Source organism: Armigeres subalbatus, chromosome 3, assembly GCF_024139115.2.
Source record: "Armigeres subalbatus isolate Guangzhou_Male chromosome 3, GZ_Asu_2, whole genome shotgun sequence".
Lineage (NCBI taxonomy): Eukaryota > Metazoa > Arthropoda > Insecta > Diptera > Culicidae > Armigeres > Armigeres subalbatus.
The window spans coordinates 195,854,368-196,414,105 of record NC_085141.1 but is presented as its reverse complement, the minus strand read 5'-3'; the positions used below and the strand labels follow the sequence as shown (position 1 = coordinate 196,414,105).

The 559,738-nt window shown below is 39.0% G+C and overlaps 7 protein-coding genes and 1 long non-coding RNA gene across 18 annotated transcripts; 4 read left to right on the top strand and 4 right to left on the bottom strand.

The window, feature by feature from the left end:
• Nucleotides 1-17,788: 17,788 nt before the first annotated feature.
• On the top strand, nucleotides 17,789-147,969 carry LOC134224749 (homeobox protein unc-4-like). The gene is made up of 4 exons (XM_062704304.1): nucleotides 17,789-18,807; nucleotides 135,759-135,937; nucleotides 146,905-147,044; nucleotides 147,484-147,969. Exons 1-4 carry the CDS (start codon nucleotides 18,486-18,488, stop codon nucleotides 147,821-147,823), a joined length of 981 nt encoding a protein of 326 aa, XP_062560288.1. The 5' UTR covers nucleotides 17,789-18,485; the 3' UTR covers nucleotides 147,824-147,969.
• Nucleotides 147,970-155,267: 7,298 nt separating this feature from the next.
• Nucleotides 155,268-160,234, bottom strand: LOC134224662 (lipid scramblase CLPTM1L). Its single transcript, XM_062704146.1, has 6 exons — nucleotides 159,881-160,234; nucleotides 159,619-159,811; nucleotides 156,674-157,099; nucleotides 156,207-156,604; nucleotides 155,526-155,777; nucleotides 155,268-155,468 (listed from the first exon to the last, which is right to left on the bottom strand). The coding sequence occupies exons 1-6, from the start codon at nucleotides 160,129-160,131 to the stop codon at nucleotides 155,360-155,362; spliced, it is 1,629 nt and encodes a 542-aa protein (XP_062560130.1). The 5' UTR covers nucleotides 160,132-160,234; the 3' UTR covers nucleotides 155,268-155,359.
• A 7,160-nt stretch (nucleotides 160,235-167,394) lies between these two features.
• On the bottom strand, nucleotides 167,395-240,832 carry LOC134224661 (O-acyltransferase like protein). Its single transcript, XM_062704145.1, has 10 exons — nucleotides 240,297-240,832; nucleotides 188,706-188,974; nucleotides 188,476-188,648; nucleotides 183,711-183,997; nucleotides 183,515-183,649; nucleotides 180,854-181,112; nucleotides 180,571-180,736; nucleotides 180,208-180,513; nucleotides 167,902-168,219; nucleotides 167,395-167,840 (listed from the first exon to the last, which is right to left on the bottom strand). Exons 1-10 carry the CDS (start codon nucleotides 240,571-240,573, stop codon nucleotides 167,715-167,717), a joined length of 2,316 nt encoding a protein of 771 aa, XP_062560129.1. The 5' UTR covers nucleotides 240,574-240,832; the 3' UTR covers nucleotides 167,395-167,714.
• A 7,674-nt stretch (nucleotides 240,833-248,506) lies between these two features.
• On the top strand, nucleotides 248,507-249,130 carry LOC134222214 (histone H4-like). The gene is made up of 2 exons (XM_062701357.1): nucleotides 248,507-248,626; nucleotides 248,699-249,130. Exons 1-2 carry the CDS (start codon nucleotides 248,507-248,509, stop codon nucleotides 249,128-249,130), a joined length of 552 nt encoding a protein of 183 aa, XP_062557341.1.
• Nucleotides 249,131-256,464: 7,334 nt separating this feature from the next.
• Nucleotides 256,465-299,708, bottom strand: LOC134224655 (uncharacterized). Of its 3 annotated transcripts, none has more exons than XM_062704138.1 (10): nucleotides 299,463-299,708; nucleotides 299,322-299,407; nucleotides 271,772-271,924; nucleotides 269,788-270,009; nucleotides 269,589-269,728; nucleotides 269,216-269,430; nucleotides 268,544-269,097; nucleotides 267,727-268,463; nucleotides 266,892-267,507; nucleotides 256,465-258,367 (listed from the first exon to the last, which is right to left on the bottom strand). In XM_062704138.1, the coding sequence occupies exons 3-10, from the start codon at nucleotides 271,922-271,924 to the stop codon at nucleotides 258,251-258,253; spliced, it is 2,754 nt and encodes a 917-aa protein (XP_062560122.1). In that variant the 5' UTR covers nucleotides 299,322-299,407; nucleotides 299,463-299,708; the 3' UTR covers nucleotides 256,465-258,250. The 3 variants fall into 3 exon arrangements, with proteins under 3 accessions (XP_062560122.1, XP_062560123.1, XP_062560121.1); XM_062704139.1 differs by having other exon boundaries at nucleotides 299,476-299,708; XM_062704137.1 differs by having other exon boundaries at nucleotides 299,322-299,708.
• Nucleotides 299,709-311,630: 11,922 nt separating this feature from the next.
• Nucleotides 311,631-534,648, bottom strand: LOC134224628 (innexin shaking-B). 9 transcript variants are annotated; one of them, XM_062704061.1, is made up of 13 exons: nucleotides 534,260-534,648; nucleotides 532,585-533,154; nucleotides 484,034-484,146; nucleotides 483,059-483,541; nucleotides 413,137-413,302; nucleotides 410,165-410,298; nucleotides 389,660-389,849; nucleotides 334,704-334,858; nucleotides 334,581-334,645; nucleotides 334,350-334,516; nucleotides 334,110-334,288; nucleotides 328,903-329,075; nucleotides 311,631-320,659 (listed from the first exon to the last, which is right to left on the bottom strand). In XM_062704061.1, exons 4-13 carry the CDS (start codon nucleotides 483,304-483,306, stop codon nucleotides 320,616-320,618), a joined length of 1,521 nt encoding a protein of 506 aa, XP_062560045.1. In that variant the 5' UTR covers nucleotides 483,307-483,541; nucleotides 484,034-484,146; nucleotides 532,585-533,154; nucleotides 534,260-534,648; the 3' UTR covers nucleotides 311,631-320,615. The 9 variants fall into 9 exon arrangements, with proteins under 9 accessions (XP_062560045.1, XP_062560044.1, XP_062560042.1 ...); XM_062704060.1 differs by lacking the exon at nucleotides 534,260-534,648 and adding an exon at nucleotides 533,749-533,862; XM_062704058.1 differs by lacking the exon at nucleotides 534,260-534,648 and adding an exon at nucleotides 533,302-533,676.
• On the top strand, nucleotides 344,703-345,344 carry LOC134219667 (uncharacterized). The gene is made up of 3 exons (XR_009981629.1): nucleotides 344,703-344,816; nucleotides 344,874-345,034; nucleotides 345,117-345,344. It is a non-coding gene; the product is annotated as an uncharacterized LOC134219667 (long non-coding RNA).
• Nucleotides 375,402-376,243, top strand: LOC134219271 (uncharacterized). Its single transcript, XM_062697991.1, has 4 exons — nucleotides 375,402-375,615; nucleotides 375,674-375,919; nucleotides 375,980-376,066; nucleotides 376,119-376,243. Exons 1-4 carry the CDS (start codon nucleotides 375,402-375,404, stop codon nucleotides 376,241-376,243), a joined length of 672 nt encoding a protein of 223 aa, XP_062553975.1.
• Nucleotides 534,649-559,738: the final 25,090 nt, after the last annotated feature.

Genomic DNA, 559,738 nt, shown 5'->3' with positions numbered 1-559,738 from the left:
CCCTCCTGGTGTGAAGATCGTCGGCTTTGCTGACTAACCGCAGAACACGCGATCAGCACTGTGGTGGACTGGATGAGTGCGAGAGGCCTTGAGCTCGCTCAACATAAGACGGAGGTGGTTATCGTCAGTAACCGTAAGTCGGCACAACATGCAGTTGTTCACGTGGGAGACGTCGCGATCACTTCAAAGCGGAGTCTGAAGATTCTTGGGGTCATCATAGACGACAAGCTTACCTTCGGTAGACATGTCGAATATCGCATTATCGAGGATGATGTCCAACAGCTCCAAGGTGTGCGCCAGTAGACGTAGGCTACTGGCAGGCGTTGCCGCATCTATCCTTAGGTACGGCGGCCCGTCCTGGGCAAAAGCACTGGGGGTAACCAGTTATCTGCAGAAACTGGAGAGCACCTACCGTTTGATGTGTCTCAGGGTGATATCGGCCTACCGCACGGTATCGCAGGACGTATCCTGCGTGATAGCGAGTATGATGCCAGTCTGGCTGGTCATCTGGGAAGACGAGGAGTGTTTTGAGCTACGTGGCACCAGAGGAGCCCGCGAGCGTACCAGGGTGATTCCGGTTGCCAGATGGCAGCTCGAGTGGGATAACTCCTCGAAAGGTAGGTGGACCCACCGGCTGATTCCTAACATATCAAGCTGGGTGGGGAGACCCCATGGGGCAGTTCACTTCCATCTGATACAATTCCTGTCAGGCCATGGCTGTTTCCGACAGTACCACCACAGGTTTGGGCACGCGGAGGTCCCCGTCTGCCCTGACTGCCCAGGTGTTGACGAAACTGCAGAGCACATACTGTTCGTATGTCCTCGTTTTGACGTCGAAAGAAGAGCAATGCTAGACGTTTGCGGCCGGGACACAACTCCGGATAACCTTATCCAGAGGATGTGTCAAGCGGCGGAGAAGTGGAACGCAGTCTCGACTGCAACCACTCAGATTGCCTGCAGCTTGCAGAGAATCTGGCGCGCCGAGCAGCAATCAACAAGCAGTACTAACTTTTGATTGGTTAGTTAGAGCGAAAAGTGCCGAACGCGGAGGAGTGTGTGAATGTCTGCCCATGCAGAGGTAATGGTGCAGCGGGTGGCAACCGAGATCGTCATCTCGAAGCATGGCAGAAGTGTGAATGAATAGGTGTATGCATGGACTGCACAAGCCGTGCTGGGAGTAGCGCAGGAATGTTGGTTCCTATGACTACTGATACCCCGCGGCGTGGCAGAGGAGTGTGGGTGAGCATCCAAGTCAGTTTTACATGGTACGAAAGGAATGAGCACACAAATCAGTCTCACACGGTATGTTTGAGTTGAGCTAGTCTCATATGGTATGAGCGAGGTGGGCACCCAAGTCAGACTCACATGGTACGTCAGAAGTGGGAACCTAAGTAAAATGTCCCATAAGGGATGCCAGAGCTAGAGTTAGGTCGAATGACTAGAGAAGTATGTGTTAGCGCGAACTGAATGAAAGAGGTGAGCATCCAAGTCAGACTCACATGGCATGATAAAGGTGGGCATTAGAGTGGGGCGCAGTTGTATGGAAAAATGCAAACTTCGTCCGATCAAGTGAGATCAAGGTTTTTCTGAATCGTTTTGGGACCCCAAATAACTGTGCAAAATATGGGCTCGATTGGTTGCAACCTCGCATGCCGCATCGCGTTTTAAATTTACATGGAGATTAGTATGGGAAAACGTATTTTTTTACATTTTTGCTCTTAGCGGCTTCAATTTATCATCAATCACGTGACTCAATACGTTGGCATCTAGTCTGGAAGATGCCGAAAGACTTTGCCGAAGAAGATACGTAGCTGGAAGGTCTACAAAAAATGTTATTACGTTATTACGTTGATTGTTCAAACCATATGCAAGAAATCAATGTTTCTGCCAGCACTACCCGACTACCTATGGTTCTCGAAGGGCAAAACTCATCTTCCTTCTCGTCGGATTTTTTTTCTTTGTGCAATAATTCCGGATAGCTCCCATTAGCTCTAAAGCTCTATAAGATCAATTATTTTGAAATAACACTCAGTTAAATTATTGGTCTACGTAGTACGGCAGTGCTGGCAGAATAAACGATTTTTTGCATATGGTTTAAACACTCAATGTTCTAAGCGTGATAACTGTTTTCGTGGACGTTCCATCAACGTGCCTTCTTCAGCAAAGTTTTCGGAATCCTTTGGGTTATACTTTAACGCAATGTGCCACTTGGTTTACGATGAACTGAAGCCTCTAGTAGTAGAAATGCAAAAATATACGTTCTTCCATACTAATTTCCATACAAACTTCAAACGCGATGCGGAAAGCGAGGAAGCAACCAACCGGTCCCAAATTCTGCACAGTTGTTCAGGACCCAGAATGGCTTCGAAAAACCATTGATTTGAAAAAATGACCATGACGCCCCACTCTAGTGGGCATACAAGTCAGACCCACATGGCATGATAGAGGTGAGCCCACAACCACAAGTCAGACTCACAGGAGCGTTAGCGCGAGTGCAAGCATGGAGTGCATGAGCGTGTATCAGATGTTTGGGTGAGCATACAAGTCAGACTCACACGGTATGATAAGGTTGGGCATACAAGTCAGACCCACATGGCATGAGAAGGGTGGGCAGACAAGTCAGACCCACATGGCATGATAGAGGTGAGCATACAAGTCAGACTCACATGGTGCGACAGAGCATGTAGGATGTGTTAGAGGGTGCGATAGAGCGAGCACTCAAGTAAGACTCGCATGGGACGGGTGCCTGTGTGAGCGAGAATGAGCGAGTACTGCCATCCCCCAGAAGTAGTACTGGGAGGTAGTTCCTGGGGGAGACGATGGCGGAGCCCAAGGGAGTTTAGTCGGATTACCGGTACGGTCGAGTCCGACACTCCAGCACACTTCCGTGTGGTAGTTTGGCAACTACAATGCACGTGTGCTGGGTTAGTGTGTAAATGCATTCTCCCTTGTAAAAAAAGGCTCGAATTCCTCTTGTTTGAGGCTAAACTGTATGCAGCGGAAGCAACTTTTCAAGCAATTAGTTAAAAAAAACCTCGGTACCCGGTCCTAGGCTGAACTGATTGCTGGAAACATCGAGTTAGGGGTTTAAATACGTACTAACTCTTCATGAACTGGTGAACAATGGTAGTGAGAGGAACACACGGAAGTTCTTATTACTGAACAAATTCTCTAGCTTGAAATGGTCCTATAGACAAAGCAAAATCCTGGGTTTTCAGCGTTTTACTAGTGATATTCTAGAAGGCTAGGGCTCCGATGCATGACCAAAAACAGTGTTACTGTTCTGTTTTCTCAATAAAGGATTGATAAGGGGCGCGCCTTCAATGGGATTACTCTCTGTGAAGGTTTTAAATAGCGGGACCTTGTCATGGTTCTCTTGAGAAAGCAAAACAACAACTGTACCGAAACCGATACTTCATTGCTTCTCAATAGTAATGCAGTAATTCGACATGCACTTAAACACTAAGGATACGGGTATCGCTACAATAGGCGTAATAACTGGTCGCAGTGGCACACCCGAACAGGAAAAAAACCATCCTGGGCATTGTTACGTCACATGCTCGTATTAGGACATCAGATAACTCATCACCACTAAGGCCTTGTGTCCGATTTTCCCACCGTAGTGATTCTTCCAGCAATTCTGGGTCGAACTGCGAGGTACGCCATTCTAGATCAGCTTTACTGGCCCGTCTTGTGGATCTGTTGGGGGTATAGCTGACCATAAAACGTATTTCCTGATGGTTACTAGCAGTATACCCTTTGTGAACCCTCCTTTCAGGCTCCACCGTCCATCGCCCGCTGAAGAAGGTCACATCGATGCATCACTACGTTTGGTATCGCTAGACACTCTAGCAAGATATGACCTCTAGCGTTAAAGAACAGAGAGGCCCAATCCACTGCCCACGCGTTGAAGTCAACTGCTACCACTACTGGTTTAAGACCAGTTAGTCTCGCTGCAATATTTTCTAAAACCCTAGTATACTGTTCTATGCTCCAGTAGCAGCTACAAAAGTAAACTCCGTTTACCTTTGGTATAACAAAACCCTCAACATCAGGAGATGACACTATCTCCTGGATGGGGTATCTCTCGCAAATCCAGATTTTCACTATTCCGGACCCAACTGCTATGAATTGAAAATCAAGTGTTTTTGCTGCTTTACAAGACTGCAACGACCGAAAACGACTTGATTTTCAATTAAGTTTTCCGCAGTCGCCAAGAGTTATTTCGTTGCCCAACTGCTATGTTTAGCAGGGATGCGGTACGGGTCGGACAGAAAGGCAACATCAGTCTTATTCTCGTGCACCGACTGTTGTAGCAGGACTTGCGCTGCTTTGAAGTGGTTGAGATTTAGCTGAGCTACTTGCATGACCGAGCTCGCGTAGAGGCCGGACAGGCCTGCCCACCGGATGGGTGTTTGTTGTCTGTGCCAGGACCACAGATCAAACACCTCGGTGCGGCCTGTCAGGTGTGCGCCTTGTGACCTTCAGCTCCACACCTCCGGCAAAGCCGACCCCGATCAGGACCTTTCAGTCGTATGACTTATGTCCGTAATCGAAGCACTTGAAGCAGGCCTAAGGTTGTTGATTTGCACTCACCGAGCATACAGACCAACCCACCTCCAGCTTGGCCTTATCCAGTACTTTCTTGGCATCAGCCAGAGGTACCTGTATGAGGCAACCTGCTTTCCGGCATAACCTTTCCGCAACCGAATCGCGGTATCCTGGATTTCATCGCCACACTGACCTATCAGGGCTGCTACTAGTTCACCGGCTTCGATAATTTCGTCCAGCCCTCGGCATTGGATAACCTTCATTGGGCATAGGACTCTCACCTGAACAGCATCACCCAGCACCTCTTCTGCCAACTTTTTATACGCGGAACTTATCCGCGCAGCATCCCGTTTCACGACATCATCCCCTAGGCCAGTTAGCTTTTTATCGCCCCGCAAAGCCTTCAGAACGTCAGCATAGCTCTTACCATCGGCCTTGCTTCGCTTCTATCCTTCCTGCTATGACCACTGGAAGGAGTGGGGTTCACAACTTCCCTTCATGGAGACGAGCTAGCCTCGGGCTGAAAGTCATCATAATAAAGACACAAAAAAAAACTTCGCTCCGGGAAATGCCTTCCTCCCGGCGAACTTCGGTAGTCCTCATAGTAGGAGGAACGTCACAGGAAGATGATCAGAGTCAAGGTCCGCATGAGTTACCAAATGGCCACACAGCTGAATTTCATCAGTTAAAAGCGATTCAATTGTTGAAGGATTTCGAGTGGACGAAAAACAAGGTGATCATCTTCTTCTTCTATGGCTTTACATTCCAACATTCCAACTTAGTATCCTATTAGCATTTCCTCAGTTATTAATTGAAGGTTTTCTATGCCCGCCATTGCATGAATATGTATCTTGAGTGGAAAGTACAATGGATACACCACAGACAAACAGACATAACACATTGAACATTCACTCTTCAAATTCATCGTCGTAGGAAGTAGGAACACTATCGACATCTGTCGTTTTCACTAAGTTGGGCAAATCACGAACCAGATGGCGGTAGTGAGCAAACGTGCGCACGCCACGAGTGATCGATTGGCCAACTAATGTTTATATAATCTGATGAGTAAATCAGTGAACGATGAAAATTCACCCAGTGTTATGTCTGTTTGTCTGTGGATACACTATGCCCAGGTTGTCGAGAATGTTTCCCACCCGAAAACATCCTAGACCGGACCGAGAATCGAACTCGTCATCTCCGGATTGGCAATCCTACGTCTTTGCTCGCAAGGCTACTGGAGACCCCAAGTTGATCGAGGATTTGGAATTGTAGGGGAAGAGGCCCCAAAACGCCTACTATTCCATCACATTTATCGTGCTTGGGATTGCCGTGATAAAATTAGACCTAAATTTATGTAGGTTAGGCGAAAACCAGATTAATCCATTAATATCAGCGATTGTGCCTTTCTCTTGCCTTATTCAAAAATCCAACGCGGAAAATTAGTTGAAGAAATGCTGAAGTAAAGTATTATTAGCGTGCGCGTTTTTTTTTTTCGAGCTTTTTTTATTATGCTTTAAAGCTGCATCAGTGTTATGTCGTTATGGATCGTAACATGCATGCTATAAAAGCTTGTGTTTCATTTGTTATACTAAAGTCGTGTACTCAATCGAGTAGAAGAGCTTGCATGGGTTGATTCCATGGGCGTAGCCAGGATTTCGAGAAGGGGGGGGGCAACTTTTTTCTAAATCGTAGTTTTATAATAGTTTTATAAAAATAGCGGGCTTGGTAGTCATATGGCTACTGCTTCTGCCTCATACGCAGGAGGTCGTGGGTTCAATCCCAGGTCCGTTTCATTCTCCTACTTTGTATCTTTCTCTTTATTTCTCATGTTCTAGCAATCGCTAGAACTGGAAATGGACTTCCATACCGTTTCCATTACTATTCCTATACCTTCAACTTGAGTATTCTAACAGTAATCTGCTAGAATTGGAAATGAACTATAGAGCTCGTTTCCTACATCCATTAGAAATTCCATCAGTTACCTTCTCCTATCTATCACATTGGCAGCTCGTTAACCAAGACAAACCTCTGCCTCTCCAACCTAACCCAGAAATTCCAACAAATTCCGCATGAACTCGTGGCAAGTGCAGAGGTATATTCGGCTTGCAGTGGGCGAGTGATTGCATCATCATTTCCTCCCCTTCCCTACATTGACTTGCATTCTGACGTGGCAGGCGCCAGTATGACCTAACAAATGAGATCACCAGTACTTGTACATTGAAGATGTGAGCTAGTCCCAAGCAAACATCTGTTGGTTCCCTGTGCAAGAACAGCTGATCTGGTCATAATGGAGTAGCAACTACGAGCAGTCAATCAAGCTCAAGCTCAAGCTCAAGTTTTATAAAAATACATGAATATTAACACATGAAACCAAATCCAAACCAAATCGAAACAATAATGGATTTAAAAATGCGTGATTTATTGCTCATCAGATATTTTTAAATAAAGTGAGAAAAATATTAACGAACTTAGTACTCAGAAAGAATATAAAATCGGCTATAACAATTATTATAAAAATCCTGCATTCTTCCATAAGTCTTGTCTTATTCATTCTTCCATAAGTTTAAGAAAACTAGAACCATACATCTGAATTTCTAAACAAATCCTCTCTGAAATAATATTTATTATAAAATAGGCAGAAAAATCAATATGCAAGCTTTCTCCAGGAATTCCTTCGACAATTGCTCCTGGCATTCTATCAGGGATTCTTTAGGAATGCCTCCAGCAACTTATTCGGCAGTGTCTTCAGGAATTCCACCATAAATTTTGCCGGGAATTGATCCGAAAATTCCACCATTATTTACTCAAAGAAAATCTTCACGAACTTCTTTATAACTTTTGCAGAATTCTCTGCAATAATTCAAATAATTTCGTGCTGTTTCCCATAAATTTTAAGAATAAGAATATTCCGTGGAAATTCCACAGAATCGCAGCTAAACATTCCTGAGAATTTCACGAAAAATCTTCGAATTTCTTGTGTAAATTCCATAAATTTTCCGTGAATTGTTTCGAATAATTTCTTGGGAAAATTGCAAAGAATTTCTCCAAGAATTCCACCGGAAATTTAAGAAACTATACCGAAAATGAAATCAACAATGGAATTTTCGGTGGAAATCCTAGATTAATTCGCAATGAAATCCTGAAAAAAATCCGGTGGAAACTTTTTTCTCCGAAAATTCCACCGGCCTTTCCAATTTCTCTATCATTTCCTTCAAAAAATAATTCCGGTAGTTCTATCGGCAGTTCCTCTGAACATTCTTCCGGGAATTTCAGCAGAATTGGAATTTATTTAGGCTTCTTCAGAAATTTATATAGATTTTCCACCAGAAGCTCCTCTGAGAATTTCTCTGCGAGCTCCTCAGGGAATTCTCCGGGAGGTCCTCTGATGATGATGATGGTCCTGCTACAAACCCCAACAAAGGTTTCAGCTAGACGAGATTTGTCTATAAGATGAATTCTCTTGTTTCCGAGAATGCTTCTGGTAGTTTCCCCGGGGTTCCTTTGAAAATTCTCCCGGGAGTTTCTTCAGAAATTCTTCAAGAAAATTCCTTCGAGAGTTTCTCCGGGAATTCCACCAGCAGTTCATCCGGGAGTTTCTCCGGAAATTCCTCCTAGAGTTCCACCAGAAGCTATTCCAGGAAATTATTCATGCTTTTTTTCAGGAAATCATTTAGGCTTTCTTCAGAAATTAAGCTGGAAATTCCTCCAGAAGTTCTTCCGATAGTTTCTCTGGGAGCTCTTCCGGGAGGTCCTCTAGGAATTCTTCTAGGAGTTCCTCCTGAAATTCCTCCGGGAGTTCTTACGGGAGCTCCTCCGGCAGTTTCTACGAGAATCCCTCCGGGAGTTTCGACGGCAGTTTCTCCGGGCGTTTCTCTGAAGAGGAACTCCCAGAGTAATTTCCGGAGGAACTCCCTGGGAATTTTCTATAGGAATTTCCGGAGAAATTATCAGAGGAATTTTCGGAGGAACTGCCGGTGGAACTTCTGGAGGAATTTATTGAAGAACTACAAGAAGAATTTCCGGAGGAAATCCTGGAGGAACTCTCGTAAGAATTCTAGGATGAACTCCCAAAAGAACTTCCGTAAGAATTCCAGGAGGAACTCCTGGAAGAATTCTTAAAAGAACCTCCCGAGGGAATTCCCGTAAGAACTCCCAGAGAAAGTTTTCGATGAACTTCTGGAGGAATTTGTAGATAAATGCCTAAAGAAATGCTAAATGAATTCCTGGAAGAAAGCCTGATTGAATTCCCGAAGGAACTACTGGTGCAACTTCAGAGGAATATCCGGTGGAATATCCTAGAGAAAGAGAAAAAATATTTCTGAAGGAACTTCCGAAATCCCATTTCCCGTGAAATTCCTGCCAAATATCGTCCAGGAAGTCCCTGTAAAGTTCCTGGACGTATTACCGGAGAATTTCTTGGAAAAACTCATGGAAGAACTCCCGGAGGAACTCCCACAAGCACTTCCGGAGGAATACCCACAGTCCTGAAATAATTCTTAGAGAAGTTCCTAAAGGAATTTCCGAAAAAATATCTGAAGGAATTCCCAGAAAAATACCAGGAGGAATTAATGCAGAAATTCCCAGATGAAATCCTGAAAGTATTCCCAGATGATTTGCTGAAGAAAATCCCTGCGGATCGTTCCGAAGAAATTTCTGGAAGAACTCTTAGCAGATATCCGAGTAAATTCCGAGTGAAGTCAGGAAGGAATTCTAGTACACTTCCGCGGAAAATCTCCCGGGAAAATTCTTGAAGGAATTCCTGGAGAAGTACCTGAAGAAACTACCGAAAAAATACCTGTAAGAATTTCTGGGGAAATACTTGGACGAATACCAGGAGAAATTCATGAAGATATTTCTAGAGGATTTCTTGAAGGATATTCTGAAGTTATTGCGAAAAGAATTCCAGATTGGAATGCTAGATGATTTCGCTATAGAATGTTTGGAAGTATTCCCGGAAAATTTCCTGGAAGTAATCCTGGAGTAATTGAAAGAAGAGTTCCGAGAGGAATGCCCGGAGAAGTTCCTAGAAGGATTTCCAAAGGAATTTCTTATAGATTCACAAGTGAAATTATGGAGCTAAATCGGAGTATTTTCGTCATAAATTTTTGAAGAAACTTCTGGTAGAATTGTAGACGGAACTCTCGAATGCATGCCTGAAGGAAATGCCGGATTTTTCCTGAAGAGAGAATAACCGAAGAAATATCTAGAAGTAAATCTTGGAGAGAAGAAAAGAAAACTTCAAGGAATTTCCTCGTGAATTTCCTAAAAACAAATTAGTGGGGGGTTTCTAGATAAGGAGGAATTACAATTACATGAGAAGGATTTTCTAACGATTTTCAGAGGAATTTGTGGATAACTTTCCGGAGGAGCCCAGGGGAGCTTCTAGTAGGATTTCAAGGAGAATTTTTGAGTCCGAAATGTTTCGAGTTGTTTTGAACTTTCATATATTATGGATCCTGGATGCCCTAATAAGTTTTGGGAATCTTTCAACCACCTATTTCTGTATATGATTGGATCGTAAAGTGCACATGTTTAAGGGAATTCATTTCAGTACCCGTGCAATCTTTCTGAAATTTAGACTATGAGACTATACTATGAGATAGCTATTTATAATTACTATGAGATAACTAGGGGCCCTCCTTAGCCGTGTGGTAAGACACGCAGCTACAAAGCAAAAACATGCTGAGGGTGGCTGGGTTCGATTCCCGGTGCCGGTCTACGCAATTTTCGGATTGGAAATTGTCTCGACTTCCCTGGGCATAAAAGTATCATCGTGCTAGCCTCACGATATACGAATGCAAAAATGGTAACTTGGCTTAGAAACCTCGCAGTTAATAACTGTGGAAGTGCTTAATGAGCAAGCTGCGAGGCGGCTCTGTCCCAGTGTGGGGATGTAATGCCAATAATAAGAAGAAGAAGATGAGATAACTATTTCTCTCTCACTGTCAGTACCGCGTACTGCTCGTTTTCTCACTTCTTTCATCCTTTTCGTGCCTTCACCAATGCAAACAAGAGTAACTTTTATGGAAAAAAAAACCTATCCCCAAGTCGATGTGGTGGTATGGAGGAGTGAGGGCAACCCAGTACCGTTTTTGTTGGTGTTCTGGGTTCGAATCCCGTTGCGGTCATAAAATAGATGGTTCTCCCAACAGCTGATGCAACTCGTGGTTCATTCGCCTCCTCCACGTACCGTCCGCCATCTGCACCCCACCATAGATGGTACGCAACACTTTCCTTTCAAAAACTCCCAGTGCGCGTTGGTCCTCCACGAGCATCGTCCAGGTCTCGTGTCCGTAGAGAACTACCTTATAAGCGTTTTGTAGATAGTCAGTTTGGTGCGGCGGCGAACTCTATTCGATCGGAGCGTCTTGTGGAGTCCAAAGTACGTACGATTTCCAGCCACTATGCGCCTCCGAATTTCTCTGCTGGTATCGTTATCGGCGGTCACCAGTGAGCCCAAGTACACGAATTCTTCAACCACCTCTATTTCGTCACCACCGATAGAAACTCGTGGTGGGTGGCTTACATTGACCTCTCTTGAGCCTCTTCTTATCATGTTGATGACTAACGTTTAGCTTCGCTTTTCAGTCTGATGTTTTGTTTTTCACTGCTTGACGGTTGTGTCGATTTTTGCTCCGTTTTATAAGTGATTGTTGTTGTCTGTACCTATGCTCTAAATTTATGCAAAATTGATAACTGTTCGCCGAAGGTCTAGAGTACAAAACTGTTGTGGATTCAAATAAGTTAAATTTTGAAAACCGTGGAAAAGGACGACTATTTGCTGGTCGACGTTATTAATTTGGAAGCCATAATGTCTACAGTGGAGAGTGACAAAGTTTGCCGAGAGTGCTCTCTTATAGTCAACGATGACTTCTACACCGTGTGTAAAGGAGATTGTGCTGGATTTTTTCATGGCAACTGCGTTGGACTGAGAGACATCCATGTAAATATTCTCTTCCGATAGCAGAATATCATCTGGTTATGAATGATTTTAATCTGAAGAAGAATTTTAGAATTTTAGAATTTTAGAACTACCAAAATGAGCTCATGTACACAAATTCGGCCAAGGAAATGTCGAGAAACGATCACTCTTTCGAAAATCTTCAAGTCAATCGCAAGGAACGTCGCAAAACAGTCGATCACATTCAATAAGAAGCTTTATGTTTTCGCTACTCAATATAATTCTGTCACAGAAAGATATCCCTGTTTCAAGCTTACAGTCGAAGAACTTATATCTGCTGAACAGATATAAATAAAGCTGTTGATTAAGAAAGAACAAAACTTACCCCTTTTAAAAGCTGTTTGAATTATTTCAACTTAAATGGATTCAGAATCTTTTCGGAATCTCACTATGCATAATCATAAAAAAATAATATTATGAACTTCGGAAATTTAAACGTAGAATCTCATGTATATTCAATATATCTTCGAATTTCCTTCTAAATCCCTTGAACTCTATAGAGATACTATCAAGAAAAATGTTTTACCTTTACTGTTTCGTGGTTGATTATTATATTTTGTTTCGGTATATTTAGATATAAGGTAAATGTATTGTAGGTGTAGGTGTATTTAGATATAAGGTGTAGGTGTATTTAGATATAAGGTAAATCTGTCATTAGGAATGTATTATTCTGTTGGTAGAAAATATTAGGAGGTTTTGCGCTCTCTTGAGTAAGAGTTTTCAAAATTCAACTTAAGATAGCTTTTCCCTGTTCCTAAATAAATAAATGAACTCATGAGTCCTGCATTTAATACTTTAGTCCTTCCTGGATCTTTAATTATTTTTCTAAATTCTCTAACACTTTTCAGAATTATAAAACTAAACCCAAGCAACACACGTGCTGTGTAACGGTTTCTGTAACATGTATGCAACCAAACTCGGTTACATTTTAGTTGCAGCAACCAAATCGGTTGTGCTGCTAGGGAAGAATCTTTGTTATAATGACAGAAAAATCTATAAATCATTCGAATTTGGTGACAATTTAGGACAAAACTTAGGTAACATTCTCAATCACAACAGAGTTTGCATTAAAGAAATGTGTTTATAATCCACACAAGGTCCGCACATCTTGTTCCATTTAAATTTTTGCCGATTTTTCAAAACGCATAGCGAGATTATCATATATCCTTATAAGGATCATCAGATAATTCTTTTGTGCCTACCTGGTGTTCAATTAGATTTTTTTTTAGATTTAGGAATTTAGAATTTATGTTTTATTTTAGATTTAGAAACTACTTCGTTTCACAAAACATTTCTCTTGCAGCACAATTCAGATCGATTTAGTTGATTCAGGAGTCTAATAGTCTCTTTGATACTTGTAGAGGAATAGAGAAAACCATAATTTCCAAAATTTAATAATTATAATTTTATATTAATCATAAAATTTAATATTATTATAACATCATCTGTCTTCCTTCTTTCTTCTTCCCTCTTCTCTCTACCTTTTTTCTTCTTCTTTCTTTTTTCTCCTTTCTTCCGTTTCTTCCTTCTTTCTCTCGTCTTACTTCTTTATTCTTCTTTCTTCCTTCTTCCTTATTCTTTGATCCTTCTTCCTTCTTCCTTTTTACTTCCTCCCTTTTCCTTTTTTCTTCTTCCGTTCTACTTCTTCCTCACTTCGCACTACTCATTCCTCACTACCCAGTTCTCATTCGTTCTAATGGCCATTCGGCCAAATGACCATTCGGCCTAATGACCCAGTATCCGCCCAGAAGAGCCGGAACGTCCGTAATCGTGGACAATTCATGATGCTCATCATAGAAGATTGCGATTTTTTAAGCTTTTCACTCTCGAACGCTGAGTAACAAATGGATGACCCATTTTGATGGACCTGGGTGGACACTGGAGGTCCTTCAGAAGATCCGAAGCATTCGTAGAAATGTTCAATTTATGAAACTTACCATAGAAGAACGCAGATTTTTCAAAGCTTTTCTATCAACATACTCTGTGTTACAGATAATTATCGTTACTTATTCTTATGAACCTGACTGGCCACCGTTTGGTCACCTGACTGGCCAAAAAGTTGCCAATTAACGAAGCTCGACCCAGAAGAGCGCGGTTTTACAAAAAACCCAGATTAATCCACCTAGCGGTGATGCAGCCTTTCTCATGTTGTATAAAAATATTATTTTGGCTGTATCTTTTTAGTTCATAGTCCGATATGGCCAATTTTCAATGGGAAAGGATTACGCGTTGAATGCTACTTATTGCGAACAAATTGGTTAGGATAAATGCCAAAAAAAAAAAATGAGTGAGAAATTTTTACGCGCCCGTTTTTGATATAAAATGTATTTTGGCCATAACTTTTGAGCCCATAGTCCGATATGGCCAATTTTCAAATCGGTTAAGGGTAAGTGCCTAATAAATGAATGAGTTTTTTTTACGGGTTTTGTGCACAGACATACACACACCAGGGGTGCATTCATGTTCCGAGTCGTGGATAGGAAAATTAGGAAAGGCCAATTTGGGCAAACATTCTGATAATATTAGGCCGTAACAAATTTTTAATTAACTTTTTGTCCTACTGGTCTCTGAAAGGTCAGGGGGGCGGTGGCCTAATAAAAAATAAATATTAAAATGAAAAAAATCAGAAAACTCCTCGGATTTGTTAAATTTGTTAAATTTTGTTGTCAAAATTATACGAATTTTATTTTGTTGCCCCCTCAAAATATTATTTTTTGGCAAAAAAATGCGAGTGGGGGAGACAAAATAGATTTAAAATATTTTTATCGACCTTATTAGCATTAAACGATTCGCATTAATTTGTAGATTTTTTTGTCTTTATTAAGGAGACTTTCAGCCCTAGGCTGGCTCGTCTTCGAAGTTTGTAGATGTTACAACCCTAGACTGTTGGGATCCGCTGGGATCCGTTACCTCAGAGGCACTCTCCAACAGTCACGGTCTGTCCTGGCGAATATTTCAGGGGAAATAATTGATACCTATTAAGGAACTACAACGTCGCATAGGTGCCACAAGAGAAAGAAAGGCTATTAGAAAGGCTGTTAGAAAGGCATAACAGTAGGAATCGTTTAGGTGGAATACGAAAAACAGAAAAAATAAGACATACAAAATAGTATACGATGATAGGAAGACTGAAGAAGATCTGAATCTACCCTAAGACCTACACACCATTAGAATTGGTTACGATCATTTGTTGATAAGCTTCTATGCTGGGTTTTATGAATTGAACACTTCTACATATGATACGGATCTTCCGGAGGACCTTTGGTTGCTACCACCCTACTGTCATCGCCTATCTCTCCAATGGGAAAAATGGGGCTAGCATCTCTGGGCTTACTTGAGTATTTGGTAACAATAACAATATTGTACAATATTGGGGGCCCTCCTTAGCCGTGCGGTAAGATGCGCGGCTACAAAGCAAGACCATGCTGAGAGTGGCTGGGTTCGATTCCCGGTGCCGGTCTAGGCAATTTTCGGATTGGAAACTGTCTCGGCTTCCCTGGGCATAAAAGTATCATCGTGCTAGCCTCATGATATACGAATGCGAAAATGGTAACCTGGCTTAGAAACCTCGCAGTTAATAACTGTGGAAGTGCTTAATGAACACTAAGCTGCGAGGCGGCTCTGTCCCAGTGTGGGGATGCAATGCCAATAAGAAGAAGAAGAAGAAGAAGAACAATATTGTATCAGAAAATAACGCCCACAGCAAAAAAATAACGTGAATTTTATGCTGGAGCCAGAAGCATGGCTGTGTGCCATCCGGCTGGTTGCTACTCACATCCGTGAGAATAGGTCACGACAATGATTTCATGCTCAAAGTACGTCAAGGAAATGTATTTTAAAAAAATGACTCCTTTAGTATGTGTTACATCATTTAACCACTTCAACCGATGTCCGATAGTCACTTTAATAAATGCTCAGAGTACAATAATAGAAAGCTCTTTTCTAGGATAAATTTCTTGAATTGACAACTTTTGTGAATGTTCCAGATCTTCTGGAGGACCCCGGTGACCGTTCAGAAATTGATCAATTTTAAGGATATTTTATTTTATTATTCAGAGTGCGACCACTTTTAAGAACTTTCGGCTTCTTCTGGAAGAACTCCGGAGGTAACTCTGTTCCATTAAAATGGTTCATCACAATCATTTGTTACTCATGAAAAGCTTTGGAAAAAAAAAACCGCGCTCTTCTATGATGAGTTTCATGAACTGACCTAGGAGCTTTTCCAAAATTACCCTTCGAAAGGCAAGAAATCAAGCCAAAAATTGGCCTTAGAATCTACGTTGCGTCAGAACCGATTTCTGGGAACCAGAATGGCCAATTAGCAAAAAGCAATCCGTAACGATCCGCGGAATCCAAACCAAGGATGTTATCGATCATTTAGTAATTTGTCTATAACTCATTCCAGAGGCTGAACCTTTGAATTAGAAGTCCACCATACTACACATTTTGAAATCTAGCTTCTGGAATGTGTTATTGACAAACTACTAAATGATCGAACGCAGATTACCAAATGATCGAAAACATCCTTGATCCAAACCTTCAATTTGGTTCCAAAAGATTGAAAATTGGTTCGAAAATGAACTTTTGTCAGCGAATTGAAGTTGGGGTCATTTTTGACCCGCTAATGCACAATGTGTCACATTTTTTAATGCACTAGGAAGACTAGTATAGAAAAATTTTCGTCTGTTGCAAGAAAACCGGTCAAGGATAAATGCCTTAAAAATAAGTGACGTACTTTTACTGTTTTTGTTTAAAAAATGGATTTTGGCCATGATTTCTGAGCCCATAGTCCGATCCGGCCAGTTTCCGGATTCTGCGACGAATGCAACTTGTTGGAAATAAATCGGCTAAGGATAAGTACCATATAAAAATGAGTGACACTTTCAAGTGCACCCGCTGACAACACCTCGATTCGTCGAACTGAGTCGATCGGTATATAACACTAAGGAAACCGTGCCCTTAGTGGGGTTTTAATGAGATTTTTCATTATTATACACTTAACGGTTGATGCGTCGTGCTTTAAATATCCTGGTTAATGCAACTTGTCCTATAATTTCGCTTGATAAACTATTGAAAACTATGAATTTCCTTAATAAAATTGACTCTCTTGCACCTATAGTGGTGCGACTGTACCAATTGTGGCGAGTCTCGTAAGAAATCAATGGATAGCATCACTAGGGGAACCAAAATTCATTGTGTTCCCATTAGTGGTGCAAGCCAAGATTTTTTTATGTACAGGTTATCCGACTTCGTCAATAGATGGGAATAACCAGCGCGGGGGGGGGGGGACATAAATTTTCAGTGGAAAACGTAAACAAACGAGCATAAATTCCATACAAAAATCCAAGATGGCTGAGTTGGGGATATTGACAAGTCGGATAACCTGTACATGAAAAAATCTGAAGTCGATGAAGAAGTTTCCAGTACCTAATTATCAGACATTAAACAAATTGAGGATAACTCAAATTGAACCCCGTTTTCTATTTTATTCCGAAGCTTTATTTTCATTCAATCAATTTTCAAACGGCACAGTAGCAGCGTAATGATCATATGAAATCATTCGAATTTAGATCCAATAAAGGGATGCTTTTGGCTTTCTTGTATTTTTCTTCCATTACGTACGAGATAAATCTTCATTAGACAAATCTTTTATAACATGCGGGGAATAGAAAAGCAATTTGAGCATTCTAAATAGGAGCCGCAAGTTATGTACCAACTTAAAATCAATAGCATGATTGCTAAAATGTCATGGCGAAATTTAATTAAAGGAGTTCCAACAGTATTTAACTGTAGCTGTCAAGTGTTGCCAGCCGGGTAGAAAATAACTATACTGTTGGTATATCACAAATGGTAGGGAAAAGCACATAAGCAATAAGAATTGTATATGCTAAACTTTTGGCAATACTAGAAGCAAATGACAAATTTGCGATGGTGATTTTTAATGGCGCTGGGTGCCCGGAAATGAAAATGGAATGATGTATAAAGTGCATTTTGGAGTATGTTGTTCTGGTGTTGGTTGAACCGCATGTTTGGATACATAAATGATTCAACCAATCGGTCATATTTCCATTGTTTGCCGTAGTGTGTGTACCCGATTGCTGCGAGACAAATGTGTGCGAGGCAAAGCATGCTATGATAGGCGGGGATTGTGCGTCGGCCATACCATAAACGATTCAGCGGAGACGATTCGTGTGTGCAACGAGCATCGTGTAGCTCCTCCCACCGTGCGAACGAAGTGATATACTTCTTTCTATTCTATTTTATTCGAGTTTCATAACTCGAGTGAATTGAATTCTCCGTTCGTGTTTCAGTTTTCAAGCATACAGCGGGGAGTGCTGCGTGAGATAAAATTATTGCTTTTAACGTATTTCGAATGATTCGTTTGTTTTGTAAACAAAATCGAGTGTCGCCTGCTAAAGTGCATTGCGGATGATGGCGCGGGGAGAATATAGCACATTTTTTGCATTCGTTCTATGAAAGCATCTATCACATTGCCGATTGCAACACATTTTTAAAATCGTTTTCCGCATGTAACGTACTCAACAGCAGTAATTCAACGAAGAATGGATCATCAATTTACAATACGGATTTAAATGAATTGGCCATTTGAAATTTAGTGATCAGTGATGAATAAGTCTGTGAAAATAATGCATGAAAAATATTATGAGTGTAGAATTTGGTCGAATCATGTAATAATCTTCGTGCGAAATTGATAATACGAAGGGCAGTGAAACCTAATCATCGAAATTTGTGAATATATTTGGAGAAATGAGTTACCTGAGGTTGGATTGAGTGTGTTTAAACTATTCTAAAAACGTGTAATAATAAGATATGGCTGAATCTAACGCTAAGCTATAACTGTTAGTCAATGGCAGAAATGTAACAAAGAAATATGCGGTATTGAATACAAAAATAGCTGACAAGACCTGTTTACGACTCCTACTTCAGTGTAAAAGTTTTTATTCGCATAAAAATGGTATTGGAGCACCAAGGAATGTTGCAGAATCTACAAACTCTCGGCTCCCAACCGGCACTGCAACTTTACGCAGCAGCAGCGGCGGCGCAATTGACACCTAGGAACCGTGTACCGCAATGGGCTCCATTTCTGCAGTTTGGAGTACCCGGCGTTTTCGGCGGACCGTTTCTAACAAGGCCTCGCTTTGGTCCGCCAGGTGCACCTCAGAGTTTAGCTGCCTTAAGTGGATTAAACAATATCAACAATAATACACATCAAAGCATATCACCACAACGAGCAATACAGGGTCCTCCTAGTGAAGACTCCAACGATGATAGAGGTAGGTGGCGTGATAAAAATCTATATGATTGAAGTGGTTATCTAAGGTTACTTATCATGGTTTTGGCAAGCTTCATTTCATTTTCAGATTTGTTTACATGTTTCTACTTAATCCCGCAGTTCACTGTTTGTCATAATGATAAATATTTGTCCAGTTTAGCCGGACATCTATCAAACCGATTGGAAATCCTAGAAATCGACATGGATATCAAACTGACTTGGAAAATATTTGTCATTATGACAAACAGTTTACTGATAGCTTCAAACGTTTTGAAATTTGCTCGCATAATACACAATCATACAAATAAATAAACACAGTCTGTGAAAGATGATCGATCATTATAAAACAAAAAAAATAAAATGTACCAACATACCCAAATAATTTCGTTGAAGTTGAAAAAAAAAATCAACTATAATTATAAATTTGATCATTCATAAATTTGGGTGTTATACGTTCACGTGTTTCTATGTGATAACCTTGCATTTTATGCTACCAGTTGTGCCAAGTCACAGAAAAAACTAAGATATTCTTAAAATTCTTTTCTTTGATATACATTTTTGAGAAACATACAATGCTTAAATTTAAAAACGTTTCGGAATACATCTTAAGCTTTGTAAATTCTGAGCCTCAGAGAATTTGTTTTGTCGGACTCACTCAAATATTTATATAGCATTTATTTTTTAATTCATTAATAATGATGTGTATATTTCATACCACTGCCACAATCAGTTAGCCAGGAACATTCAGTATTGATAAAATGTGTATATAAAACGCTCTTAAAGAACATAATTTTCTCTACAAGAGTGTTATAAAACAAGCATAAAACCAAAATGCTACTAGGGTATTGTTATCTTACTGCCAACCCAAAATTAAAATAAATCGAGAATCTACAGACAAAAGTTCTTCGAAGTAAAATGGATGGTAATGTTTTCAGATCTAATCGATTATGAAATTATTAGGACAGATTGACTCGAGTTTGGATTTTTTCATTAAGATCACATGGGACAATTATGCGTAGAACGGCAGATCTGGAAGCAGCATTCAACGTTTATCAAGCTTGTGTGTATGTATGTGCCTGTTTATGTATGTTTGAAAAAAAAACAATAACTTTTAGGCACTTATCCTAAGTTGCATTCGACGGGGGATCCGGTCCAATTTTCCTTCCGAAAATTTACCAAATCGCACTATGAGCTCAAAAGGTATGGCCAAAATACTCTTGTAATGTACAAGAAAGGCTCTAATTACCGCTAGATGGATGATTCCGGCTTCTTCAAACGGAAAAAATTGTAGCTATGTGTAAAAAGTGTTGGTTTTTGACAAATGCATTTTTTTTTACCCAGTTTATTTGTTTTAGAAGCCTACAGGGGAAAAATGCTTTCAATGCCATAATGAAAAAAAAATCTTGCATGTGAAGTAGCTGGTTGTCATGATAGCGCACTTCAAATGCACGGGACGATCTCAACCATAGCAATGGATGGAATTTTCAGCGGCCCACAACAGGGTACATTAAGTAGCCACTAGCAAATTCGCGCGACACAAATATATCACTTGAATTTGATAGGGTAAATCACTACTTGGGCCTATGGACCCCATTCCCGGCTCACTGCACAGAAAGCTAATGATTTATACTGTTTAGTAGCCGTAGGTTTATGATTGATCATTTTAAAAAAGTCTCCTATTTATCTCGCACAATACTCAATATTTTTCAACCATTTATTTCACTCCTAATCGATCCAATTATAGAAAATAAAAATGTAGATTTCAAACTTTTGCTCTTCGTTGCAACAACACTGAGCCGAAGTGATTCTTTCCACTTTTACAAAACGGTATCATCAAATAAACACCTACCTGAAAATCGTCACAGTGCTCGATACAACCATTGCTTGAAGCTGTTTATCACCACACAATAATGCTAAACTCACGCACTTTAATCTTTTGTAATTGTTCGTATCAGAGTCTATTATATAGAGTTGCGCAAAGAGGATCTTCTTACACTTATTCTGAATGATCTTCTTGTTATTCTGTTTGCAACTTTCATTTTTGTTCAACCCTTAAAGTGACTTCACGGGAGTGTTCACTGTTAAAGCTTTTTAATTTGATAACCAAGTCACCCACAGAGTGCAAACACGTGAGTTTCTTGTTGCTACTTTATTGGGGGGTGTATTGAAGTTTTTTGAAGCTGTTTCTAGAACAAATCTAATACATTTCAATTCATGCGTTTTAATTCGCCATAATAATCATTAGGCGATAACAATACTTCCGCCTTACCAACTAGCATTTGTTTACTTTGCTCGATAGGTAGACGGTTTGACAGTTCAATAGGTAGATTTGGCTTCACTCTTTGCGTAACTCTATATATAATAGACTCTGGTTCGTATCACTAGATTTTATATAAACATATTGGAATACATTTAAAAATGTATCCTCAAACCGAACAAAAATCACCTCGGCCCAAGAACTTCTAGCTGTATAGTGCTGCCAAAAGGCCATAAGTCTTATTTTAGTATGAAGATAATCCTTCATCGTTAATAGGAAAACTGTCTAATACGTTGAAGCTATCATGTTATTTATAATTCTCTCGATTTCAAAAGGTGGAAAAAAAATTGTTTTTAAGTGTTTGGAAGAAATTTGGATGAGTAAATATATCTTCTCAACCAAATAAAAATGATTATGAATAATACCATCTGGCATCTTGTTGTCGTGGAACGTGCATATTTTTGTTTACGTCGCATTTTCTACCGTCCCGAGAGAGAGAATGAGAGTAAGATGTTGAGAGATTGAGTAAAATATTGCGTATGCCGAGGAGATTTCGGGTATGCCGTATAAGCAATCGCCTATGACTGAAATGAGTGCTGCACCATTTTAATTTAAATCAAATAAAAGCTTTTTCAAGCTGTGTTTAGCAAGAATAACTATTTTTGAAGCAGAGGTGAACCCCATCGCAATATTACACGGCCCACAAAATTCAGAAAAGTTGCCCCTAGTCATAAATATCAATTAAATAATGCAGTCGTGCGCATGTTAGGCCGGGAATGGGGTGAGAAACCCTATATGTGATAATTACAAAAACACTCACCATCGCATTTAGGATACGAAAAAATAGAAACATATATTTTTTTATTTTAGTGTTTTTTATATTTTGCCTGCAGCAAGACCATTTGCGTGTGAAAACGTCGATATAGGCTCACATTTTGTGTACTGCTAGACTATCAGTTTGATATTACTTAGATTTGCCGTATCTGTCAAGTATAAAATGTTATGCAGGGTAGCCTACAACCGGAGAGATTGCCCTACTATTTTTACTCTTCTTCGTCAAGCGCGATGAGAGCGAAAGGAAAATATTTAAGAAGAACAGTGGAATGAAAAAATGTCGAAATAGCAACGTGATAAATATAAAAATAATATTGGCATCTTCTTCTTCTTATTGGCATTACATTAGTGTGTAAGCTTAGTGTTCATTAAGAAATTCCACAATTATTAACTGCGAGGTTTCTAAGTCAAGTTACCATTTTTGCATTCGTAAATCATGAGGCTAGCACGATGATACTTTTTTGGCCAGGGAAGCCGAGACAATTTCCAATCCGAAAATTGCCTAGACCGGCACCGGGAATCGGACCCTCAGCAAGGTCGTGCTTTGTAGCCGCGCGTCTTACTGCACGGCTAAGGAGCCTCATTTGTACTATAATCCCAGTAAACCACATTTCGTGTAACAAAAAGCAAATTTTGGGATTTTTCATACACTTTTTTCGTCAAACAATACATTGTATGGTAACTAGTAGACATAACCGATCAAAAACCTATAAATACAATAGTTTGAATTCTCGGGTACTTATTCAAAAGGACGTATGTGATTTTGTAAACAAAGATTCAAACGTCGATTGGTCCGATCTGATGGCACTCCCACGCAAACCAACACCTCCACCAGGTAGCCGAAGCCTCCCCCTATCTGTTTATGGTAATGGTTTGCGTGGGAGTGCCATCAGATCGGATAAATCGACGTTTGAATCTTTGTTTACAAAATTACATACGTCCTTTTGAATAAGTACCCGAGAATTGTATTTTTATTGTAAAATGATATAATATTTTATTTTTGAATTAGGCCAGTTTTTAACTGTCAACAATAAAATTTATGGAAAAATAATGCATATTGCAGAAACTAGCGCTAGGAGTCAAATATTTTATATTGTTAATATATAATTTAAACATTATTTTTGTATAAACCACATGGAAAAAAATATTTATTTTGTGGACAATTTTGTAATTTTTCCGTATTTTTCCGTGTTATATTTTGACTTCTTTATGGAAAATTCTTCTTTTATATTGCAATTTTTACTTTTAAAAGTGCAAATTTTTTTTTGAAGATTCTCAATTATTCATGGAAATTTTGCATTATTTGTGGAAATTTTATATTTATTTATTTACTATCAGACCCTACGAACTTCGTTTCGCCTAAAGTTGATTTATTCTCTGATTAATTCTCGAGTGATGAAGAAATTGATGTTTTATTTGTATGGGAGCCCCCCTTCCCAAAGGGGGAGGGTTCTCGAACTATTTTAAGAACCTTCCCCGGTCGGTGTTGAACTTAGTCAGTAGATTAAAAAAACACCTTAATAAAGATTTAAAAAAAAAAAAAACCTTCCCCGGCCCCAAAAATCTCTCCATACAAATGTTCACGCCGATCGGTTCAGTATGTTTCTGAGTTTATAAGGTTCAGACAGACAGAAATTAATTTTTATGAATATAGATTGCTCATACCCTGATTTCTTTATTGGCAATTTTTATGGAAAGTTTCTAATTCTTCATGGAAATTTTATTTTGCTGCCATATTCAAATTACCTCTTAGCTCTAATTAGATTTCGGTTCACAAAATAACAGTGTCACTGTATATGTACACACTGTATATTCTTTTTACGCGGAAAGATTTCAATAATTTCTTTATCTTTTTCATAATTTTTAAATATTTTTTTGCTTTGTTTTGTGGATTTTCAAGGGTCACCTCAATGTTTCAATAAATCTGAAAATCATAAAGTGTGTATACGCTGTATATGTAAACTGAGAATATCCTTTCTTAAATCCCAAAACAACATTTGATCGATTTTCCTGAGTGCGATGCTAAACACTTATGTTGTACTTGAATCGGCCAAGTCCTTCTGTTAGACCTATGTTATCCCAGCCAGCGTCCTATGTCACAGCCCTTGTGAACTTGCGGGCTAGATACCCACCCTGATCCTAGTAGGTAAAATAGCTTTGAATCAGCCAACTAAGAGCTACTGAAAAAGTGTTTAAGTAAAATTTATTGGAATAAGCTGCGTTACAACTTTGTAGAAGGTGTACGAGACGAGCCAGCCATAGGCTGAAAGTCTCGACAATAAAGACAAAAAAAAAACTTTGTAGAACATTACATGTCAGTATTCTGCGAAATTAAAAAAAATGCCTTCGGACCTTGGCACAGCTTGAGGTACCCCCCAGTTGTTTCAATTACCTGGAAGCTCGGATGTAAAAGTGGGAAATTGCTATTCACTTGGCTTTTATCAAAGCTAACCATTCAACTTGATTGAATTTTGAAAAATAATGTTGGGCTTCTGATATGAAGTGAGTTTACATCAACTTGTTTCGATATAATTATGTGATGCGATATGAATACAAAGTGAAATTTAAGATATTTCCATAGAAAGGGTAAAAACTGAAGATGCTTGATGTTTTTGATAAGTAAAACAGTCCTGAAACATTTAGTTTACTGATGCAAAAACACGATGCAGGAGGCCGGGTTCGATTCCCGCTTCAATTCAGAAAGTTTTTTCGACTGGGCAGTTTCATCGTGCTAGCAATGCAAAAATAACAACAAAACTCTGAAGCATCGCAGTTCATAATATAATGCCAAGGAAAAGTCCTTCCGGGACTCACATGGTTCTGGATCACTCACGCAGTCACGCCCCTGTTGTGAATGATAGTGAGCTTTTTTCGAAGGTGTTTTACTTTTAACAGCGGTGCGAGTCCCGGAGGGTTAAAAACTCTGCGAGGATTTTGAACTTTCTACTATTTCAAAGAAATATCTTTAAAATATCCGGAGTGAAATTTTGCAATTGAGGGGCTCAAACGGGTGTAAATGTCAAAAAGTTAGTTTTAAGAAAAATGGGTGCAAAGTTTTTCAGTATTTTTCTGTTTCATATATTTTGTGAATTTTTACATTTTTTTAAACAACGTTAAAACTATATCAATATATTGCCGCAAAGCTCTAGAATCAAAGCATTTATTGCTGTAGTCAACCTTTTGCTTATAACCCCCCTAAATTCTAATCAAAATTCTAGAAGTAAAAGGGACAATATCAGGAGTCAGTTTTAATGAAACTTGATTTTCTTTCCTCAAAAAAAAAAAAAAATGGAAGTTGTTGATAAAACTTTTGAGAATTGAGAACCATGGGATTTAAATTGAGACACAGAGATTATAATACTGCGATGTGCATCCAGACCTTCCATAGATCAGCAAAAGTGTACATTGCTATAAAGTAGGTTATGTTGAAGATGACTGGTTTCAAGACAAGACCCGGTTTTGGGCTAGACAGGTTTTTTTTGCCTAGAAAAGTCAATTTTGTATGTATATCGATTGTTTATTGTTTTCCATAATAAACTGAATTATAAAGAATTCTGGCACTGAAGCTATACAATAATGGTTTTCAATGGTTTACAAACCGCAGCGCTGTTGGTTGAACATGCCTGCCTGTCATTCAAGTGTGCTGGGCTGAATCTCAGTCGGTGCCGTTGGTATTTTATAAGTCGAAAAAGATGGATCTCCAACCTCCTCCCTTGCTTTCTCTTAAATGAAGCGTGAGAACATGATAGACACTCTCCCTCTATGCCCTTACGTAATTAGTGTACGGCCTATGAACTTTGGAGGCAATTAATTGCATATTATTCGGCAACTCGGCCGTACGAAAACCATATTTTTGTTAAATATCTTGGCTGTGCATATGCACAGCACATGTTTCGAAATGAACAAATTGATATGAAATTTGCGAAAAAGAATCCACGAGTCTTGGAGGGACTGGAACACTCAACCTCCTACTCTCTAGATAGGCATATCGCACTCTATACAAATCCACCCAGCCCGTTGTTGGGGGCATAGAGTGCGATCCTCTCGTTTAATAAACAATGTGCACTCGCTTGACTGTGGATATTGTAACTGCCGGTGACGTCCACACGTCTATGCAGTGGACGTCCACACGTCCCAAACTAGCTCACCTTTTGGGGAATTGGTACTCAGGGTCGGCTTACCACCTGCTCAAGGGACACACCGACCCATGCATGCACCAAGAACCTTTCAATGATCAGGAAAAAAGGAATGAGATGTACATTTTTTTACTTGAATCCGGTGTCGACACTCCGTACCTCCAAGCGTTTTGCCTCCTCGCACTACGGTTCTTTCGGCCAAACGAACTTGCGCCTCGTGGTTTCCGGGGTGTCGAAGCAATGGCGGCCGTCCCCGTGCAGAAACCGGTTTAACTGTTCGAAGGCTACTTTTCTCCGATCAAATGGCTCCGCTTCCCAGTACGAACTATCTAATCTGGAACCCAGCGGACCGTGCTCCGTATCGGGAGTTCAAGAGAACGGCCAGTCACAGCTTACAGCTTTCCCAGGGTTCGCATCTAACAATTCGTCGATATACGTGGCACCCGGGATTTCGGGTCGGATAGGTAGGGTAGCGCACACCTGGATCTCACGGCAAAACTACCGGCAGCTTTCGTGCGTCTCGCACTTGGGTTCAAGGCCACCACTTCCTCGGCCAAATTTTAGAAAAACGTGTCGACTTCTGGAATAAACTTTCTGGGGAACTTGCTCACTACCGAAAAAAGGTCTTCCTTCTTCGGTGTCTTTTCCACGACTCCTCGTCCAGTCCAATTTTTCCAACTCTTCTCCTCCTCTCTTTTCTCCTACGTTTCTTGCTTCACCAGACGGGGTGCCATCGCCGTGTTCGAGGTCGAGATGTGAGCCATATATCGTATACGATGAATTTTAGTATTTACACGATTAAGGTAGAATAGGCATTATAAGTATTTCACTTAATACCTATTCTACCTTTGGGGTACTTCATGCAATAGTTTCACAATGCTTTTTGTATTGTTAATTTGATTAGTATATTTTTGTCCAAGCAAGTGCGTCGACCATTGTTACCTTGTACGGTAACAATATACAACAGTAAAGCACATGTGAAGATTGGACAAATCAAGCATCCGAAAGATATTCGAGTTGCAAAAAAGAGCTAACCGCGGTGGAGGTTGGTACTCGGATTCTGATGGCTTTTCCGCAAACGTGACCTTTAAGTGGTCTTGTTGTGTAGGGGTTATCACGCCTATCTAGAGAGTAGGAGGTTGAGGGTTCGAGTCCCTCCAAGACACGTGGATTCTTTTTCGCAAATTTCATATCAATTTGTCCATTTTGAAACATGTGCTGTGCATATGCACAGCCAAGATACAGTCACTTTCAAAATATGCCGATTAGATGAATATATTCGAAAATTCCAAAGGAAATTTAATTGTTGGCTCGGTTGTTTTTAATGCATTTCAATATTCATCCCTTCCTTCAATGTATGCGTACATAAAATGACTGAAATTTTATCTCCAAAGTTCATTTATTTGAAAATAATCTCAAAATACGCCTATTAGATGTGACAAAATTGAGCGTACAGTATTTTTTTTCTATAAAATTTCTTATTATAAACACGATTAATGTATTTTAATATCGTTTTTTCATGATTATATTTATAATAATAAACATCCGCTACTTAAACATTCAATGTTTTGAAATTAAACCATGTTTTAATCAAAATGGCGAACAAGTAAGATGCATAAACAATGCTATTTAACAATTCAATGCTGCTGGGCAAAATAGATGCTTTAAGATATGTATTTCACCGGCATTGTGTCTTATATATGATAGATAATCTAAATCGAGCGAGACATACCTTAAATTTGGGAAAATTCAGTCGGTAAATGATGAAAACAGGCGCCTCATTGCGCATCTCATTTGGACAGCCCTTTCGTATGACAGTTTGCATGGTTTGCTCGTTTCGTGTCGAGGTGCGCTATGCCACCCAAGATGTAAACATACAGAGAAAAGGACAAATGTTGGGAATGGCATATTTCAAATTAAGTATAACTTTATTTAAAAGTCGATGTATAGGTACCTTATAAGCTCAGGACACTCATTAATAATACTACATATTAATAAAACAGCAACACACGGATACATTATAAGATGTCATTTTATATTTGAAGACTCAGTCACCGTAGGAACAAATTTGGTTGAATCATTTAAATTCACCAAGATATCATTAAATAAGCTGCCGAACTCTTAAAAAAGTTTATTTTTACTCGACACATGGAAATCATCCAATTGTATTCCTTATGGTAACAGATCGTGGAATTTAATCCAAATTTAATTAATTATTTTAACCTATTTTAGTAACTGAATAAAATTTATTCAATAAGTGCAAATAATAGATGAATATCTAGGTTTTCTGAATGTCACTTCGATCTGTCAAAATAGTGTACTCCGCAGCCATGCCGGCGTGTAATATATGCCGATGTGTTTGATGTGCGGCGTACACCATTTTGATAGATCGAAGTGACATTTAGAAAACTCAACATCCATCTATTAGTTGTACTCACTGAATGAATTTTATTTAATTGTTGAAAATGTGAAAAATAAAAGAGCAGAGTTTTTGCTAACTATGTAGGGCAACTCTGCTGGTGCTAGATTGATTGTGAAATTGTGAAAAATGAAAGAGCAGAGTTTTTGCTAACTATGTAGGGCAACTCTGCTGGTGCTAGATTGATTCGTTTCAGTTCCTTGTCCATTTCGACCTTTTGTCCCTTTCGACCTTTTGATCTTATTAATCTTTAGTTTCTTTCGACCTTTTGTCCCGTTCGACGTTTTGTCCTTTCGACCTTTTGTCCCTTTCGACGTTTTGTCCTTTTCGACCATTTGTCCCTTCGACCTTTTGTCTTTCGACGTTTTGTCTTTCGACCATTTGTCATTTCGACCTTTTGTCTTTCGACCTTTTGTCCCTAACCCTAATTTCAAAACATTGAATGGTTAAGTAGCGGATGTTTATTATTATAAATATAATCATGAAAAAAACAATATTAAAATACATTAATCGTGTTTATAATAAGAAATTTTATAGAAAAAAATCGCTGTACGCTCAATTTTGTAACATCTAATACGCGTATTTTGAGATTATTTCCAAATAAATAAACTTTAGAGAAAACATTTCAATAATTTTATGCAGGCATACATTGAAGGAGGAAGGGATTGATATTGAAATGCATTAAAAACAACCGAGCCGACCATTTAATTTCCTTTGAAATTTTCGAATGTAGTCAACTAATCAAGTACGCTCAATTTTGAGAGTGACTGTATTTAACAAAAAAAAACTTTGGACGATCAAACATATAAAATATAGCTTTGGCGTAAAATGAGTCTTTCCGCGCAAATCTGTATTGTGGATCATAGTACATTGTCACCTCCGACGATGGTACTAATTTGTGAGGTAGAAGCTTATTTCTATTACGCGAGAAGAAACTTAAGAAAAAATAACATACAAAATTTTCAGATGACGTTTCAACAAATTTCAATAGCTCAAATCTGTTCCAATTTTTTAGTGGAATGTCTTCACTTGTCATAAGACGAGTTTGTACAATCCCATTGAATTCCACCACTTAATTGTATCTTGACAGATACGTATTTCGACCTCAACAGTAAGGCCGTCTTCAGTGTCTCGTACTTGTCGAGTCATGTACGAGATACTGAAGACGGCCTTACTGTTGAGGTCGAATTACGTATCTGTCAAGATACAATTAAGTGGTGGAATTCAATGGGACTGTACAAACTCGTCTTATGACAAGTGCCCAATTTTTTGTTAGAGCTGTATTAGATCTCGGCATTTTCAATTTATTCGACATCGGAGAAAAAAATCCTGGGACCCTTTTTTAACTTTGTTTAATTAGAGATTAAATCTTTTTACATTTTATCTTTTTGTTTGATTGGGCTCAAATTTTGCATAGAATCAAATTGTGGTGTAAAACGCTTGAGCGCAATGTCGTTTTTTTTCAATTCGCAAAAATCATTTTCATTGGCACCCCAATACAAATACAAAAAAAACACACAAAATCACACATGGACAACATCAGCTTACGGATTATGTTTATTTAATATTTCTACCTAAAAAAGTTATTAGAGTGTAATTATAGCTTTCTAGTTTTATGAGATATGTGAAAAGGTATAATTCCTAAAACAGATAATTTTCAAACATACCTATACCTACCTTTCTTTGTTGGGCAGACGAAAGCAAAAATGCTCTCAATCCAAATCCCTCTACAACGAATGGATCGCCATAAACGTGTCAGAAAACAAATTCATGCAGACAACATTTGCTTTGATAATGTTTTAATGTTTTGTTTCACTTTAATTGACCGAGTTAGTGTTATGCTGAATTTGTTTACCTTTCGCAAAAGTAAAATGAAAACTAAATTGCAATGTGTATCCCATCAAGGCAATCGAAATAATAAAAACGAACTGTTTTGTGGAATGAAAATGAAGGATAGTGACTGTGAAATTTGAATGTGTTTATTATATACTCAACTGATGAAGAAAATCCTCAAAAAACTCCGAAATTTCGAATTATCATAATATGCCGTTTGTCGCTTCTGTGTCTAAAATTGAATAAATTTGCATAACGGGTAGCTCTGTATGCATCGGTTTCGTAAGCATAGCGCATGAGAGGCAATAAAATATATGAAAAAACGAGAGATTTCGATGAGTTTAATTTAATTGGTATCGAATGATATTTATTCAATAATAATAATATCACCAGGACGTTGGATTGGGTGCACCTTTATGTACAACGATCGCCGCTGATTGAGTTTTTTTACATTATTGAATGATTGATGTTAATACGTTTGATACTCGTTAATTGCTGTTCGCTTCTCCTAAATAATGATGTGACAATAATTAGAGCCATGATAAGAGGAAATTAGTTGACTCTTTTAGGATAGAGCTGTTCCGTATTTCCAGTAGGCAATTAAATATATTTGGAAAATGAGATTTGTGATTCTCGAGTCGAGTCGAGTACGAGGCACTGAATACGGCTTTACTGGAATAGTACAAACTCGTCTTAGAGAGACGAGAGAGATTCTCAATGTTCAATAACATGTCTTGTCTCAATACAGTTATGACTCTCCGTGCCTTTCCTAGATGTAATATGCTCGTTGAAACACAAATTAAAATAGAAGACCCGGGGAGTTGGCCCGAGCAAGAAGTAAGAATGGACCAATACCTCTTTGCAAACCTTAAATAGGCAAGATTATTGTCAATACCATAACCACTCTTACATGAAATTAGTTTGTTATCTATACTACTTTAGTTATGCTTATTGTAAGTAGAGACATTTTTCTCATCTGAAGTTGGAGCATCGTTGGACACATATTGTTCATGAAATGAAAGTGATCAAATATCCCCACGTAACCAATAAGCGCTATAATTCGCCAAATAACCCAATAGGGTCAATATACGACTATTCAAAAACTTCTTCTTCTTCAATGGGTCTACATTCCATCTGGAACTTGGCCTGCTTTTCAACTTAGTATTCTATTAGCATTTCCTCAGTTATTAATTGAAAGCTTTTCTATGCCCGCCATTGCATGAGTATTAGACCTCTTCATGTTTTCAAAAAATATCAAAAATTCAACCGGTAAGCACTGAATCACAATTCTCATGCTAAAATAAACCTTCTGTCAAATTTTTAGCTGATTCGGATAAAATTTCGAGGTGGCTCAAGTAGATTTAGTGTTTTTAGGCTATTTTCAATTTAGAAAAAAATCTAACAAGAGATGTAAACGCCGAAAACTATCGCAACAACCTCTATACGGAAGCTTTTTATATGCTCTACAAGTCTTGTGAACATTGCGATTCGTTCCGTTCACGTTTTGAACATGTAAAAGTGATTTTGCATAAATGCATAAGTGCATAAAAACACTGTTTCCCATAGAAGTCGTTGTTCTACAAAATTCTTGAATTTATGACAAATCATGACTAATTTATTATATTATTATTCCTCTTTTTTCCCTGGATATTTGAGTAACATAATTGCCAATGTACGATTTACGGTCAAATTCTTAAAAAGTAGAAGCTGAACATTTGTCATAAATTTACACGTTAGGACTTCTTATCTGAATCAGCTGAAAATTTGACAGAAGGCTTATTTTAGCATATGAATTGTGATTCCGTGCTTACCGGTTGAATTTTTGATACTTTTTGAAAACATGAACAGGTCTAATGAGTATGTATCTTGTGTGTCAAGTACAATGAATACACTATGCCCAGCCGAAAACATCCTAGATCGAACCGAGAATCTAACTCACCATCTCCAGATTGGCAATCCTACGCCTTTGCTCGCAAGGCTTCTGGAGACCCCATTCAAAAACTTATAAGCATTAAAGTAGCACTATATGACCGTTTTTTCCGAATTATAGTGCTTATTAATGGAATACATAATCCACAGACCACACAATTATAACAATTCGATTGTTTCATAATGAAAAACATTGTCGAATGTTCATTTACAATACATACACTCAATCGGTTTTTACGGCCGCGTAAATCCTAAAATTCAAGTAAAAAACGAAAATCGTTTTTTGCGGTTTCCAATTATCCGCTGGTCATTTAAAAAACCGCATAGTTCTCAACATTCACGTAAATGTCTAAATCCGCGAACGACCCCAGTGTATTTCTTTCGAATAGTTTTTACAACATATTTTCAATCTACATCGTATCATTTCGGCAGGCTTATTGACCCTTCCGCAAGATATGAATTTTTAGGACGGCGTCTTTCAAAGTCAGTTTGTTTTTATTTTCAACTTTATATGGTGTCGGTCACACGGAATCGTAAAGGATCGAAATTATTTATTCCACCCAACTAATGGAAGGTTGCAATGGAAGCCAGCTTTGTATTGTTGGAGTCAGTGTTGATTAAAGTTCCATTCCTTCATTCATACTCATAGATGCAAATGAACATGTTGCCGCCGGATAGACGTTTCCATATTTTTGCTCGATTCATGTACCAAGAACTGTATAATAATAAAGATTACAATTACAAAATTTCCTGTATTATGTGAGTAATAAGTTGATTGCGATGTTCAAATTACTATTGAAACAGTATCAGAAAAGCATAAATGTAATTCTCTTAACACTGAAACTATGAATTGTATACGAAAAGTGCTTTCCAATGATAAATGGATTATTTTCCAACTGCGATAAACGATGGCTGTAAAAATACAATTGAACCTATCGGCTTGGTACTATACGGTGATTTTTTTCTCGTTAAAGCATCAATTGAGCTGCACTAAAAAATGAAGCAATCATCACTGTATTCCTTATTCCAAGCGTGGTCGTCGTCTTGTAGGAGACTCTTATTGCAATGGATAAAAAATTACAGCGTTAATATAATGAGCCCGTGGATAATTGGAAATTGATCAAGAAGTAACGATGCATACATCGTGTTTTCTACGCTATCCTTCATTGTTGAGCTATTTACGCTGTCTACCAATATTATGTTGTGTCGCTAAAATGAAAAGAAATGGTACAATATATGAAGTGTGAAAGTGCGATGGGGTCATGTAACTAGAAGAATTTCGTTTAACAATTTCATGGATTATGGTGATCGTATTGATTTTGGTCATGGTTCCTATTTTTGAAGCATTTCGAAGAGAACTATAGGTTTGCTATTGTTTCGAAGCTTTCGATTTGAGCAGATTTCCTTAGCATACAATGCATGTCTGTTGCTGTTTCGGTGTGTCTGGCCTTTCGATTTATATTTTGAACATGGTGCGCAAAATCCCAACATGATGGAGTTCATAAAAAAAGAGTGTATTGAAGCTTCGTCGTATCGTGGTGTTGCAATTTGGAAATGACCCGCGTTCATTTTGGATTATTATTTCTATAAAATAATTTAATTTTTTAAAACATATGTTTAAGCTTTAGTAATAGAGCGTTTATTTTTTTATTTGTAAACATCACTACAGTGGCGTAGCCACGGGGGAGGTTTGGACATAGCCCCCCCCAGAGACAAAAGTTTCAGAAGAATTTTTTTTTTCGAAAAAAAAATGTTCGGAACCCCCCACCCCCCAGACCAATTTTCTGGCAGTGGCGTGCATCACTATCTTACAGTTGTTTGCTCCTATTAATAAATTGCATTGAAGACTTTGGCGATACATCAAATATCATCAAAGCTTCTTTCCAGTTTAAAAACTACACAATGTTCAATTCCATTCCAATGACCTACCTACCTTGCAATGCAACTGAATGGTTAGATGATTGTTACATATCAGAAACAAAAGGGGCCGTACACTTATTACGTAAGCATTTTTTTCTAAGTTTTTCAACCCCCCTCCTCCCATGTAAGATTTTTCCCATACAAATCATTTTTTATTCATATGGAACGTAAGAAAATGCCCCCCCCTATCCTCATAAGTGCTTACGTTATTAGTGTACGACACCAAATGGGTTAGTTGCACAAACAGTAGCACTTTACTTCCTTGTTGTTGCTACAATGTTTCTGATGTGTTGCAAAACACCTTGTGCTCAGCTGAGTCGCATTTTATTTTTTGATACAAAGCAAATTTCGTTTCCGTCTGCATGTTGCGGAAACAGAGCATACGTTCTTAAGCAGATTTAAATTAGATTTCGATAGTTTTAATATCATTCGGAAGCAAGTGCGCATGTGTGTGCAGTAGGTAAGGGCATATCGTCCTGCCAACATGGGGGATATCTGACCAATAAAATATATTTACGAAAAGGCAACATTTTTATAGATGGAAGCAATTTTATATCATATTAACCACTGAGGCAAACTATTTGGATGCCCAACTGAGTGCTAGAAGATAGATAGGGTACATATTGATTACTAAATCCATCTTTTGGAGCATTCCTTTTAAATTCTTCTTCTTCTTATTGGCATTACGTCCCCATACTGGGACACAGCCGCCTCGCAGCTTAGTGTTCATTAAGCACTTCCACAGTTATTAACTGCGAGGTTTCTAAGCCATGTTACCATTTTTGCATTCGTATATCATGAGGCTAGCACGATGATACTTTTATGCCCAGGGAAGTCGAGACAATTTCCAATCCGAAAATTGCCTAGACCGGCACCGGGAATCGAACCCAGCCACTCTCAGCATGGTCTTGCTTTGTAGCCGCGCATTTTACCGCACGGCTAAGGAGGGCCCCTTTTTCCTTTTAAATTATATTATATTAATGGAACAGTTATGTGCGCAAGCTTGCCCGCTTTACTCTATGCCATTCATTCCGCACAGCAGTCAAAGAAAAACTATGACAGCTTCAAAACTATGAATATAAAACGGTACAAAGCAGCCCAGCTGAAATAGAATTATTAGAAAGTAATGACAGCTGCAGTAGCAGGCTTAACAATGCCGACTGTAATGTGTTGTCGACTACTTTCTACCCCATAATTAATGTTTTCTTATAATAATTTCACAGCGTATGATTTTTTTGATAAAATTCATGTTACTATTACGCGCCTAATTTGGAGATTAAGACTTATGAATCGGTAAATGGAATTTGGTAAATTCATAGTTTTTTTTCGAGACCAGTCTTGCGAGCAAAGGCGTAGGATAGCCAATCCAGAGATGGCGAGTTCGATTCTCGGTCTGGTTTAGGATGTTTTCGGGTGGGAAATATTTTCGACTCCCTGGGCATAGTGTATCCATTGTACTAGCCATACAATGGATACACAATTTTTCGTTCGGAATGACAATGGCAATGGGTCGAATGGGGCTGAGAATGGGCCACTGTTTCATATACATATTTAGAATGCTTGTAGAATAGTTCGAATGTATCTGAGGGCAAGAAGACTAGAATAGAAGAGACCTTTTTGCTCTACGACTGCCGGTGAGAGCGATGACCCATTCTCACCCCCAGACTCATTGTCACCCCCGATGGCGGTGCCCGTGTCCTTTGTTTAGTGCATGCTTTTCTACTCTATTGCTATTGGGAAGAAATGAAGCCATCGTTTTCTGTAGAGGTGTTTCTTAAACTTGATATGAAGCCACTTCAGCGGTTGAGAATGAGTCAACGCTCAGTTTGAAGCTTGAAGGTCGACAGCTTGAAGGTCGTATAACAAAACCGTTCGAAACGATCTATTACAATCTAGTTTTATTGCCCTCAGATGCATTAAATCTATTCTACAAACATTCTACGTATTTGAAACAGTGACCGTTCTCACCCCCATTTGACCCATTGTCACCCCCGACGACGGTACCGCTATTTATACCCTTCTAGAAATGGCGTACATCGACTCTCAATCAGTTTCGACTTCAGAAAAAAGTGGAATAATATTGATTTTGACCATGTATCCATATTTTTGACCATCAATCGGTGAGATCCGACGACGAGAAAGAAGTGTTCTATGCACAGCTGGAGCAGACATACGATGGATGCCCACAGCGGGACGTCAAAATCGTCATCGGTGACATGAACGCACAGGGAGGAAATGTATAGACCGGTCATCGGACCACATGGTCTGCACACCGTATCGAATGACAACGGCCAACGATGCTGAACCACGAGTTGCATCCAAGAACCATCCATCGTTCACACCGCGAAAATCGGACGACTGCGGTGGGCCGGGCACGTAACCAGAATGTCGGACAGTAACCCGGTGAAAATGGCTCTCTACAACGATCCGACGGGCACAAGAAGGCGAGGTGCGCAGCGGGCAAGGTGGATCGATCAGGTGGAAGATGACTTGCGGACCCTCCGTAGACTGCGTGGTTGGCGACGTGTAGCCATGGACCGAGCCGAATGGAGAAGACTCTTATATACCGCACAGGCCACTTCGGCCTTAGTCTGAATAAATAAATAAATACATATTTTTGATTCTTCTTATTAGGTCCGAATTCGTTTTTGTACATATATCAGATTTCTTTGTGTTTGGTATTTGGCAGAACACTTATCAGTCAAAGTATTCAGAAGATCCATCAAATTAGTGTTCGCTTCTTTCCTTATTGAAGAGCGCTCTGGAGTTTGGAAATTTACCTAGTCAGCTTCGAAACCAGCCTAAGGTTGACTTTTATAACTAACTCCATTGACTCTAACTAAAACTAGAACGCCGTTGAATAGTACTGTTTGAAGGCTAGTACACTGCTGAAAAGTACTGTGCAAATAGATATGATGCGGAATGATCACGGAATGATTCCGCATTGATATTCCGTGAGCAGTACGGAGCTGAAAAGTAGAGAAAATTTCATAACGGTAATAACGCCTGCTGGGTAAAGTGAATGGAGCTGTCGCTTTTCCTTACGGAAAAATATTTTTATCTTATGGATCCTGTACACCTCCGGTGGTGCAAAGGGCCGACTTTAAAGATCTCCATCTTGAGCGTTGCCCGGCTATCGCTTTAACATGTTGCCAGGTTAGATTTCGGTCGACTTCTTTTATTTTCTTAATGAGGCTTCGCCGCCATGAGCCTCTGGGTCTGCCTCTGCTGCGATGTCACGCTGGGTTCCAGTCTAATGCTTGTTTACAGATTTCGTTTCCGCCCCTACGTAGAGTGTGGCCGACCCAGCCCCACTTCCGATCCCGAATTTCTGTTGCTATCGGCCTCTGGTGACAACGACGATGGAGTTCGTTGTTTGAGATCCACTTGTGAGGCCACCAGGCCCGAATTATATACCGCAGGCATCTGTTAATGAACACCTGCAGCCGTTGAGTGTTCTCCACTGATACACATCATGTTTCGCTAGCGTATAACAGCACAGATTTTACGTTAGAGTTGAAAATTCGTATTTTGGTGCGTTCACTTATCTGCCTGTTTTTCCAGATATTTCTTAAACTCGCAAAGGCAGCCCTTGCTTTCTTGATCCGTGCGCCTATGTCGATCTTGGTACCGCCATCTGACGCCATTTGGCTACCAGGATATTGGAAGCTTTCAACATTCTCCACTGGTTGCCCGGCTACTGTGAAACTGGAAGGAGTCACCGTGTGTACATCCAACGATTTGGTTTTGTTGACGTTGATGACTAAACCTGCCGAGGAGGAGCGCTCGGCAAGGTCGTTGAGCTTACTCTGCATATCAGAGCGCCGTTGCGCGAGGAGTGCAACGTCATCAGCCAATTCGAAGTCGTTTAGGTGCTCCAGGGTTATTGGCTGCCATAACAGCCCGCGGTTTGGTTCACGGTCAATTGCATCTACCTGAATCTCATCGATTACGATGAGGAACAGTAACGGTGATAGAATACATCCTTGCCTCACACCAGCTACGACCCGGATAGGGTCGGATAGGACCCCATTGTGCAGCACTCTACACGAAAAGGCCTCGTACTGTGCTTCGATGAGGCCGATGATTTTCTCAGGAACCCTCTTGCGTCTCAGGGCGCCCCACATATTCTCGTGATTGAGACAGTCGAAAGCTTTTTCGTAGTCAATGAATACCAAGTAAAGGGGCTCTTGGAATTCGTTGACCTGCTCCAGAATAATGCGGAGCGTGACAATATGGTCCACATAGGATCTTCCGGCACGGAATCCGGTTTGCTGCCGCCGGAGAGTCGCATCGATCTTCTCCTGAATCCGGGCTAGGATAATTTTGCACAACTTTGAGAACGGTACACTGCAACATAATGTCTCGCCAGTTATCGCATACAGTCAGGTCACCCTTTTTGGGCACCTTCACTAAGATACCTTGCATCCAGTCGACCGGGAAAGTTGCGGTGTCCCAGATATTACGAAATAAACGATGCAGTAGTTGAGCGGATATCATGGGGTTAGCTTTGAGCATCTCGGCTGATATGCGGTCGACCCCTGGGGCTTTATTCGATTTCAAGCTTTGGATGGCTGTTTGAATCTCTAGCAGTGATGGAGCTTCGGTATTGACGCGTGGTGATGGCCTGGCTGGCTCTTGAAAAAGTTGTTTGAAGTGCTCGAACCAGCGTTTCAGCTGGTCAGTTGGGTCGGTCAATATCTGATCATTCGCGTTCTTCACAGGCATCGTTGCATTAATCTTCGCCCCGCTTAAGCGTCGTGAGATATCGTAGAGGTGGCGAATGTCCCCGGTTGCGGCGGCTCTCTCTCCTTCGTCGGCCAGAGTGTCTGTCCATGCTCGCTTGTCCCGTCGACATGAGCGTTTTACTTCCTTCTCAAGAGCCGCGTATCGTTGACGGACTAAGACTTTGGCTCCTCTGGTTTTCGATCGCTCTATCGCGGCTTTGGCTTCTCTTCGCTCCTCTATCTTCCTCCAGGTCTCATCGGTGATCCATTGTTTTCTTTGGGTGCGTAGTTCGCCCAGAATTTTCTCGCTGGTGGTGATGAAGGCATTCTTGATGGCGGTCCATTGGTCTTCCACGCTGCCACCTTCCGGAATATCTGCAGCACGCGTCTCCAGTTCTTCAACGAAGGACCGTTTCACCGTGGCATCTTCCAGTCGGCGTGTGTTGACTCGTCGTCCAACTCTTTCCTCCTGCTGATGAATCCGCGCAATGCGTAGGCGTATTTCGCCGATGAGGAGGTGATGATCAGACGCGATATCGGCACTACGTTTATTCCGTACATCAAGAAGGCTCCGTTTCCATGTTCGGCTGATGCAGATGTGGTCGATTTGATTTTCTGTAAAGCTGTCACGGGAGACCCACGTGACCTTGTGAACCGGTCGATGAGGGAAGAGCGATCCCTCGATCACCATGTCGTTATTACCACAAAATTCTGCGAACAGCTCTCCGGAAAAATATTCCGTGCCATTATTCCGTACGGAAAAGTGACATTTCTCCCATACTGAATCAGCTGTCAAATTTACTTTGGTAATTGGATCAAATTTTTCGTAAGCCCATTCCGTATCAGCAGCGTACCAGGCTTAAAATGGTTTATATATGTTGGTCATGCTATATGTTGGTCATCTGAAAGCAAATTGCAGTCGTTCCTTATTCTTCCAACCAGCACTCATAAGCATTAACAAGAATAGTAGGAACTATGGCACAGTGTAGTAGATCTTACTCCGTAATGCACAACGAAAAGGCCGGCGTTACGGGAATAATGGCGGGCATAGAATACTTAGTTGAAAAGCAGGCCAAGTTCCAGTTGGAATGTAGATCCATAGAAAAAAAAACAAGGAGGTAAGCTCTGTTTTCCATCCCGGGTAGAAGCAATGAACAGAATAACAAAACATGATATGGACTTGATTGATATAAGAGATAAAAGAACAGGCATCAATATCAAAAATTTGCACCGAAATATCATATAAATATCAATATTTGCTATGGATAAGAACAAACTAATGGCACATGATATTAATCACTTATTACAAATAGCATAACCTGATTTTCTCATGATATTTTAGTGCAAAATATTGATATTATCGTCTGATCTTTTATCTCTTATATCAATCATGTCAATATCTCATTTTGCTATCTTATCAGCTTTTGATATTATTGAGCTATTTTCTTCTACTCGGGATGCAGTACGAAACTACGAGATCGATGTTATCGAAATCCGCTACGAGTCTACGAGTTCGAAAAAGAAATAAAGTCATCGCCACCATATATAACTTAAAACCTTGAAAACTGCTTCAAAATGATATAGGGTGGGTGTACCAATTGTCGCCATACATAAGAACTATTTTTTTTAAATAAGTAAAAGGCATGTGGGTGGACTTTATATATCAAGCGAAAGGTTTAACTTCCTGCTCCTTAGAACAGCTCTGAAAACCACAATAAAATTTGTTATAATCCTCGAAATTGATTAATCCATAATAGGAACGCATGCACCAGTTGTAGCACTATTCTTAATTTTGGTTCCTTATTTGGCAAATCCCATTGTTTTCTCAGAGGATTGGCCAAATAGGGACCACTATAGTGCGACAACCGGTGCAAAGGACGGGAAAAATTCGGCAAAATCAATTTTTACAATTGAACCGTTTGTTTGAGAAACTGCATATGTAATATTTTTGGACAAAATGAGATTTTTATATATTCTGTATTTTATGTATTCTGACAAAAAAACACGAAAAAAAAATTTTGTTCAGGAATGTATGAATTTTTTTTCGTTTGTTTGAGAAACTACATATGTCCACGCACTTTGAAGAGCAATTATGGAGTACTGCTTACAGTTTTAGCACCAGAAGTGCCCCAGGGTGTTGAGTTTTGCCAAAAACTATTGATCTGTATCGAAGAAATCAAAAGATTCGGTGCCAATTTGTTCAAAAACAGTTTTTTGTTGTTTTCTCGAAATTGTGTAAAATGGACTTATGCAGTTTCTCAAACAAATGATTCAATTATGCTTTGCTTGTTTTGGAGGAGATCAAAGGTTTTATCGTATCATATGAATATGCTTTATCAATATGAACTTGATTAGCGGTGATTTGATTGGCTATTTTGCATATAAAGCACTAGTGCGACAACTGGTGCTATAGCCACAACTGGTACATTTAGCCTATGTGTGTTTAACGTATTTTTATAATCCTGGATTTTTTTTTGAAAACCCTGGAAAAAACCTGGAAAAATCAGGGAATTCTTATTTTGAAGATGAGTCGCCACCCTGAATATCTATGGACATATGAGTATTATCGGGTTAAGCCTCATGATATACGAATATAAAATGGTTACTTGGCTTAGAAAACTCGCAGGTAATAAAGCATGGAGGTGCGTAATGAATGAACTTTAAGTTGCTACTTTAAAAATGTAATGCCAACAATAAAGAAGAGGAAGATAGTCCCAGCCTGTCCTCACCATCAAAATATGTGTCGCCAGTGATGACAGCAACAATAATACTGTTTAGTTTGCAATATGTTCGCCAAAATTATGTATTGGTAATTTGTATACTAATTGGCTGTACGTTGATGGAAATTGGTAACTTTTTACGAAAATGTAAAAAAAATCATTCCTACCGTCTTCTTAATTATGGAAATGAGAGATTAACTTACTCACACGCAATGAAAAGATACTGAGAAAAAAATCGGATTTATTTTAGATTGCAAACTATCACAACCACCTAGATTGATTGGCAACATCTCCGAAACGCAATCGGGTTGAATATTTTCAATATCAATACATGGGACCGTCGAATAAAACTCGTTGAATCATGATTTTATAGCCTTTCGGTCCACCTTGGTGACTGAGATAGGCAAAGCGCTGCTAGTCGAATAGAAAAATAATGACCCACCATTTCATCAGGTCACGACCGGTCGGTTGGTAAATTGGTTTACAGTGACAGTTCTGCTGTGCTTATCAGCGTTTTTTTCTTTGCTGTCACTTATAATTAGTCGTGTAATTTATTGACAAAACCAAAGTCATAGGCATGGCGGGACGTCTGCATTACAAATGATAATGAAGCGTACTGCGCTTGTGTACTATCGGATGGTTATCTTCTTTCAAGATGCTGCACCAGTCAAATCTTCAGAGAAGTTAACTGCAAAGTGGAATTGCTGCAATTGATTATTTGTTATAATCAATCAAGAACTTTATGGCGGGTTTGGTTTTATTAGTAAATGAGTGTAAATAGTATGAGTATCGATATTTTGGGAGTTACGAGTAAAGTGGAACGGAGTAGCTGGGGCTACTAGGGTAAGAAGTATGTCGAGATTTGCTACATGACAATGTACTTTTTGATGAAAATGTTCCTCAATGGCGTAGTTAAAAATGAGTTTGGCTCTTATTTTTCAGTATTGTGTCCGATTGAGCAATTTTAATGTTTTATCTCGAAAATTTTCTATGAATTTTAATTAGCTTTATTTCACTCCGGCTTGTTTGTACCTTTAATTCAAATGCAAAGGTACATATACTTTGCGTCATACATTCTGAAGTATGGGAGATTTTTTTAAATTTTAATACATATTTAATTATTTATGTCAGAAAATGCAGATGCCTATCTTTAATGATTTCCAATAAAACAGGAAAACTGTTGTTGATGAAAATAGTTGTAGTTATGTTCATCAATAATTTGCAACATACAGTAAATATATACGCTTGAAACAAATGAAAAGTCAACCAGTAGCAAGGATGTTATCGATCATTTAGTAATTTGCGTTCGATCATTTAGTAGTTTGTAAATAACTCATTACAAAAGCTGAATTTCAAAATGTGTTGTATGGTGGCCTTCTAGTGCGAAGGTTTTTCTACAGCTATCCCTAATGGTTCATTGTTTGAATTCCACTAACAACGGAGCTATAGCTATAGTTTCCGTAACTTAGACTAAATGATAACAAAATTCCAATAATTTAGTTAGTTAATACGAACCATTGCGCAGAGTTGTAGAAATATCTTCACACTACAAGTCCACCATACAATACATTTTGAAATTCAGGTTTTGTAATGAGTTAATGACAAACTACTAAACGATCGAACGCAAATTACTAAATGATCGATAACATCCTTGCCAGTAGGTAGTTTTTGCATTTTAACTTAAATTCATACGACTATACAAGATCAAATTGACAAAGATTAGTCATAATTTATATTTTAAGTGAATTTTAACCATACAAAATGGATGTTCTTATGAGTTTCTTGTTTACTCGTCGATATATTTTCATCAATACGAGTTAATGGTATTTCATATAATCTTCCATGGCTAAGCCATTGATCCTTTTACGCTGAACTATTAATGAACGAGTATTGAAGGAAAACTGATAAGGCTACTTTCCCCGACGCAATCACGATTGTTTCCTGCACTTTCCCAAAATATGAGTTACTATACTCTTGAGCTTACGTACATGTCAAATTCGTTTTTTTGTGCTGTAACTTTTTGCAACTAACCATGTGCTACGGTTTACCCTTTTCTACGCCTTCCTATTCCTTGACCTCGGTCGGTTGAGTTAGAAAATAAAAACGATTATTTAGAATTAATTTCGACGCTTGTCCCATGTACACTGTAGAGGCAGCTGGTAACATTACACGCACAAAGCGCTCCACTAGTTATCATGTTGTCGGTAAGCTTTTCGTGGCAACGAGCAGTTACATGGGACCCTGTAGGTTTCCATGTAGCTTCGTTTCACCTTCTGATTCCGATGAAATGTTCTCTGTTTTGTATGCTTCACTCGAATGATTTCTTGTTTCGATTCTACTCAATTGATATAACGAGGCATAATTCAATGTAATATTGTTCCTTTCATCACATCAGAGAGAGAGGTCGTCAAATTAAATTCAGCAATGAGATTTCGAGAATAAATCATCATAGAAAAATGATGAATTCATAAAATTGGATACGTTCAGAGAGCATGATATGGAATTAAACTTAGTGGTGGCTGGTGGTAGTGTTCATAATTAGCTTATAATTATAAACAATGGGGGGTTTATAATTGTATCAGATGACAGAATATGCGATACTATAATTATCATATAAACATCCAACAACGTGCGCATTAGAAAGGAAGCAGGTAATCGTTCTTATCTTTTGTGTTGCACTAAATTGCAATTATTGCAAACATATACGATTCACTTTTCACACCGCACAATTGCAGTGGTAATAAGAATGATGCTCATAGTGGTACGTAAAAGGGAGCTCAAATTCTCATGCTTGTTTCTTCCTAACAGTACGCCCAATACAATTAGTTAACCTTTTGTCTGTGCTCTGGGGTCAATATGACCCCAGGCCACTTTGAGTGGCTGCCTTTTTTAAATTTTCAACCGATTCTAGTAATTTTTGGTAGTTTGGTAAACTCGCCGAGATCTGTCTCCCTAGGCAAATTCACTTCATAAATCTTAAAAATATGCGCTACAGTGTACTTTTTTTCAAAAATCTTGATGTTAGTCAAATTGTTTAAATTGATTAGCTATAACTTTTCAGCTTGATTTTGGGGCTATTTTGATAATTTAATCATCTTTTCAGGTCGTTACAAAAGATTGACTATAGGTGGGCGGCAACATCGCGGGAGGGGTTTTCGTAAAAAGGGTTATTAATAGTGATTTTTCATGCTTATTTTGTTTATATCTGAAAATCTACCCATTTTGAACTGCATCTTTTTAAAAAGGTTATGCAGCGAAGAGTGTGCTTTGAAATGAGGCATTGATTAGTTTAGAGCTTGGTCGCTAGGTGGCGGTATATTTGAATTCATTAATTTAGACTACCAAGTAATTCCGATATATGGAACTTTCCTCATTGTAAATATTCTTATCGCACGAATTTGAAATTTGTAAAAATGACGTCTTTAATAAAGTTCGTCTGGTGGGAATGGACTGTCATATGACATATGTGACGAAATGAATAATTAGGAAATTTACAAATAGGCGGCGCTACCGGACTTGCAATATTCTTGCATATATGAAATATTGCTTTAGCTTGAGATCCCTCATACCTACACTCAAGTTGTATTCGGCAATATTGTTCAGGATGTCTAGCACTGCAAAGCGGTGCTCAATATAATGAGTACGTCTTCCAATTTTTTGAATTTCAGTGGATAAGAATATTTTCACTGAGGAGAATTCTATATATCGGAATATCTTAAGTACTCCAAAATAATGAATTTAAATATACCACCACCTGGCGGCCGAGTTCTAAACTTATCAACGCCTCATGCCAGAGCACATGCCTTCCTGCATAACCTTTTTAAAAAAGGTGCAGTTCAAAATGGGTAGGATTTTCGGATATAAGTAAAATAATCATGAAAAATCTCTGGTTTTATACCTTGTTCACTAAAACCCCTCCCCACGATGTACCCGCCCACCAATAGTTAATCTTTTGTAACGACCTGAAAGATGATTAAATTATCTTTCGAAACAGCCCCAAAAATCCAAAATTGGCCAAGCATTAAAAAAGTTATAGCAATTTCAATTTGGGGTCAATTTGACCCCAGAGCACAGACAATGTAAGTTTTTTTGAGCACAGACAGAAGGTTAATAATGTAAGTTAGATTTGTACTTCATTTTGTTGGTTTTATGCCAAATCGATCAATGAATAGAAAATGATTTAAGCTTGTTTAGTGGAATGTCTTCACTTGCCATAAGTCATTTTCAACAATGCTGTTCTTACAATTAGCCCTCCGCTAAAATGTATATATATATCAAGTCAATCATAACAGGAACATTAGAAACTTCTATTTGGACCCGAGTAATCTCTTGGATAATGTTTAGTAAACCAATTACTTTTTTCAGATCATTCAAAACTTTCTTAAAATCCAGCGATTCTGCAGTTTGGTCATCTTTGACTAAGCGTAAGACTTGGAGATGCGGAACTTTACGCTATTCTGCACTGAAATGGTCCTCTTCCTAACAAGTCTACTTACAACTTTTATGCATTGACGATTCACTTCGTTCATTCATTCGCAGAATATTCTAAACATTTAGGTTATATCCTATGTGGAATTACGTTGATTGGAATTACGTTCAATTTATGTGCATGAATGTAAATTTCAATAAATGTGTCCATAGTGTCTTCTTCCTGCATTTCTTTCTGCGGTGAGTAGTTTCTTTTCCGCTCTTTCATTCGCTGTCTACTCGGGTACCAGGTACTAGCATTCGACTCTCGCCCTTCGACAACCACTTTGCTGGCGTTGCTTCTATTTATTTGATTTATTTCATCTTTGGGCACAAACCCACACAGACTTTAGTATCTTAATCCTATTTTTGAAGACAAGTTAACTCAATCTACAACATCTGTCAAGATATTTGTTGTAACCGTGAGCAGTGCAGTGTACCGAGGTCCAAAGCAATTGAGGATTGCGTAATCGGCGGCTGGTGCGTGGAAGTTGCTTTCCCGGAGCACGCTAATGCAGTCAATGTTGTCGCGGATGGCAGGGATTGTAGTACGATTTTAATTCATATAGATGGTTTTGCCAATGACATTGCTATTTTGGCGCGTAACTTTGAGAATATGGTGAAAGCCTGCTTTAGACTGAAGACATAAGCAAAGCGGATCGAACTAATCATACATACGTTGAAGTCAAAGTACATGATAGCAATAGCCACCCAACACGAGTTTATCAGGACAGTTTTGATGAAATCGAGGTAGTTGAAGAATTCGTGTACAGGGTGTCTGCAAATTATCCGTACAACAAGACAGGTTTTTAAATATTTTTTGGAATAAATTAAAGAACCAGCATGCATTGCATGTTATTATAATAGGACTACATAAACCAAGCTGAATTTGTTCACATTAAAATGACCCCTGTATCCTGAGTTGTACGCCTTCAATCGTGTTGGAAAAAAATCACGATGGCCGCACGTTTCTATACAGATACTTTTCACACATTTTTGACGATTGTGACATGATTTCAAATATCTCGATAATATATACGGTGTTTTGATGGCTGTTGATTTCAAGATAGACCATACCGAATGATAAATTCAATCCAAATCGGGTGAGTAGGAAGGCAATTCCTTTTTGTTCGGAAAACCGGAAAAAAGCATTCACAAAGAATATTTTTTTAAGACATGAAATGACGCTCAGTGTTCTCAGAATATACATCTGTTACAGCTTGCTGAGTTGTTTTGATTTGTAGAAGCAAACTATCAAAATCTGTACGGATAATTTGCAGACACCCTGTACTTGGGCTCACTGGGGACCGCCGAATTTCGTAGCTAGAGAATTTCGGAGCCGCATCGTAGCAGGAAACGGTATGATATGCACATTGGACTTCGCAAGATTCATTATTTCGGAAAACAACCCGGTGAAAATGGCTCTCGATAGCGATTGATGACGGGCACAGGAGGCCAGGGGCGCAGCGAGTAAGGAGGATCGATCAGCTGGAAGACAATTTGCCATAGTGCAGAGGTTATTTCGACCTAAGTCTGAAATAATAATAATAATAATAATAATAATAATATAGGTGGGAGCTCAGGTGAAATACCCTGGGCGTCCATGAAAAACCACCATTTCGAGTAGGTGGGAGCTGAAGGCCCAATTCCTAAGCACCAATGAAAAACCACCCTCGGGCGAGCACTGGCGCTTGAACCTAGCTATTTAGCACTGTAAAGAATTAAATCACTTTACAGAACCCGTAGTTTCCGGAATGAAAGCACACCCAAATATGGAGTTACGCTCAAGAACAATACCACCCATGCGATTGCCCGAGGAGGGAGCCCTACTGGAGCTGGTCCTGGAACGGGGACAGAGCGAGCGGCCAGCGGCTAGAGGAAGGAGAGGTGCAACAGCGACCCTCTAGTCATCGGGCTCAGCCCGTGCCGACAAGGCAAAACAGAAACGGCAGCAGAAGAAATCACCAAGGCAATGCTGCACCTGCTGATGTTGCTGTGGTTGATCGACGTCAATCACTCACGTTAGCGGGCCGCCGACGGCAACGGATCATGTGGAGAATCAGTACGTGATCCGTTGCTACTACGTTTGCACCAGGATGGAGACGGATATGTCCGGCAGACCGGCGATGCTGGAGATGTTCAATGAGAGGTTCCTCGGTTTGCACCCCAACCGGCCAGAACAAGTTGTACACACGCCAGAGAGCTATTATGTCACATAATATGCTGACTCCAGAAGACGTAGAGTGCAGGGGAATTAGGAGAGGAGGAGGAGGCAAGATCGAGCGATACGTCGAGAAGGAGTTCTGTTGGGTTGGATGCATCAATCGCAAGTAACCGTCGCGATTCGATTGCACCCGCTGCTCCAGGACCAACAGTGGAATTGCAACGACAGCAATTGAAGGACGAACTAGCTAATCATATGGGCACAGCAGTTACACAGTTCCGTGGGACAGACCCCATGTCCCGACACCGGATACCCAAGTTGCAGTACTCCTATCGGTTGACGAGTACAGTAAGCATCCTTAACCAGGATATTTTGCCACAGTACTTGGAAACCGTGGAGAACCTTGAGGAGCTGCAATTTATCGTGTATTCGGCTGCAGTTGCTGTTGTAAGAACGTTGGGATTGCGAACGCGCCCACAAGGTGAGAGTGATGGACGCGCACGCCCCAAAGCACGAAAACCCGCGTGGATGCGACGTCTGGAGACCCGCATCGCCACACTGCGGTCAAAGGTTGGTCGATTAACACAGTACAAGCAGGGGAATCGATCAACCAGGCTAGCTCGGAATGTTGCTGAAATTGTGAAACCCACAGAACTCCGTGATCTCACCGAGGCGAACATAACTGAGATCCTCGACACCCATGTACAGCGGTTGAGTGCTCTTGCTAAACGACTGCGACGTTATGGAGAATGTTCGAAGAGGAAGGAGCAAAATCGAATGTTCAACATCAACGAAAGGGAGTTCTACAACCACATCCGAAACGACAAAGCCGACTTTGGCGAGGGCCTTCCGGAGATTGGAGAAGTCACGCAGTTTTGGTCCAATCTATGGGAGAACCCCGTCATACACAACGGCGATGGGGTGTGGATGGCAGAAGAAGAGCAATATTGTGGTGGAATTGGAGACATGACCGCTGTCAACGTGACCGCCCAAGACATACGTGAGGCTACTCGGTATACCAGGAATTGGGCTGCACCAGGACCCGATTTTGTGCATAATTTCTGGTATAAAAAACTCACAACAGTCCACGGGCGGATGGCGGAATGCTTCAACACGGTACTAGATAACCCCGGGCAGCTACCGGAATTCATCACTAGGGGTGTCACTTATCTTCTGCCGAAGGATCGGAACACTTTGAACCCAGCCAAGTACAGACCAATAACGTGCCTTTCGAGTCTGTACAAAGTGCTGTCATCGGTAATAGCGAGGAGGGTGCAGAACCATTGCGACGTCAACAACCTGATGACCGAGGAACAAAAAGGTTGTCGACGTAACACACGAGGCTGCAAGGATCAGGCCATCATTGATGCAGTCGTTGTTGGGCAGGCCACCCACAAGCAAAGAAACCTGAGCATGGCGTATATCGACTATAAAAAGGCATACGACTCAGTACCTCACTCGTACCTTCTTAAGGTACTGCAGTTGTATAAGATAGACGGTAACGTCATCAGGCTAATGCAGCACGCTATGGGGATGTGGAGCACATCCCTACACATTACCGACGGAGAAAAGGTGTTACGGTCCAGGACTCTCAGCATCAGGAGGGGCATATTCCAAGGCGATACCTTTAGTCCTCTATGGTTTTGCCTTGCCATGAACCCTCTTAGCAGAGCACTCAACCAACACAACTATGGCTATCATTTGAAGGGTGGGGAAAGGAGTACAAACATTACCCACACCTTCTTTATGGACGACTTGAAGCTGTTTGCGGAATCTGTGGAGAAGCTGCACCAATTTCTGCGGCTTGTAACGGTATTCAGCAACGACATCCGGATGGAGTTTGGTATCGATAAATGTCGATCCATACATCTACACCGGGGTCACCTGGTGGATGCCGACAGTTTCCGCGTCAACGAACAGGAGGAGATTCGAAACATGGTTGAAGGCGAAACGTACAAGTTCCTAGGTTTCCTGCAACTGAAAGGAATTCGCCATACAACGATCAAGAAAGAGCTGCAGGAAAAGTTCTTGCATCGTGTCAACGGTATTTTGAAGAGCCTCTTGTCGGCCGGCAACAAGGTGAAGGCGATAAACACGTTTGCTGTGCCCTTGTTGACATACAGTTTCGGGTGGTGAAGTGGACCAAGACTGACTTGGAGGCGTTAGAACGAGCAGTACGAGTGGCGTTCACTAAGCATCGCATGCGCCATCCAAAATCGTCCATTGAGAGAGTCACCCTGCCACGTACAGTAGGAGGAAGAGGTGTCACCGATATACAAACACTATGTGTTTCCCAGATCCAGCAGTTGCGAAGATACTTCGTGGAAAGCCAGAACCGCCACGAAATCTATCGCGCTGTGTGTGAAGCTGACCACGGATTCAGTGCCCTGCATCTGGCGCAGGAGGGCTATCAGCTGAATTGCGACATCAAATCTGTCGACGAGATGATCGCATCGTGGAAGCAGAAGGAGTTACATGGGACGCACCCCCATCAACTGGAGCTGGAATATATCGACAAAGCGGCGTCGAATACGTGGCTGGTGCGGGTGAACTCTTCTCGGAAACAGAAGGATTCATGGTAGCCATCCAGGACCGGGTAATTGCGACGAAGAACTATCGGCACTATATATTGCACGAAAACGTGGAGGACCGCTGCAGGAAGTGCAATTCAGTAGGAGAGACGATCGAACATATCGTGTCCGGGTGTTCAGCCTTAGCTGATTCAGCCTATCTCGGTCGTCATAACGAAGTAGCCAAGATTGTGCACCAACAGCTTGCTTTAAAGCACAACTTGGTTAACCAATTTGTCGCCTACTACAAATATGTGCCTGTCCCGGTTCTGGAAAATAGTTTCGTGAAGCTGTACTGGGATCGCGAGATCATAACGGATGTCCTCATTCGTGCCAATCGGCCCGATATTGTGGTCTACGACAAAAGGATGAAGCGGGTAACCCTCATCGACATTGCTGTACCGCTAGACCATAATGTCCAAACAACATTCTCCAACAAGATAACGAAGTACCACGACTTGGCGGAGGAGTTGAAGCAGATGTGGCACCTGGAGGACGTGCGTATAATTCCGGTTGTTATCTCAGCAACCGGAATCGTTCCGAAATCTCTTCTGAGATCCTTAGGAGAGCTGGAACTATCTCATAACCTCCATAGCATCCAAAAGACAGTGGTTCTTGGAACTTGCAGCATCGTAAGAAGATTCCTGAACCACCATAACTAATACATCCGGTGCAAACGTTTATTATAGGATTTTAAGTCAACCGGCGAATGAGATCCACAGAGCCTAATCCCCTTTGGCATTCAGATTGCCCGGGGTAGGTGAAAATTCCCAGCACGCTTGCTGAGGAAGTGCCAAAACTCTATAATAATAATAAATTGTGGTGTACGTCTTTCTCATTTGTCACACTCACAGATGTCGTGCTAAATCATGACCTTTCTGGTGAACTTGCCAGTAAACCAGCTTTGTTCTTACTTCTTTATTACCTGCCAACTGTGGTGTGGCAACGCAAAACTCCTTCTCCGTATGTCTGCTTTTATGCATGTGGTGGCATGATGGCCGGTGGCATTTTCGGACAAACCAGACGGAATCATCCGCCTTCTTCACCGATTCGCGGATCAAAGAATTCGGTTGATGTTTGGCCTGACTTTCACTCGGTCAGGAGTCTTCGGTTTTTTGGATGATGGATTTCGAGGTGTTTCTCGATCCTTCCATAGGGTTTTTCATGATAGCGCACTTGTTATGAGCCTTTTCCACAAGATATTCTTAGCTAATATCAGTAAATATTTTTAACTTAACTTTTCAAAAGGACTTAAGTAACATTTTTTTCATGAATTAATTTGAATATTGTAATCAACATACTTTCACATTGGTATGTGAAAGGTATTGGTATGGTATTGGTATGCTTTTGATTGTAGTACTCAAATTTATTCATGAAAAAAAAATTACTTAGGTCCTTTTGAAAAGTTAAGCGAGATTCCATTAATTTCTAACAACTAGTTGCAAATTCAATGTGTCACACTGTTTTCGAACACATTATTTAGTTAGCAAAGTTAATTGTAACGTAAGTTATTCAAATGAGTTGAAGAATGTACACATTCAATTTTTCATCGGTCTCAACTGTGAATGTCGGATAAATTCTGTTTTTTTTAAGTATCGACTGAATTCAAGTATAATTACGACGGGTCCTTTGAGTGTTGCAGTGTAGAAAGGATTTTTCAGCTGAAATATCATTATTCGCATTATGTCTATAGTCTTTATGTCATTATGTCGGGAAGATTTTTTTCCCGAAAGACAGACGAACGAAAAGGCAAAATACCTCAGGGATCACATGATTCACATCATCATTGACTTATCCCAGGCAAATGCATACTTCGAAAGATGAAATCACAATTAGGGTAAAACGACCTATTATGGAGGGGTTAAGCACCGTATCAAAACATAATTGATTACAAAAATTCTTCAAAAATTACCTGTTGGTCGATTTCCACATTGTAGTAGTTGAATAGGATGCTCGTTAACTATAGTTTCGTAAATATTACTTGATTGTGGTGAACTTATGTTGTTTTGTTTTTATCACAATAAAAACAAACTACCGCAATAATAGGACGCAGTTGCCTATCGTTGCGATATTTTTGAAGGTCAGTCCTATTGTTGCGGTATTGCATGTAATTCTTATGGAGAGCGATACCGCAACAATAGGACCTTAGCACTACCGCAATAATAGGCTCAAAGTATTCAAATTTTTAACGAAAAATGTTCATTTTTCATCATTTTGAACGGAATTTTGTCAAACAAAAGCTGTTCTAGTCGTTAACTCGAAGAGTTTTAGCGTACCCACAATTGTGTTCAATGTTATTATATCCAGAATGGACTACTTTAACACTACCGCAACATTAGGGCATACCACAACGATAGGACGTTTTACCCTACTGTTGTCGTATTCCTTCCTCAGCTTTTCATTTTTCAATTTTTTCAACCTACTTGGACATGAAGTATAAAATTCTAACATGTTTTCAACTTAACATTTCCTCAGATAGGCACACATTTTAATAGACACATTTTAATATCTTCTTCTGTTACCACCCCCTCAAAATTTCGTGACCAAATTTATTTATTAGAGGGGGATCTCAAAATTTTACCAGAAAAAATAATAAAATTTTGAACTTTAAAAAAATCTTTAACAAAACTGACGAGTTTTTCAATTTTATCACTTTATTCTTTTATTTTTTATTTCCCCACCCTTTCATTATCGAAGTGGGTCAGTGGGACAAGAGAAAAAAAATATTTCTAGACCAGCATTTGAAAAGGTTGTAACAGGCAAAATTTATTCCTTATAATAACTGTGGAAATTTCTAATTTCAGTGACAACCGTGTAATGTAACTATTTATGTTGTTTTTAGGTAGACTATTAAATTCTTCTGACTAGACTGAACACTTTTTTAATCTTCCGTCAATCTGTAGAAAATATTTAAATCTACATGTTTAAGCCTGTTCGACCGTGAAATTACCGTTAAATATTACCCCGAGTAGTATACACGTTGCGAAAAGGTTTGAAACTAGCTCGCAGATCGCGGATAGGAAAGTAGACACAGGGTCAATTAATCGGCATAAACCCTTTCACTTCCGTTCTTTCCATGAATCACTCATTCACTCCAAGGAACTCAAAGAAAATGAACACTTACCAAGTGAGGTGTCATCAGTGAATGGACGTTCATGCAAAGCCCTTACGCATAACTGGCTTAAAAGCCTTAGAGAAGCTGAATTCTGTTTTACCGAAGAGGACGAGGCATGGTTGCTCCTTAAGCCCAAAAAGACGGAAAATCAAATCCTTATTGTTCCAAGAATGCGTGTCTTTAAAAAGAAACATCTACCTACCTTATTCTTATCTTAATTTTATTACACAAAATGGGTAGGGGGGGGGGTGGTCTATATTAGACTAGTCTTGGCCTGACGTCACAAATGGTAGGGTACTTGCTTGCAGGACATCGTCATGCCCTGCATCTGGAATGGCTTGGTAGCTTGTCGATGCGGTGGTAGCGATGGTGCTTGTCAATGAGAAGTAGCGATTGTCGATGAGGTGGTAGCGATGGTGGTCTTATTTTGGGCGGGCAAGAACATTACCGACGGCCGATGGTGCTTTAACGCTCCTATCACGGCGGAATAGAACGCCGCTGGAATGGCACTTGAATGATCGTCGCATTCAAACATGGCCGAAACAAAATGGCCGCCGCAGGCTTCGGCTAATGATGCTCCTAACAGCGACTCTGCTCGGATGGTCCTTGCATTTTGGTCCTTTCTTCGGGACACTTTGTTTCGTCCAGCCGTTTACCATCACAATGGAAATCATCACTACACTTCCACTAGATCGAGCATTATTGCATCGGAATCATAGTCCTTGCGTTGACGCTGTGGAACCACTGGCTTTGGTTGTACCATACAAGGTCGAACGAAATAGTCGGAACCTGTTCCAAATGAAAAGAAAAAGGCCCTGATTGTGGACCTTTTTCTTGTCTATTCGTTTATCCGCGCACTATTTTAACACTTTTTGCAATGACTCATAAAAAGCCGTACTATAGATTTTACATTATTTTACACTTTCCGTGGTTTTATTTCTTAGACTCTTAACTTGCTGGTCTAATACTTTTAACTTGCGACCCTGAGATTCTTCTAAAAAGACACAAAATTTAGAATAATAAGGAATAGGTATAGGCTATCTCCAGGAAATCCAGGAGGAGATTGGCCGGCTAAAGAACAACAAAGCCCCTGGGGTTGACCAACTACCAGGAGAGCTATTTAAACACGGTGGTGAGGCACTGGCTAGAGCGCTGCACTGGGTCATCACCAAGTTTTGGGAGGAGGAAGTTTTGCCGCAGAAGTGGATGGAAGGTGGTGTGTGTCCCTTCTACAAAAAGGGCGATAAGCTGGATTGTAGCAACTACCGCGCAATCACATTGCTGAACGCCGCCTACAAGGTACTCTCCCAAAATGTATGCCGTCGATTAGCACCAACTGCAAGGGAGTTCGTGGGGCAGTACCAGGCGGGTTTTTTGGGCGAACGCTCCACCACGGACCAGGTGTTCGCCATTCGCCAAGTACTGCCGCGTAGAAATGCCGCGAATACAACGTGCCCACACATCATCTATTCATCGACTTCAAAGCCGCATATGATACAATCGATCGGGACCAGCTATGGCAGCTAATGCACGAACACGGTTTTCCGGATAAACTGACACGGTTGATCAAAGCGACGATGGATCGGGTGATGTGCGTAGTTCGAGTTTCAGCGGCATGCTCGAGTACCTTCGAAACCCGCAGAGGGTGTCTGCTATTCAACATCGCTTTGGAAGGGGTAATACGAAGAGCAGGGATTAGCACGAGTGGTACAATTTTCAATAAGTCCGTCCAGCTATTTGGCTTCGCCGGCGACATAGATATTATGGCACGTAACTTTGAGAAGATGGAGGAAGCCTACATCAGACTGAAGAGGGAAGCTAAGCGGATCGGACTAGTCATCAACACGTCGAAGACGAAGTACATGATAGGAAGAGGTTCAAGAGAAGACACCACCCACCGCGAGTTTGCATCGGTGGTGACGAAATCGAGGTGGTAGAAGAATTTGTGTACTTGGGTTAGCTGGTGACTGCCGAAAATGACACCAGCAGAGAAATTCGGAGACGCACAGTGGCTGGAAATCGTACGTACTTTGGACTCCGCAAGACGCTCCGATCGAATAGAGTTCGCCGCCGTACCAAACTGGCAATCTACAAAACGCTATTTAGACCGGTAGTCCTCTACGGACACGAGACCTGGACGATGCTCGTGGAGGACCAACGCGCACTTGAGTTTTCGAAAGGAAAGTGCTGCGTACCATCTATGGTGGGGTGCAGATGGCGGACGGTACGTGGAGGAGGCGAATGAACCACGAGTTGCATCAGCTGTTGGGAGAACCATCCATCGTTCACACCGCGAAAATCGGACGACTGCGATGGGCCGGGCACGTAGCCAGAATGTCGGACAGTAACCCGGTGAAAATGGTTCTCGACAACGATCCGACGGGCACAAGAAGGCGAGGTGCGCAGCGGGCAAGGTGGATCGATCAGGTGGAAGATGACTTGCGGACCCTCCGTAGACTGCGTGGTTGGCGAAGTGTAGCCATGGACCGAGCCGAATGGAGAAGACTCTTATATACCGCACAGGCCACTTCGGCCTTAGTCTGAAAAAAAAGGTATAGGCTATAATTTCAGCCTTACAATTTCGATTATTACACGACGCGCACTTCACTTCTTCTCAGGTTGTCACAGTATAAAGCTTCTTAAAGATGGCTGAGTGTATTTATCGGAAAACGTAAGAAGACGGAGAACAAACTTCGTGAAGGAATGGATTAGAAATTTGAATGAGAACTCTGTTTGTCAAATGACCAACAGTGCTCACATTCATTCGATGCTGTGAGTTTCCAAGATTAGGGTGGGCCATGAGATATGGACTTGCGGTGGAGCCAGCAAGCTATTTATTTGGAACCGAACGGTTACAGGTTTCTGTGGCGCTTATACAACCGGATTTAGTCACATTTGAGTGCTGCTAGGGACTGTTTAATAGGGGAAGGAGGGCAATATGCCCTAGGTAAGCAAGGACTGCTTTAATTTCTTAGCTGTTACGACGGGTAGACGAGAAAATGCCTGCTAGCTGCTTGGACGGCCTTATTATGAAGTGCGCCAATTACCGAGGAATAACCCTCCTTCATTCGGCGTACAAAATTATGTCTCGTATTCTGTTCAACAGATTGAGACCGCTTGAAGAGTCCTTCGTCGGCGAATACCAAGCAGGTTTTCGTGAGTGCCGATCAACGACGGATCAAATGTTTACCCTGAGACAAATCCTTGATAAATTCCGGGAGTACAACTTGCAGACACATCATCTGTTTATTGATTTCAAGGCGGCGTACGATTCAGTGAAACGGAATGAATTATAGCAAATTATGCTTGAACATGGTTTTTCGGCGAAACTGATACGGCTGATTCGTATAACGTTGGACGGATCGAAATCAAGTGTAAGGGTTGCGGATGAAATATCGACGTCATTTGTTACCTTAGATGGATTACAGCAGGGTGATGCACTCTCAAATCTACTGTTCAATATAGCGCTCGAGGGAGCGATTAGGAGAGCTGGTGTGCAAAGAAGCGGTACCATTATCACAAGATCGCATATGCTCCTGGGTTTTGTGGACGATATCGATATTATCGGAATTGATCGCCGTGCCGTGGAAGAGGCTTTTGTGCCTTTTAAGAGGGAGACAGCGAGGATTGGACTCACGATCAATACCAGCAAAACGAAGTACATTGTCGCTGGCAATCAGTGTGGGTTCATTAGTGGTGGTGGTAGTGAAATGGTGCTGGATGGTGAAAAATTTGAAGTGGTGGAAGAATTTGTGTATCTTGGAATATTAGTGACGTGCGATAATGATGTTACCCGCGAGGTGAAAAGGCGTATTGCAGCTGCAAATAGGGCTTATTACGGACTTCGTAACCAGCTTAAGTCCCGTAGTCTGCAAACGAAAACAGAACTCGCGCTGTATACTACTCTGATTCTTCCGGTGGCTTTATACGGCCATGAAACATGGACGTTAAAGGAGGCTGATCGGAGAGCTTTCGGAGTGTTTGAGCGTAAGGTGCTGCGGACAATACTCGGCGGTAAACAAGAGAATGGTATCTGGCGACGTCGCATGAATCACGGATTGTACCAGGTATATAAAGGGCTGGATATTATTAAGCTTATACAACACCGCAGACTACGGTGGGCTGGTCACATTGTTCGTATGCCGGAAGAACGTCAAGCGTAGATAATATTTAGTAGAGAACCCGGAAGAGGACGCATGCTTCATGGAAGTACACGCGTACACGATGGCTTTTTGCAGTTGAAGAGGACCTGAGGGCGCTCAATGTTCAGGGCGTCTGGAAGCGATTGGCCCAGGATCGAGTCCAGTGGAGAAGGATACTCCATTCGGCGTAGGTTCATCGAAGAGCTGTAGCCCATCAAGTATATCAAGTAACGATTTTCATGGGTATTTTTACCTCATGCAACAGTCGAACAATATAGCTACAATATTAGAAAATCTTAATCATATTGATAATATTCACATTTAAAAAAAGTGGTCATGAGGCAAAATGCCTTCAAGCTGGCAGCTCTTTGGGAACAACGCACCACGCGTCGGCGAATCAGCATTCTAGTATGGATAGTGCGTGGAGACGCGTAGTACATTGTAGCGTTTTGGGGCCTCGTCCCCTATATATACATTTATTTCACTTTATTTATATATTAACTTTATATATAAATATATATATATATATATATATATATATATATATATATATATATATATATATATATATATATATATATATATATATATATATATATATATATATATATATATATATATATATATACAGCGATTCCACGGGAAAAGAATAGAGCTGAAAAAAAAAGTTGTCCAATTTAGCTCAAAATCGCTTGGTATGTTCTTCATCGAAAATAATTAGACCCGTATTTTTTTTATTTATTTATTAGGGTGACCATGTTCGATATAGGGTTACCAGAAAAATCGCTATTTTTCGAAATTTTTTATTTATCATTTTAAAAATCATAACTTTTGAACCACTGGATCGATTTGCAATATTTTTTTATGGATAGAAAGCTTATTACTTCTAGTTCTTACTAACATTTTGGTTTGATGTATTGGTGTACTCAAATTTGCTAAAATGGTCAAAATATTCGTTTTTTAGGATTTTTAAATGTTGGACCACAACGACTATATATTTTTATATTTTTTATGAAAATTCAAATACTTTTACATAACATATCAAAAATTAGAAATGTTCATCGAGCAGTTTTTGAGTTACATTTTTTGAAAATTTCAAGTTTTCTGCCCATACACACATGGAATGAACGTTATTCTCCACTATTTCAAATAGCTCAAATTAAATCAAAAGTATGAAAATGTTATTCATGAGTGTTTGTTTGGTCTCGTTTATTAGAAGAATTTACGAATCGCAATAGTAATTCAATCGGAATAGTCTGGTGTTGTTATTGATGACTTCATTCTCCAAAATCGGCAAAGCAATATGTCGTTTTTCAAAAAGGTTGGTTTTCAGCGATCCATACAATAGATTACCTGCTTTGTTTATATGTTTTCAATATTTTGATGCAGGTAATTCATTGTATTTTTTTGATTATGATTCATCTGTCTCCTTTTCCTTGTTCACTCTACCTAAATGATACCCAAAGGGACTATTTAAAGTGGTCTATAAGATAAAGCATATGTCAGTCAAGAAAATCAGTGAAATTGTCCAGTTGCCTTACTGAAGAAACGTTTAATACAATGAAGCATTACTCCTAAACTGTATGATTATGCAGCGGAAAGGAGAATAAAATTGGATAAAAGCTGTTCCTACATTTGTAATACCTGCTATTGCCGACTTTATCGCATTATCAAGAAAGGAAACGAGCCAGCAGCTCCAAGTGCAGTTAATATAGAATGTGAAAATCAAGAACTCACCGTTTCTGAACCATCGAAACTTGATGATCTCGCCGTGGCGGGACCATCTAGAGTGAACAATTTCGCCGCACCAGCAAACATCAATAATGGTGGTTTCGAAATAATCGATCCCAATGCCGCTGGATCATCGGAAATTGACGCTGTTCCTAGTGTTGGTAAGTAGAATAATCTCTTCTTTTTGTTCATTCAGACATCATGATTTGCTACGTTATACTAGTTGTACTCGATTATTCAGAAAATTGAAAAAACATCAGTTCCGTATAATCTTACCTAATCCGACCTAGTAGCTCAATTTGTAGAGCAATTGCCTATCATGCAACAAAATAGAATAATCGAATACAATATGTATTACATTATATGAAGAAACATGCTCCTAACTAATAGTTATTTTTCATCTTGTTTTCAGAATCTTTGTTTTCTTTGGAATCAACGAGTGCTGAATCAATTGGTAGCGCTGGTGCCCAGAAACCCGGAGACGGTCAGGAAATTCTTCAACAAATGAAGGCAAAATTTGATGAAATATCTGACAGAAACGATCGATATAGGATTCTAACTTCCCTTCCCAAATCCTGGACTGCATACAAAATTATGCAAGAATTCGGTGTTTCGCAACGAACTGCTCAACGTGCAAATGAATTACAGGTTGAAAAAGGTTTTATGAGCACACCGGAGACCAGAGTAAATATGTTGTCTTTGAGCGATGATACTCTAACTGTAGTTAGGGACTTTTATAATAGTGACGAGATAAGCAGAGCATGTTCTGGGAAAAGGGATTTCGTTATTGAAAATATGGCAGGAGAAAAAGTGCATGTACAGCGCAGGTTACTTTTATGTAACCTTCGTGAAATTTATTCAATTTTCAAAGAGCAATATTTTACTTTTAAAATTGGATTTTCAATGTTTTCCAGCAGCCGCCCAAAACATTGTATTCTAGCTGGTTCAAGTGGAACGCATACTGTCTGCGTATGCATTTATCATCAGAATGTTAAATTAATGTTTAAAACCCTTAAGGACAAGAAACTTATTCATAACCATTTAAAAACGTATCATGACTTGTTTTTAAAATACTTTGTGAAAATCCTACAGAGAAATGTTGGTTGAAAACCTGTGATCATTGCCCGGGTACGCAGACACTGGAGAATGACCTGATGAATTTTCTTGAAAATGTCGATTCCTTAGAATTTAAACAATGGAAGCAAACAGATCGTTGTCATTTAAATTCAATGCGAATGGATGCAGAAGAGTATGTGGAAACATTTTTAGAAAAATTAAGTGAATTATCTCCACATAATTTTAATGCAGAGCAACAAGGAAACTACTTAAAACAACTTAAAATTAATTTGGAAGCAACTGTTTGCATTATAATTGCTGACTTCTCTGAAAATTACTCTTTTGTTATTCAGGACGCTATACAAGGTTTTCATTGGGCAAACGCTCAATGCACAATCCATCCTTTTGCCATATATTATAAGGATGAAGCACAAAATTTAAAGTTTACAAGCTTCATAGCAATCGCAGAATTTACTAAACATAACCATGTTGCCGTTCGGCTGTTTATAACAAATTGTGTGAATTTCATTTAAAAAAGCTACCTTACCTGAAAAATATCCATTTTTTTCTGATGGATCAGGCAGTCAATACAAAAATAAGATGACTGCTTTCAATTTGTGCCACATGTAAAAAGACTTCGGTCTTAAAGCAGAGTGGAACTTTTTTGCCACTTGCCATGGAAAAGGGCCTTGTGACGCTTTAGGAGGTGTTCTAAAGCGAAACGCTTCAAAAGCAAGTTTACAAGGCCATCATATTACAACTGCATACGAACTTTACTCTTGAGCTGTTTCTAAAGTAGATTCCAAAATATATTACGAGTTTTTCTCGGAAAAAGATTACAATGCAATGGAAAAGAAAATAAAGAACCGTTATACTCGTGTAAAACAAATCTCTGGGACACAATCGTTTCATTACTTTAAGCCACAAAATGAAAATTACATTATCGTGAAACGGTTTTCGTTTTCAGATGAAGAAAAGTGTGTTAAATTGTAAGAATTTTGCTATGTAATATTTTTTTTTGATGAATTATGAAAAATAAAAATAATCAAATTAAATGCTGAGTTTTAATTGAACATTGAACATCGAACATGGTCACCCTAATAAAAAAAAATAAAAAAATACGAGTCTAATTATTTTCGATGAAGAACATATACCAAGCGATTTTGTGCAAAATTGGACAACTTTTTTTTTCAACTCTATTCTTTTTCCGTGGAATCGCTGAACGTTCATTCCATGTGTGTATGGGCAGAAAACTTGAAATTTTCAAAAAAATGTAACTCAAAAACGGCTCGATGAACATTTCTAATTTTTTGATATGTTATGTAAAAATATTTGAATTTTCATAAAAAAATATAAAAATATATAGTCGTTGTGGTCCAACATTTAAAAAATCTTAAAAAACTAATATTTTGACCATTTTAGCAAATTTGAGTACACCAATACACCAAACCAAAAATTTTAAGAACTAGAAGTAATAAGCTTTCTATCCATAAAAAACATTGCAAATCGATCCAGTGGTTCAAAAGTTATGATTTTTTTAAAATAAAAATTTCGAAAAATAGCGATTTTCTTGTAACTCTATATCGAACATGGTCACCCTAATAGAAAAATAAAAAAAATACGGGGCTAATTATTTTCGATGAAGAACATACCAAGCGATTTTGAGCAAAAATGTTCAACTTTTTTTTTCAACTCTATTCTTTTACCGTGTAATCGCTGTTTATATATATAAGTTAAAAATATATATATATATATATATATATATATATATATATATATATATATATATATATATATATATATATATATATATTTAACTTTATTTAAGTGCGTCTTATAAAATATCCCTTTTAACATATAATTTGCATTTGTTTACAATATGAAATTCACAGAAAATGTATTACTACATTTCAGATTTTCCTCATAATTGTCCAGTCTAAGGGATCATGCGTTAATTAAGCATGGTCGTAATGGTAGGGGGTTTTAGCATCATACAAATAATTTCAAATTTGCATGAAAAATGTGTTATTATGCATGGTGGGCACTTAAAAAACTGAAAAATCCTTTACGTAATGAGTGTATGACTCCTGGAAATGAACCGTTTCACCTCGAATGCCACATTTAACGATTGCCGAGAGCCTTCTATAAGCATTTAATATGAGCAACCTATATTTCAAATTTATATAGTGTACACGCAATAGATCTTAATTTTTTATATTCCTTGTGCAGTTTTCGCATTTCTCGTCCGGGTGGACAGCTTTAGCTCGCATCATTTGCACTCTTCGTAATTATGAGGAGTGAGCTGCAATAGCACACTGCCATTCGCGGTTGTAGGTGATTCAAACAGATTTTATTTGAAAACCAAATGTTTCCGATTATGGAGATAATTAAATACAGATAGAGAGAAGAATTTGTATTATAATCAGATTGAAAAGTTCATTTATTCATGTCGCTGAGATAAACACCAAGTGATAAAGTCGAAATAAAAGATAAGGAAAAGATAGCATCCTGCAACATAATTAACAGGGGAAACATATTTCTAGACCATCTACCCTCTTAAATAGGGAAAATCTGTTCAAAATTTATACTGGATGCTCACTTTGTAGCCAAGCTAGGTAGGCAAGCAAAGCATCATCGACGTCCCTAAGTCATTCATGCATCACACGAGCATGCTGTCGGTCGGGTCGGTTCGAGTACGGTATGAAAAAGAAACATAAACTCCCGGCCATTCATACACTTGTGAAGAGTTATTATCCCGCTGGGACCGGCAGGAAAGTGTGTGCTGTTCGCACAACCCCAAATTTTACTCAATTATCCCGTCCAAAGTATTTCACATTATGTGACGATTATCTCCACAAAGCACGGTATTATCGACTCTTCAGTCGATATTTGCGAGAATCAGAACAGAGTAACCTGCTACATGGTCGGTCGATCTAATTCGACTAGAAAAGATGTTTCTATTATCTATTTCTAATGGTCTGAATGAAAATCGTAATTTTGGTCTCAAAGGCGGAAACAATGGTTTGAGAAAGATGTGATGTGCCTCACGCAAAGCATTTCACTGAATGTTGTGAGTTTTAGTTTAAACGAGAAAGGCAAACAAAACCTTAAGGACAAACTTTTGACATTCCAAATATGGCCCGCTTGTTGTTCTACCTGGAGTTTTCGAGAGCATCACTTTGAAACATTCAGTCAATAAAGTTCAAATTTTTACTTTTCCCTTTCTGCGACGCAACGAAGCTAAATTAGGATATTTATTAGTGTTGATTCTGAACAGTTTGTTCAAATTGAAACAATCAATCGTGGAGTCGCCTTGAATTAATCCATTGTCATTAGAGAACCAACAATAAATTAACAATAATCGTATAATGGAACATTTCATTCCTGGTGTAAGGGTCCTGTTTATACTTCCAAAGAAGGGGTTATTCAACTAGCTTCAGTTTATGAATATTATGCCCGTCTCAATCATCTGTACAGAATAAGTGTTTTTTTATGGAGCTATAGTGAAATATAATTACATACATGAAACACATAGTCAGTATTATTATACATATAAGTTATTATTATTTTCACTGTAACAGAAATAATCTGTTATCAATAAAATCGATTATTTGAATCTAAAATCACGTATATCTTTTTTTTTGCAATTTATGGTTCAACAATCTTCACGAAGGAATCAATATTTTTTCGCTACACATTTGTTCTGAGGGAAGCATCATAAATTTGAAACAAAATCCGTTCAATTCCTTCGATTGTCGGCGGCAGTTTTGCCGATTGTTATGTATAAGAATATCGGGGTCCAGACTGCCAATCCCGGCAGATTCATTATTCTGTGGGATTATGCTATATAATTCACACGTGGCTCACGTGTTTTGGCTTTGTGAAGTAATCGTTCATAAACCCGCCGCAAAGGATATGGTGGGATACATAAACTACCCCTTGTTCAACATCTGACTCTCTCTGTATACGAATGATGTGGGTTGTGCTTGACTCGCAGACTTTTTACTGTTTGGTAGCAGAAAATCGTCAACCACAGCGAAAATTCCTACTCCGAGGGGAAAACCGAAACCGATTGCATTTGTTATGCTTGCCTAATCAACCGTATAACATGGCTAAACAAATTCGATTAAGGATCTTGCTGATTCCTTCATTTGCATATCATTGCTTGAATGCTGATTTATTTATTGGGCGTACGGTTTCAGAATTGTCTCTCAGTTGGTATATATTTTCTGTAAAATTTTATTCTCGTCAAATGTATCAAATCATTTTTATTGCATTTGATTGCATGATAAAAAATATAGCGTAATCTTTTCTTTATATTGTTAAAAATGTTCAAGGCAAATACCCATGTGCTCACGCGATTTTAATATTGTTGATTCAAACCATCTATAGTAAGATGATGTAGTTAAAGGATCTTTAAATGGTTTTCACTTGTACTACATAAGAAGGCGGGAAACTTTTATGAATCGAAACTTTATACAAGTGTTGTTAAGTTGTAGATGTTTAACATGCTATAGTACATAAATTACAAATGACTATTCAGGCACATGAAAAATTACACTGTTCGGATTTGAGAAGGTTTCACACCACATTCACATCATATAAAAGCTGATCCGCTTGTATACTTCTCGACTCACCCAAAATTGATTAATAGCAAACATTATTCTTAACATTCACAAAATCAATAGAATATGAATCGATTCTCTTTTTTCAAGTTCAATTTTCCCTGTGAGTAAGTTTCCTTCCGAGTAACGCGTGGACTTTTTTTTTTATTTTTTTTTTAAACTAATTTTATTTGCTAATTATCTAATACATGCATTCATCTCTTAGACTAGGTGTTCCGTGTTTTCTTAACACTATCATCCTTATTTGCTATGTCATATTTTTAGTTATTATTAATACATTTCAATTGCCTCTGGCAGTTAGAATTTTTCCTCTGGTTGAATTGAACCATGTAGGAATTAGAACTTACAAACTTTGTTTTGTATATGTACTGTACATATGTATCCTACAAGCGTATGTCAGATTTACTTACAACTGTGTAAAAAATATTTACAAAAATCGAGTAAAGTACGAGACACGAGTACGAGGGGCCCTCCTTAGCCGTGCGGTAAAACGCGCGGCTACAAAGCAAGACCATGCTGAGGGTGGCTGGGTTCGATTCCCGGTGCCGGTCTAGGCAATTTTCGGTTTAGAAGTTGTCTCGACTTCCCTGGGCATAAAAGTATCATCGTTCTAGCCTCATGATATACGAATGCATAAATGGTAACCTGGCTTAGAAACCTCGCAAGTAATAACTGTGGAAGTGCTCAATGAACACTAAGCTTCGAGGCGGCTCTCTCCCAGTGTGGGGATGTAATGCCAATAAGAAGAAGAAGAAGACCGAGACACTGAAGACGGCTTCACAGTCTTTTCCTGTCTTTTGAACTCGTCTTAGATGGTTAAATAAATTCCACTAAAAAGAGCTTAAAATTTTTTTTCTACAGAAATCTGTTAAAAACTAGACTTTTACACCTTACCAGCGGATGGCAGATTATAATACAGTTCTGCATAAGAACCTTACAGAAACTGTATAATAATTTGGCATAAACAATTCCGTAAGATTTTAATACAATTGTTACAGATTTGCAATATTTTAATACAATATCTGTAAAAAAAAGCATACAGAATTGTACATGTCAAGATTTTCTACAATAATTGTCCGATTTGTTTTTTGGGTGTATACAGATTTTTTATTAAATCTTATTTTTTTGAAGATTTATCTGATATATTTCTTTATTATTGTCTAAATAAACAAATTTTCTCGGAAAGCATACAACTTAAGGACATCAGAACTGACCTACAATGAGATAATGTTGAAATTTTGCATTTTAGTGCATTTGAGGTGGTGTTCTGACTTGAATCAAAGTGTTCGGAATTTGAGACAATTTATACTATGCGGCTGTCCATATACCACGTGGACAGTTTAGGCGGTGTATGGCGAAGGTCCACGATTCATACAATTTTATGAGAATTTATATAAGCAGTTGTCCAGGCTGGGGGAGGGGGGTATATTAAACTGACCAAAATCTGTTCACGTGATATATTGGCAGCCCCTATGTGCCGAACGAGCAAAAGTTTGGTAAAAAATCATTCAGTATTAATAGTTACAATCATAAAATTATGTTTATCAAGTGCATATTTGAAAGTTCTATTCTTGTGCTACCGGAGGAAAACAATTGATCTATTAAAATATTTTAATTCATGCATAAGTGAAAAATTTGCTCAAGTGTTCGTAATATGAATTAAATCAGTGAATGAGAAAGCTTTTAAAAAACCGCAAAGAAGCCGAATAAGCATTGTGATGACGATTGGTTGCTGGTTTATTTTTGATGGATAATAACCCAGAGGGTCGTTCATATCTACGGTGAAGATTGGAGGTGGAAAATAGTGTGCGAGGTGCCCGTCCACCTGCGAAGATCCTCATTCCGACTGTTCACCGAGTTGGTCACCAGCTGCCAAAGCAATCTTGGCATAATCTTTCGATCATCTCGGTGACGTAGATGGAACCACATGAGAGACCCACGACTATGCGAGTCTCGTAAAATTAGAACATGTGAAAGTTTCATTGGATTTTTTAAAATTACTATTGGAATTTTCAAAATTATGAATTTAATTGAAATTGTGAATTAAATAAAGTGAATGTAATCGGGCTGGAAAAGAAAAAAATCCGACATGATCAAAACATAAACTTAGTGTGAGTGAATTGCCTAACCACAGCAATTAAATGCGTAATAGTAATTATTTCCAATACCCCTTAATTTTATAACTAGTCAGGTGGTTAGACGAGGTTACTGAAAAATATTATTGTTCCTTACATTTTTTTTCTGCCAAAGCCATATTTTTTCGTACTATGCTAGACCAGTGACGTGAATTGCTGCGCAAATTAAACATTATGATGATGTACAGCGAGAAAATATGCTTGTAACTGCATGTACGTGCGCTTTCATATTTTCTTCACATCCTTCAGTCGTTGGCGCGCTGTTTCCAGCACCACACCACACAATTTATCGATGGCTCCGTGGTGTGTTTCCATTGGCCGAATTTGCATTGCTGCACCTGGTCTGTTTTACTGTTCTCGGGGAAATTAATTTGTTAACTTTTCAGCTTGATGCTTTATGACTATTTTAGCAGTTTCAATGATGAGCTGTTAAACACGGAAGAATGTTTATTATAGTTCCAATTGATATTTTTTTGATATAGTAAATTAGTTTGCTCATGCACTGTCACGTGCAGACGTGAAGATTATGAAAAGTCAGGAGTAGGGAACCGAAAAATAATGTTCAGCACACCTCTCAAAAAATAGCAAACTAAAGTTTAGTTTTGACTGTTGTTGATAATAGAGTAAGTACGAAGGATTACGAGACATTGAAGATGAACTTTCAGTTAAGGTTCGAAAGTAAGATAGAAAGTAAGCAGTGCAATATACTACAATAAATCAAATGTTACACAGTATAAAAATGTTACAACATATATGATGTAACAAAAAGGCTCCATTCGATTCGACTCATTCTTCCGTCACTTTTGAAAATTTAAAATTACAGGTTCTCTGTATATAATATTCAAGATTGCAAGCAAGGGAAAAAAGGGATGTGAAATTGTGGTATGTGATTGAGGGCTATTGAATTGAAAATACTTGGTTCGAATATTTAAACAGCGTGTAAATTTCAGAATTTTAAACTGTATATGAACGTTGTAGATTTTCTAGAACAAAAAAAACTATTAGTCAATATATTTGCTACAGTCATATCTTCTACAATTCCCTATTAATGGACACTGCTAGAATGCGTAATGTCAGAAACTGTTCTGATTGCACTTCAAAGAAGACATTGCAGCTACGCCCCCAACAGATGCAAAATGGCAGCAAAACTAAAATTTCCATGAAGAATTAGAAATTTTTTATAAAAAAATTGAAAAATTCCAATAAAGAAATCAGGCTAGGAGCAATAAATAAATACACAATTTTCCTAGATACTGCAAAATTCCCATATACAATAAAGAATTTTACACGAAACAAAAATATATTAGCGCTTTTAATTATAAACTCTTAATTACATTTATAAAAAAGAAATTTAAAAAAAAAGTCAACATTTTTATTGAAAAAGCACAAAATTTCTAATAATAATTCAATATTAGTAATAAACAATACCAAAATTTCAAACAAATTTTTTTTACCGCAAAAAAGTTTAAACTTTCCACAAAAAAAAATTAAAAAAGCAATATAAAATCAAAACATTTAGCTTAGCTTTGACTGACTACACATATCTATGGTTGCTACTCCGTGATTGATTAGAATCAGTGAAATTGCACAAATAATCAACTGAATGATTGACTGAGGGTGTTCTATAATTCTCAAAATACAAGTTTCAGTGCCACAAATATTCAAATGATCCATAACGGCGCTGGCCACGTTCTTGTGTTCAGTTAGGAAGAGGGAAGGAATATTAGTAGCTGATTTTTGCTATTAAAAGACTGTGTTTACCTCTGCGTCTCCACAAAAACCACAGTAAGTCGGTAGGCATCGTTGGATCTGGATTCAGTCTGATAAGCGATTACACATCGATTTTAACGGCCGCATAAAGCAGAACTAACTGACTACCTGCACACCGAGCAGGCACACGATGGAACGCATATCGATTGATTTACCTCCCGACCGCACAGAGCACTCCGATTCCAGATCGTTCGAAGTGTCTATGAACCGAGAATGAACACTCCTCACCATGCATGCCAGACGGCATATGCAAACTGTGGAGGATTGCGTTTTGGACGACTGTAGTGACGCACACTGGGGCAGTCCTTGTCCAATCATGGAAAAAACCTCTCAGTCATTGAAATAATTAAATGGACCATACTGCCGCTAACCGCAAGTCGAGCACATCTGTATATAGAGGCCCATATACAGATGTGCTCGACTTGCGGTTAGCGGCAGCATAGGTGTCTTCAGCGTAATTTCAATATACATTATTGCCAACATTTTGGTCAATATTCACAATTTATAGCGACATTCGCATAAAAGTCCCATACGCCGAATCGGCCAAACAGCGTTTTGAAAATGTGATTTCTTCAGAGAAGTTGTTTATCACTTAATTACGATGAGCCTTGTTGAAAAATTCAAAATTCCAGAGCCTGCTGGGATGATTTATTTGCTTATTTCAAAAAAAAGATCCATCAATGAAATTTGATTGGTAATTGAATTTTATCAACACTTTTACTGTTTAATATTATTCAAAATCAAGGATAATGACAAAGTATACGATTCGTGATGGTGATCCAGCTAAAAAAAATATTTCTGGCAATTAAATGCTGGTTGATCGATTTGGCGTATGGGACTTTCATGCGAATATCGCTTAAAATTGTGAATATTGACCAAAATGTTGTATTAATGTATATTGAAATTAAGACACCTATGGTCCATTTAGTTATTCCGATGACAGAGAGGTTTTTTCCATGTTTGGACAAGGGCTGCCCCAGTGTGCGACGTGCAACACTCTGTACTTATATGCCCGATGGCTACTGCAAACTATGGAAAATAGCACTTCCCAGTCAACACAAGATCGTATATCTCATTTTTTTTAATTTTTTTCTAATGACTTCATCTGCGTTTGCTTAATGAAGCCTTAAGGTGAGAGAAAGCCATTTTATTTTGTTATTCATTTATTTATTCAGACTAAGGCCGAAGGGGCCTGTGCGGTATATAAGAGTCTTCTCCATTCGGCTCGGTCCATGGCTACACGTCGCCATCCACGCAGTCTACGGAGGGTCCGCAAGTCATCTTCCACCTGATCGATACACCTTGCCCGCTGCGCACCTCGCCTTCTTGTGCCCATCAGATCGTTGACGAGAACCATTTTCACCGGGTTACTGTCCGACATTCTGGCTACGTGCCCGGCCTAGACCTGTGCGCCGCCGCGCCACGCCGCCGCCGCCGGTGGTTTTACTCGCGCCGCCGCCGCCGGCGATTTTGGGTCGGCGCGCCGCCGATCATAATTTTACCACGCCGATGACTAATCGTAATAAAAAAAATCAATTAGCTTAAGTCGAGTCGAGTCAAGCACGAGACACTGAAAACGGCCTAATACTTGATGTTGAAATACGTATCTGTGAAGAAATACAGCGTGGTGGAGTTAATTCGAGTAGTACTAAACTAGTTTTAAGGCAGTTCACAAATGACGTTAAGGTGGATCTCGTCAAAATTCAATTTCAAATCTACCTCAAGCGATGGTGTCTCTAAGTCGGTGAAGTGACAACTAAAGTGAAAACTGACACCATAATATGTTTAAATGGGTGGTGATATTTTTTAGGCGACCATGGCCATGGACCGAGCCGAATGGAGAAGACTCTTATATACCGCACAGGCCACTTCGGCCTTAGTCTGAATAAATAATAATAATGATATTTTTTTATCCGGAAAATTCTGAATTAGCGAGACTAACGAGTCATCAGATTAGCGAGGTCCGGATAAGCGGGGGGATACTGATAAATAAATTGTTAAACTGATCATTGGAATGGGTTAAGCCAAGGCTTCATTCAGTCGGGACCTAAACTTGTAGATCACTCGCAAAATGGGTTTGTTGTTCATAAGCTTTTGTGGGACCTGGATGCATGCCCAAAGCGTCCCCATTCTTAAAGGATCTGGCATTGGTGCAGGAAAGTTATTGACGTTTAGAAATTTCAAGTTAAGTTGCACATTAGTTATTTTGACAGTATTATTTTTTTTTATTTATTTGAATCAACTTATTTAATCAGTTTTCTTTGTTTGTAGATTTGTGATATTAAGACAGCTTATAAGGCTTATAAGGCAAACTGATTTAGCAAAATAATTAATTTCGCTTTATCGATTTTTTTGTTCCGAATCCCGAGTAAGTAATTTATATTTTGAAATCAATTTCTGAATATAACTGACAAAACCACTTGCTGAGCATCAGCAAAGCAAATATTATGAGCATCAGTTAAAAACGCTTATATTCACAGCCATTGTAACCCAGAACTGGGGCGTTGTCGCCTTGCTGCATAGTATTTAGTCAAATTATTTAGTTAAAACGTCAGGTATTTTCTAACATTACGAAACTTTTATTTTATTTTATTGTCTTGAAATGATTTAATACTGTATTATAAAAGCTTTATTATAAAATTCCTGGAATTTCTGAGAATATTCGAAGAAGTATCGTTAAAACATTCATTTTTGAATGCCTTCAAAAAATACTCGAGAAATTAGTTAGGAAACAAATCAAGAAACAATAATTCCTCCAGATATTCTTTCGAAAAGTTTCTTTTAAAACAACTTAGAAGATTATTTTAGGAATTCTTCCTAAAATATGTTTGGGTATTCCTTTGGATATTCCTTACAAAATTTCTTCGAAAATCCTTAAGAATTTTCATTACGGATTTCTTTAGAAAATCCTTTACGATTTTTTATTCGGAAATTGCTTAAGGAATGCTTTTGCATTTTGTTCCACGTATTCCTACATTCTCCTTCGGGCACTCGGGTATTTCATTGGAAGTTTCTTTAGTAATTCCTGCGGAAATTTCTTAAGGAATTCTTTAAAAAAATCCCTTCGTTTTTTGAGAATTTCTTCGGAAATATTTCCTTTTGAAATTGTTTCAGCAACTATTTCATGAATCGCTGAAGAAAAAATGTTCCAGATATCCATAAGGAATACATTCAAGATTTGCCTAAGGAATTTCTTCAGAACTTCTTCCAGCAATTCCTTTAAAACATTCTCAGGGAATTCTTCCGGAACTTCGTGCAGGAGTTTCTTCGAAAATGCCTTCATCTTTCCGAAAGTCTTTTAGTGTTGTTCGTTTATTTTTAGTTTTTTTTTTCGAAAATTTAATAAGTAACTACATTGCAAACAATTTAATTTTCAATAAATTTCAAAGGATTTCCTGGAAGATCTTCAAAAAAAAAAATCTGGGGAAATCTCCGAAGGAAATGGGTTGTTTAGGGGTATAGATGTTTCTGCATATTCTGAATCTGCATGAAAAACTGAGCCAAACTCCAATTTTTCAGGATTTTTGGAGCACCGGAACTATTTTTAATTAACATTTCAAATTTATGTGGAACTAAAATTTGTTCTTATGGGCTAACTGTCATTCTATGAATGTCAGTGCCTTTCTATTGATTGAAATGGCTTATTGTTTGCTATACAAAATGTAAATAAAAGGTTTACAAACAAAATCAAAACATGGTAGAGATCAGGCATGCTCTTTATGTTAAACTATAAAAAACCTTATAATTTACTTTGCTAAACAACCCAATTCTCGGAAATTTTTCGAATAATCTTTTAAAGAAGTCCCTGGAGGAATATCAGAAGGAATTACGGGCGGTATTTTCTTGATTATTTAAGAAATAAAATTCTTGATGATTTTCCAAATAAATTTTTGAAGACATTCCCAAAAAAGAACCTGGATGTATTTTGGAAAATAATTCCTAAAGGAACTTTTGAGTTTTTAAAGGTAAAATACTTCCTTGAAGAATTCCTGAAGGAATTTCTAGACGGATCAATAAAGGTATTTTTGAAGGATTTTATGATGGAATTTCCGAAGGAATTCTCAAAGGGAAAATGTCAACTGGTATTCCTGATGTAATTCCTTAGTTTCTTCAAGAATTCCTTTAGAGTTTTTCCCAGTAATTTATTCGCAATTTCTTCTAGAGATTTATTTGAAGATTCGTCCAGGATTCCCTAAGAAATTGCCTCAAAAAGTTCTACAAAACTCCTCCGGAAACGATTTCCAGAAAGTTCTTCGGAAATTCTTTCGGATATTCCTTAAAATTTACCTCAGGAATTACGTCAGAATTTTCTCCACGTATTTCTTTGTTTAAAAAAATCTTATGAAATTCGTTAAGATTCGTTCTTTTGAAAATTCCTTTGAAAATTTCGTACGAAATTGCTTTAGGAATTGCTTTATAAAATCCTTTAGGAATTCTTTCGTAATTCCCTTAGAAATACTTTCGAATATACCTTCCGAAAATCATTCGCAAATTCCTTTTGAAATATCGACAGAAAATATGTTAGAATTCCTCTAAAAATTCCTTCAGAATTTTATTCACAGATTCTTTGGAATTTCATCGGAAATTAATACGGAGGATTATTTAGGGAATTCCTTCGCATTTTTTTTTAGAAAAAAAAGTTGGATTTTTTTTAGAAATTCCTCTAGGGGCTCCTAAACAAGTTCTTTGACAACTTTTCCTTAAACTCCCATTGGAATTCTTGCAGAACTACCTTAAACAATTCCTTGGGAATTTCTACGGTAATCCTTTGAAAATTCTTTGGTATCTTTAAAAGATTTTTTGGGCATTTTCCTCAAGGGTTCTTTCTAAAATTACGTAACGCTAAATTTGGTAATTTTGGATCCTCACCCTCCCCCTCGTAACACTTTTTGTATAGAAGGTTTATTTTTTGTATGGCTTCAACGTTACGTAATTTGTGAAAGACCGTCAATAATTCCGTCACAACGTTCTCCATTTATTTTGATTTTTTCGGGAATCTCTTCAGAAATTAATTCAAAGAAATTTCTTCGGAAATCGCTTTTAAGAAACATTCGGAAATTCTTCTAGGAATTTCCTAGAAATTTTTTTTTCGAAAATTACTGAAAAGATTCTTCCTGATTTTTCCAATTTTGAGCAAACAAGCTAGTTCGGTTTTGTATTTCCTCGGTGTGATTTGTTGGAAGTCAGGCTTGGGATCAATAGTGAAGTTGGCCAAGTTCGGACGAAGTATTTTCACACTAAGTTTTTTCGAAAATTTCTTCAGAAGTTTTGTCAGAAATGTCTTTATAAACTCTTTTCGCTTCGGAGAGTCCTTTCTGAACCCCTTCGAAGATTTTTTTTCAGCAATTTCTTCGGAAATTGTTTTAGGAATTCTTTCTGAAACTATTTCATTCCTTAATAAATTTCCGAATGAAATCTACAGTTTTCTATGGTTTTACCTGTGGTTTTACTAAAGGAATTTCCCAACGAGAACCTTAATGGGTTTTGAAAAAATGCCAATATGAATTTGCGCAGAAATTCTTATAGGGTTTTAAATACGAGTTTCTAATAAAACTTAGAAAAAAAATCGTAGTTTCCTTCGGAAATTCCTTCGGGAACTCCACCAAAAACTTTTTGGCAAATTTTACCAACTTATGAGGAAAATATTTAACCGTGCCCCAGTCTTACTCAACCAGAGCTCATTTAAGTTATGTTGATCATCTGTTGCGATTTGTCCATACAAGAACGCGATGTCAATTTTTCTTGTCATTAGTGGATTCCATAGTGAATGTCCTTCCAGGATCCGAGGGTCACAGCAGGTGAACGAAGTAGCCCTGCAAATTCTCTAAATATACTAGAAATGCAGCCGCTCAAACCTTGCCCAAATGTATATGTAACTCAAAAAATAATGGTTAGAATTTTTTTAAAATTTGGATATATTGAGAAGTTTCCCCAGATCTGCGCTAACTGAACATTTTCGTCCGAGGAAAGCAGCCAAAGCTTATTAGGGAAGTGTTGGCGGGCCTTGATCTCGAATACATGTCCCTTGTCCACCAATTCTTGAATGTTGCTGATGTTAGATTATAATCGTCGTCTATCCATCTCTTTTGCTGTCGCAATCCCTTATAAATGTCTTCCTCCTGTTGTCTACCGTTAAACCCCATTCGTATGTCTTCCTCTCGCTGCTGTCTCCCAAAAAATGTTTGTCTCGTTACAGATGTGAAACATTGCCAAGGATTTCAACTGTGAGAACATCAGCATTGTAATTAATTAAGCACCCTAAATTCCCTTCTTTTCCTATTGTATAATTGTATTCCCTAACCTCGAGCAAACCGCGAGTCTAACGGTTCCCCAAAACTAACATTAGTGTATAAGAATCATGAAAAACTGTGTTTAAAAACATGATTCCGGCTCCGTAGCGCTTTACGGCAGATGAGCCTTCCAAATAAATGATAGTTAAAAAATATATATATATATTGAGAAGTAAATCGACTGGAGTTTATCAAAATCCTGAATTGGGAAAACTTTTGGAAAAAATATTAACAAATTAGTCCTATGGCACCGAAGTCTAATTCTCAATACTGCTCAAGGGTTACGAAAAGTGAAGCAGAATTCGTCGTTAAATTTTGATTCATCAAAATCAGAGAATAATGTATAACATTTTGAGATCAAGTACTTATTAGTGTGGATGGTAATTTACTATGGAATGTGCTGTTTGATGGTCGACAAACATAAAATATTACAATTTTAATCATCGATTTTTATACGGGAGATTCGTACCGTGTGAATCAAAACCGCGTGAATTCAAAAATCCGCGTTAAAATTGATTTTTTAGCCATTAGTTTTTATCCACGCCGGTTCACGCCGCCGCCGCCGCCGCCGATAAAAGCCAACGGCGCGCCGCCGTGACGCCGCCGCCGCCGGGGCAAAAGTGACCACTACGCCGCCGCCGCCGATTATATGACCGGCGCACAGGTCTAGCCCGGCCCACCGCAGTCGTCCGATTTTCGCGGTGTGAACGATGGATGGTTCTCCAAACAGCTCATGCAACTCGTGGTTCATTCGCCTCCTCGACGTACCGTCCGCCAACTGCACCCCACCATAGATGGTACGCGCACTTTCCTTTCGAAAACTCCAAGAGCGTGTTGGTCCTCCACGAGCATCGTCCAGGTCTCGTGTCCGTAGAGGACTACCGGTCTAATGAGCGTTTTGTAGATTGTCAGTTTGGAACGGGGACGAACTCTATTCGATCGGAGCGTCTTGCGGAGTCCAAAGTACAGGTATACCTCGATTATATGGACTTTTTCGATGCAAAAAAGTCCATATAATCGAATTTTCCATATAATCGAAGCAAATTTTTTTTTCTCGAAATTTGTGTTACACGATGAAATAAGTCTTAAAAGTTGAAAGAAAATATCCATATATTGCCTTACAGTATAATCCGCATGTTTGGGCTCATTTTATGATAACTCAGTAGATTATGATTTTATATAAGAACGTAACCTTTTTTCCAGCCGCTTGTTTCTAAGATTACATTAGTAATGAAGACTTCGCCCAGCTCAATGTGAACACACCAATATACTTATCCACGAATTCTAACTACAGTGCCTTCCTGTTTCAGCAACAAAGTAAACACTGAGTGGTCGAGAAAGGTATATGTTAGATTCAAAAACTGGCTTTATATAGAAGGACTGACACTTGTCCTCTTTTGATTTGATCGCAGCAAATCGAAACCGATGTAAAGTTTTGTCCTATTGTCTCCTTATGAAAATTGGCTGGATTGGACTATGGGCTCAGAAGATATGGCCAAAATGCATTTGTTTATGCGAAAATCGCGTAGAAAGAGTCTCACTTTTCTGACACTTATCTTTTAAAGATCTCCTTGCAACAAGTTGCGTTTGATTGATATTCTTAAAAATTCTTAAAATCAATGTAAATAAGGGGCTCTATCCACGTATCAGTGTCATTTTTAAAAGAATCAATTGACATTTCCCGCCAAAAAATGTATTTAGTTTTATTGTCTCAGTCAATTCTTTGACTTATTTAAGTTCAACTTTTTCACAAAATTCATATTTTAGAACCAAAAACAATCGGAAAACTGCCGCACGTTTGAAGAATTGGAATTGGCCTTATTTTAATTCAAAATCGGGCGAATGTTAGGTCAAGCTCGGAAACCAGCACTATTCGTCAAAAAGTATGGCGTCAAAAAGTATGGGTTCTTTGGGAAAGTTGTCCTCAAAAAATTGAAGAATCGATTGAGCGAATAAAAATTGTTGACGGGAAAGGTCAATTGCACAGTGCACCTACACCTGCTAAGTGGAATATTAAAGGATAAATTGTTATGGCTATTTTGGACTATGTTCGTATATTAAAGCAGGGCTGTATTTTGCAACGGGTTTAAAAATTCAAAACGACGCACAGTGGCGGGCCCTCATAAAAATCCGGTACAAAACTTGAGATTGCATTCAAAATTTCACCACCACGCGCTGTTGTATTTTGAACAACACTAAAGAAAAACACATTGCTCACATTACACAGCATGGATCGTTTCAGGATCACGCTTTGCTGAACGGTTTAGCAGCAATTGATTTTAGAACTGATAACAAGAACATTCTAAAGATATTCAATTTCTTTTCCTACCGTTGAGCGTCAGTATAATCCTTAAGCCTTGTGCTGAACAAATGTGAATACCAGGATATTCGACATCATTTATTTAAACATAAAGACTGCTCGAAGAATTTTCAGTTTTTTACATTCAAATAATTATCAAGTTCATCCAGAAGAATAAATGCCAGGTTTGAAAACCATTTGGAACTTTATGTATCACATATTGAAATAAACTCTTCCAGTTTCGTGGATATACCTAAAAAATCAGTCTCAGTGGGTCCGGTTTGCTAAATGTTAATGCATCATCCGTCCTTCTATACTTAATGCCATGCACCAAAAGCAGAAAAAGGTTGAGAGCAATGACAATCACATCTTATCACTTGCTCCGCATACTGTCAGTCTGACACTTCACGTTTTCGTATGGCAGAGATGACCAAAAATACGCATTATTTTTCACCACCTATTTGTAAGGCCGTGGCCGTGGCTGTTGCAGATTAAAGAATTATATACTTATCATTATATACAATGAAATTTTCCAACGCGAAAATGGTAAATCAATCAAGTCAATCGAACATATGACTCAGAGTGCATCTCCATATATAACATCACAACATGCCTTACGGGCCTTTATTTGCCCCAATGTACCATAATGAATATAGAATCAATGTAAAATATGACTTACAATATTCAACATCTTTTAAAACCTCAAACACACAAAAAAAAATTGAGCGAAAAAATGTCCATATAATCGAGGTAAAAGTCCATATAATCGAAGTCCATATAATCGAGGGTCCATATAATCGAGGGTCCATATAATCGAGGTAAACCTGTACGTACGATTTCCAGCCAATATCACCACCGATGCCAACTCACGGTGGGTGGCTCACATTATCTTCTCTTGAACCTCTTCCTATCATGTACTTCGTCTTCGACGTGTTGATGACTAGACCATCAATACATGTCTTGCTCAAACAGACGTAATAACCTCATTTCTTTGTGAAATAATGATGTTACGTAAAGATGCGAAAGTGGAGGTGATATACGTACTTCCCCATACAACATGTACGTATATAGCCTCCACTTTAGCATCTGAAGTCGCATCATATACGATGTTGTGTTGACCGGAGCAAGCGCATAATCCACCGAATATTAAATATATTTTTAATTCTCTACGCGACGAATAGGTAACGGCTGTAATTTTGTATCGGGCTCATATTTTGGACCACCCAGCTGAATTTTTTTATTTATAACACAGAAAACTAAATAAAACATTTTTATTTTAATGCAAAAAGAAACTATTCATAATGTATCTCCTACATTTGTTTCTTAAAAAATATTGCAATTATTAGGAATATTATCACGCATTTACTCGTTCCGACTGGATTAGACCAAAACTAAGACGACATTGTAAAATTGAAGTCAAACTTCAAAAGCTGTAAGTTTATTTGTACATAGATTTAAAACATGTGAATGATGTTGTTGTCTTATTAAAACCTAATTGAAGCAGTTTCATATCTCGAGTAAAACATTGTAAGTTTTAAAACAGTATTCTGAGGCATGTCCAACAGAGGTTTATTTTTCATTGAACCGAACATATTTTCGACATATCTTCTTTTGGAGTTCTAGATCTCTTAAACTTTTGTTTTTACCAACAAATTTGTTTCTCTAGTATCAAACCATTCATATACTGTACATACCGCATGTGTAAATTACCGTTCATTGATGTAAGCCCTAGAAAAATGTCTATTAAACCAACATGTAACTGTTTTCATTATTTACATACGAAAATACTACCTAAGATCGCATATCAGTCTCATATTTGTTGGTATTTCTATCCATATGGGACAAATATGCGATTGTGGGCAGAATAGTTAAGAAAGCTCCATGACAAGAACCATTCTTTGCTAGAGCTCTCCGTTAATGCTGCTTGCCAATGCAACAGAGTTCCGCGTTCTACGATTATGTTTCGTTTGGAAAAAGAATGTGCAAGGAGCAAGGAATCAATGGCGCAAATGGAACAGATTTGGCAAACTACATAAAAAATATGGCAGGGTAGGAGTGACTAGGTGCATACATCACGGCCATGGGCCGCACGTTTGTTTGAGAAGCATTATCACAAAATCTAACTCCTAAAGTGGTCCAAAATACCTCCCTTACCCTAACACACGCACTGTACTTACTTGATCGATGGCTAAAGCCAACTATAGAAGATCACACTTGTCTCGATCGAGCGCGAAGCGCGCAGGGTAATTGTTTACTGCTAACATTGATTTATTTAAGGGAATTTTGTATATTTTTGTATTTCTTTATGAAACATTTTGCAATTTTTACTTTGAAATGTGCTAATATATTGTTTGTATTTTTGTTTATGGAAATTTTGCATTATTTAGAATTTTTTTTATTTATTTATTGTTTTACCTGACTTCTTTATTGAAAATTTTATAGTTTTTTTTTATGGAAAGTAGCTAATTTTTTAGAGGGAGTATTTATTTTATTCTGCGAAATTTCATATACACAGTGGTAAGAATATATAATCTGTGATGTTGAAAACAGATTGCAATGAGGAACCGTCTTGTCGTGTATTTTTTTAAATTTCTTCACTTGTTGTGTTCCAATATACAAATGAACTTCATGAAATATTATAATACATTTGTTTATGCTATCCTCGGAAATTTTTCAATACTTGTGAATGTCTATTGACTGGAAGAATTGTTTGCATCCGTTGGTGTCAATTGTAGCAACATGTTAAGTGATCCGGACCTCCTTAGCAGTGCGGTAAGACGCGCGGCTACAAAGCAAGACCATGCTGAGGGTCGCTGGGTTCGATTCTCGGTGCCGGACTAGACAATTTTCGGTTTGGAAATTGTCTCGACTGCCCTGGGCATAGAAGTATCATCGTGTTAGCCTCATAATATACGAATGCAGAAATGGTACATTGGCTTAGAAACCTCGCAGTTAATAACTGTGGAAGTGCTTAATGAACACTAAGCTGCAAGGCGGCAATGTCCCAGTGGGGGATGTAATGCCAATGTCCCAGTGGGGGATGTATACAACTGCTACTGTATAGGAAAAGGTACTAATCCCAAGAACCAATTTGCGACAATATACAGTAGATTGCTCAATTGAGCATTGTATTGTACCCACGATTTGTACAATCACATATGCTATGCTATGCTAAGAAGAAAAACATGAAATTTGAATTCAAAATATCAAAAATTTATCACACAGAAAACGTCATTTGAGTGCCATTTGCCACTGATTTCAGTTTTTTCTGTACCTGATCAGAATCAATTATCCCGACCTGAACTGATTTTCAAGGTATTTTTCGAACGCTTTCTAGTGTTGTTTCGGTCTTTGATTGGGATACTATTCAGTCATTTGTTCATCCAAAAGTACTGATTTAGAACCCTTAAATCTGCAAAATTTAAGTAGTTATTGAATCATAAAGGTGCTGCATCACGTTAGAAGAAATAGAAGAAATACCAAGCGTCTCCATTAATTAGTTATTTATTTTATGATTTGCCAAACATCAGTAGATGTGTGCGCCGTCGCTAGCAGTTTTTGGCATCACGCCGCCGTCGACACTTTTACATCGGCGCGTCGCCCTCTATAATATGTCATGCCGTGGATCTATAATTTTCCACGCCGATGCAAATAGTAGTAGAAGTCCGACATTTTTGGTCACATGACCAATTCGGCCAAATTACGGCCGTACATCGCTTTTAGCCAAATGACATTTTCGGCCAAGCCGTTTTCGATTTTATAATTGTTTCAGCCAAACGTGCAAGTCGGACAAATGACATTTGGCTAGATGACTCAGTTTAATATATTATTAGGCCAAGTGGCTTTCCGCCGATAAATTTTGGACAAACTACACTTCTCCGTGGAATTTCTGAAGAACTTCTTTTGAACAATACAAAACATTTTCCGTTGAAATCCAAAGAAATTCCTTCGAAGCTCTGAAACATTGCCCGTTTCCTTGAAATTAAAAAAAAATCACGTTGAAATTAGAAAAATAGTAAATTTCGGAAAATTCTTCGTAAAAACTCGGAAGATTTCTTCTTGTAAACTACGAAGAATTTTCCATGAAAAATTTTCCTTTGGCATTTTGAGCAATTTCCCGCTGAAATCCAATGATTTTTTTTCAATCAATGTTTGATAATATCATTTTTGATCAACGCTAGCTGGATAAATCTGTCTAAACTGATGATTATTTAAATGGCAATTGTTTCTTGGGTGGCACACACCTCTGAAAATCGACTTCAATCTTCTATATAATAAAAATGAAATGGTCTGTGTTCGTATCCGCATAACTCAAAAACGGCTGGACGGATTTTCTTCATTCCTTCAGCAGATATATTCGTTATCATTTCCGACGGGTATGATATTTCCTCATGCGAAAGTCAAGAGTAAAGTTGAGTAAATCGTGAAAAACTAAAAATAAGATTTGTATGGATATTTCGCATGGGCAGTTCACAACGCGTATTTTCGCCTACTACGCAGGACAGGACAACGTCTGCCGGGTCGACTAGTTGATTATAAAAAAAGATTCAAGCGATGAATCAGGATTCGAAATGATTCTTGAAATCCTTCGATAGGATTAATTCACGAAGACATTAATGACAAACTAGAAATTTTCCGCTATTTAAAGGTTAGACTCGTGGCTATAATGCGCATCATGTTGAGAGTGGCGAGTCCCGATCCGGGCCCAGAAGGAAAATTTCTTGATATTCCTGGGCGTACAGTATTCCTGCTAGCGTATGGTATAAAAAAACGAAAATGCCACTTCGTATTTTACAACTGCGAGACTGATTTATGTATTCCAAGCAGCAACGGCAATGACCAATTTTTTGTTGTAATGATAGTAAAAAGAGAATGACAGAGCTAAATCTCTGGATTGATTCTCCTACAATGTATTGGATTAATTCTGTGTGTGTACACATTATATTGAAACTCTGTAACCACCAAAGATATAGTTTTATTTATTCAACGGAACCGAAACATGCATTAAAATTCAAAGCATATGGAACCATCTTTATCAAATGTTTTCTAAGCGATCATTAAAATTTAACTATAGCTGATAAGCAATCTTTTTCAAAGTATTCCAGTTCTAGCTTGTCAAATAGTAAATCTATTTGCATACAATTATAATGTATCCGAATATCCCTAAATCCCATATATACATCCTTTCACGCACCAACGCAAGAACTGAAACACATGTGGTGCTATCAATTTTTACATATTAGGTCACCGGTATAACTTCAAATTATATATGAATTTAATTATAGCCTCATCCTCACCTCAAACATGCCTTTGTATTAGCTGATAGAGTCATTAATCACTAATAATGTTAGCCAACATTGGAAATTTAGTATTATTCAATTTTGCTAAATTTCAAAAGTTTCACCGCCGCAAACCAGCTTGGATTGGGCTTTGCCAAATATAACAACCCAATATTACTCTTCGAGGTCAATTAAGTCGAAATTATTTTTTCCCTTTTTTTCAATTTCCAGCCCGAGCTGTTTTGTACCGTATTTATGTATGTTCCTTCTTATTATCTCTTCATTTGGTTTATAGCTTCGGCCGCATGCTTATGGTTAAACGTATTTCTTCTTTATTCTCAATTATAACCTTTCAGTTTGGGATCTCCGTTGTGCGCTCCTTACGCCTGCCTGCCGAGCAAGTTTTTACTACAGCGGCTTCATCCAAAGGAGTTGAAAAGGAATTGCACAAAATTCAGTTGTTACGTTTGGCATTTATAAGTTCCTTTAGCGCGCCTCGTTCGGGCACAGCATGATGGAAACTCGAACGTATCACACACTGCATAAACTTGGAAGTGAGAAAATGTCTTTATTTACACGTTCTGTAATTGAATAGTCGGCGAATGAATTATTTCAGCCTTTCAGCTAACGTTTGCTGCAAATAATTTTCAGCACAGCTGAGTTCCGATTTTCCTACTCTCTGTAAATATTTAATCTGTTTTATTGGATATGATTAGCCAATTTATGGTAACTATTACCGTGATAATATAAGATTATTGATAAATGGTTGCAGAACAATGGTGTAGCATCATTATGTATCATTTTGAAATTAAGTAAGCACAACGAGCAAGCACTCGACCCGTAGAAATTACCGCACTTATCCCATAACAACGATTACTCTTGTAGCCTGCGTCTGCAGTGCTCGTTATTCATTAGTTTTGCTGCACCAACGGTTCTTTGGAATCAAGCCACTTGTTATTTGTATCTAAAACTGTTTTAGAATTGTGTCTGACTGGATGATCCAAAGTCACCCATTTAATTGATGTTATGTTTTCAACGTGACGTCATCCTTGTTTTGCCAAAAACCAATTTAATATTATTTGGCAATTTTTTTTTGTTAAGTTCTCAACTCACCACGCAAAAAATAATCTCACAATTATTATATAAAATGTTAGCAAAAACAATTGTGGAATGTTTTAATACAAAAAATGTGAATCTTTTCACACAGATACTGTATTAAACTAAAACTCATTTTGTTTTCTCCGCCTGTTTTTTTTTCTGAAAAAACTAGATTTTCCTCGAAGATGGAAACCTGTTTTCGAGCTGAAATCCGATGAATAGACACTAGACCCATGGAACAAACCTAAATACGAAAGGGTAATTGTACCAGTTTTGGCCATGTCCCTAATTTAGCCAAATTTCTCGCATAATTTCCAAAATAATGCAATTTTCGAGGGTTTTATTAGCTGTAATAGGAGATACACAGATGGACATAAGTATTCGTCATGTTTTCATACAAATTACTATGAAAATATGACGAATATTTATGTCCATCAGTTTATATCCTTTATACTTATTCACAGTGGAAACTGATCGATAATTTTTTTGGTTGGCCAAATTAGGAACTAAGGTGGTCAAAACCGGTACACTTTCCCTATGCAGTTTTGCTTTAACGTATACATAAAGCGGCGAAATTTGAAAAAAATATATAGGCTACAGATATTGTATAGATGGCATGCAGAACTGTCAGAAGTTTATACACTGTTTGCATAACAATCTATCAATTTTGAATATGCAAGCTTTTCAATACATATATTTACGAAAGTCTATCATCCGATGGATTAGTACGCTTTTTCCGTGAATATAGTATAGTAAAAGTGACATTTTTGTTTTTTCCATTGAATCATGTTTACATGGGTGTCAAACCTTGTGATTTTTAAAGTAATGTTCTGAGAGATATGTGCAAAACCTCAAGTTCCATTATTGGTCTCTTCTACATAGGGAACGTAATAAATTTATTTCTAAATACAAACACTTTTTTTAGGAGATCTTCCTTTTTTTCCATAAAACGACACTGTGAAATTGAAAGAAAAATGGAATGGTAATTGTCATAATTGCATATTTTTTCACTAGTACGCCTATATAACATATTTAATAGAACCCTTTTTGTTTCCACTCTCCCGACTACAGATACGTATGTACATACTATCGGCACATCACTGTGCGCCTCGAGACAACAACAGGGTACTCAATGCTGGTTCTTTTAATGTTTCTTGTTCGCTCGTAGGTAATCGTTTGCCGCCTTCTTACTGATGGATGAAAAATATAAGCGCGGTTTTTCCTTTTTTCTTAAGGTTCTACGATTCTTAATCATTTAGCGCTTGACGAATGTGATCGGCATGTCTTTTTTAATGAAAGCCGCGTGCTTAGTAGGGTGCCTGCTAAAGGTGCTGCTTAAAATTAGATTAAAGGAAATGTTTCCAGCAGATCTTCTATCCCGCGACGACTCTCATTGTAGTGTGCTTTTTTTTATTTCTTTTTTACACCTTTCTTTGCGCATATTCCAGACTCATAAATTCACATCTTTCAGAGTCGGCGTGTTATTTCATGAGTCTATTCACTCATTCACCGGTTTCAATGGGCAGCGATCAATGAGATTAAAATACCAAAACATAATGTTTAAATCAAACCACTGCAGCAGGCGTCCGGTGATTATCATATCCCTCTATTTCTGAACTGATATGAAGATGTTTATTAGGTATCTCGGGGCTCTTGCATCCCATGCCTATTTACAGAGTGGAGGGATCTCAAAACGGAACGTAAAAGAAATCATTTATATAATATAAATGTCTAAACCATGACAGTTAATCATAAAACATCTTAATGTTATAATTATCTAGATTTTACTAGCCTACAGTGGTACTTTTCTTCACGGGTTTTTCAAAAATAAAGCGGAGTTATTTTTCTCGTTGCTTTGCCCCGGATGAATCAATTAGTTCTTCATCTCGTTTCTCTTGTAAGCAGGTATACATTGATATCCGGCTATCTGTTTGGCAGCCTGTTATAATCAATTTGACCTACACTAATAAAGCGTATTTTAGGAGCTTGTGTGATATAGTTTGGCAATTTGTGTGACTCATTATAAAATGAGAAAAATAGAAGATTAGAAATTGAAGTTTGTTGCTTAGTGTTTTACTCAAGTTCATTAATGTTTGGTTTTCGTATTACTTTATTCTCACGTGAGAATTATGATATTTGCTAGTTAGTTTCGATTGATTGTGACCGAAGTCAACGGAATATTCAAAATATCTACTAAAGGCGTCGCTAAAAGGCGGCTTTCAATAAAGGGGTATGAACCTGCACTATGCATACCACGCCCGTTGCATCAATAAACAGCAAGTTGGCCAACTGGTACTCCCTTTTCAGTGTTGACTACTTTTCTACGGCATTAATAAAACGCCTTCGGTTATGTTGGAAACTGTGTAAGGCAGGCAAATTATCGCACTTTAGGAGGCCACTGAATTTTTTCCTCATGATTTTTCAATGAATTTCATGTGGACGAGTAATAAATTTGAGAGCATGTACCTTCCGCGGTAAAAATTGAAATTAGCTCGTCGGCTTTTCTTTCGTTCGCACGGTATGTGCAGAAAATAAAACATCACTATAGTTTTGATAGGAAAGATGCTTAAGCCTAGCATCTTTGAAACATGATTTTTACACTATAGTCGTAGCATATTTAGTGATTCCAAACAACCTTTTGGCATTTTTAGGGATATTCCAGGAATGTTTTCAAGAATGTTTACTTCTGGATTGGTAGTTCGAGATCCGAACTACATGCGCTGTAGTATAAGTACTCTGGAAATGCTGCCGAAAATGTACCTAAAAATGCCAAGGGGTCGTTTTGCCTCGGGGTGCACATTACCCCAGTTTCCCCTAGTATACAAACTATCCAAAATACCTCAATGAACAGTAAATTGGCTAACAGATACTACCTTTCAGTGTTGGCTAGTTTTATATGGCGTTAATAAAACGCCTTCGGTAATGTTGGTAGCTGTGTAAGGCAGGCAAATTATCGCACTTCAGAAGGCTTTCTTCATAGTTTTTCAATGTTATTTTCATACAAAAATGCGTTCGACACTTTTCTCGTTTTAAAAAAAATCGAGGTTCACTGTAGTTTGCGTTCGGCGCGATGATGATAGGTATGCGTAAATGGTCATTCATGGCTTTGAATCCTCACATTAGGGGAGACCGGGGCTGGTTGGCTTAGTGGCTTTTGTGGAAAGGCTTTTAGGGGCCGTACACATATTACGTAAGCACTTATGGGGGGGGGTCGACCAATATCTTACGCTCCATATAAATAAAAAATCATTTGTATGAAAAAAAAAATTGCATGCCCCCCCCCCCTGGTCGAAAAACCCAGAAAAATTGCTTATGTAATAAGTGTATGACCCCTTAGGCGCAGTAGTCGACCTCCATACATAGTTACTTTTGTGGGGCCGCCTTTGTACGAACGCAATTTCAGGTGTTTCTGTGTTGGAGCTTGCACAGGAGCACGTTTGTTGCTTTTACGGTGCTAGTGAGTAAATTTATGTAATAGTAAAGCAATATTTGTCAAACGAATAAATATTCATCTGATTTTTCAATCATCAAATTTTGTGTTAACTGGTTGGCCGAGAAGAGAAACGTCTAACGTAAGCGTAAACATGTTAAAAGGGCTGAAAATTGAAGTGTTGAGATTTTTTTACTTTTGTTTGTTTATAATTTTTTTTTCTAGATTTTTTTCTTCAATGAAAAATTCACAAATGTGTTCAAAACTTGTATATTTATGCAAACCGTTTTTCGAAAAGTTTAACCAAGTCTAACAGATTCTGGGGCTTCCTCCTGTGCAGCAAGATGCGCGGCTACAAAGCAAAACCATACTGAAGGTAGCTTGGTTCAGTTTTCGGGCCGGACTAGGAAATGTTCGGGTTAGTATTTGGACGTAAACTACGTCTAAGGGGAAGACTCGGCTGCAGGGTGTATAATGAGAATTTCAAAATTGGAGACCATTACGAAATCATGTAAGATTTGTAACATTGATAGGTCCTTTATCTTTCAATGGATTTTAAAGATTTATATATCAATCGATTCGAAAACTCCACCAATTTGCCAGTTGTATTGAAACTTTTGAGTATCAACGCTAAACTAGCTAAACTATTGAAAATTTGAGTTCTTTCATGTATCATGCATCTCCTATGCAGCGCGTTCCATTCCTTGGTAATTGCCTACTTTTAGGGTATTATCAATTGTTGAATTGGGGTGTATGAATGGGGTGGCCTAGCTGCTAGACAGTGGGGTCCCATAGTAGGAGATGCTGCTAAAGCTGGGTAGTAGTGTCGGTGGAATAGTTCCTTCTCTTCTATATATAGCTGAATAATTGGTTCAGTGTACTATGTTTGGTTTTACGTAGTTTACGTCGAGCGGTCGTGTCTTGTATACAACCCCAATTTTTTGACGTAGGACTACGTCTGTCTTTTCTATATTGGGGTACGTTTTACGATTGCGAAAATCGGGGACCGTCACGAAAATATGATAGACTTTAAACTTAGGACTACGTCTGTTTCTGTACAGAACCGTTTCTAATTATAATTTTAATGCAAAACTGTTTTCATTAGATGATAACAAGACACTGAAGAAGTTTTCAAATAGGAATCGAAATACGCATCTGTTGATTTACCTTAAATTTATCTTATAGAAATAAATGAAAGAAGAAAATTTGTAATCTAAATGTTATTGTATTTTGTGCTAAGCCGCTCGAAAATAATCAATTCATTTCCATACAAAATTATATTTCCACGGTGTCTTTATTGGGAAATATTATTTAAAAAAAAAATATCTCCAAAAACCCTACCACGCGAAAGTATATGCTCTCTTCTATTTATGTCGTAGTTCTATCAGTTAATGTTCTATCAGGGGATCTAAAACATTTTTTTAATTTTCGGTATTTTAGTGCAAACTCTATTTAAATCTCGATTTGACTCCCCCAAAAATGACTAAAATGTTCTATCAGGGGATCTAATTTTTTTTTTTATTTTTCGGTATTTTAGTGCAAACTCTATATAAATCTCGATTTGACTCTCCCCCAAAAATGACCCGTGATAGAGCATTTAATAAATGCACTTACGTCAAAGAGGAAAACCTATACTTTCGTGAAGTGAGTGTTACACTGATTTCTTTTTGATAATAAGCTCCTTGGGACAAATACACCGTGTGCCATGTCCCCGTGGACTAAACTTTGTTCCATGAGTCGATACATCAGACGATACAAAATTAAAGCAGCGAAAAATGCATGAAATATGAATGTTATGCGAATAGATATGAAGATGTGACAATACAAGTGAGTTTTGATTCTCGAATTTCTAGAAATATTAAACTCATTCCTAAAAGAAAACCGAAATCCCCATGAAACGACATGGGACTATTGTGCGAAGAGCAGTGGATGGCCCCAAGAATACCTTCATCGGAACAAGCGATGCGCAAATGATGCACCAACAGGTCCCAACAGGACCGACTATGTGCGACATTACATTTGGCGTGGCATCATGACTGTGCAGTGCGTGGTTCTCAAAGTTGTTACCGAATAAGATAACAATCCTTATCGACTCAGTTGCTGAGACTAATTTTACAATGTGAGACTGCGCATGAAGTACCTAAAGTAGATTACAATCAAATAATAAACGCACGAAAAGACCATTCGCCCGAATGGACCACTCGCCCGAATGGACCACTCGCCCGAATGGACCATTCGTCCGAATAGGTCATATATTTATGTATACCTCCAGATTCTATAACAACATGTTATCTTTCTTAATCATATTAAAAGAATAAAATATGCTAATCACCTGGAATATATGAACATACTAGTTTGTCTAGTTTTTCATTCTTTTCTGCTATTTTAGATGTCTTCTTAGCCTGCAGTAGTCGCAATTTTTTCTTCTAGTGGGAACTGTTTTGGAACGCTGTAAAACGGAGGACTTCCTCGTTTCAAAACCGTATTCTACTTATTGTGCCACTCTAAAATGTTATTGGAAGTTCGAGGAATACTGTTTAGAGTATTTTCATAGACCGACCATAGTGAAGGGGAGAAAAATGGGTCTCTAGTGGTCTTTTTGTGCGTTGATTGGCAACCATTCACATGAGTCCGCTACGTTAGGAAGAAGAAGTACGTTAGGCATGATGGACATTACGCATTACGGACGTTAGGGATAATATACGTTAGGCATAATGGTCGTTTGACATAATTCTGCCTTCTTTATGTCATGGGCTGTTCTTTGGGTCATTTATGTATTACGTTCATTGTGTCTAACGGGTACACCCCATTCAAATAATATTTGCTTACATAATTTTTTTTTCTAAAAGCAAAACTTTGGTTGAGGAGAAAGAAACATCCTTGAAACTTGAATTTGGGATGACACGTTCCTCAGCATTAATCTCAGCCATCTTAAAATCCAATAGTATATACTCTGGATCTAACGTTTACTGATAAATTTCGTTCCATCAATGAACAAAAGGCTAGGCTGTATCATACGTTCCCGTGTTTAGCATTAATACCAAGGGAACGAATCGACGATCTTGACCTTCGCATACAGTTCCGTGAATTGTGAACACTTGAGCACACTTTTGTGGAGCAGTTGAGAATGTTCCGTCAATTATCCAAATCTTGGCTTGTGCTCACAACACTGAATGATGTGTTGAAGAAAATAGAAAGATCGTCCCATCATTACCATGGATTCTGGATGGATGGTTCTGCGTCCAATGTTATCATATAGCATCTGTCGATATGCACTGCACATGTATATCGTCACATTCTGATGGTTATAATAGTGCATCACGTCTTCACCGGCGTTACATTATGCGACGTGGCTCGTTTTTGCTTATCTTTAAAATGAATTTTGCTTGAACCTTAATACTTAGGGAAGAAATCATGCCTTCAATACATTTAGAAAGAACAATGTATGAAGAAAAGAAGGGTGAATTCCTATTAGCGTCTCTTATTTTTGACGATTTTTTTTAAAAAATTACCCTTGCAACGTTATTTGTCGCTACAGCTCTAATTATTATGTCAGGTTTTGATTCATTTCAGGATGTTTGTGGACCGGTATAAGTGACCAGCATTCATAAAACATATTTTAATATCTGATTCTCTCAAAAATGCTGAGCGATTGGTACTGACTTTTTTTTTTCTATGTGAATGGATTGCAAGACAGCGATGAGTAGATTTTATTTATAGTCAATGTTAAATGGGGCTTTACATCTCGGGAAAGTTTTTCGCCGGATTTTGGTCCCTGTGCTCTGGGGAAAAATCTGCGGACCAAATTCCCGAGGTGTGAAGCTACCTTAAAGGACTTTATGCATACGTTTATAAAGAAATCAAGTCTCAGTGTTGTCTTACACTCACGGCAAAAAATCCTGCTCTTTGATTTTACTCCATTTAAACGATTTTACATTCTCAACTAAGTAAGTTCAACTAATAGAAGGATATTTGAATTTTCTAAATGTCATGGCAAACTGTCAAAAAAATGCACTCCAGAGCCACACTGCCGTAATCTGGAAAAGTGACGTAACAGCCATTTTACAACATGCATGTTTTCCATTTTTCTGTTAAAGAGCTCGATGAGTAGTACTCGTTAACACCATTTTTGGAAAATGGCGTATACGTCACTTTTTGAGATTACGGCAGCACAGGAGCGCACGCACTGAAAATACACTGGAGTGTTTTCACTGGAGTGTATTTTCAGCGCGCACGCTCCTGTGGCTCTGAAGTGCAGTTTTTTGATAGTTTGCCATGACATTTAGAAAATCCAAATATCCTTCTATTAGTTGAACTTACTTAGTTGAGACTAAAATACCGTTTAGATGGAGTAAAATCAAAGAGCAGAATTTTTTGCCTTGAGTGTAGGACAACACTGCAAGTCATTATTTTAATATTAAGAAAAATAAAGTACATAACGTCTTTATTTTTCTTATCATTTTACACATAAACGAAACGAATATTTAGATACATGCGAGAGACGTGTACAACAAAATATGAGATGAGTAGGAAATCAAATATACTATTTCTTTCTATTAGTCACAATTTTTTTTCCTCAAGTAAGGTGAAGAGTTTATTCGGGCGAATGATCCATTCGGGTTAATGGTCTTTTCGGGCGAATGGTCTTTTCTGGCGTTTGATCTTTTCGAGCGAATGGAATTCGGGCGTTTGTCATTCGGGCGAGTGTCATGCGGGCGTTTGTGATAGAACCGAAAGGAAATAGTCAACGAGGATGAAAAAGGAGTCGTGATCCAACGATCGTTGAGCGAGGTGTTTTTCAACGACAGAGGAAAAAAAACTTCGAAAAACCACTTCGGAGACTTGGACAGGCACGTGGACAAGATTGCGGCGAAAAACACGAATCCAGTGATTATCAAATAAGTTTTTGTCGAGAAATTCGATCTGGAGAGATCCAACACTGTTCAAGTCAGTTGCTGCGACTTGTTGAACGATGCGTTATACACAACAGGCCGTGATCATGCGGTCGTTATAACCTCCAACCGGGTTGTAAGGAAGGCAGCCAAGGGCTCTGTGACAGAAGTGTTTTCCGTGCCCCTTCAGATCCATTCCCAGCCGATCTCCTATCGATCAATACGATAAAAGTCCATCCGTTCAGTAGCTTATTCAGCGTGTCCACCATAGAAATGAAGTCAAGAACCTCCTTAAATTCCGCAAGAAAGTGCCAAGCATCACGTGGTGCTCCACCCCAAAGTGTCCAGCTGACCGTTTTCCTAAATGAATGTCGAGCAAGATGTGGTCATCAAGGGAAATGTACGCCCCGATGAGCCGAAGGGTCTCCAGGTGACGCGTGTCACGGCGATCCGCACAAACTCAGCGAAATGTCTGAACGATTCTCAAAAACCTTTTCGAAACCCCACTGCGAGTACCCCAGGGTAAAGCCAGGTTTGTCACTGAGTCATGCGTATGTCCTCCAAGGGCCCCACCTCATCAAACTGCCGCAACAATCTTTATATTTATTTATTTATTTCGTCAAACATAATGTAGACTACATTAAAAAACTTATAACTATGTTCTATTGTAACTAATGTTCCTAAAATATTTTCTTAGGCTCATACGAGGCATGGCTAAATCAATTGCTTCACAATACTGATTGTAAACAGACATCATTTGATTCATTGGACTAAATTTTGCATAATTTGTTCGATGATGACAGGTGGCAAACAAGTTTCGATTTCTCAATTGCCGAGTAGGAGTGTAAAAATTTAAACAAGACAATAGTTTGGTGGAATCAATGCGGTGCGAAACAATATCATTCACAAATGAGATCATGGCAAACTCACGACGCTTTTTCAATGATTGGATATCTATAAGCATACATCGCGCCTCGTACGACGGAAGTGGGAATGTTGTCCACCCTAATTTGCGTAAGGCATATAAAAGGAATTGCTTTTGAATTGATTCTATTCGATCATCATGTGATTTCATATACGGAGACCATACAATACTACAATATTCTATAATTGATCTGACATACGCAACGTACAAAGTTTTAATTGTATAAGGATCTTGAAAGTTATAACTAAATCTTTTAATAAAACTGAGCATATTTGTTGTTCTATGGATAATTGTGTTGTAGTGGTCAGTAAAGGTTAGCTTAGCATCTAAGATTACACCCAAATCTCTAACCCTTTCACATTTTTTTACTGGTTGATTTCCTATAGTTACAGTTATCGATGGTGTGCTCCGTTTTCTACTGAAAGTGATCAAATTACATTTCTTGACATTAAGTTGTAGTAAGTTTTTGTTACACCAGTTATCAAATATGCGTATTTCGTTCAAGTAGATGTCATTGTCAACAGTATTTTTAATTTCCATAAATAGTTTCATATCGTCCGCATAAATAAGGATTTTAAGATGCTTAAGAATGAGTGATATATCGTTTACAAACAATATGAATAGAAGAGGTCCTATATGCGAGCCTTGGGGAACTCCAGATGTTACATTGACTGGAAGCGACTGTTTCCCTTCAAATCGTACTATTTGTTGGCGGTCAGTTAACATCATCTCAATTCCCAATTTCTCAAGCTTGAAAATCATCATAGGAATATCGAGTCTATCAAATGCTTTGCTAAAGTCTGTGTAAAGCGCCTCAACATGACTACCTTTGTCCATAGCATTCAATGAGTAATTTACAAATTCTAAAAGATTGGTAGTAGTCGAACGTCCTTTAAAGAACCCGTGTTGTGCATCTGTTATTATATGTTTTATTTGGATGAACATCCTTCTATTGATGATTGATTCAAAAAGTTTAGGAATACATGAAATAATGGCCACTCCACGATAATTTCTAATATCAGATTTTTCCCTGATTTAAAAATTGGTATTAGAAAAGACTTCTTCCATTCTTTTGAAAGCTACTGGTTTCTAAAGATAACTTGAATAACCAAAATAAAGGTGTCGTAAATTCGCTTGCCAACTTTTTCAAAACATAGGTGACATTCCATCTGGTCCGGATTCTTTTGAGGCATCCAAATTCTGTAGAGCTGCCAAAATCTCCGTTGCATTAATTTGGTTTCCACCAACACTGCTTAAATAGTCAGGAAAATGTGAAAAATATTCATAATCACGATCACTTTCGGAAAATTCAGTATATGTCTCTTGAAAAAAGGTTGCAAAAAGAGTACAAATTTCATCAGCATTATCTCCTAATTTTTCATCTAAAGTCATTTTCGATGGAAAATTGCTGGATTTTAGCTTGGTTTTGGCATACTTGAAAAAGTTTTTTGGACATGATTTGATTTCATTTTCGGTTTTAGCATTATACTCCGTAAGAGTCGAAGACATGGCTAAACTAAGTTGATCGCAAATATTCAAATAGTTTTCTAAATTTTCTTGACTTGTGTATTGTTTATAAAGTTTATGAGCCTTTTGCTTTCGGTTTTTCAAATTTTTGAGTTATAATTGCGACGTTTCCTCACGAGTGGTACTTCATTCCGAACAATGTCTAATAAAATTGCATAAAAGTCTGTAACAGCACATTCAATGTCAGTTTGATTTTGTAAAATTTGTTGCCAATTAGCTCTGTTCAATGTTTAATGTTGTCAAAATTTGCATTTTTATAATCGAGAATATTTTCGAAATCATAGCCATAAGGATCATGGTTCCGATGCACAAATACAGAGTATTCTATTGCTGTGTGAAATGCTTCATTTTTCCATAACGGCGATAGAGACTCATTTACACAGAAATCATCGAGAGTGTTTGTGAATAAAAAGTCCAAATAGCAATTTTGGCGATTTTTCACATGATTGATTTGATTCAAGCCTAAACATGCAGTTTTTTCAAAAATAAATTGTAAAGTCTCATTTTCACCGACAACTGGCAGCAAAATACTTTCATTCTCAGAATCTGGAATGAAGTCTGCATTACGTTGGTTGAAATCGCCGTAAATGTGAACTTTGAATTCAGGAGGAAAATGGGAAATAATTTCATCGGCATTATGGAAGAACTTTTCATATGAGGATTTACAAGCTTGATCTGGAGGAAAGTACACTGTTGCAAAAATGTGAGTTTCACCATCAATATGCGTTTTTACCCACACATGCTCAAATTCATTAAATTTGGTAGAATCAATGAGCTCGAATTATGTTTTGAGGAAATTGCGATGAGAACACCTCCGCCAGACATTCTTTGCGCTAAGACGAGATCTCGGTCATCTCTAAAACATTATAATCACTACCAAAAACTTCCTCGCTTTTAACGCTTTCTGACCAACTTGTTTCAGTTCCTAAAATAACAGAGAAAGAGGAACTCAAAATTTGTTTATGTATTTCGTTCATTTTGATAGCACTTTTCATACGATTGAAGTTCTGACAGTATACAAGTAGTTCTGTTGCCTGTGCGTTTGATGAATTTTTTGGTAGTTCGTCAATACCATTACAATTTTCTACGACTTCCTCCAATGAGTGCGTTAAGTTGATCGGAAGTACTATTTGTTGGTCACATTCTGCATCTCCCGACTGCGTCAATTCCTTTAAAAATCACACCCTAATCACTAACTCTTACAGAAAAAAAAGAAAAAAAAGTAAAATTAAGTACAATGTTTCCTGTTTGAATTATCAAAGATTTTCCATCTGCATGCAACTGCGTCAATACTTTGTTGTCCCCCCCCTCGTTTTCCACCGTGGTGTCCCTTAAGCAGGTAGATGGCGAACCCTGAGCATCTCAAGCTTGAAGAGCTAGTTTGGGACGTGCAGTCGTCCACTCTCCAGACGTATGGACGTCAAGAGAGTTACAAAGTTCTATGCAAAATTATCGTAAATCGGATACCGGAGAAGCTAGACACGATTCTCTGACTACAGCAAGCAGGATTTCGCCCCGGTAGATCATGTATGAACCATATATTACGCTTCGTAACACCCTGGTCAATGAATTTCAAGAGCCCCTTTATTTAATATTCACGGACTACGAAAGAACTTCCGATCGTCTGAAACATCTGAAATCTAACCACAGCTAGTGGGACGCCCTTAACCGCAAAGGAGCTCCGGACAATATCATCGACCTTATCGATGTCCGGTCTATACATTTCTCCCCTTTCTACCTAAGCGTTCATGTCATCGATGACGATTTTGACGCAGTGGGCATCCATCGTATGTGCAGCTGTGCATGGAACGGTTCTTTCTCGTCGTCGGGTCTTCCTTCATGTGAGCAGTGCACGTTGATAATATTATAGTTGAAGAAATGGCCTGTTATCCTCAGCTTGCACATCCTTGCTTTGATTGGCTGCCACCAATCACGCGTTGGCACATCTAGCCCAACACTATGAAGCCGGTTCCCAGCTCATTGGTGGTGCCACAGTTTTGGTAGAAGGTAGCCGTTCGATGCCCGCTTTTCCTGTCCTTTCCTTTTCCTTTTCCTGTCCTGTCCAGCAGATCTCCTGCAGCGATATGACGTCGAAGATGCGGGGATGTAATTCAGCGTAGATTGTCATGTCGCAACCTGCGAAACCTAGCGACTTGCAGTTCCATGTTCCAACTCCAAGCTTCCAATCATGATTCTTTATTCGTTGCTGCCCCAGTTGTCGACATCAAAATACTATCGAATTGGAGTTAAAAAGCATTGTACCTAGATATCGAACGTCTACTGTAACTATATTGCATCAATCTGTTTTCGAGCCTCCATTGATTAGATGAAGAAGGGTGGGTAAGTAACAAGATTTGTAAATGTTTGTACAGTTATGCTTAAAAAATCCGGAATAAAAAGTGCAAATAATTCGAAAGTTGAAACGTAATGATGCAATCCCTCTAGAATACGTTATATTCGTATTTTCACCTTTCTTATGCGCTGGGAAGACGAATGACTTCTTCCAGAACACATGTAGCTATTAAAAATGATTAATAACGGCGACTTGCTTAATCGCGGTTTTGTTTCAGGGGTCGTTCAACAATGATGTCACAGGTTATAGGGGGAGGGGGTCTAAGATTTTGTGACAGTAAAGCCTGTCCACGTTAAATTTCGGACACTGAGACAATGTCCAACTGATTTGTAGCCATTTTATCTTTTTGGACAAGAAGGAAAACCCGCTGAAAGTATAACATAAAGCGGAGAGATTCAAATGTCGTGTAAATTGATCTCCTCAGTGGTTTGTGAAAATTTTAAAAAATCGCATTGGATGATGGGTGTCCGAAATTTAACGTGGACAGGCTTTACATGTACTAGATATACAAAAAAGCGTGACAGAGGGGGGAGGGGGGGTCTAGAAATCCTAAAAAGTAGCGGACGTCATACTTGAATCATATGTTAAAGTTTGCCTGCTTTTCAGCCGACCCATTTGAGTTTTGACAGATTGATAGTTATTTGGAGCAAAATGGATCTAACCATGCCCCGGAGTAGGGTTCCATCGAACTGTCAAATTTTAACTAAAAGTTAAACGAATCAAGATGTATTGAAAGAGACCGACTACGCATTTCACAACTAACATTACTACCAGCCGTTAGGATGGATACAAAGTAGAAGAATTCCTCGACCAACCTAGTAAGGGACATATTTTTTAAAGAGCAAAGTGGTTTAAAGGTGTACAACTAACTGCTTTGGAAGATCCATTGCAGTTACAACGAAAGTATACACATTTTAACGGATAAATGAGTGCTTAAATTCTATAGCAAAGCTGATCAGTCAATGAAACGTAGTTCGTAGTTCATGATCATCCTCAGGAGCATGTATTGAATCAACTGGAGTTTCAGAAGATCAGTTTTTGCGCAACTCTCCGAGACCGGCACTTTGTCACTGTTTTGTAAACCTGTGTCTGAAAATAAGCTTGTTCTTCAGAGTCAAGCCAAGGCAGCAATAATAATAATAATATCTATAAGGGAGAGGGCGATGGGAAGCAGTCGATGGGAAGAGTCGAAATAAATGCTTAAATATGTGCTTGAAAAACTATGAATTCATGTTTTTGATTTCGAGGTTCAAGATGTAGTCGATGCCTTGAGCTTTTTGGTTTTTTGATGTTCTTATACACAGTAGCAGCCATTTTCAATAATGAACATGCCCAGAATAAAGTTGTTTTGGTGTGAAGAACAGAGCAGATACTTCTGGTAGAAGCTTTTCGTTCACCGATTGGTGAGGGTGTCCAGAGCGAGCAAGTGACGGCCTCTCGCTAGTGGATGGAGCAGATGATTTTTTTTTTCCAAGTTCGTTTATTTGGTAGGCTCAGGCGTGTATAACACTTTACGGAGCCATGGTTCTTTATGATATATACAATCAATATCATTTAATTTTTCAGTTAGTAAGAGAGGGGTAGAAGCCAGCGTACTCGTGGTGACTCGAGGTTAGTTTACAATGTTTAAGGATGGACGGGGCTATGGATTTGGGATCAGGGAATTTCAGCTTCTCATCCGGGTATTTGGCGTCAGGGACAATGTGGCGTGTCGTTGTGCTCGAAGAATGGTTCGACTGGGAGCATCTTCCGGATGGCAAGAGCTATGGTGCTCTACGGAACAGAAACAGAGACTAAACAAAATAAAGTTTGAAGAAAAAAAAAACAAATTATTGGATTTTGTTGTCAAAAGTACAAAGAAAACTATAAATGGCCTGCATATAGACCACATCACGATCTCCCAAAACATCTCGAACTTCCCTGAAGGGTTGTTTACCTCGGGCCACTAGGGTATCCTGGAACAGATGATGCTGGAGCTGGAATCGATGTAGCTGCTGCTGCCAGTCCCTTGTGCTGTGCGGTTGTAATGGTTGAAGAAATACCATTATTCGACGGAAAAGCGAGATGGTCGGATAGTTCATCCCATCGAGTGCTGGAGTACGGTTCTTTTACGGGAGGACATTATTACAGACTTCTTCAAAACTTCGAGGAACTCCGATCACTTCGGTCAGCCCTTTATAGTGGCCAATTAGCTGAGCGTTAAATGTATTTTTATCCGTCTTTCCTCTGTGACACATGTTCAGAAATTTACTTACTTTGTGCTTACTTTGTTTGAATTATATTTATGTAAGCATTACACTTCAAGTACCACATTATTCTCCTGGCCACGTCCTTACAGTCGCTGCATACCCGTATAAATATCAGTCTACCTCAGCAGATTGCTCCTTAAAAAAGTTAATCGTTATTTCAGAAAATGATTGATTTAAACAATCAACGAGTTTCAAGGACATAGCTGGGTTTTAGCATTTGAAAAAGTTGGCTTCAGTCGTAATTCAACTATAAAAACAAATGTCTATAATCCTTCGTCTTTTTAAATTTCTAGAACGCCAAATGTCCTTAGCATTTTTCAATAAACTTATTAGTAGAAAAAAAATACTATAGAATGAGGAAGTTGCTAATGGAGTGAGAATGATACGTTTTTTTATTATCAAACATTTATTCGCGTTATTGACAAGTGTATCATAAAATAAACCGTGATTGATATCAATTTACCCAGGATAAGTATCGAAGTGCCCAAATTACACTTTATTATTGAATTTCCTAAGGAAATTGCAATCCAGCTGACGATTCGGTGTCAAGTAGTATCCTACGTATATGGATGTGCACGACCGGGAATAAGGCAAACTGTTGTTAGAGGCGTGATAATATGACACGCCCTCGAAAAAAAGAGCATAAATGCAATAGCTCACTTTCAGCTACGTTTTCATTAACATTCATGCTCGGACACGATACAAAATACGAACAAATTATCACAGTTTACCTTTTTATGCCGTTCAAATTGCTGTATTTGTGAGTATCGTTGACGCAGCTTACACGTACATGGCTGCCAACAAACTCGTTTGTTTGAATGTGATGTTTGGTTCCAGTCGCTCCTTCCTACAGAGGCTACAGCAAGACTGGCTGACGATTGCCGATGTCGGAGTGTCTGCATTTTCTTCGTTACCTGCCTCGGCGCTGGTAGGAATTTTCTTCGGCTTCGGGACGGGATACTTACAAACCAGATTTATTCGTTCACCACCTACTAATACTTGAACAAGTCGAAAGAAGAGAGTTACTGTTTGTTACAGTATTAGTTGTGTTTGCAGATTCCTCTCCGAAAAATAGAAGAACGAGAGTACAGAATTTACGCTGAACAACACGAAAGCAATTTCATGATTCAATTTCCATTTATTTATATATTGCGTATGGTCTTACTTCTCGCTCAGCAACGCGTGAAATAATGGCTAGGGAGATTGTGTGTATTATCCGGAGAGAACTTGAATTGTGTGCATACAATGTGTAAGTACGAGATCAATGATACAAATTAAAACTTGTAGAAGTTATTCATCTTATACACACAAAGAAATTTTGAATGCTGTTCCTGTCTATACAGACTGATAAATCAAATTCAGAGTTTCTTTTTCATCCGCTAGCGCGCTAGAATAAATGCTGACCGGTTATAAATTATGTTGTTTTAATGATGTTGTACGTGACAAACAATCCAATTAAAATCATGACAACGCTATGAAAGTGATAGGGCGGCTCTTATCGTTTATGGATGAATCAACCGTTTTAATTGAAACCACATGAACTGAACTTGTAAATTGTTTTGAGTGGGGCTCAGAATTAGTATCATGCTCTGTGATTAATTTTGGCCCAATGGCAGTGGTGTACTTTGCCGCATCATTCAAACGGATGGTGGCGCGTGCACTGCGCTCGATTGCTTGATCGGGCTATATCCACATTTGCAAATTTTTGCTTCACCGTCGGTTCGGCCCATAGAAAAAGTTGATAAACACGATTCGTGGTGGACGGGGTGGTGAATTCCATATTTTGATAACAGACCCATGTTTCTGCCTTCCTTTCATTCTAAGTGTATGTAAAAGCTATATGTTTTTCTCCTTAATTTCTTCCAGTAATTAAGGGAAGGTGTGATAAAATGTTTAATTTATTAAAGCTCAGGAAAGTACATGTTAATTAAAATATATCGAGCGCTCTATTTATGAAATCAAAGATAAAACCGACGGATTTACCTCGTGGTGTTAATACACAAAAATAGAGATAGAGAGATAAAAGCATACATGACCACAGTCCATACACAATTTTATAAATGTATACAAAAACGTGGTGGCGAGATTGACACTAATGGTATGATTTTCACGAGGTCCATTCTGCTGCTTAGCTTCGTATACGACATTGATATTATGGCACGTAATTTCGAGAAGATGAAAGAAACCTACATCAGACTGAAAAAGGAAGCTAAGTGGATCGAACTTGTCATCAACAGGTCGAAGACGATGTACATTACAGGAAGAGGCTCGAGAGTGGACAACGTAATCGAAGTGGCTGAAGAATTCATTTACTAGAGTTGATTGGTGACCACTGAAAACGATACCAGCAGAGAAATACGAAGATGCATTGTGGCAGGAAATCGTCCTTACTTTGGGCTCCGCAAGACGTACCGGTCAAATAGTTTTTGCCGCCGTACAATGACTATCTATAAAACGTTCATTAGATCACAGGTCCTCTACGATCTGAACAATGTTCACAGAGGAGCAACGCACATTTGGAGTATTCGGAAGAAAGTGCTGCGTACCATCCATGGGGTTGCAGATGGAAGGGGGTACATGGATGAGTCTATTTAGACCACAAATTGCACCAGTAGTTGTGAAACCCATCCATTGTTCACACCGCGAAAATCGGACGACTACGGTGGGTCAGATACGTAGCTAGGATGTCGCACATTAACCCGGTGAAAATGGTTCTCGATAGTGATTCGACGGCCACAAGAAGGCCAGGTAAAGTAGAGCGCGATTTTCGGACTCAACGTAGACTGCCGTGGGGCATCGAAATCCGTACACTTAAGGTCACTCCTGACGGAATCCAAGTTTAAAAGTGCTCGCGTTTTCGGGGGCACACCACTCGATACGGAAGCAACGCACAACTGTCATTTTTATTATTTCACGCATGCTGCGACGCAGCAAAGCTAAATCAACAAAAATGACAGTTGTGTGCCGCCTCTGAATCGAGTGGTGTGCCCCCGAAAACGCGAGCACTTTTAAACTTGATTCCGTCAGGAGTTTGTATTCCATACAAAACAAGCACCTTAGTATATGAAAAAGTCATTAGAAAATAGGAATCGAATGTAAATAAAACGTTTGTCATTGACACAGGAGCATGAAGGCTTCTACTTTTGAAATTTTTCACATTTACTCATTAAAAACTACGAAAAACATGATAAAATAATGAATAAAATCAGCTACTCCTGACTCGTCAAGGAGGTCAAAATTCGTACAGCTATTTTTTAACTAAATATTTAAATTGAAGCAGTCTGATTAACTAAACTGCCACTGTAAATAGTTCGATACGCACCTTGAGAAGCCATCCCTTCGATTTGTATTCCGCTTATGTTATGTAATGATTTACAATTAGCAATTAAAACACAGTTACTTTTGGTGCAATTATACTCTACACAAAAACAAAATGGCGGCAAAAACTTCGCGTTTGGTGGGTGGCGATTTGGTTTTGATTTTTGTTGTTTTAATTTCAAAGCCTTCTTTCCATTTCTATGCCCTAAAAGCTTGCTGCCAAGTATCTAAACAGGACAAAATAAATTATTTTTACATTAATTACCTTTAATCCCCTACAATTTATTGATATCTCATCAGGTGGACGTATTTAGGTGCTGTACGGATTTCGGTCCCGCACGGTACGTGGTTAGCAACACGCGGATATGGACGGACGGAGCAAAGTTGGTTAACGATATTATGATTGAGATAGATATTATGATGAGATTATATTCAAAACAAAATTTGATGTAAATTGTTAATTAATACAAATTGATATCGCAACATGTTTTCAATATGCATTCCTTAGTTATCATAATGATAGCAGCTTTAGATCAAATTATGCTGTTGCTGTCATGAATGCTCATGAAAACAATTTGATTGAATACTCATTTTGATATCAAATTAAGAACCTTATGATATCAAATTTAGCAATCATGTTGATTTCATTATTGACTGCAACATTTGTTTTCAGTATGATTTCACAGTGTAAAAATATGCTCTCATTTCTGCTGTGTTAACCGTTAATCCATACAAAACAAGATCAACTTGAGTAATCAAATAATTGACATCATGACAGCAAATTTTGATTTCAATTGGATTTCAAACTTTGCTTGGGAAGGACGTATTTCGGACAGAAGAAATACGTTTTTATATGATTCGACAGTTTACAAAACTAGTTTGATGTTGCCATTTTAACATATGAAAGAATCATAATAGTATAGACTATTTCTGAAAATTTGAAAGTGACGTTCTGTTGCCGGAAAACTTATTAGCATATGTTTGCCAGCTTGAGCAGCTATGCATATGCCAGTATAAACAGAACTGGGAGGCGCATGGTACCTCGTAACTTAGTGACGTAAAAGAACATTTCCAAGACCGGACCGGAACCCAGTCACCTTTTGCAAGGACTTGCTTTGTAGCCGCGCTACTTACCGCACGACTAAAATGTGACATAAATTGACTTTCTTTTTCTATATCACTGCATTATAAAAAATGCCGTTTCCGTTTCCCCATAATGAAAACCTTTTTTTAATGATCATTGAACTCGCTTTAATCACAAAATAAAACGGTTACAGTTAACTGGCAGTGATACTGTGCATAGTCTCGGAAACTAATAAAAGTACTAGTATTAGGCCAAACCAAGACATCAAGCCTTTGTGCTGTTTCAAGATTTGGTGACTCCGCTATTTAGTTGAAATCAAAACTATTTCTAACATTTCCGTTTTAGAGATTATCCAACTACCAACATATTTCTCTACCTGTTGGGTTTTTATAACATTGTGAAGTTCAAGTGTCTTCAAATAAGGATGAAAATCTTCAGAATTAGACTTTATTCTTGCCATGCGTTCACCATTCATTTCTTATACAATTGTGTCTTTTTTCCTAGTTTCCTAGTCCTACGTTATGCACCAGACTATTTTTGCCTTTCTCGTACAGCAAAGTTGTACCCAAAGTATCATTTAGATCACCAATCGACTCAACTGAGGTGATGTATGTATGTGTAGAAATTTTGTAAAAACCCTTTTGGAAAATTAGCAATGTCCGAATCTCTCTCCCTTCAACGGGGAATTCTGTCCCATTGTTTGCCATTGAAAATTGGCCAAATGATGGTGTTTCAGACATGCTTTCAAGAATGTTTATCACTAGATTCGTAGTTCGAGATTCCAACTACATGAGCTGTTGTAAACACTCCTGAAAATTTGCCGAAAATGTCCTTGAAAACGTCAAAGGTTCGTTTAGGATTCGGGAATTTCGATTCGTTATTTCTGTTTATATTTGCTGCCATCGAGCATTCTGATCCATCCTTCCTATGTGCTAAGCGCATTGTTTTCGTTCTCAAGACAGAGTGGATAGAGACGACTGACCACTGAATCCACCTTTAAAGTGTTTTTTGCAATTCCTGATCATAATATCTGGTTTACAGTTCGTCTTTGAGTGATAAAACGGCCTACTTTTCCATACAAAATGGGTGCTTTAATGAACATTATGCAACTCAAATGGGTTGCATAATATTTATTATAACACTCATTTGGGTGCTATAATGAAAAACCAACATCAGAACAGTAGTTACATGACTATATTTTACTGAGTTAGCTTGTGTAAGTGCTCAAATAGTGTATTCTATGCGCCCCGTAATAAAATAAATAGTTTGGTGGACATCATAAATTTTTTAAGGCAAGCACATTTATCGTTGCTTATCGAACTATGGTGAACTCGGCCAGCCTCGTTGGATAAACGTACAACTCGTGCTGAAAAAATCATCTTTTTGCAACTTGTTGCACAAACTACTATTAAAATGTGATTGAAAATCAGATTTCAGGATTCATTATTTGTATGAATTTTCTTACACCTTTTACTCTTTCAGTCTGGTTTTAAAAACGTTACAGAAGGTACCGAAACTACCATCTTGAAGGTTCACGTCGAAATTACCCAAAATCCCAACTTTTATATTCTAAAATTCTTTTTCAAATCTGTTTAACAGATAGATTTTAACTTTTCTTGTTAATAGGTATTATCCGCTTTCAAACTTGCGCTATCGGGTGTTCTTCAAGGATCAGTTCATTGGCCACTTTTGTCTCTGATTTGATGAATGGTCTTCTTTTTGTACTTGATTTAAACTCTGTACATTTTTTCGCAGATGATTGTTAATGATTGACTTTATGTTCATGACTTTATTCGATAGGTAAAAGGCTACGAGTTCCATTGATTGTGTGAGGTTTGTCAACAGTTTACCCATAGGGCTGCCATTTTGTCATCTTCGTAAAGTACAGATTTTGTAGTACTACTTTGAAGATCAATTTAACTAGGCTCTTGATCACTTTTTTCCCCTAAACTCAATCACACAAGAAATGTTCGTCAACAGTTGAAATATAAATAAACAAAAATTTACCAATAGACATTTTTTGATGATTTGCCTAATACAAGTTGAAATATCAAATCATTCAGGGGGGTTTTTGTCGACCAAATTTTATGAAATTTGGCCAAAATATTCTTTGATATGCAAAGAATGTTTAGGCCAAATTTGAGCATAATCAGTCATAAAAAACCCCCCTGCCAATAATAGAACAAAACCTGCCAAAGCCGTCATTCCCCCTACAATATTTAATAAAACAATTACAAAGTTTTCGGGACTATTTATCATATCGATCTCTTATTTATCACTCCTGAAAATAATTAGACCACCACCGCTGGTTTAACATGCAAAATGGTCATGTTTGAGGACCATTATCTGAAGGTATATAAGATTCGCACAAGGCTGTTCAGCATCTTCGGTTCTAGACGTAAAAGGACCATGCGTCTGAACATACAGCGACTGCGTCGCTAACTCGTTTGCGATTTTAAAGGAATGCATCACGTCTGAGTTTTTCATGCTAAAACGGATCATTTCACTCATTTCCCCAAATAATCATTTCGCTCCAAAAAATGTTTAAAAACAATTTGGGTTCAATTTATTGTTTACACCCGCAAGAGTATCCATTGTTCTATATGTTGAACGTTAATTTACTGTTAATTTACGAAGGAGAACAAAAGAAACCCTACGATGGTCCAACTCAGTCATGATTTTTTAGGTGCTGAGTTGGATGCGTTTCAACTCACGTTTGATTTGAATCGTTCGTGAGTTTTGAGGTTTTGAGTTTTTCCCAACACTGAGCAAGGACAATGGATACACTATGCCCAGGGAGTTAGAAATGTTCCCCACCCGGAAACATCCTAGACCGGACCGAGAATAGAATTCGCCATCTCTGGATTTTCAATCCTACGCCTTCTCTCGCAAGGCTAACTGGAGACCTCCGTCGACGAATATCAAAGCCGTTTTCGAGAAGTATGATCAACAACGGACAAGATGTTTACTCTGCGACAATTCCTTGATAAATTTCGGGAATACAACAACAATTTTCTCGGAAGTGGCCATATTGAATGACATATTCCTTGCGGATTCTTGCAGTATCCATCTGAAATTGATTCTTCTTTCTTGGATAAACAAAATAATAAATAAAAAAATGCACGTTGATATTGCATTTTCTGTTGACCTAATTCTTTTTATTTTCCATTCTTATAACATTATTTGAGGTTATCTGATTGAATTTTGAATTTATTTTTTATCAAATTCCTATATTTACGTCGAGGTTGGTGATATTTGGTAGCAAATGATAAATAAACTATTATTATAGAACTCACTAAAAAGCAAAAATCTGATCAAACATGTTGTGTTTGCATACACTCGATGTTAATTATCATTCACTTCTAAATCCTGACTGCAAGGCAGCTTGACTCAAATTCTTTCTTCTAGTATCCCAAGATATGGTAAATTAAGTGAAAAATAATTCATACATTTTCATCAATAATTCTTATTCGTTGAAAAATATTCAAATGCTCTGAAATACAAGTTATGTTATGCAGATTAACCAAAGCAAATGCAATGTTTGCCTTTCATGAATTCAATCAATTATCATTCCATATCATGAATCCATAATCCATCAAATCAAATCAAAATCCAATTAAATCCAATCCAATCAAAAATCCATAATATAAAATCATGATATGCTGCTAGTTGAAAATAGTTTGCTTGAATAGAGATCAAGTATTGTATGCTCTATGATAATACACTAATAAAGCTAGGTGAATTCGAACGGATTTTTTTTTATAAATTTAATTCTTTCTTTTCTATTAATATTGCAACTCCAAGTGGGCTTTTGCTGCCTCATCGTTTAGTGCTCATTAGGCATTCGTATATAAAAATTATAATTTGTGTTTTAACTTTTATGGAGAATAAACTCAGATGAAGCTTAATTGGTGAACTCCCTCGATAGTTCGCTGCGGATGCCATATATAGGCAGATTACTAGAGTTTTTGCCCAACAACACGGAGATCTGCCCCGGTGCGCTACGCACATAAAAAAACATTCACTTGATAATGAAATCATACGCCTTAAACTCGACCATATACTTACGGCGTTTTCGTCTCATGTTTCCCTTCATTTGTCCGTCAGGATTGAACGTGATAATGCGATAGTTGGTGTTGCGTCGCACGTCGCCTGGGGAAAGTGTTTCAAAAGTTCAATTTTCGATTAATAAAGGTCGACGGTGCGTCGACTAGAATTTTTGTTTTCCGGAAGTGCTCATCATCAATCATTTCATGCTATGTGTGTACGGCATGGTCTGAAGACAGCATTTCTGCATCGATGCTGACGGTAATGAAGAAATTTCCGTTTTTATTGGATTCTATTAGCAGTACACATACCTATTTCAACGTCAATGCAGTACGCACGTTGGACGTAAATAGTAGGTGGCTGTTGCTGGAAGTGTTAAAGGACTTACTGTATCCTTAATGAACTTTCTCTATAACGCCAGTAAGGAAAAAAAAATGATTAATTTGATTGATTCGTTTACAAAGGGCGCAAATACCTAGTAGGTTTTTCATGATACTACAACATGAACAATTTCTCTTACAAAACTTACAAAACGATTTTTTTTAAATATTCTGAAACTTCTATAATGTTCTTGAAAAATGTCACTAGAATCTTTTCGTGATTTCAATCATTTAATCTTACTAAACGCATTCATAGCTCAGTATATTAGATGCGCGGTGGCAAAGCAGATCATTAGAGCAGTTGTTAGGTTCAAATCTTTGTTCGGTCTGAGGAAAAATTAACTTGATTTTCCAGTGATATATGTAGAGTATTCGTTTTAGTCACATGATAAAAATTTATAAGTGGATAATTTTATCCGAAAAAATACGGGAGGAAATACAATACATGTATGCCATAAAAGTCACTTTAGGCTACTTTTTCCGCACCTGAAAGTAAATATGCAATTGCAGTACGTATGAAGTTTTTCTTTCCAATCAATGTCGAATCAATATACTTCTAATCTACCAGTCAACATAGATAACGACCCACTCACAAACTGCACTCGGGAAAATCGCGATAACATGCTCTTTATCGAAACATGTAGATATGTAACGCTATAGTTTATAAACACTCGTATGAGTATGCTTCATTCGTGACGAGTTTCACGTTTGACAATATATATACATTATTATTAGGTGGTAACAAGCATTATTTTCATCGATTACCTTTTTCACTCAAAATTTTGCTACAAATCAAAGACTTTGCTGAAGGCGGCTGGGTTCGATTCTCTGTCCAGTTTAGGACAATTTATCTACGAACAGCTACTTTGGAAACTGGAAACCGACGCTTGCGGATTTGAAGATCTCGTTGTAGAATTAAGAATGTCCGAATACGGACATAAAGCAAGAATGTGATGGAGACCTTCAAGTTAATGATTGTCTTCCGACTTCATATGCTGAAAACAAAACGCAGCTAATCGTAGGATGAACTGCCCGAAGCGAGGCATTCTTTTTGGAGTACTACTGTATACTGCACGTCAGATAATTGGTTTCTTAATCTAGGTATCAACTGAATATGAGAACTTATACGAACAATACGCTGAATTAATGATTGGTGGATGCAACACCAGGACGCAGACTTGTCTATGGCCTTAAGGAAGACCCATGACCGATCAAGGTCGAGTCATTTCAGTCATCGCTCCTCACATTAAGAACGCAGCTATTACGATAAGTCCAAATTCTACTCTCTCTATCTTTGATCATATAGCTTACGAACTACAAATCTACGACCAGAACGTTGAAGGTATGAACTCAATATTACATCAGTATTCAGTTGTGACGCCCTTATCGCTCCGATGTCAGTGCCCACGTAATCCAAATCGAATTGTGGAATTCCGCTGGGCAAGTATGGAACGGTAGAGTTTGAGATCCGGAAATTAGTCCTATGCGTTTTTGTATTTCCCTTCGGATAATCTCGTAATTATGTCCTGCTTTATATGCATTTACAATCAATAACATGTATCTGCGACATCGCGTCAATTAATGATGGGACTTCGATGTTTGGTGATTTCAAACTCCCCGGTATTAAGTGGCGGCGAGTTAATGACAATTTTCTTCATCGAGATCCTGCTCATTGCTGCTTCTGGTGGCATCGAAAAGGTTACTCGATCATTATTCAGTAGCATCACTGCGTCAGATTGGTCATGTCGATCGTTAGACCTCTGCTTTATTATTATTATTTATTCAGACTAAGGCCGAAGTGGCCTGTGCGGTATGTAAGAGTCTTCTCCATTCGGCTCGGTCCATGGCAACACGTCGCCAGCCACGCAGTCTACGGAGGGTCCGCAAGTCATCTTCCACCTGATCGATCCACCTTGCCCGCTGCGCACCTCGCCTTCTTGTGCCCGTCGGATCGTTGTCGAGAACCATTTTCACCGGGTTATTGTCCGACATTCTGGCTACGTGCCCGGCCCACCGCAGTCGTCCGATTTTCGCGGTGTGAACGATGGATGGTTCTCCCAACAGCTGATGCAACTCGTGGTTCATTCGCCTCCTCCATGTACCGTCCGCCATCTGCACCCCACCATAGATGGTACGCAGCACTTTCCTTTCGAAAACTCCGAGTGCGCGTTGGTCCTCCACGAGCATCGTCCAGGTCTCGTGTCCGTAGAGGACTACCGGTCTAATGAGCGTTTTGTAGATGGTCAGTTTGGTACGGCGGCGAACTCTATTCGATCGAAGCGTCTTGCGGAGTCCAAAGTATGCACGATTTCCAGCCACTATACGCCTCCGAATTTCTCTGCTGGTATCATTTTCGGCAGTCACCAGTGAGCCCAAGTACACAAATTCTTCTACCACCTCGATTTCATCACCACCGATGCCAACTCGCGGTGGGTGGCTCACATTGTCTTCTCTTGAACCTCTTCCTATCATGTACTTCGTCTTCGACGTGTTGATGACTAGTCCAATCCGCTTGGCTTCCCTCTTCAGTCTGATGTAGGCTTCCTCCATCTTCTCAAAGTTACGTGCCATAATATCTATGTCGTCGGCGAAGCCAAATAGCTGGACGGACTTATTGAAAATTGTGCCACTCGTGTTAATCCCTGCTCTTCGTATTACCCCTTCCAAAGCGATGTTGAATAGCAGACACGAAAGACCATCACCTTGCCGTAACCCTCTGCGGGTTTCGAAGGGATTCGAGAATGCCCCTGAAACTCGAACTACGCACATCACCCGATCCATCGTCGCTTTGATCAACCGTGTCAGTTTATCCGGAAATCCGTTTTCGTGCATTAGCTGCCATAGCTGGTCCCGATCGATTGTATCATATGCGGCTTTGAAGTCGATGAATAGATGATGTGTGGGCACGTTGTATTCGCGGCACTTCTGCAGTACTTGGCGAATGGCGAACACCTGGTCCGTGGTGGAGCGTTCGCCCATAAAACCCGCCTGGTACTGCCCCACGAACTCCCTTGCAATTGGTGCTAGTCGACGGCATAAAATTTGGGAGAGTACCTTGTAGGCGGCGTTCAGCAATGTGATTGCGCGGTAGTTGCTACAATCCAGCTTATCGCCCTTTTTGTAGATGGGACACACGACACCTTCCATCCACTCCTGCGGCAAAACTTCCTCCTCCCAAATCTTGGTAATGACCCAGTGCAGCGCTCTAGCCAGTGCCTCACCACCGTGTTTAAATAGCTCTCCTGGTAATTGGTCAACCCCAGGGGCTTTGTTGTTCTTCAGCCGACCAATCTCCTCCTGGATTTCCTGGAGATCCGGGGCCGGTAGAATTATGTCCTGCGCGCGTTCCCCTAGGTCCATCACCATACCGCCATCTTCGTCTGCCACATCGCCATTCAGGTGCTCTTCGTATCCTTTATTCGGCGGATCGAATATCTCTCCAGCCATCTTCAAGAGACGCTGCGCCTAGCTGCTCTTCCGTTGGGAGTGCCACTTCCAGCTGCTGCGCGTATTCTTGGGCTAGTCTACCGTCTTGTAGCCGCCCAATATCAAGCCGCGGCGTCCGACTTCGACGCGTGTTGTACACCGTCGAGAGTTTTGAGCGCAGGCAAACTGCAACGAGGTAGTGGTCGGATTCAATATTCGCACTGCGGTAAGTGCGGACGTTCGTGATGTCGGAGAAGAATTTACCGTCGATTAGGACGTGGTCGATTTGGTTTTCCGTTTCTTGGTTAGGTGATCTCCATGTGGCCTTGTGGATATTTTTGCGGGGAAAGAAGGTGCTTCGGACTACCATTCCGCGGGAGGCTGCGAAGTTTATGCATCGTTGGCCGTTGTCATTCGATACGGTGTGCAGACTATCCGGTCCGATGACCGGTCTATACATTTCCTCCCTTCCTACCTGCGCGTTCATGTCACCGATGACGATTTTGACGTCCCGCAGTGGGCATCCATCGTATGTCTGCTCCAGCTGTGCGTAGAACGCTTCTTTCTCGTCGTCGGGTCTCCCTTCGTGTGGGCAGTGCACGTTGATGATGCTATAGTTGAAGAAACGGCCTTTAATCCTCAGCTTGCACATCCTTGCGTTGATTGGCTGCCACCCAATCACGCGTTGGCGCATCTTTCCCAGCACTATGAAGCCGGTTCCCAGCTCGTTGGTGGTGCCACAGCTTTGGTAGAAGGTAGCCGCCCGATGCCCGCTTTTCCACACCTTCTGTCCTGTCCAGCAAATCTCCTGCAGCGCCACGACGTCGAAGTTGCGGGGATGTAATTCATCGTAGATCATCCTGTCGCAACCTGCGAAACCTAGCGACTTGCAGTTCCATGTTCCAAGCTTCCAATCGTGATCCTTTATTCGTCGCCTAGGTCTTTGCCGATTATATCGAGTCGCATTATCTCTTATATTGTTCGTAATTATTGGTTTTCCAGGCGGCTTATTGGGCCTGCGCAAACCTCCTGTCTCGCCGGAGGGCCGTCGTGTCAGGGCTGTTTAGCGTCCCACCTAACACCAGGACTTGGGCTTGTGCGCTTTGAGCGGCACACGGTCGCTTTGGCGGAGCCTACTTGCGGATACATGCAGCTTTTTATAGAGGTTTAACAGGGCCCACTGTCAAACCCCACCACATCCTTGGCAGGCGCCACAACTCGCAGATGGCCTGGGGAGGGATCGTCAAGCCCTTGGACAAAGTCCCTGCTGCCCCCAAGACCTCTGCTTTATGAGTATCAATTTAGTTCAGAGTACTTTGCCGGTATCATTGTCACTAGTAAAATTCACACCATGCTGAGACCATGCTGAAGATGGCTGGGCTCGATTCTCCATCCGATCTAGGAAATTTACGGGTTGGAGTTTTACTCGACTTCCTAAGGCATGTACATATCATCTACATCTACCATCTACTACTTCTACTTCTTCATCTCGATAACTACAACACGGCCGAACAAAGTGTTGTTTCATTGTGAATCTAAACAAAGATTTCGACAATGCAGACTATGAAAGAATTTCACAAGAGCTTGACAATATCAACTGGGATAGAATCCTCGATTTCACAAATGTCGATATCGCCGCTTCAGTTTCGTTCGTTCAATGATGTAGCTAATGTAATTGATTTCAATACATCTAAACCCATGTTTGTAAATAGAATCAAGGAATTAGATAACATTTTTCATATGGAATTATTTTTTGGCTTTCTCAGTCTTATGTATTTAAAACGATGTGTTTTAATTTGCCCGACGTTCCAGCCTCTTATTTTGGCCTTTTTCAAGGGTGAAACTGTCTACCGTTTTTCGTTTTTTAGTTTGCCGTTTTTCATGAAGGGAGGGCTTGTAACAATCAATTTAAACATTTAATTAGGACGATTAAGGACTTTGGAAACACTGCCATTTTAGAAGACTGCAATACACGATTTTGGAACAGACGTTCGCCGAGTTCGTTGGATTATATGTAATGCCCCCAGCTCCCTTACGCTTGCACCACTGGCGTCGCTGAGTTTTCCTTCATTGGGACCATAATACTTTTCTTCCAGAAATCAGGTATTTTGAGCATAGGGTATCCTATTTCATCAGGCCCAACAAATGTTCCTGTCGTATTTTCCATAGCACGAAATAGTTCCTTAGTTATTGTTAGTTATCTTTAGTCATTATTCGATTAGAGTCATAATCAGAATTCAGATCGAGGGGGTTTCTTCTCAGCTAAGCATTTTCCGTCGAAAATCTTCTGAGTACGTAGTTGTAGCGGAGTCCGCTGCAAAGAGGTCTGCTGAGTGATCTGAAATTTCTGCAGCATCACTACAGTGCGATTATCGTAGGTGGTCACTTCGGTAGCACTGACTGTAAGGGGTAAGCGATGACGTTGTTTCTGGATTATTGCGATGGCCAGTCTGAGGATGGGTTGTGTGATCGAAGCGATGGTTTCTTATCTGCATCTAGAATATTTGTGCCTTTCTGTGAGGACTGGATGTTCATTCGTCTGGTTATATTTGGACTTCTATTGTTTTTAATAGCTTCTTGCTGGGTGGTGACATTTCTGTTTGCTTCTGTTGTGACTGTTTATGTGTGGTGTTCTTTAGCCTTGGTTTGAGATTGGGATCATTGCTCATTGAATCCGTTCGTTTGCTGAGCATGTTATCGAAATTCCTTCATATTTTGATTTCCTGCATTCATTTTTGGTATGTTGAGAGTCCTTTGCCGGGTGACATCAAGCAGTTCGCTGATTCGTTCCTCCTTCTTCTTATGTTGCTTTATAAACATGTCTACTTTGTCTTCCACAGATTGTTTTCCCTTTCTTGCAGCAATGCATTCAAGTGACCGCAAATGCATATGAATTGATGGAAAAAGTGAAATCTATCCCCCTAAACTGCTATTTCGACCTCTTTTATGTGTTTTTCTTATTATTTCAATGCGCGAGAAAGGCACCACCAACGCTAGGTGGATTGATCTGGGTTTTTAGAAGTATTTTCACCTTAGTTGGTTTCCTTGCTCGTAAAACTTAACGGCTGGCTTTCTGTTCACTTCTTGCTTGTTCAATCGGGCCGACGGTATCTTCAATGTTTTTCCTGATTGCACAAGGTTGTACTTGTAATCTGGCACCATCTTTACCTGTCAGTACTAACGTGGTTACTGCTCCATATTTTTTTTCGGGCCCATGTAGTTGGGAAACCGGATTGCCTCTGACCTCGGATGCCATGGAATCGAAGGTGAATCCGGTACAATAATGCGTGACTGAACTTATGCACTCGCTATTTCAACCGCTGTAATTGATAGCAGTCACCTACTGACTACTCTGTAGTGGTGAGGACTGGAAAGGAGAAAAAAGAATAACTGAGGATGTACCAAGGGATGTACCTATAGTCGCAATTTACTTCACTATATGATATCACTAATAAAACTTTGATTCGTCACTTTATTCGCTTGAAGTCTCTAACCATTTCTACAGGTATATGGAGGCGCATGGTTTTTAAATTTTTTAGGCATGTTACTCTTGAAACCCGGGTACCGGATGCGCACAAAAGCGTGAAGCTTGGCAAGGTTGCGCGCCGCAAACGTGGTTCTGTTACGCACTTTGCGCACGAAATGTAATCACGGGTGGCGTAGTCTGACTTTATTTAGAGAGAAGATATAAAATCTATCCCGAGCCCGACAAGTAAGCAGAGTTACCGATTGCATCGAGTGCTCAACGCGACCTGACGAACTTTCGTTTAATTGTTTCGAAATGGTCAATCTAGATTCTCTTGTATGAACACCAGACTGGTGACTCCAGTATAGAGCATACAAGAGCACAATAGAGGAACTCCAAACACAGATGGTCGCGGAAACAAGCCTCAGGATAAAACCAACCTGTCTAGTAATGAGGGCGGAACGTTAGCTCAGAATCCAACAAGACTCCGAGGACTTTGACTATGATGAGGCGCTCCAAAGCATGGCTGACTAAAGAGTATCCGAACAGAATGTCTTTATCTAGTATACGATATCGTGTTATATTTGGCCACACAAATCCCGAGAAGCTCACGTTCGTTCCAATCTTCAAATGAGTCCAACATCCCTAGCAACATGCGTGTTCCACATGGGCTACGATAACTTATATGTGACCAGATTTAGTCACTATGCTATTATGTTGCTCCAAACAACCTCTAATGTTTTTTGACGTAGAACTACGTCTGTCTTTTCTATATTGGGGCACACTATGCGATTGCGAAAATCGGAGACCATCACGAAAATATGATAGACTTTGAACGTTAATATCTCAGCCGTTTTTCGATGGATTTCTAATATTGTTGCACCATTCGATCAAGGATGAGTCAACGTTCATTGTATTGTTCTAAAACTACAGATTTTTAACTATTAACTAATGAGAATTGGCAAACAGTTAGAAATAGTAAAGCATCCAATCCCGTGCATGCATCGCAAGCACAGACATCAAAATCAAACAATTTGTGGGTTTGGATCTAATCCTCAGTTCGAACAAGATTTCGCGCAGAGCTTACACAGCGGAGTGGGCACAGCAGCACGAAGTCGCTGGTAGCATTTTCAACGGAAAACCATCGCATTGGTGATGGTCGTCGGCGTTGGTGGTCGTCATTCACCAGCAATTTATGTGAAGAAAGGATTGATTACAAAAAAACGCGTTTGTTGCGATCCCGCGCAATGCAATGGTGATCTGGAAAATTTATTCCAAATGGTGGCATCTTAGCCAAAAGTCATCGAGTGGCCGTCGGACAATAACAGCACGAAGTGAAATTTAGGCGCAAGGCTCCGACAAGCGTTTGGTTGCAGTTAGTTAATGGAATAGCGCACTGGGGAAAGCTTTGGTTCTTCTCAGGATCAGCATTTTCTGGACAGAAAGAGTTAATTGCTAAAATGGACTGTTCCGGTGGCATCGTCGTGGTAGTTATATCAAAGTTAATTGCCTGTGTTCCGGGTATTAAACCGCCCAACACGGACATTAATTTACAATGTTCTGAGAACTCAGATGTAAATATGTACATTATGTAGAAGATTTTGGTTTGAAAAATGTATTGGAGGTAGAATTAGCATTAGCAATAGCATTGTTATTTGATTTGAAAAATGTATTCGAGGTAATCACTTTCCCTTCGATGGGACTCGAACCTACAACCCTCAGTACGCTAGACTGGTGCTTTAACCAACTAAGTTACGAAGGACCTCCGGCGGCCCTCGCAACTTAGCGGCTACTGAATGAGCTCGAGATTCCCAAATTGGACGCATAGTCGAATCACTCACAATCCATTTATCAAGCCGACACTTCCACATGTGTATAGTACACGTTCTCATTAGAAGAGCGTGAGTATTAAGAATGTTTGGCGGCCACACACATTCTTCATCAGCAATTGTACTGATCAAGTTACAGGGGTTACACAAAAAGGTTGAGATAGGTAAAATTATGTCGAAATTCAAATCATCATAACTTTGCGTACAATAATCCGATTTTGATAAAATTAGAACTATCAAAAGCGGACAATCTGTCCGGATATTGTCCCCCTGCAAAACCTGAGATTGATCCTTGGCCACCGGAGATGTTCCAGGTTTTCCGAAGGTATGTTCAAAATGTATTTTTTCCACTGCTTGACATTTTATGTGACGTGTATTTTCATCATGTTTTAGGCTTTCTCCAAAAACTAGTACTAATATGCCGACCAATGGTGGCTGTAGATCGAATCCATCAAAACTACGCAGAGATATGGCCATTTCCGTGAAAACGGTACCGGGAACATGATGAAATGATAACAGATAGATGATTACAGAAACATTTCCAGAATGATAGTGTCCATTGCCACCCTTACAGCAGGTTCCAAGGGCCTTCCAGGAGGGACCGGTTTTGGCACCGTCTGGAACTATGCATATATGGGTGTTAAAATTCATGTTTTCTCAAGCCGATGAATATAGGATCTCTATTAAAGATTACATTATGATGACTGTAAGACTCTCTGGCCAATTTGTAACCGAAGTGTACTGCGAAAGTGACATCTGTTCAGGGTATATGGCCAATCTGTGACCGTTTCCACGGAAACGGCCATATCTCTGCGAATACTTGACGGATTTTAGATCTGCAGCCTGCTTTGGTCAGCATATTAGTTCTAGTTTCAGGGAGAGCAAAAATCATGATGGTAGTGAACGTCAGATAAAATGACAAGCAGAAGAAAAATGCATTTTTAACATATCCTCGAAAACCCGGAACATTCCCGGTGGCCAATGGCCAGTCTAGGGTTTTGCATGGGGACAGTATACTAGAAAAGTAGGCTCGAAGGTTCCGGTTTCATCGAAATCGGATCATTCTACGCAAAGTTATGATGATTTTAACTTCGACAAAATTTTACCTATCTCAATCTTTTTGTCTAACCCCTGTAGGTTGTGTGTGCTGTTTGCCAGTCGCTCGTCAAGAATCCCATGATCAACTCGATTTAAGGCAGTTTTGAAATCCATACATACAACATCCACTTAAAAACCAATAATCATCGATCGTACACGAAAAGAAAAAAAAAATAAGATTCCACTATAAGGCTGGAAATCCATTCGGAAATACTAATAGAATTATTTATGTCACCAAATGAATGTATTCATTTTTAAAAGACTAAAATAAAAACTCCCCTTGGAAAATTAGAAATTTGTCATGAAAAATTAGAAAATTTGAAAAGAAATCAATGTTTTAGGCAATAAGACAATATGAAATTTCCATAAATAATAGATTTTCATGAAAAATAAAGAATTTTCCGCAATACAGAAATTTATTAGCACTTTTTAAAGCAAAACTCTCAATTATAAAAGGAGAATTTTCCATAAAGAAATCAAAATGTTTCATTGCGAAAGATCCATTTTTTATAAATTAATCAACATTAGCAATAAACAATTACAAAGTTTTCCAGTAAATAAATATTTTGTTTTTACAAAAAATTAATAACTTTCAACATTTTCACTAAGGTACCCCGGGGCAAGGGAAAATACGGGGTAAGTGGGTACTATGATTGCAGATGAATTGATGAACGTTTTTAATGGTAACAATGTTCTAGGAAGATGAAGCAGAACCATAAACGAATTCACCCGACACAAAAATATTTGGAATCAAAACCATTTGAGGCACCATACTAATGTTATTGCCTGATCATGACTACCGGGTAAATCTATTACATTTATTTAAATTCCATGGATTTCCAACTAAACAGTCGTTTCTAAATTTATCATTGATGTGGAAAGTGAATATTTTGAGCAATTTAATAATTGTGTGACATCGAAAACGATTTAAAATTTTTAATTAAAGCCAAAATCGGCCATTTTCATTTGCCCTTGACTTTTAACATACATGGGGCAAGTGGGACATATTTGAACAACATTTTCGATAAAGCTATTTTTTTGTTTTAGATGATTGTCTAGTCAAAAATAACTTCGTCATTCATATATCATAAATCATATGGATCTGAATCAGATGCAGTTTGATTTCGTTGTTAAAAAGTATTGTACAGTTATTTACCAACTGTGTACTTTACATTCTGAAAAATATATATCGCGCATGAAGAAGAACAATGGCTATAACTATGCGCTCTTCTCCCGTTTACAGTGCAAATAATCTATTTATTCTACAATAGGTCAACAGGATTTGTCTTGTGTATTGTTATTTTTAAACTTCGCATAAGATTTTCTGATAAATAAAGTGCTTAACACATAAATTGGCTATTTTGTTCTGTTATAAATTAAAAACACTGCGCATCGCCTGAATAAAAAGATTTTTTTCTGAAGTTTTGATTCATGTAATAATTTGAGTTCTAAAAAGAGAAATATTTATTCATACGAAAAGTGAATAAAGATTTGCTTATCTTTGCCACCTAAAACATTTGGTACAAAGGTAATCTAATGGAAAACAAGACAACAGCCAAATAAACAGTAAATTGGCTATTATCTTTCATATCTGCTAACATTACAATCCCTTTCTTGTTGCAAAAACAAAGTCCGACATGCAACCAATCTCCATCCATGATCTGAATATACTAATACTCAGAAATAATATGAACAGTATATCTACATTCCTCAAATTAGTTTCGTTCGACAGAAGAAAACATAATAGGTCCCACTTGCCCCTTCAAATGGTAAATTTCGTCCAGAAGGTAAATTTATTTCTTGCTTTACCAATATTTTTGTAATTGAATAAATGGCCTCCAACACCTCTACACTTCAACAATTGAAGCATATAATAATGTTTCAGTGGTTAATGTTCTGAAATATCTAGTTTTCTAAGTATGCGTTAACAATTTTGCTGAACAAGCGTTTTTTAGGTCCCACTTGCCCCGGGGTACCTTAATTTGTAGCATACACGCTTTATACCGGGTAAACGATCGAGCTCGGTGGCCTTGTGGCTAACGCTTCTGTTTTAAAAGCAGGAGGTCGTGAATTCAATTCCAGGCTCGCTTCTTTCCTACTTTGTATTTCTATCATAGTTCTTTCTGTGTTTCACGTTCTACCAAAACAATTCCTACTGTTATAACCTCCCACACTATCCCAAAACCTCCTGTGGCACCTATGAGAGGTCGTAGAGTTCTTTGCATCTTTCTTAAGTAGGTGTCCAACTAACCATCTTTCCCGTTCCTCAGCATTCGTGGCCTCAGCAAGGACGTGGCCAGGATAGATCTCGACTATTGGAGAGTACAATGCTGCCATCTAAGAGATAATGATTAGTCCCAAATCAATATCTGTGGTAACGGATGAAAGTGATGCTACTCTCTTACAATAGTCTTGACTTGTACCACCTACGAATGTGTGCGAAATGCTCAATGCTAATGCAAATGCTAATGCTAACACGCTTTTTACCGGGTAAACGTGTTCATTTTAAGAAGACCTTATCTCTTCCCTTAGTCGTACTGAGCAGACGCGTCTTTTACCAGCCAGATGCGTTTATTCAAAGATAGCATTGTCTTCTTTCATCGCAATATCCACCTTTCCATGCTTGGTAATGGCGGCTTATCTGTGTTTTTTCTTGTTTTTTATAGAAGGATGAAGGCAAATCTGCAGACAGACACCTGAAATTATCACTCAGGGAGTGGGGTTGACGGAAGGCCTACCCACTAAACCCACCGAAGTAACGGAAGGTTACTTGAGTTATCCTCTCTTCTAATATCCTGATCCCCAGGGATTACCTTCCAGTATTACTCCTGGAGGATAGGCAGTACTAAACGTACTTCTCCCAAAACGATACTTCTGAGCCCTTTGGTTCCCTTGTTTGTGCCAGTAAGCACATAAATGCTTTGAGCCATTAAGCCCTTTATTTTTTTCTTGTGCTATTCACCATCACATCCTTTTTTGGTTTTTTTTAGCCATTTAGCTCTCTACGTACTCGACGGGGAGTTTCCCGACGTCGGAAGCTCCCGCGTAATCGACGATCTAAAGATTCCGGGTGAAGATAACTCCCGGTTCAACGGCCTGACGACCCAAAGCCGGTGCATTCGCACGCCACGGTCTACTCAGTTAGTCTCCGGCGGCGGGCCTAGCCTACTCCGATAAGTTTCGATGCCCTTGAGCCATTCAGCTCCCACCTTATTCGTTGAACCATTTAGCTCCCGCCTCGGCCGCGATCGCGAAGAACTCGGATAGTCCCCGACGGCGGATCTAACCTACTCCGACGAGAAGTTCCCCGGAAGCGGGAGCCCTTACGAAACTCGTCAAGAAATTTCCGGATGAAGCTTTAAGAACATGAACAATTTAATGGGTTCTGGTGTTTGAAATTATTCGTGTTCTTCGGGAATTTTTTCTCATCATTGGCCATCAACTACTTGACGATTCGTCAATTCAACATGAACTGGAAAACTGTGCTTTCCCGGCATAAGTTAAAAAATCTTTCCGCGCAGAGTCATAAATGGAATCCTGTTAGGCCTGGCTGCTTGCAGGATAGAATTTACAAAGTTCACCATTCGTTTGGCAGCATATACCTTTTCGTACTCATAGATTATATTCTTACGAATGGAATTTCTGGAATCCATAAGGAACTTAAATCGGTGAAATACAGACAATGAATTGGTATTACACTATAATGTTCCTGTTAAATCCTGTTATGCTGCTGTGTTTACATAACAAATAAAAGGCATAAGGATTATTTTCTGTTTTTTCTAGACACAAATTCTTCATTATTTATTATTTTGTCTTGCATGAACGGAATTAGGCGCTGATTGGAATAAGGACACAGCGGGGTATTTGGTTTTCGGGTATTTGTAATAGAAACCGGCCATTGCGTCCCAGAATCATCGACAAAACACTGCTTTTTCCATTATAAAAAAATGGTAATGACGTTAGCCGTGAACTGAAAAGACGTGTTGCGACTGCGAGTAGGACTTCTATGGTTTGTGTAGTCAGCTGAAGTCTCGCAACCTACAGACATGGACAAAATTAGCTCTGTACACATCGTTGATTCGCCCAGTTCGTCCATGAAGCCATCATTCGGCCATGAAGCATGGATGTTAAAAGATGGTGAGTGTTTGAGCGGAAAGTGCTGCGCGCAATACTTGCCGGCGTTTTGGAAAATGGGAAATGGCGCAGACGCATAAATCATGAGTTGTACCAAGTGTACAAAAATGCAGATCTTGTCAGGCTGTTAAAATGTGACAAATTACAGTGGGCTGGACATGTAGTGCGTATGCCGCAAGAGAGACCAGCAGAAATCATGTTTAGCATAGAATTTGGAAGAGGACGTCGGCTCCGGGGTAGACCTTGCACTCGCTGGCTGTGTGCATTCAAGGAAGATACGCATGTGGCCGGCGGGCAGGGAGACTGGCGACTGACGCAGACGGCCCAAGAACAAGCGACCTGGATCAAAACATTACATTTGGTTATACTCCAGACAACACGGAGTGTACGACCATCATGGGTATATGTACTGGGATCTATCTCCCTAGAGCAGTGGCGTAGCCAGAAAATTGGTCTGGGGGGTTTTTCGGAAAAGTTTTCTTTTCGAAAAAAAAAATTTCTTCTAAAAATGTTGTCTCTGGGGGGGTTTTATGTCCAAAACCACCCCCGTGGCTACGCCACTGCCCTAGAGTACTATTATAAACTCTCCCGTGTATTTTGCCCTTCATATTTTATAATATACGAGAAAGGCACCATCACTACTAGGTGGGATTTTCCTGTATTTTTTTATTCAGTTCCAATGTTTTCTTTGCAGAATCGTTTTTGGGTTGCCATCATGGCAGAGACGCCGCCGTCGTATTCAACGGTAGCAGTGTGGAGAACAAACACACTAGCGGCGGCTCACAGGATCACTACTGATTCGTTTTTCCTTTCCATCACATTATCAGTTCGGTCAACCCAAATGTTGCCTTTTTGGGGGCAGCAGGGACAGCAGGGACAGCATGATGTCCAAGGGCTTGACGACCCCTCCCCAGCTGTCTGCGAGTCAGGGAGAACTGCCTAGGGCGTGGTGGGATTTAGCAGTGGGCTCTGCTAAAATCCCTCCCAAAAAACCACAAGTGCCCGTAAGCGGACTCTATCAAAGCGACTGTGTGCCGCTTCAAAAGCACAAGCCCAGGGAGGGAGTGCCATCTGGCATGTGGAGTGTCCCTACTTCGGTAGGGTAGTGCGTGAGCTGCTTCGGCAGGGAGTGAGTGATCTGTTTGTGCTGAGGCAGGAGTGTCATAGCGAGTCGCCGCCGCTATGGCAGCCTCGAAGCGCAGCAGAAGTCTGAGTATGGACTGCACATGCTAAGGTAAGAGTGTCGTAGCGTTGCTACCGCTATCGACACCTCGAGGCATGGCAGTGGAGTGTTAGAATAAGTTGTGGAGTGTACCTACTTCGGTAGGGTAGCGCGTGAGCTGCTCCGGCAGCCGGTCAGTGATCTGGTTGTGCTGAGGCAGGAGTGTCATAGCGCGTCACCGCTATTGTCACCTCGAAGCGCAGCAGAAGTCTGAGTATGGACTGCACATGCTGAGGTAGGAGTCGAGGGACCTATCGACACCTCGAGGCATGGCAGTGGAGTGTTAGAGTGAGCACCGGAAAGAGGGTCACATGGAGCGAATGGTCTTTGGAGAAGCTGCTTCGGCGGCAGGGTAGCAGTGGGTTGTACCCACACACCTACAGTTGTGCACATGTGGTGCATGGGGAGTGTCCCTGCTTCGGCAGGGTAGCGTGTGGTCTGCTTCGGCAGTGGTGTGATTGATCTGCTCGTGCTGAGGCAGGAGTGTCGTAGCGCAATATCTGTAGGCCCAGGCAGTTACCGCTATTGACACCTCGAGGCATGGCAGCGGAGCGTCCGGGAGAGCATCCAAGTAAGACTCAAATGGAGTGAATGGTGTGCGAGCACCCAAGTCAGTCTCGCGTGGGACGAGTGCCTGTGTGAGCGATAATGAGCGAGTACGCTTAGTACTGCCGTCCCCCCAGAAGTAGTACTGCGAGGTAGTTCCTGGGGGAAACGATGGTGGAGCCCAAGGAGTTTAGTCGGTATTACCGGTATGGTCGAGTCCGACACTCCAGTACACTTCCGTGTGGTAGTTTGGCAACTACAATGCACGTGTACTGGGTTAGTGTGTAAATGCATTCTCCATTGTAAAAAAAAAAAAAAAAAAAAAAAAAAAAAAATGTTCCCTTTTTTAAAATAACATTTTGATTATTCATGTGGCATCTATTATACATTTACCTAAAAATAAAAGTGTGAATTAACCGATGAAATTATCGCCTCTGATACCCGTTTGGTCTTTAATCACAGACTAAGTGTTAAATACCGTCGGAAATACGCAACACGCACATAGTGAAGAAAATACTGATGCTAACAGCATACGTTGTTTATATTGTTGTTGTTGTGGATAATCATCTGTATTGCATAATAAATGTCTGATATTTCACCATCGGTGCTGTTCTCTTACATCTCTAAACTCATTTTCCGCCGCTAAGAACTTCATAATCAATGAGCCCAACCTTCTCGAACGTATTATACTTTGGGATACACATAAAACATGACCAATACCGTTATACTTAACCATCTAAAATAGTTAACGTCAGCCCTGGACCCATAATTTGATTCATTGAAAATTTATTGCTTTCGATTCAAAATAATTAAATCACCTGTGCAGCGTCATAATTTAATCATACACACTAGCAAAAACTGCCATCAGCGAGCCCCGCATAGCAAAAGCAGGTAGAAAATACGATCCGAGCGCAGAAGACGGGTGAAAAACAGGCTTCGGAAACAAGATGTTCAAAAGACTGGCGCTGATCGATAATTATATAGCTGCGGTTGCGAATGAATATAAAGACATTACCAAGTTATTGCCGCTGAGAATGTGTAAACTACTAGCTTGTAAGTGAGTAAAGATACACCTTGAAACCGAAGTTTTCTTTGTGCTACTCGCTACCCACTCCCGCTAAGCTCTCAATGTAATCCGCTTTCCAGTGAATGTGTATCACAAAGGCGACGAAAATTGACAAGGAAACCCAAAGGTAATTTATTTTGATGGGATGATTTTTGACATGAAAATTACCCACCTATTGGTTCTCCAGCTAATAAATCAACGAATAAAACGATACATTTCGTTGCATTTACCTTGTCAAATTTAAAAAAGTGCCTTCCACGGGAACCTACCGTCCCACTAATCTACCATAGCTGATGCCGTTATCTACGGCCTAATACGACGGACTACCAAATTAAATCATCGATCGAATTTTACTTATCTCAACATATTATCGGCTATAAAAAATACACTAAATCAGCTAATTTATCCCTTCTAAGACCAGTCTACAAATAGATCTGATGATAGGAAACATATTCCGCACGACAGCACAACTGCTCTGGGATTAATTCGACACGCTGTCGCACAGCCGTCGATAGTGTTACAAAGTGAGCAAACAAAACCAGGAATGAGCACTCTGCATCACGTCGGTCACGTGACTGCTGTTCGGTTCGGTAAAACTATTTATGACACGCGGCATGTACTTAATTTTCCACTTCTTAATGCAAATATTTATATCAATTTGACTCACTTTTTATCTCTTTGAAAGTATAGCTTATTTATTTGCAATAAAATCCCTCACTCCCACAATCGTAATATAAACAGTAAACAGCCAGTGGGATATTGGGTTTCTCTGTAAGCTTATCACATTATGATTGCACGGTAAACTTATAATAGTGCTAAGGTCGAGAGGATTAGGGAACGTTCGCTGGTTGGTTTTGAAAAATGTTTTATCCCTCAACGACCGTTCGTTCCCCCATGTAAATGGGAAAAATATAATTCCGGTGGGATGATTTCCGCAAACACATGGAGTCAACCAAATCGGAAACATCATCAAAGGGCTGATTACCAACCGTATTCAAATCAATGATGCCATGAAATATGAAGTTTCCAGTTCTGGTGATGCCGTGGGAGGAATTTTTTTTGGAAGTGGAAAGGAAAACAGTAACTTAGTCTTTGATACGTCTGAGAACGGATCGAGTTAAGCTGTACTTGATACACGATCTTAACATTTGAGCCCGAGCGCTTTTGTATTTTAAAGTCGTTAAGTTTACAAATCCGTAATTGTAAGAATCAAGCTCAAATTATTGATGTGTAGTGTCGAAACAAAACAATTACGGCTTCTTCATCATCATGGTCTCCGTGTAGGTCGGGGCGTGAAAAAATCCTATGGATGAAACATAAGAAATTGATTACAGTTTACCTGTAGTACTGGGAGGTTACCAATCTATTTCATAAAATAATAGAAATATGTCAGACATTTTACTACTGATTGTGGATAGGTAGTCGCTTAATCTTCTTTAATATGCTGCATGCAAACAAAGATTTCATCGCTGAAAATATTTACAAATTGAGATATTCCACTGTGAGGATATCATTTTAACATTATTTGCACTTCAATTGATTTAAGAGAAACGGAACAAAACGATCACATATTACTGTAATGTACAAATTTTATTTGTTTTTGTAAATGTTGTGACTTTTTTTGTGATTTCCATACATAAAAAATAATTTAACAATAGGGTATACGCGCCCACACTATTTCATAAGGTGAGTATTATTTGATTTTGATGTGCCCTAAGCGATTTTGCCTTCATTATCATTTCACTTCAAAATCAAACTTTTTACAGAAGGCGTGGAGATCCATAGTATTATATACCAATCGATTCAGCTCGCCGAACTGAGCAAATGTCTGTACGTCCGTATGTATAATTTACAATTTTAGCACATAACAGTATTGCCATCTTACGTCGGGTAATGAAACTGTATACTAAGTATTCGACGCGATGGTAGGAAATAGAAAATTGCTTAAAAACACAGAGAAAGACTGTCGCTGTCATTGCCATCAATACATACGATTCGACAGTTCTGTTGCTAAATTGTTTCGGAGAGCACAAAAGACAATCTTTCTCTGCAATTTATAACCTCTGATACGGTCTAGGAAAATTTCCCAATTTTTCTGGGCATAAAAGTATCATCGTGTTAGGGGCAAGCCAGAGTAAACGCGACGAGCGATGCGACGCGACGCGACCCACGTAGAAGAATAACAATCACTATCAACAGGCTGTCAAATTGCACTGTCGCGTCGCGTCGCATCGCACGTCGCGTTTACTCTGGCTTGCCCCTTAGCCTCATGATATTCGAATGCAAAAATGGTAACTCGGCTAAAAACCTCACAGTTAACTGCGGAAGTGCTATATGAACACTAAGCTGCAAGACGACAATGTAACAGTGGGTGATTTAATGCCAATATGAAGAAAAAGAAGTACAATGTAGTCATTTATGGCCAAAATACGAAAACAAAATGAGTTGTATAGTTACAGATTATTTGGTTTTCGTTCGTGATTCTTCCAATGGCTTTACACAGCCATGAAACATACACATACAAGGATGCGGATCTAAGAGCTTTCGGAGTATTTGAGCGTAAGGTGCTGCGGACAATGCTCGGCAGTAAACAGGAGAACGGAATCTAGATGTTGTTGAGCTTCTACAACACGGCAAACTATTGTGGGCTGGACACGTTGTTAGAATGCCGAAAGAGCGTCAACCACAGACAATATTCAACAGAGACGCCGGAAGAAGTTGTAGGTTTCCTGGAAGGTCGCGTACAGGATGGCTTTTTACAGTGCAGTGCGATTGGTTCTGGATCGAGTCCAGTGGATGAGGATACTCCATTTGGCGTTGGCTCCCCAAGGAGGAGCTGTAGCCCATCAAGTATCAAGCAAGTTAGCCTAATGTCACAAAACGCGCTGGAAACCATAAACAATTGTATTTGAAGCAAAAAGAAATCATAGAATGCATATCGTCTAGCTTATGCGCAAATTCTCTAGGTTTGTCACCTCCAAGTCATCGATAGTCTGACTGGCAAAACCTAATTGAACATAATGCATTGAACTTTGTGTAGCTGCCCAAGTTACGGTACATTTCAGCTAAGCCGTTATTATTTATTCAGACTAAGGCCGAAGTGGCCTGTGCGGTATGTAAGAGTCTTCTCCATTCGGCTCGGTCAATGGCTACACGTCGTCAACTACGCAGTCTACGGAGGGTCCGCAAGTCATCTTCCACCTGATCGATCCACCTTGCCCGCTGCGCACCTCGCCTTCTTGTGCTCGTCGGATCGTTGTCGAGAACCATTTCCACCGGGTTACTGTCCGACATTCCGGCTACGTGCCTGGCCCACCGAAGTCGTCCAATTTTCGCGGTGTGAACGATGGATGGTTCTTGGATGCAACTCGTGGTTCATTCACCTCCTCCATGTACCGTCCGCCATCTGCACCCCACCATAGATGGTACGCAGCACTTTCCTTTCAAAAACTCCAAGTGCGCGTTGCTCCTGAACGAGCATCGTCAAGTCTCGTGTCCGTAGAGGACTACCGGTCCAATGAGCGTTTTGTAGATTGTCAGTTTGGTCTTGCGGAGTCCAAAGTACGTACGATTTCCAGCCACTATGCGTCTCCGAATTTCTCTGCTGGTATCATTTTCGGCAGTCACCAGTGAGCCCAAGTACACAAATTCTTCTACCACCTCGATTTCGTCACCACCGATGCAACAGCTAATCTGTTATACGCGGTAAAATATGCTGAAGCACTCTGTAAATAGGTCCAAATTGGTAAAAAGCCAGTTTTGGTGAGCAAACATGAATAATCATTGTGTCATTATTACCATATGAGATAGATTAGTTAACACAGTTGGGAATGTTTTTGGCTTCTTTGTTGATTTCGCTAGAATCTCTCCACTTTTCCGTCGAACGTTTGATGGTACCCAGGACAGGTGTAAATCGCTTGAAACTTCCCTCACTTACTCATGTACAGTGCAGTTGATACACGGAAATATGGATCTTACTATTACACATTGGGCGGCTACAAGACGGTAGACTAGCCCAAGACTATGCGCAGCAGTTGGAAGTGGCATTTCCAACTGAAAAGCAGCTGAGTGCCGGATCAGAAAAATGGCTGGTATGATGCTGAATGTAGGCAGTTAATGGAGGAGAAGAATGCACCATGGCCGAGATTGCTGCAGCACCATACGAGAGCAAACCAAGCACGATACAAATAGGCGCGGACCACAAAAATCTCGATATTCCGGCGGAAAAAGCGCTAGTAGAAAGATCAGGACGATATAGAGAAGAAGCATCTGATGATGATGATGGTCCCGCCGCATACCCCTACAAGGGTTTGAGCTAGACGATATTGATACATTTTATTTTCCAAAACATAAAAAAAAAATCGATTTCTTATCACTAAGTCCCTGGTGTTGACCAGCTATCTGGAAAACTTACTCGAACACAATAGTGAGGCTCTGGCTAGGACGCTTCACTGGGTTTTTATCAGGAATTGGGAAGAGAAGCCTTTTTAGTTGATACGATTAGGCACATGACAGTCTACAAAAAGGACGATAAGCTGGATTGCAGCAACTACTGCGCAACCACATTGCTGAACGTCGTCTGTAATGTTCTATTTCAACTTGTATGCCATTGGAGAGTTACAGGCGGGACTCATGGGCGAACGCTCTACCGCGGACTAGGTATGCACTGCACTAGATTGCAGAAATACCACGAATGCAATGTGCCCTTACACAATCTATTCATCAGCTTTAAAGCCGCATATGAAACAATCGATCGAGACATGCTATGGCAGATAATGCATGCACATGGATTTCCGGTTAAACTGACATGGTTGATCAAGGCAACGATGGGTCTCGCGGAGTTAAGCGGATCGGGCAAGTCATCAACATGTCGAGGGCGGTGTAAATGATTGAAATAGACTTACGAGAGGACAACGTTAGCCCCCCACTACGAGTTTGTATCGGTGGTGAAGAAATCGACGTGGTTGAAGAATTCATGTACTTGGGCTCACAGTTGATCGCCGAAAATGATACCGGCAGAGAAATTCGGGGACACACCGTGAAGCTACAGGGAAAATTAAACACATTAATAAAGTTAAAACAAATGGAGGAAGCAAATGAATCATGATTTGCAACTCCTGTTGGGGAAACCGTCCATAGCTTACACCACGAAAATCGGGCGACTACAGTTTTCCGGACACATAGGTTGAACGTCGAACAATGGATAGTGATTAGGAAATTTTTCTTGCAGATTTAGCAGATTTAGTAGACTCATTTTGTCGAATTCGCGAGGTCTTTTGTGGAGCTACGTATTTAATGCTGCATATTTGAAAGCATCGGTAGCACCAGTTTAAGTTGATGTTGTCGCTTGGAATGCGACGAAAGGTATTGTAAAGGATTGTAAAAATGACGTTTAGAATGGAAGTCGACAGTATCTGTCATTTCCAAGCAAAAAGAGCAACGGAAAAAATAAAGAATAAAATTCTTTACAATAAATTATTAAAGGTTTTTTCATGTCTCAAAGAATTGGTAATCCTTAGATATATTGACAGGATATTGATAAACGAGTTGAATACAACTACGTCGGATATGATAATTGATCTCTATTTTGAATATTCTTACAACATTTTCATTTCATATCCAACCATGTTGATGAAATTATTCGGAGGTATCAATTTTCTCGAATCCAATTACCGAAGCAAATTGTTACCCATGGTAAACCCACAAAAACAGTGCTCGTAAATATAAACTACCTCAAATTAAAATCAATTTTTATAATGACTTCATTTAAGATGCAGGCTTATGAAGGAAGGCGGCAAACCACTACCTGTACGGTTCGAAAGTGATGAAGCGAAGGATCGAAGAACAACATTCCATCCCCTGCCGATCGGTGCATACATGTGCGGTGAATCAGTACATGCTTGCATTCGACGAGGCACTTACGCACTAAATTCTGATGATGTATCAATTATGGGAGAAAATTGGCAAAGCTTAAAAATAAATGTGTTTAAATTCACTCGCCTTATGTTTATTGAAAAATGTATTTTGATAAATAATAATTTGATTTCCGTAAACATTCAAGAGCCACATGTACCGTGAAAAAGAGGTATAGTCAAGATGAACTTTTTTTTCTCTTCTATTGCAGCTGTTAACCTTATCTTTTGGTTCATTCGCAAAATCTCATACATACATTTAATGAATTAAATGATGTATCGCCTTTTTAATTGATGCGACTGACGATGTAGGAAAATAAGCCTAAAGAGAGTATCGAAATTATTTAATAAGATCTCTCAATATTATTATTGATTACATGCTTTTGTTACGCGGCTTCACCCGTTCAACAACAATTGGTTCCATTATGGTATCACATTGTTAACGAATTTCGCTTCAAGCTTGATTTCATCCAGTTCTCGTTCGCCGAGTGTTTCGTTCTGTGAGCAGTTTGGAGCGCTTTTTAAAAATAATTATGTCAAAATAGCGTTCAGCCAAATATGGCGCATGTATATCACAGGTTATTCTTCTCTACATGGATGACTAACTTGATCTTGATTGTGCATCTTGTTCGTTTCTCACTGTGGTTCGCTACAAGAGTGATAGCTGCCAGCGTATACACGCTAATTTGTTTCGTTGGAGATTGAAAAAAGTTTAATTGAACTCGTGTTGGGGGTGAAACAATGGGTCTGTGTTGGAGCTGATTGAATCGTTCACCTCAATCAACGTAACTAATTCGATAATTACTGACAATTTTAGAGAATACATTGTTATTTTTAATTAGCGGGAAATAACGAAAGAAGTAGGGCTTGGCGGTCGTGCGGCTAACGGCCTCAGACGTTCAAAGGCGCGTACTGTGAATTGTTATGGTTCAAGTCAAAATCTCAATCTAACGAAAGACAAAAAGGATCACCAGGAACGTTTCTTGATTGTCGAAGATTTAAGGGATATCCTAGAAAAACTAGAATGAGAGATAGGCGAAGACGCCATCTTGTTTCCAATTGAACCGCCAAAACCGTCTACATTTTTCATCCACAATTGTCCAGGTAAAAGTTAAATATTTGTAGTGTATTTTCTGTTCTCTGTAATGGCTTCTGCCTTATAAGCAGAAGGTCGTAGGTGCAATTCCAGGCTCGTCCCTTTCCTACTTAGTATTTCTATCCTAATTCTTTCTATGTTCCACGTTCTACCAAAAACGATTCCTACTGTTATAACCTTCTACACTGACAATTCCAAAACCTCCCGTGGCACCTATGAAAGTTCGTAGAGTTCTCTGCATCTTTCTTGAGTAGGTGTCCACCTAATTATCCTTCCCCTTCATAAGCATTCACAAGGACGTGGTCAGGACAGATTTCGACTATTGGAGAGGGCATTTCTTACATCTAAGAGATAACGATTAGTCCCAAATCAATATCTGTGGTAACGGATGAAAGTGATGCTCTCTTCCAAGCACCACCTACGATTTCGTGCGAATGGCTCAAGGCTAATGCTCTATAACGGAATTTCTTATCAAACTCTCAATTATTTTTCCAGATATTCATTCATCTCTGAGTTGCTTCTATAAATTTGTGCCTTTAAGACATTTTTATCTCTTCTTCTTTTTTGTTAGCATTATATCGCAGAGATATTACCGCCTTGCATAAAGTTCATTATGAGGCGAACACGTTTAAACTCTATCTACAGCGTTGTCGAAAAAATATAACCCGAAAAATTTATAGCCCGGACCGGGAATCGAACCCAGTCACCTACAGGATGATCTTGCTTTGTAGCCGCGCATCTTACGACTAGGCTAAAGAACGCCCCATTTTTATGTTTTCTAATGAACATGTTAAATTCTTGAAAAATATATTTTTGTTATTCGATATAACATGCGAGACATAAATTTGTTCATCTTATTAATTATTACTGGATATCAAATTTGATGAATTGATTTTCAAATATTAAGGTTTCGAGTAAGCTTTGGAATTAAGTTTAAGCTACTCAGAATTCGCCAGGTGCCATTCTTGTACCGTTTTTCTTTTTTGGTGGAATTTTATGTTTCAAATGAAATGGATAACGTTTGATCAATTGAACTTGAACAAAAAATAAAATCTGAATAAATGTGAACGCATTTAATTATTTCGATATGATTTTTATGGTAAATTATTGAAACAATGCTCAAATGCAATTCGGCAGTATCGCAAGTAACATCGCAAGCGAGTTTATTTGCGCAAAAGGGCTCGGTGATTTAAGTATGATTTTTTCCAGTACTAACTACATACGAACCACTTTTCAAAGCGTATTTTGATTCACCTTCTTCTTATTGGCATTATATCCCCCACTGGGACATTGCCGCCTCGTTGCTTAGTGTTTTCTAAGCACTTCTACAGTTATTAACTGCGAGATTTCTAAGCCAAGTTTTCATTTTTGCATTCGTATATCATGAGGCTAACACGATGATACTTTTATGCCCATACGATTAAATTTCCTAGATCGGACCGGGAATCGAACCCAGCCACCTTCAGCATGGCCTTGCTTTGTAGCCCCGCATCTTACCGCACGGCTAAGTAAGGCCCCATTTTGATTCATATTCTATTGATTTGACGAATTATTCATGATTTTTGGTTATTAAAAGTGCAAATGGAAAGAATTTTTTTTTGTGCATTTACAAATATTGAAGTGCGCATGTACACGGATATTGATGCCACACAGCATGGTTGAAAATCAACTCAAAACAGTGAACGACAATTATTATAAGTAAGAAAGTATTTGACCATGCGATTGAATTCTCACTATTATCTCCGTCAGCTTATTTCCTCACGAATGATAAACTCCGACGGCACGGCATACAAAACACAAGGCAGGTTTAGCACGTATGTAAACACTGAGTTTGAATGTAAATATGTAACGTCACTACTATCTTCTTACAAGCCGAACCGACACCATGCTCTACGATTTCAGCATGCCTACTTTTGTGCTCCAACATGTTATGATAAACCTACTCCGACGGCAAGAAGACGACGCTCACACAGGAACCCTGAAAATCGAACTTACAAACACTTGGACCGAACCCGACGGTTTAACATCCTTTGAGGAAAAAAGCGTAACCAGACATTATTGGTTTTATAAAAAGGCAACGGCGTCGATTGGGATTGAATCCAGGTGGTGTCCAAGAGGGTGACAGGCAGACACGGTCACCTAAATGTTTCGGATGTTCCTATTGTTTTAGACGTTTCATGATTATAACTTAACATCAAACAAACAACGCATTTTTTTTAAACGAAAGTAGTTCATAATTGATAATAGAGAATTGGATTTTTACCTTTCTCGTATAGTAAGTATACGTAAAGGCTATCGCAATATTCTCGCTCCAAAAATAAACTTCTCATAGAAGCCCCGGAGACCCACAGTATTGTTTTTTTTTACATTTATTTTATATACCAATCGAATTGAGGTGATGTCTGTGTGTGCGTGTGTATTTATGTGTTTGTGTGTGTCTGTGCGCAAATAAGTGCCACTCATTTTTTAGACACTTATCCTTAACCGATTTGCACCTCATATGTTCCATTCGAGGCGGAATCCTGCTCGATTGTTTTGTATTGATAAATGGTTGGATCGGAATATGGGCTCAGAAACTTTGATTAAAATACATTTTTTTAAATACAAAATATAAATAAGAAAGGGTCATACAAATAAGAAAGGGTTTATTGCACTTATCCTTAACCGGTTTGCTTGCAACAGGTTTTATGTGATGGGGAATCCTGTTTTATTATTTCCAATTGAAAGTTGGCTGGATTGAACAGTAAGTACGGGAATTTTAGCTTTACTACCATTTTTTACACATAGATAGCGTAGAAGTCTCACTTTTTTGACACTTATACTAAACCAATTATTTTTTGGAATAAGTTGCAATCAACGCAAAATTATGTTCCAGTATTATTTAAAATTTGCCAGATTGGACTTTAGGTTCGAAAATTATGGCCAAAATACTATTTTTGTACAAAAATCTTCTAAATGACTCGTTCATTTTTGGCCACGTTTTGGATTCTCCCAAAAAGTTGAAATCGTTTAGGATGTCATTGTTTTCTATTATAAATTGTCCAGATCGGAATGTAAGGAAGTAATGATCGAAATACTAATTTTCCTAAAAATGGCACTTATACTCATCCGATTTGATTGAAACAATTTGTTTCAGAACTGAGGTTCATAGGTTCGAGTCCCATCGAAGGAAAGTAGTTACCTCCAATACATTTTTCATGTCATAATCTTCCACATAATGTACATATTCACATCTGGGTTTTCAGAACACTGTCGGGTGGTCCAATACCCGGAAAATAGCCAATATTAACTTTGATTGAATTGACACTTCCCATAGTTTTAATAAGGTGTGTGCTTTTAAAACCATGATCTTATTTGAAAATTTGATTCTGACGCGTTTATCCTTCGAAAACATTAGCCGATAATGATTGACATATTTGCGTTTACCTTATTTTAGGATCTGCAGCCGACGGAGACGACGAAAGCAGTGCATCTAAGCGTAGGAGATCGAGAACAAATTTCAACTCATGGCAATTAGAAGAATTAGAACGGGCATTTGCTGCAAGCCATTACCCAGATGTATTTATGCGAGAGGCTTTGGCGATGCGACTAGATCTAAAAGAAAGCAGAGTGGCGGTAAGATGATGCTACTTATTTCTATTTGTTATTCTTTTCGTCATATGCAGCAAACATAGTATCGTATGCTCAAGAATAGGAACAATCATGAGGTGCTGTACATCTAACGATGCTCTCTATAATAGAGCATGTCAATTGGTCAATATGACAATTACAAACAATTACCAGTTGACATAATTTTCCTAAATTTACTAAATAACTTTTTATAGCTTAACTAACTTTTTTTGAACTTATTGGCTTGTACTACAAGCAAAGTGACGTGAGATTGCTCGAATGATGCTAATCAGTTATGACAGCTAGTATCTCCGAACATTTTCAGCATTTGAGCCGTCATAACTTGTCTAACATGAAAATTTTTATATGAAGTTTTCGATCTTAGGGTTGTTAATATATCCGTTGATTATTGGCCATTATTTTTATGCATTTCTGTTTTTTACTACTTGAAATTGTTCGAAGACTTGTACGTTTTCTTAGTAGGATAATGTCTTTGAAAAGTCAGGAGCATTCTGGAAAATATTAGGACAATGCGTAACCGGCCAGTGGGCAACGAAGAAAATTTCAATTAGATTTATCCTGCCTCATAAAAATATCTAGAAGTAAATAATAAAGTTTTAAATTTCAGTGCATTCCGTTAACTAAAATGGATAGTCTAAAAAGATTTAAATAGATTTTTTTTTAAATCTGCCATCCTTGTTGACTATTGGTTTTTCTAAAGTATCATTAGTATTTACATTTAAATCTTACTATCTAATATGTAGACTGTCCTTTACTAAATTCCAAACAGTCCTCAAACCATTATTTGATATGTATATATTCATGTATTATGTTATCTAACCTAATTTAAATTTCCATTTATTTCCTCGGCATCACACAGCACAGCAAAATTTTGTCACCCGCTCGGCAGGCAATACAGTTGGTATCAAACTCTATGTTTCTTCTTAAGCTAACCTCAAATGTACAATAAATTATTCAACGTTCAGTGCAAAAGAGGGTGCCGTGGCGTGATATGCTTCAGAGGCTATTTGTTCACAATCGGTGGCGTCTGTGTACAAAACTGCCTTTGTCTGCTTGGTGTGAAGATTTTTCCTAAATCAGGGGGAGAAAGAAAGCTAAATGGTTTCGAACGAGGGGTGCGGTTTCATCTGCACCACCTATCGCTCCGCAATGTAAAGCAACAATAAAATCTGTCGTTTTCTGGGCTGGTAGCAAAGTCAAAATCCTTACACCAGAAAATGCAATAATCCAGCATAACAACAATATTATTATTACTTAAATCCCAATTGACGTAGTTTCCCTTCGTAATTTTCATTTTCGGTTTTCCGAAGAGGCCCTGGCGTATAAACATGATGATCTTGGTTGCAAAGATCATTATTACGCTCCTTCTGTTGCGTTTAGTTTACTTATTCCTCATAACTCGCGAGTCGATTATGTTCGTAGGAACAACATTCACGTATGTTGCAGTTTCTCCTTCCTTTCGGTGTTCTCGACCCATCATCTTGCTAAAACCGTAGGGAATAATGGCCAGCAACCTGCTGTATGGGGTTTGATAGCAGTGCAGTGGCAGGACCAAATTGGATAAAGAGGCAAGCAGCAAAAATCACAACATAATGTGCCAAAAATCTGTTCAAATTAAATTAAATACGTGAAACAAATTTTCTTCATGGTGATTTATTGGAGGTGATAAACTACGGCAAAAGTAATTTTTATTCATTGATGCTAACGAGCTTTCTTTATGTGGTTTCTTGTGGCATATTTTCCAATTTAGGTTTGGTCATCTATCAACATTTAACTATAATAGATGGATTGTAGTTTCTAGTTCACTTAGTTTTGGTTTTGGGGCCTTCTTTAGCCGTGTGGAAAGATGCGCGGCAACAAGGCAAGACCATGCTGAAAGTGGCTGGGTTCATTTCGCGGTCTGGTCTATGAAATTTTCGGGCTGGAAAAGATCTCAACTTCTCTGGGCATAGAATTATCATAGTGTTAGCCTCTTGATATACGAATGCAGAAATGGTAACTTGGCTTAGAAACCTTGCAGTTAATAACTGTGGAAGTGCGTAGAGAACACTGCGAGGCGGTAATGTCCCAGTAATGCCTATAAGAAGATGAAGTAGTAGTTTTGGTTTGCTGAACAGTACTGGAAATATATGCATAACTTTGCAGCCGAGTCTAGTCAGTGCTGGTCCTGATGTACCCTAGTGTTAATTGATTTTTGAAATTAATGAATAAGATTTAATACATGTTTTGTATTTTTGAATTTGAAATGTACATTTTGTCTCGATCAATAGCGCTAGTTAAGCAAGATAGGAATTCCATCGAGCATATGATCATAAATAAACATCATAAACTTGAAAAATGAACTATGTTTATCAATCTGGAGAGATATCGACATAAGCAGAGATAATAAAGGTACGAGACGACCCAGTATTGGGCTGAAAGTCTCGTTAATAAAAACAAAAAGAGATAAAAAAGGAGAAATTGTATGTGAATTGAAGGAATCTAATGATACACCCCCGGAAAAAATTATAACGCCAGCGCTGTTTTTCATGCAAAATGGTCATGTTTGAGGATCAAAATCTCGATTTCAAGCGATTAGATTAAGGACATATTTTGCCACCCAGCCTAAAATGATTTAATGTTTCAATTTCATGATTATTATTTATATGCATGTTAATTAAAAAAAAGGCAAAAGGTGCAAACACAAAATACGAATTCGAAAAAATTGCATTACGGTTATTAAATGAATGTTATCAATTAGCCGACTATTTGAAAATGTGCTTATCATTTCTGGAACAGTCTATATTTCCAATAAAATGGTCTTTATTTTATTTTTTACTTTGTACTTTTCATAGTTATACCTTATCCTTATATATATTTTTTTAACTTTATTGCAGTGTTTTTTTAATCTACAGATTAAGTTCAACGCCGACCTTTTCCTTATACCTGTATCCGTAAAATTATAATTTTTTGACCATTTTCGAAATATTTTTTTTACTGTTTTGATCTTTATGTTCATCGTAAAAGTGTGTGAAATCTAGTTAATTCAGAATTCAAAAGTTGACTATCTCAAGGACATATCTTCCAATGTTTTCGATATACTTTAAAGTGGAAAACTTATATTTATCACCGAAGAGTGGATCAAGATGGCAAAAAATTGTTCAAATTGGAAAGAAGTGCAGCAATGAAGAACGGAATAGATATCGCAAGTAAACGACATAACAGTATCAAGCGTTCAGAAATTGAAATTTCAGTAGATGGCAAAGTGTGAAAACAGAATTATTGAAATCCCTGTAATTTTGCTGAACGTTCACCCATGATAGTCTTGGGTAGTAGCATCCCAACAAACATTGATTTTGGATGAAGCGCGTATATGCCCATAAATAGTTTTCTTCAGCTAAAAAACTAGTTTATTCAGCTAAAATTGTTTGTTGGGATGGTGACTACTCTAGATAAGACGTCGCCGAATTTGTCCCCGTTGAATTCATTTCAATTTTTGTGGGCCCTCCTTAGCCGTGCGGTAAGATGCGCGGCTACAAAGCAAGACCATGCTGAGGGTGGCTGGGTTTGATTCTCGGTGACAATTTTCGAATTGGAAACTGTCTCGACTTCCCTGAGCATAAAAGTATCATCGTGTTAGCCTCATGATATACGAATGCACAAATGGTTACTTGGCTTAGAACCCTCGTAGTTACTAACTGTGGAAGTGCTTAATGAACACCAATCTGCGAGGCGGCAATGTCCTAGTGGGGGATGTAATGCCAATGAAGAAGAAGAAGAATTTATTCGATTTTGTATAGGCCAACAGGTATAATTATACCCCGATGACAATGGTTAGCCACGGCGCTCGAGTTCTACGCGTGTTGTACACCGTCGAGGGTTTGAAGCACAGGCATACTGCAACGAGGTAGTGGTCGGAATCAATATTCACATTGTGGTATTTGCGGACGTTCGTGATGTCAGAGAAGAATTTACTGTCGATTAGAACGTGGTCCATTTAGTTTTAAGTTTCTTGGTTAGGTGATCTCCATGTGGCCTTTTGGGTGGTCTTGTGGGGGAACAAAGTGTTCGTACTACCATTCCTCGGGAGGTTTTAGCCATGGTTGGACATTGTCATGCGATACGGTATGCAGACTATCTGTTCATGTCACCGATGACGATTTTGACGTCCCGCAGATGGCATCCTCCGTATTTATACTCCAGCTGTACATATAATGCTTCTCGTCGAGTCTTCCGTCATATGGGAATTACACGCTGATGGTGCTATAGTTGATAAAACGTCCTTTTATCCTCTGTTTGCACATCCTTGCTCTAATTGGCAGACTCCCAATAACGCGTTAGCGCATTTTGCGCAGCGTTATGAAGCCGGGTTCCACCTCGTTAGTGGTGCCACAGTTTTGGTAGAAGGTAGCCACTGGATGCCCGCTCTTCCGCACTTTCTGTCCTGTCCACCAAATTTCCTGCAACGCTACGACGTCGAAGTTGCGGGGACCTGTTTCACCATAGATTAGCCTGTCGCAACCTCCGAAACCTAGCGACTTGCAGTTTCATGTTCCAAGATTCCAATCGTGATCCTTTATTCTTCGCCTAGGTTGTTCCTGATTGTATAGAGTAGTATTATTTGGCTTTATGCACATATTCGTAGCTCTTGAGGGGAAATTGAGTAACCGTTACTTACTGTGACACATGGGGAGGGGAGTTTATTAATCGCTTAAAATGAGTATAAAACGTAGGATCAAACAACAATATCGTTTTTTTGTGATATTTTTATTTAACAGTTGACCAATGGGAAAGGGGATTGTCTCAGTGAGCGTAACGTTATTAAAGGGTTTACCTTTACAGGCAGCTTATTGGGCCTATGCAAACCTCCTATCTAGTTGGTGGGTCGTCATGTCAGGTCTTTTTAGTGTCCTACCTAACACTAGGACACGGGATTGTGTGCTTTGAGCGGCACACGGTCACGGTCACACACGGCAGAGCCTGCTTGCGGAGCAGCAAGCATAGAATAAAAAGATGACAACTGCTCGTTGATTCAGTATTGATAGTGAAAAAGTATTGGATTCCGAAACTACCGCTCTTACAAGAAAAAAATCGGGCAATATATTAAAAAAAAACACATTAATAAAGATAAAAAAATTGTTTACTACATATTTCTATTTTCTCAGGCTTTCAACGAGGTTACAAGAACTTCAATCATGAACTTTATTTTCTGATAAATCTTTTGTGATTTGGATAGAAACGATGAAATAAATTTTAGAATTGAAAAAAAAAATTTCTTTCGATGTTAAGTTTCAAAAATATAAACTTTGGAAGAAGCTACATCGTTAAACTAAAATTTCGAATAATCTTGGGATTCTAAAAAATCATGAGATTTAAAAAAATGGATGCCGTAGTTCTTCGTTATATTCTAAAGAAATTCTTTGATTTTACAGGAATCTCGAAAACTTTTGAGAGATTTTAAGTACCGTCAACTGGGGGGAAGATGATCATTGAGGTGAAGATGATCATTTGATGTGTCAGTCAAAAGTACCAGATTTTTTTATGAAACGGTAGTCAACAATATTCTCCGTTCAAGTAATGTTACCGCTAGGTAGAAATCCGAGTTTTTCGATTATAATCATGAAAATGTATTTTGTGGAAGAAAGAGAGAGATAGTCATAAATGACGCTATTTTCGTTTCAAATATTTACTTCGAAGACTTCTTTACGTAGTAAATTCAACATTCATACAAATAACCTAGTGTATTTTGACTACTAGGTCATAATGATTTTAGTAAAGCTGTCTTGATCAACTTCACCCCAAACCAGATTACTCAAAAAATGTGTGATAATTTAATTTATTTTAATAAATTCGAACGCATTTCAGAAAACTAAAGTTGTTGATTATTGCAACGTATAGCAGTACGTGTTTTGAAAACATTTGTTTCGATTTAAAATGTAAACACACATTGTTATTGCATGTTTTGTCTTAAAAATGATCATCTTCCCCCCAGTTGACGGTAACTAAAAATATATTCAAATATGATGAAGCTAAGAATGCTGATAAAAGACGTCTTCTACTTTTATCTTCTAATTGTAACTTGGCCTGCTTTTCAACTTAGCATTCTATTAGCGTTTCATCAGTTATTAGTTGAAGGCTTTTCTGTGCCCGCCATTGCATGAGTATGTATTTTGTGTGACAAGTACAATGGATACACTATGCCCAGGGTGTCGAGAAAGTTTTCAATCCGAAAACATCTTATAGCGCACTGAGAATCGAACTCGATATCTCCGGATTGGCAATCGCCTACGCCTTTGCTCGCAAAGCTTACTTGAGACCCAGATAAGAAACGTAGTTAGCAGTAATCACTAGTTGACATGACTGAAAGAATACACGCTCCTTGTCAGATTCATTGGTCCTACAAGAACACAGCTCGTCATGGAGATAATCGTGTCCCCCGTAACGTTTCTACAGGTTGTCGTTATATCGTTAAGTTATAGAGCCACAATAAGCTTGACCACTCTTCCTGACAAAACAATTTTCAGTGATATTCGTCATAATTATGCATAACAATCTCTAAAACTTTTAATGACCCCAATCGGTAGATATCAAAAATAAAGCGGTATAATGGTGTCAAAATCGACAAGTTATCGTCATTCCTACAGCCTTAATATTGACCGACAATTTATGATTCAAAGTTAATATTATTGAAATTTTAATTGATTCCTCAAATCCATCATATATCATGCACAGTCACTAAAGCCGCTGACCACTAGCAGTTCGGAGGCGATAAAACTTCCTCGCTGATCACTTCTCAACATCATTTATTTAGAGCTCTTTCATCTATCGCGTTCCCTTGGTTCTTGGTTCTGCTTTGGGAGACCCCTTCGTTTTCTATTTCCAATATTAGATACGCACATTGAGCTACCTGTGGAGAAATGAACTGAGCTTGAGGTTCCCCGCTGTTTTTTCCACATTCGCTTAATCTAAAATATCCTAATTTATACCCACCGAGAGGTGAAAAAAGCAATTAAGGTTGCGCGGTTAGTTAAGGAGAGGAAAAAAATGTTCACAATTTCTTCATTGATTCACTATTCCGTTAAATCCTATTGAAGTCGGTGGTAAGGTGTAAATGCCTGATACTCTGCTTTATCTACTCCTTCACAATCGAGTTTTCAATTTATTCGCTTTATACAGAGGTTTCGAAGTCGACAACTTAATCAACGGCTCGGTGTAAAGCATGGGAAGAACGCATTTATAACGAGTCAATTAATATTAGAGAACTAATTTTTCACCTAGTTTGGTGTGAAATTCATTTCAATACGCTCGAACAAATGCAAATGCTCTGACAATACATGCTGTAAGAATCAATTATCGCATGTAAAGGTGGAATATTTTAGTCTATTATTTACACCCTTGAGGGATTGTAAAAACTATTTTTCCAAACATCTCTTTTTGGAGAATTATTTCACGATGACGTAATGAGAAGATGGATGAGACACTTGAAATAATAATGTGAACGTTGTTTAAGAATATTATATTCAACAGATAAATTAATGTTATAAATGTGAAAAAAAAATATTCGCAAAATTTGCGTTTGAATAGATCTACTAATATTGCATCCCACAGTTGGGACATTGCCGTTTCGGAATTGATTATTAACTTCCATAGTTGCGAAGTTACTAGACCATATTATGTTTTATACATTTGTGATATAGATCCGCAACGCTGAGTAGACATCTTTACGTGTTTCGAAGTAAGATTTACCATGGTGACATTGCCAGCTTCATGCAAATCCTGACCGAACAAAAACCTTCTTCAATTTCCGACTCCGTGGTACTTATGAGGGTGTCGCTAAGTCGGCTGGTCCTTTTTCATATAAGTACTGCATCACTAGTCTCCTCTATCTTCTAGCAACGGTGAAGAAGATAGTTCTTTCCCTTCTTTCTAAACAGGAATTTCAAAAGATTTCAAAACTCACCGTGTCCAATATATTCTCATACACTTTTGGTGAAGTTATTTGCAAGCAAGCAGATGGATTATTTGATGTGTCTTTTGGCCTAATTCAAAGCCGTAGTTCTACGAATGTTTTATTATTGCGAAACGCATGTATTATTGCGAAACGCATGCTACCATTGATTCATATTATAAAAACTTTCAATAAAAACAATTATCATTAAAATCCAATAATCGAAGTTTGAATTTGTATGAGAATACATTGGACACCTTGCAGCACACATGTTCCACGAAAGTTACTGCGACTCATATGTCGCAGATTCAGTCATATTCAAGTTGATGCAATCATTTTCATCTGACTTGTGCTGCTAGGGACGGTATACACTAGAGTGATTTAAAGTTTGACTTTTTTGCCCCCAGATGCTTAAACGATTGCATTTTCCAGTAATAATCCTCCTAAATTTTTAGTTAATTTGGATGTAATTTAAGTGAGCACGCGCAGTTTGAAGTTTGTATGAAAATTACTATAAAAACAGTAACTTTTATAGAAAATCGTTCCACAACGCTTCCCATTAAGCTCTTAAAGATATGAGTACATCGGCAATATAGAAAATTTTACAAGCAAACAGGTCGTCTTTGTTGCGAAACGATTCGAGGCTTGCGAGTAAAGTTATTGTAAAAATAGTGAATTCTACATTGTTGTTTCATAAGGGCGAATGTCGCAAACGTAAACATTGACTTCTCCTGCTAATTTCAGGAAGATTAGAGACTTCTGACGGTATTTTCCACTTCCGTTCGGTAGAAGACGCGGACCTCCAGTAGTTCCAAGTGCTTGTTAGCTGAGAGCGGAGCGGTCCTAGTTGTTGAGGAATGCAGGAAAATACATTGTTTACGTTTGCGACTTTCGCCCTTATGAAACAACAGTATCGAATTGTGGGAAATTTAATTTAACACGTAAAAGAATAACATCAATATCAATAATGAGCAATTTTGTTTTCTTCATATCTTTGCTTCCAAACGACAAATCGCTTCGCACACGCAAAAAAAGCGTTCCCGAATTCGTAAACCAGCAAAAATACACCATGATTTAATTCATGGATTCTGGAACACCAGTCACGTTTTCCAGAACGTTCCAGAAAACGTGAGGTTATTCCCGAATCCGTGACTATTGTTCCCGAAAAATACACCGTGAACTCGTTAGTTCACGAATTCATGAACGCTTTTTTTGCATGCAACAACAACTGTCTTTCAGCTTGAGAAGTGTTCTATGTAGCCAATATGTTGATTACAGTTAAATAGTTCATGGACCACCTCACGGAACGGCCTTTCATATAAGCGTCGATTTCCACAGTAATTTCCATACAAACTTTAAATGACGTGTGCAAATCAAATTACATCCTAATTTGCGAAAAAAATTGGAGGATTATTGAAATGGCAAATGCAATCGTTTAAGCATCAGGGGGCCAAAAAAGTCAAAGTTTGAATCACTTTAGTGTACACCGTAGTAATATTTATTCATATAACTGGAAATCTTACCTTTATGCCCAGGGAAGCCAACTGTTCTGAACCGGAATTAAAGCCACCTTCAGCATGGTCTACGTATTACCACTGTATTAAAGACCTTAATACTCTTATTGGTTCCGTCATTTTGTCATGTGGGGTCTCCATTTGGCCTTGCGAGCAAACACGTAGGATTGCCAATTCGTTGATGGCGAGTTCGATTCTCGGTCCGAGCTAGGATGTTTTCGGGTGGGAAACATATAATAGGTTTATTTTTAGTAAGCCATTTTGTAATCTATTTTTAACACGGTTCGACTACTGCACCCTGTGGCAGTATAAAAAAACCGTTCTTCTACCAGAACACATACTCCATGGCACGCAAATGCGCTGGATGACTGACGCCGCTAACCACACCAATAAATAAGCCATTCAGTTTTGGCAACAAAACTATCCTTGGACGTGTTGCCAAAATCGAGTGAGGTCTGCACGTCCGAGTTATATTGGAAAAGTTCATATCCATTTTCAAGATGTGAAAAGATTTGTGCAATGTTGAATACATATTGTTGGTAACATTGAAATAATCATACACATCATGTCATGTTGGCAGGATATTCGGATATTCTGGGTTAGGAAAAAAATACTGTTTGAAAAATGAGAAATAAGAATAAACAAAAATTGAATCAATCGAAGGGCGTATTTTGATCTTTGTTCATAAAAAAAACTAAATCAAACTATTCTAAAATTTCCGCTAAATCAAAAGCATTATACCTTCTCAGAATGCATGAGAAAGAAACCACCATAATTTGATAAATAAATTTAAGTTATTCTGCTAAGGAGAATTTAGCAACCTTAAACATGTTCTCCGTTTTACTGGCAGGTATCCAGCTTCAAGTTGAAGTGTTCCCTTTTCATCTTCTATAGAGTTAATTATTACATCTGTTTAGCATTATCCATCAACAATTCGACGAGAGATTTAATCGATTTGATTAATGGTTCTTCACATAGACATATGCTCTGCAGACTGAAACTAATTCGATTTACGACACCTTCCATTTGTGCGGTATTTTCATTTTCAATAGATTCTTTGCCGCCGCTTTTGAATGGGCTCAGTTCAGTCAGAGTGATTTGTGGAAAGCATGTTGCTTTCGGTTCAAGTGTTGTTCCTGGGATTGTTTCTTTTCACTTGATTAATAAACTATTAGGTTATTGAATCATGCTGGTTTTGTTTAGTGTAAGATGTTTAATTTTATCACAAAAAATGCACCAATACAAAAAGCTATAACTATAAAAAACTTTGATTGAGTATAAAAGTATGTTTGATTTACCATTTTCGAATCGAAAATATGAAATCATTCGTGATAATAAAAACGCAATTTGATTCTGATACTTTCCAGATTTTACAAAACTTAACCAGGAAATCAAAATTCCTCGAATATTAGACCTGCTCTTTTAGTATTCCCTACTGTTTACTGCATATGAAAATCAGATGAATGGTGATATCAATGTTTCTATTTTTGCATTATCTTATCCACTTTTAGGTATGGTTTCAAAACCGAAGGGCGAAATGGAGGAAAAAAGAGCATACAAAGAAAGGCCCAGGTAGACCCGCGCATAATGCTCACCCTCAGTCATGTTCCGGAGAACCCATCCCTCCCAATGAATTACGAGCGAGAGAAAAGTAAGTACAGTAATTTAAGATCTTAACTCCTATATATGTGTAACATAAGTGTATCATTTTTTTGTTTTTTAATAGTTATACTGTTTAAAAAACAACTTAGGCCGTTACAAATAATTAATTAACATTTTGCCCTACTGGTCTCCGAAAGGTCAAGGGGGAGAGGATAATAAAAAATAAATATTAAAATGAAAAAAAAAAAAAAAAATTAAAAAAACTCCTCGGATTTGTTAAAGAATGTTTTGAAAATCCTCAAAATTATCCTAATTAAATTGCCCCCTCAACATATTTTTTTGGGTAGACAAAATGGGGGGTAGACAAAATAATTTCTAAATATTTGTATCGACCTTATTCCTTGATAACATAGGACACTGGAACATTTTTTATTTTTTTTTTGGCTTGATGCAGTAACACAAACCTCTAAACTGAATCTTTTTTCCAGAGCGCGTCGACGGAAAAAGCTCGCAAAAGCTCTGGAGCGCCAGGCGAGGAAGTTGCGAGCAAAGGGCATCACCGTTGATCTAGACGTACTTAAGGCAGAATACCTTTCCCAGCATCGAAATAACTCCAGCTCAGACAGCGAGGGTGGAGTTGACGATGACGATGATGAAGACCCAATCGATGTAGTCGGCGGAGGAGAATCCAATGAAACACCAGAAGACTGTTTAATAAAAAGGCGCGACAGTATTGATGACGCTCTAGATGAGAATACTGACACACATAGAAATAGTATGAGGCCAAACCCATTTAGCATAGAATCACTACTATACAATAGTACGTGAAATGACACTACAAGCTAATATAGTTTCCTACCAATACCTTATTTCAGATGCTACCATTGTGTACAAGAATTGAATAATTTAAGTTATTAAATGAAATGATTTTGTTACATGCCGTATTTCCTGTGACATATTCAATAATCGAAATTTTAAATAAAATGCTATTTAATTGTAGAGAAAATCCACTGTTTCAAAATTTATCCATCAGATAATAAACTGTTAAGCTTTTTGGGGCGTGTAAATGAATATGAATATTTTCTGCTGCACATAAGCGGAAATCGTCTTACGTACGGGCGTGAGGTGATCCAAAGATGGCGGCAGCACTACGAAGAGCACCTGAATGGCAGGAAACGAGAGCGGCATGGTGACGAACCTGGGTGCACGGGTGCAAGACATATGTTTTCCAGATACGGATTTCCAGGAAATCCAGGATGAGAACGGCCTGCTCTAAAACAACAAAGCCCCTGGGGTTGACTTACTACCAGGAGAGCTGTTTACACACGGTGGTGAGGCGCTGGCTAGAGCTGGATAGCACGATGGATAGAGTAGTTCGTAGTTTGAGTTTACAGTTTGAACAACCCATCTTCGAAGCGTTATAACATTTTTTTGTAAACGTGCCAGAAACGTACTTAAGTAAGTATTCCGGCATCCTTTAGACTATATGCAAACGTATTGAGTGAGGTGATTGGCGATAAATGAAGCAGATAGGAGCAGAAATGCAAAGAAAAAAATGTTCTCTTATACTAATCTTCATATAAACTTCAAATGCGATACGGAAAGTGGGGACGCAGCCAATTTAGCTCGTCTTTTGCATAGTTGATTGGGGTCCAAAAACGAGTCAGAAAAATGGATGAAGGATGGTCGAAGTTTGTTTTTTTATACAACTGCGTCCCAGTCTTATGTATGTGTGTGCGTGCGTGCGCGAAAAAAAAATGTTTTGGGCACTTATCCTTAACCGATTTACTCGCAATAAGTTGTATCCGAATCCTGTCCAATTGATTCCTGTTGAAAATTGGCAAGATCGGTTATGGCTAATGTGACCATACGTCTAGCGTTTCGTGGGACAGTCCCGCATTTTCACTATATTTGTCTTGCGCTGAAAAACGTCTTGCGAAACGTCCGACATTCAACTTATTTCTAGATAATGTCCCGCGAAATACAGAAAAACGAAATACATTATTAGCTACCTATTACCTAGCATTTTAAAAGAAATTATCAGATTTGAAAAAAAAATTACTGAGACTATCGTTTTGTTAGGCAATCACATGGATCATAGAAATCAAGATTAAAATGTTCTGCTGTGACTCAGAATTATCTCTATAGTTTGTTTTACCCAAGCCTTATACCCTGGGAATTTCGTAAGCAGATTTTGCTTCCATGTATTTCCGAATTATTACTGCGTAATTGCTTGGATTTCGACACAGAACGTCCAAAATTCCACTCCATTTATATGCCATGTGGACCAAAATCTTGCGGAAAATCTACCCCAGTAAGAGAACGACCTTTACTGTGTTGATATTGGATATCGATAGCAGTCAGTGTTGAGAAAAACTCAAATTCTTAAATCTCATCCAAAATTTAAATCAAGCGCGAGTCAAACACCACCCTACTCATGGCACAGAGAATCGTTCATGATGCGACTCGCGGTTTGCACCAGTGCTTGATTCCTACGAGTTATTCTTCGTTGAATTAATCGAATTTACTTTCTTTGCTTAAAACAATGGAAAATAAATCCATAGGTAACATAAAATACGCTATTGGGTTTTTGTGCTTTTTGAAGCGAAATCTGGCGAATATGCGGAACGATGCGATTCTGCATGCAAAATGCTAGCACGATGCTTTGTTTGCAGACTCGCAAGCGACCTGAAATGGGACGGAATTTTTGATTTTCTGAGCAGATATCTATTTAGTCTCAGCTGTTTGGAAATAAATTGGAACAAAAACTGTGGAGCATATTCCTGAAGGCGAAAGCTTCAACCAGAATAGACTTTTAGAAAAATATGATCTAATTAATTCATAATCACATCTACTTTTGTTAGTTATTTTAGAAAAAGTTATTTAGGTTATTAGAAAAATAATTTTCGAGGTTTGATATCATTGCTTCTAGCACTACAAAAAAAATCTATCAGAATTCTATACACTAGATGACCAACAGCTTGAAGTCATTTAACTGCAACGCTTTTCAAATGTAATTCGATAGTTGTAACACTTTTGCAGATATCGGACAGGAAACCGCTAAACTTCAAAATTATACGAAACTCCATGGCAGCTACATTGAGCTGCACATTTAACGTTTAAAGAAAGCTTTGACTACTAAAATGAGTTGCCGTTTATCGAACAGTTAGCAAACTAAGCCTTGATAACAAATAAAAGATTGAATTTGATTTAAGTGTTATTACTAAAACATATTACTACTGTGTCTCACATCATACGTTACAGACAGTATGCTTGCTTGTGATCAAACAGATGTAATTTATACGGATCTAACTGCAGCGTTTGATAAGTTGAACCACAGCATTGCGATCGCCAAGCTTGATAGATTGGGAATTGGAGGCAGCCTGCTTGCATGGTTTGGTTCGTAGCTTACTGAGCGCCAGTTGACAGTTGCTATAGGCGATTGTCGCTCGGAAAGCTTTTTCGCGATGTCTGGCATACCGCAGGGTAGCCATCTGGGACCGTTGATATTCCTTCTCTACTTCAACGACGTACATCTAGTTCTAAAAGGTCCACGATTATCATTTGCAGATGATCTTAAAATGTTCTTGCGCATCTGCACAATAGCCGATTGTCATCTACTACAAGACCAGATCGATGCTTTCGCTCATTGGTGCGATCTAAATCGACTTGTAGCTAACCCGAAAAAATGCTCGATCATAACTTTTTCTCGAAAGAAACAATCGATTACCTTCAACTACTGCCTGTTCGGAACGACTATTGAAAGAGTGCACTGTGTGAAAGATCTCGGTGTTCTATTGGACTCCAAACTGACATACTCGGATCACATTTCATATATAAAGCATCCAGGTCTCTTGGATTTGTGATCAAAGTGACAAAGACTTTCACAGACATCTACAGTTTGAAAACACTGTATTGCTCTCTCGTGCGATCTACGTTAGAATACTGCTCTGCGGTCTGTAGTCCAAACTATAATAATGGTGTCGAACGCATCGAATCCGTTCAACGTCGATTTATACGGTACGCACTCCGCAACCTTCCCTGGAGAGATCCGCTACGACTTCCTCGCTACGAGAGCCGTTGCCAGCTGATCAGCATAGAACCTCTGTGTATCCAGGATGTATGCAGAGCATTAATCGTCGCCGATATTTTGCAAGGAAGAATAGATTGTGACACTCTTCTGCGACAAATAAACATCAACGCACAACCCCGAAAACTGCGGAGTAACCTAATGCTAAGACTTCCTTTTCGTCGCACAAACTATGGACTGCGTAGTGTTCTCCATGGTTTGCAGCGTGTTTTCAATAGAGCGGCGTCGGTGTTTGATTTCCACTTGACGCGAGATGTCCTCCGCCGGTTCTTCACATCATTTTTCACCGACCAGAACAATTGACACACATAGACTATAGTTAATGTATTTGTTATTGTATTGTATTTTACCTCTTCACAATGTTTCCAATCCACGTGTCTTGGAGGGACTCGAACCCTCAACCTCCTACTCTCTAGATAGGCCTGATAACCCCTACACAACAAGACCACTTAAAGGTCACGTTTGCAAGACACGTGGATTCTTTTTCGCAAATTTCATATCAATTTGTCCATTTCGAAACATGTGCTGTGCATATGCACAGCCAAGATATTTAACAACAAAAATGGTTTTCGTACGGCCGAGTTGCCGAATAATATACAATTAATAGTAGGTTGTTGGCCCAAGGTTCCCTATCCACCGGGATGGGGCTGCCATCAACAAAAAAAACAACAACCTACTGTTCCCGAAACATCAATTTGTTCGAGAATCCGATAATGAAAGAATACGGACTGATTTTACGGCGACGACTCTTAGCGCGAAACAACGGACACGAATAGGAACATGGAATGTTTTATCCCTAGCCTAGTAGGGTAAATTGGCACAACTTGCCAATGAGGCACGCCGCATGAAGCTTGAGATCCTGGGACTGAGTGAAGTCCGTTGGCCAAACTTAGGAGAACACAAAACGCCGTCGGGACAAGTTCTGCTATACTCTGGTTTACGAGGTGAACACGCTCCCCGGCATCGCGGAGTTGGCTTCCTACTAAGCGCTCAGACACACTCTGCGCTTATGAAGTGGGAACCTATAAGTGAAAGGATAATCGTTGCCAGATTTAGAACACGGGTTCGAAACCTTACTATCATCCTATGTCATGCACCAACCGATGCTGCCAATCTGCAAGACAAAGTGAACTTCTACAGTCAACTCAATGCCGTCGTAGATAGAATTCCGAAGGGTGATATCAAGATCTGTTTGGGCGACTTCAATGCGAAGATCGGATCCGATAACTCGAACCATGAGCGCATTATGGGACGCCATGGTCTCGGAGAAATGAGCGAAAACGGAGAGCTGCTCGCATAATTTTGTGGTAATAACGACATGGTGATCGGGGGATCGCTCTTCCCTCATCGACCGGTTCACAAGGTCACGTGGGTCTCCCGTGACGGCTTTACAGAAAATCAAATCGACCACATCTGAATCAGCCGAAAATGGAAATGGAGCCTTCTTGATGTACGCAATAAACGTAGTGCCGATATTGCGTCTGATCATCACCTCCTCATCGGCGAAATACGCCTGCACATTGTGCGGATTCGTCGGCAGGAGGAAAGAATTGGACAACGATTCAACACACGCCAACAGGAAGATGCCACGGTGAAACGGTCCTTCGTTGAAGAATTGGAGACGCGTGCTGCAGATATTCCGGAAGGTGGCAGCGTGGAAGACCAACGAATCGCCATCAAGAATACCTTCATCGCCACCAGCGAGAACAATCTGGGCGAACTACGCACCCAGAGAAAACAATGGATCATCGATGAGACCTGGAGGAAGATAGAGGAGCGAAGAGAAGCCAAAGCCGCGATAGAGCGATCGAAAACCAGAGGAGCAAAAGTCTTAGCCCGTCAACGATACGCGGCTCTTGAGAAGGAAGTAAAACGCTCATGTCGACGGGACAAGCGAGCGTGGACAGACTCTCTGGCCGACGAAGGAGAAAGAGCCGCCGCAACCGGGGACATTCGCCTCCTCTACGATATCTCACGACGCTTAAGCGGGGCGAAGATAATGCAAAGATGCTCGTGAAAGACGCGAATGATCAGTTATTGACCGACCCAACTGACCAGATGAAACGCTGGTTCGAGCACTTCGAACAACTTTTTCAAATGCCAGCCAGGCCATCACCACCTCGGCATGATCTGCCTTGGATCCGACGTATAACACGCGTCAATACCGAAGCTCCATCACTGCTAGAGATTCAAACAACCATCCAAAGCACGAAATCGAATAAAGCCCCAGGGGTCGACCGCATATCAGCCGAGATGCTCAAAGCTGACCCCATGACATCCGCTCAACTACTGCATCGTTTATTTCGTAATATCTGGGACACCGCAACTTTCCCGGTCGACTGGATGCAAGGTATCTTAGTGAAGGTGCCCAAAAAGGGTGACCTGACTGTATGCGATAACTGGAGAGGCAGCTTTCGACCGTCTCAATCACGAGAATATGTGGGGCGCCCTGAGACAAGTGCAAGGGGGTTCCTGGAAAAATCATCGGCCTCATCGAAGCACAGTACGAGGCCTTTTCGTGTAGAGTGCTGCACAATGGGGTCCTGTCCGACCCTATCCGGGTCGTAGCAGGTGTGAGGCAAGGATGTATTCTATCACCGTTACTGTTCCTCATCGTAATCGATGAGATTCTGGTAGATGCGATTGACCGTGAACCAAACCGCGGGCTGTTATGGCAGCCTATAACCATGGAGCACCTGAACGACTTCGAATTGGCTGATGACGTTGCACTCCTCGCGCAATGGTGCTATGATATGCAGAGTAAGCTCAACGACCTTGCCGACCGCTCCTCTTCGGCAGGTTTAGTCATCAACGTCAACAAAACGAAATCGTTGGATGTAAACACGGTAACTCCATCCAGTTTCACAGTAGCCGGGCAACCAGTGGAGAATGTTGAAAGCTTCCAATATTTTGGTAGCCAAATGGCGTCAGACGGCGGTACCAAGATCGACATAGGCGCACGGATCAAGAAAGCAAGGGCTGCCTTTGCGAGTTTAAGAAATATATGGAAAAACAGGCAGATAAGTGAACGCACCAAAATACGAATTTTCAACTCTAACGTGAAATATGTGCTGTTATACGCTAGCGAAATATGGTGTGTATCAGTGGAGAACACTCAACGGCTGCAGGTGTTCATAAACAGATGCCTGCGGTATATAATTCGGGCCTGGTGGCCTCACAACTGGATCTCAAACAACGAGCTCCATCGTCGTTGTCACCAGAGGCCGATAGCAACAGAAATTCGGGAGATTTTTGGGATTTTGTGAAAGGTTATAACAGTAGGAACCGTTTTGGTAGAACGTGAAACACAGAAAGAACTAAGATAGAAATGCATAGTAGAAAAGGGACGAGCCTGGAGTTGAACCCACGACCTCCTGCTTATAAGGCAGATGGCAGATTTTAATACAGTTCTGCATAAAAAAAATGAAGAAACTGTGTAATAAATTGGCATATACAATTTTGGAAGATTTTAATACAATTGTTGTAGAGGGCGGACTCGATTATCCGGAGTTTTGAGAAAAAAAATCACTCCGGATAATCGAGCCACTTTTTATTTGTTGCTGAAAATATAACTTTTGTTCAAATAATCTTTATTCCAGTAAAACAAAATCTTAGAAAATATCTCGTTGATTCGTGCATGGGTTCTGACGGTTTTGACCACCGTTAGAGATGTGCGCCGATCAGCAAATCGTCGGTGGCAGCGTTTGTCATAAATTTGGTCGGCGGCGTTTTCGGCGTCAAGACGAATACCATTTAGCCACCGGTAATGGGCCCCAACGTCTCCGGCCGGCCACCCCACTACTAATCCTACGAACTAACCTTAAACAAAAACTTAAAATTAAATAAAATAATGCTTTAAGATCTATATTTCATTTTCATTTCCTTCTACCAACGTGTTTGTTGATTCGTCCGGGTAATGTCCGTTTCTGCATCTTTGGTGTCGTAGGCCCCTTAAGCAGGTTACAAGTCGACCCTGAGAAATTTGGTGAGCTAGTTAGGGACGTCTGGACGTCCACTCCATAGACGTGAGGACGTCAAGGGAAAATGTTGCAACTTGGTTGGAAATGAATTTATGATAGAATAAATACTGTTTTAATAATGTATAGCAACATTAGATATGAGATATTATTTTCCATTTCAAGAATCATGAAATTCGGATAGAAATAAAATGTTTTTCTGATGTCAATACCGGTAATGAAAAATCAAGCTATAATACTATTTGTTCATATTTCACTAGGAATGTTGAGTTGCTTAAAATGTGCCGTTTTAATAGATTAATTATCTTTCTTGCTGCTCTGTATTTCTCCAGATGGACCATCCTCGTCAACATGGTCATGAACAGACGTTCCATCATCAAGTCTTGATTTGTCCACGGGGTATAACCTGAAGATAAATGATCATTATTATGTTGACAATATGTAAACCGAAATAAATTCATACCATCTTTGATAAAGATAAATGACAAACACCAGATCATCTCTGAAGCACGCAATACGATGCGATGTTGGCATTGTGATGATAAAGGCAAAGATGTCATCGATGAAAGTATTGAAGGCTTTGTACATCAAAGCTCTCCAGGGAAGGGTAGCAACCGATTTGAGTTTGTAGTTGATGAACAGCTGTGGTAGCATGAATAAGAATCCGAACGCATAAACTCCATTGACTAAAGAGTTAATTGTCCACGAGTACCAACTAAAAAAACGTTCGATCAATGTATATTTATTGTATTCCGGGTTTTTACCACCCTTCGTGGCTCTCAATTGGAATGCGTGGAAACTCGATATGTAGAGTATGTGAAAGATTTAATTCGAATAATGAGGTATTGTCGGCGTATCACAAATTTAGAATTCGGAAGTAGGGACTTCCAAACCGAGCCTTTATCTGTCAAACTAAAGGATACGTTGTTTAGCGCATCTTTATGTGATTCTAGCACACTCCCTTCGAAGTTGGAATTTTACCTGTATCTCGAGAAAAATCCATCTTCGGTAGAAAATGTCGTCTAATTTTGTACCGGATAGACAATAACCACTACCATTCGGTAGGATTCATGAAATCCTTCACATACTGGGCAAATGTACATCAAGTTTTGAAAGTAATGTTTATTTAGTTATATGAGCTTACCTTCTATGTGGTTGATATATCAGGGAATAAATCGCTCCGCATATGCAAAGGGGATATAATAAATAGCTAAGATATTTCATTGCTTGTTGATCGAAAACTCGTGTATCGTTCTCTGCCTTCGAGAGCTGACTATTTTGATCTGTGAGCGGTTCATAAGATATTCTGAACCAGCCCAATTTCAATCGGAATATCTTTTTTGCTTTCCATAACTCAATCATTGTTCCGATTCCAGCAGGAATTAAAACAATCATGGACGTGTCCGAATCTAATAAATATAGAAAAATGACTATCTGACTAAATGCACACCAGAGGATTGAGCGAGCTGACAATCCAGCGTAGCTCTTTTTACGCCGCCAAAATAACACATCATTTTTAAACGCCAGAAAATCGAAAATCATCTAAAATAAGCAAAACATGCACGAATATTAACATAATATTATTATTAGCTATAATTAGTTATGACTTACATGTATACTACCAACGAAAAGTGTTCCACATAATAAGTACAAATTCGTATCAGAGAACATTCCTTTCACATCATCTAAATCCTTATTTGAGAACCCCATTCTTTGAAGAGCCTGGAACGCCTGATCTACGTGCGCCAAAAGCTTGAGCTTACCAACTCCTATTGGCATGTAGTTTAATTCCAATGTGAAATTTTGGCTTCCTGAACCTACTTCTTCTAGATCAGCTTGACGCGATTTCGAAAAGTCCTCTTGCAGGATAGGCAGGAACTCATTCTTGTAGTTCACCCGGATATGTCTGGCTAGTTCTGGAGGTATGTCTGCAACCGACATCTGGAAGTGTTCTGTTAGTATACTGAGGAACACTTTTGTTCTCACATGCGTAATTGGTTTGATCGTCATGGAGCTTTTCTTCGATGCGTCCGCTTCCTAGAAATGAAAATGTATCATTATGAATCTCAAAAATTCTAGTTCTTTTTGGATCAACAGAGCTGGAGAAACATTCATATACATTCAACATTGCTTTGGAGGGAGTAATACGAAGCGCAGGGATTGACACAAGTGAACCGATTTCCACGAGGTCCGTTTAGTTATTTGGTTTCGCCGACGACATTGATATTATGGCACGTAACTTTTTAGAGGATGGATGAAGTCTACATCAGACTGAAAAGCGAAGTTTAACGGATTGGACTAGTCATCAACACGTTGAAGACGAAGTACGTGATAGGAAGAGGCTCAAGAGAGGACATCGTAAGCCACCCACCCCGAGTTTGTATTGGTGGTGACGAAATCGAGGTGGTTGAAGAATTCGTGTACTTGGGCTCACTGGTGACCTCCGATATCGATACCAGCAGAGAAATTCGGAGATGCATCACGGCAGGAGATCGTACGTACTTTGGACTCCGCAAAACACTCCGATCGAATGGAGTTTGCCGGCGTACCAAGCTGACTATCTACAAAACGCCTATTAGACCAGTAGTTCTCTACGGGCACGAGACCTGGACGATGCTCATGGAGAACCAACGCGCACTTGAAGTTTTCGAAAGGAAAGTGCCATTTATGGTGGGGTGCAGATGGCGGACGGTACGAGGAGGAGGCGAATGAACCACGAGTTGCATCAGCTCTTGGGAGAACCATCCATCGTTCACACCGCAAAAATCGGACGACTGCGGTGTGCCGGGAACGTACTACTGGCTAAGCCAGAATGTCAGACAGTAATCCGGTGACAATGGTTCTGGACAACGATCCGACGGGAACAAGAAGGTGAAGTGCACAGCGAGCAAGGTAGATCGATCAGGTGGAGGACGATTTGCGGACCCTTTGCAGACTGCGTGGTTAGCGACGTGCTTAATGGAGAAGACTTTTATGCACTGCATAGGCCACTCCGGCCTTAGTCTGGTAATAAATAAAAAGATTGGACATTAGTCGACACATTACCTTGATAAATTCTCGACTGATTGCCAATTCCTTGAACCAGGGTTTGTTCGATACTTGTGGGAGAATTGAATGTCACCATCTACCCAAAGATTGTTGACGAGCAATTGTGAAAAATTCGTTGAAGGTATATTAATAATCCGCTTTCTCGCATTGAAACCGCTTCTGCCGGTTCGATTGAAAATAGGATAGCGTTTTCACTGATATTTTATTCTAATATTTCTAAGGAAAACTAGATGATGCAGAGCAACACACATGTAGCACAAAAGTCAGTGTAACCCCTATACAACCGAATTTTAGTTATATTTGAGATGTTGCTACCGAATTGGTCTGAATTGTGCTGCTAGGGTTATATTCGATAAAGTGTACGTTTATCACTTTTTTTTTATGAACTTTGTCAAAAACCTAAAAATCACTCTAATAAAAATTTAAAAAAAACTTTTTTTTAAGGAAAAAGTCTTTTTTTGGTATTTACTATTCTCTGGTAAGTTTTGCTGATGATTGTAATGATAATCCCGTCATATACGTCTACAAAGGTAGATATTTTTATTTTTTACACCATCTTCAACTTAAACTGCACAAACTGATAGATTTATTTCTAATGCTAAGATTAAAACGGTTATTGCCTAATGCTAAGATTATTGCCTAATGCTAAGATTAAAATGGTCTCCTATTATATTGAAATCAAACGTAGGTATTTCGTTGAACAAATTAAACGTTTTGATGGGGTCTCTTCCCCTACTTCCAAATCATCGGTGTACACAAACCGTTAACGAAACATAATTGTGAACGATTTTAATCAGATGTAGCAGATTTCCTGCTCTGCGAGGGAAAACCATGTGAAGGTTGATATGGAAATGCTAATATCATCTTCCAAACTTAGACGTACATGTTCATGATAGAATTAGAGGCGAAAGTATAGAATTGATAGTTCCGTTAGAATACGGTAGTCATGAAGAATGTTTTTATAGAAGTCGATTTGAAAGCGAGCGGAGGGCAATATTTGTGATGGCACATATCGCACGACTTTCCTTCTGCCAAAGGGAAGAATATCAGTGTGGAAGCTGATATATCTCCACTGGCATGTGAAGGTTCTTGGTTGATTAGTACCTGAAATAATTAGTTAGAGTGGACTATGAAATATATTGGAATATAATGGTGTCAACCGTATTTAGTTAGCATTGACGTTTCATTCGACGCGCACTTCGTAAAATGGTGTAAAGGGAGCTAGGGAGTTTTCTTGAATGTATTTTCGTAATTATTCAGGTATAAACTAACTGTTGAAAATTAAGCTAAATTAAAGCCCATAACACACATTACTTTTCAAAAGGCAATAATTTCAATGAAGAATCTACTGGCCTCATACAATTCGGTTTACTTCATTAAAGCAAGTACATGTTACATGTACCATGTTCGTTGTTTTAAAACTGATTGGCGTGGAATGTCCTTCAAATTTAGTAGAAACCCGATTAGCTATTGCCGTAAAATAAAATCTAAAAAAATCATCAACTCACCGGAACACCAAGAAGATTGAAAGCAGCTGCTCGTGGAACTGCGTATTCTGTCAACTTTATTTTCTGTATTACCATAGGACCATCCTTTTTAATTGATTTCCATTCAATGGTTTCACTGTCTCCGTGTAAAATGACATGTAGGAATAACGTTCCATTACGTCTAGTTTTCGCCGGAATGTTGATGTCGAATGATCTGTGTTCGAATGCAAAAACAATAATAAGCGCATTTGTTGATTTTATCTTTATGAATGAAAATAATTACCTTTTATATTCATTATAGTAATCCAAGCGTTTGATTGAAGCTATCTTAGTAACCTCACTGCTAATGGGATTATTCGTGGCGGAGGTAAATAGAGCCAACTGAAGCTTTGGATTAGAGGCGAGGTACGACTTAAAACATGGAGTCTGACTGCAAACTGGAGTTTTGAACAGTTTCACCAAAGAAAATATTGAATAACCTATGTAGCACACAAATATTGCACATAAAATAGCCGAAACGGACGGAATTTTCATTTTAACTTTAATATGTTTTATATCGCACAGCTGAAGATCAAAACGTACACAGCCTAACAAATGTCACGTCACTTATTTTGGTCTCTACCTGAATGACAGTTGCCGGTCTGATGTGTTCACTTCATCTGACCGGTGTTTTCGGTGTGTGGTTGATGCCATAAGCAAAAAATAAAATCATCCATAAATTTTCATTAGCCATGACACTTTCTTATTGGATTCTTAGTTTCCATAAAAGGAAGTTTGTTTCACATATTGTTAGCCATAAATCTACAGGGTGGAGTAATATTATCTGTGTTTACTCTTTAAGTCATAACAAGATTCTACGCATATTTAATAGAAACAATATCGACCTCTTGAATGAACCTTTTCGTAACATATCATGAGAAAATTACGAAAAAACGCCCAACTGCATTAATGTTTGAACAAACATAGAATCGGGTACTTCTGTTTTGCAGTGTATTGTATTTTATCACCACCCAGTTCCAAATTATTTATAAGTGGGCTTAATTTTATCAATAGATGGCGTTATGTTATGAGATTTATAGCAGTATAAATTAGTTCAATAATGACATCTTTTATTGAAAGATGCTACACATTCAACAGTAAATACCCGAAAGCCGTTGATTGTTGGAGTTAGCCATTTTGTAGGGGAATGAAAGATGAATCTTGTTCCAATTCTGATAGTGTCGTCACTTTGTATTACACCCATTTTAGTATAATCGTCAACGACAGCCGTTCGGGGCCCTTGAAAGAATCGAACATTAATGTGCATTAGACTGGCCCAGGAAACAAAAAGTTGTCGAATTCCACGGTCTTTTGGTAAAAAAAGCAACCTCTCAAAATTTCAGCTCAATCGGTTGTTGCATAAGCTGGCGCAGTTTATTTGAAGTTTGTATGAGGATTTCAGTCAAAATATATAGGAAAATACACCTCCGTCACTCATTCGATCTGGAAATTGATTCTGATTGCTCAATTGAGCTCAGAATTGCAAAAAGGGCAGTTGGCATGTTACAGAAAAAATTCACAGAACATTGTACGATGATTAAATGAAATTTTATATAGTTGTATTTTTTTTATGTATTTTCCTATATATTTTGACTGAAATCCCCATACAAACTTCAAATCAATTGCGTTAGCTTATGCAACAACCGATTGAGCTGAAATTTTGAGAGATTGATTTTCTCACTACAAGACATAATCCTGGGGGTGCCCCGTGGAATTCGACAACATTTTTATCTCCCTATACTAAGCTGGGCCAGTCTAATGTGTATGCACCAAACGCAGAGCCGTAGCATGGACTCCAGGCGCCCTTGGCGAAATCTTTTTTGGGCGCCCCTCTCTTACTAAGGAAAAATGTGCAATATTTCACATTCCAATAACATTTTGAATCTCACCTTAAAGTTTTATAAATTTTTATTGACGGGATTTTCTTTACTCTGTTGGCTCATCTTGTAGAACAGTAAGAATGAAAAGTTTAGTGGATTGAAGATGCTTCGTATAACAAACAGTTGTTAGGCGGTATGTCCCTGGAATGTTTTTAAATGTTTTGAGCTTTTACACTAATTTGCAAAATATGGTAAGATATGTTAGGAACTTGGCAGAGTCGTGGGCATTTCTGGATCCTCGTATGGAATCTCTTGGAACATCCAGGCTGAAAGATCATTAAAATTGCTCATAGTGTCCTAACAGCTGTTTCCTGCTCTTAATGGAAGGAACTGACGTACTTGCAAGTGGAGGTATTTCGTTGGGTCAATAACTTCCAACTTTGAAGTGGTCGGAATCGACATCGGAAGCAGGAGGGCCATGTGGTAAAGTGAGACTATGAATGCTTTGATACCACATGCCTTGGCACATGTTGTATATATTGCGGATAAATTTTGCTAATCTACGATAGCTGATAACCAAAGTAGTCATTTAAGCACGGTACATTATCACTGCTTATCGTAATGCCTCCAGGTCAAATTCGGCCATGATGATAATTTTTCGGACTAAATGAAGTTTTTCTGAATGAAATGAGCAAATTTGTCTTAAATCTACACCATCCTACACACACCTACCCGATATAAGTCATTAGAGCAAAAGGTCTTTTACAATTTTGGTCAACACCTGTGGCAGTAATTGTGCCCGAAAATGGTAACAATCCGATCTACAATTTTTAAATAGAGCGTTTAAGTGAAATGTCTTTACTTGTCATTAGACGAATTTATACAATGAATCGCCTGCTTTGGGCGTGCTTACAGCGGCACACTAGGAGTTAACTTTTGAAAATCAGTATGGCGAAAGGCATCTAATGTTTAATATATCGAAAATAAGCACCTTAATCGAAAAAATATTTGGTAGGCGTAGTAGCGGACACCTTCCTACATAACTGGTACTAAATAGTTTTTCGTGAAAAGTTCCTACTGTTGAGAAAACCCGCATTAGATGTCTTTCGCCATACAAACTTCAGGTGGTTAACTCTTGCCGGCTATTTTTACATATACATTAGCGCCTGGATATGGCAGTGGCGGGTAGGAAACCAACCACCGTATCTGATTCATTGCATTTAATTCCACCACTTCAGTCTTATGACAAGTGAATTTACAAATAACTTTTGGAATATAAGTTTTCTAGACTTTTTCTTAGCCCCTTGTAACCAGTTCCGAAAGGCTTGGAGAAATCGAAATGGCAGTCGAAGTTAAGACCAAATCATTCGACTTGTTTATTTGAGATCGGGGATCGGATTTCTTGAAATATCTCCGTCATAGACCTTTGGACTTTGTGGTCGATTTGTTATTATATGGCCATGTAACGAATAAACTTGTTGTGTTTCCTATTCCCTAGTTCTTGATACCAGCGCCCCCTGAGGGCTGGCGCCCTTGGCGGGGGCCAACTCGGCCAACCCCACGCTACGGCGCTGACCAAACGTCACTCATATAAATTAGAGCTGTAAAACATGTGGTGAATTTGAAATTCGGGAATCGCGGGAATAATTGTATAATCACCTTAAGAACTTCCACAAGCAGGGCTTCCAAGCTAAGTTACCATTTTCGGATTCGTATATTTCGAGGCTAACGTTATGATACTCATATGCGCAAGGAAGTCGAGACGATTTTCAATTTAAAAATTTTCTTGGAGCGGACCGTGAATCAAACCTGGCTACCCTTAGCATGGTCTTGCTTTGTAGCCGCGCATCTAACCGAGGCTAAGGAAGGCCCTAGAATTAAATGCCTTTGATAGAAAATAAGGCCTTTATAGAAGGAATCCCCATTTTGGATAAAACAACAGTAGAGGGTAAAGTCTGTTAATTCTATTTGGCTCTTATGGAGCAAAATGGTTATTCATAGACATGCGGTTATATTTTTTGCCTTTCTCGTATACTAAGTATAAGACACATGGTGTTATATACCAATCGACTCAGCTCGACGAGTTGAGATGATGTGTGTGTTTTTTTTTGTTTGTGGTCCACCAGTTCCCAATTTCAAACTTCCGCACTGATGGTGCCCCGACTATTGATCGGCGGCTCTCGCAGGGGACGCTTACGCGCATTGCGCCGACTACGTCTTCGGATTGCAGAGGTGGTCCGACAATTCCGGTGGTGCATGACGTCCGCACTGGCGGTGCCCTACATACCCGAAGCACTTCCTTCTTCTTTTTTCAGCAGGTTGGCGGTTCGAGTGCCGAGGTCGGTCTGACGATTCCGGTTGACTGAAGACTTCCGGTTCGCTGGCGCCCCGACGACCCGAGACCAAACACTGCTCAATGTGCTGGATTTCCCTCCAAACCGACGCTTATTTGCTGGTCCCTTCTCCATCGACGCTGCAGCTCTGACAGTATTTGCATCACGATTCTGCTTAACGCATTCCACGTATCTTCATTGCGACACATTCGCTCCGCGATGTTGTCCGCCCTTATGGCAGGCATTCTTCTACGTGCCTCTGCAAATCTCGGGCAGTCGCACGTGCTCTGGAGTCTCCTCTATGTTGGTACACGCCGGACAGAATGGCGATGACGCATGGCCGCATCGGTGCAAATATTGGCGGAAACAACCGTGTCCGGACAGGGATTGTGTAAGGTAAAAGTTTACTTCACCATGCTCCCTGTTCACCCACGTCGACACATTGGTGATGAGCCGATGGGTCCACCTTCCATTATCCGCATTGTTCCACTCATGCTGCCACTTCACCATAGAGTCCAGTCTCACCACCTTCGTCACATTTCTGGTATCCCTCCGTTGGTAGCACTCGATATCCTCTGCTAGGATTATGCAGATTGGAATCATCCCTGCCATGACGCAAACTGCCTCCGACGAAATGGTTCGGTACGCACTCGCGACTCGAATGGCCGTTAGACGAAACACGATATTCAGCTTCCTCCGGTTACGTTTCGTCTTGAGCGCAGCTCTCCAAATGATCCTTGCTAACGCACTGATCATTTTAGTCGCCTTTTCACAGGAATAGTCCACATGGGTGTTGAAGTTCAACCGGTCATCAATCATTACGCCTAGATGTATCAGAGTCCGCACCGACGGGATGTCGTGCCCTCCGATGGTAATCTGCATCCGCTAGATTACTTTGCAGTTACTGACAAGCATTCCAGCACTTCCGTTTTGTGGTGAGGAAGTTGCAGCTTGACTCCATTCATCCAGGTTTCTACTGCGTCGGTCGCTTCCGCTACCAGTATTTCCACCTCCTCCAGTGACTCACCGGTTATCATTTGGACGACATCATCCGCGAATCCATAAATCTTTACACCTTCAGGCAACTTCAGCGTCAGCACCCCGTTGGGCCACATTCCATACCGTTGGGCCTAGTATGGACCCTTGTGAAACGCCCACCGTAACCATGATCGACTTCTGCCCCGAATTCGTGTCGTAAACAAGAATCCGGTTCAGGAAGTTCGCATTCCATGCAGCTTGCGACGATGGCCTATTGAACGTTTTTTTGACGTCAATCGTCACTACTACGCAGAACCGGTTGCCGCTCCTCTTCTTCTTGGACGCCTTCTCTCCATCTTCAATGACTGTCCTAATTGCATCCATAGTCGATCTACCTTTACGGAATCCGAACCGTTTTCCCGGTAAGCCAGTCTCACCCTCCGTGAACTGTGTAAGCCTATTGAGGATAACCCTTTCCAGAAGCTTTCCTAGTGTATCCAGCAGACAAATGGGCCTATACGATGCTGGATTTCCCGGCGGTTTCCCTGGTTTCGGCAGCAGCACCAGTTTTTTCTTCCTAGACAATGGAGGGGGAATCTGCTCAACAGACATCCTGTGTTGACCAGGAAGTGCGGGGTTAGGGATCACCGAGGGAGGCAGGACTACATCCCCGACCCGCTAAACCGTTTCCATTGCCGCCAAGCCCATAGTCCCTTCGGTACAACCAGAAAGTAATGCTTCAAAGGGGGGCCAGTGCATAACGCACCCTCGAGGTTAGCTGCGTGTCCTTGCAGCACCGAACATCGTAACTCGCTTTTTTAGAAGAACACCGTGGTATCGTGCCAGCCCGTTGCCGGCTTTCCAGGTGGCCTTACCACGCCCTATGTCCTCGGAAGTTGGGAAGGGTCGACTTCGCGCCTGCTTCCCTCTGCACGACTGGTATCAAGAATGATGATGCCGCGTGCACCCCAAATTGACCTTTCTGCGATAGGGCCTATTCGCCAGCACACAGAGGGACTTGCCGACGTGAGGCCTACGCCTGCCCCAGCCTTGACGAGGACCCCTTTCCGTCCTCGGGCTCGGAACCCGCCCGGTTGACCGACGCCGCGAAAGCGACGATACCATGTTGGTGTGTGTGTGTGTGTGTGTGTGTGTGTGTGTGTGTGTGTGTGTGTGTGTGTGTGTGTGTGTGTGTGTGTGTGTGTGTGTGTGTGTGTGTGTGTGTGTGTGTGTGTGTGTGTGTGTGTGTGGGGGGGGGTGTGTGTGTGTGTGGGTGGGTGTGTGTGTGTGTATACGTGCATTTTTTACCTACTCAAGTAACAGAAGGTTCACCTGTCATAAGACGAGTTTAAACAATCCCATTGAATTCCACCACTTAATTGTATCCTGACAGATACGTATTTCGACCTCAACAGTAAGGCCGTCTTCAGTGTCTTGTACTTGACTCGACTCGACTCGACAAGACACTGAAGACGGCCTTACTGTTGAGGTCGAAATACGTATCTGTCAGGATACAATTAAGTGGTGGAATTCAATGGGATTGTTTAAACTCGTCTTATGACAGGTGAAAACATTCCACTAAAAAGCTCAAAATAATTTTCTTAACAGAAGGTTACTTGACTTACCCTCTCTTCTAATACCCTGAACCCCCACCTGTCAGTAGCCTTCTGAGGGATAGGCAGTACTACATGCACTCCTCCAAAAACGGTACGTTTCACGGCGTCTCTCTTTGATGTTTTATTTACTTCTGAGCCCTTTGGCTCTCTTGTTTGTGCCAGTAAGCACACAAAAGCCTTGAGCCCTTAAGCACTTTATCTTTTCCTCGTGACATTCAGCACCACCTCCTTTTTGATTTATTTAGCTTTCACGTGGTCGCACTTTACTCAGATGATCCCCGACGGCTATTGTTTGATATTGAAAATTGGGCAGATCGGACTAGGGGATCAGAAGTTAAGAGTAAGAAAACCACTAGTAAGAAATGCAACTCAAATGGGTTGCATAATATTCATTAAGACATTCATTTGGGTGCTGTAATGAAAAACCAACATCAGAACAGTAGTTACATGACTGCATTTTGCTGAATTAGCTTGGGTAAGTGTTCAAATAGTGTATTCTCTGCGTCGCGTAATAAATTAAATAGTTTGATGGACATGACATCAAAAAATTCCAAAAGCAAGTTCATCTATCGCTTCACGGCTTATCGAACTATGTAATGTTGTACGGTAACATGAAATCTGATTGTTCTCAGCAACAACATAATTTATTGGCAAGAATGACCATGTGGAGTAAATACGACTGTACAATTTTGGAACAGACTTATCAAATTAAAGTCCATTTTTCGTCATTGCAAAAAGTAGCGTGTGCAACTCGTTGCAAAACTCGATTTTTTCAGCACTCGTAGTATTTATCCAACTATTATTTAACGTACAACTCGTGCTGGAAAAAATCATCTTTTTGCAACTTGTTGCACAAACTACTATTTAGTATTTTTTGCACGAGATAGACATCAACTCCGCTAGGTAGACTAATTAGGGTTTTTTTTTCAAATAACCTGAGGTTGAAATATCCATTTTACCAAGATTGTCTGAGATAGGGCCAGTGATATCACACATATTTATTTTATGCTCTTTATTGTTATTAATTTTTATCGATCGTATAATTTAATAGCATCAGTCAAATGTCATTGTATGTGTTTACAAATACTTATTCAATCATTGAGCATTTTTCGATATCTCTCTCATATTCGCTTGAATACGCAAAACAGGAAAACTCAGAACACAGAGGCGCTAGAATACTACATACTCATGTTATGTTCACCCTTAGTATTAGCACCTAATCTATAATTGCCTAACAAAGGAATGTTGCACATAAATATTTGAATACAAAAAAGCGTTGGTGAATAGGAGGGATGAGAAAAAGCATGTCTTAATATCTACTAATTTGTCGGTTACACCTGCCTCTTTCTGTTTGGTGATAATATTCTGAGCATAGTAACTACAGGTGCTTCAAATGAAAGTGAAATCAGAAACGCTAACACATACGAAGATACCACCTGTCCTAAATATAACGTAGACTGAAAAGAAAAAAAATATTAAAATAATGTAATAAACTATTTTGATCGACGGAATACTTACTAAACTATTCGGTGACATATGTATTGGAGAATCCGATTCCATTGCATATATCCTATTTACTATTGGGTGCACTAAGTACGCACAGTACGTTACCCTGGAGAATGGATACAGAAGTGGCGCAGACAGTAGATTATTTACCCATCCACCGTGACCCGTCGAGCAGGCAATGATGACCCAGGCGCATGCTAATGCCCATCCTGTGTGACTCAGTGAGCTGTACGCTGCGGCGGCCAGTTGAGTGAGAGTTGTATTGAACAATCCAAACAATAAATACAACATCATGAGTATCGCTCCAGTCCATCCCAAAATAACAGCGAACTGAAAAAAAAATTACGATATACTTAGTTAGGCAGTAAGATGCGTTCCCGCTTTTATGGGTTTCCATCGTTTTAATATGCACATTAATGATGATGATATGGAAATGCTAATATCATCTTCCAAACTTGGACGTACATGTTCATGATAGCATTAGAGGCGAAAGTATAGAATTGATAGTTCCGTTAGGATACGGCAGGCATGAAGAATGTTTTTTTATAGAAGTCGATTTGAAAGCGAGCGGAGGGCAATATTTGTGATGGCACATATCGCACGACCTTCCTTCTGCCAAGCTCCCGTATGAAGGGGGAGGGAAGAATATCAGTGTGGAAGCTGATATATCTCCACTGGCAAAAGGAAGGTGGTTTGACTTGCTCATATGCCATCGCGTGCGGAAGGATTTGCTATCGACGAGTACTGTCTCCAAATTTCTAATATGACATCAGCATTTAGTCGAATAGGATTTTTATTGCACAGTTCTGTTTTCTCATTGCGACGAGCCTCAAATGTAGTTGTATACGTGTGCATTGCGTCTGCTCTGCGAGGCAGATTATTTTCACTTCTCGTTCTACCGTTCTACTCAGTTTACCCCTCAATGCGCAATGTTGTTTTAAAACAACAAACCGATAATACGTTTTATGTTAATGATTTCATTGGTTATTTACGTTAAACATATTTTCGACGATTTCTTAATTCTCACCCTTCTTGTACTAAATTGTTGTCTGATATTCTAAAAAAGCAAAACATTTCTTTCGTGCTGCAGCTTTCCTATTTTGGACAATGGAGGAGAAACACTATTTTTTTATATGATGATGATGATGATGGTCCCGCTACATACCCCTACAAGGGTTTGAGCTAGACGAGTTATCTTTAAGATAATTAATTAATATGCATTTAATCGGATCGGATTTCCAAAAAGAAAAACGATCCGATTTCTTATTACAGATATAAATTTGAATATTATACATCACTATACAGCAAAAAATATAAATTTAAAAAACTGATCTTTCCAAAACCGCAATATTGCTAAAGCATGAGTAGTGATACATACAGCTCTATGAAAATGCAAAACTTGTGATACCTCTCGCACAGATTTCAAAAGTTTCACCAGGAATCGCGTTTCAAGTCAATTTTCGCTCAACAACTCATATGTATCTATAGTATTTATGACTCTCTACAACACAGGCACCAACACTTGTGATGTCGTTGATATCGACGTTTCAGTTCAACCGCGAAACCTACTAGATAGCTATATCGAACATTCAAAACTCGTTCAGTAGTAACCATACAAAAGTCATTCACTCCTAATCATTCAAACAGATCAAAATGTGGCACACGAAAATTAAATTTGAAATAATTTATACCTGTATTCTTACATAGTTTATAAGGGTGTTGCACTTCAATATGCTATGTTGTTCATAGCTTAATCTCCTGCGTCACGATCTATCTTTCATACCCACTTAACATTGATAGTACGCCGCAAATTGTTTTTGAAAGCGCTAGATGCGTTTTGATCTTTACAAGCATGATTGACACTAGCTATCTGCTTTATTCACTATTTTAATCTTTCTTCTATTTAGTAGGGAAATTTGTCATTTGATATTGTTCAGTATAGAAGGATAGTGCATCATGTTACGTTTTTACATGCATCCGATCCGGCATGCAAACTATTTGCTCATTTTTTATCTGACGATTACGATTTTCATGTTCAGTATGCATACTGCTTTTGATTAGAGCGGGTGCAACTGGATGGAAAAATTTACTTCATTCAAACAAATGAAATCTAGGTTTTTCTGAATCGTAGTAGAATCTAGATCAACTGTGCAGAAGATGGACACAATTGGTTGCGTTTCCGCTTCTTGCATCGCGTTTAAATTTACACATTCAGTTTTTATTTCTGCATCTCAGCAAAAATCCGTACAGCCGTTTGCCCAGCAACATAAAAATTGTTATACCGGCAAATTATTAGCTGATTTTCAGCAACTTTGACAGATATTTCAATAAAAACATGTTTGCTGGAGTTAGGCTGTACGAATCTCGGTAACAGTTTAAAAAATTGTTGAGATCCCGGTAATAAATAAAATCGGGACTGATTTGCGATTTGGGCGTAACTTATTTATAACAAACATTGTTATATGAATCCCGCCTGATACATCCCTACGAACTCATTTGTATTTGGTGCTAGTTGACGCGACGGCATACAATTTGGAAGAGTGTCGCCCTTTTTGAAGATGGAATACACGATACCTTTCATCCACTCTTGTGGCAGAACCACCTACTCCCAAAGCTTGGTAATTACCCAGGGCACTAGCCAGTGACTCACAACCGTATTTAAAAAGCCCTCCTTGTAGTTGATCAACCTCAGAGGCTTTGTTGTTTTCAGCCGGCCAATCCCCTCCTGGATTTCATAGAGATCCGGATCTTGAAAACTGATGTCCTGCACCCCGAGCAAAGGCAGATAACTGAAATGATATCAAACTGATAACATGCTAAGTTATCCTTATTATCATTTTGATATTCAGTTATCAATCATGTGATTAACTGATAACTGAATAATAACAAATTTTATTATCAATACAAATTTGCCATTTTCTTTAAATTTTCGCGTCGTTCAAATATCGTACTAAACATTCTATTCTTTCAAACAAACTAACTTGTGGGAGCAACTTCCCTATGGACATATTTTATGGTGAATGGTCATCCCAACTTGTTTAACACGAGGTAAAACTCTACCATATAAAACTGCGAATCTTTCTTTAATCAGATTTACCATACAGATTAGGATTAAGGTTTATCCAGCTTTCCATTCTCACCATAATGGCGGACGCTAAAAAGTGAGACGAGAACTGTTTCTTAACACTGAGCTGAAATGTTCGTCTAAGCAGACGATTATTGTCCCTGGGACCAACGATATAGGGGGAATGACGGCTTTGGCAGGTTTTGTTCTATTATTGTCAGGGGGGTTTTTTATGACTGATTATGCTTAAATTTGGCCTTAACATTATTTGCATATCAAAGAATATTGTGACCAAATTTCATAAAATTCGGTCGACAAAAACCCCCTGCCAATAATAGAACAAAACCTGCCAAAGCCGTCTTTTCCCCTATATAGATTCGTTTATTTTCTGGAATTTGCGCAAGAGTTCAAGTTTTCTTATTTGTTTTATACTATGCTTATTGACTTTACTTTCATTTCAGGTGTCGTTGAATAATGAAGTATATATGTATCTGAGAACCATACGATGTATCCGCAGTGTTCAAATATATGGGGAAGCGAAGAATTTAACTGTCGGATAATCAAGAAATTGCAACGATCTGGTGTGATTTGGAGAAAACAATCATGATCGCACTGACGTCGATCTAAGTGCAGCGCTGCAATATGCTCAACTATTGACAGTTTTGAACTTAGGTTTGAACGTAAAATACGAATCCGGGCAAAATCGTTATAAGCAGTCAAACCTCCACGATAGTTAAGGGTCGGTCGACTCATGGAAATATCGAGATGTAGAATGGAAGATTATTAAGAAGGTGTACTGTCATCATAGTAACCCATAAAACAATTTTTAGTGTTGAAAAATTTGCTTTTATGAGGCGATATTGAGTCATAGAACATCGACTCCTGATCCTTCACTGCATATAAATAAGAATGAGTTGAGATTTCTATTGTCTACAAATAACAACATTTTTCATGGATTAATTCTTTTTGGGATCAGCAGAGTTTAAACATGCATATGAAAACACAAACTTTCGACAGTATGCATAAATACTTAAAAATATTAGCGAAAAACTACGTCGTATCTATGATGAAATGATCAAAGAGCCCTGATTGGGAAAGCATGAAATACAGTCAATACAGTCCACCAGATTTTAGGCAACACATGATTTCTGTCTTATTTAAATTCTTAAAAAATGACAGTTTTTCTATTATTAATAGTTTTAGGCCCTCGTTTTGGTTTGTTGGCATAAGAAATATGTTATACTGTTTAAAAGTTTTCTAGAATCTGTAAAAAGTACAAATCAGATGTTCCCAAAACGGGGGAGCACTGTGTTTCAAAAACTAACAGACAAATGCCATAACAACCAAACTAGCAACCGTATCTTTGTTTGAGGAATATCATGGATACTAAAAATACCACGAATACTATTGCTGGACAATGATTAATACTATCGCAAAGTTTAGAGTTACTTGCCCCTTGAGAAAACATGTAACTCACTGCGACCTACAAGATTTTGGTTTTGTTTGAATAAATCCTAGCACTGAAATCGATTTACAGTGTCGCACTGCTAGCAACCTAATGATTGACAATAAGTGAGAAAAACTAACCTGAGGAAGATCGGGAACGATTGCCTAGTATTTATATATTTATTAAATTGGTCACAACTGAAAAAAAGTGTTCAATAAAAGGACGATGAACTGTATTTATCGTAATTGATTGTCGACTTGCTATTTTGAATTAAATTCGGTTTTCATTTTTATTATGTTAAATAGTAATTCAACCAAAATGATAACAATTCTAGTTATCAATATAATTAATAATAAAGTTTGTTATTAATAAGTTATTCTGCTTTGCACATGTCCAGCCAACTGTTATGGTCATGGCATCATGATTTGATTATAAATAGTCTTCAGTTAATACAATATTGTAGGAAGCGTAGTGCTCTTCTCTTTTGCTCCACAAGAAAGCATAATTGGGTGAGTGCCCAGAGACGTCGCCGTACAATCACGTGATTCGAGTTCGAACCCCAGTGAATGCCAACATTTTTTTCAATGCGTAACGAAGTCGGCAAAGAAGATTTAACTATTTTGGTCGATAAAACAGTGATGAGTGATAACTAAGTTAGTTATTTGAGTCAATAATATGTATAACAAAATGTGTTATCAACTTGGTATCAGTGATAACTTAATTCGTTTTCATTTAGTTATTTCAGGAGCAAAATTCTGGTATCATTTTTGTTATGTTGGCTGTTAATTCAGCCAAAATGATAACAAATTCAGTTATCAAAATGTCCGATAACCGGATAATAGAATTTGTTATCAATAAGTTATTCATTTTTGCTCGGGACGTGTACTGCTAGGTTCGTATACTGGCCTGCAGCCTGCATTGGTCAGCTTATTAGTTCTGGTTTCAAGGGAGAGTATAAAACATGATGGCAGTAAACGTCAAATAAAACGACAAGCAGGAGAAAAAATGCATTTTTAACATAAATTCGGAAAACCCGGAACATCTCCGGTGGCCAAGGGCCAATCTGAGGTTTTGCATGGGGACAGTATACTAGAAGAGTTTCCGCGCCCGAAGGTCCCGGTTCCATTGAAATCGGATAATTCTACGCAAAGTTAGGCTGATTTGAACTTTGACAAAATTTTGCCTATCTTAACCTTTTTGTCTAACCCCTGTACATATCAGGATGTGGCGTTAGTATGTAGTCTAGACTATACCCAAAAACTTTGCTGAGGAAAACATGATTCTGGATTCGTCGACTGGTTGAGGGGGAGGGGTCCAATATTTTGTGACAGTGCATAAACTCGGTATGCAAAGTGTGAAAGTGTGAAAGAGCGGGAGGTGGTTTAAAAATTCGAAAAGTATTGAACGTAACATTTGAATCTCTACCATCCACAATTATGCACCACACGAGAATGGAGACGCATGGTTGCTCACCATGGTCAACAGTCAGTGGTCACCATGGCTTTTTATAAGCTTACAATATTTTTTCCTGAGTGGCTTATCATATAAAATTGAGAGATCTATTTATTGAAAACACAAACAAGTAACTGTTAACGATAATTGTGTTACCATTTTGTTGTTCAGTCGATCGTTACAGGGAAAAACCTTTCCGCAGGCATGGAAAACAACTTCCGTAGTTCCCATTCACAAGTCCGGAAATTTAAACCAAATGCCCATCTACCGTGGTGTTTCCATCCGGTGCTGACTCAGCAAACTGTTTGAGAAGTTGATACATGAAGAATCGACCAACCTGATGTGTTACGTTACGGTACTGTAACGTGAGATGACAAGACAAATCGATGCGGTATATGTAGATTTCGCTAAACCTTTGGTACACATAAAAAAAATCCATGGTAACAATTACTATTTTGTAGACTACGTCATGTTTTTAAAACCACCACAAATTTTCAGTTAAATTAACCATGCATTCGGACAAATTCACCACTGATTCAGTGCATGTAACAACATTCCACCAGGACCACAGTTGATTTTTACTGCGCGCATGGTAAAATAAAACGGGTTTGTTGTCTGCTGAAAATCGTCGGTGCGTATTCTTAAATTGCGTGTACCGTTCTGCACAATTTAGTCATCAAGAAATTGAAACATATTGGCTTTCCGCGGTGGATAGCGGATTGGGTACTTATATAATCATAGCGCATACGTTGTTGTGAAGTCTACAAAAGCCTGCTTCTTCGACATTACGATACGTCTGGGATACCTCAAGGTAGTGTTCATAATATTACTGATCTTCAACATCTTTGTGAACGATCTCTGTGTGCTTCTTCCTTCGTCAAAACTTTCATTAGTCGATGACCTCAAAATTATTCGCATCGAAGGTACGTTCACCGGCAGATTGTGCGATTGTACAAGATTTCGAGTACGACGACACGCCACATCGTCCCTGACGCCAAATGACCGGATGTGCAGCTGACATTCTTTGATTATGATAATTCCTTGATTTCTTAATTCACTTCCATCCTTAAACATTTTAAACCTAACCTCGAGTTACCACGAGTACGTTGGCTTCTACCCCTCTGTTACTAACTTCCTAATAAAATGATATTGATTGTACATATCACAAAGAACCATGGCTCTGTAAAGTGTTATACACGTCTGAGCCTACCATATAAACGAAATAGAAAAAAAAAACAAATAGCCTTCCTCCATATTCACAACGATGTCATCTAAAGGTTGTCCAGGTCCACTAAATAAAAGAAAATGAAAAGAATGGCTCGGGAAGAAAACTACTAAGAGTGAAATCAGTAGTGATTCAATTTCATTCCAAATTTTCGACCACTATTCTAGTTTGGATCTGGAGCAAAATAGATAAAACTCGCTGGTTTCCTCAGCAGTGTTCCATTCATGTTTTTCAAATTGATCCGTAGATAAAATGACGCATTCGTGAACCAAAACATTTGAAAAATATTTGAATCTCGTGATTCATTCGTGGTTCAAATCTGCAGAAATTAGAACTGAGCGTTATACAAGTTTTATTTTTTTGACAGTTGACTAGTATAAAAAATGAATCTAGAACCGCTGCTGGGAAAATGAATGTTCCAGTTTCATATTCAAACTGACAGTCCCGAACGATTTGAGTCACTGCTGATTTTACTCTAAGAAGTACAGTTCAATCTGATATACGTTATATAGAGTGTATGGTCCGTGGTCCACCGTGCGGCGTAGTTTAATCTGGGTAAGAGACAAAAGGTCGAAAGGACAAAAGGTCGAAAGACAAAACGTCGAAAGACAAAAGGTCGAAGGGACAAAAGGTCGAAAGGACAAAACGTCGAACGGGATAAAAGGTCGAAAGGACAAAACGTCGAACGGGACAAAAGGTCGAAAGAAAAAATATATCAATAAGATCAAAAAAGGCTAAAGGGACAAAAGGTCGAAATAGACAAGAAACTGAAACGGAGAGAATCAATCTCGCATCAGAGTTGGCCTACACAGTTGTCAAAAAATCTGATCTTTTATTTTTCACAATTTTTAACAATTTAATAAAATTTATTCAGAGAGTACAACTAATAGATGAATGTTTGAGTATTTTAAATGTCACTTCGGTTTGTCAAAATGGCGCACGCCGCACATCAAATACACCGGCGTGTATTACACACAGGTGTATTTTTAATGCACGCGTCTGCGTTGCTGAGGCGTGCACTATTTTGACAGATCAAAGTAACATTTAGAAAACCTAGATATCCATCAATTATTTGCACTCATTGAATGAATTTTATTTAGATGTTAAAAATAGTGAAACATAAAACAACATTTTTTTCCAAACTGTATAGGACAACTATGTCTCGCGCAGTACAGGTTTTAATTCAACAATCGTTTTTATCTCTAACAGAACTATCTAGTTATTCATAATATTGTTTCATAGTCATTACTCCTTCTTTGAAAATTGCTCATTCTTCAACTTGGGATGGGTGTGTAATTTCTACTTGAAGTTAAATGCATTTCACAAATTCCTTCGAAATACACAAAACTTATTATCAACTTGTTCTTGATCGACCTTTTTGTTCTTTTCGACCTTTTGTCTCTTTCGACCTTTTGTCCTTTTCGACCTTTCGTCCCTTTCGACCTTTTATGCCTTTCGAACTTTTGTTTTTTCGACTTTTTGTCCTTTCGACCTTCTGTCCCTTTCGACGTTTTGTCCTTTCGACCTTTTGTCTTTTCGACCTTTTGTCTTTCGACCTTTTGGCCTTTCGACCTTTTGTCATAGATTCGTTTGATCTTGCAGGTATCACATGACCGTTGGACGGCGGCCATTTCCGGATGATGCTTCTGATCCTATTGATTAGTTGCTTCGTGTCTTTGGCCATCCAATAACCTTTGAATACAATACTCGGTCTACTTAAAATCCTTTAACAGTTTTCGAAACATTTTCACGTTCAAAATTGTCCACCGTGTACTTTTTCCACGATCTTTGTTCGCTTGAAAAAATTGTATAATGCGGCGCGCATTCGCCAGGAACTAATACTAATACCTTGATAGAATAATAAATAGTGGGAGTGGAATTATGACGAAGATCTACATATATCGAATATCCTGTGTATTCATGCAACAATAGTGGATAGGATTTACCGTACCAGTTGGAGTGGCAAAAGTGGTAGTAGCCACTAGACCACCTTTAGCGTGATCTTACTATGGCCCACGCTATGTTTAAAAGCAACTATTATGCAAAGTGAATGCACCTCGGATGTTAAGCCTTTAGATCATAATTTTTGACCTCTAGTTTAAGGATCTGCGTCGATTAAAATATTTCATCGGTGAAATTTTAACCTTTTTACTATTTAAGGTAATGTTTTTAACCTAAAAACCTCCGCTGATTTTTTTTTTAATTTTTTGAAACAAGTTACAGTCGCCTCTCTACATCTCGATATTGAAGGGACCATCGAGATAAGGAGAGAACGAGGAATGGAAGGAAAATTGAAATGGGTACTAGATTTAAAAAAGCTCGTTGCTATGAAAAACGACAACAAAACGAATGTCATCTCTTGTTGTTCATGTGTTTGATATTGTCCAAAAAATCGTCTAGTAGCCTAGAAATATGAATATATCGACATAGGGAGAGAGAATCCTGAGCAAAATATGATCAGAACACATCGAGATAGAGAGATATCGAGATAGAGAGGATATCGAGATGTAGAATGCCCAAATGTATGTAAATCGAAGGGACCTAGAAAACCATCGACATAGGGAGAGATATCGAGATATAGAACATCGAGATGTGGAGAGTCGACTGTATATAAAATCCAACCACTTTTTTTTTCCTGCTGCTTTAAGAAACATTTTCATATAAAAACATTTTCCATAAGATGAAAATACTAGAAGTTATATTAAAATTACTGCCAGTATTAAATGTTCTTACTGTTTATTATGAATAGATCTGGAGCCTTCCTTAGCCGTGCGGTAAGATGCACTGCTACACTGCAAGACCATGCTAAAAGTGGCTGGGTTCGATTCCCGGTCTTGTCTAGGAAATATTCTCGCCTTCCCTGGGCATAAAGTATCATCGTAACCTCATGATATACGAATGCGAAAATGGTAACTTGGACTAGAAACCTCGCAGTTAATAACTATGGAAGTGCTAAATGAACACTTAGTTTCGAGGCGGCATATGTCAGAGTGGATGAAGTAATAGAATAATGTATTATTAAATTTAAGAACATAATATCACTCTTTAATGTTTCAAACCAACAAAAAATTAAAACTACGAACTAGTTGAAAGTAGTATTTTTGAATGTTCTGTATTTCAAACTTGAACCCCAACGGACGTCTGCATTATGTGACCAGTGTTATATGCTACCACCGTGGATAACAGTTTACTTGCATACTGTTCGTGGTTATCTGGCATTTTGTAGTTTTGCTAGATAGTATAGAAATGTCTTTGGATGGCTTCCATTGTTTGCTCCGTATACTTTATAAGGCCTCCCTCAATTCAAGAACATGGAATTGCAAAATAAGAAATTTTTCGGTGATTGGTAGCCCGGCTGCTATCCAACTGTCACAAAAAGCTCGTATGGTGTCTGAATAGCGTGATGAGTTGCATTGACCACTGATGTCCAGACTTCAGATTTGTCTGGATGTTTTTTTTTGGCTACAGGGCCGAAAATTTGGTAGACCAATCCCACCAGCTAATGTAGCGCTGGAGGAGGGGTTTTGTCTAAAATTGTGTCATAGTCTCCTCCTGAACACAATTAAAATATAATCGATAGTCTGTCCTGCGTTAAATTCTGTTTCTATGGTAACAAATGGTGCAGGGTTGCTGGTTTTTTAACAGACACGTATGATGTATGCAGTTAGGGGCGATTCAAATATGACGACCACTACTTTTTGAGGTTTCTAGACCCCACCTCCCCCCTCTGTCGCGCTTTTTTGTATACCTAGTACATGGACTGTCACAAAATCTTAGACCCTCTCCTCCCCTAAAACCTGTGACATCATTTTTGAATGCCCCTTACACGAGAATTCGCTATTGAAAAATGAAATATATGTTCGGTGTCAACAGTATTTTTAGTATAACTTCTTCTACTTTCATCATATGAAAATTGTTTTCATATGAAATTTTTTCTTGAAGCGTCAGGAAAAAAAATATGGTGCTTAGATTTTATATAACATCCTTCAAAAAAATTTAAAAAATCAGAATAGATTTTTAGGTTAATAATATCCCCTTAGAATCTATGACAAAAGGTCGAAAGACAAAAGGTCGAAAAGACAGAAGGTCGAAAGGACAAAACGTCGAAAGGGACAGAAGGTCGAAAGGACAAAAGGTCGAAAGGACAAAAGGTCGAAAGGGACAAAAGGTCGAAAGGAACAAAAGGTCGTAAAGGACAAAAGGTCGAAAGGGACAAAAGGTCGAAAAAGACAAAAAGGTCGAAAGGGACAAAAGGTCGATCAAAGGTCGATTTTGTGTATTTCAAAGGAATTTTGAAATGTATTTAACTTCAAGCAGAAATAACACTCATCTCATTAATCAAAGTTGAAGAATGAGCAATTTTCAAAGAAGGAGTAATGACTATGAAACAATATTATGAATATCTAGATAGTTCTGTTAGAGATAAAAAAGACGCCTGCATTAAAAATTCACCTGCGTGTAATACACATCAAAATGTGCGGCGTGCACCATTTTGACAAATCGAAGAGACATTTAGAAAACTCAAACATCCATCTATTAGTTGTACTCACTGAATGAATTTTATTAAATTGTTAAAAATTGTGAAAAATAAAAGGGCAGATTTTTTGACAACTATGTTACTCTGGTGTGAGATTGATTCTCTCCGTTACAGTTTCTTGTCTATTTCGATATTTTGTCCCTTTCGTCTGTTTGATCTTATTTATATTTTTTTCGTTTGACCTTTTGTCCCGTTCGACGTTTTGTCCTTTCGACATTTTGTCCCTTTCGACGTTTTATCCCTTTCGACGTTTTGTCCTTTCGACCTTTTGTCCCTTTCGACCTTTTGTCCTTTCGACCTTTTGTCCCTTCGACCTTTTGTCTTTCAACGTTTTGTCTTTCGACTGTTTGTCCTTTTGACCTTATGTCTTTCGACCTTTTGTCCCTAACCCTCCCCTTAAATGGTAAAAAAAAAGTAAAGTTTTCACCGATGTAATATTTCAATCGACACAGATCCTTAAACTAGAGGTCAAAAACTATGACCTAACGGATTAACATCCGAGGTGCATTCACTTTGCATAATAGTTGCCTTTAAACATAGCGTGTGGCCATAGCAGCTAACACCTTATTTTTTCTAGATTCACAAAAACTTACCTTCGACATTTTTATTTTGCAGTTAGTTTTGAACAGGATCCATCCGACACACATCCCCACAAGATAAGGACCTAACCGTGTCCAGGGCTTATCGTATATCTTATCGAACAGCGCGAAAGGATCATCAGCGTTTGGCATGTGATTGTTTGAGAATGCTATGTATGCCGTAGTGGCCCAGGAAGAAATCATGAAGACGGTTAACATTCCTGCAGCGAATTTGAAATGTCGCACGGCGATTATCAGAATTATTGCTCCAATTATATAAAACTGTGTGTCATCGGCCAAGTACCAACTCCAGAGCATGCACTGAAAATAAATTTGCTGTTATGATAAATCCTTAAATCGAACAAAGTACAAACTTACCATTTGCTCTACAGGGAAGAATGTATTGACATACATAATGTTCCTCCACCAATATTTGGGGCAGTTTACGTGATCTTGGGTAGGGGGCTCAAAGACAGAATTTTGTTCTAAATATCGCATGACAACTTCGACGACTCCAAGAACGTACAGGTAAGGTGCGGTTAACCTAATTTAGACAATTAAATGATTTAATACTATTTACTACGAGTTGATCTCCCATCAGATTACATGCATAAATTGCGTGCTAGGTCGGAAAACAAAATTCAAAATTAGAGTAGCTCACCTCACAAATCGATAGCCAACTAGTCCGAAAAAGTGATACATCCCAGCGGTGAAATCATTGACGCCCTGTGTGAGTTTTTCAAGCTTCCCTTTCGCATTGGTGCGGAAGTAGATGTATGATACCAAAAATCCACTGATGAAGAAGAAAGTGTCCACGCTGTATGCGCCATTCAGGACAGCTTGGAACAATACCTCTCTTTCGACCACTTTCCGTAGTTCCATGTTGTCGGAGTACTTGAATACGACAATCATGGTATGTCCTGCGAATAATTGAGCGATGATGAGTAGAGTGTGCTATCGATACACTTTAGATAAAACCAAATCAGCATTCCGCAGAGGATGCGTACCGAAAGCCGCGAATCATGTGGTAACGTGAAAGGAAAACTACGAAAGTGCTGGAGATACAAACAGAGATCAGCAAAGTTTCGGACTGAGGAGAATTATGGACACACACCAGATCCACGTTGCCATTTAATAATAAAGTTGAGGATAATCTTTCTAGCACTGATGAATTCTAAACATCATTAAAAGATACATTTATGGATTCAATGAGATGAGCTATTTACAAAAGCCAATGATCAGGCGGTATCCAATCGCGCCACATGCACAATTTCAAAAATGCTGATTAGCGATTAAAAATCATTTATCTTTTTCAATTTTCGGCACTTGTTCTTCTTTCATCTTAGTTTTTGTTTTTGAGCGAAACACCAAATTGCGTTGGGGGCGATTCAAATATGACGTCCACTACTTTTTGAGATTTCTAGATACCCCCTGCCCCCTCTGTCACGCTTTTTTGTATATCTAGTATATGTAGTGTCACAAAATCTTAGACCCCCTCTCACCCCTAAAAGCTGTGACATCATTGTTGAATGACCCCTTGGGCTCTTCTTAACATTCGAAAATTGTTTTCAACTCGCACACGTGCAAAACAATTTTAATTATCAGATTTGTATCAGGAAATAAAATACCTATTTATTTTCAAAACTACCTTATTAGTCATTGCTATTCTGATCAACACATGTAATTAACCGAAAGAGTATATTAAATTGTACCTGTTCCGGTAGATTTTATGTGACGTTTGTGAATTTCGAGGGAGCCTCATGATGAACGAATGCAAAATGGTAACTTGTCTAAGAACCCTCACAGTAAGTAGAGTGCGAAATTATACATAAACATGTTAGGCATGAATTTTTTAGTTTATACGAGGGTTGTTCAATTCTCCGAAAACCAATTTTCTTAATTGGGAAACCCTCCATATCCTCAAAAGAACATGTCCCCGAAAGTAACGTTTCTCCGAAAATATCATTTCTGTTCAAATAATATTTCTTCAAAAATATTATTTCCCTGAAAGCGGCGTTTCTCCAAAAAATGGCTTTTCTGTAAGAATAACGCTTCCCCGAATATGACGTTTTCCCGAATATGACATTTTTCCCGAAAGTGACATTTCTCCAAAAATAACATTATCTTGAAACAAGTTTTTTCCGAAGAATATAACAAGAATTAATTTGGCTTAAGTACTCAAAAGTGAATTCTGCCTTCTTTTAATAATTGGATGTTCTTCAACATATCTTTTACACTTATTTGCTTTGTGGAATTACTGCATTCAAAAGTGAAATCTTCCTTCTTTCTATCAGTGGACGATCTTTTACCTATATGTTGGGCCTTTATTCCCATGTGGTTAAATATAAGTAGCACAATAACCACGTTGACCAACCGGTGTCACTCTTTCCCAAATATATCAGCATTTACCAACCTGTCAATTCTGTGCAAGGCCGGGTACATATAGTTAGTTGCATATAAGTAATCATAAACAATGAAGCCTTACATCCACATCCACCTATTGCTGCCGAATTTCTTCTTTTGTGTGTTTTTGTCTTTTATTATGCACGAAAAAGACTCCAACGCGATTAGGTAGATTAGTCAAGGCTTTTTCTGGATACAATCTGAATTTCAATGTAAATTTTATGTGATTCGAAATAATATTTGAAAAGCAAAAGTTGGGTTGGTCAAATAAGAGGAGGCGAATACGACATAAGTCGCGTAGGAAGGCTTTATGTTCATCTTATTTAGATCTATAAAATCAATAAAACATGACACAACTAGGTAGAAACTTGAGATCATATGATTATTGGGCATAAGCAGCATGAGATCAGTATTCGATGAGAACATCGCTCAATTTTACATCAAACCCATAACCTAAAGTGGTGGTATAAGCCGAGAGAATAGAAAAAGGCAGCGTTCACGTGGACCAAGCTGCGGGCTCCATAAAATAAAATTAAAACAAGTTTCAGTCTGTAATAAATGTAAATGGGCTTGTTTCCTGTATTTAGAAATTCAAAGTTGAAGATAACTCAAATTCAAGGGCATCCGGCTCATTACTCAAATTCAAGGCCAATCGAAAATCCGTGAGGTGTGGCTTTCGAATAAAAAAATTCTGAATGAACATTGGTAGATCTGGATGCTATTAGAAAGCCGAAGAACAAAAAACCCGTAGCATGTGTCACAAAATATAGAAAGTGTGTGAGACGCATCCGAGCATAATAGAAGAACTTAAACAAATCATTAACATGTTTTATGGTGATAATTGGGTTGCAACTATGCAGGTCACTAAATATAGAGTAAAAATAGTAACGGAAAGCTGGACTGAAAACATCATCGTTACCTAAAATAACCCATAGCATTGAAATCGCTCGTAACCCATGTATAGAAGGAATCGTATCATTTCCAACATTCTTGTCACAAATCGCCTGGAAGTTGGTTACCACAGAAAATGACAGAAGTAATTCTGCGCAAACACCTGAAAAGAATAAAATTTTAATATGAGGATTCAAAGCTTTGAAAACAACACTTCATTGTACCAAGTTTTTCATCGTCAGCCGCATTTGGTTCGATTGCTAGATTTTCATCGGAATTATTGTTATTTACTCCAGTAGGTATGCCAAACGTATTGCAGCTTGCTTTATTTGCTTTATCAGGAAGACCTTGCGTAAGGTCATACGTCGTACATCCAAGGCCAGAAGATGATTCGGAGTTGAGATCCTTTGAGTATTTCTTCATTCGTATTTTATCAGCATACCTTTTTCTGAGTATTAAATCGTATCCTGTACCTCCAATCAGTAATAGTGTGACTATTACAGTTGCTGAGCTGCAAAAAAGATCTTTAAATTTCTATTATATTGTTAAACGGAAGGCGTACGCGGAATATCAACATGATGATGTGTTATGTTTAGCACTTGCAGATAAGCTATGATAATGAATGCGTAATAACGTTTCAAAGCCTTATTTTACCTTTAAAACGAGAATAGAATAAAAAATATCACGGAATCTTGTGGCCAATTAGAACACTAAAACTCTTTGATAACGACAACATTTTCCCGTTATTGATCTACTCTCGGTTTTGCCGTAGACGGAAGCAACGTAGACGATTCACGTAATTTTATAAAATAACAGTGGTGCTAGTGCAGCGGTTCTCAACCTTTTTCTGGAGAGGTACCCCTTCGAGCTTTTACATTCATTGAGGTACCCCTTATTTTTTCGTTGTAAATGAAAAGAAGTATAACACATAAGTACTGAAAAAAGGTCCGGAAAAGTAACGGGATGTATTGTACTCCAAAAGTTGTCTGAAATTTTCGCGGTTCGCCAATTAAAATTAGGTTTATGCATACTTTAAGGACTTTTGGAAGCTTCCGAGGCTCTTAAAAAGAGGCCTTTGAGCCTCTTGAAAGTAGGCTTCGACAGCTCTTGAAAGGATGCTTTCGAATCTATTAATGGGAGGCTTTCGAATCTTTTGAAAAGAGGTTTCCGAGGCTCTTAGAAGGAGACTTCTGAGAATTTCGCAAGGACGCTTCCGAGGCTCTTGAAAGACCCAACAAACATTGGAGCCGGCTAAAAATCGTCTCCTTTAGCTAAAAAACTAGCTTCTTCTTCTTCTTCTTCTTTTTCTTCCATGGCTCTACATTCGGAACTTGGCCTGTTTTCAACTTAGTATTCTATTAGTATTTTCTCAGTTATTAATTGAAAGCTTTTCTATGCCCGCCATTGCATTAGTATGTATCTTGTGTGGCAAATACAATTGATACGCTATGCCCAGGGAGTCGAGAATGTTTCCAACCCGAAAACATCCTAGACCGGACCGAGAGAATCCTACGACTTTGCTCGCAAGGCTACTGGAGACCCCAAAACTAGCTTATTCGGCTCGAATTGTTTGTTGGGGAAGTATTGCGAGCCTCTCAAAAAAGGTTCGGAGCCACTTGAAAGGCGGCTTCCGAGCAGGGTTGAAATATGTCAATTTCAATGCAGTGAAAAACGTGGATCTCAGTATATTCTCCGGTCAATCTCATCACCACCGTCGTGAGTGCGACTGTAGAGCAGCCAAAAAAATCATTCCAGCACCAACCATTCAATGGACCAATCAATAAGCAAAAACTGCCGCTATGAAATGAGCAGATCGCGCCACCGTAGACGTGTTCTGTCAAACACACACGAATAGAAAAATGCGTATACAGTGCTGCCGTTGTTTTGATGCGGTGAGTGCAAAATGAGTTACCTTGATTGGTCCATTTACCATTCATCCTAACACAAGTCGCTCTGACAGGCTGCTCAGTTCGTGCGATACCGCATGAATGTGAGAGGCCCATTCAAACGCGTGGTGAATTTTTGTCATTTTCGGATTTCGAGCTTTCTAGTCTCTTGAAAGGAGGCTTCCGAGCGTCTTGAAAGGAAGCTTCCGCGTTTCTTGAAAGGAGGCTTCTGAGCCATTTAACAGGAGGCATCCGAGCCTTCTGGAAGGAGGCTTCAGAACATCTTGGAAGGAAGCTTACGAGCTGCTTTAAAGGATGTTTCCGAACCTCTTATAACCAGTGTTGGTAAAAACTCAAAATTCATGAACGAACCAAATTAATCGTAATATGAGTTGAATCATCCATTTGAATCATCACAGATTTTTTTTTTATCTTTTTTGTTAAAAACAGTGAATTGTCGTTTGTCGCATTGAATAATGAATACTCTTGCGTGTGTACACAATAAATTGCTCACAAATTGATTTTAAAATCTTTTTGAAACGGAATGATTTTTTGGCAAATGAGTGAAACGATGCGTATTTGCTTAAAAAAAACTCAGACGTGATGCATTCCTTTTAAGGTCACTCCTGACGGAATCCAAGTTTCAAAGTGCTCGCTTTTTCGGGGGCACACCACTCGATACGGAAGCAACGTACAACTGACATTTTTTATTTTTTCACGCATGCTGCGACGCAGCAAAGCTAAATCAACAAAAATGACAGTTGTGCACCGCTTCCGTATCGAGTGATGTGCCCCCAAAAACGCGAGCACTTTGAAACTTGGATTCCGTCAGGAGTGACCTTAATTCTAATTTTCTCGAACGGAAGGGCTCGATAATTGAGATTTGTGAATGATTTTACCAACACTTTGCTTGCAATGAAGCCATTTAGCTTCTGAAAAAGTCGTCATGCCTCTCAAATTTAAAAACCAATTATCAACACGGAAAATAGGCCTCATGAATAATGGTTATTATGGCAAGATATAATAGCTTTTGATTTACTCGACATGCATATCATGTACGATGCAAAGTTTTGGAATAAAAAATTACACAATTATTATCAGAACTCGATCAAAAAGTGTTTGTGGAAGTGGAATTGTAGTACATCCGCCATTACGCATTTTTGCCCGAGGTACCCCCTGGGGTCAGTGAAGGTACCCCAAGGAGTACATGTACCCTAGGTTGAGAACCGCTGTGCTAGTGGAATGCTAGAACGTAGAGTATTACAATGTTGTCTGTTGATTTGACATGAACCTCAGGCTTCAAATCGATGAAAAGCACGTTGGCATATCACAAGAGAATATATATCAAACTTGTAGCGCTTAGAAAAACTGTAAATCTTAGAAAACTCATAGATTTTAAACCATCTCAGTCAAGCGTGAGACACAACAAAAACTCGTAGTAAATGGGAGTCATCCGTTCAAATCATTCAATTATTTTATGAGTTATTCTAGTTCATAGCGCAAAATAATAATTCCTGCAAGTGGAAACAATAAATTGGAACTCAATAATTTAACATTTTTTTTGCAAATGGGGAGAATCGTGCGATTTTGCATGGAAAACTCAAGTGTGATGCTTTGGAGCAGTTAATTTGTTCCCACGCATCTGACTTTTCTGACATTTCTGCTGTGATATTATAGCCATTCAGTATAACTTTGTTATACGAAAAAGGTCAATCGTAAATAATAGGACCGCCCTTATGTAACCTTGGCAGTGTTTGTAGATCAACAGATTTGGTTATTTTAATTAATTCAAATGAATAATTTATAGCCTTTAAGATTATCTAATTTTTGATGCATGGAATAAAAATAACAAAATGCCTTTCAGTAAATAAATATATGCACCTTGATTAGAACAATCTAAGCTTCCGTGATAAATGTCAACTCATTATAAAAGATCGCGTTGTATTGGCTAATCTAGTAGAGCACTCTCACTAGCAATAAAAAATCCATTTGTAGGTAAATGTAGCAGCACGGTAGGGTATCCCAAAAATCAGATGTAGATATCTTCGCAGAACTCAACTCTAGGATGCATAAAAAATTAATATATCAAAGGTAGCTGTTTTGCTTTTCTCGTGCAACAAAGTTGTATCGAAATTTCCGAAAGCGTACTTTTTATAGAAGGCTGGGAGACCCATAGTGTTATATACCAATCGACTCAGCTCGACAAACTGAGAAAATTTCTGTCCGTTCGTACGTGTGTGTATTTGTGCGTGTGTGCATAAAAGATGAAACAATTGTTACCAGCTTTTCATATAGTAATCTTCAACCTATTTTCCCGCAACAAGTTGCATTCAAAAGGTGGTCTTGTTGATCGCTATTGAATTTGCGTTCAAAAGTTATAAAGAAAATAGTGAACCAAACGAAAAGGTTGGTGTCTTGGTCAAATACGAGAAGACATTACAACTTGGGTTTTTTTTTATAGCTTCCATTTTCATCTTATCAAAAACTGAGAATGAAAAACAAATTGGATCGTTTCTTATTTTAGAGATTTTTCTATATGTTAATGTACATGTTAGAATGGTTAAACAAGAAGCAGTAGTGTTTTGTAATAGGAACAGGGGAGCAAAATTTGTTACTTGGATGCTTATTTAAAGAAAATGCAACTAGTTTTTCGAACCCTTCTGAGTGTTTATAGAAATATTATGTTTATATAGGTTTGTAATCCAAACCACGTGTTGGCCTGGAATGGACGTTTTGAATAATGCTTTAGCCACTAGTAATCTGTTACATTGTCCAATAAAAGACATTGCAGATTTTATAAAATATTTCGGAAGATTGTCACAGATTTATATACCTACATGGGGATGAGCCCCATTGTATTTACAACATCGATTTTTCTTGGGACACCCTACCTAAAGACAGCGTATCGCACTGTCGTTAAAACTTTACGCAGCAATTCGCTCAGCGTTCATTTGGTAGAGCGATAGACCACGAAAATACTAACACGTGCTCTAAATATCATTACAATTAATCTCATCTGAAAATAAAAGCGTTATGAATGTTTTATGATAATTACGAGGCAATTCAAATTTGATGATCAAGAAGAAGTAATAACTACAATTACAATAGTATCTGAAACGTGAAGTCTTTCCACAAGGAAAAGTTATTCAGCGTCGGTGATCTCACGCCTAATACGTGAAAATTTTTTGCTGACTCTTCAGTTTTTTGGGTCATCTCGACAACGTCGTTCAGTTGGCAGGAACCGGGAAGACATAGACCCATCAGTACAGTCCTAGGCTGGGAATAACTTTGTGTTTAAATCCAGTACATGCAGCGACTTGATGAAGAACTTACCGGTCCTAGCGTATGTGTATTGTTTAGTAATACTTTTAGCATATAGAATCCAGGCTGGAAAGGCGGATTTTCATGCATCATTTCTGATGCTCCAAGAAAATTTCCATTAATGTAGGTCAAGTCTGTATTCTTGTTGATCTTCGTTATGTTTTTGCTGGGATTTTTTGTGGTGATCTCCCGATAGATGAAGGAACACTGCGTAATTGATCCAGTCCAGTAGTTGTTGCCCCAGAAAAATCCTGCGTTATACTTTCCTGATGAGTCGTCCACTGAAAAGATAAAAAAATCATTTATTTTATTATTTATTTTTGTTTTATTTATGATTCTCGTGCTATGTCATTTTCGTTGGAAATTTTAGGTACTTTGACAAAATCAAGTTGAAAAAAACTATTATTTAAAAACAACAACGTTTCTTCGTTTTGATTCATTATGTTGTCCACTGCTACTATAAAAAACCGACAAAATCGATTTTAGGTTTCTTTTTCCGATGAATAAGAAAACTAAATATATGCAAAGGGGTGTAAGTGATAAAAACTTATTTGTGAGAAAAGTGGGTGCAATTTTTCGTTTCATCATGAAGTTCAAAAAATTACTAATTTTCTCTAAAGTTTTACATTATTTTTTATAAACATCTTACAAATTATATCAGCAAAGCCACAGCATTTTTAGGCTTTTTCGTATACTAAGTATACGTAAAGGCTATATATTCGCTCCAAAAACAAACTTTTTATAGGAGGCCCGGAGACCCATAGTGTTATATACTAATCGACTCAGTTTTTACTACAGTTCAATTTTGACCAAAATGTTACTTACACCCCATTGCTTCTAACCCCCTCATATATAAAACTTCAGCCAAATACAAAAAATCAAAATTAAAATCCTAAAAAAAATCGTCATTTCCACTCAGCGGGATCCTCGTTGGATTGGATATTTTGCTGTCCTAATATTTCTTCGAAAGAATTTCCGGGCAGAAGCCATGAAAAGCATAGCAAAGCATGATAAAATAAAAATCCTAGTGAGACTTTTTTTTCTATATGGAGGGCTAAGCCCCTAGCCACCCGTTGGTTACGCCACTGAGTTTATTTAATTCCACAACTTGATTGTAACTTTACGATATGTATTCTCATCGTAAAATATGCTTGCCTTCAGTGCCTCGTTGTTGACCCGATAGTATTAACTCCCCTTATTAGCAGATGACAACATTTCATTGAACAACATGTTAGAGAAATGAAGATGCATACATTTCCCACTAAAAGTCGAAAATCGTCTACACCTTCTGAAAATTCTCAAAAAGTAGATTTTTTTAAAGAACAGAAATTCTTCTTTAAAAATTTTATCTGTGGGTGTGATCCGTGGATGGCTACGCCACTGCTTGGAAAGCATAAATATTTTTCTCTCGGCGTAGCGTACCTGTCGATAAACTCAAAATTAACGAAACTTTTAATAGTTTTGATAGATTTCGAAAGAAAGAATAGATTTGTTGATTCAATAAATACGCTGCCCAATAAATCTAGCTGCCAAAATTCACATTCATATATATTTGTCAAAGAACAAATATCGCATTGCATCGCGAGTTTGCATCCGAGCATCATATTCCTAATGACAAGGTCTATCTACCCACGGATGATTATTTTACACACCCCAATTGTTGCATAGAAGCTCAAGATCATGTGGCGTATACGCCATTTTTTATATCCGATGTTGAACATTTTGACGGGAAAGGTCTTACAAAATTTTGCGGGTGCATTAAAGAAGAAAGCTTTCGTATATTATGCGGCCAACACGATGATATTCTTATACTCAAAAACCCAACTTACACTCTAACTTTGACTTACTCAGAGACTGAGTAAAATTGTATTGCTATCTCTTTTTTTCTCATGGAAATTTTACTCAGTTTCCGTCAAAAGCGGGACTACTCATAGCTATGAGTTGTCCTGCTTTTGGTGGAAACTGAGTAAAATTTCCATGAGAAGAAAAGAGAGGGCAATACAATTTTACTCAGTCACTGAGTAAGTGAAAGTTAGCGTGTAATTCACCGAGTAGTGATACTGCTTTTCTCGCATTTAGCAAAGACATCAACCGCATATGGTGCTAATGTGGTTCGATGTACTATTTTCTTTATAACTTTTAAACGCAGCGGTCAATCGTAATCAAATTGAAAATGGTTTTTTGCTCACACACATACACACGGACAGACAGAGATTTACTCAGCTCGTCGAGCTGAGTCTATTGGTATATAACACTATGGGTCACCAAGACTTCTGTAAAAAGATCGTAGTCGGAGTGAAATGATAGCCTTTCGGTACAACTTTGTTGTACGAGAAAGACAAAAAGTCGTGAAAATTGCCTAGGCCGGAACGGGAATCGAATCCGGCCACCTTCAGCATGATCATTATCCCACTATTGTAGGCCTAGCTTGCCTTAGTACTGTCATCGGAGGTGACAATGGGCCACTGTTTCAACAACTTAAAACGTCTGTAGGAGTCAATAGACGTGAAAATCTTTGGAACGAATTCATCCTCATCATCTCACCCATCGTATTTTTGTCGAATATAATATGAATGCAGTTGGAAACCACAGACATATTTAGCGTTGAAGAAGATTTCTCAGTTTTATAAGCTGTGGTTTATCAAATACCAATAAGAAATAAATGATCTAAAAGTGTGCCTTTGCAAATATATATTTTATTATCAATAACAAGGATAGAAACATTAATGGGAAGGCTATATCATTACTCTATGAGTGATTGACTTAAACTGCTGACTGCATCGATAATAGGCAACATGCTTACAGTATTGTGAATTACCGATTCAAGCTATGTCACGTTCGTCTGTTTCACGGTGGCAGTGACATTGAATTTTCGAAAATCGTTGATTTCAAACGGTTTGATTTCGCAAGCAAATCAAACGGCGAAGAGAATGTCGATATGAAGCAAAGCATACAATAGCCGGTATGGTAAAATACTGGTTGTGAGACGGTACATGCTTCATTGTTTGCATATTTACTGATGAATGATTAATTAAGTTTGCTGAAGCTGTGCTAATTAAAATAGAATGCCAAAATTTTCCTTAGTTTTGACCGTAAGTACAAAATCGCGTCACAAAGAACAACAGTAATGCTGCAGGTGTTTTCTGTTATCAACCATAAACAATTAAATAAATATTATTTGAATTTTTATTTTTTTGCCGTGGAGAAAATTATTGTAGTATAAAAATATTGCATTAATTCAAGAGCGTTGTACTTTTTATCTCACCATTTTTTTTATTTAATTCACTATAGTGAATTATCTATAGTGATATATCAATAATTTCACAACACTGTATCTATATAAAACATTGTAAAGACTATTGAATGTCGAACACATTCGTTGTCCTGTCGGCTATTGCTGGTATTATGATTTGTAGGGAACTGAGCAAAGGGCGCTAGTAAAATCAACAAAGTGACATCATACTCATTGAAGGTATCTCAGACTATCCATCAAGAAAATAAAAATAAATTGCGCAAATAATACTTACCTCACCCTTGTGCCCTCAAGGCCAAACGAGTAATTCAACTTTGGAGCTCGACAGATAGTAAGCCGTTTTGCGATAATTAATATTCCTGTTATAATCACTATGAAATGCTACTCACGCTACATTCACATGCATGATAGTTAATAATACAAATTTCTTCAGACGAATGGATTGTGCATTTTCAACAATACATCTAATGCGAAAATAATTTCTTACGCACCAGAATATTTTGAAATATTTTTAATTATAAATGCGTACTTTTGTTTCAAATTTTAAAAAGGAGATCTTCATACAAGAGTTGCAACCAATTTAATATTCCCAAGATCAAAATTAAGATAGATAAGTCAGATATTTATGTAGTTCTCGACACAACATTGAAATAAAATGGGGTTATATCAAACGAAAAATCGAGAATTTCTTATGAAACCATTCGATTTTAATAGGTTTTTCTGAGACCAGGAACCGCGATAGAATGAAAACGTTATTGGCTGCTAAGTTCGATTCTTGGTGCGGTCTAGGAAATTTTCTTGATCTGTTATACACATGATGTCCAGCATTCATTTGTGCCAATTTGAAAAGTAACGAAATCTAAATGATGCAAATGAATTTTAGCTAAAAAATTTAGCAGAATTTTTCAACCTTTCAATTGCATTGATTATCATTAAATCTAAAAATTATGAAAATTATCTATTCGTATCATGGCTGGGAAATGATAACTAGTGAATAAATGTTGATATTCCTACAATCGCCGAGTCATAATTAGTAGTATTTACAATATTAAAGCAAATACCTTTCATGTACAATTACATGTTTTTTGAAGACGTCTATTATATGTATTGATAAATAATATGATAAAATCCTGTTCATTGTTTAAGTATTTGCCCATACTATTGCCTAAAGACTACCAATACGTTGGCTGCACGCAGCGGAAGAGAACGAGATGTATCAATAGGAGAGACGTTTATTCAATGGAAGCTTTACATGGACAAGCATTGATGTGATTGGGCAGTTTGTTTGCTTTTACCCATCTGGCAAACATTTTGGTGGCCATTTCATATGAAGTCTGAATAACTTTTCGTTATATTTACAGCACAAAGCTATGAATATGCCAGATCAGTTGTACTAAAGAAAACGCCAATCTCACGCTATGATGGTTAATTATTTACCCATTCACAAGTTTTGAAAAAAAAATCTGATTTTCCACCTAGCGGTATTGATAGCTATCTATCTATAGAATATTGGTAAAAAAGCACTGATGCATAGTAGCTGAAATCGTCTTTTTATTTGGTACTTCAGTTCCGCAATTTAGCGTTATGGTGTCTTCCAGATATTTAATCAGTAAGCTAATTTGTTACTTTGGAGGATTTAATGACCCATCTCTCTAAAAGTGATGCAAAAATTCTTTAATTCTTTCTTTTAAAAACTTTGTCGAAGACGCCAAGCTCGTAATTTCATTACTTTTGGAGATCTTTTACTTTTTATGCAAAAAAAGCTTTTAACATCGTCATCACATAAGCAAAGCATACAAGTATGTGGAGACGCATGGTGCATTGGGCTATTAACCACTTGTAACTAAGCTTTTTGTGCAAAAAATATAGGTTTATAATATTTGAATAATGTTCCGTTCTCCATCTCACTGATCATTCACCCAGGTTTTTTTTACATGGTTTTATTTTGGTCGTTTAAGACCTTCAGCGTCAATGAAGCAATGAGTTAACTCCACGAAAAAAATCACAAAAAATCAAAGAAAATTCAGTGGGTATTTAAAAAGCTGTGAAAGTTCAGGTTGACCGAGAAATTAACGAACTCCAACCGCGTAAACAAAAACTGGGTGTATATTTATCTCATTGCGAAACATAGAAAAACGACACCAATTTCGTCGCTTCTTTTTGCTAACAAATCAAATATATTTTCATTGCTTTGTTTTTTGTGGGATGAATATCGGAACAATGTGATGAACGCCAGGGGCGGTAATCCTATATTCATTTTACACAATTCGGAAAAAAAAATCACAAAAACTGTTTTGAACAAGTTAGCACTGATGTGTTAAACTTAATCTAGAATTAAAAAAAAAACAGATTAATCCACCTAGCGGTGATGGTGCCTTTTTCGTGCGTTGAAAAAATATTATTTTGGCCATAACTTCCTAGCCTTCCAATTTTCAATAGGAAACAATGGAGTAGGATTTTTCGTTGAGTGTAACCTGTTGCTAAGAAATGCAAAAAAAATGAGCTAGTCTTTTTACGCACTTTTTTATGGGAAAAAGTATTTTGGCCATGACTTCCAAGGCCATAGTCCGATCCGGCCAATTTTCAATAGGAAACAATGGGGCGGGATACTAAACTTTTTGCTCTTTTGGTGCGCACACACATACACATACACAGATATCACCCAGGGCTGCGAAATGGTGAGTTGACGTCTGGGAAGGAGCGACCTACACAGCTCTGGTCCTCACAAGTTCCAATCTCACGTTTCCACGGGTCTTCCGATGACAATCGACCGCCAGCTAAGGGTTTTGTACTTAGCTGGTAGTGCAGCCTGGGCACTGTTGTCCTTCTGACATCAGCTAGAGTGAGGGAGTACGATCAAGGGGACCATCGTCCCTAACCCCTAATCCCAAGGCGTTAAGCGACCCGTGCCGAGGGGATGCATGGCCAGGGGGGTGAAATAATGAGCTAGGCCTTTAACGGATCATGTGGGGTACCTGGGCACCCTCCACAATAATTGTCCCTTACCGCGTCATGCTGGGCTCTGGCGTGGTGGACCTCTTTTCCCGAGCAACTCGTAGGACCACAGTGGAAATCCAAGTCAATTCTTCAATTAGTGGTAGTAGTGTAGGCGACAACCCCATCGCAAGTGGTGGGTTGTTCAGGTCTCCGCCTAGGAGGCCAGAGGCAATAGTCGGTAGCTCAGTACGCAGCGCCAGCGTGGGTCACTTAACCTTCATCTTGGCTTAAAGAACGCCGGTAGAGGTTATTGACGGCCCATGGCTTGTGGAGGCGATGAACCGCAAACACGATGGGCTTTCGGCCTTCGAGGTGGCGACGGAACAGCTGAACGCCATCATCGACTTTGCGCCATCGAAGCATAATATCAGTAAGGACCTTAAGGGGAGCTTGCTGAAACTCGATGTTGGACGCCAAGCTGGAGAGGCCGGTCGGGACGGCCAAGTGCAAACCCGTGAAATCCGTGGAGTCGAGGGCTGCCCAGACTGAGGCCCAAGAAATCGCGGACTCGGGCAAAGTCGAATCGACCGAGAGTGTGCCAGCGAAGACGGTGGTGCCAAAGTCTACCCAGACTGAGGCTTGGTTCGGCTATCTGCAGCGGACGCCTCCAAGGTAATAAAGTTAGGGAGCGTCAAGGTGGGGTGATCGGTGTGCCCTGTGGGCATATACGAGCAACCCAAAGTTTGGTTCAAGTGCCTGGAACCGGGGCACAAGCAATGAGACTCCAAAGGCCCTGACAGAAGCAAGCTCTGTCGACGCTGCGGATTGGAGGGACATAAGGCACAATGCTGCACGAATCCTCCAAATTGTTTGATTTGTTCCAGCAAAGCTGTGAACAGCAAGCACCCAATGGGGGATTCGAAGTGCCCGGCGTTTAAGCGTGCTGCAAAATCACAGTGCAGGTAAGATGGATACATAGGAGGTCGTACACATGTAAGATTTTTTCCATACAAATGATTTTTTATTAATATGGTGCGTAAGAAAAAGACTCCCCCTCCCTCCATAAGTGCTTACGTAATATGTGTACGGCCCCTAGGTTGATACCGGAGATAGGTACGTGGATCAAGAGGCGCCATGGGGAAATCACTTTCCACCTGACCCAGGTCCTTACAGGCCATGGTTGCTGCAGACAGTATCTACACCGGTTCGGACACTCGGCCTCGCCCGAGGTTTAGAGGAAACGGCGGAACACGTGTTGTTAGTGTGCCCACGTTTTCGCACAATGCGTGACCACATGCTTGCCACATGTGGTCTGGACACTACCCCGGACAACCTAGTCCGGAGGATGTGTCAAGATGAAGTTGGCTGGAACACCGTTTTATCGGCTATCGTCCAAATCGTCTTAGAGCTACACAGAAGGTGGCGCGTGGACTCGAGGAATTTCAGGCGTAAATAAGAGGTGGTCCAAGGGTTCGGAGTCGGCTTCATGGGTCATAATGGTGCCCTGTGGTCGAACTCGATCCTTTTATCGAACAAGTGGCCGCGCGAAGAACAACAAGGTATCGTGGCTTTCGCGGGGTCGGTCAACCGGGCGGGTTTTGAGCCCGAGGACGGAAAGGGGTATTCGTCAAGGCTGGGGCAGGCGTAGGCACCGCGTCGGCAAGTCAGGAGGTCAATTTGGGGCGCAAGAGGCATCATTATTCCTGATACCAGTCGTGCAGAGGGAAGCAGGTGTGAAGTCGACCCTCCCACTTTCCGAGGACATATGGCGTGGTAAGGCCACCTGGAAAGCCGGCAATGCGTTGACACGATACCATGGTGTTCTTCTAAAATAGCGAGTCACGGTGTTCGATGCTGCAAGAACACGCAGCTAACCTCAAGAGTGCGTTGTGCTCTGGCCCCCCTTTGAAGTACACTTTCTGGTTGTACCGAAGGGACTATGGGCTTGGCGGCAATGGAAACGGTTTAGCGGTTTAGTCCCTCGTTTGCTGTTGGAGGTGGCCCCTAACCCCGCATCCAGGATGTCTGTTGAGCAGGTTCCCCCTCCATTGCTTAGGAAGAAAAAAAAAACACATACATCGCCTCAATTCGTCGAGCTGAGCCGATTTGAATATAACAATATGGGTCTCAGAGCCTTCTATAAAAAGTTTGTTTTTGGAGCGAACATAAAGGCTTTACGTACACTTAGTATAAAAGAAAGGCAAAAAAAACACATAAAAATAAAAATAAAACGCTTCCATTGATTTCTTTGATTCAGGTCAATAGTTATTGACAAAACTTAGTAGCCAGTAACAGTTTAAAAACTGCAATCAATACTCCGCAATTGCTCTTTAAAGTGCGTGTAATATGGAGTTTATCAAACAAACGGCTTCTACACAGATATAAATATGTTGTGATTTTGAAAGTTTTTTCATGCACATATTCGGAGCACGCAAAGCACGCATACCATTTTAGTCGCTTGAAATTTATAAAAACAGATTCGAAATTGAGGAGGAATGAACCCTAGTGGAATGAGGCAAGTGGAAAACCCAAGTTATCTTGACTTTCAATTGTGATGAGTAGTGATATATGATTGAAATCAAGGCGGTAATTGCTCTGAGTATCTTTTGTAAATAATTTCATTGGATTAAAGGAATAGCTCCCCATGGAATTCTTGTAATAGCTAGTGGAGGGCTGGTTTTGCCTTCTCGAACGCTAAGTGTACGTAAAATCTGTATTTCGCCCCAAAGATGAACTTTTTTTTGAAGAGAGAAGTTACAGTGTTATAATCTTATCGACTCAGTTTAACGGAATTAAGATGGTGTCTGTGTGAGCGTGTTTGCATGTATATGTGTGCGCGATACACGTACAAAATTATCACCTATTTTCATGCACTTGTCCCTAACCGATTTGCTCGCAACAAATTGCATTCAACGGCGAAACTTGTTATGAATATAAATGAATATGTATTATGAATTAGGGCCCTCCTTAGCCGTGCGGTAAGATGCGCGGCTACAAAGCAAGACCATGCTGAGGGTGGCTGGGTTCGATTCCCGGTGCCGGTCTAGACAATTTTCCGATTGGAAATTGTTTCGACTTCCCTGGGCATAAAAGTATCATCGTGTTAGCCTCATGATATACGAATGCAGAAATGGTAACTTGGCTTAGAAACCTCGCAGTTAATAACTGTGAAGTGCTAATTGAACACTAAGCTGCGAGGCGGCAATGTCCCAGTGGGGGATGCAATGCCAATGAAGAAGAAGAAGATGTATTATGAAATATATTCACCTATTAGAGCTATTTTTATCTTTCTCATACATTTTTTTCATATGTAAAACATGTGAAAGGCATCAATACCGATAAGTGGATTAATCAGGCGTTTTCTTATGTATATTAGTCCAATCACCACTGAAATCACAATGATAACAAAGAAGGAACATATTAAGATCCACAGCTATCGAAATAAACCCTGGAGGTAAGGAACAAATTGCGTGATTAGAACATTATCCACTTCCCCCGCGGTGTTTGATACCAGGGGTAAGTGTAAAATCTTTAAATTATTTGCTCTCATGGTACAAACCACTACAAATTGAATGTGATTAGTTTAACTGTATTATAACGGTCAAATGTGGTTTAAAATCATCGGAAAAAGGAACAATTTATGCAAGTAAGAATTGATTTTATGAATGCAAAAATTAACTTCTCGCGAAACCTTAAATGATAGCTCCAGCGTAAACTGTGTTAGTGTATTTATAACACAGATTTTAACATAGTATTAGTGTGAACATTAAAGTATATTTTTACACAATGTTATGGTGTGGTAAAAACTGTAAAGTCTGTAAAATTGAAATTTTTTGGGTCGATTTTTACACTTACCCCCTTTTTCCACTTCCCCCAGTGTACCTTATATCAAAACAAATATTTGTAATGCATATAGAAGAAGCACAGTATGTATCCCAAAATTTTGTTATTATTATTGGCTCAAAATAGATGAGGATCACTCTAGTCAAGTACTTCAGTTCAGCAGCAAAATAGTATCACGCCTAAATTTTTGGATGTGGGTCAATATCAAATGACAGCAAAGGTGTGGCGAACACGTGAAGATGATGTTTCACTACCTTCCTTTAGTATACACAAGGTCACGCATACATCATGTATGCACATTACACCACATATTCGTTTGAAAGCATTTTAAATGTGCCATGCATAGCACATATATACAGTCATCACACGAGTATGGATCAACCACAGTTATGAATCGGTATTGACAGGATAATAAAATGTCGCATCAAGCCATTCATTTTCGTTCACATTTTGCGTGATGTATTTATTATAGATTGTCTTATAAACCATAGCTTCGCGCGTCCTTTTTGCTGGCATAGCAGTATGTGCTCAATAGCCGACATAATTCTTGCTTCTAAGTTATCACCCAGTAAGCATAAGTGTGTAGAAAATCTTGTACCTGTTATCGAAGTTGTGATGCGGCGTTTAAGATTCAGGAAATCGTTGTCAACAAAGAAAGTGACGCGAAAATAAGATTTTCACCCCTGCCCTTTTTGACATACCTTTTCATGTTAATAGAATGATATTTTTGAATAGATCATCACGAATCTCGAAAACCTACTTAAAAACGTCATTTGCCAACTAATAATCAAAAAATCGTTTTAAATAGTTTATAGATTTGCTTCAAATAATTGATTCTGAACTTGAATACCTGAGCCTTGAATCATTTTCTTAGAAGTAGACGTAACAACATTTGAATCATTTGTTTGAGAAACTACATATATCAATTTTACACAATTCCGATAAAACAACAAAAAACTGTTTTGATCAGATTGACACCGAATCTTTTGACTTGTTTGATTGGCAGTACTGGCACTGCCGTAATATGAAAAAGTGACGCAAGCGCCAAATTACAACATGCATGTTTTCCATTTTTCTGTTGCAGACCTCGATTAATACTACTCGTTAAAACCATTTTTGGAAAATGGCATATAAGTCACTTTTTCAGATTACGGCAGGGCAGCTCTTAAAAGTGCGAAATTTTCAAAATGCGATTTTTTTTTACTTTTTTACTTTTACTTTTGGACTATATAATATATATAAAAATCTCATTTTGACCAAAAATGTCACATATGCAGGGTTTATTTGGAAATCTTCATTTTTGCAAATATTTATAATATGACCGTTGGCCGATCCCTAACTGTAGGGTGACTGTACACGTGAATGGATCTGCATGTTCCACTGACCGATGGAAAGCGTTCGTAGAAAAACGAATTGCATAATTGTTATCGTTGATGTGGCCACCGCATGACTCAAAAAAGCGAAAGAGTTACGTCTGTAGTTGGAATGAAGAAACCGGTTGCCTTGGTTATTTAACAATGAATACGCACGGACTCAAAGCTCAGCCGGTTAACGCGCTACCCCTTTGGTACGATGAGTGAATGTGTGCAATCATACACAAAGCATACAACAAAAGTGAAATTGAAGAGTAAAGCAAAAAATGAATCAAACATTTGCGGTGGTTTACAAGTTCATGTTGTCTGAGGCTATTACCCACTGACCCATTTTTACAGCTTTTCGGCATTTGTCATTGAACTTTAGGCGTCAACAGAATGATATGCATAAAAGTTTTGCTTGCGTTTATCTGCACAATTACTTTAACACAAGTTATTAGCCTTCCTAAAAATGAATTTGCAACAGTTTTTTTTTACGTTTTATCAATGGTCCCTGTTAAGCATTCTAAAATGAGTGTATTTTCGCAGGTCAATGACTTATTTTACATTAAGTCGTTTCGCATTCTAGGGTTTCGACATGACGAAATAGACATGATTCACTTATTTTCAGAATCAGATAAGTTTTGATAAAAGCATACGATTCTTATTATTGTCGCACACGTTTAAAAACTTTAGTGAAAAATTTACGAACTCTCTTAATTATTTTCTAGGTTCTTGATTAGTTCGAATTTAAACACATGCCCAAAGATCCATGAATATCGGAACAATCACAAATCCGTTAAATTAAGCTTCCCAGGTAACCAGTAAGCATTTAATAAAGCATTTAAGTAGCATTATATGCTCCTTCACGCACCAAAACATCGTGCCAGCATGGTATCGTGCCAGCGCGTTGCCGGCTTTCTAGGTGGCCTTACCACGCCCTATGTCCTCGGGCAGGGTCGACTTCGCGCCTGCTTCCCACTGCACGACTGGTATCAAGAATGATGATGCCGCGTGCACCCCAAATTGACCTTTCTGCAATAGGGCCTATTCGCCAGCACACAGAGGGACTTGCCGACGCGGTGCCTACGCCTGCCCCAGCCTTGACGAGGACCCCTTTCCGTCCTCGGGCTCGGAACCCGCCCGATTTACCAACGCCGCGAAAGCGACGATACCATGTTGTTCTTCGCGCGGCCACTTGTTCGGTAAAAGGATCGAGTTCGACCACAGAGCATGACCACCGGTATGACCCATGAAGCCGACTCCGATCCCTTGGACCACCTCTTATTTGCGCCTGAACTAGCCATCCTTGAGTCCACGCGCCACCTTCTATGTAGCTCCGAGACGATTTGGGCGATAGCCGATAAAACGGCGTTCCAGCCAACTTCATTTTTACACATCCTCCGAACTAGGTTGTCCGGGGTAGTGTCCAGACCACATGTGGCAAGCATGTGGTCACGCATTGCGCGAAAACGTGAGCACACGAACAACACGTGTTCCGCCGTTTCCTCTAAACCTGCGCACACCAAACACTCGGGCGAGGCCGAGCAAGCCAGCTGCGTTACCTGCATTTTGATTTTGCAGCACGCTTAAACGCCGGGCACATCGAACCCCCCATGGGGTGCTTGCTGTTCACAGCTTTGCTGGAACAAATCAAACAATTGGGAGGGTTCGTGCAGCATTGTGCCTTATGTCCCTTTAATCCGCAGCGTCGGCAGAGATTGCTTCTGTCAGGGCCTTTGCAGTCCCATTGCTTGTGCCCCGGTTCCAGGCATTTGAAGCAAACTTCGGGTTGCTCGTATATGCGCACAGGGCATACCGACCATCCCACTTTGACGCTCCCTAACTTGACTACCTTGGAGGCGTCCGCTGCAGATAGCCGAACCAATGCTACCTGCGTCCCTGTCGGACCTTTCCGTAGCCGAACGGCTGCGGTGGGCGTCTCCACTTCAAACTGTCGCCACAGTGCCGTGACGAGCTCTTCGACTTCGGTGATCTCGTCCAGGTCTTTAACCCTTAGATTCACCTCCGTCGTGAGTGCCCTCACCTTGACCGTCTCGCCTAGGACTTCCTCCGCCAACTTCTTGTAGGCGGCGCCCTTTTGCAAGACGCCCCGCTTCAGCTCGAGGATCATCTCGCCCATCCGGGTACGTCTTCCGAGTACTTAGCCTCGTCCGCCGTGATGACTAGGGCATCGCCCCTGGAGTGATTGGCGCCTACCCTAGACTTCTTGCTACCCTCATTCGCCTGGGCCTTCTTTTCGACCCTTGACGTCTTCGGTTTCCTCTTGTTCTTGACCAGGGACCAGGAGGCGTCATCCCCCTCTATTTCCCTGGTCTGGTGCGGCTGAGAACTTTCAGTCTGCCGTAACCCCTTGCCACCGTCTTTCCTGAGTGGACGGACCTTTCCAGGTCCTTCCTCCCCCGGTTTTGGAGGTACCTGGCCGGGGTTCAGCTTCCCAGCCCCACTACCCTTGTTCGGGGTAGTAACCCTCCGCGTTTTGGAGCGGCTCCCAGGGAGCTCATCCCCTGGAGACTGTCTCCCCCGTTTTTGTGTCTGCTCCGTTGGAACAGTCACCCCCGACGTACCCGCAAATACTTGAGCCTCAGTCTGGGTAGACTTTGGCAACACCGTCTTCGCTGGCACGCCTTCGGTCGATTTGACCTTGCCTGAGTCCGCGAATCCTTGGGCCTCAGTCTGGGTAGACCTCGACTCCACCGATTTCACGGGTTTACACTTGGCCGTCCTGACCGCCCTCTCCAGCTTGGCGTCCAGCATCGACTTTCGAAGTTTCTGCAAGCTCCTCTTGAGGTCCTTGCTGATATTATGCTTCGATGACGCAAAGTCGATGATGGCGTCCAGCTGTTCCGTCGCCACCTCGAAGGCCGAAAGCCCATCGCGTTTGCGGTTCATCGCCTCCACAAGCCATGGGCCGTCAATAACCCCTACCGGCGTTTTTATAGCCGAGAGGAAGGTTGAGTGACCCACGCGGGCGCTGCGCATTAAGCTGCCAACTATTGCCTCTGGCCTCCTAGGCGGAGACCTGAACAACCCACCTCTTGCGAAGGGGTTGTCGCCTACACTACTACCACTAATTGAAGAATTGACTTGGTTTTGCATTTTGGTCCCACGAGTTGCTCGAGAGGGAGGTCCACCACGCCAGAGCCCAGCATGACGCGGTAAGGGACAATTACTGTGGAGGGTGCCCAGGTACCCCACAGGCTCCGTTAAAGGCCTAGCTCATTATTTCACCCCCCTGGCCATGCATCCCCTCGGCACGGGTCGCTTGACGCCTTGGGATTAGGGGTTAGGGACGATGGTCCCGGTCTTACTCGCAGTGGCCATGGGGAGGGGTCGTCAAGCCCTTGGACAAAGTCCCTGCTGCCCCAAATGTCTGTTTGTGTGTATGTATGTATTTGTGTGTGTGTGTATGTGTACACAATTTTGTAGCAACACTTTTTGGAACTTAGCATTGGCCGAATTACTCGCAACAAATTCCATTGGACTGAGAATCTTGTCCCATTGTTTGCTATTGAAAATTTGCCAGATTAGACTATGGGATCGGGAGTTATGGCCAAAATACTATTTTCTTAGCGCAAAACACGCTAAAAATCGCGCACTCATATTTTTCAGTTTTTTTTTCACGAGAAAGGCACCACCACCGCCAGGAAGATTAATCAGGGTTGTTTTTCATATTATATCGTTATTGTATTTTCATATTCAACTGGAACACAACTTTTTACTATCTTCGAGCGGGATTTGAACTCGCGCTCTTGGCACCCGACGTTTTAGTTGTCATCGCCCTTACCAGCTGGCTCATAAGAGAGATATGGTAGTGAGAATAAGTTTGCCCAACATAAACATTACGCCCCTTCAGGGACATTGAAACTTATTCTCTTCTCAAAATGCATCATAAACCTAGTAGTGTTGCGTCAAACCTTTAATACAGACTTTACGTACGGGTAAATCCTGGGGCAGAGCCGCCTCGGAGCTTAGTGTTCATTAAGCATTTCCACAGTTATTAACTGCGAGGTTTCTAAGCCAGGTCACCATTTTTGCATTCGTATATCATGAGGCTGACACGATGATACTTTTATACCCAGGGAAGTCGAGACAATTTCCAATCCGAAAATTTCCTACACTGGCACCGATAATCGAACCCAGCCACCCTCTGCATGGTCTTGCTTTGTAGCCGCGCCTCTTACCGCACGACTAAGGAGGGCCCTCACCTACCTACTATCAGCATATTCTAGAGATATTATTTTTTGGTAGCAAATTCATGTGAAATACCAAGGCCAAGATATTGCAAGGGATCACGAGGAGAATACTGCCCAGAAAATCCAGATGTTTTAGGATGTTTGTTCCTTTCTTGATAATATGCTCCAAAATCAATTATATTTGTACAACGAACGTTTTCAGCTTAATCTCTGTCGTTTTTTATTGACATCATGCGCGCTCACTACTGAAAACATCAGAATAATGAGAAACAAATCAATTTGTGCCCCATTTCTTCTTTTTTGGTTGCATTTAATCTGAGTACATGTTAAGAATTGCAAGAGCAGATACCACACGAAGGAAAAGCAGGCATGGGAGAGTATTAGAATGAAGAATATAATGCCATCTTGGAATGTCATACAATTTGAATGAACGTCGTGGATACACAGGAACGCAATATGCGCAATTTTTGACGATTTATGTTATTGATTGTGGGAGAAAAACAACAAAGTAAAAGCTTCCTAATGACTAATATCCTCGACTATTTATTGTAATACAGTAGAAATAAGAAATTGTTCACGCAAAGAAATTGATTTGTTTTTTGAAATGAAATACAAATATAAGTAATTATACTTTTTTGAAAACTAACCATCAACGACAAAAACAAATTATAATCTCAATTCTCCAACATTTCCCACGTGCGGCATCGCACCCCGAGGTGTGGCGTCTCACCCGGATTTGACTTCATTATAAAAATATAAATAGCGCAGTCCGATTTTATTTGTTCTGCAAATGACTTCTACACAGTTTAGTAGAATCCGTAAACTATCAAAAACAATAAGAAGTGTTTCAATTTAACGTATTGTTTTCCGAATATCGATTTTCATAAAAGGCATGGCATCTCAACCGGATTTACCCTATGGGTTAGTGTACGAGATTCCCTAGTAAAGTGAATAATGATGAATACATATCTGAATCTTAGATATATTTCGTTATATTCATAAATAACTAGCTGACCCGGCGAACTTTGTCCAAAAGTTGATCAATTTACTGAAATTATGAAAACTATTTCATCGAACAGATTGAGTTTTGATCTTCAAAACACTTCAATTTCATCATAACATTTTTCATCGTCAAACGAAGAAGAAAACGATTATAAATTAGCAAAAATTGGGATGTCTATTCTTTAATAATGTGTGGTCGTACAAATACCAACTTTGTTTTGTAGGGGAGACTGGGGAGACTTGATCCCCTTTTCTGATTTCCGATGTATCACAGCCAAAAATGAATAAACATATGCGATTTTTACATAGACTCTCTAAGAAATATAGTTTTTCACTTTACTGATGTACATATGACAGTCTATAAATTATTGTTGTTATTGATGCACAATCGGTTTCGGGGGAAATAGATCCTTCTCCAAGACATCGCTTTGATAAAAGTAGAAAGTGCTTAAGATTTTTAAAATATATACTTCAGTTCTTGATAAAACAGGGGGTGATCAAGTCTCCCCGGGAATTTAGCTTCCTCACCTTTCCCTGTATATATAGACGGTCAACAAAAATCTATCCAAATTGTATGAAAAACCATTTCATCGAAAAGATTGAGTTTTGATTTCAAAGCATTCAAATTTCATCCCAACATTTCTCCTCGTAAAAAGAAGGACTAATATAAATTAGGAAAAGTTGGATTCTATTTCTATTCTTGAGTGATGCGCGGTTGTACAAATGCCAACTTGTTTTTTATATATAGATGATCAAAACGAAAAAAAAATCAAGCAAATTGTTCCAAAAACCATTCCATCGAAAAGATTGAGAGTGGATATTCAAAGTATTCCAGTTTTATCATAACATTTTTCCTCGTAAAAAAGGAAACAAATATAAATTAGCAAAAGTTGGACTGTTTATTCTTGAGTTGACACAAGGAAAAAGAAAGCCGTCTTTGCAGGTCTCGTCTCAGGTCAGTGCCAGCCCATCTCGTCGTGAGTCTATTGTGTCCGTTTGTCCATTTCGTGTATTTATGCCATTTATCCGGGTAACGTTGGAGGAATGCCTCCGAGAAGAACAAGTTGTTAGTCGTCATCAGGCAGCCGTGACGGTAAGGCGCGTACCCCAAACGCCACCGTTTGCGGATTCGGCGATTGACGAGGCACTATGGGGAAAAGGGTGGCCATTAACCGGAAAATTTACTATCTCCAATTTGTCTAAATTGGAAATCATCAGAATTGTCTATCATCAGAAAGTATATACCCTAGATAAGAGAATCAGAAAATATTGAAGCGCTGTGTTTATTCAGTCAAAATATATGGACTGGTGGAGTGAAAAAATCTGATAAAAATAAAAAATCATTACTAACTTTGATTTGTATGTTATGAAGTCATTTTTTTCCAAATATAATGTTTAATATACTATTTCAAAGCTTAAAACTTTAGCTTTCCGATAGATTGGTTTGTTTTGCACGCGAAGTTTAATATCAAAAAGTTGTAGAAGAAAAACTTTAATTATCATATTTCTTTGCTACAAAATGGTCCCGTAAACCTAATGTCCTCAAATGTCCCCTGATCTGTAAATGGGGGATTGAAATATAACCCTTGTACCACCTTCTAGTGAGTAATTTGCTTTCGCATATTTGCGCGTTTACGAGAACACTGTGATTAAAGTTTTCTTGAAAATTGAGGTTTTTATTCTCTACTAGCTTTATGTACCCGGCCTTGCTCGGAATTACCAGTATGGTTTTCAGTTTTTTCACAAACAAAAAAAGATAAAACCAATTGGTCAACAGAGTAATTGTGTTAACTTATTGATACTTCATCATTTGATTTAAAAAAGGCTTTTGGAAGCATTGACTGATCTTGAAAAAGAGATCGTTGGTTTGAATAGCCTTATTCCGGGCAAACGTCAATTGCTAAAGAAGGAAAAACATCCACCGATGCTTTATTCCGGGCAAACCCCCCTTTTTAAAGAAGGGATCACACTCACCATTGCCTTATTCCGGGCAAATGCCTACTTTTAAAGAAGCAATCACATCCACCATCCAGAAGGAAACAAATGAATCATTGCTTTTCACTGGGCAAACCATTATTCCGATGAAGGGTAACAATTACCATTGTTCTATACCCAGCATGCTTTCAATGAAAGGTTTTTCTGATGCTGTTCATAAATATCCCAAATGCCCTTCATGTTGAATGACCTTAGGCCAAATAGTGTTATGTTAATGGCCTGCTTTATTCAGGGATATGTCATTTTCAGGGAAATGTCATATTCTGGGATATGTGTATCGGTAAGAATCATTTTTGGGAAATATCATTTTCGTTGAAGTCATTTTCGGGGAATGTTATTACCGGGAAAATGTTATTGTCGAAGATTTGCTATTTTTGAGGAATTCAGGAAATTTGTTTTCGGAGCATTGTACAATGTCAAAGAACCTCGAATGAACTAAATAAGAGGGATTTTATTTTATTTTATTTTTTTAATCTTTGTTAAGGTGTTTTTTCAATCTACAGACTAAGTTCAACACCGGAGAGGGATTTTAAATTTAGTCGTTTTCTAAACAATACCCAACCCCAATAACCTCCCGCATTCCAAAAGTGTCTCCCAGCCTCTCTTTAATAGTTTTGGGCAGAGATTACGTGTTTACAAATTTTGTGTGAATTGACCCATTCAGTAAAAAGGTATACTAAACTGTTCGTTTACTAAATATACCCTCTCTCTCATTCAGCTATGACACTCCCACCCAGTCTGACATAGTCTTCCTTAAACTTAGAATATGGGTTGCAAATGTGGTGGACATCGGTAAATGGGTTCAAAAGTTATGCTGAATTGACCGATAACTAAACAATACCCCTCTCTCACACCCTCCCTCTTTTAAAATGACCTACCCACATCCAGTAAAATTGTTTCCTTAGGACATACGATATTTGATACAAATTTGGTTCAAATCGGTCATTAGATTCAAGACTTACATTGAGTTGATCGATTGCTGAACAATACTTCTCCCCCCATACCCTCCCTCTTTAAAAGAGCATCCCTAACCACACTATCGTCGTCTCCTTAATATGAAGAATGTGTGTTCCAAATTTGGTTGAGAACGGCCAATGGGTTCAGAAGATACACTGAGTTGATCAATAGCTAAGCAATACCCCTCCCCCTTTTCTAAACAGCAATCTTAACTCCCCAATCTTAACTTAGCATCCCTAACCCCCATCGTCGTTTCCTTAAGATAAACAATGTGTGTTCCAAATTTGGTTGAAATCGGCCAAGGGGTTCAGAAGGTACACTGAGTTGATCGATACCTTAGCAATAACCCTCCCCCCATACCCTCCCTCTTTTCCAAAGAGCATCCCTAACCCCCTATCGTCGTCTCCTTAGGATAAAGAATATGTGTTCCAAATTTGGTTGAAATCGGCCAAGGGGTTCAGAAGGAACACTGACTTGATTGATAACTAAGCAATACCCCTCCCCACCACACCCTCCCCCTTTTCCAAAGAGCATTCCTGACACACCATCATCGTCTCCCTAAGATAAAAAATGTGTGTTCCAAATTTGGTTGAAATCGGCCAAGGGGTTCAGTAGGTACAGTGAGTTGATTGATAACTAAGCAATACCCCTCTCCACCACACCCTCCCCCTATTCCAAAGAGCATCCCTGACCCCCCATCATCGTCTCCCTAAGATAGAGAATGTGTGTTCCAAATTTGGTTGAAATCGGCCTAAGGGTTCAGAAGGTACACTGAGTTGATCGATGACTTAGCAATACCCCTCCCCCCATACCCTCCCTCTTTTCCAAACAGCAACCCTAACCCCCATCGTCGTCTCCTTAAGATAAAGATAGTGTGTTCCAAATTTGGTTGGAATTGGCCAAGGGGTTCAGAAGGTACACTGAGTTGATCGATACCTTAGCAATACCCCGCCGACATTTTTTGAAGGGTTAACGATGGCCCTTAAAGGGTTAAAAAAGGTTCTTCAATATTCCTGCCCATAAAATATGTTGCATAGAAACAGTTTTCATTGAAAAAATATTTTTGGCCGCCTATTTGTATGAGAATTCCCCATAGTGCTAGGGTTTGGTGGAGGGGCTGGGAATCGAACTCATGACCATTCGCTTGTAAGGCGAACGTGTAGCCAACTACGCTACGGGACCCCCTAAATTTTACACGTCGTTGAGTTTTCAAAATTATTTGCTGTTTTAGTCAGAAAAGATCAATTTTTATTTGCCGATTTGGCAAACTCCGGCAAACACAGCGTCGTGTTCTTTTCCAGACGGCTTTCGCCGTGTTGCTAGTTATCGGGGATTTTTCAACATTGGTGGTGTTGTGTTGGGCACTTAACGATCCAATCATTTTTAGAAATAAATAAGTGGTTGAAATTCAAAATATTCCCAAGGAATTCAGTATCCATAATATATGAAAGTTTAGGAAAAGTCGATACATTTTAGACCCAATAATTCTCCTTGAAATGAAACGGTTGGAACGGTACCCGATATAGCTATTTCTGAATATCAGACGACGTATGGTTAAGACGTGACTTTCAAGTGCCTTAGAGAATCGCCCTTCACATCCTCTCCTAGCAGAAGCTAGATGGAATATTGTACTGTCGAGTTTATTCACGGAGTGGAGCAAAATCTGATATTATCAACAATCAGTCCTTTAGGATCTTTTCTTTTTGAACTGCTCATCCGTTCTTTCGGTTCTTTCCGCAAGGCCTTTAGGTTCTCCTAAACCGTAAAAAATCCCGTTGTTCATTATCGGACGAATCTGCTGGCCGTTGGTTTCAATCGCCAAGGATGTCGAGCGAAGGTGGCTAAGCCAGGGTTGACCAATTATTTCAATAAGAAAAGGCGTAGGTACCGTACGGTCCGGATCCACCATACACCGACTGTCCTTGAAGAGGTTGTGAGTTTTTGTTTTGCGGAAAACCCTTGATTACCCAATAGCTAGCCGATCATAGGATTGGTGGAGAGTCTCGGAGAGTCGGAGAGTCCCGGAGAGTCTCTTTTGTCCTTAGTTGGTTAATAACTGCTGATTGTGGATGTGGTTTCAAAGTTTTTCGAACTTAGATAGAAATTGTGTCCAATCACTGATAGGTATTCATGTGTGTTTTGCCTTTCTCCTACACTAAGTGAACCGTAAGGCTATATCTTCGCTCCAAAAATAAACTTTTTATAGTAAGCCCGTAGACCCATAGTGTTGTATGCCAATCGACTCAGCTCGACGAACCGATGTGATGTCTGCCTGTGTGTGTATGTGTGTAGTGTAGTTATGTATGTGCGCAAAAGACTCACTCTTTTTTAGGTTCTTATCATTGACCGATTTGCTCGCAACAAGTTGCATTCAACGTGGAATCCGGTCCCATTGTCCATTGAAAATTGGCCAGATCGCCATTGAGTTCCAGAGTTATTTCCAAATTACTGTTTTTCCCAAAGAGTCCCACCTTTGAAAAAAAAATTAAATCGAAAAAAAAACATTTTCTGTGTTCTCGAAATACGTATCTGCATAGATATCGAAATAATTGGTGGAATTAAATGGAGGTTAACTAGTTTTAGGCGGTTGAACCCGAGTAGACGAGAATAGCTCAATAATATCAAATGTTGATAAGATAGCAAAATGAGATATGGACATGATTGATATAAGAGATAAAAGATCAGACGATAATATCAAAATTTTGCACAAAAATATCATCAGAAGATCAAGTTATGTTATTTGCAATAAGTGATCAATATCATGTGCCATTAGTTTGTTCTTATCCATAGCATATCTTGATATTTAAATGATATTTCGGTGCAAATTTTTGATATTGTTGCCTGTTCTTTTATCTCTTATATCAATCAAGTCCATATCATATTTTGTTATTCTGTTCATGGCTTCTGCCCGGGAATACATCCCACTAATACATCTCGTTTTGATCAAAAATGTTTAGCAAAGATACAAACAAAAGGGAATTGTTGAAAATTATGGGATTTATCTCTCTAAAGTGTTATTTTTACCTATCTTATGCAAGAACAAACTTATGGCACATGATATTGATTACTTCTTACAAATAGCATAACTTGATCTCCATATGATATTTTAGTGCAAAATATTGATATTATCGTCTGATCTTTTATCTCTTATAATAATCATGTCCATATCTCATTTTGCTATCTTATCAACATTTGATATTATTGAGCTATTTTCATCTACTCGGGAACAGCTGATCGATATAGAGAAGAGTGGAGTCAGACGCATTTACTAAACTAAAAACATCATTGTATGCAGCGTTGTAAATAAGCATTCAATCATTGTAATTATGAATATTTACGTAATAATATCTAGTAGCTTTTTAGATATGCAAAATAATAAGAAAGTAATTGCTTAGAATAAGGTTTACAATTAGATTTCTTCGTTTGTGGGTCTTGCAGCAATCCCACACAACGCACTGTTTTGGGAACAAATTATCTCGGCCATTTCGCTCGACACGGGAGTTGCACGGGAAATTCTTCGGAATATCGATGCGAATTTTTACGTTACTTGTTTTAAGTTTTTTTGAAAATTCGTTAAGTTATTTTCCACGAGTAAATAATCTGAATTAAAAAACGTTAAAAGTGTTTTAGAAAAAAAAATTCCACATAAATTCCTTTGAATTTTCACATGAACTAGATTTAGAAATAAAATCCAAGAAATCATTCACTTTTAGGCGAGTGCTTATATTTGGCACTCCGAAGCAAACATGTTGGCGGAGATGAAATGCCAAAAACTGTTCGTTGTTGTGGCACTGCAATTATTTTTTACTTACGTACTGTCATAAAATATTTATATAGCACGTGGTTCAGCCGTCAATTCCCCCATCTCACCGCTCACCAACCCACCTCGATGTGTGTTACCCTGGTCTTTTGACAAACCCCCTCTCGCCCCTTGTGTGACCACGTGGATTTTGGATGGCCCCATAACGATCATATAAAAAGTCTTTGAGGCATGGATTAGTTATCATGTCATCAGTTCTTCACCTCCACAGTTATTAAATGCTATATAAGTCATATTTTTTCTATGCAGTTGAGAGAAGTCGATAAATTCTACCACCTGATGAATTTCAAGACCTGACCAATATTCAGATCCGGCCACCTTCAGCATAAACTGCTTTTCAGCAGTGCGTCTTACCGCTGAGCTACGGATTCATGCATATTTAATATTCATACATATTTATTATCTAATGCATTGTGATATTGAAACAGGTTTATTCATATTTATATGTTTATTATTATACTACCGGCCTTTAAAAATCTATTTCAGAAGGCATTTAAGGTGAAACTGATCAAAACACGGTCTAATAATATCTCATTTCCTGGGAAACCTTGTTGTTGAATTGCCGTACATGTAGCCTATTCTTGTGTTCTATTCAGCATTTTTGATCGCTTGAATAAAGCTCAAACTTGTTGCTGTTATTAACAAACATAAGGATATCAGCTGCTTTTAATTGTTTAATATAGATTTGTGACCGTATTTTATTATCATAATTTCGGAATCGGGCAATAATATTGTTTTTAAAAATTTATTTTTTACAATTGGTCGGGGTTCAGCCAAATCGCACCAAACGCCAACGAAAAATTACCCATTTATCTGCTCAAACTTTCGTTTAGCAGATTTAATTAGTCGCAAGTCGTATCGGATATCCCTCAACCCCATAACTGAGGATATCCTACTGCAAATGTACGCTTAATTTTGTATGAAACTATTTCCGTTGTCTTTGAATGAACAAAATATCACAAGCCAGTCGAAAAACCGCTTGGTGCGGTTTGGCTGAACCCCGACCAATTCCTGATCATAATATTTGGTTTACAGTTTATCTTTGAGTGATAAAACGGCCTACTTTTCCATAACAACCAACGAAATAGGTGCTTTTATGAACATTATGCAACTAAAATGGGTTGCATAATATTCATTATAACACTCATTTGGGTGCTATAATGAAAAACCAACATCAGAACAGTAGTAACATGACTACATTTTGCTGAATTAGCTTCGGTAAGTGCTAAAATAGTGTATGGTGGACGCGACATCAAAAATTTCCAAAGTCAAGTAGGGGGAATGACGGCTTTGGCAGGTTTTCTTCTATTATTGTCAGGGGGGTTTTTATGACTGATTATGCTCAAATTTGGCCTAAACATTTTTTGCATATCAAAGAATATTGTGGCCAAATTTCATAAAATTCGGTCGACAAAAACCCCCTGCCAATAATAGAACAAAACCTGCCAAAGCCGTCTTTTCCCCTACATCTATCGCTTCACGGTTTATCGAACTATGCAATCTGGCACGGTAACATGAAATCTGATTGTTCTCCGCAGCAAACAGTGTAAAAAATGTTGGGTGTATTTTCTTTTATCAAAGTTTACCTAATCCATATCCAAGCAAGATACATCTTTATCTCCCAAAAACATTCCATTTTAAATCTTCTCATAATCTGTACAAGAGAAATAATATTCAGGTTTTATATTAAAGTATGTACTGAGTGTTGTCCAACACTCTGTGCAAAAAAACTGCTTATAGATTTTACTCTATCTAAACGATTTTACAATCAGAAGTAAGTAAGAGTAGCTAATAGAGGGATATTTGTATTTTCTAAATGGCATGTCAAACTGTCAAAAAATGCACGTCAAAGCAACAGGAGCGCGCGCTAGTTTGGCATGACATTTAGAAAATTCAAATATCCTTCTATTAGTAGCACTTACTTAGTTTAGATTGTAGAATCGTTTAGATTCTATCTAAGATTTAGATTTAATCTAAGATTACTAAGTCTAAGATTAATAACTTTAGATTACAATCTAAGAGCATATTTTTTGCACAGAGTGTAGGACAACACGTGTATTTATTTCCTGCTACTTCAATTAACATGTCTCCAAACAAATTTGTTCATAAGACATTCAAAATTTATTTAGAGCTCTGTTTACCCGCCATCGCGGAGATAAAATTTATGACACGCCTGTAGTTGTAGCGTCATTGAGAGATGACAAAATCCTCTTCAGTTAGTGAAGAGGAATTTTCATCTTTGATGTCCAAAGTAACCTTCAGCTATGTTTACCAAGATCGTTTAGGCGTTTCTCAGAAGCCGTCAACGTTTAAGAGTGCTGAATAGGAATCAGCGGAATACATGTGAATACACGCGACTGCCTCATACTCATGAGGTATGGTTGTCCATTTGTCAAACATTGGCATCTACAATAAGAGATAGAAAATAGTAAACAGCTAGTCAAATAATAAGAAACCTGATAACTCCTTATGAAGAGGTAAATATTTTCTCTCTTTTTCCTCTGTGGTTTATTATTTTCTACAATTTTATGGTTGTGTTTAACAGATTAAAATAATTTAGTTATATTGTCACTTTTATCCATGAAAAAGCCCTACTAACATAGAAAATATAAAAAGTGGAATAATCCTGTTCCCATTAGTTTTGTTACCATACTGGTTGTTGTTGTTGTTGTTGTTTTTTATACTGGTGGTGAACGATCGGTTTTGTGCAAATCTGATAATGGTTGAAATACAGCAGGCCGGAACGCCATGCAGAAACGAAAGTGTGAATTTATAGTTATCACCAAAAGACATCAACAAACCGAAGCTATGGTGCCGAATCAAACATGACTCTTATTTCAAACCGTGAAGCTTCAACATTACTTGTTAGCGAAAGCGTAGGATTGCCAATGCAATAGTGAGCATAGAATAGCTTTCAATTAATAACTGAGGAAATGCTAATAGAATACTAATAGAATAAGTTGAAAAGCAAGTCAAGCCCAGTTGGAATCATAGAAGAAGATGAAGAATAAGAAGAAGTAGCTTCAACAAACTGAAACTACATTTTCAATTGCTTCCAGTTTGGAATTCAAGATCGTATGGTAGAAATGGATGAAATCAAAATTAAGAATAAAAAGCCATTGTTCGGAGTATGAACTCCAACAGCTTATGTTGATTTGTATTCTCAACATTCAATTTAAGAAAACAATCGTTTCGAGAATAAAAAAGATGTTTCAACTTCTAAAAAAAGTGCTTTACTTAAAGCGTAATCATGAGTTGCTATATCACTAGTCTATGTCACAATCCACTATGTCTAGAGACTGTGTCGCAAACCACAGCAAATTAAATTAACACCAGAGAAAGTGAATTGGTTGTTTGGCTGTTCAGTGTCATCAAAGCAAAGAGTAAAATATGTGACATGTACGATACGTGTAAAAATGATAACATCTAAGAGAATACACTATTGATCAACTCAGTTTCTAGTTCAATGGAAAAAGAAAGTGAGTCATCTCCCAATTATATGAATATTTCAGTATCATAGTGCTTTGAATTTTTAGTGCATTATTCCTTTCTTTATTTGGTAGGCACTCTGTGTTTTTTAACTGCTACCGTGCCGTGATCTACTGTGGTATTCTGCTGAACAGAAATCTATTTTTAGACATTCGTTTTTATTATCATTGCCGAGGTACATCGCATTCTGAGTCCATTGTGTCCATATCGTGAAATCCAATTACTCGTTTCATTGTTCGGTTGCCATTTATCCGGGTACGTTGAAGGAATGCCTTCGAGAAGAAGAATTGGTCAGTCGTCATCAGTGTCGGTAAGACGCGCACCCCAAAACACCACCGTTTGGGCTGCACCTTCAGTGACGGACAAGGGCTTGGTGGAGGGGCTGGGAATCGAACCCATGACCGTCCACTTATAAGGCGAACGTGTAGCCAACTATGGTACTGGACCCTCCTAACTATTAGTGCATGTTCTCACAGCTTTTGAGCTATCACCATCATTCCACTAGAGCTTACCGATAGTAGAGTTTCCTCATTTACCATGTGACTTCTGCAGACCGGTCCGTATCTGTTTCGCCGTACAGGCCCGAATGAGGATACATGAAGTATTTTTGAAAGCTCGATGAGAAATTTACAGAAATTGGTGTTTCTAAAGTTCTTCTTCTTATTGGCATTACATCCCCCACTGGGACATTGCTGCCTCGCTGCTTTGTGTTCATTCAGCACTTCCACAGTTATTAACTGCGAGGTTTCTAAGCCAAGTTACCATTTATGCATTCGTATCATGAGGCTGACACGATGATGCTTCTTTTTTTAATTCCTTTCTTTATTTGGAAGGCACTCTGTGTTTTTTAACCGCTACTGTGCCGAGATCTACTGTGTTATTCTGCTGTACAGAATCCACACAGAATCTATTTTTAGATTTCCATTATTCATTATTGTTGTCGTTGCCTGTCCATCTCATCGTGAGTCCATTGTGTCCGTTTGTCCATGTCGTCCATCCGATGATCGTTGCATTGTTCGGTTGCCATTTATCCGGGTAACGTTGGAGGAATGCTTCCGAAAAGAACAAGTTGTCAGTCGTCATTAGGCAGCCGTGACGGTAAGGCGCGTACCCCAAACACCACCGAATGAGCTGCGGATCCGGCGACTGACGAGAGTTTGGTGGAGGGGCTGGCGATGATGCTTCTATGCCCAGGAAAATCGAGACAATATCCAATTCGAAAAGTGTATAGATCGGCACCGGGAATCGAACCCTGCCACCTTCAGCATGTTTTGCTTTATAGCTGCGCGTCTTACCGCTAGGCTAATGAGGGTACCTTTTCTAAAGTTATATTGTGTCAAAATAATCAGCCTGACTCAATACGGAATTTATGCTTTTAATTAATTTAATTAACTCACAACAAAAAAAAATGAAAAAAAAACACTATTGCTGGTGCCGAATTGTGAACTAAAGTGAACTAAATTATCGAGCAACATTAAGGTCGTTGTCATATTAGAGTTATATTAGAGTCGTTGAGACCAAATCGACCAGAATTGCATTACTAAAATCTTTTTTTGTGTCTTTATTAAGAAGACTTTCAGCCCGAGGCTGGCTCGTCTCCGGTAGCATTACTAAAATCGATCGTGCAACTCGGCGACATCGATAAGTAGTAGCTGAGAACCCTAATGAATGTTGAAGCATAACAAAACAGTATAAACAAGAAGAATTTAACATTATCCTCATGCCATAGATCTGCAAACCATTGATTTGCACAGACGTTATCTAAACAGTAAAAAGCGCTTCTTAATTCACGTAATGGAAAAAAAGTGCAAAAAAAAAATTCATAACTTCCTTTAAGTCCATAGTAAAATCTAGCAGGATTCTCCTTCGAATACAATTGGATGCGAGTAAGGTTAAGTGCGGTTAAGTACTCGAAAAATGAGACATTACACATATACATACATACACACATGCACAGACATCATTATAATTTGTCCAACTGATTCGTAATGCTATGGATTTTCGGGCCTTCTATAAAAAAAATATTTTTAGAGCAAACATACAGACTTTCGCTACACTTAGTGTATAAGATAGGCGAAAATTGAATAATTTATCAGAATATTTACGGTAATCTGTTACATAATACTTTCAAATTCAAATTTGTTTACAAAGGAGTGTTTGAAGGCTATAAAAGTGAAGCAGGGCTACAATGCACGGTAGAGTGTAGTAGAGGTTAATAATTAATCGTTTCTGCTCCGATAACCAGGTTCTGAACCGCATGACACCGATAGCATGCATGCTGAAGCCAATCTAATCGATGTTCTACAAAGCAAAGTGAAATTTTAGCACGAAGTCAAACACGCGAGATACAAATGTATGTAAAATTAGTAGAGTAGAAGTAGTATCAAGAAATAGGAAAATTCGATGATCATGAATAACGTAATGACCTATATTTGGCCTTCCTTATAATATTGTTGAAGCAAAATGTAAACTGGAGATCAAACTGTCAAAATAATTATCACGAAAAGTGTAAATACCATAATATTGGTCTTGGCAATGTAAAAAAAACATGATCGTAAATTTCAATACTTAATTTTCAAAACGACTTATCTGCTTTTGTAAACAAGGATTTAATAATCGATTCAACGCATATGATAGCGCTCCCACGCAAACCAAAACCATTAATACGTAGGAGAAGGCTGCTGATACCTGTTGTAGTGTTGATTTGTGTGGGAGTGCTATCAATTTCGTCAAATCAACGTTTGATTTTTTTTTTACAAAAGCAGATAAGTCGTTTTGAAAATTTGGTATTGAGTTGATAGACATTACTATTACAAGTTGACGGGAGGCATGCCGATACGGGAATCTTATGTTAACAAACAAACGAAATAGGTAACATACAGACAGCAGAGGAATGACCTTGCCTTAGTATGTTAACCATATCACGCATGATTAACTGCGCTGGTATAAGCTATACAGTTGAGCTCGTAATCAACACGAAAGGTTCTTCTGCTGGTAGTAGGTCAACAGCGAAGCCGCAGAAATTGGTTTCGCGGTGCAATTGTTGTGTTATTTCGGAACCAGTTAATTATTTGATTCCAAGTTAGCTCATTCTCTACATTCTATTGTAGCGGTTAGAAGCATCAAATGTAGAACATATTTTCCCACATTAATGCAAGAAATTTTACTTTTTATGCACTATGCTAATTTTAATTAATGAGGGTTATATGGACTGTAGGGCTTATATAGACCAGTATTGGAAAAGGCGTAACAGCAAAAATCTAATCTTTCCAGTTTTTCATCCCCATATAGAGGATAACAAATGGACGAAAAAAATGGAATGATTTCATTTTAGCTGTTACGCCCTTTTCAAATGTTAATCTAGTTATATTTACAATTATCTCATTTGAACCGTTTGCTTTCATCGAAACGCCCAACGACTAACTGGTGCTGATGGTCTTTTTCGCGCCCACAGTATTTAGCGCTATACATTGTCTTCTATAGTAGATTGCCTATAGCCTTTGATTACTGCTTTTTTCTACTTAGCTCTCAAAAAGCTCTTCGACGAAGGTAAATGTGGGTAGTTGAACATGACCTATGAGGCAAAATAAACAATAAAATGCATTGATCTATGGAATGATGGTCCAAATTCCCCTAGTTTTTTCTGGCTTTCCTTAGCATTGAAATTTGGGCCTGAGGAAAAATGCCCCACTGCCGATGACAACGTTGTCCTCTCTTGTAAATGTTAGGATAAACACAACTCTCAACAAGCGATGGTTTCAAAATGCAGTGGAATAGGACAATGATCGACTGCCACGCGTCAACAGAAAAGACGGATATCGATGCGGTTTTCGATAAAACAAAATGTATTAGTTGTCAACATTTAGACTAAAGCAAAGCCATATGTTGGCATGATTTCAGTTTTGCCTTTGAAATACAGTTACTCACAGAATTGAGCGTAGGATGTTTTTAATGCATTCCAATATTCATCTCTTCCTTTAATGTATGCGTATATCAAGGGTACTGAAATACTAAAATAGTTGGTGCAACTAGTGACAAAAAGATGAATTTTTCAGCAAGAGTTGTAGGTTAATCCAACGAGGCTTGACGAGTGTGATAAATATACGAGTGCTGAAAATTTCGAGTTTTTCCCACGCTATTTTTTGCAGTGACTAAAAATGGGCTTTAATATGATAAATCTGTACCAAAATTGTACAAGGGACAGCAGGGACTATGTCCAAGGGCTATACGGCCCCTCCCCATGGTCAGTGCGAGTTAGGGGGCCTGCTTAGGATGTGGTGGGGTTTGACAGTGTGCTCTGTTAAACCTCTACAAAACAGATGCATGTGTCTATAAGCAGGCCCTATCAAACCCAGTCAACATATGAACGTATATGGTGTCGTGTAGGATGTTGAAGTGGAGGAGATAGAGATACACAACATGTGTGTATATCGTCTCCGGTTTAGCATCTTGTATTGCACCATGTACGATTTTTTGTTGACTGGAAAGCGGCATTGTACCGCTCAAAGCGCACAAGCCCAACACGAGTGCCAACCGGCACATCAGGATTAATACCAGTGAGATCCTGATTACGGTATACTGGTCACGGAAAGCGACACACACGCGTGCGCAAAAGCAATGCAAAATAAACGACATGTAAAATAAACGTAAATTAACAAAATATGTCTGGATGAACATTCTTATTTGACCTCAAATAGAGATAGAATAAGGGTTGCCGATTGACGTTAGCTTTCCGGTTACTGTCAACAGCTGGTTGAACAGCCGTGAATATTACATTATTTTCAATTTTAATCCCGTTTCTTTGTTACTTTTCTTACATTAAAGAAATGATGACACGGGCGCCTAATCCGGAATTCAAATGAACAATCGCTCACTTTGAGCGATTGGTTATTTATTTTCGCGAAGGATGAACAATTGAACAAATCAAAGAAATGCTAATACTATTGTGTAGAAGTTGCATAGGTCACATAACTTTCCATGGTTAATTCCGATCTATGTTACTTTTTTTTGTGTGTCTTTATTATCGAGACTATCAGCCTTAGGCTGGCTCGTCTCGTATCTATGTTACTGATTACCTCACTCAACTAACACAACTTCTTTCCCGTAGTAATTGTGGAGCTGCAGAGGTATTCTCGGGCTCTAGTAGCAACAATGACCACTAGAGTGGCCCAAACTTATATGGAAAAAGTGAAAAGTCTGGAATTTCAAACCTTGCACCCTTAAATGACAGTTTGGGGGTCCCAGAAGCACCCCTGAAAATTTCAGCTCATTCGGTCCAGTGGATGGCGTGCGCAAATGGCTCAAAGTTTGTATGGGAAAAGTGATCCAAATGTATGGGTTAACGCAACCGTTTCTGTTTTTTGCTTCTAGGTGGCGCTGTAGTCGACGGATTCCTGTTGTGGACAAAATGTAGAACCTTTTTTATATAAGGAAGCAACTGGTGAAGACCGGATGTGAATTCCTTTGAAATTGGCCAAGTTATAAGCATCCAAAGTCGAGGGTGTCGAGCGTGTCCCCCAGGGGTGTTTAAAATGAGAGCAACGTACCACCGACCATTGCGACGGCGATGCAGGCGTATTCGGTGCCGTGCGAAATTAAATGCATGATTATCACGCAATCTCGCGAATTTTTATCCGATTGGTAAATACTTTCCGAGCTCTGTACAGTAGTGTAGCTAGAGAGGGAGGGGGTGACTTAACACTGAAGCCAACGAGCTGAAGTTTTTAAGGGGAGACAAAATTCATGAAATATTTGTAACGAGTTGTTTTTGGACATCGTGATGCCCGTTGCATCAAATTTAGAACGATATGATATAATCGTTACAGACAGAGGGACAGAAGGACAGAAAGACAGAGAGACCTGGGATATTATATAAGTTATATATTTTTCAAACAACAGTTTTAATGTTTATAGCAGAATTTATAAAATGTATAAAACTACAAAGTTATCAACAAACAACACTTATACCTATATTAATTATTTATTTCAACTGCTAGGCCTTCCTTTATAACAGAGCGAGTGCAACCTGGAAAATTTTGCCTATGCTGTTGAACAACTTTGAGAAGATATTGAAGCTGTTCTTCATTTTTTGTCAGTTTTCCACAAAAATCTTGAACTAGTTTAACTCCTCTTTCAGCACAGTCATTCACTACCAAAAATGAATTAATTTTATTTCTACTTTCAACAAATGCTTCCAATTCATCCCATATACTAGGAGAAAATTTGCAGATATTCCAGAAATTTCAAAAAAATTCATCGTATTTTGAGAAACAAAATCCGAAAGCGTACAAGAAGTCAACTTATCGATCGTAGATACTTTCAATTTTATTTTTCTTACTTCATCACTCTTACAAGATTTTAAATTGTGTGACATTTCTTTTCTCTCATCAGTAGATATTTCTGGGTCGAAAAAAGCCAGAGCGACTAGTTCTTCACTCAAGTACCATAGATGATTTGCAAATCTTGAAACCGCAGCCATATACACTAGACTGGCCCAGATTACTATGGGGAGAAAACAATGTTGTCGAATTCCACGGGGCACCCCCCACAATTGTGTCTTTGGGTGAGAAAATCAATCTCTGAAAATTTCAGCTCAATCGCTTGTTGCATAAGCTGGCGCATTTGATTTGAAGTTTGTATGGGGATTTCAGCAAAAATGTATAGGAAAATACACCTCCGTCACTCATTCGATCTGAAAATTGGTTCTGATTGCTCGATTGACCTCAGAATTGCAAAAACGGCAGTTGGTATGTTACAGAACAATTTCACAGAACATTGCAAGATGATCAAATGAACTTTTATATAATTTTCAGCTGATTTATTAGGAGCTGATTTGTGTATTTTTGAGTTTTTTTTATCGAATCGCATCAGCCGAAACCTATATAAAAGTTCATTTAATTATCATACAATATTCTGTGAAATTGCTCTGTAGCATACCAACTGCCGTTTTTGCAATTCTAAGGTCAATCGAGCAATCAGAACCAATTTCCAGATCAAATGAGTGACGGAGGTGTATTTTCCTATACATTTTTGCTGAAATCCCCATACAAACTTCAAATCAAATGCGCCAGCTTATGCAACAAGCGATTGAGCTGAAATTTTCAGAGATTGATTTTCTCACCCAAAGACACAATCCTGGGGGGGTGCCCCGTGGAATTAGACAACTTTTTGTTTCCTGGGCCAGTCTAATATACACATTTCTTGATTGATCAGAGAAAGCATCTCGTAAAGTTATCAATTGTTTTGCCAGGTTTAGATAATTTCGTGCTGCTGATGAGGGTAAAGGAGCTTTAAACCAAGACCAAATGTAAACTCGTAAAATAAAAGCGCACATTACTGGAATTTTTCGCCTTTCATCATCGGTCATGTCAAATTGGCCTCTAAACAGCCATATTTTAAGACAATATATTGCTTTCGCCATCCATTTGGCATTGCTATGTGCATTTCGTCGAGCAATGTCAAACAATCGATCCAAATTATTAATGAAACTAGACTCTTGCTCTTTCTGTTTATCTCCCGCGTGAGAAGATTTTTTGATAATTGCTCGCATTTTGTTAAATAATTGTAGGAGCTTAACAACAGCATTGTAGTGTTGCATTAGAGGAATTCTATATTTCTCCCACAAAAATTTGAAATTCAGTTACTACAGTTTTAGCAGCTGGTTTTATACTCTAGTGTTGATTTTTCATTATAAAACGCATCCGACCAAGCACATCACCGTTTGAAGGCAACTTTACATCTTTAAAACTTTCAATTGGGTTGGTGTCCCATACTTAATTCTTCCTTAGGTTTTGAATCCATTTTATGTATTCCACTTGCACGATCAAATATCACTTCACAAAAGCAAGAAGCACATTTTTCTTGCAAGACCAGTGGTTTTTGAGATACAACGATTTGAAGAGTGAAAAATTAGTTACGTTATATCGAGGTATACCTGTAGAAATAAAGAGCTTTTATTTGATTTGTTAATACAACAAATAGGCCTAATGATTTGGGAGTTACAATTTTATGAAAAATTAAAATTCCTGAAATGATCGATTTTTCTGAATACCCTATATTGAAATTGGTCACCATAAAGGGGAAATAATAAAATGGGTCCAATATTGCTCTTTAAGGAACGATCCTACCAAATATAATGTGGTTTTGAGGGATCATATCAATAATGTTGGAACTGGATGGCTGTATATTTTTATTTGACGCAAACAAAATATTTACATTCGCGCTTCGAAAATTGAACTCTAAACTATAGCATAAACCAAACTTGACCAAATTTTGAGTTCTTCAATTTATGTCAATTTTGAGTAAATTTTTTAGCGTGTTAGCTCGAAGATAAAACGACGCCAGAAAATTGCGAGATTAAACATCGAACAATATCCCGGATGTGTTTTTCTACTAAAAAAAAGATCCCCCCCCTTGCCCCCCTTATTCACTCCATCCCTCTCTAGCTACACTACTGTACAGAGCTCGGAAAGTATTTACCAATCGGATAAAAATTCGCGAGATTGCGTGATAATCATGCATTTAATTTCGCACGGCACCGAATACGCCTGCATCGCCGTCGCAATGGTCGGTGGTACGTTGCTCTCATTTTAAACACCCCTGGGGGACACGCTCGACACCCTCGACTTTGGATGCTTATAACTTGGGCAATTTCAAAGGGATTTACATCCGGTCTTCACCAGTCGCTTCCTTATATGAAAAAGGTTCTACATTTTGTCCACAACAGGAATCCGTCGACTACAGCGCCACCTAGAAGCAAAAAACAGAAACGGTTGCGTTTCCCCATACATTTGGATCACTTTTCCCATACAAACTTTGAGTCATTTGCGCACGCCAACCACTGGACCGAATGAGCTGAAATTTTCAGGGGAGCTTCTGGGACCCCCAAACTGTCATTTAAGGGTGCAAGGTTTGAAGTTCAGGATTTCATGCATTTTGGGCCAGTCTAATGACCACACACTAACAATCCTTCCCTTTCCCAACTGACTGTAAGGACTTGACCGGCGCCGTTATTGATCCAAGTTTGCGAGCTGCTGAAACGTGCACTTTGAGAATAGATGGTAAATCCCAACTATTATTCAATTGGATCGTAGTGCAATTTGCCCCAGTTCTGATCAATCACTGAGTAGCAACCATTGATATGTACATTGTACAGTCAGTCTAAGCAAAGCTAAGATAAGCTAAGCTAAATCTGTACCAAAATTGTACAGTCTAATTTACTCCACATGATCATTCTTGCCAATGAATTATATTGCTGCAGCGATCAATCAGATTCTGTGTCAGCATAGCTCGACAAATCATGAAGCGATAGATGTCTTTGGAAAATGTTGATGTCATGTCCATCAATTTTTTTCAATTTTTTTTCGCGTTGCATAGAATACAGTATTTGAGCACTTACCCAAGCCAATTCAGCAAAATGTAGTCATGTAACTACTGTTTTGAAGTTAGTTTTTAATTGTAGCACCCAAATGAGTGTTATATTAGATTTTTTGCAGTTCCTGATCATAATACCTGGTTTACAGTTCGTCCATCCATTATTTGGGTGCTATAATGCAAAACCAACATCAGAACAGTAGTTCTTCTTTTTCTTCTTATTGGTATTACATCCCCACACTGGAACAGAGCCGCCTGGCAGCTTAGTGTTCAGTAAGCACTTCCACAGTTATGGACTGCGAGGTTTCGAAGCCAAGTTACCATTTTTGCATTCGTATATCATGAGGCTAACACGATGATACTTTTTATGCATTGATTTTGTGAAATTAGATAGAAATGAGTTCGCGTTCGATTGGACAAATTATAATAAATTATCCCATCATTGTTTTTTTTTAAATTCGTCATTTTTTTGGATTGGATGTAGGTTGGATTTGGATGGACTTTGAATTGAATTTGGGTTGGATTTGGATTGGATTTGAAATTTATTCAGATTGGATTTGAATTGGATTTCGACTTGATTAAGATTGGATTTGGATTGGATTTGAATTAGATTTGGATTGGATTTGATTTTTTTTATTTCTTCATTAAAGTGATTTTAAAATTATAAATAAAGTTCATCACTAGATTGGATTTTAAATAGATTTGGATTTGATTTAGATCGGATTCGAGTTGGATAAGGATTGGTTGTGGATTGGGTTCGGGGCTCACATTTGGATTGTATAGGACTCCTTTCTACTTGCCCAAATATCGTATAACAAAAAAAAGCCGTTGACCTCGTCAGATTTGTTGTTCTTAAATCATCCAATCATTAGTTAGATCTTAATTCAAAATATGAAATAGATTTGTGGGACAAAATAGTAACAAAATTATGAATTAAGATTTGTCGTTCGCCTCGCAGTTAAGAACTGTGGAAGTGCTTAATGAACACTAAGCTGCGAGGCGGCTCTGTCCCAGTGTGGGGATGTAATGCCAATAAGAAGAAGAAGAAGAAGAAGAAACGTTTGGAGGCTCTATAACATCTTGATAAATCCACATACATCTAATATATAATATTTTGCATCACTTTTTGAATCGGTAAAACAAAAATTACATTAAAATATGCTGCAGAAAAATATTTTTTTATTTGTTTACGCAATTGACGAATTCATGGTTTGCATATTAGATTATTTCACATGATTTTTTTGTATTATTTGTTTCAAGTTTAACAACCTTGTTTTCCTACGGTACGACATTCCTCAAAAGTTTTAACATAAATGTTGCATATCAGTTTCTGGAAGATTTCCGGCATGCGGCGCGTGGTGCCATAACTTTGTCAATAAACCACCAGTCCCTCCGCGCTTTGATCAGATGATCAAATGCGCGTTGCATAGAGGCGTCAACGTTAACACACTGTTGTGTTATATTCGTGAATTTTTGCACCCGCTAATTGCAGACACTACATGTGTCAAAAACAAAATAGCAGCGAATTGAAACGAGATAGAAAGTTTGAGCTAAAGACTAAGTGATAAACCATTTTTGAAGGTACGTTTTGATTGAACAAATACTAACAAGTACAAGTACTAAATCACGTGCTTTAAGGGCAAATCGCAGGGAAACCATCAGCAATGCAGTTAATTTGAAATTAAGCTAATCTATGTTCACTACATGATGTAGAACGGAGACTAGGGTGTCCCAAATAATAACGACGTCGTTATTAGGGAGCATGCATAAATTACGTAACGCTAAGAGGGGCCCCCCTGGCTAACAAAAGTATGGCAATCCATACAAAAATTTTAAAAGATTTATACAAAAAGGGTGGGGGGTCACAAGTTTGTACAATTCCATCCAAATCCACCCCTTGATTGTATTTTTGACAGATACGTATCACGGTCACGAAGAACACAAGTTCGATAGGCAAGAAAAGTAAAAATCTTAAGAAATGCTAGTAAGAACTCTGGCGTTATTCAAAACGATCGAACTACAATAAGCTTTGTGAGTTTACATCTTCCTGTATTGCCGCAGTGCAGTGATCCTGTTTATAAGGACGTGCAAGCGACTTTCGACATTGCAAATCATGAATTATGGTGACTCGGAAAGTGTTTAGTAAGTGTTTCAAAATGTTCTGTTATTTCGTTTCATCATTGTAAAAGGCACTAGAAGGCCTATTACTCACAATTGCCCCACTTATGGGAAACTACTTGATAGCGTTGATAAAGTGAGAGTCCTTGAAGTACTTCTCAACACACGAATGACATTTAAGATGCACTATTCGTCAATAGTTGACAAAGCTAATCGACAGCTTGGATTTATTTTGAAAACAACCATCGATTTCGATGATCTTCTTTCTCTTCTTCATTGGCATTGCATCTGCTACATTGCCGCCTCTCAGTTCATTCAGCACTTTCACAGTTATAAATCGCGTGGTTTCTAAGCTATGTTACCATTTTTGCATTCGTATATCATGCCTTCACCTTCATTTATGCTCTCAAATTTTCATTGATATCGAATTTTTGATGGCATCGAGATCCAGTTGTGATGACACCAAGCTCGATATATAAAACGTATTCATTGGTTAATGAATGCTTGCAGCTTCTTAGTACCAAGTACAACTAGCGTTAAACGACACAGATCTCACGTTAGAGTGGATTATTTGAGTTTGGTACTTTTACTATAAACCAATGTTAAGATTAAGTTAAATATATCGTACTTTCGACAGAATCAATCATTACATAGGGGGAAAGACGGCTTTGGCAGGTTTTGTTCTATTATTGGCAGGGGGGTTTTTGTCGACCAAATTTTATGAAATTTGGCCACAATATTCTTTGACATGCAAAGAATGTTTAGGCCAAATTTGAGCCTAGTCAGTCATAAAAAAACCCCTGCCAATAATAGAACAAAACCTGCTAAAGCCGTCATTCCCCCTAGATAAAAAATTAAGCTGCCAATTGCAAATAAATTGCAACAATTATTTAACAATGTTAGATGAGTGTTTTAAAATGTTGATTAATATAGAAATCTCATTTTTTTCGAAATTGACTCATAGATAGAAGCAATGCACTTTCCAATAGTCGAGATCTGTCCTGGCCACGTCCTTGCGTATGCTGAGGAAGGGAAAGGATGGTTAGTTGGACACCTACAAAAAATTAAAACTTTCCACGAAAAAATAATAAAATTTATCTATTTTATTGCCTATTGGTATTTAAATTTTGGTAATTTTGTTTACAATAGTCAGATCGCTTCGCAACATCAACTGTCTTCTAGCTTAGGAAATATACTATTAAGTCAACGGGTTGATAGTATTCAAATAATTATTGAGACATCTCACGAAACGGGGTTTCACATAAATGGCGATTTCTATAGTAATTTCCATACAAAATTCATACTGCGCGTGTTCATTCAAAAAACTTAGCAACCAAATTAGCTGAAAATTCAGAAGGATTGTTAAAACCGCGAATATCATTGTTAAAGCATAGGGGAGCGAAAAAAATCTAATTTTGAATAGGTCTAGTAGACAGTCCGGTAGAACTTTGAAGGATAATTATTCCATTCTCGTTTTGGATAAAACAATCGTGTAGGCTGAAAAATGGACGAAATACATCGGAAAATTCAAGACCGTTTTACAATTCAAGACCATTACGTTTAAGGCTCAAGAAAAAGATGAGAAGAGCTTTCTAAATGATTTACCACCGGCGAACAGTGGTAAAAATCCCGAAAAACGTGATCGTCAGCTTTCCGGTATGAAATCGTGTTTTATATGGCAAAGCATGTTAAGCAAGTATGTTGCATTATCATTTGAGAAAATTTTATTTTTGTTAATATTTTGGGCAAATAAAAAAAAATATAGGAAAGGCCAGTTGATTTTTGACATTTAAATATTTATCTTATAGCAATAACTAACCCAAACATGTAGAAAAAAAAGTTATTTTTTAATAAAAAATATCTGACGAGGATACAACGAGATACTAATAAAACCACTTGGAGTGGAAAGCTTTGAAGCTTATCTTTTGAATGTGCATTTATTTGGCTGCCACTTTTTGCAACCTTGCGAGATATTTTGGTGTAAAACATGTGTAATTTTGATCGTAAATCTTGAACTTCCTTCCATAAATTGGAATTATTGTTATGATTTCGTAGTTGAATGCTGTATTTCCATGTGATGAATAAGTTTCTAGAACATTGTTGACCTAAAAAATGTGACAATCCAAAGTTATTCATTGTACACCCGATCCTTTTTTTACACGGGGGATACGTTCTGTGTAAAAAAAAGTTTTCAGTTCAAAATTAAAAAATCCGTGTGAAAAAAGTTTTATGATTTCTTGACGAATCATGCAAAGTTGCTTGCAAAAATTTTGAATGGGATTTTTTAACACGGCCGTGTAAAAAAAATCCGTGTAAAAACAGAATCGAATGTGTACCAGTTTTTATAGGATTGAATGAGCTATTATCTGAAATTGAGTCATATTTTGTTTGTTTCAATAGATAGACCCGTAGTGTCTTTGACAAAGTTTTTCTGTACATTATTTCTGACAACTTTCCCAAAGACGCCATTTTGTTTCAACCAATTTTGAAAAATTAATTTAAAAAAATAAATATTAAAAATAAAATTGATGTATCCCTTGATGTATGCAACATACTTGCTGTACATACTATGTCATTTAAAACACGTTTTCATACCGACAAAGCTGACGATCATGTTTTTCGGAATTTTGACCACTGTGCGGCGGTGTGTCGACTGTCTCTTTCCGTCCTTCGAAAACATGTGATTGTGGTAGTTGTTTAAGGGAATTACTAAGCTCTTTTAGTGGGATGCCTTCACCTGTCATAAGACAAGTTTAGTACTTTTTCAATTTATTCCACTACGTTGTCATCTTCACAGATACGTATTTCGACCTCAACTGTAAGGCCGACTTCGAGTCGCGTGAAGTACGAGACACCGAAAACGGCCGTACTGTTAATGTCGAAATACATATCTTGAAAGATTACAACGTGGTAGAATTAAATGGAATAGTACTAAACTTGTCTTATGTCTAATTCGGATAAAATTTCGAGGTGGCTCAAATCGATTTAGTGATTTTGGGCTATTTTTAATTTAAAAAAAATCTATCAAGAGATGTAAACGCCGAAAACTGTCGCAATAACAATGCTTTACAAGTTTTGTGAACATTACGATTCGTTCCGTTCACGTTTTGACCATTTTAAAATGATTTTCAACCTTTTAAGTGCATAAAAACACTGTTTCCCCTAAAAGTCGTAGTTCTACAAAATTCTTGAATTTATGATAAATCATTGCTAATTTATTACATTATCATTCCTCTATTGTCCCTAAACATTTGAGTAATAATGTAATTGCTAATGTACGATTTACCTTTGAATTCTTAAAAATCAGAAGTTGATCATTTGTCATAAATTTGCACGTTAGGATTTCTTCACACAAGTTATTCGAACAAAACATAAATCAAATAATATGATATTTGATGTATAGAACAAACGACTTCCATATTTGGATTATTTCATCATATGTCTGTATGCTTTTACCATTTAGTGCATCGTACATGTACAACAACTTGCTTGAAGAAAACCTAATGACAAATTTATGACAAATGTTCAGCTTCTGATTTTTAAGAATTTAAAGGTAAATTGTTCATTAGTAATTATATTACTCAAATGTTCAGGAAAAAAGAGGAATAGTATTGTTTTAAATTAGCAATGATTTGTCATAAATTCAAGAATTTTGTAGAACAACGACTTTTAAGGGAAATAGTGTTTTCATGCACTTAAAAGTACGAAAACCACTTTAGTATGGTCAACACGTGAACGAAACGAATCGCAATGTTTACAAGACTTGAAGAGCACGTCAAAAGATCCCGTAAAAAGGTTCTTGCGATAGTTTTTGGTGTTTATATCTTTTGTTGGATTTTTTCCAAAATTGAAAATAGCCCAAAAACACTAAATCGATTTGAGCCAACTCGAAATTTTAATCCCCGTAACGCTGGGTAGACACCTTTGCGTGGTGTGTGGTGTAAGATCTACCACGGTCACATTGTCAGCTACAGGCAAATCCTGACTTAACGAATACCTTCCCCAATAACCAACTCCGTGGTACTTATGAGGGTGTCGCTGAGTCGGGGGCCTCTCGTTAAGTAAGTACTACATCAACACTTCCTTCCCCTCCCAAGTTACGGTGAAGATGGGCGTGGCCAGGAGTAGTAATCCTCATGCTTTTGTGATTTTTATCCTAGCTTGAAATCAATGATCACACCCAATGATAGCAATGTGAATAAGGATTTCAAAAGAAAAACATGAGTATCACTAGTGTCCAATCTACGAAGTACACCGTAACTATGCTATGCTATGCTATGCTTGAGCCACCTCGAAATTTTATCCGAATTAGTTGAAAATTTGACAGGAGGCTTAGTTTAGCATAAGAACTGTGATTCTGGGCTTTTTCTTTTTCTCTCGGTTCTTTTTTTGCTAATTATCTAATACATGCATTCATCTCTTAGACTAGATGTTCCGTGTTTTCTTAACACCAGGGTTTGCAGAAATCGCTCTCAGCAGATAACGAACAACGATAAAAGAGAGGCAAAAACTGTTCCGAATCATAACAAGCCATGATAGCAAATTTATCAAACTTGTATACAAGTGCGAAAAAACAGAATCGGATACGCAGCCCCCACAGAAAAATGGTGATTCTCGCTTTGTTCTTGCTCCTTTCGTGTTGGTTACTGCAGAGGTGTGTAGAACAGTTGAAACAGTTGAAATGCATCATCAGAGCCAGTGCTTTCCGCATTTGGAGCTTTCTAAAAGAAATTTATCATGGGGTATAGTATCCCGAATCAGTTCTCTATCATGACGGCTTGCGTAGGCTGACCAGATCATTTAGGTGAAAAAACGGGACAAACGCGCTTGCAAAACGGGGCATCTCAATAAACCTTGTGATTAAATTTAAAAGTTGTGGAAATTTGAAAATTTATGAGCTTAATTTTCATTTTCTGTTTAAGAAATCAGAAATATTTTAGAGTCATTCACCACCATAACATTCTATTGAATTAAGTTAGTTGTGGAAAAATACGCAACTACAAATATTTCACTCTTCAAAGGAACGCGAACAAAAGCACAAAGGAACGAAAATTACGCAATTTTCAATATTTAAAATAAAGTAGAATATTGAAATTTTATTTTGATCTACTCTTAGACATGCATTAAAGGATTTTATTTTGACCAATATAAATTTTTTTTCCAATTCTGAACAATTGAAAATAACAGTACTCTGCCTATGGTTTTGCGAAAATCTCTTTATCATGAATATAAGTGGGAAAAAATCTGCAGATAAGAATAACAAGAATCCAAACAAGAAAATCTAATTTTAATTATTTCCATGAATATTGTTGGCGCATGAGAACAAATGCAGAAGTCAAAACAGTAAAGTGCTTCCGCAGAAATTTGTTCAAATATTAGAAGGAGATCTTTAAAAGATATTCCTGTAAAAATGCGGTAATTTCATGAGTATTTTTGCAATGTTTTCGGATAACTCCGATGATTTACAGGAATATACACAAAAAAATTACGAAACCTCCTAAGAAATTTAACAAGGATTCTATTAATTTAATAAATAAATGTCTACAGCCTTACAAGGATTTCTGCATCATTTAGAATCCGTTAAATTATAAAAAATGGGGGAATTTCTGCGTAAATGACCGCAGCGCTGACCGCAGCAATTAATGTAATGTTGCCTTGAATTTACGAAAGAATTCTTGGAATGTTGTTCACCGGCATTCACCAGAGGAAGTCTTCAGAAATTTCCAAACCGATTTCCACAGGAATTCATGAAGGGGAAACTCCGAATGTATTTCCGGAAGATTTTTTTCCAGATTCCCAGAGAAAATTCCGCAAGAATTCACGTTGGGATTTTCTCAAACATTTTGTTAGCGGTAATCTCAGGAATATCTGTAAAAAAAAACCTTACAAATTGCGCCTCGAATTTGACGAAAGGTTTTTCGGATGTTTTTACGCAGCAAGTAACCCGCAGTCAATTTCTGCATGAATTTCCAAACCGTTTTCCACAGGAATTAATGAAGGGTATCCGCAAGTAGTCTCTAAAGATTTTCCGCAGGTTGTTTTTGAATAATTTACTTGAATTGTCATCAAATTATTATATTCAATTTATAACAAAATTCCAGAATTAATTTCCGCATAAGTTCCCTAGAACTTTTGCAGAAATACCAGGATAATTTCGACAGATATTCTCAGGAATATTTGAAGCTCTACGCAATTTTATAATTACAACAAAGTTGTATTATTTTTTTACTTTAGAAGATTTTTGTTATTTGTTATTGTTTGTTATTTGCCAAAGTTCATCTATTCATCAATTATGATCTGCATCTTTGTGCCGAGTGCCACTAACAATAACGGAACACAAAATGTCAAAATCATCATCTCATTTAAAAAGCGGTGCGTATTGAAATAGTTTTGGCTGTTTAGTTCTTGTTTTCTTAGCTTCAGTATTTCTAGTGGTAAAAACTTAGATGGTCGGTGAGGGTTGTTAAATTAACTTTAAGATTTCCTTAGTCCTTTTTTAAATTTGGTACAAACAAGTGCAAAATTGAAGCTTTTAATCATATTTAAAATCAAGAATATTAAAAACAATCTCCAAGAGAAGACGTTTAGTAGATTGTAGAAACCAAAATTGATATTTCGTGTATTTGTAACATTTTAGTTCTGGGTCGCGCAGTTTGGCGCGAAATGGATTCATGTCGCGCGGAAATGGTGCGGATTTGATTTTAGTCAGCGCGGATTTGGCACGGAAAATATTTCAGGATCCCCGTAACAACCCGGCAGATGTTAAATCTTATCTATTCACGTTTTTTTTATCGAAATTGATTTAAATTATGCTTAAAGTAGCCTCACACCTTGGGAATCTTGTCTATTGATTTTGTTCACATGAACAAAAAAAAATTAATTTCCTACTTCGAAAGATTCAAAAATAATAATCGAAAATGAACATTAATTGCCGAAATGAACAATAATTATTTTATGTATTTGTTTGAATCATATTTTGGAGCTCTTTGAAAGAATCAATAAAAATACGGGACAAATTGAGGATTTTTTAGATTACGACGGGACAGCACAATTAGGTCTAAAAAACGGGACTGTCCCGTTAAATACGGTACGTATGGTCAGCCTAGGCTTGCGAAAAAAGTCTCTCGCGGTAAGCTACATATCGTATATGTATACAGAGATTATAAGTGAGAGACTTGTTCTTTTTCTTTAGGATTCAATCCCTGCTTAACACTATCATCCTTTATTGCTATGTTACATTTTTAGTTATTATTAATATATTTAATTTGCCCAGTTGAAGATCGTCGTCAATAATAATGGAGTTGAATTTAATTTCACATTAAGGAATTGCAATGCCACTGGCTTCGACAATTAAATTTGTCAAAGATACGAGCGCATTATCAATACAGTGTTGACCCGATTTTGTCACTCCACTCCCCGATTTTGTCTACCTCCGATTTTATCACGTTTTCGACCCGATTTTATCACGTCCCGATTTTGTCAAGTTTTCGACCAGATTTTATAACGTTTTCGACCCGATTTTGTCACCCCAAAAAATTTTCCCATTCTTTTCATTTTCGTAAATGATACCACATAATAACTTTCACCGCCTGTAGTTTATTACGAACGACTTCTGAGTACCTGAGCAATATTCTGTAAGCAATTTCGACAAGAAATAACGGGTACCGTTCACGCATTTGGCCTTTCCAAGACATAAAATGATTCATATTTGTGGAATGAATTAAAAAATTGGAAATATTTGTTTTTCCATTTTTGACACATACCCTGTTTTATCGCCCCAAAATTCACCAGGGGGGTGATACAATCGGGATATTACTGTATCACTTTTGGTATCGAGAGGTATATCAACATCAAAATTCCTTTCGATATACGTTCTATATAATTCCCAATCAGCCTATGATAATTAAAATTAGAGCTGATTGGATTAAGAAAAAATATTTTAAGCTCTTTTTAGTGGAATGTATTCAACCGTCTAAGACGAATTTAGTACTCTCCATTTAATTCCATCAATTATTTTGATATCTTTGAAGATACGTATTTCGACCACAACTGTGTGGTTTTTGATGAAAAGACCAGGTCTTAAAAAATATGTTTCAGTTATAATGGTAATGTGCACATTATGAACTGTACACAATTTGATAATTTTTGTTTATTCATTGTAGTCTTGAGAACTACAACAACATTTTGAAAAAATGCCGGGCTCAACACAAAAGTGTGTGACTTTTGAATGTGATCCATTCTTGAGTTCAATGTCCTCCGCATATTGTCTCTAAGCATTTGAAAACATATAAGAATGACTTTTCTTTATGCTTGGAACATCGCTTACTGTTGATTGGTTTACATCGTTTTTTGATAGGAAGGAAGCATTTTGATTTTAACATTCACGAATGATATTGCCTTAGTAGTAATGTGCAACATTGGACGTTTCCAAAAAGCATTCAATGGAAGTGCTAATGAAGAATCTCAACATGCAGCAAATGACCTATAGGTGTTAAACATGTTGCTGCTAATGGTGATAACTATTTAAAAGCAGAACTGCGATAGGAATCGAAGAAAAAGAAGACTGCTTTACAGATACTATCAGTAGTTGTGTTTAGGGGGTATCTAGACCCTCTTCTCCCCGTGTTCTTTTTCACATCAAGAGGTTTCTAATGTTATGCAAGTTCAACTACCGCAATCTGCCAAAGTGGTGTTAGAGCTAAAATGGCCAGCATCTCTTAGTGTTACTTCAAGGATAAACGTGACGGAATCGCAGTTCTCATAAATTATATGTTCATGTCCAACATCATATTTTTGCGGCATATCAAATCAGTTGACTAACGCTATTCTTACATTACAATACCCAACCCACATCTAAGGTGATTTTGTAATAAATAATATAGCTCTACATTGCTGCATGATAAGATGAAGGAAAGTAGGCCATATTATGAAACATAATCAAAAAACAGGTATTAACTGTGCGAAATACAAAAATGAAAAAAAAAAAATACAAGTGAGAAAGCTGTTATTCATCTTCCAGACACATATTAGTTAGGATACATGGCTGTTGCCGATATTCCAGTTAACGAGTACAAAATGAACAACAATCACCTGTGGGTTTCTATGTTAATCTGTTACACAACTGATCTGGCTTTGAACCAATCGAATAAATACTAAGGGCAGTCAATCAAGCCAAAACTCAACCCAGTTACCATCAGTTACATAATGTGCTGCAACCAATTCGAATCAAAGCCAATAGGGTACGTACGATTTGCATAGAAAATGGATGGTAAAATAACTTAATTGGTTTTATCATGCATAGAAAAATCCATTTTGATTTTCAAACATGAAATTGCAGAAACAAGTTGGACTAACTTCGGGATCATATGTTTTACTTATGGAAATGCAACAACCAACAAAGATGGTGCGCCAGTATCGGCTCCACTAGAAGCGACTATTTTGTCATGAATAACGAACGATCTTGATGAATGCATCCTTCAAGGTTATTTCCTTCTGTAACACGTTTTGACCTATCTCTTTGTTGTTTTTTGCTCTTGAGCAACTTTCAGTTTTGCCGGTTTAAGTGTACGACTTAAATAATATGCGTTAAGCATCGTATAAAGTGCATGGCAGCACAGATAGGTGCCCATGTAATTTTTTTGCTTCGTATTTATGTCACCGAACCGTGATCAACTAATCTTTAACAGATCGCATCGAAACACCTGGTTCATCTTCAAAATTTCTTAGATCGTTTCATATCACTATGCATCGAAAAAACCGCTTTTGTCAGTGGCTCTCGAACACTTGGGTTTTGTGGCAGACTTTGATAACATCAAAAATATGTTTAAATATATACCGCATTCATGTTTTGTGAGTTTAATTTAGGTAATCAATACGCGTAGCCGTCGTACGGAAATAAAACATGAAAATAAAGGTAGTAATAATAAGAACATACATTTAACTAGCAAAAGCAGCTACTTTATTTACATCAATAGGTTTACAGTCGTCGGGGGTGACAATGGGTCAAATGGGGGTGAGAATGGGTCACTGTTTCAACTACTTAGAATGCTTGTAGAATATATTTAATGTATCTGAGGGCAAGAAGACTAAAATATAACAGACCTTTTTGAACGATTTTGCTGTACGACCTCCAGACTGCCGGTGAGAGCGATGACCCATTCTCACCCCCAGACCCATTGTCACCCCCGATGGCGGTATATTGATTACCAAATACATGTGAGATAACGGAATGAACTAATAGACCTCTGATGCTAAATGTCAGGAGAGGAAGACATACGACAGAAATAAAGCAAAGGAAATCAAAGCAAATGAGATTCGTGTTTTTTTTTCAAGCAAGCAATAATGATTTCAGAGACCCAAAATTTATCTTCAGGATACTCTAAATGCAAACTGTACTGTCCAAGATTCAAGAAATCCTCTAAACAGCCTTCGGGAGAAGATTCAGAGATAGTATTCCAATTTTTTAGTTTATCTACGAAATCTATATAACCTTTAAATAATATAACCTTAACTTGTATGTATGTATGTTCGCTAACTACTTCTGAAACACTTGGCCGATTTCAACCAAATTTGGTACACATATTATCTATCCACAGGAGAAGTTAAGAAAGGGATTGGGAGGTCATTTGGAAAAGGGGAAGGGTGGTGGGAGGTATTTTGTTTAGAAAACGAATAGTTCCGCCTTACTTTTAACTCCCAGTACCGATATTATTACTATTATAGAGTCTTGGAACTTCCTCAGCAAAAATTAGCTATGTGCTTACGACGACTATGCGGGGTGAAAATGAATATTGTCCCGCTTATCTTTTTCTAGAATACCGCGGCGGTCTTACGCTCGACTGCGAATGTAAACGTCAAGATAGCCGCCGGGTTAAAAGATAGGGAGAATTTTCCTGTTCGATTGTATTAGTGAGAGACCATTGGAGTCACTGAGCACATATATGAGTGTTTTTCATGGCAAGTGCATACGATGGGGAAGATTCATATTCACTCTGTTGTATTTAGTGGCTGTTGTGATTACCTGAGAGGCAACCAGCAGGAATCCGCAATATTAGTGTTTTTCTCGAGACGCATAATATTTAGTGATGAACTGAATTTTAAAATTAAAAAATCACTTTAATAAAGATAAAAAAAGAGACGCATAATACAACGATGCCCGTGAAAGACGTGACAGCTGCTGAACGACGTAACCGTATAGCTAGTAAGCTGGTTAGAACACAGTCAAAGAACGTTTCTAAATGCCAGTTAGGCCGTCGCGTCGGTATGATCCGCTTAGGGTCCCACAGATCAACACAAAAAAAATCATGAAATCGTACCTCTAGTGATCGATCGCGATCGCATCGTTCGAATATGGCACAACACAACTTTTCTGGTCAAATGGATGTAGGGTATCTTAGTGAAGATGCTCAAAAGGGGTATTGCTATCATACGCGTTAAAGAGCTAATTTGCTAAGGTAGCTATAGCTCATTCAAAGTGCTATGCAGTATTTATAATCTGGATTCAACAGAAGATCGATGCTACTCTCCGGTGACAGCAGGTCATGTGTCGCGTTCACCACATACCTTTCTATAAATCGATAGCAAGTAAGTCAGTTTCAAAGAATACAAAAACTTTTAACCGTGTCAATTATGAGAATACCATGGAAGTCTCTGAGAATATGCTATCGTACCCAGAGGCTAGTGTTAGACAAGAATACATTCTATCACCACTACTGTTGCTCATCGTAATGGACGAGATTCTGGTAGGTGCGATTTACCGTGCACCAAATCGTGGTATTGCAACCTATTACCATGGAACATCTAAACGACTTCGAATTGAGTGATGACGTTGCAATCCTAGCCCAATGGCACTCTGCTATGCAGACAAAGCTCTACGTCCTTGCCAAACTCTTCTCATCGGCAGGTATAATCATCATCGTCAACAACCAACCAACCAAATCATTGGATGTCAACACTGCGACCTTTTCCTGCTTCATAGTAGCCGGACAAACAGTGGAGAATCTCAAAGTTTCCAATATCTTGGTTTGCAATCAAATGGGGTCAGACAAGGGTACCAAAATCAAGAAGGTAAGGGTTTAAAAAATAAATCTGTGCTACTATAGGGTAGCAAAACATGGTGTGTATCAGTAAATAACACTCAACGGCTGCATATCTTTATCATCAGATTATGTGGTATATGATTCGAAACTGATGACTTCATAATTGGACCTAAAACATAGCGTTCCATCGTCGTTGTCACCAGCATTGACCAAAAGCTAAACAGGGAACAGGTTAAGGCGGAAGCGGCAATCGTCTAGGATCGGGAATCATCAAGTCGACCATTTGCCCGCGGAGCGCAGACTTCAGGACAATCAGAACATGAAAACCTTCTAATAGACTATTATCAATATAGGACTAGCATGCCGTGCAAATAGAAATAACTCAATAATTGCAAATTGTAATATTGATAGTAAAATGAGATATGGAATTGAATACCAGAACTAAAAGAAAATAATATCAAAATTTTTTACTGAGATACCGTAAAAAATAAAATTTTGTTATTCATAAGATCTTATAAAAACTGATAAAACAAATAAAAAAACACAATATACTGGAAACAAGAGGTATTTTTTGTTCTAATAGAATTGAATATGCAACAATGACTGAAATGTATCTAATTTCTTGTATAGAATATGTTGACGAGAAAAAGATTATAATTGTATTCCATACGACATGTACATATGCTCTGTGGGCCCTGTGGTCGTTGTTTTTTCGTTTTCAACAACGTTTTAAATTTCACCTGAATTTTATTAGATTTTTTTGATGGATTTTTTGTGGGTTCAACTCAATGTTCATTAATTTAAAAATTCAGAAACAAGCTGAACAAAACCGCGTATTTACCGCAATTCCAGTGTATAAATTTCATTTATTCACACGTTTACGCCTGTCATAAGCTCATACTTGCTCAAAAGACATTTTTCCTTCCGGCGACCTGGTACCATGTGAGTCACGGCCTTTTGTTTGGGATGCCCTGGGCACAATAATTATAGTCGTCTGAGCGAAACCAAGGCAATCGAGATATTTGGGCGATACTCTGTGTCAAGGACGCATGTGAAGATTGAGAATAGCAGTTTCTTTTTGTGAAATATTACGTAAACTCGTAGCATCTCTTCATCGGTAGATTCTTCAAGGTTGAATAAAATATTAAAAAAAAAATGAAGAGAACAAGTGTTTGAAGTGATGCATTCGATTATAATAAGATGCACTTACTTTTCACGGCCCAGTTTTTTCCAGCTTGTAATCCTCGCAAATAGTTCTCCATTTCATGGGAACAACTGCTTGTCAATCGTCTGCTGATGTTACTCCAATTCACTCCAATGTTGCGAATATCAAACACATTGAGAACTTCATCCAGAATAACTAGATTTTCAAACGACGCGACACTACTGTTTGCATTTTCACTAGCAGTTTGCGAAGTGGACTGGGCTTTTATTACATCCGCACATAATAAACACATTAACAGCGTTTTTGCTGCTAGGATCTTCATTTTCGAACGGTTATGGTTTGCACGCTCCTTTACCACAAATGTACACTGTCATATAATTGTGTTATCATGTGCAGCATAACAGTTAATCACTGACTTATTTTATCAACAACGGTAACGATCGCAGCATCTTAGTCAATCATCACCAACGACAAAACGTGTTAAAGTTCAAGTTTCCAACTTTTACGCGCGTACCCTTTCGTGTGGTCCCGCTTATTGTCGGTGGACGCCGGATGACTTAACATAGAGACAGACGAAAGCGAACTGAACAGGCGTCGAGGTGGCAACCCCACAACACACCATTCTCAGCATTTCACGTGTTTGCTTACCTTATTACAGCATACACAACAGTTTCATAAAAAAAACGGCTGACGAAAAAGCTCCATGGTACTGTGAGCGATATTGTGGTTAAGCTGCATGGAAGTATAAGTTAAATAATTTTCAAATTTTACAGTGAAACTTTCTTTTCCCTTATTTGCAGGGTTTGATTGTATGCGATCAGTTGCTAGAGGAATGTTACACAATAATAAATCAAGACTCTCCGACATACAACCACAATGACACAAATATCAAACAGCTGTGCTCCAATCTATTTATTATATGTGGTAATATGTGATTTTACGGACTCTTTGCTTGGTTTTGCTTGTCCGTAGCCAAGCCATTACCGAGACGATGCCAATCGAAAGTGATGTCACAGCATACCTAGTGAGAGGAAAACTGCAATCCTACCCAATTGTTGTTGCCGCAGCAGAGTGCGATAACGACACAAAAAAACGTTTCTGTTGATCAAAAAACCGCCATCGCCAGCTGCTGTAGGCGGGTTGAGGCAGCAATGGACCAAATGTTGTGTCTACCGTTTAGCTGAAGCCCTTGAGCAAATATTTCGTCTGATGGTCGTTGTACACCGCTGCCGTAACTAAATCTCATCATTGCTGAATTTTTGCCAATAGCGCATGTAAAATGCGCTTGCATAATGACTCTGCAGTTTTGAATCGACCCATATATTTCAGTTAAGCTGAGATAAAGCACGTGTCGAAATTGAAACAAAACATAACTGACACGAATGGGCTTTGACTGATACATTCGATTAGGCTCAGTGATAATTACAGCCATTGACTTATCTTCGTAGCTTCTGTTTTTCGTTCATCATAATATGAATCAGATATCATGCGATTTCGTTGTACAACGAATAACCAGTCATCATTTGTGATCGGGCAGGAAATTCGATTGCATAATTAAAAATTGCTTAGTTACGTCCTTGTATTGAATATTGCAAGAGAATCCTTATTTACAATTCCAAACATGAATAGCAGTATTTGGTTCATTCTGTGAGGTATTTCCGCAGTGCACAAAATAGTCGGAAAGATTCAGGGAATTGGTATCAAAGCGCACATCATTAGGGGTCGTACACTAATTACGTAAGCACTTATAGGGGGAAGGGGGGCCTGCCATTTTCTTACGTTCCATATAAATAAAAATTTATTTGTATGGGAAAAATCTTACATGGGGGGAGGGGGGGTTAAAAAACCCAGAAAAAATGCTTACGTAATTAGTGTACGGCCCCTTAGAAAAGAATCATGAAAGGTGGTAGAGCAAATTTTGATTTCTGTTGACTTAAAGAATCATACTTTGTACCTATGTGCAACATACTTTTCACCTGAGTTAATCAGCGACGTTGATCTTATCAATGGACATTGGGCACCTTCGATCAGTTGCACATATTTCTGAGAATGTTTCTTTTTTCGTCTGAACTCCAGAATGATTTGAAGAATTCAGAACATCCGGTTTGGACATATCCAAATCGTGAATCATGCACATGGGCTCTAAGGGCATGTATGGACCCCATGGGATGCTATGGACTTTGTATTGAGCCCAGTTATCACGGTGGATCAATTGGTCTGAACTCAAGAATGATTTGGAGAAGTTAGAACATCCGGTTTGGATACACCTAGATCGTAAATCATGCGCATGGCGTCTAAGAGCCTATATGGACCCCAGGGTTGCTATTGGCATGATATCGAGCCCAGTTGTCTTGGTAGACCAAGACGTCTGAACTCCAGATTGATTTGGAGAACTTACAACATCCGGTTTGGACACACATAGATCGCTAGCATAGGAATGAGCGTTAGCATAACAGTTCCCCTAGATCGTAAATTATGCGCAGGCCCTCTAGGGGGTTGTATGGTCCCCATGAGTTTCTATTGGCTTTGTATCAAGACCAGTTGTCTTGGTAGATCAATAAGTCTGAACTTCAGAATAATTTAGAGAGCTCAGAACATTCGATTTGGACATATCCAAGGCTCTGAAATCCAGGATTGTTTAGTGAACGTTGGACATTGAACGGATTCGATGCGTTCGACACCGTTGTTGTAGTTAGGACTCCAGACTGCAGAGCAGTATTCCATTGCACGAGTGAGCAATAGAGTCACTTCAAGCAGTAAATGTCGGTGAAATTCTGAATTCGATCACAAATCCAAGAGCCATGGGTGGTTTATCAACAACATATGATGTGTGATCCGAGTATGTCAGTTTAGAATCCAATAGAACACCGAGATCTTTCACACAGCGCACTCTTTCAATAGTTTCTCCGAACAGGCAGTCGTTAAAGGTAATCGGTTGTTTCTTTCGAGAAAAAGTTATGATTGAGCATTTTTTCGGGTAGTACACTAATAACGTAATCATTTTTTCTGGTTTTTTTAGCCCCCTCTCCGCCATGTAAATTTTTTTCCCATACAAATCATTTTCTATTTATATAGAACGTGAGAAAATGACAGACCCCCCTCCCACGTTCGCCATAATGGCGGCTGCCATAAAGAAATCTGACAGTAACTGCTTCCGACGCTTGTTGTAGCTTAGTAACCATTTCACATTGTTTATTTATTCCCTAAAAAAATGTCACGAAACGTAAAAATCTGGAAAAAACAAATTCGTAACAAGCATTTCTTTATTAAAAACTATTTTCAGATATGATCAAAACATTCATTATTTCTGTATTTCAGCTTGACGTAATTCTCCACTGCACAATTTGACTGGAATGTCCTATCTGCACAAAGGAAACTAATACGCAATGGTACTAACGTCTCAGGTACTAATGGTACAGCACAGTGTAGTGATTTATATTAGTTTCAGTAGTCGGATAAGAATATGGCTGAGGTACTCCGGCTTAAGTAATACGGACATATGCACCCAGCAGTATATTTTCAGCTATATTTTACAATATGGATCTACGTTGAGCTGCGTTTACGAGAGGTAATAAATGCAAGTTGCTTTCTCCGAAAATCAGACTCGGAAAGCGGATCTCAACATGCGCCATGGAGGGGCAGAACGTGCGGCACAGTTACCTGCATCAATTCCTTGGTATTATTCACTCCACGGGTGCTTTAAGCTAAGCTTAGAATTGATGATTTTTCATAAGCACAAAAAATGATGACCATAAGTTAGCAGAGAAACGCTATGCATAGGTGACAAATATGACTAACCAGCCATTTTATAAAAACCTTTATTTAAAAAAAATAAGATGTAAAGTAAAACACCTACGAATTGTTAAATCGATTGCAAATCTATTTCTCTTACACGAATACGTTTCATGCTTATACGATGTGCGCTAGAATGTATCACTAATCTGTAAAACATTATTTAATTTGGTATACTTGAAAAACCTCTTGGGAGTCTTTTAACCAAGAATCATATCGTATGGGTTACAAGCACAATGTACAGCGGGGTGCATATCTCCGTGTTATTCAAACCGAAACACTTATACTACTGAAACTAATTTAAATCACTGTGTTTTTCCTTTAGTATCGTTGCGATTTTTTTATGCAGAGCAGATAGATTTGAAAATTGTGTTTCATTCATCTTATACTGAAGCTTAACATTGCTTGTTTCAGCCAGACAGTGCAAAGTTATCTGGGAAAATTACGTCGACCTATAATAAAGAAAGATTAAATTATTATTGATATAATAAACAGCCTCTTATTCAGAAATGCTTGTTACGAAATTGTTCTTCCAGATTTTTTTCTTTTCGTTACCATTTTCGTAAGAATAAATAAACAATGTGGAATGGTTGCTAAGCTACTATTACAAGCGTCGCATGCAGTTCAGCGTCGGAAGCAGTTACTGTCAGAATTCTTTATGGCAGCCGCCATTATGGCTAACGTGGAAAGCTGGATACGACCCCACATTTACTTAAGGGTCCTGTACACCTCCAGTGGTGCAAAGAGCCGACTTGAAAGATCTCCATCCTGAGCGATGTCCAGCTATCCCTTCAACCTGTTGCCAGGTTAGATTTCGGTTTACTTCTTTGATTTCTTTATTGAGGCTTCACCGCCATGAGCCTCTGCTGCGATGTCCCGCTGGGTTCCAGACAAATGCTTGTTTACAAATTTCGTTTCCCCCCCGCTATGTAGAGTGTGGCCGACCCAGCCCACATCTGATCCCGAATTTCTGTTGCCATCGGCCTCTAGTGACAACGACGATGTAACGCGTTGTTTGAGATCCAGTTGTGAGGCCACCAGGCCCGAATACCGCAGGCATCTGTTGTTGAACACCTTCAGCCGCTGAGTGTTCTTCACTGATACACACGATGTTTCACTAGCGTATAACAGCACAGATTTCACGTTAGAGTTGGAAATTCGTATTTTGGTGCGTTCACTTATCTGCCTGTTTTTCCAGATATTTCTTAAACTCGTAAATGCAGCCCTTGCTTTCTTGATTTGGCTACCAAGATATTGGAAGCTTTCAACATTCTTCAGTGATTGCCCGACTACTGTGAAACTGGAAGGGGCTACCTTGTTTACTTCCAACGATTTGGTTTTGTTGAAATTGATGACTAAGCCTGCCGAAGAGGAGTGCTCCGCAAGTTCGTTTAGCTTACTCTGAATACTCTGAGCGAGGAGTGCAACGTCATCAGCCAATTCGAAGTCGTTTAGGTGCTCTATGGTTATAGGCTACCATAGCAGCATTCGGTTTGGTTCACGGTCAATCGAACCTACCAGAATCTCGTCGATTACGATGAGGAACACTGCTTGCATGGGGCCTCGGTTCTGTCCATTAGTATGTACTTTGTCTTTGATGCATGCACCACCAGTCCATGTTTCAGGCGGGTATACAGTTCTGCCACCTTTGCAAATGTTCGGCCGACAATGCTCGTGTCATCCGCGAAACAAATAAATTGAATGGATTTGCTAAAAATTGTACTATATATTTAGCTATACAATGCAGGGTGTCTGCAAATTATCCGTACAACAAGACAGGTTTTTAAATATTTTTTGGAATAAATTAAAGAACCAGCATGCATTGCATGTTATTATAATACGACTACATAAACCAAGCTGAATTTGTTCACATTAAAATGACTCCTGTATCCTGAGTTGTACGCCTTCGATCGTGTTGGAAAAAAATCACGATGGCCGCACGTTTCTATACAGATACTTTTCACACATTTTTGACGATTGTGACATGATTTCAAATGTCTCGATAATATGTTCGGTGTTTTGATAGCTGTCGATTTCAAGATGGGTCATAGCCAATGATAAATTCAATCCAAATCGGGTGAGTAGGAAGGCAATCCTTTTTGTTCGGAAAACCGGAAAAAAGCATTCACAAAGACTTATTTTTTTTATACATGAAATGACGCTCTGTGTTCTCAGAATATACATCTGTTACAGCCTGCTGAGTTATTATGTCCATATAGCTACCGATTCAGTCCATTATTATCTGTTTTTGCTTTGTTGAAGCAGACAATCCTACCTCTTTGTAGACTTCGTAGACAATCCTACCTCTTTGCTCGCAAGGCTACTGGAGATACACATTTTTCTATATAGTACCCATTTCAGTGGTCCTTCCATTCTTCGATCTCTCCTTATCTCGATGGTCCCTCCAATATCGAGATGCGGAGAGGCGACTGTATTACCTATCGTCAATTGGTTTAACTTGCATCAAGTATATTTTTTTAAATTGTGACATCAATGTTATCGCGGGTAGCAGGGACTATGTCCAAGGGCTTAGCGATCCCTCCCCAGGCCATCTGCGAGTTGTGGTGCCTACCTAGGATGTGGTAAGGTTTTACAGTGGACCTTGTTAAACTTCTTTAAAAAGCTGCATGTATCCAAAAGAAGGCTCTGCAAAGCGACCGTGTGCCGCTCAGAGCGCGCAAGCCCAAGTCATGGGGTTAGGTGGGACGCTAAACAGACCTGACACGACGGACCTCCGACGAAACTGGGGGTTTGTGCAGGCCCAATAAGCCGCCTTTAAAAACAGTCATTACGAACGACATATAATCGTCAACATGAACGCTCAGGTAGGAAGGGAAGAAATGTAAAGACTGGTCATCGGACCGCATAGTCTGCACACCGTATCGAACGGCAACGGTCAACGATGCATAAACTTTGCAGCCTCCCGCGGAATGTCCGAAGCACTTTCTTCCCCCGCAAAGCGTAGCGTCTCTAGAAGATGGCTGGAGAGATATTCGATCCGCTATTGGAAGCACCGCAACCGCTGCACTAGGAATGGTTTCCCCGGATCAAAGAAACGACTGGTATGACGGCGAATGGGAGCAGTTGGTTGAGGAGAAGAATGAGCATGGGCGAGATTGCTACAACACCGCACGATGACAAACGAGGCACGATGCAAACTGGCGCGGAACAGACAAAACTCGATATTTCGGAGGAAAAAGCGCCAGCATGAAGATCGAGACCGTGAAGAGACGGAGCAACTGTATCGCGCTAATAACACACGAAAGTTCTATGAGAAATTGAACCGTTCACGTAAAGGCCACGTGCCATAGCCCGATATGTGTAAGGACATAAACGGACGAGCGTGAGGTGATCCAAAGGTGGCAGCAGTACTAAGAAGGGCACCTGATTGGCGATGTGGTAGACAACCTGGGTTGGTTATGACCTGGGAGTATACGCGTTCCGGCTCCGAATCTCAAGTTGTATGCTACCAGCTAACACTAATCGCAAGAGAGTTCGTGGGGCAGTACCAGGCGGGATTTATGGGTGAACGCTCTACCACAGCTACACAGACCAGGTGTTCATCGTACGTCAGGTATTGCAGAAAAGCCGTGAATACAACGTGCCCACACATCATCTATTTATCGGCTTCAGAGCCGCATATGATACAAACAATCGGGACCAGCTATGGCATCTAATGCACGAAAACGGATTTCCGGATAAACTGATACGGTTGATTAATGCGACGATGGATCGGGTGATGTGCGTAGTTCGAGTTTAATGGGAATTCTCGAGTCGCTTCGATACGCACAGAGGGTTACGGCAAGGTGATTATCTTTCGTGTTTACTATTGCTATGGTTTCGCCGACGACATTCATATTATGGAACGTAACTTTGAGAGGATGGAGGAAGCCTACATCACACTGAAAAGCGAAGCTAAACGGATTGGACTAGTTATCAACACGTCGAAGACGAAGTACATGATAGGAAGAATCTCAAGAGAAGATAACGCAAGCCACCCACCACGAGTTTGTATTGGAAATCAAGGTGGTTGAAGAATTCGTGTACTTGGGCTCACTGGTGACCTCCGATAACGATACCAGCGGAGAAATTCGGAGACGCATCATGGCAGGAAATCATACGTACTTTGGACTCCGCAAAACGCTCCGATCGAGTTCGAGATCGAGTTCACTGCCGTACCAAACAAACTGTCTATCTACAAAACGCTCATTAGACCGGTAATTCTATACGGAAACGAGACCTGAAAGATGTTCGTGGAGGACCAACGTGCACTGGCGAATAGAATATCAAGTTGAAAATGGTTAGAGGTGAGCCAGCCTAGGGCTGAAAAGACAAAATAAAAATTTCAAAGCAATGTCTTCAATCACTATCAGCTCAGCAGCCACCGCGCGCAGGTCTACCGATGACGCCACCCTCGCCATCGCTGCGGCAGTTGTCACTGGGACGAAAAATTACCTTCAGTGATGCCCGCCCCGACCACCGTGTCCGCTCTCCGTGAATGCTCAAACGAAAATATCGTGCGCGCCAGAAACACGGTTCTTTTTATGAATAGAGAAAATGATGCGGTGGGCTCCGCCCTAACAGTGAATCAAAATGTGTACCGGTAACGTTTACCAATGGGGCTGGGCTAATGGTTTTACTTTATTGGATATAAGAAAACTGCTGTCTGGAACACGCACATCCACCAATCCACCAACATCATACTGACCGGCCGTGGCAAAGGAGGCAAGGGTTTCGGTAAAGGAGGGGCGAAGCGCCATCGGAAGGTGTTGCGCGACAACATGCAGGGTATCCCCAAACCCGCAATCCGGCGGCTGGCTCGCCTTGGATGGGGCAAGCGTATCTCCGAGCTCATCTACGAGGAAACCCGCGGTGTGCTCAAAGTGTTCCTCGAAAATGTTATCCGGCACGCTCTAACCTACACGGAGCACTCCAAGCACAAAACGGTCACTGCCATGAATGTCGTCTACGCACTGAAGTGCCAGGGTCGCACGCTGTATCCAACGGCCCTATTTGGGGCCACCAAAAACGTATCCAATAAGAAAGGGGGTTACTCGAAAGAGATGATGAGAAAGATGTCAGCCTAAGATTTATTGTGGTTTTATGTAGTGAGTGAGGCACGGAAAATGCTGGGTAAAGCGTACCATTGGTATTTCGCGTACCTTAAGGACCCCATCTCGCAGTCCTTAGCCTCTTACCCAGCAACTCCTATCCCTACGTCCCCGTGGTGCTGGCCGGGATACGAGCAACCTTAGGGAAGATTGGATAACCAACCCCGGTGGGAACTATGGTCGTATGCTAACGGGGAGGGGGGGGGGTTTGCTCCACTCCGGAAGTGCAAATCTTATTGAGCATCTGTTCTCTATGTCAGGATCGGCTCACAACAGCGTCTGTTCTCCATGTTAGGGGCGGCTGATCATCGTTCGAGTGCCAGCGAGGGACTCTAAGTGAAACCACCATGAAAGCACCATGGTCCACCGGAAATAAGGAGGAATGGTCCTCCGGAAATTTAGGGGGTTTGGTGTCAGGCCCTGCAAGCCAGCCAACTTACGCACGCAGCCAAAAAACTCACGCCACGAACAATCAACAAGAGAGTACGGACCGGAACCATCGGCGAAGACCACTGCGACGAAAAAGGACTAGCGATTGGAAACTCGGTTCATGGAAATGCAAATCTCTCAACTTCATCGGGAGCACACGCATAATCGCCGATGTGCTCAAGGGCCGTGGATTCGGCATCGTAGCGCTGCAGGAGGTTTGTTGGAAGGGATCAATGATGCGAACGTTTAGATGTAATCATACCATCTACCAGAGCTGCGGCAACACACACGAGATGGGAACAGCTTTCATAGTGATGGGCGATATGCAAAGGCGCGTGATCGGGTGGTAGCTGGCCAACGAGAGGATGTGCAGGTTGAGGATCAAAGGCCGGTTCTTCAACTTTAGCATAATCAACGTCCATAGCCCTCACTCCGGAAGCACTGATGATGATAAGGACGCATTCTACGCGCAGCTGGAACGTGAGTGCGACAGCTGCCCAAGCCACGACGTCAAAATCATTTCGCAGCACCTACTTCCAACACAGCCTTCCGTATCGGTACACCTGGAGATCACCACTGCAGACAGAATCACAAATCGACCACGTTATGATTGATGGACGGAACTTCTCCGACATTATCGACGTCAGGACGTATCGTGGCGCTAACATCGACTCTGACCACTATCTGGTGATGGTTAAACTGAGCCCAAAACTATCCGTCATCAACAATGTTCGGTACCGACGACCGCCACGGTACGACCTAGAGCGACTGAAGCAACCTGATGTCGCCACTCCTTACGCGCAGCATCTCGAGGCAGCGTTGCCGGAAGAGGGTGAGCTCGATGGGGCCCCTCTTGAGGACTGCTGGAATACAGTCAAAGCAGCCATTAACGACGCAGCGGAGAACAACGTCGGGTATGTGGGACGAAGTCGATTGGTTCGACGAAGAGTGCAGAAAGATTGTGGAGGAGAAGGACGCAGCGCGGGCGGTTGCGCTGCAGCAAGGTATCCGGCAGAACATGGAACGTTATAGACGGAAACGGAGACAGCAGACCCGCCTTTTTCAGGAGAAGAAACGCCGCCTGGAAGAAGCGGAGTGCGAGGAGATTGAACAGCTGTGCCATTCTCAAAAAACACGCAAGTTCTACTAGAAGCTCAACGCATCCGGAAAGGCTTTATGGAGGAGAACGGCTTCCCTGGGTAGCTTACCAAACTGATCAAAGCAACGGTGGATGGTGTGCAAAACTGTGTGAAGACTTCGGGCGAGCACTCCAGTTCGTTCGAATCGCAATCGGGGACTAAGACAAGGTGATGGACTTTCGTGCCTGTTGTTCAACATTGCGCTAGAAGGTGTCATGCGGAGAGCCGGGTATAACAGCCGGGGTACGATTTTCAACAGATCCAGTCAATTAATATGTTTTGTGGATGGCATGGACATTGTCGGCCGAACATTTGCAAAGGTGGCAGAACTGGCAGTTGGACTTGTGGTGAATGCGTCAAAGACAAAGTACATGCTTGTGGGCGGAACCGAGCGCGACAGGGCCCGCCTGGGAAGCATTGTTACGATAGACGGGGATAGCTTCGAGGTGTTCGAGGAATTCGTCTACCTCGGATTCTTGCTAACGGCTGATAATAATATTAGTCGTGAAATGCGAAGGCGCATCATCTGAGGAAGTCCGGCCTACTACGGGCTCCAGAAGAAACTGCGGTCAAAAAAGATTCGCCACCGCACCAAATGTGTCATGTACAAGACGCTAATAAGACCAGTTGTCTTCTACGGACATGAAACATGGACAATGCTCGAGGAGGACTTGCAAGCACTCGGAGTATTCGAGAGACGGGTGCTTAGGACCATCTTTGGCGGTGTGCAAGAAGACGGTGTGTGGCGGCAAAGAATGAACCATGAGCTCGCCCAGCTCTACGGCGAACCCAGTATCCAGAAGGTAGCTAAAGCCGGAAGGGTACGATGGGCAGGGCATGTTGCAAGAATGCCGGACAGCAACCCTGCAAAGATGGTATTCGCTTCCGATCCGGCAGGTACGAGATGACGTGGAGCGCAGCGAGCGAGATGGGCAGACCAGGTGCAAAACGACTTGGCGAGCGTGGGGCGTATTCGAGGATGGAGAGATGCGGCCTCGAACCGTGTATTGTGGCGTCAAATTGTTGATTCAGTGTTATCTGTTTAGATGTAGACTAAATAAATGAATGAATATAGTGAGTGAACTTTTTGCAGCTACTATCTACCGACAACCGCTTCTCGGACCGATACTGACGCAATGATTCCGCTATTGATACCTATCAATCATGTTTCGTACTTTGAAGGAAGTGATTCTCGAGTCAATATTTTATTTATGTTCTCAAAAATGCGCTTTTTCAAATCACTGGCAGCACAAAACCAAATTCAGAATCTTGCTAAAATTTCACTGGACGTCAACTATTTGCCGGTCACAAGTGTTAGCACTTTGGAAAAATATTCTCAGCCTTACACTTTCTTTCCCAATGTACTAATGGTCCTCAGAAGAACCGATCTATGTCCAATTCCCTATCGTACTGCAACCGGACGAAAATTTTACTCGATTGATGCTGTCGCTCCAACACTGGGAAACGACGTCTTGGATGGTCTGCATTTCGCCAGACAATCGCCTACGATGCTGGCTCATAACTACCGATGGAATGCTCGAAATCCGGGAATGCTCGAACGAAATTGACGCGCGCGCCCGTAACATGGGTTTTTTTTATGCATGGAGAAAAAGAGCAATGGGTCAAAAGAACCGTAGCTTACACTGAATTGATGTCCGTGTTGGGGATGCATGAACGGGATTAGTTCTGAATATTTAACTGGATTTAGAAAGAATTGATATTTTCAATAGTTTGATGTTGACAATCAAAATTTTCAATAAAATTTGCAAATTGATGAAGTGTTTCCGAATGGTTTAATGTATAGGGTGACATGGTATTTTGGACTTTTGGCAATATTTTGTTTATTTCGCACATAAATATATTTCGACATGTGATTATGAATGAGGTAAAACAGACACATGATTCCTATTTGCTTAAAGAAAGGTGAATAGAAAAATACGCTAAATATAGCCAAAAGTCCAAAATTTATTCAGGTGTCCAAAATACATGATTTACCCTATATCTCGAAAATCCATCAAAAGATAAAGGCGTTATTAACTTTTAAAATCTTACATGATTTCATGATTGTTCCCTATTCTGAAAATTTCAAGTAGAGTACGTCAAAGTAGAGTACGCAGGAAAATTTCATTTTGTGAGGACGACATCCAAATCGTTGCAAGTGCCACATTACACGGAAAAACTCAATTTACCCATTAGTGGGTACTTTTATATGCCGCTGAACTTCAATAGTGAATAAATTGCTGTAGCAACCACCCGCCGACACTCGGACTGGCACTGACGCTACGATCCCGTTCTATGTTCTATGTAAAAAGTACGTTTAAAATCAACTTTCTCAATCACTAACAGCATATAACGGAACTCAGAATCAAGTTTAAAATTTTCATTGGAGAATCTTCCAGTTCCTAGCGATTGCACAATGGAAAAATGATTTCAACTTAACCATCTTTCCAAATATAATGATGGTTCTGAAAAGAACGAATCTCCACTTATGTGCCTCACTAACAGCAATCACTGGCCCACGTGACCGGCATCCGATGATGCTGCACTACCACCGCTGCAACAGCCATTGTCGCTGAGACCGCTTCTGGACCTCCTGGTCTGCTCTACGTGAAATCCTGAATGGAAATGACGCGTGTCGGGTCTTTTTATACACAGGAAAAAGGAAGCAGAGCATTGACCGCGGTCGAAACAAAAATGTAGTTAAAGTTTATAAAGAAGTGCTGGAGCTGCGCGCATGTTCGTGAAAGCTAAAGGTTGATCGATTGTTGTCAAGGCAATGCCCTTGTTAATAATTCCGATCAATCCATTGCGAATGCGCAAACATGTTCAGCGTAAGGATTATCAGGGAAAGAGGTAAGATTTTGATAAAATGTAAATAAACTTAAAGACACTCGCACAAAAGATATTTTATTTACTAGATAAAGATTGTCGCTTCTGTTCCCTTTGTTCTGCTGTCCGAAACATGTGTGGTACATACCTGTCAAATCGTATGGATTTTCCTTCTTTGACATTAAGCTCCCCTATCCTCGCCAGCAAAAGATGTTCCGGACAGCGACGACAGCGACAATCTTTATCTAATGACTAAAATATCTTTTACTCGCACCCACACAAACGAAAGGCACACATGCACATATACACATGTACAAATATACACATACAAAAAACCTTAAAAAGTAAAAAAAAAACACACAAAAACACACATATATATGCATATATACTGATGGACTTGGGTGTTCGTCATGTTTTTACAGTAATTTCTGTGAAAACATGACGAATACTTTTGTCCAACAGCGTATACACACACATACAAATATACACGTATATGCACATAACACACGATTACACACATACACATCCTTACAAACATATTTTATATTGTATAATTTTATTAGGTACCTGCACTGATGAACGTACGTATTCGTCATGTTTTCATGGTATTTTTTATGAAAACATGAGGAATACTTTTGTTAGTCAGTGTATATAATTTGGAAGCGTTTGATACGGGAGGTCCACGCTTTCTTCCTTCCCTTTCGATTCCAAGCTATTGAGCGACTTTAGGCATGCCTGCAGTCGCCTGGTATCTAGGAGTCATCTCTGCGGTACATGCTGCGTAGTTGGCCTGGCCATATGAAAAGAAAAATGACGGAATATAGAAACCGTCGTTTTCCAGGATGCTTTCAAGTATTGGCTACGCAAGTATGAGATTAGATTAGATTAGATTAGATAATCAATCGTATCGATGAAGTTGAAAAATTGCTGAAGAGTTTATGAATCGATTGATAAGAATATCTCGAAATTCCTTCGAAAGATAAAAACGGTATTACCGTTTGAAATCTCTCCTAATTTCGTGACGGTCTCGAATTTGGACATTTCCGTTTTACACCCTGTATCCGAGTCTCCCCTTAGAGGTAGTTTACGTCAAAAACATCACCTTCATCAAGTGCTGCCGAATATTTCTACCCTAGCTGCGAATGGTCATATTCTTGGAGGCGGCGAAATCAATTAGCTGTGTGCCGTTTTCGTTCGTCAGCCAGTGGGCGTTTAGCTTTCCAATTATCGGTCGAAACTTCTCCACTTGAGCGTTCAAATCGCCTGTGATAAGTTTGACGTCGTGGCTTGGGCAGATGTCGTACTCGCAACTCCAGACAGTGAAGTTCATATATGAGTTCAGAGTTCTGGTCCGGCGAACTCGCTGGCCGCTCTTAGCTCGAAATGACTCCTGAAAACCCCTCGGATGGGTTTTCTTCACTTTTTAGCCGGCGTCTAATCCTGATGAAAGACCCGATTGATGATAGCCGCCTTTAAGGTTTTCTACCAAGTTTCATGAATTTCCCTCCCTGCAAAAAATGTCGTGAGCGCAATGTGTCTACATCTTACCCGAGCAAAGTCTGAAACATAATGAGACCATATAGAACACTTATTTAGACTTTGTCATCAAATTGAAATCATGATTTGTTTTCAAATATGAATCAGCATGAGGTCGTGGGTTCAATCCCAGGTCCGTTCCATTCTCCTACTTTGTATCTTTCTCTATATCTCTCATGTTCTAGCAATCGCTAGAACTGGAAATGGACTTCCATACCGTTTCCATTACTATACCTTCAACTTGAGTATTCTAACAGTAATCTGCTAGAATTGGAAATGAACTATATAGAGCTCGTTTCCTACATCCAATTAGAAATTCCATCAGTTGCCTTCTCCTATCTATCACATTGGCAGCTCGTTAACCAAGACGGACCTCTGCCCAGTAGGGTAAAGGATGTATTTTGGACCACCCTTACGAGAGCTCTTATTTTGGACCACCAAGAGGAATTTGCACTCAGTGGTCCAAAATATGAGCCGTCGAACTGGTGGTCCAAAATACCTCCCTTACCCTACTTGTACATTGAAGATGTGTGCTAGTTCCAAGCAAACATCTGTTGGTTCCCTGTGCATAATGGAGTAGCAACTACGAGCAGTCAATCAAGCTCAAGCTCAAGCTCAAGCTATACGTTTTGTTATTTTAACCGTCAAAACGACCAAAAAGATCTCATATTAAGTAATCATAATCGGCGATTTCACAACATCTAAACAAGTTGTCGGTTTGCTCGAGTATATATTCATCGACTTTTGAGCTGCATCTCGAGCAAAATCTGAAAACATAATGAGAGCATATAGAAAACACATTTTGATTTTGACATCAAATTGAAATCATAATTTGTTTTCAAATATGAATCATCATGATTGATTACATATTTTGATCTAATTTTGCTGTAGATTTCTAGATTGAATGACATATTGACATCAAACTGTGTACTTATTTTGCCATCGATATCAATATCAAATTTAGTTTTTGATTTGCTCTCATCGATAGCAGGAATAGTTTTCGATTTGATGTCACAGTAAAAATTTTCTGCTATACATTTTGTTATTTTAACCGTTAAAACGACAAAAAGATATCAAATTAGGTAATCATATTTGGCGATTTCACAACATCATAACAAGTTATCGATTTGCTCTCAAGCTTTGCTCGGGTATACAACACAACCGATTAAGACCTGCTATTTTTGATAATGCACAGATACGGGTTTCTGGACAAATTGATGCAATTTTTCGAAGGGAAGATAGATCGGGTGGTGCCCGTCATTTGAATGTTCACTTATAAAGCTGAAGGGAGAATAGTTTTATTCAATAGGTAATGCAGATATTTCTTTTGAAGAATAAGGGCGTTCTTTCTAATATAATTTGTAAATACAACCGAACTTGTTAGTGCGTTAAGATGCATTTATTACTTTATATAATAATTTGTTAGACGATCGATTTTTTGCATTATAACTCTAGCTTGATTTAATTGTGCGAATTGTAGAAATTGCATTTACTCATCGAACTATCAGAATCGAGAAATCCCTCCACCGTTTGAATATGACGAAAGCAAATTATATGATTAAAACATGTTGTACGTTTGCAACGTTCGTTACAATGTGGTTCAATAACTCATTGTTCAGTACGGTCTGTAACATAGAAAGCTTGTCAATGCGCAGCATATTTTCAAAGGAAACAAGTGTAATCTCAAATCTCATAGATTTTCAACCAAATAATCACATAATTTGAAAACATTACATTGTACACAAGTCGAACGCGTTAGTTACTGGCATGGTTTTTAAACACGATTGATGTAATTAAAACCGTCTTTGTTTAACACTGGGTAGTACGGATTTTTAAAACTGTTATTATACAGGCTTTGAGAGTAAAAACTGTTTCTCTATCAAGTACTATGTACTATAAAATATCTTGTATTCATCATGACTCGCGTGTAAATACGCCTGAACGATGGTTCCCCAATGGTCAGATATCATAATTGATGGAAGCTGACTTTTTCCTTCAGATTTCATGTCAGATTTCGTATGTCAAATCATTACGTCTTTCGAGCCATTCTGAGCTCATGTTCAATTTGATTGTACCAACAACAGAATTTATACAGATGCTTAAGTATAATGATGATCGTTTAATGGTATGTTGTCGATATGATAAAAGCTAACTATCGTATGCAAACATCCTTAGATCAAAAAGTTCACTGGGTTGTTATCGAATGATCCTCATAGTTTTATTCAAGGACATTTCCTAGATTGGTTTACAGTTTGAAAGTTCTTGGACGTTATTCAATGGAACATAGGACAAAAATGCATTTGACGGTAGTTTAATCAATATAGATTTAGACTTTATAACATCTCATAAGTTATTCAAAAAATGTTTCCGAATTGCTGGATGCAAAAATGATGTGTAAGTTCCAATTAACATGGATAGCTCTATCCTAGGGACCAATTTTGTGTGTTCAAGGCACTTATTCAAATAATAATAAATGTCTTATAGGGCAGAAACACAAATCTGTTTGGCAGTTACAAACAAGTTTAGGCAGTGCGGTGAGTTTGGACAAATTTGACCATATGTCAAAAATGACATAATAAACATACAGTGTTGCCTTTATGCAGATCTTTCACTTATGTTTGTGATACATAAAAATATGTTGATATACTTAGTCAATTGAAAAATGTACTTTTAAATCCACTCTGCTTGTCACAGTAATACACAGTAATACACTAAAATATTAGACTTTTAAGCATCACCTCATTATTTACCATATCTAAAAACTTATTTAAAAATTGCTTTTAATGAATGGCTAAAACAATCCAATACATTTCAAGTTTCTTCTATATTCTGGTTACTTCTTCTAGACAGTAAAACTCCTATTCATTCATGAATCATAGAACAATAATATACTTTCAAAAAGACAGATGCTAATAAAATGTGAATCATTCATTATAGTGACATATTAATGATCTAAAATGTGCTCTTTTCGATCATAAGGATGCGTAGGTATTACTACCAAATTCGGTTTAGTTCCTTGTCATTAGTTATATGGTTTGATAACGCGTTTGTGTGTTAGTAAATTTCGAGTTAAAACTTATTCGAGGCGTAGATATTACTATTGGCACTTTTCGATAACCACGTTGCTAATTCTCTATTTCTGGATAATTTTCTCTTCCTTACATTACCATTCATCATCTCGATTTGTTCTGTAGTTAGTTTTTCTGGTTTCAATGTACTGCGTTTGGCTCTCGTGGATAATTTGACGGTTATCTCCCATTTGAGCAACGTTAGAGTGTACCTGTAAGTATAAACATAATATTGGAGTTCAGTGTCTTTATACGAAATACCTGTAAACAGTAAAAGGTCTGTTATAGAAACAGTACGGTTCGTTTAAGAAGATAACGACCCGATCAGGAATACATAATAAAATTATAACTCAATTCTATCAATGGTTGTTATTTGAAACAACGAGTGTTATAATTAGATAATTCGATAGAAATGTGTCTTCGACCAGTTTTATTTAATATCAAAATTATAACAACATTAGTTATGTATATTTACACAAAATAATTGCCTACATTTTTTGGTATTGGAAAAAAAGCGGAGGTAATCACCTCCAGTATAACTTGACTCAATGTTCGATGTTAATAGCTAGTACAAAGTTAATTGCCTACATTATGGATGGAAATCCGGCGTTGTAGCGTACCACATTTTTATACGTGATGTAGGCAATTACCATGAAAGTAGATTTTTGTACCTCATAATCATATCAACGGTTGTTATAATGTTGAAATGAAGGTAACAACCTCTGATATAATTATGTTACGGCTAGAGGGAATTTTGATATAATTTTTGTTATTTTAACAAACAAACCAGCCAATTTTATAACACATTTTGTTACATTATTTTTCTGAAATAAATAACTCCCCTTGTTATAATTTTGTTGTGCATTCTTGATCGGGGAGGGTGGCAAATCTAAGAGCACGCGTAGTACAATAGATTTTTGATTCCAGATCTCTATAGAATACAAAAGGATAACTGAAGAAAATTGAGAATATTTAACTATCAGCTAAGCACTGATGGGTGAGGTGATGCATTGGCGCCCTTCAAGGTAGTCGAGTTAGGGAGGGGTCTCAAATTAGCCTTGCAAGCAAAGGCGTAGGATTGCAAATCCTGAGATGGCGAGTTCGATTCTCGGTCCGGTTTAAGATCATCTTTATGTGGTGGTTTTCAATTTTGTTTATCATATCTTCAATCGAAAAATCCTACATTTCAGCCTTCAATATTGTGCTTGCTACACAAGGTACGTACGTGAAATGGCGGGCATAGAAAAGCTTTTGATTAATAACTGAGGAAATGCTAATAAAATACCAGGTGGAAAAGCAAGCAAAATTCCAATGTAGAATGTAGAATGTAGAGCCATAGAAGAAGAAGAAGAAGCAGAAGAAGAAGGTCAAGTTCATCGTCTACTTTGGATCCTAACTAACGGCTGATAAGTATGTTCGCCGTGAAATACGAAGGCGCGTCATTAGTGGAAGTCGGTCCTACTACAGCCTTCAGAAGAAACTGCATGAGCATGATGACCGTGCATTTTGAAGTTGCTACTCCGTGATTTACCAGAACAATTGAAATTACACAGTAAACCAATGCATGGAAGCCACACCCTCATTAATGAACACTTTTTTGCGTTATTGAGAGAGATTTGATATTTATTTATTGCTTCTACCTTGATTTCTTTATTCCTGATTTTTTTAATTTCTTCTATTCTATTCAATTGTTTCGAGAAAGCATTTCTCGTTTACTAAGTACGAGTAAAGGCTTTACATTTGCACCAAAAACAAAGTTTTTTGCCTTTCTCGTACAACTAAGTTGTACCGAAAGGCTATCATTTCACTCCGAAAACGAACTTTTTATAGAAGACCCATAGTATTATATACCAATCGACTCAGCTCGACGAGCTGAGCACATGTCTGTCTGTCCGTGTGTATGTGTGTGTATGTGTGTGCACAAAAGCTATAAAAAACATTAGACAACTTTTCGTATAGTAATCCTTAACCGATTTCTTCGCAACAAGTTATAACGATCGGTCATTGCGTTTGGAAGTTATGAAGAAAATGGTACATCGGACCATATATACTACATATAAGGTTGGTGTCTCAACTAAATGCGAGAAAGGCACCACCAACGCTAGGTGGATTAATCTGGGTTTTTTTTATCAATATTGCAACAAGTTGTACAACTGTACCATTGGTTTGTATAGACAATGATTTAGATTGAACCCCAATCTTAACAAAATTATCCAAAATATTATTTTTCAAACACAAACAGCGTTTTCAAATAGAGATAAATAGAGGCCGGAGAAAGCAGATATTTTTATGAAAATTAAAAAAAAAACAACTAATTTTAATAAACGATTTTTTTTCGTGAAAAAGAAGTTCATCACTTAATAAACGAAATTGTTAACCTAGTTAACCTAGCGAACAATCGTAGGATTGCCATTGTCTCATATAGTTTGTCACAACTTCTTACGTTTATTCCATACCAAGAATGTTTGGTTTCTGAAATGAGACACTACTTATAAAGTATTAAAGCTCTGAAAAGTCTCTCAAGATAGTGTTGAATGCATTCTCAATACCTTTAAAGTATTGTGGATTTTGTTGAGATTTAGAAACAATATTTAATTTGAGTTTTTTTTTCACAATTTTTGGATTCTAATTCATTAAAAATAAAAGTATTTAGGCTTCTGATTGATTATGTTTTCCCAATTCAACTTGAAGAAAGGATATTTTCAATAAAAAAATAGAATTCTGTTTTTACACGACTTTTTCTGGTCGTACTTTTGATCGTGTGGCTTCAATTTTAACCTTTAATTTCCCATAGATGAAGAAACAGCTAATAAAAAAATGATTTCATTAGTACATTATTTATTAGAGACAAGTACAAAACACTGAAGACGGCCTTACTGTTGAGGTCAAAAAACGTATCTGTCAAAGGTACAATCAAGTGGTGAAATTAAATGGAATTGTGCGAACTCGTCTTATGACAAGTGTTATATAAGTAGTGTTTTAAATTCGGCTTTGATTTTATTAACAGAGGCTAAAAGCGGCGATGCCTCCAAAAACTAATTAAAGATGTCGACCATAATCTATCCTGCCAGAAGATTATAACGAAAGCCGACTGACATACAAATCTTCCAAATCGTCGCTTTGCGCCACTCTAGGTGGATACAACCGTTAAGTAAGTGGAAGGAACTGGATGTGGTACTCGTTTAAGCCATGGTCCAATAAAGGAAAAATATTGGGCATTTATAAAAAAGATTGTAAGTTGTTTTAGGATGAAACGCACAATTCATCGAGAAGTGCTATCCTAGTTGATAATACATTAAAATGCTATCCTGTTTCATAATTTGTCGAACGTGATATTGTTGCGGTTATGATTGAGGTATCAACCACTGTACAATGGAACAAAAATTGACCATAACGCGAATAAATTCAATATCTCGGTTCGGTACTTGTGGATTGCGCTGAAATTTTGTCACAAATCGTAGAACTTTCTGGGGAATCATGCAAAGGAGGTTTTGTTCACTGCACGAAGCTGCAAGACCTCCTTTTACCCCAATGTTCTTTATTTGTTATGTAATTCATCAAGTTCAAAGTTACAAATGATCAACAAAACATGACATATTTGCCCTCACATTTCATTTAAAAAAATCGTGTTATGTGAGCTCTGTTTATTGCACGATGTTGGAAATTTAGTTCTTCCTGATTTTACCCCACGCTCTTATGTTTCTCAAATTGCTCACTAATAACCTTATATTACTAGACTGATATAGAATTTTCCAGGGAATTGAGGGGAGTTATTTTAGTCCCCCGTACGACTAAAGAAGCTAAAATATTGCTCATTTTACCCCACGCTCTATTATTTTCCATCTATTACCCAAAATGCCAAGGTCTTCCAGAAAACATAACAAATAAAGAAATTAAGGTAAAACGAGATCTTGCAGCTTCATGCAGTGAACTTAACCACCTTTGCACGATTCCCCAGAAAGTTCTACGATTTTTTACAAAATTTCAGCGCAATCCGCCAGTACCGAACCGAGATATTGAATTTATTCGCGTTATGGACTATTTTTTTCCCATTGTACAGGGGGGTGGTAAACTGAGGTTGTTGAAGCTCCGGCATATTTCCCTGGTGATGCTTCTGAGGTGCCTCATCCTGAAATCACTTCACTGAGTACTGCAGAATGAAAAAAAAAATTGTTCATCATAGGGTGTGATGCTAATGCGCATCATTTTGTATGGGGCAGCACGGATACCAAGGTGAGTGTCTTTTAGAATTCTTCTTCTTCTTATTATTATTGGAATTACATCCCCACACTGGGACAAAGCCGCATCGCAGCTTAGTGTTCATTAAGCACTTCCACAGTTATTAACTACGAGGTTTCTAAGCCAAGTTACCATTTTTGCATTCGTATATCATGAGGCTATAACACGATTGCTGTGTACCGTTCTCAAAGTTCTGTGCAAAATTATCCTAGCCCGGATTCAGGAGAAGATCGATGCGACTCTCCGGCGGCAGCAAGCCGGATTCCGTGCCGGAAGATCCTGTGTGGACCATATTGTCACGCTCCGTATCATTCTGGAGCAGGTCAACGAGTTCCAAGAGTCCCTTTACTTGGTATTCATTGACTACGAAAAAGCTTATGTTAAGAATATGTGGGGCGCCCTGAGACGCAAGGGAGTTCCTGAGAAAATCATCGGCCTCATCGAGGCACAGTACGAGGCCGTACTGTAAACTGTGTACTGTAAACTAGCATTAGACTGGAACCCAGCGGGACATCGCAGCAGAGGCAGACCCAGAGGCTCATGGCGGCGAAGCCTCAATAAAGAAATAAAAGAAGTCGACCGAAATCTAACCTGGCAACATTGAAGCGATAGCCGGGCAACGCTCAGGATGGAGATCTTTCAAGTCAGCTTTTTGCACCACCGGAGGTGTACAGGACCCATAAGTTAAGTTTAAGTATAACACGATAATACTTTTATGTCCAGGGAAATCGAGACAATTTTTAAACTGGAAGTTGTCTAGACCGGCTCCGGGAATCGAACCCAGCCACCCTCAGCATGGTCTTGCTTTGTAGCCGTGCGTCTTACCGCACGGCTAAGGAGGGCCTTTTAGAATATCGCTCTTCTAATAACATTGATTTATGTAATTAGGGAACTGAACCTACCTTTATAACCGCAATCAGATAAGAGGTTCTAAATTTGACGCTCTGTAGTGCTGCAATTTACTAAAAAAATTGTAAACTGGGAAGAGTTGGACGAAATTTCGCTGTCCGATCACAAACATATTACATTTGAATGGAGTGGATGTTACTCTTCTCTACCGTCATTCAGATTTCCAAAGAAAATAAACTGGAATGAATATGTATAACACCTGAGTTCTGATTTATTTACAAAGTGTGGTAAGATATCTGTTATTCAAGAATTGGATTCATTTGCGCAAAACGTAAATGGTAAAATAATCGATTCATTTAACTTGAGCTGTCTAATCAAACAATCGTCCACTAAAAGGGATGTGCCGTGGTTGAACTCGAAAATGGAAAGACTCGAAAAAAAATCTTGGAAAATGTTCAGTAAAGAGGTTAATAAAGACAATAAAAAATAAAAAATAAACTTCAAATTGGAATCAATATAACAAATGCCTCCGTGAATACAACAAAGAAATACGTAAATCCAAACGTCGAACTTGGGTTCAAACATGTGAAGGTATAAATAGAGTTCCTGATGTTGCAAGGCTACAAAAAACGCTTGCAAAAGATCACACTGTCGAACTTGGTAATCTGAAGCGTAGTGACGGTGTTTATACTAAAAGGCCACGAATAACTTTAGATTTAATCATGGGAACGTATTTTCTAGGCTCAATTGTTTGTGATTCAAATGATCTTCAATCGATTGAACTTGGTATGTGTTATATATCTGATAGAGCAAGGAACAGTGAGCCCGACATCGGCCGAAATATTGTGTTCTGCATTGCGCGGCCGGTAATAAAAATCAGTGCACTGCGTTATTTCTCGTGTTTCAGGTATTGCGCTTTGCCTACCAACTAACTGATAATCCTTCTTGTGGTTTTTGTGGAGACGCAGAGGTAAACACGGTCTTCAAATAGCAAGAACCACCTACTAATATTCCTTCCCTCTTCCTAACTGACTACAAGGACGTGGCCGGCGCCATTATTGATCATTTTAATATTAGAGCCACTGAAACTTGCACACTGAGAATGTTTGAACAATCCCAGTCAATCATTCAGTTGATTCTTTGTGCAATTTCACTGATTCTGGTCAATCACGGAGTAGCAACCATAGATATGTGTAGTCGGTCAAAGCTAAGCTAAGCTAACTTGGATTTTTTGTTTTATTGGAACATGTTATTTATCTGCTGGTGAATTGGTTCTCCTGCAAGATATTCCTAGCAACTACTTTTGAATGTAGGTACCACAGATTTTTTGTTCCATGTTTTTCCAAGTATCCATAATGTTTGTGGTTTAGTGAAGCACTCATAAGTAATCTAAATATGCAATTTTGGAGCTTGTCACCGATGTTTTGTGTTCTGCAGTATTATTTGTGGAATTTGACCATTTTTGTCCTTCTTATGACGACGGATCTTTCAAGCATTGTTTTGAGCTCAATTTCTCTCCTACAGCAAAGTTATATACAACTATTTATGATGAGAATGAGTGACCTCTACGACATCCGTACTCGGCACAGTGATATAACTGTTCGCCAAATCCACGTAAATGACATTTTTGATTCACTCAAAGGTTTAGATGCGAACAAGAGCCCTGGTCCTGATGGAATTCCTACACTTTTCCTAAAAACCTTAGCTACTGAGTTCACTGCCCCATTGTTGTGGTTATTTAATATGTCCCTTGAAAGCGAAGTCTTTCCTAAGTTATGGAAAAGATCCTATTTGACACCAATTTTGTAGTTATCGTGGTATAGCCCTTTTATCTTCTATTCCAAAAGATTTTGAAGCAATTGTGAATGGAAAAATCTTTTCTCAAATTAAAAATAGAATCACTTCTACTCAACACGGTTTTTTCAAAGGTCTTTCTACTACCAAAAATCTTCTTGAATTTGTTCAATACTCGCAATCGGTAATCATGTAGAGGCTCTATACTCAGATTTCAGTAAAGCATTTTATCGCGTTGACATACCTTTGCTTCTTTTTAAATTAAAAAAGATGGGATTTCATCCAGAACTCTGTAAATGGCTTGAATCATATTTGACTGATCGCGATTTAGTAGTGAAATTTAAAATCTTTTCCTGTTCTTGCCACCTCTGGAGTTCCACTGGGCTCACACCTAGGTCCTCTACTATTCATTATATTTATCAACGACTTATCCTACATTATAAAAAAAATTAAAATTTTGATGTATGCTGACGATATTAAACTATATTTAGAAATTAAAAATTCTGAAGATATCATCGCTTTTAAAAATGATATTATTTTATTCAATACATGGTCTAACAAAAGCCTACTGTAACTAAATATGTCAGGTCTCCATTTTCAATTACACATTTTAACCGGATTGAGTCAGTCCAGAAACAACTTTTATTATATGCACTTCGAAAGCTAAGTTGGACTAATTTTCCTTTACCATCATACGAAGCTCGATGTATGCTTATTAATATCCAAACTTTAGGTAATAGGTTTGAGTATGCAATGACATTATTTATAAATAATTTAGTTACACAAAAAATCGATTGCAATGAATTATAAACAGTTGGAATGGGCGAATATTTGCATAGCTAGGAAGTACCGACCTGCAAATATTTGTATTTTTTGTAATAGTCAAGCAGCGCTCGAAGCTCTGTTTACTTATAAATGTACTTCTAAGCTTGCTTTCGAGTGCATTCTCTCATTACGAACGCTATGTCAAAAGAATGCAGTACATTTGTATTGGGTTTTAGGGCACTGTGATATTGAGGTCAATGAAAGGGCAGACGAGTTAGCAAAATAATGTACCAATTTACAGTTCATCGGCCCAGAGCCTTTCTGTGCAGTATCGTATTGCACGATAAAAATGGAACTCAAATGTTGGGAAGAACAAAGGGTGATGACCAACTGGATAGCCGTTACAACTTGTGCTCAATCAAAAAGATTTATTACGCCTGAAGCAGTATTTACTAAAAGCCTACTCGAACTCAACCAGCGAGTTCTGATTACATTCACGGGCTTAGTATCTTAGCACTGTCTGAGTAAATATCATTTGAAAAATATGGGCCTAATTCAAAGTAATATCTGTCGTTTCTGTAGCATGGAACGTGAAACATCGGAGCATCTGCTTTGCTGTTGTGCTGCATTACATAAACGAAGGTTCAAAATCTTAAATGGTGCATAAATGCAACCTGAAGAGATTTGGACGGCAAATCCCAAAAGGGTAGTTGATTATATCAATGCCATTTCGAGAGGATGCGTCAAGATGCCTAGTTGTTATCATTATTTATTGATTTGCCAGTTGATTTGATACGAAATATTAAATAGGGATTCACTACATAAGTTCAATTAGTGGACACAGTTGGCTTACTAGTCAATAAGTCGAAGGATAGGAAACGGTTTAAAAAAAACGAGTTGTGATAATTAATGGTTTCCCAAACCCAAGCAATGCGCTTGTCGTCACTAGACGACATGTTCCCAGAAGTACATGCTTTGGCAAACATTTGCTTTCTCAATGTGTTTATGATTGCAAATGATTGCACCCAAAGCTCTCCGGATTTGTGTAACTTATATTACGTCATTGAAGTTGATCTTTCGCTTACTTACCATTAAATTTCTGTCACGTCGTGTTAGCTGTGGACTAACTTCCGGGGTTGATGAGTCAATTTCTTCGGGCGCGATCCATCTCTCAGTGAATTCACTAGCAGATCTAGCAAGACTGGGATGGCTGGAAGAGCGTTGGATTGAACGGTGGTCGTACTGGTCATCTTCATAATACGGATGCGCTGAATATGAGCTTCCGTCAGAATAACTATCGGGATATTTCGATTTCGCAAAATCAACAGTCATTTCAGTCATCGAACGGTAATCAACGTTGTTGGAGCTATACGAAGAACGGGAAGTTTTCCTTGAGCGAGGTCTAGAGCTTTCATAGCTGTCTCTGTGTTGCGTGGTCACAACTATCGGATCTTGTGTGATAGTTCGTACCGATGACCCTCCGTCACTATCGTATTCATATAAAGTAGGAAGGGAGCTCCTACGTGAGCGAGTGTCCCATGTTTCTCGCTTCTTGCGTTTCGAACGTCGGAGCTCGACATCATCGGGAGGAGTGAGGATGCGCATTATAATTTCCCACGATTGAGGTTCGAATAATTTTTCGTAGCGTGCGTCAGATCGGATGCGTTCGAAGTCTTCTCGTACAACTGCTTCCGTAAGCATTGTCCTAAAAAAGATAAATAAGAAAGTTAGAACAATGTTGGTAACCAAATTTATGATTAGTAAAAGTAGTAGTAGTTTTATTGTTGTTTTTTTTTTTAAATCAGTGCAAGGTCGAAGGGGAGTTAGCTTGATTTTTTTTAACTTTTTTTTGTCTACCACTTGTACAAATTATTTATTGAGCAGAATCAATAGTTTTTCCTATTGTTTTCTGAAGATCTCTCACCTGAGCGTGGATTCGGTAGTGATGATTTGCTTCCATTTAGCCTTATCCTCATAGCTGAGTTGAGTTGTAAGTGGTACTGGGGCACGGCTGCTTTGAAGGGTCGCAGTGGTAACGGCGATGTCCGGAATTTCTACATCTTGCAACACTCTAATCAGTACGTCCCAATTGGAAACGGTCTTATCTTCAGGGGGAAGTTCAATTGGTTTCATATTACCGACCAGCTCGGGACTTTGGAGCATAACATCGTTTTCGGAAATATAGGTTGATGTCGGAACGGTCATTTGTGTAGGCACGGAGTGTGGAATAGTCATACCAGATGCACTAGAAACGTCCGAAAAGTCTTCCCACTCTGGTTGAGAATTTTCTTGATAATTTCTAATGGTAACATCCCAGTTGGGGTCGATAACTGGTTTAGCTTTGTACTCCGTAACCATCCGTTTATGTTTCTCGATGTCTTCGATGGTTGTCTTTTCAGTAACTGTTTGCATGAACACGTCATCTATAACATGGGATGATATTTCATTCTTTTTAATAGGGCTAACGGGTGGTTCAAGAAGGTTATTTGTATATTTCAAGTCAACCATATTGCGATAGTTAGCTGGGTACAAGTGCGAGGAGTCAACTATTTCAGTCATTGAGTGTGTATCGGTCATTTCTGTGCCTAATGAAACAATGCTACGGGAGGAAGATGCTTGAGGGCCATCCACATAGTTTTCTGGCCAAGTATCACGTTGAATCTGTGAAAGTGTGTTAAAAGAATAAATAAAGATTGCCAATTTTGAAAATTTGTTAAAGTATTAATAGAAGGTGACATTACATATTGCTGCTGATTTCTAGCAATTTTAGAAACAACAGGTGCTTGCTGGATGTGTTTAGGAACTGTATGCAGCTCAGGGGTATAAGTGAATTGAGTATGTCCGGCTTCTTGCAACGATTCGAATGTTAGTACGCTGTCGCTTCTGGCATCTTCGTGGGACTCCAATATCGTGGAAAGGTTGTTTCTCTCTATACGGCTGATGGTCGTATTACTTTCAGTGTCAGATGTTAGTGGTGACGGTAAAGGAGGTGGTGTGCGTTTTACTCGCACGTGGATGTCAAACTTTGGAGAAGCTTCACAAGTTTCAATAGTGCGTATATCTTGGGTTTGGCCATAATTTTCACTATAGATACTGGATGAGTCCTGAACAAAAGCCCCATTTTCATAGCTGCCATGTGAACTGACAGGCAAAGATCCAGTATCTACTTCCTCATTTTCTGAGTGTGATTCACTCGGGTAGTCCGATGGAATCAGAGGGCCATCACTTCCAGAAATGCTTCGTGTTTGGTGCAAAGCGGTATGTACTTGTGGTATCTTCAGTCCTGATATGCTTCCTAAATAATGAAATAAGTAATATCGTTAATTTCCAAATGCGATTGTTTTAGTGGTGCATTGGACATTATTTCAAATACGCGACAATTAGTTTATAATTATACAATATAAGAAATATACCTATGCTGCCAGTTTCAAGTGCAGTGATTTCAGATCCGCTTCCAACATGAACCACTCTCCGTACAATAGGCAGTGGTTGTCTTCGTAAGCAATAATAGGATACACCCAAACCGATGAGCAATAATGTTAGGAACATAATCGCACAAATGATGAAAAGAATTTGAATTCCTTTCAAAGGTGGTTCCAAAATAGATGCAGGAACGATATTTGTCAATCTATAACAATAATTAAATTATTAGTCCATGTGTGTTGAGATACATTGACTGTAACACAACGCGACATGTGCACGTCAGCTTCTTCAAAAGCTGAGGAGACCATGTCACGGAAGCAATAAGTAAAAGTTTCATTAGTAATTATTGAAGATTTCACATACATAGGCGCGGGTAAACCAGCGGGAACAGGAGCTACTGGGGGTGGATAACGACAAACAATTGTGATAATTTCATCGCCATCCATCTCGAGTCCTGGATGAAATCGAACAACGATGTTGTTTGTGAATACTCGCTGGGGCTCCTGTAAATGAAGATGTTTTAGTTCATATCATACCATTGACCTTATATGCTAAATCAAACCTGTTTGGTCCCACATCCTTTTAAAGGCAGCTCGATGCTGTAGCTAGTTTCGCCTTTACCAGTTATTTGACACGCACTATTTCTGTCAAAGTTTGCGTAGGCAGTTCCAAAAAAGTGTTCGTTGAACTTCAGCTCTACTTGCATAGAACCTGCTGCACAATTTAACGCTGCCTTTGTGCGGTTTAAAAATATGATAGGGCTGAGATCGTCGAGTTTTGTTACCTATGACAACGGGATTTGTACAGTTGAAAATTTTCAAGATCAATTTAATACACATGAAAATAAAATTTTAAATAATAATGATTTTATGATGGACTGTTACCAGACATTAACAGAGGTATAAATTACGTTCTAGAAACAATTAAATATATAGACACGCCATCGACTTTGTGATGTCGTATAGTACATGATCTTTGTTTAAATATTTGAGCGAAAAAGTAGCAAGAAAAAAAAACTACCATGTCATGCCATGAACGCCATCATGCCATGAATAACCTGCCAGGTGTAATTCCACCCTAATCTCCTGTACTATGTCGTGTTGTTCATAATACGATTATTAAAAATTGAGTTATCCGTTGAACTGTTGAAAAAAGCTCAAAAGCTTTCTGAGAATAATATAATAATCCAAGCAGTAAGTATTAAACGATTCCATAGCGGGAACTACTATTATTTCTTCTACTACTACTAGTACTTAGTTTTGGTGGAATCATACTCAAATCTATTCTAAACTAGTCGACCCGGCAGACGTTGTCCTGCAAAGTAGGCGAACTGTCCATGCTCAGTTTCCATACTTATTTTAGTTTTTCAGTAAGTTTGAGTAAATCAATCTTACTGGAGATTTTTGCATGATTAAATATCATATGAACCTGGCGAACATATTTGCTGAAGGAATAAAGAAAATCCATCCAGCCGTTTTCGAGTTATGTGGATACAAACACAGACCATTTCATTTTTCTATATATAGGGGAGAACGGTCCAAAATGCACCCCTGGGGCAATATGGCCTCACACATAAAATCACTCATATAATATGTTGTAGTACATTTATGAACGAATATTACCATTATAATTCATAATTAGTTATCCAGCATTGAGCTCCGTTGGAAAAATTTAGCAAAATCCTTTCATATTCACTCAAATTTAACGATTTGCTATTCTTCCATCACATCCGTAAGATTGTAATTCAATCCATTAAGAAAAATCAAACAACCATGCGTTCACCATCATTTTACATGCAATTGAGTCATTTTATACCACCATTCGGGCGTTTTGCACCAGGCCTATTTTTAAAACATTTTTTAAATGCGTTAGAAAGTCATGAAAACCTTATTGTTTTGAACAGGAGATCATTGTGAAATGTAGCTGGATTTGTAAATTTTGCACCTACACGTTGAAATGGTTGGGTATTTTTGTTTATATGGGCGAAAACATCGAAAAAGCTTAAGGGGTGCATTTTGGACCGTTCTCCCCTACTAGTCGACCCGGCAGCCGTTGTCCTGCATAGTAGGCGAAAATGCGCGTTGTAAACTGTCCATGCGTAATTTCCATACAAATCCTAGTTCTAGTTTTTCACTATTTATTTTACCCTACTCGTAATTTTCGCATGAGGAAATATCATATAAACCCGTCGGAAACTATAACAAACCAAACTGCTGAAGGAATCAAAAAAATCCATCGAGCCTTTTTTGAGTTATGCGAATACGAACACAGGCCATTTCATTTTTATTATATAGATAGAAGGTCTCAGGATAGAAGAAGAAGACTAGTTGAAAAACAATGAGATAATTCATTAGATGCTTTCCTCATCAGATGGCTTAGATTGTATTCATTGAGAAAAATCTTCCGGCTATCCATATGGAGATGAGGAAATTCCTAAAGGCCCTTTTCATGGAAATTTGTCATAATAAATTATTGTTTTGATTTATACCTTCATTCATATTGCTCGCTGTTAAATCTAGACATACACACAGATGACCGATACCTACCTTTCCGTCAAGCGTTGCTTCCTCAGGTAATCCTTCACCCTGATATTCGATACTATTGGCATGGGATGCATAGTTAGATTGGGCAGTGACGTCATATGTGACCAATGTTAAGGCTAGTATTGTTAGCGTAAAGCTAACTACGTTCGTAGTCATCTGTGAAAATTATAATAAACAGTTATTAAAATATAAAATATAGCTTCTATCTCGTAAAAGAAAAAAAAAGAGATTAGAAAAGGTTAATAACGATTTAACTCGTTAAAGATTAACCAATTTGCAAAATAATAATTTTATAATAATTTTTTTGGCTTTTTTTGGCAGATGATGATGGTCCCGCCACATACCCCTACAAAGGTTTGATAATTTATAATATTTTTTTTGGCTTTTTTTGGCAGATGATGATGGTCCCGCCACATACCCCTACAAAGGTTTGAGCTAGACAATTTATCTTTAAGAAAACTAATTGAATTTGATATAATAACAATTTAATCAGATTTGCAAAACAGTTTGGGGTTGTATACAAAACACGACCGCTTGACGTAAACTACGTAAAACCAAATATAGTACACTGAAGCAATTCTTCCGCTCTATAGGGGAAGGGGGGGCAATATGCCCTAGCTAAGCAAACACTGCTCTATTGTCTTATTTGTAACGCTATTCATGGGTATTTTTACATTATGCATCAGTTAAACACGATAGCTAGTTGATGCCATTCAAAAATTGTCAAAAATCTCAATCATATTGATAATATTCACATTTCAAAAAAGTGGTGATATTTTGTTGCCGGAAAACTCATGAGGCAAAACGCCTTTCAGCTGGCGGCTCCTAGGGAACAAAGTACCACGCGTCGGCGAATCAGCATTCTAGTATGGATAGTCCGTGGAGACGCAAATACTTTGTAGGTTATTGCCACTAGGGCGTTTTGCCTCGCCAAAATGTTAGATGTTTCTTCAAAATGTGGAAATTTTCGGTTTTTCCGACCTTCCCAAGCACTATTTTGAAACTTTCTTCGCCTATCCTACATAACATTAGATCTAGTTTTGTTACGGACATATTAATGACGGTAAATATGAGGGAATCCACAGAAGGCGTTTTGCATCGGGGGGGGGGGGGGGCGTTTTGGGGCCTCTTCCCCTATAGAAGAGAAGGCACTATCCCAACGACACTACTGCCCAGCTTTAGCAGCTTCTCCCACTCTGGAGGGAGACGGTACCCCACAGTCCAGTAGCTGGGCCACCCCATTCAATCATCCCAGTTCAACAATTGATAATACCCTAAAAGTAGGCAATTACCAAGGACTGAAACGCGCTGCATAGGGGATGCATGAAAGAACTGGAATATTCAATAGTTTAGCGTTGATACTCAAATCTCGCTTAACTTTTCAAAAGGACCTAAGTAACATTTTTTCATGAATTAATTTGAATAGCGCAATCAACACAACAACATGAAAGCTATTGATTGCGCTATTCAAAATAATTCATGAAAAAAATGTTACTTAGGTCCTTTTGAAAAAAGTTAAGCGAGAAATGTTCCATTAGTAGGAGAAGAGGCCCCAAAACGCCCCCCCGATGCAAAACGCCTTTTGTGGTTTCCCTCATATTTACCGTCATTAAGATGTCCGTAACAAAACTAGATCTAAAATTATGTAGGATAGGCGAAGAAAGTTTCAAAATAGTGCATGGGAAGGTCGGAAAAACCGAAAATTTCCACATTTTGAAGAAACATCTAACATTTTGGCGAGGCAAAACGCCCTAGTGGCAATAACCTACAAAGTACTTGCGTCTCCACGGACTATCCATACTAGAATGCTGATTCGCCGACGCGTGGTACTTTGTTCCCTAGAAGCTGCCAGCTGAAAGGCGTTTTGCCTCATGAGTTTTCCGGCAACAGAATATCACCACTTTTTTGAAATGTGAATATTATCAATATGATTGAGATTTTTGACAATTTTGAATGGCATCAACTAGCTATCTTGTTCAACTGATGCATAATGTAAAAATACCCATGAATAGCGTTAAAAATAAGACAATAGAGCAGTGTTTGCTTAGCTAGGGTATATTGCCCCCCCTTCCCCTACAAGCAAATTGGTGGAAAGTTTATGAATCGATTGATATATAAATCTTTGAAATCTATTGAAAGATAAAGTAACTATTAATGCGGTAAGACACGCGGCTACAAAGCAAGACCATGCTGAGGGTGGCTGGGTTCGATTCCCGGTGCCGGTCTAGACAATTTTCGGATTGGAAATTGTCTCGACCTCCCTGGGCATAAAAGTATTATCGTGCTAGCCTCATGATATACGAATGCAAAAATGGTAACCTGGCTTAGAAACCTCGCGATTAATAACTGTGGAAGTGCTTAATGGAACACTAAGCTGCGAGGCGGCTCTGTCCCACTGTGGGGATGTAATGTAACAACGGCAAGTGGGCACTTTATTTTGTCGGCCACTGTACGTAAGTGTCACACGGTGTGTCAAAGTGAGCAGCCAAGTAAGCCTCATTCGGGATGAGTGCCTGTGTGAGTGTGAATGAACGAGTACAGTAAGTACTGCCTATCCCCCAGAAGCAATGCTGGGAGGCAGTTTCTGAGAGAAATAATGACGGAGCCCAAGGTGAGTTTAGTCGTTATCACTGTCTTTGGTCGAGTCCGACACTCCAGTACACTTCCGTGTAACCGTAACGTTGCGTAACCTCACTATAAAGGGAGCGGGACCATTTGGGCAGCACCCCCTATTCCCGTCCGCAACGTTAATAACTCGACCGCGTCCAATCCAAATGGCTTGATTTTCTTTACATCACTAGATATCGACAGAAACTAACCATGTACTAAGAAACGAGTAATTCGGTTGTAATGCGATCGAGTAATGAATGTTGCGGACGGGAAAAGGGGGTGCTGCCCAAATGGTTCTCTACCCTACCTGTGCACTGACACAGAAAATGAAATTTTTGACATTTTTACAGCCCAAAGAGAAAATAGAAATATTAGAGTCGTTTAACCTTTACTGTACCGACCTATTTTTTTCAGTAATTTTGACGTAGGACTACGTCTGTGTTTTCTATATTGGGGTACACTTTACGATTGCGAAAATCGGGGACCGTCACGAAAATATGATAGACTTTGAACTTTAATATCTAAGCCGTTTCTCGATGGATTTTCAATTTTTTTGGACCATTCGATCAAGGATGAGTCAACGCTTCTTTGTATTTATATGAAAATACTGATTTTTAACTATTTATTATCGATAATTGATAAAAAGTTTCGAAATAGGTCAACCAACCAATCACGTACATGCATCACTATCACAGACATCAAAAATCAATCAAATGGTTTGGATCTAATCCTCAGTTTGAACAAGATTTTACGCAGAGCAGACGCATCAAAGCGATCGCAGCGGAGCGGATACAGCATCACGGAGGCGCTAATAACATTTTCAAAGGAAATTCATCGCATTGGTGGTAGTGCTCGATGTGTTGCTGCAGATCATTCAACCTCAACGAACCAGAATTTCATATGAAGAAAAGGTTGACCATAAAAATAGCAGTGTGGCGATCCCGCACCGCCAGTGCCGATTCTGAAAATTTATTTTAAATTGTGGTGTCAGTTAGTTGAAAAGGAACATTGGGAAAAGAAAATTGGTTCTTCTCAGGACCAAAATTTTACGAAAAAAAAGAGTTAATTGCGAAAATGGACTGTTTCGGTGGCATCGGGTTTGGCGTGGTAGTTTGGTTGCTGTTAGTGATTCCATCCATTAAAATTCACTACATCATCTCCCTCCGACGCGCTATCAAATTCGCTATTTACGATTGAGTTTTGCACTTTGAAGAAAGTTTATTTCGGATTGTCGGATCCAGAGCTGGCATTTCCTCACACACTGTGCATAATGAGGAGATTTTAATACACACCACAGAGAGTGACGCTGATCTTCATCGTGTAACAAAGCCAGCACGATGAGTGAGGACGAAGATGAAGAGTGAGAGAATTATTCTGGTGAGAGTTGGGCCAACACAAAGTTTTGCCACTTGGTGCAATATTCTTTAAAATGATATTGTTTTCCATGATTCTCGCAGAAATATTTGGAACACAAACATATTTCGGCGGGATTTCAATGAAGTTTGGCGCTCCATGCTAAAACATTGGCAAATAAGGGTTGCTTGAAGAAGAAGAAGAAGAAGCCAAAATATGATATATAAAAGGAATGGCACGGGAAAGCAAACGGTGAAATTTTAAAAACGCTTCTCAATAATTCTAGAAGCAATTTAGATAAAAGCGGTTAGGGTCGTTCACCTAAGGTGACGTTCAAATAACAAGGGTGAATCAATATTTCGACGGCAAACACACAAAAACCCGTTATTAGAGAAGGAGTATTTTGGGCATAATGAATCAAGAAAAAATAGAGCACTGAAATGAAATAATAGAAGACTGAGACTACCTGACGGAAATTGTATTTAGAAATTATCAGTAACACATTTTAAAGCGACGGGTGTGACGTAATAATGTTGGTAACACAAAAGCTTCGGAATATTTTGCCCACAGACATCTCAAAAGCAAGCAAAAACAAAAATATCTTATTACGCATAAAAAGTATCAACAGCTACGTTAAACTTAGCAATGTTTGCTTTCATTCTGTTCGATTCACCGTTATATCAAAACTCATTGAGGAACACGGTGTGTTTATTTTATCATTTATCCTGAACTCTTCGTGTCTGACAAATGCATTCGCTGCAGAGTAAAAACACAAAGAGGCCTCACTGCGTTGAGGAAGAGAAAAAATGAGCGATAATCGAAACACACTCTCTCCGGTCTTTTTGAGGAGTGCGAAAGACACGCACATTTCGACTATGTAACGGTAGTCAATATTTGTTTTGAAGTTCTTTGTAAATTAAGTTTCTAAATTTGTAAATATAAATATCTAAAACTGTAAATATATACTTCTTTGTTAAATGTTAATAATTATTCTAGACCTAATTCAAATTCGTAAATTTCGATACAACACAACATGGAATACCATATAAAACGAACCGTGTAGCTGGTGCAGACTTGCATGCAATTTAAATAGAACGTTGCGTGAAGAGGTTAGTTGCTACGCCTGAAACGCATAAGCGCCTTTGAAGCGGATCACCATTCGTGACACCGTTACATAAAGTCCGAGCAATGAGAAAGGGTTCGACTTGCAATCGGGAATATGAGTAGCAGACCAAACCGCTTCGAATGGGAGGGAGATGTTTACAATCTATCTCTTACAATCAGGGTCAACGTAATCCGTCGCGCTTCCATTTCCGGTTACATTGCCAAAGAACGTTAATCTGAGGATTATTTGCAATCGACTCGTTCACTTTGATCCTGACCGTGGTGAAAGAAGGGCGCGATCCTTTAGTTTGTTCCGTGGTGTAACTGGTTCGTGAATTTAAACGTGAAGTGTTCGACAGGCTAATTAATCTTTTCTGTGTTCCCCGTATAGGCTAGCCTAGTTGTAAATTGTGCGGTAGAGTTTTTGTGAGCTGTGCGACTGTCTTGTGTGTTAAAGGTAACCAGACCCAGAATTGAGTGTCATTAGTGTAGTCTAATTGTGTCAATGACCTATCTGTGCGGTCAACGACCTTCGCTGTCTTTATTTTTGAACAGCCTAGACGACAAAGCCACCGCCTGAACGCCATCACCATTGCTCGTCGCCATCGCCAACCCTTGCCACGCTCTGGACTCAAGGTTTCCCGCCTTGACGAAGGCGGAAGGGAGTAGCAACCGTCTAACTGCACTCCAACCGGCGACCCCCAGTCAAACCCCGGCCGATTGAGTCGGCCCGAACCGTAAGTGTTTCCAAACCTTCTTTTTTCCGGACCCGTTCGCGGCTCCGAGTGTGCTGTAGTCAGCGAAAATAGGCGAACCGTCGTAAGCTCCAGTCGGAGTCCATCGCAGTGGCCGAAATGGCCAATTAGAATAAGTCGTCGCATGCAAGACAAGTGATACCGAAAAGCGCTAGAAGTAGAGAAAGAGTAGAAGACCGCACAAGCTAGGGAAGTGAAGGGGACTAAGTAGGCCGGCCCAGAGATGTGATTTGAAGCGAATTATAAAAATGTCCTATCGAAATAAACTGTTTTTTGTTTCTGTAAATTGTAGTTCCTAGTTAGACAGATGTGATTGAGAGAGTCTGAAGGGTATTTCACGTTTCGCGTTAGTATTGTCTGTCCGCGTATGATGATCCGAATTGTTCGTCTTTCGAAGCGAGAGGGAAAGATGGGGTGGGAAGATTGTTACCAGTGATGATAACTTTATACCGTGGACACGTGATAGGATTTGGGAGTGTGCTGGGTTTCGTTGGTCAGGATTGTAAGAGTTTGGCTGTCGGTATCGTGGGTTAGACAATTTGAGTGTGGGTGGTCGGTTACTCGTGTTCCTGGTGTGTTGAACAATTTCCGGACTGGTTCATTAACCAGTCTATAGCCGGGCAAACTAACACGACGGGTGGTCCTCTTCGGAGGTGGCGCGTAAGCCATCCGTTGCAAAATCCTCCAGGAACAGCCGCGGCACTGCAACCACTACAACTACTCTGAGGAGTATGCCAGCCCTGGTCGGATCAACCTTCTTTTGTATAAAATCAATGAAGACGCCACCTCAGTGGAAACTATCTACAGCAACCACCCATCGGTGAACGTCGCTTGGACAGACAGATGCCGAAAGCTAATGTTTTGCAATATGAAGAAACTTCGTCTCGAGTCAAATTTCTGTTGTCGTTCCTCGCAACAATACGCATCTATGATAAACTACATCTCATAACCAAATTCAGAACCGAGAAAATTTTATAGGATTCTTAGATTTTGTCATTCTTCGAACGGTCCGTTGTCTGCGGAATCTCGATCAAAATAGCTCGCGCGCGCCGAAAAGCAGCTTTCTTATATCTAATGAAATAATTCCATTAGCCTCGCCTCTTCATTAATCTTTATGAGTGCACATTATATTTACACCCATATCAGATCAAAAAGGGGCGGGGCTAACGAGCTTAATTTATTAAATACTAGAAAGCTGCTTTCCGGCGCGCGCGAGTCATTTTGATCGGGATTCCACAGAGAGCGGTTCGACATTCGATGCAGCGGAGCGGACACAGCAGCACGAAGGCGGTTGGCAGTCGGACAATTTCAACGCAAGGTGATGTCAAGCGTTTGGGTGCAGTTAGTTCTTGGAAAGACGCATTGGGAAAAGAAAATTGATTCTTCTCAGGACCAGCATTTTATGGAAAGAAAGAGTTAATTGCGAAAATGGATTGTTTCGGCGGCATCGGGTAACTTGGTTGCTGTTAGTGATTCCACCCGTTCAAATTAATTGCATCATCTCCCTCCGCCGCGCTATCAAATTTGCTAGCTACGATTGAGTTTTGCACTTTAAAGAAAGTTCATATCGGAATGTCGGATCAACCTTCTTTTGTATGCATAAAGACCTTTTTGGAGGACACAATCCTCAAAAATAGCCGAAATAAAGGAGAAATAAGCAGAATCAGAAGTGGCGTGAAACCAAACGCAAATATATTTATATGCAACGTTTGGTTTTCGTCCGCGATGTAAGCGTTCGTGGCAAAGTAAGGATTGTGATGACCCCGACTGAAAGCCAGTAGAGTGGTTTCAGCGGCCAATGAGTCATGTTAATTCCACAGTTAGAGACTCAAAGTCCATCCAACTGGGAACAACTATTCGACTACTTGGTTCAGTTGGCCTCCGAGCAGTTTGCTCAATGTTAATAAAACGACACAAATTATTATGGCAAATACTATCATTTTGATGGGGCCCTCCTTAGCCTTGCGGTAAGCTGCGCGGCTATAAAGCAAGACCATGCTGAGGGTGGCTGGGTTCGATTCCCGGTGCCGGTCTAGACAATTTTCGGATTGGAAACTGTCTCGACTTCCCTGGGCATAAAAGTATCATCGTGTTAGCCTCATGATATACGAATGCAAAAATGGTAACTTGGCTTAGAAACCACGCTGTTAATAACTGTGGAAGTGCTTAATGAACAGCTGCGAGGCGGCAATGTCTCAGTGGGAGATGTAATGCCAATGAAGAAGAAGAAGAAGACTATCAATTTCGAATAGCTACGTAGTCCTACGTCACCTTTGCGTACAACCCGATTGGGCTGCACCTTTGAGTTTTTTTTCCTTCAATCTACTCTAACTTTGTCAAATATCTACCGTTTTCGTTCCCGAAATCTGGAGGCGGTCCGCAACATGGTTCCGGAGATATTCCGGAGTCCGTTGGGGTAATAGATTATTTTGGCATGGAAAAAAATCCTTTTCTCAGCAATTTAATGATTGTAAAATAAAAATATAATAATACGTAAAGCAGATTGACCTCATAGATGCCCTATGATTATTAGGCCACTTTGGAAGTACCACTTACCAACCCAATTAAAACAAGGCATTGTGACGTTTCAAACTTCACGATTTTGCAATGCCAGTGAAATCCTGGTCATTTCAGGCATTCTATTTCTGTCTCTGTCCATCTGGCCATGTCCCCGGACCAGGTACTCTCGGGGAAGTGGCCACTTATCGATCCGAATCAAACAATGTCATGCGACGTATCAAACTTCATAATTTTACATTACCAGTTTATTGCTGGTAATTTCGTTTATTTTCTGTCTATGTCCATCTGGTCATACCCCGGATCAGGTGCCCTGGAGGAAGTGGCCACTTATCGATCCGAACCAAACAACGTCATGCGACGTATCAAACTTCATGATTTTACAATACCATTTCTTTGCAGGCAATTTCGTGTATTTTCTGTCTGTGCCCATCTGGCCATGCCGCGGACCAGATGCCTTCGAAGAATTGCCTACTTATCGATTCGAATCAAACAATGTCATGCGAAGTACCAAACTTAATGATTTCGCAATACCAGTTCCCTGCTGATTTTTTTATAGTTATTTCTTTATGTGTGTATTTTGTTGTGTCTCGGACTCACTCACTTATCGTTTTCCGAGGTTCCAATTAATTTACCGACGAGATTCCAATAATTTCTCAAGGGATATGCAAAGAATTTCCTGATGAAGTTCCAAAGAAAATTCTGTATTACCCCTAGATATTCCAAAGCATTCCCGGGTAAATTCTCACAAAATTTGCGAGGCAGTTCCCAATGAAAGTTCTGGAAAACTTCCCGAGAAAATTGCAAAGAATAGCTCAAAATAATTTTGCAAAATGTCTGGAGGAAAATCCTTAGTATTTCGCGAGAGATTTCCTTAAAATAACTCGGAAAAATCCTTAGAATAATGAGAAACCAATTAAAAACTGATAATTTCTCGCTTAACTTTTCAAAAGGACCTAAGTAACATGTTTTTCATGAATTAATTTGAGTACACCCAGGTTTTTACACGGTTTGGTTTTAGTCGTTTGAGACCTTCAGCGTCAATGAAATAATGATTTAACCCCACGAAAAAAATCACAAAAAATCAAAGAAAATTCAGGTGGTATTTAAAAAGCTGTGAAAGTTCGGGTTAGCCGGGAAATTAATGAATTCCAACCGTGTAAAAAAAAACCTGGGTGTACTGCAATCAAAAGCTTTCATGTTTTTCTGTTGATTGTGCTGTTCAAATTAATTCATGAAAAAAATGTTACTTAGGTCCTTTTGAAAAGTTAAGCGAGATTTATTCACTAGTTCAGTTTATTCATTCATACTAGTCAATTACGGAGTAGCATCTACGAAATGTACACCCAAAAAACAAATCTGACAATTATTGTATAAAATCTGGACATATACAATTCTGTAAGCTTTTTATACAAATATTGTATTAAATTAATACAAATCTGTATTATTTCCCGGCCCTCCGCGATGTTGAACAACAGTAACAAAGCATCGTCTTGTCATCGTCCCCGGCGGGATTCGAACGAACTGGAGTTTCCAATCGAAACCTTACACAGCTTTTGAAATCATCCACCGTTGCTTTGATCAGTCTTGTAAGCTTCCCAAGAAAGATGTTTTCGTCCATAATTTTCTATAGCTCTACGCGGTCTATACTGTCGTATGCCGCCTTGAAATCGATACACAGATGGTGCGCTGGGATCTGGTTTAGTTTATACAGGTATTAGAAGTTTGAACTGGGATTTTATTTATCATTTTTTTTAAATTGGGATTGTAAAATTCCTTGAATATTTGCCAGGACTCCTTGAATGTCAAAAAGATGCTAAAATACAGACATGGGACCTGGGATTATCGAACATTTTCTAGTTTGAGCTGCCCAAATGAGCACTTTCCCCAGGGCAACTAGTCCGGATAACAACAAGATGGACACTGATGGAAAATATACAAAATTGCCAGCAACAATTACACAATTATGAAGTTTGATATGTCGCATGAAATTGTTTGATTTTGATCAATAAGTGACCACATTTCCCAGGTCACCTAAACCGGAAAATGTACAATCGGACACAGATAAATAATATTCTACAAAATTGTCAGCAGAGATTTGGATTCAAAAATTCACGAAGATTGATACGTCGCACGACACTGTTTGATTTGGATTGATTAGTGGCCACTTCCCCCAGGTCACCTGATCCGGGAATATGGCCAGATGGACACAGACAGAAAATACGCGGAATTGCCAGCCAGATCATGTAGTTTGATAAGTCACATGACGTTGTTTGATTCGGATCGATAAGTGGCCACTTCCCCGAGGGCACCTGATCCGGGGCATGGCCGAATGGACACAGACAGAAAATATACGAAATTGCCGGCAGTGAACTGGTATTGTAAAATTATGATGTTTGATACGTCACATGACGTTGTTTGGTTCGGATCGATAAGTGGCCACTTTCTCCAGGGCACCTGATCCGCGGTACGACCAGATGGACATAGACAGAAAATATACGAAATTGCCAGCAATGCATTGGTATTGTAAAATCATGAATTTTGATACGTCGCATGACGTTGTTTGATTCAGATCGAAAAGTGTCCACTTCCCCCAGGGCACTTGATCCTGGGACATGGCCAGATGGACACAGACAGAAAATATACAACATTTTCCAGCAAGGAACTGGTATTATAAAATCATGAAGTTTGATACGTCGCATGGCGTTGTTTGATTCGGATCGATAAGTGGCCACTTCCCCCAGGGCACCTGATCCGGGGACATGGCCAGATGGACACAGACAGAAAATATACAACATTGCCAGCAAGGAACTGGTATTATAAAATCATGAAGTTTGATACGTCGCATGGCGTTGTTTGATTCGGATCGATAAGTGGCCACTTCCCCCAGGGCACCTGATCCGGGGACATGGCCAGATGGACACAGACAGAAAACATACAACATTGCCAGCAATGAACTGGTATTGTAAAATCATGAAGTTTGATACGTCGCATGACGTTGTTTGATTCGGATCGATAATTGTCCACTTCCCCGAGAGTACCTGATCCGGGGACATGGCCAGATGGACAGAGACAGAAATATAATGCCTGAAATGACCAGGAATGCACTGGCATAGCAAAATCGTGAAGTTTGAAACGTCACAAGGCCTTGTTTCGATTGGGTTGGTAAGTGACCACTTCCCCCAGGGTACCAGGCACCAGGTACTTCTGAAGTGGCTTAATAATCATAGGGAATCTATGAGGTCATTCTGCTTTACGTATTATAACATCTGTCGATGGATTTATATTTCAAAATCATAAAATTGCTGAGAAAAGAATTTTTTTACATGCCAAAATAATCTATTACCCCAACGGAATCCGGAATATCTCCGGAACCATGTTACGGACCGTCTCCAGTCTCCAGATTCAGGGAACGAAAACTATATGAATTTTTGGATCCAACAATACCAGAATCATGAAAATCGGTGGATATTTGACCAAGTTAGAGTAGATTGAAGGAAAAAAAGTTACTGAAAAAATAGGTCGGTTAATTGGTTAAAGTAATCAAAATCTAGTTATTCTATGCATTTCCGCACATAAATGTCTTAAATGTATATCTAGTGCATAGGTAGATTGAGGTTAGGGAAACGCCACTGCAGGTTAACACGATGATACTGTTATGCCCAGGAAAGTCGAGAAAATTTCTAACCTGAAAATTTCCTAAACCGGACCGTGAATCAAACCCAGCTTTCCGCGTGGTTTTGCATTGAAGCTGCTACATCTTACCGCACGGCTAAGGAAGGCCGAAAAGAAAGGCCCCCAAATGATTATCGCTTTTTTATGTTCAAAATTCAGTTAGTTTTATTTTGAGTAATTTTTCTTCCAATATACCTACCCGGGTAGAAGCCAGGAACATAACTTGACCTCCTTATAACGTTTTAGTGCAAAATATTGATATTGTCGTCTGATCTTTTATCTCTTATGTCAATCATGTCCATATCTTATTTTGCAATCTTATCAACATTTGACATTATTGAGTTATTTTCTTCTACTCGGGTAGTGTGTAGAAATATAGTAGATTCCAAATCATTATAAAGATGGCACAGAATGCTAAATCATGTTTTACCTGCCGTTACAGTAGTGAACGGCTGCATATTGAAATATAATTAGAAGTATTTAAATTTGAATTTAAATTTAAAGAGAGTGTCTTTATGACTAGGACGCATGACGTGGCTGAAACGAGAAAGCAATTAAGTAGCGGACGGCATAAAAAAAGCTGTACTAGACAGTGAAATTGACCATGTACTTGTTATTGAGATATCTAACAGCTTGCTTATGACCGCCCGATGCAAAACAAGTTGACAGCAGAAGGTGTCAGAAGAAATATTTTTTAGACATCCCTCAACACTGTTTCCACAGGAAGCAAAGATCAAATACAATTCTAGCGCACATCACTAAATGTAATGGCTGTGTGGAAGCTGGTGTCCCCTCTTTCCGCAACCGCAGCTCTAGTATGAAGTTAGCTTGAGGTCAACAAAATTTGGTTTGTATCAAAATATGCTTATGTTGCATAATCGATTCAAATCACTAGTAGACTTTCTGAACAGTTGATTTATTTTCAAAATTTGTCTTCAATATTTCATTATTTCTGAAACATTTTCAAAATATAAGTAATACCGTTTTGATTTACATTCGGAACACTTAAGCACATTTTGCACTTCGGAGGTCTTTATGGCACCTGCATTAAAATATTTTAATAGATCAATAGTTTGCATCGGCTAGCGAAAGAATTGAACTTTCATATAGCGCTTGATGTTCGTATTTTAATGATATATACTGAATGATTATTTTATTGATCAATACTGAATCATTTTATTCTGCCGGAATTTGTCTCAAATGCCGAAAACCCATACAAAAAATTGTCTCAAATTCCGAACACCACCATAAAAGCACTTAAATGCAAATTTTCCGATGTTTGACAATCATAATGTTCTTGATCTGTAGCCTATCGAGAAAATTCGTTTATTTATGCAAAAATAACGAAGTGCTTCAGATAAAGCTTCATGTAATGAGTGTTCGGAATATGAGTCTGTTCGGTATTTGAGTCAAAACGACATATCCAGTTCTGAATACGTTAGAATATTGTAAAAAATAAGCGGATAAAGTGTTTTTGTTTATTTCTGATTTTGTTTTATTTCTGAATTTATGAAACGGGATTGGTGGTCATATAGCTACCGCTTCTGCCTCATACACAGGGGATCGTGGGTTCAATCCCAGGCCCGTTCCATTACTCCTACTTTGTATCTTTTCATATATTTCTCATGTTCTAGCAATCGCTAGAACTGGAAATGTGCTTTCATACCGTTTCCATCTTCTATCCCTATACCTACAACTTGATTAGTTCTAGCAGGAAACTGTTAGAATTCGAAATGAGCAAAAAAAGCTCGTTTCGGCATCTTTACATCTTATCTTTTCATTTACAATCACATTGGCAACCCGTGAACCAAGACGAACCTCTGCCATAAAACCTAACCCCCAGATTCCAATAAAATTTCGTAGGAACTCGTGGCGAGTGCAGAGGTGTTCTCGGCTTGCAGTGGACGTGGCCAGCGCCGTTATCGATCATCCAAAATACTAGAGCTCTCGGACTGTGCACATTGAGGTTGGAGAGCAAATCCCATGCTTCCATCCATTGGTTCCCTGTGCAATTTTGATTGTTCTGGTCGATCACGGAGTAGCAACTACGAAATGCAAGGTCATCATGCTCATACTTATTTCTGACCTTTGAATTAATGAGAACATTGAGTTGATCACACTAAAAAATTTACAAATCTTCGAAGAAAAATGAGGTAGTATTGAAAAAGCTGTGGGAATTTAAGTAGTTCTTGGTCTTAATAAATTCTGTCCGCGTAATAAGCGACGTAAGAAGAAACTGATGCATTGCATTAGCATATTTTCCAAAACTTATGTTTTACATTAACTTATGAACTTCATTAGCTTAGTAGATCATTCATTAGGTGACCTTTTAAATTGTATTAGTTTTTTTCGAATGGGTTTTTGAAAACACTTATAAGACTTTCATGTTTACGCGGCAGTGGAGCAATTTAATATGAAAAACTAGTAGAAATTTTGCAACATGCATTTGGCGACATGATCAGAATTATATCCAGAGATAAAGCTGATTTTTTGTGTCCATATGTCAAGTAAAGCGAGCAGGATCAAGAACGTAAAGTAATGGAAATAATCTCTTTTTGTTCGAGCCATAAACAATGAATCACATACAGTGGTTGGTTTTCTACCCGCCGCCGCAGTCGTATCGAGGTGCTAACGTATATGTAGGGGAGACTGGGTAGACTTGATCCCCTTTTCTAATTTCCGATGTATCACAGCCAAAAATAAATAAATATACGCGATGTCCCCACATTGAGGAAATAACTTCAAACCCGAATATCCTAAAACTTTGATGGCTTTGTGCTGTGAAAACGAAAGCATTTGGTCATTGTTATGAAAAGTTATTCAAATTTTGCGTGGCAAATAAAAAAATCTTTAGGAAGGTCAAAACATACAAACCGCCCTGCAGAATAAATAAGGTTGTCAATCCACAAAATAACTCACCACATAAAAATCATTTGTCTAGAGGATCTATACTAAAAAATATGCTAGAACAAAACTACCGTCGTGCGGGGCTTTTGACTCCGGGGGCTACTTTGGATTTTTGATTTTTTGAAAAAATTAAACGGAAAAAATACCAAATTTGAAACAGAAAGTTGCCATCCAACTATCAACAAGACACCCGATTGGTGATAATGACAATTTTATAGTAATTTTTGTTATAATTCTTGTTTTAAAATGTCCAAAGTAGCCCCTGATTTGTCAAAAGAAGCCCCGCACGACGGTACTTTAGTTCTCGATAAAACAAGGGGTGATCAAGTCTCCCCGGGGAAAAAGTCTACCCACCTTCCCCTAATAATAGCCAGCATGAGTTAACCATCTGAAGTTTGTATGGCGAAAAACATCTGACGCAGGTTTTCTCAGCAGCAGGGACTTTTCATGAAAATCTATTTGGTACCAGTTATGTAGGAAGGTGTCCGCTACTAAGCCTACCAACTATTTTTACGATAAAGGTGATTATTTTCGAGATATTAAACATTAGATGCTTTTCGCCATACTGATATCCGAAAGTTAGCTCCTAGTGTGCCGCTCAAAGTAGGCAATTCATTTGAATGAATCGCCTACTTTGAGCGTGCTTACAGCGGCACACTAGGATTTAACTTTCTGAAATCAGTATGGTGAAAGGCATCTAAGGTTCGATTTCTCAAAATAAAGCACCTTCATCGAAAAAAATATTTGGTTAGCGTAGTAGCGGACACCTTCCTACATAACCGGTACCAAATAGTTTTTCATGAAAAGATCCTAATGTTGAGAAAACCCGCGTTAGATGTCTTTCGCCATACAAATTTCTGGCGGTTATCTCATGCTGGCTGTTTGCGCATATACTATACTGCCGCTAACCGCAAGTCGAGCACATGTGGAAAAACGTGCAAATGAGAAAACTGCTTGCAAAGTTTTTGTAATTTTTCTCGTCCAAAATTGTGTATATGTAATTTTGATAAGCTGTAAACGTCACAGACCAAAGATTGTTTGAATATTTAATGGATCATAGGGGCTAGAAAGTGAAAAACTCACTTTCAACGCCGTGTTGAAAATCGCAATGTGACTGACTTGCGATTACTTTTCATCTCAATGAGAAAAGTAATCGCAAGTCAGTCACATTCCGTTAAGCAAAGCATCAATTTGTAAAAAACCCAGATTAATCCACCTAGCGGTGATGGTGCCTTTCTCGACCTTCGTAAAATGTGTGCGCTTGAAAATAGATGAGCTAGTAGCTAGGAGTAAAAAAGACAAATTTCTTTGTCTTTTCTATGAAAATCAGATTATTTATGGCAAAGATATTGTAGATCCAGTTGAAAACCGAAAATCATATTTTGTCCCATTCCCGGATGTCGCAACTGCATCGCGAGTGGTGCCCGACTATGGCACAGTTGCGCACTAGTCGCGATGCAGTTGCAACATCCGGAAATGCGATAAAATGCGATTGTCGCGAGACCTCGGTTCGGTTTTCAGCATTTCAGAATTTCGACATTTTTGTTTCCTTTTCCAATCTTTTTGACGTACATACCCCTGTTTTATTTTACCCAGTCATATATTTTAAGGATATCACTTTTGGATGTTAGTTGAACTGAAGCTCCGACTACACAAAAAGAAAACGAAAATGTCATTCCCATCAAGCGAGCAGAGGGCAATATTTGTTATGATATAAATCTCATGACCGTCTTTCTGCCAAACTCCCGTATGAAGAGGGAGGGAACCCAAGCAACCAGAAGTTCAAATTTTACTTAAATTTACTCTTAAGCGTTACTTAAGGTTCACTATGGTTCACATCAAGTTCCAAGCATCCTTAACGGAACTTTAAAGTTCACTTAAAGTTCCGTTACATACAAAAAATTACTTAAAATGAGAGCTGATTAAGCCAAAATAGCCCTTTTTATCCGAACTTCTGGTTGCTTGGGAAGTGTATCAGTGTGAAAGCATCCGATAGTTCGTTTTCGGAAAGAAATTATAGCCTTTCGGTACAACTTTGTTGCACAAGAAAGGCAAAAAGTATTTTGGCCATAATTTCTAAGGTAATAGTCCAATCTGGCCACCTTTCAATAGAAAATAATAGAACAGGATTCCGCGTCTAATGCAATTTGTTGTGAGTAAATCGGTTGAGGGTAAGTCCATTAAAAGTCAGCTAGACTTTTTTACTCGCTTTTTTATAACACTTAGTATATTTTGGCCATAATTTCTGTGCCCATGGTCTGATCTTCCAAATTTTCAATAGAAAACAATACGACAGGATTCCGCGTCGAATGAAACTTGTTGGAATTAAATCGATTGAGGATAAGTTCCAAAAAAGTGAGCTAAACTTTTCGCACTTTTGGTGCTTGCACACACATAGAGACATCATCTCAGTTCGTCGAGCTGAGTCGATTGGTATATAACACTATGGGTCTCCAGGCCTTCTGTGAAAGTTTGGTTTTGGATCGAACATACAACCTTTCCGTATAAAAAGGCAAAAATGGTGTTTCGGCCATAACTTCCGATCCCATAGTCCGATCTAGCCAATTTTCAATAGGAAACAATGGAACAGGATTCTGCGTCGACTGCAAATTGTTGCGTGTGAATCGATTAAGGTTTGGTGTCCGAAACATGACATTTTTTGTGATTTTTATATTAAAAAAAAGGTATTTTGGTCATAACTCTCGATCCCATAGTCCGACCTGTCCAACTTTCAATAAGAAACAATGGGAAAGGATTCTGCGTCGAATGCAATTTGTTGCGAGCAAATCGGTTGGGGATAAGTGCCTGAAAAATGAGTGACATTTTTTACGTGATTTTTTCGTATGAATTTGTATTTTGGCCATAACTTTCGATCCCATAGTCCGATCTGGCCAATTTCAAATAGGAAACAATGGTACAGGATTCTGCGTTGAATGCAACTTGTTGCGAGCGAATCGGTTGAGGATAAGTGCCCGAAAAATGAGTGACATTTTTTAAGCGATTTTTTCGTACGATTTTGTATTTTGGCCATAACAACTTGTTGCGAGCAAATCGGTTGAAGATAAATACCCGAAAAATAAGTGACATTTTTCACGCGATTTTTTCGTTTAAATTTGTATTTTGTCCATTACTTTTGATCCCATAGTCCGATCTGGCCAATTTCAAATAGAAAACAATGGTACAGGATTCTGCGTCGAATGCAACTTGCTGCGAGGAAATCGGTTGAAGACAAGTGCCCGAAAAATGAGTAACATTTTTACGCGATTTTTTCGTATGAATTTGTATTTTGGCCATAACTTTCGATCCCATAGTCCGATCTGGCCAATTTCAAATAGGAAACAATGGGACAGAACTCGTCATTGGGCGATGGCGAGGGGGAGACAATATGACGGGAAGAAATATCCAAGAGCTTTAAATCCATAGACAATCCATATTGAATGGTCGTTCCAATAGTTAGGAGTCGATTTTAATCGAGGTTGCGAATCTTTAGCATGATAATTGGGCTTCTCAGAAGGCATCAGTGAAACGTGCAATTCAACAAAATATGTACCCAGAATTTGTCTGTGATATCTATCGCACCAGGGGCAGATACTTCTAGTCTAGTCTAGTCTACACTATCGCACCAGGGGCAGATGCTTCAAACAAAAAGTGTGACATGGGGGTGTGTGGGGTATAAAATGCTATTTTTGCGTTACGAAATCAATGGATCTTTCCTGCGATGCGGTTTTCGTTCAGTGAAGTCTCTGGAATGTTTCTTTCAGCTATGCGGGTTCTCTTTTCACCAGCGTTTGGAGGGGAGGCACTTTAGCCAGCGTAATAAAAGGTTCAGTTTCCCATACTAGTTTTCATATAAACTTGAACCGGCTTGCGCTCAACCAGTTTTTGTTCAAATCGGTTTTTGGAGGACACTCGGAGCATGGGACGGAATCGAGTGAGCGTGGTGGTGGTGCTGGGTCGTTTTTGAACCACCCTACTAATATTCTTTGTTTTTTATAAATACGACACCAATACTACTACAGTATATGACAGTTTTTATTGTACCAATACTTTCAAAGCTTTGTTTTGGTACTCAACCCACCTTCACCTTAACAGACTACCATCACGATATATGGAAACTCTGCGATGTGGGCTTTTTTTGCATCCAAGAGTTTCAAAATATTCAGATTGCATGCTTCACCGTGTTTGATGTTAGAGCAGTATATTTTTGCCTTTCTCGTATACTAAGTATACGGTAAAGGCTATATGATCGCTCCAAAAACAAACTTTTTATAGAAGGCCCGGAGACCCATAGTGTTATATACCAATCGACTCAGTTCGACGAATTGAGGTGATGTCTGTGTGTGTGTGTGTATGTGTGTGTGTATGTGTGTGTGTGTATGTGTGTGTGTATGTGTGTGTGTGTGTGCGCAAAACTACTCAAAAAATGTCACTCATTTTTCGGGAACTTATCCTCAACCGATTTGCTCGCAACAAGTTGCATTCGACGCAGAATCCTGTCCCATTGTTTCCTATTTGAAATTGGCCAGATCGGACTATGGGATCGGAAGTTATGGCCAAAATACAAATTCATACGAAAAAATCGCGTAAAAAATGTCACTCATTTTTCGGGCACTTAACTTCAACCGATTTCCTCGCAACAAGTTGCATTGGACGTAGAATTCTGTCTCATTGTTTCCTTTTTGAAATTGGCCAGATCGGACTATGGGATCAAAAGTTATGGCTAAAATACAAATTCATACCAAAAAATCATGTAAAAAATGTCACTCATTTTTCGGGCATTTATCTTCAACCGATTTGCTTGCAACAAGTTGCATTCGACGCAGAATTCTGTCCCATTGTTTCCAATTTGAAATTGGCCAGATCGGACTATGGGATCGAAAGTTATGGCCAAAATACAAATTCATACGAAAAAATCGCGTAAAAATGTTACTCATTTTTCGGGCACTTATCTTCACCCGTTTTCTTCGCAGCAAGTTGCATTCGACGCAGAATCCTGTACCATTGTTTCCCATTTGAAATTGGCCAGATCGGACTATGGGATCAAAAGTAATGGACGAAATACAAATTCAAACGAAAAAATCGCGTAAAAAATGTCACTCATTTTTCGGGTATTTATCTTCAACCGATTTGCTCGCAACAAGTTGCATTCGACGCAGAATTCTGTCCCATTGTTTCCTATTTGAAATTGGCCAGATCGGACTATGGAATCGAAAGTTATGGCCAAAATACAAATTCATACGAAAAAATCGCGTAAAAAATGTCACTCATTTTTCGGGCACTTAACTTCAACCGATTTCCTCGCAACAAGTTGCATTGGACGCAGAATCCTGTCCCATTGTTTCCTATTTGAAATTGGCCAGATCGGACTATGGGATCAAAAGTTATGGCTAAAATACAAACTTATACAAAAAAATCATGTAAAAAATGTCACTCATTTTTCGGGCATTTAACTTCAACCGATTTGTTGAACAAAAACTGGTTGAGCGCAAGCCGGTTCAAGTTTATATGAAAACTAGTATGGGAAACTGAACCTTTTATTACGCTGGCTAAAGTGCCTCCCCTCCAAACGCTGGTGAAAAGAGAACCCGCATAGCTGAAAGAAACATTCCAGAGACTTCACTGAACGAAAACCGCATCGCAGGAAAGATCCATTGATTTCGTAACGCAAAAATAGCATTTTATAAGTGCCAGAATCTGTTAATGTTATAATAATGTTAAATTCAAGCTCGCCATATCAACTGTCTTACAAACCTGAAACGACCTGTGCACGGTAAGTTTCTATTCAAACCAGCCCAAACCATTGATGACACCCAAATTATAAATCATATTCGACTGAGCGTGGCGGAGCAAAATTATTTATTGAACCACCCTAGTTATTAGTTTGCTGCTGCCGGTGCCGTTGTTGACATTCGCTCCGCGATCAGTTTTTAATCGTTTTTTCGGGCAAAAATAGCAGTTCATATTAACTTTTCGGTTTGAACAAGTGACTGATTTCGAAAAGTGATGTTTAATTTGCATTCCATCAACATTTCTGGCTGCTCATGTTCGGAGAAGTGAGTAAAAACTTGATTTTTTCAGTGCCCTTTGAGAAGAAGTGAAGTGCAGTGATAAACCCACCAAATCGCGAACGGCTAATAAATTGGCACGAAATTGCTGATTTATGATATTATTCGAGCCGAAATACATAGGACTTTTTGGATAAACATGTTCATTATCACGGGAAGTGAATAAATATGCTGTGAACAGGTTAGTAATTTGAATATTAAACTTTTGTTCGAAGCTGTTCGATGAATTCGAATGTTGGTGGGAGAGGAGTGCGGGAGGTGTGGGGTTGACCCGTAGAACGTCCGGTGCCATATTGACTGCCATCGTGGTACTCTTCCAACTATGTCCTTAAAGGCAGTAGCAAAGTCGCATCGTCAGTCACAAGATTGTCTAGAGGCTCAAAAAATAAAGAATGTTCAAAGGCTTACCAGGAAATTAAATGTTTTGATGGTTTTATGGGTTCCCTTAAAGTTATTAAATATTTTCAGGAAGTACGCAATGGTTTCTTTTTAAAATATTTCTGGAATCTCAAAAGAGTGTTTGAAATTCTATATGAATTTCTGCAGGAAATAAAGATTGCTGAAATCTGCTAATGATTAATTACAAGTTTATAAAAAGTCTTAGTTGTAAATTCTAGCCAGTTTAGATAAAATGGGAGTCCATTGTAAAACCAAAATCATCCCTAAGTCCCCATATCTTATCCGAAATAAGACCCGGAGCTTTAGATCATTATTGAACGGTCATAAGATTTCTAAGCAATTCGTAGCGATCCATTTAAATTTCTGAGGATTTCTGAAAGTTAATGATCATTTCTTGAAATTAGCGGCTTTGATTTTCTCTGATTCATGATAATAGTCTGCAGGATATATTTCATGCTTCTTAGGAATCCCGATACGTTATTTCCGCTACTTGTAACTTTGTTCCACCCATGTTTTGGCATGTGGACGCGCCTGTTTCTAGCATGACTTTCATTGGTTTTTGCATTCATTGGGAAGAGAAAATGCTGTGAATACAAATAATAGTAATTTTATTATGGTTCTATTAGCTGATCAATCAGTTGATAAAATCATTCTCAGATTTCAAATTACGCTCACCGAACAAACTTAAGTTAACATTTTTTTTTGTGATTTTGAAGGATCGCGACTCATATGAATAACATTCGGAAATAGGATGATTGCGCCTTATTTCCATCATTTTTTTTATAAGTGGTTACAAACCACGCGTGAATATATCAAAGTCCTGAGGTAACTCATTAGGTGAGAAATTAGAATGATTTCAATATAGTAAGTTTGTTGTTTATTCAGTAAAATGGGAAGTAAACTTCACATGAAAAATCTTTTAAATCTTTATTATCATAAACCAAAACATATTCAAAAGAACTTATGCTATAGGGTATCTGTTCCTATATCAATAACAATAAGGCAATGTGCATATGAAATGCATTGATTTCTCACCCAATAATCAAGAAAAATGAGAAAAATTATGCTCGGCTCATGTAATTTTTAATTGAAAACATTTTGGTAACTACAAAAATGAAATTTTCATCACATTATAGAAGTATTTAGCTAAAAAACATCATCACCGCCATGCACCTATTTCAATAACATTCAAAAATAGTTAATCCTATGCCTGTACCTATATCAATAATACTGTTTCCAACATAAAATACGCACACTATTACTTGTGTGTATACGTAACGATATGATTGCAGTGATGCCGAATTCTTCAATGTTTTGTAGTTGAGTTGAAATATAATTACAAATTTGCTGTTTTTGTTGCAGTTTTCCATCTTATCCGTTCAATTTTGTGTTTGTCATAATTTATCTTTTCGACATCATTTATTTTACAAACATAAGAGTTGAATTTCACAGTGAAAGTTCATTCAAGCGCTTTGAAATAAAAATCTAAGTCGGCAACCCTTGAGAGTACTGCAAGCCATGTAAACAGTTTGGAATACGGACCATAATTTATTGTTGTTCGAAATAAACCTATATCAAACTATAGAAAATCGCGTTGGTTTTTAAAATATAATTATATTCATAGTGAAAATGTGATGTGCTTTATGTGCTGTGAAGTGAATTTTGAAGAGATAGAATTGTTTTAGCTTGAAATTGAGTGGAAAACAACGGCGTGAAAACAGATGAATCTGCTAGTAGCAATGGAGCAGTGCATCAAACCATCAGTTCAGAGGTAGGAAAATGAAAATAAAAGTGCTTTATGATTTTATCTTGTAATTATCTGATTCTTGTGAATTTAAACATTACTTAAACAAAATCTTGAATATTATTCCAAACATTCAAGAATGTGTTCCATCCATTATTGTGTACATACGATGTGAGCAATTGTAAATAAATTGATTTTTTATTTGGTTTATCGACGGTTGGGATTAATATACGGGCTGTTATTAATATGGGAACAGATACCCTATGTAGCGTACAAGTTTCAACACGCTATATTGGAAATAATTGATGCAAAAGTGAAACGATGGATATTATACATACTGCAACATATATTCCTCTATGCATCAATCTTCATTCAATTTCAAATTCAACCTAACTTCCAACCACAACATAAACTTAAATTCCAAATGTTTACACAATTTTCTTCTACGTTTTTCTGAAATGATTTATTTTTTTATTCGAGACGTTTTGAAGAGGTGTTCTGAGCTCATGTATTGAACAAATATGAACAATATGTATAACATTTCACAAAGGGAATATACTTTTACTCGATGTGACTGACTTGCGGTTACTTTTCTATATGGGACAATTTGACTTGGTATTTTTTTCCACTTTTCTAGAACAAACATCTCGCATAGAATAGCAAAATAAAGTGAAAAATGATAATTACTCAAAACTGTCAAAAAGTCAGATGTGCTCGACTTGCGGTTAGCGGCAGTATAGCGTCTGGATGCTGGCAGCGGCGGTTAGAAAACCAACCACTGCCAATAATTCATTAAGACTTGCTGCAAAACTTTCGATATAGTTTGTCTAATTGTCCCATGTTAGTTTTTGGTGATTTCGACTTTTTTTATCACTGAGTGCTGTATTTCGAAGATATCGAGCTTTGTTCGAAAAATTATTGAAAACAACATCAAATCGGTTTGACCTATGTCGTATCTCCGTGATTTTTCCCAACCGCTGATGAAATTTTGCCGACTATAAAGGTTTGAGCGACTTAAAATTTTCTGCTACGAATAATTGAGCGACCGTAATTTACTGGTCCGTCATGAATACTACCTATTGTTAAATTTGTACGCATGTTTGTCTCGTGAGTAATAAGCTCATCATTATGACAGAATCTGTTATTTTATGGAGTGTTGCTTATAGAAATGATATTCAATAATTAGTTCTTGCAAGCCTAGCCACTTTTAGTGGTAAACAAGGCCGGCTAAAAGGAACTTCATTCTAAATGATACCGCTGTGATCTGAAAACATCAACCACGTGGACAGTACAGTTTTATTCATTTAGCATCAGAAAAGATATGTCGATCCTTGTAGTCATAAACGAAATCAAATCCTAAGCATGTAGCCATATGCGTAGAAATCCGCAAGCATTCTCGGCATAACTGTCTCGCTAAACTATTTTCATGAATACGGTCGCAAATTATATTTCTGAATTAAAACCTTGTATGAATTCATGAGAATGGAGCTCTCCCAATAGTCTAATGATGTAAAGTTCTCAAATTGTCTACTCATATAAGGACCGCAGCGAAAAATATAGTTTTGTTTCAAATGCGTTTGTTGCATTTTTTAAAATTTGGACGAGTATGCGTAGAACGGCAGTTTGGGATCTGAATAAAAAACTGGAAAACTTTGGGATTTGTTCCCCGAATTAGGAATAGACCTTGATGTAGGTAGACCAACAAGCCATCTGGATAAACGTAGCCATCTGTAGACATGATTTGTGTTTTACTTCTGACATATACCAACCGAGCCGAATGGAGAAGACTCTTATAAGACTCGTATACCGCACAGGCCACTTCGGCCTTAGTCTGAATAAATGAAATAAATATACCAACTATCGCAATTTGAAAAGTTCACAACAAATACCTCACCATATTTGTTGCAAATAAAATGGAACGCAACATTGTCTTTACTACACTCCTTACACTCTCTTTATTCTTCTTCTTCTTATTGGCATTACATTCCCACACTGGGACAGAGCCGCCTCGCAGCTTAGTGTTCATTAAGCACTTCCACAGTTATTAACTGCGAGGTTTCTAAGCCAGGTTACCAGTTTTGCATTCGTATATCATGAGGCTAACACGATGATACTTTTATGCCCAGGGAAGTCGAGACAATTTCCAATCCGAAAATTGCCTAGACCGGCACCGGGAATCGAACCCAGCCACCCTCAGCATGGTCTTGCTTTGCAGCCGCGCCTCTTACCGCACGGCTAAGGAGGGCCCACTCTCTTTATTACACTCCTTAATTAATATATGAACTGTTTTGCTACTGAATAGAGTTTGTTTGGTTAATACATTCATTATATATTTCTTTTTCAAATTAACTTTAATATTTACTTTCATATAGCTCCAAAATTTACAGTTCTTCACCTTTAGCTAACGAATTAGAACTAGTTTTAAGCAAATCGCATAAGTTTGTAGATCGTACAAACCTAGATCATTACTTTCAATTTTAGTTGTGCCGCAATTTTGACATAAGACCAAACACTGTGTATTATGCTCGAACGATGAGCTTTTTGTTTCTACTCGGTTAAATCTTACAAATAAGCCAAAATATGGGTTCCAGTTTGCAAATTTGGGCTCTGGGCATTAACGCTCCGTGCCATTGATCAAAAACTAGGTTTTCACCTAATACAGTATCGAACATTATATCTTTTTCATTTTAGTACAATACCATACACTATGGATTGAAAACTCATGTTAAAATTGAATTTAAAGTGGTATACTTTTTCGTGACGTTACAACGCTTTGAAAAACTTGTTTTTAGAGTACCTCGCGTTGTAACGTCACGGAATGTTCATGTCGAATAGAACGAACTTAGCCCGTGTTTGAGGCACATTGCCCCATAGGGTCATCCATTATCCTCATACACCCGATTCTGGTTTTACACGGATTTTTTTTACACGGCCGTGTAAAAAAAATCCCATACAAATTTTTTGCAAAGTTGCTCCATTTTGCATGATTCGTCGAGAAATCATGAAACTTTTTTTACACGGATTTTCAAATTTTGAACTGAAAACTTTTTTTACACGGAACGCATCCCCCGTGTAAAAAAAGAATCGGGTGTATATTTGAAAGGTGTTTATTATTTTTGGAGTAAAATAACGACCAGAGCAGAGAATTAAGCATGTTTAAGTAAAGGTACAAAATCACGAATTCACGCGCGTTGTAACGTCACGCAGCAAATTGTATCCCAGAAAGCCATTTTCCTACACATATTCGGTGTTAATATATTTATTCGATCCGAAATTATATAAGGATTCAGAATATGTAATAATGTGCATATGTTTACTAATGTTTTATGCAAGCTTTGTCCAATAAAACCATTTAAAGGTACGTCAAAACGTTGTAACGTCACGCCGGAATGTGTCAACATCACTTCCTTTCATTATCGAGCGAGACTTCCCGAAGTGCAAAGTATTGACACCCTTCAAAACTATACATTCGCAGTATGTGTGGGTTGGGGCCCCACAAATCTTTCGGTCAAGAACCCTATGTCTTATTCCGGATCTGTCTGTGATCAAGGTTGATATACTTCTTCACAAAATATCATTTTGTGGAAATAATTAAATTATCCTTAGCTCAGCTTTCATTTAAAGCAATAGCGTTTAAACGATGATTCAAACGATGATTCTTTAGCTTGAGAATTGCAAAGCGTGTAGGTGTATAAAGAACAAGATTGGTTTTTATTTTCAATCCCACGATACGAACTGCTTGTTCTTCTTATAATACACCTAAGCTATATATTATTTGAAAATTCTAAACAAATCTTTTCATCTAAAATATTTATACGTATTTAAACTTTGTTATTTTGCATTCCCAATCTGATGAAAATATTATTAAAATTTTATCTACATATTGCAACATATTTGTGATTTTTTTAATTTTTTTTAAAAAACTATGAAATAATAACTTACTAATAATGATGTGATAAAAGAATTTGGAAACCTTTCACATCTGGGATGATTTTGTTTTCTGAGTAAAGTCAAATGCCTATCTCGGGGCTTACGTCAGCGACTCCAACCACTACTAAAGGACAATGCAAAAATTCAGATGGCATTGGAGTGCAAGCCAGTGTGTAAACCTCTTGAAAACAATCCGGTTCCACATAGCTCAACGAGTGGGCAGAAAATCAGAAAGACATTTTGCCATTACTTGGACCACCACATTTAAGCTTTTCTGGATAGTTGGCATTGAAAACTCGTTCTTACCAAATGTATTCGCCACATACCCATGCATTGACAGAATATGTCTCCATAGAGTTTGTCACAGCGAAGAATTAACGAAAGTGACTAATCTTATATTTCCAATAAATGTGATTGACGTTCTCCTTTAGCACTTCATAAAGGAATTCGATCAATCAAAAGTTAGAACAAATAAAAACTGGTGATTAACTAACCTTGCTATTTTTTTCAGTCAGAAAGACATTTGTGTTCCACCTACACACTATAAGGAAGCTGAGTAACCCTTTCTTAGTGCACTGGACTGCAATATAAATCACTCTGTATTACACACATTTACAAGATGTACACACATATACACGCTTGTTAAACCTCTCTGGCAGATCAATGTATCCCAAATTCAGCAAACTTTTTTCGCCATTATGGCCTATTTAAACCACTTTTTGTAGATTATTTATACTCGATTTGTTTCGATCTCAGATATTCACTGTATTTCACTAGTCCAGAACAGATGAAACAACCCCCTTTTGGCCAGAAGGGAAACAAAACCCGATCAATTATATAGTTACGTCCGCCCTACACGACACTCTACTCTATACTGATTCACATAGCAAAACACGACCAGTCAATGAAGTTTCCACTTTTTTTTTGCATTCTCATACCTATTCACAACGAGAAATGCTGTCTATAAGAATATTGTTGCTATTTTATCAGCTTCCCTAGTCCAATTGGAACTTGATTTATGTAATACGACATGCAATGCAAAGTTAAATGTATATGCAATAGAGAACAAATTTTTATCAAAACAGTTTGAAACAAATGAATTTATACATGCGCTTAATTGAAGGAATTTCTTAATGTCTTCATTCTATAGTTTGAATAATAATTTGGAAAATCATTCATCTACATATTCTACCTATTGTTATAATTACATCTGAGCCATGTGAAATATCTATATTTGTTTCTCGTGTAGAAAAGAATAGTTGAAAAATATATTTTTACTAAGAAAGTGGAAGGACATCGATGCTGCAGAAGTGAGAGACCTTCTAAAATAAGCTCTAAACTAATGCACTACCTTCGTACAATCGATCAAAGCTTTTTTGTGATACTTTTCGTAACGCACAACGACCGATGTGTTTTGCAACACAAAAAGTTTGCTATGAAATATGGCGATCGAAATAAGGGAATGTGCGACATCTGTGAGTTACTGGCGTAACAACAAACAAAATAATTGCACCGTAATTAGTATCTAGATAAATGGGTTGGCTTTCCAGAATCGTAGGCACTGCGTGAGAATGTGAGCTTTCCGAGAATGCTTTTTGAAATTAATGAATCATTTGTTCAACCCTCGAGGACTCGCACCGTTGTGTCAAAAGGTTGAGAAACTGCATAACATCGATATTATTTCCATTCCATGAAAAATATTGCGAGAAGATTGAAAAATTCGAACCGGGGTCCGATGGTCGACTGTCGGAAAGCTGTTCCGCAAACGTCAAATCACTTGTTGCACGGTAAAAATTTTTGGTTTATTTTTTCGGTGTGAATGTTGATTATTAAAATCAACGGGAATATGTAACTTTAAACGAGTGTTACATGCCGCTATATTTTTTTAACAAGTTTTAAGATACTTTGAAGGCATTTTGTCATATATTTATGTGTTTTAGAAACATTTTAGATTTCTCGAATATTCTTGATATCAAAAAATATTAACACTTTTCGTACAGCGCATGCCATTTTGAAGTTTCCGACGCTCAGTCTGCTTCTTCTTCTTTGCTCCGCAAAATTAGAATTTTTCTCTTTTCTCGCAATACAACACGTCTTGGATACTCAACTTTATTATGACATTCGCTCTTACACAATAGACAATTACAGCACACACTGTGCCAGCAAAGTACTCTTTAATGGGTAAAATAGTACCCATTATGAAGTTAAATAGTTCAACTCATTAAAAGAGTAAACAGCGTTTACTCATTAATGAGTAAACCACTCATACGTCAAACCAGCGAGTAATTTTTACTCATTATTTGTAAAAAGTATTGCAGGAAAATGTGTAAAAATCACTCTTTATTATCAAGAAAAAAAAATTCGCTGGCGTAATAAATAAAATGCATAATTTAATAATTGAGCTGTGGGCATGTTATTCGCATAGTATTTATTCAAATGTAAACATATTATATTATATGCACCCAGGGTATGCACACTATAAAAATTAACGAAATACGCCGTAACGTAGTAGGAATTGTGTTTCGACCGTTCAATCAAAACGTTTGCCATCCCGTCGTACTCTTCTAGTGGGACCTACGGATACACACGAACAGACCGGTTCCTTCGATAGTTTCGTAGGGTTTTATGAACATCCTGAGTTCTATTCTTTCCGGAAAATCCGGGCCAGTGTACTTTCAACCGACAATACCATTTGTACGGCGGCATTCTGAATTGATGGCGATCTGTCTTTGTTTTCCAGTGGCGGCAAATTGTCCAATGTTTCCATGAGCTGTTAGAAGACAGTTTGCAGTTAATTTTATTATAAAAGTTTAATTAAAACGAAAATAATACTCACAACTAAATCTCTCGGGATTCTTTCCGCTCCCATTATGTTTCGTTCTGTCAAAAATGTGATCAACTTTATTTTCACCCATTAATGGGTAGTAGCTTTAAACTTTGGAGTGGAGGAAAAATACACATTATCAAAAAATAAAAGTACCCATTATTTTGACAGTTCCATATATCAGTAAATAATGGGTCCTTTTTACTCTTTAATGAGTATGGTCGATTCACAGTGCAGGTGACATACTTAATAATAACACTCATAAATTAATATACTCATTACCACATCTCCCTTTGTGTTAAATATAAAATACTGAACATAAAAGACAAATTATTAAATTATTGGATATATGAATCTCTATCCCGTCACGCATTATCTTCTAATTGATTCGATGGGGTAGGGGCACGGCAGATATTTTCGTCTGTTCGTCATAGTCTCGAAAACCAATAAAAAAGACGCTTTTTTGTAAAACTCATACGTACCAAATCGTAAGCTCAGGAGAAACGTTCTACTATAGTGGAGTTCTAGCAAATGTACGTTGCTTTCGTTGGTTTTAGCCCCTATGACGAAGGACGGAAATACCTGCCGTGTCCCTACTATGATCAGATCACATATCTGAACTTGGCTGTGGTACTAGCAATCTTAAAGGGATTCTGCGATGGAGTTGAGAAATCCTTAGTATCTTCCCGATCAATAATTATTTTCCGGCCTCGCTGGTTTTCCTGAATCATTACTGACTTCGGGAAACCTTCATTCCTGTATCTGTAAATAGAAAAAGAACTAGACTACATACCAATCAAATTTCAAAATATATTATAATTTATATTGATTTCCTGTCGTTGACCTATTCATAAAATTGTCATGACTTTATGGAGAGATCCTTCACGAGCTCGATGTCAGCTGTTTCAATATTCCAGATTTGATATTATGACAAACACTCAGTTCCTTCTTACATCGTAGTCAGAACACGTTGCTAGTAGAGTCCTGTGTAAAAACACAACTGGAATAAAATAGTAGGGTGGATGTACCTATCGTTGCCAAAGTCGAGAACAACTATTTTTTTAAATATAAATAAAAGGCATATGGGTAGTGTTGATATGTCATGCGAAAGGTTTCCTTTCCAACTCCTTAGAACAAATGTGAAAACCGCATCAAAAATCGTGATAGTACCCAAAATTGCTTAATCCATAATAGGAACGCATGTACCAGTTGTGGCACTATTCTTAATTTTGGTTCCTATTACGGCAAATCTCATTGTTTTCCTCATTGTTTTCCTAGCGCGACAACTGGTGCAAAGGACGACAAAAATTAAGCAAAATCATTTTTTACAATCATGGTTTGTTTGATTTGGAGGAGATTAAAGGTGTTATCGTGTCATATGAATATGGTTCAACGAGACGAGCCAGCCTTGGGCAAAATAAAGATATAAAACAAAAATATGGTTCACTAATTTGTGGTGATGTGATGAGCTATTTGGTGTATAATGCACTAGTGCGACAACTGGTGATATAGCCACGACTGGTACATCCAGCCTTTCTGTTATTTTCTCTTTTTTACAGACGTGTTTGATCTCCAGTAGCCTTGCGAGCAAAGGCGTAGGATTGTCAATCCAGAGATGGCGAATTCGATACTCGGTCCGGTCTAGCATGTTTTTGGGTTGGAAACATTCTCGACTCCTTGGGCATAGTGTATCCATTGTACTTGCCACACAATATACATACTCATGCAATGGCGGGCATAGAAAAGCTTTTAATTAATAACTGAGAAAATGCTAATAGAATACTAAGTTGAAGAGCAGGCCAAGTTCAAGTTGGAATGTAGAGCCATGGAAGACGAAGAAGTTGGATCTCAAACTTTGTGTATACAAATCTAACGCCTCCAGATCAGACCTTGTTAGAAAGATCCTAGCCAAGGACATAGTTGGAAGAGTACCATGATGTCAGTCAATATGGCACGGCAAAACATTCTTGCCTTTGTTAATAGGATAAAGATTATGGATCATAAAAAAATGAAAAACGATCCATAAATAACCCCTGATTGTTTCGTAAAACGCTACCTGAAATTCATAAAATATTTTGAGGACCCCCATGAAGAATAATTTTAAGATTCATAACTAAGCTTTAATTTAGCAAATAATTGGAAAATATGTACCGCTAAACATTATCAAGAAAAAACAATATCATACCGCATCGTGCTTTCGTGCTGTGCGGTTCTATTTTCTCTCTTTGCGGAAGGAAGTTTTTAATACTACCCGAAGCTATTTTAATTTCAACAGTGTTTCTCAGCGCTATTTGTACCCACTGATCCCGTTACGATCTTTGCAAGGACCCGTGCCTTCGTTTTACGTTGGACCCGTTTGCGGAAGTAAAATTCCGACAAGCGGTGGTAATCCTGCAGGGATACCGTTCTAGGAAAAACCTCTTAGAAGGTCACGTCTCCACGCTCAGCAATGAGCATTAATAAAAACAAGTGGAAGGGTGAGTCTCTGAATTCTCCACTTTCTTCTAAGAAACAAGGTTTCAAAACCGTCCTGCCCAAGCGCGGAAAAAAATAGAAGGAAACTGGAAACTTCAGATATTCCTTCTAACTCTAATATCGAAAATAATTCTTCTCCTATCGAACTGAGCAATCAGTTCGATTTGATTAATGATGAAATTGAGCAAATCGAATCTACATCTAGCCCAAGTGATTCGATTTATGCGAAAAAGCAAAGGATTCCGCCAATTGTGGTATCTGTTGCCGAGTTGTCTGGCTTTAGGAATGAGATTTTGAGTAACCTTCAGGGGATCAAGGTTTCAGGATGGGTGACTGCCGGGTGACTGCCGCGTTTTGCCGGGATCCTTTGACGATCGCAAACGTCTTCTTCAGTATTTAACTGAGAAGCGCCATGAATTTTTCACATACGTCGACAAAACTGAGCGATTGTTCAAAGTCGTTTTGAAAGGTCTCCCTAGTGACGACAAATCACTAGATGAGATTAAAATTGAAATTTCTGAATTACTTGGATTTTCACCAGTCCAAGTAATTAAGATGAAAAAGAAATCTCGCTCTGGTACTTCCCAGAAGGGTATTTCTCAAGAATTTTATTTTGTTCACTTTAACAAAAGTGAACTAAATAATATGAAAAGTTTGGAAAAGGCCTGTATTATGTCCCATGTCCGTGTTACATGGGAACATTTCCGCAAGCCTGGGGGAAATTTCCAAAACCCCACTCAGTGCCGTAAGTGCCAAAAGTGGGGTCATGGAACCAAACATTGTCACATGGATGCTAAATGCATGATTTGTGGTGGAACCTCTCACGCCAAGGACGCCTGTCCTGTGAGAGAATATTCCAATAAATTTAAATGTGCTAATTGTGGGGGCAATCATAAATCCAATTTCTGGGGATGCCCTTCACGCAAAAAAGTGTTGACTTCCGTGCAAAACAAAAGCGGGAAATTCCAATAGGATCGAATCTGGGAGCCGGGTAAACATATTTCAAACGCTCAAAATCCGCAATCATTTGCCGGTCGAGTAATTCATACTCACCACAATCAACGAACAAATTGTGCTCCTACCTCTCAACGGGTAACGAGTAGTTCGTCGAATTCTAATTTTTCAAACACGCCCTCCTATGCTAGCACCGCTGCAGGCAGGCAAAATTTTATTTCCAAAAATTTACCGACGATGAATGACTTTCATACCCATTCTTCAACGGGGAATAACGTTCGATAACGTTCGACTCAGGTAGCATGTCTGCTTCCGACTTTGATTTTCTTAATGAACAATTGCATCACATGATTGATGCAATGTTCAAAGCAAATACCAAAACTGAAGCAGTTCAGGTTGGTATCAAATTTACTCAAAGAATTGTTATTGGACTTCGTTTTAATGGATCCAAATAATTCTTTGAAAATTTTAAATTGGAATGGAAACAAATTTTGGACAACTCTCTTTTATTGCAGCCTACTTGCCTTTTCAATGCAATGGGCAGCAAAAGAATTTATTGAAAGCTGATCTTCAAATTCTGACTCGCAACAAATCAAAATTCTTCGTAATTGGTGACTTCAATGCCAAACATCGTTCATGGAATAATGTTCAAAGCAATTCCAACGGCAAAATTTTATTTGAAGATTGTTCTGCGGGATATTATACTATTCAATATCCCAATGGCCCAACTTGCTTTTCATCCACTCGAAATCCTTCGACAATTGATTTGGTTTTAATGGATTCAAGTCAGCTGTGTGGCCAATTGGTAACTCATGCTGACTTTGACTCTGATCACCTTCCTGTGACATTTGAAATCTCACAAGAAGCCATTTATAATCCAATCAGCTCTACTTTTAATTATCATAGAGCTGATTGGGATTTATATAAAACGTATATCGACAGGAATTTTGATGTTGATATTCCTCTCGATACCAAAAGTGATATTGATAATGCTCTCGCATCTTTGACAAATTTAATTGTCGAAGCCAGAGGCATTGCAATTCCTAAATGTGAAATTAAATTCAACTCCATTATTATTGACGACGATCTTCAGCTACTGATCCGTCTTAAAAATGTGAGGCGAAGGCAATACCAAAGAACTCGCGATCCCGCGTTGAAAGTTATTTGACTAGATTTGCAGAATGAAATTAAAAAACCCAGAATAATCCACCTAGCGTTGGTGATGCCTTTCTCGCAATTAGTTAAGACACCAACCTTATATGGGGCCTATATGGTTCGATGTACCATTTTCTTCATAACTTTTAAACGCAATGATCGATCGTTATCAAATTCAATAGTGATCAACAAGGCTTTGTCCTCTGTCGAATAAAACTTGTTGCGAGAAAATCGGTTAAGGATTACTATACGAAAAGTTGTCTAATGTTTTCTTTAGATTTTGTGCACACACATACACACACACATACACACACACATACACACATACATACACACGGACAGACAGACATGTGCTCAATTCGTCGAGCTGAGTCGATTGGTATATAACACTATGGGTCTCAGAGGCTTCTATAAAAAGTGCGTTTTCGGAGTGAAATGATAGCCTTTCGGTACAACTTTGTTGTACGAGAAAGGCAAAACGTTTCGCTATTCTGAGGAATACCAACTTTGAGAATAATGTCACGAAGTTGGATCCCAGTTCGAAACCCTTTTGGAAATTAACGAAAATTCTTTAAAAAAAACTCAAAAGCCAATTCCAGCGCTTAACGTGGGAAATAAAATTTTATACACAAATGGCGAAAAGGCTCAAAAACTTGCTCAGCAGTTCGAGAGTACCCATAATTTTAGTCTAGGTCTCACTAGTCCAATAGAGAATCAGGTTACACGGAGCTTCGAAGACATTCTCAATCAAGTGAATGTTTTTGACCCTTCGATGGGAACTAATTTGGACGAAGTGAGATCTATTACTAGAAAATTTAAAAATATGAAAGCACCGGGTGATGATGGTATTTTCTACATACCTACTTATTAAAAAACTTCCTGAGAGCTCTTCGTCCTTTTTGGTTAATTTATTTAACAAATGTTTTCAATTGGCATACTTTCCAGATAAATGGAAAAACGCCAAAGTTGTTCCAATTTTGAAGCCGGACAAAAATCCAGCTGAGGCTTCTAGTTATCGCCCAATCAGTTTGCTTTCTTCAATAAGCAAACTGTTTGAAAAGATTATTTTAAATAGAATGATGGTTCATATTAATGACAATTCTATATTTGCTGATGAGCAATTTGGTTTTCGCCAGGGGCATTCAACCACTCATCAGTTATTAAGAGTTACGAATTTAATTCGGCTCAACAAATCTGAAGGATATTCGACTGGAGTTGCTCTTCTTGATATAGAGAAAGCATTTGACAGTGTTTCTTCTTCTTCTTCCTGGCATTACATCCCCACTCTGGGACAGAGCCGCCTCGCAGCTTAGTGTTCATTAAGCACTTCCACAGTTATTAACTGCGAGGTTTCTAAGCCAGGTTACCATTTTTGCATTCGTATATCATGAGGCTAACACGATGATACTTTTATGCCCAGGGAAGTCGAGACAATTTCCAATCCGAAAATTGTCTAGACCGGCACCGGGAATCGAACCCAGCCACCCTCAGCATGGTCTTGCTTTGTAGCCGCGCGTCTTACCGCACGGCTAAGGAGGGCCCCTGACAGTGTTTGGCATGAATTGTAAAATTGATGAATTTTATTTTTCCTCTGTACATCATTAAACTGATCCAAAATTATTTATCAAATCGCTCACTGCAGGTAAACTATCAGAATTCCAAATCTGATAGATTACCTGTAAGGGCTGGTGTCCCCCAAGGCAGCATACTGGGGCCCATATTGTATAACATTTTTACTTCTGACTTACCTGATTTACCACCAGGGTGTCAAAAATCTTTGTTTGCAGATGACACGGGCCTCTCAGCCAAAGGGCGAAGCCTTCGTGTCATTTGTAGTAGATTGCAAAAAAGTTTGGATATTTTCTCCAATTACTTGCAAAAATGGAAAATTTCCCCGAATGCTTCCAAAACTCAGCTTATAATTTTCCCACATAAGCCGAGTTCTTATTTGAAACCTTCTAGCAGACATATTGTCACTATGAATGGGGTTCCAATTATTTTGTTATAGCGAAGCTAAATATTTAGGACTTCTGCTAGATCAAAAATTAACTTTTAAAAATCACATTGAAGGCCTTCAAGCCAAGTGTAACAAATATATTAAGTGTCTATATCCACTTATAAACAGAAAATCAAAACTTTGGGAATTTTTAGACCTGCCATTTTGTATGCTGTGCCAATATGGACTAGTTGCTGCAATACCAGAAAGAAGGCACTTCAGAGGATTCAAAATAAAATTTTGAAAATGATTCTGAAGTTGCCTCCGTGGTATAGTACCAATGAACTTCATAGAATTTCTAATATTGAGACATTGCAACAAAAGTCCAACAAAATAATTTCCAATTTTAGACAAAAATCGTTGCAATCTTCTATTGCAACGATTAGCTCCTTGTACCCTTAGTATAAATTAGGTTAGGTTTAGTTTAAGTTAAAAACATTGTAATTCCTACTTGGTTCAATTAAACCAGAGGAAAAATCCTTACTGCCAGAGGCAATTGAAATGTATTAATAATAACTAACTTGTGGGCAGCAGGGACTATGTCCAAGGGCTTGACGATCCCTCCCCAGGCCATCTGCGAGTTGTGGCGCCTGCCTAGGATGTGGTGGGGTTTGACAGTGGGCCCTGTTAAACCTCTATAAAAAGCTGCATGTATCCGCAAGTAGGCTCCGCCAAAGCGACCGTGTGCCGCTCAAAGCGCACAAGCCCAAGTCCTGGTGTTAGGTGGGACGCTAAACAGTCCTGACACGACGGCCCTCCGACGAGACAGGAGGTTTGCGCAGGCCCAATAAGCCGCCTTTAAAACCAACTATTACGAACGACATAGAAGATAATACGACTCGATACAATCGGCAACGACCTAGGCGACGAATAAAGGATCACGATTGGAAGCTTGGAACATGGAACTGCAAGTCGCTAGTGCTGGGTAAGATGCGCCAACGCGTGATTGGGTGGCAGCCAATCAACGCAAGGATGTGCAAGCTGAGGATTAAAGGCCGTTTCTTCAACTATAGCATCATTAACGTGCACTGCCCACACGAAGGGAGACGACGACGAGAAAGAAGCGTTCTATGCGCCGCTGGAGCAGACATACGATGGATGCCCACGGCGGGACGTCAAAATCGTCATCGGTGACATGAACGCCCAGATAGGAAGGGAGGAAATGTATAGACCGGTCATCGGACCGGATAGTCTGCATACCGTATCGAACGACAACGGCCAACAATGCATAAACTTTGCAGCCTCCCGCGGAATGGTAGTCCGAAGCACTTTCTTCCCCCGTAAGAATATCCACAAGGCCACATGGAAATCACCTAATCAAGTAACGGAAAACCAAATCGAGGTGGTTGAAGAATTCGTGTACTTGGGCTCACTGGTGACCGCCGATAACGATACCAGCAGAGAAATTCGGAGACGCATAGTGGCTGGAAATCGTACGTACTTTGGACTCCGCAAGACGCTTCGATCGAATAGAGTTCGCCGCCGTACCAAACTGACAATCTACAAAACGCTCATTAGACCGGTAGTCCTCTACGGACACGAGACCTGGACGATGCTCGTGGAGGACCAACGCGTACTGGGAGTTTTCGAAAGGAAAGTGTTGCGTACCATCTATGGTGGGTTGCAGATGGCGGACGGTACGTGGAGGAGGCGAATGAACCACGAGTTGCATCAGCTGTTGGGAGAACCATCCATCGTTCACACCGCGAAAATCGGAAGATTGCGGTGGGCCGGGCACGTAGCTAGAATGTCGGACAGTAATCCGGTGAAAATGGTTCTCGACAACGATCCGACGGGAACAAGAAGGCGAGGTGCACAGCGGGCAAGGTGGAGCGATCAGGTGGAGGACGACTTGCGGACCCTCCGCAGACTGCGTGTCTGATGATAAATAAATAAATAAATAATAACTAAAAAGTAACATAGCAAATAAGGATGATAGTGTTAAAAAAACACGGAACACCTAGTCTAAGAGATGAATGCATGTTTTAGATAATTGGCAAATAAAATTAAAAAAAAAACAATATCATTCCTGCTATTTTCCCATGATCAAATGATCCATAATTCTTTGGAAAATGATCCATGAAAAAACATATTTTGATCCGTAATCTTGAAAACGTGATTATGATCCATAACTTCGGTAATATGATCCATAGTTTTGTCATATGATCCATAGTTTTGATCATTAGATCTATTACTTTGTTTTTATGATCAATACTTTTGGTGAAATGATCCATGATTTTTTTTTAAATGTAGCTCAATTAATATAGATTTATTGGCCTTTTTTTCAAGGGTTATGGATCATTTGAACAAAATTATGGATCATATTACTGAAATTATGGATCATCGTCAAGATCAAAATTTTAATTGCTAAATTTTAGCTTAGTTATGGATCTTAAAATTATTCTTTATGGATACTCCTGAACTATTTTATGGATTTATGGTAGCGTTTTATGGAACATTCAGATGTTATTTATGGATCGTTTTTCATTTTTTATGGATCGTTTTTGTGCATTAAACGGTACAAAGTAAGGGCTGGCATATAGCACCGGACCTTCCACGGGTCAACCCCACACCTCCCGCACTCCTCTCCCACTAACATTTGAATGCATCGAGATCGAACTAAAGTTTGACATTCAAATTACTTACCTGTTCACAGCGTATTTATTTACTTCCCGTGATAACGAACTTGTTTCTTCAATAAATCCTATGCTGCTTCAAAATGATATGGAAATTATTGAAATGTAATTCAAACCTGCTTGAATGGACTTATGTTGGTTTTTTTAATGTCAAGCACATAAGGATTTGTAACCTTTTTATTATGGGATAGATTGAATACTAATGAAGGGCTATGAAACGTCTTTGGTTAAGGAGGGAAGTTTTGCCCATGCACTTGTTGAAATCTATTTTTCACGACTTTTCAAAAAAGCTTTATTACGTGATCTCTGTAATATTTTTATATGACTAATAACAGGCAATGCATTTGGACTACCAACGCATGAACTGCGTTGAAAAGTAAAAAGTTATCACAGGTATTGCCTTACGGGGGCATATTATTCAGTATTACCCTAAACATTGTATCTGTTGGAAAATGTTATTCTGCGGATATGAAAAGAAGAGGAGTTTGCGCCCGTGCTCTACTCAAGCCGGCTTTCCTCTGTTCCAAAAAAGAAATAAAGAAATGTGCTTTTTCACATCGGATTCATTGGCATTGACAATAGGCAAGCTCTTGTCCTATTGTTACTAACGTGGAGAGCAGGATAAGAAATATGGATTTTTCGCAACATTGAAGTCTACAACAAGGACCTAAAAGCATTGCTCTGTTAGTCTCCAAAATAACATCTCCAAAGGTACCATGTGATATCTTTGATTTTTCTTAAAAGCAAAAAGTGGAAGATGATAGTTCGAATAACTTCGAGTTGAAGTAAGAAAATACTTTATTCATATTTGTAGTCGTTATTTTTATTTTGTGTTAGAAATAGTTTGGTTTTATTATTGTATACATGGCAGTATTTACAATGTCACTGAGACTTATATTAGTTTTATGGGTTTCGCTTTTCTGTGAATCATGACAATAAAAAAAGATGAACATAGCAGACAGAAAACAATTGTTCTGACATACGTTCTGATGATTTTGAATAGATATTTGTTATGTTTTGGATGAAAAGAATTATCTGTTCGAATTGATTTTGCTGAATAAACGTATAAAGTCTATTTTCCTATCTCATGTTTTCTCTGCTTCCGATCGATTGCTTTTTTCTTTACGTTATATAATCATCGGCTACGTTTCAATGAACTTCAATTATTTTCTCTATTTTCTTTAAGGCAGTAACTAGTTTTTATTATTAATATTTCTCATCCTTCTGCATCAGATTATTAATAAAAGATAATAACTCTGGTTTAACACTCGTATCACCATATTTTAACTCGTTTTATAATGCTCATTCTAGATTTATGCACTACTCTTTCATATTTTCTTATTATATCTGAAGTGGAAGATTCGTCTTCATTATTTCAATGAAATATAATAAACAGATAATAATGGGTTTTATTTACTAATAGCACTTCTTGGTGTTTTAGTATCAATTTTGCTCATTTTCTTTATCTTCCGTATCGTTAAAAACATTTATGTGTATAATTAATATTAAGTTTGGTCGTTATTAAAATTCTTGTTTTGTATGCTATAAAATCACTTAAGTCGATTTTGGTATGCTTACTTTTTGCATTTTTTTTTGTTTTGTAACGCTCAATTCATCATATTTTCCCACGATCGATTTGTGTTCGAAGTTACAAATTTCTTATGTATATACGATTTAGGTAAGTATTTATGTATAGTCCTGCTGAATGAATACGTTGTAATGAATGATTTTCACCGAAAATTAATTTTCTTACTACGCATCCTCTACATTACGTTATAAGAATCTTCATATATATAAAAATAGTCTGATTATTTTTCTGCATGTATCTCAACAAAATTGCTGATTATTTGAGTATTTTTTATGGAGAGAATAATTTGATGGAAGTGAAATAGTAATGATAGGAAGTTTTACTTTTTTCCTGGCAATTTGTTATATGTCAATGTTTGGCAGTTTGTATTAATGAAGTTATAATGAGATGAGACTTCTAAATTGTTTCTTTAAACATAGGCTATTAACTCGCCAGAGATCATTAAACTCGACACTATTAGTAGTGTACGCTTTATATGGTTTGTAAAAATGACCCGAAGTTGTTGAGCGGCACGGTATACAACAAATTAAGGTTGAGTAAAATAAAACACATGAGATAACATCGAGGAAATTCGCGAAACAAAATTTGATTTGCGGTGGTGTACACCGGGGGAAGTGGATCATGATGACAGAAGGATACCAGGCCACCTTCAGACATACCATTTAGGATTTTAATGATATTTCAGCCTTATTGTATTATGTTCTATATTTTGCAATACTGAGGGAAAATGAAAAGAAATTGCAAAGTGACTTTTCGAAAGTTCACCTGGAACACTTTTATTGGCCTGTTCACTTCCCCTGCTGTACCATGCTCATAAAGTTGTGCACTTTTTTGTGACTTTTAATTGACAAACTTTTATATTCATATGAGCAGAAGAACTATGTTCTCATGATTTCATGTCAGGATGACTGAGTAAATTGTAGTTATTTCACAAATGTTTCCTTGCATATTTTAGATTTTTTTTATTCGGCTTATGAATAATTGAGTGGCAGCCCTTTAGGTCATTTTTACACATAAGGTCGAAGTAATATGTACTATTAGTTAACTTTTAACGGTGTTTTGAACCGCATGAGCGTACGCATCAAGTACACATAATTATAAATTTGATCATAGAGAGATTGGAACCGTTGCGAAGTAAACAGAAACAAGAAAACAACAAGATAATGAACATTGAGGTCTACAAGAACACGTTGTAATACAGCTCAACAAAAAAAAACATTAGTTTGGCACCTTTACTATGCTGGTAGCAGACTGGGACTTGATATGTTTACTCTTTTTTGGGATAATATTTAAATGTTTGCATTATATGGAATACAAATTAGACTTTTGGTAATATTTATTTATTATGAAGCACAAATGAAAAAGTATTTCAAACAAACAGAGCAGTACTCAGATTTTGTGGAAGACGCTAGGTTAAACTGGCGATAATATTATTGTGATTAAACCTTTTTTACAATATGCTTTGGAAGCAATGGCTGGTTTAAAGAATGAAAAAAAGGAAGTTCACACAATTTTTCAAAAGGGATTTTCTAGTGCTAAAATATTTGCTGAGCTAGTTGTCTTTATAATGCTTTTTGCATAATGTTCAAGCGAATGGAAACATACTTTGACATACTTTGCTTTGGTAAATTTTGAGAATCACGCATTGGTGTGATCAATAGATAAATATAAAGCAAGCAAAGAGAATTATATCACTCTTATTTGATTTTTAAAGTTCAGTGAGATTGATGACAATTTATGTGCTCTTTGTATGTCGGTCATATCCGGATCGTTGTAAATGATTTTTTTACTTTTTAACGTTCAAATTGTTTAATCCTGTAGTACTTCGTGTAATATGCTGTGGGAAATAGTGTTTGCACTACCAGCTGAGCGAAATTCTTGTAGATGTAGTTTTAGTAAGAAAATTAAATGTTCAATAACTGTTTGATTTTGCTATAACATCATACTGTTTATCATAACTCGTTAGAAATCGTACATGCTTTAATAAACCATGAGGATACCAAAAGGATGGTTAAGCTAGAGAAGGTTAATTGAAGAGTAATTACCAATGATAATATGTCAGTGATCTGGTCTTATGATCCAAATAACAAATTTTCAAACGGAGTCTCAAATTAACCTTTTGACTGCCATTTCTGAGATTCGCTCGATTTACGGGAACATCCTCGATTTCCTTTGCATGGTTTATCCATTGATGTATTCACAACATACAATTTGATGCAATGACAAGCAGAAAAAGGAATATGTAGAAGGAAATAAAAATAAATGGCAAATGGTCGAATCTGGTAGCACACCAACGCAATCATTATCAAGCCTTTGTTCATAAAATTAGATAAGGGGTATTGGAAATTTATTCTTGAACCGAATTGTTGGGTTGAATTTAAAAAAGCATAAATATGAGTACTGTTATTTTCCTATTTCTAAAAAAACATTGTAAATTTATTCCATACACCGATGAACCGAGCTAACTGTGTAAACACTTAATCGTTTGCCAATGCCTCAGCAATGTTTTACACCAAGGTGAACATCGCCAATTCGCAGCAATCGTGTTATTCAAAGTTTTTAGTAAAGGCTGCTGGGAAAAGGAAATATCTCACAGGAATCATAATTTTTGCTGATGAAAACATGTATGCAATCTTACATATTTTTACAACTTACAATCGCCTTTTATCAATCTTCATGGAAGCTCCTTGATTACTACGCGTCTTAAAAAAAAACTTTCCAACTCGATTGAGTACATGATTCTTATCTGAATACCGAAGTCCGGAGGGTATAAAGTTTTGTAACTTAATGATAAATAGCAAAAAATATTGAGAAAAAAAAGCATTTGGCATTGTTACCAAATTTTGCGAAGGCCCGTTCAAAACCATATGTTTTTCACAAGCTATATTAAACTCTAGATTATATTCATGTTGTATTTGTTTGTTGAAACTAACTTATATGGTGTAGTAGGTAATACTCTACTTCAAGCAGCTAAAAGAAAAAACTTCAAAAGACATGAGGGTAGTAATTTGGAAAGCCTCATAGGTTTTATTAAAAAGCAAACCAAACTTGAGTGACGGATGAACTTTTGAATGTTTAAATATAAAAAAACATATCATTAACGAATATTTTACATAATCCGTATTATTAAGTCACCAACTACGCCTCTACGGCGTTACGTTGTTTATGAACGAAACAAAACCCATTCCAACTAGTATAGTCCAATGTTGGGACGTAATGCCAATAAGATGAAGCATATACTCAATGAAATATTCCAATATATGGCCTTTTAGACCATTTCAATCACTTCTTATATTTTTGACCGTCTTTTTTAATTAGTTCCACTGTACGCTGCCAGCCTCCAGAGGCTTATTCACAGGTGTGAAAAGCAGCTAAACCCTACATCTCGGGAATCTTGTCCACGGATTTTATTCCCGTGTTATTTTAAAGGGGTCGGATTGGCGGAATTTGACACGGAAAATCAGAATCTTGACCCCATTTAAAATACAAGGGGACCAAAACCCGGCTGACAAGTTTCCCGAGGTGTGCGGCTACTTTCATCACCAGAAAAGCATTTACAGTGAATGAACAAAAGTTCGAAAACTAATGAATCTACCAAATGTTTTTTTATTTTCAATTTCATTAATTTTATAAGGATACTTATATCGTTTCTGAAATGTTATCTCCTGGTTTGCAATATAATGAAAGCCACAAAATCTAATTCCCTAATTGAAGATCCTTCACATGTTACATATTGTTTCCAATTGAAGAGTTTCATTAGATTTCATTAGATCTTTTTTAGAGTTAAGCTATCTGAAGATCTCTTAAGGAATTTTGAAATCCATAAAGACATTTTTAGTTTAAAGAAAAGTTCTACGAATTTCCGATTTAATTGTGGGAATAGTTGACCTCAGAATCCAAAATAAACCACTAGAGATGTGGGCTAAATTAATTTTTATTAATTGTTAAGCTTTTGTTTTTTCTCTTCACTTGCATTATGTTTGTACGTAAATGTAAAATGACCGAAACAAATATCATGGCCTTAGGTAAAATAATTCCACATTAAGTTGGATCGATCAAAAGCGTGTACAAAAGGCTAGCTCTCTCCATAAGTCAGCGTATTTCAGATGTATATAACATTTGCTCAATTTTAATACGCATGGGAATAATTAAATCCGATTTTTTTTATTAGCGTAACGAAATTCAAGATACGGTTGTCTGAAAAAAAAATGACGGTTCCGAAAAAGATCGTTCAATTTAACATAGGGGAAGTGCACCGGTTTTGGCCAACTTAGCGCCTAATTTGGCCAACCCTGAAAAATACATATTTTTCCAAAATAATCGATCAGTTGAAAGCAGCGTTGAAGGGTGAGGGATATATCTCTTGTTGGAACTAATAAAACCCTTGCGAATTGGCTTATTTTTGGGAACATGGCCAAATCCGGTACAGTTCCCCTATATAACAAAGTAGAAATACAGACCAGCGGGTGGCAGATTTCAACACAGTTCTTCATAAGAACCTTACAGAAACTGAAAAACAAAAATGGAAAATGGAAAACAAGAAATGGCCAAAAATCAAATAAATAATAGCTTTGTGAAATATCCATACAAGTTCAGATTCCGTGTTTTTAGTTAAAGGTAATACTCTTACGCTTCAATTTTTTAGCAATATATTGAAAACAGGTCCAATATTTGAAAAGCAAACCATATTTTAAAGTGGTTTTTTATAACGTCTATTTTTCTGTCCATCTCAAAGTTAGTCACCATATTTGAAGGGCAAAGTGGATTTTTGATGATTGGTAACAATAATTCTTCGAACAAAAAGTGTTTCATTGAATAATCTCAATTATTTCAATGAATAATAACTATGGAAGCTCTATGTCATTTGGCATAGTGCTATTTAGCATAACGGAAAATTGATAGAATGCTGAACTGCGACAAGCGTGTGGGTCATTGGACATGATTTTGAATTGTGAAAAAGGGGAGGTCATTTGGTGCGACAGACGATTGTTCCCAAGAAAGGTATCTAGGAAAAAGCTTGCTTGCTATAATCATCACATCCTTTTTGTTCTCTGCTGGACAGGTGGTTGCTCTCAAAAAGGAATTGTATCCAGAGTGTAAAATACCAATAATTTTTGGTGAAGTACACCTTTCTTCACTTGTCAGCTCACTTCCAGGCACATTCATAGTCGGCTCTGGACTGTCAATATTCGGTTGAATATTAGTCATTGAATATTTATGCACATTCTACAAAATGATAAATTATCTGAAATCTGAACACGTTTTAAATGAGTAATTTATCACATAGAACTGAATCCGATTTGCAACCGCGAGGCACTTCCAACGGTAAACATCAATATAAACAGTGCTTATTATGTTTTTTCTGCACATAGTAAGCACACTCAGTGACAGTTGAATGAATGAGTTGGTTGAGTAGTTGTCTGACTATGTCATTCTATGTTTTGAATAATCTTGCGATGTTTGTCAAAATTCGGACCGATGTTGCTTCATGGAGATGAATATTTTAAGCTTTGAATTAAATCTACCAATGCCTTATTCCGGGCAAACATCTACCTGTTTAATTCGAAAAGATGCATTATTATAAAAAAGTAATCACCATTGTGTAATGCCGAGCAGATGCATTTTGAATAATATTCATGATTCACTTTCAGTTTTTAGCTTCTTTCCTTTTCAATATGTATAATACTTATTCCATGTAAAAAAAACTATTTTGAGAAGACAATAAAATATGCAAAATTACCCTCACCTTTGATAATGTACAAATTATGCCAAGTGTCCAGTATTTAGCATACTTACACTAAATGGCTTTCAAACAAAATGACTTGATGCCAAATGGCGTTATTCCAATTGGCTCGCTCACATGTTCCACTACTATCATTTCCATTATTTTCAAAATATTTCATTGTAATGTGTGTACAAATAGAACAAAATTTTCGTTATCAATTTTGCCTAGCAAAAGTATTATTGCCAGAGATGTCGTAATTTGCTAATTAAAATAAATAGCGACGAGCTAATCTAAATACGCGCCAGCAGTGACAATGGTTCGAACAGGGTCGATGATTCATGAAAGCCAAATATATCCGTTACCGAGGTCAATATTAAATGAAGCTGATAGTACCAATTCAAACTGAAAATCAACCGTTCCCTTTTTGCAAAATTCTAGATATTTATTGCTTGTAAGATACATATATGGTGTCTTGCAGATTACCTCATCAAAACTAAATGCTTTCAATATCTACCAACAACGGTAGTACCTTTTAAATATGCTGATTTAAAACATTGAAAAAAATGTCTTCTAATTTCTTACTTCTATACAAAAATGTGCCAAATAACCTTTCAGCAAAAAGTGTTTCTGATATTGAAACCAGTTAAATACAGTTGAGTTTGCATTTTCAAACGTTATACGAGCCTACTTTCAATTGGGATTCAATATGCCGGAAGTATTGTCGAATTGTTGAAATGAAATTCCGCTACATTTTGTAAACAAATAGACCTCAACTATTGATGCAATAAGCTGCAAAACTAGATTCAACATTTTTTCCTAACATGTGATAACTATCTCTAAGATGTATTTGTAATGATGCTATGCATGAATTATCACTCAGCCATTTTCGTTTTATATGATATTTCATGATTTTCTTTTCATTCAATCAGAAATGTGTTTTTCTGTGCCTGTTCGTTTTTTCCTCGATTTTTTTGTTCGGTTTTTTGATATCGACGTTATAAATTTACTTTTCTTTTAATTTATGTACATATTCTGCATTATATACACTAGCTAATTATTTTGATTAGATTTGTAAAGAAGCATACGTTGCTTTTAGAGCCTTTAGTGTTCTTTTTTGTATTTTTCAAATTTGTTACTACAAAACAATTTTTTTAATGTTCAAATAATGGCTTGATTACTTTGATGTTTTTTTTTTCATAGAAAAATATTTACACGGATTTGAAATACTATGGAATGGGCACGTTGGATTTAGTTTATGCTCTTATTGAACCGTCGCATAAGGAATAGCCCACGATGAGAAACGTATGTTATCGATTCTAAAGTTCTCCAGTATTCAGGTTCGGTGAGCAGGAGATCTTCGTTATATTAAAATGTATTATGAATAATGTGTATTTTTACAAGTCTGTTTTGATATAGGGTTTCGCGGTTACTAAGAGTTTTCTTTCTGGTCAGTTTTACTTTTGAGTTTGAAACTATGGGCTTCTGACTGTATGAATTGGCAGTGTTGAGAGAAATGTTTCATGCAACACACATCCTTTCGATATGTGACATGTGTGGTTAATGTGAAATTTATATTTTGAATGAAAATAAAAACCCATAAAAAATAATTAAAATGCAAAAATGAGATTTATTCTCAGTAACAATATCAAATTTGGAAGTATCGCAAAAACTACTAAGTTGGCAAACAAAGTTTGCACTTAAGGTAAAACAAAGAAAGAAGTTTGCTCTGTTTTGCGCTGTGCGCTTTGAACTGTTTTTAAGTGCGAAACACATCTGTGATAATGCTGGGATAAACGCACTAACTTGGAATCATCACGGTGTTAGTAGTCATATTTTTCTTAGTCCCAAAGAAATAACACGACGAAGACTCCATTCATTTCGGCACATTAGCGTAATTTCATTAGCTTTATCACGTTTCTGGATGGTTCAGTTTGAGTTTGCAAAATATGTTAAGTATCTTCAATAATATTCATTTCACCCACACCATAAACATATGGAACAGATTTCATTACTGCAAATATCTCCAAACCAATTGAGTATTTTGTTATCATTTAAATTATTGGCAATGTGTCTGGAAACTGTATTCAATTGCGAAGAAGATTCTATCAGCTTTTTGGATATTTATTCACTTTACTTTTGTCATGATGTTTTGCCATTTAGCTTGTGAAATTGTTTTATGTTCGACTAAATTTCTAAGATTGACTATATGTAGATGGGAATTGTGAGATCAATCGAATGTCTCTACTGAAAAGTTAATTGTAAATGTATGTTTTTGTCTACTATAATGTGTAATTCAGTTGATTAGTAATGCGATTCTAGACATGTTTGGCTAATCTTTTTTATATTCGAAATGATCATCATAAGCTCTCAAATAACTTAATCCGTAATTTATGTGTGTAACTAGTAAAATCCGTCGGGCGTATGTTCAATTTAAATCAAAATAAATTTACTCCGAATCCGTACTCAATTTTGTCGACATCTGAAAATCAAGAGAAAGCTTTTAGCGCATAGTTTGATGTGTTGTTATTATTGATGATGGTGATTCATATAGAGACAATGTGAATGGCTGACAGCATTGCAACTCAACAATATAAAAGATACAAATAATAGTTATCAACAATGAACAATGTCAAATGAACATTTGTGCGATAAAAAGAGCAAAAAAGGATAAAACTTCAATTCGTTTTTTTCTACAAGCTTCTTATGAAAACGTGATAGTGCAGAATGGGTTCCATTAAAGTGATTTGGCATAACAAAATTAGGAAATTATTCTTATTGTAATTTTTCAACATCACGAGACAAAACAATCGATTAGACAAACCGTTTAGTAGCATACATGTTTACGCAACAGTTTGAGTTATATTTGAGAAATTGGTCATTGGGTGTTGTAAACCGTCAAAATGAACAAAAAATGATTATACACACCTCATTAATCGCTGTCGGTTAGTATAGCAAGAACTACAGAGATACTTTAATTAGTTTTACCTTGAATTACATAGTCTTGATACATGTGTGGGGATGGGGTAAAACTGTTTGTTTACATATCCATCCTTTTATTTATTTATTTATTTATTAGGCCGACACAAAAATTTGAAAGTTAGTTTAAAAATCCCCAGGTCCTTTTAAATAACAGTTCCGTTTCACATTGTTTGCTTCAACTACTTTTGACAAACCCTCAAACGGACCGTGTACTGGCCTGTGTCGGAGGCAATTATAAAATAAGTCAATTTCCCTTACCTTCATGGCAGAGTGGACCTGTAAGATAAACCACCGGGAATGCCGAACGTATTTTTAACCGCAGCAATCAGTCAAAGTGATGATAATGCGGTATTTAAATTACCACACATGAATTATGATCTTATGTGAGTTAACCACTAATTAGACTTTGATCCAAAAAATAATTTTTATTCCACAGAAGCAGTTGCGAAAAAGCCTAACGATTTTAAATCCTATTTGTGGACTTTGTTTCAGAAATGTTGGTTGTTACTTTAGTTTTGCATTGCTTTCCTTTCGGAAGAGTTAATGAGGTGGAAATTTAGATACTTCAACTTCATTTTTACTCCACTTATTAATGGACCAATTGTGTGGATGAATTATAATTTTTTGAAAGCATTAAGGATACCAATGAGAAATACGAAGGATTTGGTACAGAGCTGCTTAACCCTCCCCTCGCGTTTTGGTGACGACAAAATTCTTCATGAATGCCGTATCGGAGCAAACATGAAAAACTGTATTTCGCTGTTATCTGTCTTTCGTTTTTTTTTTTAACGTGGGACTACGTCTGTCTTTTCTATATTGGGGTACTCTTTACGATTACGTAAAATAAAAAAACATCACGAAAATATGATAGACGTTAATATCTCAGCCGATTCTCGATGGATTTTCAATTTTCTTGGAACATTTGATCAAGGAAGAGTCAATGTTTTATATCCGATGTACGCGATTTTTTCACCCATATTTCGGGATTTACGCGGTTTTTACGCTGTTTCAATTTACGCGGCATGTATCCTCCACGTGAAAACCGACTCGACTGTGTTACAATGTTTATGTATAACTATTTACTATTTACTAGTAAATCATTCAATTCCATAAGTGCAAGCAAGAAAAGATGTCAAATTAATGCAACTTACAGGGCTTTTAGCTGGTGTGTTTGACGGTTTATCAAGAGAGGGTTAATACTGATATTTTGAAGCAAAATACCAATGTACTAAAGACGCACCAAGTAAAATTTTCCAATTTGTATTTGATAATATACATTACACACGACTGCGTAGTTCAACGGCACCTTTGCGTACAACATGATTGGACTGCACCTTTGAGTTCTTAGATTTGTGCATCAGAAAGCTTAAGGTAGTTTCAAAATTTTATTACTTTCACAGATTATTATTTTGAAAGGATGTTGAACCTTATTGTTGACTTTATTGATTTATTCTTGATCATGAAATATCTTAAAGTCAAATACAAAATTATGCGATATTAGAAAAACAAATTAATAAATAAATGAGTGAAGCTAAATACATATTGTATTGTACTTTCCTCTGTGATTTTTCCTCAGAACTGAATAAGAGTGTTATTGTATATTCCCGAGAGTGTGCAAGATTTTTCGATTAATAAAAGTAAACTTACTTACTAAATTAAACAAAATTTCATAATAAATGAGTGTCACTGAATTCTTAGATGATTATGACCTTTACTGGTTTAATTTAAGATAAAAAGACACTGAAAAAAAAATTCAGTTTGAACAAGTAAAAGTATTTGTTGAAAAACTGTTCCCCTTAGAAGTCCCCATCTTGCGATGTATGGACAGCTTGTAAGGAACATAATTACCTATTTTGAGACAAATGTTCGTCCAATGAATCGCCTGCTTTGAGTGTGCTTAAAGCGGCACACTAGGAGTTAACTTTCTGAAATCAGTATGGCGAAAGGCATCTAAGGTTCGATTTCTCCAAATGAAGCACCTTAATCGAAAAAATATTTGGTAGGCGTAGTAGCTGACACCTTCCTACATAACCGGTACCAAATATTTTTTCATGAAAAGTTTCTAGTTTCAAGAAAACCCGCGTTAGATGTCTTTCGCCATACAAATTTCTGGTGGTTAACTCATGCTGGCTGTTTTGCGCATATACTATAGCGCCTGGATGTGACAGCGGCGGGTAGAAAATCAGTCACTGCCAATAATTCATTGAAAATACATTCTTGATGCGGTTTAGTCAATTTATAATTTTCATGTAAGCCAATCTGGAGTGGCGATTTCGATTCTCGGTCCTGCCAATGATGTTTTCGGGTGGAAAACATTCATGACTCCTTGGGCATATTGTATCTACTGTACTTGCCACATACTCATGCATTGACGGGCATAGAAAACTTTCTGTTAATAACTGTGGAAATGCAAATAGAACAGTAAGTTGAAAAGCAGGCCAAATTCCAGTTGGAATGCAGAGCCATAGAAGAAGAAGAAGAAGAAGAAGAAGAAGAAGATGTAAGCCAAAACCAATCATTGACAGAGCATATCATATGATCTCGGACTTATGTTGAATGAAGATTGCACATCTACAAAATGAGCATGACGTGTGAAATAACAGCTTTGATAAACAGGACAATGACGGATATTCCTGAAGCATGCTCAAACAAAATGAATGCTAAACTGAAAAAAAAATAACCAATGTTTATTCCTATATTTTTATATCGAATTGCGCCCTGCTCGGGAGTAACCACCAAGCAGTCAGAGTTTTTGAATAAGTTATTCAGGCCTGGTCTTCTTGTGACAGTTAGCAGATTGAACATATGACCTTTTTTCTAAAAATGTAGCTCGATCAATGCAAGTGATGGTTGATTAACATTGTTAAAAGTAAATAAAAAATACGAATTGGGAAACACCAATTTTCAGTCGGTTTTCTTTTAATTTTTAAATTTTAGTTGTTTTTATCGATAGTTTTGAAGAAATTTCACAGGCCGCATACGCCATGCATATGAGCCGTAAAAATGATAAAATGACCAAAGACGTTGACGCATTTGCCACATCCACATCAAAATGAGCATTCAAGTTGATTTTAAGAAGCAGTATTTCGATATGTTCAATTTTACCACTCAAATAACTGGAGCGGAGTGATCAACTTGGCAACTAATGCATCATCCTGCTTTTTACCCCTTTCGTGGAAATAAACATTTCTCATAGCAATTCTGCCATACATCAGAACTAGCATTTACTATGTCGTTCAAATTTTATTCAATGTGCTCAATTTCTATAAATTTCGTGGATTCTCGTTGTGCGTTTTTGTAAATTTTCGTGAATTTCCATCGGAGATTATATTATAGATATGCTAGTTTTACTCTTTTGGCTTATAAGAAGAAAGTCAAAACTTAAAATTTAGAGCCCATCCCTTTTATCTAAAGGTGGCCATGTGTTACAAAGGACACTCATGAATATTGATTAGCTGTAGCAATCATTTCCTTTTCTCATGCTTTTTTTTTTCCTCGTTTGTCGGGTGAAGATCACTGTGTCCAGATTTTAGGACTATTGTGATATACCCTTTTACTGTGAAATACGCAAGTTATCTCAGTAACATGTTTGTCACTGAGATACCTTGGTATCGACTGAACTCAAGACCATCTATTATTGATGAATAGAGATCCTGAGTTACAGTATGTGACTCCCCATTCTGGCGAGACTAGCTTTATGAAGCCAACCACGTCCTTGGGGATAAGATCCATATGTCAGCAGGCCCTAAAAGGGCTTGCTGAGAACTTTGAACCTACGTTGGGTGAGTGCACTGCAATAGCAGAGGATATGTTCTGATGTTTCTCTCTCCTCGTCACAGAAGCGGCAATTTGAGGTTTGGATTGCTCCGATCTTTTGTAGATGGTATCTGCAGGGGCAGTGTCCAGTTATTAGACCAGTGTAGATGTTGAGATCCCTTTTTGTTGAGACCTAATAGTTGTTGGGTTTTCTTGGGGTTAATCGTTACGAGCCTTTTGGATTGGCTCGTATGGGAAGATGCATTCAGTTTGATGTGATTTGACTGACCATATATTTGTTCAGTTCCATTTTTACAGAGCAGTCTGAGATCCCGCAGAAGGGCTCAGGGCCAATGAACCTTTCATTAGATCCATTCCTGGCTAGCTCATCAACAATCTCGTTTCCCTCTAGACCCGTATGTCCTGGGATCCAATATAGGTAGACTCGATTGCGTATGGATAAGTTTTTCAAAGCCAGAATGCATTCCCACACTAGCTTTGAGTTACAAGTGTAGTTATTAAGCGACTTAAGTGCCGCTTGGCTGTCAGAGAAAATACATATTTTGCAAATCTATACTTTCTCCTCAGGCATAATAACACGCATTCTAATATTGCATATATTTCCGCCTGAAATACTGTGGGCCACTGTCCTAAGTGGACAGAAATTTTGTTGTAGGGCCATAGATTCCGGATCCTGTCAGATTATTCATTTTCGAACCATCTGTGAAGAAATTTATAGAGCCTGTTGGAACGCTGGGTCCACCTCCTTCCCACTCCTGGCGGGAAGAATGAACACATCGTAAGGTAAGTCATAATTGACTACCGTTTCCATCCAGTCACTATAAATTCCTATTGCGGGATTTATGGCAAATTCATTTAATATGCTGAGGTGACCCGTAAGGTCTCCCGACAGCAGTGTTTTTGTTCTCTTTAACCTTAGAGCACTTTTTTCCGCTTCCAGCTTTATGAATTGATCTAACCGGGGCAGGTGAAGCATTGCGTCTAGGGCCAAAGTGGGTGTACTACGAACTGCACCAGTGATGGCTATGCAAGCGGTGCGTTGGATTTTGTTGAGCTTAGCCCTTGCAGCAGCCTCATTAGTTTTAGGCCACCAGACAAGGGAAGCGTAAGTTGTCCTACGACGGACAATGGTTTTATATATCCACATGATCATACTTGGTTTTAGGCCCCATCTTTTACCAAGGGTTTTTGAACAAACCCAAAGTGTATTGAGACCTTTCTGCACAACTGATTGGAGATGAGAGTTCCAATTAAGCTTTGCGTCGAGTATGACACCTAGATATTTTACTTCACTTGAATAAACTAATTGTGTTTGATTCAAGAAAAGGGGTTTCAGTTGTTTTCTCATGCTTACAACTAACCATCCTTCTCCATCATTCTGCATTCTCGATGCAATTAGAAAACGTGCTAGTTTCACTCTAATGCACATTATTATTCGTTTGACGATGCATGTATGCATTGAGCGTAATCGTAATCCAACACAACACTTCGTCAAAAAATGTTTAGATCTCGTACGTTTTAGCACATATAAATAGCACCAAAATAATAGTTTATCGCATATTATGTATGCAAAAAGGAACTAGATTTTTTTAGGGTTTAAAGGCGTTGTATTGCAAAGTTATAAGGATTTACACCGTGTTCAATAGGTTCGGATACAATTTCGAAGTGCAGTATAATATCTTAGATGCCACGTATCAACTGTCTTCTGATATTTTTTGGAAGTGATGTTGGTGTAGAATAATCACAGCTGATGATTCGAAATATTCGTTATTTTAACCAGTTTCAAATCTTTTTTGAACCGTAGTGGTTGGTACGCACAAATGCTTTGCGCATGGTACACGTCCTTCAAAGTTTTCTGGATATTCGCGTTAAAATAAAGCAAAATCTTAACCTTAGATAGCATGAAGGATTGAGCAATAAAAAAATACACCGAATTTAAGTCAGGAAAGTTAGGAAGCCATTATGCCCTCTTTAGAAAATCCATCAAATTGTACAATCTGTGTGACCTTAGACTCTGTTTTGTTGGAACATATTATATTGTCTTCTTAAAATAATTGTCGTAAGGAAGTAGATTTGCCACAAACACCTATATAAAATACACGATTAACATGTATTGTATTTGCTCTCAATAAAGTACATATCCAGAAAACTAGGAAGGACTTGTACGTAAAATTCATACATGCTAGCCGTTACAGTTTAGGAATATTTGAAGTTGGAAAAGACTAAAAGGAATAGGAATTTCCAAATATTTTCTGTAGTTAGTCTACTGTGCAATACCACAAGACAGTTGAATCATTTGTTTTGAGAAACTGCATAAGTCCATTTTACACTATTTCGAGAAAACAACAAAAAAACTGTTTGCGAACAAATTTGCACCGAATCTTTCGATTTCTTCGATACAGATCAATAGTTTTTGGCAAAATTCAACACTCTGGGGCACTTTCAGTACAAAAAATCTAAGCAGTACTCAACAATTGCTCTTCAAAGTACGTGGACATATGTAGTTTCTCAAACAAACGGGAAAAATTTCAAACAAAATTTGTTTTTCGTATTTTTTGCCAGAATACGTATTTTTGGACGAGGATTCAGAATATATAAAAATCTGATTTTGGCCAAAAATGTTACATATGCAGTTTCTCAAACAAACGGTTCAGTTAATAATGTTACGTATCAACTGACTTGTGGTATTGTATTGTTGTAATTTATTACATTTTGGAAGTATATCCGAACTTATTGATCACCGTTTTTGTTTTGGTCAATGAATATCTTCCATCGTGATGATTAAAAATATTACTACACGAAAAACATGCTTTGAGATATATTGTTTACGAATATTATAAGTAAGTGTTAGCTTTAACAGTGTAATATAAAAAGCTATGTTCAAATTTACAAAAGAGAGAAGAAATACAACAGTTCAATAAAAATCTATTGAAGAGATTGGATCAACTCATTTATTTTCCAAGGTACAGAATTACAAAATATGTATGTATATATCACAAAACAAAAAAGTGCATTTATCTGGAGAAACCATAAAAATCAAACAAGGCGCAGCGCTAATTCATCATGTTTAGAACTCTCTCATCAATCAAAACACGAGAGATCATTTTAAAACACTTTCTATTCTTTGGCACTTTTAGTACAAACGCATATCTTTTTAAACTGAATTGGCGAGCTGTACACAAAACTAACAAGGACTTATTTCTGAATAATTGGGGACATGTTAAATAAATCCATTTATCGGCGGATGGCAGCGCTGTACCTTATAGTTTGTTATCGCCATAGACGATACGGGTAACCATAACAGAAAATAATAATATAAAACAGCACTACAACTGAACGGTTGAATAATTGAGGTGAGTTGATTTCCATACGCATTGAATAAATTGTGAACGTAGGCATCATATTTTGGCGTGTAATTCTGTTTAGGTGTGCGTGAAATCGTTAACGAATTGCTCTCATCTCGGTGCAGATCTTTCAACCTTAATCCTAAGTTTCGTTTTCATTATCATCAATATTTACAATATAATAAATATCTTCCATGATTGATTTGATATAGTGAGATTCTATCGCCATTACTTTTCTAGTCAAAAGTCGCCACTTCAACATCTGATTTTCTCTGTACATAATACATGTATTGACGATACTCTTTGGCCAAATTATAACTAGGACTAGATATAGATTTGATCGCGCCAAATAATTAATGTTCATCAGTTTTGCATGGAAGTTCTTTAAGAGATTTACTACAAACATTTTTCGATCGAATGTGTTACGTTTTCGTTAAAAAGTCTTTTATATCGTGATTTGTGTTGTTTGATGATGCTAACGTCGCAATAATAAATAATATTAAATAACATTTATACAAATAAAATTTTAATATAAAAATACGAAGAGAAAAATAACAAGAAAACAGCATAGTGATAACAAATAAGATCTATGATAGCCAATATCATGCATCCTGTATTTCACCTTTCATACCAGGTACACGATGGTGTTGATTATTATGTAGACGATTCGCTAAATCTTGCATAACATCACGAAATATAATACTATCTAAATTTTCACCTAATCTATATAATAAAAACCAATCGCCCATTTTCGAACGTCTTACTATAATCTCTATAGCGTCGCGACGAACTAACCTGAAAATATAAGAAAACATTAGTTTATGTTTTGAAATGAATTCAATAGGAAGGAGTAACACTCCATTTCTTTCATTTATATAATGCTGTTACTTATTATATTTATTTTTAAAAGTTAACTCATTGAAGAGTCCAACACAAATGCTGGCACGCAAAAAGGAAACATGAATTTGATTTACCACGATTTTGCAAACTTCTCCGTTGTGCCATTTATGGATGAGCTCTGTGATTACTTTATGACATGTTGTTAAAAATTTGGGATTCGAGATTGTGTGCTACATCGGTCAGCGAAGCTTGGCATTTCTCAAGTAAAAAGAATTAATTTGAAAAATATTAAACGGAACATTGGATTAGGGAGCATCTATAACTTACGTAACACTTAGAGGGGAGTCGCCCAAAGTGTGACAACCCATGCACAAATTTCAGATGAGTCATACAAGAAGTGTGACACAGGGGGAGGGGAGGCTTGAAAATTGATGGATCTTCCCTTACCCGAGCAAAGTCTGATATCATAAATAGAGTAAATTGAAAACATGTTTTGATGTCGACATCATATTGAAATGATAATTTGTTTTCAAATTCTAATTTTCGTGATTGATTACATCTTTTGATTTAATTTTGCTGTAGATTTCTAAATTGTATGATATGACATCAAACTGATTACTTATTTTGTTAACGAAAACCAACATCAAAATTAGTTTTCAATTTGCTTTCACCGACAGTGGGAAGAGTTTTCAATTTGATGTCACAGTAAGAATTTTCTGATGTAGATTTTAATCTTTTAACCGCTAAAATGATCAAAAGGACATTCAACCTTAGACGATTTCACAGCAACGAAATTAGTTATCTATTTACTCGAGTAATGATTAGGATTTGCCCAATTCCGTCAAACACACATCAACTCCTAATCATATCTCCTTGTGGTGCCAACCACGTCAATTTATAGAAATATCGCGTATCCACAGACAAACAGACGTAACAGCTTGATCATTTTTCTAAAAATTCCATCACCCAAATCCTCTACTACCATCTTGCGAGCATGTTACACGAAACAATGTTTCGTATTACATTGTCACACGGAAGAAATAAGTGCGTTTTGCGTGCGTTCAATTCACCCAACCTCGAACATCCGAACGGGAAGCCAAAATTGAGTAAATGGGGTTGAAGTAGTTTGCCTTTACTCCCATATTAAAAAATTACCCAACTGGAGGTTTAATTTACTCAATTTTGAGTTCAGGCAATAAACTCATAGTTGGCTTCCCGTATTGAACTGTCGTCGTTGGGTTGTTTCGCTCTTTTGTTTTTGACAACAACAAAAAGAGTGGTTGAAAGAGAAGAGAAAAAATAACTCAAAAGTAAGTTAAAAAAACTCAACGTTGGGTACTTTTTATCTCCCGTGCACCAGAAGCCGCTGGAGTGAAATGTCAAACTCGAAAAACTACGACGCTAGCGCCTTTAGTTGTGAAACGCACAATCAATCAAATTCAAATTGATCGTTGAAGTCATGGTCGATGGTAATTTCTGTAGTGTAACGTCTGCGAATACCAGCGAGCAATTCTATGCAAACATGCACACTCAGTTTTTATTTCTGCATGTTTACTAGGGCTCGGCTGTGCGAATCTCGGTAAAAGTTGAACAAATTGCGGAGTTCCCGGTAAAAAAATAAGTGTGTGCGCACTGTAAGCCAGCTTTAAAAAAAAACAAGCAACGAATGATCCACGAGAGAATGCGGAGTAGAACAATTGACAAAGACCACAACGAGGAAAGGTAACTAGCGATTGGAAGCTCGGTTCGTGGAACCACAAATCTCTAAGTTTTATCGGGAATATAAGCATGCTCATCGATGTTCGCAAGGACTGTGGAATCGGCATCATAGCGCTGTGTAATGTAGCATAGGTGTATTGGAAGTAATCAATGGTGCGAACCTTTAGTAAGCTTGTGATGGAACAACTGCACTTACAACCGTCCATCAGCAACAACGTATGACCTAGAGCGACAGAAGCAATCAGATGTGGCTTGCTGGGGCTGTTCCAGTACAGTACAGTCAAAGCGCCAGTGACGGAGCGGAAAACAACGGGGAATAATCGACGGAACGATTGACTCGAGGAAGAGTGTGGGACGATTCTGAGGGATAAAGACGCAAAGCGGGTAGCAACTCAAAGATGTCCAAATTTGATTGTATATGAGTTACTGCAACTTCTTTACAACATGTTCGAGGGAAGTGATCAAGCCGACTTCTTTGTGAACCGCTCGGGCAAGATCTTTACCACACGTTAAATCATTCAAAAATTCTGTGAATGACTTCAAGACGATATACGACAGCAGAGACTGCTTATCCGAGTAGCACACGTGTTGCACAAAAGTCTCTGTGACCTTAATACAACCGGATGTAGTCACATTTGAGTTGAGAACTATGAAAAATATGGAACGAGAACAGCTATCTCGGGAAGCTTTCAAGATGGATAGAAACAACGATGAATGGTGTGTCGGGCGAACACTCCACTTCGTTCAAATACAGCCGGAGACTACAAGGTGATGAACTTTCGTGCCTGTTGTCCTCGAACATTTAAAAAGGTGATAGATCTTCCATACACTCCCCTGAAATTTGACAGCTTCATACAAATAAAAAGTTTTACTGGTAGTGGTGAAGACAAAGTAGATGCTAGCATGGCAAGGCCCGCCTGGGAGGCAGTGTTATTATTAACGGGGATATCTTCGAAGTAGTCGATTACTTTGTCTACCTTTGATCGTTGCTAACGGCTGATAATAATGTTAGTCGTGAAATACATGAAGAAACTGCGTCTAAGCAAGATTCACATCTGCACCAAATATATCATGTACAAAATGCTCATAAAACCGATGTTCTATGGATATGGGACTTGGACCATCTTCGATGGTGTGCAATGAAACGGTGTGTGGCGATGTAGGTTGAACTACTCGCCCGACTCTTCGGCGAACCTAGAATCCGGAAGGTAACCAAAACTGAAAGAATATGATCAACAGGGAATCTTGCAATAATGCTGTACATAATCCCTTCAAAGATGACGGGATCCCAACGAATTAGGTGAGTAGACCAGATGTGAAATGACTTAACGGGTGTGGAGCGCAGCCGAGGTTGAAGGGATGTGGCCGCGAACGTAGCATTGTCGCAAATTAATCGAATATTAATCCATTCAATAATCGACAAGAATCGAGAGTAATCGATTAGTTTTTTGATTTTTGAAAACGTCGTAAGTCCAAAAGAGAGGCTCTCTTTGTTTACTTTCTCTTTCGATTATTACAAAGCCATACTAACATTTACATTGGATTTTCCAGCACCGATCTGAAGAAAATAGCTTTGTCTAGTGTACTGAGGTGAAAATATTGCAACAAATTTTAAACTAGCCTAGGTATTAGTAAAAGAGAGCGTAATGAAAGAGAGTCTCTCATTTGGACTTACGACGTTTTCAAAAATCACGCGAGAAATGTTGAACCAACATTGGATTATTGTAATTTAATCTTCGGATTGGCTTTCAGTCACGGGTAATAGCGTTGACAAGTTTGCTTCATCGCCGACGTTTCGATCCAGGTATGTGATCTCCTTAAAAGCTCGATGGCAGTCAATTTGTTAATTACCGCTACTTTTATACGGATATTTGCCCTGCTTGGTTTCATGGAAAATGATTCGATCTCCCATCCTCCGGCTGTAGAACACCCAATATAGTGTGTGACAACAAGATAGTGAACAAACTTAAAGTGATCTATATTTTTGTCAATGAAACCAGAGTCATTCTCCATGAAACCAAGCAGGACAAATCTCCTTAAAAAAGTAGCGGTAATAAACAAATTGACTGCCATCGAGCCCTGAAGAAGATTTCATCCCGGAACAAAACGTCTGCGATGAAGTGAAATTGTTAACAATATTACCCGTGACTGAAAGCCAATCTGAAAAGTTACAATTTCACAGTCAAAATCCACTATCACTATTGGATTATTGCTTGATTTGTTCTCAAATTTAAAAATACCTCAAGAAATAAATAAAATATAGGAGGAGTCAAAAATATCAAGATATACTAGTCTTAAATAAGAGCAGGATTTAATTAAGTCAATCTAGCATTTTGTCGAGAAATGCCAAAAACTCCGGTTTCAAGTTGAATTATAACTTAAAATGTTTGGAAAGTATGTTTTGCCAAATATCTGAAGCCCTAGATTTACTTGTATTATTTTCAGTAAACCGTAAAAATCGGACGTAAGACTTCAGAGATTCGTGCCAAAAATTTGGTTATGGTTATGACAACAAACCTTTGACCGGGGATGTATCTCATTCTTATATTGAACAGATGTCAAATACTGCATTAGACCTTACCTCATTCTTCCGGCACAATCGATTCTACAACTGAAAGTATTTTTCTTGAGTTTTTAAGTGTTAATCGAAGATGCTTTATTTTAAAGATTTTTTTTTTCAAATGTACAGAATAAAGGTTTGCACTTTTGAAACCTTTATTTTATACATTGAACAATTTTTGAAAAATGGTGTTTAGATAGATTATATTATGGTGCTTGCATAAATTGGAAGAAGAGAGTTTTGACTCAAATTCCAAACATGACTCACATTCCGAATAATCGTGTTTAAATGGCTATTTTTGTTTTATTCGTGTAATTTTCTAGATATGATCTTTAATTTGCTTGGAATCTTGATCATCAGTGCAAAAAACTGATGAAAGTTTTAGTTTTAGGGCACTAAAACACCAGTATTCGGAATATGAATAATGTTCGCGATTTTAGTCGAAACGATATCAAGACATTTTTGAATTTGAAATTATTTAAAATCGAATAACCTAGATTTTTCTTGTGTTGCTTCTACAAGAAGCATTTTGTCTCAAGAGTTTATGAAATTTTTGGTAGGATTATTTTGAAATATTAGAGATGTTCAAATATAGTTGAATGATTAAAGCAGATTCGAAATTTGATCAATATAAGAGTTATCCCAGTTAAAAAGATTCTTAAAATTCTAGATCATAAGAGCTTGACGCATATTTTCATTTGAATACTTACCTAAACCTTAGTCTTAATAAATACACTCGCATTCGAGGCGAGAAAATAATAATTATTCTATACAATATCGTTAACGTCGTCAGTATCGTCAGAATAATAAACCAAAACCACAGAAAAATATAAATTTTCTCATTGACTACATTCAGCGGTAGAATACATATGGCATCGTGTCGTTCGACCTGAAATTGATCAGAACGAGCATTATGAAGGTCCAAGGACATGATGAATCAAACCACTTACTTCGCCGCTGACACCATACTTGTAGAAAGTACATTTGGTCATTCTCGGGAATATGTAGATCATCGGATCCATGCGATCCTCTTGATCCGCTTCCATATGCGTTATCACGTCTAATCCAAACGTCATGAATTCACCGTCAAAAAACCGGTTCATTAGAAACATTTGGCCTGGCAATGAAAAGTCCATTTGGTGTGAGCATGTTATGTGGTAAAAACGTAACGTCATACGTACCTATCACATTCACTAGTGATAAAAATTCACATATATAGTACCTATACGCCCACCAATTATGATACCTGTAACGAACATGAAGCCATCAACATTTGTTACTCCCATGAATATATTTATAATTACCTTAAGTTATCCCATAAGTAATCGAGAAGCAGCTTTTTCTTCTGCTTTTTTTCTATTTCGGAACAGATGCCTATGTCGAGGTCCATCATCAACGCGTGTATTTTTCCTCCTTCCCAGGACTTCCACAGCCATCTCGGCGTATAAAATAAAATTGCCTAAAGGAATATAGAAATATTGCAAGAATGCGAATTAAATAAATTTGAAACGAGTATCATGAATGTAAATAAGTACACAATTATTTATAGATGATTTTAATGGTACGATGGATAATGAAAAATGTGATTAACATGCCTCATAATTTAATTTGATTGAACAATGTCATCCCCGATTTTAAATTACATTACTTCGAAATTTATTGACTATTTTAAGGGCAGCTCTTAGAGTAGAGGATGAGCGATTTTCTGTGAATTTTAGGGTCAATTTTTTTCATTGGCTGAAATTTTATAATTTATTTTTTATCATGAAAACATAATTTTCACCATTTGTGGTTCGTTATTTTGACTAAGGAAGTTGTTAAAAAGTCCATAATGGTGTAACAGAAACATGTTTTTATATGGTAAGATCTGTCTCAGTATAAAGTCGTTTAACATCTACAAATGAAGATTTTATTGTAATACGATAAACACGGTTGTAAAAAATACAATAGAATAAATATGATGAATATAACGTATGCGAAGAAGAATTTAATCCTTAATTCATCTTCTTCTTATTGACACTACATCCCGCACTGGGACATTGCCGCCTCGCAGCTTTGTGTTCATTCAGCACCTCCACAGTTATTAACTGCGAGGTTTCTGAGCCAAGTTACCAATTTTGCATTCGTATATCATAAGGCTTACACGATGATACTAGACCAGCACCAGGAATCGAACCCAGCCACCCTCAGCATGGTCTTGCTTTGTAGCTGCGCGTATCACCGCTAGACTAAAAGGAGAGCCCGAATCCTTAATTCATATTTCTCTAAAATTACAACTCCCAATCCGTAAGGTTGGCAAAATTTCCCGAAATTTCGTATTAAGTTTGTGTTCTGTAAAGTTACTGTTACTGAAGAACAAGCAATGCGGCTTTAAATGTGTTTGTTAAATTCTCTGAATTTTTAGATAAAAAATGTGCATACCTGGCTTACAGTTCGTGTTTGAATGATAAAATGACCTACTTTTTCATACCAATAAATTAGGTGTTTTAATTACCATTGTGCAACTCAAATGAGCTGTTTGAAACGAGTTGTTGCACACGCTATTTTTTGCAATGACGAGAAATGGGCTTGAATATTATAGATATGTTGCTGCAGAGAACAATCACATTCCAAGTTACCGTGCCACATTGCATAGCTCGACAAGCCGTGAAGTGATAGATGAACTTGCCTTTGGATTGTTTTTAAGTCCATCAAACTAATTCATGCAGAAAATACTACGACATGGACAAACGGACACAATGGACTCACGACAAAATGAACCGGCAGCGACAACAATAACGAATAATGGATATCTAAAAATAGATTCTGTGTGGATTCTGTGCAGCAGAATACAACAGTAGATCTCGGCACAGTAGGGGTTAAGAAACACAGAGTGCTTACCAAATAAAGAAAGGAATAATAAAAATACTGTTTTGATGTTGGTTTTTCACCATAGCACCCAAATGAGTGTTATAATGGATATATTGCAACCCATTTCGTTGGTATCGAAAAGTAGGCCTATTTATCACTCAAGGACAAACTGTAAACCAGATATTATGATATGGAATAGGAAAAAATCTATTATAAGGTTTATTTTGCCGCTATAATGAGTTACATGACTACATTTTGCTGAATAAGCTTAGGTTAGTGTTCAAATAGTGTAGACTCTGCGTCACGTAATAAATGAAATAGTTTGAAGGACATGGCATCAACATTTTTCAAAGACACGTTCATCCATCGCTTAATAACTTATCAAGCTATGCAATGTGGCACGATAATATGGAATCTGATTGTTCTCTGCAGCATCATGATTTATTGGCAACATGATCATGTGAAGTAGATAGACTGTACGATTTTGGTACAGATTTATTATATAAGCCCATTTTTCGTCATTGTCAAAATAGCGTGTGCAACTCGTTGCAAAACTCGATTTTGTCAGCACTCGTAGTATTTATCCAGCTCGGCAAGCCTCGTTGGATAAACGTACAACTCATGCTGAAAAAATCATCTTTTTGCAACAAACTACTATATAATCCACCTAACAGTAATGGCGCTTTTTTCGACTATTAGTAAAATATTATTTTGGCCATGAGTTTTGAACGGACAGTTTAAGCGGGCCAGGGGGGACCCTTGGCAAAAAAACAATGTTTTTCCAATAACTTTGGTACGCAATAACCGATCGGGTCAATTATCAATAGGAAACAACTAGACCGCAATCTGCATCTATTGCAACTTGTTGCGAGCAAATCGGATTGTGCTAAGTACCAAAAAGTGTGTCTCATATTTTTGTACACACACAAACACATACATACACACATACAGACATCATCTCATTTCGTCGAGCTGAGTCGATTGGTATATAACACTATAGGTCTCCGAGCCTTCTATAAAAAGTTCGGTTTTGGAGTGATCCTATAGCCTTTACGTATACTTTGGCAAACGGCTTTACGTAAAGGCAAAAATGTTGATTTAAGAAATGAATAAAACTTGTAGTGTGCGAGATTGATTATCTTCGTTTCAGTTTCTTGTCTATTTCGACCTATTGTTTACTTTTTGTTTCTTTCGACCTTTTGTCCCGTTCGACCTTTTGTTCCTTCCGAACTTTTGTCCTTTTCAAACATTTGTACCTTCGACCCTTTGACTTTCGACCTTTTGTCTTTCTACCTTTTGTCCTTTCAACCTTTTGTCTTTCGACGTTTTGTCCCTGACCTGAAATAACACACTTATCACTTATCAGTTAGCAATTTCCAAAGAAGGAGCAATTACTATGAAACAATATTATGAATATCAAGATAATTCTGTTAGAGATAAAAAAGATTGCTGATTTAGGAAATGAATAAAACTTGTATTCTCGCGGTTTTCTGCATAACATTCTGTATTAAATTCTTCAAGACCTGAATGAGTATCATAGTTCTTTGTCGTAAGTTGTGCCGTCCAACTGCAATTCACTGTTTTTGGATATTTCTTGCATATAAACTTCCAACGAGTTTAGCACCGCCCAAACGTTGACCGATTTGGCTGAAATTTTGTCCAGAACATCAAGGCATCAAATAGAACCGAATAAGAGGGCGGCCCATCAAAAAAATTGAAAAAAGTTTTTCCCATTCAAACTTGAGCCACCCTAAGGGTTATACTCAGGGCTGACAATAGTCATTCTCATCGTATAAAGGAAGCGAAACAAAATATAGTCTTCATTATAAAATTGCACGACGCAACACCTTTTCAGTTTCTTCACCCCGTATGCCTACCAAGAAGATAGTTGCGCATAAAGTTATGATGATTTCCGTCGTCACTTCTTCACATAATTGATTGCAGCTCATTATAGACGGACTGGTTAAAAGTTATCAAATAGTAGGAACTTAATATAACATTAATGTATCAATAACATTTATAACGCCTTCATACGTTACTTCAAATTCATGTTTACAAAAAAATAATAAGCATCTTCGCATGGCAGCTGCCGCATAAAAAATAATAGTATGAAGTATTGTTCTTCGATTTCGTCATGACGATTTGCTTGCATGACTAAAAGCTAAGGCTTAAAGTCGTGCGCGTCATCGACGATGTGTCGAGTAGCAATAAAGACACTAAAACTCGTCGCTACTGTGGAATTTCGTGCTGGAACGATGACTGTGGATGCCAAGCCCTGTAGAAGACTTTGGTGCCAAGTCTAATCAATCCTAGTTTTATCAAAATCCGTTTATTCTAAGCAAAGTTAGGATGACATGTATTCCGGCACAATTTGACTACCGTCATCGGGGGTGAAATTGGTCTAGGGAGTGAGAATGGGTCAGAAATACGGCACCAAATTCGTCGCTTCTTTTTGCCAACATGCGTGCTCACTGCTGAAAAAATCACAAAAATAATAAACAAACCAAATTCCTTTCCATTGCTTTGTTTTTGATGGGATGGAAATAGGAGCTATGAGATGAAGTGGCGAACCGTTACCCTACATTGCGCAAGTGATGGCAAACAGAAGAAACAGAAAAAAAGGATTTTCAACCGACAATCTGGAGGTTGGATAATAAATTCCTTCGAAAAGGTCTTTTATAATTTAGTTTTTTTGTCCTCAGATACATTCAATCTATTCTACCCGGGTAACGCTGGATACATACCTTTGCGTGGTGTGTTACGATGTAAGGTATAAAAAGAAAAACATGAGTATCCTCAGTGCCCAATCTACTAAGTACACCGTAACTAGGCTATGCAAATATATTCAATCTATTCTACAAATATCCAAAGTACTTGAAACAGTGACCCATTCTCAATCCCATTCGACCAACCCGAGCAGCACACTTGCCTATACATAAATTCGCGCGTAAATGTAGGTGGGTCGATCACACATCATTACGAAAATGCGGAGACGAAATCTTTTAGTAAACAGAGACTAAAGCGTGCATCTGCCCAGAATGAAGATCTTCTAAGTTGGCCCTATGTACCCCTAGGCTTAGGATACACGAGTGAGTGAGATGGCGATTGAGAAGGCTCCACAAAAAGTAGCCATCAACAAGCTAAGGTCCATTAGAATCCCTCATTTGATCACCAAATGGCTCCGACCGTATTTAACCGGAGAGCATTTGTGAAGAATGGAAGGAAGCACCCGTTCTCGCACCTGTAGTATTTATGCAGAATTTCCTCTAGAGTTCCGCAAGGTAGCGTTCTCCGACCTGTGACTTTCATTCGGTTTAACAACAATGTCACTTTTCGATTTAAATCTATCAAGCAGTTGTATGCCAACTAACCAAAAATCTACAGGACAATCAATTCTGCCCTCGACTGCTACGCTCTACAGGCTCATTGGAATGCATTGGTTTTTTGCTGCTAACACAACGAAATGAAATTATATTTCAGTAAAAACTATTCCATTCATACGGCGGCATTCTCATATCTGCCTTAAATATGTTATCAGTTATAACACAGTGAATCAGGTCAGCATTATTCGTGCTCTAAAGGCACAATCCTGGGGGGTACATTTCATATTATTATGCATATATTTATTTGATTAATGCATTAAAATTTGAGCCACTCTATTATGTTTTCAGGAATATTATGGTAACTTATAGGATAAATTCTGTATAACATAAATTTTAAAATTACAACTTTCAAATTACTTCAATATGGAGTAAGTTCATCTTATCACAAAATTCATATCACAACACATTATATATACATTATATAGTATTTATGTTATATTATATAATAGTAATATCATGTTATATTATATAATTGCGTTGGGAAGGACATCATTGAAGTTATAACTGGAAGACAATGGAATTGGAGTATCTACCGGAGTCGGAAGGAAATTTGTACTATAACATCCATGTACATGGGTACTTTGCCCCACAGGAATTGGAGAAATCATCCCTCGGAAAGCCCAACAAGTATAGCGAATCTAATTATTAATCTGTTCGATTACACTGTTTGAAGAGATTCTCTTTATCCCGTGGGTTTCGTGTAAGTGTCTCTGCCAACGGGCCACCCCCATTTTTGGCTCCTCATGGTCATTAAGATGAACATCCTGGATAGAATGGGACAAAAAGTAAAACTAAATGCTGCTGGATTTCTAGGTCCTTGCTCGCAATGCTAATTGAGACATTCATCTCATCATATAGAATACAAAAAGTCGTCATTCGTTTGATATTAACTGTTTTAACTTGTTTTCAGCTCCTTGGTGGTATACATATTTACTGTAGGCTTTGCATTTTTAGTAGACTTTAAACATAACACATGAGATAAGAAAGGCAAAAAAGTGAAAATACATATTCATAGTAATCAAAACAATAATGTTATTATGTATGATACTGCCATTTGTCTTTTTATTTTATTTAATCTTTTCAGAAATCAAGAAGTCTATTTCTCGATCTTTGAACCAGAATGAAGCATATTCCCCAATCTAAACCAAAACATTTCTTGAAGAGCTATTGGTTTTCTATCTCTGAAGGCATAAATCTAAAACTAGCTGGCGTTGAAGAAAAGTCCTTTCTCATCCAGGACATGGAATTGAAACTTGAGGAGAGAATTATGTACCATAAAAAACCATCAGGGCACCCGATTGAAGCGTGGATCGTGGATAAAGGGGCGGGCTCTTCTCCCCATCTATTGGGTCAATCTAGGAAACGAACGTTAGTTTATAATATTGTATGTACGAACTTTCTTCTGGAAGGAGATTCTCTATTTATCCCGTGGATTCGCATAAGTGTCTCTGCTTATGAAACCACCCCACCCATTTTTGGCCCTTCATACAGGAGTTTGATGAAATACAAACAATAGTATAATCATGATCAAATCGTTTGTCAGATATGACCAGTACTATCGGCAGGTGCCTTGCTACAATAGATGGTAGTATCATCATCATCAAAGGAACAATCTTGGGAGGTGCCCGTAGAATTCGATAACTTTTTTTCTCCCTATACAAGGCTGGGCTAGTCTCTGACTGTACCTATGCACAGCACATGTTTCGAAATGGATAAATTAATATGAAATTTGCGAAACAGAATCCACGTGTCTTGAAGGGACTCGAACACTCAACCTCCAACCAATAGGCGTGATAACCTCTACACAACACGTCGCGTTTGCGGATAAGCCATCAGAATACGAGTACCAACCTCCTCCGTGGTTAGCTCTTTTTTTTCTAGATTTTCGTACGGCCGAGTTGCCGAATAATATGCAACTAATTGTGACCAAGTGTCGGTCTTCCACCGTCATTAGTCGTTTGAGCACACGAGACTGCGTAGAACAATCACACTCATCAAATGCATCAAGTCTTTGGCACAGCAGAGTGTGATTAAATCACACTCTACACAAATCCGCCCGGCCCGTTGCTGGGGGAATAGAGTGTGATGTTCTCGATAATAAACAATGTGGGCTCGCTTGACTGTGGATATACAACCGTAAAGCACAAGTGACGATTGGACAAATTAAACATTCGAAAGATAGGGACACGGCAGGTATTTCCGTCCTTCGTCGTAGGGGCTAAAACCAACGAAAGCAACGTACATTTGCTAGATCTCCACTATAGCAGAACGTTTCTCCTGAGCTTACGATTTGGTACGTATGAGTTTTACAAAAAAGCGTCTTTTTTATTGGTTTTCGAGACTATGACGAACAGACGAAAATACCTGCCGTGTCCCTATTCAATTTGTAAAAAAAAAGCTAACCATGGTGGAGGTTGGTATTTGGATTCTGAGGGCTTTTCCGCAAATGTGACCTTTAAATAGTCTTGTTGTGTAGGGGTTATCACGCCTATTCTATCACAAGTCCCCGCGATTCTATCGTTGGGTTGCTGCAGGCAATGTTCTATTCACGCTTCCATACCAACTGCGACAGAATCGCGTCTCGTGTGGTTGGGGGAACCATAATACTTCAACGACTATTTGCTTTCTGGCATTTTTGGTTGTCGTTTGTAATTGATTACCTACTGTCCAGCTGCTTTCAAGCTTTTAATGTTGTTAAATATTTCTTTGATTTCAATACATTAAAAGATGCATTTCAACGTAGAATTAGATACTTAAGATAACAATTTGAAGGATTCATTTTAGATTCAAGACGAAGTAAATCAATCAATCAGTGTGAAAAACAACTAAGCGTTGCAATATAAAATATTTTCAATAAAATGCCTTATCTGTTGAAAAAATTACAATCATTATTTTTATCAAATGACAAAACAAACAATAACTCACCTGGAAAAATAAACAGAAACACACCCATTGGTAGTACTTGTATATTTTTTTATCTATGCTCTTTCCATCGGAGTTGCCGACACCTGGATAGGGTACCTCGCTACCGACTTTTTTCAGGAATAGACTTTTTAATGCATATGTCGAATGTATCCAGCAATACGTGTTGAGTACTTCTTCTGGTATGTCTTTCGTGTGAACGCAGTCAATGGGATTACCAACATATTGTTTCGTCGTTACAATCAGTGAAAATGCCATCAATATCATTACGGTAATGGAGTAGTGCAGTCGAAATACAGGTGAATCGGTGTTTACATGGCTAATTTTGACTAAGTTTTTCAATCCGCGAAATATATCCAACATTGTTTGGAATTGAACAGTTTGGATTAATGGCTCAGCAAATAGCTTTCTTGTGTTTCCACTTGTTCAGCAGTAGCACGTGTTGATCGAATAACATGTTATATGATGTATTGAATGACTTTGGCGAGCCAATAAATGTAGCTTTCCTTGATTGCTTTTCATTATTCACTATTTTCACAAGTTAACGATCACTACATTGAGCAATAATTCACTTTCTTCCTGTTGCCTGAAATTTTCATTTCTCATTTGTTACTATACGAGCGTCGAGTTTCCTTGAAGACCAACAACATCACATAAAAATCAATGTTCGATTGAACACTTGCACAGGTCTAGCATCTCAAAATAAAACACACAATTTAGAGTTCGAATCACTTTTAAGTTCCATTTCATACAACGAAACTGAATAAAACATCTTCTTTGCATCAGTAGAAATCAATATTGGCATCAACTGGATTTTATCTAACCTTGTGCAAAACAGTGATAATATTTTCCTTTTCTTTGAATATGTATATAGTCTTGAAATTATGCCCTTCAATGGGGTAAAAATTATCCCAGCTTGTTACCGTTATTGCTTTGATGTGCGAAAATGGAAGATGATCAGCGAATAAATTAGGCTTTTATCTGAAACAATTGTTCGACATATAAAAGAAAACAGGAAATATGGAATAAATTAGTTCATTTGGATCATTGATATTTCTAGTGCCCATAGAAGGTGTTCCACACGTGTGCATCAACTCAAAAGTAATCTATTTTATATTGCTGTGAAAAGACAAAGTGACCGGCATTCCAGGTTTTGAGTCATACCATTGCTTTATGAGGAAACAATTTCATTTTCACCTATTCACAACAGTGCATAGAAAAACAGTGAGGTTTTAAATATGTTTTTAAAAGTAATCATCCCTAATTTGATAATATTTAATACATTCGCTCCGTTATATCGATTTTGATGACACTATCTGAAATATTTGGTTGCATCGTATTAAGGCTTTCATACTTCCCACATATTCATCCCTTTCCATCTTACTCGGATTCCCTACTATTCACGATCAAATAAACTGTACTTTCCGTTCTCCGCAAATACCCGCGAAAATAGTTTACACATTCCACATAACAATTTTGCATGTATTATTACAATTTGTATATAATACTTCGTCGGTCACAAACAAAAAATACTCATTTGTTTCCTATTTAATTTTTTCTACTATTTATGCGTAGTCTTCCAGTACAAACATCTTTTGATCAACAATCCATTGTAGGAGCTAGTAAAGAATAAAGCGGCATTTTCGTGATACTGCCAATACACAGCAAAAAAAATATTAATATGCCGCAACGTATTTTCGTGGAACGTACATGAAAAACGCACGTAATAACGATTTTTATGTAATATTGTTCAATATTGACGCTTTATTGCATTCCTCGACGCAGCATTCAATCGAGAAAATTATTTTTTCAGTTACGTCGATCCAACGCTAAATTACCTGCCAAATTGATTATTAACGCGAAACCAGCGTAATATTACTACCAACATCAGTGATATCGCTTCACAAAGCACGCTGTAAAATGTCAACAAAGCAAGCTCTTCTGCCGGCAGTCAGTCTAATTTTCATTCCATTCTGCTCGCATCGAAAAACGATGATTATTCAAATAATATAAGTTTGATTGCTTTTCAAAACCAAAAGTAAGCCATTAGGAAGTGGTTGAAATATAAAACAGTGTTTCCGACCTGGTATTTGTGAGAAAATCTGTTGTAGGTAAGTTTAGTATGCAGTTTTATTTGTACCCAGCCGGCGCAAAGCATCACATCTTTTTACAGAAAGACGAATAACGAGAAGGATGCTATAGAGCCGCAAAGTGCGTCGTTGATACCTACGAGGAATTGGCAGTGTAAGTGAAATTGTGCAGGTGAGTTTCTTATAGTTTTTTCGATCGCCTGATAAATAATTGTGGGATGTTTTTCAGTTTCATCATCGTACACGAGTAACCGGCCCAGTGTCTGATCTCTTTCCAATAAGACTTCAGACTTTTCTGCAGATGCAAACTACCAAGGTTGGATTCTGGATGAGTATGCCTGTTGAAGAACCGTAGCAGGAGCAGGAAGCAGGATAAATGAAACCGCGCTGGTAAGTTTTTATTTCTGATCGACTGAAATGAAAACCCCGACCAGTACTGAATGGTGAATGAATTATTTATTATTTGTTGCAGGCAAATTTTGCTACAGAACAAAATTGTCAGGATCATGATTCGACCTACTATTTGATGGAGTCCGGTACAAGAGCAATCTGGCGGAACGGGATTCACGGAAGAAGTTGCTAAGCAATGATAACATGCGAGTAGTCGAAGAATGCAGTCACGGCCTGATCAGCATCCTATAGTCGTGTCATCAAGAAAAAACAAGACGTATGTAATTTAAAAAAAAAATGAAATTTTAAAGTTCAAAAATGAGGCATTAAAGTCTTAAAATCTCAAAATCCTAAAATCTTAAAATCTTAAAATCTTAAAATCTTAAAATCTTAAAATCTTAAAATCTTAAAATCTTAAAATCTTAAAATCTTAAAATCTTAAAATCTTAAAATCTTAAAATCTTAAAATCTTAAAATCCTAAAATCTTAAAATCTTAAAATCTTAAAATCTTAAAATCTTAAAATCTTAAAATCTTAAAATCTTAAAATCTTAAAATCTTAAAATCTAAAAATCTTAAAATCTTAAAATCTTAAAATCTTAAAATCTTAAAATCTTAAAATCTTAAAATCTTAAAATCTTAAAATCTTAAAATCTTAAAATCTTAAAATCTTAAAATCTTAAAATCTAAAAATCTAAAAATCTAAAAATCTAAAAATCTTAAAATCTTAAAATCTTAAAATCTTAAAATCTTAAAATCTTAAAATCTTAAAATCTTAAAATCTTAAAATCTTAAAATCTTAAAATCTTAAAATCTTAAATTCTTAAATTCTTAAATTCTTAAATTCTTAAAATCTTAAAATCTTAAAATCTTAAAATCTTAAAATCTTAAAATCTTAAAATCTTAAAATCTTAAAATCTTAAAATCTTAAAATCTTAAAATCTTAAAATCTTAAAATCTTAAAATCTTAAAATCTTAAAATCTTAAAATCTTAAAATCTTAAAATCTTAAAATCTTAAAATCTTAAAATCTTAAAATCTTAAAATCTTAAAATCTTAAAATCTTAAAATTCTTAAAATCTTAAAATCTTAAAATCTTAAAATCTTAAAATCTTAAAATCTTAAAATCTTAAAATCTTAAAATCTTAAAATCTTAAAATCTTAAAATCTTAAAATCTTAAAATCTTAAAATCTTAAAATCTTAAAATCTTAAAATCTTAAAATCTTAAAATCTTAAAATCTTAAAATCTTAAATCTTAAAATCTTAAAATCTTAAAATCTTAAAATCTTAAAATCTTAAAATCTTAAAATCTTAAAATCTTAAAATCTTAAAATCTTAAAATCTTAAAATCTTAAAATCTTAAAATCTTAAAATCTTAAAATCTTAAATCTTAAAATCTTAAAATCTTAAAATCTTAAAATCTTAAAATCTTAAAATCTTAAAATCTTAAAATCTTAAAATCTTAAAATCTTAAAATCTTAAAATCTTAAAATCTTAAAATCTTAAAATCTTAAAATCTTAAAATCTTAAAATCTTAAAATCTTAAAATCTTAAAATCTTAAAATCTTAAAATCTTAAAATCTTAAAATCTTAAAATCTTAAAATCTTAAAATCTTAAAATCTTAAAATCTTAAAATCTTAAAATCTTAAAATCTTAAAATCTTAAAATCTTAAAATCTTAAAATCTTAAAATCTTAAAATCTTAAAATCTTAAAATCTTAAAATCTTAAAATCTTAAAATCTTAAAATCTTAAAATCTTAAAATCTTAAAATCTTAAAATCTTAAAATCTTAAAATCTTAAAATCTTAAAATCTTAAAATCTTAAAATCTTAAAATCTTAAAATCTTAAAATCTTAAAATCTTAAAATCTTAAAATCTTAAAATCTTAAAATCTTAAAATCTTAAAATCTTAAAATCTTAAAATCTTAAAATCTTAAAATCTTAAAATCTTAAAATCTTAAAATCTTAAAATCTTAAAATCTTAAAATCTTAAAATCTTAAAATCTTAAAATCTTAAAATCTTAAAATCTTAAAATCTTAAAATCTTAAAATCTTAAAATCTTAAAATCTTAAAATCTAAAAATCTAAAAATCTTAAAATCTTAAAATCTTAAAATCTTAAAATCTTAAAATCTTAAAATCTTAAAATCTTAAAATCTTAAAATCTTAAAATCTTAAAATCTTAAAATCTTAAAATCTTAAAATCTTAAAATCTTAAAATCTTAAAATCTTAAAATCTTAAAATCTTAAAATCTTAAAATCTTAAAAATCTTAAAATCTTAAAATCTTAAAATCTTAAAATCTTAAAATCTTAAAATCTTAAAATCTTAAAATCTTAAAATCTTAAAATCTTAAAATCTTAAAATCTTAAAATCTTAAAATCTTAAAATCTTAAAATCTTAAAATCTTAAAATCTTAAAATCTTAAAATCTTAAAATCTTAAAATCTTAAAATCTTAAAATCTTAAAATCTTAAAATCTTAAAATCTTAAAATCTTAAAATCTTAAAATCTTAAAATCATAAAATCTTAAAATCTTAAAAATCTTAAAATCTTAAAATCTTAAAATCTTAAAATCTTAAAATCTTAAAATCTTAAAATCTTAAAATCTTAAAATCTTAAAATCTTAAAATCTTAAAATCTTAAAATCTTAAAATCTTAAAATCTTAAAATCTTAAAATCTTAAAATCTTAAAATCTTAAAATCTTAAAATCTTAAAATCTTAAAATCTTAAAATCTTAAAATCTTAAAATCTTAAAATCTTAAAATCTTAAAATCTTAAAATCTTAAAATCTTAAAATCTTAAAATCCTAAAATCTTAAAATCTTAAAATCTTAAAATCTTAAAATCTTAAAATCTTAAAATCTTAAAATCTTAAAATCTTAAAATCTTAAAATCTAAAAATCTAAAAATCTAAAAATCTAAAAATCTAAAAATCTTAAAATCTTAAAATCTTAAAATCTTAAAATTAATTAAAATTTCAAATGATGGAAAATAAAAAATTTAAACTTTGAAATTTAAAAATTTTATTCAAAATTTCAATGCTTAAAAATTTAAAAATTTTAAAATCTAAAACTTTGGAAACTTAAAAATTTAAAAATTTAAAAGTTTTAAAACATTAAAACTTAAAAATTTAAAAATTCAAAAAATTAAAAATTTGAATGTTTAAAAATTAAAAAAATTTAAGCTTGAAACATTTTGAATTTTTTTTTTTTTAAGATTTAAGGTTTTGAAATTTTAAAATATAAAAACTTCAAAAAAAATATTTCTGGAAAAATAATACCATCTTTCTGGAGGAATAACTGGATAATTTTCTAGAGGAATTTCTTTAGGAATATACAGAGGAATTCCTGAAGATTCCTAAACGATTTTTTGAGAGAATTTTTGAAGGAATTTTAAAGAGAATACCCGAAGGAATTTTCCGGTTGATTTTTGAAGGAGCTCATGAAATTTTCAGGATGAATTCGTGATTGAGCTTCTTTTTAGGAGAATCAATGGAAGAATTCCCGGTGTTGAGTGGGAGGTGGATTCATAGGAATTTCAAGTAACTTTCCAAAGTGTTTCTATAGAGTAGAAAATTCGAGGAAATTCCAAAAAAAAACTCCTGGAAGAACATTCCGATGAATTTCTTAATAAAGAAACGGATGAAATCCTGGAACATCAGGGGGAATTCCTTGAGGAACTTCCGAAGGCATTCCTGGAGGAACTTCCGGAGAAATTGCTGGAGGTACTTCAGAAGGAGCTCCTGGAGGAACACCAGGAGCAATTCCTGGAGGAACTGCGGGAAGAATTCCTGGTGGAATTTCTGGGGTAATTGCTGGAGGAACTTCAACAGGAATTCCTGAAGGAACTTCCGTAAGTTTTTCTGGAGGAATTCCCGAAGGAATTCCTGGAGGAACTTCCGCAGGAATTCTTGGAGGAACTTCCGCAGGAATTCTTGGAGGAACTTCCGCACGAATTCCTGGAGAAACTTCCGTAGGAATTCCTGGAGGAACTTCCGTAGGAATTCCTGGAGGAGCTTCCGCAGGAATTCCTGGAGGAACTTCCAAAGGAATTCTAGGAGGAACTTCCAGAGCAATTCCTGGAGGAAGTTCCGGAGAAATTCCTGGAGGACCTTCGGGAGCAATTCCTGAAGGAACTTTCACATGAATTACTGGAGGAACTTCCTGAGGAATTCTAGGACGAACTTCTAGAGGAATTCCTGGAGGAACTTCCGGAGAAATTCCTAAAGGAACTTCGGGAGCAATTCCTGGAGAAACTTCCACAGAAATTACTGGAGGAACTTCCGGAGAAATTCCTGGGGGAATTTCTGGAGCAATTCTTGGAGGAACTTCCGGAGAAATTCTTGGAGGAATTTCTGGAGCAATTCCTGTAGGAACTTCCGGAGCAATTCCTGGAGGAACTTCCGGGGCAATTCCTGGAGGAACTTCCGGAGGACTTTCTGAAGGATCTTCGAGAGGAAACCCTTGAGAAACTTTGGAAGCAGTTCCTGGAGGAACTTCCGCAGATTTCCTGAAGAAACTTCTGCAGGAATTCCTGGAGGAACTTCCTCTGGAATTCCTGGAGGAGCTTCCGCAGTAATTCACTGAGGAACTTTCACACGATTTCTTTGAGGAACTTCCGAAGGAATTTCTGAAGGATCTTTAGGAGGGATTTTCTGGAGAAACTTCCGGAGGGATCCTTGGAGGAACTTCCGGAGGGATTCATGGAGGAACTTCCGGAGGAACATTCGGAGGAATTCCAATAGGAACTTCTTCAAAAAAAACCTGGAGAAGTTTCTTGAGCAATTCCTGAAGGATCTTCCGCAGGAATTCCTGAGGCGACTTTGGAAGGAATTCTTGAAAGAACTACCACATAAATTGCTGGAGGAATTCTTGGAGGAACTATCGGAGGAATTTTCTGGAGGACTTCCGGAGGTATTCTTGGAGGAACTTCTGTAGCAAATTCTAGAGGAACTTCTACAGGAACTCCTGAAGGATCTTCTGCTGGAACTCCTGGAGGGTCTTCCGCAGGAATTCTTGGAGGAACTACCGAAGGAACTCCTGGAGGAATATTCGAAGGAATTTCTTTAGGAACTTCCTGAAAAATTCTTGAGCGAACTTCCGGAGCAATTCCTGGAAGAACTTCAGTAGGAATTCCTGGAGGAACTTCCGCAGAAATTTCTGAAGGAACTTCCGCAGGAATTTCTGGAGGAACTTCCTGAGAAGCTCTTGGAGGATCTACCGGAGGAATTCCTGAAGAAACTTCCGGAGCAATTCCTGGAGGAACTCCTAGAGAAATTTCTGAAGGAACTCCTGGAGCAAATTCTGGAGGATCTTTCGGAGGAATTCCTAAAGGAACTTTGAAAGGAAATCCTGGAGAAACTTCTAGAACACTTCCTGGAGGAACTTCCGCAGGAATTCCTAGAATATTTGCCGCAGGAATTCTTGGAGGAACTTCTGCAAAAACTTCTGGAGAATCTTCCGGGGGAATTCCTGGAGGAACTTCTGCAGCGATTCCTGGAGGAACTTCCACAGGAATTCCTGGGTAACTTCAGCAGAAATTGCTGAAGGAATTCCGGAAGAATTCGTGGAAGAACTTTAGTAGGAATTGCGGGAGGAACTTCCGCAGGAATTCCTGGTGGAACTTCTTCTGGAATTGCTGTAGGTTCCGCAGGAATTCATTGAGGAACTTTCACACGATTGCCTTGAGGATCTTTCAGAGGAACTCCCGGAAAAAAAATCTGGAGAAACTTCCGGAGGGATTCTTGAAGGAACTTCCGGAGGGATTCATGGATGAACATCAAAAAAAAAAAAAACTGGAGGAACTTCCGGATCAATTCCAGAAGTATCTTCTGCAGGAATTCCTGGGGCAATTTCGAAAGAAATTATTGGAGGAACTCCCGCAAGAATTTCTGGAAGAAGATTTCCTGGAGGAACTGCCGCATGATTTGCTGGATGAACTTCCGCACGAACTCCTGGAAAAACTTCCGCAGGAATTCCTGGAGGGACTTCTGCAGTAATTATTGAAAGAACTTCCACAGAAATTACTGGAGGAACTTCCGGAGGAATTTTTGGATGAACTATCGGAGGAATTTTCTGGACCCACGATTTGTACAATCACATATGCTATGCTAACTATCGGAGGAATTTTCTGGAGGACTTCCGGAGGTATTCTTGGAGGAACTTCTGTAGCAAATTCTAGAGGAACTTCTACAGGAATTCCTGAAGGATCTTCTGCTGGAACTCCTGGAGGATCTTCCGCAGGAGTTCTTGTAGGAACATACGAAGGAATTCCTATAGGAACTTCCAGAAAAAATCCTGAGTGAATTTCCACAGGTATTCCTGGAGGACCTCACGCAGAAATACATGGAGGAACTTCCGCAGGAATTTCTGGAGGACTTTCCGCAGGAATTTCTGGAGTAATTCTTAGAGAAACTTCCGGAGAACTTCCTGGTGGAACTCCTGGAGGAATTTCTGAAAGAACTCTTGGAGAAATTTCTGCAGAAACTTCTGAAGGAATGTTTTAGATAGTTGTGTGGGCAAAATTGGTGGAGGTATTTTTGTACAGTTATGGAGTATTTTCCATAGGAACGCCTGGAGGATTTCCGGGAGAAATTTTTGAAGGAATTCCTAAGGGTCTTTCCTTAAGATCCATTGGAAGAATTTCCGAAAAAAAACTCCTGGAGAACTTTTCAGAGGAGCTCATGGAGGAGTTTCAGCAGGAATTTCTGGTAGACTTTCCAGAGTGAAGAAATTGCTGAAGATATTATCAAAGAAATTTACGAAAGAACTCCTGGAGGGATTCCGAGACTGCTCCTGGAGGAATTTGCGGGGGTATATTCGAAGTCGTTTTGTGTAATTTCCAGTGGAACTCCTGGATTAATTTAGGGAAGAAATGCTTGGCATACATGCCGTAGGAACTCTGTATGAATTTCCGAAGGAACTAATGGATAAAAATTCTCAAAGACTCATTGAGAAGTTTCCGGAAGATCTTCTGGAGAAACTTCGGGAATTCCTGAAAGCACTTCCGGAGAAATTCTTGAAAGAGTTTCCACAAGAACTGCTGGAGGAATACTTGATGGATCTCTTGAAGGAATTTCTGATGAACTCTGGGCGGATTTCCCGTGAGAACTCCTGCAGGCATTCCCTGGAAGAATTTCTAAAGGAAGTCCTGGGGGAATTATCGGATGAACTTCTGAATGAATTTTCGAAAGAACTCGTGAAGGAATTTTGGGAGGAACTGCAGAAAAAACTGCCGGAGGAATTCCTGAAGTAATTTTTGGGGAATTTCTAAACGAGTTGTCGAAGAAATTTGATCAGAAATTTCTTATGGTGTTTCTAGAGAAATTTCACAAGAAGTTTCCGAAAGAATTTTCAAGTGAAATAAATTAAATATTGGCAAAAATGTTGTAATGTGTAACATAAATCCACACCATCCCACGCCGTCACAGCCGGCTGGAAATATTCTAGCACGCCGCTGCCGACAATATTTCTATCGGCGCACAGGTCTACTAAAAATCCAAAAATCTTAAAATACTATTCTTCAATCATGAAAACTGAAAATCTATAAGAATATTTGTTTTGAAAAACCAAAACCGAAAATATACCGGAAAGGCAATATTTTATAGAGTGCTTTTACTACTTACAAAAGTTCTTTGTTATATTAATACAAATTCAATTATTTATTTTGTTATATTGACGACCAAAATTATAAAAAATAAAATAAACCTGAAAAAAAAAGGATTTTTAAAATTTTGAAAGAAAATTCCCGAACACCCCTAATCCAGCCGCCGAATGCGAGGTTTCTGCTGGCTGGTTATTACGTCATTTTTCCCATTACGTCGAATATATTACGTCTTACACCGTTTCATTTTGGCTTCAAAATACCAATTACGTCATTTTTTGTTACTTCAATCAGATGTAAAAATACACACGATTTACGACGCCGATGATGTGCATCAAATCTGATGCGATATTACAAATTTTTTTTTACTGTTAGGATACAATGCGCTTATAAGCATTTTAGCGGAAACCATTCTTAAAATTTTAGAACAGGACTTTTCAGCCTAGGGGTGAAAGTCTCCTTAATAAAGACAAAAAAAACTTTTATCTACATTTCCACATTATTGTTTTAAATATATGTATAAGAAAAAAAGAAAAGAAGGCCTAGCATCTGGAGGCCATATAACTGTTTGTCACTTTTTTTCTGGATATTCGTAAGAATTGTTGATTCAAACGAGCCCCATTTTAAATTAGTTTCTTATTCAATTAGACCTAATATGTCTGTTTTCTGGATAATGGATTTGAATTGCTTCTACGCGTGTACACATAAATTTTGTCTCTAAAATTATTGAATTTTGCCATCCCACTTTAGCAGAAGATGCAAATGGTTCTCTGTGTTTAACGATTGAACGAATGTGTTTCACACACTTCCATTTCAATTATGTCTTTTTACACTCTCTGCACTTTAATGGAATTCTCAATCGAAATTTGCGATGGACTCATAAAGTCGGCAGAAGAGTGAGTCGGTTTAAAAAATCGTCGGCGGTGGCGTTTGTTGCAATTTTTTCCTGCGATGACGTGATTTTTTTGTCTTTGCGTATGCGTTGCCCGTAATATTCTTGTGGGTTTATTCTATGAAATATTTTGAAGTTTTTCTGGAAATTCTAATTCTGTGTTTCTCTGAGAAGTACTTAAGAATTCTAGCTTAGCTTAGTTGATGCTAAGCTGTATATGTCAATGGTTGCTACCTCTGAGAAATACATAAGGATTTTCTTGAAAAACTCAACTCCCAGAAATATAGTTCTAAATTTCCACGTGAAATTAATTTCTGCGGGAAGTTCATCTGCATTTAAACAGACTTTTTTTAATCCCAGAGAGATTTTTTTTCCTGAATCTCGCTGAAAATTCGGATATTCTCCGGAAGGTTCTCTTGAACTTCCACGGGAAGTTGTTATGAATTCCACATTCATGTTCTTCTGATTTTTCAAGGGAAATTGTTCTGAAATCTTGGAAATTTCAAAAGGTACATGTAAAAAATTTGCATTTCAGAACATTTTTTTTTCTGTGTCTTTATTAAGGAGACTTTCAGCCCGAGTCTGGCTCGTCTCCGAGCTTTAAGAACATTTCCTCCCAAACATTTCTCTGAATATCTGCGGAATTCTTTTCTAAATTTCCCCGCAGAAAGTCTGAATTTACAAACAAAAACCTTCCTAAGTAGTAGATTAGTAGTAGATTAGTAGTAGATTTAAACCTTCAGGTAAATCTTACTGAATTCCTTTGAAACTTTTCCAATTTTTTTTAATACATATGGAAATTCTTTTGACAATTAATTGTATTTTATTCGACGATTTAGTTTCATCTTTCTTGAATATCCGAGTAATAATCTTTTGAAAATATTTCGAATTTCATTTAGATATTACGAAGATGTCCTTGAAATGCACTTCGAGAAAGGATATTGCTTGCTAGTAGAAGCAGCTTTCTCGAACAGTAGCTCGTTTCAAAATGTCAAAATATTTTTTTTTGTGATTTGTAGCCATCTTAATTCATATCAACAAGAATTGAAGTGCCAGGAGTTTGGACCACTATGGAACTAAGATCTAAGGTACTAAGATCTTTGCAGTCACTGAGCACCATCAATTTTGGCGTACCTGCAGGGGAAAACGATTAATGCATAAAAAGTCGTTTTCGTTTTAGACGACGTCCGCAATAATTATGAAATTGAGAATATTTTACAACATCAAAAGCTAAAACACTATATTAATTCACTAATGTGAGGTAGTTTCAAATTTAACGGAATTTAATATTATTTGAAAATGAATAATATTCGTCTCGTAGTTGGGAAAAATACCATGAACTATCCAGAATCTTTTTCGGATAATATTACTCCTTGAAAATTTCTTGAGAATTACCTCATCAGTTCAGAAAAAAAATTCCTCTAGGAAAGATATTCTACTGAAACAGAAGAAAATACATCAGGAATTCATGTATTTTGTTTTTTTTGGAAAATAGAAAGTTTTTTTTTCAAATATTTCTTTAAAAATTCCTTTTGCATGTCATACGGAAATTTCTCTTGCAATTTCTTCAGGCATTTATATAAAAAATCATTAGAAATATTTTCGAAGATTTCTCCAAATCTTCAGCGTGAAAATCTTCTAGGCATTCTTCTTAAATCCTCCCGAAATTTCTTCCGGCTTTCTTAGAAAAAATTAAGAATAAAAGAAATAAGATTAGCTGAGCATTCTTAGAAATGTTTCTCCAGAAATTACATGAGAATTTCAACCAAGAGTTCATTGGGAAATCCTTCCAGGATTTTCTCCGGATTCTCTCTAGGAGTTTCTTTGGAAATTCCTCTACGATATTCTTAACAATTTCTTATGAGAATTTCCTTCAGTAATTTAATTGAAATAGATAGAAACATTCGCAACATCATTCAAAATCTTTGAAAAAAATCACTCCTAAAAGGATTTCCAGAGCTTTTGAAATAATTCGTAAGACTCCTGCCTGATAGTATTTATATATTTTATGGACATATTTCCGTTCGCGTTCGAAATTTCACGTGAACAGGCCTCATTCAATTTGGTGGGTCACATCGTGCCCCACACACTTGGTTTTTATTTCTGCAGTTATTTCACAGTTATTGATTGCCAGGTTTCATAGTCAAGTTACCAGTCTTGCATTGATCTATAATGAGACTAACTTGATGATACTTTTAAGCATAGGGAAAATTTCCTAAACCGGACCGGGAATCAAACTTAACAACCCCTCTTATCTTACTTTGTAGCCGCGCATATTACCCTACTTGGTGTAAACGACATTTTTTTTTTCATTCTGTACCCATCAAAATATAAATAGCCAACGAATAAAAATTCAAACATCGGAAAAAAGTATACGTGATATTTGTTTATTTAAAAACATAAATCCTTTAACGTATTTGATGGAGGACATAAAATTAATAAAATAATTTTCCTGTAAAATCAATCATTTAACGCCCATGATTAAAAACTCAGGTGAACAGTCACGACTATCTAAAAAAAATCTCATCAAAAACCCAGTTAACAATCGTATTGATTATAATATTCATTGTGAGCTCCACAACCACCATACGTCTACTGAAAACAATGTCATAAGGAATGGAGTCTTCGTTCGTGTTTCAGATACATCAAGTAGGTGCAGCGGGCGACTATAAAAAAAAGTTCTAGTTGTTACATCTGTTTGTCTGTGCGTGCACTCAAGATGACACTAACGCACAGCAGTATTTTTTTATGACGTCAGCGCAGAATCAGAACCAAAGCTATTTCAAAATGAACAGTACAAAGTTTTACCCATGCAATAAGTAAAGCTTGAACATCATTTCTCTAGATGCATTAGTAGCAATTGAGTACTTTTGGATATGTCTTTTGATAATGTATTATAAGACCGGGTTGAATTGAATCGATAAAAGTGATTTTTTCCTACATTACTTATGCACCTTCCAGAATTGCCAATAATGTGTGTGTGTGAACTTCTTGTTAATAGAGAAATATTGGAAAAACAATATCCTCAAATGATCGAAAAATGCTTTTTTATGAATTTACGTTTCCACTACCTCTAAGGAATATTCTGCATGATGTTAATTGTAGCTTTCCAAAGCAGTATTTCCATTAAATTGAAAGCAATCTTTTCAGTTTGCAACTGGCTGTCTTTGCATTAACAGCTCCACATGTTTTCACACTTCCACTGTGGTGACTGGGCACATGAAATCACAATCAAATGACACGTGTCATAATTATCCACATTTTTTAACATGCCACTACGGCTGGTTTGGAGGAAAACTTTCCTAAAACACATTTATACAATTCATTCGTCAGATTAAGTTCAAGTAACGACTACATCATGTGTTGTAATTAAGATTTGTTGCACTTTTTATGGGAAAAATATACCACTAAACAATAGGAAAATACGGCCACCGAAACATCTTGGTAGCATTTCGCGTCTATTTTTTGCCGGAGAGCTTCGCCCGCACTTTTTTATGGGCCAGTAATAATTTTTAATTGCAACCAGCTAAGCTAGCCCTCTTGAATAGAACAAGTATCAATGTTAAAAGATCCAATATAAAAAAGTATTTTGAAGTGTGTGTTTCCCCATTTTGAAATTATACTTTCATTGTTCAGGGAAAGAAACTTGAATAGCCTTGAGCTGTTTGACCTTCGCAAAATGGTCGGATTTAGTTAATAAACAGTGCCCTAAAATAACTCATGATTGTCGGTATTGTAAAACGTTGGTAGATAATTCCAGCACATTGTTGCTAAAATTCCGTTGGAAAGGCTCAGAATATCTCATAAATTTGGCAAAACTTCAAATCAGCAGAGGCCAGTCGCAAGTATTCAAAGAAAACAGAGAATGTTATTCGTATGTTGCTGACGCACAGTTTTCCACCGTTTTCATGATGATGCACACTTGAGACGTGGCAAAACTATTCTATTTTCAAAGCAACGTTGTATATGCGATATGGTCTTTTAATCCAATCCCAGCAGCAGACAAACTGTTCACACACCCGTCACAAGAGTGTATTGTAAAATTGCTGATGGTGGTAACGTCCAGTACTATTGGAAAACAGATTGATAGACGAAGTATAATTTTTCAATAAATTTGGCCGATTTCATTGAACTAATTTTTTTTCTTCTCGGTAGAACACATTCTTCACTGGTCACAATCGTTGCAATGCATGCGAAGTCATTGACAATCAATCACTGCGTTTTTCTTCAAATTTTATTAATAGTACCAGCTTATATCCAATCTTCACTTCTATCATTTGCACTCGCACATGATGTTGGCAGACGCGGCAAGTAACGTTCACTTGTTTCATTCATTAGTCAGCCAAATTAGTAGAAATTGATATATTTTTCGAAATTATAATTTTACTACAGCACCGAGCTGACGAAAACCCGTGTTCGAAAATATATTTACATACTGATTTATTTTCACTCGCACCCGGCGACGTTGTTAGCGTCTCGACGCCAAAATTAACACTAGTAGCCAATCCGTTATTTAAAACATAAAATATCTGGCCTCTCTTTCCGCAATATGTGTTTAAGTTTGAAATGTTTATAAATACGTAATGTATGTGTTGATTTTGAGAGTTTTCGGTAATAAGGATGGTACATATTTATATATTTTCGTTATAATTTTGTACATTTTCCTTTCATTGGCTTTCTTTGGATTGGTGCAGGACAGCATTGGAATGTCAGTAAACGTGGTTTAAGAACAAGTCCATTTGAAGAGAATAAACGGACATGTGAATACAAGGGTTCTCGCGTGGCACACATGTTTCATCTGCCACGTTGAATTTCCAATATTATGGTGTGAGGTTTTTTGTTGCCACGTTACGTGCTGCTCTTCTCAGTGAATGTAACAAACAGAAAGTCGAGCACATATGCTGGTGGATGATGATTTCGGGAGCCATGGAAGATTTTATTCTTATCTCGTGTCTATTTATTTTGATCCTTTATTTATGAGAACATATATTAAATGAGCCTGCCAATATTACTCTAATACTATTTACTTTGTTCCATTTGTCGCGAATACAAAATTATTATACGTCATTCTATGTGATGCATATCCAATCACAGAGCAAACTTATTTGTTAAATTATATTTACTTATATCCAGAGCCGGTTCACATGAACGATGGCGCACAGGGTAGAATTTAACGAACATTTACTTGAATCACTTTTTATTTTTTATGAATCTTACATTATTTTGTTATGATTGATTTCAATTAAATTTAAGTTGAATATGCTTGAATTCGGCCATCTAGACAACCATGTGTTTGTTTCTCAAATACTACGAATTGGGGCAGCTCTCAGGTAAATGGTAAAGAAACGATGATAGATCATTTGTTTACTTTTACTGAGCAATCGACTAGACATTCAGTACTATACGAACAGTTTTTCAACGGATAATTAGTAGTTACACCGTAGCACTAGGAATAGATATACCTTCACGTGTTGCGCAACGGAGTAAATCTGGTCATATCATCAAGCTCAGTGGCAGTAATGCTGATAATATGGCATCCTCTGACCCCCAATCCTCCAACAGCCGCTCAAACCTCTCCCGAGGCTTTAAACAGGCCGTACGTACTCTCTGCGACTAAATCGTAGTGGCTAGGCCGGAGTGGAAGTCCCTGCTGAAAACCAGCAGAATTGAAGATTCACCTTTTCACGCTTGTGAACCTACTTATATTGAAAATATATCTAACACACAAAATCGATGCAATCTGCGACTAATTAAACGTAAAAACTTAAATCAACCGCTATCCCCGCGTAAGTAGAACCATCAACGCTGGATGAGGTTGAGAAGGCTTTGAATGAGCTAAAAAGTACTAATCTTCTGGAAAAAACGAGATCCTGGTCGAGCTTCTCAAACCCAGAAGGGAGCAGTTGCATCAAGCAATCCGCCACGTTATTTAAAAAATACGGGAGGATGGCTGGCTGGTTGGATGGCCTTGTATGCCCGATCTATGAGGAAGGGCAAATACTAGACGATCACGGGTTCAACATTGTTCAACATTGCACTCGAGGGCGTAATTAGGATATCTGGCGATCAGAGGAACGGCACCATCATCACGGTCACATATGCTTTTGGGCTTTGCGGACGACTTCGACCTCATTGGAATTGGTCTCAGGGCAGTAGTGGGGACTTTTGTCTCACTGAGAAGTGTGGGCGGCGAGGAAAGACATAACCATTAGCACTACCAAGACAAAAGATATGGTTGCAGGTAGAGATAGAGATAGACCCATTGGTGTTGTTGCTGCGGTAGTGCTTCATGGGAATGTGTTTGAAGTAGTTGAAGAATTCGTTGACCTTGGGACGATTGTGACTATGACTCTTCCCGTAAAAGTGATAAGACGTTTTGCTGCGAATAGGGTTTTCTACGGATTACGTAACCAGCTTAGGCCCCGTAACATGCAGTAAGAAACTAAATTTGCTCTGTATAATACTATGATTTTACCAGTTGCCCTAAAAGAATTACCGATATATGCAAACACGTTAAAAAGGGCAGACGGAGAGCTATTGAGATTTTTGAACGAAAAGTACTGCGAACAATATTTGAGCATGAGCATGAGTATGATGACCGTGCATTTCGCAGTGGCTACTCCGTGATTGACCGAACAATCGCAATTGCACAAGGCCCCGATGGATGGAAGCATGGAATTTACTCTCCAAACTAAATGTGCACAGTACGAGAGTTCTAGTATTTTTTGAATGGTCGATAACGGCGCTGACCACTACCTCACGGTCTTTTGGGGGTGGGAAGGAATTGATGATACAATCACTCGCCCACTGTAAGCCGAGAATACCTCGCCACGAGTTCATGCGGATTCTGTTGGAAAATCTGGAGGTTAGGTTTTATGGCAGAGGTTCGTCTTGGTTAACGGGTTGCCACTGTGATAGTAATGAAAGGATGGTATATTCTAATTGGATGTCGAAACGAGCTTTTTCGCTCATTTCGTATTCTAACAGTTGCCTGCTAGAATCAATAAAGTTGTAGATGTAGGGATAGAAGATAGAAACGGTATGAAAGCCCATTTCCAGTTTTAGCGATTGCTAGAACATGAGAAAAATTTGAAAGATACAAAGTAGGAGAAATGGAACGAGCCTGGGATTGAACCCACGATCTCCTGCGTATGAGCGGGCATAGAAAAGCTTTCAATTAATAACTGAGGAAAGTTGAAAAGCAGGCCAAGCTCCAGTTGGAATGTAGATCCATTGAAGAAGAAGAAGAAAAAAAAAGATACGCGGAGGGAGTCGTTGAATAGATATGTGGTCACGTTGTATTCACGGCATTTCTGCAATACCTGGTGTTCGGTAAACACCTGGTCTATAATAGAGCGTTGCCCATGCATGTCGCCTGGTACTCCCCCAAGAACTTTCTACAATTAGAGATAGTCGACAGCATAAGAATAATTCTTCCTAATTATTGGGATAAAATCTTGTAGGCGGCGTTCAGCAATGCAGCTAAATTAATTAAATTAAATTTTATTCTATTTATTTAACGGCTACTCAGCCTTACAATTTTCACAACGAGCTAAAAAATTAGCTAAAAAAAAAAATTGATAACAGTGCTTCCGAAGTCATGTACGGACAATTAGACAAACAGACGGTTCAAGTTAGACTAAACATACGACGACAAACAACAGAAATATTTTCCCCTTGAAAAAGACACAATTCCCGTGTCGAAACGTCGGGTAAATAATAAACTCGTTGTGAAAATTGTAAGACTGAGTAGCCGTTCAATAAATAGAATTAAACATACAGTCGATCCATCACCGATAAATTAAATTTTATTTCGTCATCCTACGTAGACTAGTAGGGGAAGGTGGGGAGACTTGATCACCCCTGTTTTATCGAGAACTAAAGTATTTTTGTTCTAGCTTTTTTAGTATATATCCTCTAGACAAATGACCTTTATGTGGTGAGTTATTTTTTGGATTGACAACCTTATTTATTCTGCAGGGTGATTTGTTTGTTTTGACCTTCCTAAAGATTTTTTTATTGGTCACGCAAAATTTGAACAAATTTTCATAACAATGACCAAATGCTTTCGTTTTATCACAGCACAAAGCCAATAATATGCTTCATGATATGTACTGATGAAAATGTCAATATTCCATCAAATTTTTGGGATATTTGGACTTGAAATTATTGCCTCAATATGGGGACACTTGATCCTCCATTAGTCATCCATTCAAAAATTTGGCGAAAAAAATTCAAAAAAATATAAATCTGTTCTCAGGCTTCTAATTTTTTTGTAGATTTGACCGATTTGGTGAAGGGTTACAGGAAAAAATATTTATTGCGTGGATATCATAGAAAGGGGATAAAGTCTCCCCAAATTTTGAAATTGCATGTGCAATGGAATTCAATAACAAAAATCGTTCATGTATACGCACAGCTATTCGTAAATTGCGCGTATCAATTTCCCTCGAATATTTTAAAAATCGATTTTTGACAGCACTCCAAAAAATCGATTGTGTATCAATAACAACAATATTTTAAGGACTGTCATACATCAGTAAAGTTAAACAATATATTTCTTAGAGAGTCTGTGTGGAAATCGCGTGTGTTTATTTATTTTTGGCTGTTACATCGAAAATCAAGTCTGGATCAAGTCTCCCCAGTCTCCCCTACATCCTTTTCGTTTTTTTTTTGTAGATGGTCATTCACACGCACAGATCACTCCTATAGCAAAACCTTATCCATCCAAATCTTGGTAATTACCGACTACAGCGCCATGGGCCATAGCCAGCCCCTAAGTACCGTGTTAGAGAGGCAATCACGATGGAGTCAGAAAACGGGCATTGTGCCTACCCTTCACCACGCGTTTTGGTCGGCAAAAATGTAAATTTATAGGTGATTATCACATCTGAAATGAAAAATGATGTCACAGGTTTTTCTGTTGCCTGTCGCTTGCTTTTAAAGTCTGAAAGCGTGATGTTTTTAGAAATTGTCCTCGATCGCAATTCACCTGGTAGTTGGGACTTAGTTGTTTTTCGCTCAAGGTTCAAACACGCCCATCTTCAGTTTGGCCAATGTGTAGGCACACCTCTTACTAATGGGCTACGGTAGGAAACTTCGATTGTTTTAGTTCCACTAGTTACAGAATTAAAGCGCTATTTGCAGTAACGTATACTAAATGATAATTCAACATCTAATATAAGCTACTGCTTATACCTCCTTAGCCGGGGCCCTCCTTAGCCGTGCGGTAAGACGTGTGGCTACAAAGCAAGACCATGCTGAGGATGGCTGGGTTCGATTCCCGGTGCCGGTCTAGGCAATTTTCGGATTGGAAAATGTCAAATATACTCTATTACCAATATAGTCCACTCTGGCTGATTTGAAGAGACAATGCAGTAGCGCCGCGGTGTCACAAAAGGCAAGCAATGTAGTGAAGAGACATTCCGAGGGGTGCTTAAACGTATAATTCAATATGCAACATAACATTTCATAATAATATGCTAGAAATCATCCCATAACCCTATTTTGATATCTGAGTATAAAAATAAAATTAAAAAAAATGTAATTTAAAATTTCAAAAATTGTAAAATTAGCGTAATTTTCGCTATTAACGCACCCCTTGGTTATCGTTTTTAGGCGTTAGTTGCCTTTTGTGACGCAAGATGGTGTTAATATGCTGTCTCTTGCCTAATATATGGGGATTTACGAAGTGGACTATATTGTTAATATACTATATTTGAAAATGTTCTCGATTTCCATGGGCATAAAAGTATAATCGTGTTAGCCTCATGTTATACGAGGTACACCGCTGCGATCGTAGTTCACGAGACAGCAGAAAGTCTTCCGGTGGTGGTGTTTTAATCACAGTAAGATGTGGTTTGAAGGCCAGAGTCATCGAAAATTCTGGGAAAATGGGAACGCTTGGAGCAGATCTGGGTGACCATCTTCCTGCAAGATCGCCTCCTTCATATTTGCGCTGTTTACATTACTCCTGACAGAACTAGAGATCTGGTTTACATCGATACTCATTGCCACTCTGTTTCATCTATAGTGGAAAATATTGCCTCAAGTGACGAAGTTATTGTTCTAGGAGATTCCCATTTACCCGGTGTCTCGTTTAAACGATCTCACAATATGTTTCTTCATCCCGACGGCGAACATTCCACATTCCATTCCGGGGCATTGAAGTTAATCGACAGCTACAGCGTGGCGACGCTAGTTCAAGTTAATCACGTCGTAAACGAAAATCTACGCAGTTTGGACCTATGTTTTGTGGAGAGACGTCGCTCCATGCATCTACATGACCCCTGCTCCTTTGGTCAAACTCGTCCCGCATCATCCACTTTTAGTTGTCTCTATTCCGGAGAACTTGGAAAACGACTTCGACGATTTTCCTGTTCCCGTAGCGTACGACTACCGGAAAGCCGACCACGAAAGTATCGTCTAAGTGTTGGGAAGTATGGACTGGAGTTCGATATTCTCCAACGACATCGAGAATGCTGCTCTTACTTTTTCGCACGTCTTGGCCTACGTAATCGAAAGGCACGTTCCTAAAAAGATCAACAATAGAGATTCTCATCCCTCCTGGCAAACAAAGGAGCTTAGAAAACTGAAATCCACCAAAAGAGCTGCTCTTAGGAAATACACGAGACATCGTACACTTCTACTTAAATCCTACTATGTGAGATTGAATTATGATTATAAGCGACTCAGTCGTTTATGCTACTCGCAATACCTAAGAAACGTGCAATCGAAGCTTAAAACGCATCCGAAGACTTTTTTGGAATTTTGTGAACAAACAGCGGAAATAATCTGGTCTTCCTTCAACAATGACGTTACACGGTGAGGCCGCCTCAACTCCTAAGGACATTTGCCGTCTTTTTTCGTTGAAGTTCTCTGACGTTTTCTGTCCGATGCGGAAGTTATTCTCGCAGCGAATAACGTCCCACTATTCGGCCAAGCACTGAGCATTATCGACATCGACGCCTCGACTGCAGCATTATGATCTCGACTGCAGCTTCACGACTCACGTTTTCATTTAACCCCGGCCACGATGGTGTCCCCTCTGCATTCATGAAGAAACACATTTCTAGTTTGCTAACACCTCTGCTTGCTCTGTTTAGGATATCTATCTCCAATAACCACTTTCCTTCATGCTGGAAGACTGCTAACATGTTTCCTGTTCACAAAAAGGGAAATATACGAGACATGGATAACTATAGAGGAATAACGTCTCTGAGCTCCATTTCAAAGCTGTTCGAACTTGTAATCATGGAACCTCTGCTTTCTCACTGGAAACATTTTTTGTCCGATGACCAACATGGGTTTACGATCGGCCGCTCCACCACTTCTAACTTGTTATGCCTCACTTCATATATTACGGAATGCATGAATGACAGGGCGCAAACGGACGTAATATATACCGACTTATCCGCCGCCTTCGACAAGATGAACCACTCTATCGCTATAGCAAAACTCCAAAGGCTTGGAATATGTGGTTCTTATAATGGCTCCGTACATACATGACTGGACGCCGGCTGTCGGTCTCCGTCGGCGAATGCACATCTGACGATTTCCCGGCTTCACCGGGAATACCACAAGGAAGCCACATAGGACCGCTGATTTTCTTATTATACTTCAATGACGTGAACTTCATAATTAAATGTCCAAGGCTTTCATACGCTGACTATTTGAAGATGTTCCTCCGGATCAACTCGATAAACGATTGTCGCTTTTTGCAGAATCAACTACTATTATTTTCTGGCTGGTGTTCCATCAACCGAATGGTGGTCAACCCGATAAAATGCTCTGTGATTACGTTCTCCCGGAAAAAAGAACCAATTAATTTCGATTATAAGTTACTTGACTCCACGAGCGAACGGAGTCACTTTCACTCAAGTGAAAGATTTGGGGGTTATCCTCGACTCCCAACTTACGTACAAGCTGCACATCTCATATGTCGTAGACAAGGCTTCCAGAGCGTTAGGATTTATCTTTCGCACTACTAAGGACTATTCCGATATTTATTGTCTGAAGTCCTTGTACTCCTCGCTGGTACGTTCTATACTCCGCAGTGTGGAACCCGAACTATAACAACGGTTCCGACAGAATCGAGTCGGTGCAACGCCGATTCCTACGTTTCGCACTACGTAAACTTCCATGGAGGGATCCACAACGTCTTCCAAGCTATGAATCGCGATGTCAGTTGATACATTTGGAACCGCTTCGACACCGTAGGGAGACAACTCGAGCTCTTCTAATTGCTGACATCTTGCAAGGCCGAATTGACTGTAGCTCTATCCTGGATCAAATTAGCATCAACGTCCGTCCCAGAGCACTACGAATCGGCGCAATGCTAAGAATGCCTTTCAGCCGAACTAACTACAGCATGCATGGTGCTATCAGCGGGTTGCAGAGAAACTTCAATCGTGTCTCAGCCTTGTTCGACTTTAACATTCCCCGACAGACGCTGCGCCGCCGTTTCTACCAGTTCTTTTCAGCACAGTAGACTACGTGAAGACTGATATGTTTTTGTAAATTGTTTTAAATGTCTAACTTTTAGTTTTGTTATTTATATTAGGAACGACCAGGGTAGATAACGAAAAATCCCTCTGTTTTGGCTTTTCTGGTCATAGAATTTATAAAGCGGAGTGATTCTACAACATCCGACGTTTCGACCCTTGGTTTGGGCCTCCCTGAAGAAGGCCCAAACCAAGGGTCGAAACGTCGGATGTTGTAGAATCACTCCGCTTTATAAATTCTATGACCAGAAAAGCCAAAACAGAGGGATTTTTCTTTTAGTTTTGTTTTATATTCGCCCAAATAGATTTTTTTAATCACATCATCATTGGGACAAATTAGTCTGTTGATGTAGCAATAATAAACAATAAACAATAAACAATAAACAATTAATTGGTCTAGCGAAGCTAAGTATTTAGGACTTCCGTTAGATAAAAAAAAATAACATTGAAGGTATTCAAGCCAAATGTAACAAATATATTAAGTGTCTATATCCAAATTTTCGATTTACAAACAAATTTTTAGATCAGCCATGTTGTATGATGTGCCAATATGAACTGGTTGCTGCAATAAATAGGAAGAAGGCACTTCAGAGGATTCAAAATAAAATTTTGAAAATGATTCTGAAGCTGCCTACCTGGTATAATTAAAATAATTTTCAATTTTATACAAATATCCTTCTATTGTAATGATTAGTTGCTTGTACCCTGAATTATTAGGTTAAGTTTAGTTTAAGTTTAAAACATTGTAATTCTTACATGGTTTAATTCCAGAGGCAATTAAAATGTATTAATTAGTATTTACTTTGAATGTATTATAACAAATAAGGAAACTATAAGAAAACACGGAACACCTAGTCTAAGAGATGGGTACATGTATTAGACAATTAGTAAATAAAATTAGTTATGAAAATAATCACCATGCAACAAGAATATTGAAATTAAAGCTTTGAAATTTTTTTTTATTGACGACTACTAAGAGATCGAGCCCAAAATAATTAATGATCGACACCATTTTTGGTTTTTTGTGATTTATGCTAACGTATAAACAACACGACACTAATAAAACGCGATGCGAGTCAAGACATAACACTTATCGTTTATGCGCTCGTCAAGTAAGATTTTTTTAAATTGCCTTTTATGTTGACCGGTTTCAAGCTCAATGTTGCCCATCTCTTGTTGGACATAGTCCTGATGATGGGCGACATTGTGCCCGAAACCATTCGACTTGAAAGGTAAGTTTTAAAAATCTTGTCTCGCGTCGCGTTTTATTAGTTATGATCGATACCATCCTTGAAGTCTACACAGTTCAAAATTCTTGAAATTTTACGCTATGTAAATATTTGAACCCATATTTTTGAGTTCAATAACGGCTTATTTGACATCAAACTTTTTCTTGTTTACAATCTTGAATGCAAACTCCATAGTAACGTCAACCTATGATTCAAGACAAAATTTTCAAAACGACTTATCTGCTTTTGTAAACAAAGATTCAAACGACGGTTTAACGAAACTGATAGCTCTCCCACGCAAACCAACACTATCAACAAGTAGCGGAAACCTTCACCTACCTATTGGTGGTGTTGGTTTACGTGGGAGAGCTATCAGATTCGTCAAATTGTCGTTTGAATCTTTGTTTACAAAAGCAGATAAGTCGTTTTGAAAATTTTGTCTTGAATTTTAAAAAGCGATGGAAAAATGAGTCAAATCGAATGGAGCTTTTTTGTTACATCACATATGCTGTAACATTTGAAAAAATACTGTGTTTGCCCAACATATTGACATTTCGATCAAGGATGTTTGGGTCATTTAGTAATCTGCGTTCGATCATTCAGTAGTTTGTTAATAACTCATTCCAGAGGCTAAATTTCAAAATGTGTTGTATGGTGGACTTCTAGTGCAAATGTTTATCTGTAACTCTGCCTAACGGTTCGTCGTATGTTTTTCACTATTAACGGAGCAATAACACCAGTAGCAGTGACTTATAATAAATGATTGAATTTTTTTATCATTTAGTAGGGGAAACCGCCAAATGTTGAACGGCTAAAATTCTTGCCTATTGTTGAACGCCCATAAGAAATGCACGTGCATTCAACAATAGGCGAAGAAATTATCCGTTCAACATTTGGCGAATTACCCTATAAGTTACTGCTACTAGGGCTATAGCTCCGTTATAAGCTCGGAAAAGAACTGTAATCTTTTTGCAGATTTTTTCCAGGAAACCTATTCTATATTTTCTGAAAATGATCGTGACCGCGACTATTTTGCATTTTTTTCCAGAGTTTTCAAATGATATTGGAGTGAATCAACTTCATGTCCATGACATTTTGCAGGCCCTACGTAATTTAGATGCTTCGAAAGGTCCTGGTCCTGATGGAATCCCTCCTATATTTATGAAAACCCTAGCAGTGGAACTAACCACTCCATTATTTTGGCTATTTAATATGTCACTAGAATCAGGAAAATTCCCAAATATATGGAAAAACTCATTCTTGATACCCATTTTCAAATCTGGAAAAAATCAGACATACGTAATTATCGTGGAATAGCCATTATCTCTTGCATTCCAAAACTTTTTTGAGGCCATAGTAAACGAAAAATTATTCAAACAAGTAAAAAACCGAATAACAGACGCACAGCATGGCTTCTGTAAAGGGCGTTCAAGTTCAACTAATCTTCTTGAATTTGTTGACTATACCCTGAATGCAATGGACAAAGGAAACCATGTAGAAGCTCTTTATACTGACTTCAGTAAAGCATTTGATCGCATAGATATATCCATGCTTCTATTCAAAATGAAAAAAACTGGAATTGAGCCGGGACTACTCAAATGGCTTAAATCCTACTCAACTGATCGCCAATTGATTATAAAATTTAACAACAATAGATCAAAACCCATTCAAGCCACTTCCGGTGTCCCCCAGGGCTCTCATTTGGGGCCTCTATTATTCATAATATATGTAAACGACATTTCCTTCATTCTTGACAAACTTAAAGTGTTAATCTATGCAGATGACATGAAGCTCTTTTGGAAATGGTTATAAAAATGACCTCAACATATTCCAGAACGAAATATGCACATTCTACGAATGGTGCAATAAAAGCCTATTGCAACTGAATGTAAAAATGTAACCTTATATCATTCAGCAGAAAAAGAACAGCATCAAATCTCTCAATTACATTAGGAAACCAGGTTGTAGAGAAATGCGATAGAGTTAGGGATTTAGGAATTATCTTAGACTCCAAACTAACATTCATCGACCATTACAACACCATTATTCATAAAGCAAATAATATGATGGGTTTTATAAAACGTTTCTGCTATAACTTTCATGACCCATACACAATTAAAACATTATATATTGCTTATGTAAGGTCGATACTGGAATATTGCAGCATTGGATGGTCTCCATTTTCAATAGCACACGAAGAAAGATTAGAATCAGTACAAAAACAATTCCTATTATTTGCTCTTCGTAAATTAGGTTGGACAACATTCCCACTTCCATCATATGAGGCACGCTGCAAGCTTATAAACATTCAATCTTTGAAAGAGCGTCGTGAAACTGCAATGGTTTCATTTATTAACGATATAGTTTCGCAGCGTATTGATTCAACAAACATTTTATCGAAATTAAATTTCTACATACCATCTCGACAACTGCGTCATCGACATACATTTTTATTAATCACTGCCGTACAAATTATGCAAAATTCGGACCTCTCAATCAGATGATGGCTATCTATAATCAACACTGCGAAACTATTGACTTTAGGGGAAGGTGGGTAGACTTGATCCCCGGGGAGACTTGATCACCCCCTGTTTTATCGAGAACTAAAGTAGTTTTGTTCTAGCGACGAGCTCGGTGGTCTAGTGGCTACTGCTTCTGCCTTATAAGCAGGAGGTCGTGGGTTCAATTCCAGGCTCGTCCCTTTCCTACTTTGTATTTCTATCTTAGTTCTTTCTGTGTTTCACGTTCTACCAAAACGATTCCTACTGTTCTAACCTTCCACACAATCCCAAAACCTCCCGTGGCACCTATGAGAGGTCGTAGAGTTCTCTGCATCTTTCTTAAGTAGGTGTCCAACTAACCATCCTTCCCCTTCCTCAGCATTCGCAAGGACGTGGCCAGGATCTCTCAGATCTCGACTATTGCTTCCATCTAAGAGATAGTGATTAGTCCCAAATCAATATCTGTGGTAACGGATGAAAGTGATGCTACTCTCATACAATAGTCTTGGCTTGTACCACCTACGAATTTGTGCGAATTGCTCAATGCTAATGCTAATGCTAACTAAAGTAGTTTTGTTCTAGCGTATTTTTTAATATAGATCCTCTAAACAAATGACCTTTATGTGGTGTGTTATTTTTTGGATTGACAACCTTATTTATTCTGCAGGGCGATTTGTATGTTTTGACCTTCCCAAAGATTTTTTTATTGGCCACGCAAAATTTGAACTACTTTTCATAACAATGACCGAATGCTTTCGTTTTTTCACAGCACAAAGCCATAAATATGCATAATGATCTGTACTGATGAAAATGTCAAAATTCCATCAAAGTTTTAGGATATTTGGATTTTAAGTTATTGCCTCAATATGGGGACACTTGATCCCCCATTAGTCACCCATACAAAAATTTGTCGAAAAAATTCAAAAAATTTAAATCTGTATTCAGGCTTCTAATTTTTTGTTGATTTGACAGATGTGATGAAGTTTTGGCAGGAAAAAATATTTATTGCGTAGATATCGTAAAAAGGGGATCAAGTCTCCCCAAATTTTAAAATTGCATGTGCTGCCGAATTCAATAAAAAAATCGTTCATGTATACGCACAGCAATTCGAAAATTCTGTATATTTTGAAGGAAAAATATTTAAAAAATCTGAGGACACCTTTCTAATTTTATCAAAGCAAGTTCTTGAAGAGGGATCAATTTCCCCCGAAAATTCAAAAAGTCGATTTTTGACAGCACTCCAAAAAAACGATTGTGTATCAATAACAACAATAATTTAAGAACTGTCGTACATCAGTAAAGTTAAATACTATATTTCTTAGAGAGTCTGTATGGAAATCGCGAAAGTTTATTTATTTTTGGCTGTGGTATATCGGAAATCAGAAAAGCGGATCAAGTCTACCCAGTCTCCCCTACAATGTCTCGGCAGAACCTAAAAAAATATTTTATCACAATTCGAAACCTACACATCTAAATTTACATTGAATCGCAAAATTAAACACTACTTAACCAAACTATTTTTATTCTTATACACTATAATACCGTTTATACACTATAAACACTTGGCACGGTGCCCCCGGATCAGAGAAACGACTGGTATGACGGCGAATGTGAGCAGTTAGTGGAAGAGAAGAATGCAGCATGGGCGAGATTGCTGCAACACCGCACGAGGGCGAACGAGGCACGATATAAACAGGCGCGGAACAGACAAAACTCGATTTTCCGGAGGAAAAAGCGCCAGCAGGAAGATCGAGACCGTGAAGAAACGGAGCAACTGTACCGCGCTAATAACACACGAAAGTTCTATGAGAAGTTAAACCGTTCACGTAAGGGCCACGTGCCACAGCCTGATATGTGTAAGGACATAAACGGGAACCTTCTTACGAACGAGCGTGAGGTGATCCAAAGGTGGCGGCAGCACTACGAAGAACACCTGAATGGCGATGTGGCAGACGAAGATAGCGGTATGGTGATGGACCTGGGAGAACGCGCGCAGGACATAATTCTACCGGCTCCGGATCTCCAGGAAATCCAGGAGGAGATTGGCCGGCTGAAGAACAACAAAGCCCCTGGGGTTGACCAACTACCAGGAGAGCTATTTAAACACGGTGGTGAGGCACTGGCTAGAGCGCTGCACTGGGTCATTACCAAGATTTGGGAGGAGGAAGTTTTGCCGCAGGAGTGGATGGAAGGTGTCGTGTGTCCCATCTACAAAAGGGCGATAAGCTGGATTGTAGCAACTACCGCGCAATCACATTGCTGAACGCCGCCTACAAGGTACTCTCCCAAATTTTATGCCGTCGACTAGCACCAACTGCAAGGGAGTTCGTGGGGCAGTACCAGGCGGGTTTATGGGCGAACGCTCCACCACGGACCAGGTGTTCGCCATTCGCCAAGTACTGCAGAAATGCCGCGAATACAACGTGCCCACACATCATCTATTCATCGACTTCAAAGCCGCATATGATACAATCGATCGGGACCAGCTATGGCAGCTAATGCACGAACACGGTTTTCCGGATAAACTGACACGGTTGATCAAAGCGACGATGGATCGGGTGATGTGCGTAGTTCGAGTTTCAGGGGCATTCTCGAGTCCCTTCGAAACCCGCAGAGGGTTACGGCAAGGTGATGGTCTTTCGTGTTTGCTATTCAACATCGCTTTGGAAGGGTAATACGAAGAGCAGGGATTAACACGAGTGGTACAATTTTCAATAAGTCCGTCCAGCTATTTGGTTTCGCCGACGACATAGATATTATGGCACGTAACTTTGAGAAGATGGAGGAAGCCTACATCAGACTGAAGAGGGAAGCTAAGCGGATCGGACTAGTCATCAACACGTCGAAGACGAAGTACATGATAGGAAGAGGTTCAAGAGAAGACAATGTGAGCCACCCACCGCGAGTTTGCATCGGTGGTGACGAAATCGAGGTGGTAGAAGAATTTGTGTACTTGGGCTCACTGGTGACTGCCGAAAATGACACCAGCAGAGAAATTCGGAGACGCATAGTGGCTGGAAATCGTACGTGCTTTGGACTCCGCAAGACGCTCCGATCGAATAAAGTTCGCCGCCGTACCAAACTGACAATCTACAAAACGCTGATTAGACCGGTAGTCCTCTACGGACACGAGACCTGGACGATGCTCGTGGAGGACCAACGCGCACTTGGAGTTTTCGAAAGGAAAGTACTGCGTACCATCTATGGTGGGGTGCAGATGGCGGACGGTACGTGGAGGAGGCGAATGAACCACGAATTGCATCAGCTGTTGGGAGAACCATCCATCGTTCACACCGCGAAAATCGGACGACTGCGATGGGCCGGGCACGTAGCCAGAATGTCGGACAGTAACCCGGTGAAAATGGTTCTCGACAACGATCCGACGGGCACAAGAAGGCGAGGTGCGCAGCGGGCAAGGTGGAGGATCGATCAGGTGGAAGATGACTTGCGGACCCTCCGTAGACTGCGTGGTTGGCGACGTGTAGCCATGGACCGAGCCGAATGGAGAAGACTCTTATATACCGCACAGGCCACTTCGGCCTTAGTCTGATTAAATAATAATAATATAATACCGTATTTATAGCATTAAGAAAATAAAGAAAAACATGTATATTGTATATGTACTAGTCTACGTCGGTTGACGAAATAAATAAATAAATAAATAAATAAATAAATAAGTTTAATTCAAACATCGACCTGTTAGGAAGTGTTGTAGAAAAACATTCGCACTAAAAGTCCACCATACAACACATTTTGAAATTTAGCCTCTGGAATGAGTTATTGACAATCTACTAGTGATTACGTAGATTACTAATGTCGTTTTCGTTTATTCGCACCGCTTGCACCGGTGTAAGCAAACTTGCACTGGAATCGTTCGTTTTTAAAAACGGTGCAGTTCCATTCTTGCACCTTTTTGCCATCGTTGCAGAAAAATCTACACCCTGCCCGAAGCTATTGAGTTCTCCAAGCGCAGTTTTTCGCACACAGGTCAGGAATACAGCGAGGTCACGCACAATTTTATTCATTTGGAGAAGTCAATTAGGTTTCTTACTAGGTCTTTCGGGTAGCTTTGTTTTTATTTTATTATCTGATGATATCTATGCCTCATTGAAATAATATTTAATAATTTGTATCAATGTTGTTTAAGTAGAATCAAAAGCTGCAAAGAATTTTTATTCAAGAACTTTCTTTAAATGTACAATTTGTTAAAATGTTCATGAATTATTCCAAGTATCAGTGATTAAAATAAACGATTAAATATATCAAAATCAACAAAAGTATGTAGACATTAAAAAAGGAGATCAAATTTTACAGAACATGTTGAATTTTTATAGAAAAATCTTTCTATATTTAATTTTACTTGGCAAATTTATATAGCTATAAAAATGTTCATTATTTCTACTCAATGTTTACTTTTCATAATGTAGTAAATCGATTAGTCAGTCATAATATTGACATGATATAATAGTTTTTCACTGTGAAATTCTGAAATAGATCTCAAATCCCAGCCAACAATTCTGTTCACATAACTCATTTGCAATTCAGCTATGTGGATGCTTATTCGGTAAAAAAAGATCGTATAATATGCATAGATATCATCTATACGTACACATTTGGAGGCCATATACGTACAAACGAAGTTTGTTTTCTTACTTTATATGATTTTATGTGAAATGAAAAGATGCTTTTTTGACATTTTTGACTTCTTATGTACCATTTTATAATTTCACATCGTAACTTAAACGACTTGGAAGTTCTAGTCAATATATGATTTTGTATGGCACCTTTTACAATTGATGAAGTATGTAAGCTAAAAGGCATTAACGAAAAAAAAAGTTCGTCACAATTATTAGTACATATTATCTTTTAAATGTTATATTATATTATGTCATTTATTTATTTCTAATTTACAGCACATGTACAAATTCCAAATCTCGGCGAAACCCAGTCTCGATTCGAAGACCTACGAGATGGTAGTCCACAAGCAATCCTCAAAGCCATATGAGCACATGCATTGCAACATGAAATTGTACATCACATAACAATATGTGGATTTATAACTTGATCTAATCTCATCTGGATATAATTACAATGTTTTTGTATACTGCATTATATATGACTTATTATTACCTTCATGCAATTTCATTTGAACACTAAGTTACTTATTATGACTCTCTAGAAATTGGTTCCCAGAGTCATCGAAAAATTTACATTATGGCGTACAAAGATTTTGCATTAGACGTTATTTGAAATTTAGTTATTTAATTTGTTTGTAAAATAGCAAAAATAAATTACAAAAAAATAATGAATATTTGTCGTGTAAAAAATAATTATGAGAAATGCGGGCAAGTAAAAATATCTGGCTGCCCTGCAATAATCAGCTGTCATCAATGAATTTGTGAAAATCGATATCTCTCAGCGCATCAATAGTTTTTCAGTGTTTCGTTCGGTTTGCAAGGTAAACTAATTGTTTTACATAAAACAAATATATTATTTCATTATTTAATATATTAATAGATGTTCGGAGTGGTGCAGTTTCTAGAAAATGGGAGGATGCAAGTCTTGGCCGTCCTCATGAGTTGGATGAAAGGACACCTACTCATGTGGCCGAAGTCGATTGGAAATGAAAAGATAGAGCAAATGAGAAAAAATGGCACCGTTTTTCACGGTTCTACGAAAGCCATTCCAGCTCTTCTGGTCAAGAAATGTCGTAAATTAGAATCGGCAGAAGCAGCTGTTGTAGAATTGGCCCAGAAAGAGGTGTCTGATCTTAACGGGAAGAAGAAAATATTGAAATCAATGAAGAAGAAAAAGTCGGACTCCGGTGCAAAGGATTTAAATGATTTATGTACAGGTAGGTATTATTATAGGTATGTGTTTATATTACTTCAAGTCGAAGATTTATTTTACAGCTATTGTCCAGAAGCAGACACCGCTAGATGCCACAACGCAACAGGTCGCAGCATCTCAACATGATCACAATCATAATGCCACTTCAGCGGCAGCATCATTTGTGCACAATGCTGACGACGATTCAATGTCGGTTGAAACTTTTGAAGTCAATACTGCGTTGCCGGTAATGAATCTATCACTACGAGAGAGCCTTGTACAAGATGAAGTGGTTGAACAGAACATATTGAAGTCCTACACTGTTTCAGGTACGTAGGTCTATTGTATTGAGTATTTTTGAAGTCAATAAATGTTTACTTATATTTTAGATCATGAGCTATACAGAATGAATCCGACGAATGTTGCTGATGTAAATCTTCCTACAGAACGGCAACCAGATATTACGGAACAAACAGGTATATACAATATATTACACATATTCTATCCATAACTATGTTTGTATTGTAGGAAACCCGAATGAGAATGTAACCGATCTCGATGCACTTATCAAGCAAGCAGTTTTTGACTCGGTGAATGAAGCTGTTTCAACATCCTTTGAATCATATTTGAGCAAGGTAGTCGAAAAGTTTTGAAGGCCGTAAACAAGTGTTTCGAATCTAATTTCGCTCGACTAACAGCCACACTTGAGGTTTTGAACAAGGATAAATGTAGATGTGGGTCATCCAGTAATGCAACAACGATCGAGAAACATAATCTTATTGACTCTGAGGAGCAACTAGAGCAGTTCAATATTGACTTGCGAGATGCGACTCTACAAGCCAAATATGTGAGTATTAATAGTATTGTAGAAGCGACATTTTATTATTTTTTTTTCTGTCTTGGCAGTTGGAATACTATTCTCGAATAATTGTGCCGAATTCGTATGCAGGGAATGGCGACAATGCTTGTTATATAATCGCAGACTGTCAATTCACTAGACAATTTTGGAATAAATTCACATGGACTGGGGTGAACAGAGGAGATAAGTGTAAACGTGGTTTCCGTGAGTTCGGAAATGTGACGGAATTGATTTTGAATCTCGTACAAATAGGAGACCCTTCTTACACGAAACAACGTTTAGAGAAATTCTGCAAGATCCGTTTATTCAGGCACTCAAAAACCAGAGCTACGCACAAGATGGTCAGAAAATCCTCGTGTCGAAACAAACGTACGAAACAGAAGGACAAATCCGTAGAAGCTGTTGGGACAGATGACACGGGTCGATTGATGAAAGCTACGAACAGTCAAGATGTTTTTCACGGAAGCTCTGAAGATACGAGTGATGATGAAGAAGAAGAGGATGTTGGCCCACCAAACGACACATCTGAGGAAGATGAGGACAGTCGTCTGCCATTAGAAAGTGATGATTCATCAGAATAATCATCCGAGGGCTTTATATTTTGCCAATTTGCTTTCAAATACATTTGATATGAATTTTAAAGAAATTTTTTTTTATGAAAAAAATACTGATACAATAAAAATAAAATAACTGAGCTTTATTATTCTAAGGTATTGGTATTACATTGTATTCTATTCCATATTCATTTATAATTTTTCACCGTGTGCATAAGGGGTATGAAAACAGTTTGCTTTTTCCAATTTATGGCGGCTAATTTACACAATATTGAGTCAGTCTTGAAGGATTCAACATTCGAAGAATTATTTTTGATTTTTGACATGAAAATATGCAAAAATGAGGATTTCATCGGTTTGAGGAAAAAATCTTGCTTACTTAACAAAAACTTCCCCTTAATTGAAACACCATCGTCAGTTTTATGAATGTCGGTCATTCCAACTATTTTCGAATCTGTTGTCAAAAACCATTTGTTTTTCATGTCATTCGTTAATGTGAATTCCGGTAGAAATAATTTACAGTTTTGTCATTCTTTTCTACGTGTATTGACTTGGAATAATCGGGTATGATCAATGTACTTGAATCCTTTTGATTTTCAGTTTCTAAGATGCGGTTAGCTACTTGAACAAGAGGATTGGGACCAGCTTTTACTAGTTTTTTCAAAGAATGCAAACAATTCTCGAAAGGATATGCAGATAACGATATTAATGATCCAAATTTCTCGACCTCATCTACGACATGACAAAGATTATGAACATTGCTGGTTACAAATTCATTCCCATACAATGTTTTGTAATCTTTCACAAATTGAGCAAAAAGGATACGCGCGATTGGTAAAAAATCCTTGTATGCATCGGCTGAGCAAATACGGACAGCACAAAACAACAATAAGAAATGCTCATAATACCTGGAAGGAAGATGATCCTTTAGCACCACCAATCCCACATAGTTTAGAAATATTCTATATTCCAAACCCTTCCATAAAGATATGTGATCGAGGGATCGCATACGGCGGTGAATTTCTTTTGGAAACCTCAACACAACCAGTTTTTTTTTAATTTCTTGCTTTTCTTTGACACTCCATTTAACTCTTTTAGTCATTGATCCTGTTCTCCATGCATTAAGTAGTTTCCGCATCACTCCCAATTCCAGCAAATGTAACGCATCAGACACAATGATGTCCTCCACCATATTGATGGGTAAATGCATTAACGGCGATACTCCAAGTTGATGTTCCGGGTATTGACCATCGCGGAATAGCTGGTCGGTTCTTAATTCAGCATCTATTTTTGGAAACACCATGGTTCGTGTTTCGTGAGAATATTTCCCCTTCGTCGTGCATTTCGTACATCCATGTTTCCCGTTGAAATTTTTGACGCATTTTATAAACGCCCGGGCGGGTGTGTCACATATGAATGCTCGAATTTTAAATGAGAGCCGGTAGTTGTTTATCAGTACTCCAGAATTCAAAAGCGCTAGAAGCTCTTCGACCATTGGTGCCAAAAATTCACCAGCATCTTTAGGTTTACTCGATCCATAGTAAATGCCAATTATCATCGGCTGAATGTGCGGGAGCTCGTGGATATTGGCAATAATTGGCCAAAAGTGATTTGCACTACTTTTGTATATCGGAAGCCCGTCGATGTTTATATTAATGGAGACAAACATGTCCGTGGCCATATGTTTCAATCGATTTTTGAAACTGTTTTCCAAACCATGGTGCCAATATTTACCACCCTCCTTCATGTCCAGTATTTCCAGACTTCTGGGTGTCCGCATCAGTGTCCTAGGGTCTTTCGGAAGATCACAAGGTAAATGACCGTTGAGTATATCAATCAATGATTTCAATGCCGCTTGTGTGATTTGGAATTGGGATGCCCAGTTTCGGATTGCCGACGTCAAGGAAGCTGGAAAATGTTAACATATAAATACTAGATTTTCTCATTTATATTCCTCACTAGATTAGTATTACCTGACTCCTTCAAATCTTGTGTGATGTTGCCGTTTTCACCAAAAGACAGATAATCTCCATCTGGATCGTCAAAATGAATTTCTGAGTTGGAATCTGGGACAACTTCTATTGAGTTATTTAAACCACTTATTTTTGCTGTCGTCATCCATTTTTTCTTGTGCTTTTGCAAGATTCGGCTGTATTCGCCACTTTTACGAATGCGTGATAATTTATTTTTCATTAAAAATGAATCCATAGTTCTGCTACTACTATTCGAATCAATAAATGCAAAGATTACGATATGAATGGAATTTTGAGTCTATATATAAACGCGAATTGAAAAAAAAAACAACCTTGAAAATCGAAGTCATTTTATAACTTCATTTTAACATTTAATAAACTCATATATAACTTCGCCATGAAGATTATAATAAAGTTATTAAGTTTCATCTTATATGATTTTATTCAATTTTATTTTGCGTTTTTTATGACTGTAACTTTATCTTGACATTTATATAATTTCAAATTAACATCCTTATACGACTGCTGGTTTGCTGGGTAATAGTCGATTTATATAACTATGCTAAAATCGAAAAATAAATTAAATTTGCACATATGCGGTCAAGGACAGTGTTCTTGGTTTTATTTAACTTCAATCAGTTTTACGCATCATATCATTTTTATAGCAACGATAAATAGTGTCTTTTGTCTTTTTTAAGGTAGACTTCAATTTAAAACTTGCATCATACAATATCTAAATTTTTCTTCTATTAATACAAATGTATTGTGTAATATGTTCTATTCATATGAAATTATTGGAGTAAAAGAAAAAATGTCAAGTTGCCAAAGACCGGCTTTGAAGTAAAGCACATCGTGCCAATTTTTTTTAATTAACTAGGGGGAATGACGGCTTTGGCAGGTTTTGTTCTATTATTGGCAGGGGATTTTTTATAACTGACTATGCTTAAATTTGGCCGAAACATTCTTTTCATATCAAAGAATCCTTTCAAAGAGTTCTTTTTTAACGATTTCGTTTATCGACCTATTGTTTGTCAGTAACAGCAATTATTCATTTCTAAGCCATCGTCAGCCCCGATGGCGGTATTTCAATCAATCTTCGATTTTACTAGTGTCTATTAGAAATACTAGAATAAGAGATCGGCGAAGACGCCATCTTGTTTCCAATCGAACCGTCAACACCGGTTCCATTTCGACTTATTTACTTTTTGCACCCATAAGAAGCAAGCAAAAATTTCAAGTGCTGCCAGTATTATTTTCACGATTTCATGCATTTTCATACGTTGCCATTTCGACAGTTTTTCACTCCGCCGGTCTCTGGTTATAGGGTTGCTAGTGTCTATGGATCAACGATTAAATAAATCGATGCACCCCTCGTTGTAAACGAGCTCGGCTAAAGAAATGCAACAAAGGTCGAAGGCGATTGCAGTTAACCCCAGACGAAGTCAAAAGTATTGCTAAGTTGGATATGTTGCCTATAGGATCAGACGGAGTCCACGGCTGGAGGAAGATAAGGACCAGCTCCCAAACAACTAGCTTTCAAATAAATATAAACAAATAATATGATTGGAATTCAATAACTTTCTCACGGTTAGATTTTATAAATTTCTACCATACAAAACTTAACACATCCTACAAGGGCCCTTTGTTTCTTTTAAAAAAATTCTACATTTAAATATGTTTTTAACGATAAACAAAACGCATAAGAAACTACTTTTTACGTTTTCAATTTGCCAAATTAAATTACAAAATTTGTGTAATAATTTGTGCAATATGAAGTATGTATTAAAAACGTTAAAAACTAGACAAAAATATAACATAAATCTTAATAATATTTACTTGCCATTTGATATTCGGTGATGACATCACCAACACCATCGAAAACGTGTGTTGGCAGTCGAAAAGTTGCTCCCAAACCGTTCGTATTTGCGGTGGCAAATGTTGCACCGCGGGTGTACACCGTTCGGAATAAACGAAAACGACATAAATGATCGATAACATAATTGATTTCGATATTTCCTATATGCTGTTTATTATATACTAGCAGACCCGACGAACTTCATTTCGCCTAAAATTGATTTATTGTCTGATTAGCACCCGAGTTATGTAGAAATTTCTATTCCATTTGTGTGGGAGCCCACATTTCCACAGCGAGGAGGGGTCACGAACCATCTTAAGAACCTTCCCGGCCCTAAAAATCCCTGCATATAAATTTTCAGGCCGATCGATTCAGTAGTTTCTGTGTCATAAGATTCAGACAGACAGAAATTCATTTTTATGTATATAGAAGAAGAAGAAGATGTATATAGATGCTTTTTATTTTATACTAGCTGACCCGTCGAACTTCGTCCTGCCCAAAATTAATTGACACGATGAAGTAGTAAGAATTGGCAAATGTAATCGCAGAGCAAACGTTAAAACTTCTATTTTTTCCACATGCCAAATTAGGTTCCATTTACTTGATTAGTTCTCGAGTTATGTAGTTTTTTTACCAATTTTTTGGGAAACGACTTTGGGGTTCAATCATAGATCATTAATTAACGGCTACGCAGTCTCATATGATTAAAATGAGTTTTTATTCGTCCGACGTTTCGACACGGGATTAGTGTCTTCTTCAGGGGAAGAATGATTTGTTCGTTTTTTGTCTTATGTTTTGTCTAACTTTAACTGTCTGGTTATTATGGTGTCGGTACATAGTCTCGGAATCACTTTCCATTTCACTAATGGCACAGCAGAGTGCGATTGAATTCGCATTCTATACCGTCCCGCCCAGACAGTTACTGGGGGGCATGGAGTGCGATCCTCTCGTTTAATAAACAATGTGCACTCGCTTGGCTGTGGATATACAATAGTAAAACAAATGTGGAGATTGGACAAATCAAGCATCCGAAAGATATTCAATTTGCAAAAAAGAGAGCTAACCGTGGTGGAGGTTGGTACTCGGATTCTGATGGCTTTTCCGCAAACGTGACCTTTAAGTGGTCTTGTTGTGTAGGGGTTATCACGCCTATCTAAAGAGTAGGAGGTTGAGGGTTCGAGTCCCTCCAAGACACGTGGATTTTTTTTGCGCAAATTTCATATCAATTTGTCCATTTCGAAACATATGCTGTGCATATGCACAGTCAAGATATTTAACAAAAAAATGGTTTTCGTACGGCCGAGTTGCCGAATAATATGCAATTAATTGATCTATGAGTGGTTTTTTTATATTTGTATGAAGCACCCTTTCTAGAGCGGAGAGGGGTCTCATAAAAACATTTCTAGTCATCAAAAACCATCACATGCCACAATTCGTTACATTTGCTTGATTAGTTCTCGAATTATGTGGAAATTTATGTTTCATTTGTATGAGACCCCCCCCCCTTCCAAAGAAAGGAGGGTTCTTGAACCACCTTAAGAGCCTTTCCCGGCCCGAAAAACCGATATACAAAATTTCACGCCGATCTGTTCAGTAGTTTCCTAGTTTGTATGGGTAAGGCAGATAGAAATTCATTTTTATGTACAATAGATAAAAATAATTAGGGGAGGTGGGGGTAAAATGGACAGGGTGGGTAAATCGGACAGGGATCCCGTTTGAGCTGAATCGTCACAAATTCGGCACTCCATCAAGTGGATCTTATTGCTTGTTTCAAATTATGAGTCCAACATGTTTTCCTACATTCAAATAATAAAAACTATTCTTTTTATTAAAGATTTAATGCGAACAATGGCTGAAATGCCATGGCGATGTAATTTTTGATGTGCAGTAATTAAGCTTTTAAAACAGAAATCGGCAAAACTAATCCGCATGATCCTTGAGGATCTCAAACTTAGTCTATCCAAAGATTGTGTAGGGGTTGAATTGATGATTTATCTTAAAATTCGATTTCTTGATAATTTTTAAAGAAATTGGATCATGGTGGGGTAAAACGGACACATTCTGGTGTGGGTAATATGGACCATATGTCTGGGTCTGGGGGTGAGAATGGGTCATCGCTCTCACCGGCAGCCTGGAGGTCGGATAGCAAAATCGTTCAAAAAGGTCTCTTATATTTTAGTCTTCTTGCCCTCAGATACATTCAATCTATTCTACAAGCATTCTAAGTGGTTGAAATAGTGACCCATTCTCACCCCCATTTGACCCATTGTCACCCCCTACGACGGTACCTACATTCTTTCCACTCAAAGTTTTTCCATTGGATCATCAAAGATAATGCAATAAAGATCCAAATCCTCTAGTTATTCATGCTATTTTCGCGCTTTGCTTCTTCAAGCGGCTGAATTATGGTCTGACTATTGGACTACATCTGCCATGATTCATATATACACAACTAGCTGACCCGGCGAACTTTGTGTGGCCAAAAATTGATCAATATTTTGATACAATGTTATCGAAAAGATTGAGTTTTGATTTTCAATGTATTCTATTTTCATTTTTATTTTTTTCTCGTAAATAGATGAAGTGAGCGATGCGCGGTTGTACAAATGGCAACTTTGTTTTATATAAATAGATAGAAGATGATAGACTTAATTAGGATTTTTATATTTAACACAGTAATTTGTTGAATATGATAGGATAGACTGGTTACGAACTTTGAAGATTTCAATCAAACCATTATGTTGTATCTTAACTATTTCATATTACAAATTGAAGTTAGTTGGATGAAAACCGTGATAATGGATGTGAAGGAATGAACAGATAAGACTAAGTGAATTCGGCATACAAAAAAGGATATGGTTGAGCTACTTTAATTTTTATTCAGGATCAGCAAATGTAATTAAACTTTTTATAATATGTTGACTTATGATTTTACGAAAATTTCGCATTGTAGATAACGATTGGATACATTTGTTACTAGGATACATACATACTTTCGCACTGCCCTTCTTAGCCGTGCGGTAAGATAGACGGCTACAAAGCAAGACCATGCTGAGGGTGGCTGGTTTCGATTCCCGATGCCGGTCTAGGCAATTTTAGGATTGGAAATTGTCTCGACTTCCCTGGGCATAAAAGTATCATCGTGTTAGCCTTGATAGAACTGCATTTTATATATCGGCATACCGAAGACTGCTGCTAACTTTTGCGTATCCTCTTCAATCAGCGCTCTTCCACTGTTAACGCGAGAGCGTCTTCTTCTGCCATTTCCTCGAGGAAAATCCTCGACAGCTCAATAGCTGTTTTTTTTTCATTCTGCGTTCGAGCAGCAGGACTACCTACAACTTTTCAAGTGTTGGTCCTACTTGCAAGCAAAACATTTTAGCTTTATCCAATCGTACTCTTTCTATTATGAATGAATAGAACATCTGGAATTTTCGCTTCGATATCCATATAAAGGGGCCCTCCTTAGCCGTGCGGTAAGACGCGCGGCTACAAAGCAAGACCATGCTGAGGGTGGCTGGGTTCGATTCCCGGTGCCGGTCTAGGCAATTTTCGGATTGGAAATTGTCTCGACTTCCCTGGGCATGAAAGTATCATCATGCTTAATGTGACCAGACGTCCCGCGTTTCGCGGGACAGTCCCGCATTTTCGCTATTTGTCCCGCGCTGAAAAGCGTCCCGCGAAACGTCCCGCATTTTACAAATTTCTAGATAATGTCCCGCGAAATCATACTTCTTAGTATTTTCAAAGAAATTATATGATTTTTAAAATAGGGGAACAGACGGCTTTGGCAGGTTTTATTCTATTATTGGCAGGGAGGTTTTTGTCGACCGAACTTTATGAAATTTGGCCACAATGTTCTTTGATATGCAAAGAATATTTAGGCCAAATTTGAGCAAAATCAGTCATAAAAACCCCTGCTAATAATAGAACAAAACCTGCCAAAGCCGTCATCTATATAATTTTGACTAAAGAAAATGTTTTGTAAAGACAATCGTATGGATCATAATAGTCAAGATTAAAATGTGCTTCTGTGACTCAGAAAAATATCTCTATAGTTTGTTTTACTCAAGCCTTATAGCAGTGTCAAATTCTCAAATCTCATTCAGGATTCAAATAAAGCGCGACTCAAACCCCACTCGACTCATGGCCCAGAAAATCGTTCATGATTCGACTTGCAATTTGCATCATTGCATGATTTCAACGTGTTCTTCTACGATGTATTCTTCAAATTAACTTTCTTTCCTAAAACAATGGATAGTAAAACCATACCAACATTAAATACTCTTCTATTGGGTTTTGACGCTTTTGGAGCAAAATTTTGTTTCGGCAAATGGGCGAAACGATGCGATTCAGTGAAAACAGATCGAAAGCGAGCTAGATCGCGCATGAGGCTTCGATGATTGATATTTGAACATGACTCTACCAACACTGGCCTTATACCCTAGGAATCTTGTAAGTAGATTTTGCTTCCATGTATTTCCTGCTAGGTGATTGCTTGTATTTCAAGACAGAACGTCCAAAATCCCTCCATATAAATTGCATGCGGACCAAAATCTTGCGGAAATTTTACCCCAGTTGGAAGACGACCATTAGATGATTAATATTGGATGTCGGTAGTAATAGATCCGACAGTTACGTTGAATAACTTGATGCAAAAGGTGCTCCAAAAAATGAATATTGTGTTCAAGGTAGCCTCACATTTCGGGAAAATGTTCTATTCCTGCTTCAGTTTGAACCAGAATAGACTTTAAAAAATATGATCTAATTCATTCTTAATCACAATACTTTTGTTTGGTAATTTAGAAAGAATTATTTAGGTTATTCAGAAAATAATTTTCGAGATATGATACCATTGCATATATCTTTATTAAAAATAACATTCTAACAAATTTCTATACACTAGACGATCAACAGCTGAAAGTTATTTAACTGCAATTCGGTAGTTGCAACAGTTTTGCAGAAAGTTTTGCAGTTTGCAGAAAGAGGACCGCCAAACTTCAAAACGATGTGAAACTCAATAACTGCTACTATGCGCTGTACGTTCAACGTTTGAAAAAAACCTTTAACTTCTAAAATGTGTAACCGTTTATCGAACAATTAACAAACTAAACCTTAGTAATAAATAAGTTCAGAAAAAATGATAGATTTGCTTTGAGTGCATTTCTAAAACATATTAAACTATGAACTTTGTTTGTGTCCCGCGCTCGCACAAAATTTATCTGGTCACTTTAATCATGCTAGCCTCATGATTTTCGAATGCAAAAATGGTAACCTGGCTTAGAAACCTCGCATTGAATAACTGTGGAAGTGCTTAATGAACACTAAGCTGCGAGGCGACTCTGTCCCTGTGTGGGGATGTAATGTCAATAGGAAGAAGGAAGATCCATATAAAGACCACGTACTTCGGTTAGCATATCCAATTTTAATTCTGGCGGAAATCGCTCTCTTACGATACGTTTAATGTTCCCAAATTTGGATAACACAGACGTCAGGTCAGCGTCAGTTATTTCTAGTGGACGATCAAATATCTAGTATTTCCCGCCGAGGACATACGAACCATCACTTCCATCACCATCTCCTGGAAACACAAAGGCCAGCTTATTTTTCACCGTGGCAGTACTCGGCATTTTTACCGGATAGGAATAAACTGATTCGATCAAAAACAGAACCGAAAACGAGCTAACGAGTGAACATAAACGTCTTGTCTGATCAAAGTTTGATCACTCACTGCATGTGAGATGTTGCAAGAAATCCAATTTGTCCTGGAGTTTGAGTCTACCGAATCAACCACGGCTTCCTTGATGTCTCCAGCCGCAAATAATGGCAGAGGAACATATCATCGAGATAACCATGCTGATCAAGGAGTTAAGTGCATCACCAGCAATGTTCTCTTGAATTTTTGAGGTGATGGCCAAGCAGCACGCTTGTCATAAACAAGTTACTGTAATCCAAATAATACCAAATTTAGTCATATCTGAGTTACTGCAACCAAATCGATTTAAATTGTCCTGCTCAGGGGCTATTGAGGCAACTTTTCTTGGTTTGGCATCAGTGCATGTTATTCGTAGTATAAAGATGTATTTGTTAAATAATTCTTTGAAAATAACACCGCACCAAGTCCATGCGTAGCTTTGGAATCGTCACATAAAACCTACTCCAAACAATAAAAATCGCGAGATACTAGAAAACCATGAATTTATTTACAATACATTTTGTAAAATGTCGCCATAACCAAATTGTCGTTCATAACCAAATTGCTTCAAGCGCGTGTTGAATCTTCTCGATTCAGCATGACGAGTCCATTATTTTTTTCATTTCAAGCTGCCCTATTTTGCATGACTTTTCAAATATTTAAATTTCTGAAAAAAAAGTCTGTAATATTGTAATCCTCCTGTCCTCCTTTTCCAACAATGTCCTTCTTTTTCGTCAAGATTTTAGCTTATTGTCATTTTTATTATATACTAGTTTATTTGTGGACGCAGTAGCGCCCGAGGCAAATGTTTTTTTTTTTTTTTTTAATATAAACGGTTCATTAATTCATGCATTTAAATAAAATCAAAATTTTCAACGTCTGTTGTCTGTGATTTAATTCATCAAATGCTGTGTCTGGTTGTCTAAGATTGTCACTGGTTTTGTTTTCTTCATCTGATATAGTAAAAACGAATTGAAGTGTCAAATATTTATTTTTTTGTGAGAATTTCCCCGCGTGCTGCGTCTGGTTGGCTAGTCACCGGACAGACAAACATGGCTATTATATATACACGGTAAAAAATCAACACGCTCAATTTAACTGTTTTATCTATTGAATGTTCAATTTTTCAATCACTATGATTAATAGTGACATTCCTTTGATTTTGGACTGATATCATACATTTCAAAAGTGCGTTAAATATGGACAATTCCAAAACATCAGCACTATAGATCAAAGTACTTCTCCCAGGGAGTTGGAATGATTGGCACTTCGATCAGCACCAATAATGTTTTCACTAAATTTGGAAGTGATACATTATTGAATTCAGAGATGAAAGGTTATTGATTTGAAAGATGATCAATATTGGTGTAGTTCTTAAAATAAATGACAGTTTGTATCAACTGTTCTGCTTTCTTCACAAGGATTTTCGAAGTGTGAGATGGATTCAAGGTAAGATGCAGGACTTTCAAGCAATGGCACGTTATTCAAATCTAGGCTGTGGTGATTCTTTTTTTTATTTTCTTAGTTTTACAATCAAAATATTGCGCACGTCAAATGGAAGTGGTGGTCTTTGAATTTAGCTATTAATATTGATTGGATTCTAAAGTAGTGCAAATTCAAATGCATAACAATTCTGACGGACGAGCATATTTTTTACCGTGTAGTGTATTTCATATGATCAGATCGGCCAATGGGCTCAGAGGTTATGGTCAAGATATATTTTTACGCAAAAGAAACTTGTGAAAAAGTCTCGCCCATTTTTTAAACACTTACGTTTTTTCCATTTGCTCGCAACAAATTGCGTTCGACAGAGAATCCTTTCCTATTATTTCCTGATCGGACTATGGGATCAGAAATTATGGTCGAAATACTAACTTAACCCTCTAGTGCCCAAGACCGCCTTTAGGCGGGGTATTTGATTATTTTTTGTAATTTTCAATTGATCAGATTTCGAAAAGTTTTTGATGTTGATCAATAATATAAATTTCAATGCATTTTTAAATGTGGTTTAAAGTCAATTTTCAAAGCTCTACAAATTTATAAAAAAATATTGAAAATTGAGTAATATTTTATTCCTCCATGTTTTCGCTCGTATACCTTTGAAGAGTGAAATATTTGCAGTTTAGTATTTTTCTACAACTACCGCCATCGGGGGTGACAATGGGTGGGGGGGGTGTGAATGGGTCATCGCTCTCACCGGCAGCCTGGAGGTCGTAGAGCAAAATCGTTCAAAAAGGTCTCTTATATTTTAGTCTTCTTGCCCTCAGATACATTCAATATATTCTACAAGCTTTCTAAGTAGTTGAAACAGTGACCCATTCTCACCCCCATTTGACCCATTGTCACCCCCGACGACGATAACCTTATTCAATAGAAGGTTGTGGTGGTGAATGTTACACTCTAAAATATTTATGCAACTCGTTATACGTAAAATAAAAAAAACTCTAAAAACTTAAAAATTACAATAATTCAGCATTGAATAGGAATTTTAAAACTCTAAATATGTTGAAAAATAAAAAAGATTGATAAATTCAAGAAATTATTTGATTGGATAAAAAACTTGAAAAACAAAATTCTAAAAAATCGAAGTGTGAAATTGCTAAAAAAAAAATTAATGCCCTAACCGTTTTTAGATTCATTTTAGAAAGCATGGACCGAGCTGAATGGAGAAGTCTTTTATGCACTGCACAGGCCACTTCGGTCTTAGTCTGATAATAAATAAATAATGGAAAGAAAGTTCAAGTATTATTTCTGGAACAGCTGACAAAACGACCGTTTCACGAGGCCTGTTTAATTGAATACATCCGAACATTTAACTTAGGACATATATTTGAAGAAAACCAAATGCCATTTTGAACTTCATGGGTAATAATAATAAAAACAATATAAAAAGTGTCACTCTCTTCAAGCTACGCATTTGTCTTTAGTACGAGTCTTAGTTTAGTATCCAAGCATTTAACATGCAAATATTTGAAGTAGAAACTCGTGTACACATAAGTTGACCCTATTTCCCGCAACCAAAAACCGTTGTTGTATACCGTGGATCATGACTAATGAAATGAAATGATTGTGACATTCGTGAATAAACGTGGATGCAATGTTTATGAGAAGTAGAACTATTTTATTCACTTACCTGAAAAAATAAAGTAAATGCTACCCATTGATAGTACTTGGTATGCCTAATTGTCAATGCACCGCTTCGTTGTGAGTTATCTACTCCTGGAAATGGCACTTCTTGACCTTGTTTCTTCATGAAGGCGTCTACTACTGTGTATGTTGAATGGATCCAACAGTATGTGTTAAGCACGTCTTCAGGGATGTCGCTGAAATTATGGAAAAGAAACAAATCTTGATTTGTATGATTGTATTTTCAAATAGTATACGAACGATAATTTATCCTTTAAAATTTTCAATAAGAAATCAAATTGCATTTTGCTATACTTATATGATTCATTAACGGGCATCATCCTATAGGACGATTATATTTGAATATTTGATTATAATCACAATACACCAAAAAGTTTTAAAATGCAGCAATATACATAATGGTTTTCAAAAGGATTCACTTCTGCACTATAAAGTAAGGATATTTGGATTAAAAAAAGCAGTTTATCGAAACAAAGTTTCACGGAATTTAAGAAAATAGATTTTTTTTATAAACAGCTGTAACATGAATACAATTTATGGCTAAGTTTTTATGCAGTGTTCCCTAGAAGTTGAATAGTTTACACCTTATTTTCATTTACTTCCGTTTTCCGTGCTCAGAAAGGAGTGCCAGGCCTCATCTTGGTTGACCATTTTCTGAAGGGTCGACACAGGTCGACACATGTGGCTTTTGAACACTAAGCATTTGAGAGCTTTGGTTTCCCTTTTCCAGCATAACGTGGTTTCTGATGGTTTTCCCTTTATGTTCCATCTCGGATGATCTGTATAACTGTGAGAGTGTAACCGACTGACAGCATAAGCGACCCAGTCTCAGCATAATTATCCCCGTGATAAATTCCCTACCGTGAGTTGCAGCTAGGCTACAATACCAAACCATTTCAACGTGTAGATGCAAAATTTACAAAACCAGATACATTTCACAATGATCTCCTATTCAAAACAATAAGGTTTTCATGACTTTTTAACGCATTTGTTTTAGCGCAATGTTTTAAAAATTGGCCTGGGGCAGAACGCTTAAATGGTAGTGTAAAATGACTCAATTGCATGTAAAATAATGGTTGTTTGTTTTTTTCTTTATGGACTTACAATACAATCTTACGGGTGAAGTGGAAGATTCACAAATCGTTAATGTGAATGTGAATGTGAAAGGATTTTACTCATTTTTTCCAATAGTTCTCAATAATGGATAACTACTGTCTGAGACGAATTGAGTACTTTCCATTTAATTCCACTACGTTTTGTTATCTTTACAGATACGTATTTCGACCTCAACTGTGAGGCCATCTTCGGTGTCTCGAACTTGATTCGACGAAGTGTTGTGTTACCGATCAACTCAAGTCGACGAATTGGGGTGATGTCTGTATGTGTATGTGTGTTGTTACTGACTGAATTAGTAACAAGCCAGCTTAAATAGAAGCAGTGGAGTTGACAAGAAAGAAGCGAACACCTGAATGATTAAATTTAATTTCCTATTTTATTGACGTTAACCCTATTATCCACTAACATGATATCGGCTGGCATCTGCGACATGGTAGGCAACATTTACAAGGGGAAGCCAGCAACTTGAGATACGGATGAATTGGCAAAGAGAGTGTTCTCTCGGGAGAGAGTTAATCCGATCCGCAGTGTGGTGTGCGGAGACTCGAACGAACGGAGGCAGTTGATGTGCGACAACGCTAGAAGTAAGACGAACCTGGGAACGAAAACCTCCTAAAGTCGTGGCTTAGTGGATCCGCATTAGAAAAGTTGTAAAGGCTAGCCGCAGCACGTATCCACCATCTTGTTAAGAAGCTCGCCGTATTCGCCGGCCCTGCGAAGCAAAGGTGCCGTCCTGGACCGCCTCCGGCTCCGAACCTACCGCTGTCAGGAAGAAGCTTGCTAGAATTTCCGGGTTTGTGAAGAAAAGTGTTCACCCGGGGCGTATCGGGTCCCCGAATCCACCTCCTCTCGTCCGGCTGTACAGCGAGGGGCCCGTGCCATCGTTAGTGGTCCACCGGTCGGTCCCAATAGCCCTCTGGGAAGCGCCGCCGCATGAACCCGACCTTCTACGGAATACCCAGGTTATGGCTAACCGCCACATACGATCAGGTATTTTACACGCATAAAGACATGGCCGCAACACTAGTTATCGGCGACATCGAACCCTATCCTCTTTCCCTTCGTGTATGTTCAATAAAAAATTAAAATTAAATTTATTGCTTCTTATTATTTATCTTCTTCTTCTGAGTCCCCATTTCAAGACAAAATTTTCAAAACGACTTATCTGCTTTTGTAAACAAAGATTCAAACGACGATTTGACGAATCTGATAGCTCTCCCACGCAAACCAACACCATCAACAGCTAGCGGCATCCTTCCCCTACCGATTGATGGTGTTGGTTTGCGTGGGTGAGCTATCAGATTCGTCAAATCGTCGTTTGAATCTTTGTTTACAAAAGCAGATAAGTCGTTTTGAAAATTTTGCCTTGATTTGTTGTCTTCTATTCTCTACTTCTCTTTGGCTTAGAAAAGTTTCGACAAGTTGCATTCGACGACAAGTTGAAAATTAGCCGGATCGGACTATGGGATCAGAAGTTATGGCCAAAATACATTTAAATACATTTTCGCCTTTCTCGTATAGTAGCAGTCCAATTGCCGGACCCTGTACTTTGTACGTTGTTGTCTATTATTTGTACCCCGGAAATATGCACTACACTTCAATCGGGAAAATTGATCTTTGGTAACGCATGTGGATGCCTGACATAACTAAATACTCATCCTACTCGGTTGGCATTGCACAAAAACAATAAGTGTGAAAGAGTTGGTTTCAGAAATAGATTGCGAGAGCTCGGCTATGTGCTTAGTGTTGGAAATTAGATATTATCAGTAGCCTTCTGAACTGTGGAGGACGATGAAGGTCCTTCGTAGCATCTGTCTAGCGTACTGGTTTTGTGGGATCAAACCCCACCGAAGGAAATGATTACCCTCCAATACATTTTTTGGAACCTTCACGTTTCTTGTGTAATAACAGTAGATGCTACCATAGAATCGTTAGGGATACTGCCACTGTAAAGGAATGAGTATGGTATCAATTATCCAACATGGCATCATGACTTGAATAAATGTCATGTTGGATGAAAATGAAATAGCGGGAAAACTATGGAGGGAGGGAGGGAGGCCGTAGGCCCTAATCGTCAAGGAGGAGTTCCCCTCTTGGCCGTCTAAGGTGGCTAAGCCACGGCCGGCCGATTGCGTCTATGAGGGAAGACGCATGCTCACCATCGCACAGTGGTTCGCTCCAGAACAAAGGTTGGCCAAAACCTCAAAATGTCCCTAAAAATAGGTTTTATGTTTGTATTGTGGTTTTTTGATGGTTTTTATCACATACAGACTTAAAGATGGGTGTTGGAGCTCTACTTTGGCAATATACAGCCGTGTTTTTGGCATCCCTGGGGTAGTACATACTTTCATTTTACTGCTAAATTCGCCTTTTGAAAACAAATCAAGTCTTTTACTTGACTCAAGTGGTGGAATTAAATGGGATAGTACTAAGCGGTACTAACTCGTTTTATGACAAGTGAAGATATTCCACAAAAAAGCTTTTAATAATTTTCTTATCAAAAGTCTTATTTGCTGAATACTGTGCTAAGACAAGACAAAACAAATAATTTTATGCTGTGCTAAGACAAAACAAATAATTTTATTAGGAACATGCTCAATTATGGAATATTTTTGACAAAATGTTGAATTTGAATTGAATCAATTAATTTGAATGACAAACGAACAACTTTTATTGCAACTGTATACTTACATTTGTATTCTTTATAATCTTGATTCGAAACAGACTTTCTTTTTCGCTCATTTCAAGGTATCTGTCTTTTCTATAATTATGAGCACTAGCAGAATAACTATTTTCACGAATATGAGACAGTTCAGCTTTTCAGTTCAAATCTCAGTACCAACATTCTCTATTGCTCATTGCAAACATTCTCTATTGCTGCCAAGAAAAGTGTGTTAAAGCTCAAACATTTAAACTTGAAACTCTTGATATGTAGAATCACTTTAATGGCAAAGTATTGAACAATGCCAATTTGATAGAAAATACTAAGAATTTTCATTTCATTTTCTGCTTTAGAAAAGTTTTCAGCATGATTACGTAATTCGGATTATTAGACATAAACAAAATCCAGACAATAAAATTCATTTGAAAGAAATCTAAAATTCGTAGATTCGCGGATGTCAGGAGAAAGTTTTGGAAGTAAGAAATTTTGTGTGTTGTATCTTCTAGCCGTTTGGGAAGAAAACTACTCAATAATTTCATTTACAGCAATAAAAATATTCAAATAAAAGTATACAAATGATTCCGTCATTGAATTATCGCTTTCATTACACATGTTTTAAATAATTATATCAAACGTTTCAACTTCAATCAGATAATTAAAAAAAAAGACTTTTTTAAGGTTCTTGTGAACAAAAAATGCGCATTTGTAAGGTTTTAGTTAGAAATAGACCAAAAATACTATAACATTTCGAACTAAACGGTTAAAAAAGCAGCTTATCGCAACTTTTCGCAAAACAAAATAGTGATTAATAGAAAGCTATTGCTTTAAGCTTTGTAATGAGCATAGAATCATTGCGAGCACTCATCGGCGCCTATACTTTTGGAGAACTTCAATCTGAGAAATGTGAGTATTTTAATTAATTTTGTATTTAAAGTTAAATTAAGTTGAGTTCTGTCACCTATATTTGACATAGACATATTATTTAAGACCCTGACAATGCAGTCTTGAAATAATATTGGAGTTAGCGATGTAATTGTAGCCGTGCGATGCTGATCTAAACGCGTTGTCAAACAGCGTTTTCAATCGAAAATCAGCATTCATGTTGAATTCAAAATGATGTAACAAAGTCAAAACTCAACAAAACTACTTCAAATTTTGAATTTGAACCACTTAAGTTTTCTATAAAATGAGAAAAATATAATTCCGACGGAAACACGAATTTCGATTTTTGAGGTTTTGGCTGCTCTCGAACCATTGTGCATCGTCCAGCAACGCCCGATGGTCCCGTTGGACGACGATCGCCCGCATAACCGGTCGCCTCGCTATTCCGACGAGATTTCTGGCCGCACATCTGGGCAGGAGTCGCTGTGTCGGCTATTCTGCTTCCATCATCAACAGCAGCAGCGGTATGTAGCGGGTTAGGGAAAAAGGTCGAAAGATCGAAAGACAAAAGGTCGAAGGGACAAAACATCGAAAGACAAAAGGTTGAAGGGACAAATGGTCGAAAAGCACAAAAGGTCGAAAGGGACAAAAGGTTGATAGTACAAAACGTCGAACGGGACAAAAGGCCGGAAGAAACAAAAGATCAAAAAGAACAAAAAATCTAAAGGAACAAAAGGTCGAAATAGACAATAAACTGAAATGGAGAGAATCAATTTCGCACCATTGTTGTCCTACACTTTGGCAGAAACTTTGATTTTTTATTTTTTACAATTTTTAACAATTAAAAAAATTCATTCAGTGAGTACAAATTATAGATAGATGTTTCAGTTTTCTAAATGTCATTTCCATCTATCAAAATGGCGCACGCCGGACACACGCGAGCGTGCGCCCATCAAATTCACCGGCGTGTATTACACATGGAGGGGGCATGGAGGTATGAAATTATTCGGGAAATGAAAACATCACAACACTTAGGAGCTAAGCAGAATAGATACATTTCCTAGGGGAAAACTGCCAAAACGTACGCAAACGCATCTATTCTGCTCAGATCTTTAGAACATCTATTCAATAGATTTTTAAAAACCTTAGGCCCTGCTTACAGGTCAAACTTTTTATTTTGTGACTATTTCTAGAAATAAATTGATGACCTACTTCATTCACATTCAATTTATTCGCCATGTCCTTGTAGAAGTGTAGTAGATATATGGAGTTCAGTTGCCGTTATCTCGTACTGGATCTCCTATAGGTTTTCGAACTTTGGATCACAGAAAACGATCGCTCAGCAGCAGCAGATATCGTAATGGTGATGAATACCTTTACTTACTTGACAAATTTCAGGAAAAGATCTATCAAATGTGGTTGCTCCTGCAGATAGTCCATGACATCTGAGACGCTTCCAGCAGATCTGGTACCTTCAATAACTGCACATATCTCGTTGAACCATCAACCGCTCCACTATGGGGAATCAGGTGGCCGAAAATAAAAAAATCGACTTTCTCTGATTCGTAATTCAAGTTGACCTACTAAATGCTAATGCTTTGGAGCATTAAACCCCAGCATATCAGCACTCTAAGCCATATGGTTATCAAGATATAGGCATTAGAGCCAGACACTTTTTAGTTCTTGAAAAATCAATGCATTATTCAACTGTCAATATCTTCGGCTACAGTAGCTCTTTTCCAACTCTTTAAAAATTTTCTGAAAGCTTGTTTCATGGACTTGCGAAGAACGGGTTAGTTATGGGAAAATAGGTAGTGAAACATTCGAAAATGACCCGAAGAAAAAAATTTTTTTTTTCATACAAAAAGTTCCATACAAAAAAAAATTTCTCAAAGTTTCGCTTAGCGACTACCACTACGACTTTCTTTGGACCTCCCAGAAGGCATTAAAACAAATTCCAGCTGCTTATGGCTGCAAATCTGCGATTCCGATCACTTTTTCGAAAAAAAGTCATTAATTTTGAAACATTAAATGTAATTATTCCCATAATACACGGCAGACTGTGATGGGCTGGATACAAATCCCATGCGTATGACAAAAGAGCATCAAGAACAGTTAAAATAGAGATAGTAGATAACACGAAAAGTGTCGTAGGCTTCGTGGTAGGCCGTGTACACGATAGCTTATGCAGCTATATGATACTCCATTTGGCGTAGGCTCACCAAGAGGAGGCAACTCATTATCTATCAAGTATCAAGCAAATAAATATGAAAAAAAAAAACAATATACTCTTGAGGGTTACGAAAATACTCTAGGCTTCATTCGAAATTATTTCATAAAAAGTAAAATTTTGATATTAATTAAAATCCAATATGTGAATACAAGAAGCAAAAATGTCTGTACCTAAGGACATCTTTCGATAATTATTGGTATGTACCTAGGTGAAATAAATAAACAGAACATTTATGAATGTCTATCTGAGTGCATAGTGAGCTGTGATTGCGAAGGTAAATCGTGTGAAGTGTTTGTACTTATTATTTGGTGAATCATGAATTATAGGCAACTCATTGAAGTATTTAGAGCTCACGAGGGACGTCAGGTAGATCGCGTTGAAAAAGCTTTGGAATATATCTGCCAAAGCTTCGCTGTGGATAAACAAAAAAAGAGTCAACTCCATACAAAATTGAAAAATCTGCATTTGAAATTTGAAAAAAAAATGGCAGGCCGCATCCCGTACCAAAACTTACTTTGACTCATATAATGAGGAATGGCTTGCCCATGCTGGGGATATAATTATTCATTCACCAGCACCACTTGGAATGTTGGCTGAAGAAGCAGCTGTCAACACAAGCACTTAAAAAAAAGTCGGACTCATCATGCCAGGAAAGCCTCAAGAGAAGAAAATTTACATGACGTTTTCATTCGTGCTATGAACTCGTCGGATCCTTTGATAAGCTCCCTCAACTTAGGTAAGCGACTTCAAAATAAATCTAATCTGGAATATCCAGAAGATGTTCAAAGTTTTTAGTGACTGAAACTTCTTGCAATACAACAGATTCGAGTACAGAAAAATATACCATAGCAGATATTTTAATCGATCTTGAAGAAATAAATGATGATTTTGTTGAGGATGTTCATGTACATAATGAATAAATAAATGTTGTTGCAGTATACTTATATATCTTGAAGCTTTTATTGCATGGAGTTCGTTTAGCTTTAATAGAGCTTTATATTGTATTCCCTTTACTTGTTTTACGGGTTAAGAGCCTGAACCAATCTGAAAAATCCTACAAAGACAACCTGTTACGTATGTAGATGCAATGGCCTGTATTTGACGGGGTCCTTGTGCAACTTAGAACATCTGTACAACTCAATTCACATAAAAACAGTATACAATTTTCTAGTTTGAACTCTACAGGTCTGCGCTGCAATAAAATACACATCTATAGACTGCTGTGTACATGAGACATTCGTAGATAAAAGGGATATATTCCATAGAGATCAAAGGTTTGTATTCCAGGGAGTTTGGAGACCTTAGAAGTAATAACGACCTGCAAAACAAGTATTTCACATCTTTTAGACAATAATCTACGATATAAGTGTGAAATATTGCAGAAATGAAATGAAAATATTTTCGGCCACCTACTTGTATGGAGCCGCCCCATAGTGCGCTCGGAGCGTCGGAGCGAAACGATACTTTGCCCCCTTAGATATTTAAGAGAGGGTGGCAAAAAGTACCTCGCCCCCCAAAGTTGGCGCCTATGCGCCGGTGTATTTTCAATGTGCGTGGTTGCAGCGTGTACTATTTTTGACAAATCGAAGTGACATTTAGAAAACGTAGATATCCATCTATTATTTGCACTCATTGAATCAATTTTATTCAATTGATAAAAATACACAAATATAACGCGACGCGAGACAAGACATAACACTTATCGTTTTTACACTCGTCAACTTTTTCTTCTTCTTCTTCTTCTTCTTCTTCTTCTTCTTCTTCTTCTTCAATGGCTTTACATTCCAACTGGAACTTGTCCTGCTTTTTAACTTTTCTCAACAGTTTCGAATTCTCCCAGTTAATGTTATGACCACAGTTTACTGCATGTGCGGCCACGCTCGATTCGTTTGTTTCCAGTGTTTTCACAGCACTTTTGTATTCCCTTAAACTTTAAGGGAACACAAAAGTGCTGTGAAAACACTGGAAACAAACGAATCGCTACTAAACGCTACTAAACAAATGAATCAAACTTTAAGGGAACACAAAAGTGCTGTGAAAACACTGGAAACAAAATAATCGAGCGTGGCCGCACATGCAGTAAACTGTGGTCATAACATAAACTGGGAGAATTCAAAACTGTTGAGAGCAGTAAGAAAAAACTCCCAACTCAACGCATGGGAATCGATGTTCATCACAAATTCTAAAGAACCGCTGATGAGTGAAGACGAGCTACCCATCGTATCCAACCTTTTCGAACTGGCAGAAAAGGACATTCCCTAACAAAAATTGCAACCGAACGTGTACGAGTAACGTACGAAAAGTAGTCAGTTGGACATAGTTCTGATGATGGGCAACATCGCGACCGAAACCGGTCGACTTAAAAGGTATTTTTAAAAAATCTTAGTTGAGTCTAACAAGTACTTCGTCTTTCCATGGAAAGACGGCCCTGGTACGTGCTGCAGTATTCTACTTCGTGCTTGCCAAGATTTAATTCTTTTAATTAGTAATAACCTACAGTATTTATTAATCAATAATAAGAAAAAGCTTCTCGAGCCAGATAAAAAAGCTTTCGTGCCGGTTATGAAGTATTATTTCTTACAAGCCGCGCGCCACCAAAAATAAAGCGATGGGCCGCATCCGGCCCGCGAGCCGTACGTTGGGCAGCCCTGCCTCAAACGAACCTTAATTTTGCGGTCTGACCGATGTAAACTGCAGAACAGTCATCACAGGAGATTCGATGAACTCCCGACTGCTCTTCTGATGGAACCATATCCTTCAGGTTACACAGTAATTCACGCTTTTGTGTACTACCTGTAGCTGGTTATTCTGGGATGAAACGGTAGACTTATTCTTTTTTTTCTCTGCTGCTGGCTCCAGTGTTGTAATTTCCTGGCGGTGCTTTTTTTCGTTTGTGTTTTCGGAGAATTGTTTCCACAAACTTCCTGTCGTACCCGGTCATTTCAGCTGTGTTGTAGATTTTATTTTCTTCCTCGTCGAATTCTAGTTATCCATTAGTACGTTGTACAGCCGATGTGCCATACAGTGGAACGCTGCTTGTTTCTGAGCTCCAAAATTATTGGAGTCAGATGTTATGTGCCGATCAGTTGATGTAGGTTTTCGCTATATTCCAAACTTTAGTGTGCAATCTTCTGTTTTCGTGATCATAAGGTCAAGAAAGGGAAGTTTGCCATCCACCTCTTTTTCAACAGTGAATTTAATTGAGCTGTGTTGGGTGTTCAGAAACTCTAGTGTCTACTATAGGTAGCGTTCTTTCACGGGCGCAAAAATATCGTCTACATAGCGCCGCCAAACTCTAGGGAAACGTTTGTCTTTTTGAGCCTCAGTTTCAAAGTCGCTGATGAGAACATCAGCTAATAGAGGCGAAATTTTGCTTCCCATGCTAGGGCCAAATGTTTGCTTATAAAACTTCCCTCTGAAAGTAAAGAAGTTTCGGTCCATACACACCTGAGCCACGGAGATGTATGCCTCGACGTGATTGGGAGGTACACAGTACTGGAAGTACTATGAAAAATAGTAAAAAATAAAAGAGCATTTTTTTGTCAACTGTATAGGACAACTCTGTCTCGCACAATACAAGTTTTATTCATTTCCCAAATCAAGAATCTTTTTTATCTCTAACAGAACTATCTAGATATTCATACGATTGTTCCATAGTGATTAGTCCTTCTTTTAAAAATGCTCATTCTTCAACATTGATTGATGAGATGACTTCTGCTTGAAGTTGGATGCATTTTAACTTGTTATCAACTTATTCTTGATCGACCTTTTGTTTTTTTATGTCTTTATTATCAAGACTTTCAGCCCAAGGCTGGCTCGTCTCGTAATGACCTTTTGTCCTTTTCGACCTTTTGTCCCTTTCGACCTTTTGTGCTTTTCGATCCTTGTCCCTTTCGACCTTCTGTTCCTTTTGAACTTTTGTCTTTCCGACCTTTTGTCATAGATTCGTATATACCGGAACCATCGTTTAAATTAAATACCACATAATAAATCAACACATAATTTGATTACACAGAACAACAGTGTGGAGTGTGCCCATAAATAGGAACAAATAAAATGCATAAGTAAAGTGAAAGCTCCAGATGTTAGTTCTTGTTTACCGGTTTGGAAATTGTCTCGACTTCTCTGGGCATAAAAGTATCATCATCACCTGTCATAAGACTCGAGAGTCGAGTCAAGTACGAGACACTGAAGACGGCCTTACTGTTGAGGTCGAAATACGTATCTGTCAGGATACAATTAAGTGGTGGAATTCAATGGAATTGTTTAAACTCGTCTTATGACAGGTGAAAACATTCCACTAAAAAGCTCAAAATAATTTTCTTATCAGTATCATCATGTTAGCCTCATGATATACGAATGCAAAAATGGTAACTTGGCTTAGAAACCTCGCAGTTAATAACTGTGGAAGTGCTGAATGGACACTATGCAGCGAGGCAGCAATGTTTCAAAGGGGGATGCAATGCCAATAAGAAGAAGAAAAAGAAGAAGAAGAAGTAAAAGCTATAATAAGAAGGGTTATTCAGTCAAGTGAAAAATCAATTTAAAACAAATTGAAAAAGAAGAAATTTTCATTTATTCTTTAGAATTCCTTCTTTGAATTTTCGAAGGAATATCTTGATGTATTTCTAAAAGAATTCCTTGATTCTATCTCCGAGGTAATTGCCTGAGAATTAACCAAAAGATTTCCTAGAGGAAATTCCGAAGGTTTCTAAAAGAATTGTTTGAAGAATTTCAGAAGATAGGGAAACTGTTTCGTTTTCCATCTCACCGAACAAATATTCATCTCATCACAAAACAAAGAAATATAGCACCAATCTCGTCGCTTCTTTTTGCTCATTCTAATTGGTGAAAAAAATTACAAAAATAAGAAACAAACCAAATTTATTTTGCTTTGTTTTTGATGAGATGGAAATAGAAGCTATGGGATGAAGTGCCGAACCGTTCCCCTATTTCTATATTTATTTTCGGAGTTTTTCGAAGATATGCATTGAGGAATTTTATAATCAATCACTGGATGAATTTTCGATGGATTACTATTACTAAATTCGATTCGATTTTCAACAGATACAGTCAATTTATTTGTTTCGCGGATAACATGAACATTGTCGGCCGAACATTTGCAAAGGTGGCAGAACTGTACATCCGCCTGAAACGTGAAGCAACAAAAGTTGGACTGGTGGTGAATGCATCGGAGACAACCCAAGCAGCACATTTGTCATTAATGAGTTATTGTGACCTATGTACGACCAAATACAGTCATATATGAGTTCCTGTGATCAAATCGGTCTAAATTGTGCTACTCGGGAAAGTACATGCTTGTGGGCGGCACCGAGCGCGACAGGGCCCGCCTGGGAAGCAGTGTTACGATAGACACCACCTTCGAGGTGGTCGAGGAATTCTTCTACCTTGGATCCTTGCCAACGGCAGATAACAATGTTAGTCGTGAAATACGAAGGCACATCATCTGTGGAACTCAGGCCTATTACGGGCTCCAGAAGAAACTGCGGTCAAAAAAGATTCGCCACAACACTAAATGTGAATGAACCACGAGCTCGCCCAGCTCTACGGCGAACCCAGTATCCAGAAGGTAGCTAAAGCAGGAAGGGTACTATGGGCAGGACATGTTGCAAGAATGCCGGACAGCAACCCTGTGTGGTAATCTACCACTACATTGTCTCAAAGCATCTACCCGTCAAGGTAGATCAGGACAATGAAAACCAGGCAGCTCATCGATAGGTAAATAATTATGAATATTTACCTCTCGATAGTTACCTGATCATGTATATATATAGTATGTAAGTAGATAATAAAATTAGAGTTAAGGTAGAACCAAAGGGGTTTGGTAACTCTCCCAGATATCACATTCCCAGAGGACGACGGCTCATCTCACCTGCAAAGATGGTGTTCGATTCCGATTCGGTAGGTACGAGACAGCGCACAGTGATGCCAAGGCGGAAAAAAGTGAAGAAAATTGAGTTGAGCGTACAGCATCGAAAGTATTTTTATAATTTTTCATAATGTTTGAAATGTCTTTCCTCAAAATTTCACGAAGATTGGATGAAAATTGCACAAGGTGCATCATGTCGATCCAATGGTAAATCAAAGATGTTTTTTTAAATTGCTTGTAACATGTATGGCGAAGACATGATGTTGTTCAACCTGATTTTTAACTATGAGCACGCAACCGCACGCATGCCGAATCGGGCTTATTTCAAAGCTTATTTATTCAGCTTTTCGGGGATATGATGATTGTTTTGCGCAAATCTGCGCAAATAGCATTTTTCTTCAAAGCATTCTTGAAGTAAACATAAGCATTAACACGCCGAATACAGTGATCAGAAAATTGTGGGAACTAAATTTTCAAACAGCTGGATCTCAAGCGTCTTTCGACCGATTTTCACAATTCTTTTACGGATGTGTTACCTACCTCATCTAGTTTCTTCATACTGGTGAGATATGTTTCTATGTTTTTTTATTCAAAATATAGTAAATTTCGATTTACATGACATTTTTCAGTCGGAACTTACAGGTTCAAAAAATGTTTTAAAACACTATTCTAGCATTGAGTATACTATGTGTCAACAAAATGTTTCTTCTGTACATCCCTAGCGACTCCAAAATGACCTCCATAGTAATGAAAGATGATATGCAAATGTTGACGATGAAAACTACGGAAACCCGCGCCAATGAAAACCCGTCATGTCCATGTAGGTCAATAGAGGCTAGGGGAATGATATTCTACTCAGTTTTGCCCAAATCAGATGTTCTAGGATCTCCAAACTGTTTAGGAGTTTGGATCAATTGGTCTACCAAGTCAACTGAGCTCGATAGCTATCTGAAATCGACTAATCATGTCCACACAAGTCCTTAGAGCCCACGCATATGATTTACAGCACAGTTATACCCATACCAGATGTTCTGGAGTTTGGATCAATTGGTCTACCAGGTCAACTGCACTCGGTACAAATCTGACAGCAATAAGATGTCCATACAAGTCAGTAGAGCCCATGCATACGATTTGGAACTCAGTTATACCAATATCAGATATTCGAAGTACTCCATACTGCTCTGGAGTCTATCTAGTCAACTGCGCTCAATATAACTTTGACATCAACCAGTCATGTCCATACAAGTTCCTAGAGCCTATATGTGTGATTTTCAACTCTGTTATATCCAAACCAGATGTTATGAGCTACCCAAAATGTTCTCTAACCAATCGGTCTACAATCTCAACTGCGCTCGATACAAACATGATATCATACATTCATGTTAATATATGTCCGTAGACACCATGCTTACAAATTTCGTTTCAGTTATACCCAAACCAGATGTTCTAGGTTGTCCAAACTATTGTAAAGTTTGGAGCAATTGGTTTAACAGGTCAAAATCTGACATTGACCAGTTATGTCCATACACGTCCGTCGAGCCAGCGTATATGATTCAAAATATGAATCATGAAACGTATATGAAGTTCAAAAATTTTCAAACTGTTTAGGAGTTCGTATCAATTGGTCTATCAGGAATTACTAGAGGAACTTCCAGAAGGATTCCTGGAAGAACTTCAGATTTTCCGAAGCAACTTCCGCAGGAATTAAAAAAAAACTTCCGGAGGAGTTCTAGAAAGAACTTTCGGAGGAGTTCCAAGAGGAACTTCCAGATGAATTCCAGAAGGAACTTCCAAAGATATTCCAGAAATAACTTCCAAAGCTTTCCAAAAAGGAACTTCCGGAGGAATTTCAGAAGGAACTTCCGGAGGAATTCCAGAAGAAACTTTCGGAGGAATTCCGAAATGAACTTCCGCAAGAATTTTAAAATAAACTTCCGGAGAAATTCTGGAAAGAACTTCCGGCGGAATTCCAGAAGGAGCTTCCGGGGAAATTCCAGAAGGAACTTCCGGAGGAATTCCAGAAGGAACTTCCGGAGGAAATTCAGAATGCATCTCCAGAAGAACTCCAGAAGGAACCTGGAGTTTTCGGAGGAATTCTTCCGAATATTCCTCCAAGAATTCCTCTGGATATTCCTCTAGGATTTTTTTCGGATATTCCTCCAAATCTTTCTCTGGGATTCTTCCAGAACTACAGGAACTCCTCCGGATATTCCTCCAGGAATTCCTCCATGCATTCTTCTTAATAGACAGAAGCTGTACGACCGTGATCAGTTTAATTTAATTTTATTGGCATATCGGTCTCGATGCTGCTCGTATAGAGGAAGGGAGCAGCGTGTGTGCGAAAGCAGATGGGAAAGAAACGGAGTCCAAATGTTATCGCTAGGCAGCGACAAGTGTGAAAATGGTTGAAAGGTGTTGAAGTATGCGAGGGCCATTTGAGAATAATTAAATTATCGAAGCGTCCGTCTTTGCCGTACATCCTTTCTGGGGATGGCTCGGGCAGTGAATGAAAGTCCAACTGTGGATGAACTTCCGAAGGAATTTCTGGAGGCACTTCCGAAGGAGTTCCTGGAGGAATTTACGAAGGAATTCCTGGAGGAACTTCCGAAGGAATTCCTGGAGGAACTTCCAAAGGAATTCCTGGAGGAACTTCCAAAGGAATTCCTGGAGGAACTTCCAAAGGAATTCCTGGAGGAACTTCCAAAGGAATTCCTGGAGGAACTTCCAGAGGAATTCCTGGAGCAACTAATTTTATTTGTCTTATTTGTCTTGTTTGTCTTATTTTTCTTATTTACATCAGCACTACTGTTATTACACAAATCCTTTTCATGGCTCATGTTTTCATTTTCCAAAACCAGCTGGAGTTTCTTTATTTTGATCTGCTCATTGTGTGATTGGTCGACGTTGTTGCTGTTCTCTCGCCGAACCACTGCATGCATGCAGGCATGAGTAATAAATTTCTTCCCCATTGTTGCAAATTCCTTTTATTCTCCGTTTACGGCAAATTCTAAAGCAATTGTAAACTGCATATTGATGAAATAATTTTGGCGACACTGACAACGTCATTCTGGCGGGCTGAATTGGATAATTTTCTCTGTCAGAGAGGGATGCCACGTGCTTTTTCAACGGAAAACCCTTCCCTCAGACCTTAAGGCTTATTCCAGGGTCATAAAATCGTCATATGTATATGATAAGTTTTATATATCACTGTCTTAAAAAAATCTTCGTAGCAATCTCAAGCACAAAAACCCTAAATAATCCACCTATCGGTGATGGTGCCTTTCTCGTTCGTTCAAAAGAATTAAGAAATATGTAAGAAAACGGAAAAATAACACAAATATGTGGATAGGTCTTATTTTTCATATTTGTTTATATGCATTATACAATTTCTCACCGAACGCAACTTGTTGCAAGCAAATCGGATGGACATAAGTGCCAAAAAAGTGATTTTGTATTGTAATAATGAAATTAGTATTTTGGCCATAACTTCTGATCCCATTGTCCGATCTGACCAAATTTTCAATAAGAAACAATGGAACAGGATTCTGCTTTGAATGCAGTTTGTTGCGAGCGAGTCGGTTGAGGATAAGTGCCAAAAAAAAGAGTGATGGGGTTTTACCCGTTTTTTGTATGAAAAATATGTATTTTAGCCACAACTTTTGAGCCCATAGTCCTATCCGGCCAATTTTCAATAGGAAACAATGGGACAATATTCCGCATCGAATGCAACATGTTGCGAGAAAATCGGTTGACAAAAAGTGATTGAAAAGACTTTTTCCATGTTTTGTATGGAGTGGCATCACTGTGCAGCGTGGAGCAGAGCGAGCAAGATGGGCAAACCAGGTGCAAAACGACTTTGGGCGCATTCGAGGATGGGGCGTGGGTCGCATTCGAGGATGGAGAGATGCGGCCTCAACCGTGTATTGTGGTGTCAAATTGTTGATTCAGTGTTATCTGTTTAGATGTAAACTAAATAAAGGAAATGAACTCACGAAAGGAATTCACGAAGGAATTTCTGACTGTAACCCCGATATTTTTGTTTTTGTTTTGGCATGAAGTCTTAATTTCAGATTAAAAACCCAACTTAATTTACCGAGTGGTGATACTGCCTTTTTCGCATTTAGCCAAGACACCAACCTTATATGGAGCTTATATAGCTCGATTCCATTTTCTTAATAACTTTTGAACGCAATGGTCGATCGTTATCAAATTCAATAGTGATCAACAAGGCTTTGTCCCCTATCGAATGCAACTAGTTGCGAGAAAATTGGTTACTATATGAAAAAGTGGCTAATGTTTTTCGTTTTTCGTGTACACACACACACACACACATACACACAGACAGACAGACATGTGTTCAGTTCGACGAGCTGAGTCGATTGGTATATAACATCATGGGTCTAAAAGACTTCTATAAAAAGTTCGATTTTGGAGTGAAATGATAGCCTTTCGGTACAACATTGTTGTACGAGAAAGGCAAAAAGGGTTTTGGTTTATTTACTGTCCTGATTTTCGAAGAAATTCCTGGAAGATACCCGATGAGACAGCAGACCCGCCTTTTTCAGGAGAAGAAACGCCGCCTAGAAGAAGCGGAGTGCGAGGAGATGGAACAGCTGTGCCGTTCTCAAGATACACACCAAGTTCTATCAGAAGCTCAACGCATCCCGCAAAGGCTTCGTGCCGCGAGCCGAAATGTGCTGGGATAAGGATGGGAGCATCTTGACGGACGAACGTGTGGTGATCGAAAGGTGGAAGCAGCACTACGAGGAACATCTGAATGGCGCTGAGAGTACAGGCAGTGAAAGTCAAGGCAGCGGAGGAGATGACTACGTCAGTTCAGCGGACGATGGAAGCCAACCAGCCCCCACCTTGAGGGAAGTTAAGGATGCCATTCAACAGCTAAAGACCAATAAAGCAGCTGGTAAGGATGGTATTGGAGCTGAGCTCATCAAGATGGGCCCGGAAAAGCTGGCCACTTGCCTGCACAAACTGATAGTCAGAATCTGGGAAACCGAACAGCTACCGGAGGAGTGGAAGGAAGGGGTTATATGCCCCATCTACAAGAAAGGCGACAAACTGGAGTGTGAGAACTTTCGAGCGATCACCATCCTTAATGCCGCCTACAAAGTGATATCCCAGATCATCTTCCGTCGTCTGTCACCATTAGTGAACGAGTTCGTGGAAAGTTATCAAGCCGGCTTCGTTGACGGCCGCTCGACAACGGACCAGATCTTTACTGTACGGCAAATCCTTCAAAATGCCGTGAATACCAGGTCCCAACGCACCATCTGTTCGTTGATTTCAAGGCGGCATACGACAGTATAGACCGCGTAGAGCTATGGAAAATTATGGACGAGAACAGCTTCCCTGGGAAGCTTACCAGACTGATCAAAGCAACGGTGGATGGTGTGCAAAACTGTGTGAAGATTTCGGGCGAACACTCCACTCGAATCGCACCGGGGACTAAGACAAGGTGATGGACTTTCGTGCCTGTTGTTCAACATTGCGCTAGAAGGTGTCATGCGGAGAGCCGGGTGTAACAGCCGGGGTACGATTTTCAACAGATCCAGTCAATTCATTTGCTTCGCGGATGACATGGACATTGTCGGCCGAACATTTGCAAAGGTGGCAGAACTGTACACCCGCCTGAAACGTGAAGCAACAAAAGTTGGACTGGTGGTGAATGCGTCAAAGACAAAGTACATGCTTGTGGGCGGAACCGAGCGCGACAGGGCCCGCCTGGGAAGCAGTGTTACGATAGACGGGGATACCTTCGAGGTGGTCGAGGAATTCGTCTACCTCGGATCCTTGCTAACGGCTGACAACAACGTTAGTCGTGAAATACGAAGGCGCATCATCTGTGGAAGTCGGGCCTACTACGGGCTCCAGAAGAAACTGCGATCGAAAAGATTCGCCACCGCACCAAATGTGTCATGTACAAGACGTTAATAAGACCGGTAGTCCTCTACGGACATGAAACATGGACAATGCTCGAGGAGGACTTGCAAGCACTCGGAGTATTCGAGAGACGGGTGCTTAGGACCATCTTTGGCGGTGTGCAAGAAGACGGTGTGTGGCGGCGAAGAATGAACCATGAGCTCGCCCAACTCTACGGCGAACCCAGTATCCAGAAGGTAGCTAAAGCCGGAAGGGTACGATGGGCAGGACATGTTGCAAGAATGCCGGACAGCAACCCTGCAAAAATGGTGTTCGCTTCCGATCCGGCAGGTACGAGACGGCGTGGAGCGCAGCGAGCGAGATGGGCAGACCAGGTGCAGAACGACTTGGCGAGCGTGGGGCGTATCCGAGGATGGAGAGATGCGGCCTCGAACCGTGCATTGTGGCGTCAAATTGTTGACACAGTGTTATCTGTTTAGATGTTAACTAAATAAATGAAAAAATACTCGATGAAATTTCTTCAGATATTGCTGAAGCAATTCTTGCAGGAGATTAAGAAGTAATTTCCGAAGGAATTCCCATAAATATCTAAAAATAGCTTCAAAAATTCGTTTAGATTTTTTACGAAAATCTATTCATTCAGAAATTACATTACAAAATACATTTGAAAATTTCTCCAGGAATTTCTAATAAAATATCTTTGCAATTTCTATCGAGAATACGTCCAGGAATAATTTATGAAATTCCCCGAGTAATTCCTTTGACCATTCCTCCAGGGATTCTTTCGGGAAACCTCCCGAAAGACCTTTTTAAATTTTTCCAGAAATTCCTTGGACAAAACAGTATACACATTAAGTTTTTCTTTTACGAGCTCGGCCAAATCGGGTACCGCTGTAGCTCAGTAAATTTCAGAACTGAGCTTCGGTAGAAAATATCGTTAATTACTGATTCTCAGCAAAATATTGAACATGTGAACATGTATCATCCACTGGCCAGTGGAGATATATCAGCTTCCACACTGATATTCTTCCCTCCCCCTTCATACGGGAGCTTGGCAGAAGGAAGGTCGTGCGATATGTGCCATCACAAATATTGCCCTCCGCTCGCTTTCAAATCGACTTCTATAAAAACATTCTTCATGCCTGCCGTATCCTAACGGAACTATCAATTCTATACTTTCGCCTCTAATGCTATCATGAACATGTACGTCCAAGTTTGGAAGATGATATTAGCATTTCCATATCATTGTAAATTTTTGATGGTTTTACTGAAAGTAAAAGGAAGTTCCAAAGTAATTTCATGATGAATTTACAGAGGATCTTCCTTCGTCGAAAGGAAAATAAGTAATTTTCTAAATTATTCCTGCAAGGAATTCATGGAGTAGTAAGAATTTCTGAAGGATTTTCCAAAGAAATTTTTGAAGAAATTTCTTGAGAAATTTGAAAATGAAGTCTTGAAAAAAGATTTTCGAAAAGATTTTCTATAGGAAATTCTGAAGGAATTGTTAAAAGAATTTGCGAAAGATAGATTCCAATAGAATTTACGGATAACAACTTATTGAAATTACCAAAAAAAACCTAGGTTGCTAGATTCTTTCCAAAATTACTCCAAAATAAGGAATAATCAAAATTCTAGGAAATTCAGGAAATCATTTTTTATTCTCAGAATAATTTTGGCGTATATATGGCGTGCCCCATCGTGTCCCAGCTTAACTCAGCCAGTACATGAAATGCTGCAAAGTAAGGGTTGCCCTGACTGGGTCGCCCATACAACAAACAAAAAATAACTTAACTTATTTCGTAGCACTTACCGTGTATGAACGCAGTCTATTGGATTTCCGACGTATTGTCGAGTTGTTACTGCTATCGAAAACGTTACCAAAAGTATAACGGTTGCGTTCGTGTGTAATCGAAATATCGAAGAATCTGTTTTCACATGATTTACCTAAAACGAAAATGTTCATTTTATTAATATTATGATTTAATTGTTACACTTAAACAAGCATCACACACACACACACTCACATGGCAAAGACCAAAGGACCAACGACGCCAGTTGAAATGTACCCGGAGAGGCTAAAGATAATAGTGGAGGGTCTCTTCCCGCATCACAGCCTAACGCTGTGGGCATCAACTCCGTACGATGATGAAGACGACACTGTTGATGCTACGGTCTCCAGCGAAAAGCTTGAACTTGTCGCGAAAGCTCTGAAGGTTAAAAAAAACTCCTGGTCCGGACGGAGTTTCCAATGTAGCATTGAGGACTGTTCTACTGGCGTTCCCGGACATGGTTAGGACGGTAATGCAAAAATGCCTGGAAGAAGGCAATTTTCCAGATAGATGGAGGATACAGAAGCTGGTGCTGTTGCCAAATCCAGGAAAACCGTCCGGGGATCCAACATCGTACAGGCCCATTTGCTTGTTGGACACCCTCGGAAAACTCTTGGAACGGCTTATTCTGAACAGGCTATCAAAGTACACAGAAGGTGGGCGTGGTCTATCGAATATGCAGTTCGGATTCCGGAATGGTACATCGACGATGGACGCAATCCGGACCGTCGTTCAGAGGGCCAAGATGGCCTCTAAGCAAAAAAGGAGAGTTGGTCGGTACTGTGCTGTCGTAACAATCGATGTTAAAAACGCGTTCAACAGCGCTAGCTAGAACGCTAGAAGGCCATCGCCGTAGCACTGCATAGTATGCGTGTCCCGGTGTAAACCAGGCAAAGCTTAAAAGCGTGTATCGGCTCATGGCTATGAGAGTCGCTAGCGCCTATAGGACTATATCGTCGGAGGCAGTATGTGTGATCGCCGGGATGATTCCCGTCGGCATAATGCTGGCTGAGGATATTGAGTGCTACCATAGAAGGGACATTAGTGGTGTGAGGAAAACAGTGAGAATAGAATCAATGGCCAAATGGCAACATGAGTGGGATTACTCGGACAAAGGAAGGTGGACCACCACCCTCATTCCAAAGCTGATGAGTTGGGTAAACAGAAAGCACGGCGAAATAGATTTTCATCTGACGCAATTCCTGTCGGGACACGGATGTTTTAGGAAGTATCTACATCGCTTTGGACACACACGTTCCCCATGTTGCCCGGTGTGTGAGTATGCGGAGGAAACGCCTGAACACGTCCTATTCGAATGCCCTAGGCTCGAGACCATACGAAGAGAAATATCAGCTTTGAGCGCGGAGAACATAGTCGGTGAGATGTGTCGCGATGAAGCCACTTGGGATATCGTCAAAAATGTAGTATCGCACATTCTTACGGAGTTGCAAAGAACTTGGAGACGGGACCAGCGAACGAATTGACAGCGACAGCGATCACTCGAAGATAGGGAGAGAGTGATACAATCGGTAACTGGGAAGGTTCCACTGTCGGAGAACTTCTTGTCGGAAAAGGATAGATCCGCCGCCGGGGACTATTTGAGTAGTCCGCGACTAAGCTGGGAGCTCAATGGCTCAAGGTTATTGATTATCAATCTCAGAATAACTTTCGCCGCCGGGGAGGTGCGTCGGTGGTGCGACTAAGCCGAGTAGATCGTGACGCGTAAGAGTACCGGTTTCGGGTCGCCGAGGCACCATTGAACCAGACGTTATTCCCCATCCGGAATCTCTGGATAGAATTCGGCACTCGACCGGTCACTCGCTGAAGTGAGAAAGGACTGAAGATTGGAGAAGACAAATTACATGTTAAGAGTAGTTCAGGCTACGCAACAGCCTTCCACGGAAGCGGGTCGTCGGTTTCGAGGGAAAATCCTTCGCCAGGGAGTAGGATAGATCCGCCGCCGGGGATCATCTGAGTAGTCCGCGACCGAACTGGGAGCTAAATGGCTCAACGTTAAAAGATGGTGATGAATGGCACGAGAATATAGTTAAAAGACTATGATTAGACCTATATCAGGCTGGGAGCTGAATGGCTAATAGACAAGGGAGAACAGATCCGGGGGAGATTCCTCCGCCGGGAATCTTTTTCGTTGGTGTAGGCCAGATCCATCGCCGAAGACTAGGCCGAGTAGATCGCGACGCGTTGAAGGGCCGGTTTCGAGTCGTCGAGGCACCATTGAACCGGACGCTATGGTCCACTCGGAATCTTTGAATCGACTGCGGCACTCGTCCGGTAACCCGTTGTACGTGAGAAAGTGCATAGGACTTGCTGACCAGGTGTAACAGTAGTATTGATATCGAAATAGCCTTCCACGGATGCGGGTCGTCGGTTTCGGGGGAGCTTCCGCCGCCAGGGGACTCCCCGTCGGAGTAGTATAGATCCACCGCCGGGGATTATCTGAGTAGAGTGCGACCACGTTGAGAGCTAAATGGCTCGAAAAGGAGATGGTGCTGAATGGCACGAGGAAATTATAAAGGGCTCAAGACTTTTGTGTGCATACTGGTACAAACAAGGGAGCCAAATGGCTCAGAAGTAAATAGAACATCGAAGAGAGGCGCCGTGAAACGTGCCATTTTGGGAGGAATACATTTAGTACTGCCTATCCCCCAGAAGTAATACTGGAAGGTAGTCCCGGGGGGTTCAGGGTATTAGGGGAGAGGGTAACTCAAGTAACCTTCTGTTACATGGGTGGGTTTAGGGGGTCCGGCGGTTTGGCCTTCTGCCTAACGCGTCAACCTCACTGATAATTTCAGGTGTCTGTATGCAGATTTGCCTTCATCCCTCTTTAAAAAAAACACACACACACACACACACACAACCGCGATTTTTGCGTCACATTGTGTGTATATCGAGTACAAAATTTAGAATAATATACAATACGAATGATACTCACCGATGATCTGCTCACTTGCATAAACGCATAGACGCCTCTTAAAAACTCCATATTACTACTGGATGGTGAATTAATGGGGGCTCTTTGTGGCGGCCCCCCTTGATTTCGGCGAAAATAGGATGGCACTCCTTCAACCAGCTGTGTTTTTACTTTCTTGGAAAATGATCTGATAAAAATGGAAAAAACAGATGTGTTAAATTTGGGTTTGTTATTTAAATTACTCAACAAGAAACGATTTGAAGCCATCTTTTTATATTTTGGAGCATTTGGTAACAATAAACTTGCTATTCACACGAAAATATATCTTATTTTCCTAATAGAGTTCTAGCAACAGTCAATTCAACAGTATAATCCATCAAGCAATAAATAATCAATACACATTTAACTTACGATGCATTTTTCACAACACAGACTACTACATTGATGTATGTATTTTCACATGGATATAGATATAGTATATATTACACCTTGAAATCAAATAAAAAAATATATTGTTACAATTTTTTACATTAAAATGGTCAATAGAATTATGTAAGGGTCTGTTCACAAATTACGTAACGCTTCTGGGGGAAGGTCCAACTTGCGTTATACTTTGTTAAACCAAAAGGTGGGGGAGGGGATGGGTACCACCAATTGTTACGAATAACGCGAATGAAAATTTTATTTTTTATTGGTAGGGGAAGGTGAGGAGACTTGATCTCCGGGGAGACTTGATTACCCCCTGTTTTATCGTGAACTAAAGTAGTTTTGTTCTAGCATATTTTTTAGTATAGATCCTCTAAACAAATGACCTTTATGTGGTGAGTTATTTTTTGGATTGACAACCTTATTTATTCTACAGGGTGGTTTGTATGTTCTGACTTTTTGATTTTTTATTGGCTACGCAAAATTTGAACAACTTTTCATAACAATGACCAAATGCTATCGTTTTTTCACAGCACAAAGACATAAATATGCTTAATGATCTGCACTGATGAAAATGTCAACATTCCATCAAAGTTTTAGGGTATTTGGATTTGAAGTTATCGCCTCAATATGGGGACACTTCATCCCCCATTAATCACGCATACAAAAAAATTCAAAAAAATATAAATCTGTTCTAAGCCTTCTAATTTTTGGTAGATTTGACAGATTTGATGAAGGGTTGGCAGAAAAAAAAATTTATTGCGTAGATATCATAGAATGGGGATCAAATCCCCCCAAATTTTTAAATTGCATGTGCTGTCGATTTCAATAACAAAAATCCTTCATGTTTACTCACAGCAATTTAAAAATTCCGCGTTTTTTTAAGGAAAAATATTTAAAACATCTGAGGGCATCTTACTAATTTTATCAAAGCTCAACGACCTTGCCGAGCGCTCCTCTTCGGCAGGTTTAGTCATCAACGTCAACAAAACCAAATCGTTGGATGTAAACACGGTGACTCTTTCCAGTATCACAGTAGCCGGGCAATCAGTGGAGAATGTTAAAAGCTTCCAATATCTTGGTAGCCAAATGGCGTCAGACGGCGGTACCAAGATCGACATAGGCACACGGATCAAGAAAGCAAGGGCTGCCTTTGCAAGTTTAACAAATATCTGGAAAAACAGGCAGATAAGTGAACGCACCAAAATACGAATTTTCAACTCTAACGTGAAATCTGTGCTGTTATACGCTAGCGAAACATGGTGTGAATCAGTGGAGAACACTCAACGGCTGCAGGTGTTCATTAACAGATTCGGGCCTGGTGGCCTCACAACTGGATCTCAAACAACGAGCTCCATCGTCGTTGTCACCAGAGGCCGATAGCAACAGAAATTCGGGATCGGAAGTGGGGCTGGGTCGGTCACACTCTACGTAGGGGCGGAAACGAAATCTGTAAACAAGCATTAAACTGGAACCCAGCGGGACATCGCAGCAGAGGCAGACCCAGAGGCTCATGGCGGCGAAGCCTCAATGAAGAAATAAAAGAAGTCGACCGAAATCTAACCTGGCAACAGGTTAAAGCGATAGCCGGGCAACGCTCAGGATGGAGATCTTTCAAGTCGGCCCTTTGCACCCCCGGAGGTGTACAGGATCCATAAGTAAGTAAAATTTCTTGAAGAGGTATCAATTTCCCCTGAATATTTTAAAAGTCGACTTTTGACAGTACTCAAAAAATCGATTGTGTATCAATAACAACAATAATTTAAGGACTGTCATACATCAGTAAAGTTAATATATTTCTTAGAGAGTTTGTGTGGAAATCGCGTATGCTTATTTATTTTTGGCTGTGATACATCGGAAATCAGAAAAGGGCATCAAGTCTCCCCAGTTCCCTCTATTGTATTTCATGATTAAATCTTCCAAACCAACGCCAAAGTTAATTAACCACTTCAACCATGTAAACAGTTCAATATAACTGATATTCCCAAAAACTGTTTGAATGGTCATGGTCGCAAATCGTGTTTCTACTAGCTGGATTCTTAATATCTTTGGTTTTTGATCATGTGCCATTCCTATTATAACAATGTTCAAAAAATACCTAAACCCATATGCTTTAGAAAGAGAAAAATTCTGCCTATTATATTTTCATAGTTACGTGTTATATGGGGGAGGGAGTGGTACCAAAAATGTTACTATTTGTTACGAGGGGGAGTGGGTCAAAAACTCAGATTTTTGCGTCACGTAATTTGTGAACAGACCCTAAGCGTTACTATTCGGTAATCAGCGTTTACTCATGGATCCCTTTCATATATGTATTAGTTTTGTATTATGAACGGATTGTTCAATGACTCGAATATCGAATATCTAATTCTAATTTGTCCTAAGACTCATGTCTTTAACTATATTGGTGCCGACTGCGATAAACGCGAAACAAGCTTCGAGTAATTGGGAAGTCACAAAACAATCACTTGATTACTAACAAGAAAGATTAAGATATGCTTCTTCTCGGAGGTTGCAAAGCCACGTGCCCTTGTATAAGTGTGGAACTTAACAATATAGTTACAATGGTTTCCCGTCGAAAAATTATTTGATTTAATCTAAAATCAGCCGTAAAAACCCTCGAGAGCAGAATGATTTCTATATCATTTCGAAGCTGATGTTTGATGGCACACGTCTAGATGTCAAAATTGTCTAACAAAAGAAAAAAGGAGTTGTTTACTTGTAATGATAAGGCCAAAAAATCAAGTATCATATCATCCCCTTAATAATGCTATTCGTAGATGAATCGTTGTCGCAAATGATAACGTGAGAAGCTTTGATGCACAATTCAACAAATAAAAACAGATAGATCATGCCGCTTTTGATGATTGCTGATCACTGAAAAAGCAATCATACACTTGTCATAAGTCGAGTTCGTACCATCATATTTAATTCCACCACATGATTGTACTTTTGACAGATACGTATTTCTACCTCAACAGTGAGGCCGTTTATAGTATAAGCTGCGATCATTTTCTTCAAGTAGGAGACACTGAAGACGGCTTTACTGTTGAGGTCAAAACTTATCTGTCAAAATTATTATCAAGTGGTAGAATTAAATGGGATAGTACGAACTCGTCCTATGACAAGTGAAGACATTCCACTTAAAGCTCAAAATTATTTTCTGATCAAGCAATCATACACAACATTGCAGGAAATGTATTCTACTATGAGCGATTAGTTTGATGATTATGAGCGAAGGCGGGAAAATTCAACACGTGGGTTCAATAATAAGACACTTGCAAACCCGTATAATGACCTGACATTCTGCACGCGTACGAGCAGATCCTTACCGGGTACCCGCCAGGAACGGTAATTGGGTCACCGATGGGTCTCAAATGGCAGCGATATGGACAACGGGGAAATACCCAGTTCAAGAGTTGGTGTCTTCGACACACGAGGGCTTCGTCATTGCCAAAATCAACGGGGTCTTCTTCTGCAGCTGCTTTGCGCCTCCTCGATGGTCGATCGAGCAGTTCGGTCGAATGCTAGATTGTTTGACGGCTAACTTGATGGGGCGTAGGCCGGTGGTGATAGCGAGGGACTTCAACGCTTGGGCCGTGTGGAATCCTGCTGGAATCACTGGCCATGTTGGATGTGGACTTGGCTAATGTCGGTACCAAAAGTACCTACAGCTGGAACGGCGCCGAGTCGATTATCGACGTTACGTTCTGGAGCCCTGGCCAAACGAGTAGTTCGAACTGGAGGGTAGATGATGGCTACACTCACAGCGACCACCTGGCGGTTCGCTACAGTATCGACTATACGACCAGCATTCAGTGGACGGAAGAAGGGGCGAGGCCTAGTCCTCGTATGTGGAAGACATCATACTTCGACGACGAGGTGTTTAAAGAAGCGCTCCGCCGCGAGCACAATACTCTCGGTCTGAGTGGCGAGCAGCTGGTAACAGTACTCTCGTGTGCATGCGATGCCACCATGCCTAGGAAAGTCCACCCTAGGAATGGGAGACCACCGGCTTACTGGTGGACTCAAGCAATTGCGAACCTGCGCCGCGCCTGCCTACGGGCAAGGAGGCGGATGCAGCGAGCACGCACAGAAGAGGAGCGTGTTGAACGACGGGTGGCGTTCGTGGCTGCTAGAGCCGCTCTGAAGACTGAGATTAGATCAAGCAAAAAGCCTGCTTCGAGGGCCTGTGTCAAAGTGCCAACGCGAATCCATGGGGTGACGCCTATAGGGTCGTAATGGCCAAGACACGTGGGGCGATGGCCCCTACAGAGCGGTCTCCAGAGATGCTGGAGAGGATCATCAGGGGCTCTTCCCACGTCACGACCCAAGCCCCTGGCCTCCCTTCGTGGAGCTGCCAGGAGCCAGGGTGGCCGACGAGGGAAGAGTAACTGTGGCGGAACTTGCGGGGATTGCACAGTCCCTTAGTGTAGGTAAGGCGCCAGGACCGGATGGTATTCCGAACCTGGCCATTAAAGCGGCCATTGCCGAGGCTCCCGAGATGTTCAGATCTGTCATGCAGAGATGCCTGGACGAGGGAGTCTTCCCTGAAGCATGGAAAAGGCAGAGCTTGGTCCTAGCTTGGAGTTCGCTATTGTGCAGTAGTGACTCTCGACGTGAGGAATGCTTTCAATAGTGCCAGTTGGGCAGCTATTGCAGATGCGCTCCTGCGTCTTGGAATTCCCGAGTACCTGTACAAGATTTTCGGAAGCTACTTCCAGAATCGAGTACTGGTATACGACACGGAGGCGGGTCGGAAGTGTGTTGTCATAACCTCAGGGGTTCCGCAAGGTTCCATACTGGGTCCGGTGTTATGGAACGTCATGTACGACGGTGTCTTGAGGTTGAAGTTCCCGGTGGGCGTGGTAATCGTTGGCTTCGCTGACGATATTACGCTGGAGGTCTACGGCGAATCGATCGAAGAGGTGGAGTTGACTGCAGCCCACTCGATCGCAATTGTGGATGAGTTCCAGGAAATTAGAACTGGCTCACCACAAGACTGAGGTGGTTGTTGTTAACAACCGAAAGTCGGAGCAGCAAGCGGTGATAAGGGCAGGCAACTGCACGATCACCTCTGAACGCTCAATCAAACTCTTGGGGGTAATAATCGACGATAAGCTCACCTTTGGTAGCCACGTCAATTACGCCTGCAAGCGTGCCTCCACAGCTATAGTGGCATTGTCCCGGATGATGTCCAATAGCTCTGCGGTTTATGCCAGCAAGCGCAAGCTTCTGGCTAGCGTTGCTCTGTCCATACTGAGGTATGGGGGCCAGCTTGGGGCACGGCCCTGCGTATTAACTGCTACAGAACGAAGTTAGAAAGTACGTATAGGCTCATGTGCCTAAGAGTTGCGACCGCGTACCGTACCGTGTCGCACGATGCACTCTGCGTCATCACCGGTATGATGCCTATTGACATCGTTATCGGTGAAGACATAGAGTGCTTTGAAATGCGCGGCACGAGAGGCATCCGCAGGACTGTCAGGTTGGCCTCAATGGTCAAATGGCAGCGTGCGTGGGACAGTTCCACTAAGGGTAGATGGACACATAGGTTGATACCGGAGATAGGTACGTGGGTCAAGAGGCGCCATGGGGAAATCACTTTCCACCTGACCCAGGTCCTTACAGGCCATGGTTGCTTCAGACAGTACCTACACCGGTTCGGACACTCGGTCTCGCCCGAGTGTCCGGTGTGCGTTGGTTTAGAGGAAACGGCGGAACACGTGTTGTTCGTGTGCCCGCGTTTTCGCACAGTGCGTGACCACATGCTTGCCACATGTGGTCTGGACACTACCCCGGACCTAGGATAGGATGTGACAATAGAATTGCAACTGCCTTGTTGTTTCCTCAGTCGATTGCTTCGACGAGGTGGTGGCCAGTGCTTCCAAATATTTTTTATGCAAAATCCGCCGAATAGTATATGTAAAAAAAACATGTTTTCTCGTTCTCTTCTTCCATAATTCGTAATAAAGGATGCTAAGTACTACCAGAAATAAAAAATTACAGGAAGATGTAAGAGTTTTACTGTGAAATGGGTAAAAAGTTGGTCAATAATGCTTCAAATCGAGTGTTTTAAATGAGCAGAACTCTTAAGAATCATGCATACATCATTTGCAGCCTAGCATAAATTAATTTTACACAAAAAATTAAAAAACAAACTTTTGAATTTTGTCATAAAATTCTATTTAATTATCCAGCAACACGGCCAAGGTAACAACAAGCTGCCCTTTTGAAAATGTGATACCGCCGATCGAAGTAATCGATTGTCATTTTCACCCAATCAGCAACCGGTACGATTTTGACAGAAAATCGGTACGATTTTTAATGACTAATTGGCACATCCTATCCTAGCCCCGGACAACCTAGTTCGGAGGATGTGTAAAGATGAAGTTGGCTGGAACGCCGTTTTATCGGCTATCGTCCAAATCGTCTCGGAGCTACACAGAAGGTGGCGCGTGGACTCGAGGGATGGCTAGTTCAGGCGCAAATAAGAGGTGGTCCAAGGGTTCGGAGTCGGCTTCATGGGTCATACCGGTGCCCTGTGGTCGAACTCGATCCTTTTATCGAACAAGTGGCCGCGTGAAAAACAACATGGTATCGTCGCTTTCGCGGCGTCGGTCAACCAGGCGGGTTCCGAGCCCGAGGACGGAAAGGGGTCCTCGTCAAGGCTGGGGCAGGCGTAGGCACCGCGTCGGCAAGTCCCTCTGTGTGCTGGCGAATAGGCCCTATCGCAGAAAGGTCAATTTGGGGTGCACGCGGCATCATCATTCTTGATACCAGTCGTGCAGAGGGAAGCAGGCGCGAAGTCGACCCTGCCCACCTTCCGAGGACATAGGGCGTGGTAAGGCCACCTGGAAAGCCGGCAATGCGCTGGCACGATACCATGGTGTTCTTCTAAAAAAGCGAGTCACGATGTTCGATGCTGCAAGGACACGCAGCTAACCTCGAGGGTGCGTTATGCACTGGCCCCCCTTTGAAGCATTACTTTCTGGTTGTACCGAAGGGACGATGGGCTTTGCGGCAATGGAAACGGTTTAGCTGGTCGGGGATGCAGTCCTGCCTCCCTCATTGGAGGTGGCCCCTAACCCAGCACTTCCTGGTCAACCCAGGATGTCTGTTGAGCAGATTCCCCCTCCATTGTTTAGGAAGAAAAAAAAATACACTTACACATATATTCAACGGAAGTTTGTTCGTATTGCCTTACGTAATTTACCTTGGCGTGACGCGCGAAATCTTCCACCATACGAGAATCGATGTATGCTGCTCGGAATCGACACGCTAGAAAAGCGGAGAACAATGATGCAAGCGGTTTTTGTTGCAAAAGTGCTTATAAATGAAATAGATTCCCCTGCTCTACTTTCTGATATGAATATATACGTTCCGGAGCGTGCTCTACGACGACGAGATTTCTTATATCTGCAACCGCGCAACAGTCGCTATGGTCAACACGATCCAATTCGGATAATGGCACTGCGTTTCAACGAGGTATTTGAACACTTCGACTTCAATATACCTATAACTAGTTTCGCTAATCAATTAAGCCGTGTAAACTTAGTATTATAGTTTTGTTTTTATTTCATGCAATTATTTTAGACATCTGACTATTACTTTTAATTTTTTTTAAAGTTTGTATTGTTTATATGTAAATCTGGAAAAGAAATGGGGTTTTTATGCCTGTTTGAGGAAGGCTACAGTTGGCCACCTCAAGCCGGCTTTTCCCCCCATCAAACTTCATTAAGACGTCAAGTTAGATGAAGAAAACAAATAATAAATAAATACACACGGACAGACAGACATGTGCTCAGTTCGTCGATCTGAGTCGATTGGTATATAATACTATGGGTCTCAGAGGCTTCTATAAAAAAGTTCGTATTCGGAGTGAAATGATAGCCTTTCGGTACAACTTAGTTGTACGAGAAAGGCAAAAACTTATACTTCGCATTAGTCCCATACATTCCGAAACTTATACTTTTCCTTAACTTATGAATGTTATTAGCTTTTTGATACGCGATCATTCATTAGGTGGCATAATGAAAAGTATAAGTATTTTCGAATGGTTTTTTGCCATAACATATAAGGTTATTTTTTTATGTGTATGCGCACATGAAAACGATAACATATCGCATCAGTTGCAATTTTCACAGGAAACTTAGAAACTCAAAGTGGGGACAGGCTGGTTTCCTGTACCTCGTAGTACCTAACCTTGATCTTGATCCTCAATACCGGTGCTCTCAGTGCTATTCAGACCTTTTTCGAAGTGGTTAAATCACCTCATATTTGTCTGTCAAAATACTCCCATCCTTTTGTCTGCACATCTCGGTTTGTGGCACGAATTGACGAGCTCAGTGGTCTAGAGGCTACCGCTTCTGCCTTATAAGCAGGAGGTCGTGGGTTCAATTCCAGGCTGGTCCATTTCCTACTTTGTATTTCTATCTTAGTTCTTTCTGTGTTTCACGTTATACCAAAAACGGTTCCTACTGTTATGACCTTCCACACAATCCCGAAACTTCCCGTGGCACCTATGAGAGGTCGTAGAGTTCTCTGCATCTTTCTTAAGTAGGTATCCAACTACCCGAGCAAAGGCAGATAACTGAAATGATATCAAACTGATAACACGATTAGTTATCCTTATTATCAACTTGATATTTAGTTATCAATCATGTGATTAACTGATAACTGAATAATAACAAAGTTTGTTATCAATACAAATTTGGTATTTTCTTCTAAATTTCGCGTCTTTCAGATATCGGGCTAAGCATTCTATTCTTTCAAACGTATTATACAGCGCATAAAAAAATCTACTCATCTGCTTATTTTTCGACGCATCCAAAAATAAGCGCCAAGTGGTCGCCTAAGAAAAACATACCTGTAGCAAAAAAGCTAGTTTGATAATTTTGAAAAGTTGACCGCCACGTAGTGGTTTGTAGCGATGAATGTCAGATCTGTAGAAGCTTTGAAAAAATGATCACGAAAGATGTCATTTTGTTGCAAGGCACAATACTAACTTCTGCTAAATGTATCCGACCTATGCTATAAATAGTGTGACAAAAGTTGTTTCCAAACACTGAACTGAAATTTTCGTCTAAGCATTTTCCTCGTTACCAACGATATCTACCGATTTGTTTATTTCTCTGTCAACAAAGGAATTTGCACACAAGTTGAAATATTCCTGGTTGTTTTATACTATCTTTATTAACTTTACTTTCATTTCAGGTGTAAGTAGTTGAATAATGAAATATGTATCTGAGAACCAAGCGTTGTAGTTTAATAAGAACTTAAAATGGCCTTGCAGCTCCCGGAACATGTGATCCAAGGGCATGTGCTAATTTAGGAACGGTGAATAGTCTTGACTAATCGCAATATAATTGGTCTTGGGATCCACAGTGCTTATGTAGGGGAAACCGCCAAATGTTGAATGGCTAATATTGTCGCCTATTGTTGAACTCCCATAAGAAATGCACGTGCGTTCAACAATAGGCGAAGAAATTAGCCGTTCAACATTAGGCGAATTACCCTATATGGGAAAGCGAAAAATTTATCTGGAAGTGTCAGATAATCAAGAAATTGCAATGATCTGGTTTGTTGTGGAGAAAACAATCATGCTCGCACTTTAGTAGATCTAGCAATTTGCTCAACCAAAGACTAATTGCTCAACTATTGACAGTTCAAACCTAGGTTTGTACGCAAACGAGCAAGATCATCTGCAGTCAAACCTCTAATGAAAATGAAAGGACTCATGGGAATATCGAGATGTGAAATAGAAAATCCTTTGGAAGGTGTTTGAATGGATTATCACAGTAGCCCAAAAAATATGTTTAACTAGTCGACCCGGCAGACATTGTAGGCGAAAATGCGCGTTGTGGATTCATTCGAATCCAAATTCCGGCGGGCCATGACCCCGGGCTCCCACATAACCTTATGTACCAAAATCAACCCTTTCGTACATCATTTTTGTTAAGTTGACTTGTAATTCAACCAGAATGATAACAATTCTAGTTATCAATATAACTGGATAATTAAGTTTGTTATTAATAAGTTATTCTGCTTTGCACTCTGTCCAGCCGACTGTTATTTACATAAATGGTCATGGCATCATGATTTGATTATAAATAGTCTTCAGTAAATACAAGATCGTAGAAAGCGAAGTGTTATTCTCTCCTGCTCCTCAAGAAAGCGTAATTGGGTGAGTGCCTAGAGACGACGCCGTACAATCACTCGATTCGAGTTCGAATCCCAGTGATTGCCAACATTTTTTTCAATGCGTAACGAAGTCGGCAAAGAAGATTTAACTATTTTGGTCGATAAAACAGTAATGGCTGATAACTAAATAATAACTAAATTAGTTATTTGAGTAAATGACATGTATAACAAAATGTGTTATCAATTTGGTATCAGTGATAACCAAATTCGTTTTCAGATAGTTATTTCAGGAACAAAATTCTGGTATCATTTTTGTTATGTTGGCTGTTAACTCAGCCAAAATGATAACAAGTTCAGTTATTAATATGCTCGATAACCGGATAATAGAATTTGTTATCAATTAGTTATTCATTTTTGCTCGGGTAACCATCCTTCCCATTCCTCAGCATTCGCAAGGACGTGGCCAGGACAGATCTCGACTATTGGAGAGTGCATTGCTTCCATCTAAGAGGTAAATGATTAGTCTCAAATCATTACCTGAGGTAACGGATGAAATTGATGCTACTCTCGTACAATAGTCTTGGCTTGTACCACCTACGAATTTGTGCGAATTGCTCAATGCTAATGCTAATGCTAACATCTCGGTTTGTGGCACGAAGCCTGTACGGAATGGGTTGGGCTTCTGATAAAATAGCGTGTGTCTTGCACTGCTGCTCCATGTCCATGCACTGCTTCTACTAGAGGAAGTTTCTTCTCCCAAAAGATATGGGTCTGTAGTCCCTATAGCTTTACTCGTTCTGACCGGCCTCACGCTGCACTGCGACCGCTGTGTCCTACTTCTCAAGAATCTGTCTACACTTCGCGTCGAACTAATGATTCCATTTCCTCCGTTCCATACACACGACGTCCCAGTTGCCCTTAACTGCGTCGTTAATGACTCCTTTGACTATTTTTCTGTAGTCTCTAAGAGCCTCGAATCTTCTTTCGGCAACGTTGTTTCGAAATGCTGCGCATTGCTTCAGCTACTCTATATCGTTCCGAGACGGCCATCGATGCCAAACATTGTTTATGACGGACAGTTTTGGGCGGACGGTGAGGACGAAATGGTGAGATAACACCCGGGCAGTGGCATCCAACAGAACTCAGATTTCTACAGATTTCAATACGCTTCCATGTAACAATTGACCGTCAGTTGTTACTTCGTTGGTAGTGTAGTCTGGACACTGTTCCCGAGCACAGCCTGACATCAAAATGAGATAATTAATAACAAAATAACAAATACAACTGATAACATAACAAAACACTGAAGAAGTTTTCAAGTAGAAAACGAAATACGTATCTGCTGATACATTAGTGATTATAGTGGAAGTAAATGGAAGTTTAATTTTTTTTAACCTTATCAAAATGAGAGCAAAAAGAAACCATGTTTTGACATAGACATCAAGTTGAATTCGTGATTTGTTTTCAAATTTGAATCTTCAAGATTGTTTACCTATTTCGATTTCAGTTTACTGTTGATTTCTAAATTTTATGAACTGATTTTAAGGACAATCCTTACGGACAGAAGAAATAGTTTTCTATTTGATGTCACAGTAAGATTTTTTTGCTATATGTTTTGCTATTTTAACCGCATAAAACGGACCAAAATTATATCAACCCAAGTACCGTAAACTGGGGGGAAGATGATCATTTTTAAGACAAAACATGCAATAACAATGTGTGTTTACATTTTAAATCGAAACAAATATTTTCAAAACATGTACTGCTATACGTTGCAATAATCAACAACTTTAGTTTTCTGAAATGCATTCGCATTTATTAAAATAAATTAAATTATCACACATTTTTTGAGTAATTTGGTTTGGGGTGAAGTTGATCAAGACAGCTCTACTAAAATCATTATGACCTAGTACTCGAAATACACTAGGTTATTTGTATGAATGTTGAATTTACTACGTAAAGAAGTCTACGAAGTCAATATTTGAAACGAAAATAGCGTCATTTATGACTATCTCTCTCTTTCTTCCACAAAATACATTTTCATGATTATAATCGATAAACTCGGATTTCTGCCTAGCGGTAACATTACTTGAACGAAGAATATTGTTGACTACCGTTTAATAAAAAAATTTGGCACTTTTGACTGACACATCAAATGATCATCTTCACCTCAATGATCATCTTCCCCCCAGTTGACGGTAATCGAAATAAGCGATTCCTCGACATCAAAATTAGTAATCGATTTGCTCTCAAGCTTTGCTCGGGTTGTCCTTCTCATATCAGCTAGAGTGAGGTCCTTTTTTATCAATCAATATATCTTTTGTTCATTTGACAATCGTGCACAGTCGAAAATCAGCATTATTTCAGATTAAAAAAAATTGATACCGGACCATCGTTTCTCCTGTGTGGTTCGATGAATCGAGTCTTGGTCTAATCTCCCGGGTAATTGGATGATGGCTTAGTAAACATTTCAAACATACTTCTATAAAAGTTATGTTCAATATTACCCAAATCAAATACTTATATACCTCTATTATGAAAATCGTTGTTGAATTTTACTATACTGTCATGAATCTCATATCTGTCCCATCTTTGCTGGGTTTCCTATTCATATGGGACAAATATGCGATTCACGGCAGTATATCGAAGACAGTTTAAAAGATGATCTAATGTTCACGCTGTATATTGTATGTTAATTCTTTAAACATCATACAAATATTCCTCAACACATTTTTTTTCATTCGTTTATTTGTTAGGCTCATTTGTTTAATTAAAAACTCGACGGAGCCGATAACCAGATAATTTTTTATTACATTTCATTATTGCTAATAGTTTGTTCTACGCACACACTTCTTTTTCGGGCGAGAACCAGAAGCAGATCCCGATCTCTATACAAATTGAGCAGAAGAAGTTGACTTATAATTTGCTTGAGACAATTATAAAATGAAAATCAACTAAAGGAATTCAATATTTCTACAATTGTTAGTACATAATACGTCGAATTGGTCACCCTGTTCACACGCGAACTCAAAGGCGACGCGCCACTTGTGAAAGCGTCGCTTCATTTCACATATCAAACGACAGGGTCAAACTATGAGACAGGTTCCGGTATTCATTATTCGTTTGATGCCATCGAGTGAGTAGTGGAGCAAATTCCGTGTAATATTTAGCAAATATAGCGATTTAATCATTCCAGCCTATCCGCTGTGTCCGACAGTACGCTCCTGAAAAAAAACTATCCTTACCCGCCGATCCGGCGAGGATCCGATGTAGGGCGCGAGAAACAGTAAGCGCATTGAATTGTTGAAGCATTTATCTCTCTCAAAACGGACCGCCTTTTATTGACCGGCACTACCTCCCACAACAAACTTCAAAAAATAGTGGGAATGATAAGTGGAAAGGCCACTATGGATGGACAAATGGAAGAGAAATCCAGCTGTGCAGCCTGTCAGCATCCGGACAATGTAGAAGACATGGTCCAATGCGACGCCTGATTGTACAATTGTACTGTGATTGTACCAAACCAACGGGGTGACAAAGTTGTTTCCGTGCGTAGTGGATCTAGTCGCTCTAGTACAACATCGACCTTTTCCGTCAATCTAAGTCAGCTGGTGAAGCGGCAAAATCTGGAATGGGCTCGTTTAGAATTGGAGATGAAACTCCGCCACCTTGATGAACAGCAGAAATTCATCGACGAAGATGTTCGAAACGGTTGTCGTAACGATGAAGCGGGTGCTCGCTCATCGAATAAGTGCCTTCCAACACCGCTCCCACACCGCTCCACCCGCGGTTACCCCAAGAACCAGCGCATTGATTATCGCTTCGTTCCCTCTGAACAGGTTAGAGCCAGCCACAGTGAAATATTTGCGAGGTACGAAGAAACCTGTTGTTGCATTTAAGGATTTCTGAGAACGGGTTAAGCAATGTGAGACTTGCACTAACCCAACATCTGAACAGCTGTCTTCCCTTCATGAACAGCTAGAGCTTTGTAGTAAATTATTAGAAGGTCGCACGCCCAGCGCGGAAGGAAATTAACAGAAATTAGCGCACCAATCGCGCTTAGAATGTGAGACTTTTCGGCCGAGTGATCTTTGACAAGTCAAGCTAATCCAACGTCTGAAATTCGTCCGAACGACATGAAACCCACAGGTAAGTGTCGAGCCTCCAGTATTCCTACTGATTATATAAATCTAAATATCATAAATAAATACCTCACGACCAACACACAAATAACCCGAAATCAGCAGCGAGCATACGCGCGCCCGGTAAAAATATATACACCTCATAACGTTCCTCAGGAGCAGCAACGCGCGACGCTCTTGCGCGCCCAGTCAGTGCAGAATTGAATGATGATCGAAACGATTATACAATCGGCGAACAAACGCGTAATTTCCCCTCACGTGCATTTCAATCGTCTCAGCCATCTCGTTAATCGGGAAGAGTACATCAAAACCTAATGAATTTTCCCCCAGTGCAAAATGGTGCTCCAACGCAACGACAGTTAGCAGCATGGCAGGATCTCCCGCGATTCACTGGTAACCCGGCGGAGTGGCCGATTTTCATATCGAACTACCAATACACAACGGAAGCATGCGGATTTTCGAATGATGAGAACATGCTTAGCCTGCAACGGTGCTTGTCTGGTGTCGCGCTCAAAACTGTGCGTAGTCTGTTGGTGTTACCAGCAGTGGTGCCGCAGGTGCTCGAAACCCTTCGTATGCGGTTTGGACGTCCGGAGCTGCTGATAAACGCTCCTATCCGCAAGGTGCGGGAAATCCCAGCCCCACGATCGGACAAGTTAGAAGGATTGATCAACTTCGGGATGGCGGTGCAGGCACTGTGTGACCATATCGAAGCGGCGGACGAACATTTTTCGAATCCGTCTCTGCTGCAAGAGCTGGTGGCGAAATTTTCCGCGGACCAGCGCATTATATGGGCTGGATACAAGAGAGGGTTCCAATAAGTGGATCTGAAAACATTTGGCGACTATATGGCGTCCATCGTGCGGGATGCGTCAGGAAAGCACTTCAGGAAAACCGGAAGATTCACACACTGAACCAAGAAAACAATTCAATTGCGAACACTGCCACAAGGGTGGACATCGAGTGCGGGACTGTAGCGCTTTCAAATGACTAAACGTCGAAGATCGTTGGCGAAGAATTCGGGAACTAGTTTTCTGCCAGAACAGTCTCTTCAAGCACTTCTCTCGGAGTGCGTGTCGAGGAAGAAAGACTTGTGGCATCGAAGGTTGTTAATACAGTCACCATAAGCTTCTCCACTCCTCTAGAGGAATCTCTCACCAGTCTGCACCACGCCTACAGGTAGCTGAGAACCACACACATTGTGTACAAACTACGTCGACGTTGTCCAAAATCGTTTCGGTGACACTGTACGGAGTCAAGGGCTCAATAAACACTTACGCATTCCTTGATGAAGGCTCCGATCGCACTCTAATAGAAAGCGACTTGGTGATGTTACTAGGATAAAAGGCACCCCATTTCCTCTATGTTTACGGTGGACGGGGAAAACTTCACGCATGGAGCAGGATTCACAACGTGTGACTATCGACATTGAAAAAGACAGGCCACACGGCCACATAAATAAAAGGTCTTTTACTTTGGAAGTAAATTTTACAACGTTTTGCCAGAGAGTCACAAAAATGTACCCACTTTGTATCACTATAAATCTGTAGTCCGAAAGTCGCTGAAGCTGAAAATCCTAAACCTTTTGAACTGATTCATTCATTTATTTAGTTAACATCTAAACAGATAACACTGAATCAACAATTTGACGCCACAATGCACGGTTCGAGGCCGCATCTCTCCATCCTCGGATACGCCCCACGCTCGCCAAGTCGTTCTGCACCTGGTCTGCCCATCTCGCTCGCTGCGCTCCACGCCGTCTCGTACCTGCCGGATCGGAAGCGAACACCATCTTTGCAGGGTTGCTGTCCGGCATTCTTGCAACATGTCCTGCCCATCGTACCCTTCCGGCTTTAGCTACCTTCTGGATACTGGGTTCGCCGTAGAGTTGGGCGAGCTCATGGTTCATTCTTCGCCGCCACACACCGTCTTCTTGCACACCGCCAAAGATGGTCCTAAGCACCCGTCTCTCGAATACTCCGAGTGCTTGCAAGTCCTCCTCGAGCATTGTCCATGTTTCATGTCCGTAGAGGACAACCGGTCTTATTAACGTCTTGTACATGACACATTTGGTGCGGTGGCGAATCTTTTTCGACCGCAGTTTCTTCTGGAGCCCGTAGTAGGCCCGACTTCCACAGATGATGCGCCTTCGTATTTCACGACTAACGTTGTTGTCAGCCGTTAGCAAGGATCCGAGGTAGACGAATTCCAGTATCAACCAGTATATTTACACTAAATCTTAAAACTATCAGCTCTTCCGGTCTTTAACCATAACTGAGCAGTGATTCGATCCTTATTTGTATTTAAAATTAATAGTTTCATGATGCGGATTCTCGTATGGACTGTTATCATATCGATGTGTCGGTGACCTCCGTCCGTGGTAGGTTTAACCTTTTAGTATAATGGAAGTTTAGTGCAGATTAGAGGCGTATTTTGCTTTTTTGAATGAACACGTGAATCAGATGCATCATTTTAATGTCTTTACACCCTAAAACATCTCGGATTGAAGAGTACTGCCTTCTATTCATTGACGCCATATCATTTTTAAGTATTTCTCTACTCTCAGAATACCGAGCACATGACCCAGGTAGACGAATTCCTCGACCACCTCGAAGGTATCCCCGTCTATCGTAACACCGCTTCCCAGGCGGGCCCTGTCACGCTCGGTTCCGCCCACAAGCATGTACTTTGTCTTTCACGCATTCACCACCAGTCCAACTTTTGTTGCTTCACGTTTCAGGCGGGTGTACAGTTCTGCCACCTTTGCAAATGTTCGGCCGACAATGTCCATGTCATCCGCGAAGCAAATAAATTGACTGGATCTGTTGAAAATCGTACCCCGGCTGTTACACCCGGCTCTCCACATGACACCTTCTAGCGCAATGTTGAACAACAGGCACGAAAGTCCATCACCTTGTCTTAGTCCCCGGCGCGATTCGAACGAACTGGAGTGTTCGCCCGAAATCTTCACATAGTTTTGCACACCATCCACCGTTGCTTTGATCAGTCTGGTAAGCTTCCCAGGGAAGCTGTTCTCGTCCATAATTTTCCATAGCGTTAATGGCTTTTGAACTGATCCACATGTTTAATGATATGCATATTATCCTCCTATCGTTTCACGCCGCCATCCGCCCACCACCACCAGCCAAATACCGCCTACCCGCCTCTGCCAGCCCCGCCCCCACCAGTCAACTACGCAACAGCAGCCACTAATCGCCAATCATCACAGCCGATAATTTGTTTTTTAAGTTATATGCATTATGTATAGTTTTTAGTAAACCTACCGAATTTTAATGTTATGTAATAGATTGATTCATAGAACATCCTTCACAGAGCATAGCTCGCTGGAAGTTGCAATATTGTTTTATAACGTCAATATTACAGTTGAAAAGATGAGAAGGTTTTATGCCTGTAGGAGAAGTGACTTAAAAGTAGTTACACTCCCATGGGTTTTCCCTACTCCTTGAGGAAATAAAACAAATAAATAAATAATAATAATGAAAAAAAAATTGACGCGAGAACGGTCAAGAATCTTGGATTACCATGTCAGAGTTTCCAAAAAGAAGAAACTGCCAAATCATACAAACACCTGAACGGAGTTCCTATCGCCAGCTACAATAACGCTATACCCAAAAACCTCATCGGAGTCGATAACGTACGTCTGGCGAAACCTCTTAGAGTGCGGGAAGGCGACGGAACAGCGGTATTGATTTGGAAGGAGGATTATGTGAAGCTTCCCGATGGTCGTACGTTGGCTTGAATACTTGGAGCGTCGGATGGATCGTGACCCGATGCTGAAAGAAAACCTTCACCGTCAAATACACGAATATGAAGCAAAGGGATACGCACATAAGGCCACGGAAGGGGAAATGAAAGCAGCGGACCCCAGAAGATAGTATGGTATGGTATCTCCCAGTTGGCGCGGTGATGAATCCTAAGAAACCAGGGAAAGTTCGCGTTATCTGGGACGCAGCGGCCAAGGTCGACGGTGTATCGCTTAACGGGGCGTTTCTCAAAGGGCCAGAACAACTGGCTTCGCTTCTTGGAATCCTATTTCGCTTCAGGATATACGGTGTGGCAGTCAGCTCTGACATTCAGGAGATGTTCCACCAAATCCAAATTCGTGAAGATGACAAAAGCTCCCAGCGTTTCTTGTGGCGCGATCAGCCAAATCAGAAACCAACGGTGTACTTAATGGACGTCGCTACGTTCGGTGCCAGCAAATTCGGTGGCGAGCAAGTGCCAGCTTCGGCACAATTTGTTAAAAACCAGAACGCTGAGCAATACAGCAAGGTCTACCCCGACGCGGTAAAAGCGATAGTCGACGATCACTATGTCGATGACTATTTGGCATGTTTCAGCTCGAAGAAGACGCAGCGAAATTGGTCTACGAGATGCGATACGTACACAACGAAGGAGGATTCAAGCTGCACAACCGGCGGTCGAACAGTAGCAGTATGCTGGATCAATTGGGAGAACTCCAGCTCGAAGCGAATGAGCAGTTCAATCTAGTAGACAGCGCGAAGGACGAAAGGGTGCTCGGACTGCTCTGGAATCCTTCGACGGACGAATTGGGCTTATCCACTCAAATGAGTGAAGAAGTGCGAACGCTGATTCGAACCACCACACGACCTAAAAAAGACAGATTCTACGATGCGTAATGACCAGGGTTTGAATCCAAAGGAGAATGAGAAAATCTCTTACTTATCATTGCTGTATACACTCTCGATTAGTAGCATACAGTGAGAGACGTTTTCCGGTAGCTGTTACGATAATGAACTGATTCGGGGGGCTACAACCCATAATAAAGTTCTTTTAATAAGCCCCAATTGCGGGGGGCACTGGTTCTGATGATGCTGTGCTGTGCTGTGCGAAAAAAAATATGGTCCCCAACATAAAATGAGCGAAAACAGCGTTTTATCAAACCCCCTCGGTGGGGCCGCCTCAGTTCAGTTCAAATCAGTTTTTTTTTCAACTTGTATAACAAGTGCGATAGTTTTGTTTTCATGGCTTGTTATAATAAGAAGGAGTTTTTGCCTCTCTTTTACCGTTGTTCGTTATCTATTGAGAGCGATTTCTGCAAACCCTGGTAATGTCACTATTTGACCCGTAAGGGCTACTCGCCACGTTTATTATTCACGGGAAAGTGTTAATCCAAGACCTATGGAGAGAAGGTACCGGATGGAATGAAAAGGTAAGCACGGCCGTCTACGCAAAGTGGCAATGATAAGTGCAAATGATCGAGTACATCTAGGAAGTGCGAATTCCCAGATGTTACTTCCTCCACAGCAACCAGAATACCTACAATAGCACCGAGATTCACCTATTCGTCGACGCTAGCGAGGTAGCGTACTCCTGTGCAATCTATTTACGCACATACGATCAAGAAAGAAACCCGCAGTGCTGTATAGTTGCCGCAAAATTGAAAGTTACCCCACTCAAACCGTGGTCGATTCCCAGACTAGAATTTCATGTATGCGTATTAGGCGTATGTTGGTCGAAATTCGTAATGGAACATCACAAAATTCCTATCTCTAAGAGGAGGTTCTGAACGGACTCCAGAACCGCTCTGTCCTGGATCCAGGCAGGCCCCAGAAATTACCGTCAATTCGTGTCATTCAGATAGAACGAAATACTAGATTACTTTCGAAGTCAAACCCTGTGGTAGAAGCAACCAAATGGGGAAAAGGGCCATTGATTCAAGTAGCAAGTGGTTTCAGGGCCCTGATTTCCAGTGTTTATCGGAAGATGAATGGCCTCGTCTAAATCAGTGACTACCACCTCCAAAGAGATGCGGGCGTTGATTTTACACCACTTTTCGTTCCAACCGGCGGTAGATTTCGAGCGTTTCTCCTGCTTGGATCGACTACAGCAAACGGCAGAATACGTACTTCGATTCCTCCACAACTCGGCTAAACGGTAGCCAAAATACACTGGACAACTATACCAGACCGAATTCGAAGCAGCAGATCGCAATCCTAAAACTCGCCCAGCACGAATCCTACCCAGATGAGATCGCAGCATTATCGCGGAAAGCTCCGAACGAGACCGGACAAAAGACCATAGTCAAACAAAGTGCTATCTACAGCTTGATTCCAATATTGGACACCAACGGTTTGTTACGTGAACGTGGAAGGATTGATGTGGCCGGAGACGTCTGCTACCATGTGCGCAATCCCGTTATCCTCCCGAGAAAACATCGATTATCGTAGCTTCTGGTTTTTCAAAATCATTGTCGGTATAGCCATGGTAATGCGGAAACAGTGGTCAACGAGGTTCGACAGCTGTATGCCATACCAAGACTTCGCTTGGTGATAAAGAAGGTGGCACGTACCTGTATTTTCTGTAAGATACGCCGAGCTAAACCGTTGAATCCAATGATGGAGCCTTTTCCACCTGCTCGTCTTGCTCATCACGGACGAGCGTTCACCTACACATAGGTGGACTACTTTGAGCCGCTTCTAGTCAAACTAGGAAGATCAAACGTTAAACGGTGGGTTTTTCGTTTCCGTCCCTACGTAGAGTGTAGCCCCACTTCCGATCCCGAATTTCTATTGCTATCGGCCTCTGGTGACAACGACGACAGAGCTCGTTGTTTGAGATCCAGTTGTGAGGCCACTAGGTCCGAACTATATACCGCACACATCTGTTGATGAACACCTGCAGCCGTCGAGGGTTCTCCACTGATATACACCATGTTTCGCTAGCGTATAACAGCACAGATTTCACGTTAGAGTTGAAAATTCGTATTTGGGAAGGTTAACTTTTTTCTTCTTCTTCTTATTGGCATTACATCCCCACACTGGGACAGAACCGCCTCGCAGCTCAGCAGCATTAAGCACTTCCACAGTTATTAACTGCGAGGTTTCTAAGCCAAGTTACCATTTTTCCTTTTGTATATCACGATGCCTCAACACGATGATACTTTTATGCCCAGGGAAGTCGAGACTATTTCCAATCCGGAAATTGCCTAAAACCGGCACCGGGAATCAAAGCCAGCCACCCTCAGCATGGTCTTGCTTTGTAGCCGTGCGTCTTAACGCACGGCTAAGGAGGGCCCCATGGTAGGTTTACTTATCTGCCTGTTTTTTCAGATATCTCTTAAACTCGCAAAGGCAGCCCTTGCTTTCTTGATCCGTGCGCCTATGTCAATCTTTTTACTGCCGTCTGACGCCATTTGGCTACCAAGATATTAGAAGCTTTCAACATTCTCTGCTGATTGCCCGGCTACTGTGAAACTGGAAGGGGTCACCTTCTTTCCATCAACTATTTGGTTTTGTTGACGTTGATGACTAAACCTGCTGAAGAGGAGCGCTCGGCAAGGTCTTTCAGCTTACTTTGCATATCAGAGCGCCATTGAGCGAGGAGTGCAACGTCATCAGCCAATTCGAAGTCGTTTAGGTGCTCCATATATGCCATAGCAGTCTGTAGTTTGGTTCACGGTAGTAGATTACAATGAGGAAAGGTAACGGTGCTATAATGTATCCTTGGCTCACAGCAGCTACGTCCCGGATAGGGTTGGACAGGACCCCATTGTGCAGCACTCTACACGAGAAGGCCTCGTCCTGTGCCTCGATGAGGACGATGATTTTCTCAGGAACCCCCTTGCGTCTCAGGGCGCCCCACATACTCTCGTGATTGAGACGGTCGAAAGCTTTTTCGTAGTCAATGAATACCAAGTAAAGGGACTCTTGGAATTCGTTGACCTGCTCCAGAATGATACGGAGCGTGACAATATGGTCCACACAAGATCTTCCGGCACGGAATCTGGCCTGCTGCCGCCGGAGAGTTGGATCGATCTCTCCTGAATCCGGGTTAGGATAAGTTTGCATAGAATTTTGAGAACAGCAACATAATGCCTCGCCAGTTATCGCATACAGTTAGGTCACCCTTTTTGGGCACATTCACAAAGATACCTTGCATCCAGCCGACCGGGAAAGTTGCGGTGTCCCAGATATTACGATATTCCAAAGTGAGATCAAAATACAACCTGTCTTTTTCTGACTGCTCGCCTTTTTCTGGTAAGAAAATGTTTCGGCTAAGCAGAGTGGTATACTGCTTCAATGAGTGGAGTAATGGCTCCTCAAAGTATATAAATAGCTTCAGCAATCACCTGCTTGAATCGTGGAAGACGTCAAACGTAATTGGTCGGGGCTCAGCCAAACCGCACCAAGCGGTTTCTCGACTGACTTGTGATATTTTGTTCGTAAAAGGACAACGGAAATAGTTTCATATCATTTTAAGTGTACATTTGCTGTAGGATATCCTCAGTTATGGGATTGAGGGATATCCTATACGATTTGCGATCAACTAAATCTGCTAAATGAAAGTTTGGGCAGAAAAATCGATAATTTTTCTTTGGCGCTTGGTGTGTTTTGGCTGAACCCCGACCAATTGTCCTTCGATGTATTTGTAAAGCTCGTTTATTTTCGCTCACCGAACAGAAGAAGAAGTATCGCGAAGTAGGGTAAAGTGTCCAATAGTGGACCCCCAACCAATAGTGGACCCCCAGCCATTTTTGCAGTATTGCAGCACAATGTAAACATTTTGCTATGAAATTCCATCGGGAGAACCCACCTTACAGTCTTATAATTTGATTACATGCATTGGAAATGCTATGAAAAGTAAAATTAGATGATTTTTTACAATTTTATAAAAAGTAAACACGATAGTGTCCATTTTAGGAATATTTTGGGAGTCCATAATAGGGAAGAAGAACGTCCTGAAACGAAACATGAAAATCAAATGAAGTGTCGACTATAGGGAAACAATTTCCTATTATGGACCCCCAGAGGGTCTACTATAGGGCGAATTCAGTCAGACTTTAAAATGTTAATTTCAACGAATAACGTTGTGTATTTGAGTGTTTTATGTAGGCATCGTGAAGAGGAGATGCAGAATTTGTTATTTGATATCAAGCAGAATTAATATATTGGAAATTTTTACTCCTTATGACAGAAAGAGCAAAAATCCGCTACTAGAGGGTCCACTACTGGGCATTTTACCCTATATTAAAGTTCTGAAAATAGTTGTGTGTCCCTTTATAGTTTCCGTCAATGTCTCCATCGATTGTATGATTTCACTTCATTTACCGGAGAATTTATTTCAAGAAAAAACCCAGATAAATCCACCTAGCGGTGCCTTTCTCGAATCAATCGTTTGGTTTCACCTTAGTGTGATACACATCATACATATTTATTATTATTATTTATTCAGACTAAGGCCGAAGTGGCCTGTGCGGTATATAAGAGTCTTCTCCATTCGGCTCGGTCCATGGCTACACGTCGCCAACCACGCAGTCTACGGAGGGTCCGCAAGTCATCTTCCACCTGATCGATCCACCTTGCCCGCTGCGCAACTCGCCTTCTGGTGCCTGTCGGATCGTTGTCGAGATCCATTTTCGGCGGGTTACTGTCCGGCATTCTTGCTGCGTGCCCGGCCCATCGCAGTCGTCCGATTTTCGCGGTGTGAACGATGAATGGTTCTCCCAACAGCTGATGCAATTCGTGGTTCATTCGCCTCCTCCACGTACCGTCCACCATCTGCACTCCCACCATAGATGGTACGCAGCACTTTCCTTTCGAAAACTCCAAGTGCGCGTTGATCCTCCACGAGCATCGTCCAGGTCTCGTGTCCGTAGAGGACTACCGGTCTAATTAGCGTTTTGTAGATTGTCAGTTTGGTACGGCGGCGAACTCTATTCGATCGGAGCGTCTTGCGGAGTCCAAAGTACGTGCGATTTCCAGCCACTATGCGTCTCCGAATTTCTCTGCTGGTGTCATTTTCGGCAGTCACCAGTGAGCCCAAGTACACAAATTCTTCTACCTCGATTTCGTCACCACCGATGCAAACTCGCAGTGGGTGGCTCACATTGTCTTCTCTTGAACCTCTTCCTATCATGTACTTCGTCTTCGACGTGTTGATGACTAGTCCGATCCGCATAGCTTCCTCTTCAGTCTGATGTAGGCTTCCTCCATCTTCTCAAAGAGTCGTTCTATAATATCTATGTTGGCGGCGGAACCATATAGCTGTACGGTCTTATTGAAAATTTTACCGTTTTTGTTTATCCCTGCTCTTCGTATTACACCTTCCAAAGCGATGTTGAATAGCAAACATGAAAGACCATCACCTTGCCGTAACCCTCTGCGGGTTTCGAAGGGACTCGAGAATGCCCCTGAAACCTGAACTACGCACATCACCCGATCCATCGTCGCTTTGATCAACCGTGTCAGTTTATCCGGAAAACCGTGTTCGTGCATTAGCTGCCATAGCTGGTCCCGATCGATTGTATCATATGCGGCTTTGAAGTCGATGAATAGATGATGTGTGGGCACGTTGTATTCGCGGCATTTCTGCAGTACTTGGCGAATGGCAAACACCTGGTCCGTGGTGGAGCGTTCGCCCATAAAACCCGCCTGGTACTGCCCCACGAACTCCCTTGCAGTTGGTGCTAGTCGACGGCATAAAATTTGGGAGAGTACCTTGTAGGCGGCGTTCAGCAATGTGATTGCGCGGTAGTTGCTACAATCCAGCTTATCGCCCTTTTGTAGATGGGACACACGACACCTTCCATCCACTCCTGCGGCAAAACTTCCTCCTCCCAAATCTTGGTAATGACCCAGTGCAGCGCTCTAGCCAGTGCCTCACCACCGTGTTTAAATAGCTCTCCTGGTAGTTGGTCAACCCCAGGGGCTTTGTTGTTCTTGAGCCGGCCAATCTCCTCCTGGATTTCCTGGAGATCCGGAGCCGGTAGAATTATGTCCTGCGCGCGTTCTCCCAGGTCCATCACCATACCGCCATCTTCGTCTGCCACATCGCCATTCAGGTGTTCTTCGTAGTGCTGCCGCCACCTTTGGATCACCTCACGCTCGTTCGTAAGAAGGTTCCCGTTTATATCCTTACACATATCGGGCTGTGGCACGTGGCCCTTACGTGAACGGTTTAACTTCTCATAGAACTTTCGTGTGTTATTAGCGCGGTACAGTTGCTCCGTTTCTTCACGGTCTCGATCTTCCAGCTGGCGCTTTTCCTCCGAAAAATCGAGTTTTGTCTGTTCCGCGCCTGTTTATATCGTGCCTCTTTCGCCCTCGTGCGGTGTTGCAGCAATCTCGGCCATGCTGCATTCTTCTCTTCCACTAACAGCTCACAATCGCCGTCATACCAGTCGTTTATCTGATCCGGGGCACTGTGCCAAGTGCAGCGGTTGCGGTGCTACCAATGGCGGATCGAATATCTCTCCAGCCATCTTCAAGAGATGCTGCGCCTAGCTGCTCTTCCGTTGAAGTGCCACTTCCAGCTGCTGCGCGTATTCTTCGGCTAGTCTACCATCTTGTAGCCGCCCAATGTTAAGCCGCGGCGTCCGACTTCGACGCGTGTTGTACACCGTCGAGAGTTTTGAGCGCAGGCATACTCGCAACGAGGTAGTGGTCGGATTCAATATTTGCACTGCGGTAAGTGCGGACGTTCGTGATGTCGGAGAAGAATTTACCGTCGATTAGAACGTGGTCGATTTGGTTTTCCGTTTCTTGGTTAGGTGATCTCCATGTGGCCTTGTGGACATCATACATAATTGCTTCAAGACATTACGGCTCTTGCAAACTCTATAAGGCGAGTCAACCAACCAACCGTATATGGTTCAATACACCATTTTCTTCATAACATTTGAACGCAAGAACCGATAGTGATAATATTCAATAGTGATCAAGAGTTCATCCCGCGTCGAATGCAACCTATTGCGAGAAAATCGGTTAAGAATTACTATATGAAAAAGTGGCTAATGTTTTTCGGTTTTCGTGAGCACACACACACATACACACGGACAGACAAACATTTGTTCAGCTCGACGAGCTTAGTCGATTGGTATATAACATCATGGGTCTCCGAAACTTCTATAAAAAGTTCGATTTTGGAGTGAAATGATAGCCTTTCGGTACAGCTTTGCTGTACGAGAAAGGCAAAAAGGTAATGCAAACAGAAACTAATTGTATTGCACTAGACTAACGTTCGCTATTCGTTTTGTACTTCCAACGCTTAAACGCTTTTCGTGCGGGCGGGAAAAGAAGTAACGACAAGCGGAATCGAATTGGGGTTCCTGTTCATTACGTTGTGAGTTGCAAAGAAACCAGTTGAGCTAGTATTTCCGCTAAAGAAGTGAAGTTCTCTAGAAACTAGGATAGGCACCGAGTCCAGATGGGATTCTAAACCTTGGTTGATCCAAATATGTAGTTTTGGGGCCTCTTCCCCTTAATGGTTTTGGTTTTAGTGTAACAGGTAGAAACCGTTCGGACTTCTCATCGCCATACTATCAGAGTTTACAGATTTCCATTTTCCTCTGCTCAAAAAAGGTTTATAATATTTTTAGCAGCGAAAGCTTTCCAAAACCTACAATCAACACTAATTAGGGGAAAACGCCCCCCGGGACAAAACGAGTTTGGGGTATTCACTTCTATTTACCATGTTTGAGATAGCCTCAATCAAACTAGACGTGAAACTATGTAGGTTAGGCGAAAAAAGTGTCAAAATAATAGATGGGAAAGTAGGAAAAACTGTAATTTTCCATATTTTGATGAAACATCTAACATTTCGGCGAGGCAAAACGCCCTAGTGGAACTATCCTACAATGTACTCGCGTCTCCACGCACTGTCCATACCAGAATGCTGATGCGCCGACGCGTGGTACGTTGTTCCCTAAGAGCTGCCGGGTAAAAGGCGTTTTTCCTCATGAGTTTTCCGGCAATGAAATAACACTACTTTTTTTAAATGTGAATATTATCAATGTGATTGGGATTTTTTTTCTAATTTTAATATGGCATCTGCGTCCGATAGAAAACACGAGCAAACGCTTACTCAAAACACAATCAATCGCGCAGTGATTGATTCATTTTCCAACTGCACAAAACAGAGCCTAACATCTCACGGAAGTTCTGCATCCGATGCGAACTATGGCTATGGCTGTAACTCACCTTTTTTGAGCATGTGTCGAATTTTCAATAAGTGTTTCAATGTTTTTGATTTTAATTTGTCTAGGATACTGTTGCGGAGACGTCCCAAAAAACTGCGGAAACAATCACGGTAACAGAAAATACAACCGCGTCGACATTGAGATGAGCAAAAGATGAAAATGGGTGTAGCTTTCAATAATGCAATTTATACTTCTACTCTATTTGCCTATGATTGGAAGTGACGCCTTGGTATGTTGTAACACGTTGGAGGTTGGACGTCTTAGTGAATCTTTAAAAAATGGCATCTGACTGTGTGCGATAACTGGCGGAGCATCATGTTACTGTGCAATGTTCTCAAAGTTCTGTGCAATGTTATGCTAAATCTGATACAGGAGAAGATAGACACGACTCTTTGGTGGTAGCAGGCAGGATTCCTCCCGGATGATCATGTGTGGACCATATTGTCGCATAAGCCTAGGCAGGTGAACGGATTGCAAGAGTTCCTCTACCGTCATCGGGGGTGCCAATGAGTCAAAAATAAATAAAACTCCTAATAACATATCTAAATTCTTCCATAAAAATTGCAGATAAAATCAGGGTGTGAGCAAAAAATATAAAATATTTCCATAAACAGTTAAGAATTTTCAAAATTAAAATAGATTAGCACTTTAAAGCATAGCAGCATAGCATACTTACAGTGTACTTCGTAAATTGGACACTAGTAAAACTTATGTTTTGATTTTGAAATCTTCATTCAGATTGCTATCAGAAATCAAGGTAGATGTGGTCCTTAATTTCAATCTAGGATACATGCAAAAGCATGAGGATTACTACCCTGGCCACGCCCATCGTCACCATAACTTAGGAGGGAAGGAAGGAAGCACTTACTTAATGAGAGGCTCCTGACTCAGCGACACCCCTGTAAGTACTCACGGAGTTGGATATTGGGGAAGGTATTCGTTGGGTCAGGATTTGCCTGTAGCTGACAATGAGACCATGGTAGAACTTTACACCGTAACACACCGCACGCAAAAGTGTTCACTACCCAGCGTTACGGGGGTAAAATAGATTAGCACTCTAAAATGCAAAAAAAAAGCAATTCTAAAAGAAGATTTTTTTTATAAAGAAATCAAAATGTTCCACGGAAATTTACTAAATTTCCATAATAAAATAGTTTTAGCAATGAACAATTACAATATTTTCCTCGAGACGAACCAGCCTCGGGCTGAAAGTCTCGGTTGTAAAGAATAAAAAAATAAAAAATATTTTCCACTTTTCCCTAAAAAATAGGAACTTTCCACGGAAAAATCAATAAAGAGCAATAGAAAAACATGAAAATTTCCGTAAAAAAATATAAAAAAGCAATAAAATTGAGCATTTTTTCATAGATGACCCCGTCTTTAACCTTCTGTCTGTGCTCAAAAAAACTTACGTTGTCTGTGCTCTGGGTAAGAAAATTATTTTGAGCTTTTTAGTGGAATGTTTTCACCTGTCATAAGATTAAGTTTATAGGATAATCCTTATTGAATTCCACCACTTAATTAAGTGGTGGAATTCAATGGGATTGTCTGTGCTCTGGGGTCAAATTGACCCCAAATTGAAATTGCTATAACTTTTTTATTGTTTGGCCGATTTTGGATTTTTGCAGCTGTTTCGAAAGATAATTTAATCATCTTCCAGATCGTAACAAAAGATTGACTGTTGGTGGGCGGGAAGGGGTTTTAGTGAACAAGGGTACAAAAGCAGTGATTTTTCATGATTATTTTACTTATATACGAAAATCCTACCCATTTTGAACTGTACCTTTTTAAAAAGGTTATGCAGCACAGCAAGGCGTGTGCTTTGGCATGAGGTGGTATATTTGAATTCATTATTTTAGACTACTCAAGATATTCCGATATATAGAATTCTCCTCAGCGTAAGAATATATCGCACAAATTTAAAATTTGTTAAAATGGCATCTTGATCAAAGCTCGGCTAGTGGGAATGGACTGTCTTGTGACGGAAGTAATAATTGGGAATTTTACAAGGGGTTTTCTTGGATGACCTAAAACATATTTTGTGAACACATTCTATTATTTGCAGCATCGCTGGAGCAGGTTGAATAAAAAGAGAACTTTTGATGAACTCCACAACATTCATGTTTGCCAAAAATGCTACAAACCAAAATACATCAGATCTCACATGGAACAATATACCCAAATATAACAGCTTACTAGCGCCGCATCTTGGAAGAAGTGCTCATTATATTGAGCACCGCTTTGTAGTCCTGGACATCCTGAACGATGTTGCCGAATACAACTTGGGTGTAGGTACGAGGGATCTCAAGCTAAAGCAATATTTCAAGCATGCAAGTACACTAGTGCCGCCTATTTGAAAATTTCCTAATTATTTTTTCCGTCACAAGACAGTCCATTCTCACCAGTTGAACTTTGCTAAAGACATCATCTTTACAAATTTGAAATTTGTGCGATAAGAATATTCACAATGAGGAAAATTACAAATATCGGAATTACTTGAGTAGTCTAAAATAATGAATTCAAATATACCGCCACCTAGCGACCAAGCTCTAAACTAATCAATGCCTCATGTCAAAGCACATGGGGAAGATCCATAAAGTACGTCACGCAAAAATTGGCGATTTTCAACCCCCCCTCCCCCCTTCGTCACGTTTTTTGTAACAAACCCCTAAAATTTTTGTAAGGATCGTCACGCTGCTCAGAACCCCCCCTCCCCCCTAGAGGCGTGACGTACTTTGTGGACGGCCCCATTGCCTTCCTGCATAACCTTTTTGAAAAGGTGCAGTTCAAAATGGGTAGGATTTTGAGATATAAGTAAAATAAGCATGAAAAATCACTGTTTTTGCACCCTTTTTTACGAAAACTCCTCCCCGCAATGTACCCGCCCACCTATAGTCAATCTTTGATAATGACCTGAAAGATGATTAAATTGTCTATCGAAACAGCCCCAAAAATCCAAAATTTATAGCAATTTCAATTTGGGGTCAATTTGACCCCAGAGCACAGACAACATAAGTTTTTTGAAAAAAGTACACTGTAGCGCATATTTTCATAATTTGTCAAGCGAATTTGCACCTAGGAGACAGATCTCGGCGAGTTTTACCAAACTACCAAAAATTAGGAGAATCGGTTGAAAACTAAAAAAATGGCAGCCACTCAAAGTGGCCTGGGGTCATATTGACCCCAAAGCACAGACCAAAGGTTAAAAGCGTTTCAAGTTCATGGAAAATTTTATCAATTTTATTGCTTTTTTGTATATTTTTATGGAAATTTTCTATTTTTTATATTTCTCTTTTGTTGATCATTCTGAGAAAAATTTTGTTCGTGGAACATTTCAAATTTTTATGGAGAACTTCTTTTTGCAATTTCTGATCATAATACCTATCTGGTTTACAGTTCGTCTTTGAGTGATAAACGGCCTACTTTTTCCATACCAACGAAATGGGTGGTTTAATGAACATTATGCAACACAAATGGGTTGATAATATTAATTATAACACTCATTTCGGTGCTCTAATGAAAAACCAACATCAGAAACAGTAGTTACATGACTACATTTTGCTGAATTAGCTTGGGTAAGTGTTCAAATAGTGTATTCTCTGCGTCACGTAATGAATGGAATAGCTTGATGGACATGACCTTAAAAATTTCCAAAGGCAAGTACATCTATCGCTTCACCATCCGCTTCACAGCTTATCGAACTGTGCAATGTGGCACGGTAACATGGAATCTGATTATTCTCTGCAACAACATAATTTATTGGCAAGAATGATCATGTGGAGTATATTAGACTGTACAATTTTGGTACAGATTTATCAAATTAAAGTTTATTTCATTGTCATTGCAAAAATATGTGTGCAACTCGTTGCAAAACTTGATTTTCTCAGAACTCGTAGTATTTATCCAACTCGGCAATCCTCGTTGGATACACGTACAACTCTTGCTAAAAATCATCTTTTGCAACTTGTTGCACAAACTACTATTATTATACGCAATTTTCCTTTTAAAAGTGTTAATTTATTTTTGTTTTGTGGTAAAATCTCAATTGTTTATGGGAATTTTGCGCTATTTGCGGAAATTTTATATTTATTCATTTCTTATGCCCTGATTTTTTTTATTGGTAATTTCCTATTTTTTATGGAAACTTTCTAATTCTGTATTCTGTATAACCCATTCTCCCAGTGTCATTCAGTTTGTATATTAACTATATTAAATATAGGGATTATATTAAAAATACATTAGTATAGAAACTACAGAAATGTTGTTTAATGTTTTATGAATATGTTACACTAGCCTTGAATTATTTGGAATTCTATTATGTTTACCGTCGTTTTTATGTGACCAACTATGTTCAAACAAAAACATTCTAAAATAATTTATTTCATTGTTTATTTCTTCATTTGTTTACATTTTTCCAATCAATTGACGAAAATATATAACAAAACTAAACTAAGATAACACTCACCACAGGTGCAGGAAAAACCTAACTGTTTTAATAGACCGTGTATGTAGACAGAATGTGCCAGATCTGTACTTTATCGGTACACCAGTTATTGTTGATAATGTAACGCATGCTTGAACTCGGATTACGTTCCCTAAAGATAAAGAAGTATAATTACTTCATTAACGAATAGATTAATAACTACATCTCTATTTCACTATTCTCTGTACTGCACAGGGTGAATTGCATCACGCACTAGTTAATTTGTAATTTGAAGTGCTTCCTAAGGGTTAAAAAAGAACTGGGACAAACAAACTAGTCTATAATGATGTGAATTTTTTTTAAGATTCGTTTTCTCTGCATTACACAATCATCATGTGACTATTAATTAGTTTTATGACATATTTTATTTACCTATGTGAAAAAGTGTTACCAGTGATTTTATTTTTGTTTTTACTGCTGCATCAAGCGTGCATCGTGGCATTCTGTACCAGGAGGTGGTCGTTTAAAACTCCCTGCACCAGCAAATCAATCAATCACTCTAAGTCCGTCAAGAACAAGAAAAATGTGGTATTACCTTTTATTAGTAATATCTCTATTTTAGCTCAATACGTTGCGGCTTCCAATACAATAACGGTTGTATAAAAAAACATCCAAAATTTAATATTTCAAAAATTCCTACAGTTTTCCTGGAGGATCTTTTCTACTTTGCAGAACTTTATTAAAATCTGCCACCCAGGTCACTTATCTATTTTACATGAAGAAAAGTGAGACAGTATTTCAGTACCGTTTTAAAACATTACCATACTAACGAAATTAAAATTTTCTTCTCGGAAATGGATTTCAATCATCACGCAAGTCTATAAAGGAGACCATGCTGCATTTGAAAGCGGGTTAGAATACCTTCCTCATTTAGCCGTGTCTTTCTATTCTAGAATAAGTGTAAGAAGATCCTCTTTTCGATAACTCGAAGGAAATAGAAACAAGGAAGAAGTAGAAGGGAAGAAGAAAAAAAAGAAAAAAGGAAGAAGGAAAAAGAAAAGGATGAATACGGGAAAATTTGAGTAATGACACAATCAAAAACTATAAAAGAAGATTGTAGAAAATAAGCAGAAAAAATAAGGTAGAAGCAAAGAAGAAAAGAACAAAGGCCATATAACGAAAAAATCAGAATGTAGACAGAAAAGCGAAAAGTACCCTTTTTTTCGCCTTTTGTCCCTTTCGAAGTTTTATACTTTCGACCATTTGTCCTTTTCGACTTTTTATCCTTTCGATCATTCGTTCCTCAGGCCTTTTGTATTTCGACCTTTTGTTCCTTTTTTTTCTGTCTTCCGACCTTTTGTCCCTAATCCGTTTTAAACCTCGCAAAAGGTTTCAACCGGTATTACCGCAAAAAACTCCGCCGATACCGAAATATCGTTTAGTGGTTGAAGTCAGAGTCTATTATATATAGAGTTACGCAAAGAGTGAAGCCAAATCTAAACCTAATTCATTGAACTATGGTCAAACCGTTCACCTATCGAGCAGAAAAAGTAAAACAAATGCTTGTTGGTAAGGTGGAAGTATTTTTATCGTCTAATAATTATTATAGCGAATTAAAAACGCATGAATTGAAATGTATTAGATTTGTTCTAGAAACAGCTTCAAAAAACTTCCCCAATAAAGTACATCCAAAGGAACCCAATGCGTGTAGCAACAAGGAACTCGGACGTGTTTAACTTTGTGGGTAACTATTAAATACTAAAACTTTGTTATCAATTAAAACACTTTGAAAGGATCACTTCCATGAAGTCATGAAGGTTGGAACAAAATGAAAGTTGTGCCAACACTTATAATAATAAGACCATTATTCAGAATAGAGTGTAAGAAGATCCTCTTGCGCAACTCTATACTATAATAGACTCTGGTTGAAGTGAATTCGTTGGAATACAATTCGTTTAACTTTTAAAAGGACCTAAGTAGCATTTTTTCCATTTAATTTGAGTAATGCAATCAAAAAACTATAGTATTTGTTGATTGCAATATTTAAATTATTTCATGAAAAGAATGTTACTATGTCCCCTACATAGCGCTTCAGGGGCCATATAACTTCAAAAGCAAACGACAGACACAAGCGAAAACAAGTAGTCGCCTTTTTCGCCTTTCATCTCTGGTACATGCACAAAAATGAGCCTTAAGGTAAGGTGCCAATCGCCAAAGGCACTGAGGCAAGAAGTGGGATCTAAAAGTTAAAATCAGCAAAATTGTTAACGTATACTTGGAAACAAAAGTATTTCAGAACACATGACCATGGATGAACATCATTATATATGCTTCCCAAGTTGTTGGGCAGCGAAGACGTGTTTGACAGCCATTTATTCAATTACAAAAAATATTAGTGATACTATAGTGACAGTAAATGAATTTCATTTGATAGGACCCACTTTATTCCTTCAAACGGATAAGTGGTATATAATCTGTATTATATTTTAAAAATGTAGATATAATGTTTATATGTGTTTCTATGGGTAAGTAAGCTTCTGGAGCAAGATTTGGGAGCAGCAGGGACTATGTCCAAGGCTTGACGATCCCTCCCCAGGCCATCTGGTGAGTTGTAGGTGCCTGCCTAGGATGTGAGGTGGGGTTTGACAGTGGGCTCTGTTAAACTTCTATAAAAAATCTGCATGTAACCATCCGTAAGTGAGGGCTCCACCAAAGCGACCGTGTGCCGCTTAAGCGCAAAAGCCCAAGTCCTGGTGTTAGGTGGGACGCTAAACAAGCACCTGACAAAACGACTGTGGCCTCCGACGAGACAGGAGGTTTAATGCAGGCCTGGCAATAAGCCGCCTTTTAAAAAAGCAACACCATTACGAACGAAACGATTGGAAGCTTGGAACATGCCACTGCAAGTCGCCAGGAAACTTCGCTGGTCGACAGGATAATCTACGATAAAATTTTGCATCCCCGCAACTTCGACGTCTCGTTGCGCTAAGCGGGAAATCTGCATGGACAGCACAGAAAGTGTGGAGAAAAGCGGGGCATCGAGCGGACTACCTTCTACCAAAGCTGTGGCCCATCTGAGTAGAACCGCGCCAACGCGTGAATGGGTGGCAGCCAATCAACGCAGAGGATGTGTACGAAGAGGATATAGAGGCCGTTTCTTCAACTGTAAAGCATCATCAACGTGCACTGCCGACACGAAAAGTGGGAGACCCGACGACGAGAAGCGTTCTATGCATAAAGGCTGGAGCAGACATACGATGAATGCCCCACTCAGCGGGACGTCAAATCGTCGTCATCGGCGACAGCAACGCTGAAATAGGAAGGAAGGAAATGTATAGATCGCCTATCAGAACCGAGAGTAGTTTGCATACCGCAACGCAAAGAACGACAACGGCCAACGATGCATAAATCCTTTGCAGCCTCCCCCGCGGAATGATAGTCCGAAGCATCTTTCCCGCAAGAATATCCACAAGGGTCATGCATGGAAATCACCCTAATCAAGAAAAACGGAAAATCAAATCGACCACGTTCTAATCGACGGTAAATTCTTTCCTCCAACATCACGAACGTGCGCACTTTATCTCGCAGTGCGGAATATTGAATCCGACCACTACCTCGTTGCGCGAGTATGTCTGCGCTCAAAACTCTCGACACGGGTCGAAGTCGTCCTTCGCCGCGGTTAGACATTGGGCGGCTAGCAAGACGATTAGACTAGCCCAAGACTACGCGCAACAGCTGGAAGAAGCACTCCCCAACGGAAGAGCAACTAGGGCGCAGCGTCTCTTGAAGATGACTGGAGAGTTATTCGATCCGCCATTGGAAGAACTGCAACCGCTGTACTAGGCCCCGGACCAAGAGGAAATTCGACTGGTATGACGGCGGATGAGCAGTTAGTTGAGAGGAGAAGAATTAGCATGGACGAGAATACTGCAACACCGCACGAGGGCGAACGCAGGCACGATGTAAACCGGGCGCGGAACAGATGCAAAGAAACTAAAGACCGGCTAGGAGCGCTGCACCACTGGGTAATTACCAAGGTTTGAGGGAAGGATGGAGGGTTCTGCCGCAAGAGTGGATGGAAGGTGTCGTAAGTGTCCTCATCTACAAAAGTATGCGATAAAGCTAGATTGTAGCAACTACCGCGCAATCCACATTTACGGCTGAATGCCGCCTGGCTAAGCAAGGTACTCTCCCCAAATTTTATGCCGCCGACTAACACCAATTGCAGAGAGAGTTCGTGAAGGGACGGTACTTTCAGGCAGGATTTATGCGAGTAAACGCCTACCACAGATCAGGGTGTTCGCCGTACATTTACCAGAAATGTCGTACATTGCAGAAATGCAGGCATTGCAGAAATGCCGCGAAGTACAACGTGCCCACACATCATCTATTCATCGACTTCAAAAGCCGCATATGATACAATCAATCGGGACCAGCTATGGCAGCTTCAATGCACGAACACGGATTTTCCGGAACATGTTGTGAGTGAGAAGTAGTGTAAACCATAACCGGCAATTCTAAGCAATTCTGGATTGCACATAAGGAAATATTTCTCTTAAAGCATTAATCTTTCCTTAGAAAAGTATTGGAAATTCCACCGTCACAAGGTTTACAGTATCAACGTTCTCACCGAGCTTAGATGAAACATCTCGCCGCATCGTTTTGCTCAACTATTTGGTTTGTTGACGTTGATGACTAAACCTGCTGAAGAGGAGCGCTCGGCAAGGTCTTTCAGACTTTGCATATCAGAGCGCCATTGAGCGAGGAGTGCAACGTCATCAGCCAATTCGAAGTCGTTTAGGTGCTCCATATATGCCATAGCAGTCTGTAGTTTGGTTCACGGTAGTAGATTACAATGAGGAAAGGTAACGGTGCTATAATGTATCCTGGCCTTCGTCCCGGATAGGGTGGACAGGACCCCATTGTGCACGCACTCTACACGAGAAGGCTCGTCCACTGCCTCGATGAGGACGATGATTTTCTAGGAACCCCTTGCGTCTTAAGGCGCCCACATACTCTCGTGATTGAGACGGTCGAAAGCTTTTCGTAGTCAATGAATACCAAGTAAAGGGACTCTTGAATTCGTTGACCTGCTCCAGAATGATACGGAGCGTGACAATATGGTCCACACAGATCTTCCGGCGGAATCTGGCCTGCTGCCGCCGGAGAGTTGGATCGATCTCCTGAATCCGGTTAGATAAGTTTGCACGAATTTTGAGAACAGCAACATAATGCCTCGCCAGTTATCGCATACAGTTAGGTCACCTTTTGGGCATTCACAAAGATACCTTGCATCCAGCCGACCGGGAAAGTTGCGAGTGTCCCAGATATTACGATATTCCAAAGTGAGATCAAAATACAACCTGTCTTTTCTGACTGCTCGCCTTTTCTGGTAAGTAAATGTTTCGGCTAAGCAGAGTGGTATACTGCTTCAATGAGTGGAGTAATGGCTCCTCAAAGTATATAAATAGCTTCAGCAATCACCTGCTTGAATCGTGGAAGACGTCAAACGTAATTGGTCGGGCTCAGCCAAACCGCACCAAGCGGTTCTCGACTGACTTGTGATATTTTGTTCGTAAAGGACAACGGAAATAGTTTCATATCATTTTAAGTGTATATTTGCTGTAGGATATCCTCAGTTATGGGATTGAGGGATATCCTATAGATTTGCGATCAACTAAATCTGCTAAATGAAAGTTTGGCAGAAAAATCGATAATTTTCTTTGGCGCTTGGTGTTTTGGCTGAACCCGACCAATTGTCCTTCGATGTATTTAGTAAGCTCGTTTATTTTCGCTCACCGAACAGAAAGAAGTATCCAAGTAGTAAAGTGTCCAATATGGACCCCAACCAATAGTGGACCCCGCCATTTTTGAGTAGTGTATTGCAGCACAATGTAAACATTTTGCTAGAAATTCCATCGAGAACCCACCTTACAGTCTTATAATTTGATTAAATGCACTGAAATGCTATGAAAAGTAAAATTAGATGATTTTTTAATTTTTAAAAGTAAACAAAGATAGTGACCATTTTAGAATATTTTGGGAGTCCATAATAGGAAAAAGAACGTCCTGAAACGAAACATGAAAATCAAATGAAGTGTCGACTATAGGGAAACATTTCTTTATGGACTTCCCAGGGGTCTACTATAGGAATTCGGTCAGACTTTAAATGTTAATTTCAACGAATAACGTTGTGTATTTGAGTGTTTTATGTAGGCATCGTGAAGAGGAGATGCAGAATTTGTTATTTGATATCAAGCAGAATTAATATATTGGAAATTTTTACTCCTTATGACAGGAAGAGCAAAAATCCGCTACTAGAGGGTCCACTACTGGGCATTTTACCCTATATTGAAGTTCTGAAATAGTTTGTGTCCCTTTAAAGTTTCCGTCAATGTCTCCATCGATTGTATGATTTCACTTCATTTACCGAGAATTTATTTCAAGAAAAAGATAAATCCACCTAGCGGTGCCTTTCCGAATCAATCGTTTGGTTTCACCTTAGTGTGATACACATCATACATATTTATTATTATTTATTCAGACTAAGGCCGAAGTGGCCGTGCGGTATATAAGAGTCTTCCATCGGCTCGGTCCATGGCTACACGTCGCCAACCACGCCAGTCTGGAGGGTCCTGCAGTCATCTTCCACCTGATCGATCCACCTGCCCGCTGCGCAACTCGCCTTCTTGTGCCGTCGGATCGTTGTCGAGAACCATTTTCACCGGGTTACTGTCCGACATTCTGGCTACGTGCCCGGCCCATCGCAGTCGTCCGATTTTCGCGGTGAACGATGAATGGTTCTCCCAACAGCTGATGCAATTCGTGGTTCATTCGCCTCCTCCACGTACCGTCCACCATCTGCACCACCATGGAGTATGCGCACTTTCCGTTCGAAAACTCCAAGTGCGCGTTGATCCTCCACGAGCATCGTCCAGGTCTCGTGTCCGTAGAGGACTACCGGTCTAATTAGCGTTTTGTAGATTGTCAGTTTGGTACGGCGGCGAACTCTATTCGATCGGAGCGTCTTCGGAGTCCAATACGTGCGATTTCCAGCTCACTATGCGTCTCGAATTTCTCTGCTGGTGTCATTTTCGGCGTCACCAGTGACAGACACAAATTCTTCTACCACCTCGATTTCGTCACCACCGATGCAAACTCGCGGTGGTGGCTCACTTGTCTTCTTGAACCTCTTCCTTCATGTACTTCGTCTTCGACGTGTTGATGACTAGTCCGATCCGCTTAGCTTCCTCTTCAGTCTGATGTAGCTTCCTCCATCATCTCAAAGTTACGTGCCATAATATCTATGTCGTCGGCGAAACCAAATAACTGGACGGACTTATTGAAAATTGTACCACTCGTGTTAATCCTGCTCTTCGTATGACCCAAAGCGATGTTGAATAGCATACATGAAAGACCATCACCTTGCTAACCTCTGCGGGTTTCGAAGGACTCGAGAATGCCCTGAAACTCGAACTACGCACATCACTCGATCCATCGTCGCTTTGATCAACCGTGTCAGTTTATCCGGAAAACCGTGTTCGTCATTAGCTGCCGCCGCTGGTCCGATCGATTGTATCATATGCGGCTTTGAAGTCGATGAATAGATGATGTGTGGGCGTTGTATTCGCGGCATTTCTGCAGTATTGGCGAATGGCAAACACCTGGTCCGTGGTGGAGCGTTCGCCCATAAACCCGCCTGGTACTGCCCCACGAACTCCCTTGCAGTGGTGCTAGTCGACGGCATAAAATTTGGGAGAGTACCTTGAGGCGGCGTTCAGCAATGGATTGCGCGGTAGTTGCTACAATCCAGCTTATCGCCCTTTTGTAGATGGGACGACACCTTCCATCCACTCCTGCGGCAAAACTTCCTCTCCCAAATCTTGGTAATGACCCAGTGCAGCGCTCTAGCCAGTGCCTCACCACCGTGTTTAAATAGCTCTCCGGTAGTTGGTCAACCCCAGGGGCTTTGTTGTTCTTGAGCCGGCCAATCTCCTCCTGGATTTCCTGGAGATCCGGAGCCGGTAGAATTATGTCCTGCGCGCTTCTCCCAGGTCCATCACCATACCGCCATCTTCGTCTGCCACATCGCCATTCAGGTGTTCTTCGTAGGCTGCCGCCACCTTTGGATCACCTCACGCTCGTTCGTAAGAAGGTTCCGTTTATATCCCTACATATCGGGCTGGCACGTGGCCCTTACGTGAACGGTTTAACTTCTGAACTTTCTGTTATTAGCGCGGTACAGTTCGTTTCTTCACGGTCTCGATCTTCCTGCTGGCGCTTTTCCTCCGGAAAATCGAGTTTTGTCTGTTCCGCGCCTGTTTATATCGTGCCTCGTTCGCCCTCGTGCGGTGTTGCAGCAATCTCGTGCTGCATTCTTCTCTTCCACTAACTGCTCACAATCGCCGTCATACCAGTCGTTTCTCTGATCCGGGGCACGTGCCAAGTGCAGCGGTTGCGGTGCTACCAATGGCGGATCGAATATCTCTCCAGATGCTGCGCCTAGCTGCTCTTCCGTTGGAAGTGCCACTTCCAGCTGCTGCGCGTTCTTCGGCTATCTACCATCTTGCTGCGCCCAATGTTAAGCCGCGGCGTCCGACTTCGACGCGTGTTAGCCCGCGAGAGTTTTGAGCGCGGCATACTGCAACGAGGTAGTGGTCGGATTCAATATTTTGCGGTAAGTGCGGACGTTCGTGATGTCGGAGAAGAATTTACGTCGATTAGAACGTGGTCGATTTGTTCCGTTTCTTGGTTAGGTGATTCCATGTGCCTTGTGGACATCATATACCTACATTACGGCTCTTGCAAACTCTATAAGGCGAGTCAACCAACCATATATGGTTCAATACACCATTTCTTCATACTTTGAACGCAAGAACCGATAGTGATAATATTCAATAGTGATCAACTAGAGTTCATCCCGCGTCGAATGCAACCTATTGCGAAAATCGGTTAAGAATTACTATATGAAAAGTGGCTAATGTTTTCGGTTTTCGTAGCACACACACATACACAGGACAGACAAACATTTGTTCAGCTCGACGAGCTAGTATTGGATATAACATCATGGGTCTCCGAAACTTCTATAAAGTTCGATTTTGAGTGAAATGAGTAGCTTTCGGTACAGCTTTGCTGTGAGAAAACAAAGGTAATGCAAACAGAAACTAATTGTATTGCAGTAGACTAACGTTCGCTATTCGTTTGTACTTCCAACGCTTAACGCTTTTCGTGCGGGCGGAAAAGAATAACGACAAGCGGAATCGAATTGGGTTCCTGTTCATTACGTTGTGAGTTGCAAAACAACCAGTTGAGCTATATTTCCGCTAAAGAATGAAGTTCTCTAGAAACAGGATAGAGCACCGGGTCCAGATGGGATTCTAACCTTGGTTGATCCAAATAGTAGTTTGGGGCTTTTGGGCCTCTTCCTCTTAATGGTTTTGTTTTAGTGTAACAGGTAGAAACCGTTCGACTTCTTCGTCATACTATCAGAGTTTGATTTCCATTTCCTCTGCTCAAAAAAGGTTTATAATATTTTTAAGCGAAAGCTTCAAACCTACAATCAACACTAATTAGGAAACGCCCCGGGACAAACGAGTTTGGATATTCACTTCTATTTACCATGTTTGAGATAGCCTCAATCAAACTAGACGTGAAACTATGTAGGTTAGGCGAAAAAGTGTCGAAATAATAGATGGGAAAGTAGGAAAACTGTAATTTTCCATATTGATGAAACATCTAACATTTCGGCGGCAAAACGCCCTGGTGAACTATCCACAAGTACTCTGCGTCTCCACGTCACTGTCCATACCAGAATGCTGATGCGCCGACTGGTACGTTGTTCCCTAAGAGCTACCGGTAAAGGCGTTTTTCCTCATGAGTTTCCGGCAATGAAATAACTATTTTTTTAAATGTGAATATTATCAATGTGATTGGGATTTTTTTTCTAATTTTAATGGCATCTGCGTCCGATAGAAAACACGAGCAAACGCTTACCAAAACACAATCAATCGCGCAGTGATTGATTCATTTCCAACTGCACAAAACAGACCCTAACATCTCAAGTTCTGCATCCGATGCGAACTATGCGTATGGCTGTAACTCACCTTTTTGAGCATGTGTCGAATTTTCAGCTGTTTCAATGTTTTGATTTTAATTTGTCTAGGATACTGTTGCGAGACGTCCCAAAAACTGCGGAAACAATCACGGTAACAGAAAATACAACCGCTCGACATCGAGATGAGCAAAGATGAAATGGTGAGCTTTCAATATTAATTTATACTTCTCTATTTGCTATGCAGTTGGAAGTGACGCCTTGGTTGTAACACGTTGAGGTTGGACGTCTTAGTGAATCTTTAAAATGGCATCTGACGTGCGATAACTGGCGGAGCATCATTTACTTGCAATGTTCTCAAAGTTCTGTGCAATGTTATCTAAATCTGATACAGGAGAGATAGACACGACTCTTGGTGGTAGCAGGCAGGATTCCTCCGGATGATCATGTGTGGACCATATTGTCGATAAGCTAGGCAGGTGAACGGATTGCAAGAGTTCCTCTACCGTCATCAGGCAATGAGTCAAAAAATAAATAAAACTCAATAACATATTAAATTTTCCATAAAAATTGCAATAAAAATCAGGATGTGAGCAAAAATATAAATATTTCCATAAGAATTTTCAAAATTAAAATAGTATTAGCACTTTAAAGCATAGCATAGCCTTGCACATACTTCGTAAATGGACACTAGTAAACTTATGTTTTGATTTGAAATCTTCATTCAGATTGCTATCAGAAATCAAGGAATGTGGTCCATAATTTCAATCTGGATACGCAAAAGCATGAGGATTACTACCCTGGCCACGCCCATCGTCACCATAACAGGAGGGAAGGAAGCACTTACTTAATGAGAGGCTCCGACTCAGCGACACCCTAAGTACCACAGTTGGATATTGGGAAGGTATTCGTTGGGTCAGATTTGCTGTGACAATGAGACCATGGTAGAACTTACACCGTAACACACCACGCAAAAGTGTCTACCCAGCGTTACGGGGTAAAATAGATTAGCACTCTAAAATGCAAAAAAAAGCAATTCAAAAGAAGATTTTTTATAAAGAAATCAATGTTCCACGAAATTTACTAAATTTCCATAATAAAATAGTTTTAGCAATGAACAATTATATTTTCCTCGAGACGACCAGCCTCGGGCTGAAAGTCTCGGTTGTAAAAATAAAAAATAAAAATATTTTCCATTTTCCTAAAAAAATAGAACTTTCACGGAAAATCAAAAAAGAGCAATAGAAAAGAAAATTTCCTAGAAATAAAAAAAGCAATAAAATTGAGCATTTTTCATAGATGACCCGTCTTAACCTTCTGTCTGTGCTCAAAAACTTACGTTGTCTGTGCTTGGTAGTGCTAGTATTTCAGAATTTCTCAAGATCCATAATTGGAATCATTTATTAGTCTGACAATTGAAATTATAACTTTTTATTGTTGGCCGATTTTGGATTTTTGGAGCTGTTTCGAAAATAATTTAATCATCTTTCAGATCGTAACAAAAGATTGACTGTTGGTAGGCGGGAACATTGCGGGAAGGGTTTAGTGAACAAGGTACAAAAACGTGATTTTGCATGATTATTTTACTTATATCCGAAAATCCTACCCATTTTGAACTGTACCTTTTAAAGGTTATAGCAGCAAGGCGTGTGCTTTTGGCATGAGGCGTTGATAAGTTTAGAACTTGCCTCCAGGTGGTGGATATTTGAATTCATTATTTTAGACTACTCAAGATATTCCGATATATGAATTCTCCTCAGCAGAATATATCGCACAAATTTAAAATTTGTTAAAATGGCGTCTTGATCAAAGGTCGGCTAGGTAATGGACTGTCTTGTGACGAGAAGTAATATGGGAATTTTACAAGGGTTTCTTGGATGACTCTAAAACATATTCTGTGAACACTTATTATTTGCAGCATCGCTTTATCGACTGATGAACTAAAACATTCATGTTTGCCAAAATGCTACAAACCAAAATACATCAGATCTCACATGGAACAATATACCCAAATATAACAGCTTACTAGCGCCGCATCTTGGATTTTAGAGCACCGCTTTAGTCCTGACATCCTGAACGATGTTGCGAATACAACTGGGTGGATATGAGGGATCTCAAGCTAAAGCAATATTTCAAATCGCAAACATATTGCAAGATACTAGCGCCGCCTATTTATAAATTTCCTAATTATTTATTCCGTCACATGACAGCCATTCCACCAGATGAACTTTGTTAAAGACGTCATCTTTACAAATTTAAAATTTGTGAGATAAGAATATTTACAATGAGGAAAATTCAAATATCGGAATTACTTGAGTAGTCTAAAATAGAATTCAAATATACCGCCACCTAGCGACAAGCTCTAAACTATCAATCCTCATGTCAAATGATCATAAATACTACGCATGCATCATCTCGCACGTAACAACTAATTTGAAGATCGCAGTGCTATAGACTATACGACCATGCGACCTTTTGAAAAGTGCAGTTCAAAATGGTAGATTTTGAGATATAAGTAAATAAGCATGAAAAATCACTGTTTTGCAACCTTTTTTACGAAAATCCTCCCGCAATGTACCCGCCCATCTATAGTCAATCTTTGATAATGACCTGAAAGATGATTAAATTGTCTATCGAACAGCCCCAAAAATCCAAAATTTATAGCATTTCAATTTGTAATTTGACCCCAGAGCACAGACAACATAAGTTTTTGAAAAAGTACATGTAGCTGCTATTTTCATAATTTGTAAGCAATTTGCACCTAGAGAACGATCTCGGCGAGTTTTACAAACTACCAAAATTAGAGAATCGGTTGAAAACTAAAAATGGCAGCCATAAATGGCCTGGGGTCATATTGACCCCAAGCACAGACCAAAGGTTAAAGCGTTTCAGGATGAAATTTTATCAATTTTATTGCTTTTTGTTATTTTTATGGAAATTTTTATTTTTATATTTCTTTTGTTGATCATTCTGTGAAAATTTTGTTCGTGGAACATTTCAAATTTTAGGAGAACTTCTTTTGCAATTTCTGATCATAATACCTATCTGTTTACAGTTCGTTTTGAGTGATAAAACGGCCTCTTTTCCATACCAACGAAATGGGTGGTTTAATGAACATTATGCAACACAAATGGGTTGGATAATAATTATAACCATTTCGGTGCTATAATGAAAAAACATCAGAACAGTAATTACATGAATACATTTTCCGAATTACTTGGGTAAGTGTTCAAATAGTGTATTATCTGCGTCTGTAATAAATTAAATAGTTTGATGGACATGACATAAAAATTTCCAAACAGAGTACATCTATCGCTTCACGGCATCGAACTATCAATGTGCACGGTAACATAGAATCTGATTATTTTGCAGCAACATAATTTATTGGCAAGAATGATCATGTGAATAAATTAGAATGAACCATTTGGTACAGATCTATCAAACTAAAGCCTATTTCATTTCATTGCAAAATAGCGTATGCAACTCGTTAAAACTCGATTTTCTCAGAACTCTGAGTATTTATCCAACTCGGCATCCTCGTTGGATACACGTTCAACTCTTGTAAAAATCATCTTTTGCAACTGTTGCAAAACTACTATTATTAACAATTTTTCCTTTTAAAGTGTTAATTTATTTTGTTTTGTGTAAAATTATTGTTTATGGAATTTTGCGCTATTTGGAAACTTTTATATTTATTCATTTCTTATGCCCTGATTTTTTTATTGGTAATTTCCTATTTTTATGGAAACTTTCTAATTCTGTATTCTGTATAACCCATTCTCCCAGTGTCATTCAGTTTGTATATTAACTATATTAAATATAGGGATTATATTAAAATACATTAGTATAGAAACTACAGAAATGTTGTTTAATGTTTATGAATATGTTTACACTCTTGAATTATTTGGAATTTATTATGTTTACGTCGTTTTATGTGACCAACTATGTTCAAACAAAACATTCTAAAATAATTTATTTCATTGTTTATTTCTTCATTTGTTTATTTTTAATCAATTGACGAAAATATATAACAAAACTAAACTAAGATAACACTCACCACAGGTGCAGGAAAAACTTTGTTTTAATAGACCGTGTATGTAGACAGAATGTGTGAATCTGTATTTATCGGTACCAGTTATTTGATAATGTACGCATGCTTGAATCGGATTACGTTCCCTAAAGATAAAGAAGTATAATTACTCATTAACGAATAGATTAATAACTACATTCTATTCACTATTCTACTGCACAGGGTGAATTGCATCCGCACTACAATTTGTAATTGGTGCTTCTAGGTTAAAAAACTGGGACAAACAAAACTAGTCTAATGATGTGAATTTTTTTAGATTCGTTTCTATTACCAATCATCATGTGACTATTAATTAGTTTATGATATTTTATTTACCTATGGAAAAAGTGTTACAGTGATTTTATTTTGTTTTACTGCTGCATCAAGCGTGCATCGTGTGTTCTGTATGAGGTGAATGTTTAAACCCCTGCACCAGCAAATCAATCAATCACTCTAAGTCAGTCAAGAACAGAAAATGTGTGTTTACCTATTGTAATATTCTATTTTAGTTTCAATACGTTGCGCTTCCAATACAATAACGGTTGTATAAAAAACATCCAAAATTTAATATTTCAAAATTCATACAGTTTCTGTGAGGATCTTATGCAGAACTTTATTAAAATCTGCCACCCGGTCACTATCTATTTTATCGAAGAAAGTAGACGATATTTCAGTACCGTTTTAAACATTACCATACCGAAATTAAAATTTTTCTCTCGGAAATGGATTTCAATCATCGCAAGTCTATAAGGGAGACCATGCTGCATTTGAAAGTTTAGAATACCTTCCTATTTAGCTGTCTTCTATTCTAGAATAAGGTAAGAAGATCCTCTTGCGCAACTCTATATAATAGACTTGGTTGAAGTGAATTCGTTGAATACAATTCTCGTTTATCTTTTAAAGGACCTAGTAACATTTTCCATGAATTAATTTTAGTGTAATCAAAACTATAGCATTTGTTGATTGCAATATTTGAATATTTCATGAAAAATGTTACTTATCATAGCGCTTTCAGGGCATATACTTCAAAGCAAACGACAGACAAAAGCGAAAAGTAGTTTTCGCCTTTTCTCACTGCAGCATACACAAAAAATGGTTTTAAGGTGTGCTAATCACCCAAAATTTGTTTGGAGCGTGCTGTTCGAAAAAATATGGTCCCCCACAACATAAAAAATGTAGGCGAAAACAGCGTTTTATCAAACCCCTCGGTGGGGCCGCCTCCAGTTCAGTTTCAAATCAGTTTTTTTTCAACTTGTATAACAAGTGCGATAGTTTTGTTTTCTTATGGCTTGTTATAATGAAGAAGGAGTTTTGCTTTGCCTCTCTTTTTACCGTTGTTCGTTATCTATTGAGAGCGATTTCTGCAAACCCTGGTAATGTCACTATTTGACCTGTCAAAGGGCCTACTTCGCCACGTTTATTATTCACGGAAGGAGTGTTAATCCAAGACCTATGGAGAGAAGGTACCGGATGGAAATGAAAAAGGTAAGCTTTGACGGCCGTTCTACGCAAAGTGGCAACGTGATAAGATGCAAATGATCGAGTACATCTAGGAAGTGCGAATTCCCAGATGTTTACTTCCTCTCATTAAAAGCAACCAGAATACCTACAATAGCACCGAGATTCACCTATTCGTCGACGCTGGCGAGGTGGCGTACTCCTGTGCGAAATCTATTTACCGCACATACGATCAAAGAGAAGAAACCTGCAGTGCTGTATAGTTGCCGCAAAATTGAAGAGATTACCCCACTCAAACCGTGGTCGATTCCTCAGACTAAATTTCAAGTATGCGGCAGTGATTGAGGCTTGGTCGAAATTCGTAATGGAACATCACAAATTCCACTATCTCTAAGAGGAGGTTCTGAACGGACTCCAGAACCGCTCTGTCCTGGATGCAGAGCAGGCCCCAGAAATTACCGTCAACACTTCGTGTCATTCAGATAGGGAACGAAATACTAGATTACTTTCGAAGTCAAACCCTGTGGTAGAAGCAACCAAATGGGGAAAAGGGCCATTCGATTCAGAAGTAGCAAGTGGTTTCTAGGGCCCTGATTTCCAGTGTTTATCGGAAGATGAATGGCCTCGTCTAAATCAGTGACTACCACCTCCAAGAGAGATGCGGGCGTCGATTTTACACCACTTTTCGTTCCAACCGGCAGGTAGATTTCGAGCGTTTCTCCTGCTTGGATCGACTACTACAGCAAAACGGCAGAATACGTACTTAGCTGATTCCTCCACAACTCCGGCATAAACGGTAGCCAAAATACACTGGACAACTATATCAGACCGAATTCGAAGCAACAGATCGCAATCCTAAAACTTTCGCCCAGCACGAATCCTACCCAGATGAGATCGCAGCATTATCATGGAAAGCTCCGAACGAGACCGGACAAAAGACCAGTAGTCAAACAAGTGCATATCTACAGCTTGATTCCAATATTGGACACCAACGGTTTGTTACGTGAACGCATGGAAGGATTGATGTGGCCGGAGACGTCTGCTACCATGTGCGCAATCCCGGGTTATCCTCCGAGAAAACATCGATTATCGTAGCTTCTGGTTTTTCAAAAATCATTGTCGGTATAGCCATGGTAATGCGGGAAACAGTGGTCAACGAGGTTCTTCGACAGCTGTATGCCATACAAAGACTTCGCTTGAGTGATAAAGAAGGTGGCACGTACCTGTATTTTCTGTAAAGATACGCCGAGCTAAACCGTTGAATCCAATGATGGAGCCTTTTCCACCTGCTCGTCTTGCATTCATCACGGACGAGGCGTTCACCTACATAGGTGGTTCACGCTACTTTTGAGCCGCTTCTAGTCAAACTAGGAAGATCGCCACGTTAAACGGTGGGTTTTTCGTTTCCGTCCTTACGTAAGTGTAGCCCCACTTCGATCCCGAATTTCTATTGCTATCGGCCTCTGGTGACAACGACGACAAAGCTCGTTGTTTGAGATCCAGTTAATGAGGCCACTAGGTCCGGAACTTATATATCGCACACATCTGTTGATGAACACCTGCAGCCGTCGAGGGTTCTCCACTGATATACACACTGCCATGTTTCGCTAGCGTATAACGCAGCACAGATTTCACGTTAGAGTTGAAAAATTTGTATTTGGGAAGGGTTAACTTTTTCTTCTTCTTCTTATTGGCATTACATCCCCACACTGGGACAGAACCGCCTCGCAACTCAGCAGCATTAAGCACTTCCACGGTGTTAACTGCGAGGTTTCTAAACCAAGTTACCATTTTTCCTTTGTATGTCACGCATGCCTCAACACGATGATACTTTTATGCCCAGGAAGTCGAGACTATTTCCAATCCGGAAATTGCCTAAAACCAGCACTGGGAATCAAAGCACCAGCCACCCTCAGCATGGTCTTGCTTTTGTAGCTGCATTGCGTCTTAACGCACTGGCTAAAGGAGGGCCCTCATGGTAGGTTTACTTATCTGCCTGTTCTTTCAGATATCTCTTAAACTCGCAAAGGCAGCCCTTGCTTTCTTGATCCGTGCGCCTATGTCAATCTTTTTACTGCCGTCTGACGCCATTTGGCTACCAAGATATTAGAAGCTTTCAACATTCTCTGCTGATTGCCCGGCTACTGTGAAACTGGAAGGGGTCACCTTCTTTCCATCAACTATTTGGTTTTGTTGACGTTGATGACTAAACCTGCTGAAGAGGAGCGCTCGGCAAAGGTCTTTCAGCTTGCTTTGCATATCAGAGCGCCATTGAGCGAGGAGTGCAACGTCATCTTAGCCAATTCGAAGTCGTTTAGGTGCTCCATATATGCCATAGCAGTCTGTAGTTTGGTTCTGACGGTAGTAGATTACAATGAGGAAAGGTAACGGTGCTATAAACAGCAGCTACGTCCCGGATAGGGTTGGACAGGACCCCATTGTGCAGTACTCTCTCTACACGAGAAGGCCTCGTCCTGTGCCTCGATGAGGACGATGATTTTCTCAGGAACCCCCTTTGCGTCTCAAGAGCGCCCCACATACTCCTCGTGTGACTGAGACGGTCGAATGCTTTTTCGTAGTCAATGAATGCCAAGTAAAGGGACTCTTGGAATTCGTTGACCTGCTCCAGAATGATACGGAGGCTGACAATATGGTCCACTAAGATCTTCCGGCACGGAATCTGGCTCTGCTGCCGCCGGAGAGTTGGATCGATCTCTCCTGAATCCGGGTTAGAGATAAGTTTGCACAGAATTTTAGAGAACAGCAACATAATGCCTCGCCAGTTATCGCATACAGTTAGGTCACCTTTTGGGCACATTCACAAAAGATACCTTGCATCCAGCCGACCGGGAGAAGTTGCGAGGGTGTCCCAGATATTACGATATTCCAAAGTGAGATCAAAATACAACCTGTCTTTTCTGACTGCTCGCCTTTTTTTCTGAAGTAAAGTAAAATGTTTCGGCTAAGCAAGAGTGGTATACTGCTTCAATAGGTGGAAGTAATGGCTCCTCAAAGTATATAAATAGCTTCAGCAATCACCTGCTTGAATCGTGGAAGACGTCAAACGTAATTGGTCGGGCTCAATAAACCGCACCAAAACGGTTCCTCGACTGACTTATGATATTTTGTTCGTAATAAAGGACAGCTTGGAAATAGTTTCGCCATATCATTTGAAGTGTATTGCATTTGCTGTGGTGGGATATCCTCAGTTATGGGATTGAGGATATCCTATACGATTTGCGATCAACTAAATATGCTAAAAAAAAGGTTGGGCAGAAAAATCGATAATTTTCTTTGGCGCTTGTGGTGTGTTTGGCTGAACCCCGACCAATTGTCCTTCGATGTATTTAGTAAAAGCTCGTTTATTTTCGCTCACCGAACAGAAGAAGAGAGTATCGCACTTGAAAGTAGGGTAAAGTGTCCAATAGTTGGACCCCCCCAACCAATAGTGGACCCCCAGCCATTTTGCAGTAGCATGTATTGCAGCACAATGTAAACATTTGCTATGAAATTCCATCAGGGAGAACCACCTTACAGTCTTATAATTTGATTAAATGCACCAAATGCTATGAAGCAAGTAAAATTAGATGATTTTTTACAATTTTTTAAAAGTAAACACGATAGTGACCATTTTAGGAATATTTTGGGAGTCCATAATAGGGAAAAAGAACGTCCTGAAACGAAACATGAAAATCAAATGAAGTGTCGACTATAGGGAAACAATTTCCTATATGGAATTCCCCCAGGGGTCTACTATAGGGCGAATTCAGTCCAGACTTTCAAAATGTTAATTTCAACGAATAACGTTGTGTATTTGAGTGTTTTATGTATGTATCGTGAAGAGGAGATGCAGATCTTGATATTAGACATGAAGCAGAAATAATATGTTAAATTTTTTGATTCCTTATGATAGGAAGAGCAAAATCCGCTACTAGAAGGTCCACTATTGGGCATTTAACCCTATATTGAAGTTCTGAAAATAGTTGTGTGTCCCTTTAAAGTTTCTGTCAATGTCTCCATCGATTGTATGATTTCACTTACCATTTACCGGAGGAATTTATTTCAAGAAAAACCCAGATAAATCCACCTAGCGGCGCAGCTTTTCTCGAATCAATCGTTTGGTTTCACCTTAGTGTGATACATCATACATATTTATTATTATGTATTTATTCAGACTAAGGCCGAAGTGGCCTGTGCGGTATATAAGAGTCTTCTCCATTCGGCTCGGTCCATGGCTACACGTCGCCAACCACGCAGTCTACGGAGGGTCCGCAAGTCATCTTCCACCTGATCGATCCACCTTGCCCGCTGCGCAAATCGCCTTCTTGTGCCCGTCGGATCGTTGTCGAAAACCATTTTCACCGGGTTATTGTCTGACATTCTGGCTACGTGCCCGGCCCATCGTAGTCGTCCGATTTTCGCGGTGTGAACGATGGACGGTTCTATCAACAGCTGCTGCAAATCGTGGTTCATTCGCACTCCCTCCACGTACCGTCCACCATCTGCACCCACCATAGATGGTACGCAGCACTTTCTCTTTCGAAAACTCTCCAAGTGCGCGTTGATCCTCCACGAAGCATCGTCCAGGTCTACTCGTGTCCGTAGAGGGACTACCGGTCCTAATTAGCGTTTTTGTAGATTGTCAGTTTGGTACGGCGGCGAACTCTATTCGATCGGAGCGTCTTTGCGGAGTCCAAAGTACGTGCGATTTCCAGCCACTATGCGTCTCCGAATTTCTCTGCTGGTGTCATTTTCGGCAGTCACCAGTGAGCCCAAAGTACACAAATTCTTCTACCACCTCGATTTCGTCAGTCACCACCGATGCAAACTCGCGGTGGTGGCTCACTGATTGTCTTCTCTTGAACTCCTCTTCCTATCATGTACTTCGTCTTCGACGTGTTGGATGACTAGTCCGATCCGCTTAGCTTCCTCTTCAGTCTGATGTAGGCTTCCTCCATCTTCTCAAAGTTACGTGCCATAATAGCTATGTCGTCGGCGAAACCAAGTAGCTGGACGGACTTATTGAAAATTGTACCGCTCGTGTTAATCCCTCGCTCTTCGTATTACACCTTCCAAAGCGATGTTGAATAGCAACACGAAAGACCATCACCTTGCTGTAACCCTCTGCGGGTTTCGAAGGACTCCTGAGAATGCCCTGAAACTCGAACTACGCACATCACCCGATCCATCGTCGCTTTGATCAACCGTGTCAGTTTATCCGGAAAACCGTGTTCGTCCATTAGCTGCCGCCATAGCTGGGTCCTGATCGATTGTATCATATGCGGCTTTGAAGTCGATGAATAGATGATCAATGTGGGCACGTTGTATTCGCGGCATTTCTGCAGTACTTGGCGAATGGCAAACACCTGGTCCGTGGTGGAGCGTTCGCCCATAAAACCCGCCTGGTACTGCCCCACGAACTCCCTTGCGGTTGAATTGCTAGTCGACGGCATAAAATTTGGGGAGGGAGAGTACCTTGGCAGGCGGCGTTCAGCAATGTGATTGCGCGGTAGTTGCTACAATCCAGCTTATCGCCCTTTTGTAGATGGGACACGACACCTTCCCATCCACTCCTGCGGCAAACTTCCTCCTCCCAAATCTTGGTAATGACCCAGTGCAGCGCTCTAGCCAGTGCCTCACCACCGTGTTTAAATAAGCTCTCCTGGTAGTTGGTCAACCCCAGGGGCTTTGTTGTTCTTGAGCCGGCCAATCTCCTCCTGGATTTCCTGGAGATCCGGAGCCGGTAGCAATTATGTCCTGCGCGCGTTCTCCCAGGTCCATCCCACCATACCGCCATCTTCGTCTGCCCACATCGCCATTCAGGTGTTCTTCGTAGATGCTGCCGCCACGCTTTGGATCACCTCACGCTCGTTCGTAAGAAGGTTCCCGTTTATATCTCACACATATCGGGCTGTGGCACGTGGCCCTTACGTGAACGGTTTAACTTCATAGAACTTTCGTGTGTTATTAGAGCGGTACAGTTGCTCCGTCTCTTCACGGTCTCGGTCTTCCTGCTGGCGCTTTTTCCTCCGGAAAATCGAGTTTTGTCTGTTCCGCGGCCGTTTATATCGTGCCTCGTTCGCCTCGTGCGGTGTTGCAGCAATCTCACCCATGCTGCATTCTTCTCTTCCACTAACTGCTAACATTTGCCGTCATACCAGTCGTTTCTCTGATCCGGGGGCACTGTGCCAAGTGCAGCGGTTGCGGTGCTACCAATGGCGGATCGAATATCTCTCCAGCCATCTTCAAGAGATGCTGCGCCTAGCTGCTCTTCCGTTGGAAGTGCCACTTCCAGCTGCTGCGCGTATTCTTCGGCTAGTCTACCATCTTGTAGCCGCCCAATGTTAAGCCGCGGCGTCCGACTTCGACGCGTGTTGTACACCGTCGAGAGTTTTGAGCGCAGGCATACTGCAACGAGGTAGTGGTCGGATTCAATATTTGCACTGCGGTAAGTGCGGACGTTCGTGATGTCGGAGAAGAATTTACCGTCGATTAGAACGTGGTCGATTTGGTTTTCCGTTTCTTGGTTAGGTGATCTCCATGTGGCCTTGTGGACATCATACATAATTGCCTACATTACGGCTCTTGCAAACTCTATAAGGCGAGTCAACCAACCAACCGTATATGGTTCAATACACCATTTTCTTCATAACATTTGAACGCAAGAACCGATAGTGATAATATTCAATAGTGATCAACTAGAGTTCATCCCGCGTCGAATGCAACCTATTGCGAGAAAATCGGTTAAGAATTACTATATGAAAAAGTGGCTAATGTTTTTCGGTTTTCGTGAGCACACACACACATACACACGGACAGACAGACATTTGTTCAGCTCGACGAGCTTTAGTCGATTGGTATATAACATCATGGGTCTCAGGAAACTTCTATAAAGAGTTCGATTTTGAGTGAAATGATAGCCTTTCGGTACAGCTTTGCTGTACGAGAAAGGCAAAAAGGTAATGCAAACAGAAACTAATTGTATTGCACTAGACCAACGTTCGCTATTCGTTTTGTACTTCCAACGCTTAAACGCTTTTCGTGCGGGCGGGAAAAGAAGTAACGACAAGCGGAATCGAATTGGGGTTCCTGTTCATTACGTTGTGAGTTGCAAAGAAACCAGTTGAGCTAGTATTTCCGCTAAAGAAGTGAAGTTCTCTAGAAACTAGGATAGGCACCGAGTCCAGATGGGATTCTAAACCTTGGTTGATCCAAACATGTAGTTTTGGGGCTGTTTTGGGGCCTCTTCCTCTTAATGGTTTTGATTTTAGTGTAACAGGTAGAAACCGTTCGGACTTCTCATCGCCATACTATCAGAGTTTACAGATTTCCATTTTCCTCTGCTCAAAAAAGGTTTATAATATTTTTAGCAGCGAAAGCTTTCCAAAACCTACAATCAACACTAATTAGGGGAAAACGCCCCCCGGGACAAAACGAGTTTGGGGTATTCACTTCTATTTACCATGTTTGAGATAGCCTCAATCAAACTAGACGTGAAACTATGTAGGTTAGGCGAAAAAGTGTCGAAATAATAGATGGGAAAGTAGGAAAACTGTAATTTTCCATATTTTGATGAAACATCTAACATTTCGGCGAGGCAAAACGCCCTAGTGAAACTATCCTACAATGTACTCGCGTCTCCACGCACTGTCCATACCAGAATGCTGATGCGCCGACGCGTGGTACGTTGTTCCCTAAGAGCTACCGGGTAAAAGGCGTTTTTCCTAATTGAGTTTTCCGGCAATGAAATAACACTACTTTTTTTAAATGTGAATATTATCAATGTGATTGGGATTTTTTTTCTAATTTTAATATGGCATCTGCGTCCGATAGAAAACACGAGCAAACGCTTACTCAAAACACAATCAATCGCGCAGTGATTGATTCATTTTCCAACTGCACAAAACAGAGCCTAACATCTCAAGGAAGTTCTGCATCCGATGCGAACTATGGCCATGGCTGTAACTCACCTTTTTTGAGCATGTGTCGAATTTTCAATAAGTGTTTCAATGTTTTTGATTTTAATTTGTCTAGGGATACTGTTGCGGAGACGTCCCAGAAAACTGCGGAAACAATCACGGTAACAGAAAATACAACCGCGTCGACATCGAGATGAGCAAAAGATGAAAATGGGTGTAGCTTTCAATAATTCAATTTATACTTCTACTCTATTTGCCTATGATTGGAAGTGACGCCTTGGTATGTTGTAACACGTTGGAGGTTGGACGTCTTAGTGAATCTTTAAAAAATGGCATCTGACTGTGTGCGATAACTGGCGGAGCATCATGTTACTGTGCAATGTTCTCAAAGTTCTGTGCAATGTTATGCTAAATCTGATACAGGAGAAGATAGACACGACTCTTTGGTGGTAGCAGGCAGGATTCCTCCCGGATGATCATGTGTGGACCATATTGTCGCATAAGCCTAGGCAGGTGAACGGATTGCAAGAGTTCCTCTACCGTCATCGGGGGTGCCAATGAGTCAAAAAATAAATAAAAACTCCCAATAACATATATAAATTTTCCATAAAAAATTGCAGATAAAAAATCAGGGTATGAGCAAAAATATAAAATATTTCCATAAGAATTTTCAAAATTAAAATAGATTAGCACTTTAAAGCATAGCAGCATAGCATACTTACAGCGTACTTCGTAAATTGGACACTAGTAAAACTTATGTTTTGATTTTGAAATCTTCATTCAGATTGCTATCAGAAATCAAGGTAGATGTGGTCCTTAATTTCAATCTAGGATACATGCAAAAGCATGAGGATTACTACTCCTGGCCACGCCCATCGTCACCATAACTTAGGAGGGGAAGGAAGCACTTACTTAATGAGAGGCTCCCGACTCAGCGACACCCCCGTAAGTACCACGGAGTTGGATATTGGGGAAGGTATTCGTTGGGTCAGGATTTGCCTGTAGCTGACAATGAGACCATGGTAGAACTTACACCGTAACACACCACGCAAAAGTGTCTACCCAGCGTTACGGGGGTAAAATAGATTAGCACTCTAAAATGCAAAAAAAAAGCAATTCTAAAAGAAGATTTTTTTTTATAAAGAAATCAAAATGTTCCACGGAAATTTACTAAATTTCCATAATAAAATAGTTTTAGCAATGAACAATTACAATATTTTCCTCGAGACGAGCCAGCCTCGGGCTGAAAGTCTCGGTTGTAAAGAATAAAAAAATAAAAAATATTTTCCACTTTTCCCTAAAAAATAGGAACTTTCCACGGAAAAATCAACAAAGAGCAATAGAAAAACATGAAAATTTCCGTAAAAAAATATAAAAAAGCAATAAAATTGAGCATTTTTTCATAGATGACCCCGTCTTTAACCTTCTGTCTGTGCTCAAAAAAACTTACGTTGTCTGTGCTCTGGGTAAGAAAATTATTTTGAGATTTTTAGTGGAATGTTTTCACCTGTCATAAGACGAGTTTATACAATCCCATTGAATTCCACCACTTAATTAAGTGGTGGAATTCAATGGGATTGTATGTGCTCTGGGGTCAAATAGACCCCAAATTGAAATTGCTATAACTTTTTTATTGTTTGGCCGATTTTGGATTTTTGGAGCTGTTTCGAAAGATAATTTAATCATCTTTCAGATCGTAACAAAAGATTGACTGTTGGTGGGCGGGTACATTGCGGGAAGGGGTTTTAGTGAACAAGGGTACAAAAACAGTGATTTTTCATGATTATTTTACTTATATCCGAAAATCCTACCCATTTTGAACTGTACCTTTTTAAAAAGGTTATGCAGCACAGCAAGGCGTGTGCTTTGGCATGAGGCGTTGATAAGTTTAGAACTTGGCCACCAGGTGATGGTATATTTGAATTCATTATTTTAGACTACTCAAGATATTCCGATATATAGAATTCTCCTCAGCGTAAGAATATATCGCACAAATTTAAAATTTGTTAAAATGGCGTCTTGATCAAAGGTCGGCTAGTGGGAATGGACTGTCTTGTGACGGAAGTAATAATTGGGAATTTTACAACGGGTTTTCTTGGATGACCTAAAACATATTCTGTGAACACATTCTATTATTTGCAGCATCGCTGGAGCAGGTTGAATACAAAGAAAACTTTTGATGAACTCCAAAACATTCATGTTTGCCAAAAATGCTACAAACCAAAATACATCAGATCTCACATGGAACAATATACCCAAATATAACAGCTTACTAGCGCCGCATCTTGGAAGAAGTGCTCATTATATTGAGCACCGCTTTGTAGTCCTGGACATCCTGAACGATGTTGCCGAATACAACTTGGGTGTAGGTATGAGGGATCTCAAGCTAAAGCAATATTTCAAATACGCAAAAATATTGCAAGTACACTAGCGCCGCCTATTTGTAAATTTCCTAATTATTTATTCCGTCACATGACAGTCCATTCCCACCAGATGAACTTTGTTAAAGACGTCATCTTTACAAATTTAAAATTTGTGAGATAAGAATATTTACAATGAGGAAAATTCCAAATATCGGAATTACTTGAGTAGTCTAAAATAATGAATTCAAATATACCGCCACCTAGCGACCAAGCTCTAAACTAATCAATGCCTCATGTCAAAGCACATGGGGAAGATCCATAAAGTACGTCACGCAAAAATTGGCGATTTTCAACCCCCCCCCCCTCCGTCACGTTTTTTGTAACAAACCCCTAAAATTTTTGTAAGGATCGTCACGCTGCTCAGAACCCCCCCTCCCCCCTAGAGGCGTGACGTACTTTGTGGACGGCCCCATTGCCTTCCTGCATAACCTTTTTGAAAAGGTGCAGTTCAAAATGGGTAGGATTTTGAGATATAAGTAAAATAAGCATGAAAAATCACTGTTTTTGCACCCTTTTTTAAGAAAACTCCTCCCCGCAATGTACCCGCCCACCTATAGTCAATCTTTGATAATGACCTGAAAGATGATTAAATTGTCTTTCGAGGCAGCCCCAAAAATCCAATTTATAGCAATTTCAATTTGGGGTCAATTTGACCCCAGAGCACAGAACAACATAAGTTTTTGAAAAAGTACACTGTAGCGCATATTTTCATAATTTGTCAAGCGAATTTGCACCTAGGAGACAGATCTCGGCGAGTTTTACCAAACTACCAAAAATTAGGAGAATCGGTTGAAAACTAAAAAAATGGCAGCCACTCAAAGTGGCCTGGGGTCATATTGACCCCAAAGCACAGACCAAAGGTTGAAAGCGTTTCAAGTTCATTGAAAATTTTATCAATTTTATTGCTTTTTTTGTATATTTTTATGGAAATTTTCTATTTTTTATATTTCTCTTTTGTTGATCATTCTGTGAAAAATTTTGTTCGTGGAACATTTCAAATTTTTATGGAGAACTTCTTTTTGCAATTTCTGATCATAATACCTATCTGGTTTACAGTTCGTCTTTGAGTGATAAAACGGCCTACTTTTCCATACCAACGAAATGGGTGGTTTAATGAACATTATGCAACACAAATGGGTTGGATAATATTAATTATAACACTCATTTCGGTGCTATAATGAAAAACCAACATCAGAACAGTAATTACATGAATACATTTTGCCGAATTAGCTTGGGTAAGTGTTCAAATAGTGTATTATCTGCGTCGTGTAATAAATTAAATAGTTTGATGGACATGACATAAAAAATTTCCAAAGGCAAGTACATCTATCGCTTCACGGCTTATCGAACTATACAATGTGGCACGGTAACATAGAATCTGATTATTCTCTGCAGCAACATAATTTATTGGCAAGAATGATCATGTGGAATAAATTAGAATGAACCATTTCGGTACAGATCTATCAAACTAAAGCCTATTTCATTGTCATTGCAAAAAATAGCGTGTGCAACTCGTTGCAAAACTTGATTTTCTCAGAACTCGTAGTATTTATCCAACTCGGCAATCCTCGTTGGATACACGTACAACTCTTGCTAAAAAATCATCTTTTTGCAACTTGTTGCACAAACTACTATTATTATACGCAATTTTTCCTTTTAAAAGTGTTAATTTATTTTTGTTTTGTGGTAAAATCTCAATTGTTTATGGGAATTTTGCGCTATTTGCGGAAATTTTATATTTATTCATTTCTTATGCCCTGATTTTTTTTATTGGTAATTTCCTATTTTTTATGGAAACTTTCTAATTCTGTATTCTGTATAACCCATTCTCCCAGTGTCATTCAGTTTGTATATTAACTATATTAAATATAGGGATTATATTAAAAATACATTAGTATAGAAACTACAGAAATGTTGTTTAATGTTTTATGAATATGTTACACTAGCCTTGAATTATTTGGAATTCTATTATGTTTACCGTCGTTTTATGTGACCAACTATGTTCAAACAAAAACATTCTAAAATAATTTATTTCATTGTTTATTTCTTCATTTGTTTACATTTTTCCAATCAATTGACGAAAATATATAACAAAACTAAACTAAGATAACACTCACCACAGGTGCAGGAAAAACCTAACTGTTTTAATAGACCGTGTATGTAGACAGAATGTGTGAATCTGTATTTATCGGTACCAGTTATTTGATAATGTACGCATGCTTGAATCGGATTACGTTCCCTAAAGATAAAGAAGTATAATTACTCATTAACGAATAGATTAATAACTACATTCTATTCACTATTCTACTGCACAGGGTGAATTGCATCCGCACTACAATTTGTAATTGGTGCTTCTAGGTTAAAAGAACTGGGACAAACAAAACTAGTCTAATGATGTGAATTTTTTTTTAAGATTCGTTTTCTGCATTACCAATCATCATGTGACTATTAATTAGTTTATGATATTTTTATTTACCTACGTGAAAAAAAAGTGTTACCAGTGATTTTATTTTTGTTTTTACTGCTGCATCAAGCGTGCATCGTGTGTTCTGTATGAGGTGAATGTTTAAAACCCCTGCACCAGCAAATCAATCAATCACTCTAAGTCAGTCAAGAACAGAAAAATGTGTGTTTACCTATTGTAATATTCTATTTTAGTTTCAATACGTTGCGCTTCCAATACAATAACGGTTGTATAAAAAAACATCCAAAATTTAATATTTCAAAAATTCATACAGTTTCTGTGAGGATCTTATGCAGAACTTTATTAAAATCTGCCACCCAGGTCACTATCTATTTTACATGAAGAAAAGTAGACAGTATTTCAGTACCGTTTTAAACATTACCATACCACGAAATTAAAATTTTCTCTCGGAAATGGATTTCAATCATCGCAAGTCTATAAAGGAGACCATGCTGCATTTGAAAGGGTTAGAATACCTTCCTATTTAGCTGCCTTTCTATTCTAGAATAAGTGTAAGAAGATCCTCTTTGCGCAACTCTATATAATAGACTCTGGTTGAAGTGAATTCCGTTGGAATACAATTCTCGTTTAACTTTTTAAAAGGACCTAAGTAACATTTTTCCATGAATTAATTTGAGTAATGCAATCAAAAACTATAGTATTTGTTGATTGCAATATTTGAATTATTTCATGAAAAAAATGTTACTTATGTCCCTACATAGCGCTTTCAGGGCCATATAACTTCAAAAGCAAACGACAGACAAAAGCGAAAAGTAGTTTTTCGCCTTTTCTCACTTGCAGCATACACAAAAAATGGTTTTAAGGTGTGCTAATCACCCAAGGTACCCCGAGGCAAGTGGGATCTAAAAAAAAGTTAAATCAGCAAAATTGTTAACGTATACTTAGAAACAAAGTATTTCAGAACACTGACCATGGATACATCATTATATGCTTCCGTTGTTGGAGCGAAGACGTGTTGGAAGCCATTTATACAATTACAAAAAATATTGGTATACTATAGTGACAGTAATGAATTTACCTATAGGACCCACTTACCCCTTCAAACGGGATAAGTGGGATATATTCTGCATTATATTTTAAAAATGTAGATATAATGTTTATATTGTTTCTGAGCCTGAGCATTTGGGAGCAGCAGGGACTATGTCTAAGTGCTTGACTATCCCTTCCCACGTCATCTGTGAGTTGTGGTGCCTGCCTAAGATTAGGTGGGGTTTGACAGTGGGCTCTGTTAAACTTCTCTAAAAAGCTGCATGTATCCGCAAGTAGGCTCCGCCAAAGTGACCGTGTGCCGCTCAAAGCGCACAAGCCCAAGTCCTGGTGTTAGGTGGGACGCTAAAGAGACATGACACGACCGGCCTCCGACGAGACAGGAGGTTTGTGCAGGCCCAATAAGCCGCCTTTAAAAGCAACCATTACGAACGAAACGATTGGAAGCTTGGAACACTGCAAGTCGCTAGGCTTCGCAGGTTGCGACAGGATAATCTACGATAAATTACATCCCCGCAACTTCGACGTCGTTGCGCTGCAGGAAATCTGCTGGACAGCACAGAAAGTGTGGAAAAGCGGGCATCGAGCGACTACCTTCTACCAAAGCTGTGGCGATCTGAGAACCGCGCCAACGCGTGAATGGGTGGCAGCCAATCAACGCAAGGATGTGCAAGCTGATGATAAGAGGCCGTTTCTTCAACTGTAGCATCATCAACGTGCACTGCCGACACGAAGGGAGACCCGACGACGAGAAGCGTTCTATGCATAGCTGGAGCAGACATACGATGAATGCCCACTGCGGGACGTCAAATCGTCATCGGCGACAGCAACGCTGAAATAGGAAGGAAGGAAATGTATAGATCGCCTATCGAACCGGATAGTTTGCATACCGCAACGCAAAGAACGACAACGGCCAACGATGCATAAACTTTGCAGCCTCCCGCGGAATGATAGTCCGAAGCACTTTCTTCCCCCGCAAGAATATCCACAAGGTCACATGGAAATCACCTAATCAAGAAACGGAAAATCGACCACGTTCTAATCGACGGTAAATTCTTCTCCGACATCACGAACGTGCGCACTTACCGCAGTGCGAATATTGAATCCGACCACTACCTCGTTGCAGTATGTCTGCGCTCAAAACTCTCGACACGGGTCGAAGTCGTCCGCCGCGGTTAGACATTGGGCGGCTACAAGACGATAGACTAGCCCAAGACTACGCGCAACAGCTGGAAGAAGCACTCCCAACGGAAGAGCAGCTAGGCGCAGCGTCTCTTGAAGATGGCTGGAGAGTTATTCGATCCGCCATTGGAAGAACTGCAACCGCTGTACTAGGCCCCGGACCAGAGGAACGACTGGTATGACGGCGAATGTGAGCAGTTAGTTGAGGAGAAGAATGCAGCATGGACGAGAATACTGCAACACCGCACGAGGGCGAACGAGGCACGATGTAAACGGGCGCGGAACAGACAAAACTAGACCGGCTAGAGCGCTGCACTGGGTAATTACCAAGGTTTGAGAGGATGAGGTTCTGCCGCAAGAGTGGATGGAAGGTGTCGTGTGTCCCATCTACAAAAAGGGCGATAAGCTAGATTGTAGCAACTACCGCGCAATCACATTGCTGAATGCCGCCTACAAGGTACTCTCCCAAATTTTATGCCGCCGACTAACACCAATTGCAAGAGAGTTCGTGGGGCAGTACCAGGCAGGATTTATGAGTAAACGCTCTACCACAGATCAGGTGTTCGCCGTACATTGCAGAAATGCCGTACATTGCAGAAATGCAGGCATTGCAGAAATGCCGCGAGTACAACGTGCCCACACATCATCTATTCATCGACTTCAAAGCCGCATATGATACAATCAATCGGGACCAGTTATGGCAGCTAATGCACGAACACGGATTTCCGGAACATGTTGTAGTGAAAGTGTGTAAACGACAACTTTCTAGCAATTCTAAGGATTCATTCACATAAGGAAATATTTCTCTTAAAGCATTAATCTTTCCTTAGAAAAGTATTGAAATTCCCGTCCACAAAGGCTTACAGTATCACGTTCACCGAGCTTAGATGAAACATTCTCGCCGCATCGTTTTGCACTGTTAAATTGCGACGAAATACCAAATAACATGTAGATTGCACAATAGTCAGGCTATTCAAATACACGGCAAAAACTAACAAAACAAAATATCGATTTTTTATGTGCACTGATTCAAAACAAATTTGAATATGGTTTTCATTGTTGTTAGAGACGTCAAAGTGGCCATAGTGAAAAATGTGGAAAAATTGTATTCCAAAAATGCCTGAAAAACCCTGATTAATCCACCTAGCGGTGTTGGTGCCCTTCTCGTGTAAAAAAATATGAGTGAGTATTTTTAGCGTGTTTTGCGCATAGAAAATAGTATTTTGGCCATATCTTCCGATCCCATTGTCCAATCTGCCCAATTTTCAATAGCAATGGGACAGGATTCTCAGTCGAATGAGACTTGTTGCGAGTAATTCGGCCAATGCTAAGTTCCAAAAAGTGTGTTTACAAAATTATGTACACATACACACACACATACATACATACTCCAAGCAACACCTCTTGTTTCTCAGTGAATAACAACAACTGTGGTGTGACTTACTAAAGGTCTGACTTATGCACAACGCGTCGTATATGAAACTCCTTTGTGACACAAAAAGCGCAAGAGGAGGAGCCTATTTGCAACATCTTGCGGCTACAATGAAAATAAAAACACAAAACCCAACCGGGAATCGAACCATGGACCTTGAGATTTGCAACCTTCTACTGTAACCATCACACCATCAATTCTATTTGGAGATTCTGCTACAAGTGCACTACATAAACAAAAAAGTCATTTGTAACTTCATTGTACCTTATACGGAACATACAGGGGACTGTCAAAAATAAAATACTGCTCAGCCGAGCTCAAAGTGTTTTGCAACATATCAGAAACATTGTCGTAACATTAATAAACCGAAGTGTTATTCATTCTGCAACTTATCTGTTTTGTTTCTGATATGAAACCACCCAAGAAGTCAGATGAGTAGAATATTGCGACGCCACTTAAACGGAAATGAAACATTGTGTTTTTCTGAAACTATGAAGTGGCTTTAATGTAACTCGATGTATTGCCAGTGTCTTCAATGCAATTTATTAGGAGCAAACACCTATTTGAAAGATGTTGCGCGTGTTACTTGGGACACACCGGGGCAGCAGGGACTTTGTCCAAGGGCTTGACGACCCCTCCCCATGGCCACTGCGAGTTAGACCGGGACCATCGTCCCTAACCCCTAATCCCAAGGCGTTAAGCAACTCGTGCCGAGGGGATGCATGACCAGGGGGTGAAATAATAAGTTAGGCCTTCAACGTAGCCTGTGGGGTACCTGGGCACCCTCCACAGTAATTGTCCCTTACCGCGTCATGCTGGGCTCTGGCGTGGTGGACCTCTTTTCCCGAGCAACTCGTGGGACCAAAATGGAAAACCAAGTCAATTCTTCAACTAGTGGTAGTAGTGTAGGCGACAACCCCTTCGCAAGAGGTGGGTTGTCCAGGTCTCCGCCTAGGAGGCCAGAGGCAATAGTGGGCAGCTCAGTGCGCAGCGCCAGCGTAGGTCACTCAACCTTCCTCTCGGCTAAAAAATCGCCGATAGGGGTTATTGACGGCCCATGGCTTGTGGAGGCGATGAACCGCAAACGCGATGGACTTTCGGCCTTCGAGGTGGCCCCGGAACAGCTGGACGCCATGATCGACTTTGCGTCATCGAAGCATAATATCAGCAAGGACCTCAAGAGGAGCTTGCAGAAACTTCGAAAGTCGATGCTGGACGCCAAGCTGGAGAGGGCGGTCGGGACGGCTAAGTGTAAACCCGTGAAATCGGTGGAGTCGAGGTCTACCCAGACTGAGGCCCAAGGATTCGCGGACTCGAGCAAGGTCGAATCGACCGAAGGCGTGCCAGCGAAGACGGTGGTACCACAGTCTACCCAGACTGAGGCTCAAGTACTTTCGGGTACGTCGGGGGTGACTGCTCCAACGTTGCCCGGCGTTTAAGCGTGCTGCAAAATCAAAGTGCAAGTAACGCAGCTGGCTTGCTCGGCCTCGCCCGAGTGTTTGGTGTGCGCAGGTTTAGAGGAAACGGCGGAACACGTGTTGTTCGTGTGCTCACGTTTTCGCGCAATGCGTGACCACATGCTTGCCACATGTGGTCTGGACACTACCCCGGACAACCTAGTTCGGAGGATGTGTAAAGATGTAGTTGGCTGGAACGCCGTTTTATCGGCTATCGCTCAAATCGTCTCGGAGCTACATAGAAGGTGGCGCGTGGACTCAAGGATGGCTAGTTCAGACGCAAATAGGAGGTGGTCCAAGGGATCGGAGTCGGCTTCATGGGTCATACCGGTGGTTATGCTCTGTAGTCGAACACGATCCTTTTATCGAACAAGTGGCCGCGCGAAGAACAACATGGTATCGTCGCTTTCGCGGCGACGGTCAACCGGGCGGGTTCCGAGCCCGAGGACGGAAAGGGGTCCTCGTCAAGGCTGGGGCAGGCGTAGGCACTGCGTCGGCAAGTCCCTCTGTGTGCTGGTGAATAGGCCCTATCGCAGAAAGGTCAATTTGGGGTGCACGCGGCATCATCATTCTTGATACCAGTCGTGCAGAGGGAAGCAGGCGCGAAGTCGACCCTTTCCACCTTCCGAGGACATAGGGCGTGGTAAGGCCACCTGGAAAGCCGGCAACGCGCTGGCACGATACCATGGTGTTCTTCTAAAAAAGCGAGTTACGATGTTCGGTGCTGCAAGGACACGCAGCTAACCTCGAGGGTGCGTTGTGCACTGGCCCCCCTTTGAAGCATTACTTTCTGGTTGTACTGAAGAGCTATGGGCTTGGCAGCAATGGAAACGGTTTAGCGGGTCGGGGATGTAGTCCTGCCTCCCTCTTTTGCTGTTGGAGGTGGTCCCAAACCCCGCACTTCCTGGACAACCCAGGATGTCTGTTGAGCAGATTCCCCCTCCATTGCTTAGGAAGAAAAAAAATACATACACACAAACAGACATCACCTCAATTCGTCGAGCTGAGTCGATTAGTATTTAACACTATGGGTGTCCGAGCCTTATATCAAAAATTTGGTTTTGGAGTGATCATATAGCCGTTACGTATACTTAGTATACGAGAAAGCCAAAAACACATACATATCTACACGTATGATATGTTCAATTTTATAAGCTTATTTTATAAGCTATACCCGTCCGCCAGCAGGCCCTGTCAAAGCTACCGTATACCGCTTAAAGCGCACAGGAGCATAGGGAGTACCAATTGGCACCTCAGGATCCATACCAATGAGATACTAATTATGGAATTCTTGCCGCGTGGTAAAGAAACTTGTCTTGGATATCGTAATATTGTAAAATCGGGGGCTTGCAGTCTGACATTCTACTCTGAGTAGAGCCGGGTGACACTGACTCGAAACGGCGAGTGGGCTAATGGCCAGGCTGTCTTTTGTCCCCTAAACAGATGCCCTTTCCTGACTTGTGCTTATCTGCGCTGCCCAACATGAGCAAAGATTGCTCTCATGTTTTAGCTATAACGATTTTCATGCCTCATGCAACAGTTGAACAATATAGCAAGCTGATGCCATCTTAAAATTGAAGAAATTTTGAACCATATTGATGGGGGAAAAGGCAAGACCTACAATGTACTACGCGTCTCCACGCACTGTTCATACTAGAATGCTGATGCGCATGGCACGTTGTTCCCTAAGAGCAGCCAGCTACAAAGCGTTATCACTTTTTTCGTCTAACCTACATAATGTTGGGTCTAGTTTTGTTACGAACATCGCAAACACAGGAAATATGAGGGAATACCCAACAGGCGTTTTGGGGTCTCTTCCCCTACGTGTTAATCTAAACACGATAATTCGCATGATCAACACAAAAATAGCTTCTCGGATCTCGCGAAAGACCTGTGTCCAATATGAAACACGACCAACACACTAATTGATTCACTTTCCAACCGTACAAAACAAAACAACGCATCCAAATCCACGACCGATACGAAACTTGTTCAATCTCGAACTAAATGATATACCTTGCCCGTTACGCTGGGATATGGATACTCTGAAGTAGTGCGTAACGGTGTAAATCCGATCATATCGCCAGGCTGGGTAGTGGGTACAACACTGAAGCTGACGATGTGCCGTCCCTAACCCCGAATCCCAAGGTGTCAGGCAACCCGTGTCGAGGGGATGAATGGCCTGGGGGTGAAACAATTAGTCAGGTAGTTAACGGAGCCTGTAATGCTGGGAAGACTCCTTTTTGGTGGTGCATTGCGGAGTAAGATCTACCACACTGTGCTCTAGTTCTACTATTTTTGTTAATGCTTATGAGCGATGGTCGGAAGAGTCTGGAACGACTAGGGACACGGCAGGTATTTCCGTCCATCGTCGTAGGGGCTAAAACCAACGAAAGCAACGTACATTTGCTAGAACTCCACTACAGCAGAACGTTTCTCCTGAGCTTACGATTTGGTACGTATGAGTTTTACAAAAAAGCGTCTCTTTTATTGGTTTTCGAGACTATGACGAACAGACGAAAATACCTGCCGTGTCCCTATATGACCCACCTTTTGGATGGAGTCGATGGAGTGAATTATAAAAACGTAACTCAATCTTAGGCTGGTTTCGAAGCGAAACCGAAATTGGTGGATCTGCTAAACCCTCTGACTTATTAGAGCTCTGTGTAAAGGTGATATTCCGAAAAGTTAAACGCAATTATATCAGATCTCTGTTCAAAAACGAATCCGGAACTCATAAGAAGAAGCAACAATATATTTTAACTTCAGTACCGTGCATGGTCAAAATCAGTATTATCCCTCTTATTGATGATGCCGAAACTGATTGAGGGGCGCACCTTTGAGAGTTGGTAGAAGCCAGTTCTCGAAGGGTATAAATAGCGGTACCTCAATCTAAAGAGGCCTCATATTAAGTTTGAGAAATATCTGAAAAAAGTGAAAAAACGACTACTCCATTTCTTCTTAATAGAAATGGAGCAGAAAGACATGCACTAAACAAATGATACGGTATACTACAAAAGTTCAATGAGATGGATGCAGTGGTTCATCCCGAACAAAAAAAATATATACTTTCCGACCGCACAAAACGAACCAAGCACCCGCGGCCGATATGAAATATGTTCAATCACGAACTTTCATTTGATGTGTTTCACTTATTTTCACAATCTTAGCAAATCTACCAGCCGCATTTTTTCATCGATGGAGATATGTCACAATTGTGCCCTTGCATATTAAAGACAGTGAAAACCGGTTTTCGAAAAGTCTTACCAGATTGAGTTCAGATATTCTGACAGAAAAACTCTGTCAACCGGTCTCTCCTATTAAGATCTGTTGGCTACGCCGGCGATTCCCAGCTGTAAAATCCTAGTATTGGATTGGCTCTTAAACGAAGGTTTCATAATAAGAATTTCAATCGCTTCACTGAATAAAACCTAAATCCTGATTGCGTAATGACTTTCTTTAATATCTTGATACATGATTGAATCCTGCAAAATTTTAGCAGAGGTAGAGCAGTGATCTAAAATAAATTATTTGAGTATACCTGCACTATGACGATGTGCATCCAGTTTGCCGGGAAAGCCACAGTGTCTCTGATATTAAAGAATAGCTGATGCAGTAGTTGGACAAATATCATGGGTTCAAATATAAGTATATCGATTAATATTAATGAAATATCTGAAGGAATGATGAATAGAAAAATAAATATAAAGACAGGCATTCACATTTAGTGAAATTTTCTTGCTTGTTTCAAATTCAGAAACAAAATAGAAATCAAATCAGTCTGAATAAATATCGAGTTTTGACTGAATCGGAGAAATTTAATGATTTGATATCGGTTTCTTTCGAAATAGATTTTTAAACAGGATTCTTTTGTTATTGCTGTTCCTTTCAACGCGATTTTTTTTACATGCGGATGTGATTTAGCGGAAAATAATTGATGCTTTATTTTAGGTAGGTATGAAAACATCTGTTCATTTGTCGAAAACTGAATGGTCTTTAGTTATTTTCAAACTAAAAGACATCTAGCCTATCTTTATATTTATTTTCATTTGCTTATTGAAAGTATATTTTAAAATACATATAATGCAATATGGTTTATATAATGATATTAAAAGTACATGCACTTCCTTTCAGATGATTAAAGCTTGTCCAATAACATGACATCGAAGAACGCACAAATCACACTGCAATCAAACGTTTACTAATATTATTTCTAAAAGTAGCAATCATCCATGACAGACGCGTACAATGGGAGGTACAGTAAAACTTTGGGTGCAATTATAAGATACAATGAGATGATAGTAGCGATATGTTCAGAAGTAAATTGAAAGAGGCATACAAACATGTGGCAGTTGCATTACAGATAAAAATGACAGTAAGCAAACCTCTTGTGTTGGATTCCTCTCCTAGTATCGACTAAGCTCCTAGCAGAAACGGCTCTTCCCATGTGTGATTGATGACCGGAATCATAAATACTCCTTCTTCGAGGAGTATCCGGTGATTCAAGCTCAAGTGTCACACTAGGATCCAATGGATGAAATTTTGTTGATCCACCAGTGTCGAATATTGAACTCACTATTGAGGCACTCCGAAACGTTTTCAAATCAACACGACTCTCTGGATCACTTAACATTTATAATCAATTTGCGTTTGATTCTCTTCATTGAAATCACTCAATTGTTTAGTAACCAAAACAGAATCTTCGTGTATTCACTCCATGGATGCACCTCAGGGTAATTTATAGTAACCGAGTAAACGGTTTATAGAGTACTGATACTGTTTCAAACGATGCATTTTTTTCTTTTCCATTTTGGTATTCTGTTGGTTTTCGTATGTATTTTTGGAAACACAGGAAAAGACGGACACGGCTCAATAAGGAAAAGATCATAAAAATATAAATTGTTGTATTCACTGTAGAGTAAAAATCGTGTGAACAATAGTTGTTTGAGTAGAAATGAACTCAATTACTTAAAAAATGTAAAATACAACATGAAGTGTGACTTGAATCACACCTGATAATAATTACCTCATAAATAGAGAATTAAATTGGAACTAAACTAACGATATTATAGAAATGCAAGCAATGATAGGGAAAAAAATAAAGAGTGCTTGAAAGCTGGTCTTTTACAAAGAAAGTATTAAACAGAACTTTGGATATAAAGTGAATGTAAGAAACTCTACTATAACATTTATTATGAAGATTTGTATTTGTTGTTCTTCAGTGGAATGAGTGGAATGAGTTTCAAGCAACAAAACATAAAAAGCTCCGTATTTTGTTTGTGTTGCCTGTATTTTAATTGATAAGGTTAACATAAAGCATCAGGCTTCAAATAGTTGCAGGGTCCATGGTATCCACTCACATCCAGCGTCAGCAGCGGTTGAATGCGCTTTGGCACATCCATTACGATTTATGACATTGTGTAAGATTGGCTAAGTTTATGGTTGTGTTCACCCGTCGCATTGCAGCCGTAGGCTAGAAGAAGAAAAGGAAGCGAATGTTAAAATGTGATACAATGGATACATTCTGGTAAGTGTTATGTATATATAGGACTACAGTGTATTATGCTACATCGTAGCAACAGTTCGATACAGTGCAGATGCACCAGATTCACAGGATATAAGATAATCAAGAAGTTTATCTGTTGAGTATTCAGACGATTTCCATGATATTTATGCGAATGGAGCAGACACATTTGGCCAACAATGGCAATTGGTAAGATGTTTGACAAGTACTTTGTGCTCAGTGAGATTATTTATTTTATAGGTTTTCGTGTTCAGTCTAGTGATCGGGGTCTCGGACTTAATATAACATGGTGGGAGCTCGAAAACTATTCGAAGTTGACCATAAAACAAAATTGCAAAAAAGTTTGCTATAGGGTAGAAGTTCCGATAGTAATGCGTGTTTCTATAGTTGCGGAAGTATGGTTTGCCGAGAATTGACAAATTACATTAACACATTACCGGCCAATTAGTTGAACTGGCGCATCACGATAGAAACAAAAACAACATTGGAAATCCATTTATATTGGTAAAGTATCTTTAAAATACCTTTTTTTCCAACTTGTGCCAATAGTTGCAAATCCCGTATAAAGCCATTGTCCATTTAGCATCCGGAATTTTAAAATCATCTGTATCTCGGTAACGGATTGACGTACAAATAAGGTTAATACATCAAAACAAAGGTAATTTACTGTACTTTAAGGAAATTTTATATATGATAGATAATCGAAATCGAGCTAGACATTCGACAAATTTGGGAAAATTCAGTCGGTAAATGATGGCAACAGATGTAAACATACAGAGAAAACAATAAATCAAGACAAAATTTTCAAAACGACTTATCTGCTTTTGTAAACAAAGATTCAAACGACGATTTGACGAATCTGATAGCTATCCCACGCAAACCAACACCATCAACAGGTAGCGGAAACCTTCACCTACCTATTGGTGGTGTTGGTTTGCGTGGGAGAGCTATCAGATTCGTCAAATCGTCGTTTGAATCTTTGTTTACAAAAGCAGATAAGTCGTTTTGAAAATTTTATCTTGAAATGTTGGGAATGGCATATTTCAAATTAAGTATAACTTTATTTAAAAGTCGATGTATAGGTAGCTTATAAGCTCAGGACACTCATTAATAATCATATTAATAAAAGAGCAGCACACGGATACATTATAAGATGTCATTATATATTTGAAGACTCAGTCACCTCTCAATTTTGAGAGTGACATCGTCGATTAGCAGGATTATCAACGTGGGTGTGCAGATTTTTTTTTCTCTCCTTTCGGCTTAAATCTGGAATAATTTTTGACTCGCTGCCCGAAACATCGTGAAATTTATACCACAACAAGTGGGCGCCTAGGTAGACAAACCGCTGTAAAAGAATTCTTGCAGCGGTCACTTTCCGTGCCGCTGCAATACAATCAATGATTCCGGATTCTAATTGGACATAGCTTTAGAACCTATACTGCCGCTAACCGCAAGTCGAGCACATATGTATATGGAGGCCCATATACAGATGTGCTCGACTTGCGGTTAGCGGCAGTATAGTATTCGTAACTATAGGGACACAAGTAACAAAATATATTTTTTTTGCAAGTCCTAAAGCAACATCTGGTGGCCTTTGGTAATATAACACAAGAGCACCTGTGGGCCTCGTACAATGCGTTTCTCGATCGTCTGTGACGAGTGGTTAATCGTACAGACTATTCTTATTCTACATATTTAATCTTAAATTTAAAACTCTCCTTCGACATAGTTGTATGCTCTTAAGCATGAGCTGAAGGAGCTGCACTGACCATAGCTGGTTCCATGATATGGCACACTGATTGTTGGCGGATTACGGAGCGTGCGAGGTGGGACATTAATATTAATCTCTTGTAGAAGTTCCGGACAGTCGATATTTCCCTCCAACACGTCAAATACGTTGAATTTTCTTTCTCCGGGCCGATAGCGTCTCCAAATTTATCAGCATACATCTCGATCGATATTCCGGTAAGTTCTCCGGATCATTCCATGGCAGCTGGCGTAAGGCAAATCGTATGAACTGTTTTTGTATCCGCTCTATGCGTATGACTTGTACCGTATGGTAGGGAGCCCAGATCGGGACTGCATACTCCAGGAGGCTACGAACCAGTGTACAAAAAAGTGATTTCAGAGTGTAAATGTCCGAGAATGCTGAAGTGTGTCGGCGAATGAATCCTAACACGGAAAATGCTTTGGCAGTCATGGATGAAATGTGATCGTTGAAGCGTAGCTTTGAGTCGAAAGTGATTCCCAGGTCTTGGATAGAGCTTACGCGTTCCAAAGAGTTACTGCCAATGCTGTATATATGGTTGATCACATTATGACGACGAGTGAGCGAAATAATTTTACATTTATTTTCGTTCATTTTCATTCCGTTCTCAGTACACCATAGTAGGAGTTCGTTAATATAGCTTTGCAAGGCAAGGCAGTCGATAGCAGACGAAACGACTCTGCAGAATTTAAGGTCATCTGCAAACATTTGTTTAGGCGACTTAATCCGGAAGCACACATCATTCACAAACAGGATAAAAATAAGAGGTCAAATTCTTCGGAGCAATCTGCATTGATACTCACAAATGCTTTTCAATTTGTCAGGTATGAACGCAGCCATTCGACAATATGATCGGGTAATCCCATGTGTTTAAACTTTTCTATAGCATAGTTATGCGGAACGACATCGAATGCCTTAGAAAAGTCAACATAGACAGAGTTGACCTGTTTTCTCATTTCTATTTTTTTAATCTGCACATTGATATAACACATGAGGTTTGTTGTAGTTGATCGATGTTCCATGAAGCCATGTTGATTTAGAGATATCATGTGTTTGGTTGTTCTGTAGAGTAGGTTTTAACTATCGTTTCAACATTGGTTGGTATCCTAGGAGTAGTTTTCAAGGATTTTACGAACTTTCAGAATGATGCTGGGTCTTGCTTCAAGTCTCGCTGTATTTTTTCCATGTATTCCTTGTATGTTTCGGTCAATAAACTCTTGTAACAACATTCCATATTTCGCAGGTGAGTACTATTGACTAAGGATCTCTATTTGAAAAAACGTTTTATTTACTTGCGCAGATTGTTTATCATATGACGAAGTTCAGCAGTCCACCAGGGTTTCCGCGTCGTTTCAGTTGCCGTATGACGAACACAAGGGATATGACAGTTCAATATTTCAGAAAGCTGTTTATAAAAAAAATGCTGCATTCCGTAAAAAAATGCTGCACCAGTAAAATACTGAGACCAGTCGATAGAAGCTATAGCATTATTCAGTGCTTGGAAATCGGCGCGCTTAAAGTCTATCTGAATAATTACATTTTGTTGTTCTGGACTATTCACTATGTTGCCACAACTGTGAGTCAATATGACGAATGGCTTATGATGAGGATCCATCGGCAGTAATGGCTGTATAGGTTCAATTATTTCAATAACGTCCGAAGCATTGACAAAAGCTAAATCTAACAAACGTCCATTCAGGTTCGTGACATAATTTACTTGAATCAGTCCATGAGCAGGCAAGCTTCCACTTAAGGTGGGAATTGGTAAAATAATTAGTCATATAATTGTTAAAAAAAATATTTTGAGCTTTTTAGTGGAATGTCTTCACTTGTCATAAGACGAGTTTGTACAATCCCATTTAATTCCACCACTTAATTTGTACCTTGACAGATACGTATTTCGACCTCAACAGTAAGGTCGTCTTTAGTGTCTCGTAAGTACGAGACACTGAAGACGACCTTACTGTTGAGGTCGAAATACGTATCTGTCAAGGTACAAACTAAGTGGTAGAATTAAATGGTATTGTCCAGCTCGTCTTATGACAAGTGTTTATTACTATACTAAGTGTAGTCATATAATTTATAAGACAGTTGGTCAAATTTTTGGTCGAAGTGTTAGTCAAACGATTGGTCTAACAGTTGATTATCCAGTTTGTTAAATAGTTGACGGAACGTACTGAGGGTCGTGGGTTCAAGTCCCATCGAAGGAAAGTAGTTATCTCCAATACATTTTTCAAATCATAATCTTCCACACAATATTAACATCTGAGTTTTCAGAACATCAAATTTTGATCAAGCAGTGGCAGGACTACGTTGTCTGAGTCTAAGGAGTGATTCAAATATGTCGTCCACTGCTTTTTACGATTCTTAAGTTGATCAGCTGTGTTGACCCTTTGGTATATAATTCTGACATGTTTCAAACAATATTCAGTCGACAATTCAAACACAGTTTCTGCTACTGCTTATCAATCCTGTAGGATTTTACCAAGAAATTAGTAAAATACTCGATCGTTTAAAGCAGGCATTAATTGCAAAACCATATTTTTTCTTCAAAATAATACATACGAAACCATCTGGTTCAAGTTGATGATTTTATCGAAGCACAGCATTCAGCGATGTACCAGGTAGTGAGGATGTTGGCCGACGTTAGAAGAAAATAGAACATTGATTTGGTGCAGCTCGCTAGGCTAGTGCTTCGTCAGCTTGTTTACGCTAAAATCAATAGAATCGCTCCAGAAAAAAATGACATATTCCTTCAATATACTTGAGTTGGACCGGATTATTTTTCATGTATTTTTTTTTCTTCCATTGTTTATGTGAATTTTAAAATTTTAAGTTCTTCACTCGTTAAGAGTACTAAGGCCAGAGTCATTTGGCAGGACAGGGGGCAAGATGAGCTCCTTCAGGTCTCTTCAATTGGCAAATTTTGATTTAAATAAACCTAATATTAACATTTAAAAATTTATTACTTACACTTTGAAATTTGACTACAACTGGTTAATACATAAAAATTGTCGACGAAACGTAAACTATGACTCAACATAACAAACAAGGTTCCAGGAAAGTAGTAGGGGAGGGGAAATCCAGGAAAACTTTGGTAGTATTAATTCAGGTCCAGGTGTCGTTGAATGTGCTGCTCTACGGAGATAATTGAAACGGATTGAGGCAGGAAACTTACCCCAATTGGGTCCTAAAATGAAGAATCCATATCCGATTTTCTGATTAAGTTAGTCATCCTGAACGCATCAGCTTTTCTTCCGACTCAAAAGTCGGAAGGAACATTGTTTAATTTGAAATTTAAAATAGATGGAAAATGCTTCCTCGACATTTTTAGTCTTGATTGACGTACGGAATAGAGGCGTCACGTTCGCATGTGCAACCTGTGCACTGCGCTGGTAGCAATTTTGTCCCCATATTTAAAACTCTCGATAGATTTATTTTATTTCTAATACAAACATATATTTGCGTTATGTACATTTGTCAAATGTATTGTACAAATTTTACGATTAGATGGCCGGACTTTTTGATAGGCTGCATGTGATAAGAAGCACCCGAAATGCTGCGATGGGGGCGCGTTATATTTTACTCTACGATACCGAAACCTTCAGAAGGTGGCATTTTGTCTCTGTTCGCAGATGACACCTCTATCGTCTACAACGGAAGAGTGTTGAAAGCGCTTGTGTCAAAACTCCAACGAGGCCTGGATGCCTTGACAGAGTACCTCACCAGCTGGAATATCTGTATCAACGCGGTGAAGACCCGCTGATGGAAGGGAGTACTGATCCGGAAGAAAATTATTCATCAAAGATATAAACTAAAAATAGAATAATTAATACTCAAGAAACGAAATAAATTTTATTGTACAGACCCAATTTTTGTGGAATATACTTCAATTTTCTGGTTAACATATAACAATTAAGAGGCTACGTCACGAAATAACTCAAATTTAAATTAAAAGTGATTGAATAGATAAATAAATGTCTTATCTGTCATATTGAAAAGCATATTGATCCTTATGATGATTTTTTTAATTATACGCACTGTCACATATAAATTTAGTTTGGGTTTAATTCGATAAATGAGACGTACCTTAAAAGCAGATAGACGATACATGAAGAGGAAATATATGGAAAGCACGTTCGAAGATGAATCTTTTATATTGAATGTATCATTCCAGGTCCCTTTTATGTACGTTTTTCTCGAAATATTTAACTTCAATCAAATGGTGCACAGGTTGAAGAATTGATCACGCGGCGCCTCTGGTACGGAATATATGATTAAGCGCACTAGCAAAACACCGCAAAGGACTTGACTCAACCTTTGACAGTTAATATATGGGCCTGACGTTTTGGATTGATGGTTCATGCGTTCTGCCTTTTCAGTAACATACGTTGCTCAGCCTAAAACATGTCTTAAAAAGTCTCAAACACAAAAATATCATTTTTACTGAATTTATATAACATCGGCACATGTATTTTTGACCGATGCACTATCGCTTGCAACCATAAACGAAAGTGAGAACATAAGACATAAGATTCCGAAAATGTTCAATTTTTCCGACCGTAGATCCAGATATACAGCAGCATTTTCGATCTTGCATTACTGCATTGCTGTAGTAAAAGACCAGGGAATTTGTGGCTGTTCAGATGAGGCGACAGAAATGGGATTGGGGAAATGCGAGGCCCCTCCAGCAGACCTTTATGAAATCAATGGTTGATGTTGCGAGGGACTTAGAACCAAGGAATGGAGAGGAGTGGAGATTTTTTCCAGAGATTGATCTCGGTATGCCTGAGAAGCCGTTTGTGTTAAATCAGTTCAAATAGCCAGATGTTAAGAAGCCGATGAGAGCGACGGTGCTGGCAGCGTCGTCGGACAGTGCATCTCTGGTTATGACAGGTATCCCGTAGGTATACCTGGGAGCCTGATAGGGCATCAACAGATATAATGTTCTACGGTGTTGAGAACTTCACAGACGTCGCAGGTTATATGAAAAGGGTTCCCGCCGAAGTTGTGCGAGAGTCACAGGTGTCCGGTTCGGAGCCAGGAGATGATTTGCTGTTCATTCAGGTTGGGTAGTTTTTTTATTTCTTTTTCCTGAGCGAGGGTAAACAGAAATTTGCTATCAGTCACCTGAGGCGCTTAGTGTGGGGTTAACCCAGTCAACACAACATCGTATATGATGCCATATGAGATGCTAAAGTGGAGGCGATATAAATGCTTCCCCATACAACATGTACGTATATCGCCTCCACTTTGGCATCTCATATGGCATCATATACGATGTTGTGTTGACTGGGAAGTATTCTATATCGCCCGCCCCACAAACACGCAATGCATGGGGGGGATTATTGAGAACGGACTAACGGACTCTTTCACTAACTCACGTTTGGAGAAGAGCACCCCGACCCCGGCAACAACGTAATACCTTAATAACCTCCGTATTTACATACAGTGGTCCCAGCAGACCACCCGCGACATGTATGCTGCCGGGATGAGCGAGGTGTTCACGGCAGTGGCGTAGCCAGAAAATTGGTGTGGGGAGGGGGGGTTTCTGAACATTTTTTTTTATTTGATAGGGTTCGAAAAAAAATTTCTTCTAAAAATGTTGTCTCTGGGACGGGGGGGTTATGTCCAAAACCGGGGGTTGTCCGGGGTTGTGTCCATGCCGCCGACAAGCAACATGTCACGTCGTTCAACATTCAATCGCGAACATACTTTGCCGACTCTTCCACGCCTATGCACAATACGTAGAATCTGCGAAACCGAATCTATGCAAGAACTTCTTAACCCTTAAAGGCGCAAGGCGATTTTTTTAGAAATCGTTGGAAATATCTTTAAAGTAAATAACTATTGAAATCATTAACATTAAAGGTATTTTCGGTTTGTTGTTTTAAAACATTGCGCATTTAAGGGTTAAAGCAGCCATGTTCAGATAGAACCTGTGTTAGGTGGAAATTTACCGAACCATGTTTTCTATTCACCCAGTTTGACACCTCCGGAATCAGTCTGTGGGTCCATAAGTATGTCTATCGGCATCATCCCATCGATATCGCACACCGCCTCATAAGATATGGTGCGGTATACGCTTGCAGCCCGTCGACACATCAGCCGATGTAGCCTGATTAATAATTTCTTAACATTGTACCCGGCCTCTAGTGCTTTGGACCATGCTGGTACACCGTATCGAACAATAGACAACGCTACACCCGCACCTGACTCTGGACCGCCGCTCGATCCGTTGGACATCATTCACGATAAAGATTTTATAGTCAATGAAGCCCTTTGGCATACATAATCGACGTGGCTCGTAAAATTGAGCTTGTCGTCGATCATCACGCCCGGATGCTTTAATGACCTCACGGAATTAACTGTGCAGGTCCCTACGTTTAACCTCGCTTGCGTAACCCATGGTGGTTATGCTCCAAAACAACCTCAGTCTTGTAATGTGCTAACGCAAACCACATTGAATTGAGCCATTCTTCGACTCTGCTAATCGCGTACGAAGTTTTCAATTCAACTTCGTCGAGAGTGTCGCTTGTGACCTCTAGCATTACATCATCCGCAATGCCTTCTATTTTTACACCGGCCGGGAAACTTATGCGTAATACTCCGTCATATATGATATTCCACAGAACTGGACCGAGAATCGACACCTGCTGGCAATATCCTGTTCTGAAAATAACTATTCAGAATTCTCCACAGATAATCTGGGACTCTCAAGCGATGCAGGGAATCAGCTATAGCTGCCCAGCTAGCGTTATTAAATGCATTCTTTACATCTAGCCGTTTCCGTTACCGACAGAATTGCTTCGATGGTAGAACGGCCTTTGCCGCAACCCATACTGGTTGCTTGAAAAGCCATCAGCACACTCAATATAGTCCGTCAATCTATTCAGGATCACAACTTGCACCATCTTCTTCCGTTTCCAACGACCTGGGAAGTTTCTTTTGTCCAGGCAACGTTGAAGGCAACTCCTGAACATATCTGGAGCGGCAAGAATTGCGTGATTAAGTACCAGATTAGGAAAACAATCTGGACCTAGTGCCTTATTTAGCTTAAGTTTTCTTGCAACAGCGATAAGCTCATCGTTAGTCACTAGCAGTACCACGTTCACTGGATCGTACGATGTGGCGGGCCAGTCCGATGCTTCGGGAACAAACCTTCGACGATCCTGGCTAACATCTCCGGGGACGTTGGTTGGGTATGTCTTCCCATGCCAATGTGGTCCCCTTAATTGTCCGAAGGTATCCGGATGTGGTGGCAAACCAGGAGCTTTACCAGTTTTCTTGTACGGCTTTCCTTATCCTTATTCCTTATCCATGTAAGTCCATACGCACTCTAAAAAACTTATTGGATCAAGTCTCAGTGTTCTATCTAGATTTTTCGTACTGAATGTTGAGTATTTTCTCAAGATATAGCTTTCTCGTTTTGTATAATTATATGGATATATTCATACTAGATCAGTCCCTATTTTGAAATTATGATAAATGCTTTCCATCGGCCTGGATAAAATACAAGAAACGATACTACTCGCTGAATAAAAAAATCCAAACAATCTAATTCAAGTGGAAAGTACCATCGACTCTAGATGTATTAATCAGGGAAACGATGGCTGCGATAACATAAGCAGACTATGTTCTCCCCCTACTTTATGATATCTGATATTTATTCTGTGTATAGTCTCGCAATGTTCTACTCATTACATTTGCACTGATGACATGTGGTTTGTTACATTTCGCTGGAACAGTGCATATATTACATCTATTTATAGTAGACATTTTTTGTTTCGGAAATAATGGATACCTATTTTGTTGTGCTTATTTCCTTACTTCATACACGTGTGTCCAGATATGCTAGCGTACATGTCTAAAAGGCATAAATGGTATAAAGCCCTGCAATAGGGTGTGGAATTTCCCTGTTACGCACACACTCCATACCAAACATATGGAAAAGCATGTGAATGGAAACCTCATTGCGCTAGGTAGACAAATTTAGATTCTAGCGTAACACCGAAGAAAGCCATTAATCAAGAAAAATACAACAAGAAAGCGAAGTGAGGTTAACTTTGCCGTTCGTGTGCTTACTCTGTTCCTACTGGAATGTAAAAAAAAACAAGCCATTGCGGGACGATAGGGGTGTCCTTTTGAATGTTTCCATGCATTTTCATTTGAATCATTTGGGTGTATGAATCCATAATAATCATAGGAAAACAGGTTAAAACATTGTTATGTTATAAATAAAAGTATGTCGTTGATGACACCATAGCCATCGCTTCCATCACTCCATGTAGCTTTATGCTATTCAACTCATATCGCTTTGTTCCCGAGAGACTCTCATTGAAATCCTTAAGCTTGTTCTTGCACCCGGATTCTAATGTACTGGAATATGAAAAAAGATTTCGCTCATTCCTCTGTGCTTCTTAGAAAGTAAGTTTCGTTTCGTAGTTTCGTGGTTGATCACACTGATAAGCAAAGTTATTCTGTTAGTTTTCTTTACACTACAATTTCTTTCTAAATTTCTCAAAATCCTCTCATTTTCACTTGAATTTAACAATTTGTGAATCTTTCACCTCAACCGTAAGATTATCGTTCATTCCATTAGGATAAAACAAACAACCATGCGTACGAAAATCATTTTTTTTTGTTAAATATCATGGCTGTGCATATGCACAGCACGTGTTTCGAAATGGACAAATTGATTTGAAATTTGCGAAAAAGAATCCACCCCTACACAATAAGGCCACTTAAAGGTCACGTTTGCGGCAAAACCCATCAGAATCCGAGTACCAACCTCCACCGCGGTTAGCTCGAGTCCCTCCAAGACACGTGGATTCTTTTTCGCAAATTTCATATCAATTTGTCCATTTCGAAACATGTGTTCTCCTGTGTAGAATGGTGGCCCTGACAAAGACCGATTCACCCCAAAACACAGATCACTTTGATGTAGTGTGCTACGGTGTAAGATCTACCAAACAGAGCCCTAGCTTAATCCATTTTTCAAGCTAGAGCAATAAGTTGTGGTAATTAAAGATTCATCGTATTTAATCCCCGCTACCAACAGCAGTCTCAGAAATAAAACATAATTAATGTTACCTTGCAGCCAGTTGAAAGACTCGAATTCCTCTTGTTTGAGGCTAAACTTTTTGCAGCGGAAACAACTTTTCAAGCAATTAGTTAAAAAAAACCTCGGTACCCGGTCCTAGGCTGAACTGACTGCTGGAAAAATCGAGTATTACTGTTCTGTTTTCTCAAGAAAGGATTGATTTCCTATTGATAAGGGGCGCGCCTTCAATAGGTTTGCTCTCTGTGAAGGGTCTAAATAGCGGGACCTTGTCATGATGCTCTTGAGAAAACGAAACAACAACTGTATAACCGATACTGCATTGCTTATCAATAGTAATGGAGTAATTCGACATGCACTCAAACACTAAGGATACAGATAACGCTACAATAGATCTAATGACTGGTCGCAGTGGCACACTCGAACAGGAAAAAAAAGACCGATTTATATTTATTATGCACCTTCGTAATCATTGCTGCTGTCATTTTTTTTAAATTGATAATAATGGGAAATTTACAACTTTAATATCTTAGCCAATAGATAAACTAAAAAATCTATAAATAATTAAATAAATCTCAAATCTATAAATAAATAAATTAAATTTCTGTATATATAAAAACCAATCTATGTATGTATGTTCGCTAACTACTTCTGAACCACTTGGCTATTAACCCCTGTACCGATTTCAACCAAATTTGGTACACACAGTCTATATCATAAGGAAAAGATAACAAAGGGGGTGGGATGGTCATTGGGAAAGGGGAGGGTATAGGGGGAGGTGTTGTCTTTGGAAAACGAGCAACTCAGTGTATGGGAGAATAATTTGGACAAAGGGGGGTTCTGGAGGGAGGGGTATTGTTCAGAAAACGGGCAATTTAGTTTAACTTCTGAACCCCTGTACCGATTTCAACCAAATTTGTTACACCCATTCTCTATCCCAAGGAGATAACAAAAGGGGTGAAATGGTCATTGAGAAAAGAGGGAGGGTAAGGGGGAAGGGGTTGTCTTTAGAAAACGAGCAATTCAGTGTAACTCCTAACCCCCCGGACCAATTCCAACCAGATTAAATGATTAAATCATTCAACTCTATGATTAAAGATTATGATTAATGATTTATTCATTTTTGACAATGATAACTGATAATGATTAACGATTAAATTCCTTTTTGACAATGATTAACGATTGTAAATAATGACCAAAAAACCGTTGGAGTATGATTAACGATTACCGATCGTGATCAAATGTTGACACACTATGTGTATGATTAATGATTAACGATCGATATGATTAATGATTATGAATGATCAAATTAAATGACTTGCATAGTGATCAATAATCGAGTAACCTTTATTCCAAATTTTAAAAGGTTTAAAAATTATATGATTATGATTAATGATTAAGGTCTGAGGGAAGCTCTCTTGCGGTAGAGCGCTGTTTTCGTACTAAAATGTCTATAACTCGGAATTGGGAATGAATTTCACTTATCCCAACTGACAATCTCTTTGAAATTTATCAAAGAATGTTCCTACAAAATTTCATGGACCTACTATTTCACGAATTTGAATTAAGCTCTAAATACTAAGCTTCTGTACAACTGAAATTTTCGTTTCTCAGTACCTCTCTCCGATGATTTGAGGCACAAAGGAACCGAATTTCGCAAAACCCAACTGACAAAAGTTTTGAATTTTTCCAACGATCATTTTGATGTAATAAAAAGTATATGTCACCGCAATAAATTTTGCAGGAAGCTCTTTTTACTTCAACCAAGTTTTTTTTAAATTTCATACAAAAGTTACCATTTCGGGAGAGCAGCCAACAGCATATTTTCTTGTGGCGCACGGCAGGAAAGTAGCGATGAGAGCGATAGAAAGTCCGTCAACTTTGTATCTAGCGTGACACTAGAAAAAAACGTATTCCTATTTGTGAACACGAAGATTCCAAATATATAAATTGAAATCAAATATGGGAATGAGATGAGATAAACAATTGAAAATAAATAAGACAAATAAGACAAATCAAACAAATAAGCCAAATTAAACAAATAAGACAAATAAGACAAATAAAGCAAATTAGACAAATAAGACAAATAGGACAAATAAAACAAATAAGACAAATTCCTTCGGAAGTTCCTCCAGGAATTCCTTCGAAAGTTCCTCCTGAAATTCCTAAGGAAGTTCCTCCAGGAATTCCTAAAGAAGTTCCTCCAGGAATTCCTTCAGAAGTTACTCCAGGAATTCCTTCAGAAGTTCTTCCAGGAATTCCTTCGGAAGTTCCTCCAGGAATTCCTACGGAAGTTCCTCCAGGAATTCCTACGGAAGTTCCTCCAGGAATTCCTTCGGAAGTTCCTCCAGGAATTCCTTCGGAAGTTCCTCCAGGAATTCCTTCGGAAGTTCCTCCAGGAATTCCTTCGGAAGTTCCTTCAGGAATTCCTACGGAAGTTCCTTCAGGAATTCCTTCGGGAGTTCCTTCAGGAATTCCTTCGGAAGTTCCTTCAGGAATTCCTTCGGAAGTTCCTTCGGAAGATCCTCCAGTCCTCCAGGAATTCCTTCGGAAGTTCCTCCAGCAATTCCTTCGGAAGTTCCTCCAGGAATTCCTTCGGAAGCTCCTCCAGGAATTCCTTCGGAAGCTCCTCCAGGAATTCCTTCGGAAGTTCCTCCAGGAGTTCCTCCGGAAGTTCCTCCAGGAGTTCCTCCGGAAGTTCCTCCAGGAGTTCCTCCGGAAGTTCCTCCAAGAATTCCTTCGGAAGTTCCTCCAGGAATTCTTTCGGAAGTTCCTCCGGGAATTCCTTCGGAAGTTCCTCCAGGAATTCCTTCGGAAGTTCCTCCAGGAATTCCTTCGGAAGTTCCTCCAGGAATTCCTTCGGAAGTTCCTCCAGGAATTCCTTCGGAAATTCCTCCAGGAATTCCTTCGGAAGTTCCTCCAGGAATTCCTCCGGAAGTTCCTCCAGGAATTCCTTCGGAAGTTCCTCCAGGAATTCCTTCGGAAGTTCCTCCAGGAATTCCTTCGGAAGTTCCTCCAGGAATTCCTTCGAAGTTCCTCCAGGAATTCCTTCGGACGTTCCACCAGGAATTCCTTCGGAAGTTCCACCAGGAATTCCTTCGAAGTTCCTCCAGGAATTCCTTCGGAAGTTCCTCCAGGAATTCCTTCGGAAGTTCCTCCAGGAATTCCTTCGGAAGTTCCTCCAGGAATTCCTTCGGAAGTTCCTCCAGGAATTCCTTCGGAAGTTCCTCCAGGAATTCCTTCGGAAGTTCCTCCAGGAATTCCTTCGGAAGTTCCTCCAGGAATTCCTTCGGAAGTTCCTCCAGGAATTCCTTCGGAAGTTCCTCCAGGAATTCCTTCGGAAGTTCCTCCAGGAACTCCTTCGAAGTTCCTCCAGGAACTCCTTCGGAAGTTCCTCCAGGAACTCCTTCGGAAGTTCCTCCAGGAACTCCTTCGGAAGTTCCTCCAGGAACTCCTTCGGAAGTTCCTCCAGGAACTCCTTCGGAAGTTCCTCCAGGAACTCCTTCGGAAGTTCCTCCAGGAACTCCTTCGGAAGTTCCTCCAGGAACTCCTTCGGAAGTTCCTCCAGGAATTCCTCCGGAAGTTCCTCCAGGAATTCCTCCGGAAGTTCCTCCAGGAATTCCTCCGGAAGTTCCTCCAGGAATTCCTCCGGAAGTTCCTCCAGGAATTCCTCCGGAAGTTCCTCCAGGAATTCCTCCGGAAGTTCCTCCAGGAATTCCTTCGGATGTTCCTCTAGGAATTTCTTCGGAAGTTCCTCCAGGAATTCCTCCTGAAGTTCCTCCAAGAATTCCTAGGAATTTCCTCCAGGAATTCCTAGGAAATTCCTCCAGGAATTCCTAGGAAATTCCTCCAGGAATTCCTAGGAAATTCCTCCAGGAATTCCTTCGGAAGTTCCTCCAGGAATTCCTTCGGAAGTTCCTCCAGGAATTCCTCGGAAGTTCCTCCAGGAATTCCTGGAGAAACTTCCGAAGGAATTCCTGGAGGAACTTCCGAGGAATTCCTGGAGGAACTTCCGAAGGAATTCCTGGAGGAATTTCCTAGGAATTCCTGGAGGAAGTTTCATAATCCACATCATCCCAGGATGGGAACGAGTCATGACATATGACTGACCATATGTTAAGTTTTGATTGTTACTAAACCACACGTACATTCAAACAGGGTTATACATACTCTAACAGTTCTGACTTCCCAGCAAAAAAATCAACGACACTGATGAAAATTGATTAAAAATAATTATTTTCATTCATTTACAGAAGATACTTTGCTATTTAAATGATGCATAATCAACAATGGTGCTGATATCCACTTGAGATTCGAAAAATTCGCCGTATTTACATGTAAATGTTTTAAAAAAGTCGGCAAAAAATGATTTCCAGAAGAATATTTTTTAAAACATTTTTTTATACTTTGGTTCTATTTTTCTGAAACATTATATCATTAAACTTGACCTAGAATCAGAGTTTGAAGCCACAACATTAAATAATTTTTCGTTGACGTATAAGCAGAACCTCCACTATTTCAGTAAGGTTACTTTTCTATTTTTTCAAATCTTTAATTTCGAGATTTTTTATTATTTCATAAGTTCATCACGTATAGGGTTACTGCTCCTTGACTTGTTTCTTATTTTGATTTTTCCAGCTGTAAGCGCGTATGTTAGCTGTATTTCTTTGTTTGGCGATAAGATGAATATATGTTTAATGAGATGGGAAACGGGACAGTCATAAAATAGCACATTTTGCCCAAGTCTGAAAATTTTAATAATAGAATTTTTAAACTTTAAATACTATCATCAATAAAAAATCTATAAATTCCCTACATTTGCTAGAGTAAATAAGAGCTGAATAGTTAAAAACAAAGCAATTCTGATTATGTATTTAATAATTAGTTTTATTTCTAGAAGTTTTGAAAATAAACAAATTGCTAATAATTCTACACAGCATGGAAGTTGTCATTCCCAATATTAATACCTATAATTAAGCCCCGTAGATTCAAAAGTTAAATATGAATACGTTACGTTTATGCAAGTCCTACGTCTTTTCGCGGTTATGTTTAAAACATTACCCATTGCTCATTTTTTCCCCTTTCGACCTTATGTCTTTTCGACCTTCTGTCCCTTTCGACGTTTTGTCCTCTCGACTTTTTGCCCTTTCGACTTTTTGTCATTTCGACCTTTTATCATAGGTTCGTGGTAGACAGCGATGAAGGGATGGGTTTCCAGCTCCAGATTTCCAGGAAATCCAGGAGGAGATTGGCCGGATGGAAAACAACGAAGTCCTTGAAGTTTACCAATTATCATGAGGAGGTAGTTACCAAGAAAAGAGAGGATGAGGTTCTGCCGCAGGAGTAGATGGAAGGTGTCTTGCTGAAACTGATCCCTTTGTATTTCAGAGCGTAAACCTCCACGCCGTTTGATGTACACCAACTTGTGATTGCGTCAATATCTTGCTGTAGCATCGCGCAGTCGACCAATGAATTTATTATGCGATATATCTTCAAATCATCAGCGTATATAATCCGTTGTGAACTATGTCGAAGGCACAAATCGTTGAAGAAAAGTATGAATACTAGCGGGCCAAGATGGCTTCCATGCGGCACGCCGGATGGAGTTGCGAAATGGCTGGATGTTACAAATCCTAATTTAACGTAAGTATGTTGGTAGGAGCGAAACCACTTTATAAACCAAGTCTATCAAGCTTTTGCAGTGTTATTTCATGGGGAACTTTATCGAAAGCTTTCGAAAAATCCACGTATATGCTGTCCACTTGATATAGTTTTTCCGAAATGGAGTTGAGCATGCTCGCGTATGTCATTAGATTCATGGTGGTAGAACGATTCTTCACAAAACCGTTCTGATAATCCTAGACTATAAGTCTAGCCGCAAAGTACATTTTATCATGAATCAAAAGTTCCAGGGTTAAGGCCGTCGATAAGCACCAATTGCAAGAGATTCGTGGGGAGGTACTAAGCGAGATTCATGGGTAAACGCTCTACCACGGACCAGGTGTTCGCCATATTTCCAATATGCCCACACATAATCAATTCATCGACTTGCAAACCGCATATGATACATTCGATCGAGATCAGCTATGGCAGCTAATGCACGAATGCGGATTCTCAGATAAACTGATACGGTTGGTCAAGGTGACGGTGGATCGGCTGTTGTACGTAGCACGAGTTTCAGGGGCATCCTCGAGTCCCTCCGAAACGCGTAGAGGCATGTCTTTTTTATGTCTTCTTAATTGTAGTTTTATAGTAGTTTTATAAAAACACATGAATATTAGTGCTTGGTACTATTTCCTTCTAAGTTCCAAAAACTTTGAAACCAAATCCACAACCAACAGTGAAGGCTGGATCACAATAGCGCGTTGTGCTTCGCATCGTGCTGGGCGTTGAAATCAGCGTTTTGTACTGGATGGATTTAAAAATGCATGATTTATTCCTCATCAGATATTTTTAAATAAAGTGAGAAAATTATTAACGAAATTAATATTCAGAAAAAATATAAAAACGGCTATAACAATTATTATAAAAATCCTGCATTCCTCCACAAGTTTTAGAAAACTGGAACCATACATCTGAGTTTCTAAGCAAATCCTCTCTGAAATAATATTTATTATAAAATAGGCAGAAAAAACAATATGCAAGCTTTCTCCAAGAATTCCTTTGATATTGGCGGCTGGCATTTCTATCAGGGATTCTTTAGGAATGCCTCCAGCAACTTCTTTGGCAATGTCTTCAGGAATTCCACCATCAATTTCGCCGAGAACTGATCCGAAAATTCCACTATTATTTGCTCCAAAAAACCCTCAACGGACTCCTTTATAAGTTCTGCAGGGAATTCTTCAGATAATTATTTCGTGCTGTCTTTCATTAAAATTTATGAAAAATTGCACCGTGGAAATCATAAGAATATTCCGTGGAAATTCTCCAGAATTGCCAGTAAATATTCCTGAGAATTTCGCGAAAAATCTTCGAATTTCTTGCGTAAATTCCATAAAATTTTCCGTGATAGTTTCGAAAAAAAATCTTGTAAAATTTCTCCTGGAATTCCACCGACAATTTATACAGAAATTATCCCGAAAAATTTCCGAAAATGAAATCAACAATGGAATTTTCGGAGGAATTCCTAGATACACTCCCAAAGAAATCCTGAAAGAATTCCGTTGGAAAATTCAAGATTTCCACTGGGAGATCCTCCAAGAGTTTCTCCGAAAATTCCTCCGGGAGTTTCTCCAGGATTTCCTCCGAGAATCATTCCGGAAGTTCTATCGACAGTTCCTACGGGGGTTCCTCTGAAAATTCTTCCAGGAATTTCTCCAGAATTTCCCTTTCTTTCTGGAATTCATTTAGGCTTCTTCAGGAATTTATATAGAAATTCTTTTAAAAGCTCCTCCGAGATTTTCTCTGGGAGCTCCTCAGGGAATTCTGTGATGGTGATGATGGTCCAGCTACATACCCCTACAAAGGTTTCAGCTACACGAGATTTGTCTATAAGATGAATTCTCCTAGATTTCCGAGGATTCTTCTGGTAGTTTCACTCCGGAGGTTCATTTGAAAAATCTCCAAGAGTTTCTTCAGAAATTCCTCCGGAAGTTCCTTCAAGAATTCCTCCGGGAATTCCACCGGCTCTTCCAGGAAATCATTCAGGCTTTTTTATTCAGGAAATTTGGGCTTTCTTCAGAAATTTAGCTGGATATTCCTCCCAAAGTTCTTCCAATAGTTTCTCTGGGAGTTCCTCCGGAAGGTCCTCTAGGAATTCTTCTAGGAGTTCCTTCTGAAAATCCTGCGGGAGTTCTTATGGGAGCTCCAGCTCCAGTTTCTACGAGAATTCCTCCGGGAGTTTCACCGGCAGTTTCTCCGGGTGTTCCTCTGAGGAAGAACTCCCAGGTAATTTCCGAAGGAAGTCCCGGTGGAACTTCTAGAGGAATTTTTTGAAGAACTACAGAAAGAATTTCCGGAGGAAATCCTGAGGAACTCTCGTAGGCACTTCTGGATGAACTCCCTGAAGTCCTGAAATAATTCTTGGAGAAGTTCCTGAAGGAATTTTCGGGGAAATATCTGAAGGAATTTCCGGAAAAATACCAGGAGGAATTAATGCAGAAATTCCCAGATGAAATCCTGAAAGTATTCCCAGATGAATTGCTGAAGAAATTACCGGATGAATTTCCGGGGGTTTGTTCTTCAGGTACTTCTCCAGAAATTCCTCCAGGAATTTCTCCGGGAAATTTTCCGCGGAATTGTCCTAAAATTCTAGGAATTCTTGGAAGTTCCTGGAAGAACTTTTGAAAGATATCCTGGAGGAACTCCGGAAAGAATTCTAGGATAACTCCACGGAAAAATTCCCGGAGAAATTCCCGGAGAAATTCCTGGAAAATACCTGGAAGAATTTCCTGGGAAATACTTGGACGAATTCCTGGAGAAATTTCTAGAGGAATTCTTGAAGGATATTCTGAAGTGATTGCGGAAAGAATTCCAGAATATAATCGCTATTGAATTTATGGAGGTATTCCCGGAAAAATTCCTGTAAGTTATCCTGGAGGAATCATAGGAAGAAATCCTGGAGGAATTCCCGGAGAAGTTCCTAGAAGAATTTCCGAAGGAATTTCTTATAGATTTGCAAGTGAAATTATGGAGCGAAATCGGAGGACTTCCGTCATAAATTTCTGATGAAACTTCTGGTGAAATTTTGGAAGTGAAATCCGTATGTATTCTTGAAGGAACTCTCGAATGCATTCCTGAAGGAAATGCCAAATACTTTTCTGGACCGAAGAAATGTCTAGAAGTTAAACTTGAAGAGAAGAAAAGAAATTCCTTCATGAATTTCCTAAAAAAAATAGTGAGGGGTTTCTAGATAAGGAGGAATTACAATTACATGAGAATGATTTTCAAACGAGTTTCAGAGGAATTTTTCGAAAAATTTCCGGAGGAATTTAGAAGTTCGCAGGGGAGCTTCTAGAAGGATTTCAAGGAGAATTCTTGAGCCCGAAATGTTTCGTGTAGTTTTGAATTTTCATATATTATTTCATATTAATCTTTTGAATTTCAACCACCGTAAAGTGCACAAGTTTAAGGGAAATCATTTCAGTACCCGTTCAATCTTTCCACCATTTAGGCCCCCCTCTGGCTACGCCCTTAAGTAGAGGGTGATGGTCCTTCGCGCCACCAACTCGCATTGGAGGGAATAATACAAAGGACAGGGATTGACACGAGTGGTACGGTTTTTACGAAGTCTTGTCAAGTCAATGTCATTTCGCCGATGACATTGATATTATGGCACATTACTTTGAGGAGATGGAAGAAGTCTACATCGGACTGAAGAGGGAAGCCAAGCGGATCGGACTAGTCAGCAACACGTCGAAGACAAAGTACACGATAGGAAGAGGCTCAAGAGAGGACAACGGTAGCGAAACCGAGGTGGTTGAATGATTCGCGTACAGTGCTGACCGCAAAAAACAGGGTATCATATATGGTTTTGTTTGATAAGAAAATCTCGATTGATAAGAAAATCTCGTAAATCCGCCGGAAGATAAAGGAGCTATTAGCGTTCAAAATATCACCTAATTTCGTGACGGGTTCGAATTTGGAAATTTTTAATTCACATCTATTTGCTCTATTCAAATTCCTGCGATGCGCAATTTCTGATTTTTTTTATTTTGAATACTTTTCCAAGAGGAGAAAACAATGTTTTTTTTTTTAAATAAGTCCGAGATGCAATGGCCGATTTTTTTATACCTTTCTTTATTTTGGTAGGCACTCTGTGTTAGTTATCCGCTACTTTGCCGAGATCTACTGTGGTATTCTGCTGTACAGAATCCACACAGAATCTATTTTTAGATTTCCATTACTATTATTGTTGTCATTGCTGGTCCATCTCGTCGTGAGTCCATTGTGTCCGTATTGTCCATGTTATGTATCCAATGATCGTCGCATTGTTCGGTTGCCATTTATCCGGGTAACGTTGGAGGAATGCCTCCGAGAAGAACAAGTTGTCAGTCGTCATCAGGCAGCCGTGGCGGTAAGGCGCGCACCCCAATACGCAACCGCATAGGCTGCGCATCCGGCGACTGACGAAGGTTTTTTGTGGAGGGGCTGGGAATCGAACCCATGACCATTCGCTTGTAAGGCGAACGTGTAGCCAACTACGCTACGGGACCCCCATGCAATCGAACTAATCGAATAATGCTAAAGTACCAAAATATGTGTCTCACATTTTTGTACACATACACACACACACATACATACATCACCTCAATTGGTCGAGCTGAGTCGAATGTTATGTAACACTATGGATCTCCGAGCCTTCTATGAAAAGTATGTTTTTTAATTGTGATCCTATAGTCTCTACGTATACAAACTTAGTACACGAGAAAGGCAAAAAGGTAGCATCTCGTTTCCTTTGCCAGACCTAAAAGCCGTCAGTCCAACATCAATTCACTGATTTAAAATGACTCAGATTCTAGCTTTTAGCAAACGTTTTCCTCGGGAAATGCATCCACAAACAACCGGTAGAGCAATTCCCGGAAGAGCCTTTTGTGTGATAACTGATACACGAATACAAGTAGAGCCGAGTTGTCATATTCCTCTTCTTCTTATCATATTTCTTCTTAATCATCTTCTTCTTTTTCTTTTCCTTCAATAACTATACATTCCAACTGGAACTTGGCCTGCATTTCAATCGTTACATCCCCCAGTAGCGGAAACGCGGACGAAACCTCATTTTTTCCGTTTTTTGCGAATGTCCAAGACAAAAATTTGATCCTAATAGCTTCCCATTTTTTTTTTCTTGTCTCTGTCTTATTGTCCCTTATGCCACGAAGCTCTGGCCATTCGAAAGATGCTCCCTGACGAACCACAACTCGAACACGACGCTACGCCATAACGTTATTGACGTCAAATATCCGGATGAGCAGCTGAAATATCCCAAACCTAAATCCGAACCCTGTACATCACGAAATTACGCAATCCAACTTTGAGTCACCACGAGTATCTTGGTCAATGTCCTTTTCCCCTTTATTATTATTATTTAATCAGACTAAGGCCGAAGTGGCCTGTGCGGTATATAAGAGTCTTCTCCATTCGGCTCGGTCCATGGCTACACGTCGCCAACCACGCAGTCTACGGAGGGTCCGCAAGTCATCTTCCACCTGATCGATCCACCTTGCCCGCTGCGCACCTCGCCTTCTTGTGCCCGTCGGATCGTTGTCGAGAACCATTTTCACCGGGTTACTGTCCGACATTCTGGCTACGTGCCCGGCCCATCGCAGTCGTCCGATTTTCGCGGTGTGAACGATGGATGGTTCTCCCAACAGCTGATGCAATTCGTGGTTCATTCGCCTCCTCCACGTACCGTCCGCCATCTGCACCCCACCATAGATGGTACGCAGCACTTTCCTTTCGAAAACTCCAAGTGCGCGTTGGTCCTCCACGAGCATCGTCCAGGTCTCGTGTCCGTAGAGGACTACCGGTCTAATTAGCGTTTTGTAGATTGTCAGTTTGGTACGGCGGCGAACTCTATTCGATCGGAGCGTCTTGCGGAGTCCAAAGTACGTACGATTTCCAGCCACTATGCGTCTCCGAATTTCTCTGCTGGTGTCATTTTCGGCAGTCACCAGTGAGCCCAAGTACACAAATTCTTCTACCACCTCGATTTCGTCACCACCGATGCAAACTCGTGGTGGGTGGCTCACATTGTCTTCTCTTGAACCTCTTCCTATCATGTACTTCGTCTTCGACGTGTTGATGACTAGTCCGATCCGCTTAGCTTCCCTCTTCAGTCAGATGTAGGTTTCTTTCATCTTCTCAAAGTTACGTGCCATAATATCTATGTCGTCGGCGAAGCCAAATAGCTGGACGGACTTATTGACAATTGTACCACTCGTGTTAATCCTTGTATTACCCTTCCAAAGCGATGTTGAATAGCAGACACGAAAGACCATCACCTTGCCGTAACCCTCTGCGGGTTTCGAAGGGAATCGAGAATGCCCCTGAAACTCGAACTACGCACATCACCCGATCCATCGTCGCTTTGATCAACCGTGTCAGTTTATCCGGAAAACCGTGTTCGTGCATTAGCTGCCATAGCTGGTCCCGATCGATTGTATCATATGCGGCTTTGAAGTCGATGAATAGATGATGTGTGGGCACGTTGTATTCGCGGCCTTTTCCCCTTACTAGCTGTTAATAATAATGATGTAGTTTGTAAATACCATAAAGAGTCTCGGCTCTGTTAAGTGTTATACACGCCTGAGCCTGTCAAATAAACGTAATAGATAAAAAATAAGCTTGTAAATTAAGTAAAAGTTGTAAAATTAAGATATTTATCATGAATTACAGCTTGCGAGTTGCGAAAAAAATCTTTCATGGTATGCTACATATCGGAAATGTATATAGAGATGATAAGTGAGAGACTTTTTCATTCTCTTTTGGATTCAATCCCTGGGTTCGATTCCCGGTCTGGTCTAAGAAATTTTCGGGTTGAAAATTGTCTCGACTTCCATAGGCATACAAGTATCATGGAGTTAGCCTCATGATATACGAATGCAAACATGATAAATTGGCATAGAAAACTTGCAGTTGTTAGCTGTGGAAATCTTCTTTTATGTATATAGATAAAAATGAATTTCTGTCTGTCTGAACCTTATAGACTCGGAAACTACTGAACCGATCGGCTTGAAAATTTGTATGCAAAGGTTTTTGGGGTCGGGGAAGGTTCTTAAGATGGTTCAATACCCCTCCCCGCTTTGGAAAGGGGGGCTGTCATACAAATTGAACACCAATTACTTCAAAACTCGAGATCTAATCAGAGAATTAATTAATTTTAAGCGATACGAAGTTCGTCGGGTCTGCTAGTGTTTAATGAACACTAATCGAAATTCCAGCCACCGCCAATACACCTGCGTATTAAACCGCTGAGCTACGGAAAGCCATGTGGAACCCATAATCTTATTTTATGTTTACCCAAGGATTTAATTAAAATCTTTTTATGCAGTAAAGAAATTATTGAAATAAACATTTTGTGAATAGCAATGAGCGATAATAAATAACATTACATTAAGTTCATATTTAAGCACTACATAATGTCGTGAGTAGAAGTTTTACTTAATCAGTCAATTGGACCAGAATAATAATGAGAGACATCTCTTTGGCAGCTTCCACCTCCTTTGCATAGAACTTTGTGCTCTTTGCGAATGATTCAATTCAAATCAGCAATACGAAATACGAATTAGTCAATTCTACGAACGCTAATGAGAGAGTGAAGTGAATGGTGCCATTGGTGCTTGGTGTTTTATTCTAAAACTATATAACTATAAAACTATAAACGAAAATACCACATAATTACTATGAACAAACAAAAGACCCATAGGAAAAGATATGGGTTGAAACTCATCTGTAGAGTTTGACATCTGCAATGGGCCAACATCAACAAGTTTCACAGATTATGTAAAGAGTGTTAAATATCTAAACCAATTCTCGATCTCTTCATCTTCAGTTGCAAAATTTTAGGACGTTTTTAAGATGTTTGCAGTGAGCGTCTACGTGGGAAAACTACAATTAGGAAGTAGCTAGCTTCACACACGACACGCTCCATGACATGAGCGCATGCTCCGCATACATGCATGAACCATAACACAAGGAATTGGATAAATGCCTCTTAGTCACATGTTCTATATACGGCATTGTCGATAGCGAATACAGTAGACATAAGAGAGAAAATTATCAATCTTAGATCGATTACTACGGCATCATCTTCAGTGATGAAGCTGTCGTATTGTATGTAACATCTTACAAGTGCACACTTTGGCCCCATCTAAACATGTGGATTGCAGAGATGTAAAGATGAACAAGTGACGAATGGGAAGTCGACATTACTGTTTGCTTGTATGTCAGTAACAAAACCGACTTTGATTTGTTTAGTTTCATTTACGAAAGTATCATAACTAATTCTATCAAATGTTCGTTTTTGCCAAAAAGGGCATTTTTTGTCTATGAAAACCAGCATGATAATATAGCTCATAGTGCATTGGAATAAAAAATAGTCAATATTCCAATCGATAATTGTCAAACCATGATAGTAATTGCATTTGAAACGTTTGCAGTATCGAGTTATGCAAATTGCACCTGATGTTTCCAAAGGTCACACATTTCCATATATATTTAGAGTCTAATGAGCAACGTCGCAGACCGGTTTCATTATAATTTTCATACAAACTTCAAACTGAACGTGCTCTGCACAGTCATATTACTACCAAATTATTGAAAAAATAATAGAAGGAATAATAGAACAGCAATTATCATCGTTTAAAGAACATCAACGATTCATATTTGTAGGCTTACGCAAAATGGAAAACCTCAATTGGCTTTGGCACAGGAATATTAATTTCGCAAAGGTAACTTTCACCTAGGTAACCCAGTGAACCTGGTTTTTGTTGCTTTCAGTAATGAAATGACAATCTCTCGATCAATGAAACGTGCATGTGTACTTGCTAACAACGCTATCGCTGATACACTTATCACTGAACTAACAAACAGAGATGTATGTACTTATCACAAAATTCTGAAATAACATCCGGCGGAATTCCTGGAGGAACACCCGGAGGAATTCTTGAGGGAGCTTCAGGATAAATTCCTGGAGGAACTTCCGGACGAATTTCTAAGGGAACTTCTGAAGGAATTTCTGGGGAACTTCCGGAGGAATTCCTGCGGGAATATCCGGAGAATTCCTGGTGGAGCTTCCGGAGCAATTTCTGGTGGAACTTCCGGAGGAATTCCTGGTGGAACTTCCAGAGGAATTCCTGGTGGAACTTCCAGAGGAATTCCTGGTGGAACTTCCGGAGGAATTCCTGGTGGAACTTCAGGAGGAATCCCTGGTTGAACTTCCGGTGGAATTCCTGGTGGAACTTCCAGAGGAATTCCTAGTGGAACTTCCGCAAGAATTCCTGGTGGAACTTCGAGAGGAATTCCTAGTGGAACTTCCGGAGGAATTCCTTGTGGAACTTCCGGAGCAATTCCCTGTGGAACTTCCGGAGGAATTCCTGGTGAAGCTTCCGGAGGAATTCCTGGTGGAGCTTCCGGAGAAATTCCTGGTGGAACTTCCGGAGAAATTCCTGGAGGTACTTCCGGAGGAATTCCTGGTGGATCTTCCGGAGGAATTCCAGGTGGAACTTCGGGAGGAATTCCTCGTGGAACTTCCGAAGGAATTCCTGGTGGGACTTCCGAAACTTCTGGAGGAAATCTTTTTCTATCTTCCAGAGGAATTCCTGGTGAAACTTCCGGAGGAACTCCTGGTAGACCTTCCGGAACAATTCCTGGAGGTTTTTCCGGAGAAATTCCTGGTGGAACTTGCGGAGGAATTCCTGGAGGTACTTCCGAAGGAATCCCTGGAGGTACTTCCGAAGGAATTCCTGAAGGTACTTCCGGAGGAATTCCTGGAGGTAGTTCCGGAGGAATTCCTGGAGGTACTTCCGGAGGAATTCCTGGAGGTACTTCCGGAGGAATTCCTGGTGGAACTTCCGGAGGAATTCCTGGTGGTACTTCCGGACGAATTCCTGGAGGTACTTCCGGAGGAATTCCTGGAGGTTCTTCCGGAGGAATTCCTGGTGGAACACCCGTAGGAATTCCTGGAGGAACTTCCGGAGGAATTCCTGGAGGCGTTTCCAGAGGAATTCCTGATGGAACTTTCGGAGGAATTCCTGGTGGAACTACCGGAGGAGTTCCTGGTGGAGCTTCCAGAGGAATTCCTGGTGGAACTTCCAGAGGAAATCATGGTAGATCATCCGAAGGAATTTCTGGTGGAGCCTCCGGAGGAATTCCTGGTGGAACCTCCGGAGAAATTCCTGGCGGAACATCCGGAGAAATTCCTGGTGGTACTTCCTGAGGAATTCCTGGTGGTACTTCCGGAAGAATTCCTGGTGAAACTTCTGAATAAATTCTTTAGTGAATTTCCAGAGGAATTCCTGAAGGAACTTCCGGATGAATTCCTGAGGGAACTTCGGGATAAATGTCTGGGGGAACTTTCGAAAGATTTCCTTAAGAAATTCTTCGTACGTGCAATAAACCTTTGGAACCTAATTCTACATAAAATTGAATCTGCTCATTGGATTTCGAGATTCCGCAGTATAGGCTAGCTAAATGGAGGGAAATTAATTGAATGGTTGAGCGGTAGGGTACAGAACGAAATTTACGTCTTTTTTTTGCTTGTTGAGTCAATGTACATATTCTATGTAAAATTTTATTATACACTGAATTCAATGAAAATTATAAGAATGTGGAGAGAACAGAGAATAATCCGATTGTAGATATTTATAGCTCTTACTAAATGAATAAAAACAAATACAAATACAATGTTATGAAACTCATATGTGAATATGTACGTTATGTGGATGATATTGATTTGGAAATTGTAAATTAACGTCCAAGTCGGGAGGTTTAATCCCCGGAAATAGGCAATTAACTTTGATTGAACTACAAATACAAATTTTCGAAGGAATTCTTTGGGGAACTTTCGGAGGGATTCCTGGGGGAACTTCTGGAGAAATTTCTGTGGGAACTTCCGGAGCAATTCCTGAGAAAACTTTCGAAGGAATTGCTTGAGGAACTCCTTGAGGAATTCCTGGAGGAACTCCTTGAGGAATTCCTGAAGGAACTTCCAAAGGAATTCCTTAAAGAATTTCCGAAAAATTGTTAATGCATGAACGCCGCCGCCGACACATCTTCAATCGGCGCACAGGTCTGGTCGGAACCTCTAAACTATTTTTTAGACTTGGATTGTTCTATAGAAATGCTCTAGATGCGATTACTTTAATTTAAGGGTCGAGCACCATAACTTTTCCAGTATAGTGTTTTTCGGACACTCTATTGCCTAGCTCATATTTTTCTTGAGCGAGGGTAAACCGAACTCTACAAACAGACACCTGGGGAGGTGACCTAAGGCAGTTCGCTAGTCCGTATCACCATTCGCGCAATACATTGAGCAATACATATGAGGGGGACATTGAATACGCTCACCCTTCTGCTAACGCACAAGGCACTAAAAAGCATATAACATCGACTTCTAGGCGGTAACCTAACCTCATCACCCGTCGATCGCAAGTCGTAACAGAGACCTAATTCACATAGGAAACAACCACAATAACCTCTATATGATCACCCCGCGACGGGTTTATTTTGAAAGAGGTGAGAATATACTTTCGCGTGGTGGATGTTTCAGAGATACTGATTATTAAAATACTATTATACCAGAGAGTCCAATTTTTTACTGTGGTGAATTTCATTTTCGTGATGTGATGTGATGTGAGCTCTGTTGTTTATTTCTCTCCCTCTTCGGGAATGTGAAATCGATTTCAAGGAAGAAAGAAAATAAAAAAAAAATGAAATCAACAACATGTAAACATCACCTTTAAGCCCACCTTAAGGCCACCTTACACCTCTGGAAAATTTTCCTCCGGATTTTGGTCCCCGTGCATTTTAAATGGGGCCGGGATTTTGATTTTCCGTGCCCAAATCCCGTAACGCAAAAACACATGGGGAAAAAATCCGCGGATCAAATTCCCGAGGTGAAATTCACCACAGTAAAATGTACACATTCATCCAGCAAATGACAAAACATCACCACGCGTTTAAATTATAGACACTAGAGTAGAGTGGGGCAAGAGTACGCACTTAGTTTTCAATCGATCATGTGGCCCTTATGAAGCAAGCTTCTGCATATCAAATCAGTGTCGATGATTCATATACTCTTCCTTTATGTTACCCAGTGGAAAAAATATTAAAATTATTGAGATTCGTTTTAGTAGAACCCTTATTGCAAGACAAGTGAAAAACGCACTCTTACCCCACCGGTGGGGTAAAAGTGCGCATCGGGTGGGGTAAGAGTACGCATTTATCCAATCATGTGCTTTAAGTATATACTAACACAAATAAGAGTTAATAACATTAATTGATGTTCAATGAGCATATATTAGGGAATGTTTAAAGATTACGTAACTCTTAAAGGGGGGGGGGTCCTAAAAATGTGCACTCTCATACGAAAAACCATTGTTTTTTATATATACAAAACACTACAGAGGTAAAAATATATATCAGGTTTCGCGTGGCGTATACAAAGGCATTTTCCTTGAAGAAAGTCCACCAATCACGTAACGTAAAATTTATCTATTTCATCACCCCTCCCCCCTATCTTACACTATTTGTATGAATCCTCTGAAAATTATATGGATCGTCACACATCTCACAACCCCTCCCAGCTAAACGTTGCGTAATTTATGAATGTTTCTTTTGATTAAATGAAATTATCATTTAGATGAAATTGTGTTTTCGTACTATGTTTCGGTGTACAACAAGTCCTAATACAATTTCATTATTTCGCTTCAGTGCTTTGTTCGCTAAGTCCTTTCTAACACTGAATTACTTCAACTTATCCTAAAAACTTGTGATAATTTCAAATTCAGTCCCTTTTTTCTTAGTTGTGGATTTTTACACTTTGCAAGAAGTCTTATTTCGGCCGGAGATACGGGTTTGACATCATAACTTGGAGATTCATATGCGTACTTTTGCCCCACCTGTTCCTGCGTACTTTTACCCCACAGTCCCAAAAATTATTCAAGTAATGGTTTCGACTTCTTGGAAAACCAACCGGATTGGTGTTCTGTACCATAAAGCACTCTATACAATAGGTTATCGAAATGGTATAATGTTCACCTGATTGCACGTATATGTGGTAATGAAATACTGGTTGCGGAAATCCAATTATTTTTAGCAAAATGACCAAAAAGTTATCTAACTCCATATCTCCCTTGTTGTTTATTCAAATCGTTTACAATTACACGTGATAATAGTTGGCCAGAATACCTGTCAAACTGATGCAGTGCTGCTAGTTTATCTTTTTTTAGTACTTCAAAAAATCGAAAACGTACTCTTACCCCACGCGCACTCTTGCCCCACTCTACTCTATAGGTTCCATAGACGAGCTGAGGCGAAGGCGAGTGTAGCCAAACGAACTGTCAGTTAGTGTAGTCAAACGAGCATGACGTCACTATTGCAACCCAAGCAACGCAGCGTGTGACGTCAAATTCGCGTGGTACACTGTGAAAAAGTGGAAAACACACTTAATCGAAATAACCCAACCGTGCCTGCGTAGCGGGCTTGGTAGTCATAAGGCTACTGCTTCTGCCTCATACGCAGGAGGTCGTGGGTTCAATCCCAGGTCCGTTCCATTCTCCTACTTTGTATCTTTCTCTTTATTTATCATGTTCTAGCAATCGCTAGAACTGGAAATGGACTTCCATACCGTTTCCATTACTATTCCTATACCTTCAACTTGAGTATTCTATCAGTAATCTGCTAGAATTGGAAATGAACTATAGAGCTCGTTTCCTACATCCAATTAGAAAATCCATCAGTTACCTTCTCCTATCTATCACATTGGCAGCTCGTTAACCAAGACGGACCTCTGCCTCTCCAACCTAACCCAGAAATTCCAACAAATTCCGCATGAACTCGTGGCAAGTGCAGAGGTATATTCGGCTTGCAGTGGGCGAGTGATTGCATCATCATTTCCTCCCCCTTCCCTACATTGACTTGCATTCTGACGTGGCAGGCGCCAGTATGACCTAACAAATGAGATCACCAGTACTTGTACATTGAAGATGTTGGCTAGTCCCAAGCAAACATCTGTTGGTTCCCTGTGCAAGAACAGCTGATCTGGTCATAATGGAGTAGCAACTACGAGCAGTCAATCAAGCTCAAGCTCAAGCTCAATAACCCAACCGTGCCTGCGCTCGTCTATGGAGCCTATAGTGTCTATAGTTTAAATGGGCCACTGGAATGTTTGGTGCTGGAATGTTTTATTGGCTCCCCTACAGCCGCACTCATGACGGTGGCGATAATATTAGCGGAGAATATACTGAGATCAATTTATTTCACTGCACTGACTTCGACATATTTCAACCCTGGTTTTGATTCATTCGGCTTTTGGCGCGTTCCCGTTTTCGATTAGGCGTTTTTATCTCCCAGACCCAGTATGGGAGATTCGGTGACCAACCAAATCGCTAGCAAGCTGTCAAAGCGCACCACAATTGGGGGCTAGGGAAACCCCTCCAAGCATTTTCTATCAAGTAACGTCTAGTAGTCGTTGCCGATGGACGGTGCTGGCAATCCTCCGGAAAAGAAGCGCAAGAAGCAGCTGTCACAGGTGCAACCAGAGCGGAATGAGAAATGTTCGCCTGTGCTTATGAAGGTCGATCCGCCAGATTTGCGCCCTCAAATTCGCCAGCGGATTGCGAAGTGGCTGAAACATACTTTTTGGCTCTGCAGCAAAGGCGTGAAAGTGATACCAGCCACTAAGGATCATAATCATTGTGGGGTTCCTCAAGGCCTAAAAGTATGAGTTTTTTACTGGTGACCTCCCTGGCACGAAGCCACTCAAAGTTTCACGACAACGACGTAAATGAGCTCATCGCTGACCTGGAAGATTGTGGCCTTAAACCTGTCGCCGTCCATAAAACAGCTCGCCACCGCAGGGCAAGACAATACCGATACAAGATTTACCCGGACCATGATTCAAGGACCTGAAGCTAGTCGGGGTAATTATTTACACAAACGTCGGCTGGGAGTGGTATAGCCCTGTAAATCACGATGTTGTGCTGTTCAAAAACTGATCTCCATGTAGTGAGTGTTCGGAATATGAGTCTGTCAGGGATATGAGTCAAAACGGTACATAGTGTAGAGAACTACCATCTGAAACTGTTTCGCCAAAGTTTTTTAGAGTCTTTTTTATTATTTTTTATTTTTGTAATTTTTATTTAATGTATAAGTTTATCATGTATATGTGAAGCTTTTACACGGCGTATTATACCCAGCAGTACAGTCCATCACATCCGAAAATCAACAACAAAATGACAAAGAGCCTCATTTTTTATTTATGTATTTTCAGGCTAAGGTCGGAGTGGCCTATGAAGTACATAAAAGTCTTTTTCATTCAGCTCGGTTCATGGCTGCACGTCGCCAACCATGCAGTCTACGGAGAGTCCGCAAGTCATCTTCCACCTGATCGATTCACCTTGCCCGCTGCGCACTTCTCCTTCTTGTGCCCGTCGCATCGTTGTCAAGAACCTTTTTCACCGAGTTACTGTCCGACATACTGGCTACGTGCCCGGCCCACCGCAGTCGTCCGATTTTCACGGTGTGAACAATGGATGGTTCTCCCAACATGTAACTCGTGGTTCATTCACCTCCTCCGCATACCGTCCACAATTCGAACCACGCCCTAGATGGTACGTAACACTTTCTTTTCAAAAACTTTAAGTGCGCGTTGGTCCTCCACGAGCATCGTCCAGGTCTCGTGTCCGTAGACGACTACCGGTATAATGAGCGTTTTGTAGATTGTCAGTTTGGTACGGCGGCGAACTCTATTCGATCGGAGCATCTTGTAGGAACCAAAGTATGTACGATTTCCAGCCACTATGCGTCTCCAAATTTCTTCTCTGGTATCATTTTCGGCAGTCACCAGTGAGCCCAAGTACATAAATTCTTCTATCACCTAGATTTCGTCACCACCGATGCAAACTCGTAGTGGGTGGCACACTTGGTTGAACCACTTCTTATAATGTACTTCATCCCTCGACGTGATGATGACTAGTCCGATTCCCTTAGCTTTCTTCTTCAGTCTTATGTAGGCTTCCTCCATCTTCTCAAAGTAACGTGCCATAATATCTATGTCGTCGGCGAAGCCAATTAGCTGGACGGACTTCGTACCACTCGTGTCAATTCCTGCTCTTCGTATTACCCCCTCCAATGTGATGCTGATCGTGACACGAAAGACCATCACCTTGCCGTAACCCTATGCGCGTTTCGAAGGGACTCGATAACGCCCCTGAAACTCGAACTACGCACATCACCCGATCCATCGTCACCTTGATCAACCGCGTCAGTTTATCCGGAAATCCGTGTTCGTGCATTAGCTACCATAGCTGGTTTCGATCGATTGTATCATATGCGGCTTTGAAGTCGATGAATAAATGCGGTGTGGGCACGTTGTATTGTTTATTGTGTGATTTCATCGACAGACTACAATTGGCCCTAATGATGTATGTAAATATTAATTAATACTAATGTCATAAACGCACATAGTCAATAAAATGTAACAGAGGCATTGTCAAGATAAAAAAAATCAAAACAAATAAAATGCAGACCAATAACATACAATCAACGACAAAATTCAGAAAATCTACGAAGAAGAACATTTTACTTCAAGTTGAAGTTGAACAAGGAAGAAACTCTATTAAACGTTCTCTGGAGGCCGTAGATCGCAGTTTCTGCACCGTATTTAGTGCGACGGAGGGGGAGCCTCAGCATCGAACTGTTCCGTACCGGTCTTGGTTGAACGTTCATGTTGACTGGTTGTAAAATTCTTTCGCAATCTATTCTTGCTTGAAGTACATCAGCTACACATAGGGCTCTGCCCACATCCCGGCGGATACGCAGTGATTCTAAGGCAATCAAGCGACAGCGATCCTCGTAACTAGGAAGATGCAGAGGGTCTCTCCAGTTTAGTCTTCGAAGCGCGAACCGCAGGAAACGCCGTTGAATAGATTCAATACGTTCTACGCCGCTGTTGTAATACGGGTTCCTTACTGACGAACAATACTCTAATATAGAGCGCACCAAAGAACAGTACAGCGATTTCAGACAATAGACTTCGTAAAAATTTTCGCTGTTTTCTTGACAAAGCTCAGGGTTCTAGACGCTTTGTCGATAACGTATGAAAAGTGGTGTGAAAATGTCAGTTTAGAGTCTAAAACCACACCCAAATCCTTCACATGATTCATCCGTTCGACTGTAGTTCCCAGCAAATGATAATTGAAGATAATCCGTTTTTTTTTCGTGAAAATGTGATAATGGAACATTTTGTCGGATTAACAACCATCCGGTTCGTAGTGCACCAATCAGCGAAAGCATTTATTTGACCTTGGAGAGTATGGCAATCAGTAACTGAAGGATTTCTTTTAGCCGGAACTTGAAAATGGTCACGGAGCTAAACTAAACTTTGATTTATTTAACTAGTTGTTAACAAGGTGACCGTTCACGTCAAGCAGTTGCTTAATACTAAAGTTTTTCTCAACACGTGTTTCAGGCGCTCAATGAAAGTCGTCGCCTACTGCGATTTCAAATTCAAAACTATCACATAGCGAGGCGATCGATTTAAACAAGTCGCCGCCTACTTCGTTTTCACCCCCTCTCGCTCGTCTACTCCTAACATTTTCCTCCAGTGTTACGAATCTACCGCCTTCCAATGCTTTGGTGAAAATGTCCGCCGGTTGATCGAATGTTGAAATTGGCTCTACTACTAGCCTTCCTGCAGCAACATGATCTCGCACAAAATGGTATCTAATATCGATATGCTTGACGCGCTTGCACTCGAGGTTCTTTGCCATTCCAATGCATCCTCTGTTGTCCTCGAAAATCGGAACAGGTTCGATGTTCTTGAAGCCAAGGTCACGCATAAGTCCTGCAAGCCAAATTGCTTCAGCAGCTGCAGCACTCAATGCCACGTATTCCGCTTCGCTGGAAGAGGTGGCCACCGTTGTCTGCTTTTTACTGGACCACGAAACTGTACATCCGTACACCTGGATGAAGAGCCGCCTCGCAGCTTAGTGTTCATTGAACACTTCCACAGTTATTAACTGCGAAGTTTCTAAGCCAGGTTACCATTTTTGATAATTGTGGAGGTTTCTAAGCCAGGTTACCATGATAATTGTGGACCCTTAACTACATGATGGACATCATTGAAGTACATGATAAAAATCAGTGGTCCTAAATGGCTGCCTTGTGGTATACTCGACGGTGCACGGAAGTACGTTGATCGGTTGTCGCCTAATGCGTTAATTGGCGGTCAGTAAGATACGAGCGAAACCATTTCAAAATATCCCCAACGATACCTAATCGGTCCAGTTTTGCGATCGCGATGTCATGATTCAACTTATTGAACGCAGCAGAAAGGTCTGTGTAGATCACATTCGTTTGGGCCCAAGTGTGCATACTTTCCGTGATATACGAGGTTAGACATAGTAGATTCGTAGTTGTGGAGCGCCCAGTTACAAAGCCATGCTGATTTGTGTTGATGTGTTGCTTGCAGTGTGCACTGACGTAATCAATGATAACACAATCAAATAGCTTCGATACGGCGCATAACGATATAATTCCCCTGTAATTATTAACATCGCGCTTGTTACCCTTTTTATACACGGGAAACCTTTCGGCTATTTTCCAATAGGAAGGGAATACTCCGCTGGAGATTGAAAGCTGGAAAATCTTTTGAATTGAAGCCAGTAACTATTCGATACTTCTTTTAATAAAAGAGGATGGCACCCCATCAGGAAAGGGCTTATATGAACACTTGAGTCGAGATGCGGCTTTAGTAATAAGTTCAGCACTCACGCCAATGCTAACCAGCTGTTGGTTAGCCAAGCGGAAGTTCTCGGCTGCGGAGGTAATAAAGTCAGCAGACAGTAACTCTTCTTCGAACACATTGGAACATTTAGCCAAAAAAAGGTTACAAATGTCCCGTTGCGTGTCAGCAGTTTCGTCATTGAGAAACATGGATGAAGGTAATCCTCTTTCCTTGCGATGTATTCGCGGCATATCCGCCATACTTGGCGAATGGCAAACACCTATGGCCCGTGGTGGAGAGCCCGCCCATGAAACCCGCCTGGTACTGCCCCACGAATTCAATAGTCTACGGCATGAAAATTGGGAGAGTACGTTGTAGGCGGCGTACGGCAATGTGATTGCGCGGTAGTTGCTACAATCCAGTTCATCGCCTTTTTTGTAGATGGGACACACGACACCTTCCATCCACTCCTAAGGCAAAACCTCCTCCTCCTAAACCTTGACCCAGTGCAGCGCTCTATCCAGTGCCTCACCACCGTGCATATATATATATATATATATATATATATATATATATATATATATATATATATATATATATATATATATATATATATATATATATATATATCTTTTTTTTTTTTTCACTTTAATAAAAAAAAAACCGTGCATATATAGCTTTCCAGGTAGTTGGCCAATCCCAGGGGCTTTGTTGTTCTTCAGTCGACCAATCTCCTCCTGGGTTTCCTGGAGATCCGGAGCCGGTAAACGTATGTCCTGTACGCGTTCTCTCATGTCCCCATTTGTCCCCATACCGCCATCTTCGTCTACCATATCGGTGTACTTCGTAGTGCTGACGCTACCTTTGAACACCTCACGCTCGTTCATAAGAAGGTTCCCGTTTATGTCCTTACATATATCAGGCTGTGGCATGTGGCCCTTACGTGAACGGTTCAACTTCTCATTGAACTTTCGTGTGTTATTAGCGCGGCACAGTTGCTCCAACTCTTCACGGTCTCGAGCTTCCTGCTGACGCTTTTTCCTCCGGAAGAACTTTTTTTTTTGTTCCGCGCCCATTTATATCTAACCTCGTTCGCCCTCGTGCGGTGTTGCAGCAATTTTGCCCATGCTGCATTCTTTTCTTCCACTAACTGCTCACACTCGTTGTCATACCAGTCGTTTCTCTGATCCGGGGCACCGTGCTCATTGCAGCGGTTACGGTGCTACCAATGGCGGATCGAATATCTCTCCAGCCATCTTCAAGAGAAGATGCGCCTAGTTGCTCTTCCATTGGAATTGCCACTTCCAGCTGCTGTGCGTAGCCTTGGGCTAGTCTACCGTCGTGTAGCTTCCCAATGTTAAGCCGCGGCATTCGACTTCGATAAATACCTATATATTAACTAGCAGACCCGACGAACTTCGTTTCGCCTAAAATTTATTTATTCTCTTATTAGATCTCGAGTTATGAAGAAATTGGTGTTTTATTTGTATATGAGCCCCTCTTTTCAAAGCGGGGAGGGGTCTCAAACCATCTTAAGAACCTTCCCCGGCCCCAAAAACCTCGGCATACAAATTTTCACGCCGATCGGTTCAGTAGTTTCCGAGTCTATAAGGTTCAAACAGACAGAAATTCATTTTTATGTATATAGATTATTGGTACCACTGATATCGGAATAAAAGTATCGATACCTACTCTGCAACTCTACTCGTATCATATGAGTACTCATATGTTTGAAGTAAATTTCAAATACGATTATTTTATCACTGACAAGTTGCTGATGAAGCAAGTGTGTAGGAGCCGGACAATACTAAATACGCATCCTACTTGGTTGGCATTGTACAAAAATACATATGAGAGAGTTGGTTCTGAAAATGTATCGCGAGAGTTCGGCTACGTGCCCGGTGCTGGGAATTTGGTTTCATCAGTACCCGCTAAGCTGCAGAGGACGACGGAGGTCCTTCGGAGCTTAGTAGGGAAAGCACCTTTCTCGACACCCTGGGCATAGTGTATCCTTGTACTTGCCACACAAGATACATACTCATGCATTGGCGGACAAAGAAAAGCTTTCAATTAATTAATAACTGAGGAAATACTAATAGAATACTAAGTTGAAAAGCAGGCCAAGTTCCATATGGAATGTAGAGCCATTGAAGAAGAAGAAGATAATATACAAATAATTGGCGTGTTGGAAAAAACTCAAATTCAAAATCAGATACGTGTGAATTAAATTTAATAAAAATATAAATAAATAGAGTGATTCACACATAGTTGGTTAGCAATGAATAAATAAATAAATAGAATAGAATGAAGCTAATCCTAATATTTATTTTATTTTTAGATAATACTCATTTGATATAGCATAGCAGCCAACATTTTTGTATAGAATTCTATTGGCTGTAAAGGAAAAACTATTTTATCGCTGATAATACCTTGAAAGTTGATAAATATGTTTTTATCTCGTCAAATTATATTGCATTTCTTTGAAATATTGCAGTTACGTCTTCTAAAGGGCGTAACTCTAAAACGGCCCCTACGATTTTTGTTTTTAATTTTTACCCAAAGATAAAGTATACCCACAGAAAACAGCTCCAGGCAGTGGTGGAAATCTGTGAGGCTACCCCTCAAACGAGAAAAAGAAATGCAAAATATTCGCAAACATTTGAATGCCTTTTTTTGCCTACCAAGGTACTACTCGCAGAAAAACCAGAAAAATGAACCCCAAAAAATGTTCGTGAAGCTTAGTGAGTCATTTTAGTCAATTTGCAGAATAGCATAAAACAACATCAGAACATGTTTTTCGGGTATGTTCGAGCAAGAACACACTTGTTTATTGTTATTGTGTTCATTTAGAATTAGGTTAAATCACTACTTGGGTCTATGACCCGATTCCCGTCTCACTGCACAGAAAACTAATGTTTTATACTGTTTGGAAGCCGTAGGCTTATGATTGATAATTAAAAAAAACGAACAATGGGTAATGTTTTAAACATCACCGCAAGTAGACGTAGGACGTAATATAAACGTAACATATTTACATCCAACTTTTTAATTTATTAGGTTTGATTATAGGTATTGTTTTTGAAAAACAACATGCTGCGTAGAATTATTAGCATAGATGAGCAGACCAAATCTCTCTGGAATAATGTTATCCTTCTTCATCCACCACCGTTGCCATCGCAGCTTCAGTCATCATCGGCCTCTAGCCGTGAACTCCGTGGGCTATTACATCAATCGCAACCGATACCACTGCATCCGACCATCATCAAGCATAGAATGACAAAAAAAATGCGTCCTCTTCTTTCATGCATATCCTCCTGCTGGCGATTGCATGCTGTGTATGTAAACACAGCAAACGAACGAGAAAAAACTTGCGTGAGCAAAAAGCACGTCAGTACGCGCTGCTGTCACCAGCGGGAATGACTCACACATGACAGGCACAGCTGCTTTTATACACAAAGAAAGTGTCGCGGTGAACCCGAAGGCCCGTGGCATACTGCATTCTGATGTCCGTGTTAGGAGTGCACGGTTTTGGTTATATATGAAATTTGTATTGGCTTTGACAAGAATTGAAAATTTAAATAGCTTATGGTTAATGATCTTAAGTTTCAATGAATTTGACAAACTGCTGGAGAGTGTCCGAGTCGATTGATATATAAATCTTCAAAATCCATCTAAAGATAAAGGCGCTAGTAACGTTCGAAATCTTCCCTTCCAGCATAACGCTCTCGATTTCCAAAAAATCTAAATGACACCCAGCAGAGTAAAGAAAGACGTAAATCCTACGTCAAAAACTCTCCCATTTATCTCGCACAATATTTAATATTTTTTAACCATTTATTTTACTTCTAATTGATCCAATTATAGAAAATAAAAATGTAGATTTCAAACATTCGCTCTTCGTTGCAATACCACTGAGCCGGAATGAATCTTTCCACTTTTACAAAACGGTATCATCAAATAAACACCTACCTGAAAATCATCACAGTGCACGATACAATCATTGCTTGAAGCTGTTAATCCCCACACAATAATTCTAATCTCATGCAATTTCTGTTTGTTCGTAGCACTAAACTTTATATCAACTTATTTTAACACATCAGAACTGTATCCTCAAAACGAACAAAAAATCACCTCGGCCCAAGAGCTTCTAGCCGCACCGTGCTGCCAAAAGGTCAGGAGCCTTTTTTAGTATGAAAATAATCCTTCATCGTTAACAGGAAAACTGTCTAATACATTAACGCCATCATATTATTTATAATTCTATTGATTTCAAAAAGTGAAAAAAATATTGTTTTTAAGTGTTTGGGAGAAATTTGGATGAGTGAAAATATCTTCTTAACCAAATAAAAATTATTATGAATGATGGTATTATTTAGCATTATTACGTTGTCATGGAACGTGTATATTTTTACACTGCATTTTCTACCGTCCTAAGAAAGAATGAGAGATTAAGATGTTAAGAGATTTAGTGAAAATCGTTTATGCCAGAATAGCAATCGCTGTGACTAGAATAGTGCTATACCTCGTTAATTTAAATCAAACAAAAGCTTTTTCAAATAATGTTTAACAAGAATAGCTATTGGCAGGAGTGAACCCTATTGCAATCTAACATGGCCCACAAAATTCAGGAGAAGTTATTTCCTGTCGTAAACAATAATTAAATAATGCAGTTTTACGCATGTTAGGTCGGAAGGGGGTAAGAAACCCTATATTCATTTATTCTATACGAAGAAACCACAAAATCTCGCGATGGGCCTGGGACGGTCATTTTGTCCAAAAATGCATTAAGTGTAAGGATTCGAGAATAATTTGGCTATTAAGGAATCATTCTTTGCGACTAACAACAAGTCGAAGGAGACAAAAGGCCGAAATGGACAAGAAACTGAAACGGCATTTTGCCCTTTTGTCCTTTTCGGCCTTTTGTCTCTTTCGACCTTTTGTCCCTCTCGAACTTTTATCTCTTTCAACATTTTGACCTTTTGACCTTATGTCTCATTCGACGTTTTGTCTTTTCGAAATTCATCCTTTAAACCTTTTGTTATTTCAACCTTTTGTCTTTCGAACTTTTGTCCTTTCGACCTTTTGTTTTTCGACTTTTTTTCATGGATTCATCAGAATCATGAGAATAATTTCTGCCTCTAACGCAATATTGACGTCTTCTAGAAGAGAGCAATTACGTTGAGGGCAATGTGGTTGAGAAATCCGAAAAATGAGGATGATGATTATTTTGTATTCAAACCCGTTTGTTCTCGATTAATGTAAAATTAACATTAAACTATAATCTGAAATATCCACTTAAATGGGAATTAAATGCCATTCAACTTTCTACGCTCTACTAGAATAATAGATAGGGGTGGTGGGGGTAAATTGGACACCCTAAGAACTGCTGCTGATTATCAAGTGGCTATCAAGAAATTGCATTGTTCAATGCAGGTGTGTCGAAGCTTATCTTATTGGTTAACAAAGCCTGTTGTGAAAAAAAATTGGAAAAATATTTAAATATGTTATTTTGATCATTTAAAATTAGTCCAAAATAGTTTAATTTTGTTTTGGGCGGGGTAAAATGGTCAGGCGGTGGGGAAAAGTGAACAATATTGTAAATAAAGCAAATAAGTCGATCAAAATATTTCAAACCAAATACATATTCTCAATAATAGTCAAAATATTACCTGACAGGTATAAACCCTTCGTTTTAGCACAGACAAGCAGACGTACCGGGCTTGGTCAAAATGATAGGGCGCTAATTTTTTAAATATTCATTTGACCATTGCTCAGTGTAATATTACCAGGTTCTTTGGTTTTGGCATGGTTCGGCAGGAAATTCATCTAGTTTTGAAAAAATGGATTAAACATCATATTCTGCCTCCTGCGGGCATTCCATTCCAATTCCTCTTTATTTGAGGGCATGTCAAATAGCTAGATTTTGTGCGCCTATATTATTCAAATGGATGAAATGTTGTCTCTTGTTATACTCTTTTACAGAAACTAAAGCTTTTATTGAGTTGATTGATATATGGATATCACAGATCGGATGACAAACATCTGAGATATGGATGTTTCCATGAACGAGGTGCATTGTATGGAAATATTCGCTCAGGAATGAAGAAATTGTACGAAAATGTGTGTGTGGAGCGTAAATGACCAGATCCCCCTTTTCTTCACCCCCTGATTGATTATCCCACTATCGAACGAACCGATTAAGGTTGGAATTTCGAGCTAGTTTATCTCCATTTCTCTGTCAGAACATTGCTCACTTTACCCCCAGGCGACATGACCAATTTACCCCCATAGCTACATGTTTTTCAAATAACACCTAAACTAAGAAAAAAGTTAAAAAACTATCTTCCATCAACCAGTACCACTTCATAACAAGCAAAATGAACGGTGTGAACGATATTTTGGTTTAGAACTACTAACTCCGAGTTTTCATGGCTTAAATGCAACAGTGCCAAAATTACATTAAACTAGCATTTTGCGAAAGCGCGCAGAATTTTGCTAAAATCTAGCTTTTAAATAGGTATTTCATGATCTGAAATAGCTCGGAGAGCATGAAATGCTGAATTTATGGTGTAGCATGGAAAATTATACGATAAATCCATAATTAGGGGATGAACAAGCCGTTACCCACTTTACCCCGCCTGTTCACTTTACCCCCGCTACCCCTATTCAATGATCAACGTGTTTCGTTGTGAATGTTGCTCTGAATACCTTTTTTTGGCTTCACGTTTCATACCGGTTCGAATTTTATAAACACAATAATGTAGAGAATACTTTTATGACGTCAGTTCATAAAGAAACGAATCCTGTGTAACATGGAAACTTTCATTAGTATCCTTGTCGACGAATAACGATTCAGACAATTCCCTCCGAATGTAAATATTGATTGGGGTAAATTTCTATGCCAGTGAGCATCCGGCTCTTTTTAATCTAGAGGCTAGAGCAACATTTTTTTTGTCTTTTACCCATATTTATGGGGAGTTATTCGTGATGTAAAAAAACGAAATGGCAAAATTCACACAGGTTAAAGTAAAATGTATTCGTTTATTCATGAGAGATCAAAACTTTAAATCTTTTGGTGAGTTGTCCGCTGTATATACGGCCCACAAAGGTGAACAAAAGTTCCAGCTAACTTAAATCTTAAAACTATGCAGAGCTGATATGCTCATCAAGTCGAAGACCAATCTAAATTCGAGTTGGAGAATATGGCCATAAAGAGATAATGAACTGAATTTATTTCAGCATACATTAACGTTGAGATTGTAAAAAACGAATGCAAATGACTTGCCGAAACAGAAAGTGTGTAAATTAAGAACGCGGGTATCAGAGAAGAAGGTAATATCAAAGAACTCGTTAACCACTTCTATTGGTAAATAATAATGTGGGTCTCCGGCCTCTTGAGGCCTTTTAATAAAAAGGTCCTTTTTTATAAGAGGCTTTCGAAACGTCTGTATTAATTCTGGTAAGACCTTATGAAAAACAGTTTTCGCTGATTTAAATATAAAAGCTTTGTGCAGCGTACACACCAGTCAAGCAGTTTGACGAACATTGACTCCGCCCCAAGAAAACGTTTTGGTTGCTGCTTTGTTTGAACGTGTATGAAGTTGTTCGAGCAACCATTTGACAGTTGGCAGCTCGGTTAGAAAAAATTAAAACGGTTTGAATTTGATTTGAGTTGTCGGGGACGAAGTCAAGGTTCGGCGAACATGTTTGCGCATTTGTAGTGAAGTTGCACAAACCCACATATATTTTTTGATGGTTGGTGTTCAAGTTGGCGCTTCGGTCGTTCATCTTTCTTCTATCTATCTTCTTCTATATATATAAAAACCAATCTATGTATGTATGTTCGCTAACTACTTCTGAACCACTTGGCCGATTTCAACCAAATTTAGTACAGACATTCTCTATCCTTAGGGGAAGTAACAAAGGGGTGGGATAATCATGTAGAAAAGGGGGCGGGGGGGTGGGAGGGGTTTTGTTCAGAAAACGAACAATTCTGTGTAACTTTCAACTCCCAGGACCGATTTCAACAAAATTTTGTACACATATTCACTACGAGGAGGCAATTATATGGGAGGGGATTTTGGAAAGGGGGAAGGGTCTGGAGGGAGGGGTTTTGTTTAGAAAACGAGCAATTCAAAGTAAATCATGAACCCTGTACCGATTTCAACCAATTTTGGTACACACATTCTACATCATAAGGAAAAGATAACAAAGGGGATGGGATGGTCATTGGAAAAAGGGGAGGGTATAGGGGAGGTGTTGTCTTTGGAAAACGAGCAACTCAGTGTAACTCCCAACCCCAGGACCGATTTCAATCAAATTTTGTACACATATTCACTATGAGGAGCCGATCGTACGGGAGGAAATTTGGATAAGGGGGTAGGGGTCTGAAGGGAGGGTATTGTTCAGAAAACGGGCAATTTAGTGTAACTTCTGAACCCCTGTACCGATTTCAACCAAATTTGGTACACACATTTTCTATCCCTAGGAGAAGATAACAAAGGGGTGAAATGGCCGTTGAGAAAAGAGGAAGGGTAAAGGGAAAGCGGTTGTCTTTAGAAAACGGGCAATTCAGTGTAACTCCTGACCCCAGGACCAATTCTAAGCAGATTAAATGATTAAATCATTCAACTCTATGATTAAAGATTATGATTAATGAATTATAATTTTTGAAAATGATGACTGATAATGATTAATGATTAAATTCATTTTGACAATAATTAACGATTATGAATAATGAAAAAACCGTTGGATTATGATTAACGATTACCGATCGTGATTAAATGTTGACACACTATGTGTATGGTTAATGATTAACGATCGATATGATTAATGATTGATGATTATGAATGATCAAATTGCATAGTGATCCATAATCGAGTAACCTTTATTCCAAATTTTAAAAGGTATGATAATTATATGATAGATGATTCAAGATTAATAAATAAAAGCAAGGTATGCAATGATCCAATGTTCCAGCATAACTTCTGTACCCCTTGCCCGATTTCAACCAAATTTGGAACAAACATTCTTTTTCTTAAGAAGGCGAAGATGACAGGGATCGATCAACTCAACACTTCATCGAAATCATGGTTTGCCCAGAGAAAAGCAATGATTAAAGTGTTTCCTTCTGGACGGTAAATGTGATAATTTCTTTAAAAATAGACGTTTTTCCGGAATAAGGCATCGGTGTATGTTTTTCCTTCTTTAGAAATAGACGTTTGCCCGGAATAAAGCGATTTTGGGTTTGATCCCATTTTCAAAATCAGTCAATGTTTTCAAATGTAATCTACCTTCTTTTAATCAAATGATGAAATATCAATAAGAAAACACAATTATCCTTTTGACCTATTCCAATTCCGATGGTGAAAAAAACTGCGAATTAAACTGGCAACTCCGAGCAAGCCCGGGTACATACAGCTTATACAGCTAGTACAGCTAGTACAGCTATATTTATATTTATATTTATATTATATTTATTTTATATATGTATATAAAAACCAATCTATGTATGTATGTTCGCTAACTACTTCTGAACCACTTGGCCGATTTCAACCAAATTTGGTACACACATTCTCTATCCTCAGGGGAAGTTAACAAAGGGGTGGGATGGTCATTTGGAAAAGGGGGAGGGGTGGTGGGAGGTGTTTTGTTTAGAAAACGAACAATTCTGTGTAACTTTCAACTCCCAGGACCGATTTCAACCAAATTTTGTACACATATTCACTATGAGGAGACGATCATATGGGAGGGTAATTTGGGAAAGGGGGAGGGGTCTGGAGGGAGGGGTATTGTTCAGAAAACGGGCAATTCAGAGTAAATTATGAACCCCTGGACCGATTTGAACCAAATTTGGTACACACATTCTCTATCCTAAGGAAAAGATAACAAAGGGGGTGGGATGGTCATTGGGAAAACTGGAGGGTAGTGGGATAGGTTGTCTTTGGAAAACGAACAATTCAGTGTGAACTCCCAGGACCGATTTCAACCAAATACTGTACACATATTCACTATGAAGAGCCGATCATATGGGTGGGTAATTTGGGAAAGGGGGAGGGGTCTGGAAGGAGGAGTATTGTTCAGTTATCGATCAACTCAGTGTAACTTCTGTACCCCTTGGCCGATTTCAACCAAATTTGGAACACACAATCTTGTTCTTAAGAAGACGAAGATAGGGGTTTGATCCCTTTTTCAAAATCAGTCAATGTTTTCAAATGAAATCTGCCTTCTTTTATTCAAATAATGAAGTATCAATTAGAAAAAAAAACAATTATCCTGTTGACCAATTGGTTTATTCATTTTCCGATTGTGAACAAAATTCAAATCGAACTGGCAACTCCGAGCAAGGCCGGGTACATACAGCTAGTATGTGATATTGTTGGTCGAATAAATTCGATTGTTCGTACCGCTGTTGGTAAAACTTGATGGATGTTTGAATATTGCGAGAAGATTGAAAAATTCGAAACGGGGTCCGACGGTCGACTGTCGGAAAGCTGTTCCGCAAACGTCAAATCACTTGTTGCACGGTAAAAATTTTTGGTTTATTTTTTCGGTGTGAATGTTGATTATTAAAATCAACGGGAATATGCAACTTTAAACGAGTGTTACATACCGCTATATTCTTTAAACAAGTTTTATGATACTTTGAAGGCATTTTGTCATATATTTATGTGATTTTGAAACGAGAATTGATATCGAGAAATATCAACACTTTTCGTACAGTGCATGCCATTTTGAAGTTTCCGACACTCAGTCTGCTTCTTCTTCTTTGCTCCGCAAAATTAGAATTTTTCTGTTTTCTCGCAATAAACGAGAGGTGGAGTCAATGTTAGTCAAACTGCCTGACCGACTGTACGTTCCATTACGTGATTTTTTTTCATCCATTAAAAATTATTCAGGAAAAAAATATAAAAATGTAAATACGGCGTGAAAAACTGACAAGTCAACCAAAGGGCTGGGGTAGGTCTGAGACCTGAATTTGCAATTGATTGATGACAAACAAAAATGAAAATCCGTTTGGAAATGATCGACTTATTAAGCTTCAAAACAAAATATTTTTTTTTGTGAGGTCCTAATTTCCTATTTCTGAAATGTACCCAAATGTACCATATCGGTATGAAAAATAAGGACGTAGTCCTACACTCAGCGAACTGGACTATCGAAATTCATAACTGGCGCCGTATGAATCTTCAACTGATTATTCCACCAACAGTGCTTCTTATACGCAGTTACCTTGCCAATTATTCAAGCGTCTTGTGGGTGTGTGTAGAGTCCTACAAGAAGAGTAACGTCATGTGCCACATTTGACAGGTCTCCTGCTCGTTTGGAACGCGCATTTGTATGGAACTGACAGACGATTCTGTTCCAATTCTGACACTTGACGACACTGTTATTATAGTCACTGTAGGTGTGTGGTATACATACCGGCAGGGCCGGATTTAGCCGGAAGAGGGCCCCGGGGCCGACAGCTTGTGGGGGTCCCAAAATGTACAAAAAAGGTTGATTTTGGTACATAACATTTGTGGGGGCCCGGGGCCACGTCCCCCTTTAAATCCGGCCCTCCATACCGGCCTCCCGACCCCGACGACCATGGTTTATATTGTAATTCATACCGATTCCTAGTGGCAAATTTCCATAAGGCGTTTGATTGAAAATCACACGACCATTTTCCTTAGTGTAGTAATAATCGTAGTCGTAGACGTCAAACAATCAGCGGCAGGTAATAAAATTTTCATTTCGTTTCGTATAATTGATAATCAAATAAGACATCCTTTTGTATGGTTCTGAAATTTCCCACCCTGTAGCTATGGAAAATATTACTGTATCCAATGCCATGCCATTTTATCATGTCTTGTCGATGTGGACTTAGTTCTGCATTGAGCTTTGTATTAAATTTCGAGCCTCTTTTAATTGTTCTTCATTGTCGACAATAAAGAACAATTAAAAGAGGCTCGAAATTTAATACAAAGCTCAATGCAGAACTAAATTTTGCAACTCTTGTTCTATGTATATTATTATTATTCAAATCTGATCAAAATATCCATGTTGTTCCTTAAACTGATCTAAAATGATTATTTATGATCGGGAAACGTAAAAAAGGTGCTAAATAGTCCATATGAAAAGACGTCCTTTAAGTGAAATTGGACACTTTATCATTAACCTAACCTCTGTAAACCAACCAACCAATTAACCAAAGAATACGACTAGAGAATTTCATTTCCTTGTACTCATGAGGTACCTCTAGAGGTAGTAGCACTTGCTTGCTCGATGGATATGATTACCGTCAACTATTATTGCCTATGAATTTATTTCTGTCGCCCTAGATGTCCCGATACGTGATTATTTTTATTCTTTTGATATGAAATTGAGGCGATCGCAAACTATGGTACCCTATATAAATGATGACGAAACATTACGGAATTGAATCAGTGCCAACGCTAGTTGTGCTATTCAGAATTAACATAAATAAAAGACATTTTATCTAAGCGATTCGGGTGAATTGGCCTCATTTTAATTTGACTTGAAGACATTTCGGTTCCTAAAAGCAAATAGCCAAAAAGCATGCTGAATGGATTTCTATGTCAGTGTATCAAAAAGAAACAAAAAAGAAACATTGTCACCTGAAAATATGAAAGAACTAAGACACAATGTTATCAACAAATAGGACGCAAGTAGATCAATTTGTTTTGACATGACCTTATTCCATTCGTTGTCTTTAAAGGAAGATAGAGTGTCATCTGCATCAAATGTAGCAGTGTCCTTTTGTTTTCAGCTTTAATTATTGTGCTGTATTCTTTTGCGTCTATACTCTTTCCCATGTATGGGACAAGAAGGGCCGAATATACTAGTTAAAATCGACATAGTTGTGGCACACAAACACAAATATAGGAAAACAACACACAAAAAATCGTCTAGAAGAACCTTCTTCACACAATTACACAAAACGTTACGTGGATCCCCCAAAGCATATTTCTATCTGCTTTATAGAAAATTGTTATGCAATACTAATTTGCGGATAGGCATTGTATATATGGTAGATTTTCCATAGTTCATCAAATACGTCAGCGATGGAAATCGTACTGAATACATCTTATCAAATGAACGCATATCCAAAAGATTGATTTGATATTGGAATACAGAATTAAAAATATGACTAGCTGCAGTACTCACTTTTTGGCTGTAGACTTCAATGCGCAGGATAGTTATGATACACATATAATCATATGTTCTCTCTTTTTCAGCCATATATTATGAAATCAAAGAGAAAACACCACATCATTATGCACTCTTCCTCCCGTTCACGTTATCCTTGGTCATTAGTATAAGAACCACAATAGCAGATAAGCCTCGAAATCTGCATCTTTTTTTCTTGTTTTATCGCCCACTAATCAATTCCAACAATAGAAGCCGCTTGATTGTTGAGGTGTAATTGTATGCACCAAATATTCTGTCACTTGTCGCCACCATGATCTTTTCATCATTCGAATCTCCTCTCAACGAGCTTTCGTTTGAATATTACAATCACTTTAATCGAGACTTCACCACTTTATCACTTTCTTTTGTTTCGATTAGTATTCTCCAATTTCCCATTCATTTTCGCAGAATTCTTCCTTGCTGCCTCCAAAAATGTAGCTGGGATTCTTTTTGATTTGATGAAATACACTTCTCCAATCTAATTATCAGCTGCTGCCTAATTTACCAGCAATGAATTATTTCTAATTTGACGATGATTATGCACACCTACAAAAAATAAAGAAGTACTCGGGGTCAAATATATTTCAAGAGAAGGAAAATCAATAAAAGAAAAGTTCACATTTTCAGCAATGCTGCTGCAGATCCGACTGAGATTGCATTCATGTTTTGTGTGTTATTTTCGCCCGAACTGACACATAATTTTTCTTGTTGTACTCTTCCAAATAATTGGTTTTCTAGCATCGATAAATTTGCACGGACATTGGCGGAGATCGTGGTTAGTGTCCACTGCAAAGGAATGTTCAGTTTTTCTAGAGCACCACATAGTCCTGTTCATTTTTCCAAATAATCAATATTTTCCAAAAAAAAAGACAAATGCTCTGTAACGTACAATTCGATGCTTTGCACTTTTCGCTCGTTAATAATTATATCATTGTCAGTCACTTCACTATTTTCAAAAATGGTGCCCTTTTAAATCCTATGAGGAAAAGTTAATGAACGGAACAAAACACATAAGCAAGAAGATGTGAACAACGCGACGGCAAACATTGAACTGAAACCGATTTTCCCATTCAGCAGCAAAGGAATAAACCTAGAATCATCCGGGAAAACTGTTTTACTATAACGAAATATTTATTATACTTTTTTCGACGCAAACTTTCCCTATGCTATTGCTGGTTTTCCAACTTCTGTATGTATTATACCAATGCTTATGGTGAACCCAGCGCTTCTACTGACGGTACCAACATTTTCATCTTGGCGTTTTGTTTCTTCTCTTCCCATTCGGGTTTTCCACTTTTGATCCGTTTTTGGAGCACACAGTATAGGATAGTGTACCGAGTATTTTTTTAAGAAAGGAAAACGAAGACGAGTGTGTCTGGCAGACAGAGATAGAACACCACCAACTCATTCTATGTAGGTGTTTGCAAATGCGCGGTTTTTTTATTTTGCAGTATATTTCATTTTCAGACATTCCTCCACAATTCAACTCTAATCCGTACATCAATTCAGTGTCCAGTGATTCAATTATCACTTTTTCGTAATTGGTGCGTAATCAAACACCCTACACATTTGTTCTAGATATCTCTATATGCAGCATGTACATGAGTCATCGGACAAGTATTAAGAAATGGAAAACATGCAAACTTTTTACCTGCACTGTAAAACGGCCAGGTCCTGTACTCACGTTCGATAGGTGTTTCATGTATGAGCAATTGTGTCAATCTTAAATTTATGTAAATTTGTAGGTCGATGTGTTAATATCCCATTTGCCAGGCGTTAATTTTTTGCTATTATTCTATGCTTCCGCAAGCTGGTTGCCGTTCCGTGGCCTGTTTTGCTTGTATCTCTTGTTTCCAGATCTACATAGCCATAGGAGTTTGTTTTCGCTGTATCCCCGTCGATAAGTGATGTTCAATTGCGGCACCTAATGCTAGATAAATTTGAACTATTTTTTGGGACTTGAACTATTTAAAGGCTGTGGATGACGGCGTTGAAATGAATAATCAGCAGCGAAAACGCAACTTGAAGCCGACGACCACGTTTTTGGAATCTTTATTCCGTCTTCTTTGATATCCAAATTCATCGTTTTTGTTTCATGCAAGGTTTTTACATAAACGCAAATTCCCCTCCAAGTGGGAATGAAATATCATAAGAACTCGTGAATACTCGCGTTTTGTCGTCACCATCGCATAATTTTGGACATGCGCATTTTCAGTATTTTCGTCCACCTTTAACACTGGATATCATTAGAAATGATTATCTAGAAATGCATTGCAACCTTCAGATGTTGTAAAGTTGGTTGGTTTTGAGAGTGATCTGCCTCACGCGGTGTATCTGCGGAAACATTTGCATAAAAATTACCTTTTACAGAGTCGAAATGAGAACCTTTGGGGTCTACGTAAATCAATCTCTTTTAATAATTTCGACGGTTTTTCTTGATGCAGGTAGTAGTATTTGATTAAACATTATTTTGAAATTTAGATTTATTTTCAAATTCTAATTGTTGTTCTTCTTTTTCTTCAGTGGCTCTACATTTCAACTGGAATTTGACCTGCTTTTCAACAGTATTCTATTAGTATTTCCGCAGTTATTAATCGAAAGCTTTTCTATGCCTGCCATTGCATGAGTTTATATCTTGTTGGCAAGTATAACGCACAATGGGCCACACCATGAAATTAGGAAGAAAACATTATTTACACCTTGAAGATGATATTTCAGGAACAAAACGTCTTCAGCAAAGTCAAGGATTATTATTTGAGCTTAATTTTGAAGTGTGTTTCAATAGGGTTGTCTCACTTTATTTTGAGATCACATGTTTAACTTAATATTTCTAGTAATAGAATTGGTTGTCAAATACTGGGTAAAGTGTACCATTGGTACTTTGCGTACCCGAAGGAATAAAAATAGACCCCATCTCGCGGTCCTTAGCCTCTTACCCAGCAACTCCTATCCCTATCTCCTCGTGGCGCTGGCCGGGATACGAGTAACCTTAGGGAAGATCGGGTAACCAACCCCATTGGGAACTATGGTCGTATGCTGACAGGGAAGAGGAGTTTGCTCCTCTCCGGAGGTGCAAATCTTACTAAGCGTCTGTTCTCCATGTTAGGAGCGGCTCGCACCATCGTCTGTTCTCCATGTTAGAGGCGGCTGATCATTGTCCGAGTGCCAGCGAGGGACTCTAAGTGAAACTGTGCTCCATGGTCCCCCGGTAATAAGGAGGAATGGTCGCCGATGTGCTTAAGGACCGTGGACTCGGCATCGTAGCGCCTGCAGGAGGTTTGTTGGAAGGGATCAATGGTGCGAACGTTAAGAAGTGATCATACCATCTACTAGAGCTACCGCAACACACGAGCTGGGAACAGCTTTCATAGTGATGAGCGATATGCAAAGGCACGTGATCAGGTGGACGATCAATGAAAGAATGTGCAGGTTGAGGATCAAAGGCCGATTCTTCATCTTCAGCATAATCAACGTCCATAGCTCACACTCCGGAAGCACTGATCATGATAAGGACGCATTCTACGCGCAGCTGCCCAAGCCACGACGTCAAAATCATCATAAGAGATTTGAACGCTCAGGTTGGCCAAAAGAAGTTTAGACCGACTATTGGAAAGTTCAGCGCTCACCGGCTGACGAACGAAAACGGCCTACGACTAATTGGTTTCGCCGCCTCTAAGAATATGGCCATTCGTAGCACCTACTCGTAGCCATCTCGAAGCAGAGTTGCCGGAAGAGGGTGAGCTCGATGGGGCCCCTCAAGAGGACTGCTGGAATACAGTCAAAGCAGCCATTTACGACGCAGCGGAGAATGTTTGTGGGATGAAGCAGACGGAACGATTGGTTCGACGAAGAGTGCAGACAGATTCTGGAAGAGAAGGACGCAGCGCGGGCGGTCGCGCTACAACGAGGTACACGGCAGAACGTGGAACGTTATAGACGGAAGCGGAGACAGCAGACCTGCCTTTTTCAATAGAAAAAATGCCGCATGGAAGAAGCAGAGTGCGAGGAGATGGAACAACTGTGCCGTTCTCTAGAAACACGCAAGTTCTATCAGAAGCTCAACTCATCCCGCAAAGGCTTCGTGCCGCGAGCCGAAATGTGCAGAGATAAGGATCGTGTGGTGATCGAAAGGCAGAAGCAGTACTACAAGGAATATTTGAATGGCGTCGAGAGTACATGCAGTGGAAGTCAAGACAGCGGAGGAGATGATTTCGTCAGTTCAGTGGACGATGGAAGCCAACCAGCCCCCACCTTGAGGGAGGTTAAGGATGCCATCCAACAGCTAAACACAAATAAAGCAGCTGGTAAGGATGGTATCGGAGCTGAGCTCATCAATATGGGCCCGAAAAAGCTGGCCACTTGCATGCAAGTGGGTGGAACGAAGCGCGACAGGGCCCGCCTGGGAAGCAGCGTTACGATAGACGGGGATACCTTCGAGGTGGTCGAGGAATTCGTCTACCTTGGATCCTTGCTAACGGCAGATAACAATGTTAGTCATGAAATACGAAAGCGCATCATCTGTGAAAGTCGGGCCTACTACAAGCTCCAGAAGAAACTGCAGTCAAATGTGCCATTTACAAGACGCTGATGAGACCGGTAATTCTCTACGATATGCAACATGGACAATGCTCGAGGAGTATTCGGCGGTATGTGGTGGCGAAGAATGAACCACAAGCTCGCCCAACTCTACGGCGAACTAAATAAATAATAAATAATAATATATAGGTGGACTAGACTTTCCCTGCTTAGTATGGCGAGAAAAAAATATTGTCGAATTCCACGGGGCACCCCCCAGGATTGTGTCTTTTGGTGAGAATATCAATCTCTGAAAATTCCAGCTCAATCGCTCGTTGCATAAGCTAAGCTGGCGCATTTTATTTGAAGTTTGTATCGGGATTTCATTCAAAACATATAGGAAAATACACCTCCGACACTCATTCGATCTGGAAATTGGTTCTGATTGCTCGATTGAGCTCAGAATTGCAAAAAGAACAGTTGGTATGTTACAGAACAATTCCACAGAACATTGTACAATGATTAAATGAACTTTTATATAGCTTTCGGTTGATTTATTAGGGGTTGTTTTTGTGTTCTTTTGGATTTATTGATCGGATTGAGTCAGCTGAAAAATATCAGAGCAATCAGAGCCAGATCGAATGAGTGTCGGAGGTGTATTTTCCTATATATTTTGACTGAAATCCCCATACAAACTTCAAATCAAATGCGCCAGCTTATGCAACAAGCGATTGAGCTGAAATTTTCAGAGATTGATTTTCTCACCAAAAGACACAATTCTGGGGGGTGCCCCGTGGAATTCGACAATATTTTGTTTCCTGGGCCAGTCTAATGTGGACGAAGAATCAGAAGGAATAAACTTTAGCTGTTACCCATTGAATCGCGCCAATTTGCTTTACACACGGCAGCTATTTAACTATGACAATCCCATTCGACGGCTTATTAAATTTAACAGCACAGACTCGCACTCTGTGGAAAAGCTTATGGGCGAGCTAAATGGAATAGTGTGGGTTCAAGTCCCACCGGCAGCCGAATCTTTTTTCGCAATATCTCATAAAACACCCTAAAATGGCAAACTTAACTATGTGTATCAAAATTAAACATCTTTTCCAAAAAAAAGAAAAAATGTGACTTTCCTCACAAGTCATCAATCAAGAAAAAGAGAAACGATGATACCCTGCAGTATCACACACCGCAGCTGGTCGGACGCTCGGTGGCAAGCGAGCCTATATTGTCGATGCAGAAGCAAACCCGCCTCCATGCGACAAATAGAAGCACATGTTTGTGATTCAAACGCAACCGACTGTTGTTCAATTCTGATACACATAGTTGGGTAGAGAGAACAGGGTGTAAAATGTTGCCAAAGCAGATTCGATAGATACGGGGAATTGACTGATATCCCATAGTTATTAGCTGGTTATGGAACAACTTCTCGCAAAGGCAGCTGTTGTATAATTGGTAATACGTCCGTGTACTAAATGGAATAGTGTGGGTTCAAGTCCCACCGGCTGCCGAATCTGTTTGCGCAATATCTCATAAAAACACCCTAAAATGGCAAACTTAAGTATGTGTATTAAATTAAACATCTTTTCCAAAAAAAAGTTATTATTAATACATTTTAATTGCCTCTGGCAGTTAGGATTTTTCCTCTGGTTGAATTGAACCATGCAGGAATTACAGTATTTAAACTAAAATAAACATGGCCTAATTTATATACTAAGGGTACAAGGAGCTAATCGTTGCAATAGAAGATTGCAACAATTTTTGTCCAAAATTGTAAATTATTTTAGTGGACATTGGTTGCAACGTCTTAATATTAGAAATTCTATGAAGTTCATTGGTACTATACCAAGGAGGCAACTTCTGAATCATTTTAAAAAATTTAGTTTGAATCCTCTAGAGTGCCTTTTTTCTGGTATTGCAGAAACTAGTCCATATTGGCACAGCATACAACATGGCTGGTCTAAAACTGTGTTTGTAAATCAAGAGTTTGTTCTGAGCATGAGCATGAGCATTCCCAAGTGACATTTTAAATTTTATAACTCTCGAAGACCATAATTTACTCTTCAAAAGCCTCATAAAACCAGTATAAAACTAAAATGTTACTAGGGTTATGAGCATTATGACCAACGGGGCTTGGGATTAACTACCCATTCTCAATGTACACGTTTCGGGAGCTCAAATATTTAAAGTCAATAACGGCGCCGGCCACGTCCTTCAGGTCATATAGGAATGGAAGGGTTGTAGAGAGCGAGTATACCTCTGCATCTCCACAATTGTCTTGGGATAGGATATCGTTTAAGTTACAAAGGATAATTTATCTGGATTCACTTTGGTATGCGATGCGATCTATGGGATGGGAAATAACACTAATACGAGTTAAAAGTTAAAACATGCACGCCCGGTGGCATATGAAAACTGAGTAGATTCGCGTTCTGGACGACCGCACGGAAGCGCAGCACTCTGTACTCACTTGCTTGATGGCTACAGCAAACTATTGAAGAACGCGCTTTTTGAGCTTCATGAGCTACCGAACACAAGATAGATATTTTATTTCTTTCCAGACGACTAAAACACGCACTGCAATGCAGAACACAATATTTCGGCAGATCGCGCGATCGTTCTGCTGTCCGAAAAATAGAAAACACGCACTAAACTGATTATCTCTGTTAAAGGCCGTTTGTAAATCAAAACTTTGTTCTTAAGACAAAGTTTTGATTTTCTGTTTATAAGTAGACATATTTGTTAGAGTGCCTTCAATGTGATTTAAAAAAAATAATTTTTGATCTAGCGGAAATGCTAAATATTTGACTTCGCTAGACCAAATAGTTGGAACCCCATTCATAGTGACAATATGTCTGCTTAAAGGTTTCAAATAAGAAGCTCTCGGCTTATGTGGGAAAATTATAATCTGAGTTTTGGAAGCATTCGGGGAAATTTTCTATTTTTACAAGTAGTTGGATAAAATATCCCAACTTTTTTGCAATCTTCCACAAATGACACGAAGGCTTTGCCCTTTGGCGGAAAGGCCCGTGTCATCTGCGAACAAAGATTTTTGACAGAATAGTGGTAAATCAGTTAAGTCAGAAGTAAACATGTTATACATTATGTGTTCCAGTATGCTTCCTTGTACAAGTTTAATAATGTACAGATGAAAATTAAAATTCATCAATTTTACAATCAAACCTTCATGCCAAACACTGTCAAATGCTTTCTCTATAACAAGAAGAGCAACTCCAGTCAAATATCCTTCAGATTTATTGAGTCGAATTATATTCGTAGTACTTAATAACTGATGCGTGGCCCATGGCGAAAACCACATTCTTCATCAGCAAAAACGGATTTTTTTACCCTTCGCTGACCCCCACACCAAGGAAGTCCTAGGGACTTCCCTGGTAGTGAACACTTACTACAAATTAAACTAATATCAAAACGCGGTTATTAAAAAAATAATAAACAAAATAATTAATCGGAAAATCCCAGTGGAACTTTAGTTCCTTTTAAGGGATTTACAATTAGCTAACACAAATGAAATAATTGAAATGATGATGACTAGAAAAAATCTACAATAGCAAATAGTTGACACAATTAAAGAATAAATTCGATTACGTTCCTTCTTATCTTCTTCTTCTTATTGGCATTACATCCCCACACTGGGACAGAGCCGCCTCGCAGCTTAGTGTTCATTAAGCTCTTCAACAGTTATTAACTGCGAGGTTTTTAAGCCAAGGTACCATTTTTGCATTCGTATATCATGAGGCTAACGCGATGAACTTTTATGCCCAGGGAAATCGAGACAATTTCCAATCCGAAAATTGCCTACCTAATCGAAACCAGCCACCCTTAGCATGGTCTTGCTTTGTAACTGCGCGTCTTACCGCACAGCTTAGGAGGCCCCCGTTCCTTCTTATACATTGTTTTAATTTAGATTTAAATATAATATAATTCGAGATAGTTTTCAAGTCGTTTGGAACACTATTATACTTCAGAGGACCACGACATGGAATACGACTTAGCCCTAAGTTCGTGTATGACCTACTTCTCCGCAGTTCGTTTGCATACCTAGTATTATGAATGATATTTTTTCTTGTTAGTAAATTAATAATGCAATGAAAATTTCGGTTGTGTATGATATTATGTATGAAAATTATTGCCTGCAAGACTCGCAAGCTTAGAATAGGGATTAGTTTGTGGTTCAAATCGTTGTAGAAAGAAAAAGTGGGGAACAATGGGAGCAGGTTTTATAAGCATCTGTTTTGAAATGTTTGTATCTTCTTTATCTTTGATTTAGCGGCATGACCCCAAACAATTAAAAGGTATTGAATTATTGAATGATGACACGCATAGTAAAAATTTATCAAGGCTTCCTTAGGTACAAAAGAACGAACTCTCGCTTAACTTTTCAAAAGGACCTAAGTAACATTTTTTTCATGATTTAATTTGAGTACTGCAATCAAAAGCATTCATGTTGTTCTGTTGATTGCGCTATTAAAATTAATTCATGAAATAAATGTTACTTAGGTCCTTTTGAAAAGTTAAGCGAGAACTCTTTTCATAAGACCGCTAAAGCAGAAATGTTGGTTGATACATACTTTATATGGATATCCCAAGTGAAGCATGAATCTATATGTAATCCTAAGGATTTGAAAGCCTCAGATTTTTCAATCAGCAAGTTATTAACACTAGGATCGGTGTGCTGTAAGATTTATTCGAAATGAATGAAAAATCATATATTTTGTTTTCGTTATGTTTAAAGAAAGACAATAACCATTAAAAAAGTTGACAATGAACACATGCATTTGGGTAAAACAACGCTGTGTCATCAACACGTAACTTTAAATTCCCCAGATCATTTATAAAAAATTCAAATAACAATAGTTCAATGTTAGTTCCTTGTGGGACTCCTATATTGATAGACCGAAGACTGCTCCGAACACCATTTACTACTACGAATGGTTTTCGGTCGGTCAAATAGCTTATTATCAAGTCATTCGCCACTCCTCTAACTCCATATTTGTCAAGTTTCTTTAAAAATGTTTCATGGTTGATAGTGTCATAAGCTTTTTCAGGCCAATGAATAATCCCCCAACTATCTTTTTCCGGTCAATTTCAGTTCAGTTCAAATTAGTTCATCCATGAGTTCTGTAATAGCATAAACTATCCCACATCCATCCCGGAAACCATACTGGTGTTTATATAACACATTGTTCAAAGTTCACTAGTTCACTAAAACGACTAGTTAGGAGTTTTTCTAATACCTTATTGATAACTGATAAAGTTGCGATGGGTCGATAATTAGAAAGGTCAAAGACATCACCACATTTGAAAACTGGGGATAGCTTAGCTATTTTCAGGATATTAGGATATGAGCCAGTAATTATTATTTGGTTGAAGACTTTACATAAAATATTGGAAAAAGGGATTGTGTAAGCTTTCAATAAGTAGGCTGGGCTTTTATTAACGTCCAGTTGGCTTATTAACGTGCTAGCTTAAAAATAGAGTTGCTAACACCTTTAGCATGTTTCAAATAATCAAAGTTGTTTTTTGGTAGCTTTTTTGCTAATTCGTTACAAATGATGGAGAAAAATATATTAAACACCTCTGCAATGTCCTCCTTTGAGTCTAACAATTGTCTGTCGCTCCATAACTTTATTTGTTCACAAGCTTTGGACCGACCAAAAAATTTCGTTCTATTTTTTCCTCATATTGGAGTTATTTGAGGTTTTGAGTATATTCTTGTAATAATTACGTTTACTTCGTTTTTTGACATTTTTCACTTTTTTTGGCGTGGCATTTAATAACCAGCCTTCCAAAGTATTTTGAAATAAATTATAATCAAACGAAGGTTTACGATAGACATCAATAATGACATTAAACAGATTACCTTTGAACTTAACTTTCAAATGAACGTAGTACATGCCATCAATTGTTCGACTTTCTATAAGTCTATTCTCTAAAGGACTTCTAACAAACACAACTAAACCACCCAAAGAATTATCACGACACGAGTAAAATTCTAACTTGTAAGGCTTTCAACAATGTGTACAATTTCACTAGTGCGGATGACATATTCTTCAAAATTCTCGATAATCATGCACCTCTGAAGAAAAAAAATGTGAAATACCCAACTAAGCCCTGGTTTAATGCATACATCGAAAAATTGCTTAAAAATCGCTCAGACGCATATGAATGCTGGAAACGGCATAAATCTTATCCACAAAAATGGAAAAATTTCACTCTTCTGCGCAACCAAGCTAGGGTCGGTGTACCAATTGTCGCCATACATAAGAACAACCATTTTTAAAAAAAATATGTAAAAGGCATGTGGTTTGACTTTATAATCAAGTGAAAGGTTTTACTTCCTGCTTCTTAGAACAGCTGTGAAAACCATAATAAAATTTGTAAATATCCTCAAAATTGATTAATCCATAATAGGAACGCATGCACCAGTTGTGGCGCTATTCTTAATTCTGGTTCCTTATTTTGCAAATCCCATTGTTTTCTTATGGGACTGGCCAAATTGGGACCACTAGGGCGACAACTGGTGCAAAGGACGTTAAAAATTAAGCAAAATCAATTTTTACAATTATGCTTCGCTTGTTTTGGAGGAAATCAAAGGTGTTATCGTGTCATATGAATATGCTTTATCGATATGAACTTGGATTGCGGTGATTTGATTGGTCATTTGGCGTATAAAGCACTAGTACTGGTGCTATACCCACAACTGGTACACCTTGCCTAATCGAGAAATTAAACAAAGAAAACAAGAATATTTTACTTCTCAATTGAATGCTGACCCCGCAAAGCAACTCTGGACAAATATTAGACGGCTTGGTTTGAAACATACCAACAACAACAAGTAGGTGGAGGTGATGTTGTGGCTGTCCATAAAATAATAAATAACCCTCCTTCATACCTCAAAAATTTCTTTGAGTATGTTCGATCCTCACGATCCAGCACTTATCGTTCCGAGATGTAACTCAAATGATCTAAAAGTATCCTTTCGACACCGTGCTGTAAAACTTTGGAACGATTTACCCAGAAACTGCAGGAGTGAACGAGATCTTATTTCCTTTAAGAGAAAAACGCATCCAGTTTTGAACTAGTAGTGCATAGTAGTTAGGTGTACATAAGAGCATATACTCTGAAAACCATTAGGTGGTTATTTATGTAATTATGTTGACTTAAATAAATAAATAAAAAAAATAAAAAATGCTTTGTAACCAGGAATATTAAAATTCTGCTTGCTTCTTTTTTCAACCACGTTTCGCCAATAACATTTTCATTTTCATTCACTTATTTAGTCTACATCTAAACAGATAACACTGAATCAACAATTTGACGCCACAATACACGGTTCGAGGCCGCATTCTCCATCCTCGAATACGCCCCACGCTCGCCAAGTCGTTTTGCACCTGGTCTGCCCATCTCGCTCGCTGCTCTTCACGTCGTCTCGTACCTGCTGGATCGGAAGCGAACACTATATTTGCAGGGTTGCTGTCCGGCATTCTTGCAACACATCCTGCCCATCGTACCCATCCGGCTTTGCAATTGGAAATTATTTTCGAATTTTCCACAGGAACTACTTTGCAGCTCTTTGTCATTTCCAAGGAAAATTGTTTGGAATTTCAGGAGAAAACAATTCAAAATTTGCATGAAAAACTTTTCAGAATTTTCATGAGAAATTGTTCTAAATTTTGTACTTCAGAATACTCAACAAAATATATTGTGAAATTGACACTGAACATTTTTCGGAACATCCACGGGAAACTCGCTGAAGTTTTCACCAGAAATTTTCCGCGGAAATTTTTTCAAAATGAGAAAAAAATTCGATTTCAATGGAAATTGTTAGGAGTTTTCATAGAAATTTATTCTAATTGGCACGAGATTTTATTTAAATTGCCATGGAAAGTTCTTCGGAATCATCCAGAATTTCCACAGGGTGACTACTACCTGTGAAACCTGTAAAAAAGTTGGAATTATCAGAAAATTTCTGACACAATCAGGGAACTTTCAAACATGAAAAAACAATAACAAATTCAAGAATTGAACACGCATGGATCGTTGTTTCGATCTTTAAAGGAATTTCTGATTAATTCCGGAAGCAATACCTAAAGAGAGCTAAGCATTTATTTAGGAATTTCTGATTAATTCCCGAAGCAATACCTAAATAGAGCTAAGCATTTATTCGGGAAATCAATTGGGTTCTGCTTGTAAAATCTTCTGAGAATTCGCTCGGAAATTCTTCATGAATGTATTAAAAATATATATCAATTAAGGATTTAAAGGCAGTTACTGGAAGAACTTTCGAAGAAATTTCTGGATCAATTTTCAAAAGAATTTTCGGACGATTTTACAAAGGAATCACGTGTCCTAGGAATTATAAGCGTAATTTTCTAAATTCTTTCTGGGGGAATTTCCAAGATGAGTCCCCGAATGAATTCCTGGAAGAATTTCTAAAGGTAATCCAGGAGGAATTTCCGAAAGGATTCTTTAAAGAATTCCAGCGGTAGAAAATGAAGAGATTTTTAAGAAAAAAATCTAAAGGAAATTGTGAAGGATTTCTGCTAAAGGAATTTTCGATGGAATATCGAATGGATTTTCCAAAGAATTCCCAGAAGAATTTTCAAAAGAATTTCTAACGGTATTCTCGGACTAATCCTCAAGCAAAATTCAAAGATTTCCTCAAAATGATTCCAAAATGAATTTATGTAAAGATTCCCGAAGAAATTTCGAAATCAATATCTATGGAAACTTTAGGAGAATTTCCGAATGTTAAAAGGGATTTGTAAAAGAGAACAATTCCAGAACAATTCCTTAATGTGCTTTCTAAAGTTTTCGTCAATAAATTTTCGAATGAACTCTTAAAATAATCCCAAGGATTTCAAAAAAATCCGAAGCATTTTCCGAATGTATTCCTAGTAGAGCATAAGTACTAAAACGCTAGAGGCGCTGTAACCATTAAACTTATTATGCCATTTAATAAGCTTAACTTGGCATAGGCTGTCTATCATGTTGTTGTGTATGATTGGATGTATCAACAACATCGGTTTGACACTTATACTCCCGGTTTTTTGGCTGCTATGTATGAGCACAATACTGCCCCAACTCGCATAACAGTCCCATTTGACTTTTCATCACTTTTGAGTTAACCCAATGAATAGGGTTCATTTCTTATGTACTTCCATAAATCATAATAAAAACTGCGATTTTGTATGCCCATGAGTGAAAAAAAGTCATAGTCCCATATTGAAAGTACCCGCATAACAGACCCACTAAGAATTTACATGAACTAATTGCTCAAAACTAAACAATGTCTCGATCAAACTAAATCGCTTAATGGTAATCCAGCGAATGATGAACAACTTAGCAAAATTTCAGAAAGATACGATCATGTTTCAATTTATTAGATTTTTTAAAAGTTTCATGTAGAAGATGCGATTTGGAACTTCAATAGCTGTTATCTCAGTAAACAAAAAAAAAAAACGGATGGGACTAATATGTGAGACTATATTTGCGAACGATTTTTTGATTGAACGATTGAAGCAATTTCTAAATGAACTAATTTACGAGTCAAAGATGACGAGAAAAAATGTTGTGAGGCCACCAATAATTTCTTTTGAAGAACGTGTTTCGTTTGACTTGTTTGAATTGATTATCTTGCTGCAAAAATTTGTGCGTGCAAAAAACGTGCCATAATTTATTTTTACCTCAAAATTAATGTTCTTCTTCTTCTTCTTCTTATTGGCATTACATCCCCACACTGGGGGACAGAGCCGTCTCGCAGCTTAGTGTTCATTAAGCACTTCCACAGTTATTAACTACGAGGTTTCTAAGTCAAGTTTACCATTTTTGCATTCGTATATCATGAGGCTAACACGATGATACTTTTATGCCCAGGGAAGTCGAGACAATTTCCAATCCGAAAATTTCCTAGACCGGCACCGGGAATCGAACCCAGCCACCACTAGCGTGCACAGCGATCATGTGAAGGGGGGGCACGGAATGACAAAGGTGCAGAATAGTTCAAAGTGGTGGCGTGGTGCGAGGTGCGAAAGGTGCATAATGCAATAAAAGGTATCTGGTAATAATAGCTTATCAGATGGTGTAAAAATGATCCAACAGAAAAAGGTGCAAGGAAATATTGATGAAAGAAAGAGCTTTTCGATCAAATCACCCCACCGACAGAGTGTTCTATTTAGTTTCACAATAATATTAAGGTGGTAAACTCAATCAACCTTGCTAAATATGTACAAAAACACCTTTGCTAAATACCGCCTGAAACGTGAAGCAGCAAAAGTTGGACCGATGGTGAATGCATCGAAAACTAAGTATGTGCTAGTGAGCGGAACCGAGTGCGACAGGGCTCGTCTGAGAAACAGCATTACGTTAGGCGAGGATATTTTCGAGGTGGTCGATGAATTAGTCTTTAATCTTGGATCCTTCCCAGCCAACACAAAGTCGCATATGCTAGCAAATAAGTGTACAAGGTGGAGCGATATAGGCGCATTCCTCCATGTGACTGCATACAAAGTGCACTTATATGGCCTCCACTTTGTACACTTCTCAGGTAACCATAAGCATTAAAATAAGCTATACGTGCGACTATAAGGCTTCCACAGAGCTAACAAACTTCATACTGGCTCTATAATAGCCATATATGCCCGAAAAGGCGAAATAAAGTGCTAATGGTTACCTGGGTTATTCGCCATGATATACGATCTTGTGTTTGCTGGGTTATTAACGGCTGATAATAATGTCATTCGTGAAATACGCATTATCTGTGAAAGTCGGGCCTACTATGGGCTTCAGAAGAAACGACGGTCAAAAAATATTCACGCCCATTCTATCGCAAATGTATCATGTATAGAACGCTCATAAGACCGTTCCTCTATGGATATAAGACTTGGTCCATGCTCGAGGAGCACTTGCAAGCACTCGCAGGATTTGAGAAAATGGTGTTTAGGAACATCTTTGGCGGTGTGAAGGACGGTGTGCGGCGGGAAAGTATGAACCACGAGCATGCTCAACTCTACGGCGAACCCAGGGAAGGGTATGATGGGCAGGACATGTTGCAAGAATGTCAGACAGCAACCCTGCAAAGGTGGTGTTTTCGACCAACCCGGCAGGTACTAGAAGGCGTGGAACGTAGCGAGCGAGGTGGGCTGACTAGGTGCAGAACCGTGGCCTCGAACCGTGTATCCAATTCTCCGTGAGCGGTAATGGCCGCAAGCTTGCCTGTGGGCTAGTCTCTGGAGAAACTTACATTTTTTGTATTAGACACTTTTTCTTGCAGTCTTTTGTACATGCTAAGGTTTTTTTTATAATTGGTTCTGGGTATAGTAGTATCCCCAGTATCATTTCAGTTTTACGCAGGCTTCAAAGCAGTCTTGTAAAGTATTTAGCACTGTTATAAAACTCAAAATGTTACTTGGATATGACACTGAAATATGACACAACCACTTGTCGAAAATTGTGGTTAAGTTATGGTTATTGGTGAAGGGCCAATTTTTCTTACTCCATAATATGTGTTATTTCTTGAATTGAACATAAAATGCTATATTATGGAACTACTGAATATATTATAAGTAAATATACTATGGAAAGATCCACAAGGTACGTCACGCAAAAATTGGCCCTCTACCCCCTCCGTTACACTTTTTGTATTAAACCTTTAAAATTTTATATAGATCGTCACGCTACTCGGAACACTAACCCCCTTCACTCCCCCTTAGAAGCGTGACGTACTTTGTGGATGATGCCTATTTCTTTTTCTGCAGCTTTATAATCAGACTAGAGCATGCTACACAAATTTTCACGGGGTATGGTTTATAATTTTCACGGGTAATCTTTTTATTTTAATCAGGAAATGCTTTATTGGGATTCTTTTATATTCACACAAGCAAATCCACAATAGTACTTCTTTGACTTTCTAAGGAAAATTATTTTTCATTTTAACGCGATTTTTTTCTGAATTTCCACGAAAATTCTTCTGATTCTCTGCACGCAGCACTTTATTACTTGAATTTTCACTGAAAATGAGACTGAAGAAGAGATTCTACTAGAACACCACGGGGTTTTTCTCAAGTTGTCAAGGTAAATTATTACCATTTTCACAGAAAGTTCTAAATTTTAATTAACTTTAACATGAAGTGCAATTACACAAAATTCTATAGCATTCCTACAGAAAATTAATCTTAACTACCACGGGAAAATATTCTTAATTACCATGAGAAATTCTTATAAATATCGACGAAATATTCTACTAATTCGCCAAATGCCCCATTTGTAGATATTCAGAATGTTTTTCTTAATTTCCATAGGAAATTCTAATCAAACTCGTAAGAAACTTGTTCTGAACTTCTCCGGATGTTCTCCAGGCATTTTTTAGATATTTCCATGAGCATTTTTTTTCGATTTTTCACACGAAACTTCGATTTTTGACCGATTAATTTGTATTTATTTTCTAGTTTTTGTTTTTAACAATAATTTTACATTATAAGTTGTTGACCACATGGCCCTTGATCTTAAGAATTATTAATTTCTTTGTATAATTAATGTTTTCGCACCGGGGAAGTTAATCCTACATAGTAGCCTGAGCAAGGATTTGTTTAATGATAAAAGACTTAAAACTAAATTTGATATTCTAACTACTCTATACGATAAAATTTGATAACCTTATTTGATACGAGCGCCCTAATTGCATCTTGGTCGGAGGAAAAGCAACAGACCCTAAACTTTTCTTTGTGCACACCAAAGCGATCTTGCAATGTTTTAATCTCGGTCAGACGGTGGACCTTAGATGTTCTTTTCCTGGTGAGGTGTTCATGCAGGGTTGTTAATAGATAAATTATCATCGTTAATTTAACGCCCACTACGACGACGATAACGGTTGTACGACGATGCTTCGTTGGCGATAAAGTGAGCGTTGATTCAACGTTATCGTTATCGAGTATTCGTTGATTTATCTATAATTATCGACATTGGCGTAACTACAGGGGGCTAGGGAGGCTATAGCCCCAGCTAGGATTAAATTAGCCTCCCCTAGAATTGTGGTCACTTTTCATTACTATTGCTCATATCTAGCTCTCTGGTCACATGAAGGCGTAACTGTAAGAAATGGATTCTCTCCATCATCTCTCTACGAGCTAGTTGAATCTATTTTATCAAGTTTTCAAACTTTTAACAATTAAATATTATGTTTTGCGATAAAAATGTTGAAAACGAAAGATAATAGGCTCCTTTGATTATCCATCACCAGAAATTATGGCCAAAATAAGTGGCCTTAAGGCCACTCCTGACAGAATCCAAGTTTCAAAGTGCTCGCGTTTTCGGGGGCACACCACTCGATACGGAGGCGGCGGACAACTGTAATTTTTGTTGATTCAGCTTTGCGTGAAAGCATGCGTGAAAAAATAAAAATTACAGTTGAGCGTTGCTTCCGTATCGAGTGGTGTGCCCCCGAAAACGCGAGCACTTTGAAACTTGGATTCTGACAGGAGTGACCTTAAGGAGGTGTATGTAGGAACAGTGATGTTGAGCTGATTCAATGCTGAATGAATAAATAATAGAAGTAACATAGACTGAAAAAAACCTACACCATTTTTGAGATTTTGATTGAATGATAAAAATTCAAGGGAAATATTAAATCTTAATATTTATTTAGACTACTTAATTTTTTTGGCAAATTGTCTTAGATTCAAAGAGACATAGGATGCTTAAATTACCGATTTTTTTTAGCAAACTCTGATTTTCATTGAATTTTTGCAGCAAATGATTAATCATTTAATATTTTTAAGTTATTTTCAGAATTAATGCTTGGTTGTGGATACACATAACGGAGCGTGTATTTTTCGGCTGTTACAGTCTTGTAACGCAGCAAAAATAAGTTTATCTTTGCATCTGACGGTTTCGGTAATTTATTTTACTTTTTTCAAGGATGTACAAAAAAAATCTTTCAATCCTAGAAAAAGGTAAAATAAATTATAGAAACCGTCGGATGAAGAATTGATTGCCACATTTTTGCCACGTTTTAAAACTGCAACAGCCAAAAACTACCACTTTTTTTTGTGTTTTTGCCTTTCTCGTACAACAAAGTTGTACCGAAAGGCTATCATTTCACTCCAAAATCGAACTTTTTATAGAAGTCTCGGAGACCCATGATGTTATATACCAATCGACTCAGCTCGTCGAACTGAACAAATGTCTGTCTGTCCGTGTGTATGTGTGTGTGTGTGTGCACACGAAAACCGAAAAACATTAGCCACTTTTTCATATAGTAATTCTAACCCGATTTTCTCGCAACAAGTTGCATTCGACAGGGGACAAAGCCTTGTTGATCACTATTGAATTTGATAACAATTGACCATTGCGTTTAAAAGTTATTAAGAAAATGGAATCGAACTATATAAGCCCCATATAAGGTTGGTGTCTTGGCTAAATGCGAGAAAGGCAGTATCACCACTCGGTGAATTAAGTTGGGTTTTTACTAACCCGAACGCGTGATCTTTAGCTTTCTGACATGGTCCCAAAAGATGCATGTCCTTTCTAAAAGGATTATCAAGGCATCCCCAGAGATTTCAAGGAGAGGCAACTACAATTTAAATGTGGAAGAACTTGTAATTCTTTCAGATGAATTTATTGCTAAGTTCCTTCAAAACGTACCAAAGTTTCCGAGAGTGCTAAGACATCTCTAGATTTTTTAAGTCAGCGCTGAACCTCGATGAACATTATTTGTAATGTTCAAATCGTCAATGGATCTGTTGAAATAGCTGAAGGCTAGTTTGCGAATAGTTTACATGATTTAGGTCGACTTTTTTTTGTGTTTATAAAATTAGAAAAAAAAAGTTAGCCCCCCCTAGAATTTTTCGGTAGTTACGCCAATGATTATCGAGTTAACTGTAACATGTACTACAGTTAAACGTACAAATATTCACAAACTGGTATTGCAATATTTATTTTTAGAATTGCTTCGCCTCAAAATATTCAGTGACATCCTTTAAATCATGGGTTCAAATTGGTAAGAAGAACTTCAAGAGAAATACTTCCGGAAAGAATTTCGGAACAATATCCGCAGGAATTTTCCGAGGAACTACGGATGAATTTCTCGAAGAACTTTCCGAAAGAAATTTTAGAGGAATTTCCAAGGAGATTCTCAGATGAACTTCTGGGGGAATTATTAGATGAACCTTTGAAAGAATTCCAAGCAAGGATGTTATCGATCATTTAGTAATGGGCGTTCGATCAGATAGTAGTTTTTCGATAACTCATTCAAGAAGCTGAGTATTAAAATGTGTTGTATAGTGGACTTCTAGTGCGAAGGTTTTTCTACAACCCTGCCTAACAGGTCGATGTTTGAATTTAACTTATAACGGAGCTATAGCGCTAGTAGCAGCAACTTAAACTAAATGATTGAAGTTTTGTCATTTAGTCTAGGTTACTCAAACTATAGCTATAACTCCGTTACTTATGGAATTCAAACAACGTTGGTTCGTTCGGCAGGGTTGAAGAGAAACCTTCGCACTAGAAGTCCACCATACAACACATTTTAAAATTCAGCTTTTGGAATGAGTTATTGACAAACTACTAACTGATCGAACGCAAATTACTAAATGATCGATAACATCGTTGATTCCAAAAGAAAATACGGAGGGATTCCCAGAAGAACTTCCGGAGGAATTTCTAGGGGAACTTTCGTAGAGATTCCCGGGGGAACTTCCGCAGAACTCAAGAACTTCCGGATGAATTTCTGGACGAATCTCCGGAAGCGTTCCCGATTAAATTTGCTGAAGAACTTCTGGAGGCATCTGCTGAGAAACTTCCGGAGCAATTTCCAGAGGAGCATCTTCCGGAGGAAATCTGTTGAAACTTCTAGAAGAATTCCCGAAACTTCTAGAAGAATTCCAAATGAATTCCCGGAGGAGCTTCCGAAGAAATTCTCAAAAGAATTTCCGGAGAAATTTCCGGAAGAACTTCCGTGACATTCTATGACGAACTTCCGGAGGAATTCCCTGAAGAACTTCAAGAGAAATTATAGGGCGAACTTCTGGAGGGATTTCTGAAGAAATTTCCTTAGGCATTTCGAAGAATTTCCGAGAGAATAACCTGAGGAACTTCCGGATGATTTCCCAAAGAAATTTCCGGATGAATTTCGAGATTATTTCCGAAGAGCTCCGGAGAAACTTCCGTAGGAATTTCCTGAAGAACTTTAATAGAATATATCGAAGGATCTTTCGGAGGGATTTTCGTTGTAATTTCCTTAGAAAAATTCCCAGAGGAAGTTTTGTACGAATTTTCAGGAAGGGATTTCTGAAGGAATTCCCAAAGAAATTTCCGGATGAATTTCCAGAGGAACTTTCAAAGGAATTCTAAGAAGAACTTCCAAAGGAATTCCAAGAGGAGTCCGGAACAACTTCCATGGGAATTTCCTGAAGAGCTTCTAGAGAAATTATAGGGGAATTTTACAGATGAATTCACATAAGAATTTTTTGGAGGAATTCCTAAGTGTACTTTCGTAGAGCTTCCCAGAGGAACTTCTGGATAATCTTCTGTAGGCATTTGCTTAAGAACTTCCAGAGGAATTTTTGGATGAATTTCCTAAAGTATGTCGGAAGAATTACCGGAGGAACTTCCAGATGAATTTCTGGAGGAATTTCCTGAAGAGCACCCGATGAAATTTGCTGAAGAACTTCTGGAGTCATTTGTTGAGGAACTTTCGAAGAAATTCCCAGAGGAGCATTTTACGGAGGAATGCTGCTTAAATTTCTGGATGAATTCGAAGGAATTCTTGGAGGAACTTCGAAGGAAGTCCCGGAGAACTACCTGAGAAATTTCCAGAATAACTTCCAGAAGAATTGCCGGAATAACTTCCAAGAAGTTCTAAGACGAACTTCCAGAAGAAAACTTCCGGAGGATTGTCTAGAAGGAACTTCCGAGGAATTCTTGGAGGAACTTCGAAGGAATTTCAAAAAACTTCCAGAGGAATTCTAGAGACATTTCCAGAGGAAATTCCGTTGGAATTCCGAGAGGAATTTCCGGAGCAATTCACAGAGGAACTTCAAGAGGAATGCCGGAATGTAAATTCCGGAAGCTTCCAAATGAATTATTATAGAAATTCCCTGAAGAACTTCAAGAAATTTTCGAAGGAATCTCAGGAGCAACTTCCAGAAGAACTTCCAGAAGAAGAAGGAAAAACTTCCTAAGGATCTACCGAAGGAATTTCTTGAGGAATTTTTGGAGCATTTTTTTTTAAACTTCCAGAGGAAGTTTAGTGAGAATATTCCAAATAAACTTCCGGTGGAATTACCGGAGTAACTTCCATAGGCATTCCCGAAGGAACTTTTGAAAGAGTTTCTGGAGGAATTTCCAGAGGAACTAGTAAAAGAATTTGCGCAGGAATTCCCAGAGAAATGTCCGGAAGAATTCCAAGAGGAATTTCCGGAGAAATTTCTAGCGCAACTTCCGTAGGAATTCCTGGGGGGTCTTCCAGAGGAGCTTGTACCACCAAGCCAATGAACTAAAAAATAACCGGACTTCCTCCAAAAGTGTTTCTAGGGATTTTTTTCGGAAGTTCCTCCAGGGTCCAAATCCTACGGAAGTTTCACCCGGAATAGTTTGGAAGGATCCTACAGGAATTCCTCCGGAAGTTCCTCCTGGAATTCCTTCCAAAGTTCTTCAAGGAATTCATTTTGAAGTACTTACAGGAAATCCTACGGAAGTACCTTTAAAAGTTTCTCACGGAATGTTGGCGCATGTTACTACGGGAATTCCTCCGGATGTTTCTCCAAGAATTCCTACGGAAGTTCCTCCAGGAATTCCTCCAAATGTTCCTTCAAAGATTCTACCGAAAGTTCCCCAGAAATTCTTCGTAAGTACTTCCAGAAAATTTTCCGAAAGTTCATAAAAAAAACTCTTCTAGAAAATACTTTACGAAATTCTCCGAAATTACTCCAGCAAGTCCTCCGGAAGTTCCACCCGTAATTCCTCCAGCAATCCCTACAAAAGTTCTCCAAATGTATATCCAGGATTTCCTCAAGGAAATGTTACGCAAGTACTTCCAGGAATTGTTTTTGAGGTACCTCCAGAAAATCTTCCGGAAGTTCTTTCAAGAATACCTCCGAATGTTCCTCCAGGAATTTCTCCGGATGATTCTCCAGGAACTCCTCCAGAAGTTCCTTCAGGAATTCCTCTTGAAGTTTCTTCACCCATTCCTTCGAAAAATCCTCCATCAGGGATTCCTCCATGAGATTCACCGGAAACTGCTCTAGGAGTTCGTCCAGACATTCCTCTGAGAGTTCCTCCCGACATTCCGCCGGAAGTTCCTCCAGGAATTTTTATGGAATTTCCTCCAGGAATTCCTCTGGAAAACTTCCAGGAATTCCTTCGGAAGTTCCTCCAGGAATTCCTCGGGAAGTTCATCCAGGAATTCCTCCGGAAGTTCCTCCATGAATTCCTCCGGAAGTTCCTCCATGAATTCCTCCGGAAGTTCTTCCAGGAATTCATCCGGAAGTTCCTCCAGGAAATCCTCCGGAAGTTCATCCAGGAATTCCTGGAGGAACTTCCGGAGGAATTCCCTGATGGAGGATTTTTGGAGGATTTTTCGAAGGAATGGGTGAAGAAACTTCAAGAGGAATTCCTGAAGGAACTTCTGGAGAAGTTCCTGGAGAATCATCCGGAGAAACTCCTGGAGGAACATTCAGAGGAATTCTTGAAAGAACTTCCGGAAGTGTTCTGGAGGAGTTCCTGTAGAATCCTTCCAAACTATTCCGGGTGGAACTTCCGGAGGAATTCCTGGATGAACTTCCCGAGGAATTCCTAGAGTAACTTCCGAAGGAATTCCTGGAAGATTTTCCAGAGGAATTCCTGGAGGAACTTCGGGAAAAATTCCTGGAGGAACTTGCGGCGGAATGTCGGGAGGAACTCTCAGAGGAATGTCTGGAGGAATTCCTAGAGGAGTTTCCGAAGAAACTCATGGAGGAATCCATGATGGAGGATTTTTCGAAGGAATGGGTGAAGAAAGTTCAAGAGGAATTCCTGAAGGAACTTCTGGAGGAGTTCCTGGAGAATCATCCGGAGAATTTCCTGGAGGAACATTCGTAGGTATTCTTGAAAGAACTTCCGGAAGATTTTCTGGAGGTACCTCAAAAACAATTCCTGGAAGTACTTGCGTAACATTTCCTTGAGGAAATCCTGGATATACATTCGGAGAACTTTTGTAGGAATTGCTGGGAGAACAACGGGTGGAACTTCCGGAGGACTTGCTGGAGTAATTTCGGAGAATTTCGTAAAGTATTTTCTAGAAGAGTTTTTTTTATGAACTTTCGGAAAATTTTCTGGAAGTACTTACGAAAGAATTTCTGGGAAACTTTCGGTAGAATCTTTGAAGGAACTTCCGGAGGAATTCCTGGAGAAACTTCCGAAGAAATGCTTGGAGAAACATCCGGAGGAATTCCCGTAGTAACATGCGCCAACATTCCGTAAGAAACTTTTGAAGGTACTTCCGTAGGATTTCCTGGAAGTACTTCGGAATGCATTCCTTGAAGAACTTTGGAAGGAATTCCAGGAGGAACTTCCGGAGGAATTCCTGTAGGATCTGTCCAAATTATTCCGGGTGCAGAAACTTCCGTAGGATTTGGACCCTGGAGGAACTTCCGAAAAATCCCTAGAAAAACTTTTGGAGGAAGTCTGGTAGAATTTTCTTAAAAATACTTTTCTATGAACTTTTGTAGGAATTGCTAAAGGAACTTCGGGTTTTGTGTTTAAAATAAGGAGAAATTCCAGAAGTAACTGTCATAGGAATTCATGGAGTAACTTCCTGCGAAATCCTAGAAATTTCTATGGAACTTTCAGAGGATTTTCCGGAGAAACTTCCGGAGGAATTCCTGAAGTAACTTCCAGAAGAGTTTTTGAATGAACTTCCGGAGTATTTCCTGTAGGTACTTACGAAAGTATCCCTGTAGGATGTTCTAGAAGACTTTCGGAGAAATTCCAGGAGAATTTCCATGAAATTCTTCCGAATAAACTTCTGCAAGAATTCCTAGAGAAACTTCAACGTTATATTTGAATTCCTGGAGGAACTTCCGTAGGAATTCTTTAAGTAACTTCCGGAGGCCATTCTAAAGGAACATTCGAAAGACCTTCTGAAGAAACTTCCGTAGGATTTCCGGGAGGATCTTCCAGTGGAATTTCTGGCAGAACTTCCGTGGAATTTTTGAAGGAACTTGCGGAAGAATTTCTGGAGGAGCTTCCTGAAGAATTTCTGGAGGAACATCCGGAGGACTTCTTTAAGGAAAATATCGGAGAAATTCTATGGAGAATTCCAGTAGTAACTTTTGGAGGAATTCCTTGAGGAACTGTCCGGAAAAATCCTGGTGCTATTTCCGAATGAATTCATGGATTTTCTTCCGAAACAATACTTGGAGGAACTTTCAGAGGACTTCATGAAGAAGCTTCCGGAGGAACTCCTGGAGCAACTTCCTTTGAAATTCTTCAAAAGAATTTCTGGAGAAACTCATGAAAGAATTCCGGGAGGAAGTTCCGGCGGAATTCCTGGAAAAACTTCCTTGGAATTCCTGGAAATTTCCCGGAATAATTTCTGGAGGAACTTCCTGAGGACTTCTTGGGATTCCTTCCGGAAATTCCTCCAGGAATTCCTTGGGAAGTTCCTCCGGAAGTTCCTCCAGGAATTCCTTGGGAAGTTCATCCAGAAGTTCCTCCAGGAATTCCTCCGGAAGTTTCTCCAGGAATTCCTCCGGTAGTTCCTCCAGGAATCGGAATTCCTGGAAATTTTTCGGAATAATTCCTCCGGAAGTTCCTCCAGAAATTTCTCCGGAAGTTCCTCCAGGAATTCCTCCGAAAGTTACTCCAGGAAGTTCATCCAGGAATTTCTCCGGAAGTTCCTCCAGGAGTTCCTCCGAAAGTTACTCCAGGAAATTCCTCCAGGAATTTCTCCCGTAGTTCCTCCAGGAATTCCTCCGGAAGCTCCCCCAAGAATTCCTCCGAAAGTTCCTTCAGGAATTCCTCCGGAAGTTCCTCCAGGAATTCTCCCGGAAGTTCCTTCAGGAAGTTCCTCCAGGAACCGGAATTCCTGGAAATTTTTCGGAATAATTCCTCCGGAAGTTCCTCCAGAAATTTCTCCGGAAGTTCCTCCAGGAATTCCTCCGAAAGTTACTCCAGGAAGTTCATCCAGGAATTTCTCCGGAAGTTCCTCCAGGAGTTCCTCCGAAAGTTACTCCAGGAAATTCCTCCAGGAATTTCTCCCGTAGTTCCTCCAGGAATTCCTCCGGAAGCTCCCCCAAGAATTCCTCCGAAAGTTCCTTCCGACATTCCTCCGGAAGTTCCTCTCGACATTCCTCCGACAGTTCCTCTAGGAATTGATAGAACTTGCGTGTTTCTTGAGAACGGCACAGCTGTTCCATCTTCTCCTCACTTCTTCCAGGTGGCGTTTCTTCTCCTGAAAAAGGCGGGTCTGCTTTCTCCGCTTTCGTCTATAACGTTCCACGTTTTGCCGGGTACCTTGCTGCAGGGCGACCGCTAGCACTGCTTCCTTCTCCTTCAAATCTGTCTGCACTCTTCGTCGAACCAATCGTTCCGTCGAATTCGTCCCATTTATATGACGTTGTTCTCCTCTGCGTCGTTAAATGGCTGCTTTGACTGTATTCCAGCAGTCCTTAAGAGGGGCCTCATCGAGCTCACCCTCTTCCGGCAACGCTGCCTCGAGATCAGCCGCTAGGCACTGAACTTCCCAATAGGTGGTCTAAACTCCTCCTCTTGGCCAACCTGAGCGTTCAAATCTCCTATGATGATGTTGACATCGTGGCTTGTGCAGCTGTCGTACTCACGTTCCAGCTGCGCGTAGAATGCGTCCTTATCATCATCAGTGCTTCCGGAGTGTGGGCTATGGACGTTGATTATGCTGAAGTTGAAGAACCGGCCTTTGATCCTTAACCTGCACAGTATTTCATTGATCGGAAACCACATGATCAAGCGCCTTTGCATATAGCCCATCACTATGATCACTATGTACTTACGAAAGGCGGAGGCCAGTCTCGGGCTGAAAGTCTCCCTTATAAAGACACACAAAAAAATACTTACGTATGAATTCGTGCATGAACTTTCGGAAGAATTCCTGGAAGAACTTTCGGGGAAATTCCTGGAAGAAGGAGGATCCTCCTGCACTATCCCGCGGGACTAGTTGGCGGAACTTCCGAAAGAATCCTAAAAAAACTTTCGGAGGAATTTTCTTAAAACACTTTAGATTGTTTTTTTACAGGAATTGCTTATGGGACTTCGAGGTTTTCTTGAAGGAAATTTCAGAGGACTTCCCGGAGGAATCTTTCGAAGGAATTCGTGAAGAAATTTGCGGAGGAATTTCTGGAGGAATTATTGGAGAAACATCCACATAAATTTCTGGAGAAACTTTCGATTGAATTCTTGAAGGAACATTCAGAGGATTTCCTGATGGTAGCCCCAAAACAATTTCTTCGAAGAAATTCTTGAGGGAACTTCCGGAGGAATTATTTGAGGATCTTCCGAAGGAATTTCTGGAAGAACTTCAGGAGGAATTCGAGGAGGAGCTTTCGGAGGAATTCCTGAAGGGAACTACCGGAGGAATTCC

Bases quoted from the DNA above. Each gene is read 5' to 3' on its own strand.
- LOC134224749 (XM_062704304.1), top strand. From the start codon at position 18,486: ATGGTATTGGAGCACCAAGGAATGTTGCAGAATCTACAAACTCTCGGC. The intron at 135,938-146,904 runs GTAAGATGATGC...ATCCACTTTTAG, and splicing joins TAAAAGAAAGCAGAGTGGCG to GTATGGTTTCAAAACCGAAG. The intron at 147,045-147,483 runs GTAAGTACAGTA...TCTTTTTTCCAG, and splicing joins GAATTACGAGCGAGAGAAAA to AGCGCGTCGACGGAAAAAGC.
- LOC134224628 (XM_062704061.1), bottom strand. From the start codon at position 483,306: ATGTTAAGTGATCCAGAGAGTCGTGTTGATTTGAAAACGTTTCGGAGT. The intron at 410,299-413,136 runs GTGAGTATCATT...TTTTCGTTTTAG, and splicing joins TGCAAGTGAGCAGATCATCG to GTAAATCATGTGAAAACAGA. The intron at 329,076-334,109 runs GTAAGTATTCAA...TTATATTTTCAG, and splicing joins TTATTAAGACTAAGGTTTAG to GTTAGTTCGTCGCGACGCTA.
- LOC134224662 (XM_062704146.1), bottom strand. From the start codon at position 160,131: ATGAAAATTCCGTCCGTTTCGGCTATTTTATGTGCAATATTTGTGTGC. The intron at 157,100-159,618 runs GTGAGTTGATGA...TTTCATTTCTAG, and splicing joins TCAATCTTCTTGGTGTTCCG to GAAGCGGACGCATCGAAGAA. The intron at 155,778-156,206 runs GTAAGCTCATAT...ACGTTTTTTTAG, and splicing joins ATATATCAACCACATAGAAG to TTGGTACTCGTGGACAATTA.
- LOC134224655 (XM_062704137.1), bottom strand. From the start codon at position 271,924: ATGACTACGAACGTAGTTAGCTTTACGCTAACAATACTAGCCTTAACA. The intron at 269,431-269,588 runs GTATGTGAAATC...TTATTGTTATAG, and splicing joins GCTGGTTTACCCGCGCCTAT to ATTGACAAATATCGTTCCTG. The intron at 268,464-268,543 runs GTAATGTCACCT...ACACTTTCACAG, and splicing joins CTAGAAATCAGCAGCAATAT to ATTCAACGTGATACTTGGCC.
- LOC134224661 (XM_062704145.1), bottom strand. From the start codon at position 240,573: ATGAAGATCCTAGCAGCAAAAACGCTGTTAATGTGTTTATTATGTGCG. The intron at 180,737-180,853 runs GTGAGCTACTCT...TGTCTAAATTAG, and splicing joins GTTGGCTATCGATTTGTGAG to GTTAACCGCACCTTACCTGT. The intron at 168,220-180,207 runs GTAAGTTTTTGT...TTTTTTTTTCAG, and splicing joins GCAAAATAAAAATGTCGAAG to TTCGCTGTTATTTTGGGATG.
- LOC134219271 (XM_062697991.1), top strand. From the start codon at position 375,402: ATGAGAAAAAATGGCACCGTTTTTCACGGTTCTACGAAAGCCATTCCA. The intron at 375,616-375,673 runs GTAGGTATTATT...TTTATTTTACAG, and splicing joins TTTAAATGATTTATGTACAG to CTATTGTCCAGAAGCAGACA. The intron at 376,067-376,118 runs GTATATACAATA...TTTGTATTGTAG, and splicing joins AGATATTACGGAACAAACAG to GAAACCCGAATGAGAATGTA.
- LOC134222214 (XM_062701357.1), top strand. From the start codon at position 248,507: ATGCCCGCCCCGACCACCGTGTCCGCTCTCCGTGAATGCTCAAACGAA. The intron at 248,627-248,698 runs GTGAATCAAAAT...ATTGGATATAAG, and splicing joins CGGTGGGCTCCGCCCTAACA to AAAACTGCTGTCTGGAACAC.